General features: G+C 38.9%; 10 protein-coding genes and 4 long non-coding RNA genes across 42 annotated transcripts; 7 read left to right on the top strand and 7 right to left on the bottom strand.

Annotated features, from left to right (window-relative positions):
* Positions 1-60,253: 60,253 nt before the first annotated feature.
* PARN (poly(A)-specific ribonuclease) lies at positions 60,254-120,624 on the bottom strand. Of its 4 annotated transcripts, none has more exons than XM_055707310.1 (24): positions 120,511-120,624; positions 120,076-120,153; positions 119,137-119,216; positions 117,225-117,292; positions 117,049-117,130; positions 116,245-116,305; positions 115,387-115,552; positions 115,123-115,188; positions 114,329-114,367; positions 112,436-112,478; positions 111,706-111,786; positions 109,507-109,563; positions 108,357-108,434; positions 107,182-107,225; positions 106,652-106,694; positions 104,852-104,927; positions 102,528-102,638; positions 102,375-102,444; positions 95,714-95,769; positions 91,420-91,506; positions 83,832-83,906; positions 69,338-69,527; positions 62,371-62,564; positions 60,254-61,199 (listed from the first exon to the last, which is right to left on the bottom strand). In XM_055707310.1, exons 1-24 carry the CDS (start codon positions 120,527-120,529, stop codon positions 61,147-61,149), a joined length of 1,917 nt encoding a protein of 638 aa, XP_055563285.1. In that variant the 5' UTR covers positions 120,530-120,624; the 3' UTR covers positions 60,254-61,146. The 4 variants fall into 4 exon arrangements, with proteins under 4 accessions (XP_055563285.1, XP_055563289.1, XP_055563286.1 ...); XM_055707314.1 differs by having other exon boundaries at positions 119,156-119,216; positions 120,524-120,610; XM_055707311.1 differs by having other exon boundaries at positions 120,524-120,609.
* A 300-nt stretch (positions 120,625-120,924) lies between these two features.
* BFAR (bifunctional apoptosis regulator) lies at positions 120,925-130,487 on the top strand. Of its 4 annotated transcripts, XM_014284317.3 has the most exons (9): positions 123,016-123,236; positions 123,331-123,380; positions 124,426-124,754; positions 125,596-125,797; positions 126,163-126,332; positions 127,023-127,167; positions 127,415-127,585; positions 128,117-128,319; positions 129,198-130,487. In XM_014284317.3, the coding sequence occupies exons 3-9, from the start codon at positions 124,489-124,491 to the stop codon at positions 129,388-129,390; spliced, it is 1,350 nt and encodes a 449-aa protein (XP_014139792.1). In that variant the 5' UTR covers positions 123,016-123,236; positions 123,331-123,380; positions 124,426-124,488; the 3' UTR covers positions 129,391-130,487. The 4 variants fall into 4 exon arrangements, with proteins under 4 accessions (XP_027668525.1, XP_027668526.1, XP_014139792.1 ...); XM_027812724.2 differs by lacking the exons at positions 123,016-123,236; positions 123,331-123,380 and adding an exon at positions 120,925-121,189; XM_027812725.2 differs by lacking the exon at positions 123,331-123,380 and having other exon boundaries at positions 123,015-123,236.
* A 540-nt stretch (positions 130,488-131,027) lies between these two features.
* On the bottom strand, positions 131,028-142,072 carry PLA2G10 (phospholipase A2 group X). Its single transcript, XM_055707315.1, has 4 exons — positions 141,752-142,072; positions 137,205-137,370; positions 134,330-134,436; positions 131,028-131,749 (listed from the first exon to the last, which is right to left on the bottom strand). The coding sequence occupies exons 1-4, from the start codon at positions 141,822-141,824 to the stop codon at positions 131,604-131,606; spliced, it is 492 nt and encodes a 163-aa protein (XP_055563290.1). The 5' UTR covers positions 141,825-142,072; the 3' UTR covers positions 131,028-131,603.
* LOC114017289 (uncharacterized) lies at positions 137,377-139,478 on the top strand. The gene is made up of 2 exons (XR_008731757.1): positions 137,377-138,155; positions 138,933-139,478. It is a non-coding gene; the product is annotated as an uncharacterized LOC114017289 (long non-coding RNA).
* A 1,521-nt stretch (positions 142,073-143,593) lies between the features above and the next one.
* On the bottom strand, positions 143,594-164,515 carry LOC114017296 (uncharacterized). 7 transcript variants are annotated; one of them, XR_008731754.1, is made up of 4 exons: positions 164,226-164,515; positions 163,300-163,499; positions 148,112-148,715; positions 143,594-145,654 (listed from the first exon to the last, which is right to left on the bottom strand). It is a non-coding gene; the product is annotated as an uncharacterized LOC114017296 (long non-coding RNA). The 7 variants fall into 7 exon arrangements; XR_003562261.1 differs by lacking the exons at positions 163,300-163,499; positions 164,226-164,515 and adding exons at positions 162,778-162,913; positions 163,061-163,293; XR_008731755.1 differs by lacking the exon at positions 163,300-163,499.
* Positions 164,516-164,641: 126 nt separating this feature from the next.
* ZC3H7A (zinc finger CCCH-type containing 7A) lies at positions 164,642-194,742 on the top strand. Of its 3 annotated transcripts, none has more exons than XM_055707307.1 (23): positions 164,642-164,761; positions 171,624-171,727; positions 172,883-172,922; positions 173,760-173,957; positions 174,487-174,645; positions 176,273-176,353; positions 176,442-176,483; positions 177,302-177,332; positions 177,844-178,124; positions 179,884-180,091; positions 181,068-181,132; positions 181,867-182,059; positions 183,721-183,882; positions 184,488-184,684; positions 184,903-185,000; positions 186,003-186,184; positions 188,274-188,350; positions 188,871-189,004; positions 189,361-189,466; positions 190,179-190,287; positions 190,750-190,883; positions 191,215-191,378; positions 192,686-194,742. In XM_055707307.1, the coding sequence occupies exons 2-23, from the start codon at positions 171,660-171,662 to the stop codon at positions 192,873-192,875; spliced, it is 2,919 nt and encodes a 972-aa protein (XP_055563282.1). In that variant the 5' UTR covers positions 164,642-164,761; positions 171,624-171,659; the 3' UTR covers positions 192,876-194,742. The 3 variants fall into 3 exon arrangements, 2 of the variants coding, with proteins under 2 accessions (XP_055563282.1, XP_055563281.1); XM_055707306.1 differs by having other exon boundaries at positions 164,653-164,765; XR_008731751.1 differs by lacking the exon at positions 192,686-194,742 and having other exon boundaries at positions 164,651-164,765; positions 190,734-190,883; positions 191,215-191,354.
* A 303-nt stretch (positions 194,743-195,045) lies between these two features.
* TXNDC11 (thioredoxin domain containing 11) lies at positions 195,046-236,989 on the top strand. Of its 4 annotated transcripts, XM_055707309.1 has the most exons (13): positions 195,046-195,275; positions 199,990-200,206; positions 200,933-201,030; positions 202,972-203,101; positions 210,593-210,686; positions 212,553-212,665; positions 213,895-214,095; positions 216,690-217,473; positions 219,884-220,029; positions 221,267-221,376; positions 222,857-222,937; positions 228,882-229,542; positions 236,327-236,989. In XM_055707309.1, exons 1-12 carry the CDS (start codon positions 195,130-195,132, stop codon positions 229,507-229,509), a joined length of 2,748 nt encoding a protein of 915 aa, XP_055563284.1. In that variant the 5' UTR covers positions 195,046-195,129; the 3' UTR covers positions 229,510-229,542; positions 236,327-236,989. The 4 variants fall into 4 exon arrangements, with proteins under 4 accessions (XP_055563284.1, XP_055563283.1, XP_027668501.2 ...); XM_055707308.1 differs by lacking the exon at positions 236,327-236,989 and having other exon boundaries at positions 228,882-230,099; XM_027812700.2 differs by lacking the exons at positions 195,046-195,275; positions 236,327-236,989 and adding an exon at positions 199,586-199,701 and having other exon boundaries at positions 228,882-230,099.
* Positions 230,670-239,472, bottom strand: SNN (stannin). 4 transcript variants are annotated; one of them, XM_055707319.1, is made up of 4 exons: positions 239,318-239,372; positions 238,551-238,807; positions 237,446-237,490; positions 230,670-232,202 (listed from the first exon to the last, which is right to left on the bottom strand). In XM_055707319.1, the coding sequence occupies exon 4, from the start codon at positions 232,124-232,126 to the stop codon at positions 231,866-231,868; it is 261 nt and encodes an 86-aa protein (XP_055563294.1). In that variant the 5' UTR covers positions 232,127-232,202; positions 237,446-237,490; positions 238,551-238,807; positions 239,318-239,372; the 3' UTR covers positions 230,670-231,865. The 4 variants fall into 4 exon arrangements, with proteins under 4 accessions (XP_055563294.1, XP_055563292.1, XP_055563291.1 ...); XM_055707317.1 differs by lacking the exon at positions 237,446-237,490 and having other exon boundaries at positions 238,551-238,804; positions 239,346-239,472; XM_055707316.1 differs by lacking the exon at positions 237,446-237,490 and having other exon boundaries at positions 239,318-239,362.
* Positions 239,473-239,695: 223 nt separating this feature from the next.
* LOC114017297 (uncharacterized) lies at positions 239,696-309,761 on the bottom strand. The gene is made up of 3 exons (XR_003562266.2): positions 309,500-309,761; positions 245,067-245,208; positions 239,696-243,567 (listed from the first exon to the last, which is right to left on the bottom strand). It is a non-coding gene; the product is annotated as an uncharacterized LOC114017297 (long non-coding RNA).
* A 134-nt stretch (positions 309,762-309,895) lies between these two features.
* On the top strand, positions 309,896-324,547 carry LITAF (lipopolysaccharide induced TNF factor). 2 transcript variants are annotated; one of them, XM_055708334.1, is made up of 7 exons: positions 309,896-310,032; positions 314,368-314,436; positions 314,671-314,780; positions 319,437-319,573; positions 322,032-322,214; positions 322,617-322,773; positions 323,117-324,547. In XM_055708334.1, exons 5-7 carry the CDS (start codon positions 322,037-322,039, stop codon positions 323,223-323,225), a joined length of 444 nt encoding a protein of 147 aa, XP_055564309.1. In that variant the 5' UTR covers positions 309,896-310,032; positions 314,368-314,436; positions 314,671-314,780; positions 319,437-319,573; positions 322,032-322,036; the 3' UTR covers positions 323,226-324,547. The 2 variants fall into 2 exon arrangements, with proteins under 2 accessions (XP_055564309.1, XP_055564310.1); XM_055708335.1 differs by lacking the exon at positions 319,437-319,573.
* Positions 324,548-335,615: 11,068 nt separating this feature from the next.
* On the top strand, positions 335,616-433,991 carry LOC106631497 (uncharacterized). Of its 6 annotated transcripts, XM_027812863.2 has the most exons (72): positions 335,616-335,751; positions 337,331-337,491; positions 339,012-339,082; positions 341,091-341,256; positions 342,201-342,338; positions 343,170-343,359; positions 344,381-344,505; positions 351,397-351,500; positions 352,993-353,158; positions 355,122-355,304; positions 358,293-358,445; positions 359,745-359,889; positions 363,021-363,179; positions 363,898-364,016; positions 365,084-365,365; positions 366,374-366,529; positions 366,987-367,171; positions 367,964-368,146; positions 369,507-369,598; positions 369,771-369,940; positions 371,173-371,332; positions 372,414-372,493; positions 373,716-373,896; positions 375,104-375,259; positions 377,210-377,343; positions 378,322-378,480; positions 379,588-379,768; positions 381,612-381,823; positions 383,354-383,542; positions 384,414-384,553; positions 385,977-386,139; positions 386,251-386,337; positions 386,845-386,979; positions 387,358-387,477; positions 388,279-388,496; positions 390,279-390,472; positions 391,693-391,995; positions 392,807-393,036; positions 393,719-393,880; positions 394,660-394,737; positions 396,056-396,412; positions 396,983-397,339; positions 398,406-398,756; positions 400,594-400,725; positions 401,653-401,802; positions 402,284-402,400; positions 403,945-404,118; positions 404,816-405,023; positions 406,225-406,391; positions 407,834-407,946; positions 409,015-409,096; positions 409,709-409,846; positions 410,583-410,745; positions 412,487-412,608; positions 413,744-413,884; positions 414,825-414,938; positions 415,336-415,464; positions 415,995-416,156; positions 417,287-417,448; positions 418,530-418,695; positions 419,992-420,176; positions 420,792-420,884; positions 421,731-421,935; positions 422,834-423,021; positions 423,711-423,808; positions 424,215-424,399; positions 425,439-425,641; positions 426,114-426,303; positions 427,468-427,577; positions 430,151-430,270; positions 430,674-430,813; positions 433,794-433,991. In XM_027812863.2, exons 2-72 carry the CDS (start codon positions 337,480-337,482, stop codon positions 433,807-433,809), a joined length of 11,319 nt encoding a protein of 3,772 aa, XP_027668664.2. In that variant the 5' UTR covers positions 335,616-335,751; positions 337,331-337,479; the 3' UTR covers positions 433,810-433,991. The 6 variants fall into 6 exon arrangements, 5 of the variants coding, with proteins under 5 accessions (XP_027668664.2, XP_055562584.1, XP_027668666.2 ...); XM_055706609.1 differs by lacking the exon at positions 396,983-397,339; XM_027812865.2 differs by lacking the exons at positions 425,439-425,641; positions 427,468-427,577; positions 430,151-430,270; positions 430,674-430,813; positions 433,794-433,991 and having other exon boundaries at positions 426,114-426,277.
* On the bottom strand, positions 432,069-438,708 carry RMI2 (RecQ mediated genome instability 2). Of its 2 annotated transcripts, none has more exons than XM_055706612.1 (3): positions 438,392-438,708; positions 437,461-437,630; positions 432,069-433,884 (listed from the first exon to the last, which is right to left on the bottom strand). In XM_055706612.1, the coding sequence occupies exons 1-2, from the start codon at positions 438,660-438,662 to the stop codon at positions 437,482-437,484; spliced, it is 420 nt and encodes a 139-aa protein (XP_055562587.1). In that variant the 5' UTR covers positions 438,663-438,708; the 3' UTR covers positions 432,069-433,884; positions 437,461-437,481. The 2 variants fall into 2 exon arrangements, with proteins under 2 accessions (XP_055562587.1, XP_055562588.1); XM_055706613.1 differs by having other exon boundaries at positions 432,069-433,825.
* Positions 438,709-439,048: 340 nt separating this feature from the next.
* Positions 439,049-452,304, bottom strand: LOC129735803 (uncharacterized). 2 transcript variants are annotated; one of them, XR_008731654.1, is made up of 3 exons: positions 452,209-452,304; positions 439,498-452,133; positions 439,049-439,281 (listed from the first exon to the last, which is right to left on the bottom strand). It is a non-coding gene; the product is annotated as an uncharacterized LOC129735803 (long non-coding RNA). The 2 variants fall into 2 exon arrangements; XR_008731653.1 differs by having other exon boundaries at positions 439,051-439,281; positions 439,498-445,886.
* A 14,624-nt stretch (positions 452,305-466,928) lies between these two features.
* Positions 466,929-469,923, top strand: SOCS1 (suppressor of cytokine signaling 1). Its single transcript, XM_055706611.1, has 2 exons — positions 466,929-467,208; positions 468,967-469,923. The coding sequence occupies exon 2, from the start codon at positions 469,042-469,044 to the stop codon at positions 469,648-469,650; it is 609 nt and encodes a 202-aa protein (XP_055562586.1). The 5' UTR covers positions 466,929-467,208; positions 468,967-469,041; the 3' UTR covers positions 469,651-469,923.
* Positions 469,924-489,315: the final 19,392 nt, after the last annotated feature.

The raw sequence follows: 489,315 nt of genomic DNA, 5'->3' as shown, positions 1-489,315 counted from the left end.
AATTTATCTTCCAAAGAAACGTATCAACAAATCAATTCTGAAATATCTGATCTAGATAAATCTAATCTGTTAGGACCTTTTCCAGAAATAGTAAAAGGGAATGGACACACAGAATTGTATCTGCACGTTAGATTTACATTGAAATATATGGCAATGGAAATGCAGCTAGAAAATATTTTATTAACTAAGAGATATTGGAATTTACCCAGATATGTAATGTTTGAATGTGGGATTTATTTAAGCTGACTTTTTCTGAAAATAATATAGTTAGTGAATTTTTGTTAAAATCTTTTCCTTACTTAAGAATTTATATACGTTGTTCCCAATGCTAACATGGTTTGTAGTTATTATTGTTTATTTTTAAAAAAATGTCAGTCTTTTAAAATATTTGAGGCATATTATAGGCATGTTCACTGGTCATAAAATCTAAATTGTGCACTTACATCCAAGTCTTTTTACACGGGAATGTAAATTCCCTACTAATACAGAACAAATAGCAAAATATTCAGAAATAGGACTTTAAAAAACAAAAGGTAAAGTGGTCTTGTGTTTTCCTTCCTTTAATATTCAACCATTTAATATTGGTACCAGCTCTTGTCCCTGCTCATTGCAGGGGGTGTTGAACTAGATGACCTTTAAAGGTCCCTTCCAACCCAAACTATTCTATGATATGATTAGATATATAATGAAAGGTTATGGAATTATTTTAATGCATTTAGGACAACATGCCGTTGTCTTATGTTTATTTTGTTACTGGATCTAGTATTTTTATAATACCTACCAGTTGAAGTAGTAATAATGAGGTTGTGATTTCCATTGGTGAAGGTGACCACAGAAACTTGGGAAGGGGGAGAAGAATGACGAATTGGCTGAAATTACTATATGTTTTTCAGGAAAACACTCTTGCATAAGAAATGGAAATTATGTAACTGTTACTATTCCATCTTTTTAAATTATTAAACACATGAATGAAGAAAAATCAAAACTATTGTATCTGTAAATGTATAAATCCATGTAAAAATTTGTTTTCCATGTTATTTATTTCTATGTGCAGTCAAATGCATAACTCTTCCTCTATAGTCTGGTCTTCCTTTTTTTTGTTTTGGATTCTTTTACAATAACAGAAAATACATACAACAATAGCAAAATACCAGTGGGGCTTTGCATAATGCCAAGTTATATCGCATCTCAATGTACAATAGAATTTTTAACATTTCATATTACAGGGCATTGTATTGAATCTTGCAAGATGCATTTAGCGTCCAAAAGATTCCTAATTACCCATATATGTGCATGCAAAAATAACCATTAAAATTATTTTTTCTACAATGGACAAACATTTCAAATTCTGATTTCCCATTCTTGCCACTTTTCACACACCTGCCATCCCAGTACTTTACATGTCTCTTTGAAAACTTTATTTTTGAGAAACAAAGCTCTGGCAACTTGTCAGGGAGGAAGGCAAAAGAAAGCATATGCATATAGAAGCAAACAATGGTGTACATTCATAAATCACCACAGATCCATGGAGAATTAAAGTGCATGGAGAATAACAACAATTAAGAAGTGCATTTCTTCTTTTATAAGTTCTCTGAGAATATCCAACATTCTTCAGGCACGAAGAATGTTCATGTTCTAACAGTTCATTTAATTCGCAATGTGTGTGTATCTCCCAAAGCAATCAGCCATACTTGTATTTTGTAAATACAATTATAACTTGAAACATATTAGAAACTGCAACATCATAGGCCTGACTGCACAATTAAGTTAGTAAGAGCTTTGCTTCAGAATTAAGAATAGCTCAAAATTAAGATCTGAGTGTGTGTAACATATCGCTGTAGATATCACCTTCAAGAAACCATATCTCTGCTTCTACTCGCACATTACTGCAGAAGTAATCTACAAAGGCACTTCACAGGCCCCTTCATTTAAAACAACAGGCCAACACTATTTCGCTGGGAGAAGCCATCTCGGGAACATGCTCTAATTCTGAAACACCTCATTTCAGAACATTTTGTAGGGAATTCTGTTTATTTGTATTTCTGTTGCCAAGTGTTAGAGGTGGAGAAACTGAAGTAATTGCTCAGAGGTAGTGCACCAGGAATTCATCTTAATGAGCTTTAGTGTTTATCTCTGCTTAAACAGATAATGCACCTAATCTTGAATGTGTTTCACTACTGATAGTAATTAAAGAGAATACCCTTACGAATTTACACAAACAAAACCCAGTATGAATTAAGAATCCTCCCGAATTTTCATGAAATTGAGACACATAAATCTTGCAAGACAATAAACCTTTGTTGGAAAGATGCTATTTAGTTGTGCTTGTAGCCTTATTCATTTTGTACAAACCCCAATTTGATTTGATCATCTAGATTTAAAACTGAACTTTTCCATATTGGGGTTGTTTTAATAGTAGGACAGATCTGTGTTAGTTACATCACGCATTGAGAGCCACATAGTATATCCTGGAATTAGAATGCTGTATTTATTACTGTAGTAATAAAGCTCCAAGACACAACAATGTGGTAGCAAAGAAAGGGATCTTCCCAAATCAATGCAACAAAAGTACTATCAGAATCATTCTCTAAATATGTGCTGAATATGTGCTGCTTCAGTATGCAGTTTTTAGTCATTAAAAAGTGCAGTCTTATGTAACTTGAAGATAAAGACTTTAATGAGAATTTTTGTGAATGCATTACTTTCCTCTTAAAATACTTGGAATGCTTTGTTAATCCTAGTAAAGCAGCAAATGGAATGTAAAGATGAATGGAATTGAAATAATATAGTCCTCCATGCAAAAAAAAGTACTAGAGTGATGAATGGTATGTTCTTTACGGAAAAGTATAAACTGAGTAGAGTATTAGAAACAACTCCTACAGAGCATGACTAATTTAGTCCTTATTGAAATAACAAATTTTATAAATTTAACAAAGCCTTATTAAACAATTTTTGATTATACGGGAAGTACCTCATCTCTACTCCTATAGATACAATATCTATTTCTATTTAACTTTCAGATTTACAGCCATATTGATTGTTCTTAGCCAAGGTCTGAATTAAAAAAATGAACAAACAGTTCATGATACAGGTGATACCTGGTTCTGCTGTACTGCATTAAACAATCTTTTCAGGAGCAAGACCTAACTATTATCTATGTAGAGATACACAACTATGTGTGTGTATATATACACACATGTGCACATACAGTTTGTAGACACAAAGGAAATATTTTCTATAAAATCCACCTTTTCATGTCTGTTGTGTGACTTAACAGCGTAACTCCCCTAAAGGTGGCAGTCCGGTTTTGTGGAATAAACTCAGATTCAGGGTAGAGCCTTTCAAAACTCAGCAAATTCTTTGAGTCCTACCTATTTTAAAGGCTTATCATATGAGAGGCTGCATAACTCTGGCAGTAGCCGTTTCTCTTGCCTGATAATGGGGTATTCCTCAGTGATTTTGTTCTTGATGGTGCCTAAGTTTTTGACACCCAACATAAGGAGGTATTAATTCTCCTTAAAGTTACTTAGAGAATCAAGAAATTAAAAGCCAGCACATTATTTTTCTTACAAGATCAGAAGAAATAATGAAAAAGGGACTATTTAATAGTCTCATTGTGGCTGTTCTATTTATGACACCATTTCATAAACCACCTAAATCTGTTTATCCAACCTGTAGATAGTGCTAAATGACAAAATAAAATAAAATTAAGCATGAATATTATAGAAAAACCCCATGCATTTATCATGCATAAATCATTTCAGCCTGTAAACACATTCTAAATTGTACTACACAAGGCTAATATAACATGAAAAATAAAGCAACTAGATGTTTGTCTCACAAAGAACAAACATAATTAAAGATAAAACACAGTTCTTCGTAATTGTCTACTTCAAGAAAATTACCATCAGTGATATTTTATGCCATATTGATAAAACTTTCTAGAGTAAAAGAGTGTATTAAACATGTTGTAAGAACCCTTGTAGTATAAGGTTATGATGAAACTATTGAATGTCCTTATTTAGAGAAGCCCTATTAAAAATCAAAGAATGCAGAAATAGGTATCACTATCACTTGACATCTCTACTAGGCATAGATCTGCTTTGAAAGGTGCAACTGATGTGCACAACCATAAGTTTAGCATATCTTCAAACAACTACATTTGTAAGAGACCATTTTGTTTATAGTGGAACACAGCAAAATGTTCTTTTGACAGAACATTTTGTTCTGAGTCCCTATTTCTGTATTTTACCCTAAAAATTACTTATGTAAATTATGAGTGTCACATAGATCGGTGTGAAATACTGAAAAAGAAATCTCTCTCTATGGAAAAGAGTCTTGCTTTCAATAGGTTTTGCTTTTAAATCAGCTGGAAACCCAGACCAAATTCCCTTTAGCACATTTAGCATGTCTGAGCTGATTTATGGTTTCATTTCAACACAGCAAAAATAATGACAGGAAATAACATGAAATTCAAGAGATTTTTGGCCAAGATTCATATGGAATCTGGAATATTAGTAACTCTAAAGTGTAAGAAAATATTATGGAAACGATGGGAATATCCATGCTAACCTTTTCATGCCAAATTGTTTACCAAAATGAAAAGGTTTTTCTGTATTCATAAAACAAAATTCCCAAATTATACAACTGTGCTGAACAAGCAGAATTCCCTCTCTTACTAAATGCACAGTGATTAAACACTGGAGATTGTAAATGCTATTTGAGAAAAATGGCTGATGCCTGTCCCAGAGGAGGTTCTCTCTGGAACATAGTTACACTCTGATAGCTGAATTAACACATTGAATAAATAAGGATGGTGACTTCCTAGATATTACTACTGGCAATTTCTTTATACTCATTCTTCTGGAATGCTCCTGTTGGTTTAGAGGGAGAGGGCACAACAAATTAACCGTAAGTCATGTGTTTAATTCAGCGTCTTAAATAAGTTCCTTTGCTGCATCAGGAGTTGCCACTCCAATCAGAATGTGTTTTACATGAGGGCGAAGTGTAGTATAGCTGTATATCCTTCCATACCGATTATTGTCTGGGGCGGGGGTTGGAACATTATGCAAAAACGAGACTGTTAATGGATTATTAGGAACTTTCTTCATTATAAAATAGCACGTTGCCTGACAATTAGAAAATTATTTTTACATTATTCCAGTAGCTGGATCAAATAAAGAGAGTGTGACATGTTATCCTCGAGACATTTCAGGCACTTGCTTTGAGCTGCAGCACGTTATGAAATGACTAGCATAATCCAGAAGTCATCTAGCACAACTGTACTTTCTCCTTAAAACTTACATTCAGGAGTATTATTCGTTAGGATTATTTCACACTGTGTACAAAAAATACTGGATTCCATATTTCAATTATAAAAATATATATTTTCACTGAATATTTACACTTCATATATGCCCATTAAAAATATAACCCTTAACCACAACACACACATGGACTTTTCTCTATAGCATAAGGTTTATCCTTCAAAGTGACTGCTTGACTGTAGTGAATAATGTAAAAAGCACATTTTCAGTCCAACCACCTTAAACAATGACCTAAATGAGTCACTGATGGCTAATGACTCAAAACTACTTGGTTATAGTTTGCTACTGTTTGCCATTAAAAAGGTCTTTTAACACCTGGACTGAAGTTATCTGGCAAAACCTTCACTGGCTTGATTAAATTGTGATAACTGCTTATTCACCAAAACAAATACCACATACACAAGTCTATCAGAATTCCTCAAGTCATTACCAACATGGACAAACTACAATATGAAATATTTGAAGGATTTACTGAAGAAGTCTTTTATTTTTTGTGTCAGAGGTCTGAGTGGCATGTAGCATGCTTAGTGAAGTACTGTTTTTTCTATCCCCACCACCATCATCAACAATGGACAAAATATGGCCAGGTAGGTACCACCTACATTTACAGAGGCTATTGCTGAAGAAAATGCAGATGAGTGCCAAATAAGATTTTTACTCCAATTGATGCTAGACTTCAAACCTGCTTAGCCACTTTGTATGTGTTAATCTGAGCCAACACTGTTGATAGACTAAGAATTTGTCCTAAAATGCAATGCTCTGGTTAAAATACATAGGAGAAGCCTGCATATTGCCTCTCTAAACTAGATTTGACAGCATCCAGTACAATTAATCCTCTAATGTCATAAATACCATAGGAAAGACATGTTAATAAAAGACAGCACTGACACTATTAATCATGTATAGGAGTATATAAACACTGCAGAAATCTCTCTCACTTTTTAAAGAAAATCAACATTATAACGATTTCCTGGAAGGACTTTAAATTTATTTCACTGCAACACATATTTTTACCTAAAAATAGTAGTCTTTTAAATAACCATATGATTTGAAGTATCACTGTTATATCTATGTCAGCTTTTAGTGAAATAATTATGGCTATGTTATTAGCATTGCTGCTATCTGTTCTGTTTGTGGGAAGTTTTGGTTTAGTCAGCAATGAAGTTTGCTCCAAGCTGAAAAATTCATTTCAGCCTTATCTCAGAGCTATGTAAACCTGGATTAGATCAACATCTAAATAAATGACTTATAGTTGGGGGAAAAAAAGGTGTCTGCTATTTAGATATATTACTATGTGATTTTTCAGATAAACTACTTTTATGGTGAGAGAAATGCCCAAGTTACATTTACAAGAGATTTAGCAAATTATTCTCTGACGCAAGCTAGCTGCTAGATATCTGCAGATCACTCTGGAACCTGACTCTGTTTGTAGAATTTAAAGGCACTGGTGGAATTTACAGAGTCCATATGCCACATTCTTAATTGTTGATTAAGACTGAGTTCTGGTTACTTACATGAAAATTCTAAAGGTTGTCAAACTGTAAGTTAAAAAAACAGAAAAATGTAGCATTGTTTTCAAAATAATCTCTGTATTCCAGGTATTTATAAAACTGAATGTTCAGCACATTTCCTGTTATGAAGAATTCCTTTGTAATTTTGAGTTATGGATAGTGGCATTATTCATAAAGAAGCAGGAATCAAGTGACTTAAAAGAACTATTCCAATATGTAACTTTCAGGTTATTACACCAATGGATTTCATATTCCAATTTCAAACTATTTTGAAATAGATTATGTTCTTAAAGGAACATTGGGCCGAAATCCAGCTGCAGCTTACATCAGTAGGGAATTGACAATATTTGAAAATACATGAGACATGAAAAATCAGAAGTAAAAAAGATATTATTTCAAAATATGATTTGTGCTGACAGTATGCAGAACATTGAAAACACATATGGCTATATTACAATAATGCATGTTGAACCTCACAACTTCGGATATTGAAACTTGAGTATTGGATCTGAATGCTAAAAAAATGAATGAGGTGTTACATTTATGTATTTGTGGGTACATAAATATTATATTATGCCTTCATTTTACTTTCTTTTTTGAAAGAAAACCAATTTTCCTTAGTTGAGGAACTTCACCATTGATAAACTGAATTTCTATTTGAAGTTATATGAAAGAGTTATAAACTTGGCTATTATAGCATTTTTATAGAGCTCTTTTTTGTCAATCTTTCAGAGTTTGTCTTTCAGTCAGTCTTTTACTGTGAGAAATGTTGCATGCAGACAATCCGCACCACAGAAAAAATGTAAATTATATTTACTTTAAATAATTAAAGTTTTTAAATTAAATTAATTAAATAAAAATAATTAATTAAATAAAACCAACTAAATTGTTTTCCTGTTTCACGTGATAGAATTTTGTGAATAGTTTTATAACTCTGTTCTTAACAACTAATATTTAAAATAGTTTAATCTTATCTGGTGTTATTCCTAATTTGTAAATTTATGTTCATTGATTCCCATATCCATGGGTGGTATTCACTACACAGAGTCAAAATTTTGCCATAAGTATAGAGTATGGCTCGCTCTCCAAAATCTAAATCCTAAAGTTGTGTAACATTGTAGAATTACATTTATGGTATATAAATGTATTATACCCTGTGCAAACTGTGCTTCTGTAGGTAGATCTGTAATCTGCAGTGAATGTAATTAAATTAATGGGACTCCATACAGGAATCAGACTGCCTGGATACAATGCTGTGTAAACTGAGGATTTTTTAATTCTTTCTATTCAACAAAAATTAAATATGAATATATTTTGCTAATGTTTTATAATATTTGGGGAATTAAAATATTTAAATTTTGTCATAGTTCTTGCTTTGCTTATTGCTTTTCTTATGGGTAAAATATTCTAGTCTGTTATTCAAACCTATGTTGAAAACTGAGATAATTTATGTCTATGCAAATGTCAGGATTATGCTTATAAAGTTTAGATACTCACACTGGGTGTAACTTTGATATGAGAATCATATTTTTTTCCAATACAAACTTTGTAGATTTTTGAAAGACTATATAATCTTCACAGATGTTATAGGACACACTTTTGTCTGGGACAGATGTCCATTTTTACATTGATTACAGGAATAAAGCATCTTTAGCTAATAATAGCAAAGATATAATTCATAATACTAAGAAAACAGCATTTTTCCTAAAAGAAACCCTCTATTTTGCTCACATTTAGCGCAATGGCAGTCTTTCTAGAATGAAGAAATCAGAGATGGACCAAACTATAAATACATTACAAATATAAGAATATTTGCATCAATTATATGTATACATTTGAAACAAAAAATGCTTGTTGTTTCGTTACAATTGCTGCTTTAATATATATATTTATACATTCTCTTTGTTCACCAAGTGAAATTCCCTTCAACAGTATTCCTAATTGGTAGCTAAAATACTAATTTCCTCCAGAAAACAGTAAGAGAGCGTTAGGGACTGGCAGAGATGCATTTGCTTTATGTCTTTCCCACCCCAATTTAACTGTGTTAGCATGTCATAGGCTTTTCAAAAAATAAAAGTAAGAATAGAATTTTTCAAGGGGTAGGGGACTAGATAGATGCTATATAGCATAGAAGAAAAAAAAAAGTACTAATTGGAACACACACACTGGTCCCCACTTGCAAATATTGCATGGTTTGTACCACTTCAGCAGTCCTTTTTCTTCCCTACTTAAATGAATCCCATGACTGGTTCTGCAAGTCAGAGCCAACAAACCCTGGTAGGGCTGGGCAAGGGAGTAACCCATCACCTGCTTGCACTTCGTTAAGCTCTTCCTGTTCTCAAATATATTTGAGTGTCATCTCCCATTTCCATATGTTAGAAAACTACATCTATGCCACGCTCAACAGCAAGTTACATCAAGAACAAAGGAAAAGTAATCAGAAGTGAAATTTCAAATACAGGAGTCTTTTTAGTATAACACTTGAAATGCATTTTCCTATATAGTATCACTACAACAAATAAAACATGGACTGAAAGCTAACAACTTAAGTACTATTCTAGATTGGAAGCTGTAAATGTTAATTCAGAATGAGAATCACGGAAGTCAGAATTACAAGTCCAGTTGGAGAATACTTTTAAAACATGTGCATTAAAAAACAAGATCTAAAACCCTACCAATTTTCATTTTATACATGAAATAATCACTGCATAGAAAGAAGGACAAGTTTAAAATCAGGAACTATCACTTTAAACTTATTATGTAAATTGTTGATAGTTTCTTAATAGCATTTACCCAAAAATATGTTACAGCTTTGGGTCCTCATTTTTACCGGAATAGAAGGCTGTCATGCCCTGGCAGCTGAAAGAGGTTGTAGAATACTAAGTCCTTCATGTTTATAATAAAAAAATATTTTTTTGCCTTTTGTCAAATGTAGTAAATAACATTTAGCAAAATTGTTAACAAAAATTTGGTTATGTCCCAGATAAAAATGGAGCTAGGCAGACTAGTCATTATGATTTCTGTGTAGTTTGGGATCTAATAGTCTGGTTTGCTTTTAAAAGTCTTCCCTTTGAAAGTACAATAACAATGCAGTGTATATATAAAAGTGTTCATTATAAACATAAAAGAGAAAGAAATCTGTTGCTACCCTAAATCTCACTTTTTAGTTTTTGGGATTATAATGAGAAGAAACGAGGACAGACTTAGATTAGATATTAGGTAGAAAGGAGTGTCCAGGACATGTCTCTAAAGGTCTACTTCTACTTCTTGCCAAGGGCTAGTGCACTACTGAAATTTAAGAAGAAAATCGATTATTTTAAATTGACTGCAGTTTATGAAACTTAAGTATTATTGTATAGAAATTATATTGTCTAAAGTATTATTATATAGAAATTTACTTAATGCAATTTTTCTACTTTTTCTCCAAACATCACAAAAGCAAATTAAAATTTAAATGCACCAAAATGTGTTACTAAAGATATTGTACTCGGTTATCTGAGCAAAGATCCTGACAGCACTGATGGAATCAGCTTTACATACTGCTATGGTTTATACATTTTCATTGTATAATTTGTTTTATTTCAACTGCAAGTCAACAGGATCGTAAAGGAAGGTATGAATAAACGTAAATTTGAGATGTTGCTAGTGAGCACAGGAATGGTAAATTTTTCAGAGGTGGTAAACTTTCCCCTACAAATCAGCTCCTTGCAAGAAGTTTTAAATGTATGATTTCCTCCACAGACCTCAAACCAAACCACTGCTGTTACTAAAATGCATAGCATGCCTGCAAATGTCCCGTACAGCATCGTTCCCTTATAATGGATTTGTACAATACAAAAGCCAGTACAAAAGATTGCACAGAAAGGAGTTTGCTGTTACCCTACCTATGCAGTTCCCACAAAACCTGCCACTGAAACTTCTCTCAAAGTATGCCAGAGATTTCTAAGGAATTTGACTGCATGGTTTTTAAAGAAACCAACAGGATCATCAGTTTTATACAGTGATTACATTTTTGCCTACTGATACTCATCCATTCTTGAAAGGAAAAGAATGCAATATAAAGAGGCAGGATTTACACCAAACCAGTAGCATTTTATTTTTCTCATACTTGTGAATGCAGATTCCGATTAAAAAGTGATGATGCTTAGAGCTTTTGTATCTTATTTTCATTTTCACTTCCAATTTGTGAAATAGAGTAAGATAGAGGACTAAAATAAGGTTAAAGAGAGAAGGATAGAGGTGGCAAGGCTTCTAAATGTATATCTAAATATAACCAGGATTGTTTATGTCAATGATCCCTGCAAAAGGATAAGCACGGATTTATGTGACTTTCTCAGTCAGGGAGTTGGTTCGCAAAGCTCCTTTACACACTGAATCCTTTATTGTTCATATTTCAAAAGCCTTTTTTTCAAGATTCTAAACAAATAAATCAAAAGTTATTATCCCAGTTGTAGAAATAGACAAATTGAAGTATTGAAGCTGACTGACTCTGTCAAGTCAATGTTTAGTATTAGAAATACGATTAGATTTCATGTCATCACTCCAAATCTTGCATCCAGTCTTCTAGCACTGAATACTAAAAATAATGTAACACACGTTCATGTATCTGGTTTTAAGTGATTAATACCCAAAGAGCAATTGCCTGAATATCAGGCAAATGACTAAAAATTTCTTATGGATAACTCAGACATTGAAAATAAAAGACTTAAAATTTCATGTTACAATTTTCCTCTTCACTGTTTTTCAGGCAGCTCTGATTCATCACTATGGAATACTTCATATATTGTAGTTTAACTGTATATTTCTATCATGATACCAACAATTTGCCAAAACAGCAGTTTCCCTGAATATTGCTGGCCCCTAAATCAAATGTATACTGTTTGCTTACATCCCTGCTTTCTATCTCAATTATTATTTTTCTGAAGATAAGAAAATCCCACTTTTACCACTGGAGAGCCAGGCTGCTTAGGTCACAAGATTCTCTTGGCTTAATCCTTGAGTATGAATCACGAACTTTCCCTAATAAGTACTGGCATTCTTCAGATGATCAAGCTAGCTTACTAAGGCTTCCAGAGCTTTCCACATTAATTATCACCAAGTTTGAAGTATCAAAAGCAGTAGCTGATTAAGAATTATTAAAACTATAAGTTTTTTACTCTTACTTTTCCTTTCTGTCCTCTATTTCTCACTCCTACATGGGCTGATATTGTAAATGGCAATAACACAACTCAATTAAAAGAAAACAAACCATGAAAAAGATTATGAAAAAGATAAATCAGACTGAAAAACACCTATGTGAAAAACTGGGAAGAAATTCAGTTGCTTTCTGCACTACATGGCGCATAGACTACAAGTAGTCTATAAATACCCACGACTTCAGAAAAATCTTTTTTTCTCACTTCTAATATCAGAGAAGTGTGAGATAATCAGACTAATAGTAAGCCTCTACTCTGCAAATGACTTCTCTGCAAAAAATCATACACTCTACTGAGTAGTAAATACCATAGTAAATACCATGTGATTAAATAAGTCTTCTGCTAAGAACTAAATAAAAAGATGACCCTAAAAAGAAAAAAAAAAGAAAATAAATTAATTCTTAAAATTTGAAATTGGAAACAGAATATTCACTCTAGATTCAGAGTACAAAAAATTGCTGAGATAAGACTGGACTCTGCCAGGTACTTTAAATCTAGAAACATGAAGATCCTGGGCACTTCAAGAAAGATCTTATATTCGTGCACCAAGTTTTAGTATCTAAAGCTATTAAAAGTAGAACAAACGCAGACCTATTCAGTTTAGCTACCAAAAATAGTTTTAATATCTTTTACTAGGATTAGCACATCTTCATAAAGACCATGTAAATTCCTTAAACAGTATTTTAAGTGTGGCACAGTATGACAGGATAGAAGTATATTTAATATTTGAAAAAATAAGGTTTGTACTTACTTGGCAGTTAAAAAATGTGTATATATGGGTCCATTATATATGTATGAATAACAAGACACACCCAAGTCATAGCCAAAATCACTTGGGAACTTTTACGAAGACAGCAAATATTTTTACAATAGCAGTGATTAAGCCTGAAAATAAAAGCAGAAAGCCCTAAAAGGAAATCAGAAGTGAGTTAAAATCAATAGTGGTTGCTCTCATATTTATCATCAGAAGTCAGTCAAAATCACCAGGCATTACTCTCATATTCATCATTATATGAATTGTAGTACAAGAATGCAGTCAAGAGGAAAAGAAATAAGATGAAAAGAGCAAATCCAAAACACATCTTTAATATCATTTCCAAAGGTGACAAATTCAAGAAGAATACTACTAGAAGTAGTATTAAATAGAAAATGCTTCTTTGAGAGCTTCTTTGAGAGTGAAGTAACATTCTAGTTTATATTTCTCAGAAATATAAAACCCCTTTGAAATCAAATTTAGATGCTGTATTTAGATATTTACAAATTTAGAAAACATACAAAAATATCTTAAAGTTTGGTACAACCCTTTTTTGAGGTATGATTTAGTGACGAACTTGAGCAAGTGAGTAGCTGAATCTGAGTGTTGCTTCCAAGGACTTGCATAATTTAGCACCCAAGTTCAGTAAATGACTTTAAGTAAAACCAGCCTGATTCAGCAAACTATTTGAAGACATAGGGTACTGAGCATCTAATATTTGCTATGTACTTTATCAGAATCTTTCTCCAGAATGAATTTGTGTCTGCAGAAGGAGTAAAACTTTATCTGGTTCTATTAACTGTTTTTCTGAGTACAGAATAAGGAAGTTGTGCAGAGGATCTAGCACAGAGAGGTAGAGATCTATGTTATCCCTGTCTTAAAAAAAAGGTTTCATACAGAAGTAAGCTTACGTGAACACTATTTATTAGAGATAAGCTCAAGCCGCTTAAGTGAGCGCTAGACATACATAAGCCACACTTCTGGAAAACAACTTTAATGTATTATTTGCAGACTTGGTGAAAAACACTGCAAAGTCTTATAAACACTTCATAACATTATGCAAAATTGAAACAAAAATTTTAGGCTACTGCTGTGATGAGTATTTAGAGGAGAAGTTTGAAGTCTTCCAGAAGCTGCACTATTCAATTGCTAACTCTTTTTGTCCTGTTCCTCATTACCTTTGAAAATATTTTAATTTGTTTTGGTTTTATGGAAGTGTACAGATGTGCAAAAAGCCTGTTTAGCAATTCATATTAAAAAAAACCCCAAAACTGAACTCTATAAAGCTCTGCATTCACAAAACCCAGCATAACATCTTAACCTAATAAAGCACTGCCCTACTTTCTGATTTGCAGACCTCAAAATAGGAATTTAAATATTTTACTTCAGCACTGGGACAAAATTACATCCTGAGATAAAAAACTTTGAAAAAGTTGTCTTATCTGGGTATGCCTTCCAATCCTACAATAGAAACTGTAGAATAATAAACTGTTACCACATGTGATAATGTATGTGATGCAAATTAGTAATGGGAGCCATATTCAATTACTGTTGTACAATGGCATAAATAAGTGGAAAAGACAACAGAAAATAAACCATTTACAATGTTTTTTTTTTCTTTTGGATGAAATGAGCTTGCATAGAACACAGTTATAAAAATGAACTAAAACTATAAGGCCAGAGTGCTGGCATGGCATGTTCTTAAGAATCTGTCTGTTTATGGTTTCCATATGCTGTGCAAACATAAAAATAACAATGTATCTGAGCAAAAAAGACAACTTTTTATTTATGAAAAGTGAATTGTTGATAAAACTATTTTCAGATAGCATTAAAAGCAAAGAATCAAAAATAATGGTAAAAATATAGCAGAAGTGAGACAATTTTGAATGCTAGACAGGTATACAAATTATTTCCTAAAAGTTATATCAATTACTATTAAGCATGTCATTCTTTATGACTCATCTTTGCTCAGATAGCTCCGTCATGAATCCAGTGCAGATTGTCAATTAATTCTTCATATTTTCTATGTACGACTACATTATAGTATAGAAAATTAGCACTGTGAATTGTAAAATTTGGAAAATTATGGGGGTTTTTTGAAAATTGTAAAAATATGGACATTTGTGAAAAAAATGGAAAATTGTAAAAATATGGAAAATACACTTTGTCAAGTGTAGTTATATATGCAGGGCTCACAACATCTTTCTCTTCAGTCAGAAGTTACTTCTGTTGTTTGTTTTGTTTAATCTCTCAAAAGGACAAGGGAAGGATAACAGTACCTTTTCTCTGAAAAATACTGCTCTTAATATGTCACATCTACTTCCAAGTATTAAATCCAACTTAGTATATGCTGTGATCAATAGAAATTAACTTGATGGGACAGGCAGTAAGTCAGTAAGGCAACAGCGATTAAACAGTAACATGTCACAATTACTGTTGCCGGGTGTTCTCTTTCTACCCTAAGGGTTTTGTCTTGCCTGATGTACATTTTTACATTGTATATTTAACTGAAGGGTGTTTTTTTTTCTCATGCACGTAATACATTTTAATATGTAAGTTCACCAATAGCAATTACGTAAGTTTAACATTCAACACTATCCCTTTAAACTGTTTCCTTCTCAGCTGTTCATGATCATCATTTAGCTATCTTATCATTGGATAATGCATATGTATATGCACAATTCTTACCACATCCCACCACTGTTTACAAATTCAAAAAGCAACTGAGTTAATTCTTTCTTTGTAACAAAGAATGCATCATGTTATTTTTATGTACCACTAGGAAAAAAACTGATAAAGAGGAAATGAAGCAGGGGAACAGAAAAACAAAATAAGAAATGAAATCCAGGTTTCTAATGCAGCAGTGTAATGCCAAGAAACTACTCCAGAGAAACTGATTAACTGCCAGCTTTTCTACCTGTTGCCAAGAAAACATTGCTGTGTTCACTGATCCTGTAATTAAATTGAGTATGTTCTGAAACAACTTCTGAATTGTGCCATCTTCTGTAAAGGGGAGGGAGCTTCATTCGTACAATACACCAATAGAAAGATGGTTCTTCTCTAAAAAGTAGGTAGAAGGGCAAGCTTGGTTTAATCATGTACATGCATTCTTTAAAGAAAAAAAATAACATTTGGGAAGAAAAATCTTGTTGGCTACAGACCTTTAGTGGGAAGCACAGGACTATAATTTGCATCATTCAAAATACTAATGTGCAGGGCAAAAAGACTTAATTGCTATTCTTTAATGTCCTGTAGTACCAGGAGTCTTTCCTCTTTATCAAAATCTAAAAAGTGAGTTCTTAATTCTAGTGTTTTGTAGTATTTGCTTGCTAGGACCTTTAGTATATAAGTTATTACAATTACCCATGCAAGTCAAGACATTTGTATACAATGAAACAGATCACACCAGTATACTTCTCCCATATTTTATCTTGTTCAACCCCATCTCGTTTAACCAACATTTTGTAAAGGCTGACTATATTCTTTTCACCTCCACTACAGTCTTCTGGTATCTTCCTGTAAAGGTTTATTACTTTGGACTTCTTTTCTCCATTCCTCATGCTTTTACATTTGATGGGTCAATGAAATGTTTGCTTTACTTGGTTGAATCATTCTATGCTATGTGGCTGGCTGTACTATACAGGACAGTGGCCTTCTTGGACATTAGTCTTTACAGTCTTTATTTTATCAAGAAAGTCTGGTTCACTTAATAAAAGGCATGAGAAAGCCCTTGCTTCCAAGACAGTTCCCAGTATTCAGCAAAGGAAATTTGGAATCCAAATGGAGGACACCTGAGTTTCCCCTTAACTCTACAGCTCCCTTACTCTTGCTGAATGTATCCTGAGTACATTCCTACTAAACCATTCAAACTAAAAACATCACTGTAAAGTCTTACTGCTTCTATGAACTCCACTCTGCCCATCCCTAGATTTAGAGTTCACCAGATACATACAGACCAACCTCCTTTACAAGGTGATTCACATCACTGGATATTTTGCCATGCTTGACTTGAACTATGATGTTTAAACCATCTTGCCACAGACTTTAAGCCACTTCAGTGAGCTTTCTTTTTAAAGACATAATGTTTATGGAACTAAGAACTACTGTAAGTAACAGCAGGTTTAGTGCAATTTTTGCAGTATGGGGAGGAATTTAATTTGTTTCTGTGTCTAAATCATAAAATATGAAACATTTTTTGGTTTAGTTACTAGTTTCTTCAATCTTTATCTTATTACCTATAATTAAGAAACCAAACATTTTATTTCGTATAAAGTCCAGAAAATAGCAGTAAAAGTGCCTGCTTGCAGATTAAACTCATTCTCTAATTGTTTTACTGTAATATAATAAAATTATCTCCTGTACACCACCACTTAGACTATTTCTAAGAGAAGACAGGAAAAAATAAAGATTCCAAAGTATAATATTGATGACTATCAAGCTCCGCTATTTCCAATTTTACTCCTCAGAAAAATGGAAATTATTTAACTATTAAAAAATATAATTTGGTTCAGAGTGTAGTACAAAACTAATTATAAGACAGGGATACACAATGTAAGAAAGAGAGGTCTAGAAAATAAACATAACATCACAGGCAAGAACAGTATTAATTGTTGTTGATTATCTCAACAATGACTGAAGACTGACCATTAGCAAGGAAGTCCTAAGAAAATCGGTTGAGAAGAGCGTGTGCATGCTCGATGGCCAAACTGGAACAAAAAAAAAAAAAAAAAGAAAGAAAGAAAAAAGGAAAAAAATTACAGCTAGTCCCCAAAGATGTCAAGTCAGTGTCTCTCAAATGTGCTAGCTGGTATAAATATTGAGCTAGTCTATTTGTTGCTTATGAACAATGCTCCCTTCAGCTTGATGAAGAAAAACTTACTCTGTTAAGCACCACGCTTCCAATCATACCTGTAACTGATCGTACAGACTAAGGGTCTGTCTCTCTGCTGGAGACCTAACCAGAGTTTTTCATTCTTCTGCTGGCCAGAGGTTTATCTGATGGCACAGCCAGAGCTGAGGATATTCAGCTCATGATGCATTTTAGTTATGATGCTTTCACTCTTCTTCAGTGCTATACTTCTGGGACAGAGAGGGACTTCAGGGGAAATAGAGTTGTTCCATTTGTCTGGAGCTAAGCTGAGAAAACTTTTGTGCCACAGGTGTTCTACACCTGCCAAAAGCATCTATAACTGAGATAGCATCAGCTCCAGCCACTGAGTGGCTCCAAGCCAGAAAGTCCAGAGGCAACTCAGACTTTAGAAAGGCTGCACTCTGAAAAGTTACTTTGAAAGTAACTTTTGATGACACAAGACCTTAAGATGACTACACTCAAAATTTACATAGCAGTACCTAAAGTTATGTAGGATGATATATGGTCTGTGAATCACTGAATTAAGCTGTGTTAACAGCATACTTCCTCAGTAGCATTACAGAAGTATTTTTCAACTTTTCATAAAGATTTTTTATTCTTCTCACATAGAAGAAGTATTTGGAGATGAGGACTCCAGAAGACTTAATCAGTGTTGTTCTTAATATCTTTTCCTTTGATCCTCTTCCCCGTGTATAGCATTAGCAGCTGTGAGAATGTGCAGGTTTAGGGTTGACAAATTGACTCTGGAGTGAACAGCTGAGCATACCTGGCACCCACACTCCACTTCATTTGGAGTTGCTTTGTTTTTCTTCTGTTTTGGCTTGTTTAGTTGACAAGTAATGCAGAGTCATTCACCAGAGAGAGAACTCTGCTTACTACTCTACCTCCCAAGCAAACTCAGAAGCTGAGCCAGGTCACACACACTTTCCTGGCTTCAATTTGTCCTACTCTCTATTGCTGATGGTATCAGCAATATCCACTGATATCAGTGGATGTGAATATGCCCAGGTGTCACATTAACGATCATTGCTTCTATTCCTGACACGAATTAATTCTTGTACTTATAAGCCAAGTTTTGCTTTTCTGACAGTTTGCTTAGAAAAGAATGAACAGTTAGCTCTTGGTTCTGGTTCATTCTTCATCACCTGCCTTTTCTGAAGCTGTCTGCAGTGACTCCAAATGCAACTCTTTAGATTTTCACTGCAGCGACTCCAAATGCAACTCTTTAGATTTTCACTGCTGAGCGGATCCACTTGCTATGGACCAAGTAGAAAAAAAAATTATCCATAGTGTTATGTCTCATTACCTAATCAAGCACTGTTTTGTAACCCATTCTGACCTTTGTTAGTACAAAATATTAATGGGACAGCTTCCAGGATGAATGCCTCGGTAAGTAAATGCTGTGAAGCTGCCCTTTGTGGACATCCCTGAGATTGTGATTCTATATATCTCTTTGGTGGTAGCGTGCCTTAGGTGTTCACTCAGATCTCCACAGTCTTCTCTGCCTTCTGTTTATGGGCTTTATCATTTTTTTGGCTGTTGGTTTTTACAGTATTAATTTTGGGGTGGATGAGTTCTCTGATTCAGCTCCATACTAGCCTGCGGATAGTTATGCCAGCACAACACCGCAAAAAGGGTGGTCTGAGAGTCAGGATGAACAGGAGGAGTGGAAAACAGGGACTTTCTAAGCGTGTTTGATCAGCACACAGTTGCTGTGTTTGTCATTATGACCTGAATTCAGTGAAGTACTCAAATACTCCATAGGAAGAGATGGAAACCACATTCTATAAAATCATTTAAGTTTTAAAAAACGTGCTTCACAGGAGACTTCATTTGCAGATATAAAGAAACCAAGCCAGAGAACTTTTTAAAAGTTGAGTGGTGTGGAGGTGCCTAATTCAAAAGATATTAGCAGTTCTGAAAGGCTAACAGGAACAGGCAAACAAACAGTTGTAAAGCTACTTTAAAGGCTATGGCAAACCTTCCACTTTTCCTTTTTCATAACAGTGTGATATGGTCTGTTTCCAGTGCCTTGTAACATTCAGATCATTTTCTGTCTAACCCTTGTGGTTGTATTATTTATACTTAAATGTTTGTGGTTTTCCTTACTAAACTACAGCTTATATTTTCTGACTATTTATTGAATTTGTGAAGAATAATCTAATTTCTAATCCTGCCTTTCAGCATACTCCTCTCAATCTTGTGAAACTTTAGCAATTATATTCTAACATCCAATTCTAGCATCCAAGACACCAAAAAAGAAAAAAATAGTACAATCTTTTAGACCCCTCTATGTAAAGCCACACCAAGTTGACAATAATTTTTGGAGTACTTTTCAACCACCATTAAATCTACAGCAAGAGTAACATAAAAATCTATGCATAAATTCTGAGTTGCTGCAAGAAAGATCAGAAGATAGGTGCAGGTTCAAAGGAAACCATATTCTGTAAATATTACGTTTTCAGTAGCCCTTGCAGTTGTCAGCAGGAGAGCTAATAAAACTAGCTAGCAGGCAGAACTCAGGCTTTTTGAGTTATTATTTGTTACATCCTTCTCATCCTATATTTCTGCCTCTCTTCTTGTACCTGCCCTGACAACAGGAAACACACAGATTGGTGGGGATCTTTCAACAGAGACAACATGTTGCCAATAAGAAGCATCTTGTCTGAGATCTTGCACCAGGTTCTTATTTACATAATTTGGAGGGGGAAATTCAATCTGGCATACAGCCCTCAATGTTGCCAATGTATGACCTAGATTGTATTTCCTTGGAGAGTTTATGAGAACGCCATTTGAAACATTTTCAAAAACCTTATTAAAATATACAACTCCTACTGCCTCTCCCTCATTCACAAGAGCTGCTACTCTGTCATAGATGGAAATCAGATTGGCTTAACATTGCTTGTTCACAAATCCATCCCGTTACTCACATTGTACTTATCTTCTGGATGACTGCAAATTATTTTTATTAGTTTATTCTACAATCTTTTGTTTTTATACTTGGTGAAAAAGCAATGAGTTGGATTCCTGAATAAAAGTAATGTTTGTAATTAGAACACATTTAATTTCACCAAGTGCTTTTAAAATGGACTTGTCTCTTAATTTTTCTTCTTGATCTTATATTATCTTTAACATGTAAGTGTACCTTTTACATATCCCACTATATTATATATTCTATAGCAGCTTTGTTTCACATGTTTCCTTCCTTTTGACCATCAACAGCATTAAATTTCCTATTATCCTATTACTAACCAATTTTAAATCTTCCTTTTTATTGAGTATGTTATTATTTGCATTATTATTAAAAATGTGCTGTTTTGTATTGCTAATCTTCAAAATTGTTAAGGAAAAATACACAATCAGTGCATCATGTCTAAAATCCATTGTGATAATACTGTCATGTGGTTTATGAAAACTATTCTTTCTATTCCAATGAATAGAAGCAAAGCCTTTACAGCTACACGTTTGGTTTTTTTTAAAAAAACAAAACAACAAAACAAGTAAAACCTTAAGCTTTTGATGCTAAGGCATGCTTCGATAATGCAAAAATATGCTGACTTCAGACAAGCTTTGCAACAGGTGGAATTGTCTTTGAGACTGAAGGCCACACCAAGCGTTCTTAGAGTGCTAGAGACATTAAATCATCTCTCTGTGAGCCAGGTTGCATACTAGCCATTGTTTTATTAGTCTTACAGGTTAAAATTCATTGCTTCTCACAGAGAGGTTTTTATTTCTTTTTAACTTCAATCTACAAGCTACTGAGATTAAAAGTGGGGTTTTTTTTCCTATAAATATTTATTTAATATATTACCACATACGCTGTTTGGAAGATAACAGTAAGAAATGCTTTTATATACTCAACTTGAAAGTGTTAGTTTATAAGAAAAGATTTGACATGTAGTGTATAGGTCAGTTCAGTTGCTAACTTAACTGCATTGATTGTGAAATGCTGAACTCAAACCAGCTCACACAAGATTTGTTTTAATTTATCTCTGTTGGAAAAAATAAAACATAATTTAATCCAAATTCCAATGCTTTGCTCTAAGTTTTACTAGTGCATGCCATCTAAAATGTACTAATAACGCCAAAAAAAACCCAAACTGAATATTCTTCTATTTATCCTCTGTGTATCATTTTCTCATTTTGGCAATCAGGCACTAAAGTGATGGTAATTGAAGTAATCCAAAATGTAATTACGTGTTTGAATGCTATCCCTTAGTACCGACCTTGACTACCTTTGTAGTGGGTGGTTTCTTTGTGTCTACTTGAAAAAAAAAAAGCTTTGCTGTAACTTTTTTTTTGGTTTTGTTATGCCCCACCTACAACTCCCTTATTCTTACTAAAGATTCAGATAGAAAACGGTGTTCTCCCTAGACCTCCCATTAAATATGACAAAAGCATTTCAACTGTTTAGAAATATGAATGTGCTTCAATTATGAGAAAGTTATATTGGCACACATTTTTTGGGCCTGAAATATAAGGCATTAACTGTTATATTTATAAAGACCTCTGGACCATTTGAATAAACACTTTGTTCAATGGATTTAGATGACAATTTACTAAGTAAATCTGCAGGCTCATTCAATTACATTTTTAGAGTGAATTACACAAACAAGTATGTGGAATTCTTTCTGGACAGTGTAAAAGAAAAGGTCTTTTGTTTTTTAGTTGCTACCATATATGCATATTTCATGTGGGCTTTCTGAAGAGGGCTTCATAAAACATTAATTGACAGATTTTCTCACGCTTTCTATCAGTGTATGAAAATAAGGCAAAAGAAGCAGGACCATTTCTGTCATGATTCAGGTGGGATTTATTTTCTGTAGATATGCAAAAAAAGTTGTTTGTCTAAATCAGGGGTCCTCAAACTATGGCCCGCGGGCCAGATACGGCCCTCCAGGGTCCTCAGTCCAGCCCCCGGTATTTACAGACCCCCCCGCCCCGTCAGGGTTTGGGGGTGGAAACCGAGCAGCCGCAGATGACCTCCTGCCACTTCATCTGTGCGCCGGCCCCCTGTTTAAAAAGTTTGAGGACCCCTGGTCTAAATCTATACTCTCTCTGCAACTTGAGAAAAGAGACAGAAGGCAGAAAAACTGCCTTCTGGAAGTGTCTACTTCTTGAGGTGAAAAAGTGTGCCTATTTCCTGGGCACTCACTCTTGATGAACTCTAGAGTTACTGACTGATACTAAACAGCCAGGTTTTAAAAAGGTAGAGTGAGAACATTGTCACAGAAGAGATTAAAACTTTCTCTGAGTTGAGCAAGGATCAGAAGAACATGCTCTGGTCACACAGATTACCAGGGAAATGGTCCATCAGGAATGGATGTTTGAATACACAGTTCATAGCTCCAAAATTAATGTGTTGGTTTTTTTTTAAATTGGCATTTCCCTAAAACCAGTCCTGAAGAACTAAAGACAGCTGCATACAATAGGCCAATTTGTATTATGTAGCATAACATGCAGCGTTGAAGATTATCATGGCAACAACGTTGTTACTACAGAAACTTTTTGTAAGCATAATGGTAGCAAAAAAATTATTTTAGACTAACCCTTACTCTTCAAGTTTGCAGCTAAATACAGCTTTCACCTGCACGTGTGTGGTAAATCTCACTACGCCTCCCCCCCAACAAACACATGAAGGATGCATCTTGTTTTACCAAAAATTTGCTGAAAAGGTTGGAGTCACATTTTTCACAAGTAAGAAACGTTCCTTAGCTTTAATATTAAAACTTTTTCATTAGGAGTATACATATGAAGTACCCAAGACACATACATACCATTGTATAATTGTGATTCTAAATGCACATGTATATAAATAAATGGAACCAAATTTATTGGCAACAGTAATACCATATTTCCACAGTACTAGACTTGTGCACCCAAGTTTAGAGATCTTACATTACTTCTCATATTAGTACTGTAAAATATTGAAATGGCACTGCGCATTACTGCGGCTGCATTTTTAATCTGGTTTGGTCTGCTGCCTTAAAACTCCATGGTCTCAGAGAGCAATTTTCATAGTCTAAATAAGTTGCTTTAAGAATGGCACTTCCTTTCTAGTATTTTAGAACTTACAGGACTACTCTTGTTTTTAAATCACAGTTACAAGTGTTTCAAATACTCTACATCATTATTTTACCAATAAAGCTAATAAAATTCTATATGCCAGAAATCCAGCAAATCCGCTTTTAAGCGCCAATATACCTCTGAAGCCTTACAAGTTATTCCTGGAAATTACGTTTGTGTGTGAGAATAATACTGTTTCAAGATGTACCACCTTCTGAAGGTAGCCCCGGACTGATTCAAGACAGTAATTGTGATTACTTGTATGTGTGTGCTAAAAGGTACCCAACTATCCTAATCTTGTCCAACTGTACCCATTTAAACTAATTTCTTCTTATCTTTCATATAACACAGCTAGTTCCCTATTGACATCACCTTGTTGCTTTTGTAAACTTTTGACACTTTCTTTGCGTTCTATTTTCTTCTTGACAAGAGTAGCTCCTTCATTCTGTTTGATAAAAGGAGAATGTTATAGCATAATACATGAGTTTAACTACATTCCCAGAAATATCCATTTCAAGGATTTTTATATGTTAATTTGATAATATACTAATTTCTATGCATATTGCACATGTTCAAGGACAAGATTTCTAATAAAGGAAGTGGATTGAACTACATGATGTGAAAATTGCTAACAGCTGGAGGGAAGGTGCAGTAAAGGCAACTGGCCATTGTAAGACAATGTAGAAACAATGAAGATAGAGTTAGCAGGTGTCTGTCCAGAGACAGATGCCCTTCAAATCAGGAAGCCATAAAAATAACAGGACAGGTAAAGAAACATAAATGGATTTTTAAGACAAAGTTCCAAGCGTTATTGTTACAGGATAAGCACAAGGTGGAATAACCATCAATAAATCACCTAGACAAAAATAATTAGAAAAATATTAATAAAGCTATGTATATTGCATTATGACATCTATCTGTTGTAGTAGCGTTCCATAACGAGGGAAAACACATCCCAAAAAATCAACCAAAAATATTATCGTGTTGAACATCAAGTAGACTTTTTTTTCAGTATAGTCAAATTTAAGGTGCTGATTCTGGTTCATGGAGCAATCAAGGTGTGGTGGCTGTTGCAGATTATAATTTCCCTACCAATGCCAGCCAAATAGGAAACATGCCTATAGCTCAGCAGATACAGTTTTGATAAAGTAAATGGATATTAGTCAAAAGTAACCAGATTTCTTTGAGGAATATCATCCACCTCTGTACTCCATAAGAATACTCCATCCTGTGCAGGAGTACTGCATTCTTTTTTTATAAACACAGTAAGAGACAGTAGATGCAATTGTGAAGAATGTCTATCCTGGTACCCAGCTTTGCACACAGAGTATAACTGTCCTATGAAGGCTGGGGCTGAAAAGTGATCTTCGAAGAGCCTATGCAACCAACATTTTAGGTTTTGTGCGTACAATGCAGATTCTGGTGGCTGAGAAGAAAATATAGAGAACCAGAACACCGAAAAGCTTGTCCTTCCAGACAACATGAAGGGTAACAGAAATGGGGAACAGCCATGCTGAATGTTAACTGCCTGCAAGTTGAACATAAGGCAGGAGATAAGCATGCCTGCTATAGATGTAATAGTCTTCAGCCTGTGTAACACAGCACACGTACCTGTTACCAAAGCTTGAAGACAGAAGCCCATTTTACTGGTTTATGCTACCAAGTCAGACAACTAAAATGGGTGAGGCAGGTGCTTGTTCTGTTCTGCTACATGCTAACAGCCCAGGGCAGGTAAATAGGCTTGAAGCAGAAAGTAGGGATGGTAATCTCAAACAGCATAGCATGATTTACCCCATTGTATTTAGCATAACATTTATTTCAAAGTAGCCTGAATATGGCAAGGGACATAAAATCTGACATTACATAGTACTTCAGTCCTGGAAGTCTTCTGAACCCAAATGCTTCATTTCCTCCTGAACTATGTGGGTTAGTTTAGACAACACAATTATGTGCCTAAAAACAGGATAAGCTACAGGGCACAGATCAGCTTGTGCAGCAGCTCACATTCCTGAAATCTGCTAGTGCCAAGCAAGTGCCTGGGAATCAAACATTCATAAAGGTGTAAAACTCTTCCTGCTGCTGCATTGAAAGATCAAGATAGAAGAAAGTGACAAAAATCATCCTTTTACATGCAAACACTAGTTTGCTGAAAATGTAAGATAACAAGAGTACACAGAGAATCACAATGGCACCACGACTTCTTTGGATTACTGGGAGTAACTTTCAGCTCTGATTTTTTGAGCAGTAAGTCAGTATTTCTCAGTATTCATTCCTGATTAGAACCATGGGTTTATTTTATTTTTTTACTTTTTCAACCTTTTCTATCTGGGACAACATATTTATATTTTGTGAGCTTCCAAGGATGAAAGTTTTATTTCTTTCTCTCTCCCAATTCTTGTGTGAGTAGGACTAATTCTTTGGGAATGAATAGAAGCTATCTGGCCTTTAAAACTTGCCTTTTTTTGGTTCCATCTTTCTCACATGATGTCATGCAGCTATTTTTCTGAATGACTTCAATGTGTTTGCCTCAACGAGTCTGCTAGTTTTATTATTATACTTTTCATCTTTTTAAGAAGAAACTTCCACCCTTTCATTTACCAAAAAAACCCCACCCCACCCAACCCCCTCAAAAACCAAACCAAACCAAAAACCACACACCAAAACCCCAACACTTTTCTCTTTTTCCCTTTTGGTTTTTCATATCTGGGACTTACAAGGATTAAATAAGATAAGCACTAAATGTGCTCTGTAAATATCAATATTATGTCTCCTGCTACAATTTCTGTATTGAGAATCTCTGATACAAAGCTGATTGCAAATAATTAGTTTTTCAGTCTGTTATTGTCACTATTTCTCTAATCCATTATATTATTTCTTTGTTATCATTAAAGTATGATTATATTTAATACAATTTTATTAGTAGGCATTAAAGTAAGATTCCCTAAAAAAAAAACTTTTTAAAGAAATATTAAATTTCCAAGAAGACGGGTTCAAAAGAAAGTGAGTTCTAAAAGAATTCTAAAGATTTCTCTGAAACAAAGACTTCTGTGGTAACTGGAAATATACAAACACAACAGACAATTCCCTCTCATCTGGCTTCACAAATGAAGGGGACAAATTCCAGATCGCTAAAATGGAATTTTGGATTGCTAAAATGGAGTTTAGCAATCTGGAGTTTGGAACAGTAATGTGGGACAGCAAGCCTGAATCTGATAAAGAAATAATTCATGACACGGACTACCTTTAAAATGAATTTGTATCATCTGATTGTTGGCTTCTTGGTGCTAAAATAACTGCAAAGTATTTCCTGAGAATTCTGAGGAAAAGCACTATGCACCTATCATAGCACTTTTTTCTACAAGTGAGAATTTATAATGGTATTTTGTCCCTTGAGAATATAGTGAATTTAAAGGGCTATTGCATACACATTTTGCTACTTTATGGTAGATACGGTCAGAAAAAAAACCCAGCAAGGTGTCACAGAATCTATGCTAGTAAGAGTTCTGAACTACTGAAGAGATGTGTCCTTTCCAAAGCAAGCACTCCATTTATATGGGATGGCTATTTTTCAAGAGGAAAAACCATATATATATAGATGACTTAGGACAACTCACATGGCTATAGACTCCAATACTGTGGAAAAGAGCTCAATTAGAAAGAATACCCAAGACAACTCTACAAATCTGTCAATAGATCTGACGTGCTTTGTAACATTACTTTAAAGATGGCATGTGTTATTTATATAATACTTAAAATCCTTACGGATAATCAGTTGCTATGGCTTATTTTTCCTTTATACACTCAAGCCATTGACGTACCACAACTGTTCAAAGATTCATTTTTAATCTTGAAATTATTTTAATATTTTAAAAATAAATTCAAACCCACACAAATTCACCCAATTTTTTTTTTGTTTCTCACTTTCTGAAAACCCACACAACTAAAATATATCCAGTATGAATTCTAATCCATTTTGACACTGAAGATATATCCTTCTATACATTTGATACTGATGGAATTACATACATTTGCAAGGTCTCTTAACTAGCTTTTAAATTTGAATAATTTAAAATAAAAGCATCTGAATTAAATGAATTAAATACTTCATGAAATCCTGACTAAGCTTCAGAAGTTTTAAACAAGACTTTTAATTCTTTTTCCCAAGTCACATGTCCAAAATAATACCCCTCTGTTGGGACCTCTGATTTCTGAAACTTTGTTTACCTCTGTTATTTGCCATTGCTTTATTTGTAATATCTAATAGTGTGTGCATTTATAATAAAGCAGGTAAAGACAATGAGGAGCACTGGCAACTAAACATGGGAAACAAAATCTTTGCATTTCTTTCATGATCTTCAGTACCTGTCTACAAAAAGCCCAGAAGAAATCCACATTATAAAAGCATAGAGGAAAGGTATCAAAGATTCTGACTAGGTAAAGAAAGGACACAGAAAATCTAGTTGCACAAATATTTGCACTATGGGAATGTGGTAAGTGATTCCATCTCTCTGGTTATCAAGATAAATGATGTTGTAACTGTCATTTCTCTCATTCTCTTAAGTTCTTAATGGAATTCAGCCAGCTGGTTAATATCTAACTTTTTCCATCAGAGCTTCTCAGATTGTGGTCAGCAAGAATCAGAAGCTGCTGTATGAAATAACTGCAATTTTTTGTTTGTGGGGGGTTTTTTTGGTGTTTTGTGGTTTGGTTTGGTTGTTTTTTTTTTTTAATTAAGGCACTTTCATTCCCACTCATGCAAAAAAGAAAACACCCCATTCTGCAAGGGAAAACATAAGTAATTGAATTCAACATTTACACTCTTTTTATTCATTTGTAAGTAAATGCTTTACAGCAGCAATGCATGGGATTTGTCTATGTATTTCTTTTTCCACTAAACTGAGAAATTCTGCTTTATAGTTTATGCATATTTAAAATACAGCTCTCTTCCCTGTTACCATGAACTACCATTAACGTACAAAAACTGCTTTATTTCCTGATGGATTGTATGTCAAGCTTATTGGAACATGTATGATATATCTCTCTGTGATGCGGAGTAAGGGGGCCATGGAATAATTACTCACTAAATGGAATGTTTTTTAAAAAATTAAAAAGCACAGAAACCCCTACTCCCTTTCATTTCCCTATCTTTAGTTATATTTTTCTAATATATTGACCATACAAATCAACTGATAAGTGACAAGCTGTAAATTTCTTTTAAAATAATATGTTATGTATTAGAAACTTCATATTTTTACCTTATAAATAATTTTTCTATTTTCAAGAAATATACTGTTATTGAGGAGACATTTTAACCAAAATATTCATGCAAGACAATTAAAATAAACATGGCAAATTGGAGCTGATACCTTTCCTTAGTCTTCTGTAATTTCCAGAATCATTGGCTTAGATAACTATCCATCTTTCTTAAGTCTAACATTCAAAATGTTAAGCATTATCAACTACAATCTTTCATGGGAATTAAAATTGCTTTATATACCTCAGTGGAACAGTAGCCATTTTGCAGAATCTCACATTTTTATGTATGGTAAAATGGAAAAAAAAATTGAAACAATAATAAGAATCTTACCTCACATAACTAAAACTCTTATAGCAGAGAAGAAAATGAAACATTGCTATCCTTATTATACTTCATGATACAAGTAGGCATCAAGAGAATTTGAAGCATGAAAGCCTGTAATAATTTCTGTGATTTTGAATAATACTGTGAGGACTGTGAAATACAAAGACCTATTGATTTAATAGGTTTCAAGCACAGGCAACAAATACAAAAAAGACAATGCTTTCATAAATACATGCAGTGAAATATAGCTATTTGAGAATCACAAGGTACAGCAGGACAACGGAATACAGCTCAATGGCTCCCGTGGAAGACCTTCCAGAAGAGCAGGATGTACGATCCTAAGGTAATGGGTAGCTCTGTAACACTTTCAACTTTTCCGCATCTACAAGGAAATGGGGAAGACAGTGTTTCCAAAGCTGCCCCATGTTGCATTGAATCAATCTCTCCACCACAGTTTTCATCTACCTCTTTCTGGGGTTAGTATTCCTTCTGAGTCCTATTCCTCCCAAGTAAAGAGGGTGCACCAGCCTAAGGTGAGCTTTGGTATAGCATGTTAACTGTAATGGTTTTTACTTGCTGCATATGAACATGATTCAGCAATGGAATCTGTATTCTTTAGAGGGTTCACAAGTACATACCTCAAATACTTGTTACAATTCTGTCCACAGACGTTGTTTGCAGTAAAGACAGCATCTTCTCTCAAGATGTTAGCTTCTGATTGCAATACCACTGCCACAAAATTCAAGTGGTTAACAGTAATGTTTGTCCCAGTTATTTCATTTTGTCACTCATACTTAATAATGGACTCATAAAGAAAATAAAGAAGAGGGTGGACATGCCCAGCAGTCTAAAGTGAAATACAAGAAAACAGGAAATAGAGAAGAAACAAAAAGGAAAGACAGACTGAATATTTCATAAATTTTAAAAATTGGGTGGTGGTGGGAATATCAATAAATCCTCAATCTGTTCAAAAAGAACGGCATACAAAAGACCTTTGCAATCTAAAGTGCAAGACCACCTGTTAATTGTTAGCACTTAAATACTACTAATATATTCCCAAAAGTGCAAAGATCTGGAAAAATCAAAGGTATCATCCTAAGGATTGTGGATGAAACTGTTAAACATGAGAATAGAAGTCAGATTATGCATCTTTAAACTGAATGTTCTGGTTATTCCACAGCTTATTTGTAAGAACAACCTTAAAAACTACTGCTCACATTTTCAGATATATATTATAAATTGAAAAGATACGCAGCAAGATCTCCACAATTTAAAGTTTAAAATGAAAAGTTTAATGAAATTTGCTTTCATTTCCCTATTGACAAAGACGACTTATCTCCAGGGTTCTGGACCATGTGGATTTCATATCAGATAACAAACTGGATTCAAGCTAAATCCAACAAGAGCTAAGTAGGCTTATTTTAAAATAATGTATTTTAGGAGCAAAGTGAAACAGTTTATCTCATTCAGGTAAGAAATACAGAAAGCTAGACAGTAATTAGCACATGCCAGGAAACAAATAAAGAGCAACTAGCTTTGACTAAGCATAACCAACTTCCTGCTTTTCAGAAGAGCCAGCCTGGAATCCCATTCACTGAAATAAACAGTAAAGTTGTACTAACTTTGGTTAGAGCAGAATATCAAAGCCAGATCCTGTTCAAAGCCAGAAATGTACTAACACAAAGTTGTGTTTTTATTGATGCGAACAGAACGTAAGAGAAAAAGGTTGTATTTAGATTCAGACTTAAGGCAAGGAAAAATTTTAGACAAAAATTTGGCTGGAGCTACTATGAGTACGAGAAAGAAGTAAACTCACATAACTCTCCCAAGACAGAAAGAAGATACAAGAAAAAAGCAAAAGTGTAATCAAGCACTTCACATACATTAATTTTAGATATGTAGAAATTCAATTAAACTCATGCAAAAAACTCATGACATCCTGGATAATGCTAAATATACAAGTTTAAGCAGTAAAGTAAGTAGAAGTAAATGTGCTTGTATTCTTTTCTTTAGAGTTATATTGCTACAAGTAAATTAATTACTTCAACAAGTTCAGTGGCTGTTGTACTGTTTGCTGTTTTGTACATAACAGTTTGGCAAGACACCTGCTGCAGAGACAGGTGGTGAAGTTATGGTTTTGCTTTCAAGTATTTCCACTACCACCCATCAATATTCTACCTTTTATGTACTGGAACCCAGGGCTCTTTCAGAGACCTGATGGCAGAAAACTAAGTAGAGCAACACACACATTTCAGCAGTGCACAAATGTATGCAAATACGATATATCCAACAAGTTTAAAATATATTGCTGTAAAGTTTGCAGAAAAAGGAGATCTTGAGCAGAATTTAAACCCATACTCAGATCCATCATCCTATAACCAATGGCACTTCTACTGTTTTTTTTATAAAAAGATGGATCCAATAGGGATTGGAAGCTGCAAGATGCAAAGGATGCAGCAAACTCACTGGAGTTTAATTGTGTCACTGGAGTAATTTATCAGAAAGTCAGCTATCCAAAACATTTTGAGTTACTAGAAAACTAGTATTTTCCAGAGACTGATGAAAACACGAAAAACGCTTTAGCACAACTGGAGAGAGTTTTTAGTAGACAAGCAAAGTATTGAGGAGCATGCTAGAATCCCAGAGGTACCTCTGCCAGTTTGTCATACTCAGTATAAATTAGCAGTAAGAAAAATAATAGTTGCCTTATAGAGAATATTTTTCTATGGCATAAGCTTTGCAAAGATTCAATATGCTCAGGAGATAAATAAAATCAATATAAAATAATTGTTTAAATGTAAATTATTTAATTCTAACTATTATATTTATATGTCAATAAAAATGAAAGCATAAAATAAAAAGGTTTTGGAGTTAAAAGGTAGTGATTTTCTGGGGCCTTTCTCTCCTTTACAGCACTTCATATACATACTCATTTCTGAGCAAGCCATAAGTAAAAGCAAGATTGCCTACTCAGTATTTCTAACAGCCTTTTACACTAATTTTATCTAACAGACACCGGAGATTTCACAAGGTGAGAGGTGACTTTCACTTGTTGATTCCCCTTTGCAAGTTACTCAAGTAACTTTATAGGTGTTAACCTATAAACATTTACATTTTATAAACACACATTTAGTGTGTTTATGAGATGACTAGAATTTTGCTGCTTGCGATTTAATCCACTGCACAGTTCTGTCTGAATGATGAACTCCTCCTGCTCTCAGTTTAAGCACCCAGACTTCTTACCCATAGTGCAGTGATGAACCCAATACTTAAACAGAGTAATTGTAATAATTAGTCACCAAAAATGTTAACTATTAAATATTATTAAGGCCTGAGGAAGGTCAACATTAAACTGATATTCCCAGTGAATTACTTTTTTTAAAAAAATTTTGTTCAAACAACTGGATTCTTACAGAAATCCTAAATTACAAAATCATTACACTAAGTACTTATTAAATAACATACTACTACGAGGAGTGACAGGAATTACAGAGAGCAGAATTAATGTTAAAGCCTTGAAAATAATTCATTTATACAGCTACCTTATTGTAATATATATAAGGCTGTTCACATGTAAAGTTGATACTGTAAAGTAAAATCTCTAACTTACGAAGAAAGTTCAGAAGTTTTGCAATTTAGTACTTTTGCAGAATCCCTCAGACAGATTATGTTCCTTAAACCATCATAATCAGATATAACTGTCATGTCTCATAACTCTCTTATTAGCAGGTGAAAAGGCTGAGTAACTGCAAACGCTTTATAACCACTAAATGTTGGTAACATCAAATAAACTCAACCTTTCACACACTGTACTTTTTTCATGCTAGCCACATTTACAGCTTAGGTTCATAACTTTTTATGCCAATTCCACAGAACAAGATCTGAGGGGAAAACTACTGCAGTTCACTGCTAAGCACGTGAAATTAAGCTGCTATTTGTTAAATTTTAACATACAGAGCTGTGAACTGCAGTGACCACAAAGCCAACATTCCTTTGGTTCTGCAGCCGTTACAGGACAGGCACTGCCAGCAGAGTTGCAGAGCAGACAGACAGATGCAGTAAACTCCTTAACCAGCTTGCCAAGACATTAATCTACGGGGGCTCCCCAGCTGTGGTCAAACACTTCAGAAACAGCTGTGATATAATCTTAATATCTTAAAACTATTTTTTTTAATAATTTTTTACCATCCTCAAGTCCTAGTAAGTGAAATGGACTTCCTGAGCCAATTAGGTTCAGCTGAATCACCTTCAACAGCAGTTAAACATGACTGCATTCATTATGCCACTAGATCTACACTGAAAAGTATCTGCAGTCTAGTCACATTAACAGCTCTGAGGGGACAGACTGTACCCCACAGCTCTGTGGGGCTGGTACGCATATAATCCATGCAGAAGTAGGTTATAGGAATAATCAAGGAATAGAATTATCAAAGATTTTGCTGTTAAAATCTAGCAAGCAGAGATCATACTAGGAGTTATGCCCAAAAGGGTTAAAACTTGGTTAAATACGCAGATTTGTCACAGAAATAAAAAGCACATGCTCAACAGGCAGGCCACTTTCTGCCAACATTTAAATCTCAATTCCAAGCCTTTGGGTGATTCCAGCGTTTCAAAGAAAAAAGTTGCCAGACCTTTGTTTTTTAATGAGGATAATACAGAACATTGGCCCCTAGATCCTTTTAATTTTTTTTTTTTTAAAAAATGTTTACCATGTTTATACTGGAAATACAAAAGATTTCTGTTCTAGGATTTCTCCTTTTTAATAGTTAATGTATTATTAATGTAAATCATTCTACAAACAAAGAATAGGACAAAGCTTATTTTCTAAAGTTGGTTTTTAATTTTTTTTTGGGGTGGTGGTGTGTGCGTGGTTTGTTTTGTTTTTTAAAGTATTGCTGTGATATTCAGAATTAGGCAAACTAAACCCCAGGCTGTCACATCTGGATATTGGGTACAGCAACGTAACTTCTAGAAATATTTAGATGCTTGGATGTAGTGCCAAAACATTAATACTGCATAATCTGAAGTTTAAAATTTCTTTCATTCTCAATTATATTCTTCATATGCAAGAAATATATTTAATGTTATGAGATTAAAAGCAGATATAATAAAATTTACACTGATGGAAAATTAGAACACAAAATTGCCTCAGTAATTTTTTCATCTCAATATTCTATTGTACACTAATTAGCATTCTTCACTTTTTGAAAATCAGTCATTTGATATCCAAAAAGTTTTTAAAATTATGAGTTCTAGCTGATAAGTTCATATGTACATGAGTCTGGAAAAATCTAAGTAAAGTCATTTAATTTGAAAATGGTCAGTGTGACAGTGAAAGTGTGGATGATGGAGCTAAGTCAATACAATACCTTTGGACATAAAGGGTTTCTCTTGACTCTGGCCACAAATTCTCATTCCCTACCCTTGAACCAGCATCTTCTGACAAGATCCTTGTCAGAAGGACCTGTCTGATCTTTTTCAGTAAGTTCAGGAAGTGAGACAAGCAAAAAAATTATCCTTACAGAAAAGGAATTAATTTTCTGCCACATTAGCTCCCTGAACAACAACAGAAAAGCAGGAATTTGAAGCCAGGATCAAGATGACTGTTCTCTTCAGAAGTACCTCTTAGACTGGCTCAGCCAGATATGCAAACTGTACACTAAGGGTAGCACAAAACCAAGCACAAGTGATGTTGCTCCAATGCCTTTACAGAAAGTTTACTGTGTGCAAGTCAAAAATAACAGATGATGCTATTACTCTCTTTAAAATTAGAGCAGAAAAAAAAAAAAAAGGTTCTGGCTTAAGGGGTAACAAAAGCCAAAATACATGCTTCCAAGCCTCCAGACTTCTATGTGGTTAGAAGGTATCATCTTTTTCTCTATAAAGTATTATCAAGTAAGACTTGGTTGTTATTTTGAATGATGATAAGTAGAAAAAAAGCATATAAAAATGGATTATTCTTAATATATCAAGAAATAAGCTGTGATATATATGGCTTGATGCCGCTCAACATCTTTATGATGTGCTTGATGTGATCTTTAAAAAAAAAGGAAACAAAGCAAAAAAACCCCACCAATCTAACCCCCCCAAACAACAGAAAGACAAAACAACAAAAAAGCCCCAAAACAAACTACCAAAAGAATACTTCAGAATTATAGAAAACAAGTTTGAAAATGGCTGCTGGAAATCTCTAATCCAATCTCCTTCTCAAAGCATGACTAACATTGAAGTTGGAACAGGTTCCAACCAGGTTGTTCAGGCAAAATTTCCCCGAGTGCCTTGCCTTCTTTGCCCTATGCATATTCTCATAAAACTAAGCTATGAAAATGCTGATTATATTAAATGTTTGCAGCCCAAAAACCAGCATCTATATTAATTTGAGATACACGTGATAGCTTTGTTATGGAAAGTTTTAAGAGACTTTCACAAACTTCACAAACACTGAATTGTTTAAAACAAGCCTGGAAAGATATGGAACAGGCTTTTGTTGCATCAGTTTTTCTCACATTTCTGATTCACAATCAACATGAGATTCTTCTGCTCAAAGATGTACTGGCTGTATCTTTGTAAGATTTATATAATGCAGCTGCTGGCTTTGTAACTAACCTTTCTACTTAGAAGTTATACGGTGTGTCAATTCTCACTTTTCATATTTTATTCTACTCTTAACATTTGCTTACATACCCTGCATATAAGCAGCAGCCAGATGAATAAGTATTGTGTGAAATGGAGAATGCTACCAGTACGTCTTGTAGGTAAAATACTCAAAAGTGTTAAGAAACTGCATTTGAAACAGCATGTGTCCTACAGCATGTGGGAAACCTATCCCTGTACAAAGTATGAATCCTGGCTGCGATTAAGAAATTGCTGTATCATTAAATACCTCAGAGGATGTGAAGCCAACCATATGCTGTCAGGGCTGAGTCATATGTGTCTCAGACATGGGACTGTGGAAAATGTCACACCCTAGCAGCTCCCAGTCAAGAGGGAAAATACAAGGACAGTGGGCACCTGAGCCAGACAGCAATCCATTCACCCAAACTCTTCTGGCAAGCCAGGGTTTGGAGCTATGGAATTTCACAAGAAAACTGAAAGGAAGATCAAATGTTACAAATGAACCTCAAAAGCTAAAGCATTTGGGAAATGAGTCACAGAGAGAAAACTTGTGCGTGGAGAAGGAACAATGAGGCATGCTTTGCTAACTATGAGCCAGCCAAGTGAGAGGGAAACTGGCTTCAGAATTCTGACACAGATATGCGTGCAACATAATTTAGAAAAGTTATATATAAAAATGGATGACACTGAGTGCACAAACTATGCCCAAAACAACATTCAAAACTGAGGAAGGGAAGTACACACAGTAAATATATTTAGTGTTTTTTCAACTGTACGATATTTTGTGCCAGCTAATATAAAGAATCATTGATTTTATGGAATTTTCATATCTGTGCTTGTCTACTTCAACTATTGCATGTTTCTAAGAGGTGAACTGTAAATACTGAGTGAGTAAAATGGGGGCTAAAGGAAAAGATGTACTTAATCTTTCAGAGAACCTAGGGACACAGCTGTTAGAACTCATCCTCGGGGCAGGAGAAGCGTGTGCAAGTAGCCAGTAAAGTCTCACAATTCACCAAGGAATAGAAGGCAATCCTGACTGGAAACTGAACCAGAGAGAAACCTGCTTTCAACTCCAATCAAACAAAGCTTAAAGGTACATGGTCTTAGAGAGCTAGAATGGAAAGAAAGCAATCCAGCCTCCAGTTTCCAGCTGATGGGACATTATGAATCCTGTGACAAGCCTATGTTTCTTCTTAATATTGCATGAGTTGAAAATTCCAGGTCAGTTGTCCAATTTTCACTTTCAATAAAAGTTAACATAGTTATGATTTTAGGAAACACTCCATGCAGTCATACTTACAAATGGCTCTTCATTACCTCAGTGCTCTTTGTTAAATAACTCTAACAAAAATTGAGCTGCTATTTATTTTGCTATTCTTCCCATGTTCTTAGCCAAATCCCAGAGGAAGATTTCCTGCCTAAGTACTTGTTCCTAATGAAAATGCATATTCTTCAATATATTGTAAAATTTCACCCAAGCTACTAAACTGGAATTTCAAACCATTTGTAGATATACCAAAAATATGATAAGGTCAACATTCAGAGCTCTTTTCTTAACATTACAGGTAACTAAACTAATTCTGTCCTTGACTTCTTTACTCTTAAGAATAATTTGACTGCAACTTTTCAGGATAACCATTTGCATTTTTAGTATTTTCAGCTCCTCTTCATTATTATGTATTCCTAATGTGTTCTTAGGACAAAAGTATGAGAGTGCGCTGTCAATATCTTATTTTCTGGGTGGAGAACCACAAGCAGAAACTTTGGAAATCACACATTAGCACAATGTTCAAGTTAAATTGAGTCCAAATAGCTTTCACTGCCATGCACTTCAAAGCACTAGCAAACCACGCAGTATTCTTCCAAGCTTTGCTTGATTGCCATAGCGGTGAATCATGACCACAAAAGAAGCTGTGTGAATGTTGGATTTGGTTTCCCCTCACCACGCCCCACCCCCCCGCCTTCCACACAGGAAACAATAAAACATTAATAAAGAATAAGGTCAAGAGAGAACTATAGAACTATTCTTTAGTGAGATCTAAGTGGCCAATTTTTTCCTCCTGGGACACTCAGTCAATATATTTGTTATTAGAGACCTCACTGTGATTCACATGCTAAAATTCCAGTTAGAGATTTAGCTCACTGCAAACTCTTGGACAAATCCGATCAAAGAAGAGAAACCTTTTATGTCACCAAATCTGACAAAGTTTGGTGTAAGTCATTCCAGAGCAGTCTGTCCTCTCTTGCACTTATTACTTAGAATTTAAAGTATTGCAAAATCCTTGTCACTGAGCTCATAGAAAAGTCAACATTTTGTAAAATTAGACATCAAAGCTAATGAAGGAAGTATTAACATACATAATGAATTTACATTACTGAAAATTCTGACATAGAGATTATGAAATCTTTGTCTTTTCTTTTGAAAGGCATTTTAAGGACTATCATCAGATTCATACTAAATGAGAAGATCTGCACGTCCTCAAACCAAATAACTCATCAGTCCAAACTTTTAAAAGCAAACCATTCTTTAAACTAGCAATTGCTTGCTAAATCTTTTGTATGGAACTTCTCCATAACTATTTCCTCTACAGCATTTCAATTTGCTTACAGATATAAAACTGATTTTTATTCAAACTATATAAAGGAATGTATTTATTTCATGTAGGACAGGATATGCTCTATCAAATCCCGACATCATACTCCTTTCTTAAGAGAAAAAAAGAATCATGTAAAGCACATATCCATTTAATGATAGTCAAATAGCCTAGTCCTGCTACTAGTGCTCAGAAAAGTACAGGATGCGTTTCAATCTTTTTTTTTTCTTTATGAGTATACATTTGAAGTGGAAGCTTGAATTTCAAGGGGAAAGAATGAGGAAAACCAAAGCTGAGTGAAACATGAAATTCAGATATGTTTTGGAACTCCATACTTATTAAGAAAAAAGCCCTTCACTTCAGGATGGCAAAGTCAACATCTGAGATCTTTCACTGAATTACCAATTTTGTATACCAAAAGCATACAGCAGCAGTACTTGTGTGTATTAACTTTCAAAAAATCTGTCTTAAAGGACAGATAGCCAGTCAGGTATGAAAATATTAGGAAATCTAAGAATTTTGTGGAACAACAGGTAACACCTTCTTTGTCCAGTCTATTCAGTAATCCATCAAAAAGATTCATCATCTCTAGGCTGAATTGAAGTTTGTAACAAAAACCTGAAACTTTTCCTTTGGAATATTTCTATCTTTTGCTTAATATTTTAATTAGTAAGACTTTGTGAAGAACATTAAAGCTTCCATATTCCAGTCACAAATTCTATAATATTAAGTCTCACAATGCAATGGTAAAAACAACACCAGCAATTTAATGATACGCATGAAATCTTCTGGTACTTTGTCAGACAGTGTAACAGAATGCCTGTAATTCCATACTGTGAAAGGCCTGAAACCAACTGAAAAACCCTGTAAGGTGGGTTTTTCAATTAGTTATGAAAATTATTAAATGCAAATCATAACTAAAAATTGTGAACAATTACTCTATAGGATCAAACAGCAATGAATTGCATGAAGTTTCATTTCACAAAGATGGCATACTAAAATGTTTACTTCACACAAATCTAAGTAGAGGTAAGCCTTGATTTTAACTATTACAGACACAAACAATGTTACCATATTTTGCTGATATTAAAAAAAAATAATTGGCCCAATAATGACGTGGAATGTTGTGAACATCTAATTACAAACTGATTAGAACAAAAACGCATTAAAACAAACAACAACTAAACAGCCCCAAAAATGAAAACAATTGTAGTTTTTACTCCAGTTATACTAATGATGAAAAAGAATGCTAGGAGTCAACCTGCCATAGACTAGTCTCTTACATATTTACATTAAGCACCTTAACATAAGGATGTAACTTGCAGAATTTCTATCACCTATAATATTCTTGTGAACATAACAAAACATGTTTGTGACAGATGAAAAACTTCTGTCTCAATTGCTTAAAAAAACAGTTCTATATTACAAAACAAATCATGATTAATGTAAATGAATTGAATGAATTGGATATAACAGATTATTTCATAAGATTGCACACTGCCGTATATCCTGCACATCAGCTTTTAGCAGTAAAAGCATGGCCTTATTAAATTTTAGACAATACATTACAAAAAGAGGGTAAGATTCAGTGTTGGTCCTTCTTAGCAATAGAATCAAGATATAATTACATTAAGCAGCCTAGTAACTAAAGAAAATGCTGTATAACACACATTTGGTCTGGGTAAATGTTTCTGAAAAAGAAAGAAATTAATCTCTGTTCCAAAACAATTTACACAAATTACAGAAACAAATGAGCTGGTTTAAAAAAGGTGCATAAGGTTTATTTGCAGGAATTAAATTTCTTAGATCAGTACACTTCTAATCTGTTGATGTAATTGTAAATGATCACTTATTTAAACTTAATGGTGAGACCTAAGAATTATAATTCTTTCAAAATACTATCTAATGATCAGAAATAAGAATGCTAGGTAGATGAAAGCTGAACGGGGCTTACACATTAAGTTTTCCCACCTGGGGAAATGTCTTTTATGAAGCGGCCTGGCAAAAGTAACAGTAGTTATACAAACGTGGGTAAATTTAGCTTTCTTTAGTGTCACTGCCCACACATCAATAATTCCCCCTGACAAACCTGTCTGCTTTCAGACAGCCTGTGCTGTGATCTGCAGTTGTGAGCCCACTACTGGGCAGAACACCACATTTTCTATTCTTTCTGCACACTGAGACAAGGCTTAACTGAGCCATCCTTCCTGGACAGGCTCATGCCATACCTGCAGCTAACCCGGGGTTTCAGAACCTCACATTTATTATGAAATAACTGGGCAGCAATCTAGACTGTGCAATTATTTCTTCCAGCCACTCATGACCCACTGATTTTGCATCTTGACTCGGGCGAGATTGCATTGACTTTTGTCAGAACTGAACTGAACAGAAGAGTTTTGTTTATTTTTTAAGGATCAGTATCATTGCTGTCAAGCTCTGAAACCATTAGGGAAATTTAGCTAATGGAGACATAAATGAATGAGACATAAGTTGTGAAAACCAAGTGAAAGAATAAACAAGAAGCTTTTCTGTTTGGGAAAAAAAAAATCCATTAGGAAGATAATTAAACAACAAAAAATGTAATGAGAGAGCATGTGTGTTGATGTGTTTCATAACTGCCTCATTCTCCTGTGCCACAAATTAAGTGTTGTTGACTCACTATCATTTCAGAGGTTGGTTTTGTTTGTTTTGTTTTAAAGTGAAGGCAATAATTATGGCATTGCTTTTGTTTCTGAAGCACGCCTATGCTGTTTCTTTAACCAACAGTGCTTTTCTATTCCAAAAGGCCCAGAATCAGTTATTTCATTTAAATTAGTCCATCCATTTTAATATACATTAGGACTCAGACATCCTGTGGATATCAGATTACACACCCTCCTTACCTGAAATTAAATAATTTTAGTACCTGTATTACCTTACTTTCTTGTTATTCTTAATAGTGAACAATAAGCCACTAGCATCACTCATTAGCTGTTAAGAAGTTTCGGCATGGAAAACTAGTTATAGGCTTAAGTAAGACCTGAGTTCTAGCAAAAATACAATATTATTCCCTCTCTGCTTGGGAAGGAATCTGAGGAGGTGACACAGTTCAAGAGACACTAGATTGTCGCCAAACATGTACCATGTCTAAAGATTAAAAAAATTAAAGACATCCATAGTAGGGTATCAGTTCCTGTTCTACCCAGCCAGTGCATACGATTTGACATGCAAGTGCTGCTGTACACCATCTACCTGTAACTACAACTCAGCTTGGTTCCCTGGAGATAATAATTACCTGATTACTTTATTATTCTTCAAAAATAGCAGGGTATAAGTTTTCTGAAATACCATTTACATACATGAAAATACTGCAATTTGGTTTTAAGTACGGTCTTACAGCTTGTGCAAAGAATAAGGCCTGGATGGACAAAAAGATTTAGCGTAGTTGGATACTGAAGTCTAAAACTCTGCTAAATCCTTTAAATCAACTTTAGGTTACACAGATGTCAGATATCACCAGGACAAAGTTCCCTATGTATCTAAACATTTTGCAAAAGAACTCAATCTGAACATCTACAGATCAAAGGCAAACAAATTAATAAAAAAAAATCTCAAGCTTTATTAAGCATACTCTTCCCAGGAGGGTCAGAACGGTGTCTCCAAAACATAAGGTCAGCAACGTGGATGAATTCTGGATTGATCTTTCCCTGCTTCCTGCCAACACATGATGTTTAGGTAGAGTCTGAGGCATAGAGAGGAGAACAACCATGCTGATCAGCTCTAACCAGTGCAGACAGGCAGCTGTCAGGGGTCTCATTTGGGAAATGCTAAGCTTTTATTCTGAATTAGCTATAGCTAACAACAGCTTTCAAGATAGTTTTCATAGCGACTAACATAGTGACAATGTCTCTGTTGATCTGGTAGAACCAAATGGTAATTTTTGTGGAGAAAGACAGGTAGTAAGGAAAAAAAAACCACAACAGGAAAATGAAAACAGACAAACAAATAGACCATATATATAATCTACCCCTTCAACTGTCAGTCATATTCAGAAATCTGTTTTTATTTAATAATATTCAAAGTAAGCATTAACCTAATAAACAGCCTTCAGTAGACTGGAGATTTACAGCTTCATCTCTTGTCTAGATTAAGAATACTGAAATTTAAGGATCATAAAAATGTAAAAGTAAAGCTGTAACATTTCAAATAAAATCTTTCCTATTTCCAGTGGACATAGATCTGTATGAAAAGCATTTGCTGTTGACAGGAGCTGATAAGAACCAAATGGATTCAGTATTCATTTACAATTGTTTCAAACATACATAATATAGAGTATTATGCCAAAGTCAGACAAGAACAGAAAAGCTCCTTAGAAAATACAAGCTATGCTCAACTACTTCCACTAAGTTGGTTTTTGGCACCCGAAAGATTCCTATGACCCAGTTTCCACCTATTTGTTCCACATACCATCCAAAGTGAAGTACCAAATGGGAAACCGCTAAGTGAAAGGTAACAAAACATGAGTTTTTTTAACAGTTTGCCATGTGTCTGACGTTATTTCTCCACTTAAATTATAAAAAAAAATAATAAATTACAGGTTAGGAAAGTGATGGAGACTGCACACATTACAGTTCTTTAGTGAACTGTGAGTTAGGAGATCGACCAATTTGTGTTTTGATGATTTATAGCAGCAAACAAATAATCACAAAAATGTATTATAGTCAGTATATAAATCCCAAGATTTATATATCCCTGCTTGTGGGTTTCATATAATAAGGAAGACAAGAGTCAGCAATTCAATAACAGGTAATGTAGACATAAATATTAAATTCAAGGTCCTTGATAATTTTCAAATGGATGGCTTCCCTAATGGTTTGGTTTATTGAAATAAAATTTTGCTTAAGCTTGTCAGGGAATGTTGTTTATCTGAAACCCTATTTAATAATTTCTAATTGTACATGTGCAAAATAGTTTGAGCTAACACACAAGTACGTTAGTAAATTTCTTGCTGCAAGTGTGAATATTGGCAAGTGTAACAATGGCAAAGTTACAACATTTCAAACAGAAGATTCCCCCAGGAGGTAAAACCCATGTCTTAAAATTCTGGGGAGAAACACACTGGTGACTCTCCCTTGTCTACAGCCTTTCAAAAAGCTTTCTCTCAGTCTCTTTCAGCCTCCTAAGAAACGTCAATAATAAAATCAATTCAAGCCACTTAAATTCCACCTGTTTGCACAAGGCTTGAACTCTAACTTGTTATCTGAAGTTGGCTTAGTTTCCAAATATCTTATTAAGTGCTGTTATTTAGTAACTCAATCATTTTGCAGTTCTATTAGTTTACATAGGCCTGTGCAGAAGTAAAATTAAGCTCAACCCTCAATACATTTGGTTTGGGTGTTTTGTACGTTAATTTTGTCTTTTTATTAAAAAGCATTTAATAAAAAGCACTTACTTAGTATATACAAAGTCTATAAAAATGCATTTTGGAATTTTTCAACTGAAGTCAAAGAAATTAAAGTATGCTTTTAGGAAAGAAATATTAAAACCAGAATGTGCTTGAAGTAAAAATTTGCATGAAGGTCAAAACAATCAATCTTTGGAAACCCTGGGCTTAATGTCCTAGTTAGGTCATCCTGAAATAAAAAGTAACACTTTACATCATTTTGATTCTTTAATAATTGTTAAGAATCAGACTATCAAGGAAAATCTACTTTGTACTTAAAAATTATTTAAAATAGGGGGTTTAGATACAATTTTCCTGCCTGCTACCTTAATTCAGAAGAATTTAAAATCACTCAGATGTTTTAACTGCATTCGTATTTTGATTTATTATAAGGGACTTCTTGTATAACATTCTGAATTCACAGTAATGAATCATCAATCACAAGCTCCAACTCTGTTGCATATGTCCACCCGTAAGATGAACATAACTCAGTGGTTGCATGGGTCAAAGGTTAGTCTGTTTTTATTTTAATGGGAATAGCTCACCAAAGATTTACCTATTCCATTATAAAAAAACTGAACAATTCCTACAATACAGTTTGTAGCATCTTATTCCCTGATCTTGGTAAGAGTCTTGATCCCATTTATGTGATCTACACAAAAGAAACTAAAAAAAGATTACTTTAAAAAAACCCCAGTATTTCTAAGTGCTTTCACTTGATATTAACAAATCTCCTCTTTGTATATTTAAGGAGAAGTAACCTTGAACTTAAGCAAGCATGTTAGGCAGTGTTTCAATACTGCAATTCCATTTCTCTTGCTCACACACACTTGTCTTTCTATCCCTCCTTTCCTTTACCTCCAAGGCTTCACAAGCTGTTCAAGTTGCTTCCCATCCACACTCCATTTCAACCAATGTCTTGTCCCATTACCATGCAATGGTCCAACAGCCCAGCACTAGGACAAGAAATATTTCTGTAGAAATTCATGCAATACATGCATGTCCACATACTACTTACTACTTCTGTTAGGCTTTAGTGGGTACAAAGAACAAAACCTGAAACTTGAAGAAACCGAGTCCCTCTGTTTGCAGCAACAGCACACATCGTATTTCTATAGATTCAAGAATAGTCTATGCCAATGCACAGCTTTCTTACATGAGTGTAAGCAGACACTGGAGTGGTTGAAGTCCCGCATGAGGACCAGGGCCTGGGAACTTGAGGCTGCTCTTACCTGTTTACAGAGGGCCTGATCTGCTGGTTCTTCTGGGTCAGGTGGCTTATAGCAGACAACCACTATAATGTCACCTTTACCTGTCCTCTCCTTAATCCTAAACTATAAGCTCTCAATTGGCTCCTCATCCATCCTCAGTCAGAGCTCCACACACTCCAGCTGCTCTCTCACATAAAGGGCAACTGCCCTGCCTCATCCTCCCACCGCGTTCTTCCTGAAGACCCCATATCCCTCCACTGCAACACTCCAGTCATGGAAGCCAACCCACCATGTCTTCACGTCCCAGACCTCTAACTCATCCTGTTTACTCCCCATAGTATGTGCACTAGTATAAAGGCACTCCAGGAACTCAACTCCAGCATGTTGAGCCCCTGGAGAGGGTTTGAGGGATTTCTCCATAATGGTGCCTTGTAGGCTCTTCCTTGCTTACATGCAAGTGTAAGCATGCACGAGAAGCTGCTCTTCCTCTTTTCTGGTATTTTGTTATTCCTTCTTTAGAACGAAACTACGATATCTAGAGGAGGCAAAGATGCTTTGTGCTAAATGTAATATTAACGATACATGGAAAAAGCAATGGCTAGTTGAGTTTCGTATTTTTCTACCTTGTTTTTCTGTAGTTTCATTTATGTTTATGGCATTCCTGACTTTCCAAAAGTCTTTTTCTTAGCAGACAGATGATTAAGGTGCCTCTCTGATTTTATAACCTGTCATAAATTAAATTTCTTTGCATTTATTTACAACTGGCCACAAAGTATAAAGAACCAGCACTATTTACTTTGTCTCCTTATGTTATACTTTTCCCCTGCTACCCGTGTAGAAGAGCATATACCATCTGGCTTCTCCTGTACTTTACCAAGAATCAATTGTTATTCAGGTTTTTTGCAGTGTCTCAGAAGGCAAAAAAACTTTCCAGACACCCATATTTCTCATTGATGTACTACAGATGCAGAAGCACTACTTCCAAGGCAAAAATTAATTAATTCAGAGACAGAATTAAAATCTTCGAATGTGACATGCCACAGACTTGAGCTTTTTACCACAAGTACCATTTCTAATTAATTCCCAATTGGGTAAAATTCCTCTCAAATAATTTGTCACTTTAAGGTACAATCAGTTTGCTCTGACCATTGTTTTTGCTCTATAGCTGACAGGAAAAGAGCTAAGCAGCTCCAGAAGACTATTCATTCATAAGACGAGCTGTCCTCCAGAGGGTTTGCTGCTATTGAAACTCATGTGTAGGTTCAACTAGATGAGCTTTCATTAGAAGTTTCAGCAAAATTTATCCTTCTCTTATACTTGGAATATGAGTACTTCAGTCTTTTACATAGGAGTGTTTCTCATCCTCAGAAACAGATGAATTAATGCAGAAAGAAAATGTTTGGCAACTCAGTTTACCGATTTAAAATTTTGAGATAAATATAAATTTTTCCCATCACAAAGCTTATCCATGCCCAACACTTACTAACGGCTCGTGGGAAACTGCGGGCAGGATCACAGATTTTGTAATGTCTCTCTCCTTGACATAAATAATAGCTGTAACTTCTGCCTTCAGGACAACAGAAATAATGCGAAAACTAACAATTGTTCATCTTTTAAATTGACATCATTGTGTACACAAAGCTTGTTCTACAAGCTTTTAAACAGAAGATTTAATTATGTCATTTCTGTTTACAGAGGAGATTTTCTGTCGCAGCAATATAAGACTGCAATTTGGAAAATAAAGTCAGTTGAAAGTCAGGAAACTAAGTGCTAAAGTTAGTCTGCACAAAAATCCCGCTTCTTACCATACACATTCAACATTTATATCACAGCAAAATATTTTTAAAGTTTATCCTGTAAATTAAAACCCCAAAGTGTAAGTGACAATTCGGCTAAGTTAATTATTTTGGACCAAATTAAGTTCAAGTAATGATTTGCTTGAGGTGCTTCTATTACAGAGTCAAATACTGCACTTTGCAGGCAGTGCATATAACACACAAGGAATTATATCCCAAGCAAATAAAAAGATTTTTTAGAGTTTGCTACCTTCTTTTTATGAGCTCCAGAGACCTTTTTTCTAGGCTCAGAGAACCCTCTCTCTCTCCACCCCCCACACCCACACCCAATCACGTATTTTATGAGTTTCTGTTCTATGTGGTTTCTAAATCCCAGGCACTTTTCAAGCCACCTTTATAAGCCTTCTCCTGGAGATATCTGGCTCACCAACAATATTCTTAGTTGGCAGAATGTACGTGACCTTTAAAAAAAAAAAATCATTACTTTTTACTTAGAAGTCCTAGTATGTCCAAACAAAGTACAAGAGAAAAGATTGTACTGGAATAAAATAGAATAAAATAAAACAAAGACTTTCTTGAAACTTTAAAAAATAATTACTCTTGAAAATTAAATTAATGTTGAAATTTTCATTCAAAAAATAAAACTAGGAATACAAAGAGCCTAAATGGAAGCTGAAATTAAAAACAAATAAATTAAAGCATTGTTTCTTCTTTGGTATGCTCTGTTCCACACAAACTCAAAAGCAAAAAATAAAGGGCAAGTTAGATTGTTGCAAGGAAATACACCTACTCAGGAGAATTCAAGGTAAAAACCCCAACAAACCAACACCCCACTCCCCCAAATAAACTAACTCAAATTCCACTTACCCTATTTTTAATGTTAGCAGAGCATTACAAGTAAGTAGACTGGACCATAGAGTCTTGTCTATCCGTTATGGAAGAGTGAACACACTAGAAACAAACTGAAACAAATTAATATGTCTAACAACACTGACCATATGAAACAGGATAAAGCTTCATCTCCTCGCATTTACATGATGCTTTAAACTATATTGGGAAAATATTTGAAGAGAATTGTCACAGATGCTAAATGTCACTGGAAAGTATTTTTGCACAGGTATTCAAGGAATAAAAAAAAAGTAATGCCTTTTCCTACAAATACCAAGATGAAAAGGGTGTATTGTCCCACACACCTCCACATTCCTACACAAATACTTAGTGTTAACCAAGAAAAGCTGGACTACGATTCCGAAAAAAAGCTATTATAATTGTTCATTTACTTCATTTCCCGTCTCCTCCCAGCTGTAAGTATTCCTATGTAGTATTCAAGTTTCATAGAGAAACAGCTTCTGTGAAGCAGTGTAATTACATAGGTTAAGTTTAGAGTGAATATTTATCTGCTTGAACTTAGACATGTTTCCATTGCTTACTATAGTGGAGACATTCCAAAATGTAAGAATTTGTCTTTTTTGCCTAAGGCAACTTCCCAACATAAACTTCTACATGAAGTCTCTTACACAGTAATTAACTGTCACATGCACAAGGACTTGGTACACATTGCTCAAACTAACATTCCCACCAAATGAATATACATTTCTAAATTCATGTTCTCTGTTGGGAGTTCGCAATACCAGGAAAAGCTGCATTATAGGTCTTTTCAGAAAAAGAAAAAAGAGGGGTGGGCAATAATTACATAAACTAAGACTCCGTAACATAGCACCATCCCTAAACATTTAATTAGAACACAGAATAATACCGTTTAGTTATAACACTGAGGACAGTAGGGAGGGAAAGGACCAAGATGGTAAACCATAGTATTTCACAGTGAAGACATCCTGGAATGACTTCAGAAAGACAAACCAGACAGAATATCTTTAAGCGTGTATGCTTATATCTGTCAAATGAAAACTGAAGAAAACTATCATACCTGATTTTGTCAAACACTTATTAATAGATGGAAAAAACCAGTTAATTCACTGTGTGTTGGTGTTAGGGACAAAGTTCACAACATCCTCAGTAAATACTCATTAAATTCATATAAGTAATGATCCTTTTCATATGTAATAATGCCTCACATAAAAATACAATATACTCCTGGATCTTAACTGAATTCAGTCTCAGAGTACTAATATCAGATACATAAGCATTGCCTCCACATTACAGATGGAGAAACAGAGACACATATGGGTTAAAGTGAGTTGCCCCATGTCATAATCAAAACTGGTGGCTAAACTGACAGTGAAAAAATCAGATTATCTGGTGCTGTCCTACCAGAAAAAAAAATAAAATTATCCGTCTCATAAATAACACAGCAGCTCAGACGTGTTTCTCCACTTTGCCAACGTTGTGGATAAATCTTGGCAGTGTAAATGTGTGGAATTTGGCATAGAGCCTCTTTCTTTACAATGTGTCATTCACCCTCATTTTTAGCATTTTAGTGGCCGTTCCTTTTAGGTGGCTATTAAAGGGAAGAAAACCAGAACAAAACAAAAACGATAGAATATACTTATATTAGACTAATGAAACAAAAGTTAAGCAGAGCATCCTCTTCTAGCTTTCTAGCAGTAAAACATCTCTACAGTATCAATCAGATTAAGTACTGAGTCAATCCACCCCTGGGATCTATCAAAATCCTAAAATTTTGGGGTTTATTTTTGGGGAAAACGTGAAGCTCTCCATGCTATGGTTTTATGGTAAACTGAAAGAAGCACCAGTAAAACTGCCAGGGCAATTACTTCAGAGCTAGTAAAATAGGAAATATTGTACTGTTTCCCCTCATAGCGATGTAGATCTTCACAGGTTCACTGAAGAACCATCCTCAACTAGAAACTTTAGCTAAATATATTCAATTCACCTTTAAAAAACACTTCAAACTATGCAGGTTTGAGTGGCTGAGCTTCACTATGCACTGTGCAACCCTATATAAACCAAAGTCCTGAGATATTCCCCAGAAGTTGTAGAATTACTAAGTTAAGATCAGAAGAATTCTGTGTGTCAGGAAGAGTATCAGAACTCTGTCTGAAATTAAGAAAAATTAAGTTTAAACTAATGAAAATATTAGCTTAATTTAAACGAGCTTTGCTACAGCAGCATGAGCATTAAAATGCAAACTTTTCAGGTGGGAGGTGCTATCCAGCTCATGGCTAAATATAGGTACCCCAGAAAAAAATCTTGACACTCAGATTTTTTTTAGAATACAAGATAACAACTCACAACATTTTATCACCACTATGGAAAAAAATCTGTGTTTAAAGCCGCCATTATCTGTACTGATTACACAATTTAGGTCTCAATAAATATTACCTACAAGCTATATGCATTTTCAGAAGATACTTTATTAAAGTCTCCCAGCCATAGCTATTTACATATAGTTCCAGTAATCAAAGAAGATTTCTATCTTTCGAGAATGAGATTGTGTTGCAAGAATTATAAGGACTGTGAAAGCAAGTAGGGAATCCCTTAAAGTGTATCTTGATCCACACTAAGTTTGAAAATACATTTGTGAACTGTTCAGGGTGAGTTGTATGCTGCTATGTAATCCTCAACAGAGCAGTGGAGATACAAATGAACTAAAGGAGAAGAAAAAGTCATTATTCATATGTGTTGCAAAACCTGATGTAAGTTCATATAAAAATACAGATCAAAATGTTTGCAGATGATCCTCACCAACCATGCATTTTAGTGTTAAAATTCAGATAAATATCCCAGGGTGGAACACAGACAAATCACTCTGTGAAGAATTACTATAGTTTCAGACAAATGATTTCTAGCAGCTTTCCAGCTTCCAAGTTTAGGATTCCATAGAATATAATATTCAGTAGCACGTATTGCATGAGAATTGGGCATCGTAAAAGGGAAATTAGGCAGCTGCTTAAATTCTGAGGCTCTCATTTTAATCTCCCAGTCAACTCAGTGCTAAAAGAAAAAAAAAAAAAAAAGTCTTTCAGAGCATGAAAGGTGCAAGACAGTTGCAGACACGCGAGAGTGAGCTGGATCCCAGGGAAGTGCAGGAACTGGCATGTCAGAATATGATTAAGTGCCAAGTAGTTTTACAGTGATTTAAACAGGGCTCAAACTTCAGGAAACGAATGGGGAGTGGGAGACTGTGCTTTTGAATGTGGCATAATATCATTTAATCACTAAGCCATTACCTTGTCCTAATGAAATATAAGTAAAGCACTCAAGATTTTCAACTCAACTACGTAAATTCTCCAGTTATTCTTCTGTTTGAATATTTGGAATTTTATAAGGGTTGTTAAATTCCTGCTTTGGTTTTATTATTAAGCAGATACTCTTTATCTATGATTATGGACACTAACTTATTTATATTACCCATTTTTTCCATTCCAGTCTCCAGTACTAATTTCAGTTACCTAAAAGCCAGCCAGAGCATGCTAAAATAGATCCACCCATCCAGAGGGATCAGTGGCATAGTTCAGATTTTCTCTAAGGATCATTCACTCTGATTTCTATTCCACTGAAGAGTCTGGAATATGGCAGCACTCCGTCAGTTCGTTATCTACAATGATAACTCTGCTGTTTACACTACAAGCTTTGAAAATTCAGTGAGATTTTTTCTTTATTTATCTTGAAAGTGGATAGATCTTAGTAAGGCTCTTCTAATCTACGGAGTAAACATCTATGTCTGTTAGGTTCAGAATATAGAAAGCAAGAGCAGCAATGGAAAAAAATGTAAAAGCTAATGCAAGAGTCCTGATTTTTTTTCTCATCTACTAGAAGCCCCTGTATTTAAATCTCACTACAGTAAACATTTTTACTAACCTACTTAGGTTAGATATTCAATTTGGAAAGCAATTCACATTTTAAATGAAACTTGAAAATCATCTGATCATTTTGCCAGACACAACTCTAAATCTATCTGAAATGCAAATACATATTAGCATGAAAAAGAAAGCCAAACCCCAAGTTTCCTGAACATGATTTAGCTAGCACTGAAATTACTCAGCATACTAGATGACTGTCAGCATCCTGCTGTTTTTTCCCAGAAGTTTCTATAGTTGGACTGCTAGCAAATATAACTTCAGTGAGATTTATAGGCCAAAAAGAAATCATTTACTCTGTTCTGTTTCCCAGAGAATTGAAATGCCAATGTTTGGCCTTATTCTTCCTGTCCATATCACACACCTATTTGATTGCAATCATCAAATACAAAACTGTTACCTAGCTCTGAATGTAAGTATTTTATTTTTAGAATGGACCTTGCGATACAATCAAGGCCCCCCCCCAGAAAACCCAAACCTAGAATGGAATAGAAGTTGAATATTCTGTTCAAAGATGATCACCAAGACAAACATGTCTTGTTATAGTGATGTCTCTCTCTCCAAACTCTAATTACCTTTTAACTGAATAATTGAGCAGAAAACTGGAAAACGTAAGAGTATATAGAATCTTCCAGCTGTCTCAAAGAAACATACATATAATAAACCTAGCAGGAATGCTTGATAAGGAAATATTGCTCACTTTTACAAACTAAAATTAAATTATTAAATTAGGTGCCCAGGTTCTTATTAAGAATGTACAAAGAAAAGGAATTTGCACAGCACAAAGCATTTGGTTCTTTCATCTTCCATTATCTTTTGGACTAAATGTTTGCATATTGTTAGCATAAAAAATATGTAGATACTTTCTAAAGATTTGTGATAGAAATACCACACTATTGGCATTTAACAGAAAAGCTATGGGAAATAAGCAGTAACCACAGAGCTTCTTAGCTTTTTTTTTACATGCATGTAAAGTTACAGAACATGCAAATGACTATGTATTAATTGCTCCTAACAAAGACAAGACACCTAAACAGAAGGTATGATTCTGCTTCAGTGTTGAACATCTATATCCTGCAGTCCAGCTGAGTATTCAACACTTACAAGCAGTATTAATATAGTTGCATGTTACACAACAAAACATGAAAACACTTTTATTCTTTATTTTCTCAATCTAGTGTCACATTTAAATCTCCGCTAGTTATTTCCTTGTCAAAGGGCATCACTGAACACTGCCTACGTGAGGTCTTATTTGCACAGACTTTTCAGTTCCATTTAAGAAATATTAAAAGTGCAGACTTACTCGAAATTCTAACAACTAATTAACTTCTCATTGTTACTGATACTCTTTGCCCATTTTTTTTTACTATGCTTTACGAATTTTTTAGGCTTTGGATTAGCTCTTCAGCCTTCAAGGAAAAATTTTTCTCTGGCTTTTATAATGTTTGTCAACATACTGTTCTTTATACTGTTATATGAGCAGTTTGCCAGTGCCTCCAGCCTTTGCTTGCAGGGATTCCTTTGCATTGGTGGTAGCATGGCTGAACAGCCACACACTGGTTCCATAATCCTTTCCAGTATGTTAAATAGTCACCATACCAAATTATTAATCCTATGTTCCATTTCATGTAAATAGTCTGCATGTGGAAATGGAGTGCTATATCCATTAATACACTGCGATTGCACAGATTGCCCGAGTCATAAAACAGCCTGTGAGAGGTAGAGACTGCAATTTCAAAACACAGTGATAATTCCAGTTCTTGCAGATGGAAACAAGCTGAAATCTATTTGTCGAAATGAGTAATGGAGATCTAAATACTGATTACAGTCTACAAATCTACCTTAGACTGCATGCCTTTATTTGAAATTGTACTCTATGTTCAAATCACGTATTTTTATCCCAATGATTTATTCTAAAAATAAAAGAAATACACACAAGTAAAACTGTATGTAGTGTAAACATTAAACATTTTTCAAAGAGTTTTGAATGCAATAGTACAGCTGTGTTTATGTGTATTTGTTTTTCAGGAAAGTATTTAAGGAACAAGTGTTTGATTTATTTAACATGAGTGAGCATATCAGTACATTGAAATAGATGAGAATGCAGTAGTCATAGTTGAATTTGGTGTACATTATCTTAAAGTGAGGAAGTATGCAAGGGAAGGAAAACAGGGAACTACCTTTATTTAAGAACCCAGAACTCAGAACATATCACAACTGTCTCGTCTGAACTCCCATAGAAGCAAAACACAGAACTTTCCAAATTCCTTATTTAAACTGAGAGAACATCTACACTAGATTGAAAAGCATCTACTGATAGGAAATACTCTGTTCCACAAAAATACACTGGCCTAAGTGCATGTTTTCACAAGTCAAAGTAAGAAAGTCTGCTTTTTAGAATACTGGAATACACATATAAAAGCTTCTAGCTGTTGCTCATAACGCACATACCCTAAGAGTACGTATAACATACACAAAAAGCAGCCAGACAAGTTCTCTTCAAAAAACACAGACCTGAGCTTGTGCATTCATCAAGTATTTGAAAATTGTCAGACTATAATTGAGAATCCTCTCATAACGCTGCACCCTTTTTTGCCATTAAAAATAGTGCACTTTCCTCAGAAAAGTGCTACTTTCTGCTGTTACTTATTAGACTTACACGCTGGAGTAGTAATTTTAGAAGCGCCTCTTTTACAGATTCAAAGGTGAACAAACAGCTCCACCTTGCTCACCACAGAGTGGTAATACTAAGTGGAGCATCATGCTATTCATTAGTCTTTTTATAAACTCAAACACCTTCTTAAAAGTTTTTATAGCTGCTATTATAAGGTTTTTAAGATAAGCTACATTAAATTTAGATTTTAATATAAGCTAGTGCTCATACACAATCAGCATATTCCTACTGTCATCATGAGCATTTAAAAAAACTTTTTCAGAGTAACTGTAAGGAAAATAAGTATTTGTTAAAACTGTAATTTAAAATACTGTTTCATATTTAGTTTATATTTAGTGTAATTCTTCCAGCTCTTTCCTCCCCCCCCCAAAAAAAGCTAAGCATAAAAAGACTAAAGGTTACTAACAAGTGATTCTGCTGCTGAATCTTCATTTTACTTTAGGCACACCCTTTAATAAGACTATTATACAACTAACAATCTGTAAATGCAGCGTTCCTTTCTGTACACTTGGCTTTCTTTTTGAACAACTGCACCATGTTTACCATATATAGTTTATATACTGATAGAATTCTAAGCTGAAGGTCTTTAAACAGGAGCATGGTAATGACATTTGGCGTTTTTTATCTAAATGTACCACACATACACCATATTAGTATACACTGGTTGGTTGGTTGGTTGGTTGGGGAGGGGGCAGGGGGGTGGTTTGTGCTACTGCCTGCAGACAAGGTTCAAAAAGCTTCTGGACAGGACTGCTTTACTGACGTGTGAGAGTAGGTTATTCTGTTCAAACCTACTGAGAACTTAGCCCAAATTTCATGTCAGATGTGTATTAGATGATCAATTAGATGTTAAATTCCTGTTCTTGAACATAATGAGAACCAAAGGTGTGAGTCTCACACATTCATCCGTGTATAACTGCAAATACAAATTAGAAATTAAGATGTTATAAACACTTTAGAACACCTTAGAGTTGCACCCTCTGAGACTGAAAAATTTACCTCAATTAAACCTGATTAAAATACTGAAAATACAACAAACTTTTTTGAAAATGGAATATTAAACATTTCAAGCAACACCTCATTTAGCTCCTAAAAATTACCAAGTACAAACACTTCCCATTAACTTCACAGGCTAACCATTTGCCCACCATAACCATTCCTCAATCTGTTTTAGTAATAACACTTACTTAAAAAACCCAGGCTAGTACACTACAATCTAGCAGAAAGGGTTATAAATCTACAGGCAAAGGACTCTGGTAATATTAAGGTGAAAATCTCTAGTAAATCATCTCTTTATAACACTGCATTGTTAGTTGAAAACAATATGGTCATCATAGGACCAGACAACTGAACTATTGTTTCCACTTTCAGCAGTTCTATGCTATTGTAGTAAAAAGTTTCTATTGATAACTACTTCTCAACAGCAATATGGCAAGTGAAATTAAATCCAGCATGAGAGAACTGAAAGGAAAGGCTGAAGTGTAGACTTTTCGCAAACAAAAGAGAGGGCCAATTTTAAATTATTGTGCAATTTTTAGCAAATACGTATTGGTTATTTATTGCAAATGCAGCATGCAACTTCCCCCATTGCAAAAATTTTAAATGGCAGACTTACAGACATGCACACTGTACATGCTCAGAGCAGACTTATTTTTGAAGCAAAAGATGCAGCCCACAACGAAGTCATCTAACTTGTAATTCAAAAAGAAAAAAAAAACCAACTAAGTCTATACATGAATTAAACATGTTCAGTCTTCCTTGAACATTCTAAGTTTAAAATCACATTTGAAAGAGACAAAGATATTAAAGATAAAAGTTAGAACATGCATACATATGTACACATGAACACTTACACTCATTACTGAGAGAAACTGCTCACAAAATTTTTAGAATCGAACAAAATAGCTGTCCTTACTATAGTAACAGTGCAAAGGTTGGTTTTTTTTGAGGTTTATACAAAGAATTGGTAACTTCAAAGACTGACTTTGAAGTAATCTGCTTTAACACAAGTGCATTTTTTGTCATTTGATGGGTTGTAATCAGATCATAGATTAGGATGCAAATGGCTTAGTACAGTCACAACTTCCAGATTTTCATGCTCAACTGAATACTAGTAGCAACTACATTGTATAGCGTCACTCTAGTAATAAACTAGAAAAATATTTGCAAGAACTTACAGATACTCATGCATAAATACAACTATCAGTCATTTTTAGGAAATTAATATAAGGGCAGGGAAATCTAAATTTTCAGTTTTGCTGAATGTTTTCTATATTGCATTTATTAATAGGTGTGTTCCATAAGAGCTCCTCTTGGGCTGGGACTGACCTATAATCTGCTATAGTGCTCATGGAAGTACATGGCAGCCAATAATTATTCTGCTGGAAAAAAATGTTTTTAAAGATACTTCATGCATAGCTATTAAAGCATAAAGAATATCTTAATTATATTAACCCTATAAATCCCAGCCTAACCCACCAAAGTGTGGCAGTACTTCTGTAAAGCACACAGTGAATGTTAGTTTAAGTTTAAAGCTACAACAGTACAATACAGACAAGTTTTTATTCATTTACTGAATGTACTGTGGACTAACTTGAGCAATCTTTTCCAGTGTACACATCTGCTCGGCTGGCAATAGTCTAAACTCTTCAGAAGCCAAGAACTTTTGATTATCAGGAGTAGTCTTATGTAAGCTCTGAAACTCAATTACAGAGGACATTGTCTGCATTATGTTTACCATGATTTAAAGACAGAGAACACATCCACAGTACCAGACATTTTCTGGGCACCACGACAGAACTCAAATATTAAAGAAAGAGCGAGTGAGCTATAAAATTTATTTTTTCCCCAGATTCGCTGGAAGTTTTAGCTTTATCTTGGTTTCTCTGCTGGATGGAGAGTTAAATTTAGTCCTCCATCTAAATTGTATTGAACCTTCAGCTTTTTGCTTCAAACCGTAAGCTCAAAACTGAGATCAAGAACAGGCCATTGCAGTCCCAGCAATCTCAGTTTTACATGGGATCATTCTCTCTTACCTGTCCCCATTCAAATCCATGCAGTATGGACACTTGTGCTTTTCCCTTTTACTCTACACTACATCATTACCTTTTTCTCCCTATTTCTTGTCTACCAGCAACTTCCTATACCTTGTGCTGTCAGTCCTGTGGATTCTGACACAAGTTAATACCCCTCACCTGTAAATGCTTGAGACAGATTAAAAAATTACTTCAAGTCCAATTTTAACATGCTTTCTGATTCAAACAATGAAGCACTCAATTACTACTGATAAATGATCACTGTCAAGTTTCAGTTTCAGTCAAATAAAGACATTTTTACTCCTCTGAAGAGGAAGGATTTCAGCCCACCTACCTCCTCTGCCTGCTGAGACTGACTTCCCCACATTTCACCACACCATTCCTTCAGAATGCCTCACGTTCAGGTCTACACTCCCAAGTTCTCATCTTCTCTCCTCAACGTTACTTATAAAACTCCTCATTTTCTTCAACCTCTACTTGCAGCACTCCCGTACACTGTTGCATGCTGGTGCTAACATCTCCTCAGCGCGCCCCCACAGCTCCCAGCTCCCCGCCCTCACCGCCAGCCTGAGGGACAGGCCACTTCCCACTCTCCACAAGCAAGAACAACCTTCCCCCAGGACACCAACAGCTACAGAAGAAAAATTTTTCACCTCAGCAGTATTTTTTCACTAACAGCAAGGTAAGGCTGGCTGTTCTGTACAATTGGAAGGCAAAACCAAGAACCCTCAAGGCAGCTGCAGCCCCCAGCTCCCGGTGGGCTCCACCTCAGCCCTGAGGGGAGCGGGGAGGCTGCGCCGCCCCGACGGCCAACACCTGCCAGAGAGGCAGAGGAGCCTCCTGCCCATGGCTGCTTCGGCCCTAGCCAGCCTCGACTACACAGAACTCTGAGCTAGGTGTACCCATCGCTACTCCTCCACAGAGAAAGCAAAACAGTAGTTCTAACATTGAACAGAGCTGTGGGTTCCAGCCCCAGGGAGAAAAAGGGAAAGGGGCTGGGGGGAGGGGGGTAAATCAAAAGTGTTACTCGATCAAAATATTACACAGATGCATCTGCCTTTTTATCAGGCCAGAACGTTGCCTCTTAGCAACTTACCAGCCTCCCTCCATAAGGACAAAGCCAGCGGGACGCCCTGCCATACCTCTGGAGTCAGGTAACTGGCACGTAAAGCCCCCAGGGACCGGGACACAGGAAACTCGCAGCCCTGAAGACCAGTGATGACAGCTTTGCTTTTCAGAAACAAATGCTGTAAAGATCTCAATTCCATGCGCATATTTTAAACATACTAGAGGAAGCAAATGTGGATCTAATTTACGGAGTGACATTCTTCCCCTTCTAGCATCAATGATGTCATTTAGATGGAAGGGAAGTGTACCAACCCCCCCAGAACTGCGCACTGCGATGGGTCTCAGTGGGGCCGGCTCCTCCTTAGGCACCACCTGCCACTGACCCCGGCAGTTCTCCACCCAAACTCAGCACCAGAAATACAGACACGCTTTTGTAGCTTACCCAGGTGTTAACCAGTAAAATCGAACAGATATAAGGGCTAGAAAGAAGGAAGAGCACTATTTTCATAAGAGATATCATTTACAGGTAGAGATAAATAACATCCTACTCCACACAATGACAATTCAGGAGGGGAGGAGGGTAGAAATAGAGGGAATATCTATTAACGTTCATATTTCAGAGAAGGATATACATGGCCTACTCTGAAGAAACATGTTTTGAAAGGATCGTATTGTAATGCAATTAAGACTTATATTTTCCCTGCAGGTGTGTAAGTGTTGCTGTTCAAGAGTGAAGTCAGTACCATGCCTCAGGGTAAAGACTCCAGGTAGATTCTCAGAGACAGCACAGGCCTCTATCGCTTGAGCAGAGACCTCCTTGCCTCTCTTTTAAATGCATTTGTATCCTTTCGACATCAATGATTAAGCTCCCTCCCAAATCATCTTATGCCAGTTCTTTAGGACAGATAGTTAATAACAGCCCCCCAACATTTGGACGGAACACTGTATAAATTATCTGAATCATCTCTGTGAGAGATTTTATACAACTTCTAAGTGTTGCATATATTCTGAGAACTAAATTTGCAGCTTCCTTGTAGGTTTGGATACTCAAAAGTGATTTAAGTATTTACTCCTAAGGTCATGAGTGTCAGAGAAGAAAAGTCTCTGGATCCTTAAGGGCAGAAGAGTTCAGTTACTAATTTCCCCTTGTACCACAAATAACTGTCATCTTTCCCACATTTTAGTGGGAGAATGTGAGGATATGGCTGTTATTAAAAAAAAAAACAACTTAATTATACTACTTCTGGTAGTAATCCAAGGATAGAAATAAAACATTTCACATTTAACAACTTTAAATTATGTTTTTCCTTTGCAATGCAAGTTCAAGATAGCTCTCACAATCATTTAAAAAACAACAAATATTGTCATACCTTCAGACAGGTTATTGTATTGTTTAAATAACAGTGGTTCCCACTCTAATATAAAAACAATATGATGAAGCTTTCTTCAAAATATTCCACTCTTCCACAGCACTGGTTTTGAACTTGCTAATTTGTAGAACTTTTTTTTTTTTGCCTCCCTCCAATGGCAACACAGAGCAATTTAAATTTAATAACAACAGGCTTGATTTTCTTGGTTATGTTTCACAAATATCTTGAAAATAGTTCATGGACCAAAAGGGTCTGCTAATCACAGGCTGACAAATACATTGTTCTATTGTGAGGAAAGAAAAGAAAAAACAAAACAAAAAAACAAAAGAGAAGAGCTCCCTAAAAACATTTCAGAAGCTAATAAATAAAACCCAAACCAGTTCCTAAGAAAATTTTTTTAATTTTCATTTTTATGGAAATACATTTTTTTTTATTTCCATGATACAAAAATGTTAAATATCAAACATTTTCTGAAATCTACCAATGCAGATAATTTTTTAAACAAATAAAGGGCTGGTGCAGTTAGCAGGTTTGTCACAGGTACCAAAAACATTTTTACAAAAACCCCACAAGCTGGGGAAGGAGGAGGGAAGAAACAGATCAAGACATAAGAGTGAAAACAGCAATAAGATGTGAAAACAAAGAAAAGCTACCTCCAACCAGGAAATTAATGTTTGAGAAACTTGTAAGTTACAGGTTCTTGAAAGGGTAAGCTACATGTGAAGTTGGTATTTAGATAAATACTGGCTGCACAGGGTGTGGGGGATACAGAATGGAAAACTAAAGAAGATTTCCAGATAAAGTAATTGGTAAAAAGCAACAGGCGAAGATGCAGTTCTACCTGTTTTAAGAATGCTGACAGCATATTGATATTGCCTGAAAAAATAGCTAAAAATTAGGAGATTTGTAGTAACTCCCCTCTAGCACAGCAAACAGCCTAGCACAAAGTCTTAAGAGTGCCAGTTCTTTTTGTACATTTCATAGCCAGCATGCCAAAGTAGGTGACCAAAATGCATTTAGTCTTGCTTCTTAAATCTAACATCATTTACGACAGCAAGTATTTCACATGATCAACAACGAATCATATACTAGTTAATATACACACAAGTAAAATTGACAGTGACTGTTCAATAAACAGTTTAAAATAATTAAACTGATTTTCAGGACACATACTGCTTTGTTAACACCACTTTATTTAAATAAAGTATGGCTTCCAAGAGGTGTATTCTTGCAACTGCTTTCAATCAGTTCCACTTGTTAAGGCAGTTGTTTCCTACCATGTTTCAGGGACTTCAAAAATTCCAGTGGAACTAGTTGTGAGGCTTCCTAAAAGACAGAGTCATGGAACAGTATATTGAAGACTTCAATATACAAACACTGAAAGGAATAAAAATCAAATCAAGAATCTTTTTATTCTTTCAGAGCATACAAAGACATAGTTTCTCCTCTAGAGCAAGGCTCTAGATACATTACTGGCAAGCCAATAGTTACAAAGGGAAACGAAAAGACTGTTTAAGTAGGCACTTAAAAAAAGCAACATCAATTTTCTTACCCTAATAGTAACTAATATATTTTGCAGTTAATGAGTAATTTTTATCCATGCAATTTTGTTTTTACAGTAATTGTGATGATAAAGTTAAATAACAGTTTTCCCAAGTGCACTTGCAGTTATTCTTGTTTAAGGCAGTTGAGACACTGAAGAATATTTCCAGCCCAAATTAATTGGAGAAGAAAGATGAATTACACTAATACCAATAATGTACATTTCCATAATGCCAAATACAGAGGATTAATTTTATACTCGAAATTACAGTAGACAGTCTTGTCATTTTGCATATGCTTGCATGGTCCAATTGCCCTACTGAACTACAAAAAGAAAGCAATTTCCAAGCACAGCTTTTGAAAACAGCTAAGAAATATTTTACTTCACCAAATCAGGAGAAAGAATGCTTGGTATACAATACCACTTTCTGGATAAAAGTGGTTAAAGCAGATACTGAAATGAAGTTTTACCTGTTAATATACAGGCAGTGCTCCAGATGACCAATAATTAAGATATGAATACTTTTAATATAGTCTAATAAATTTCTAAAATAAATTACTAACAACTTGAAATGGAATAAAAAATAGATCAATAAAAATACTTTGAGATTTAAATTCATGTGACCAAAGGTGCAATAACTCACACAATGCAGCAAAAATACCAGGTGAAACATAGTCATCTGACTGCCACTTGCCTATCTTCTGTTTTGTGGTTTGGGTTTTTTTTATGTTTGTTTGGGGTTTTTTGTTTGGTTTTTTTTGGTTTTTTTACAATTTTTGTATGATGCAATCATCAGTTTAAATAACTTTCCTGAACTTCTATGAATGTAATAGGGTAAGTCACTGTTATAAGTTACTTTGCAGTAAGTTAAGACATTCAAGAAAACTTCAATTCTGTTCAGGCTTAGGGTAGTTCCAAACAGAAAAGAAAACCATGCACACACACTGTGCTTACCTGCTGGAACTTGTTCTGTCTTGATCTTTTTGAACTTTTTGGCTCTCTTTTTACCATCTGGCAAGGACTCTGCACAGGACTGAGTCTGATCATATTCTGGACTTTGGCTTTCTCCCTCTTCCATATCATCAGAACCAGTTTCCTCCTGAATAGGACTCATGCTTCTCTTTCCCACTGTACTGGTACCTGTAAAACTGAAATGTACATGAAATAATAATTATGAACAAGTCAAGAAAAATTATTACATAGGTACTAGTTGTTGTGCATCTAATAAATGCTTATGAATGTAGTAGAATAAACTGTAGGAAGTGGTGTACCATGAATTTACATTATTTGGAAGAGGACTTAACTATAAAATTCCATAAATCATCTATTAACACAACCTTACATACATGAAGGCATTCATTCTTTGTCCTACAGATGGCTCAGGCTTAGCTGCTATTCTGATGAGATCACTCAACTCTAAAGCTGTTCTATATCCCTGCTTAGTTTTAATTTTTATTCTCTTAGTTACGAAAGCTCTTGTAAAGCATTCTTGATAGACACCAAGTTATACACAACTGTTAAGCCTCAAAACCACATCCTGATATTGAAAGGTTCTACATGCTAACTTGATCTTCTCTCCTGGAACTATAAGCAATTCTAAAAGCATTTCTGTTACATAAAGGTAGAGAAAACCATCAAGCTCCATATGACAAACTTTAAATCACGCCTTAAAGTGAAGAGTACTACCATCCAACAGACTGGTAAAATAAAAACCACAAAATATTGCACACTCATTTCATAGGTAGTATTTGAATGAAGCCTGACTAATACAGTATGAAGATGAACTTAGGAGTTCCATTTCATCTAGCATACATTGAAGTAACGCTGCATAGATTTTCATTCAACTGGAATGCTATTGTTAAGTTTCCTTGAAATACAAATGACAATATTTAAATTAGCATGAATATAAGAAAGAATGGAGTAGCAAAGGGGCTAATTAAAAAAATAGTTCCCATTACAAACTTCTAGATATGTGAAAGTCAGCTACTTAAATTTCCATTTTAGTTCTCCATTAGAACAACCAAGTTAAAAAAAAAGGAAGTTTTAGATTTACAAACTAGTTTTTCATCAAGAACTACACAAAATGGCTGTATGCATCTAAGCCATGTTCTATTTCTTATTTACATAAAAATTAATACAGGTTTATAGAACAAAGCTTTATAAGCTTTTCTTTTTTTCCTTTCTAATCAACAATAGCTGGGATTTATGGTGTTTCAATAAGGTTTCAGCTAAAGGACTGTTAAATTTGGCTGTATAGTTTGGGTTTTGAAATGGAATTTTTTCAGCTGAACATTTTGCAATTTAAAACAGACCTCTCTGGGATGTCCAAAGGCAATAAACAAACATAAAACATATGATTACACCTCATGCTCTTACTGCCACTTCAGGAGCACAAACACCATTTACTTTGATGAATAGCTGGCTTTTCCTCCAAACATTCACACACAGAAGGCCTTCTTGCATGATTTCTTACAAAGCATCATTTTGAGTCACACTGCAACTACCATCAACACGTCAATATTGTCAAACAGGCAAAAACTAGGTTGAGAAAGAAAAAAGCTCTAGTGAAGAAAAAAGGATTTAGAAAATGAGAAACTACTCTTTTTTAAAAAAAAAACCCATTGTTTAGAAAAGATTGTAAGAAATATACTTTTGGGAAAATTATTCTGAAAAATACATAAGGAATAAAAACTCAGGAGCCATAAATTATGATCCCAGGATTTCTTAGACATATCATGAGCACTTGGCTCTTAGAAGGGAACTTGCACTCACTGTAGGTCTTATGGATGAATTTCATTTTTTTCAACTTAAAACTCTTGAGAAGTTATTGCAAATAAAGAGAAACAAGTTCTTGACCTTCACTGCACATTTAGCTGTGTACCAAAGAACAAAGTAGAAATTAATTTTAGGCCTTATGTTCTTTCTGCAGATAACCTCAAGGGGAAAAAAACCCACCAAAAGACTGGCAGCACGAAGTCCAAAATATATTTTATAATCAAGAACTTTTGACTTCTTGCTTTCTCCCAAGAATACTAATTTTATTCTACATTCATTCATTGATTGCATGGATTATAGACAGATATGGGTTGATTTTGTCTTATTCTTCTTGGACCTAAAATAAGAAATGTCATTTATTCACTTAGTAATTCTAGCAAATCACTATGGTTGCATATACAAGTTAGAGCACTACTCAGAGCAAAGTTCAGTTTTCTAATTGCACCAACTATTTTGGAGTATGTCCATATTTCTGTCTCAATTTCCTTACTCTGTTGAGAGACAACTAAACAAAGTGGAAGAACAGTACAGACTAACAGCTATTAATAACTGGCCATTCAGACATACTTGTGTAGGGTCCTCAACTGTGTGGATACCTGAGCCATTTAGAGACACAGACTTATATCTTCCATTAACAAATATTGCACTTAGGTTTCAAAACACACATGTACAACAGTCACCCAGGCAATAATAATTATTTTTTAAATTAATATAGTTAAAGAGGTTCTGAAATTTCTTTTGTATATTGAAATGCAGATTGCTCTAACTTTTAAAATAAAATTACTAGCCAAGGTTGGGGTGGGCAGGGGGTGGGCAGCAGCAGAGACCCAAAACACCCCACCACAAGAAAAACCTATCATACATTGCCAGTTGGCAAATCTACTTAGTGAACACAATATAGCTTTCACAACAGTCAGTGACGATGGTAGGCGGGGTTCTAAGCCTCTTCAATGACAGCAGTTTCCACTAGTCCTTTTCCCCTGACCTCTCCCTTCTGTTGACCTATTTTAACGCCAGCCCACAGGCAAACCTGACAAGGATGAATGCCACTGGAGAAAGGTGGTATAAACACAAAACCCTAGATTTTATTTATGATTTCTATTCCTATTCAGTACAATCCTGATCACAGAAGAATACAGGTTTTTTGTTAAATTCCAGCAGTATGACTAGGAACATCAGTACTAAACACAGTTTAACGCATCAACAGGATGTAGAGGACTTCTATATCGCTCTACTGCCAGAAAGAGCACAGATTCCATCTGATTAAACTGCCCATGAAGTTTGTGACATCATTTCAGCTAATAAATAGCAGCAATCCAATTAGTACTATGGCAATTATTTTGAAAAATCAGCAACTGGGGGGGGGGGGGGGGGGGGGGGGCAAGAGGTAGGAAAAAAATTATGACAAAGTAGCATTAAACATTTTGTTTTGGAAATGTTCTGGAAAAGCATGTCCAACTTACAAAAGGATCACTTACTTCCATCACAATAGAGCATATTGAATTGGCCTGGATATATACAGACCTCCAACTTCAATTAAGTTTCATTTAAACAAAAACAATCCTGTGTTCTCTCTCCACTTAGAAAAACACTGGAGGGAGGGGAGTAGTTTATGACCCAACACAACAATCAGTCATTTCAGCTTAACAGCAGGTGAAATCACCTGAAATAACACTATAATACTGGAATACCATAATAATTTTCTTGCAATATTTATTCTCCATATCTTTAATGACTCAGCTTTTCCCAATTCTTATCCTTTATTTAGTAATGAACCACTATAAACGACCATTTCTGTAAAAAACACAAAAGAATCATCAGAGGAAATCCATGAACATTTCAAAAATAAGATAATCTTCCGCAAAATAAAGAAATTCAAGGAAGCAGTGCTACAAACAGCACCCTGACTTGACAGAAGATGCAGCAGACCTGGTTTTAGCTAGAAAATGTGTAAGGCAAAATGGCATATCGCTTTCCTGTACTTCATACTAATGCAAGTCTTCTGCTATTGACCTTATTCTATTTTACTAATTCCTAGATGATGACCAGGAAAATTAGAATACATAAGTACAAGTAGAGCAGGATACCCAATTGTACATAGAACATACTCTATTACTCTATTTGATTTTTCATCCTGTGGTTTAACACTATTTTGCTAAAGAAAAGATCTTAAATCCATGCATTTAACAGTCACAGCAGAGCTGGCTGGCAGGCAGTTATTTGCTAGCACAACACAGCCAGTACTGTGTAATACACAAGAGGCCATGATTCATCTGTTTCAAAAGTGCGTTCTGAATAGCGAACGGCTTTAAAGAAGCAGATCTTACTAACTGCTTGAAGTTTTGTCATATGCATCAGTTTCTCCTCTACTTCTCTACCTGACATTAATGATCAGGCATATTTCCATTAAAATCAGTTTTGATATCTAACAGTAGAAGTTATATGCAAGGGATATATATTAATTACAAGTGATTTTACCTTGTGACTGCTACTATACTATATTTTCTGTAGAGTAGTTCCTCTATAATATGAGACTGTAGGTTTTTTAGTAGGACAGGAATTAAAGAACCTTTGGTACATACTTCTCAATCTGTCAGTTTAAGACAAAAGTTCCTTACAAGAAACACCCAACAACTTCATTACTGAATGAAAAATTCAGGATATATTGCCATCACGGAGAGCAACAGCTATTCTGCAACTGTGCTGCCTGACAGAAACTGATGCAGCAAGCTTGTTAAAAAATAAATAAATAATGGATGTAGTAACACAAAACTATTCTAAGTGATCAGCTGCTAGATACATCACAGTATTGACGGCTCCATTATATATGATTCAAATTAATCTGGACAAATATACACACATATACCTGCACACATATATATTTGTCCTGAATGCTTTATATAAATATTTATATTTTATATTAAAATTGTTATATATGATATACAAGAATATAAATAAATATTTCGGAGATATCTTTGGAAACAAAAGGAAAGTGTTCACCTGGAGTGAACTGAAAGACCACAAGGTTTGCAGTTCCACGTTATACCTAACCAAATTACACTTAAAAGGAAACATTTACAAAAGATTAGCTGACAAGAGAACACACTAACTAGTAACAAATAAAAATATTATTAACAAAAACATGTCAAAAGACCTGCATGAATGAGAATTTGGGACAGAACCAAATCACTTTATTAATGGAATGAGAGAACAAAAATTCATGTAACATCAGTTACAAAAAAGTTCTATCAACAAAATAAAGGCTGCTATCCAAGACTATCAAAGTGTTGACCATCTGAAAACAAGGGTGCTTTTTGTGGAATTTTACAACACTAGAAAAAATAGATTAAAAATTTTCAAGATTAAGTGCTTAGGCATATAACTCATTGTGGTGTATCATAATTTTAAGGAAAGAATTCATGGAAAATTTTATTCAGCAATTTTCCAAATTATACATTTGTGGTAGTCCTTAAACTTCTTCAGGAGATGACAAATCAGTGTTCCATATTTACTGTTTTCTGAAGTATGTGTTAAAAGAAGAAGTTGTCTATGGTTCAAACCATAAGCTGCCACTCTAACCACCTGTCTAGAATCTGTCAGATACCCCAAAGCCAACATCCATCCAGAAGAGATACTTCCCTTAGTAGAAATAAAACTAGGACTCAGTATTTCTTTGCAGTAGACTCAAGATGTGGTATGTATTTTCAGACTAAGTAATAGACTTAATTATAGACCTAAACCTTAGCCACGTGTAAACTAGCATCAGGACAATCTTTAGAGCTCCTCATCTCTTCACAGCATACAATTCCAAGTCTTCCTAAGTAAACTAATTCAATTAAACTAGTTTCATTTGATAAGGATTTTATCACCAGGTTCCTCCATAGGTTTTTTTGGAATCAAACTTGTGTCTAGCACATTTAGAATTCCCACCATGACGAAAGCCATGAACATCTGACTGCCAGCCAAAATACACACCTGCATTTAATTTTGCGAAGTAGGCAAATCACAAGCTCATGTTAAGTCAGAAGAACAGAACAAGTTTAGTATATTTATTACATGACTGATAGCATTTATCAGAAGATGTAATGAGAGAGAGGACTTATAATAGCATTCCCAAGAAAGAAAAAGCAGGAAGACCTCAGTGTTCGTTTTATGACCACCTCATTTGTTCTGACTAACCAGGAAAAAAACCCAAAACAACCAAAACCAACAAATCAAAAAAACTCCTCCAAATAAACAAACAACAAACCCCCAAAACATCACCTTTTTATGCCGAATTTATAGACTCTGGGGGAGGGGGGTAGTGGAAGAAAAAAAATGGCAGTAACGTGATAGGATAATTACGTGTTATTTTAAAATATTTTATATTTTCATTAAAATATACAAAAATACATTAACACTAAAAGACCCTTCCTATTCACAGCTACACAGATGACTACGAAGCCTCCTGTTACCATCGTATCTAAAAGCCATCATTAATATGAGAGGGTAAAAATGGAACAACAAATACACACAGCAAATACACCTACTACAGGATACAACATACCAGAATCAAAACTGGCATCTCCTGACTTATTGTTGTCCTTAAATAATGAACTAAAACCCATTTCAGGTTTTATTTCAAAAGTTTAAAGCCACGCAAGTATCATCATTTGCCTTCTTGTTTCTGAAACATAAGAACGATTTCATCAGGACTGTTCAAGATTGTAATTTATACCCTCCTCTGTGGCATGGAAAGTATTACCACGGAAAGTCATCCAAAACCCAATACAGCCTTTACAGGGGTATAAAATGACAGCTAAGTTTCCAGATAACACAAGCTATTCAGAGGTGTCAAACTAAGAAAACAATTATTTTATTTTGGTTATAAGAAATGGTACTGCTACATCAAGCTCCGAAACTGTGATCTGACCTGCCCTCAGGATCCCAGTATCTTAGAAATTTGTCTAATCACATTTGTGATGGAACGCCCTCTGCTCCTTTAGCTATGATCTTGTGACAGCTGATATACCACTACTGATTTATATCCAAAGAAATATGTACAGGAAAAAAGTAATCCATTGGTGAAGAACTACCTGAAAATTGCTAGACTTCTAATAAAAATTCAATAAAAATACAAGAGTTGGCAATGCAAGAAAAGTCTCACCTGTTAACACAGTAGTATCGACTCTGGGAAACATAAGGTGTGCATTGAGTTTTTAACTGCTTTCTCTCCATCTCCTTCCAACTATCTTCTGTACATTTTCTCTTTGCCTGTTTTTCTTCATGTTTTTTCTCAACATATTCTGCATATGTCTGGATCCTATAACTTTCAGCATATCTGCTGGTGTTTACAGCTATGGAGAAGAAGAGTGATGTTATATACAAAACACCGTTAAATGACAGCATGCCCTCTCCTGAAATAACTGATTTTGAAAAGCAGAAGGCAGTGAACTACTTGCTCTGTTCATATAAACAACTTCTAGTTCTATTGATAATGATTTGGGGGGGGGGGGGGGGGGGGAAGACAGAAAATAAAGAAAATTAAAAAAAAAATTGTACTCTCCTAAATTCACATTTGAATTAGATATTCAAAACTCTTCTCAGAGTCAGGCTTCATACAAAAAGGGTTAAATCTACTTAAGACTTTTCTTTTAAATTAGAAACCATCAATTCTTCAGTTGCAGCCCTCTTCCAGATCGCTTGTTGGCAAGAAAAGATTTCCTGGATTTTTTCCCCTTTTAGTCTCATAACTTAACCCAGCAGGTTTATTTTGCAAGTCTGCCAGGAAAAGACGACATTTGCAAAGCCTCTGCCAAAACTCTATTTGATTGCTGTGAAACATAAGCTTATTTGAGCTGCATTTTTGGTTGCACAAGATATCCATGGAAGCAGCACTCAGCTAATATCCAGCTGTTCTGTGCTTGGATCTTTCTAATGTCTGGTCTCCATTTAACTAAAAAAGACTGCGAGTTCAAGGTAGAAGGATTTCTGTCCATGCAAAATTAGAATCACCTCGAAAATAAAGAAAAACCTTCCACTGCCTTCACTCAGCAAAAATTTACCAACGTTCCTTCAAGTCCCAGCATCTTCACAGCTCTCAGCCTCTAGTCTGCAAGCCAAGCTCTGGCCTGAAGCCATCACTATAACAGATGATTCAGCAAATTAAACTGACTGTCAGTGGTGTCCTCTGCTGTTTTCAGTGTAACTCACTGAAAAAAAGTATTGTAAACCAACCAGTAAATCAGTTTAAATATATATTTAAAAACCCCAAACAAACATACATGTTTTTCATATATTTGGGCTACACATTTCGAAATACCGTAATTGTAATGAAGACAAAATTCTGATTTTACTACTTGTAATCTTTTTGTAGATATTTCAGATGCATATCCAAACTTCTGATTTAGCTGAAGTGTTGTCACCTTGAATACAGATATTCGGTATTACATCTAGTCCAAGCAAGTTCCAACATCACAATTCAAAAAAGGTGAGGAAGATAAGTGAATATTATTTTCCCCCCCTTTTTCAGAACAGAGCATCCATTCTGCATATTGGCTATGCTACTGTGAAATGAATTACCTACAATACCCGTCACAGCACATAGATGCTGCTGCTGCAAAGTTTTTCAAATTTAGTAAAACTAGGCAACAGCATCAGGTATTTAATTTTAATCCCAAGAATAGATACCAGCAATTATGATCAACAGCCTCATGAGATTGTTGCACTAACCAAAGAGATGTTATGCATACTTCCTTTCGCACCCCTTATATTTGGGCTGAGCTGTGAAGTTACAGGATCTGTTTATAAGAACTAGGAGCATATTTATTGCCCATGAAGCTATGGTGCAGGCATCATGAATGAATTAATAACACTTACTGCATGCAAGCCGGCATTCCTCAGGGTAAAATTTGTTTAGTTCACTCAAGCATGTTTTTACTAGCTAAAATCATGCACATAGTTACCATGGATCATCTGATAAATAGTGATTTGTTAAAACACAATAACCATTTCACATTATTCCTTTTGCCAGAAACTAAGAGCCAAAGTTATGGCTCTCGCTGAAAAACCTGGCCTGTATTTAATGGGGGTGGGAGGAATCATCCTTATGCAGCCTGAAGGTAATTTTAAAATAACTTCTGTGTAAGAGTTAATATTTTTGAACAAAGACAACTGTGCTTCCTTGAAATAAGGCCTGTATTTTATACCAACCCATTCATATTACACATAAATACACAAATACCTGCATATACAACTATCTCTATACATAGTTAATATAAAATTTATATGCTGAATATATCATTTCATGCATTGAACAACTGAAATGAAGGCATACGGAAAAATCTAAGGAGCCATACAGATGAATCAATCTTGCATGGTCTTGAACTGAAAAGCAGCTCCCTGTAAAAGTTTAAAATACATTTTCTCTGATGCTTTTTTGATGAATGCAGTCCATATTGCCAAACAAAGCAAACACATTTACATCACTCTGCATTGCCAACAGAAGAAATGCATTGCTAGAATACTTTGTAAACTCTAACAATCCTAACAAATTCTAACAAAAAGGGAATTTAGGGAGTTTGTTTACTTATTTATTTAAATCATGAGAAGACAAATCTTTCTGTGAGAAACCTGACCTAGTAACCAACACCAAATAGCTACATTTCATTACACTAGTTGCAGTCATAAAGTTAAGTTTCTGTCTTACAGTAGAGTAACATTAATTGCACCCTATTTTAGGAAAAGCATTTTAGAGGATGGCATCTTCCCTAGTTATGAGGCAAGCTATTAAACAGACTGGCTGTCAAGTGATGCAAGAGGAATGTGTAAAAAGATACTCTTTCATCAAGTCCTTGCATTTACGCAGAACAAAATCCTGACAGATGGCCACTGACAATATTAAGCCTCTTAATAAACAGACAAATAAATGATCTGTGTAGGTAAAACCCCCACAATATATAAACACAATAAATACACAGAACTACAGAGATTAAGGCTGCAATACTAAACACTCAAGTTTATGAAATGGTAAAGTAAAAATTCACCTTTAAGTGAAGACTTAAAGTGACCTCTATACAGATGCTGCATTAATCTTATCTGATCATCTACGTAGAACACAGGACTGCTGCCTCAGGTGGATTGACAGCATTCAATTAGTGAGTAGCTAATTCAGTAATTTCAACATTTTATTCTCATTACTCATCATATAGTTCCACAGCCTTATTTATTGACTCCTAGGGCTATTCATGCTGCATTTAAAAAAGCAAAAGTTTGCATGTGCTCTTTTTTGCATCATGGCATTATTCAGTATTTCAAAGTAAAGCTCATGAGCTGAAGCAGCAGTGCTATGTGCCTATTTTATAAACAGAAAGCAGGAGAAAAGACTCCAACCCCAAACCAGAGGGTGTCTCAAACTAACCTAAACGGAATTAAACTGTCCACTACAGAAAGCATTCTATCACGGTTGGTTTCCTACACAGCAAATGTATTAACATATCCCCAGAGAAGCCACAAATCCAAAATAAATAGTATGTGATCACATAGCCATAGACTTTTCAATGCATAACTCACCTACATTATGTTACATATTAGTGAAATTGGCATTCCAATATTAATATTCTTTTTTTAGCCTATATGCATTTTTCAGGCCTTTAAGCATACCCCGGCAATTTCTGCTGCGAGGTACATCACACTGTTATACATATGACTAAATAGTTGAACCAGAAACTTTAAATGCATTTCTCCAGCCTCTCCCACTAGAATTATGGAAGTTACTGATAGTTGCTAGTGTTGATTCAATATAAAAAGCATTGGGCACACTCTCTGTTAGCTTCTCTGAGGAAAAGATGCATGAACTTGACAGAATTCTCAATAATTAGTCAACATTTCTGCTGATTTCTGGTCACATATTCGCCCCTCCAATTTGTATTTTTCCCAGTTCAGTCTTTTCTGGGTGTGTCTAACTTGTATCAGTCTTGCCATCTATCGCAACACTAAACATTCTTCAATATTTAACTCACTGTTTCCTGTTTTCTCTGGGTTTTCCCCAATTTAACCAAGCCACATCCTATTATCCATTTTGGTTCTTTATCCCAGGTTTGATTTGGGTTTTTTTGGCTTTTTTTTTTTTCATGTAGAATAGTCCTTGCCAAATGTATTTTTCTTTAGTGTCAAAGCAGTTTATTCTCAAACCTGTTCCAATCACAACCTTTTTGCTCCATCTATACATGCAAACTAATTAGTTCTCAATCTCACACCCGTTCACTAGATCTTTGGCCATCCCTTGCCTAAAACAAGGGAGCAGAGCTGGCAGTGGGGCTGGAACCATGTGCTGGTCTATGTAGTACTACAAGATGACTTGGGGAAATGAAACCTTGGTCCATCTCCAAGACAACCAGCACATCCCAAACAAGCAAACAAAAACATATGATAAAAAAATACTCCATTACCATTATTTTTTTTCTTAAAATGGTCTGGTTTGAAAGCCAAACTAAAGAATGTCCTTGTAAAGAACAAGGACAGCATTGGGACAGCTTTTCCTCCGTGCCCACCACACCAAATGAACAGTTTTTAAAACCATGAGCAATCTTTAGGATTAGGAAGGAGGCAGGCTATACCAACTCCTTCTCCTTCTGTAGTAAGTCCATGTAGTAACCGAGTTAATTATGAATGGCACTCATTCATATACAGAAACACAGCGCAGATTCAATCTCACAGTGTTTGTACTCTCTTCTCTTCCAGTACACAGAGTGAATGAAGTTCTAAACTAGCTGGCTACTTTATTGTATTATTCAGTGATTTTCAAAATTTCACTGGCACGTAGCAGAATCTAGAAGACTACAAAACATGTATGTTTCTTTAGCAGGGAAGAAGTGATCCTGGGAATAACTGCCCTAACATAGTATGTTACTCTTAGTCCTGACAAAAGAACAATTTTAAAAAAACAACTGAAGGTAGTGGATTAGACCATTTTCTCAAGTGTGGTTACAAAAAAAGTTATCTAAACTGTGTTACTTTTGATGGTCACCAGGTCAGAGGATTCAAATTAATTTGTATTTCAACAGAAAAATCTGAACTTTTCCTTAAATCCTGCTTTTAAAGTGTTGGGGATTTTTTTGGTGGTTTGGTTTTTCTTAGGCTTTTGGAGGTTTTTAATTCTTTTAATCTGGAATGCTCACACCAACTCATCACCAATCAGCTGAACAGCACAGTGGAGTTTTAGGAGAGTAAATCTATCAACACTGCTACTGTCAAAACTGATCTAAGGCCTCATTAATTTAGCAGAGTAAGACACCTACACGACAGACAGGACTCTTTAGAGCCTTGGTCATGAACCCACACTAACAAGGCAGCTATTCTGTTGAGTTGGATGTACTCTGCATACCCTTTGCTTAAAGCTTTTATTGAGATGAAACCTTATGTTGAAAGTAGATAAAACTTTTCAGGATAAGTATTCTGCACAGTTTTACATCTAATAGAGTCAAACATATTTCAGTTGTGACTGAAAGGAGTAAAAAAATAACTGCTAATTCAGCTACAGAAATCCTGATTGCTTGCTTTCCATTTTCCGTAATAGCTGCGCTGCTGCACCAAAACCCTTTTGCACATGTCAAGGCAACTACAGCAGACTGGCCCAGCATTGCTGAATGAAGTGACACTACATCAACGTGCTTCTTGATATCCTTGTCCTCAAGAAAAGTTAAAGAGAAGAAAAAAACTCACTGCAGTTTATTTTTTTTAAATATATTCCAAAATCTGAGACTTACATAAAACAAAGTATCAAGATTCCATGAAAGATTCTCTGAGATCATCCTGCACTGAAGCATCATGAGGGGAAAGTCTAGGTGTGCTCTGAGGTCAGGAGATAAATAATTAGGCTCAGACTTCCACATGGTTAAACGTTTTTACCAGTAAAAAAAAAATTGTAAGTGAATTTTAATTAAAACCTGTAATACAGTGTAATTTTGGATCCCAGCATCACTTAGAAAAATTCAAAATACTGTTTACATACCTCAGTAATTGAAACAAAAGCTGTGAAATGTATCAACTCATTTTAAAAAAATCCAAATCAAATTAAAAGGTAGTCAGAAGACTTCCAATGGTATATTAAGAAAAAAAATTACTGTATTCAAACTTACAGGGTACAGGTGTTTTTTTGAATTTTTTTTGTTTGTTTATTTGTTTTGGTGTTGGGATTTTTTTTAACTGATAAGAAAAAAGGCTGCAGGTGCCTGAAGGCAAGTCTGTAATTGGCCCTCCTAATTCTGCATCAGTAATGCCAAAAGTTGTAAAATACCTACATTATGATTTATACCACTGGTTCCACTGTAAAAATGACTAAAACATATCAACCAGCAATTCATTTTCTTGTTATGGTCAAGACTCCTGAACAACGCAAGTAGAAACTCACCATATCTCAATTGCCTGCATTTACTAGTACAGAAATGCTTTCAAATCAACACTGGAGAATTGTAATTTCCAGCAGTACTAGTAAAGTGTTCAGATTGTTAATCTACAAATGAAAAATGTAAAGTGTATGGAACATTTCCTTTCTAGTCAGATAGGAGGTCTCAATGTCTATTATTACTCAAAGCAGAGAAAGCTCAGATCTGAAAGACTTTTCAGAAGGAATCTGAACCCATGGTCTGGCTAGACAGCCGATTTAATCTAACACTTGTTACCAAATGGGAGAATCTTGTTCTTTAGCCCCAGCTCCAAGCCACCTGGTCCTGTGCCCTCCTTTACAGTGTTTGTGGGTTTTATTGACCTGCTGATAAGCCGGTTCACCTCACTGAACAAGCAGGAATGTTTCTTTATTATTTTTCTGGACACAGAACCAGCAAAAGAAAAGCAGTGAGAGCTCCCTGTTGGAGTGGGGAGTCAACCCCCTTTATGTAACCATGAAGGATTAAGAGTGGCACAAACCACGAGCTATATTTTAATACCAGCAAACTAAACATTTCAGCTAAGGCTGAGCAGTTGCAGGAAGCACAATCCTGTAAAATCTGATGACATTTCTGACACTTGTTAAAAACTTCAGAACATGAACTAGTGAACTGAATTTGGAGACATCCCCATGGCAGCACTGTCCAGAAGACTGCTCAAGACTAATACAGACATTTTTAACCAAAGTGCCTATTAATGCTCCACATGTTGGGTGCTTCAGAAAGAGCTATCCAGGTAAAGAGTTCATCCATCAGATAAATTTTCTAGAGAAATGATTGCACCCCATTGTCAGGATTAACATACTCACTACTGTATCAAATAAGTGTGTTGATACTGTCCCCCTCATCTAAAAAGGCATCCCAAATAAAACTAAATCTTTAACTTTTCCATTTTGATAACCATTAGCACCCACAAGGAGTGCAAAACCTACAGATAACTGCTGAAGTCTTCCTACTGAAACCATTTCACTCAAGTCCTTACATAGCATACAGGCACGTATGACATCTTTACAATCTTTTGAAAAACTATGTGCAGTTTTAAGGTAACGTATGTTTTTTAAAAATCCAAAATGTATGAAAATAATGCAAAAGCACACACATACAAGGTGATTATACCTTTACTACAATTATTACAACTATTAGGTTGTCATCTAAAATGCCATTTTGATGCAGCACAAGAATGCAAGCCACTCAAAAATTAAGAGGAGAAATAGCAATATTTTTGTAGCCTACTCTCTCTCTCTATATATATATATTAGTGTATGTATACACATATGCATCACATAAGATTCAACACTGCAAATTTAGCATCGTAGGCAGACACTAATGCAAAATTTAAGCCAAGCTTCCCTAAAACATCAAAACCTTATGGATCTCAAAAAACCAAAGTTTGATGGGAGGAGGAGAGGGAAAATCACAAAAAGTTAGAGAAAATGTTTGAGACTGCACATAATTTGAATAAAAAGTAAAACAACAATAATGGCTGAGATCGGACATACTGCAGCATGACTCCAGCTTCCTTGGCCTACATTAAGGAAGTTTGCTGCCCAGAGCGTGTATCTGACATGAATTTCACATTATCTTATTGGTGAGAACACAGTTTTATGAAATACATCTTTTTTCAAAGAATCTGAGTTAATACAGTGGATACTACCTGCTATTTCCCCAAATTCAGTGAGAAAAGACTAATAAGCACACAATCTCAAAATATATGTGTATATTTTTTAATTGTGGTGGCAAGCATTCATGCTAAGTAGAAGGTTCTATAGTAAACCTTATAAAACACTAATAAACCATAAAATCCAGCCCTGTGAGAAATGCGCAAGTTCAGAAGATTAATGATTTAAAGAAGAATCATTGAAAGGCCATCACAATTTCAGCTGCTGCACTTTAGTCCATTGCTCCCCTGCTGTCTAAATACATTGGTCTTCTCAATGCCTAGAGGAAGAAGATATCTTGCATGCTGTAAATCTGTATGAGCTCATGTATCAGGGTACTAACACGTGGAACAACTTAACATTATTTCAAAACTTGCTATTTATGACAAGCAGTTGCTTTTCACATGTATTCAAAATTTCAGGTTAGGTGTACTTATTGTATTTTAAAACGGCAAGAAAAACATTCTCAGGAAGATTCTCAGGTTAAAATTACTCTTAATTTGAACCACTGGTCTTAAAATATTGTAGAAATTGCTCACAATTGGAACATAGATGTTATTAAACTGCACCTAAGCCTTAGGCGAAGAGAATCAAGAGCAAGCATTAGTTGTTAACGGAAAACAAATCAGGTATATTTTTGAAGTATCACTGATAAGCTTGCCCACTATTTTCACTAACCTATAACTATGTAAAATGTCTCAGAACAGAAACCAAATTTTACTTTCAAGCATTGGAAAAATTTAACATATTTATAAGACTTTCCCATGTTTTAGAAATCAACCCACCCTCAAATAACAGCATTTTTTATAAGTACATTTTAGATGGCCTATGAAGACTTCACAAGAACAAGGATAGCTAAAGAAACCTCCCTTTAAGAGTGTATCTAGATTCTTTTTAAACCGGTGACCTAAAGAGTCACTGAAAGTTGGCTGGAAACAAAATTCAAGGAAACCACGAATAACAAGAACTTATCATTGACACTAAGCATTAGCTCAGGACTCACAAGACTAGCTGAGATACCAAAATGGTTTAAATTCTGAAATATTTCAGGTTGCATCAATTTCTTAAATAAAATACTGGATTTAAAGTTAAGACAAGCTGAAGGCTCTCCCATCTTCCCCAGCATTTCCAGACTATTTGTGTGAAGTCTAGACCCATGTAAGTCAACAAGCATTGAAATAGTATTTATTTCAAACCTTTCCAGATGAAAAGCCAACTTTATAAATATACAAAGCTGAACAACATCCAAAAGCAAGCTTATCTAGGAAGCTGAAAGTCATGAGTCAGAAGCTGTACAACAAAAGTTGGTTCTGAAAATTCTTGTACTTAACAACTGTCAGAGCACACACTGCTTCACCTTTGCTACAGACTTAAAAGCATGTGCTCCATGTTTGACAGCAATGCTGAGACCACGTGAAATACAATTTGGCTACAGTAAGCTCTGTCTCCCAGATGTCCAGCTGAAGGAATATCAACCATTTAACAAATTCTTATTAATTACCTACCTTGAACAGCAAACCTCAACAGAAAACGTCCATTATTGTTTTCAGGTGCTTGTAACTTGGAAATAAGTTTACAGTAGAGTATATTGCAAAGAAGTGACAACTTAGAGCCATCTAAACCACCATTTTTACAAACTCATTACCTTTAACATGACAACATAGCAGTTCAACAGTGATAACTGACATACAGAACAGCCTACTAGAACTCAGGAGCAATCTTCCCCCACTAACGCAGGTAAAACTTGCACTTATAGACATGGCAGGCACCTAACTCCATGGTGGTTAAGAAATGGATAACTAACATTTGCCTTAGTGCAGCTTCCACTTCAAGCCACAGTTTACGTTCTAACTGTAAAGAGCAATATGACTTTATCAAAAATAAGCCTTTTTTACTCATACTAAATTAGAGTCTGCCAATATGCAAGTCACATGAATAACCAAATAAAGTGAAGAATCTTGGACATTGTTATAAGCAACAAAATAAGAAGGTTAAGGGATTTGCTTCTTTTTTCCCCAAGGTTTTTGTTTTATGTGGTTTAAGCATGCTATGTTCAGTTTGAAACCTAGGAGCAGCTCCAAAATTGCCTATAAAAATACCGCCCTTTCCCCTACTTATTTTTTCAGAGGGAAATAAATAGCAAAGGGAACAAGTCTTTTTATCCTATGCAAAGATTCATAGGCCCTTCACGGTAACACTTTAACAATTATGAAGTTGTAACATGCATTCTTCCTCGTCACATACACACTACTGACTACCATGGGAAATTTGAAGAGCTAATTGTTAGTTCAATTCAGTTAATCAGATTTATACTTTTTAAACAGAAAAACATATGGACCAATGTTTTATCAATCACTTTTTGACTAGGTCTTAATGGTTATCATCCATGATATTACATAACTCAGGAACATTATTTTAAAGAGCACTTGGGGATGAATAGATACATTTTATTATTACCTACATATTCAAAATGGATTTCTATACATATTAACATGAGAAATCCAACATATTCCCAGGGTGTAGATGAACAAATTTTTATTCCATTTAGAATACCTGAAGCCACCAGAGTTAAAAGCCACAGAAACAGTATAGAAAGCTTATACAAAGTGTCACATTTTAAGATATCTGTCACTTGCTTGATGTAGAGGTTAAGCATGAGCATGAAAATGAATTACAATTAATTAGCTGAAATGTGAAAGACATTTTAAAGAAAAAAAATCCCCATTGTGTTTTGTTATTTTGGTTGTTTTTTTTTTTTAATCTGGTATAAATTAATCTTTAAGTAAAGCAAAGCTTTTCAGAGATTTCAAATAGCACAGAAAAACTCCGTATTTAGGACACAAGTTTATCACAATTTCAATACAATGGTTAGATACAGTTACACAAAACTAGTAATATGGACAAATCACATGTTTCAAATTCCTTTTTAACACCTACAAAGCTGAAGAAAATGAAAAAGCTTTGGAGAAAAGTTTTTAAGAAACAAGCAAGATTCAGAAGCTGGTTATCCTATGTACATCAGGGCATGACTACAAATCAGTCTTTAAATGATTTGCTGTTCAATTCTGTAACTTTACATTACTTTAGTCAAATACTCAGTAGCTGAATCACTGCTACAACTGAAAAATAAAGACACCTCCCCGATCTGAACTGACTTTAGAAAAGAAATTGGTAGACCTAGAATCAGTTACAACTCCATGCAGATTATTACAAAACTGATCCAATTTTTCATAGCTTTTCCTACACAGTTCCCTTATTAAAAGGGATGCAAAATAAGTCTGGATGTTTTTACAGTGCTTAGACTCATATATAATGCAAATCTGACCACCTTATCAGTACAGGGAAACTTCCACACACCCTTGATGTCCTCAGTCCATTTATTTTCCATAAATGTTTTTGTTGCATGTGTGCTTTGTTAACTACACATATTAATACCAGCTGAAAGCCAGAAACATCTTTAAGAGGTAAGCGTAAACATGTCTGCAGCAACATCTTGCATTGTATCATACTGTTTGACAGTTCTCCAAGGTTTTTTATATAGTCCAGAAGATGCAGACATATTTATATAAACAGGTTAAAAACCAGTCCACATCATTAGTTTTTCCTAGGTTCTTCACTTAAACACGGATCACTAAATCACAAGTTCAAATAGTAACTTTTATGGCCAAAGCAGTTCATTAAAGAATTTAAGATCAGGAAACAGAATAAAAGAATTGATTTTATGATACATTTATTACAGGGGAAAAAACACCTAAGAGGTTTAAGCAATTTTACAATAAAAATTGCACAGCTTTTTGCTAACTGAGTTTGCTATAGTTTATCAGCTTGGTTGGCTGACTGCTTTCAAGTATATGAGATTTTACTAATCTAATTTCATAAAAATCTATGAAAGACTATAATCACCTGGGCTTTCAAACAAATAACTTGTTTTCTAGCACGTAGGCCACAGAACAAGCCTCCTTGTTTGTTAAAGCATAAAAAGCCATATACACACAGAGCACTGCCAGAAAGATTCAGTTTAAATATTCTGCAGCCATTCAGTTCTTTTAACAATATGTAGTTGCTGTACCAAACAATAAAAATAATAGTAAAAGAATAGTGGTGGTGAATGTGTATGCCAAGCATTCAGACAACCGGTAAGTAACTGAGGTGATAGCAGTGGGGAAGTTACTGTAGCAGCACATAGGAAGATTTTCAGCTTATGAAATGGCTTAAAATACACATTTTTTAGTGAAAACAAATAGTCTTGTAAGTCCCACTCAGAGAAACAAGTAATCAGCTTGAAAAGAGGACGGAAAAAAGGCAGAGATATATACGCTTACAATGACCCTACATGTTCTGTACATTACGGCATCTGAACTAGAAAGCAGGAAACACAACTTTGTTGTATTTCACCACAAAGAAAGTCCTCTTGGAAACACAAAAAGGTGGAACAATTCCAACCCTTTGTTCAATTTTTCTCTCACACATGGAAAACAAACTCTGAATAAGACTAATGCAGTCACAAATAAAGAGCTTCAGACACTCCCGGCAAGTTGCTACTTCACAAATGGATTATTTGTGATTGCACAGCTCAGAGTTAAGATATCTATCTAAAACTTAAGATAGTTTAAGGCTTATTCCCTCCAGTCTTGTAATGTACTCGCTGCTGCAGGAACAGGATTTTCCTCAAACCTTTGATGGTGTGCTGGTATCACCACTAACTATAATACATACAGTTTACAAATCACGAATGCTTCAGAGGCAAGAAACTAAGACAACACATGCAAGAAGTGCTAGCAATGCTTTCCTGAGTTACAGAGCCAGCTAAAATAGAGCCACATCTATTTTGACATAACTCTTCATCTGGAACTTCTAGTGAGAAGTAATATGGTCCTTATATCTGTACATAGATGAAGAAACAAATGCTGGTAAGCACTCAAAACCCTCTGCAGATATATGTATGTATGAGGAAGTATGATAAACACACACAGGATGTTAGTAAGAGAGATGCACAGATTATGTATCCAGAACCTGAAAGCTTCTTTATTTGAGCTTTGTAAGATAGACGATGGTGAACTCAATGGGGTTTTCCGATTTGTTTTTTTCCTTTTAGAATTTAATTGTGGGAATTCTGGCAGGATTGCTCTTAAGTGCAACAAAATTTCAGCCATTTAATCAAAAATGCTATCAATACTGCCATTTATACCAGCTCCACAGCATATCAAATACAAGCATTTCAGTAAATAGGGATGACTCTACATAACGTATCCCAGATAATCGTGGATAATGCTCCACTTCCAGTCATTGTTGCCTGAAGTAAGTTTAAGGGTAAGTCCTCAAATACAAGCCCAAAAGAACTACAGAAACCCGTAAGAGCTTGTCAATCCAACTACAATCAACTGAAAATCATAAAAACAACCAACACCCAAACAATAAAGCGAAGAAACTCAACCCCCCCAAACTCAAAACAACATTAACAACAAAAACTACCACCAAAAAACAAACCCAAACAAAAAAAACCCTAAAACCCCACACCCCAAAAAGATTGTTTTTCCTCATTACTAGAAGGAATATTTTCAGTACATTCAGAAATATGTTGGACTCTTCCTTTGTCTTTCACTTAATTCTTGATGATTTCTCAAGAGCGTTACTTATTCTATATTTTTCTTATGATATCTAGGTAATGTTTTGCTCTACACTTTCAGTCAGCTTCTTACATTGGAAATGGCTTTTTCTAGAATACCTTGCACAATTGTAAATAGTAAAACATTGCTATCTGTCCTAATTATCTGAATTAGGAATGTGGTTCACTAAGACTATGTAATCAAGCACAATTTTTTTTCTTAAATTAACATCTCTCCTAAAATACAAACCCAGAAGCAATATATTAAAAAAATCCAACACCAATGAACTTTCAAGAAAGAAGTTAAGCAAGTATACATCCTGTAGAACTTACGCCTATGAACATTTTTCAAAGCTAAACTCAAAAGTTCGAATAAAAATTAAAATAAAAATTAAGGCCTAGAGAGATCACACATTATTAATACACAAACTGTAGACATAGTAGGAGTCCAGACTGTTAGGAGACTATTATTTTGCATGTGTTCTACAACCCACCAAAAGCCTTACCACTGTATTTGTTACTCACAAATGTAAACCAAAGGAAACTTATAGTAGTTCAAAGGATATTTGAAGGCAAAGATCATAAAAGTCTTTGATAGCTCTGCTTTGTGCAAAGTAACAGTAAATAACCTCAATAAATAAATACTGCATCAACTGAGAAACTAGCAAGTTCAGGTAGTTAAAGGATCATGGAATGAAACACAAAACCCTCAGCCAAGTGCAGCTCAGGCTTACTGTCTTTGCTGCAGCCCACATGCTGATACCATAAAAGTTTAGCTACTCCTACAGCATCTCAACCAAGTCAGTAGTTTTGCCGTTAGAATCACGGATCCTGTTGGCTCAGAGCGTTTTGCAGGAGCCAGATGACATCAAGTCACAATACCTGAACTTACATGAAGTAAATTCAATTTAATTTACTTGTAAATTTACTTGAAGTAAATTCAGAAAGACTTACCTATTTGTACTTGTTCTGGCTGGCTCAATGATACAAATGCAGACGTATCATCAATCCATGAAACCTGAATGTTACCTAGAAAAAGCAAAAGAAATTATTATGACTATTTTTATCTTAGGCTCAGTCACAGATTTTATCTGATGTGCCATGACATAAAAGAAAGTAGTCAACTAAGAGGAATTTCACCTGAGAAGGCTTTTGTCCACTGTAAAGGCACGCAGTTGTACATGAGCCTGGAACTGTGCAGAAAGCAGTGACTGTTAGGGCTGCATATGCATCCTGTATATTCTTAGAGCGAATAAAGTAAGGACCAAAAAGAAAGAGACGCATCTAATACCTTTTTCACTCCGAGGGTATTCTTCTGCTTCTTCATAGCTTTTTTTTAAAATTAAATATAAATCTTGTAACAATTCAAGTAATCTTAGGGCTTTTTTAGTCCTCCCTTCAGCCGTTCTATATAATTCTACAACAAAAATTCAAGCAATTTTTTCTGGGAAATTTCAGCTCTGTACTAAAAAGTTGTGTTCTAAAATCTATCCATCCTTCAGAACTGCAGTATTTCCTAAAGACACAGCATGGACAAGCTCCAGTTACTACTCACTGTTCCTTTACTACTACAAACACCCAAGATAAGAAATTCCAATAGCAGGTGAGCTGGGGACAACCACTGATCACACAAGTGACGAACTCCAGTTACTGCAACACTCTAAATCTTCAGACTGGTTTGTTTGCAACCCACTATAAAATATTTCCTGGATGTGCAATGAAAACTTGAGTAAATATAAGAACAAATGCACAAAATCATGGACCTCATTTGGAAGCTGTTACAATGGAACAGTGACTAGAACCAAGTTCCTCCATGCATTAAGCAGTTAGTACATTTTCTATGTGAATGGCTTAAAACGTCACACAGCGCTAAAAGAGCTCATAATCAAGCAAAAGTGGAGGAAAGGATTCCATTCCAGACACAAGGTCTTATTGTAGTCTGAAATCCATTTACAACTCCTGTTATCACCTAAGTGCTCTACTGTTAGTACAATTCAGATATTGAAAACTGGTGCAATTTTTTTCAGGTAGACTAGGAAATCAACTTATATACATCATTACACCACCATTTAACCTTCAGACATTACAAGGTTAAAAACAATGATGCAAAATGCTTAAAATACATTATTTTGAGATCTTTAATCTATTTAAATGCAATTTAGCCTACAGGTTGCAGGATTATAGCAGTCTCTTCTGCAATCCAGTCACATAATAAACAGATTTTCTAATTATAAATAATAAAAGCCTAGTTAGATTTAGTTTGCATGCTATACATTTGAGTAGCTATTTAGGATGTTAAGTTATAATTATTTTGATCATCAAAACCATAATTAATTCAGTATGGTTATTGACATTTCCCTATACTAAGGGCCTAAGGTTGCTATTAAGAAAAGCCTACACTGGGAAGTCAAAAGTTAGAATTTCTTTAAACACCCTGTAGCAAAAATAAATTAATTTCTAATAATTCAATCTTCGAAGAACATAGATTTTTGCTGACTACAGGTAAGGGCCATTACTGTAGGGAGAACATGCTTTTGGCAGGACACAACATTTCACAACACGGGAAAAGCCCAAGATGATTTATGATTGCAACTCAAAATTGTAGTAGTGCATTATGTAGGGCCCCAACACTGAGCCTCCTTTAAATATTAGAAGTAACTGCACAATTTAATATTGTTCTGAGTGCATTGACAAGTTATTGTTCTGAATTTCTTTGTGTATCAAGTGCTCCTTTTCGGCATTACTAATTACAAATTTTTCTAAGTAATTATTGAGACACCCAAGACCACACTCTTCTGTAATTGTTCAACATGGAAGGGATGCCCAGATTTTGTCCCTTCTGTCCCTTTCCTACATACATAGTTAATTATTTTCCTATCTACCCTGAATAGACCAAAAGAAAGATCAGAAAGAAAATTTCTCCTGAAAATCTTGCAATTGTGCCCTTAAGAGTAAAATATTAGAGGATCAGAGATGGGATAAAATCTCCTGAAGGAGTTCACCTACTACTCAGGCGGCCTTTAGTGCCCAGATTGTCACTAAGTACCAATTACAAATAAATAAATAAAAATCCAACCCACTGATGGCACATCGTTTCAGTATCAGCTACTTATTCATTGCTGCAGAAAGGCTGCTGCACTCTAAATGACTTTGGTATTTTAGATAATCAAGGGTTTCAATACCTGCCAACATATGCTGCTTTTCTACTCAGATTTATATATTTTAAATACACAATTTCAAGAACTAGTCAAATATTAAGTAGTGCACTCTGAGCTGCAATCTGAAGAGAAGTACAACAAATGCTTTTGCGCAATTCTCCGCACTTAAAATACACTTTTTTCAGACTGTCACATTTCATTATTATTAAGAAATGAGAGACAAGGTAAATCAATTAGATCATTCAGCAGTATTGTTAAGCACTCAGTAAATATTGTGCATTTCAGAAGTAAGGTGAAAGTGCAACAAAGATGTGAAAATCATATGCATCTGCACTTGAAGTACAATATTTAGCAATCAACACAGCTGCACGCCAGCTTACTTGAAGGCTTACCCAAATAAGCCATATACAGCAATGTAAGAGTACCAGCACTAGAGAAATAAAATAGAACACTTCTCTCTCTACACTTCCAAAATAGATCAAATGTCTTCAATACTTTGAAGAACACCATTGTTAGCCTGTATGAGCCTGTCTATTTGCTACCACGTGCAATGTCAAAAAACGTCCCTTGCAAATAAAGGGTAATGTGAAAAATCATCAAGTGAAATAAAACATCTTCACCCAAATAAGAATAGATGAAAATCTGATCTGTTGCTTCTGAGATGAAGGTGCAAAGTAACATGCTCTTTTCTACAATTAAATTTGGAAATTCTCTCTATATAAACACAAATATGCCAACAACACTGAATTCCACAGGACAAAATAATACTGATGGATTAGGTCATTCAAACAGATTTTCCTTCAGTTTTTATACCACAATGACCAAAACTATAGAAAAGCTTCCGTGTAAGAGACTAAGTATACTAGGACTCAGCCTTCAATAGAAAATTCTAAGGAAGACACCTATACAAGTCTACAGGGAACATATGAGAACAGAAATTATATGAAAGAAGTGCAGAGGGGATTCACTATTTTACTATAAAACAACTAAGGGACATGTAATAAAATATACAGATGTTTTAAAACCAAAATAATTTTTCACATAATGCTTAACTGCAATTAGGGAACTGCCACCAAGTGCTGTGGATGACAAGACTATACATATGGGATAAAGAATGATTTTAGATTGACTTACAGAAAGCTGTCAAAGTCTCCAACTAAAAGACGCAAGTGTGACCTCTAGCTCACGAGTCCCTATGTTATAGATTGCTAGAAGGCAGGAAAGTTGCTTTACTTCCATTCTGTTCTTACACATTTCCTACACTACTGTTAGGGGCAATTAGACAGCATAGATATTAGGACTCCATGGACCTTCATTTAACAAAAAATTTTATTAATATATTCCATTTTTTTACAATTAAAAAAAATTACCCCATTGACACCATGATAGGATTGCTAACAGCTTCTGGACACCAGCTGCATCAGACAATAGAAACAGTTGAAGCAGCTATTAAACACAAACAATATTCTCCCGGTGAGTAATTGAGAAGGGTTAACAGAGCTTCCACCTTTCTGGCAGGAAGACAGAGTACAAAGAAAGCAAGAACAGCTGAAGGAAACATTGGCATGAGAAGAAGGAGGAAAGGCCAGAAACGCACAGAGAAAAAATAGGATTAAAAGTTTAAAACTCCCACAGAAACAAAAGAAACAACCAAAAAACACCACAAACCAAAAAAAAACAACACTCAAAGTTACGTGTCTATATGAACATGAGCTTAGAAAAATATTTAATATATATAGTGTGCTAGAAGTTTTCCTTAAACTAGACTGTCACCTTTGAAAGGGACATTTATCTAGCTCCACTTTTTTTTTTTTTTAATTCTTGAAGGAAAATTTAAGCAGTGAGTTTGTAGCACAGGGGTTAACAGGAACAGTCATAGTATATGGAACTTGTGAGTGAGTCTCAAAAATGTGTTTAAGAGTCACTGAAAACTCATCTATATAGTAGCTTGGACTACTAGAACAAGATTTAAATACCAAAGGACCGATTGCATTTTTAAAGTAATTTATGCATCTTCAAGATCACCTCTGATTCCGTGAACTACACCAGCATTCACCTCCCTCTTAAAGACAACTCACATTCTCACAAAATACAACACACAGTTTTGACTCCACTCACTTGGAAAATTTTTAACTAGTATTTTTTATAATAGTTTGATATTACTTTTTTTTTAATGCCCAGAGACATTCATTTCAGTAGAAATGAAGATTATACACAAAAACTGTATTCTAGCAAATACTATTTTAATACCTTCATATTTCACATCAGCATGACCAGAACAAAAGCCACAAATGTAAGAATTTAAAGAAAGTAAGTGTTCTAAAAGACTGCAGAGTACTGCAAGTTCTTGTACAGTGAAACTACATTCACCCATGAGACTATAAAAACATCTTGCACGAACAGGTGTCTGCTTGGTATGCATGCAGCACTGAAAGACTTCAGAATTATGAACACCCCTTCTAGAGTAGCAAATGTAAAACAGTTCCAAGTCTGACACTGCAGCCCCTTCAGCTGTTTCACTGCTTTCATTAGAAGCTTCATGGAAGATTACAACTCTGCTTCAATTCATACTAAGCTAAACCAGAATCAAAATAAGTTTTCTATAAAGTCCAATTAATGTTGCTATTCAATTTAACAAGTGATCTATTGATTTTTAATCCAGGTAAAAGCTTTATTTTAAAACATTTTTGTTTAACTTGTATAATAAACTGGGATAATTCATGTCTGTTAGTGCCTTGGTTTTTCTGGCTTTTGGCAAATCACTTAACCTCAACATTGCACCACACTCTCTGTCCAGCTACAACTGAAAAAGCATGGGTACTCCTGGAAGCTGGAAGGAATAACCTGCAGCTTGTTTTGAGATACCATGGCACTAAGACCTAAAACAAAATATAGATTAAGTACTACCCAAATATGAGGGGTTTGTAAATCCACATATGAAAACATTCAGCTCTGAAATCTGGAGAAGTGAGAGAAATGGGAATTTCAAAATTTTATACTATTTTTGAGCTGTGTAAGCGTGACCCCTGGTGGTAGTGATCTCTGCTTGCGTTTCATAAAATGAGAAAAATGACATGGCTGAGTCTTTAAAAGCCTATAGAAACAATGTCCAAACCGTGTTGTTTCTTACCCCTGTGACAGCAACTCTGGAATGATCTCATTAACTTTCTACATGCTCACATTCTATATTTCCCAATGGGGAATATTAAATCCCATCCAGCATTACACCAGCATCATGCTGCAGTACAGATCAAAGTGTCAGAAGGAACTGAGAGAATTTTACATAGGTCCAGAGACCCTGCACAGACTACCAAGTCATAATTCTACGTGAAGAGGAGAACAGTACCATTCTATAAACTAGCGTGGTGATCCACAGCAAGCACAGGAGCGACAATACCGAGCATGCTTCCATCCTTTTACTAGTTATTAAACGTCCTTATGGATACCACAGCAATCATTTCAATGGAGGTTATGTTCAAGTTTGCCCTGAATCCATTTGCCACCCTACAACTCTAACTTAAGTTGTTAAGTGTGGTACATTACTTTGAAACAACTCCAGTACACTGATCAAGTCCTAGCTAAACAGACACCTCTTCATTTACTTGTCTCCAAAAGGGAAAGGGTTATTTCATAAGAGAGCCACCTAGTCACTTATCTGCTTAAAAACACACATAAAAATACCCACAGTTTTTACAGTGGTTATACTCTAATGGATAAAATTGGTACTGGGACTTTTAAGTAAAATGGGAGGGCAGGAAAAAGAGGAAACTACAGTGCCAAGCAGAAAATTTTTAGGAACAGGGAACTTACCAATCTAGTCATACATGCTCTGCTTAGAGCTGCCAAGACTAATGTACTATAAAGCATTATAATCCATTCAATAAAAAAAAAAAATAAATACAATTTTCTAAAATTGCTTAATACCAGAAATAAAAGGCAGACCCTCATCTTCCTCCCCCTTTCAGCTGCTCCCCTACCTGCATCGCTTTCAAAACCTGCTGGATCCTCCCAACTGGGTCCGCACCCTCCTCTCCACACCAGCCCACCAGGCAGGACCAGCATAAAGGCCACTTCTATGGCACCCCCAAGTGCCAGTTTTTTCCCACTACTCGTGAATGGCTGGTGCTGGAGATCTGGTAGAGCCCAAAGGCACAGGTCCTAAGTGCCAAAAAGGACCTCAAAAAGGACCTCAAAGCTGCTGTCCCTGCCCCCTTTGGCAATACAGGAAATCCATATAGCTTAGATGGGTGGCAATTTTTTTCAAATGACAAAGTGATCCCCCCCCAAATAAACACTTTGGTAAATAGCTTTAAAAAAAAAAAAAAAACAAAAGGAAAAAGAGGGAGCTATTTCCTGATAAAATCCTTATTACAGAATTTGAGGAAGACAAGATGCATAGATATTTATTAATACCTAATATTTAATAAGAAATAAATATTTCAGTAACATAAGTATTCCAAGAAAATATTTCTGGAAATCATGCAAAAAGTTATTAATATAAGAGTAATTATTATTTTACATTAGATGTTTTAAGAAATGAAAAGAAGTTACCTCTTCGGAGAAAAAAAAAAGCGGGGGGGGTGGGAGGTAAAAAGCCTTACTGCAAAATTCTTTACAAGCCCGAAAGATCTCTTTCAAAGCACTACCTTACATAGCAGTAATAAACTAGAAACCAATCTGCAATAAAAATCTTGGAAACAGCATTCAACACAGGGCTGTACGAAAGACTATTCTTGTTCTGATTTTGGGACGCAAAGCATAACCACTGTTTTCTGCTGCAAGAGATAGGTATTAGGAGATCACTGTCAATTAATTAGTATCTCCATGTCCTTACGTTACATACAAATAGTAGAGGAACAACAGGTCTACTAGTTCCCAATTTATAAGATAGCTTTTTTGTTGTTTCTTCTGACTTGGATGGTGTTCACAATCTTGAAAACAGATTGGCTATTTTCAAGCTTGCTTGCTTGCCTAGACTTACATAAGTTAGCATCTGGCTTTAAGCGGGATGAACCTTACCCCTAAAACCTTGGTCTGCCTTTCACACCAATGTCTATTCTCTTTACCCACCTATACAATAAACTCTTACCTCCTCCCAGAAAAGGCTGTAAATAAAAGCATCAAAGGTCCACAATATTGAACAAGCAGCACATAAAAACATTTCTAAAGAGCAGTTAATCACAGCAAACCCTTTCAACCACCATTAAAAAGAAATTCCACAGGATACTATTCAAGAATTACAAAAGGCAAATTAATAGTCACCTATACTTGAGTAAGTCTGCATCCACAGATTAAAAATAACAAACAAAACCAGAGGTACTTGCTAATGACAAAGGTGAGGCAGGGGGAGGAATGTAGAAGAAAGGATAGACTAAATTACTCACCAAAGGCACTGAAAAGCTGGTAAAGGTCACTAGTCTTCCACTCTTTGGGAAAAGTAACATGAAGAACATGATCTCGTTTTGGCTGCACTGTGAAACAAAAAAGGTTTTGCTAATATAAGAGTCACTACTAGTATCTTTAGAACATCCTAAAAAAGTTATCTAATATGGTCATGTAGCTTTTTTTAGTTTTTCTTTCTTTATTTAAATAAGAAAACTGGCCAAGATCTATGTAACTATGTCAGGCACCAATGAAAACGTGCCTGCAATTATGCATTAAATAAATATACTAAATCCTACCACTTCATCCGTGTAAAAAATTGAAACAGCATTACATGCAGTGGGAAATGCCCACAAATCCAGTCCTTCCCATCCTTTGCACCAGGTTCAAGGACAGAAGAACAAAACAACAGCCTCTTCATGCTCCAGCTCTAGCTTTAAAAAGTTCTCAGCAATAATTCAATGTTGCCACTTTTCTATCAAGGTTCAATTCAGTTTTCGTATAACATTAGGTACAAGCTAGAACACACACACTGACAGACTTTTTCTTAAATATTAAAAACTACATCAAGAAAAAAAAAGCATAAAAAGGCCAACATCTAAAGAAGTAGTGCAGAAGTATCTTCTTTAGGTAGAGATATATATAGTGTATATATATTGGGTATAGATAGATGGGGGGGTCAGGGGGTGGTGAGGGAGAGACTGACTTTCATCTTCATGAATTACCCTCCTGAATTCTTTAGTGATACAAACTTCTCTAGTTTCTGATCTCCTTCGCTTTCAGCATTAAACTAGGAGGTTTTTTCCAAGGTTGATCTCATTCACAGAGCAAATGTGTCCAAAACTGGACCATTAACCAATTATTATTGCTATATTCAACTTTCATGTGTACTTGACCCCACTCCACAAGGGCAAACCTACTAGATGTTTTTGCTACATGTAGTTAAGGATGCAAGTTCGCTCTATTTTATGATGAAAGCCTTATGCATTGTTACTTTCATAAATATAGCTAAGCATCAGCAATTACTATAATTTAGTCATTAGATTGATTAAGTAGTAGTGTCCTCAGCCTGGTACGTGCTTTATAGTAGAAGCATCTATGTTTCTAGGTGTAATTCTACTCCACAAGTAAGGCTTCATTTTTGCATGAACTTGAGAATCATAGAATCACAGAATCATTAAGGCTGGAAAAGATCTTTGAAATCATTAAATCCAACCGTTAACCCAGGACTGCCGAGTCTACCACTAAACCATGCCTTTAAGCACCACATCTACATGTGTTTCCCTGAACAGATAGAACAGATTATGTTCTTTGGTTTTAAGCCTTGCCACCCCTGCCCAAAGGTTTAACAGAATTTTTATTCCCAAATAATTTAACAACTTGCATAAACTCAACAGAACACAATAGTTACTCAAAATCAAACTGCTAACCAAAACATGTAATGAAATTAGAACAGATTTCCAAATGCATATGTCTTCTAAGGAAGAGGTTGCAGCATGAATTCAATAATACTATTAAAATGCTAAAAAAAAAACCCACCACTTAATGAAAGCACCATTATGCAGGTACCAACAGCAAAAATAACACAGTTACAACACAGCATCTCATAACTGAAATACTGAATGCTTAATGAAGTCAGGGGAAAATAAGTTTCATAAGTTTTGTTTTGAGTAACTACTTGTCTTGCTCCACATAGTATAAAGAACCTAGTTCTCCAGCTGCAAAAAAGTGGGAGGCCAAAACATGAACCTGTTGTAAATGTTGTAACATGGTACATGTGTAACCACGTAAGTTGTAACATGGTATCCAACTGGTTGGTGAGCAGAAACCATGCAGCTTAGAAAAGGGTACTTATTTCATCTGATTGTACCAGCTGAAATAAAATTGATGTTGCAGAGAGGTACACAGGAAGGAGGTATGCCTCTTCCAGCTGAAACAGTATTTACTGAAGATGTTATAACTGCCCAGCCTCCGGCCACTTGCTGTTTTCTTCTAAGTGCTTTAATCTGTTTTGCTCAGAACAAGCATGGTTAGCATGAGTTTTATCACAAACTCTCTGGTTTGCATGAGCATCAGGTTGGATGGAGACACAAGTAGTTAAAAGAAAGCAATCCTTTCATAAGCACAAGTGAAGTCTTGTTCCTTAAATCTGCTACATCAAAAACCAAAAAGGACACAACATTTTTTAAGCACCAGAATTCAGTTTTTTGGCCACTATACAAGCCAAACACCAAACCCCCAGAAACTGTCTTAACAAGCCAATGAAGATCAACTCATTGCTGTAGAGCCTATTGAACAGCTACCAATTCAAAGGTTTATTAGCAGTTCAGTAGCAGAGAATTGTAACAACTCCAGTTTCAGATGTTATAACAGCCTTTTTCTATTGATTACAAAGAAGAAACTACACCTAACCCTCCAGCATCAGTTTATTCTTAAATTCACTTTGAATCCTCTGTTAAACCTCTATACCTTCCACCTACTCAGGTGAGAAATACTTTATTCATATTCTGCTTTGCAGTCAATTTGTGCAGCAACTTCATTCTTTTGAAAGGAGTTTTTAATACACAGTAACAGAAGAAGATGATGAAAGTCACTTTCACATATTCAATACTTTTTGACCTAGCATGTGTTACCAAACTCTGTTATTCCTGGAAACATTGCAAAACTAGCTGTAACACTACATGACAAAAACTGACAAACACAACAAAACTTAGGACAGTCACCTAGTTAGCTATGCCTCACCTTTGGTGTTTTTTTTTTATACAGTCTTTGAGTATATCTATCACAGAGGTGTGGCCTTATCCTTTGCATGGCTTTACTGCTCTGTGAAAACGCCCCTACAGACAACCAATCAAATAGCTTCCTCAACCTACAGTAGCATTTAAATCTCAAAACAGCAATAGAAGGTTCTAAAGCAGCCAGCCCAACACACCACCCTAGACGTACTTTCTGTTTTGAGGCTTAGAAAGTCTCCCTGGTTCAGATTCTGCAGTAACATCTGCACCTTCTGTTCTACAGGAGTGGCTTTCAGATAAGAGAGAGAGACTCTAACAGGCAGACTTTTTTGGCATCCCTTCTTGGCAAACAATCAAAACAATCCTGCAAGTTGGCTAGCAAGTGGAAGTAGCATCCTTACAGCTTAGTAGCTTTGGCATTCTCTCAATGACCTAGAGTATTTATCTATTTCTCCACTCAATATCAAACGGTTAGTGAAAGAAGCATGCAACATAATTAGATGACCATTCCAACAAATCCACAGAGAGACAGAGCACAGTGATCTGGTCATCTAACTGCATTTAAAAATTAAACATATGCCCTTACAGCATATATTTTCCACTCCAGTAGTTACTTTCATCATTATGGAACTGTATTCTGTTACTATTATCTAATACAGGGTCACTCCTCCAGTCTGAGCTTTCTGATGCATGGAGTGGAAAATGTCTTCACAGCAGTATTGCTTCCAGATGGGTATCACTTTTAAGATGGTTGTGTATCTAACTTCACAGTAAAACATCAAGCTTTCATCTAGTCAAGGACTAGACTGACCTCCAGGGCTTCACATTTTCCTAAGTCAAGACATCAATGGTAACACTTAGCTGAAGTTTTCTCCCTCGGAGTGTAACATCCCATAACACTAAGGACCTTTATATTAGTAAAATCTATTTTCATTTATATGTATTACTAACTTATTACAGCCCCAGGTTTGTAACCTGAAATAACCTGAAGTGTAAAAATATTCCAAGTATTATTTTTCCGTTTATGTAGTCATAACATCATGTGACAAAAGAATTCTGATGTTTTGATTGAAGTGAAGGTACTGCTGCCCACAAATTGTGAAGGAAAGTGGCCAGAAAAATTTCACAACCATTTGCTATTCACTAGTTTGCATCCTGTATTTGCTGCTGGGGTGATGGGAGAGGGGGAAAGTGTTAATACTCCACTTTATATGTTGCATGGCACATAAAAGTAGTGACCCAAAATAACCATAAAGCTGTTAACTTCAAAGTCTGTTACATTTAGTTACAAGAGTTTAATATCTGTTCTGGACAATCTCCTTTGCAATGCAGATTTTCTGGTCAAAGTTGAAGAACCTAGGGTTTTACTACTTCATTTAAAAAAAAAAAAAAGAAAAAAAAAAGAGGGGGGTATGTTTAAACCATTTGGTAAGTGGCTAATAACCTGAACACAGCTGATGTCCCATGTTTTTGATATGTGAGAATTAATCTTTACACTTCCTCCTCCAGGAAATTTGTCAGTAGTAAGTAAAAAATAAGTAGTAAGAAATAAGCTACTTACAGTCTGGTCCTTCCAAATTGAGATATGGTATGTCCATTACTCTCATAAGAAATAGCCTGAAGCAAAATGGAAAAGCACCATTAGCAAATTTCTGCCTAAAGACCTTTTATTAAGCTCTCCTTTTTACAGTTTTTTAATGTTGCTTCTGAAGAAGCAGAAGTCATCCCAACCATATCTTAAGCTGTATTAAAACAAATAGACCTCTAATTAAGTCCAATTCCTTCTCTAACAATCCAGATTCAGCAAGTTACTTGGCACCATGCTAATAATTTTACTTATTCAACAAAACAAGAAGAAAGAAGCCCCAAACTGTTACAATTAAAACAAATGGAGAAATGAACGTTCAGAAAGTAGCAGCTCTGTGCAGTAAGAGCCAGTTACACAGTGGATAGTGCAAAAGCTGTCATTCTAAATAAACATACATTTTCCCATCTTCTGAGCATTGCATCATGCTGTAGATAGAATGGATCTTAAAACCCTACAACTGCAAAAGCCATCATGACACTTTATGGAGATAACCAGGACAAGTCTTTTGCTCTGTCACGTGTAACTGAAGAGTTTCTCAAAATATTTATAAATTCTTCCAATAAAAGCGCATATTCAGCTCTGAAAACTATTTCCTTCCAAAATAAGAGAAGCAGCCTAAAATCCTGTCATAGATACAGATGCCATGTTGCTGTTACAAAACATTTGCTACGTATAGTGTTCACTGGAGGGCTAAAGTAAGTAGCTTTCCTATCATATCTTCAAAAAGCTTACAAAAGGCTTATCAGGTTATGGTTACAGTATTCAACTAAGTAATAACTAATCTAAAGAGTGAAGACTGATCTGTAATTCCCTAGAGATTCTTTGTATCACAGCACGCTCACTATTAGATTTTACGAGTTTGAATATTATGACCTGATGGTTACTTGTATCACTGAAAAGTCTCTTGGAATGCAGTTGGCAACTTGTTTTTACTATAAATACTCAGGAGAAAGAAAAAACATGACCAAACCCAAAACACTGTGGAGCAAATGAACTGTAAGGCTCATAAGTGAACCAGAGGGTCTTTGGAGAACTGCACCAGTTATGATGAACACTGTCCCACCTGATTTCTCTTCCTGAGTCTCAGGGAAGATATAGTAGAATGCGCACTGTGTCCCCCTGAGCACTACAGAACCTAAAAGGGATTTTATCAATAAAAATTAAGACGCTTCAGCATCAGTTAACTTTAGAAACTTTAACAATTTCAACATAACACTGAGTAATGAAGTTATTTTACAAAGGAGCCACAGCTTCTTCCTACATTTAGTCTTAGGTGCCATACTCCTATAGCCTTGGCTTCACTATAACTATCTGTCTAAACAGGACAGGAGTGACATCTTGAGAACAAAGCTAGCTTCAGAACACAGCTTCCACAAGGAAACAGAGAAAAACATCCTTACTCTGACCTCTAGAGATCTGGGGTAATACTGACAGGACATGCAGTGCTGCTGAGCAAAAAAACAAATAAACAAAAAAGCCATCCACCCAGAAAATGACAGGAGACACAGTAATCAGGCCACAAGTTTATCTTCCATGAGATTAAAGGGAGAGGGAATACAAAGGGGGAGTGTGTGATAGATCTTCTAAGGAGCAATAGAAAGGAAGTGACTATATTCCATCTCTGCTGGAAGACATCAGGCAGGATCCTATCACCATCACAGAGCACCTATCTGGGCAGAAAAGAACTTGCAGGTCTGGGATCTATGCTCTGAATGTAAGCTGGACTTCAGACTGTCGAAAGATGTTCAGTTCCATTTATTACCCATGATTTGCGCTCATATCTTCATCTGAAATAATGTCAATGTCACTGTTAGTAAGACCCACAGCTTTCTTCAGACTCCAGTGCACAACCTAAATATACAGTATTTCAGCTAGTCAGTAAAAGCAGTTTAGTCTTCACTGGATGAAGGTTGTCTATCATCCATACAGGATAGCAAAAGTTTTCAAGGAAAAAAAAAAAAAAAAAAAAAGAGGCAGATGTGGTTTAAGTTGAGCTACCTGAACAAAAAGCCTTCACAGAACTCTCGTAACCAGCTACTTTACTCATTTCCTAGGTAGCAAATTTCATAAAAATAAAGACAAGGTTTACTAAAAATACAACAAAGACTTCTGGGGAGAATACTAGTCTAGTTAAGCTGCCCTCCCCCAGGTTTTATCATGTTGAGGAAAGCAATACAGTGGCCAACAAGGACAGACTTACGCCAAAAAAATTATATACCTGAGATAATTAAGATCAGTTTTTTTATCCTCCCAGACAAATCCTGTATTTATTTGTTTGGTCAAAGAACTACGACTCTAAACAGCACACACACTCACACTCCCTGAAGACATAGTATAAATACTGACTTTCATATTAAGTGCACTTAAGGTACATTACAGCACTAACTGCCATCTTGTAGCACTAACTTATATCATATGGATTATGAACACTGAGTTGCAGCATAATCTCTAATTAAGTATCCATAATTATGGTTGTAAGATTCCTCATCTATCTGCAGAAAATTTAAACTAATAAGGTTGTTCTGTACGACAACATAAACCCTACTTTATATTAAATTAGCTAGATTCGCGAAGTTGTAGCTATGGCATTACTTTTTACTACATTAATTCACAGTAATGTAAAAGCTATACTGACCAAGCTAAAAATAAAATAAAATAAATATTTCCTACACTGCTTAAAGGCTACAGCCAGAACACATGGTCAGAGGATAGACATCTATTTCTCAATATACAACAATATCCTAGGAACTCTGAGGTATCTGGAGACAGCCACTTGGAAGACAATTGTTTCTGTAGCAAGTCAAGCAACATAAGGAGAGGGCAAGGCTACAATCATGCCACTTCACAGCAAAGCTTAAGTGGTCTCAAGCAGTCAACATTCAACCTCTGCTTTGAGCTAAGACAAAACTTTTCACAGTTGTGTGATAAACTGTATAGAGAAACTGATGCAGCTGAAAAAAAAAGAAAAGGCATCTTTTAAAACCCAGATCAGTTTACCAATCCAGCTCAGTAACCAGTACAGCCACATGTGGCTGAAAGCACAAGGACAGCAAGCGTTCACTCCTACACTATGACCGAAAAGTCAAACTGCAGAAAAGCATGCTGATGTTCTTTTGCAATAATTTTGCAAAGAAAATTAGATTAATATAGAAAAGCAGAGGGAGAAATTAAATGATTTGCAATACATGCCAGAGAACCTAGCTCCGTGGTGAGACATTTTCCACAATTACAGCACAAAGCCAAGCTATCTGCACAGATTTTGGTTTCTGATATCCCTTTGTACAAAAACCCCACCATTTCTAAGATAATTCATATTTCTACAGACCATCATGCTCTTCAGCTCAACAAAACATGGCGTTTTCATTTTTCTAGACCGCTCTCACCCCCTGCCTCCAGCTACATCAAGAGAAAAAACAACCCCAATATTCAAACAACCCAAAGAGTTCTGAAATAAAGTTGTCATTAAAACTTTAGGAGGGGCTTATGGGTGGGGGCAGGGAGGTATGGAAGAAGAGATGTTGCTCTAAACAAAATAGGTCAAAAAATTTCTAATCAACTCCGAAATATATAACAGAATATAGTATCCGAATTATACACATAAGAGTTTAGATATTACAATATAAAAAGTCCCATCACCTCAACTTGTAAGTGTTCATCAGGGATTACTCAGAGCAGATTGTTCACATGAACGTGATTTTTCAAAGACACTACATACAAATATACAAGAAAGCATAAAGATTACAGAAATGCATCTCTGGAAATCTTGGCTTGTTGAATTACCATATAACTTACTGCCTTATGCCTAAAGAGCTGAACGACCCTAAGGCAAAGTCTGGTTTTAATCGGTTCCACTCTTACAAGAAGTTGAAGCTAAAGATTCTACCTGTGCTCATCATTAACCTATATGAACATTAAGCTATATGTGGGCCACTGCTCTTTAATGGCAATCCAGGAAGTTCTGTAACTTTACTGACAAAGAGAGGTCAAAGTAACTACTGAAAAAAGCATTACTTTCCTTTGAAGGCTAAGTTCCTAAAAATCAAAGCTTGATTTTTCAGTTTTAAATTTACTTCCACTATTCACATTAGTGACAAGTCTATTCAAACAGAAAACATTTCAAAATCCCATCAGTCACACCAATCATGTAAAAGTTTAATCTCTAAACTGTATTTAAATATTAACACCTAGTATTCAGAAATCTGGAAATTAAGACTTTAGGAGCAACCCAAAGAATCATAAAGTGTTCTGCTTTAAAGAAATTTTCAAGACTATCTTGATAATAGCTCAAACTGAGAACACTGCTTCTAACTAACTCCCTTATAAAAAACTACTTCTGTTCAGCTTCTTTCAGGAAAAAGTTTTGTGACAGATAGTATAACTTTCATTTGTTTAGCTTACTGTTTGCATGTTGTAGTTTGTGTTTTGCTTGAAGAACATGACTACAGCACAAAGGAAAAGGTTTCCTTGTTCTGACTGCTGCCCACAGGATCAGGTAGAACTTCTGGAGGAAGGAGGAAGATAGGTTTTTTTCTCCCCAGGAGGAAGAGAGGATGCTCAGCTAGGGAAAGCTTCTAGACCACAAACTAGAGAAAACTAGGTGTAGCAGGAAGCTAGCTGGCAGCCCAGAGCATACCTGCAAAAAAGCCCCAGAAGCAACATACTTACTAGGGACCTTAAGATAACTAAGTAAATTGCACAAGCCCTGGATGCTACTTGAAGGTGCTACACAGACCAGGTGCTGGAGATGGAGGCCTGCTCTGCAAGGACATATTGAACTGAGCAAAAGACTTTTTCATTTAAAGATCCAACAGCTCTGACTTATGAGATATACTTAAATCTTTTTTCTTTTTTAAAAAGTAATTATTCTTACATCTGTCTTATTCTGGTTTGTTATTTTGCATTATAGTTTAAAAAAATTAGCTTTAAAAATACAAGCCTTGGCCTGCTCACTATCAGGAGTCTCATCTCCAAGCTCTGAGGCGAGGTGGCAGATGTTAGAATATGGCAAAGCTTCTAAGATTATGTGAAAGTAAGACATAGCACGTCTTCCAAGTTTCCATGACTTAAAAATAATAGATAGCTTTTCTGAAACAAGAAGCTACAAGGTCTGAATAATGACAGAATGGATAAGTTTTCTTTTTTCTTGTAAACAGTAATTTTCAGTTCTTGCTATATTGATCTCCCTGCAGTTTTTTTGTTAACTTTCCCTTTCATTACAGTTAGGCAGTGTTAACTCTGAATCCAGAACAGACACAGCAGGCTTCCTCTCAAAACTCTGAAATGTCACTGTTAGAGGAAAGCCACATTTGAAGTACACAACTTAATTAACTTGAAAAGCTTAAATTTAAAGTATTATTGTGACAGTTTAAGTTTCAGTTTGTACTTGTTGCAGACATGCATCTCTAGAAAGAACTGAAAGCATTTTGGTTAATGATTGAAAAAATAACCCCCTCAATTTGCATCTACTAGTTGGCGAGTGTGTGTGCTGGTATTACTGAAAATAATCCTGTGGCAAGTCCTATCTTAAAATGAAATGATGCTGATCTATCATCATCTTCACATGCAAATCAAGCTGTCACTGTGGGTCCATGTTCAACCTAAGGAATGTACATATAATTTATAATGTCTGCTAGAATATATGGAGGCACTGCCTCACACATCTCAGTGTCAGGAGAATCACCTAACTGCTCTCGATACGTTAATTTGGTTTCCAGACTGATGAAAGCTAAAAGCCATCAGTCACAATTATTCCCCCATTAGTGTGGGCCATCTGAAGCTAAAGTAATTATTTTTGCCGACCCCTATATGATAGGGTTTGAAAGGATGGGTTTCTCCTGAATTTAAACAAGCAAACAAACAGACAGACTAAGGCTCTAACAGCTTTTTAATTTCAACTCCTTTCCCTTTATGTGACAGGTTATACTATCTTTAGAAGCTTTCATAAGGTAAAATCTACAGACTAAAAACACAAGGAATCAAATCTGTGCATAAAGACTTCTAGATATCTCAAGTCTTACTTCAATTTGTTCCAGGATTTTGCATGAAGATCCAGTTCAAAAAGCAAAATACTGATCATAGCATCATCCCGTAAACTACTCATCATATGTGTTTATTATACCTTCTTAAAAATGGGTTACCTGATAATGTTAATACAATAGCTTTGCGTTATTTGGATCAGTATTACAGTAGGTATATTTTAGTTTTTCCAGACATTTTAGTGTGCTCGGTTTTAACTATCACCAGTTTCTGACAGCGTCCTACAACATAAAGAATACCTGACCAGTTTTTCTTCAGTTCCACTACTCCCAGAGATTACTCCAGAGACAATTTTCCAAATTGTAAACATATTCTCAACACTGGCATGGACAAGGCCATTTAAAGCAGTCCAGGTATTCTTTTAAGTGTCCTTTTACAGGTTGGCATAAAGTAAACCATTCTCTTCAAAACAGAAGGTATTCACTTTACAACCTCCGGCCTCTCTGCAGTGTTACTAGTGTGAACCAGAAAGCCAATCAAAACTGAAGTGTAAGGAAAAATGCAGTTAGCCATTGATTCTGAGGCTAGAGATACATATTCTAAGGCTCGTGTCTTATTTCCACGTTTTAGCAGGTCTTCTAATTTGACAGCTACTTACTTGTTAAAAAAAGGTTCAATGAGTTTTGATCTAGCAGACACATGGTTTTTCGGAGGACTGAGGAATGAACCTGATGAACGAAGAAGAAATTCAGTACATAGCAGCTACAGACAGCACACTAAAGAGAAGGTTTGAAAAAGACTACGTAGATACCTAGGAAATTAGCCATAGAGATGAAGCACAGTCCAGTAATGTAAGCATCATATCCTGCTTCATGAAGTTGTTCAGAAGCTGTATCATAACTTGGAAACCCTTCTGCACTTTCTGAGGAGAAAAAAAAAATATTTGTAAACACATTATCACGAAAGTTAAAGGCAGATGTCTATGCTCTACCCACATGCTTATTTTGTCACAGCCAAACATAATTTGGTTAATTTATATGATTTTCTGAAAATTCAGAAGTTCTGAAATCTCAGAAGTTTGAAAAAAGCCCAGTTTGGGATTTTATTTTTCAAAAAGAATAGGCTCCTAGGGTAGAAACTTCTTTCTACTAAAAAACTATCCATTCACAGACGTACTTAGCCAAAATGGAGTATTAATTCTAATACAATGACAGCAGGATTCCCCACACAGCTTGTTTTTTTCTTGACTGTCTTGCATTTAAAAAAATAAGACATTCAGGTCAATTGAAAACTTGAATATTAACCTGCTTGCTAACCATCAGATTGACGTGTGATCAGATTTTGAGTTATTTAAATGATGAAGATGGAACTAAGTGTTTAAAGAATTCTTTATTGATGACTTTATTGACAGTCACATTTGGTGTTTCTGTGAAAAGCTGGAGAAGTATCCCTTGAATCACTTCTGAAAGTGGAAACCTTAACAGGTACTTTTCTGAAGAGAAGTGTCTGGAAGTACCCTATCTCAGCAACAGAGAAATATGTGCATATCACACATTCTTCTTTGTCATTTAATTTTTTCCCACTCCCAGCACTGAAGTTGTTTCACCCCTTTGTCTAGCTTCTCAACTTCTAAAAAGCTGGCTTATTTCCCCCTATGAGTTATACTGAGAATAGAACTGGAAGAATAAAGTTAACTGTTTAAAAAGCCAGAATCATGAACCTCACATTAAACAGAATTACAGAATTCATGTTTCAGTATGTACCTTAATTTGTTGCATTCAGCCTATCAAAAGAAGCTAAAACAATAATTAAACATACCAGAATTTAAAATATTGATACAAACATACTAGCAGCGTAACTTACACAATATAAATATGTAAGCAGATATATTTGTATTTTGTAATAAGAAACCTGAATCCAAATTTTGTATATAGAACTAGAGTAGAAACATCAGGCCTTTTTCCAGATGAGTCCTTGTAATGTTTATTTAAAAAATTAAGTTGTCCGAGATTAGACAAACAATGTTAAGCTATACTGGCTGAGCCGAAAAGGACGTTCCTTAGTGCTTGATTTTTTTTTTTTTAATAGTTACATATCCAAAAGAAAACATAAATTAACAGTTAAAACATGCTTTGCTTTGGATGTTCTGAACCACATTAATTATCCCTGATTAAATATTAACACTTCTGAGTCAGTTAACAATAATGGTCATATTTTGCTCAAGAAAAAAATACAGTAAGATTCTTATTTTATATTACATCACCCAAAATAGTACTGGACAGCTGCAAAATTATGTTACATCCTGAGAAAAAGTGACAGAGGCTACGCCAGTACAAGGTCTGCATGCAATTATTGTACACTCCATATTCATGATACTACTTAGGGTCTAGGCACCAACAGCTCCTGCTTATGGTCCAGGAAGATTGTAGATTATCCATCTTATTATCTCTCGTTACTACAGCTTAAGTAAATCTGCTCTGCGCATTCAGCAATATAAAAAAGCATCACTTACCTTGGTTTTGATTATGCATTGAGTCTTCCCCTTCCAAAATACTCTACTGTTCAGTATTGCCCTCCCTTTTCTAAATCAGCAGCTTAAGAAAAATTCCAGAACCTTGAGATAAGCTTGCCCTTTGATTAAACATCCTTTCATTTACCTCAAAGCATAGAAAGCTCTAAAGGAATTTTAATAAATTTCTAAAACACACCTGACTAATCACTACTGTGTACGCTTCCTTGGTTCTGTCCAAGGGCCTATTAGAATGCTCCAGCTTTGATGTGAAGGACAGTAACACCAAATGAAACTGTTTTAAAACAATTTCAGGTTAGTCATCAAAATTCAACCTAAAAACCAAAATGCCATCATTAAAAGATGATGTAACTGCTGTTCACTGAATACATCCATTCTTCTATTACCTGAAATAAAGTGGAAGGATTCCTACTGACTTCCACCAACAGCTCTAAATATAACTGCACATATGTATATTGTCCACCTTTAAAGTCCCTTTCATCAAAACACTAACTATTAATAGATGAATTCACATTCCAGATCAAGAACAAAAATAATCAAAGCACTCTCTTTCCTCTGAAAGAGGAAAACATTTCAGAAATAAGACCATTTTGATTAATCCGTACCAACTTTAGGAGGGCTGAATGGAACCTCTTTCAAACGCTTTTCTAGTTCTGCAAGGGATGTATTATTAATGATCTCCTGCAAGAAAAGACATCATTAACTGCCAATGCCAAGCACATTTTCCCTGGAAACTGAAATCAAATAGGATAAAATGAGTATTTACTGCTGCCATCTTGTGCTGTCTAAAGATTTATATATAGCCTCATTTCAAACTAATACACCAGAGAAGTCTGTCAAGACATATTTTAAAAAGTTAACTTGTCTCACCTACAACATAACGAGTCACAAGCATTTATTAATACTTTTCAGAATTCTTGATGATGAATTATACCAAAGTAATATTTCTATTTGAATCAGGTTCCATGCACGGTTCCTACATGGCAGGGAAAAAGAAAGCACAAACAGCAAGGCAAAATATCCTAAATATCGATCATAGTGGTTGAAGGCTTTCAAAGCGAGTACTGAAGTGTGCTTGATGACTGGACATTCTTCAACAGTTTTGTAAGTGTAAATACTGCCGATTTCAAGTAATGTAATAAGACAGTAAAAGAAGCCTGACAATGAGAAAGCTGCTCCTACATTTCAGCTTTGCTGAGTTGCAATACTGTATCTATATATACACATAAAAAATGTCACCAAAAGATACACAGATTATTAATATCTTCAAACTTCTTGAAGTTCTTAATCAAATATACATTGTCAATCAGTATGACAAAGAAAATTCATGCAGAATCAGTAACAAGTGGGGAAAAAAATCTCACACAATATCTTAGTTGTATGAAATTTACAAGGACAAAACTTCCTTTGGTTCTAAATCAAGACAGCTGTTTACAGTTGATCAAAGTCTACTGTCTGAAAACTTATCAAGAGGTCAGTAGAATGAACAAGCTCAAATGATGCATTATATTGCCATCCCAAAGCACCATTTGACAACAACAGCCTAAACTCCAAGCATCTACTGTAAAAATTACAAATATCAACATAACTGTACCAAACATAAAGCTTGTGCAGGATCGAATTTTCAGAATACAGAAGCCTTTATTTTTACTACAATAGTATGCAAGACAAACCTGAAAATATCTAAGTATACTTTAATGAGATTTTCTGTTATGCAATGCTCTAAAGTCAGAGACATACGCAGAAAGATAGATGCTGCTTCACCAGCATGGTTTTTAATTCATTCATTCCAAAGGCACACAGGAAAGCAAGAAAGTATGATCACTTATCCCAATAATTCTCTGGAAGAATAAAATTCATGCTGCAAGAGGTTTTAAAAGAAACCTGCAATTTTTTTTTCCTGCTGACTACCCACTGAACAGCAGGCCACAACAGAACCTAATGATGATGTTCAAGAATCTTTTTCTAGACAAATCTAAGTCAGCATTCACAATATTCTAAAGCTTTGAGTATACAAGCAGCTTTCAGGTCCTATTTGTTCATGAATAACATTTTTTTCCTCCTGAGGAGACATGCAGTCTTGTGTTGATTTACAAGATAAAAAAATCTGATAATCACATTTTAAGTAGCAAAAATGTTACGTTTTTTGGAATTCAAAGCTGCCAAGTTACCTTAAAACTGCAATAAACACAAAAACCACTTGTACAAAAGTAAAAACTTGTATTCTAAATATATTGTAAGTTTGGATAAGGGGTTTTAAGAAAAAGCATTCTTTTACAAAAAAAGGAGCATCACAGAAAACATTGTTAGACATTTTTCTCTAAACAAAATAATAATTTGTTTCCATACACACTTAAAGCAAACTCATATCCTCAAATCATTCTATAACATTATCTTAAATTTACCTTAAAAGGTTGTGTACTTGCCATCAGTTTAGTATCCAATAGCCTAGGAACAAAGACAGACATAAGTGAGTTGAAACAGAACAATGTCCACATTGTCAAATCCTCAGAAATGTTTTGGTGTATTAGCTGGGTAACAGCAATTTCACCCTACTGAAAAATTACTCTCAGATCTCAGAGCAGCCAAAACACTCCTCGGCTTTGTTCAGCGTGAAAAAGGACAGCAACTAAGCAATAACAAGAGATACAAACAATAAGTAGCAAATAAGTCTTGTTCCAAATGTAGTGCAGATTCAGAACACCAAACGCCACGCCAAAAACAACAAGATAGCAAAACTGCTTGTTCTGCCAAGAATTAGAACAGCAGTGCTGATTTTCTGAAAACGAGGAGATACAGAATAGAATACTTGAAAAACTATCTAATTTGCTCCCAGATTTGTTTCCAGTAACAGCTAGGTTACAGGGCTAGGACAAACAGTATCAGCTTGCTAAAACAATATTAAAGCTGTTGACATTTTGAACTAAGGACTTACCGGGGAAAGACACATGATGTTACTTCCTTGAACTCGCTTAGGTCCTAATTTAATGTAAAACCAGAAGATAAAATCCAAATAAGTTAACTGTTCATCAGTCTCAGGACAACAGCAGTAGCTACAACTATATAATCAGCTTCTAAAACTGAGATACAGTGACTGAATTCTCACCTCCTAAGAGACACATTCATCAGCATTACCATAAATACCACCTGCAATTACACAGAACTACAGACTAATTATTTCTGATTTGTCGTGATTCATAAGTGTTCTATCACCTCCAATACTTTATCTTATTATATAACCTAGACTAAATCTAACTGCAGCTGTGTTAACAGTTACAGTTAAGTGTTCCCAGCATTTAGTACGTCAATGGAATACATACAGTCACTCCAGGTGGACAGCTGACTGCCTGCAGGTTTAGACCTTCCAAGTGTCAAAAGTACAGGAACAACTGACAACTGCTTATGTCCCAACACCATCTGAACAAATCCCAGACTCCCTTCTCCCACCTCATAACCAAGCCTTTCCCATAATACCCACAAGCCCTTGACAACTGCAAGTGATATAACTATCATGCGAGCCAGCCTTCTAATGAGACCTTTGGCTGCTTCAGACAACGTCCTCGGTTCTAATGCATAGCTCAGCTTTACTTAATTGTTAAGACTATTGCAGTCATGAGCCATTAGACTGGCCTACTGCAGTCATGAAAATACACTCCCTCTAATTACTCAAGACATTCCACCTCTTGACCCGAATTATATGAAAATGTGTATTCCCACTTTGTAAACTACAAGGGGGAAAATGCCACATGATAATGCTGAAGCCCCACACGAGTAACTTAACAAGTCAGTAAGGTAAATTTACCTGCAATGGCAGGTAATCAGTCAACCCAAGCAGTTTCTGAGGGACTAAGAGATATGAACAGAAACCACAATTCAATTCCAACATTTAATTTGAACATTTTAAAAACGTAAAGGAGAAGAAATAAATCCACCCAAGCTTTCTACGTGAAGATTTAGGAAAATACGTCAGTGGCACTGAAGAAGTGCTCTTTTTAAAATACTTTTCTGTTGTTCTTAATAGACTGTCATATGCTTCCACTCACAAGAAAGTTTGGAGGCGAGACTAAACACAAATTATTTCATCCTCTGAACACTCAGAAGATTACTTACATCAGGTAGGGGACAATAGAACTGGTGTATAGTATGCATAACATCCAGCAGCATATTGTGCCCAATAACAAGCTTGCCCTGTGAGAAGAACGTTAAATGTTAGTTACACTTCCAACCACGGCCGCAGCAAGAGCAATATGTGAAAAGCACCTATCCCAGGCACCAGCCAAGGGCAGCTGGGAACAAATACAAATCTAACCTCCCCATTTGCTCTCTGCCTGCCCCACAGACTCCTCTCCACTCTCTCAGAGCACCCACTTTTTCCTCCACTCCCAACCACTTATCAAAGCCTTCAGCAGCAGCTTGAAATGTTGAGAAGATGTGCTAGAATAGCTACTTATAACTTGGTTTCCAAATGTAATCTAAGATTTAAGTCAAATGATTCCTCAGTCCACTACCTTTTAATTTACAACTTGTACAACAACTCACAATATATTCTTTACTGTTGTAAATATATGATAGTTATTAGGGGCATGATCTGGCTTCTCACAGTGCATAATCTTTCATGCCAGATGCTGTAGAAGCAAGTCCCTTCTTGAAAAAGTACAAGAATTTTTTTGAATGTTAACTTTGATTCATTTGACATGACAACCTTTTCTGCTTCCCTGCATCCTCCACTTGCTAGAGGAAACAATATGTGTGTGTTTGGGTATTTTTCTACACAGCAGGCTGTAACAACTACATAAAAATAATTGGGCTGAAGGGGACAGATGTAAAACTATAGCCTATTTTAACTAAGTACGTAGAAGTGAACCAGATGACCTTCTCAGATTAAGCCTTTAACTGCCAGGGAAAAAATAAAAAAAACAAAACCAAAACCAAACAAAAAAATAATCTTTTGGGGACAGAGAAAAAAAAAGCCCTTCAAAGTTTAGTTACTTCTTAAGAGCCCTAAGAAATCGGTACTGTTGACTCTTACAGATAATGAGGTCGTTCATGTCATTAATTTAAGAGCTTACTTAACATACCATACTCAATCGTTGTAAAACAGGAAGCAACACTGACTTATGAGAAAAGGAGAAAAAAAAAGAGATAAACCACTTCAGCCTGTATTTTACCTTATCTTCCAACATGTAACAGCAAAGGAATTCTTTCTTTGAATTTTTTTTTTTCTTACAACCGAAGGTAATTAAAAATTATGTTAACTTACAGAATTAGCAATAGCATGAATGACTCTGGAAAATCCTACCGCATCGTTCAATTCTTCCTGTAAGCAAAGATTCTAACATTAATGAAACAAACACAAATATTGTCAAAACTGCAAACTGGCAGATATAACAGTTTGGCTCAAACTGTTTCTCAACATAACCAAGCACAGACCACAGAGGAAATGCCAGTATTTGGAAGATATATGACATCAAAGCAGGACACTGCTGACAGAATTGCAGTTTTATATGTAGCTCTACTTCACTGTAAAGTAGGGCAAGTTACAAGCTATTGTGGTAGGTTGACCCTAGCCAGAAGCCAAACACTCACTTTGCCTCTTGCTCACTCCCCTTTCCTGGGGCACAGGGAGGACAAAAGGAAAAAAACCCAAACAAACCAACCACAAAAACCCCTCATGGATCAATATGACAGTTTAGCAAGAAAAGGAAAAGCTACATGCACAAACAAAGCAGAAAGAGGAATCCATTCACCACTTCCCATCAGCAGGCAAATGTCAAGCCACTTGCCAGGAAGCAGGGCCCTAGCATGCTTAAAGGTTGCTTGGGAAGATAAACACCATAACCATGGACACCTCCGCCCGACCTCTTGCCCACACCCCCCCCAGCCTACTTGGTTTTGGGGGAGAGTGGAAGAGAGACAGAAAACCTGGACACTGTGCAAGTGCTGTTCAGCAGTAGCCAAAACACTTGTTATGGTATCAACACTTTTAGCCACAAATGCTAAGCACAGCGATGTAAGGGCTGCTGCAAAGGAAGTTAGCTTCACCCCAACCAGGTCAACACAGCTGTAGTTCATCATCACTACACTGTCTTCAACAGTGTCCAACAACTATTAGACTGCACAGTTCAAAAAAATAAAATCAACCTATGTATCTTCAACCATATTTTTTACATATATTCTTATAAAATGCAGCAGGTTGAATCCTGATTATTTCTATTAAATCATTGTATTTTTATGCTAACGTGGAGACTAGGGAAGAAACATTCTTCACTATTTATATAAAAAAACCAAGAAGATTATACAACTGTAATATTACACAAATACAGTATTATATAATACGAGTTACACATTTTAAACGAACTTAGATTGGTTTGTGGGGATCTGACTACAGCATCCATTCTAGTTTCACTTAAAGAATTTTTTCTGGAAGAGGTTTTTCTTTTTCCAGTCTAAGGAAGTAATTTCTCCCTTGCATTATCTGTCTTTGTTCAACCAGAAGTGAAATACGATAAAAACATTCACTGTTATTTTCGTTCAGCTCTGAACGCCACTAGTCAGAGTAATACACCTATAAAGGCCACTTCAGAAAAATCTGCTGTAGTAGCAAATTGTCCCTAACTTGCCTTTTGGAAAAAGTTGTCACATTAGTTGAGATCTGTTAGGTATCTCTTTCCCTCTTAAGAGGCATTCTGCATGCAAGTGTTATCTGCTCCACCCAAATTGACTTTATCTTGAAACTTTATCTTGTGATATGTGGGCACAAATCACAAGAGTGTGATCAAGAACTCCCACAACTCAAGTCTTACGACTTCTTGAAACTTGCATCAGACTCAGTAAGTTAAAATATCAAGTACCATAAACGAGAGTGCCTGAACACACCAGACATGACCTTCCAATCAACTTGTTACTACAGTAGTCATGTGCAGCATGTTTCTATCAAGAAAAATCAGATGACATTAATTGTACAGCACAATTGTACAGTTAAAATTAATTTTAACTCAGACAACTAAGAGCAAGCAAGTTTTGTAACAGAATGCTACTCCAAGGACAGGCTGTGAATCCAAATAACATGAAAACTTGCTTGAGAATTTCTGCAAGACTTTTTGCAATGACTGTTGTTATACAGCACTAATATATGCGAATTGACTTTCCTATTACTAGACCACTCTTCTCTGATAGAGCAGATTCACCTAAGGAGGAATTCACTGCTTGAGAACATTTGTTCAGTATTTCACAGCTACTCATTCTGTAAAATTTTGCAGACTGTCTTGCAACTCTTCATGCTCTATTGCAAAGCCCAAGTTATCTGGTAGAATTTGGAGGACCAATTTCAAACAACATACACAGCCAAACAAAAGGGAAATACTACCAAACCCTACCACACAATTTTGCATAGCTGACTGAAGTCATAGATTCTCCCCCTCCCTCTTTCACCTAAACTAATGAAATGGTACTTATTTACCTGTTCTTTTGCTTGTTTCTGCTGTTCTCTTCTTTTCCGTTCTTCTTCATTTACCTTACTAATAACAATATATCTCTCCTTCTAAAATAAAAAATGTACAGTTTGAGGAATAACTCTGAGAAGTTCATATTTAAGACCACTGCAAGTTTCTCTATATTTACATTGTAACAAAAACGAAGTCACACCTCAGCAGCAGTTACTTGCCACCATGACTGTTTCTATTTTAAGCACCATTTTATCACCTACTCCCAAAAGCCTACTTTAGAAAGCTGTATAAGATTCATCCACCAATCCTAACTTTTACTAAATCTACTTTCTACTGAAGAAAGGTTATCGGGGTTTCCTTGTAAACAGTGAATTTCAAGTGTCTTTTGAAGCAGAGATTTGTGCTAGAAAGTGAGGATATAACATGTGATGCTACTATTTTTCCTCTAAGATCAAGATCTACTTCCACCAATCTTGAACTTCAGATCCACTACATTTTAAAATATTTTTTTTAAAAAAAGGACACTAAAAAGTAAGACTATTAAGCCACACAAATACATGTTTACACTTCATATGCTGGTCAGATTTAACATTTAGAAACTAGTTCATTTTATTCCATTTAAAATGTTTTTCATTCTGCATAATAAAACAAGTTATATCTAAAAGTTAGGAGAGTTGGTAGAAGTGAGAAATACAATTTTATTTAAACACAGCAGATGTTATGGGCAGTAACATGCCTTGTTACCTTATCTGACTCCAGAGTTTCAACATGGATACCTTTTGGATACCTACGTCAAAACAAATGAAAAGTAAATACAGTGTATCACAACAGTGCTTTGATAATTTCAAGTTTCATTATTACTGTAAGTCTTAAGTGCAAAAGAACCATTAAAAGTTCCTTTGTAATTTAAAATAATAAAAAATTTGAAGCAATAAGCTAGCTAAATTGGCCTCCTTACATTATTTAACAGTAGCTAGCACGAAACTGTATTTTCTTACGAGATTTCACATTCTATTGCTGTGGAACCTGTAACAACTTCTTTTAGTAATATTAAGTAAGCACCATCTAGATATTTCTTCACAATCTAGAATCTCTGCTTTCAAGAAATACAAAGCCAAAATGAGTGAGAAAGCACCAATTTACTTGCAGCCACAACACAGCTTCTTTGTGACTGCATGCCTTTCATATGTCACTTATTCTTATAAACAAACCTTCCTGTTAACAGTAAGCTGTAACAGAAAATATTAATACGTGTTGTTACCTCTGCTACACAGCTGCATCATTCTGCCACAATCACATTCAATTACCAAAGTACTACCATACACAGAGCCACACAGATTCACACCAACAGCAAGGCCAAAGAATATTGTCTTTCACTGCTTAACAAGTAGGTATTACTCTGATCTTCCCATTACAATAAACTTACTACAATTATATAACCACCACAGAACCAGAATGTTTCCTTCATCCTCTGGCTACTACTAAAACTAGTACTAGAGAACACATACTAGAATACTATTGTGTCCTCTCGACCCTGATTTCTCACACAATTTTGAACCTAGACCTCACTTCCAAGCTGTTCCATGTCACAGACCTTGCATGCATCAAAACAGTCTTGCATAACAGAACTCTTCAATGGAGAAAATTACCTGTGAAGAGTTCAGGACACAAGGGCAATCAGTAACTCCAGAGTTTTCTGCTTTCATTATCTCCATGCTAACTTCACAACTTTGCTTCCTCTTGCCAATAAACACACGCAATGTACACAGCTGTATACACACAGCTGAATATTAAAATAAATACAGTTCATGAACACACTCTTCCATCCACTGAGAGAAGATGCCAGAAAAAGTATCTGACAAACAAAACACTATGTGCTACCGGAAGCTATAGATATTCTACCACTACATTAAAAATTTCATACAGAAAAATTCCTGAAAACACACCTCTTTTTTCAGATTAGCTCTCAAGCTCACTTCTTGAGATTCCATTTTATAGAAAGCTTTATTTTATCCACTTTCAGTGTAAGCAGCAAAGTGCCAGATACTGTTGCAACATTGAATTAACTAGATTTACAAAAAAAATTTTCCACATTTTACTAGTACAGTCAGAATAATGAAAATCTCTACAGCCTTACAGTTTCTCCTAAGGCCTTAGGGGATATATTTAGGCAAAGATGAGGAATAAAGCCAAGAAAGGAGAAGAGAATTACTACTAAAATTAGGATTTTTAAGTCATCAGAAATGCTTATCCTCGGCATCTAACAGAAAACTACAAACATACCAGTACCTACTACAGAACTAGTAGTTTTTCAAGTAAAGCCCACAATCTATATAAGCACATGTACCTTCTGTTCACTAAAAACCTGTCAAGTTGCATTTGACACGTAATTCTAGGTTGTGCTGTTCTATTCACAGATTTTAGATCAGAATGATAAAATACTAAGCTTTAAAATATTCAGATGAATCATCACAAACTTATTTAATGCAATTTATCTTCAGAACATCATAAAAGTCTTCTCTCAAAGGAAAAAAATCTAAATGAATCGCCTCTGAGTTAAGTAGTTCAGATCTTACCCAGATTTCTTATCAGAAATACTAACAAAAATACAGTAAGGCAATATTACCAGTAACTTACTTCCAGCTCAAGGTCTGATAAATTAATTTCCTCTGAAATCTAAAATCAAAAGAAAATTGTGTTACTAATACTCCTCTTATAAAAGTGTTTCAAAGCAATAATGCTCAGTTAAAGCTGGCTCCATGTTCATTTGTATAAATATTTTTAAAGCCTAAGTCACTGCTACCAGTACCTATAGGCTTGGAAGGGTTTTACTGAACCCTGATGTTCAGTTGCCAAGCTGTAAAGGCATTTGCATCATTTTGTACAGTTATCCACCTATCTTCTCAAAAGCAAATATTCTGTAGTCATGATTACTAAATACAGATACAGCGATGTTACCTTACCCCCAGCTTCACAATATTCTAGTATTTCCAAATGCAATTTTTAAATTATTTTTAAAATAACCGTACTCTCTAAAGACCTGGATTCCAAAGCTAAACTGACTTAGGGAAGGAGACCCGCCAAAACAAGTTTCAATACGCAGTGTCAACTATGAATAACCAACAGCTCAATAGATTTGAGAAACATGTTTATAAAATGCACATCCAAGGCTTATGGAGCACCTCAGCAATAGCAAGAGGCTCACATATGCAAGACACTCCTTTGCTATACTTAAGTATGTTGTCACTAGATGCAAGCAGAGTATGATATCCATATAAATTGCTACGTTTTCTCAACCTTAAGAGATCAGCCAAATGTAGAATTTGCTCAAGTTAACCCACGTAAAGATACTGTTCTTCCTTGTCACTCATGTAATTTTACACGGCCAAAATAATATTTATTTTAGAAGATACGTAATTTCAGAAACTGACCCCGTACACGGCTCCAGTTCCAAACTTTCATTTTCTTCATTCTTTAGTAAGTCTTCTATCTGTTCCCTGGAAGAAACAGATTATTTGCTTGTATGTCTACTGTTCCCTTTTTATGATGTTTACAGCTCTCCCCAAAAGACAAGAAAGCACAAAGAAAACTCTTGCACAGCTAGTGAAGTAATAAAAATAGCTTCATCATACATGTCGCTACTGTTTATGTTTTAGTTTCAACAACATCACAGCATATTAAACAAGTTTACTTACACTATTTTCTCAATGAATTTTTTCTGATCTTCAGGAATTGTTACAGGACACTTTGTGGCATTAGGAGAAATGTATGACAGAGATCCTGCACCATTGGCCTGAGAACGTTTTTCATCATACTGTTCCCTTAGCTGTCTTTCTTCTTCCTGATTTAAATATGGAATTCCTTAAAAAAACAAACAAAACAAACAAACAGAACAGCAGAACACATTTAAAAGCTCATCATAATTAGAGATAAATTAGGGATGTATGATTTAGCTAAGACTTATTACTAACTAAGCATTTGCCAGTATTACACCCCTGAAGGCTTAAAACATATCCTTCCCTTCCAGTCATTTGTTCAAGACCCCATTCTTTATCTGTGTCTATGCAGGCTTCCTTCTAGCATATGCCAATTAGCTGGTACCACTGGACTCTTTGAAGAGCTATATGCCTCATCTGCACAAGGCCCAAGTCTGAGGACTGCAGAGCTGTAGATTACAATCACAAAAATATTTAGTACTCCTCTTCCTTGATATCTGCATCACTTAAATAATAAACTGCAGCAGCACCTACTACAATGCACAGATATATTTTCTGAAATGTTGCTACTGGTCCATTACACAGCTACATAACTTGTTACTCTATCTACTTATGTTTAGCCACCAAAAAAACCCAAACAACAAAGCACTTATCTAAATATGAATTCTATTCTGTTGAATCTATACAATGAGTTTTTTGAAAAAGAGTAACTATCAGCACAACAGTAGATCGGCTAAGAAAAAATTTAAGAACTTCATTATGTGTTAAGGTAGTAACACAAATGACTGCCTTTTTCTTCTTGACATTGAAAGAACGAAAAAAACCACAAAAACTCACCATTGCGAAACACTTTATTAAAATCAAATCCTTGGTTTGCTAAAAAATCTATACTTGAACTCTGCAATAAAAGAAAATAGCTTTACAAGTGACAAGAGTATCTGTGGCATAAAAAGATCAACTCAGTTATTTTTACACTTTTTAAGACAGTATACAAAGTCCAAAGTCAAGAACAACCAAGTTTGTGACCCTAAAGAAGCCACACAGAGTTTAGGCTATACTATTCTTGTTATTTACTTTCAACTTTCCTAAAGTACAAGAACAATAAATACACTAAACAGCATAAAGATGAAAGAATGAGCTATGTGAAGAGAGGAAGCTAAAGAAAGCAAAACATGCTACAGGAGAACAAGTCCGAGATCAGAAAAATGCTAGCAATAGCCTGGGAAGCAGTGAAAGTGAGACAGGCAGATGGAAATAAAGCACCAAACAGAACAAGCAAGCGAGCAGGAAGTCAGACAAGAGGTGGGGCGTGGTGGGGAGGGCAGGTTATGTATAGAATCATCTTGCCAGGTTTGGAACATTATCTCCAGTTCCAGAAACCACACAATAATCTGTGACAAGACTAAAATACTGAAGTCAAAGATATTCCCATAAAGCTCATTTTTAGGGATTGCTACTAAATGGATGCTTATTTATTTAAAAAATCCACAAACCAGAAAGTTATGTTTTTCGCCTTTTAAAAGGTTAAAAGAACCAACCAGTTCTCCCTCTACAATGATGTAGAGTTTGCCTGGAAGTATTTTAGAAGTTTGCTGCAGGTATACCATAACCAAACAAAATCAGACTTGTTTTTCTACTAACCTGACAGACAAATTTGACATCTGGTGAACTTCTGTTAAAGGGTTTTGGGAAAATATAGAAATTAAATGACTTCATTATATACCTGTGAAAAAGATGAGTTGCATGTCAATACAGCTTATCAATATTACTTCATAAATTCCTCAATTAACAAAGCAAGGAATAAGAAAATAACATACTTTTCTTCTGTATGATCATATTTAAAAGTGCAAAGGCCAAACTGAAAGAGCAGAAAATCCATAGAATGCTGCAAAGGAAAGGAAAACTTTGCATGAGAATAAAAATTGTGCACATTTAAAGATAATCCAGGTGCATAAATATTATTTCTCTCCATTTCAAAATTAAGCAAATCTGAATCTTCTAACCAATGTTTGTTCTGTTGGTAATTTTGAAGCAAATACACCAGAGTCTTTCAACTAGTTCTCATCCCCATTTGATCATCTTACTATTGCCCAAAGATGATTTGTAGTATGCACTTCCATTTCATAAACTGACAAGAACTGAGGGAAGTCTCATCTCTCTCCACTTGTTGCTCACACACACACACAAGATGCTGCATCTAAAGCAGCTGTCAGCCTCCTTCTCAACGTTCATTTACAATCCCCATACTGTGGGAGCAGGCTGTGAGGGACACTGGCTGAATATAGTTTTCAAATGTATGTAACAACACATTTAGTATTCTTCTAATCAACGTGGCTAACAGTGGATAACATGATAGATGTACCAGCATAGTCACCAGGCACTTTATCATCATCCCCTCTAGTATTCCACAATTGTTGAATCAGTATTGGAAAGGTTTTTAACACCACTGCAAGTGTACAAGAAAATAAGTATTGCAGTCTCACTGAAAGACTCGTTCCTCCTGAGGGTCAAACACTCATTTTAAACACAAAGAACACTTAGAATTATTCAATTCTATCATAGGGAAAAAATAATGGGTGACAACAGGAAGTACAAAATTCATCCTCTTATCTTTAAGTATAAAGATCAAAAATATCAATAACCAAGTTAATTTATTAGCTGGTAAGAGTTAAGTCTTAAGAATGTGACAACAAGGAATTTCAGGCTGCTTCCAATACACCAGACCTCTTCTTACACTGAGCAACAGAGACTTGACCGTGCCTGCAGAGCTGAATTGTCAGCTACCCTGAAGCATTCAAAAGCTCATTTTCAGCCAGGTGAAGAGAATATGGCACCCTCCAGCCTCCTGGATGCTCTGCAGACTAGTCTCTACTTTTACTGTCTCCTTTAGTGTTTGGGGGTTGGGAGTTTTATGCTTTTTGGTTGTTGTTTTTTTTAAGTTAAAGCCACCTCAGGTTTTGCCATTTGTTGTCCTAATTTCCCCGCAGGAGCACTAACTAGGAATACCCTCATCCTGCAATATCTCTTCACAGTCTATTAGTAAAGAGTGTTTATTGACACCTTGGACACTTCAGGAAACAGCATGCGCTGAGATGCTTAGCATTTCTCTTTTCTGATTCCTTTCTCTTTTGGGAAAAAAAAAAAACCAACCACACAACAAAAACACCAAACTCACAATCCAAAACATCACAGTTTTGACCTTTTGACCTTCACACACCATATGTCGTCTCCTGTGGTCATTTGGCTGTTTTTCAAAACTCTTTCTGCACTGTCCAGCACTTTTTTTTGGTGTGTGTTCCAGAGGCAGAAGTGGTGGCAGCTGGCATTTAAGTTTTGTTACGAACAGTACATGCTGGCAGAGGGAGGTAGTTTGTGAAGGACTCTAGTCCTGATGCAGTTTGTCTGTTGCTGAATTTCTCCTACCAAGTCCTTCCTTGAACTGCTAAATTTTAACACTCTTAACATCCTTTAACAAGTTCGACACACCTATTAGGCCCTGCATGATGAATCAAGTTTGTCTGTCTGTTCTGACCATGACTTCTGCAAGTTTAATGCAACACTCCCCAGTTCTTGTGTTAGTAGAGACAACGAAACAAGCAATCCTCATCTGCTCTAGGTAACTTGACCATACAGACCTCTGTCACGTTTCCCAACATTGTATCCACTCTGAACTATGGAGCTCTAACTTTCTTCCTAGTATTTTCATTTTAGTCAAGGTAAACACTTTACCTTTTTAAGTTTCTGATACCTTTCTTCTGGAGTGTCAAAGCCATTGGTTAATGCACTAACTGAAGGCCCATCACTGATTCCTGAAAAAGCAGAACAGTTTGCTTTGAGTAAGCTTTTCAAAATTAGCCACAGCAAAGAAATGCAACAATTGTAATTTAAGAAAAATGTTTTCACTTAAACGTACATGTTTAGATTATTTCAGTTGAGAAAGATTTTCTGCTGCATAAAAGTACGCATGTTAGCATAAAAGCTAACCAGTTCCATGGTAGTGTTCTAGCAGTAACTCTCTGCTGCTCTGGTTCCTGTTCAACATGATAGTGACATGAAAAGACCTACCAGCAAGATAATGTTGATGGGCCTTTACAGCACAAAGCAGGATGAAAGCCAGATGAAAAATGGGAAGAGTGTTGTTCGTAAATGCATTGAATGACTTCGTCATCTTAAGCAATACTTAAGAACAACCATATTTCCAAAAGTACTGCAAACAAAACCCCATCTTGATCACATTTATGTTTCATGGTTGACTGAGCCGTGTATCCCAAATCATTAAGACACCTCTCTGATGCATAGACCCTCTGGGTTTTACAAACATAAAAGTTCTTACTGCTGCCTTTCCCTGTCCAAAAACTTGCAGGTCCCCCCTAATTTATCCCAATCTCTTGAATTTATGACACACACATAAAATCTTCATTATTTTTTTCCTGAGCTGCAGCCAGAAAGCAATTAACACATTAAAAGATTACTGTGGGGAGAGCCTAGAAGCAGCATGAGTATGACATATATCTTTATTTGACCAAAGCCTTTCTATCACACGTATAGTAAGTGGTTTCATGTTGTGGTAGCCTTAGCTTTATCTTTTTCAAAGTAATACCGAGATACGTTACATGCGCAAAGCACGGCCCCAGACAGGTATCCAGCACAACACAGGCGTGACTGTACCTGAAAACTCCCCATCAATGGCCAGGAAGTCCGACTCTTCAATAGCTTCGTAGACTTTGCTTAGGTTATCCTTAAAATCTGCGGGTAAAGGGGGAAAACACACCTGAGACTACTACCGACTGCCTAGGCAGCCCGTCGCCCCCCAGGCGGGCTGGGGGGCCGGTGAGGCCGGCGGGGCCTGCCGCCCCCTGGCCCGCCCGCCGCTGCCTCACCCCCGGGGCGCGGCCGGAGGCCCGCCCGCCGCCCTCAGGGGCGAGGGGAGCAACTGGGACCCTCTTCGCCCTGAAAGAGAGGCTGAGGCCGGACCCCACCGCCAGCCCAGGGAAGGGATGCCGGGGCCCAGGGACACCCTCTGCGCCGCCAGCTCGAATCCTCCCGCCGCCGGCCGTGAGATGTGAACCGAGCAAGGGCGTGCAAGGGTGGCTGCTCACTCACTGCTTCTGATCACCTCCATCCCGCGCCCGCACCAGCCCGGCCGCCGCTCGCCTTGGCTTGGCTCGGCCCGGCCTGGCCCAGCCCGGCCCGGCCCAGCCCCGCCCGCCACCACCGCCGCCGCCGCCGCCGCCGCCGCGCGCTTCCGGAAACCGCCCCGCTGCACGTAAGCGCCCACGTGAGCGCCGGGTGGGGCGGCCGCCATTTTCTTCCGGGGTGGTGTCTGGGGGTGCGGTGGCTGTCGGCGGCCTGAGGGCGGCCTTGGGCCCGCCGTGCGGGCGCGCCGGCGCCATTGTCGCTGCTGGAGGGGAGGTCGGGTTGCCTGTGTGTGCGCGGCAGGAGACCCGGTGCTGTAGGGGCCGCTAGCCCTGAAAAGTGCCCCTCACCTGCCCGCCCCGTCACGTCACGTCACGTAACGGCGGGGGAAGGCAGCCCTGCCAGCCGCGGCTAGGCGGAAAAGCTGCAACGAGCCCGCCAGCGGCACGCCTAAAACAGTTGCTTTCCTGTGGGATGTTTTTAAATGCCACAGATTTTGGAAAACACGGTATTTGCCTTTCAGATGGGAAAGGCTAAACTAGCACCAGCAAGGAAGAAGGGATGGGAATTTGCTGAGGAGACAACAGGAGGGTAGCAGGGCGCTACTGGAGATTATGCCTTAACGATGAAAAGCCCAGAGGAACTGGTAGGCTTGAAAGTATTACGGAAGAAGCATTTGTCTTCTTGTTAAAATGGTAAAAGTTTCACACGTCATTGCAGAATAACCATAAACAAAGCTCAAGGCCATGCATCATGTCGCCACACCTGTGCGGTGGAAGGAAACACCTGACACAGAAGGTGTCTGCACAATAGCAGAAAGCAGTAGCTGTGGGCAAGGGCAGTATGCAGGTTCAAGAACAAAGCCTGAATATTCCGAGCCACCTTTTCACCTCACTTGTGCTAAGGTTAGATCTAGATGAACTTCCTCTGATCTAGAAGAGGTTTAGTACTTTCATGCTAGGGTAGTTTAAGGATTTGCCTATTAGGACTTCAAATATTAATTAAAGCTACAAATAAATATGAGCTGGTTGGTAGATCTTTTCATAAAATCAGCCTTGGAAGCTAGGTTGTACAGATCTAACGGCTTGTCGGCACTTCTGTGCTACTGGTGGAGTTTTAATTTGACTAAAGCTGAAAACTGCTTTGGTATCCATTATCATTCCTATGATCCCTGAACCATTTATAGCTAGAATTTTGTGTTTTAAAAAACTATCTTGAAACGGCATGTACACTTGAGCATAAATGCCTGTTTATTCCATGTCAGTAGGAAATTTGCCTAGCACCGTTAATGTATTACTTTAAAGAAGGCCAGAACTGGATCTTGTCACAAAATGGATTTGAGTGATAATACTGCAGTCTTGCTGGCAGAGCTCCACATGTGAGCAAAGAAGCAATAACTGTTAAGTAAAACAACTAAATATGGAAGTTTGGTATACAGATATTGGATCATTGCTCAAACAGTTGACAGACTTTTCAGTTAGGTGTTTTTCTTTCCCATAAGGAATTTGATTAGGGTAGCTCTAAAGCAAAACCAGAGCTATATATGTGTCAGCCCAATAATAATTGTCCTCTGCAGAGATCTGGATATGGGAGAGCAAACTATGAGAGACTATTATTTTCTTTATTGAAATAGGCTAATTAAAAAGTTAATTATTTTGTTTTGGTATCTCAAATGTCATTTGAACTGGACTTGTAGATTTTATCAAAGTGGAACAAGAACAAAATATAAGAAAACATCACTGTGTTATACAGTGAAAAATTAATCTCAACAGTTCTTTAAGAAAAGCACTTGATTTTCTTTGGACTCTAGTCAGAAAGAGATGCAGTAAGGGAACAGAGGCTGGTACAAATAATTGTGATTGTGTGTTTACATAGCTGTGCTCTCATGTGGTAGAAATAGTCTTTGTGTGAGCCAGTCTGGGGCAGTATGCGTTAGCATTACAGTCAGACTAGCATCTAAAAGTCGGGTTTACTTCTCAGATTAGACCTCTAGATCTTCACTTGCAAAATAAACCTTGAACGCAGTTTCTGTGAAGGAGGATTACCTGGGTGTGTAGACTTACGTTCAGCAAACATAGCTCAGTTCTCACAAATATGGAAATGAGCGGATTAAGCAAAACGTGAGTGCAGTCGTGTTCCTGCCCGGTGGTTTTTAGAGCTTTGAATTACGACGCTTGAAGATAAAAGAGAAATGGGCTCCGCTCGAACAGACCGCGTCGATGAGCTTGCTCTGCTTCTCAGCAGAAGGGAGACCAGCGGTGACCCCTGCTAGAGCGCACCGCCCGTGCCGGAGCCCGCCGCAGCCCGGGCGGGGGGAGGCGCCGGCAGCCGCGGCCGTGTCCCCCCGCGCCCCCCGGCAGGCGGCGGGCAGAGCCGCGGCCGCAGCGCCACCCCCCGGCGGCCCTAGGGCCCGGCGCGTCCCGCGGGGGAGGCCGCGGCGGGCGGGGCGGTGCGCGGCCCCGAGTCCTGCCTCCGCCAGCTGGGCCGGGGCCGGGACCGGCCGGGCCGCTGCGGAGCCTCGGCCTGTGCGTGCTGCCGGGCGCGGGCACGCTGCTGACACCGCCGCGGTGGGCCCGGTCTGGCGGGGCGGGGGAAGGGCTGTCACGGCGCGGCGGGCCCGAGCCGCCGGTGCCGGCGTTGTGGCAGCGGCGGGGGAGCACCCTGGGGGGAAGGAGGCGGCAGGGGAGCGGCGAGTAAGCTTTCGGCTTTTGACCCTGCTCCCACCTGGGGCACAGAGTGGCGAAACATTTTTGCACCTGCGGAAATCCTGTTGCCTTTTTCTTCCAGGAAAACGAGAAGAATGTTGTTAGGGGCAAACCCTCGGGTTTAGTTGTGTTGTAAGTGATGTTTCAGGTTTGTCTTTTAAAGCGCCGACAGTCTTTGCTTTGAATGCTTGTGAGCAGTCCTAGGGTCCTAGTTGCACTATTGCTTTGTATTTCTACACTGCTTGTATTTTTTTGTTAATAATTTTTTAGTCTTTACCCACTGGCATGCTCACCCCTTTGTGCTTGATCTGGATGGAAAGGTGGTAACCGAGTAGTAAACAGGAGCCACATGGTGGAGAGTGGAAGTGTATTTTGGTGTGGAGTCCTTGAGGAGAAAATCGTCTATGTTTTGATAGCGTCTAACATATCATAAGTGTTAAGTGATCTGGATCAGTGTTTTTCTCAAGAAACTAGATACAGCCATCTGAGAGAATACATTAGGAACATTAAGCAAAAAAGTTTATAGTTTTGTAAGTTTGGAACAATCTGAAACTCTTCTCAGAATCTGTGCATTTTCTGAAATACTAGCAAAGAGTAATCACCAGTGAAGTTAATACGGAGTTCAGTCCTTCCCTGATGGCAAGCAGATCAGTCCAGATCAGTCCCTTATAATTCTGAAGCGGATGACTTTGTGGATCAAAATTAGTATTTTTTTTTTCCCAGCATGGCTCCGCAATGTCTAGCATTGAACTTTGTTTTATTCCATATTATTGGAAAGAATAGTGACAAAAATTCAGTCATTACATTATACTGGTGTTTTATTTTTGTATTCTCTGATGATGCTTCTTTTGATTGGTGTGTTTTACTAAAATCTTGGTTAAAGATACTGTCAAAAGTTACCTGAATCATAGTGGGGTTTTTGTTTCATGTGTTGCTTAACACAAGAAAAAATATAGGGAGACTGAACTCAGCTGTTTACATCTATAATCTGGCTCTGATTGTAGTTTGCAATGAATATGGTGTTGAAAAAATAGATCATGTTTCATGTTGGGGAGAGCTAAGTTAGTTTAAAACTATCCCAGTGACAAAAGAATTACAATAATAAACTATACTGCTTGCTATTCTGAACTTCTATAGTAACTTTTTTCTTAACGAGGTTTATCTTGTTGCTTTGCAGAAGTAATGCCTTACCACATTTGAGGATCTAAGAGCTTTCTGTTTGCCTAAGGCATAAAAGAAAATGGAAGAAGATGAGACATTACAAGGTGAAACAGAAAGGGCAAATGTTGAAACACGTGCTACTCCCAAGATGGGTCGGCAGATATCAGTTAGTGAGTTCCTTTGCCACTGCTGTTATGACATTCTGGTCGATCCCACCACCCTGAACTGTGGGCATAGTTTCTGTAGACATTGCCTAGCCTTGTGGTGGGTGTCATCCAAGAAGAATGAATGCCCCGAATGCAGAGAAAAATGGAAAGGATTCCCAAAAGTCAACATCCTCCTCAGGTGAGTGTACTATGCCATTGTTGGATTTCTAAAATAAACACAATTAGTTGTCTGGTTTCTTGAGTTTGCTGCATATCTTCGTAGTTTATTGGTAATCTGAACTGTGGAGAGGACATTTAAATCCTGAAGTCCTTCATGTTCTGCACTTGTACTGAACTGTTCAAACACATTTTTCGACATGGAACTAAGGGGTGCGTTAATTGGCTTTATTTTGGGGTTTGGGGGGGGTCCCTTTGAATGTTTGGGGGATGGAGAGGAGGGATCCTTTTTTAGTATTGAGACACTTGCATCTTTTAATACAGCTGGTTGTTTTCTAATAATTCCAGGTTAGAATGATCTTTGATAATTGTGTAATTAGTTCTGTAATAAGAATTATTTATAAGAAGAAATGTGATTTTATTGCAGAATGAAGCTGGAAATACCAATTTGCTGTCCTGAATTACCACAAGCTCTTGTAATACTTTTATCTTAGGTTAATAATATTTTAATAAATAGATGGTAGGATTGTTGGCAGGCTTTTATGTTGTCTTTTGCTTAGCATTTTTGAATAGTGAAAGCTTTCCAGTAGCACATACAATTCTAGTTTTATATAAGAAATAATAATTTAATTTTTCTTTATGTGATATTTTAACTTCCTCTATCTTTAGAAACTAAGGAGAATGTTGTTTGGAAGTAATTGATAGAAGTTTAACTTTACTAAGTATTAATAACTACTGTTTTCTTGCTTTCAAAGATGGCAGTCTTTAGTAGAGGCTGAAAAACAAAAATCCAAAAATTAGTCCCTTTTCTGAATGTTAAGCCTCAGTGATTACAGTACAGTGACAAATATTTTTCCCATTAGGGATGTTATTGAAAAGCTATTTTCTGATGCCATTGAACAAAGAAAAGAAGATATTCAACAAAACAGTGATGTAGCACGCAGCTTAGCAACCTTCCAAAAATACGGGAATGACCAGATCCCTACAGTTTCGAACACAGGAAGAATTAATCCTCGAGGAGGAGGGTTTTTCTCAGGCGTTCTAACAGCTTTAACTTGTGTAGCAGTAAGTTCCGTCTGGATGATTTTCCATATTTACTTCATTAAGAGTAAGCATGCAATCAAATATACTTAAAAATTACGTGCACATAAAAATGGTCATTTGCTCAGAAAAGACTTAAGCTGAGCAGACTAAATAAGGTAGCATTCAGAGTTGTCTGTCAGGAGCTACAATTGCAATATACAGCAAATGGAAGTTAGACAAATTGGGTAAAACTTCAAGATACTGTCTTAGAACCTGAATATTCTAGGATCTATAGAATGGAAGATTCTGTATGTCAAGCCCCTTAATGCCTGTTTATTTGCATCATTAATATATTTACTTTGCAGACAAAAGATTTTGTTTTCTTTTTTGTTTTAATCTACCTATAGGTAGTTCTACTTGGATATCACTGGAGTAGCAGAGAATTTGAAGAAGATCATCTTGTCAACAAGCCTGTTGCTAAATGGACTGCTGACGAAGTGATACTTTGGCTAGAGCAGTTGGGCCCATGGGCTTCCCATTATAAAGAAAGATTTTTACTGGAGAAAGTGAATGGAAGGTGAGAGGCCTCATTATCAGGAACAGCTGTCATGTAATTGGGCTACTTGATAGCTTTCATTAGGGACAATATATTGTGAAATGACTGTACTTTATTCCATAGATTGTGGGAATACTCTGTTGGTGTATCACAATGAAATTCAGGAGAAGTTTTAACACTTGTAGTTGTAAACTTTAGTAGTAGATGCTAAACAAGCTAACTGAAAATTTTCTAATAACTTTTTAATATGCTGACAATGCAGACTGAAATTATATTGAAAGTAAAATTCTACTGATGTATGATCCAGCCCTCCCACGTTTTATTTCTTGTGAAAATATGTATGTACTATATGCATTGTTGCATTCCACCCAAGAGCTTTAGGTCTGATTTCAGGAGACCAGCTAGATCTGTTAAGTACTGAAGAACTGTGTTCAATAATAGCCAACAGGCTGATAAATCTGCATGCTGAAAGCAGGCAAGAGAAAACTTGATGAGTATTTAAAACCCAGGCTCTAAGATGCAGTTGATTCAGAACATTCAAATGTAACTATGATCTTTTAAGGTCCCTTCTAACCCAAACCATTCTGATTTTATAATCCAAAAGATGGTAACTTCTATCAGTAATTGCTTCAGTGTGTATTGCTAATTTGTTAGTCATAGCGTTTGGGTGAAGAGGCACTGTTTACCTTCTGAATTCTTGTGCTTTTGTAGACTCCTCCTAACATTGACTGAGGATGATTTCATGAAAGAGCCTTACAGTATAGAGAACAGTAACCATAGAAAAGCTATTATGGCAGAACTGGAATGTGTGAAAACTTTAGGTGTTAAACCACCACAGAACCTTTGGGAATATAAGGTAAATTTTATATAAAGTCTATCACGTATATTAAGTATTTTTGAAATAATATCTTTAAAAGAAAACTCTCTTAAAGCCAGAATGAGTATTAAGGTAGTATCCCTTATAAACAATACTCAGTTTAATGAACTGTTGTATTTGAAAAAGAATCCTTTGAAGAATGATTGCCAGAAAAATCTAGGAACTGCCATGTCCCTTTCATTTTATTTTTTCTTTTTTTGAACCTTGATAATTTGATACCTTTCAGGCGGTAAATCCAGGAAAATCACTCTTTCTTCTGTATGCACTGAAGGGTTCTCCAAGACTCAGTATGTTATACCTATATTTGTTTGATTATGCAGAAGCTTTCCTACCTTTCATCCATGCAATCTGTCCTACGCAAGAAGACAAGTATGAAGATACTGTCACAAAACTACTAGTAAGTGCTCAAAACATGAAATATGTTACTTGCTTTAGTTACAAGCATTTTTAAGACTAGCAGCATAATAAAAACACATGATGTAATTATTCACCATTTCATCTCTTCACAATGCAACTCTCAAAAAAAAAAAAAAAGTACTACAAAGTAAGTAGTTCCTTGATTTTTTATTGTATGTGATCACTGGTGTTAGTGACCATTACCTTTAATAAGATTGATTTAAGTTTTTTAAGACTTTAAATCTGCAAAACTAATTTTTTTTCACATTTGCGTGACTATAGGAAGGCTGTTCACCCAAAATACCTGTATTTTAACAAATGGCATTATAAGGTCTGGCTGGCTGTGATGTTTTATTCTAATTTATGGAAATTACTGTGTTATAGTATTATCTACCAGAAAGTAGAATAAGGATACATTAGTATTTTCAGTGTTTGAAAAAAACAATTTTTCAATAAAAAAGTAGTGGAAATAAGCCAGTATTGTGTGTGTTAATAGGAAATTGGTTAACAGTCTTTTTATCCTAATCTACAGGACCTTAAAGATCCTTCTTGGAAACAGTGGAGAGAATTCATTGTAAAGTATTTATTTTTGCCATACCAGTTGGTAGCTGAATTTGCTTGGGATTGGCTGGATGTGCACTACTGGACATCAAGATTTATAATTGTAAATGCCATGTTGCTTTCTGTTCTGGAGTTATTCTCCTTTTGGAGGCTCTGGTCAAGAAGAGAATTGAAGTAAGTCTTACTGAGCTTGTTGAGTGTAGGAAGTACACAGCCTTATAAATAGAAAGTAACGGTCTTACAATTTCACAGTTGCTTACTGAAGTTTCGGTGTCTAACAACAACTCTGAGGTTAATAGTGTGAATCTGAATTCGCACATATAATGGTACTCACTCTTGAATATCTTTGTTTCTGTGAATACTTCAAAGGGTTTCTCACAGCTGGTTTTACTGACCAGATGTAGCAAACGCAGTAATGGTAATCATGTTCTTAACCATTGAGTAAATATTAACTCTTACCTTGAGAATTGCGTTTTATGGTAACTGGTATTATCTGTCAGCTGAGAACTAAATACATAATAATTTTGTCATGTGATGCTTATGATATAGCTATTAAAGAATGACTCTTCAGGATCATAAATAAGTTCGGTTACACTGGTATTATTTCTGATAGGTCATAAAAATTAGATTTCAGTTACTGCTTTAGCCTTTAGTCAAGCATATTGTTTCCTAATTGCTGTGATCTTTTATTTATGGGTTTTAGACCTTGCATAGATGTTCTTGTTTTGGTGTATACTGGGTCTTCCCTTTCTCTGCCAGCCGCTAGGGGGCAGAACGTGTTCAAAAGAGAACGGTGTGCATGACAAATGTGGAATTTGGCCACTTTAATTCGCTGTGCTTTGTGGTCTGAATAAATTGATTTAATGCTTCCTCGTATAAAATCTAGTATTACTGTATTTTAAGAAGGTTTTTCTGGAGTGTAAAATGATGTTTTACAGGTACCTGAGTGTAAGGGCTAAATAATTTGAGGCTGCAGCACATATTAGCTTTTCTTAGAACGGGTAAAAACAAAACAGAAATTTCCTCTAAGCCTCTCCCTTTCCTTTTCACAGGACTATTCCTCACAGAATGTGGAGACATTTCTGGAAAGTCTCAACACAGGGTCTTTTTATTGCCATCTTTTGGCCTTTTATTCCTCAGTTTGTCTGCAATTGTTTGTTTTACTGGGCCTTGTACTTTAACCCAATTATAAACATTGATCTTGTGGTTAAAGAAGTAAGGCGTCTGGAGACACAAGTGCAGTGACTGGCATTGGAACTTTGGAGCTGTTTAGCTTCTAAAGATGGACACTTGAAATAAATATTGCTTTTCTTCTTAATATATGTGGCAGTGAAAGTGGTGGATTATGTTAACTTAAGCATACAAAAAAGCCTTAAGGTAAGTTACTCTTAAACCAGCTGATTCTAGATTCGAGGGTGGGCTTTTATTATCTGAAAGGAATTTTCTATTGAAAAAAATCCAGAAAAATTACAGTTCAGATTTAGCTATGTAAAACTTACGCAGTCGTGTCACCCTATTTTTGATCAAACTTCTCTATTATGTCTTGACCATTCTGGTTATTTTCAAGCCTGCCTTAAAATCAGTGTCTTCTGAAGAGCTACAATGATTGTTTGGTTTTTGTTTGGCTTTTTTTTTTTAACTTAGCATTTCATACCGAGCCTGCCTTAAAATCAGTGTCTTCTGAAGAGCTACAATGATTTTTTTTAATTTCTTTTTTTTTTTAACTTAGCATTTCATACCAGGAATGTATTCCTCAGCTTAAGTTTGCCAAAGGAAAGCTCTTATTGGATAGGATGATACTGAAAGTACTTCAGTGTTTTCAGTCTGCTTTACATACAAAGTTGTGACTGTCAAATATGCAGTCTCACAGTAGAGTTTGTTCTAAAATTCCTGCTGTTGAAGGCAAAGACTGCTTGAGTTTTCTTGTTGTGTGGAAAATGTGGTGATTGCCATTGAAAAAAAATTTTTTTCAGATCAGTGAGACTTCATCAATAGTTTCTCTAATGCTCCCTCTTGAAGTCTGTTGCTAATTCTTAAATTCAGGATTATCTCTTAAAAAGGGTTATTTTGGAAACGCGACCTGACACTGTAATTACATCTTACTGCAATATAATACCTGTATCTAGACTTGTGCAAGAATATTGACTGTAAAGTTTTGTGTAAACAGGATTGCTGTTTGTTAGTGTATGTTTTTTGACAAAGCAAAAGTTAGATTTTTTCCAAGAGCTTTGTCCCCTTGCGTTCTACATTGTTTTGCTTTTTTTTTATTTGTATCATTATTATGAACTTTAAATTTGCCTATGAACCTTTCTAAAAATTAAAGATCTCTTTTGAAATCTTCATCCTTCCTAGAAGTGGGATTTGGTTTGTTGTTTGGGTTTTTTTTTTTATATTGAACTGCCTGTCATTAGCTTTGAGTTGTGCAGACTTGTTTTGTAGCGCTGCCATCTTTAAGTTGAGGTGGGTGAAAGTAGAGTAAAACACTTCTGGTTCTTAAAACTGTTAAAATTAGCAGTTATGAAAAAGTGTATTACTCAGCAATTTCTGTTACTGACTTCTCTTCCTACAAGGTTTCAAAAAACTATGAAGTGACCCTAGCTAAAATCATCCTTGCACCTTTATCAGGTATATACACTTCTGAACTCTGCAGACTGATACTGTCCAAGATCAAACACTTAGGGGAAAGGCATTTGGCCCCAGTGACTGCTACTTTTCTCATGTATTTGTCTTGGTGATGGTTTGCATTTGCACTTTTAAAACTGAAGTTTTAAGGGTAGAACTTCTCCCTGTGCCCACAGGAAACTCAGGGTGTACATAGAGTAAGGAGTTTGAGCCGTGTCAAACGAACAACTTCTTAGAAAACTGTATTTAAAAAGTAAATACTAGAAAAAAAAATATTACACATTTTTTAATACCTGGTAGGACTACTTAAGGTGAATGATATACAAAGCTAAATTAGGCTTCATAATAAGTGTTTAATATAGATGAGAGGGTTATTTGTTGCTGACACTGTCACTTTATGCATTTTTTCCAATCACTTCAAAGTTAACAAATGTTAAGGTAAATGTTAGTGGAAAGGTTTGATTTGTATGTTATAGCCAGTGGAGGGGGGATGAAAAGTTGACAGTGAATGATATTATGAATGTGAAAAATCTGTGACTGAATATAAACAAAATTAATTTTAAGTGAGTCGCTCGTTAAGCTGACAAACTCGAATTGCTATTTAGTCGATACAAGCTTACGTAGAAGTAACAAACTTGCTTTTAGTCCATGGTAGAAGGTAAGAAAGACAATAAATGTTTACTTTGGCCCTTCTGGGATGTGGAGAAACTAAGGTAGCAGGAAGGAAGACCGAGAAAGGGGAAAATCATTTGTTGTCTCTGTAGCCACAACAGCAAAAAAAAGTCATTCTAGATTTAAATACATACAGAGTTTTCATAAAGACAGATGTTGTGTATCTAATACCTACATAAAGGCTGAATCTCACCACACATAAAGTCTGGCCACAAAAGGTATTTTGTATGATAGGGAGCTTTAGAAAAACATTTGGCAGCTTCGCGGTCACATTCACATGCCATTTTTTGACATTTGTCTTCTAGTGATTCTGAAAGAAAACACAGTAAACTTTTTATGTTAGTTTGAAGTAATTAAAAATACCAAATGGAATACCAAGAATTGCTACCTTATTTCCATATTTGCCATATAAATGGCTCTTAGGGTTCAAATGCAATAGCAATTGCACTGAGCTTTAGTAAGACTTGCAGTTCTTTTGTGTTCTTTAGACAGAGCTCCATGCTAGGACATCTCAGTGACAGGGAATATACAAGCATGGTTTGGTTTAGTGACAGTTGATAATCGGTAGAACTATCTTGGCAGGTAAAAAGACAACAATTGGAAAAAGACTTAAATACTCTTCTTAGTGTTCTTTAATAAAGGAATTTTGATTCCTCTTTAGAAAGTGGTCTCTAATCACCCCTGCCCACCCTGTTGCTCTAGTGAAACTTGAGTTTGGGAAGACATTTTCCATTTCATCCATGTTTTAATCTACTAAAGGACATAGCATTAAAATTATATATGTGAAATAAGGGATGTAAAGATGTTCCATGTTCAGCTTAAATTGCCCACCATTTTTTATGTAGGCATTCAGTAAGAAGTTAGGTAAAGTGTGTTTTAAGTACGATAAAATCCTTGTCTGGCCATATTTGGTTTTTTAATTGTAGTTTTGTAACTTAACAGATTTCTTGGCATGAACATTTCTTCTTGGCACGAACATTTTGTTCTACAGCAGCGTATTTCGGTTTTATTGTGCCAACCCAGAAACGTGTGTTTTTTCTCTCCGCAACTGTCTGTAAACTAAAGAATCCTTGATTATATTTTGTCTGAGTACTTATCATTTTGAAAGCTTAGATGAATCTCTGCTTGAGAGTTGTCTAGGAGCAGAGTAAGTGTTCAGTTTTGTGAATGAACTAAACTTCTGCTATGAAATGGAAGTGTTCTTAATGTATATATGTTGACACTGCAACTAGCTACCCTGAGAACTACTTAATAGTGTCAGTAGCATAAACAACATGACAGGATTAAAAAAAAAAAAAACACCCCAAACCGAAACCAAGAACTATTCCTTCTTTTGTTATTGCCCAAAAATTAATTTTCCCCATGGAACATCAGGGACATTTTTTTCAGCTTTCTTGATGACATCCTACTATGTCGGCCAATACTTAAAAATATTCTCAGTTTCTGGACTAGAACAGGAGCAGAACCTTTACAGCCAAATATAGGTGGACTGTAACTTGGTAGTTCGACAGTTTGAGAGAAGATGCTTAGTACTTCTGGAGCAGAGAAAATTAGCAAGTAGAGAGTCTGCATGAGGTGGACACTTGGGCAAAGATAAGGTTGAATGAAAAGGAGGAAAGGAAATGGGTGTCAAAAACTTTAATTTCAGGTTAGGCAAATTCTAAATTGAGTTACAGAATGAGATGGTTTTGTGCTTTCTCTGAATGGCCTACTGTGTTGCCTTTAAACTATGGTAGTCAGAAACTCAGACTTGTTGTACACAAACTTGTTTAAGGGTCTGCATTTTAGTGGTGCAATTAACCACCAATTCTCAAGCTGATTCGCATTCTAGGTAGTAGCATAAAATTACATGCAAAGTAACTGACCTAGCACCTGATTTAAAAATAAAACAAAAAAAAGCAAACAGTGCACAAAACAAACAAACAAAAAAACCAAACCCCAGCCAAACAAAAAAACCCCAAAACTTAGCAAGAAGAAAAATAAGCCTGCAAATTTGGGGGGCTTGTTAGAAGTTACAGTTTCAGAAAGTTTTTGAAGTGAATTGGAAACTTTGGGAGTTGTGAACAAATAATGTAAAAGAAATGCTGCATTTTCCTGTTGAACATTTTTTGTTTGTTTCTTTGAGACCTCTTTGTCTTTCTCTTTTATACTACAGCATGGCAAGTATATTACATTAATATTTCAGAGCAATCGAACAAAATTTATCAGGATGTGGTCAGCCATTTATTGCAACTTGTACACCAATTATGTAAATATTTTCAAATTAACGTTTTATGGCTTGTGGACATGTTACTTCCATAAATAAACATACTCATCAAATACTTTATTACCTCAGTGCTTGACACTGTATTTGTGAATTCATTCATAAATTGCAGCCACTAGCAGTGGGCTGTGCAAACGATCAGTGATAAGTATGCCAAAAGCTTGTCCATCATAAACCTATAAATGGTGTGAAATATTTTCTGCTAAGTATAAAAAGGATCCTTTTTAAACAGTTGTAATTTTCTCGCCTCCTGTTTGTAGTTGCTCTCCAGCTTGAGACCTCTAGGGAGTAGCATAACATGGGTTCCTCAACACATGTAAATGCTGAGTAAAAAGTGTGTGTGTGTTCTGAAAGGGTAAGGAGCTTGTAGATCAGAATTTTGTTTGCTTATGTATGTCAGTAGGTCAGGAAACTGTATTCGGTTGGCACAGCTGTGCTTTCTGGAGGCACAGCGTACCCTAGCAAAGAAGTCACAAAAGGAAGGATGGTAAAATAAGAATTTTACAGTTAATTAAGAAAATGTCTATGAGGTCAATGAGACAATCAGTAGAAGTAAAAAAAAAAAACCCAAAACACCAAAAAACAAAACCCACCACCAAAACAGCCCAACTGGAACTGTTCACTCACCACACACAGCAGCATTGTCTTCACATCCCCAGTGGTAACTTTCTGTCTTTGGGTGACACCCTGCTTGTTCTGCCTTACCATAGCAGCAGTCATGGTTAAAGCAGCACCTAAGAGTAACAGAAATGGGCTTGCCTTAATTCATGCTGCGGTGATTTATGGTCACGTAATCTGGATGGTTTTTATCAGCATGTTTCTACAGGCTGTGAAATAGTAAGTCAGCATACATGAATGTACAAACAGTTGCCTGAACCAAAACAGGGTAATGGTTTAATAGATCACCCGGGAAAAAATTACTACTCTTTCATGTAATCAGTGCTGAGGAAAATGTCTGATACACTTTGATCTAGTTGAACTTCCTCACAAATAAATATAAAAGGAATCTTCAAAGCATTCTCAGTTTTAAACACAATAAACTTTCATGTGGGTATGCCTCTCCTAGCCCCTTCCAAGAGAAAGATCAAATGACACGATATTCTGTCAGATGATGAATTATGTCCTTTTCTGCCAGTTACTGATGCTATTGTAATGGTTACTGACAGGGAGGGGACAAGAAAATTTGTTAAGCCATAGCACGCCATCATAAATGTCATGTTACAGCAAAGTCCTAACATGGTGGCAAAAAAGCTGAAAGCAGGAGAAATGTTCAGTAATGAATAGGCACGGGTGCTGTTCAGTGCCATAATATAACTAAACATCTTTGCTCGGTATCATGAGAAAATTTGGAAAATTGCCCAAAATGATGATTTCAATATTGTTCTTGTCATAATGGGGACAACAAATTCATAGGCTATCACATTGTGGAACTGAACACTACAGGTAACCATTAATGGTGTATTTTAATGCTTAAGAGTTATTCTTCTGGTGTAGAGTCATGGCAAGCCTAGAATAGCAAGTAGGGGGGAGGTAACAAGGACCTGAAATTAGACAGCTTGTATGTTTTTGCTGCAAACTAACTTTCCTTATTGACTTGGTGGGAGAATAGGGTTGTATCCATGAGCTTTTTGCATTCAGTCATTGGGTTTCTTCCTGGTAGCCTAAAACCATCATATTACAATAGGCACATGATGTTTAGATGGTGTTTAGATTGCCTGAGGAATTTGTGTCTGCAATAGAAAAAGTTAATGCTGTGAGCTCTCACTTGCAATTACTGTTTTTTTTCTACACTTATTAAGTAATTACTCGGTAATTCCACTCAAATCGCCACTTAAAGATCGTGCAGTACCTAACAGTTGGACAACACATACCTGTGAAGTAGCTCAATACATCCATTTAATACACAGAAATTAAAACAAAACAAAAATATTAGTGAGTCTTTGTAGCAGTGCTGAAGTAAATAAACTAGGAAATGCAGCTTCTTTTGCCATAGTGCTGTCTATCTTCACGTGTTTACAAAAATTGTCACCATTACCTTAGTCCTCTTTTAAGTGTTTTAAATAAAAATAGATGCTTAAGAATTTTGTGTTGTATCTTATGAAAGCAATATGTGACTGTGTCTTCCAAAGTTTATAAGCGGCAGGCAAAAATGTAAATTGCAATAACTATTATTTGAATAACTCCATTACAGATGGTGTTAATTCAGATTAAGTATTTCTATATTTTCAATTAGTTAAGTTTTCAGGCATAATTCTGAATGTAAACAACCCACAATGTAGCTCAAAACTTAAATCAAACTTGGTAAGAATTTTTGTCTCTACATTCAGTTGGAGTAATTCTTCATTCTGTTCAAATGCAGTAGAGTAAGTATACTCGCTTCTGGCTTGTTCTTAACATTCTGTAGCTCTTAAAACCCAGACCACAAATAGCTAACCATGTTTTGTGAAGAAGCTTCTTGCTACTGTGGACTTTCAAAAGCGAAAAAAATGGCCTACAATGAAAGACTGTCAAACTGCAGGTTCTCCATCGTTATCTTTAGGTATACGGATGACCAGAAGTAATAATAGTCCCTTCTTTTTGTATGTGTATCTAGTCATTAAGTCGCAACTACATTATACCAAATTGTCTTCAGAATAACAGATTACTTGGCCAAAAACTTGAAATATGTAGGCAAAGTTTCTAGAAGTTTTAGGTCTAATCGTGACTAGTATCTTTAGGAAAGAAAAATTAAAAAATCAGATTTCAACTTTCTATATATTCTACCTTAAATGTGAGTATCAGACATTTGCTTTCCTTTTAATTTACAATATATCTGTCTGGTAAGTCAGAACTTGAGATGTCACATATGGTGGGGAAATGCATCATTATAATGATAAACTTGAAAATATAAAACTTTTATTTAACTACTGTAACCAGAAAATCATCTTCCTGGCAGCTAATGTTCAATTATAAATTAAATTTACAATAGTCTATATGCTGAAGTTTAGTACTAAATATAAAGGTCTTACAATTATTTTAGTAACAATTCATAATTCCCTTTATTCAAACATTTTTTTTAATAGGTTGAATTTTGCATAATTTTCTATGTATTATTTTGAATACTAATACGATGGGATGGATGGTAGTAGAATCAAAAGATTTTTTGAATTGTGATTTTATTTTTTAAATTTTTACTTTTATGGATTGCTTGACTGTTTGGGCTTTAAAGCTTCTCCAAGAAGACTTTAGATCTTCAGCTTTTGGCCAAACAGCAAGAGCAAAGAAGCTCAGCTGGACTGTGAATCCAGTATTAGTGCAATGAGAGTTTGAGTTAAAGGCAAGTAAGACTCATGTAGATCTACGGTAACGCAATTTTAATGCTTCAGAGTTTCTTAGCAGTCTGAGGTGTTTATACTCAGTTCCCTTACTGATGTTAAATAGGCCTAATTCATATTTTTGTCCTTTTACTCTGTCATCTGCATACATTCAGCACTTAATCACTCAGATAAACAGTTATGCTTACCAGTCTACTCTGTCCTTGGGCCATCCTCTTCCTCCCAGACCACAGTAGCATCCATAGCGTAGGTAGGCAAAAGGAGATCGTCCTGTAGTACACCTAATGGCTCCAGCTAATTCAAGAAGTCCTCTTCGATTTCTAAAATGGGCTTCCCCAAAAGCGCCTTTATAGACTGTGGAAGAAGACCTTTATTTTTTTATTGAATCAAACATGCAGATATAAAATAGTATGTTTAAAAAAAAACTTTGATAATGAATGTCAGTACTTGAAAATAACAGTTTTCTTTTTTTCCCTCTTTTTTTTCTTTGGGGCCACACTGCTTGACCTAGTCCCTTTTTACCCCCATGTGTAGTGAACAGCATGCTGAATAACTGCAGTGGTTTCCTCCCAGCAAGGCAGCATACAGTGGCAGACCTCAGTCATTTCCAGTCTTGAAACTGGCAAGAGCTAGCATGTGTTCTGCAGTCTGGGTCCACTAACCTGCTAAAATTAGATGCCCTAACCATTGCAGTATTTTTTCCTTATCATAACATGCAATTTTGCCCTTGTTATTTTGTAGAATGTAATGCTTTACATTTGAACAAGCATGTCCTCTATGATGGGGTTCTGGTTTTCCTCCTTTTTAGACGAGCCAAATAACTGGTGGGGGTGGCAGGGTGGGTGTATAGCAGGGAAATGGGCAGGTGCTTGGAGTAATTTCCGTTGCTTATGTTTTCCTGTTTCATTTTGTTTGAGTTTTGTTGTTGTTTAAGGGATTCTCACCATTTTTTCCCCAGAATTAGACTGTATTTAGGAGCTTTATTTTAACCATCCTGTGTCAGAACTAAAACAGTAGGTCCAGAGCAGCAGATAAATGTTGAGACACCAGATGACTTTTTTGGGGGGTTTCATGTCGTCCTGCAGGCTGAGCTAACGGATTGAAGACCCTTAATAGTAATGGACAGCGCAGGCTCCAAGGTAATTGCAGCAGTTTTGAAGAAGCTGGATGAGTACAAAACAAATTAGTGGAATGCTGCTGATTAGAGTTGTCTTACTAATTAGACTAATGATTTATTTTGGTATAAGGAGAACAGTTTATAAACCTTAACTCCCAGTACTAGATACAGATTGGGGAAGACATGAAGATTTAATAACTGATAATACCTGTGGGAGAGACAGACAGCAGAAAAAATATTTATAGACTTTCTCATTGTTTTGATATTTGTTTACTACAGAATAACTGTATGATTATACAGTTTGTATATAATCTGTGCAATCATGTAATCTATTATAATAGACTAATAGAATAATCTATTATAATAGATTATATGATTAACTGTAATGAGATAATGGAAGATCTGCCAGGAAAATATTGTTCCCAGCACAGCTGAGTAACTTGAACTATGTGGAATGCTGGTGACCTCCAGCACTCATAATTTTGTGAAACAAAGGGATTTAAACACCTCATGAAATCATCTCATTAAGAAATAAAATCGGTAGTATGTGAGAATGGTTAAAAAAAAAAAAAGCTTTAGATTGCATTTATTTTAATTTCATTGCTTTATAATAGGTATGAAAAAAATAAAACCCACATTCTTTTGTATCTAGAGGTCACAGGAAATAAGTACAAGTGTACAAAAATAATTTACAGTTACGCAGTTTGAGTCTAGTCTTGTTATTTTAATATAGTCTAGAGTCTAGTCTTGGCTTTTAATATTCTTGTAATATTTAATTCCAGTGTTTATTGCATAACAGGAATTGGAACTTTGTCAAAAGTTTAAGCTGTTGTCACTCTTGAAAGGAAACTTTGAAGACAGATACTTGGGAGAGGAAAAAACCAAGAGGATAGCTCATCAGGAAACTCGCAACTGGATGTGATGTAGCTGCTTTAAAAGTAAAGGTTGAAGGGAAACTAAAACCATACCAATCCTAAGGCTACTTCAGACACCAAGAAATAGCAGAGGGGAAAAGAAAAAAAACCCACACAAATCTATGCAGCAGTTGTCTTTGTGATGGTGATGACTAAGCCAGAGAGATCAAAAGCCGTGAGGTGGTTTTCTGAAGACTGAAACTGAGTGAACAGTAAAGACAGCCTGAGAGAAAGTAAGCAATCACATTGTGTTGGTGTTATGCTTGATTCTAAGACTGTAATTCCTGTTGCCCAAATTGGAGCCCTGCCATGTTTGCAGAGTTTGAACTTCATCATGCTGTCTTGTTTTGCTGCCTGTGTGAGCTCTTAAGAGTTCAGATTGTGTTAAATGCTGTACATTGTTATGTCTTTGAAAGATATTTTCCACTATACCTTCCTACTCTCCTTTTTTTCCCCTTAGTTTTCTGAATAGCTTACTATTAAAAAACCCAGTCCCTTACATTTCCATATGCGTAGAGGAAAAAATCATTTTAGAAACAAGATTTTTTTGTGAGAGGTCACAGGTCCCATAACACTTTACTCTTTGCAGTGGGCACAATGCAAACATAATAATTATTTCTAGAGATTTATTTTTGAGATGCATAGGTTTGCATGATTATAATACATAACTACATTAGTCATTAGCATCTAATACAGTCTATGATGTTTTGTTGGTTTTCAAAGAAATGTTAAGCCATTCTTTCAGAAACTGAGGCTTCAGAAACATTTTTTGATGTTAAATACATGTAAGATTTCCTATACTGCTATTTCCGTTGTACAGTTATAGTGCTCTTGTAGTTCAGAACTTGAAACTTGGGAATAAGCAGACTTTCTGATGTATCTCCAAGATCTGGCCAGAAGTGGAAACATTTGAACTGTATGCTTTATAGAAGTTTCTTTTTTTCCTGAGATTTTTCCCCCCCCCCTCTCATTTCATAAGCCATCAGGAACGGCCTTTTTTGCTAGATCTTGTTGCCCAGGCTACTGATGCGCTTACCTCTACAAACTGTGGTCACGTATGAATTTTTTGAAAGCATCAATTTGCCTGTTTTGATACTGTGGACCAAGCATTGAGAAACAGGTAAATTACATTGCCTTTCTACCTCACTGCCTACAGAATGGGTGACTGTGATGTCTGACTCAGAGCTATCGGACCAAAGCCAGGCTCTCTGTAACGATCACTCTAGGCTGGCAGCAGCAGTGAGTCTTCCACTACTTTCCTTAACGTTCTTGCTGAGGTTTGTGCCATGCAAATGGTGAAGTCTGGAGGATGATCAAAATGCAGAAGGAATAATAGGGGCATGCTGAGGTCAGGAAGTAGAACTGGGGCAGTAAGCTTGGTGGGGACCTTAAGTTGGCCCCATTATGCAAGCACCTTACCTTATGGTCTGTAATTATGGGATTGCCTCCCCGCTGCCCACCCCCCCGCCCACCCCCCCTGCGACCCTGCGTCATTCTATGCACAGATCTGTTACAAGAATGAATCAAGACTCATGTCCTTCCTTTTTGGAAGATTCGGTTTGGTGAATTTTCAGGCTGTGCAGGAATGTGTAAAAAAAAGTGCAAGATCACAAATGAGAATCTCCTAATTAAAAGGCAGCTGAATGCTGATCTGAAAAACTGGATTTTATCCTCACAGCAGTCACAAAGGTTCAGTATGAGGTTAGTTTAATCACTTTAAAACAATGCCTATCCATGTTTACTAGTAGTGTGCTCGTAGCCTGCTGGATATCCTGGGTTGGAGTACCGAGATACTGTAATACCCAGCGACAGCCAGGCTTTGTATAGTTGGAAGTTCCAGATAATTTAAGTAGTGGTAGGTAAAATCGAGTTCTAACATGTCACCACGGGAACCTAAAAGTAGTGGATGCTTTTTTTGTCAGCCCACTTACCTATCTGACAAAGAGGGATGATAATACAGTTTGACATAAGTGTGAAAGAAATGAGTATGTTCAGATCCTAAACTGATGAATAGCTAAAAAAAAACTGTGAGGAAATGCACTGCAGATCATGACAACTGGTCTTTAATACTGCTTAATAAATAGGACGTAGGAGACAAAGGAATACTTGCAAAGTGAGCAGTCAGCTATGCTCAGGTATGAGGCAGGGGTCCTTTAATTACGTTCTCGCCCCATAACTTATTCATAAAGCCTGACTCATTCTTTCAGCACAAGCCGGTTGTGATGTTGCAGGCCCCGTGGGGCTCCCGGCCGGGGGCTCCCCGCTGGGGGTCCCCGCAGCCGTCGCGCCGGGGAACTGTTGAGCACCCGGCAGCAGAGTGCGGGTGGGTGACTTGGCTTTGTCCGAAGCTGGTTATCACAGTGCGATCTGCAGCCTGATGCTACATACCGAGCTTTTTAACACATTTTGCACGTTACTGGTGAGCTTTAAAAAAGTAGCGGGAGAGCCTCCGGCGCACCGCCGTGCCGCACGTGTCGGCGGGCGGCCCCGGCTGCACCCCGCTGTGCCCGGCGCTCCGCGCGGGAAGGCGCTTGCTCGCCGCCACCGCTTCTCCGAACGCCCTTCTCCCCCCGCCGCCCGCCGCGGGCGCAGCCGAGCCCCGTCCCGCCCTGGGAAGGGCGAGCGGCCCCGGCAGCCGCAGCCCCGGGGCGCCCCGCGAGGCCCGGGCTGAGCCCGGCGCGCCGCCCGCCGCGGCTGTACTCACCGGCCGGCGGCAGCAGCAGCAGCAGCAGCAGCAGCGGCGGCGGCAGGGGCAGAGGCGGGCGGCGGGGTCCCATGGGCGGCGCGGCGCGGTTCGGGGTCCCACGGCGGCGGGTGCGGGCAGCCGCGCCTGGCTGCGGGAGCGCCGCGTGCCGGTGTGGGGCAAGGCCGCCGCGCGCCGGCTATAAGAGGCCGCGCGGGCCGGGCCGGGTCCCGCTGCGGGGCGCGCGGCGCTGGCGGCGGGGAGGAGCCGCGTGGGCACCCGCACCCGCCGCGCGCGGCACCCGCACTCCGAGCGGGCCGAGCTTCACCTCCCGATCGCTGCTCTTCTTGGAGGGCTAAAGAACAAGCCGCTCTTCAGCGGGCTACCGACAGCTGCACCTCGGTCAGAGTCACCGGGCAGCCCTCCCTCCGCCGGAACGCAGCCTTCGCGTGCCGAGTGGTTTTTCACAAGCTGTGGAATCCTTGCGGGTTTTTTCCATTCCCTTTCCAGCTCCCGTATTATTTTGCAAAACCCACGACTAGATGCCATACTGCAATCACGGTCCTGTCACCCCTCTCAACACGCAGACAACACTGCTTACCTTCACGGTTTTTTTTTTCCCTTGCCGCTATGTTCAGAGTATTTCATCAGACCTTTTAGTATGGCACTGAAACCAGTGGGTTTCCTGACAGTTTTTCAAGCAATCAGGACTCCTGAAATGTTGGGTACCGGGTTTTGTGTGTGTCTGTTTTCTTTTTTTTCTTTTGGGTTCTCTCTCTCTTTTTTTTTTTTTTTTTTTTTTTTTTTGCATTATTATATTCCAGAATATGACCCCCATTGGATTCCATTGAGGCCTATACTGTTAGGATAAGGAAGGAGAGATAAAAATAGTTTTTTTACAGAACTTACCAAGAACTTGTTCTTGGCCATGTCATCTGGCTATTGCAGAGCAGCTGGTAGTTTTTTTGGTAGTGAATGGTATTTCATCAAAGAAAGAAAATTTTTTTTGACATACATACTGAAGGATAATTCTCCTTTTGCACTAAAATGCTCTGATTTGTGTGTTGTATCGTTCCTTCATTCAGAAGAGAGGTAGAATATTGCATGTGGTCTGATTTCAAAAGACAAAAAGCATGCACAGACAGATCGGACTTGGTTTTGTTACCCTCTCCTTAACTCACGCTCTATGAAATGTTTGTGTTGGCACTGAAGTTAGGGTAGTGAGGGATAAATGTGGAAGCACATCAGTTTAAGGTAGGATACCAATATGGCTTTGTACACCTGATGTATGCTTTTGTGCAGCTACATGCAGAACACCAGAAATTCTATGTTAGCCCAGCCAAAACTAGTATGTGCAGAAGAGATCATGGTATAAAGAAAGGAGAAAGGGTTTCCAGCTTGAGAGCTTGTATTCTGCAAAGGGATGAAAGCTGTTGGAGGCTCCCTGTGCGACCGTGGCTCCCTGCTGAGTGATACCCAGCAGCTTCTGGTACAACATGCTATGACACGCTGCCCGCTGGTCCTTCTAGCCCTGTCTTTTGGGTCTTACGACCATAGTGGACCACAGACACTTCCCAACAGAGCTGGACTAGCATACTAGTGAAATAGGATCTCTGACAACCACAAATGTTGTCAATGACCCTGAGAAGTCTTGGTAATGTACAAGTCCTAAAAGAGAGACGATCTATTTGGGATAGATTTAAAAAAATAATAATTTTTTTTTTAATATTTTGTTGCTACTGTCATCAACTGGGTCAAAGCAATTTCCGTATTACTCATGGAGTCACATTGCTAATTACTGTTACTCTATTTTCATACTGTCACTTATATTGCATTTGTTTACCAACTCTTCCGGTCAATAAGTCACACCTATTAGAATGTTTTAATAGTGTTCAACAACTGTTTAGTGAAACTTCCAGTTGAACAGTATCCCATCCAGCATACCATTGGATATGACAATGAAAACAGTATCCAGGGGAGCAACAGGAATTACATTTCATGTTTGTTCTTCAGAAGACTGACTGATGCAATGCCTTGGTGCACTGGATGTTGGATTAGTGCAGTTGATAGCTTTTTCTCTGAAGGAAGGAAAGTAATCTTAAAACCATTGAAAAATCAAGCAAGACCGAAATGTTTAGGCTACAGCTGCTTCTATCAGAAAGCACAGCTGTGAAGTGACAAAAACTATATGAGGTGATGAAGTAAGGAATGCAAGTCAGGAGTTGCATTTCTTACTAGCTGTAGTAAAAGTTCAAAGCAGAACATCTAGTGAAATTGGGGCTGGGGGGGAGAAATCTATTGCAAGGGAATACTTTTACTGGGCGGGAATTTAGGTTGTCCAGTTAGTTGTCACGGCATATGGCTAAGAAAATATACCAGCAACAGACTGGAAGTTAATATGGATTACAATGATAGAGTGATTTTTTTAGAAATGCTATTTCAAAGTTCCTTTACATTTGTAAATGAAAGCTTATGCAGCAGTGTAGACCTGTCATATTTGCTTTCTGTATTGTTCCTTTTCTTTTCTCTGAAGCATTTGGTAAGTGTTATAAGTCACATGTGACAAATGGCATTTTCCTTCTTACTGATTAATTCTTTCTGTCAGCTGGAGCTGTGCAGGGGTGGGGAGAAGCATTTGGCGTTCAAATATACTTTCTCAAACAAGGTTACATGTGCTTAATGGTTGTTTTAATTAAGTTGCTTTTAAATCTGAGGAATAGATTAATATAATTGGGACATAATAGCTGTACTGAGGAACAGTCTCACAGCATAAGAACATTATGGGCAAAGTTGTTAAGTTAGTTGTAAAAGCCTCATTTTTCAGTGTCTATGATTCTTTACATGCAGGAAGATGGTGAGTATATTAATCCAAAATGTTAGAATGTTGATGGAAGGAGCTAGAATGGTTTGAAACATGGTTAATGTAAGTGCAAGTTATCCACTTCACTGTGAGCAAGTGAAGGATTTTGCAAGCAGTTTAACAGTTAATTTACTGCTGACTAAACAGCTGCAAAGCTGGGGGGTTTTTTTTGTATTAACAGAAGAATTTGTTCCACTAACAGTTTTTATTTAGTAAAGCAGTTATTTTTACTGAGAAATGAAAAAGCATTGACCACCTACCTTGGTCAAATTTATATATACACCACATTTAGCTGTTATGAAGATCTGTAGTAATAATGATGAGTATAGAAGTACTAGGGTCTGAAGGGATCTAAAAGAAGTCCTACAAATTTGGGACACAAATTAAACATGTGACAATTAAGCTATATGATGTGTTTTGCTGTGCTGCTGAAGTAATGACCTAATAAAGAATGGTGAAACAAATTATTTTCCCACTGTTAGGGGTGGGAATAAAGGCAGGGTGATTTGCTTAAGGTGTTGTTACAGGATGGCTGTAGCAGAGCTGGGAAACTGCACCTTGGCGTTCTGCATCCAGCTTAAGTCCCAGCTGGGTTCTTCTGTGTCACTGACTGCTGCTCAGACATAAAGAAAGCAAACACACTGTGAAGGTATCAGAATAATTAGAACTGAAGAGCCGCTTCCCAACAGTAAGTCAACTGACTGTATTTACTTGATTGCTATACTTGGCAAACGTCCCCAGGTTACCCCACATTTTCTTAAACATTGGATTGGGACACAGGTTTGGCCTGGAACACATCCCTTACACCGTGTATGCTCCTTCAGATATTGAATGTCCAAGTACACAAGCAACTTCTTTATCACTGTCTTCATTAAAAAAAACAATCAGCCTTACTTGAATTCAAGTACTTGTTTGGAAACGCTCAGTGCCTCTGTTCCCATTTTTAGAGATTTGGCTGGCTTTCTGCTCTTTCATGTCCTTCCACCTTCTCTTAGTTCCTTTTCACAACCAGTGCTTCTGTTTACTGATGTTTTCTTCAGCTCATGTTGTTGGGGATGTAAAAACTGTAGGAGTTATAAAGCATAGTTTGAAGAGACAAGCTCCAGGTGGAAGATTAGAAAACATTCTGCTAAGCCATTTAGTGGTATTTGCCAATGCACTTGGTATTATCTCAAATCTATTTCTAGCATATAGAACAAAATCCAACTTTAAGACTATACCAGCTTATATACTGTAATGTCTTTGGTAATAGTAAGCCTATGAGTAGCATATGTTCTGAGAGAATTTTGGGGACCATGTTTGTAGCGTTGTCCTTTATATACCCTTTGACAGCGATGTTATTCTGTCCATTCTGCAAAAACACTGTGCTAGCTCACAGCTGCCAGTAGAAGACAGCTGTGTGCTGGGAAGGTTGTTATTACATAAATGTTCTTGAAACTGGTTTACAGTTATAATGTATGTAGAAGAGCTAAATTTACCTCCTACAGTTTTCTTTTTTCATCTGTCTTTGTTTGGTTTTGTTCTGTGCCAGATTCTACCCTCTGTTCCTGTGAGTACAATGGCTACTAGCATCCTCTGCATGCAATCACCCAGGCACGTAACAAGATTGCAAGTACGTTCTTGGAGTACTATCTAGATACTGATGCAACTCTGTCCATTTTTATGATATGAAAATGTATCGTCTGTCTTTGAGCAAAGCCACAGACTGCAAGATCCCACGGAAGGACTCTATAAATAATTCCTGGCTTCCTTAGCTCTTAAGTTTCAACAGTCATCTCTGCCTTCCAGAGGATTTCTTACACCCTCTTAAGTTCTACATTTCAGTGTTTGCACCCATGAAAAGACCCAGGGCCTGCTTCTTGTGGAACTCAGGGCTACTTTTTAAATCTAGAGAAGAGACTTAGCAATGCAGCTCTTGCATTTTTGTAAAACAAATTCTGAAATCTCTGGCAGATCTCTGGAAGGATGTTTGAGTTGCTTTCTTTTATAGAGGTTACATCAACTTGGATTCTTGAAATGGCTGATGTAACGACCAGAATGATGGGACAGTGACCTCTCAGCAAGTCTGTGGGTGATACCAAATTGGGGGGAGTGGTTGATACACTGGAGGGCAGGGCTGCTACTCAGATGGACCTAGTCAGACTGGAAAAATGAGCTAGCTGTTGGGGAATCTCATGAAGTTCAGCGAACGCCAATGCAAAGCCCTGCATCTGGGCTGGCATAACCCCATGCAGCTGGACGTGTTGGGAACTGACTGAATGGAGAGCAGCTTTGGAGAAAAGGGGCTGAGGGTCATGGTGGACGAGTTGAATATGAGTCAACAGTGTGCTCTTGCAACATATGTGTCCAGCTGTATACTGGGCTGAATGTAACTGGTAGGTTTGGAGGGATGTGATTCTTCCCATCTATTTGACACTTGTGAGACTACATCTGGAGTTCTGTGTCTCATTTTAAGAAGGGCATTGATATGCTTTAGCAAGGCTCATGAAGGCCACCAAACTGTTCTGGGGAGCTGCAGCTCATGACATACAAGAAATAGCTGAGAGAGCTGCATTTACTCAGGTCTAAACATGATGGTGAGGGGAGGTCATACTGCTGTCTACCACTTGTAGAAAATACGGAGCCAGATTCTTCCCAGAGGGTGCACAAGAGGCAATGAGCACAAGTCACAACATGGGAAATTAAATACAGGAAACAAATTTATTTATTTATTTCCACAAAGGGATGGTCAAATACTGAAATAGCTTGCCCAGAGAGGCTGTGGAAACTCCATCCTTAGATATATTCATAACTCAACTGGACATGGCCCAAGCAGCCTGCTTTAATGGGACCTGCCTTGAGTGGCAAGTTGCACTGCAGACTTGCAGGAGTCCCTTACCACCTACGTGATTCCATGATTTTGTGATGTGATAGCAGATAGCTTCAAATTAGCAGTTCCACCCTGCCAGGCAGAGACTCCAATAGCACTTTTCCTTTTGCCTAAAGGTTTTCATGAAACTATGTCCTGAAGGGAGGGAAGGCAGTAGGCTTATTCTACTGCAATGAGAAATTTTTGCCATGTATCAGTGACTACTCTATGCAAATGCACAGGGGAATTCATCTGTACCGAATTCGAAGAGAGCCGAGACTTCACCTACTTTTATTATCTAGACAGCTTTGTCATAAAGCTAAGCAGTGCCCTTTTCATAAAGAACTACTTCCCTACCATTTTAACTCACTGTTCTGAAATTCCATTTCTATGCCTCTGTCTGTCCTTGTTGACCATTTCTGAATCTTCTTCCAGTTCTTACTGAGACAGGGGGAAGCTGCAGGATTGTATGCAGTATTCAAGGCAAAGACAGAACCTGGATTTATAGAGACTGAGCAGACTATGTTCCACCAAGATGGAAGACACAGAAATGCACGTTATGATTTTGTGTAACTTTTCCTTTTAGTATGCCTAGTGGCTCTTCATTGTCTCCAGATGTTTTAAATTGCTTAAAAATAAAATGCAGGTTTTTCATACCTGTTTATTTGCTCACCTCCTACTGTTTTGTTCTTCCATCCTGTCAACAGTGCAACACCGTATTGGCCTGGCCTGCTTGCGATATAGCTTGCCTTCATAATTTTTTCTGTTCCCGATGTCTGCCTCCTTGGCTGTGAAGAGTTTTATGGCAATTAGACACTTAGCAGAGGATAAACCCCCTAAGTTATGTGGCCATCAAAGGAAAGGCGGGTAGAATGTAGCCCTTATCTGTTCCAGGCTAATCAGCACAACAGCCATCTGTCTTTAAAACAGCTGAAATGGCATCCAGACTGTTTTGGGAACTGGGAAGTTACTGCATGTATTGTTGAGAGGCAAAAAAACCCTGGAAGCACTGAGGGATGGGGAGTGTTGGCATTAGCAAGAGCATTTATGAGTAGGAAAGAAGTGAATACCAGAAATCTGGTATCTTAAAGACATGTGGGATCAAAAAGAGGCTCAACAGTGCTGAAGAACTGAGTATGTGTCCCTTGTCAAGCAGGCTGTGGTTATCTTTGTTGGTAGATTGTCTCCCATCTTTGCTCGTAGCTTTTGCAGTGTGGTTGGGATGAGGAGTAAGTGAACCAGAGAATTGTCAGCACTAACATCATGATTTGCTATACCTGAAATAAAACAGATACTAGTGAGTCAAAAGATATAATAGCCATTTCCTGAGGAGCGTGCATACAGTGTAAGTGGTTTAAATATTTTAAATATGTTCAGTAAAATGTTTGCTTAGCTGCTATTGTTTAGCCACTAGCTGCTATTTCGATTTCCAGTGAGAAGCAAGGACTTCCATCTCAACAGAAGGTAAGAGTTTAAGTGCATTCTCAAATGTGGGCCGTCTGTCATGACGAACATGTTATTAAGTCTTCTATGCAGGCCTGTTTTCCACGGCATTTGGAAGGCAACAAACGCCATGGGTACTATATAATATAAACAGTTTAGAGTAATTTATGTATCCAGTAATTATAAAGACTTAAGCTTATGCTTCTTTGCAGTATCCATCATTGGCTTAAGAATACTTTTTCCTAAAACTGGAAAAGATTTTGTGATTCTACAGGCTTTTGTATTTCCTTAAAAGTGATCAGTTATCGACCAGAGAAGGCACGTTCAGGACGCTTCAGAGCAAAACAGTTGTAGACTTATTGTCAGGAAAAGCTAAGAAAACAGTTGAGTCTGAAGGTAGCTGCTGAAGTGAAGTCCCAGTAGCTTGTAAATATGACAGTGCTCAGGGAAGAGGATGATTCTTAATTCTGTTTACAGAGTTCAGTGAATCTTCAAAGACATACAGAAACGCTGCATAATTTCCACTGTACAAACTGAAAACTAGGACACCAGTGGGTTTGGCAGTCTCAAGCTTTGATTGTTCTTTTTGGTTTTGTTTTAATACAAGGAATATGACTGATCCAAACACATAAATTGCTTCCTTGGTTTTTTAAAAAAATACACAAATTCCTCATGGTGATAATGTGTTTACTGAATTTCATAGACAGCCACCTAGAAGAACTCTTGTCTGCAGGTCCTGTAACTAATAAAGCTCACACAATCCTAAATACATGGAGGGCCTCTATGCTTTAAAAAAAGAATGTATGAAGAATCTTGTTCCTATGTATAAAGTTTTTATAAGTTTCAACTGCATATGAGTTGCCATCATAAAATTAATACACCAAATGCTATAAACGACCCAATTTGTACTAGCAGTGATGGAACCATTATCCTCCTTGTATTTACCACACAGAGTAAGGCAGTTTGCTGTACTGTGTGTACCGGGCCTTGCCACCTGGCGTCACGATGTGCAAGACAGCAAGAAAACATGGGAGCAAGAACTCAGTCATAGTAAAGCTTTAAAAAGAATAGTTTCCTCTTCAACTGTTAGATACGTAAATCTTGCTAAATGGATTTAAATTCTTTAAAGCACTTATCCTAAAATATATGTAGCATCAAGTCACAGGTGATCTCAAGGATCAGCAGTCAAAAGATGACTAGTCACAAAGCAGTTCATTCCTCTGAGGCCACCTTTGGTAACTTCCCAGTTTCAAATTTACGTTACAGCTTTCACTCATTACCCTTTCAGAGCTCGCACAAATAAACAGACAGATTCTCAAATAGCCATTTTACAGTGATCATGAAGCTCTTTCAGATGGCAAGTACTAAACGTATTTGTACCTTTTTATAGAGTAAAACTTAGTGCATTCTAATTTTTTATATATTAGTTATAAATAAACTCAGTTATTTCACCATCAGTATTCTCATCTAAATTATGCTGCATGGTAGATATTTTGTCTAGCTTTGTTTTGTGACTATGGCACCCCAAAAAATAGGAATAATATGGTGCTGCATACAAAATTTTATGTTGACCATATTCAGATTATCTTTTAAAATAAAGAGTTTATGCATACTTGACACTTTTACTTCACAGAGCAGAACAGTACTCCATACATGGAGTACTCTGAATTTTATGTGTGGTCTGCACATAAGATCTACATACTTGAACGTAATGGTGATTTGCTATTGCTGTGAGAATACTAACCTTTTAGTTTCCTAATTGTTTGGAACTCTTTAATGCCATGTTAATGTTTCCATGTTGCTGTAGTTATTTCTGTTCTCAGAAAGAGGAAAAGATAAACCCTTATTAGTTTATGGACCATGTAATCCCTAGGAAGGATTTGCCAGGAACAGATAATCTTTGCTTGTGTCCAAACCTTATTTAGAACGGAGGGTCAAGGCAAGGTATACCCAAACTTAATTACATAAGCAATTCTAATTAATATTTATTCTGTAAAATATCATACTGAATTTTTAATTTGTGCTTTCTGACAACCACCAAAAAAAACACCTGTATAATATTTATTTTAAAAGGAAAAAGTCAGTACTGTCCATCACTTTTTCAAATGCATGGGTGTTCGAGGATAATTGTGTGCTGAGATGCTGCTGAAGGTTCACTTTCTTCACTTCAATCAAGTAGCATTTTCATTTATTAATTTTTGTTGAAGCAACAGATAGTTTGCCTATGGATGTGTGCAAACATGTTTTGCATATGCATGCAATGAAGTAGAATTAAAACGTAAAGCAGAGCAGTTGATTCTCTGTAATGACTTCAGCCTGGATCCTAAGGAAAGGAATGCATCTTCCTTTGGACAGAAAGTAAGCACTAAATAACATAACCACTAAATGATCACTTCGTCATATAAAGAAAGAAGTATTTTGTACCATAGCACATATACTGCATTCCCCCTTCAGTTTTCTGTAATGTGCATAATTAGCTGATTATCCTGCGACTGGAAGGATTGGGATTAGGTGGGTCCTTTTATGATCATTATGACTGCAAGTTGAAGGAAGAGGAGGAGCTGCAGCAGTCCTAATTTTACTTGAAATACTGGCCTTAGGAACTTCTGTGAGAACACTGAGCAGCACAATCCCTTAGAGAAGGGTTGCCATTGAAACAAGTGTAACTGTTTACTGGTAGGGATTTTTAGGGTCTTTGAGTTTTGTTTTTCATCACTTGGTTCTGGCCTCTGCCCATCACATTTTCTTCTTCAGCTTCTTAAATCACTTGTCGTTTATTCAAAGACCTGAAGGTCAGATCATCTCATCTGACTTGTATTCCATAGGCCCTGAAATTTCTTGTACCAGCCCAAGTAATTTCTCTTTGAGCAAGGCATATTTTCTATCCACTTAAAGCATATAATTAAATTTGGAGTCACACAATTTTAGAAGATAAGGAACTTCCTGTTCTGTTAACAGAACATCTTGTAAGGGGCCTGTGGCCAGAAAAAAGTTCCATCAAGAGTAGGCACTAGAAGCAGAGATGGGACAGCCTGATTAGGGTAGGGTTTAAAACTGACTGACTTAGAGTAGGATGGGACTATGCATGTTTGAAGTGGCTCATATTTTTATAGTAAAAATAAGGTTTAATAAAGACAAACTTTTTTGGTGGTTTATTCATTAAAATATTTGTTAGAGGTAATAATTTGGGAGAGCATTTGAGAAAAGGAAGGAATGGCAATAAGTTCAATATTAGATGTTTCAACTGACAACCAAAGTAACTTTAGTCTTGAGAAAATACAAATAAAGTGTAAACGATATTTACTACAGGTTAGGTTCTGTCCTCAGTTAAACCAGCACACTCCTCCTGTCTCTAAAAGGTAACAAAGAAAAATGTGTAAAACTCTCTGGTATCTCAGATTCAACAGTTTACAGAAGAACATACATTTTCATGTAAACAATCACTGCAACAGCTGCCCAGGTTTAAAAACTGAAAGCTTAATCTTACAAATTTAAATAACGAGACCCAGGATAACCTAAGCTGTATACAAAGTGGCAAGGTGGAGAATAAACTTGGAAAAGCCTAGCTCCTTCTCTTATTTTCTGTCCTTTAAAGTGCTAGAGCTGCTTATTTTATCAAGAGCAATGCTGTAGTTTTAAAGAAAGGCTGACATGCCCAAACTATATGTATGTAGAAAAACCTCAGAAGGCAGGCAACATTTCCTTTTAAAATAACTTCTAACAATGACTTAGCATAATTACACATGCTCCAGACTGAGGTCTGGAAGGTTAACTCGCCCGTCAATTTAAAACCGCCTTTTGTGTACAGCCAACGGGTGGGGTGCCGCGCTGTGGAGTACAGCATGGGAGTTAAAACCCACCCATCTAAGGCTTGGTCGGAGTCTTACAGCATACAAGCTCAAAACTACAAACACAAATGCAAAACTTTTCTTGAAGCACAAGTGGTTGGAAACACAAAAATGGATTTAAAAAACATTTAAAGAGCATGAAATAAATGAAAAGTTGTAAAGGTATGAGAAACAGGAGGACTCTGCCTGTTGTAGCAACTTCTGTCTTAATGGCAGTGCAATTCTGTTGCAATTGCAATTGTTTCCTAAAAACATTCCTTTCTTACTTCATGTATCCTGCCTTGTAATACCCATGTGCACTAAGATTGTTGTGAAAGGTTTTGCAGCTCCATTATTTGTAATGGCCACTGTAAAATGCCAGCTCCTCTGGATTCTCTTCCATGCTTCACAAAAAACTCTGTGAAATTAAGTATATTGTGCTAGTCTACTGTCATGGAACTCTTATCGCTTCTGAAATCATGTATATTTATAGGAGTAATTAGTACATACCTAGATGCTTACAGTACAACTCACAGCTGCAGTTGTGTCAGCACTACTACATTAGGCAGTGGTAACATAGTAGTTTATGGAGCAGTATGCATACTGGGTAATACTGACTCTTTCAGATGAGAAGAAAATGCGCTAACCTTATTTTTCCAGGTATTCTTCAGAATAATTCCCTGTGGAATCACTAACTTCCAATGACTGTGTTTATATAGCAAGTTTAGTGGTAAATAATCAATGAAACCCCTGAGATTTTATAATAGAGTCGTATCGGTTTGAGTACCAAGATGCTGGACTGAGGGATGCAATGTATGATTAATGAAAGAAAATACCTTCTTAGGGTGTTAATGGCAGCATTCGTAGCATCACAGGATGGTTTGGGTTGGAAGGGACCTCAAAGATCACAGAGTTCCAACCCCCCTGCCATCAGCAGGGACACCTCCCGCTACAGCAGGCTGCTCAAAGCCCCATCCAAAGCATTTTCATGCTTTTCTGCTCTACTTCTATGATTTCCTTAATATGTTAATCCTCCTAGTTTGACACACAACAATTAAAATACTGTTTTGAAATATTTTTCTTTTGATAGAATCTCAATTATGAAGTATTCTGGGTTTCTTTCTGATTTGAAACAAAGAATCTGCTCCTTCATAACAGAAGTGAAAGGAAAACGTACAAGTTTCTAATATCTAGTTTTGACACACTTTTTTAAAGTTTCAGTTGCTGAAAGAAGACTCCTCTCTCCCCTGCCCTCTGAAAAAGTTGTATTTTGCATCCTGTATTTCAGTAGTGATTGTAAAGAAAACACAAAAACCCTCTAATCAGTTTGATGCTCAGCCATATAAAACCAGAAATAAAGTAGAACAGAAATGCCTCAGCTAACTTTGCTCTCCTTTGATTTTCTGTCAAAAGTATTTTCTTTGAAAGAACCTAGTCAAGTCTGGCCATGCCTTATTTAAAACTTTATTTAAAGTCAGTCAGGTTTTCAGTTTATATGTAAAACTGTTAGCTTTGTAATGTGGCTTTTGTTTCACTAGGTTTTAGGAGACAGGTTATCAAAATTATTTTGGTTTTCAGTATGGTCTCCAACATGAAGTAGAATGATATAAAGCAAAAAAGTAAACTTTACTGTTAAGGACTTGAAACTCCAATTCCTTGGAATGTGCCACAGGTAAACCTGAAGAATTCCTTTAGTACATTTTTATAGTCAGTCAGCTTGAAAATACTTTGCTATTTTTAATAGTGGTTATAAACCTGAGTTTTGGATGACTGACTGACCTTTTGGAATAAGGATGACAGTTAAGACCCGCTGATGGGATAGCTGCTTTTACTGTTTGCAGGAATTAAGGTACTGGTCCACAACTGAGCATTGTCGTGGCTGGTTCTCTCTGAGAAGGGGCTGAGCTTCCTCCATAGTATATGGAGAGGGTTAAGTGTTCCTAAGAGCCAATATGATGATCGGGGACTTTCTATTTTAGACATGTGAATATAGCAAAGCAAGGCAGAGACGTGTAACATTTAGCCATTTTGACATAAGACTGCAGGGAAGCAGACACAGTGCCAACGTGTTAATAGCTTTCAGGATGAGAGAGACAGTTTAGAGGCTCTGAAGAGATTTAACCTACTTAGCTCACCTACGAAAAGATAATCTGATTGCCAGATTAGAGGTTTGTAAGGAACTACTGCCTCCACTCTTTCTGTTGAAATTGTGAAAAGAATTAGTGTCTCTTAGCAACAGAGAAAGAAACACACACCAGTGACACTCTAGCTTGTGATTAGGATACCGGACTGCAAAAAGAGAAAATCTGGCTTGATCCCCGCTTGTTTATGCAAAGGTCTCCTGCAAAACTTCCTTCAGAGAGATCGTTCCTGCAAAGAGCACTCTAACTGGCCAAGTGCATGTCTGTGTTAGCATTTTAGTTTGGCTCAGAAATGAGCCAAATTGATTGTCCCCAGGTACTGTGCTTTGGTTCATTTTAGAGTCATCTCAGAGCACGTGACCTGGATTCCCTTGGGAGAAAATTAGACAGGAAGGTGTGCTCCAACCCGTATGTTCAGACCAAAGCTATTGCAAAGTAAAACCCCTGAAATGTGCATTGGTGCTGAGCATTTGACATCCACGAAACTTTTGCTCTACAAATGGGCCTCTTTTGGACTAGTCTGCTTGGCTGAAGTAGGCACGAGTATGTGCAAAGACAGGAGAGTCAGCATACACCTTGCTCCCTGGCCTCTCTGGGACAACTCTTATTAAATGTACACTCGAAGAAGTCACACTAATTTAACTTTTACATTACTAAGAGATTGAAACCTTCTAGATCTTGGCAAAGCTAAAAAAAAAATAATAAAATAGGTTTCTTTGCTATTCTGGCAGAGAACTCTCCCTGCATAGAGAGGTATTTTTCCATTCTGCCTGTGTTATTTGCTAAAGCCCACTCTTTAACGGAGTTAATTATAAACCACTGTTTTCCCCTCCCACGTCTTCTTTATGGGTAGATTTAAACCTCATATATAACCTGTGCTAGAAAAGAGATCAATTCACTTTACCCATATTGCATCTTTTCAGTTACACTAAAATTCTCTAGCATTAAACATTTGTTGTGGTTAACCTCTAAATATAAAGCCAAGCAAATACGGACAGGACTACAGAGGTGAAAAATCAAGATACTGAATCTAACAAAAAACTCCAGCTCTAAAGTACAGCTACAACAAGCATTATATGTTGAATAAAACACTTCCTGAGATTCATGCTTACAGTAGATGCAGTCATAATCTCTGTCTTCCAAAGGAAGTAATCAGACACACCTTACACTGTTAAATTAATCAGCACAGCCAGTTACAGAAAATGATAAAATTAAGACCTGATGTAAACAGATGAAGTTCATGATAATGGGTTAGCTAGTTACAACAGTGGTGTAAATATTATATTAGCAAATAGGGCAGAAAATAGGTGCAATTTTCCTCAGCTTTATCTGCAATACCTGTTTAGAATGTACAAGTAAGATAACAGTATAGAGAAAATGGAATAGAATGAAATGATCCAATAAATTAAGTGGGCATAGATTGCTACATTTAAACCTTCTTAATCACAATAAATAATAAGATTATTTCTAAAGGGTAGGAGAAGTCCTGATATTATTTTCTTTAGGAAAACTGTAAACACTAACATAATATTAACAAATCAAAAATTAATAGCTTCTCGGAAAGAAAGGAGTTGACAAATTAATACCTTCATGATGTGCTTTCCTTGAATCCCTGAAGTAACTTGATACATATAAACCAGTATCTCATTTTTCAAGAGATGTTCTGCACTCTCAGCAAGTGTCCTTAGCTCACTGGACATGAAATAAGGTGCTGTGAGAACTGCCCGCAGAACTACCTGAACTTCTGGCTACTCATTACCCTAGCCAAAATTACCTATAATTAGCTGGACTGGATCAGGTATCATTAAACCAAGAACTGAAGCGATGTATATGATTCCTATTGAAATACAACCTTTACATCCAGACAGATACATTTGTCTGATAGTGAATTTTGCAAATGTGTGACTCCCTTAAGAAAATGGTAAAGCACCTTAAAAGATTTACAGATCTTAAGGGTATGCAATGTCAAGGCTCAGTAAGCTGGAAAACTGAAGTTAATCTAGCGAGAGCTTAGAAAGCAGCACTCTTATTTGTATCAGTGTCTCAAATGTATTTACTCTTTAGTATTTCTTGTCTGAATTAATACAAAATGCCCTACATCTTCCATTTCATTTTTAAATCACATTTTCAAAGCTCTCTGTATGGCTCTGCAAATTAACCTTGAATTTGCTAGTCCAGCAACAAGTTCTGTTTGCATATTTTCATACTTTGGACAACTAACACTTAGGAAGGATGTATTAGCTTGGCATCTTCATTGTGATGGTTAAAGATTTAACTACTGCATTTTTGGGACAGTGAACTTGAAGAGTGGGTTTGGGTAGCTGCTCTAGGGGCACTTTCAGGTATGGCTTCATGTGGTTCCAGTTTTGCCATTCTTTCTGTTTAAACTGTGTGACAACATCAGGAGACAGTCTAAACTGTAATATCACCGATAGTCTGAGAGGCACGTCTGGGGTTTTTTTCCCTTTTTTTTTTCCTTTTTCTTCTCCCTGCCGAAGTGAGGTGGTGCATTTTGATTTGTTTCCAAACACACTGAGGGGTCTGAGTAACTTAGGGAGTAAAGGTAGCTGGGGGCAGAGTGGGGGCAGAGATCCATCTCCCACATGCCCATCATAACCCTTGCTACTCTTAAGAGAAGGTTAAAAGCAGAGACTGGCACTCCCTCCCCTCCACTTTCTTTTTCCTGGCTAACAGAAGATCTCCAACAGGTCACCCATTTTGAAAAAAATGGTTCTCTTTTCCGTTCGCATCCTTATTAGACCAGTCATCCACAACCTCCTCACACTGCAAGATACTATACTCCTGATTATCCTCTGAGGCTACTCATAAGGCCCGAAGCTAATGTTCATGATGGTGACTGCCATTAACAAAGTTCAACTAGCTCCACTTAGTACATCCGTTTTCTGTGTGCTAAAATACTGTGCTGAAATGGCTTCTCTTTTCTTTTTGTAATTCAAGCCCTTTCTCGTTTGGAATCTTCCAGCCTAAAGGAACTGTTACTTTCCTACTTTGTGTGAGCCCGGTAGGGCACGCAGCAGGGCACCCGTGGGGCTGCGGCTCCCCAGCGGTGGGGCTCTGCCTCCCCAGGGTTGTTTTGCTGTGGATTACGATTGAGACATTGAAACAAACCCAAGGTCCTCTCTATTGTATACTAGTATTTATTTTTTACGTAACGGATATGACTGATGGGTTTCTACACTAACTCCTATGCAAAAACCCACAGGTGTTTCATTGGCTTCAACAATTTCCAACAATGTTTTAACAAGCAAGAAATCTTAAATTAATAAAAAAAGCTAAGTAGTTTCCTAAAGAAAATAAAAATATTCATAACTAACATCAGGCTCATATTGTAAAAGTTATAGTTTTAACTTGCCTTGTAGCTGTTCTCCAAATACCCTGCTGCTCGTCCACCACCATCAATTTCTTCATGATAGCAGAAATCACTTCTCTGCTAGGGCATTACCTTTGTATGCCAACAGTAAATGAGCTATATCTGAAGCGTGGTGGTTAGAATACCGAGTCACAAAACTTTGCAACATGCCATTTGTGTAGGAACATATTGTTATGCTCTTTAGCTCAATTCTAAAGATAACTAAATAATATATAGACCTCTAAGAAAGAATAAACAAAAAAGTCAAAAAACCTGCCAAAACTCTTTCTACAGAGGTAACTGTTGCCTAGTATAGGATATTCTGTTTTTGTATGGCTTTCAAAAATAAGAGTATAGATTGATGTGTTTGTTGTTTAAAAAGCAAACAAAAAAATTAATCTCATTTTCAAGGGTCAAGCCCATAATCTGACTTGCAACTGCTGGAAATGGCAATGTACAAAAGGAAAAGCTTTTGCTGCTTCAGTAATGCAGGGAGTTAGGGTTTTCAGCAGCATGGTATGCACACGATAGAGCAGATAAAATACCACAGATTTTGTAACTTGCATGCAATACTCAATGTTTTACCATGGAGATATTAAGAATCCACCACTATCAGCCAAAATAAAACCTAATACTGGCAATCCTCTTGGTGGGAGTCCTCCTTCATGCACTGGCCAGCCACAAAAATGTGCAATAGATCTACCTATTTTGGTCAGAGTGATGCTCACACATCTCTGGGTATCCTAAGCAAAAGAGGTGTCAAGTACTGGCAGAAAATAAAACAATATTGTGGGCACCCCAGAAAAACAAGCAAAAGCCCCATCAACTGCATACTGACTTTTAGAATGGATTACGTTAAACTATATTTAATCTACACATGATTATTTAAAATAAAGGGCATTATTTTGGTTAAGTCACTTGCCTTTGGAAGGGAACTGTTCATAATTTAATTCAGGTCCGTTTTCTGCAGGTTTCTCTTCTCGTAAAGATATAATATGGCTCCACTGTTTCAATCTGCTTAATTCAGGTCAATACTCCCGAGAATGCCTTCACCAAAACAGTTCTGCATTTCATATTCTTGTTTTGTACAAAGCTCTATCTTGGTGAACTATTTATAGAACTTATATAGATATTTTTTGTTATTGAATATTTCCTTTGGTAGTAGCTAAAACATATATATATTCATGTCTGACCAAAACTGACTGTTTTTACAGATGATAAAAAAAATTGTATTTTTTTAAATTTACCATTTTAACTATTCAGGGAGATTTTTTTTTTCCTTCCCAAAATACACATGGGAGTTGGAATAAGTATATATTCCATATCTAGTTATATTCCATAACCACTAGAAAAAAAGCAATGTCATTGCATATATATATATATGACATAGAATTCTGGGTCTGGGAAAGAAACGAGGCCTTGAATCAAATTAAAAAAGTAATTCAAATCAGTCAAAACATCAAAACCAAAACAGTTTTGAAGGGAATACATTCCTGGAATGATCTCTACACAGAAATAACTTATTTACATCAGAAATTCCAGTGAACTGTAATCCTAATGTCAGAAAGCGTTGCAAGATAAGAACTTCAGATGCTGCATATACAGGAATGCGCTGAAAAAAACTTGTCTTCCACTTAAGTAAAACTATCATTCACAGCTTTGTAATCCTCCTGATCAGGGAGCACATAATAAATATGGGTTCCAAAGCAATTTACTTTATAACATGTGAATTAGAAAATTCAGACTGGTTTTGTTGTGTTTTCTCTCCAAAATTTTTTTTAGAGTTCAAGAGAAGTCCCTTTCCTTGCTTTGTTTTGCAAGCTAGTTGTGGGGAAAAAAATGTTTAAAAAGCTGGCCATGTTTTTGAAAAAGGTATCTGCAAAAATGTCTTAATTTCCATTTTCTCTAAAGTGCCAACTCTTCCTTAGCTCAAAATATCACTTTACTTAAACAAGGGAATTCACAAAAATTAACTACTCAATCATAAAACTTAAAATATTATATAATTTAAGATAAACAAAAAGGAACACATCTTCTTGTGCAGTAATGCAGTGGAAAGGATAGAATATGTATTTTCTTCTTAGTAACTAGTATTTAAAAAAATCTATGATTGCATGTTTTTCAGGCTGTAGCTTGGCTGAATCTGAAAACAGACATGAACACAGCAAGCCTGGAAGACAGGACGAACCAGTGGCGGAGCAACAAAAACTCTGGGTCTCCAGCCTTCCAGCACCTCAAGGGGCCAACAGAAAAGCTGGAGAGGAACTTTTTACAAGGGCATGTAGCAACAGGCCAAGGAGGAATGGCCTTAAACTGAAAGAGGGTTGATCGAGATGAGATATTGGGAAGAAATTCTTCCCTGTGAGGGTGCTGAGGCGCCGGCACAGGCTGCCCAGAGCAGCTGTGGGTGCCCCATCCCCGGCATGTCCAAGGCCAGGCTGGACAGGGCTGGGAGCCACCTGGGTGGGTGGGAGGTGTCCCTGCCTGTGGCAGGGGGCTGGGACTGGGTGATCAGTGACTGAATCTTGCAGTACAGTTTGGGTATTCTTGGAATGCATGACACAGTTCTTCAGTTTAAACACTTCTTTGAATAACTAATGAGTTAAAAACACTGCTATCCTAAGGAATTTCAGTCAGGAAGAGAAAATCATTATAAAATCACAACTGTTGTCATTTACCTCAAGTTAATAAATATATAGACAGACATAACAGAATGGTAACGAGCATAAAGATGAAAAACATAGCTATTACTTAGTAACAGTGACAATCTTACAAGATTTTTATAATTTTGAAGAGAATAATCCATGTTAAATTTGCTTTATAGGGAAAAAGGCTGCTCATGCCAGCCTTTCATTTTCCCTTCGGTTAGCCTTAATCAACAAACCTATTGCTGTAACCAACTTGTTGAAATAGCAGCTGTCAAGCATGTCAATCTATTTTGCAAATGTTCTGACATGAATATGAATGAAGTTTAGGGCTGTCCACAGAACAATGTGAGTAATTACAACTGCAGTGCTTATAAATAGTATGTTTTAGTGCTTTGTAATGTGCCTAGTTAAATAAGATGATCTTGGTTTCTGCTGTTTTCATTGTGACTTAATACTGCAACTTCTGCCACTTAAGTGCTGCGTAATTCAGTTTATTTCTCTCATATATTATCTTCTGAGGTCTTTGTCTATTTCAGGACACTGTTCAAAGCCATTTTGCTGTTGCCAGCACAGCTGTTTGCATGGCTGCAAGGTGAACCAGATCAGGGAGCCTTTTAGTTGAAACGTGACCCCTACGGTTCTCTTGTGCCAACTCCCTACTGCACCCCCCTGCCCTGCCCCAAATTCTAGCACTTGAAAAAGAAAGAGGGCAAGAGAGGTGTAGGAACATAAGAAGTATTATGATGGAGAAGCTGTGTCACAGCTTCTGCTGCCAAGTAACCCATCCTGACCTGCACAATTCCAATTTCTGATTAAACAAACAAAACAAAACAAAAAAAAGGAGTTGCAATAGCTGGTTTGAATTTAAGGTAAAAGTAATGAAAAAAGGATAATGGGACACAGGTAACAACTGTTGTTCAGACTGTATCTTTCAAGATTTTATAGGAATGTACTTTTAAAGGAGAGTCTCCTAAATATATGGCATTCTAAATTTAAAATCTAGACTATGATAGCAAAAACACAAATAAAAGGTGACAAAATTTCCCTGGGATTTAAAAATAAACATATCAGAAATTAAAATACTTCAAATGTAGTGATACATATTACAATTTCACCATAGCCTGTCCTACAATACGTTAGTCTGTTTTTTCAGCTTGAAACTTGGGATATAGAATGCCCTTAATGCAACTTTGAGGAGGTTTTTGGTCAGTGTTATAAAAGCAAATAAAACATGCTTCTTACTAATAATTTCACCATAGTGGCTAAGTTTATCACAGAACACCTGTTGTTCTCCAAAGTGTGGAAAAGCTCTGTAACTTCTAGTTATACCTAGTACCTTAATTTTCTCCTTCATAATTAATGATGTCAAATAATTAACTCTGTTTGTTCAAGATCATCAGTACAAACAGTGATGAAACATCTGTCATCTTAAAACTCCTTTTAATATGGCAGAAGGGTAATTCTCCAAGACAGCAACTGCAAGATTGTCTAGCTGACTTTAGCCATGTTCTAGCAGTATACCAGGGTAATTCCTTTTTGATACATAAATACATTTCCAAATGCCTTTAAAAAAAATTTTAAGCTCTCTCACACACAACAGTAACGAAGTTCCATTCTTCATCACAGTATAACTACATCAGCAGTTGAAATTGTCAAAAAAATTATTGGGTAAGTTTATGTAGGCTTTCACAAGTAATATTTTAAAATGAAAGGTAATGAATTTCTGTAAAAGGATTAATTGTCATCAGTTAACTCATGAAAAGTTACCTCAAGATGGTTTAACTACTATTTTTTTCCTCCGAGCAGTTATTATATCATGTAATTAATATAAACAAGGAAGATAATTACTTGTTACTCTTCTGAATTTAAGTTATATAAAAGCTAAAAATATTACTTCCCCAAAAACTTACTTGGTTAGGTGTTTATGTTCTTTATCTTGTCACAATCTCAAGGTATTCTGCACATCTTGTACCCATCAGTGAAACCGTGACTTTACAGCTCCCACTTTAACACCGCGCCATGGCAGACACAGCTGTGCTTCTAAATCTGCTTTATAAGATAGAACTTGTTATACCACCCCAGTATGTGACAGCTTGGCCAATAACCTCTTAATTCTAACACAAAACTTACTTTGTTTACCAAGTATTTGATAGGTAGGGTATTTGTATAGAATTTTTAGTACCTTAACTTTACCTGATGCAATTTGCAGACTCACTTTTGCAGTCTGTATTACATCTGAAACATTCCTAAGATCAGTCAGCGCATCAGTGGAGTTTTCAACAAGCCATTCTCTAAAGGTGAACACTATGTAGCCAATCCTAAGAGCAGGCTTAGAAAAATCAGCAACGTGATTATATAACACCTATAAATCGAAAGGATTAACAGCTAGGATTAATATTTTCATCGTGTTACTACCAGTGGAAAGATTTTACCTCAGCAATGGTTGTTCTGGGCGAGAATGATCACGCTGCTTCCTTTAGGCTGCTCAGTGTTCAAATAATTGCCAGCTGGAACTGGATAAGCCTTTTAACCATTTTTATGGTCCATTTCATAGTTTATAACCCATGAGCATAGTTATTGTTCTGTGCATGATTTTTTTTTACTTTTTGTTCCTCTTGCCCCGCTGTAGCTCCTGCAGTAAGCAAAAGCCCTATTCTGCGTTAAGCCCTTCGGGACTTTTAAATTTCATCCTGTACACTTAAGCACTAACTAATTAACATGTGACTGCTGCCATTACATTGTTGCTTGGTTTCAGAACCCAGCTGACAGGCCAGCGCGGTCGGTAATTACACGCGGTGGCAGCGGGACGCCCCCTGCGCGGTTCTGCCGCACGGGCTACGCCGCCGTCTCACGCGGGCTTTTTATATTTTGTTTCTGGGGCCACCCGTACAAGACCGGTCAGCTGCACCACCGACAGTGTCATCATTAACGCTAATGCACGAGAGGCATTAATTAGCACGCCTCGCCCCGCGCGTGTGCGCGGCGGGGGAAGCGGCAGCCCCCTTCACGGTCCGGCCGACGGGCGTTACCACCCGGCAGCGGTGCCTGCACAAGCGCGCTGCGGGAGCTCCAACGGCCCGAGGGGCGCCGCCGGCCCCCGCCCTCGCGGGCACCCACCCGGGGGGGGGGCGGGCACAGCCGGGCCCCGTTGCCCGTCGCCCGTCTCGCACGGCCGCGGCGCACAGCCGGCCCCTGGCGCTCCGCCCGCTCGGTACCGCCTCCCCCGGGCCCGGACCCGCCGGGTCGGGGCCCGTCATAGAGCCCCGGGGCGCGATGCCCCGCCGGCCCCGCACGGGGCGCGCACACCGCCGGCGCCCGCCGCCGGCCCCACAGATGCGCAGTAGCACCTGCGCCGTACCGGAACAAACGGCTGACGTCACCGGCATCCCATAGGGCGCCGCGAGCAGGCCGCCTACGTCAGTCTGTTTCCGGGACAGCCAAGGGAAGGTTTAAACGGTCGCGGCGGCGCTTCCGAAGCGCGGCAGCTGCCGGGCTCAGTCATGGCGAGGACGCTACTTGTCCCATTGCCACACGGGGCGCTGGGGGGGGGGAGCCCCGCGTTGCCGCCCTCTGATGAAAAAGGGGGCGGGGACGCTAGGCAGCCAGCTAATCAGCAGCAAAGAATTCCTTGGGAGCCACCAATCAGAAGAGCCTGTTTCCAAAATAAGGGTGACGAGCCAATGGGGAAGCCCGCGCTTCTAGGGCTCCGGCCAATCAGGCTGGCCCCAGGCCGCGCCCGCGGCCTCCCAGCAGCAGGGGGCGCCTGCGGCGGCGCTGCCGGGGGCGGGGCGGGGGCGGCGCTGCCGTTGTCGTCGTTGTCGCCGCCGTCGCCGTTGCGCCCCCCGGCTCGGTGGCTCCGCCTTTCACGGCGCTGCGCTCCCGCGGGGCTGAGGAGTAGGTAGGGGCTGGGCTGCGCGGCGCGGGGGGGGGGGAGGGGCGCGCTCCGCTTTCCGCGCGTGCGGCGGGGCCCCTCCGCCCGAGGAAGGCGCGCCCGGTCGCAGCCCGGCCCGGCTCGGCTGCTGCCTTTCCGTCCCGCTCGGCGGGAGCCGCTCCCGCCCTTCCCCTCGCCGCGGGGGCCAGCCGCTCTCCGGCCGAGGGTGGGGCCGCGCCTCCGCCGGGGCCGCCGCCCGGCCCCTCCCAGCGGTGCAAGCAGCCCTCCCGCTGCCGGTTGCCTGCGGGGGGCGGCGGGCGCCGCCAGTTGTGCGGGAGAAGTTGGCGGGCCCGGGTGGCGGCCGCCCCCGGGGAGGGCTCCCCGCGGCAGCCGGGTGGCGCGAACAAAGGCGGCGGCAGGCGGGCCCGGTGCGGGGCGGGCTGAGGGCGCCGGGCGCACTAGGCTCTGGCCTGGCCCGGCCCGGCCCGGGCCGCGGGGATTGGCGGCCAGGGAGCTCTTCTCCTGTTGCTCCGGCTCGCCAGTGCAGCCCCGGCTCGCAGTGTGCCCGGGCCCGCCATGCCGTGCTTAGGGCGGGCGGGAGGAGCCCCGCGGCCGCCGCGCCTAGCCGGGCCCGCCGCAGCGGGGGCTCGGCCGTCGGGAGAACGCGGGGCCCGTTTCCATCCCGTTGGTTTGCGGAGGCGGTTCCCGCTCCGGCAGCGCTGCTACGGTTGGCTTGCAGAAAGTCCTGTCTGTGTTGCAAGATGTAAAAAAAAAAAAAACCAAACCAAAAAACAAACAAACAAAAAAACCCCAAAACAACCAAACAACAAAACCCGCAAGAAACCCAACCCAAACGCAAAGGCTGTCAAATACGCTCGTCAAAATCTGTTGACAGAGCTTGTCTTGGTGAAAATTCTGTCGATAAATCTGGACTTGGTGATAAGATACTCCTCCTTCAGCTCGGATTTTGGAGCTGTTCTTTACTAAGTGTCTAAGGGAGCCATAAACCAAAGGCTCCAGCCCCACTCCTGAATTTCCCAGGAAAATGAAGCGACTTAGAAAAGCACCTTTGTTCTCTCCTGTTTCTTTCATGGGTCTAGAAAAAGCCATGTAGGAAAGCTATCAAAACAGAAAACAAACCTTGAACTGTATCTTACTATTTCATGTGTGGGGAATGAGTGGGAGCGGATGTGGCTAAAAAATAAAGAACGTGGAATGAATCGATGTTAAACTGTTGGGGTGGGTGTCTTCTTGCATTTGTTTAATTTGGATATTTCATTTTGACAACAGCCAAGATTGTTTCTCTTTACAGAAATAAAAAGTGAAATAGTTATGTTTGTGGATTAAGTTGGTTTTTTGTTTGACGTAACGGAGTTGTGTGATTGTGGCCGGAAGTATTAGATGGAGCAGAGGAATTAACTCAAAACTATGGAAATGTGTGTCGTGTGCTGTTTTCCCTGTTCCCCCTGCAGCATGTTATGTGTTTGAAATGTCTTATGTAATGACCTAGTGATGCATGAGCATAATATTAAATCTTCTGTGCCTATGCTATCTGAGGAAGATATTTCTAAAAGATTTTGTGTTAAGATTTCTGTTTTGTGTTAAGATTTCTGTTTTTCTTTCTTCATCTTGATGCCGGTCCAAGTCTGGTGAGCAGTTTACAATCTTTGTAATGTATGTTTTAATTTGCGCTGTAGTTTTTAAATGAATAATTGCAACTAATACCGTCAGATGGTTAGGATAGGCAATGAAGTTGCCTTGAGAAGGCTGCTTTGGGTCAGGCTTGTTCTGTGTTGGGCAGGTGCTTGATGTCCGGTTTGGTTCTTGGTAGAGTTGGGAGTGGGGGGAATGGAGGTGATTCTGCCAGTGAGTTCCTTCTATAGGAGGCAGATAGGGTATAGCTGCACGTGTCCCACTTGCTTTTCTCACCTGTTTCTCTTGATAGAGGGACCTGCTCTCTTGTGCTTCTGGGGTGGGGATTATATGTATATAGCTTTTTGTAGCCAGATGCCTGAACAGATTATGCTAGTTGCTGCTGTTACTGGTGCAGGAGGTAGCAGCAGAGATCGGCTTTCACTTTTTATAGGTGAAAGGGATTTATGTGGCCTGCCTTTCAGTCATATATTCACTCCTACTGTTCTGTTGCAGTCTTCCCTGTTCTTTTTGCAGTCATCCCTTTATTCTAGGACCCAGAGTGTAACTTCTCTTTTCTGTACTGCAGTTTTCCTTTATGCAAACACTGGTGAGCTGTTCATGTTTTTATTTTACATGCAGACTTCTGTTTTCAGAACTTCTGATTGCTGATCAAAGTTTTGACATACAATGGTGTAGATGCTGGGTTAATTTTTGACTGAGTTGACTCTTTTTAGTTTGTTACCTCTTCTCCTGCCTGTGTCATAATGAGCGGGAAGAATGCTGGTGCTAGAGTACAAAAGGGGGTCTCTTTGCTCAGTGTGATTTTCACTAGACTTGCATCCCAGTCAAGGTTCCTAATTCAGCTGAACCACTGAGGCTGGTAGAGATCTATCGGCAGCGATCATGATAAAATTTTCAGTGTGCTTTGTACTGTATAAAGATCTAATTTGAGATTTCTGTAACCCGGTAATTGCATTAATAGTCAACTCAGTGATGCATGGCAAGGGGATGCTTCTGTAAACACATGTATATGCTGCACTTTGTAAGTTTTAGCTCTGTGGAAAAGGAGGTGCAGTGAGGACCACTGTCTTGCAGTTGTTCGCAGCATTTAGGATTGAAGGTACAGGGAATGCTTATATGAAGTATTTATGACAACTGGAACCATTAATGTCAGTAACGAACAATAGCAGAATTATTTGGTCAGATGAAGGTCATTATTCCCAGTGGTAGTAGTTCTGGTCCCCAAATGCATTTTTCCTCTGTTCTCTGTTCACCTCTAAGCAAGCTGTCTGCAGAAGCGTATGCGGCAGGAGAAAAGACTTGGTCCTGTCCAGTTCCTTATCCTTTGGGAGTGAACTTTCAACTGGGGGAACTTGTGTGCATGGCAAACTGTAGATGAATTTGCAGTTTTAAAATTAAAAGGCTAGATTGTTCAGAGTTTTAAGGAGTGTGACTTTCCATTTCAGGGTAACAAAGGGGCCTGTATTCCTTCTGCAGAAAAACCCAGCACTCTGTGTTCTGTATGAATTTATTGACTTGCCTTCCAAAGATCAATTTTGCCTTGCAAGATAGTCTAGCAACTGTTGTACTCCAAGCCCTTGTGCCTGAAGAATTATCCCAGGCCTATGCTAAATACTGTGAATATCCTTTAAAACTTATCTTGAATGCCTCAGAAGTGCCAAAATACAGAAACCAAGAAAATTCTCTTGCCCTGTGCTGTAAGGAAAACAAATAACCAGTCAGAGGTGTAAGTGGCTTTGTGTGAGAGAAAAGTGTACGTGTTGCTGTCTGCCAGAGCTGGTTCAAGCCTGTTTTCCTCCGTATCTCCCTTTTGTATAACTGGACCAGCATCTATCAGAAAAGGTGACATTGGCTACTGGCAGAGTACTTTCTGTCATTTGGCTCCTGCTTTTGTGAAACAGGGCAAGCTGAAGCCTGTGATAAAGATAAAACATTATAAATTGTTCTTTAACTTTTTTGGGTTTAGGCAGCTATTTTTTTTTTTCTTTACTAGATTTAATAAATTGAGCTTGTGTTGTTCATGTAATAGCAGTTCTCGAAATACTACATTTAATGCAACAATCAGTTCTGCCCATGACCTTAATTACTCATACATTTATCTGCCTTTTTTTTATTTTAGATCCCATGCTATTTTTTCTTTCTTTTAGCTTGTCTCTTTCAGTGAACTGCACAAAGAGTAAAGCAAGAGTATAGGCTTTGCTTTTCTAGTAATAGTTACAAGCAGCAAAGCCACATGTTAACTTTTTAAACGTATGTACATATGTCTATTTGTTTTAAATTCTGCTCCTGCAGGTGGAAAAGAAAAGCTGTTGCTAAATAGGTTGGGGTTTTTTAAACTTTCAAAGTGGATGGGTGACATTAAAAATCAAGACATGATTATTTGCCTTGTATATTACTGACTCTAATGTGTTTCTGGTTGCTCAAAAGGATCTAAGGATAATTTGGATGGGAGAGATGCTGTTAGAGTTGCTATCTGAAACAGTTTTAAATCCTCTGCAAAATCAAATACTGGGGCAATGTGACTGTCAAAGTGTGTTAAGGAAAGATAACTTTAGTGTGTTAAGGAAAGATAACTTTTGCCTGAACATGGTACAGATGCAAATGACTAAGTAGGAATACAACAGAAAACTGCTTTGAATAGTAAATTACACCACTCACATATGTTCATCACTTGCTAGCTATTCTTTTATCTGTGGTGCCAGTTTGTAACGTTTCCATTAACTTTATTTTCATGGAGACATTGGATCTGGGCATCCTGAAGTTTCAGTATTCCATTTAATCTTTAATATTTATGCTAGAGGTGACAAATAAATGCAATTGTTACTGTGTTGGACTTTTTTCATCTCTTTGCAAGTTGTTCGTATGGAGTATTGGGGTTGTTTAAAATCAGTAAAGCTGATCTTAATGCTTGCCCAGATCTTGGTAGAGGATCACAGAATATCTCAAGGTTGAAGGGACCCATGAGGGTCGTTGAGTCCATCTCCCTCATCCTCACAGAAGCCTTACTAAAAAAAAAATAATTATGGACTTTAAAGTCGTGGTAAAAAGTCTTAAGAAAAGAATGAAGTGCACCACAGAAGTTCAAAAACAAATGGCATATAACGGAAACAAAGAACACCTTTGGTTTTTAAACTAGTATGTTTTCAGTCAGCCTCATAATTCTGGGAGCCTGACGTGATTTGAGATTTGAGTTTGGCAGCAACAGGAGAAGTCAAGATGCCAACCATGGCACATAAGGGATCTCAATGGACTGGGGGAAGAAGAATGGGAAAACAGATATACACCAGGCTCTTGTGTTGTCAAGGTATTACTTTGTCAATTGATGATTCAGGGGACTAAAATATGTTTTACAGAGTTACTTGTTTTTGTGGGAAAGCATATACTGATATTGCTGCTGTCTTCGGTTAGTGTGAGAATTTCTTATTCTAAACCTAAACTGTGAATGAGTAAACAAAAAATATTTGGATGCCCCATATATCTCCTTTTGGCATTTATAATTACATTTCTTCATAGACATGCTATTGTAATTCATTAAAACATTTTTCTTATAATAAATAAATCTTCCATATATGTGCTGAAAGTACAGTGTGTGTTACTAACTTGTGGAAGAAAAGTTGATGCATAAAATAACCACAAACTCATTTTGTAACCATTTTTCATGTTATTTCCTCTGGAGAGTAGATTACTGAGTGCTATTTATATACCTAAACAAGCAATAGCTGAACAATTCATGTTGGCGAACTATTGTAGCTGTTCATGATCTACAGACCTTTCTGTATATTTTATTTTATTTTTTATTTAAAGAGTGTGCTGATATTAGGAGGTCACAGTGGGAAGTGAGGTGAAACGGGGGCCTTGGAGTGCTTCCATTAATTTGTTTAGTGACCTTAAGAAAATTACTGCTTCTTATGATCGTTTAGGAATGTGTTACGATAAGACTAACTCTTAATGACTTGAAATTATGTTGACTTCATGTATTTATTTTTTGATGCTTTGGAAATGTTTGTAAACATTATTAGAGCTCTTCAGATCATTTCATGATTCCAAATCATTCATGGAAAGTAGGGTATCTTCTCCATCTGGTTTCTATTGTCATTTGTGATTTTCTTGAGTTTGCTGGGAATTACTTTGGTTTTTTGCTTTACTTTGTTTTCATTCTTCCATCATTGATGTCTAATGGTAACCTGGCACAAAATACAGGCTTTTTTTAGCTTAGTAGCTTAGTTTCCAGACTAACAGAGACATACTGCATGCAGTTAGGTTTTTTATTTTTACAAAAAGTAATTTTCATCACCAAAAAAATGTATTTCCTCAAGCTAAAAGCCTTTTTCTGAATTTCAGTGTTTTGAGAACAAAACTTTGTCTTGGTGATCTTTCTTGTAAAAATAAGTTGTGTTCTTACATTGCAGTTAGTCACAACTGTACGCAGCTGTGCTGCCGTGCTGCAGGAAGCCTTATCTTGAAGGTTATACAGATTGTTTTAGCCTGTTCAACTCCAACATCTGTAAATCTAGTAAATGAAAGAGACGTGAAGGAAAAAAAAAATCAGTGATCAAGACTATTTAAATTGGATTGAAATGTCAAGCTGGTGATGTGAAATTATATTAATGTAATACAGTTTTTAAAATGAATTTGAAAACTGGTAGTTTCCAAGACGTTCACCTTGGTCAACTGGTAGATATTATTAAAGCAGTAGTATTTTGCTTCTGATTACACCGTGGCAGTTGGGTGATGATGAGAGACTCAAGAATTAGGCAATGGTAGTTTTCTGATCAGTTTGGGTTTTATTAATAAATATACCAGGGTCTTGAATTTATTTCTACTCCAACAAATAAATAAAAGAAGTGTAAAGTTATTAAAAGGGGACAGTGGAGCCTTAGCTTGGTTTAGCAGTAATGCATGCAAGCTGTGCTTGTAATTTGGTTTCGTTTTGCTAAAACGGCTCAGCATCAGAGTAAGTAAGTGGAAAACCAAAGATAAAGTAGAAATTGGAAGAAAGGTTTTCAGTAGAAGTGTTGTGTAACTGGGCTGTTGGTTTTGACTTGGGGCTTCTACCTGTATTGCTGTGGGCACTTCAGTGTTTGAGGTTTCCTCAGAGTGTGTGTGCTGAAGCTGTGCTGCAGTATCATCTGTGTGTTATGGACTTGGTGTTGATGTGAGATTGGATCCTTCTGGTCCGAATGCAAAATGCTATATATTAACAGCCATTTATCTTTATTCCTTTTTGAGGAGTGGCATATCTGAAAAGTGGATGTTCACGATAACATGTCCAATGTGTCAGAAGAGAGGAGCGCTAGACAACAGGACATTAAGAAAGGACTCCAATTTATAGAGTATGATTTTTGTGGTTTTATTCTTGTTCGCTTATACATGTGAGATGGATAGCTCTGGGAAAGTCCCTTTAATATAGCACCAGCGGAGGACAGAGGAGAACTTGTGTTTCTGCTCAGAGTATTTGCTAAAACTCCTCAGAGTATTTGCTTATCTTACACAGAAATGGGGAGCAGTCTTAAAGAAAAGACAGAAGCCCTCTTTGTTCCCAAACAGCAGATTCAAGGTGGGAGGGTATTCCTTTTCTGCATTTGAGAAAAAACAGCATTGATTTTTTTTTTTTTTGTGGGTAGAAAATGATAGCCTGAAAATCCACCTTATGCTTATGGACAACTACACCTGAGACTAGGTTGCTACTGAAAGGGATGGGTTTGCTCACCACCACCACCATGTTTCAACTCTCTAGAGTGAGAATGTAACCTGATGAAAAAATGATCTTAGTAGTCAATTTTCATTTGATTCAATGCCAAAATCTTCTCTAGAATAGAAGATCCTGGCTAGCTTAAAATCATTGTGAAATTTCACACTAGTTCGCTGCTCACATAAGGCATTCTTAAAAAATAAAAAAGGTGACTGCCCTCTTAAAAATTATTTAGAAACAGGTTCTCAGACAACCTATGGAAAGAATTTCTGGTTTTCTTCCTGAAAAGTTAAAAGTAAATACCTCTTTTCTGTGCTAGAGAAAATGTCTGTTGTCATACAGAAGACCTCTTATAATTCCTGTACTGTCATTGGTATGACTTAATTAAAATTGATAAGTTCTTTTGACAGATAGTAATTTTATAATAATTACAAGAAAATTGCAGTTCTCCTTATGTACAACCTGTTTCTGCAAAGTGGAGGGAAGTAAGTTGTTTTTAAACAAACAACATCGGGGTTTTAAACTTGGAGCATTCCAAACCTTAGTAAGTTTTAAACAGCACAGTTAAGACTGGCTATGTAACTTTAAATGAAAATGAGTCATTAGTAATAAGAAAACATGAATGTTTAATCAAAACTGATCTACAGCGCTCCTGCCTTGTTCAGTGCGGGCAATAGACAATATTTAGAGATTTGCCTGTTGCAGCAAGTGAGACTGCTTAAAAGATTATCACAGAGAATACTGGTTCTTACTAAAAGCAATATGTATAAGTAAATTTTGCAATTTCTTTTTCTAGATCTACTTTGCCCTACCCAGGGACACAAGAACAATATGAGGTAATGAAATTACTTCTGCATTTCCAGAAAGGTTTTTAACACAGACCTGGATTACTATATTTATTCTTGCCTTTAATCATCATTTAAGTAATGATACAGTATGAATGGTGATTTACAATGTGTCAGTATTGGAGGTGGAGGACTAACATTGTGATACAGATATTCAGGTATTTTGATGCCCAGAATTCACTTGTACAGCAGTTCAGATTAACTCTTTCTCTACTGGTGTTAGGGTTGAATTCGGGACATCCATTGTATAAAACAATGTGCTATTCTAAATTTAGAAGAGCCCAGCAAAAGTGACATAAAAAACCCTCAGTCATATAAATGTTAACATATTTTGTTTCTGTACATGTTGTTATTTTGAATAATTTTTGACTTATTTTCAGACTCGTCTTTTCAGCATTGTTATCTAATAGTAAATGATTTCACTGGATTTGAGAACATACTAGATAAAAATGCAATCATTCTGATAGTTTTAGATTAAAAACCCCCTTCTGTTCTGCCAAAGCAACCTTTTTGCACTACTGGTTTGCCAGTTGCTATGGCTGCTGCTTGCTGAAAAATGTATGGAACATATGTATGTCTTTTTAAAGTTACTTACACCAAGTAATTTTTTTATCAGTAGTTCAGCCTTTATTTTATTTACATGTATTGTGGTGTTGAATATTAGAGATTGTCATGGAAAAATATCAGAAGAAAAATACTAATCTAGACAAAAGGTTTGCATTTCAATTCTGTGAAGTTGCGAGTATAAATTTTCTGGTTTAAAATGTATTTGGAAATACAGAAGATCAGAAAACTGCTGTTGATGAGTGTTTCTTTCCTTTGTTCCAGTTATTTATACGAGAGCTTGTCAGAAATCTTTTTAATGAAGGGAATGATGTATATCGAGAAGGTGATTGGAGAGGATCACTGAGTCACTATACAGAAGCTATAAACATAGCTGATTATGCCAATTCTGAAGAAATCCATGTATCTGATGATATTTTAGAGAAGCTGCACGTGAACAGGATAGCATGTTTTTCAAATATGGTAAGCTTCTGTTTAAACTGTGTGATTTCTCCAGAACAATGTGCTAACAGTGTATGAAGATACGGACAGTTTCCTAGCGAGCGAAAAGCTCTTGGCTTGAGAATTGCCATGTTTCAAATCATCGCTTTGGCATGTTCTCTACAAGTACAATCATGGAGATCTTTTAAGTTATAGTACTAGAATATTAACGTAAGAGAGATGCTAGGTTTGAAAGCTGATGGAATGGTGTTTGTATCCATTGATACTGCTGATTGTACCTGCCTCTGCTGCTTTCTCTGTAGAATAAGATGGCTCTTGTGAAAGAGCTAAATTGTCTTCATAACTGTTACTAGATTTTACATGAATGATGGCACTGCTTGTTTTTAGTTGCATAAGTCGCTGACTTAGCAACACTCACACATGCAGTGTGCAGTGGCCTTGGTGAATGTTTCATATAGTGTTTCAATACCTTCATCTAATAGAGTTTACATTCGATATTTCAATGATAATAGTTCTGATTAGTGCCTTTGGGTTTTTTTCCTCCTCATAGGGTTTGCATGAAAAGGTTCTAGAAGACTGTGAGATAGCATTAAGATTGAATGAAAACAATTTCAGAGCGCTCTATCGGAAAGCAAAAGCTTTGAGTGAACTGGGCAGGTATAAGAAGGCTTATGATGCTGTAGCAAAATGTTCTCTTGCTGTGCCACAGGTAGGTATATGACATATTGATGATTATTTTTAAAGATTTAATACAGAAAACATATATGAAGACCATTAAAGGCTTTTTGTTTTGTTGTTTGTTTTTTTTTTTAATGCAGTAAAACATTTTTATTCCTTGAAGAATTGTTTTTTGCTGTGGAAGAGGAGACTAATAGCAGAGATGATAGTCCCCAAACTCAGTTTGTTGTGTTAACTTTCAGGAGTAGAAATAGTGGCTTTGCAGTGGGAGTCAAGAGCCATAAATGTTTGCAATAAACACTAGAACTGCTGAATTAATTGTTTAAAATTCTCTGCAGTCAGAAGTATACTCACGACATAAGGAGAAAAACAATCTATTGTTATAACATACGATATAGGGTTTTTTTTATAACTGTGTTTTAGCTTTCCAGGTGTTTAGTAACGTTCTTATTTGTGCATTTTCTCCATCTGAATCACTTGCTATGCAAGTGAATCACTAATCTTAGACTATCTGTATTAGAAAGCAGCGTGTGGCGTAATAGGAGAGGATCTGCAATGCTGGTCCTGAGGATCTGATTTCTGTGGTGGTTTGGGAGTGGGTTTCTTTGTTTTTTTTAAAGAGTTGGAGTGCATCAGGTGCTCTCCTGCAGCACTTCCAGTTTAGTTTCATCCAAAATGTATCTAATTTGGCTTTCTGAGATCCTTCATAATGTGAACTAACAAGCAGTGAGTGAGGATGATTGAGATTTCACTGCAGAAACGCATAGTTGATTTGAACCAAAATACTGATGGAAACTACATGCTTTGCTCAAAACAGACTGATCATGGGACAGAGTACTGTGTTGCTTTTTTTTTTTTCCTTTCTATATTAAAGTTACAGTGAAATGGCTAGACAAACTGTTGAGCATAGGTTTACCTCTTGATATAGAGGAGGTTTCAGTTGTGTTTCCAAAGACAGAATCAGCTTATTTGAACGTGTAACTCTGGTTCCTCACTTTGCACCTCCAGATTTGAATGTTTTTGCTTAAGGTTTATATACCTTTATGTAAGTTTTATAAATAGCTTTTTCTAGCTGTAGCACATGTTGTTAAAGCTAAATACAAAAAAAAAATATTAAAAGTATAGTTACAGGACAGAGTGAAATAAGACCAGGTTTTTAACTCAACTTTTCTAGTTGTATGATGGAATTACTGCCAAAATATGGAGTTCTCATTAAATATTCAGCAGTGTTATGTAGTAGCTGACATAATGGTGATCAGAAATGTGGCCCTCAGTTTGTGAAAAACCTCCTATCCTGTCAAAGAGCAAACACCCTCCTCAAATAAACAAAAAATACCCACTCACAAAAAAACCCACTTCTCTGAACTTCTCTGGTTTTGGGAAAATCTGTATGTTATTTTAAATTCAAATAAATGGAAGAGGAGGATAGTTCTATTTTTTAGCTTTAAAAAAAATTCCAAATATTGAAGTTAATTTTGCTTGAAGGTAGCTGTATTTTTCAGTGTTAGCTTGCAGTCCCATGTATTTGTGAAAGAGTAAAGATGCATTGAGACATCCTGCTTATGGGAATCTTTCAGAATATAGACTGAGATGTAAATGGACGTCTTGACCAGATGACAATACATGTAAATTATGAAATTCTGTTTATGTCTTTTTAGGATGAAAGTGTGATTAAGCTTACCCAAGAACTAGCTCAAAAACTAGGCTTAAAAATAAGGAAAGCATATGTAAGAGCAAAGGTAAGGTTTTCTTGTAGCATTGTACACGTTGAAGTTTCACTCAGTTGGTATCAGTTTTGTATTTAATGAAGGTATCTTTTCATTGCAGCCACCCTCCTCAAATTCAATTTCTAGTGATGTATCAACTCAGGTAAGATTTTACATGTTGCAGGTGCAAGCTGGCCTTAAATTACAGGGAATAATTGTTTCATAATTTTGTGATGATGAAGTGAAAGTGGTGGAATTGACATTTTATGTAAGATGCTGTTATTTTGGGCTTTAGGATTCTCTTGATCTTTGTGTTCGGTTTTGCTGTATATTTATGGCAGCATGGTAATTTATGATTATCATCCAGGTTATCTTTATAGAATAAACATTAGCTAAAACATTAAATCCAGTGTAATGAATATATTTACTTTTAATGTCTTGAGGTAAAGGCATAGTTAATGTGCTTATTTATTTCATTTTGTTGACAATCATCAAAGCTAAGCATGCTGGGATAAAAATCCCTTTTAATTTATGCATTTGTCCAAGTTGGACCTTGGTTAGCAGCCAAACTTGCCTTTATCTTGCTATTTGTAATGTGTCTGAACAGCAGGAACAGAGTCCATCTTTATCCTACAGACTTTTTTCATGGGAACATAGACAGTTCAGCTGTAAATGTGCGAGGAAACATAGGAAGAGCTCAGTTAACGTAATGTTTAGACTCTCATTCACTGAAGTATCACTCTCCCTTTTGTTGGTTGGTTGCAGATTTTTAGTGATACCGTGAGTGGATTTTAGTCTCTAAATGGATGCTTTATCTAAAAAATTATTTGACCAGTAAATTCCATTAGATTTCATAAATTTCAAATTTTATAAGACCTAAATTTCTGAGGACTTACATTTTTACTCTGTAAATATGTATTTGAAAATTTTTAGTGGCTCTTGTGCAAAGTGCTGAGAGGTGCTTTTTTTTTTCACTTACAGAATTCTTCTTCTGTAGAAGATATTGAGTTAGGTGAGTCTTGTTGTGTTACAATATTAATGCTAGCAAGCTAGATATGCCGTGCATATTTGTTAGGAAATTTCTTAAGAAAAGATATCTTGTCATTTGAAAGATCTGTTGCAAAAAGTTTGATCTTTTTATCTCTAAAACTACATATTTAAGTGGCTGAGCAGATTTCCTTTTGGTCTCTTCAACTTGATATCATTGTAACTGCTCCTATAGTGATCATCTCATAACTGTTACTTGGAAAAATAGGGAGTGGAGAATAGGCCAGAGATTTAGTCAAGTATCAGGTCTGTAACTTTTCTTGTCTTTTTTATTTTGAGTAATATATAAACACTGAGATATAGGTACACGTGAATTAGAAGTTAGTGGAAGCTGAAGGCATTTAATGCGGTTTTGCTTAAATATTCTTCATGTTTCTCTACTTGCTCACCTCCCACGTTGTCAGGGTAAAAGTTATGGAAGATATTTTTACATCTTTGAACAAAAGTTCCAGTCATTCCCATTTTATCTGTTTCAGATTTATCTGACCAGAAGAAAGAGATGGTTTCTGCTGCTTCTTCATCAAACTTTGTTTCTGAAGTGTCTAAAGTGGCATCAGTACCTGTACCATCTTTAGCTTCTGTTATGCCTCTTCAGGTGGAAAAGCTTTCTTTGCCTTCTGCAGTTTTGGCAAATGGAGGGAATGTTTCTTTCTCTATGCCAGAAGCATGTTTAGATTGTGGAGATGGAGATATAATTATTGGTGAAGAACTTGATGAATTACTTGACTCTGTGCCTGATCCAGATGAAAGCATAATGGTAAGACTTTTTTGTTTGTTTTCTTTTTCAGAAGTTTGTCCTTATGAGTGCAATCTTGTATTTTTTCAAGTGGGTTAGTAGTGATATGCGAGTTACATTGAGCTGTATTTGTGCATATTTGGGTTGATTTTCTCAGGTGCCGATGCTTGTAAATGTGGCTGTAAAGATGCTAACTAGGACCCAGCAGAACTCCAAGGACAATTACATTGGGTTTACATGTTAGAAGACCTGAGTGAAGTTGCTGGGAGAGAGAGATTACTTCAGAAATACTGCTACATGCTACTATTAATACTACCACAGTGGGAGGGATACTATTTCCAGGGAGTACTATGAAAGTGAAGTAGGCGTTTGAAGTCTGGGCTAGTTTGTAATGGTTTTTTTGGTGCAAATAAACCCTCTCAGGACCTGAGGGTGTGTTGGAGTGTTCACCCTGTAGCTATAGAAATTATAGTTAAGCACATGCTGTTAGCTTTGCAGGACAGTAGTGCCTGTGCTGTAGTCTCCTAGTGCGTTCACTAGTATCTCTGCAGTTGGAGCATTGTCCAGATCCATTTCCTGGACAACCAGAAATAGTTAGACCATCATGAGTTTTAACTTTTTATATTTTTTAGAGGAGATTATTAGAGAAGTTTAGGCATGTGAAGAGTTGATCTCCATTACGCCGTCCTTCCACAGCTAGAACAGGCTATGAAGCATACAGAGTTCTTCAACTATTAGTCAAAACAAGAGCTCTGATTGCTGAGCAGAGATGCCTGAACTTCTTACCAAGGGTACTGACTCTGCTGTGGCCCTGCCAGTCATGTGGAGCCCTTACTATTGCAGTGGTAAATGAGGCTGTGGTATATTTAATTCTTCAGTTAGTTGGGATTTTAATTCCTCATTCAGCTGTGGATGCAGTTGTAAATAATTAAAAAATGATTGGGCTTCTAATTCTCTGTTTTATGCACTTAGTTTTGTAGCAATTATTTTGGAAATGTAGAAAGTAATTATTTTGAAGAGACCCAAGGAAGCTTGTTGTAGTGAAAAATAAGAGAGGAAATAAAATCTTCCAAGAAGACTGCCGTCTTGTGTAGTGCAGAATCTTGAGTTGTAGGCTAACAACTTGGGGAACAGAGGGAGTTCCACATTGGCCAAACTGTGCAGAACGATTTGGTCAGCCTCCATACAAGGGGGAAGCTTCATGGGATGACAGAAGGGAGAGAAACTCCCCCACTTGCTAGGTCCCTAACAACGGTGTACAGAAGGACAGGTTATTTTCTATGGTGAAAAGAAGGTCATCAGGCCTATGCTGAACATGGTTTCATTTGATGGTATCTGAAGATTTATTTAAAAGCTAACTCTTTACTGTACTGCAATTTGAATTATGTTCTCTTTATTTAGAAAAAAAACATGTTGATTTCTGTCTCTTCCTACTATTCCCTGTTGTCTTACATTTTTAACATAATTTGGAAATTCAGCTCCAATCTGATAGATTAAAAAAATCCAAATCTGTTAAAATAATAAACTTCAGCTAACTGAACCTTGACAGTGGGTGACTCATTGGCAGTTCCTGGTTTTAGAGCACTGTTCAGGGTGATGACTGTAGTTCTCTTAAGTGTACTGTAGCTCTGTACAGTACTGTAGTGTACCTATCGTTATGTTTCAGTAGGTTTATAAAAACTTCGCAAAAACTTTAGTAAAAGAAATACTATTGCAGATTGTGTTCTGGAGAGTTGTTTTGCCATGTGTGAACATTCTTTTTAAATTTCTTTTTTTCCAGCAAACTACAGGAGCCAGAGGACCGATGCCTGCAGGAGGTGTAGCTCCTAGTGTACCTTTCTCTGCCTCTTTGTTGGGGACACTGCCAGTTAGTACAGGATTTGTTCCTTCACCTTCTCTTTCAGAAATCTTTTCACAGCCTTTGGCTTCTTCACTGGAAAACTTTTGTTCACCATTAAGCACCTTTTCAATCAGTGACCCAAAAAGAGGTAAGAAATTAGTCTTAATATTTAACCTCTTACAAAGAGAGGGAGTTGTGTGTGATCCAGCTGGCTTCTCTATTTAACAAATGAGGTTTTGCAACTATTCAGTAATATGTAACACCCATATAACAATTGAGCTGTGCTCACAATTTTTGATAATATTGATAATCACTGTTGATTGTACACAAGAATTCATAAATAAATCTTTTGTTTACTTGGGGTCTGCATAAGCGTGCTCCAGACTCCCTCTGTTCACTTTTTCTGCATTTATTATTTGTTCTGAGTAAGTATAAAGAAGGAACGATACTCCTTCAGTTCCCAGCTGTGTCTATGTGTGTGTGTCTGTGTCCCTAAACAAAGGTGTTCTTAAGGCTTAAACAATTTCTCATGATTTCGCAGTAAACAAGATTTCTAGAAGGCTAATATAAGAGTGTACTCTGAAAAGATTGCATGTTTGGATTCAAACTCCAGGGACTTTTTAATTATATAGTGAAATCAGGTGTGTGAAAGATATAGTCAGTGAACTAGAAAAGGTAATATAGTTTTGTCTCTAATTGTCAGTGTTAGAGGAGCATGCTGTCTGTAGAACAAAGCCAAATTTACAAAATAAAATTAAAACTAGAACGACAGAAGAATAACCCGCTTTCATCTCCTCATTTTTGATGGTCAGGTATTGCTTATTTAGCTACCCTTTTTGTACCGCACAAGTATCTTCATGTTGCTTAGCATATGCCTGTGAAGCTACTGCTGATGTTAATCAGATGGTTATATTGAAGATGATTACCTAGTAATTTTTCAGCCCAGATGCTTACAAGGGGCTTTTACATAACTGAAAAAAATAATCACAGCAAACCAAAAAACCTTTGTTGTTAGTCAAAACCCCAGACCTTTGATACTTCTACTTCTCAGGAATGATAAATGATTTTTTACATAGGATGTTTTGAGTAAATGGAATAGTTAAAACAACTTTTTATTCCTTTAGACCTCTCAAGTTCAGCTTCTAGAGATGGAACACCAACACTTAGCAGCAATAATTCCCCATTGTTTGTAAGTATTAACGCCTTGAAGGCTTAACATAGATCTTAATTTTTCCAGTAGAAGTTTCTGATTTTAAAATAAGCACTCTTACCATTAAAATATGGTTCTGGCTTGGAAAACAGTTGTACAGTAGTGGTCAGCAACAGTAATTGAACACAAGAAAAAATTTACAAAGGTTTATTTTATATATGCAAACTTTGACTACTCTCATAGCCACTTTTCCGGGGAACTTGCTGTGAAATACCGTGGAAGTGTAAAATAACCAATCTAAGAAAGAGAAATGCTCTTATGATCTGACTGCCAAATAGTAGGAATTGTGGAGAGCTGTCCTAGTTAGAAGAGCAGAGCAGAGATCACCTTGTGTCTGAGGATCTGCCCGGCCTTGGTGTTCTAGTCGTGCTGTATGTTTTCAATAGTGTTGCTGGCCATTGATTGTATGGGGAAGGATGGCATTAAGGATTGCATCCTCATGAGCCAGGATGGAGTAATAATTAGCCTGTCAAGTGCTGCTGTTCTCCCTATACCTGGTTGGGTCTTGTTATATGCTTAAGTTGTGCTGGGTGTGTGGCTTTTGTAAAATCTCTTGTGTCCCTTCTTAGACATGTGGTTAAGTTTGGATTATGATTTTTTGTGTGTGTGTGTGTAGTCTTCCTATGCTTTGAAGAATCATTTCAGTAGGTTAAATTGTAATTGTAGCTAAATTAAATTATATGGATGGAGTAAAATATGCTTTCTTCCAACAGATAAATGGCCCTAGTAGTTTGTTTGGGTCTGAAAATTACATGGGAATTGCAGGCCAAACTAGAAATGACTTTTCAAATGTTTGTAGCAGTGCAACTGCTAATATACCTGTATCTTCAGCACTTACTGGAAGAAACCCATTAGAAGGTACACATGAGCTAAGACAGGCCTGCCAGTTATGTTTTGTCAAAAAAGGTAAGGTGCTTTTCAACTCAGTTTGGTTGATTTTTTGAAAAATAAAAGCGTGCATTTAACATTTCAATGTTTGTAAATTGAAATACTGTTGTCTTCTAAACAGTGTTAACCCTGACTTGTTCTTTGCAGGTGTAGTGTGATCCTATGATTAAGGAACTGGTAAAATGTTCCAACAGCTATTTTATCTTCTTTCTTCTTGTCTTTATTTCTTATCCTAATAGTTTCTTGATTCCTAAACCCACCATGAATCACCACACATTTTCCCCAACCTGTATGTGAGGTTGTTCATATTCTGTATTCGCTTTCCTCCCCACCCCCAGGGTACGGTGAAGAATGACACCTTTACTCAAGACTAAAAAAAACTTGCAATACTCTCTCTGATTGGCCATGGGGAATTGAACTGCAGTTCAAAGTACCTGGTAACCTTCACATCCCATCTGTTTTATTCTTCTTTGAAACTAATTCTAAATCATAATCCAGAGGCTTCCAAACCTTAGTAATAATTAACTCCACTGTATTGACTCAAAGAATCCTAACTAGCATTGGGCTTTAATATAACTAATCTTGTAGGCCTGAGCTGTTGCTGTTAAACAGAGCCATATTCTAGAGGCAGTAGCTTTTATTACGACTAATCTTAAAAATAAGCATTGTGTTTCAAGTTACAGGTATCAATTGATACTGCTATGCTAATAAAAAATTGTATTGAGATATTTAGGGGATGACTATTGTAGTTTTAAAAACTTTGTATTAGTTTAGAATTACTTTTAGAAGCAAAGTAAATACATGAAGGCATGTTTGAAAAAACATAGAACATAATCTGTTAAAAACAGGAACTATAAAATACTGCTGGAAGTACTTAGCATGTTCCTAACTTCACTTCTTGTATCAAAAGATCAATTTCTTCTGTTTCTTTGCATCTCTGTCAAAGTCTTTAAGTGTGTCCTGCTTTTACTACCTCCTTTTGAAATTGTACCATTCCATCAGCTTCTTGTCAAGGGTCCCTTAAATAGCAAAATTCATTGAGAATTGCTTGTCTTCAGACTATCCTTGTTGTCTTCATTTTGGTGGTAATGTAATCTTCACTTCACAGTATTGTCCTAAAGACAGAGTGTAAAGCTAGGCGTATTTTTGTTTCCAAAATCTCAAAGTTCTGGTATTGGCATTCATGTTTTTGGCACGTGTATGCTTCCTCCGTAGCGAATTTTGTCTCTGAACATATTAACTGTTCTGATACAATAACAGTTGAAGGTTAAGAGAGCTGATGCTGATCCTTGGAATTCATCTGCATTGACTTGTTATAAATAAACAATTTAAGTTTAAAATTAGTGTTGTAGAAATACATGCTTTGGAATTTGAAAGATGGTAGCAATTTGTGGCTGTCCTAAAGTAATCTTAAGGTTGTAACACAGCGTCCCTCCCCAGATAACTTGTAGGTTTTTTCTTGCTGAGAATGGTCCTTTTGTAAGTACTGAGTTTTTTTTCTATTCTGCTCTACATAGCTGTTAATGACTTTTGGTTCTTCAGAGTTGCTGGTGCAAGTAGGAATTCTATACAGTGTGTTCATGTATTGCTTTTGGGCTTATGTGCCAGTCTGTGTATGGAAATGGTAAATGTATGCTGCAATTTATGCAAATATAAGAAATCATCTGTGATTGTTTCAGGTCCTAAATTATTGGATTATGCTTACCATCCCGGTTTAGAACATAAATGTAAGAAGGATATTCTAATTGGCAGAATAAAAAACTCTGAAGATAAATCATGGAAAAAAATACGCCCAAGACCAACAAAGACACAGTATGTAGGACCATATTATATATGTAAAGGTACGTGTTATAGAAGGTAAAATATTAATGCCTACTCTCAAAGTTATATAGTTTAGCTTTTTCTTGCTTATGGGAGGTGGAGAAGGGATGTTGCTGGGTTGTTTGTGTTTTCAAAGGCTGTAAGGAGAACCATATTTTGAGCATTCATGTGATTATCTAGAGAACATGCACTGTGTTTCTGTACTGTTACTCTCCATGAATAACTTTGCTTCCAAATGCTGGGCTGTCACTATTCAAACAATAAGAAAAATGCATTCTTGTCAGATTTTTGCAGTATGAACCTCTACTTATGATGTAGGCAAGGTGACTCATGGATTAATTGACAGCTGTATTTAAGCAAAGGGTATTCTGGGTTCTCAGCACTGTTGCCTTAGACTAGAAAAGGGTAGTTGATGGAGGTGTGCATCAGCCTTTCTGGGGAGTTTTACATTTTCAGCAAGTCCTTCAGCATTAAGGTTTTTCTTCTGTTAGATTTCAGTGACCCATTTACGATAGATGCACCTTTTTTATTAAAAACATTTGAAACTGAGTTAGTGGAAGTTTTAAGAATAGTTTCCAATAAAAGTTGTGTAATAGCGATGTCATATTCCATGTTACCATTTCAGATGTTGCTGCTGAAGAGGAATGTAGATACCCAGGTCATTGCACATTTGCATATTGTCAAGAGGAGATCGATGTGTGGACGCTGGAGCGCAAAGGAGCCTTTAGTCGAGAGGCTCTTTTTGGAGGAAACGGAAAGATCAACTTGACTGTGTCCCGACTTCTTCAAGAACATCATGGATTATTTATGTTTCTTTGTGAGGTGCTGCTTTATTTCTAATGACACAATAAAAGTTATAATAGATAATAAAATTACCTGGAAAGAAATGCTGTGGTTCATGCATGACTTATTTTGTAAATTTTGAGATGCGTGTTCAGTAATAGTCTGGCTAGCTTGAAGTCTCTTAAAATTTTTAAGGTAAGGTATATTTTTAAATGTATAAAGTACATAAGCTATAATTATCTGTTTTTGTATTCCAGAAATGTTTTGATCACAAACCCAGAATAATAAGCAAAAGGAACAAGGATAACTCATCTTCTTGTTCTCATCCTGCTATGCATGACTTTGAAGATAACAAGTATGTCTGAAATACCATCTCTTTGTTTCAAATTAAAAGCACAGGTTTCACGGCATTTTTAAAATATTGACTTCGATTTCTTACCTGTTGATGAACTTCTCGTCCTTGGTAACAGACTGTTATGCTTTGGCGGTATTGAGAAGTCAAACTTTGTGAACAAGGATTGTCTCATGTAACTAAATTAAAAGAGAAGTATGTTTTTTATTAGTGCATTAAAAATTAGTGCATCCACCCTCATGTTTGAATCTGACTGTTTTAGTGTCAGTTTGTTAATAGCTCATCTACCACTGAGCTGCATTGATGTAAATTGATGTGTGATGTTAAATTAATATAGGAATTCATGTTTGCTCTTTCTTCAGTCTGGTTTGCTTATTTTGCTGTAGTTTTAACTCTGTTAAGAACAGGTTTACCTTAATTACAGTGTCTCAAGTAGACCGTGTTCTTTATTAATACAGTTGATAAAAAAGCATGGGAAAGTGTCTTTATTAAATAAGTTTTGGAGAATTAATAGACTTACATTTTTATATGATGGTAACGTAAGTGGGAGCAGTTTAATTACTTTGTTTGTACTCCCCTATACTGAGGAAACGTTACAGCTGTAAGAGCTAGGCTGTTACAGTGATGCATCAACTCTTTCTTTAATGGTGCTCTACAAAAGAATAAATACTTGTAATTAGATCAGGATATATACTTGAAAGGGGACATGACATGCTTTCCCTCTTGGAACCCGGTGATCCAGCTGGATTGAATTCAGTAATGCTTTGCAGAAGAGGGGCCTCTGGATTTCACCAGAGTACTGTTTTGTGATACTGGTTTACTCAGCCTAGAAATGACAATTAGATGCTACTTCCTTCTGGAACCTTTTTTGGCTTTCTGATTTCAAGTTAAAAGTGTTAAAAAGACTTTTGAATAAGCTGTGATGGAGGATGGTTATTTTACATGGTTTTCCACACATGAGCAAATTAATTTTAACCAGTATCTAAAACACTGTTTTCAAAACAGGTGCCTTGTCCACATTTTGCGAGAAACTATGGTGAAATATTCGAAAATCCGCCCTTTTCAAGTTCGATGTCAGCTTGACCTTTGCAGGCACGAGGTGCATTATGGCTGTTTACGAGAGGATAAATGCTTTTATGCTCACAGTCTGGTAGAGCTTAAAGTCTGGATAATGCAAAAGGAAACAGGTATGTTTGGTAAAATGCTCACTTTTCATTGTAATGCCGCTTCTTCCTTGTGTCGCCTCCCTTATGAAATTAGCATGTTGGAATCACTGCATTCACTTAGAATTTGCTGGAATCTTCGATACAGCATATTCAATAAACAGTAATGTAAACATGATGAAAAGTACTGAGTAGGCTACTAGCTATTCAAAATTAGCAAGTTTTTGGTAATAAAAACTGTCAAAACTAGTCAATATGATTAGATTTTTTTTTTCCTTGGAACAAAACTAGAAGTCTTGAGTAGATATTAAATCTAAATCGAACTAGATTTGTTTTTATTTTTAAACCTTCAAAGTCTGGAAGATACTGATCAAATTTATTTTTCACAGAGCACTGAAACAAAAACCTGAAATATTAATTTTTTGCCATTGTTTCCCTGCATCCCCCAGTACAAGAGTCAAGTTTTTGCACAGTTAAACCTTTCTTTTAGCTTAGTGCCATTCTGATATTCTTACATAGTGAGCCAGAAAAGAAATCTTTCCGGTTTGTTACTGTGGCTCTCATTAGTGTATGTGTTGATAAAGCTTAACTATTTTTCTGTTCTTGCTTACGAAGGACATTTAGGCTGCTTTTTGTTGATCTTGCTTGTTTTTGTTGGCTTCTGTGAAGATAAATTTTACTGCTTCATTTCTAGTGGATAGCTTTTGAATGACATATCTGTACTTACAGTCCATTTCTTGGTCATGAGTTCCAAACTCTCCATGACCGACTTTATTTTTTTATTTATTTGTTTGTTTTTTTTTTTTAGAAAAAGCAATTGACCTGTTAGTGGTAAATAATTTGTAGCACGTAACAGTTGCTCATTCTTCCTACCTGGCTCTGTATGAGAGCAGTACTTCACTGATTAAGTAATCATGTTGGATCATTGTGATGCACAGAGGAAAAAAGGAAAATTTTGCAATCCCAATGTGTTACAGTGTTTCTGGTGGTTTTGCCCCTTTACGTCTGTGATTTATCCTTGTCTGCCTGTTCTTTGAAGAAGAGGCTCCTTGTTGCTGCACCCTTCTGTCTAGATTCTTGCTCAGGTAAACTGACATGAGATCTCATACTGACCTGAACATTTTGGAGGAAGGAAATCAAACAGAGGCAAGAGATGGCTTTCTTTGCCTATTCCCTGTTCTGTCTCTCCTGGATTAGCCTTTAGAAGTTTCTATGTGAAAGTAAAATAGTTACTTTCTTACCAGCCACCCCTACAAAGGCAAGGATAGAAAATGCTTACACTATAATTTCTATTTTGAAGTAGGGGTTGGGTTCTCCAAGAAACTTGATGTGCCACAGGAGGCATATTTTTTATTTTATGATGTGTTCACGCAGTCATGCTTTGCCAAAGTCAGTAAAAACTCAGTCTTTGCTCTTTGAATGAGGCTCCTCTTGTGAGTGTAAGGTGTGGTAAGTAAAAGGAATGCTACCTTAGGAAAGAAACATTTTACCGAACCTCAAATCCAAACACAGGTGACAGTCTGTATTTATGTGGAATGAGTGCAGTAAATGTTACAGTGTATGTGAACAGTGTATAGCTCAAATAGGAACCTTATACAAAGCATTAATAAGATTTTTTTTTTTTTTTTTTTTTGGAACAGAACCTAATCAACAAGGGCTTGTTTAAAATCTTTGTAAAGAAGGCAGAAGCAATCTGGGGTCTGTTAGCTTGCATTTTGGGTAGTTTTTCTGTGGTCTGTAATAAAATGTAGCTTTTCTAATTAGATTGTCATTAGGGTTTTAGTACATTATGTTTAAATAAATACTCAAACATGCATCTTTACTTATTTGAGCATTCTGCAGTTTAACAAACTTTGATGTTTGCTTTTTGATGTGATGATACATACAGTTTTTCTGGTTTGGAGGCTCTCATGATTCTTCAGTGTATGTGTGTGTGTGTGTATGGATGTGGACATATGTCTACACCCACAGGTGAGTGTCTGAGTGTATGTACACAATATATAAAAAGAAAAATGGATAAAAACTTAGGGGCTTCAGTAGCATTCCAGTTTGAGCATGTGTGTAATTCTACAACAGTTGTAAGTGCTGAAGAACTTTCCCCCTTTCTTTATAGGTATTTTGCATGATACTATTGTTCAAGAATCAAAGAAATACTGGCAGAACATGGAAGCTAGTGCACATGGATCACAGGTATTTTCATTTTTCCATTAAACTAATGCCACAGTGACTTTGGTGATAATTCTTTTTCTGTGTCTGTGTATAATGTAGCTTATTTTAGAAATTACTTTTTTAATGCTTTCTTCCAATAATCTCTTTCACTTTAGGCTTTCTTCAGCTTGCTCACTCACACTAAAATACCTGCTTTGCTTTTATGCAGCTCTTTTTTTACTTCACTTTTTCTGTCATAGGTGGATTTAAAACCTAAATATAATTTCAAAGTCAGCTGCCATAGAGCAATTAATTAGCTCTTCAATATGTAGGACTTTTATGTGTTTAGTTTGTATATATTATCACAAATTCTGGGTACCTACACCTAAATCAGAAATAAGTTAAATAAAAATGCATTTATAAAGAAATGTCTGGTTTGAAATTAGAAGCTAAACTATTACAAGGCATGCAGTGTAGCGTCTGCTTCTGGAATTCATGATTGTGTATGAATTTCTGTGCAGATACAAAATACCTTTTATTGTTGTTATTTTTTTGGCTTAAGATCCTTGGGAACCAAATGAGGTATGGATCACTTAATTTGAAGATGAAGTTTGTTTGTGGTCAGTGCTGGAGAAATGGTCAAGTTAATGAGCCAGACAGAAACAAAAAGTACTGTAGTGCAAAGGCCAGACACCCGTAAGTAAGACCAAACTGTGAAAATTTTACTCTGTCAGCCGTTTAAAACCTCTTTTGGCAAACTTTGTTACTGCTTGGGAAAGAGTCATACAAGGAAATAAAAAGTCATGCTGAAACAGAACACAGTAGTTTTTGTAGTATGTTAATAATTGGTAAGGAGAAACACTTTGGCTGTTTGCTTTGGGATTTTTTTAATTATCAGTTACGGTAAAGTTTCAGTAGAATTTAGTTAAATCTCAAATATGTGGTGAAAGCTTTATAAAGAACCTTTCTGGGGTTTCTTGGTTCTGCTTCTGTGTACACTGTGTGTCCTTTTTTTAATATATTTTTTTTCATTGAATGCATCTGGTTTGTAGATGGACCAAAGATCGCCGTGTGGTGCTAGTAATGTCTAATGAACGTAAGAAGTGGATGACCATTCGTCCTCTTCCCGCAAAGAAACAAGTGCCTCTGCAATTTGATGTATGTTAACCTAAGCCAAAATTTTTAGTGAAGAAAGTAAATAACTGGAAAATACTGGTAATTGGGCTGATTTAGTCAGTTCTGCAGAAATTCCCGTGGGAGTTGGTGGGAATATATTTATAGTGTTTCTACAGAATTCAGCCTTTGAAGAGCACTGATCTCACACGTTATTACTGAAGCCCTTTCTCATCTGGAAGTTAGTAACTTTTTAAAGTGATTTAACTAAGTTCTTACTATTTCCAGTAAATACTTCAGAAAGAGTTCAAACGTATCTGTGGTTTGGTAATCTGGTCAGAGGCAAAAAACAGCCATAGTACTTGCTTCCAGCAGTTTGTTCTTTCTAACTACAATACATGAGGTTTTTATAAAATGAAGATGACTTTTTTTTTAATGTGAAATAAATCATAGAATTGTTTAGGTTGGAAAGAACTTTTAAGATCATTGAGTCCAACTGTTAACCTAGTGCTGCGAAGTCCACCACTAAACCATGTCCCTAAGTGCCACATCTGCACATCTTTTGAACACCTCCAGGGATGGTGACTCGACCATTTCCCTGGGCAGCCTGTTCCAGAGCCTGACAACAAATACGTGTCTGATTGGGAGGGGGAACACTAGCCAAGACTGGAAAAAAAAAATCAAAACCCAAACCATTTTCTACTATCATCCATTTTACTTTATATTCATAAGGATATTTTTTTTATTCACATTCCAGTTGTGCAATCATATTGCTTCAGGCAAGAAGTGTCAGTATGATGGGAACTGCTCATTTGCTCACAGTCCTGAGGAAAGAGAGATGTGGACCTATATGAAGGAGAACAGCAGTAAGTAGAAGAGCAAATTACTGGGTAGAACTGAAAAATCAGAAATCAAGAGTAATAAATGACATAAATGATAATATCATGGTTTGCAAGAAAGCAGGCTAAATTTACAAAGAACTGTAGCATAGTTTATATTAGTACTTCGAAATTCAGGTGTTGATTCACGGCAGCACGGTTGTTACCTGGTGGCACAATTGTTACCTGTACTTTGGGTGCCTGTTCAGAAATGTGTAACATCTTACTTCCCCTAGGTAGGCAGAAATGGGTCTTGGTTAGTAGCCAGAGATTCATACTGCTCTTGGCTCTTGTCTCTAAACTGTGCAACTGTCTATATTGTGTCCTTCCTTTTTTCTTCTTACAATAGGTTGGGACTGAATTATGCTTGCAAACTCAAATCATTCATCTAGCATTCTCAAACTCTTGCCTTAATTGCTAATTACTTATTTTAGCTTCTGCTCTCATTAGTTCAAGACTTGGAGCAGTTGTATGACATATGGCTAAAAAGTCAAAAACCAGAAAAAGGAGATGATACAGCTGCACAGGCAAACAAAGAGAATGGGAAGCAAATTCACATGCCGACTGACTATGCTGAAGTTACAGTAAGTAATCATAGGTATAATTCCAAATTCAAACTTGTGGGTTTTTGTTTTGCCTTTTATTCCCCCTGCAACCAGTAGCATACATCATTGCCCTTAATTTCTTGGTGCTTCCTTAGGTGGTAGCTAGCTACACTAAATGCAGACTTTAACTGACACTCTAAAGCCAGTGGAGATCGTAAACCTCAGGTGATTGTTTAAATAACTATATCTCTTTAGGTAAACAGCAATTTACAGGCCAACATAAAGAAAATGTTCAAAATGTATTAGGAGCAGTTCTGTGGTTACAGTATTGAATTCTCAATGTTTTGTTTTCAAATTCCCTGTAAAACAGGTGGATTTTCACTGTTGGATGTGTGGAAAGAACTGTAATAGTGAGAAGCAATGGCAAGGTCACATTTCTTCTGAAAAGCATAAAGAGAAGGTTTTCCACACTGAGGACGATCAAAACTGCTGGCAGTATCGCTTTCCAACGGGATATTTTAGCATTTGTGATAGGTATGTGGTTTTTAAGATGTTAAAAATGCTGAAAAATGACAGTTCATAGTATAAATAATTAAGGCGGTTGACAGACAATGTTTGTAGTATTTCTTGTTTTGCATGCATCTTTCAAGAAGAAATTACGTAATTAATGGTATTTTAACACTAATATTACTCAGGGAGTGACAAGGTGCCTAATTGTGGAACCAAATTAATTGCTTATGTGATGTTATTCAATGGTTGCAAGTTTACTGCAGCTGCATAAAATCTTGCTGGTATTATTGCAAGTTTACTTAGGCATCTATATATTAATTATCCGTGGAACACAAGAACAGTACCTAGCTGGACAGTGATATGGGCACTTTAAGGCAAGTAGAAATGTTGTTAGCATCAAAACAGATCTGTTAAAGTTGAGTATTTGCTATTGGAAGTCGTTTATGAACATGTGGAAGAGAACTTCCAATACGTGTTGGTTTTCCCCAGCATTGGTTGTATGTGTTGCTGCTCCCTTTAATTCTGAACTGCAGCCTGTTTTCCTGACTGCAGTTGATTTTTTTGCAAATCTGTTGAAAGTTATTTTCACTGTTGTAATCGTTTTGGAAGGCTAAAAACTTTGGGATCTGCATTCTGGAGTTAAGATTCACTTGACTGGTATGAATACCTTTGTTACTCCATTTCAAGTTAAAGGTTTTGAATGACTTCGAGATCTTGAGAAATTACACAGCATATAAAGCGAGTTATTTTTTGTTTGCAGTCTGCATGGAACCTTACATGCATCCCCTTACTAAATTTTTAATAACATCCTAAATGTATTTTATGTTTTGAATGCTAATAAACGTTGATGTGCTGTATAAAGTGAATACAAACTGGTGTGCTTGTAACTTAGTAAAAAATACTAGGATAAAACAGATTAAGTCATACTGAGTACCTAAACCCAAAATTTAGTTAACAAAGGGTAGTTAATTTGTTTTTTTTTAGCAATGGTGGTTCTTTAGCTTAGTGACTTAAAAGATAAGGTATTCACTTACCTGATAATTTGACCTGATGAAATGAAAGGTTTCAAGCATGAAATGAGTCAATAAAGTAGGAGCATGAAGAACAAAGAAAGGAGCTATCTTTTGTCCTTTATAAATACTTAGCAGCTGGGAAAAAAATATAAGCAAATGCTGAACAGAATTAGTATCGTCTTACTTAAAGTACTCTTCCAGGGTTTTTTCCCTTAATATTTTTAGTGTATTTGAAAAACGTGACCAGAAGAAAATACTTAGATACAATATTGATCATGATAATTCTGTGAAAACACTATTTGAAATCTGTCTTAACAGATATATGGCTGGTACTTGCACTGAAGGAAACAACTGTAAATTTGCCCATGGAAATGCTGAACTCCATGAGTGGGAAGAACGAAGACAAGTTTTAAGAATGAAGCTCAGCAAAGCCAGAAAAGACCACTTGATTGCTCCCAGTGATAATGACTTTGGAAAATATAGTTTTTTGTTTAAAGATTTAAACTAATACTGAGATGACACATACATGTTATCAGCTGGAAGCATAAGCCAGAAAATTTGACAATAATCAAAAGCATGTGACAGAAAAGCTGCAGGTTTTCTGCTTTTATTGGCATATATTGTTCCTCCTGAACAGCAAAATATAGTAGATTTAGGGGGATTGAGCAGACCTGTCTATGCTCTCATGAAACAGAGTGGTGATTAAAAAAAATCTGAAGTATTATGTGCTTACTCACCTTCTGTTGGACAGAAAGTTAGGAAATAGAAGTGGGGGGGGGGAGGGGAAGAGAGGTTGTACTATCTAGGAAGCCCCCTAGTATCAGTCCTTCAGTTGAAAAACTTTAAGGTATCAAGGTATTGCAAAAGAGAGTGTTATGGGCTAAGAAGAAAATGATGGATGAAAATTCTTCAGATCTTTTAATGGAGAGGATCTGTTTAAAACAAAGTTTGTTACTTATCTATATGTAGGTTGCTAAAAAGGATTTTCTTATTAAAGATTTTAAACAAAATAACCATTTAACTACAATATATGTTGAATGGGTATTTTTTCTCTATTTGTATGTTTCAATATAATTTACTGAAAAAGGATCTTGGGAGGAAAAACATTAATTTTTGAAAATGAAGTAGTTAAAATTCTGTTTCTTGGTCTTTGCTGTTTAAATGATGATTTTGAGAGATTACACTTGTATGTCAGTATTGTGTATTATTGTATGGACTAATGTTGCCTGTAATAAAGAGAACTTTACACAAAGCTGTTTTCTGCATGTAGCCTCTCAGGCTTGAGATTTTGTAAAAACAAGCAAACAATGATTTGCCTATTAGCAAAAGCTTCAGCACCTGTAGCTAAAATTTTAGTAAGTTGGTATTTGTGCCTCCAGCTACTTGTTTGCAGTTTCCTGTATTGTCATTAGCTCATCGCATCACTGCAATAACAAAAACGGCCAACTAATAACTTGAGAAGTAGACAAGCGTTTTGGAGCTATGCAGTGTTGGGACGTTTTCAGGCTTTTAACTTGGGCACGAAGCACAGCCTCTGCGGCAGGGTGGATGGGATGTCGGATGGCGGTTCCTGCAGACTCGGGGAAGTGGAAAACCATTCATGGACCGAGGTGACATCTGGCTGACGAGCCTTTGGGCTTTACAGTCGCTGGAGCTTCTGTTGTGTTTTGGCTTCTCTGCAGATTGTACTTTCAGCTTGCTTGGTTTGGCTTAATTTTGTTTGTTGTGTGGTTTTTTTTGTTTTTTGTTTTTTTGTTTGTTTTTTTTTAAAAAAACTAAGCTGCTTTCAGCCATTCATTTGAAAGAGCTAAAGCTAGTTTCTGTTTTTTCCCCATGACTGATGTCTCCATCCTCTTGAGAGTATTTTTCTCTGTTGTTGGCTGACCTTACATAATTAGAAGAGCTTTAAGAATGACTTCAGTAGTTTGAATGTAGTCATTGGCCATATATTGTGTATGTAAACGGTATTGAGCCAAAGTTCAGTGATGCTCATACACATGATGAACCTGGATGCTGTGTCCCTTTTGCTTTCCTGAAGGAAAAGCACAACAAATACTAACCATGCTTTGGCCAGGGCCGGGGGAACCTGCGAGGTGGCTGTTCCCTTACAGGCTGGGCTGGAGTGCGTGGAACGGGATGTACAGTATGCATAGGGAGTATGCAATGCCACCTGCTGCAATGCCCGTTTTCTTACATTGTAATAAACTGAGGTTGACGTAGAGTGCTATGGACACCGTTATGTGACAACCAGACTGTATCGTGTGCCTTTCTGAATTGTTTTCTCAATTTCATGCTTTCACTGTTTAATGTAAGTGCTCTGTAAATTATTGGAAGTAATTCTAGACAAAACTAAACATGAAACCCTTGTTCTGTAAGGACAGTGTGAAATCTTTACTGTTTTGCTGCGGGGGGTATGGGTGGGGGGTGGTCGCTTCTGGAGGGGACCCCGCCGATCCCGGGGGGGTGGGGGTGGCTGCGGCCGTGCCACGGGGACCCCCGGCCCCCCCTTCCCGAGGCTGCGGGCGGGCAGCGCGCGGGGGCGCCCGGGCCTCTCCCGCCGGCGGGCCGCGCCCCCCCCGCTCCCCGCCCCGCGGTGCCGCCTGCCCCTGCCGCCTCTGCGCCTGCTCGGGCGGCGCGACGTGGCGGCGGCGGGTTCGCTCGCGGAGGGGCCGCCCCGGCGCGGATGACAGGCGGGCTGTAGGGAGACGTGTGCGAGCGGGAGCGGCCCGTTGCCCGCAGGCTCCCCGCCTCGGCCGGGGGCGATGTCGTTATGCGGCGGCTCCGGCCCCGCGGCTGCCCCTCGGCTGCGGCCCCGCGCCGCCCAGATGGCGCGGCGGCCCGAGCTGCTGTGCGGCGCAGCCATCGTGCTGGGCTGCGCCTTCCTCGTCGCCCTCAAAGTCACCTGCAGGTAACGAAGGGGGCGGGGGGCGGCCTCAGGGGAGCGGGCGCGGCTCGGCGGGGGTGCGTGCCCCGGCGGCCGGGCCGGAGCTGCCGGCGGCGGGGCCGGTGACCGCCCGGGGCGCGTCCCCTGGTGCCCGCTGTGGCGGCGCCCCGCGCTCTGTGGGCGGGCTCCGCGCGGGGCCGGCCCGGCTGAGGGGCAGGCAGACATCTTCCTGCTGGGCCCGACGACATGCGATCGCCATGGCAACGTTGGCCGGGCCCGTGTGGCGGGCGGGCACCGTCGCAGCTCAGCGGCGTGTGGCGGCGGGGGACGCGGGGCCCAGCGCCCCGCGTAGGGCAGGGGCTGCCGGGGCAGGGGGAGCGCCCTGCTCCCTGCGCAGGGGCCTGCTCGGGAAGAAGCGGCGGTGGCTTTGGGACACACACGCCTTGACCGAGGGCGTTGGGGTGTGGTGGTGGGCGCGTGGCTGCACATGCACCTGAGGGACAGGCGCTTTCTGGAAAACGCTGGTTTCCTCCAGCCCAGAGAGCTGCTCGTACCCCGCGTAGCCGCGAAAGGGCTGAGCCCCTCTCCTCAGCCGGCTGGGGGTGCAGCGTGGGGAGCAGCAGGTCTTTTCTGGCTCCCGTTCGTGGTGGCACCCCAGTCACCTGCACCTGCTTCAGATAGGGAGGCGCTGTGCGGCTTTACCCCCCACCCCCACCCCGATCTGGTGGTGCTCCCCGTGGGAGCCGGAGCTGGCTTCGCCACACGGTGCCTTTGGCTCCTGCGCGTGGGAGCCTGGGGCTGTGGGGGCTGGGGCCTGTGTGGCCTGGGGGGCTTTAGGCCAAGGCGGCAGCTCCATGCTTTAGCCGGTTCCATTCTTTAGGCCAAGGCAGCGGTGCCGTGCCTCAAGTCCTTAATTTACAAGGAGAGTAATTTAAGAACATTTACTGCATTTGGGGTTTAATTGAGTGAGTGGGAAAAGGCCATAAGGATCTGATTACTGTCCTATTCTGCAAAATCTGACAAATTTTTCTTCCAAGAAGTGCTTGATTCACAGGTAACGCCTCTGAAAAGTAGTGAGGCCTTCTTTTCTCACCTGCCTGCAGAGGATGTGTGGTTTGAGTCGGAGTGAATTTTAAGTCTGTATGTGAGTTGCTCTATGAGCAGCAGTGCCTCTGCCTGGCAGTCTTGTCTTGCAGTGACTGGATAATTTCGATTAAAGTGTAAAGCTCTTGTCATATTACCGAACGTATGGTGAAGGATTTCTGAAGTTAACTACTTCCCTGTTTTACTGTCTATTGAATGGATTTTTTTGTTGTTGTTGTTTTGCACTTACAATGGTGCTTCTGTTTTTTTTCCTGCTCCCCTTTTATTTAAAACCTGCATGCTCCTTTTATTTTACTGCTAGCTGTGTTTGAAAGCTCACAAATGGAATGTGCTTGGAATGCGCTTCTCACCACCCTGTACTCTACAGGAAGGTTGATTCAAGGGGTTTGGCTTTTCAGATTGTAGTTAAAAAGGTAAACTAGTATCAGGAAAGTATTCCCTGTTCTGTTGCTGTCAGAAACATAGACACGCTCAAGAGTGATAATTCCATGTGTAGCTATTGGTGACAATTACTTAAAGAGAAAGAAAAAAGAAATATGTAAATATCTATAGTGAAAAACAAGAATCTGAAAACCAGGGAAGTTAGTTAATCCTTACAAATGGTTAACAAAACCTGGCCTTGGGAGAAGGAGCACACACTGTAAGTGTGTCAAGCTGGGGCACCAGAAGGTAAGCTCCAGGAGAATCAAGTGGTTAATGAGACCAAACAGAAATTACTTCAAGTGCGTGGGAACTGTCCATATTAGCATGCTTAAAGATCCACCCTCGAGCAAAGGAAGCCCCCTACTAACAAAGCCCCCTCCCCACAGAACTTGTGGGGTGGAAAAAAAAGAACGCGGAACCTTTAAATGGGGAGGTGGTTTGTGAGAACCAGTGACAATTGTGACTAAACGTAATTGTGAACAGCTGTTCCAAGTGTCTAAGGTCGCTTTACCGTGTGTGAAGGGGTGCGCTGGCTCGGTGGGTCGCCCGCTGTGCGCAGACACGCGTGTCGGGGCTGGCGGGGGGGCGGGCGCCCACGCGTGGCGCGGCGGGGACGGCGCGGGGCTCTCCGGCGCCGCTCGCAGCCCCACAGTGCCGTCCCTACGGCTGCAACACGGGACTTCTGGAGACCGGTGGATAAAAAGTGTGGAAAGGGAAAATGCCTTTACAGCACAATCCTTTGGTGGGGTTTGAGGTGTTGCTGGTTTATAGTGGCTCGGGGAGTGGCCAAATGAAGCCTGGCTGAACGTACTGTTACGGGCAACTTGTGGTTTAGAACCTGAATGATTTCTGGCACTATGCAAATGACTTTCCAGACAACCCCGCTCTGAGGACCTTGCAGTCAAAGGGGCTGATCCTACAGGTGCTTGCAGGTGCTTTTCTTTATTACCAGGTTGTTCTGTTGAAATGAGTTTTAAGGTTTTATAGGCTCCGTGCAGCAGGTAAATAACGCAATCAGTATCTTAATAGACAGTATTTGACGATTGTGTTTGCACAATCGTTTATTCTGTAATCCTCAGTTTATACTTGCATAATTTTTAGGGGTTCAGAGCACTATTCTGTTTGTAAACCTGGGAACTGCATGGCAGTGCTGTGTTATGCATTTGGTTTTGCAGAGGGAGACGCTACAGAGCAAGTCAGCTTAAGAAGCTGGTAACTATTGATTTATTGTGTTATGTTCTTTAATAATTACTGGAGGCTTTTTCATATTTGAAGGTAGCCACATAGTTTCTGACTCATTCATGTCATGGGACTTCTGTTGGTATGTTTTACGGTTTCATGCAATGTGGAGCCAATTTTGTATCGCATTTTTAAGGCTTATGCTGTAACTCTTTTGTGCACTTTCAGTTTAATTCATTGTAGAAAACAGTAGTTTTAAACATATTTAGGTCGTTCATTTTCATTAAACTAGTTAAAGAGGAGGAGAAATTCTAGTTAGTATCTCTGAAGAAGTACGCGTTAGTGTGAGATCAACACTTAGCTGCCGTGTTTCACTTTTAGCCACTAATCCAGGTGCGCTGACCTGTGAATTAGAGCCATAGTGCATCGGTGGTGTGTCCTGTCCAGCTGGCAGTTAGGAATCACCAGGAGAAGCTAGCAGCTTGGGTAAGCGCAGGGTGCAGGAGTCGGGAACCGGAGGTGTTGGTTATGAAGTGACATAAGAACCTAAGGGTTGGAAAAGGAGGTGCTAGGTTATGACTGAGGGAGAAGGGAAGGGACAAAGGTAGAAGTCCATAGAAGAAACTAGAGTGTTGGCCATCTGTGTGTGAAAATGTAATTTTTTTTTCAGTAGTGCAATAAATGAATTGTAAACATGAGGAACCAGTTAGTATTTTCAAAATTCTGGATTCTGAAGCAAATACTGTCTCTTACGTATGAATTAAGTATTTCCATAATCTCTAAGAATCATTCCCAGTATATTTTCTAAATGTTGAGCTTTAAGTTTACGCTTAGTAACCTGGAAGTGAGAGAAGAGCTGTGGCTTCTGTGGGCTGTATTGTAAGCCCAAAGGTACTTCTGACAAACCAGAATGATTGTAAAGTTTGAAAATGTGGCAGTGTTGTTAGGAGGCTGCCTAACAGTTTGACAGTGTTTGGGTCTCAATAATTTTATTACAACTGCATCATTTGTAACCGAGAAGGATCAAATATCAGGTGAAATGGTTTTTGTATTAGCTTCTTGTTGTGTTACAAGGTAAAGGAATGCACAGTGTGCCCTAAAGCTTCCTGTCACATAAAGAACCATGGCAGAATTGAGTATTACACTGTTGCTGCCTAGTTTTTAATCTGACTTGCTCTAATGTAAATACAGCTAGTGGAAAACTTTGGAATTGAGATAATAATAAAAAGAAGAATATGATCATTCACTTGCATTTAGGGCAGTTTATACAATAACAACTTCTGAACACCTTGGAAATGCCAAGTTCTAAATTGATTGATTGCTGTTTTGATAGGAAGTGGTTTCCTGAGTATTTGTTTTACGTTCTTGGTATTACTAGTCAAACTAATTTATCTGAAGAAACTTAATCTGTCATAATTTCTTTAAATAGAGACTTTGTATTTGTTAATACTGCTCTTACTTTGAAGAGGAAATGGGCCCTGAACAGTTTACAGTCCCTGCTCTAACCAGTAAAATAAACTTAACAGGCATTTATGTATTTTTTCTAATACAATATAAAAGAATACAAGTATAGAATACTTTGAAGTAAAGTGTAAGCCAGGGTAATAGTATCTGTTTATAGAAACATCACATCACAAAACTTCATGACCAGTGTCTCTTCTCTTATCAGGGTGCTGTTACCTAAAGTACAAGTGTTAAAAGAGGATGAGGCCAGGGAAGAAATCCAAAGAAATCACTCTTCCTGGTAATTTTATGCTCTATAGCAACCAGCAATAAGAGTGTGAGCTAACACACCCATAAACGTAGTGCATGGTATCACAGTGTGACTTTCTAAAGCTTGTTAAGGGCAGTCTTTAGATTTTTATGGTATTTCATGAAACTAATCAGATAATGTAAGTTGTAGTCATTTGCATCAATTTCTAAAGTTTTGTCATTGCATGACCTTTGCTAAAGTTAAAAGTAGGTCTTTGGGCACACTTTTTAAACTACTGTTGTACAGTCTCAATGATCACTCTTAATTTCCTTTCTGCAGCCGAGCAAAAGATGTAACAATGCCAGCGAAGCTTCCAGTGAATTTCTTCTCCACAAGATCTCCAGTCATTGATCTTTTTCGGGGACAATTAGACTATGCAGATCACCTTCGACAGGACTCAGAAGTTGTGCTGTATTTCTTCTATGCGCCATGGTGTGGCCAGTCTATTGCAGCAAGAGAAGAAATAGAACATGTGGCCAGCAGATTGTCAGACCAGGTAACTCCAGAGAAGATACGAATAGTAAATGTGACCTGATAGCTTTTTAGTCCCAAGATGATGCTAGTTTCTGTCATCCCATGTGAGCAGCAGGACTTGAGTGCTCAAAATTTGGGGTAACTCAGCCAATCATCTGAATTTTAATTTAACATAGAGTGTGTTAGAGTAAATGGAAGCAACCTGTTTTCCCTGGTCAGTTGTCTGTTATTTCTGCTCCTGAGAATGGGGAGCTCTACAAGCTACTTCTTGTAAAGTGTTCTTGGATTTATTGACCTGCCTTCAGCAGAAATTACAGAGTTTGCTTCCAGTTCCAGGATCCTTGGAGACACTGGTAATCATATAAGATTGCAGCCATGGCACTGCTTTCTAGCAGTTGGTTACCTGTGAATGCTTCACAAGTACAGCTGTCCTAAACCTCTGCTCATTGAGCTCTACTCTGCAGAAAACATAATTGATATGGATTATGACTAAGTAAATTTGAAGGATTTAGATTAAGAAGCTTAAAAACTAGAAAGAAAAGTGACCAAAAGGATTGCTGTTGCAGAATGACCAAAAAAAAATATTTTTTTTTTTTAAAAGGTGACTCATATGGTAGAATTAAGCGGACCAGGTATGGAATACTGAGTAGAAAAGACATGGAATGGATTGGAAAAAAAAAAAAAATGTTAGATAAAGCAGGTCATGGTAATGCACTTTGTTAGCTGTGAATTTTTACCTGCTTTGTAGGTGCTGTTTGTGGCTGTAAATTGCTGGTGGAACCAGGGGAAATGCAGAAAGCAAAAGCATTTCTTTTATTTTCCTGTGATACACTTATACCATCGGAGGTAAGATTTCATGTGTACAGTCTGAGTTTTTTATTATTGGTTTGGGAAACAGATACTGCATAAAATGTTGCATTTTGAAAATGTTATATTTATGGCTCTAGTAAATAGCTGTAGAGAAGGAGATTCTGGGTGAAGCTCATCCTGTATGCTACTTAGGTGTCAAGAAGGGCTGTAAATGTCAGTTAAATGACATGGAGCACAATTCTTCGTCCCCCAGGAAGTTTTCTTTTGCCTCTGCATCCCCTGGAAGTTCTGTCTCCAATGAAAAGTAAAGAATTCAAATTTATATATTCATTTTAGTTGTCTGCTTGCTCTGTAGATGGATTATATCAACTGGTCCCAATTTGTGGCAGCAATAATGTGTGTACTTAAAGGCTATTGAAGTTTGTGAAATTTAAGTGCATATTTAAATGGCACTATGTATTGAAGGCTTTCTTCTAAATTTGAACTTTACACTGTTTAATGCTCCAGATACTGCTATATCATTGCATAAATTTTATATAGTCTCACTTTTATTTTTTAGTATTTGTACGTATTTTTTTTTTCTCCTCTTTGTGTGGAGCAGAAGGTAAGGAAACACTTTCTAATGCTAGGTACAATAGAGCTGGATGCTGTGTAGTTTATCACTTGCATTTTACTTGTGAACTCTAGTCTTGAACTGCAGCTCTTTTCTGTTACAGAGGCTGGTTTTGATTTTTTTTCCGGGGATTTATGTATTGAGGAGGAGCAATCCTGATCTTTGTCAGCTGAACTTGGAATAGACACAGATGGCACTGGCATAATTCAAACTGTAATAAAACCCCAACAGTCCCACTTGGATGTACATTGACTTAAACTTACTTGATCTTGAAATTACAGCACAATAGACAGATACACTTGGATATTATCAGTAACCTTAAACAGAGTTGCAACAAGATAAGATGTAAATTCGTATTGATACTTCATATCAATATGCATCCCTCATGCCTGAGATATTAAACTTTGAGTGCTGGGTACTGGGCATGTGACATGTTGAAGCAGTGCTGTTGCTGTTTAGTCAAATGTTTGTAATAAACCAGTGTAGGATATAGAGTAATCTGCTGTGCTGTAGAAGACCAATTCAGAGCATCTGAGTATGGGTATCTCAGTTCAAGTTTGATATTTTTCCTTGTCTGTACGTATGAACTAAATTTAAAAGCGCATCCCATTACATTCTTCAGCAGGAATGGACCATTTCCTCATGCTTTTTGTGTTTGATTTCATTTTGGACTGTGATGCTTTGTCCAAGCTCAAGATAATAAATCAGATGCAGGATTTCAAGGGGATGAAGGAGAAGCTCTGGAAATGGTAGCTGCAAAGCTCAGCCTGCCTTCTGTTTTAGCACTACCTAATGTGGTGTGAACTATTTTATCAGATGGCTGGGGGAGAAGCTGTAGACTCCCTGAGTCTATTCAGCAGCAGTGTGACTGGACTGGTCCCTCCTTTATTGAGTGTTCTTGTAAAAGTCTATGTAAAAATACTGGTTTAACTTTCTAAAGATTTTTTAAAATGGAGTGAAAATATTGACATTTTTCAGATCTGTATTTTTAAGTCACAGGTATTTACTTTGGACAAAGCAGAAAGATATGTATATGATCATATGATTTATATTTTTACCAACTGCCTTTTACCAACTTCTTTAGTGAGACTCAGAGATGATCTCCATCCCTTTGTCCCCACCAACACACTGTACCTACCCACAGACACTGTGTTAAGAGTCACTGCAATTTCTGCGCTGTACTTCAAGTCTGGTAACACAACTCCTCTGTCAGTAACAGAAGCCACTGTTAATTAACACAGAGAGCAACTCCCTAGAGGCTGAGCATGCTGTCTATGTAACTCCTATCTCTGCCACCCCCCTAGGAGGGACTCTCTCTATTGTTAATTTAAGTCTTAATGTTTTATTATTTTTTTTGGTACTAGTTTTGGACCAATTGAATACAAAGGCCCTATGAGTGCTGTTTATATTGAAAAGTTTGTTCGCCGGGTGATGACACCACTACTCTACATCTCGTCTCGATCAAAATTACTAGATTTCCTCTCAAATTATGAGGTACTTGTCTCTCTTCTCTGGCTTTACCACTGTGGTTCAGAAAGAGTTTGATTTGTTTCACAATTTAATTTGATCTGCTCCAAAGTACTAGTTTATTTCCAGGATCCTGAAATCAGTGCCCTGTACATTTGTTAAAATCATAAAAATATGAAATGACAAATTCACAGTGTTGGTTCCCTGTATAGTTACTCTTATGGTTTAGTGATGCTAAGAATTTACAGTACTTTAGTATCTAGAGACAAGAATTGAGGTTGTTACCTCACCAAAAAGTTACATATGAACAAAAAAGAAGGGAGAAATCTATTTGCAAAAATCTTGCAGTCTGAGTTGGGAAAACATTTGAGTGAGAAAGACTTAATCATTGCTTTAATTTTAAAGGAATATTAAACCTTTCTAGTAAGATAAGTCTGTTAAGGAAAAACAAATGTGAAATCAGTTGAAATAATGGCTCCTAACCACTTTGTATGCTGTAACTTCATGATTTTAATCCACTAGTACGTTGTGTTTTATTAATTTTCAGTCTGTTGTGTTCAGAGGTGCCAAGATTGGTAGCAATACTAGTGGATTAGTAACTTCCAATTAGACAGAATGCGTTTACAACAGAACCATTTATAATCTCTTTATAACTGTTCACTTCTGTAGTGCACAATGGAGAAATACCATAATCTTACTAAACCCCAAGCTATTAGAGCAGAATGGAAAACCTGATCAACAAATTGATGCTGTAGTAGTGGCCAAAACATGGGAAGGGCTTTCCGGTGTTTCAGAATGAAGTAGAATTCCTCTTTGAATTAGCGCATGTTCTAATGTCTGGTTCTGCTGCAGGATGGAGCATGGCCTATGCTGTTAAATGAGAGCTCCCAAGTATAAGGGGATGCACACTGCCAGTTACCATGGGTGGGTGCTGTGCTGCTCACGCTTCGGTTTATCCCTCAGGAGCTATTAATGGGTTTAGTTTTCCAGTGTTTTTAAGTGATGACTGTGAGTCAGGGGTAGAGAGTTGTGTATCTGTCTGATGCTGATACTTCTGTAATCACAAGCAATTCAGTTGTCCTTTTACTGCTTTAGTTTTGCCATTCTAAAACTCCTGTAGAGATCTGAAAACAATCATGCTTGGTTTTTAGTCTGTGATGTGAATTATTTCTTGGTAGTCTGCAAAAGGTAACTAATAAGCATAGTGTCATTAAGCTTAAATTTGCTTTATGGTAGAAGATGCACTTCCGTTTGAAAAAGACCAAGACAAAACACAAATTTATGGGGGAACCGGAAAATATTTTTTTAAACACTGCTTAGCAATGGAACAGATGTTTTTATTTCTATATTCAAACTCCCCTGCCCCACCCCTTCCTGTGGTTCAAATTCTGTGGCTCCAAATGCCCAGCCTCTGTTTATGTTCAGTGTTTGTTGGCTCTTTTTTCTGAAATGGACTAAGAATAGAGTGTGATCTGTCCTGCTGCCCCGCAGTCTTTTAAGGCTAAGGTTATTTCCCCAGCTGTGGCACTAGGAGTTCACTGTCTTGTCTCTGTAAAGTTAAGCAAGAGGGGGAGAAGGGGGTACAAAAATAACAGCCAAGTCATGCTGTAAGATCCATTCAGGGGACATGGCATTGGCTAGTGCAAGTCCAGTTGAGCACAGTAAGAAAAACAAATCCTGAGGATCAGAAGCTGAGATACAGAGAAGACCTAAGACAGAGAAAATTGTTTATGAAGATGGATGGAGAAGGAAACATAGGCACAAAGGAAAATTAGTTTTAGACCAGAAGTAAGCACATTTCATCATGTTGAACAGTTGGATTCTGAACATTTTCTAATGTTTTCCATGAAAATTGGGGAACTTTATACCTTTTGTAGAAGATACAATCCAGGAGGAATCTCCTGTGTTTAAGAAGTGAGAAAGTTTGCATAGAGTAGGTTACATGTATGGCACAAGCTGATGGCTATTTTGAGAGCTGTGGCTGGTGTCTTCCTTGGTTTTTGATCTTTTATATATTAAAAATACTAATCTTTAGCAGAAGGGGAAGGAGAGAAGTTGGTAAATGATAGATCGTTAGGCATTTTGACCACTGTCTGCTTCTTGATCAGGGTTCTGTGATTCCTTCATTGAACAGCTAATGGATTTGAAGCTCAGAGTATTTTCTGAAGGACTTGTCATCATCAGTATCTAATTTTCAGTCCAGTGTTCTTCTAGGGAGTGGGTTCTACAAACTTACGTTACAAGTATTTACTTCTGACTTGAAAATTTCAGTTGAAAAGAACCTCTTTGTAGCTGATAGGCACTTAGTGCCTGTTCTGTTCCATGGCTGTTTCATCCTCCTTTGGTGTTAAGGTCTGCCATATTAAGGAAGCAGTAGGTTGTGGAGTAGTTGCCTGTCACTTGCTTTTGGTCCTCACTGTTCTGTTTGTCTGTCCATGAATAGCTATAGGATAATACAATCTGGAGTAGGCTGGTGAGCTATTAGTAGATGGGTGATTAATTTGCAGGGCATCACATTGAGCTGAAGCTTTGTCCAGTGCATGTTTTCACACTTAAAAGAGCGACTGCACCCTTCTTTTCTTGTTTCAAGGGCATTTTGTTGTGACCTGTTAATTTACTGATAGTCACAACTTCAAGCCCCTAGTTGTCCTTTTCTGCCTAATATGTGAAGATTTTGGTGCTTTTATCTTGTGTTCAAATTCTAGTAGCCAGCTTTTGATAGAAGAAGCATCTAGGAAAGAAAACCAGGAGCTCTACCCACACTCAACTGAATATTGAAATCCATTAAGCTTGTTAGCATGCTTAACAAGAACTAACAAGTACTATAAAGTATCAAGATAAAACTTCAAAGCTTTTTTTTTGTAAGTTGAACCGCACCAAGAGATTCTGAAATCTAGCAGTATTTTATCTTGTATTCAAATGTTAATTAGCATCTGTTTATTTCTTAGAAATACTGATTAACGTAATCCAGCTAAACGTAAGAGCAAGTGGTGTTAGTTAGTTATGTGGTGGTGTGTCCATTCCTCCAGCAGATCATTATTGTGGGATGCTGTATTGCTCTCACAAGAGGGAGCTCAAACCCCGTGAAAAAAAATCTGGTTGAAGATTTGAAAGTTAAGCTTCTGCATTTTCTGTTACTGTTTTTTTTTTTTTTCTGGTTGTGGAATGATACTAGTGCAAAACTAGAACTGGATAAGAATTAGAATTTAATTTTGGAGAGCAAGGAAAAAAGTCCTATTTAGAAAACAGTTAAAATCTTTGAAAGTATAGGAGTATGTAAGTTACATCAGGACAAAGATACACAGTACCTGTAAGTACCTATAATCAGACTTCTTTTGTTTTCTTAGCTGCAGAGACTTAACAGTTTCATTTTAATCCAAACTGGCATGTCTCATCTGACTAACCCAGCTACTAGAAATGGCCTTATCCTTCTGAGGCACAGAGGAAGAAAACGTGCGGTTTCTGTACTTAGAGAAAAAGCTTCATTCACTTCTGAAAATTAAATGTGCCCAGGGATCTTATACTTTTCTGGCTTTGGGAGAGTTGAGCGAGGAGTTGGTGTCTCTGGGAGGTAGCTGACATGTGTCTTAACATGCTGTCAGCTTGCCGTGCTCTATTTGTGTAGGAGTGCTTCCTGAGCATTAACCGGCTGTGTAGGATCTGACCCATATGTGGATTTGACTTAATAGCTTGCTCTTGTGTGGGGTACTGTGGTGCCTGTGTTGAATGATCATGTGAGAATTTGCTTTCAGTTCTGGATATACAATGTTTTTAATGCAGTTAGAAAATCAACAGACTTGTAAATTTAATTAATATCAGTCAACCGTTTCTTCTACAGTATAAAATCAGTGGTATATAATATAGGTTCCTCTGTTCCCCAGAGGTAACACATTCCTTTCCTTTTGCTGTTTTCTGTGTTTACAGATATGTGGCAGGAATTGCCTACCTGCACAAGTCTGAGGATCTGGAAAAAAACCCAACCAAACAATCTCCCTTACCTCAATGCGTTATAACCAAAACAAAAACAAATAAATACAAATTGGGATAGAAATAGCTTAATTGAGTAGTAAAAGCATTTACCTAATTGTAAAAGCTAATCAGTAGCTGTGGGATTTTTTTCTGTTCTGTGTTCCCATTACTTTACATTTATTAGACTTTACATTTCAGGGCTCTTTCATCACATAGTCATCTAATACTGTCCTTCTGCTACTCTTCTGAGCCAGCTGTAGTTTTGATGATTCCCAATAGCCTTCGCATATTTTGTTCCTCACCCTTCTATCCCTTTTCTAAAGTATTCATGGAAATGCTGAACTATGTGAGCATCAGTACACATCCTGGCTGCCTGGCTTTCTGGAAAAACAGTTACTTCTACCTGTAGTTTCCTATCTTTTCTACCAATCTACAAGAGGACCTTCTGTGTTATTCCTTATCACCTTGGTTTCTTCCATTGTGTTCGGTAATTTCTTGTAGGCTTTTGGGGAGTTACAGTATGCTGCATTGAGTAGATCAGCTTGCTCGTTCCTTCAAAGAACTGTGATAGATGTGAGGAATGGTTCAATAATAAAACCATGCTGGCTGTTCTCCAATAAAAAATACTCACCTGAAGATCTCTGCTAGTTCTTAAATTTTCATGAACTTGCTGTTCTGTAATTGTTGAGATTCTTGTCAAGTCTATTAAGTGTTTGATTTAATTGGCATCACACATTGCTTTCCATTCCTCTGGTGTAGAGACCAAGCAAGAAATAGGCTACACTACAACTAATGATTTTGTATTTCCATATATGAGTTTCATTAGGAGATGGTGCTAGAGACTCTTCACTATTGACACAGTCAAGTTTGGTCCAAAACCTTTCCTACAGACACTTGGTTTGAGACAGGTGCTGAAAATTTTTTCATGGACAGAAAAGCTCCAGTAAGCTTCACTCTAGCAACACCAGTGCTCGTGCTGTGTCTTTTAACTATCCCTGTGTCACATTGCAATATTTTATCCTCCAACTTTATATAGCAGCAAGTCAAATCCTATTCAGCTGATTATTCCTGACTGCCTGCATGAAGATGGTTGCCTGGAAGCGGCTCATCATCAATAACAGCTTGTATGTAGATGTCCACATAAACTGTGTGCAGGTAGCTATTGCTACACCAGTGACTGATTGTTTGGAGGTTCTTGCATGAAAGTAAGTGGGAGTTGCTGCTGTCAAGCTCCTCTTAGCATATTTGTATTCAAAACCAGGAACCTCTTATTTCCATTGCGATACCTTTTCTGTAAGGCTTGACTCTTAGTTGTACGGAGCAAGATTCCCTGTTAGTTGCTTGCACCTAAAGCGTTCAGTTTTGTTAAAATGAACATAAGTGAAGCAAGTGAATCTCTTCATTCTGACAGAGGAACAGGAAAATATCCATAGTACTTGAGAAGAAAAAGAGCATTTTAGACACTTTCCTCTTATGTATAATTGCAGCCTGTAACAGGGAGGAGATTTTAACTATTCTGGGATGATCATTAAAAGGACATTAATGAACCAGATTACTCATTAGGTATATAGCACTAATATATACTGTCTCACTACAGTTTTTTCTTATTGAAAAAAACACTTTCCAAACATGTCTCTAAGGAACATCTTACTCTTCACAATCTGGAAGTCTTAAGCTGTTATTGGTGTACAACAGAACTGGCAGTCAGAATCAGAACATCACCTTTTTTAGTAACTTTATAAATATTTCTAGGTCTGACTTTTAGCTTCTTGTCTCATTTTACTGCCACTTTTTTGAGTTTTCCTTCATTCGCTATTCGATACTGTAAATTCACTTCGTACAGAAATGGTATTAAAAAATGGTCCTAGGAAATGGGAAACTAAAATTTAGATCATCTTACCTGTCTCATTGGTTTGGTTCATTTGAATGCTTTAAAAGTTTGTTATAAGGGATTGTTTCTTTTTACTGTCTTAAATTGGTACTAGAAGAAAAAGATGAACACTAATTACTAACCTGTTTATAGTTTAAAAAAGAAAAGTGAGTGCTGCTGTTTTCCTGTATTTTTTCATTTCTATTTTATTTATATTTTTATTTCTGGCTTGACAGTTGTTATTGCAGAAATTTCACTAATTGCTTGTAACTCATTTTTATTATTGATGATTTTCCTGGGGTCCCTCAGAGGGAATCTTTATGAACAAGGGTTTTGTGTTTAGCATTCATTTGTGAAAGAGAATTGCTGCCTAAAAAGAGCAGGTTGTTAGTTGGAATGGGCAAAGTTGTTATTGGTGAACATCCTGAGATTGCTAATTCATACTGAATTAGCTCAATTCATATGGCTGGTATGAATAACTACTTCATATCACTAATGACAGTAACATGTAAAAAATATGTTTGTGTTTTAAAAATAAAAATTGTATATGTAAAACTCAACAAAAATAAAGCAGCCTCTGAAATACCAAATTAAAATACTTATGTGGGAATATATTTGCTGCACAAATGGGTGATTGGTGAGTCTGGATTCTTTTGTTCTACATCAATCCCTAGAGTGCCCTTTCTTTGTATATCAGATGTTCTTTCTGTATACACTGGTGGAACTGTGAAACAAATAACACAAAATTACCAAATTCCATCACATACTCTGTCCTGAAAATGTATTGAGCCAATTTGAGTGATGCATTAAAAAAACATTAATAATTTTTAACGGATTATATTTTGTGAAATTTTAAACCAAAACATAATCAAAATTCTGGAACAGGAGAGGTCTAAAGACTGTGCATCTCTCTGTTCCAAGTCAGCTTCTCCCAGATTCTCTTTCTAAATTTATTATGAAGCCATTCAGGCTTCATACATGGCAAAGTTCATAGGCCTATTTAGAGATGAGTCTTTAAAATTCTGAATTGTCTGTTTGACAATTTGAAGAGCTTTATGGATGTGCAGGTGGGATATGAGGCTCTTTCCTTATTTTCGTGCAGCTGATCTTTCACTGACTCCTGCAGGATATACTGAAAGAATGTACAGTGACTGATAGCTTAATGATGGGATGATAAGTTCGCTTAGCAGTTCAGGTATTTACGCACAACGTGTGAATTCATATGTAGTCACTAATTATGTGCAACACAGTGAACAATTAAAATGTTGCTGTTTAACTTCTGTTCTGAAAAATCACATTTGATATTCCAATTCTAAAAGAAGTCATTATGATGCTGCTGGTTCTTACGCTGCTGCTGGAACTGACTCATAAAGTAGTTGTGAAAAAATACTAATTGCTTTTAGTGAACTGTAATAGCTAACATGGGAAATAGGCGGTTTGAAACATGCATCTACCTCCATAAAAACCCTCTGTCATACATAGCTTTTGAATGACAGCCTTAGAACTGATTATGTTCAGTCTTTTAATATTAAATTTTTTCTTGCAGCATGAAGTGACTGTTCTTCAGTAAATGTTGTCTTTTAAAAAACTGCTGTGCTTTACTGTAGGCAAATAATTGCTGTGTCCCATATACTTATACTTGAAAATAGCTTAACTAACTTTAGTTCTTATTATTTCAGCCTGGAGTTCTAGGATATTTTGAATTCAATGCTTCACCTCAACCGCCTGGTTATTTAACATTCTTCACGTCAGCATTGCATTCATTAAAGAAAGGTAAAAGCTTCATTTTCATTATTTAAGGCATCTGTGAATGAGTTATGTATATGGGCTTCAGTTGTTTTTTGTAATATCTTGTAACTTGGGAATTAATCCCTTTTGAGTGTTTCTTGATGTTGATTTAATTATGAGACTCTTCGATTACAGCGTGAGGTTTGCTTACATAAAAGGCTTATTATGTGATCGGCCATCACGGAATAAAGTATATGACAGGCTGCTATTCAAGGATGCCTTAAGATACAGTTTCCTCAAAAACCTACGTGTGTAGCTGCAACCCATATAGAGCCATAATCAGACTATCATTTAAGTTGAATCCAAGAGTATTTTGTGCAACGTTTGAGATACCACGTTCAGAGGCATCAGGATGAACTTGTCTCTGTCAGTACTTGGTAACTAAATTCAACAAAGAGCTTTCCTGGGTGGAGTTGCAGAGCTGGTACAAGGTAGCATGGTAGAGAAGGGCTTTCTCCCCGTGTTGTTTTGCATTACTCATCTAAAATACAAACCCACTTGTGTTTAAATATGCAAACATTGTATATAATTAATGTATAGGGTAGGGGCACATGTTGTAAGTTGTGGATAGAACTTCCATAACTTTTAAGATTAACACATTTTATGGACATTTCTGCCTGTCAGCAAGTGAAGGAAATTGATACCATTATCCTGATTTTTATTGTGCAGCTGACTTGGAATATGATATAGACCCTGTTCTCCTATATTTTGCTCTGTAATTTGCCCACTTATATGTTGGGATGGTTTTTTTGCAACGTAAAGATGAGAAGCATTCTATCTTTGTGTGTACATATTTATAAATATATAAATACTATAATATGTATTTTAAAATACATATTTACTGTAAATGTATTTCATCTGAACAGTCTATGTTTGTACCTCTTCCTTATACGAATATCTTATCTTGGCTTTTGAGATGCCATAATGTGTAGCAAGGTGCATCTCTGATACCATTTGTCCTGGTTTTGGCTGGGATGGAGTTAACTTTCTTCTTAGTAGCTAGTACAGTGCTGTGTTTTGGATCTGATGTGAGAACAATGTTGGTAAGGTACTGATGTTTTTGGTTTTTGCTGGGTAATGTTTATAGTAAGTCAAGGACTTTTTTGGTTTCTCTGGCCTTGCCAGCCAGAATGCTGGGGGGGCACAAGAGACTGGGAGGGGACACAGCCAGGTCAGCTGCCCTGAAGCAGCCAGAGGTATTCCATACTGTGGGGTGTCATGCTTTGTATAGAAACCTGGAGGGTTAGCTGGGGGGGGATCGTTGCTTGGGGACTGGCTGGGCATCAGTCATCTGGTAGCGAGCAGTTGTACAGTGATTCACTTGTTATACTTTCTCCCTTTTCCTTTGGATTTTATCCTTTTCACCACCTTTCCATTATAATAATTGTTGTTGTTATTATTGTTATTGTTGTTGTTCTTACCTTTTTATTCTGTTTAAATTATTAAATTGTTCTTATCTCAACCCTTGAGTTTTACATTCCTTTCCGATTCTCCTACCCACCGCTCTGGGTCAGGGGGAGCAAGCAAGTGGCTGCTGCGTGGTGCTTGTTGCTAGCTGTGTTAAACCACGACAATATTTAATATGCAAATCAAGAAACTGGACAATTCAGGTTAACATTCTCTGTACCTTGAGTGCATAAGAGGAATATGTTTGTTCTTGTTGCCTTCTCTTGTCAACTTTCTTCTACCTCACTTCACCATCAATATTGGCAGTTGCTATATTCAGTAAGATTTCTCTGCCTTTACACAGCAATGTTAGTTTTTTTGGTTTGGAGATGTTCTTCTGGGGCTTTCAGGAGAGAAGCTTGGTGTTTATAATTGTGTTTAAAAACTGGAAGTTTTCCCTTTCAGATTACCTTGGAACAATACGCTTTGGAGTGATCACAGATAAACATGTTGCAGAGGAGATCTCGCTGGTGCGTTCAGGCAGTGTGTATTTGCACAGACATGTCAACGCATCTCTTGTGAGTATTGTATGTATTATGTTGTAGTGACTGTGAGACAGTACATGGAGATTGAAGCTCTGTTGTAGTAGACCATGAATAAGTGTTTCACAGAGCTTTATGACACAGAATACTATTTTTGTACTGTAATACACATTTTCATTCTACCAGTCAGCAGCCGTTTTAAACAGAAGGTAAGATCCGATTTGTTTGTCTCTATCAAAAGAAAACCAACACCAAAAAGCAACAAATGCCAACCCCCCCCCACCAAGCACCTCAGAAATGACTACACAAAAGCTTTTTCCTAGATTTTTTTACCTTTTTCGGTGGCCCAGAATTAGAAGGCTACTTGAATGAGGATATGGGCAAAGAGATTTTGTGGAGAGAGTGAGCAGGAATAGTGAAAACTTGCATTTAAGTTTAAGGGTATGACATTACACTGATTAGAAAAATCATGCAATTTAATTGTAAATCTATAGTAACTCTTAAGCCATGTGCCTCATTTTTGGAAGACTAAGACTGCAAATACTAACTTTTAGATTTGCTATTTGGCCTAGAGACCTTACCTATCCACACTGCTACTATAAGTGGAAACTCTGTGAAGACAGGTATTGTAACATGTTTTAGTCTATTGAGATAGGGAAAACATGGATTTTTCACGTTAAACTAGTGGTAAATACATAAAGCTACTTCTGTTTGTGCAAATGATTTAAGATAAGCTTGCCTTAATTTATTAATACGACCCTAGAAGCTGTGTGCAGTTTTTATTATGCATTTCTGTTCCCCACATTCAGTAATAAGAAATACCAGTTTCAAATGCAGTCTTGATGTAGGGTCTTAAAAGGCTGATTTAAAATGAGTAAATACAGTGAGTCAATAGTGGGAAAGTTTTCCAATATGCTGTAAATCAAGATATGTGATGATACAAACTTAGAGACCGAGCTCTTTTACTTAGAAAGAAAATTTATACTAGGGAGAAAAGTAAAGATTATAAAGATGTAGTGAAAGAAGAGCTTCCCTGCTATAATACATTTTTCCTGAAAGATGATGTGTGTTGCTATGATCTAATGAGCATTTGGAAAGATTTCCAAGAGGGGAAGGGTATATGGAATGCTGAAGCTTGCTGAATAGTGTCATTAAATTTAGGAAGAGAGTTTTAGGCATTACAGTAACAAAAGCATGCCATATTTGAGAACTGCATTCATTACTAAATGAAGTGAGGACAAATAATTATTTTTTTCCCCTTCAAGATCTATCCAAGTGACATCATGAACTATACTGCTGAGAACATTTGCAAGTGGGCTGTAGAAAATAGAGAGATGCTTATACGCTGGCTGAGACCACATGGTGGAAAAAGCCTTCTTCTAAACAATGAGCTGAAGAAAGGACCAGCACTTCTCATATTTATACCTTACAACCCCCTAGCAGAAATTCATCCTCTTTTAGACGAAGTAAGTGAAATAATTTTTTTTTTTTTTTTTTTACTTCAAAAATGCTAGAACTTGAGAACTCTAGTCAGGGTTCTGAGTTTAATAGTGAAGATGCCTCATTTTATTTCACTGTTCCAACTATTCAAAAACACTTTTTCTCAAGCCACATTATCACAACTGCCTTACGCCGGTTTGCATCCCACAGAACATACTTTTGTCTCGCGTCAACAGTTGTTTGGAACAGGCACCTTTTCCTTTACCTCCTTCTTTCTGTGGTGAGTGCTGTGTGAGAGATGCAGGTCTTTGGTCTTCTGTTCCAGCTGACATTAATAGTTCAGGTGAAAGAGCAAGAATATCTGGAGTATGATCTGATGAGCATTTGAAAGATTTCTCAAAGGGAAAGGGTATATGAAACGCTGAAGTTTGGTGAATAGTGTCATTAAATTTAGACTTGGTGTTTTGTTCACCTCATTCTATTTCTCCTCTCCTTCCATCTTTCCAGAGGTGGTTAAGCAAGGAAGAATGGACCTTTTATTAAACCAGACAGTGTTATTTGAAATATAGAACAGTTGAAAAACTACTGTGAACTAATCTTATTTTTATATCCTCTGTGTTCCTTAGTTGTCTTCCAGTTTTGTCATTATCTGCCATTATTTTCATTTCTGAACTGCCCAGGACAGGAGTTTGTGTAGCTGTGCAGTAAAATGAGATAGGGAAACTTCACTTGGCTGGAAAATATTCTTCAGCTGGAACCCATTGTCTCATTTAGTATACCACACAGCTGCACAGGGGTCATCACATAGGACAGCGTGGAATAAGAAACGAGCATCTGTGGAAGATGAAAAGTGGGGCCACGTTTTGGTGGCAATGCTGACTTACATACGTGAATGACTGTCATATGTCCTGGAATATGTGGTTTCCACAAGGAGGCCTAATTGATACTGCAGTGTCTGAAGCAATGGGGAAAAAAATGAAAATAACTTAGGATACAATTATTTAGCCAAAGTAGAAATAGACACAATAAAACCTAGACTGCTGTAAGACAGGGTTGGGGAAATGTTTGTGGAAAGACTGGGAAAGTACTGTGATTATTCTATTACTAACCTGTCTTATTGTTGGCAGACTTAATTCAAGAATGCTTGTCACAGATTAAACATTCTAGTAACAGGTACTACTTAGACTAAATCAGTGCAACATAAGATGTTCCATTTCAGATTTCATTCTGCTAAATAACAGTATTTATCTATATCAAAATGTGAAATGAGATACAAAATATTCCAGTTAATCTTGTATAGCTGCACTTTGATAGAGAGATATTATGCAACTTGTTTACCATAGGAAGAGATGTTTACTGCAGCCATCCTGTGGGTTTCGTCAAGCAATGAAACCACATGACTGTAAGGCAGTTGCAAAGAACAAGTCTGTCAAGTTGTATGTTGAAAGCTCTCAGAGCAAATTTTTTTTTTTCTGATAGCTGACTGAAATGAGATTTCTTACTGCAAATCTGGTTTTCTGTTCATGATTTCTTCTCATGTTTCTCTTTGTAGGTAGTCAAAATCTTCAGGCTACATTGTAGTATCGAGGGGTCAAGTTTCTTCTAAGTATTTAACTGACTGTTTTCAGGGTGAAAACATCTAACAACAAATTCTTGGATTGTAACAAACTTGCTATAGACCACATCTTAATATTGATGGTCCTGTGGCACAGCAGCCCTTCTAGATGTGATGCTTCAACATCCGTTTGATAATTATAATGATTCTTATCAAAGTGTTCTTGTGTAGGCAGTGTGGTTATGTTCTATGTTTTGATTATGTTTAATGTGATAGATGAGGATGAAGGGAAACTTACTTTCATTTTCCTTTCTTGTATGTTCTGTTATTTATCCCCTAGAAAGGGAATTCCTTCTATGGTCCATACACGTGCCTTTTTCAGTGCTTGTTTCTCCTTGGTTATGAAAAACAAAATGGTGATGCAGCACAGGTATGCTTGCACTGAGAGGAAGGCTTTTTTCTTTTTTTTTTTCCATTTTTTCTTTCTTCTCCAGTGAGTTACGTGTTACTATATGTAAAGTACACCTGCAGGATTACAACTATATTCCTATGGCTGGGAGAATACTAAAATTTCTCCAACACTGTTGGTGATGGTTACAAAACTTGTGCACCAACCTATACCAGGAATAATCTCCATTCTCTTTTCATATGGGAATGCTTTTGTTTATTTTCTCCTCATATTGAAAAATAAGGGGAATTCAGGAACCCGTACTAATTAACGCTTCATGTAATGGGATTTAACATTAAAATGTAGCTTTATTGCACTGTGATAAATATGATGCAAAGAGGACCTTGAGGTCAGTGTAGTGGACTAAAAAAATTTTAAACTGTTCTTTTGTTCTTCTGTACATTTAATTCTTACATGCTGCAATATCTGAGAATCTAATGTTGTCAAGTCAGAGCCTCCTGTAATTTTTTCTAAGAAAAAAGGAGAGTAGCCGACTTCGTGTTTCTGATACTCCATCTCTAATTGCATATATAGTTAAACCTGCAACAGATACCCGCATTTGAGTGAACTGTACACAGTTAATCTTGCCTTTTGTATTTTTTTTCTTCCCTCTCTAGATTACCAAAGTGGCCTTGGAATACCACAACTGTAATAAAAGCCAGGCAGCTGAGCCAGACCCTCAACACGTAGAAGACACTGATTCACCAGCTTTTGATTCCTCTGTACCAGATGCACATTTGGAATTATCAGAAACATTTTCAATAACCAAGTACCCATGCTGTAACACAGTGGTGCTTCCACAGTGGCATTCAATATCTAGAACTCACAATGTTTGTGAGCTTTGCATTAACCAGACACTTGGTGTCAAACCAAATAAAGTCCATGTGCCACACTGTAATTTTTTAGAGATAGAAGCAGCTTTGGACTCTTTCTACCTCCAGGAACATACCTTTTTTCAAGTTATATCAAATACCATAGAATGCAGCAATTTCTTAAGTTTCTACAGTCCCTTTAGCTATTACACTGCATGTTGCAGGACGGTAAACAGGCATTTTTTAAGTTTCATTAGTTCTGAGAAGACCATCTTTCAGACCCCCAAAGTAGCGTTTTCTTCCCATGGGAAGAAAGATAACACCCAGCATTCTATTCCTCACATTGAGGATAGGAATTGTTTTATTCCTGACCTTCATATTAGTGGCACTAACATCACTGGTCTGAGCTGCAGGACCAACAAAACCTTGAATCTTTATCTGCTGGATTCAAATCTTTTTTGGATATATGCAGAGAGACTAGGAGCTTCAAGATCTACTCATCTTAAGGAATTTGCCGCCATTGTTGACCTAAAAGAAGAAGTGCACTATGTCCTGGATCAAAATCAGTCACTTGTTGGATCTACCCTAGGTATGGTATCCACTGTATAAATGCTTGAAATAAGAAAATTAAGTTTTCAAGTAAGATTATGAATAGAAAACTTAATGCCATTATGAAAAGTGAGACCATAGTCAACATTGCAAATTGTAATTTATTCTAATTTATTTAGTATTTAACCAAATAGTAGAATTGTGTTCTAGATGATGTAAGTACTAAGTTTTATATACCAAAAATAATTTGCTTCAAAAGAAGTGAACCTCAAAACATGTGATTCTTGACTGTCTGATGTATTGAAAGAATTTGTAAAATCTACACTACCTTGCTTGTGGAAAAAAAAATCACTATGCATCTAATACATTTGATATTACAGAAGACATTAGCGTATTAAAGGTGATGTTGGTGTTTGCTCAGCTGTTCTGTGTACTAAAATACCCCAGAATTTTGTGAGATACTACTCACTTAGCCAAGACTAGCCCTTTTTCTTGTCCTCTGAAACCAACTTATAAATTGTTTTCAGCTTATTTTGAAAAGGGTGTGTGTTTTCAAGGCAGACCTCTGAAGTGATTTCTGCTAAATCTGTCCATACTCTATCTCTTGACTGAATTGGAGGAGGAAAAAAACCACAAAACCAAACAAAAAAACCCCAACCACCCAGCAATCAGAGGTCTGGTTTATTTGCAAGTTACCGAGTAAGACGCAACATGCCCAACCACATGCATTTACCTATTATGATGAAGTTGGAGTCTACCTGCAGAAAATGCAGGGGTTTTTTTAATGTCTAGCAGTGTAAGTAAACATGGAAGTAAATTCAGGTAAACACACTATTAAAATAAATTGTTCAAGAAGGTGTATCAATATAGTTCTTATAGCATTAATTACATTTATATTTTGCCATAAATCTATAAGCACAAAAGCATGCACAACATAGTACAAATAGTCATGTTCTTGTTAAGGATCCTCTCCAGTCCTGTGTCCTGCCTGCATGCCAGCCCCACCCCCCCCAGAAGAACACTCTGGAAAAACAAAAACCCCAGTGACTATAAAAGGATGCTCAGGAAAATAAGATCAGAGTGACGAGATACACATTTCCTTCCCCTTTCTGCTAGCAGTACTTCCTGTCAAACTTTTTTGGGGTCACAGGATTTCCTGAGCATCATGAAGGTTTCTCTGCTGAGTAACAGTGTATTTCTATACCAAGTCATTTGAACTTTGGGAAAATTTTTTGCTTCTACGTATTTTGTAAGGAGTTGTTGTGATTTATGTTTGGGTGTGTGGGTTTTTAAAAAAAATTATTTTGCTTCCTTAAGCCTTTTAACTTTTGACATTTTAAAATAGTGAAATAGATTTGTGTTTAATACCTCTAACAGGTTTCAGTTTTTACAGATGGCTTCTAAAATTCAGAAGTATGTCTTTTAATTAGCCCCCTCCTTTCAGTTATTACTCAATCATACATAGATATTCCAAATCTGCAGATCTAGAAAGAAAAATTTGATCTGGTGTGAGAATTTATTGAAATGCTAAATAGTAAATATAAAATGAAATGTATGGCTGCTTGCATTTCAGAGATAAACGATGATACGGTATTTCATATGTATGTACTAAAGTGCCAGTTTTACTTGGGCCTAGTTTTTGGACTGGAAATACCAGCACAAGATGTTTCTGTTCGATCAAATAATTAATGTGTTTGATACTATGTCTTGGTTGTTGAACGCTCTTATTTTATAATGCATAGAATAGTATTTCTCTATCTAAATTGAAAAGGAGGACACAGTCAGTACCTGACAGTATTTTAGAGAATATGGCCCAGGCTCAGAGCAGTGTAGCTGAAAGTAGTTGAGAGCTTTGGAGCTTGTTTTCAATGTTTACCACTGGCCAGCTGCTTGTTAAATACCTTAATACTAAGGAGAAAGTTGAATGAAGGTGGTCACTGGTAAGTAAAAGCTGGCTGGTCATATTGGCATGGGAATAGCACAGTCTTTAAAAGATCTAAAGCAAAAGGATAATTACAGGGAAAATAATTACAAATGAAAGAATAAATGCAAATAGAAGTGGAGCCTTCAAGATAAGGGCCAAATACTTCAATGCCATGTAGAAAGTGAAAAATGAGATGAGAGGATACTTTTATTACTTACTAGGTGTATACTTAGATTAGGAGTGTAGAGAATTATTATTATAGTACATTGAATAAGAGTAGAAAGAAGATTAGTGTGGCAAGTGAAAAGACAACTGTAATGAACAAGACAAAAAAGTGAAATCTCATTGTGTTTTTGTATCAGTGGTGGTTACTCAAGAGTTGATAACCAAACTGTCAAAAATTAATGAAAGCAAGTTTGAATTTGTATTTTCTCTGTAAGTTCTTCTGAATTTCAAAGTAAAACCTGCCAAAATCATATATTTGTGAAACTGAAATAACTTTTGTTATATATCAATCTTGTTTCAGAGAACTTCATAAAAAATTTCAGTATTCTCTACAGTCCTTTGAAAAGGCATCTTGTTGATGACTCTTCAGTCCATTTTCCTGAACAGCGTGTAATCACTGAAGTGACTACTAATACCTTTCACGATACAGTGTTTTCGAGTGGAAAGGTACACCATTACTGAAAAAGTTTCTTGTAAATCATGGCTCAGACTCCTGGTGGGGTGGGGTGTGTGCCTCTCCTGCTTTTTTGACATCGATGTGCTTTGCTTATTTGTAACATAAAACATGTTACTTTGTAACAATTCAAAAGTGTTTTTTTTTAAAAGGAATTGGGAAGAGTGGGATCTTAAGTAAATCTGCAAAAGCTCTTCTAGTGTTAAAATAATCAAAAAGTCAGTGCAGCTGTTCAAGGTTTGTTTGGTTTTGGGGTGTTTGGTTTTTGGGTTTTTGTGGGAGGAGAAGGTGTGGGATTTTTTTCCTGTGTGATTGAAATACAGATTTTAATTTTTTTTAAAGAGAAGTGCCTGTGACTTGGTGGTTTTTTTTTTTCATTTTCCTTTCTGCCACTGTAGCAGGAGCGCATGCTCAATACGTAGGGTTTGAGGTGACACTGAAGAACATTCTGATTTCTGTGTTTCATACCTCAAAGGGAATAAATATGCCACAGCTTTTTTTTTCTCTATAATATTTTCATTTCTTTAAACACTTTAAAAAAGTTTAGAATTATTACAGAGTCGATATAACGGGGAAAAAAATTAGAAGCTTTTAAACCTAAGGCATTATTTGAAAGCACACAGAAGGAAAACCAAAACTCTGACAGGTAAAAGTTTTCCAACTGCATGCCATGAAATTGCTTTTTCTAAGATGTCGTCCAAAAGAGTAGTTAATTACTTTGATTCCTTAAATATGTGATAGTAAGAATTAATATCCATTGTTTTCCAGACCTTTTCAGTGAAGGTATGCATCTCCAATAACTGGTTTTCAGCAGCCCTAATGCCTGCTTTGCTAGTTAGACACAAAAAGCAGAAGTCTAGACACCATCTTCCCCTCCCATGTTAAGTACACGGTCATTGTTAGATGCATAGGGATTTAAGATTACAAAAGAATTTTGGGAAGTGTAGTGAAGTTTGGTGCATTTTCACCATTTTAGGGATGATTCCTAAATAATCTAAATAATCCTCTTCGTTTTGTCTTTATGGAAAGAGAATGCCCAGAGTTTTTGTGTGTTAATTCAGTAGACAGAGGGCGTCAGTAAGTAACACATAATAAGGTTTATTAACATTAGGATATAGCTTCCTTTCACAATTTAAGGGGTCCAAGTTGGTGATGTTGTGAAGACTAGTCCTCCCTTACTGCAGATTAACTACAACAGATAATCAAACTCTTCTCCATTTCATTTTTCAGAATGTCTTGCTGCTCTATTATGCACAGTGGTGTGGATTCTGTGCTTCTCTTAATCATATCTTTATTCAACTTGCTCGGCTTTTGCCTCCAGATAATTTCACTGTGGCAAGGTAAAAAAGATTCTAATTGCATCTCTAGAAAATATAAGTTCGCTGAGGTCATCAGCCTAGAAAATAATTACTACTTTTCTCTGTACAATATTGCAATATTAGATGTGAATGTCAGCTACTTAATTTCTTTTTTAATGCATTATTCAGTTTTCTATAAATTCAGTGGTTTTCAATCTCACTGTATTAGTTGTTCAGTTTAATTAAAATGAATTTTTAAATAGTGCAATTAACCTTGAAACTTCCTAATTTCAGGAACTGAGTCAATAAAACAGCAGTAGAAGATAATTTTTACCCCTCTGTCTGGTAATTTGTAGCAAATAATAGTATCCTGTAGTACTGTATTGGAGAAATTTTTTGAGATAACCTGCAACAATATGTATGTTGGCTGACTGATGGGCAGCAAAGCACCACACAGCTGCTCGCTCACTTCCCCCCCCTCCCGTCCCCTGTAGGATGGGGGAAGAGGAAAGGATGAATGAGAGCAAGAAAAATTGGAGATCAAGGTAAAACAAAACCAAAATTGTCATTTCCAGCGTTTTTAGTGTTTTAGTGCAACCCAAACATTCTTGTTCATGTATTTAATAATACATCAGTACTTAAAACATCTGTTCTGACTGTGTCCTTGTTTCATTCTGACTGAACTTGCTCCAGGAGGCAGCATGAGATGTATAGGAAAAAAACCTGAAGTAAAAATTTGAAGTTACCACCTGCTTGTAGTTGGTGCTTTATTCCCACAGATGCAATGCTACTCTCAAATCTACATCCATTCTGTTTCCAGACTTTGAAGTTTTCTCATTTGTTGCATTATTTTTATTGCATTATTACTGATGTGATGATCTGTGTTTTTTTTCTATAATGAAATTATATTTGTAATCAAGGAAAACCTAAAAATGCAGCAAAAAGCATAACAAGCAAATGAACAAGTATTTCATTACCAAAATCTTGTGTTCTTTTCTATGTAGAGTTTTAGAAAAAATTGTGCCTTTAAGAATGTTCTTGTCCTTGGAAGAAGCAAAGTAACTTACTCCCAAAACTATGTGATGGGAAAATACTCAGAGTTGTGCTTTGAGGGACAAATTAATGAATAGAAAAATCTTCAGTCTTGTGTTGAAACTGTTAGGCAGATCTGTTTGTTTCAGAGAAGGGAGGTGTGTACATAATGAAGATGTGTGTGTAATGAGTGACTGTGCAATTTAATTGCTGAGTTAGAGCAGTTGTAATACTGTACATACTTTTCTAGAATACACCCCCCCCCCCCAGATACTTGTTAAACAGAGATTCATCATCTTCAATATTGATAATTAATTCTGCTGACTCATATGGGCAACATACTTTTGGCATAACACATTTAAACTTACTTTCACAGGCACTTGCATTTCCTTCTTCCCAGTCACTAGTTTTACATGAAAATGGCGTTTTACAAGAAAATACAGATTGTTCATCTGCCTGTTCTCTTCATCAGTTTGTCTTTTCTTAACAGAATTGATATCACTCGGAATGACCTTCCATGGGAATTTATGACAGACCGTCTCCCAACCATTTTATTTTTTCCTCAGCAGAGGTAATGTAATTATTTTCCCTGTGGGGATTTAGTTTTCATTTTACTAAGTTACAGTAATTATCTTGTTACATGTCTTAGTAGAGGAAAAAAACAAACAGTAATTAATTTCCATACATGCATTTGTGCTTTATGCATATTCTAATTTTAGAAAAACAACAACAACAAAAAAAAAACCACACCCAGCAGACATGGATAGCTGACAGTATGCAGATAGTGAATGTTCTCTCCAAAGGTCATTATTTAATTGTTTGTAATTCTCTCTTTATGAACAACAGTATTACTAACCTTATTCTTCAGTTAATTTTATTATTTGGTTGTATTTAAAATTATTATTTTGGCATGGTCCAAATAAATTAATGAGTGACTGCAGGAGGGGGAAAAGGGGGACAAATGATGTAGGTGGTGGTGCAATGTAGATCTAGTGCAACTTGTACCTAATCGCTTCTAACTGGATAATCTAAGAGACATCTCAAAGAATATTATAATGGATTCTTGCAGTAAAATGCAAGGATTTGCTTGTTATGCAAATGCTTTCTAAATGAGGGCTTATGGATCCTTTGGAAATACTACAGGGGTCCTAATCTGTGAATTTTTATTTCTCCATCATTCCTCTGCAGTAGAATGAATGTAACAATCAGAGGGACTTCAGAGTGTTCATCACTCAAACTGAAGTTCTTTCAGGTTGCGTTTTTTTCATTGTTCTTATGTTTGGCTTTCGGGGGAATATATGTGTGTCTAGTTGTACCTGTATTTTGGAGATCAGATTCTTTGACAATCTGTATAAATCATGGAAGTGTTCTATCAGTGAAGAACTAGTCTAACAGCAGCAGAGAGGATGACTTGAAGTACTTCTGGCCTCTAAAGGAGAAGCAAAATCCTTAATTTTTACATAGTGTAGAAATGGTATTTTATATATATAGATAGTTCATATCTTGTCTGGATTTAACAAAAATAAGGGTTAAATTTTCCTGTTTTATATTTGTCAGCTAAGTTCCCTTTTGTATTGAAAGAAGTTTCATAATTTACATTAAATAAGAGATGTTTTCATTCCTGATAAAATCAGAATATAGTTTTCTTTTTGCTGCTTTTGTGATATCATTAGTCTTGTTTGGTGACATGATTGTGTTGCTGTAAGAGAATATGAAGCAAAAAAACCCAACAACCATTATGAATGTTATGATCAAGTAGAAAGAGAATACGGGATGGAGTGAAAAAAGGTAGTTGAAGAAGCAGAAGTATGACACAGTAAGAAAATATGCTAAAAATGAAAATGTTCTCAAAATTGTTTGGAAATTCCATAAAAGTTATTGGAAGATTGTCATGTTATATGGCTAGAAAAACTACTGCAAGTACTTCAGGGCTTTTATTGAGCTGTCCTTCTGCAGTGTTTGTTAAGCATAAGATTTTTCTTTAAATTCTTTTTTCTAAACTATGCATATTTCAAATAGTGAGATACAGTCTTGAGGTGAAAGCTATGCCTGAAAGTAATTCTCCGTAAGAACTTCCTGTGTAAACTAAAACTGTGGGTTTTGAAATATCTCTTTCTTTCTTAAAACAACACTTATTACTTCACTATTTCATTTGGGCATAAATATATTATTTTTTCTATTTTTTTTAGCAATTATTTAAAAAAAATAGAATAACACAGCATTACTTTTACATACTGTAGAATTACATCATGGGAATTTGTGTGTATTGCCAAAATATTTTGAGTTTCATTCTGACTCAGTAACAAGTGCTGGACTTTTCACAGGAGAAAAGTAGCAGCAGATTTGTTGGCATTCTAGAAGCCTTGTGTTGCTTTTTTAAAACAGAAAACAAATGAAGCTCCAATAGCAGTTTAACACCTGCAGAGGGAAATATCCAAAGGCGATCAGCAGTAAAACAAGGTGTAAATGCTGATGAAGTGAAACTATATATAGCAATTAAGACCTCAAAGAAAGAGCCAAGAAATAAAGACTGTAGGACAGGGAAGTGTAGTGTCAAGGAGACAACTAGAATTGAGAATAATTTCTAGGCTGATGTGGAGGAAGGGAATTGATTCATGAACGGGTTAAAAAAAAAGGCAAGACAAAAGGGGTGGTGTAGAGAAAGGCACAAAGGGGTGGGTCAGGAAAAAAAGAGCCCTAAAGTTAGGGATGTAAAAGGGCAGGAGAATACATCTAGGACTGGGATGGGACCTGATATGGCATACAAGGGTCCTGAATCCTACTCTTCCTATTCTTCCTTTGCAGCAGGGAGAAATTCTGAAATCCGGTGTCAAACTCATGTGTCATTTCTGCTTTGTGCTACTACACACAGTGAAAGTGCATCCAGCCTCTCACAGGCTGAGGAACAAGAAAGAAAGAAATACTAGGTGCAATAGAGCCACAAGCTTTCAAAAGTGCTCCATTTATTGTTTCAGCTATGTTTTTGGCATTTACACGTATGCTGTGTGCATTAGACCTTGGGTTTTGTTTTCCTTTTTTTAGAAGATCAATACTCAGCCTTACACAATTGCAGTTTTTATAGAAAGGAAATGAAAACAAGCACTATAATAAATACCTGCAATGTAAAATAAAAATGTTGATTTCTTTCTCCCTCAAGACCTCTATCATCAGCAAATGGTAACTTGGACTATTAGTGCTGTGCAGTGTTACTACCAAAAAAATCTTTAAACCTGTGTCTTAAGTTTTGCAACTCCAAATTGATGTTTTATTTCAGTACAGAAATAGTTTCATCTATATCAGTTCTGAGTCACCCCAACTTCCAACTCATCATCTCCCCCACATTGTACAGTAAGCCTTGCTAATCAGCCTCAGCTCAGGCTCCCTCTGCCACATTCCTCCAGCTCGCTTCCAGTCCTTCACTGTTCCTTAGGTTAATTGAGCAGGAACTCAGCTAGAGGCGTTCCAAGGTGTGTACCTGTCTACGTAATGGCAATGTTACCTGCATATGCTGCTTAGCAAAATCTGCAGTCTTCAGTGCCAATACCCTGGTCCAGTTACCTGTCAAGTTCAGCAGTTCTCACTGGGTCTCGGTTTTGCACATTTTCCAGTGTTCAGTCTTTCTCATTTGCACAGTCCATTAGTTCTGGCTGGCTGGAGTGGCAGACTGCTGGTTTAAAGATGAGTAGTCTTGATTTTGAGATGAGCCACGTGTGTTTCATGAGGTGCTGTTGACAGTTGAGACAAGTAGTTGTAGTATTCTGTTGTCTTCTACTCCATTAGGTTAAGTGGCATAAGCTGAAGATCGAATAGATCTAACCACGTTAACAACCATTCAAATTCTAACGTGATTAATTTTAGGGCTGGAAGAAGTTAGAAACTGATTTCCAGATATTGTTGCGGCTACAGTTCTAAGACTACTGTTAGAGTCAATGAGCCTTAACATGCTCTTTGGAAACTTAAGGTACTTCCTCTCCCCCTTTTGAAGAAGGATCTAGTTTGCAGAACCAGACAGAGTGAGTGTCATAGAGAACTTAAGGAAACTTTTTATTTATTTTATTTTAAAGCATAGCTCAAGCAGGTTTTAGAGCAGTGAAACAATTTACTATCTTCCCTCTGTTACTACAAAGTCTGGTGTACCCTATTTCTCTTCATAGGTACTTATCCTGCCTTATTCTGTTTTATAAAGCAGCTCTAGACAGACTGTCTCTGGAGTGACAGACTTTATAGTTTTATTAAGATTGGTTTTGTAATGTTCTAACTGGTTTCATAAAGGTACCTTACCTTTAGGCATTGTTTTGTCTCCTGCTTTTTCTTTCCAGTCTGTTTTATATTTTGCTGCATCTAGGTAATGAAGAAAATTAGGTTTTGATAGTATATGTAGTATCAGTAGCACTACTAGAGTAGTCCTGTATTAATTTTGGATATAAAGGTGCCGCATATTAAGGCTTTCTGTGCAGCTCCTTATCATTTGCCGTATAGGACAGTTTTTGCAGATTAACTCTGTTCTCAGATTCTTTTCACTACATGCTGTTAATACTTCCTGATTTTTGTTTTAAATAGCCTTTTAGCTTTTCTGATACATACTGTGTTTTCGATCAATAAGAATGTATGATGATGTAGTAAGATATTGCCAATGTATAATGAGTCAGTTTTGGCTTAGTGTAGACTTTTTTTTTTTTCCTAAATGATGTAATGATTCATTAAAATTGTATGTGAGCTGATTGTCAGCTGAGAAAGTGCTGATGGTAATTACAAAGGTAACTTGATAGATCACCAGAAGTCTGCAGGGGAGGAAAAACTGTGTTGCTTATGCTTCCAGAAATAGCTTAATTTTGATGAACAGGAGTCTCATCTGGCTGGAGTTCTTAAATTATTCATAAAATATGGCATCTGTCTTCTACCTGAAATACAGTAAGTAGTTCTCAGTAAATGAAATTAGCACAGGTTTATATCTCTCATGCTAATGAGTTAATTTCACAGAAAGCATTTTTTGAGGCAGCTGTAATTGGTCACTGAATAACTCCTCTGTTCCAGATGCACAGTATAAGCAATTTAGAAACATAGTCACGTATTGAGGGGACATAGGAGTTGCCCATAGTATGTGTTGGTACAGGAGCAGCAGTAGTCAACTAAGGCATTAAACTTGAATCTGGCTTTCTTTGGAATAACTTTTGTTTGGATTTGTCCTGTGTCCTTTTCCTGACTTGCGTAATTAACCAATGGCTGAATGCATGCTACATACCTGCATATAAACCTGGTTATGAATTTGGCAGCCAAGGGGAAATAAACTAAGCTTTTCTTATCAGTTTTGATAGCTCCTTAATGAAAGTGAGAATATGCTTCTGACTGGCAAAGGCTGAAGATGATACAGTGACAAACTATTAGCAAGCTTCCCAGTTAAACATACTGGAGTAAGTGGCTCTACTGCAGTAGGCAGCAAACTCATATTTTACTGAAACACGCTGAGTGAGAAGTCAAAGATGGTACTGGTTCAGAAAGAGAAGGTTAAGCGTTAGTTCCTGTCTGATCCTCAGAGGACAGTTTAGCCTCCTGGGTTTTGTGATAGAAGTATGCACATGGTCAAAAAGGGGCAATAATTTTAACATGTGACACAGCTGGAGGTTGCAGGTGTCTTTTGGTGGTTAGTAGTCTTGAGGAAGAAATTCCATTCTTGAGGCAGCTTGGCCTCTTGTCAGGTTAAGAGTAACAGTTTATGGTGCTGGAGAAAGCAGTGGGCCTACCTTTTCATATGCTGCGTTTAGCATTCACACCTGTATAATGAGCTTCAGAATTAAAAACACTTAACTTGTTTGATTTGCTTCCTTGATCACTTTGGCATAAGGACAAAGCAGAGGAACAAGTAAAAACATTTGGAGGTTTTGACAGCAAAAAGGGCCTTGCATCTGACTAAAGCGACTGCTTAGCCGTTTAAAAGCAAACTCTCCTCTGTTCCTTACAATACCCTTCTGATGTTGGAACACATTAAGCTACTTATTCCAGGATAACATACAGGCTCAAAATAGTAAATTCCTACCTGATAGCTCTATACATCTGGATTTAACATCTAACAATGTATGTAGAATTAGCAACACAACATTAGTTAATAAGCTGAAGGAGAATATTTAATATCAGTATGCTCTGATCACACCTGCCTGCCCAACAATGATGCTATGTGTACTTCAAGCTCATAACCCATAATAGGGATGGAGTAAAACTTGTTTCCTGGAATTTGATGGAAAACTTTGGTCTCAGACAAATACCAATCCAGTGCAGAGTTTCTTACAGCACCCAGACTGGAATACAGGTAAAATAGTTCTTCAAAAGAAAATACTCTGTGTTCTACCTTTATTATAGGTTTCCCTTAACTTCTATGTTAACCATTCTTGATTAAAAAAAACCCACAAAAGTAAAAAACAAAAAAAGCAAGGATACCAAGTTAGAGTTGAACAGCAGATGCTTAAATAAGATTATCATTGCTTACTTATCTGTTTTAATATGAACTTATGTCTTTCTAGGAAGGAACAAAGTGTGAAGTTCCCTGAAGACTTTTCAGTTAACCTTCCCAATCTCCTTAAATTTATTTTACATCACTCAAGTTTTTCTTTATCAGAGCCCTGTACCAAAGAATGCCTACATAAGGAGACAGTTCTACAGCAAGGACACATCTCCCACTTAGAGAGAGAAATTCAGAAGTTAAGATCAGAAATTAGTGCCCTTCATCAGGCCCATGAGCAGCTTGAAGCACAGCTTTCTGAAGCTAGGAGAGAGGAACACAGACTACAGCAGCAAAAACACACACTGGAAAAGCAGCACAAGACTCTGCAGCTCCACAGTAAGCAGTTACAGGCCACATACAACCAGAAGAATCAAGAGTTATTAGAAATGGCTGAAAAGCTTCAAGAATTGGCTGATGCATCAGAAAATCTCCTTAAAGAAAACACTTTACTGAGAATCCTGGTGGCAGCAAGGGAAGGAAAGCTACAAAACAAAGATGAAATTAAAGAACCACTTCAGACAGAGCAAACGCTTTCTGAAGCTAATGATATATCAATTTCAACAGCTACTGCCACATTAGAGGAAAAAAGGACTGACAATATTGATATCATAGAGACACAGCACAGTAATGGAAACAGGACAGAATGATTGCTTACACAAAGTCAAATGATGCAGTATTGGGTAGGTATTTATGCAAATTTTATTGAAATTCATTGTAAATAAAGACTTCTTCCCCCATGTGATCTAGAAAAACAAAAATCAAATGGAATATTTTTGTATACTTGAACTTACCCACATCTAAAGAGAAGAGGATAATGGAAAACACTTTCTGCACTTTACTATTGCACTAACTTGCAAACACCTATCCATTTAAATTAAAGATGCTGATTTTTAGGGGCAGCAGTGTGATGCAAGCATCTCTAAGGACCAGTTTATTTTTCACTGGCTTTCTCTTACAGCTACTAGGAGAGAAGTTAAGACCTTTGACTTGTACTTTTCCGTAGTTTCTGAAGTTTGCCCTTTACACTGCTTTCTCTTTGCTGAATTCAAATAGACATACTTCATCTGTGTAATCAGTGAACTTGAATGGACAAAGTCATCTTGCTACAACTATTCTGTTCTAGAACTTCAGCACATCATATCACTTTGTATACAAGGTATCTGACTGTCTTGAAACCTGCAAGAGCCATGTGTGAACTGTTCTCTACTGAAAACTAAAGAAAGTCTTACTATATTAATCCTTTTCTCCTTGATTTGTAAGAAGTCTGAATATAGCAGTTGAAGTGTGTGGATCTGGCTCTCCATGCAAGTCTCATGAGACTAGTATCTTAAAGTCATGTGCCAGGCTAAGGACAGCCCTCTATCAGCTGTACCCCATGTTGTACTCAATAGGCAGGAGCTTTTTGCTACTAACAGCATTAGTTTTGCTTCTGATTATAGCCTTCAATTAAAGAAAAAGCATAGCACTAAAAATGCAAGTCAACATCTTACTGTAGAAGAAGGGGACAGGACTTTTTGTCTAGGCCATTACTGTCTTGCATATAGGTATGAATTCTCAAGCAAGCTTACTAGGCCTATGTTACTTAGTTAATCCATATATACAGGGACAAGAAGCAAGTCTAATGCTTCCTATAGAGCTGAAGAACTTGGACTTCATTATTTGTAGCTTAACTCAGGAAACAGATTTACAGTAAGCTGCCACTGGTGGCTCAGTGTTGTTCCTGCTCTCCCCAAACCTTGTGAGGTACGGGACTCCCCATTTAACACATCTTTTTACAGTGCCTATAGCTAAACTATAACATAGATCAGGAAATGGAAGGTATGTCCTCAGTTGGAAGGCTTTCACCATTGCTAGCCAAGAACTACAAACTGACCAGCAATCTCCCTTGCCCCTATCAACATGTGTTTTTGTAGGAAAGACTGAAACTTATCTTGTAGTAGTAACAGTTAAATCAAGAGCATTATCTATAAGATACATTAACTGGATTCTATAGTTTACGGTTTGTCTGTAGACTAAAATGCCTTTTTACAACAGGCTGTTAACATATACCCTAACTCTTAAATACCCAAACAGGGGGTTCTAGGAAAAAAAATAATCATACTAGTTGCACTTAATCAGTTTTAATAAGTAACCACTTCTGCAGTTTCAGCATGCAGACCTACAGAAGAGAACAGCCTGCTCTACTGCCACTTCAAAGTCCTGGAAACCTTCTGGACCATCCTTGAGGGTTCAGTATCCATCATTAGTTCCCAGGTTGGAATCCATCAAAACGGCAGTTTCCTTGCAGTAGCTACATAGAGAACCGTTTTAGCAGCCAAAAGCTTAATCCACATAGCTGCAACTAAAGGAAATCACTTCCTTTCTTGTAGCTCCTTTGTTTCCTCCCTCAGCAATACTGAAGGCTTATACCTTCTTTTCAGAAGTATTCTGCATCAGTCCAATAAACTGTTAAGAGTAGGAGGTCTGACTTGATGGCTGTACACTCAAGTTAGTAGCCAAAGCAAGCTTTAACTGCAGATTTGGTTTTGAAGGTCTGGAACCTCATCTACAGTTGCGATTCAGAAGTCCTCTTATGGGTTATACACAGTTGCATCATATTATTCCCATATGCTGTGGAACACAAAGCAAAAAGCTTCTGGCAGCCTATTTACAGTTCACAGTTGTAAAGTAGTTCACATTACAGTAGTAGCTCCATCAAAATAGGCTCAGCTAAACATTCAAGTAACAAAAAATGTTAGTAGTCTCTTCACACCAGTATATCCCTGTGTCCACTGCCAGCAATGGACATTATGCCAGGTGAGTCAGCTCCTGTCATAGAGGAATTAGGATACACAATTGATCCAAAGTGCAACTTCTCAGTGCATGCAGTTGCAGCTTATTTAATCCTCATCAAGGTGTTTTCTGATGAGTAGCATGCCTGTGACCAGGTTCTTCACAGTATAGAGATTCTTCTGTTGGTTACACATATCATAAGCATAGTCCATATACATCTGTTGCTCCAGGTTAGCTATGTACTTCTGTGCCATTTGGAGTTAGCTTAGCTTTCCTCTCTACACAAGGTCCTTTAGCAGAGTACTGCACCAGAAGAAAGGGCTCTTTGGTTTCTCCTTCACCCACAATGCTTTCCTCATCTTCAGACTGGCTGATCCTCTGCAGACGCAGGTAACACCAGCAGCCCAGTATCAAGGCACCAAGAGCCGCTATAGCAATCAAAATAACAATAACAGTCACCACTCCAGTGGTGGGGCTATGATCCATAGACATGGTCAGTATTTCAGGTTGTCTGACTTCTTTAAGGAAATTCTGTCCTCACTACAAGGCTTGCTGCATCTTCAAACTCCTGCAGTGGAAAAACCAGACACTTAATGAAGTGGTGCAGTTTCACCATATTCAGCATCATTACATTCATCGTTGGTATCCTTCACCACAGCACATGACCCTCTTGCATTGTGCTTTGAGCTTCTCACACTCATACCATTTTTACACATTTTAAGCTATTTCTTCAAACTGCTTTCAAAGATGAAGGTTTCTAGATCAAATTAACACAAATGAAAGCTAAACTTATTTCAGCTCTTGACATGCTTGTCAAAATAGCTCATGGTCAGCCTGCTAAGAGGTAACAATTTTTACTAGGAGACAGGAGGTGAGATAAGATACATACACACTGTATGGAAGTTACAGTTTAGTGCAGATGTTTAAGACTATTTAATAGAAATGCTAAATCATGAATGAACTCTCACATCCACAAGAAGGTAGCAGTTCAGCTACCTTTAGTTTTCCTAAAGGAATCCTACAGAAACAGTATATCTGGGGTTTAGAAGTCTGGCCCTTTTTAAAGTTTAATTTACAAACATCCTTCTTACATACTCATAGTTCTAGGATTGGTAAGCTAACTGCAGAGGTAATTGCAATGCTAATGCATTCCTATAAGCCTGTCCGTAACACCGCTCTGTTTAGAAGGGGTGACTACTAGGTAATTAATGGGTTGTTCATTGAGCTGGTAAAAACAACAGATGTTGCTTTATATGGATTTTTCATAAGAAGCAGGTAGAGCTAGATTTATTGAAGAGTTAACAAAACACAAGGAGAAAATTGCTATTTTACACTTCTGCTCCTCTTGGCTTTCAAACCACAAAGGAAAGGTAGTGCATTACGACTGCAGCTGAAATTGGAACAGAGGCAGCAGGCAAGAAACTAGGAGACAAGAAGAGCTTCAAGACTTCCTTAGTCTGCTGCAGTTTTGGCAGGACAAAAAAGTAGAGGGAATGTCCTTTGCTACTGCCACTTCCAAATTCACAGCACTATTTAAAGGGGTCATGTCGGCCTTACCTTAAATTTCAAAGTTACTGTTTACAACTTTGTTAGTTTTACCTTCCTCCACTTCAGCTGGGACATAAGACACAGCAAGTCATTCATTACCCTTTCTTTCCAACTTACCCTTACTCTTCAACAAGTCAAACTCACTGAAGTCTTGACCAGAGCCAGCCCTACCCAGGAACTAATTCTGTACTGCTGTAGGGATCAGGTTAGCGCTCAGTGCTACGATTTCAGGTATAACAGATACAGTCCCTAGTGGTTTGAAGGTCAGCTGCATGTGCTGCAACATCTGCATTTCACCTGACACGTAGCCACTGACCAGCAACAGAATAACAGGAGTATCTTCTGGCTGCTGCAAGCACCCGTCTATGGAGGGCCACACACATTTCCAGGAAAGGCTCTTCCTCACCATCCTTGTTGCAGTCTCAGCTGCAATAGCAGCATCAGACAAACCCCTCAGAAGTCAGTCTGAGTCAGAACTGTTATGTTATTGTGAGTGTTCTCTACTGTACTTTCAATTCTCACCAGCATTTCAACATGAAAGAGTCAAGGCAATTACAGTGCGGTACCTCTGCCTGACAGAACTCAAGCTGGAGACCCAAGTTTATTTCCTGACATCTCATGAAATGGCAGACCCCCACACACTGTCACATAGCCATTTCAGCAAGGACACATCCACTAGAGAGAAGGTCAGCACAGGTGTCATTCAGGTCCAGTGTCACAGAGCTAACTTGCACGCACTTCTGGCTACATTTCCAGCCCTGTAAGCTACAGCCAACAGCTTATAGCATACCCAACACAACCAAGTCCTGCAGACCCAATTTTGCCCAAGTAAGAAAAACAAAACTAATCACACCCTCAGCACAGCTATGTTCCCACTGCAGCCAGAGAGGCATATGATGTTTGTCATTACCATCTTGGTTCTGCAATGCTTATTCAACACAGGGCAATCAGCTGAGGGTGATTAAGAGTGACTTTCATGTAGTTCATTTTCCTCAGGGCATGTCTGAACTGCAGCACTCTTTGATCAAGCCACAACAGTACAGCATCAGCATAAAAGATGGTTTACCTTGCTTCTCAGGCAGGCACTGCATGTTCACATTAAGCCCTGTTCTGCAGCTTGCACAACTGCTAGCAGCAATGACAACCTACTAGCACTGTTTCTCTACAGCAGTTTGGTGTAGCACATAACCTTACATTAGAACTAAACAGTTACCATCGCCTAGAAAATGGCTTTTAAAACTGGAAATTAGTATTGCAAATGCTGCCCCTCTGCCAGACTTCAAGTGAGCAGACTGCATCAGCTGTTCAAGGTATGAAACTGCATGTCACAGTCCTCTTATCACCAGGATCTTTACGCAAAAGGGCCTCAGCATAAGAGCTAGCAAGGCACCAACCTTCACCAGCAGTCTTGAGAAACAAGTTTGAAAGCAAGAGCTAGATGTTAGGTTCAGGTAACAAAGGAGCTACATGTCCTTGTATGAAGGCCTCCATAGTACTTCCTTAATTCTTGTCTGCTGTTCTTGGACACTTCTGTTTAACACTACCTTTACTGCTTATGCTTGAAGCTGTGAGGCAATTCAACCCGAACTGCCACTTTTTGGAAAAATCCTGACATTAAACTACACAAAGGCCAGGCCCATGAATCCATTAGCCTTGTTTCTCGGCAGGCACTGGGAAGAACCTTGCAGGCCCCATATGCACTCCGTGAGTGGGTGACCAGTCACTGGCAGCTCCCACACAGCTGATGCTTCTAGAATATATGAAGTTCTACAACAGATGCCAGTCAGGAGCATAAGTAGAGACTTTCAAGGTGCAGAGCTGGCCAGGAAGAACATGCTGATTACTTTGGGTATGACAGCTTTGCTTTTTTATCCTCTGCTCTAGCAAGTCAACTCAGCTTAGTCATGACAGCTCCTTCTAGAATAAATGCATATGAATCCTTTACAAGAGGACAGACTTACCTGGGAGATCATCTACTCTTGCAGAGGTATTCTCCTAACCTTACACACAATTAAGAACATTATCAGACTCATCCTTCCAGTCTAAGGTTTCATTTGTATTCATTATCACCAACTAACTGAACAGCTTTTTAAGACAACGGAGATGTTAACAGTAGTAGATATACACAGAACAGAAAGTTGCAGGACCTGTCCTTGAGGCAGGGTATTATACATGCATGCTCACTCTGTTTACACTAGAAAGTTACTTCTAGCTGAGTTAGTCTCTCTTGTGTCTCAAGTGATTTTGCTTTGATATGGCAAAGTAGAAAGTGTTAGAGACTGACAACTAGGACCTCCAGGATGCATGAGACCAATTTACCCTTATTAAACAATTTCCAGTCCAAATCTGAGTGCAAGACAGAAGCTTACAGATTCCTCTTAAAGATCATTCTTGACCAAAGCTATAGGTTTTCACCTTTACAATTCTGAACGCTTTTTTGATTCAATTAAAAATTCAAGGGATCTGCATCAGTTTGATCTCTGGGACAAAAAAAGAGCACAGTAATCTGTGTGTACTGCCCTGTAAATTCCCTTTCTCTAAGCACAGAAAGGGATTGAAGTTGCATCAAGAAGCACTTTCCGGCTTCTATTTTGAAAGCTCCTCACATCTTTGCACCACACCATACTTAATGCTAAGAACTGTAGGAGAAAACAAGCCTACATATCTTTGGAAGGATTATTCCATGGACATTCACCTTATAGGAAAAGGACAAGTAGATAAAAATTCAAGGTCACTTTCTCAAAGCACTTCAACTCTACTTCTCAACGAGATAAAGCTAGATGTAGAAATAATTTCTCCTGCAGACACATATCCTCTTCTTCCCTCTCAAGGAGTCTGGAGCCAGCACCCTATATAAAGTCAGGTATTTGGCATCTGTATGTATTTAAAGTGGCACGAGCAACTAGCTATCAGTGCATGATAGTAACCAGGACAACAGCACTATTATTTTATTAGCTTTGGATAGTTCCAGTGTTCTGCTACTGAAAGCTACAGTGTTGCTAGTTCATGCTGTTCTGGCTTCAGGTCACTGTACACCTAGAGCTAAAGCTCTCTTGCAGTCTTAATTCTATCCTTAGCACAGTACATTTACATGTTTTAACTATACTAGTAAGAACTACCTTTAGTTTCTGTGTTGTTTTCTAGATGCAGAACTCCAACCTCACTGCTCTTCCCACCAGCAACCAATTGAAATAAAGATTAAGCTGTCTTCAGAATCCGTTTCTCGATGGGAGAAATACAGCATTCTGTAGATCCTCTTTAAATTGATCTAATGGAAATTACAAGTAGTTTTCAGACTTTTTTTTCTGTTAAAGCATACCTGAGCTAAAAAAGCCCACGAGCGTACCAGGAACAGCACCAACTTCATGTCTTGTACTGTAGAATATTAAAAGCTGCAAATTCCTGATCTTCAAAAAGATTGCTGACACCATCCCACCATCCATGTATACTTGGTGGCGCTTCTAGTGCTATACCCCTTCCCATCACACTTGCTATCGAAGCGTCTAAGGATATTTACTCATTAGAAAGATTAGTCAGATTCACTGGTGGGAACTGCAAATAGCCCCTCTCAGTTCTTAGAGCAATCAAACAGTGAAAACATCAGCTATAAAACATTTTTCCATAAATAACTCCTCTTCTTTTTTGCCTAATACCAACTTCTACTCGGAACATAATTTCATGACATTTTATTATCCAATTCAGAAGCTCTAAGTAAAGGACAAACAGAAAAGACAGTTTAAATTGCAGAAGCCTGCAAGGGGATAAATTCTATGCGAGGCTGGTGTTAGTTTCTAAACTGAGTTTTTCATGATGACAGGCATTATGCGAGGCTGGTGTTAGTTTCTAAACTGAGTTTTTCATGATGACAGGCATTATGCGAGGCTGGTGTTAGTTTCTAAACTGAGTTTTTCATGATGACAGGCATTCTGCGAGGCTGGTGTTAGTTTCTAAACTGAGTTTTTCATGATGACAGGCATTCTGCTGCTAAGTTTGCTATCATTAATGACTGCATGCTGTTTCTGAAAAGAAATACTGCTACCACAGAAGCCAAAGCTATAGGAACATGCTTCAAAAAACACGTAGTTACCCAAACACACCGAAGTCCTTGAGCAGTTACATTTAAGGTGCAAGTATTAAGCTTCCATGTTAAAACCTTTAAGAAACAAAGTAACAGCACTTTGCACGACATGCTACTAATTGTAAGAAATGCTTTTCCCCTCTATGTGCCAGTAAGGTCACTTTTAAGGATTGCTGCATACTCACCACACGAGCATCCTTATTGCCAAGGAAAGATGAGAGGAAAAATCTCTGCAAAAAACACAGCTGTAATTCTGCCATTGGCACACAAGCATGTACAGCACCCAGGCTACCCAGCCATCGGGAGTCAGGCCTTTATAATACAGGAGTGCTCAGGCTTCACCATTTCCAAAAAAAGTGGGGTCACTGTTACTCTTAATTAAACTCCAGTTAATGCCACCTCTTTCTGATAAAGCCAAGTTACTTTGCACAAACTGGGGCTTAGCCAGAGGCTATTTTAGAAGCAGGGAGCTGTTTAGTAGAAGCCTCCAATGCAAGTCATCTTCTCCTCCCAACCCTTATTGTACTTGTAATGAGGAATAAAAGAGCAGGGAAGGCAGCTAAAAAAAAGGCTTTTCTGTGGCTAATTAGTTATAGACAGCTTAGCATTCAAATAACTTAGAAACACTAGAATGAAAACTGATACCTGACAGCATTGACTGGAACAGCAGTTCGTTTCCACGAGGTGTAGCAGCACCTTACACTTAATCAAGAATCACTTTTAAAGCTTCACACCAAGCTAAAACCACACAGCAGTTAATGTTTTACAGAAAAGAGGGGAGAGCAGCAGTCCGGGAAGTTTCCCAGACACAGCAACACAATTTCAAGAGCAGGCAGACCTCTTCAGCAGCACAGCAAATGGAAGAGGTTTACGTTGTCACTGGCCATCAGGCATGTCAGCCACTTTATGCAGAACTAGAAACTAGTGTTAAGACCCTGTTCAGAGGCAACTGCATAGCTGGCAAAGCATGTGTCATACTCTAGATGTGTACTTGTCAGTATTTCATCTACATGGAGCCACCAGAGATCTGCCCTGGTAAGATAACATGGTCACGTCTGACATTCAGTTGCCAGAAGGAACATGCTGCATATATCCTGTGGCAAAGCTTAATTCTTGACATAGTAAAAAAATTGCTGAGCTAGCAACATCAATTCGCCAATAAAAAAGTTTTTTTCTATTTATACATTCAAGGTAGGGCTTTGTCGAACAGCAGCTCGATAGCAGCCGCACATTTCTGGTATTCAAGCTGCTGTTCCGCCCGGCTGCAGCCCTCAGACGCCTGGCACGTACCTGGGGCAGTGGGTCAGAGGCCCGGCCAGGGGTCCACACTCGACTTCACGATCACCTTACTAGAAAAGCGAAGGTCACACTGCTTTTGGATTTCATCTGGCAGGCCTCCCCTGTGGCGACGGATCACATCAGTCCCCCGACGCTCCGCATCCCGAGCGAGTCCCTCTTGCTCCTGGCTTCCCGGAGTTACACGAGGACGGGACCACCAGCTCCTGGCAGGGGTGGCCTGGGGCGATCCGCTGCCCCTCACCCACCTGCTAACCAAGGCAAGAAGCTCAAGTTGTGCCGAGCTCCTCAGGTCCGTTCAAAGGCAGCGCCCGCAGCGGCGCCCAGCCCGGGCGCAGGAGGAGCGGAGCCGCCCCTCGCCCCAGGCTCGGCCCCAGCTAAGGGCAGCGCGGCGGGCCCGGCCCACGCCCGCTCCGATGCCGCTGACAAGCCGTGAGGCATCGCCTTATGACTGCAGCGCGGCGGCCGCGCCGGGCGAGCGGGCCGAGCCCCAGGCCGGGCCCGCCGCCGGAGCCCCAGCGCCGCCCGGCAGCGAGGCGGGGCCGGAGCGCAGCCGCCGCCGCAGACACAAAGAGCGGCTCGGCCGCGGCGGCGCCGGCGAAGGGGCGGGGCGGGCCCGGGGTGGCACAGGCGGCCCCACCGCCGCTCCAGCGCGACCCACCCCAGCACGACCCTCCGCGCCCGCTCGCAGCCCCCCTCCCCCCCAGCTCTCAGGCTCCGCACGGCGCCCGCCCGCCCACCCACCCACTATTCGTCCTTACACCGAAACGCCCGCCGCCGCAGCACCACCGACACCACCGCAGGCACGACAGCTCTTTCCCCGCCCGCGCCGCCTTATATCGGGGCCGGGCGGTGCCGCGCGGCGGCCAATCGGCGCCCGGCGCGCAGGGCCCGGCCAGCAACAGCTGACGGCCGGGGCGGCGGCGCGGCCCTCCTGCCCCCCCTCCTCCCTCCTCCCTCCGTCCTTGCCTCCCGCCTCCCTCCCTCGCTCCCGCCTCCCGCGCTCCCGCCCCCCCCCGCGCTTCCCGCCCTCCCGCTTGTCGCCCTCCCTTCCCATGACAGCGGCGGTGGGCGGCCCCCCCGGCGGGGAGCGAGGCCGGGGGGGCCGAGGAAGGCGACGCTGAGGTAAAGGACTCCCCCAAGGGGGCGCGCCACCTTCCCGCCGCCGCCTCGGCGCTGCCCGGCGGTGAGGCGAGGGCGCGGGGGAGCCGCGGGCGGGCGGGAAGGCGCCGCGCCGGGCAGCCCCGCAGCCACCCCCGCGCCGGGCTGAGGGCGCCGCACATCTCTGCCGCGGCCCCAGCGCCCCCTCTGCCAGCCCCCGCGGGGGAAAACCCCGCAGCCACCGCTGCGGCCCGCAGGAGGTCCTTTCGCCGCCCTCCGTGCGGAGTGTGGCGGGGCTGCCGAGCCGCCCCGGAGCCCCCGTGGTGCCGGGTGAGGCGAGCGGGCGGCCGGCCCGGGCCATCCCCCCGCCGGGGGTCGGTGCAGGCGGCGTGACGGGTCTCCCTGGCCCTCAGTGATGTCTGCTTGAACTTTCCCGCGTGATCCCGCCCCAGCGTGTCCGTTACATTTAGTCATTCACCCGGTGGCGGTCAGTAACTGTAAATGCGTGAGGGAATTGCCTCTTCCCGCCGAAGCCGGTCCTGAGTGGGAAGGTGACGCAGTACTGCAACTCCTCGCACCTGCTTCAGTTGCTAGTAACACAGATCCCAGCTTGTCTGAGGTTCATCTAAAGTCTTAAGAGGTTTCTGGCAAAAGGTGCTGTAAGAGGATAGACTGTGACAAAAGATCAAGTTCCGAAGTCACCATGACTTTATCTAAACACCTGGTTTATGATACAGATGCTGGTTTATATCATCGCAGTGGTTTCACTCCGGCCAGCAATGCAGCCCCACACAGCCACTTCTTCACTCCCCCTACAGTGGGAAGGGGGAGAGAATTGGAAGAGTAAAGTGAGAAAACTCACAGGTTGAGGTAAGGGCAGTTTAATAGGCAAAGCAAAAGCTGCACATGCAATCAAAGCAAAACAAGGAATTCATTCACCACTTCCCATGGGTGTTCAGCCATCCCCAGGGCAGCAGGGCTCCACGACATGTAACAGTTACTTGGGAGACAAATGCCATCGCTCCAAATGTCCCCCCTTTCCCTCCTTCTTCCCCCAGCTTTACATGCCGATCATGACATCGTACTGTACAGGATATCCCTTTAGTCAGCTGGGGTCAGCTGTCCTGGCTGTGTCCTCTCCCAGTTTCCTGTGCCCCCCAATCTATTCACTGGTGGGGTGGGGTGAGGAGTGGGAAAGGACTTGGCTCTGTGTAAGCACTGGTGGCATAGAATACCTGATACCACAGCCAGTTTAGAACATTTTAGAAAAGTCGTTGTTTAATGTAAAATTAATGTTTTATTTAAGCTTTGGATCTAATGAGTGTAGCCACAGCATCAGTTTCTATTGTTTTATGCATCGACCATCATAGAAGAGGTGATAAAGTACTACTAAACGCATTCTTAAAAGTTCAGAATCTTCTTTGAAAGGAAGAGCAAGCGCTGATACTGTGGCACTTTTGTTGCTAGTAACTAATGGTCTGGGCTGTCTGGGAAAGCACCATTGGCCATAGCAGTAACTTATCTGTCAAGTGAGCAGATGCAGAGGTAGCCTTTTGGTTAGCACTTTAATAAGATATCTACATCCCATTTAGATATTTGAATCTTGAAGGCTATAGAGGAATGAAGCTGGGTTAATTAACAATATACAGCTGTGGGCTGGCTGCAGCAGCGGTGGGTTGGCTGATGTGGATAAGGTGCAGCTGTGGCTGGTTCCTGCTAAGTAGTTAAATAGCTGTAAGGGGTATGGAAGAGGAGCAGTCAGTGAAGAGAGATCTGGAAGATGGAGTGAGTGCCCACCTGCCTGCGCTCTGGATGTAGGAGAGACAAGAAGAAGGATGCAGCAGAGGGACTGGCCTGAAAAAATATCTTGGACAGTAGATGAACCTTAGAAACCTTGTGGGGGATTGGTGGCTGGGAGCTATTTATTGAAGTTAACTTGGTATGGGATGGTAAAAGCCTTGTTGTAGCCTACTAGTTTTTTTGTGCTGCAACAGAAGGCAATGCCTGTTTTACTTACATAACCATAGATATAGACTCCACTGTATACGGGTGCCCTAATCCACTTCAGTGAGAAGGGTCATGCCCTTTTGTACAGAAAGCATGAATGCAATTCCTTCAGGAATACCCACCTTACCTATTTAAAAGAAAACCCTCAAATGACAGTTCTTATGTGACAGCAGTAATAGCAATGATGAATTATCTTATTCTGATTAGTGCTGTAAGTGGTACTTCATGCTGACAGCCTGTGTATCCAGGCCAGGAGAAAAGGATTGTTTAAAACCTATCTGAGCATAAAGCTTAGCTTCAGGCTTCTGAAGGCTGAAGCCTTTTTTTTTTTTTTTTTTTTTGCATAGAACCTAACTTGGGACAAGAAATGTTTCTGCTTGCATGTCTTCCTTCTGTCTTGAAAGAGGAGCTTTTATATGTAAATACACATACAATCATTAGAAAGGTCAAACCAGTGCTATATGTCATATTAACACAGTGAAGTCTCATCTTTATTTTACTGCAACACAGCTGTCGCCTATTTGTTTCTACTGCTTCAAAATACACAAAAAGAGAAATGTATTGTGTCTTGCTGTGTTGAAACATCTTTGTCCCATGCTTTGGAAGCTGGTTTTGTATCTGAAGGCTGATGAGCAAGGTACAAGGCATTTCCTTTCTGCAGCAGTTGTGTATAAAGCTTTATGCCAGAGTTATGAAGCCTACTGAGAAAAGGCATCTGGTAATAGTGCCACCATCTCAGGCTCACTCAGTGTGTCTGGGTGTATACAGACAGCTTCCCATCCTTCCATGTTATTACTTTGGATCCAACAGTTATTTTAAAACATGTTATTTTACACACAACACCATAGATGTTGTCATGAAATCAAATGTTGTTTTGTAATTAGGCTGGAGGAACCGTCTGCAGTAGACATGAGAGGTGACAGTTTTCTAGCTGAAAGATCTGGTTAGTGTAATAAACTTTGCTTTGCAGGAACAGTGTTTGTTTGGCACTATAGGTAACTGTGTTACTCTGAAAAATAGATTCTTTGGTATACATTTGGAAACTACATTTGGTAGAGTTGTTGAGCATTTCCTTTAATTACACTTTACCATAAAGATTTATGCAACAAGACTGGAGGCAGAGCCAAAATTTTAGTTCTTTTTCTTATCCATGGAAAAAGACCACATACTTTATCTTCTTGCATGCAGTAGCCTTTTCCCCTTCTTGATGACTAGCACGCTCTTATTTTTCTGTCATCAGTACTGTAGCCCAGAATATGCTTTTACTTTGGCAAAGCAAACTTTGTTTTTTGTTGGACAAACAGTCTGCAGTCAGCTCCTGACTAGTTTCTTAGTATGAAACTGAAGAACTGCAAAAATGGATACTACTAGATCATCCAGAGCTTAGCCTCCCTCATAGCCTGCAGATACTCCAGAGGAGCAGGGACCAAAATTAAAAAATTGTCTTAAAAACCGACTGTTTGCTAACCATTAAGAGTGTGTTTGGTTGTTGGGTTTTTTTCTGTTTTTTATGAAGGAACATTTCCTGATAAATGGGGTGATTGAGCTACTTTTGGGAAGAGCTGACTGCATGAACTACTATAGCATAGTATGGAAATATGTAAAGAGAAAGGACATTACTTTTCTTTCCCTAGATAATATTAACATCATGGTGGATTTATTAGGATTATAAAATCAGTAAATGTGACACCCCTCCCCCCCTAAGAAATCAAAATACTTTTTTTCCCTGTTTTTTTCTTCTTGGTGATTTGGGCCAAATTTTAATCTATTAATTCCTTTCTCTTTAAAGCTTGCAGAGGCTTACAGTACTTCTGAACTTCAGGCATTTTGTTCTTCCTTTTCTGTATAGAGGTTTCCCAGGGAATCTTCTTGAAGAACTTCCTTGTGTTCCTCCTGTCCCCACCTTTTCCAGAAGAGAAGCAGGTATATAGGTTTAAAAAAGTACCCATCCGTCCAGATCAAATAATTACAGTATTAACACAACCAAAATGATTTGGCTACTAAATCTCTTTCATTTTCATTTTCTCTGCTTCATTTTTGTTTATTGATTTATTTTTAATATTACACTTCCAGTTCTCCAGACCACAACAGACTTCCCTAGGAAAATTTTATAAGTAATACCCAAATGTCTTAAAAAACCTAAAGAAAATTCCCTCTGTTTTTTCAAAAAAAGACAACAAACTGAAGCTGTGGTCACATTTTTCCGCATTTTCACTTACCCATTATAAAGAAGGTGCCAAGTTTTATTTTTATGAGTGAAAAGAGGAAGAAGAAAGGAAACAACAGATTCACTTTCATAAGTGAATCCAGAAGAGAAAGAGCAGCACAGGGAGAGCAGTGCTGAAAAGATAGCTGACCCTAAGAGTTCACAGCCTCTAGACTATGGACCCCTACATTTTACAAAGTATCTTCTTCTTTCTTCCAGGTATTCCAAAATCCAATTGTAAAGAAGTCCTAGTGTATATATGTGGGTCTTCTTAATAATAAGACCTTGGCCAGTTTTGGAGGTACAGCCAGGTAAATACCCCATCCTATACACTGGAACCGAAGTTTTTCTCTCTCAAGTTTACCAGTATAAGCACATTTGATCAAATAAACAAACAATGGTTTTGAACATCTACCAGGTTTTTAGCTCTCTCCTTGTTTACTGCTTCCCTTACTTGGGCCTTATTTCTTGTCTGGTCTTCAAGACATGTACTGAATATGTTAGCTGGGGAAACCCAATTAAAATCTGTCTAGATTGCTACTTTGCCTGTTTAGAACACATTTTTTACCTTTTCAGCATACAGAGTAGAAGCAGCTATTTGGTCCATATGCTTCATGGTGTACTCGAGCTACATTCATATGGAGCTAGAAATTCATATTGGAGTGATATTGTTTTGAGGCTGGGTAGTCAAATCTTTCATAACTTCTTGACAGTCTTACTAGATTTTATCACCATAGTTCTGCTTTTTACAGCAAGCACTTCCTGAAACAGTGTAAGTGCACCCATGCAAATCATAGTTTACACCTATGTATTACATTTAATGTGACTCCTTTGCGGTGGAACATCTCTCCAGATGAAGCTGAGTTTAAGCCTTCCCTACTACAGCCAAGAGAAAAAGAAATCCCTCGTTATCTCAACATTTGTGCCAACTTGCCTTATTTTGCTTTGATTTTCAGGGGCACTCCTGAAACTGATTCACAGTAAACAGTTCAAACTGGAAGTCTCAGCCTTTACTGAAAACCAGAAATCACTATATGACTGGTACCTATGAAGAATAGAAATCTAATTAAAACACTTGTTACTGCACTTAATGATTACAACTGCTTGATGTTGTTAGAGAAGTTAGAGGTGATTTAGAGACAAAATGTTTTTTGAGTGATGCAAACAAGGAAGGTGGAAATTGTCTAGGAACCTACACCCAAATTGACAAATCAATTCAGACAGCTCCATCTAGTCCCTTGATAACTCTGGTTACCACTTTTTTCTGCAAGTTTCCTGGTAAATTTTGCCTGGATGCCATTGTTTACTCCTCTGGGATCCTGGAAGGCAACCCACAACCTAGGAAACAGAGGACAGGAATATTGCATCAGAACAATCAGAACATTTAACATAGGCAATATTTAATACTTGAAGTAGCTATTTTATTTATTAGTAGGAAAGACTATTATATATAATAGTCTGATTATGAGTAATTGTTTTAGTTCCAATTAAGATCTTCAGATTAATTTCCTAAATACCAGCAATTACTCACTATACTAGAAGCTGAGCCATAAGCTGTTCTGATGCTATTTGTGCAAAGGTCTTAATTCTTCTTTGCATCCCTGCAGCTTAACCTATCTATGATCTCCCCTCTTCCTTTTACTTCCATTGTTTCATGTCTCAAGTAAAGATATTTTTATCTCCTTTTTAGGATTAGGTGTACTCTCCTACTGAAAATCTGCAGCTGGACATAATCTGAACTGATTCTGCTCTGCAGTAACTGCATTATACTGTGTTAAATCCTAAATGTCAGAGTGCATTACTTTTGCTACATTATAATTATTGGTAGTATTCTGTGGCCAGTTTAGGCACTTACAGGGTATTAAGTGGAAGTTAGCTGTGGTAGATGGTGCACTGGTCACCATGTCTCCTGAAGAAGGCCAGAAAGCTGCAAGGGTACCAGAGTTCAAGGTGTGAATCTGGGCAGAGTACTGTAGTTGCAAACATACGCAAATCCTTGGGGGACAGGGAGTTTGAAGACAAAGTAATTCAAGGTGTTAACCCTGCATAGCGAGCAGTGCACAAGAAGCATACATTTGTGCTTTTGGCTGTTTTGCAAGTAAAATTTTACATCCTTGTTTCATCAGCTAAGATGCTTATTTGAGCAGTGCCAACTCTCTCCAAAGTTCAAGAAGAGGGGTGCTGTGAGCGCCTGTGATCCAGGCCTATAATCTGTGGGCAAGGAGCAGAACAGCTTTTTCTCTAGTGACCTGGTTGTCTTGTTGACTCAGCTTTTAGGGAATTTTGTTTTTATAAATCTTTTGAGAAATGCAGGTTAAGTGGTATATGTCAAAAGTTCAGTGTAAATTTGATTTTTATGATGTTTTTGTTTGGAATAGCTCTAGTTTAGAAAATCCTTTATTGCAGCAGAATTAACGCACTGGTAAAGCTGTTCCCTACAAAACAGTTTACAGTAGCTGTCAGCATCAAATGTTTTCTAGGCACTACATTCGCCGCCTAGCAACCATGCTAGGGTAATCTTGCTGCGAGCCATCCATGTGTGCAGTCCTGTCAGATAAAAGGACTGTGCTGCAGGATTACCCACGAGTCATTAGTCATTAATGAAAGATATCTTTCTTATAATACAAAGTCCCTGCAGATTCCCTGGGGTGAATGCAGACTTCAAAACAGCATTACATTTTTCTGTAAAAGAAAACCTATACGCTATTCCTTATGGTGAGGCCTCCAGACAGCAGTTATTCCCTGGAAGGCAATTTTTTTAGGAAATGTTTGAACTTTTTTCTTCCACTGTACTTCAGAATTCCAAAACTGTACATGCATATTCTTTGAAGCTGATATTAATTGCTGTAAGAAATCAGATCACTTTACTACATTGAAAAGTCTGTTAGCCTTTAAAGACATTTATTTATTCGTGTCTGTTCCCTAGATGCTCTTATACCCTGACTGAACACCTGCTCTCTATTTTAGAGATCTCTGTCTCTTGAAGATCCTCATCTCTACTAGACCTTTTCATGAAGGTTATTGAAGCTATACTAATAATAGATAGTCTGGATAGCCTAGAGCTCTCTGGAGCTGGACACCGTAGTTGTTTCCATGCTAGCAGCTGGCCTACGGCACTGGCTGAGTGCTAGTAGAAGACATCATGCTGTACTGGGGCTTGTAGGATATTGCAAACTGAGTAACAGAACATATTGTGAATGGTGCTGCTGGAGAGGGCAGTTATTTATGAATACAGGGAAATTCCCTTAATTCCTTTAGGCTTGTGAAGAGTCAAGAACTCTATGGTGAGACTATTAGCAGCAAACCCAGAGAACAGTTAATCTGAAGAACAAGAAAAATGTTTAAAAAGCTAAAGGAGAATACAGAGCACTAGGAGACCATGACAGTGCTACCCCAGCAACTTATGCAGGTTATCTCAAAACCAATAGCCCCTTTCCATTTTGCTTGTTGGGGCACTGTAACCATGGAAAGACTCTGTAGCTTCAGGTGGGGTATAGGATATGAAGTGATTCTGGAAACAGTCGTCTTGCATTAGGTATGTATTATTTTAACAGAAAAATCCACAAAATTTCTAGGTATTCAAACATGAAAGGTGTTACTAAGGTCGAAAGCATACACAAAACAAAAAGTTTTGCTTTCTGTAGTGTATGGTTTCCCCTGGAGCTTATTTCTTGTCAGGTATCTGGGTAGGGCTGTGACCGGTGTGGTTATTTGTATCTCCTATTTCCATTTTAAGTCGTGGCAGGTTACTTCTGTTTGCTGGAGTGTCAATGTGTAGTCAGATAAGATGCGTGTCTATGTATATGGCTTAGATTGTATTAATAGCCTTAATTGCTTTTCAGTGTTTTATTCAGATGACTAGTTGTTACTCAAGCCTGCGGAGCAGTGCAGAGCATCTTCAGCGTTCATGTCTGTGTTTCAAAGATGCATTTAATCTGGCTATCAGTCTTGAATAATATAGAGGAAAAAATTAACAGCTTTGATGGAGTTGCTATTCCAACCTCTCAGGATGCAGACAGGCCTGAAATGCTCTTTCTGTGGTTCCTCTGGTATATGACTAAGTCATGCATTTTCTGATTGTTTAACGGGATGATATTTAACTAAATACAGATCAACAGCTGTAGCTGAAAGACCTACAATATGCTCAGATGGCTGACAGGAATGAAACTTAGATAGTGGGTCAAAACACCAGAGAATATGTGATCTCCAGACTAGCAGGCGGTACAGTTCAGAAGGTTGAAAAGCTTAAAAGAAACTGTTGGGGAAATCTATTATACAGCTCTTCAGCCATTCAAATGCTATTTAGGTTTATTTGAAACAAAGAAAAACAAGAACTATTTGGAATAGAAATCAGTGTATTACCTAGAGGCACAAGGGAATCCAGTGATTTTACCTTTAACTTGTGACAGTGCAGACCCTGACAGCCAGTTCTGAAAAAATTCAAATTGGAAGTGACTCGAAAGATTATCACAAACCCAGCACAGCACTTAGACTGGGTTTACGGCTAATTTCAAGACACTTGGAAAGCCTCCTCAACACAACTGATCTTCTTTCTACAACGCTGGGCAGAAATGTAAACTGATCATTCTAGAGACCTGTTCCATACTGCTGAATTAATACAAAAAAGCCTTGTAAATGCACACTCTGACATCCAGAGTGTCACCTATAGACATCTATAGCGTAGATGTGCCAAGAATAGGAAGTTGTTAATTCTGTGATAGTAAGATGCCAGACAAGGCAGTTGGTGAGATGACACTCATACCTAGGTCTACTGAATCTCCATTTTCTATTAGTCTCCTCAATGCTCAGGCTCCTCGTGGTTCCTTCTCAACTGCATCACCTCATCTGTTGTGCTTGTGGGGGCTTGAGAGTGCAGCAGTACCAGCCTCAGCCTTGTTATGTGTGGTCATGCCATATCAAGTGCTTCCAAGCACTCCCTCTTGCAGTTAGAATCAGCTTGCCTAGGAGAGAGCGCTCAGGAAAATTAAATGTGCAAATTTAACAGGCATTCATTTGCTTCAGCTCAGTGTTCAGTCAAAGATACACCCTTAGCTAAAGCTCGCACCTTCTCAAAATCAGAGCCTGTGCCACAGAGTCACGCAAATTAACTCCCTCAAAGTTTTAAGCAGTTTTATGTCTGTTCCTCTCTGTCCTGTGAAGCTGGGTAGCAGCTAGAGGAAAAGAGGGAACAGAATGGCAAGTGAGGGAGAACAAGGGCCAGCCTTCCATATTGCCTGACTTGCAGAGGAAGAATCATTCTCTTGCACTGACAGGGAAATAATGTTCTCTGAACTCGTCATATTTTCTCAGGGCTACAATGTTCACTTAACAGCATTTTCCTGCTTTAAGTTCATAACCCTGATGACTTCTCACCCTTGCAGAAAAATGACCCTCTTTGCTCTTGAGCGGACTACTGCTCAGTATGCATTGATATGTATGCATTGCAACCTCTTCTGCATCTCATGTCACATTCAGCCATATTCCATTTTATTGCTTAAAATCCAAGGAGATTACATTAGATGTCACACAGGCACGTGGTCTGAAGTAATGTTACAGTAAGAATTCCTAAGTCACTTTTCTCTGTGTCTTTCAACACATTTTCCATGACAAATTGATGAAAGTCTTCCCATATGTTACTGTAGACCTTAATAATATTAGCATGCAAGTCAGTCTTCTGGACATTTTGTTTGTTTTGCATGCTGAATGGAAATATCTGAGTAAGTTGTTCATTTGTTACAGCATTCTCCACTCGGCTGCATTATGTATTTACCTTAGCTGGTTTGGTTTTAGTTTGTGTTCCTTTATACTATGTGAACGTACAAAACCTTTCTGCGTTATTTTCCTGGTAGTTACAGTTTTCTGTACCTATATGCTTTAAACATCTATTTATGGAATTATGGTTAAATGTATTACCTAGACATATGTGCAGAGTGCATTTGGCAGTTACTTGGTTTTGAATTGCTTTACCACATTACATATAACTGCTATCTATGTTGGTATATCATCACTGTAGTTCTGTAGAACTATTCAAAGTTACTAATGCTTGTAATCATCAACAGTTAGTCTCCTGCTACCAGTGTTAAACAGATTAGTATTGTTCTTTTTGTGAGGTAAAGTTGCTACAGATGATAAAACCCCGATGGGTACGAGTTTACAGTTTTGAAGTTCCACCTGTCGTGGGCCCAACTTCGTGTTTAGGGTTGCATGCCAGAGATGCTGAATGCAACAGCAGAAACATAGAGAAGTTGTGGGTATTCAGTACTTCTGAAGAAAGTCTATTGTACTAAGGGCTTTGGTTCCAGAAGCCAGGCCTGCTGTAGGTTTCCAAATTTCCTGGCAACACTTGAGTTATAGAAGCAAATTGTCCTAGGTCACATAGGAAATCTGTGCCACAGAACCCAAATCTCCTGATTCCCATTTTCCCATAAGTATGCTAAATATTATTTCTCCTTCGTTATTTTAACTGTATTTGTACAAGATGTTTCCTTTCTTTTGAGTGAATATTAGAACTGATGCATTGACAGAAATTGTATCAGCAGTCCAGTAGCTATTTTTGGAAAATACTTATATTCAAAAACTATACTTGGCATTTGAAGAGTTTTGCCAGCATTGCTTTGGAAAGTTGTGGTTGTAACCATTGGTATGGTTCATGTGATTCCTTTAGCTCCCATACTTCATAAGGAACACATCAACTGTTTCAGTGTAGTTCATATTGAATATGATCTTCAGAAGAAGAGAAATTTGCCAGCTGAGACTGCATCCATTTATTGTGTTCCACCTGCTTTTTCTGACGAACTAGACAGAAAATTTCTGTAGCAGTCCAAATTACTCAATAAAACACACACACAAAAGTGTAAGCTTCCCAAAGCATATCCTTTTAGTGGTACTGTTCAGGCAGACCACAGAACACTGGTTTGGAAATGGGGCATATTTAGGAGGCTTTCTGAAAGTTAAATTACTAGTGATGTTACCAAGGCATCTAAATGGGTTCTACTCCTTGCAGTAAGAAATAGATGTGAGGAAGGTTAATATAACCAGAGAGACATTTTGGACTGAACAGACCCTGTAATAAACAGCAAGAAAACTTTCCTGGCAAAATAGTGGAATTTTTTACAGTATTGTTTTTTGAATTTGTCACTTTTTTGCAAGCTAATGAGGCAAATGCACCTATATAGCTATAAAATTGTCTTCTGCTTCCTGTACTTAGTGTTCAGGGTTTGCAAGCTGTCTGATCTGTACTGAAAAGACACAGGTGTTGCTGCATGCGGAATTATAGGGGGTTTTGTCTGCCCTATTCCTTCACTTCTCTCCTTAGCACAACCTTCGCAGGCTAAATCAGTTTGCCGTTATGGTTAACGTGTCTTCATCTTGTGTGGATATTGTGTACATGAAGATAAATGAAAGGTTTTTTTCTATGAAAACTTTTGATTTATGAAATTTTAACTGTAAGAATAGTTATCTGTTCCTTTATTTTCTTCAGATTTTGTTCAGGGATGGAGTTTGTGCCTTTGTTAGGGAAATTCACACTTATATTAATTAACCTTTTTTCTATGAAATGTTCATAATGTTTAACAGATTAGATGAAGTGCTGTCTCTAATACACTGAAAAAAACCTTCTTGTAGATACCTCTAGCCAAGCAATGCTTGAGCAGTGTCTCACAACTGTGGATATTTTTCCAGCCTTTGAGTTAGAATGAGATGTCTTTCTCTGCTGCTGCATTTCTTTTCATGTATAAAGTCTTAATAAAATACACAGTTCTTCTGGGAAAGCTCGTATTTTAGTGCTAGATGAATTATTTATGCACCAGCACTTACAGAAATGGAATTTCCATACGTTGCTATACTGAAGAAGAATAAATACTGGCTTTTAAACTTACACACAGAGAGAAGCAGAAAAACAACAAATAGTGCATGAGAAGCCTGTAAAAGTTACTCTGTCTGAGATTAGGCATTTAATATAGTATTGTAGTTTCTGTTAAACAGTTCAGCTACTGTGTGATTCACTTAAGTTCCTGAAGCAGAAACACAGAATTTACTACAAAATATAAGTTCATTAAATGTTTTAATTTGCCCAGCTGAAATACTAATACAATTAATCAACTATATATCTGTAAAGATGTTTTTCCTTTAAGTGTGACTAGAGAAAGATTTTAGAAGAAAATGTTCCATTATGTGTGTAGAGACAAAATTAAATGCATACACAAGCCTTTGAAGTAGGCAGAGAACTGGTCATGGGATAATAGAATTATATAATGTCACTGAAATGGGAGTAAGAGTCCTGCAAAATATGGGCATGATGTAGGCAAGTATTAAGACAGATGGTGTTTAGCTACAGATACAGACAGAGCCTGCAGTTTCCTTATTACAGTAAGGTCACAGTCCTTATTTGGATTCACTGAATTACAGGTTATAATTTATGAGAGTCCCATTTTATAAGTGGTTCCATTTGTAATTCAGAAAGGTCAAGGGGGGGACAAATTATGGATATTTCTGTATGTTATATGACAAAAGACATGTCCTGAAGTACCATTTCAAATGGTTGTAATAATCTTTACTCTCAATGAGTCTTTTATAAAAAGGACTTCACCAGAACACGAACCTGTAGAAACACAGATTTCGGAAACTAGGGTGGGGTCCTGGACACTTATTCCTCCATTATGCCTCGGAGTGATCTCGCACACAGTCACTGAAGTATTTCATTACCCCAAAGAGACTGCCTAACTGCCACAGAGTCCCATGGGGACTTAGTTTCTGTGCCTTAGTCTAAAAAATGAAACTGATAGTTTCCTCTCACAGCATGAAATACTGTGTACAATGTGACCCATGCAAATATAGACGATAACTGTTTTTTTTACGTAATACAGCTTAAGACCAGATTCCCAGCAGCCACCTCCCATAACAGCGAGCTTGCATCTACTTTGTGCTGAGTGTTAGAGGTGTCCAAGCTCCTCTGTGGGAAGCTTTACCTCGGTGCTGCTACAGGAACTTGAAATAACTCAGCTATTTCCAGCTACCTCTGCATTTCACCAGTGTTCGGAGTGGTGAGACATCCAGGAATGAAGAGGTTCTAGAGGAGAACCTATCATCCATAGGACTAAGTATAGTGGAGTTTCCTTTGGAATCCGCTAGTACCATGGTCTGGGAACTGTAAGAGTTACACATCACTTATCAAATGTGTGATACATCTTCTGGTTTTGTAAATTTATTTTCAAAACAAACTAAGTCATGTCTGCAGCAGTGACAAGCTCTTGGTCATAATCATTAGGTGCAATTAAGCTACAGGATATGTGAGCACTCTTTATGACCCTTCATGTGCAGCGGGCAACCAGCCTGTTGTTGCTGTCTTTATGGCTTATTTTGGTTTCCTTTCCAGCCCTTCGCTCCAAGTATTGTCCATGCTTGCTTGGAGGTAGCTGTTTGTTTGGATCCCTTTTCAGAAAACAAATATGGGGAAAAGATGAGAACATGAATGGTTTGCTGGTAGCAGGAGATTCACACTCCAGTGAAAAGGACAATTAAGTAAACCCAGGTAAAGGATTTGCTCTGCAGGCAATCTCATTACTCGTTTGTCATGACTGGATCTAGAGGGGAATCTTGCCTCCACTTTTGCTATTTGAGTGCATTAACAGTTCATTTTTGTGCATGTCCCCAGAAAAATACTTGGGTTTGTATGAACTGCATGCATAGTTTAGGGGTGTATTTGGATCTATACCAAAATTAAACTCCATTTGGATGTAGAAAGAGGCAGCTATACCAATTCCATGCTGATTGTTCTCTCTCTTACAACATTTAGCATATCTTTAAAACTCGGATAATAAATGCAAAGCAAATTGTTGGATGTCATGCTTTACAAAGAAAGATTGAAAGGAAGACAGGAATCCTGTTGGTACGCATAGATTAATAAAGAAGTTAAATGGATTATAAATTTTAAAATGCTATCATTTTGCATGTAAAAACTCATTTCCTTTGAACTCTTGTGGTCAGTCAGCCGTCTTGAGTCTCCTTCTATAACCTGGTTATAGTGACTGTAACAGCATGCACTTTGTTTTGACTTTAATGGGAGAAGCCTGCTATTCCCATGTGAAAGGTTTCTTGGTTGATTCCTGCTGACCTCTCTGTAGACAGGCGAGTTTCATTATATATGGAAATTATTCACAGTCTTTCTGCTTTATTGAGTGTTCTAGGTCTTAAATTTCTACTTAAAAATAGGTTGCAGTAGCTCAGTCTATGGCGGTACTCTTTATCACTTGAAGATGCAGATTACCATAACACTTTCCCTTTTTTTATTTCTTTTTTCAGTGTGCTAATCTTAAAGTAGCTTTAGCTAATTGGCAACTTGGCTTTTTAACAAGAGTTTAAGAAAATTTTAATTAAACTACTTGTTCTAATGAATTGTTAATCTCTCTAGCCTACACAGAAGATATAATTCCTATGGAATCTCTAAACTGATTTTTCTGGGAAATGGGGCTGTAACTCCATGATATCCTTTGCTGTAGAAAGTGTTTAAATGCATAATGAATATCTCTTTATATTTATATGCCATGTGCTAGTTTGTCCAGACTTTCATTTTACTAAATTAAACAAACTAATGACGGCTATATGTGACTAAACATGGAGATGTTCAAAGGCAGTAGCTTAAACCATGAGAAATATGTGCAATTTTTGTGTTTGGAATAAGAATGAGACTGATGCCATGGCTGTCTGGGCTGTCTGATGTATGAAGAGTGAATTACAAGTCTGTGGGAAGGAAGTCAGACGTTTCCACAGTTAGAAATTAGACTTGCCAAACCCATAAATAATTCTTCGTATGCGTATTATTAATGAATAGATAAACACTGTTTTATAGTGCTTCTATAAGATATGTCACATGCCAGCTAGATAACTGTTTACTGACTCCATTAAAAAAAAAATCTAACAGAGACTTCAAACATAGATTTACTGACTCAGATTCAGGTGATGTTGTGCAACACTCAGTACAGTATGATTGCACACATTCACGTGAATGAAATGGCTTGCTCATATGATCCTACAAAACCCAACCCTCTTGATTTTTGGAGCTTCTGAGCTCTCTCAGCTCCCGAGGCAGCCACTGAAATCTCTGGGTGCTCAGATCTTCCAGAAATCCACCCCACTGCAATATGACTGTAAATCACAACACATCCCTGTTCTGCATGACATTGGACACAGATTCCAGCTACTTGACTTCAATTTGAAAAATAAAAATAAAATCATCCTAGCTGCTGCTACTTTTTACCTCTTGAAAACAAGTTATTTTTCTTCTCTAACACAGAGTAAAAATAACACTGAACCCTCTCATGTGCTACTAAAAAGACTGAAAGAGAATGGTTAAATTTGTGGAAACTTATTGGATTCATAGGAAATGTATCCTTTGATTTCTTCAACGTGACAGGCCTGAATGCTTGCAGAATTAGGAAAGCAAATGCTAACAGAAACAGGACAGAAATTAAAATTAAGATCAGTATTTTGTGGAGGGGAGAGAAGTACAAGTTACTATTTTATTTTCACCATGGTTTTTCAAACAAAATGGAAATACAAAGAAGCTGTGAGATTTGTATATTTCTAAAATGTGTGATAGGATTCAAAATGAATAGTGTCAGATTACTATCATGGGGAATGAATTTGTGTGCTGCTGTGCCTAACAGATATGGTAGACTGCTGACATCAAAAGAACAAACACAGTAAAAACATAGCACTTATGTGCTGGATGAAAAATGATTAATTTACAGCTCTGCAGCTTTGAACTGACAGTTTTCAAAATGCTTTCCAGAGCGCTGCTTTTATTTGGACTATCCTGTCAGCACTGAACACTGAATGTAAAAATGCTTTGACTTTTCTCTGAAACATGCCTCTGATGGGAGGTGTAGGGACAAAAGGGAAGTAGAACTGTTCTAAAGGGTCTGTACCAGCTAGGAAAGTGCCAAAAAGCCACTTCAGACAGTTCTGCAACCTTTTCATCCTGACAAGCCCAAGAAGAAAAGCTAATTCAGGAACCTTAAATTCAAACTTTTCTGTCTTTCTCTTCGTGTGAATAATTGTTTCCTTTCATTGCTACCCACTAGTCTGCAGTTGCCTACACAGCCAGTCCAAATTAAGTGTATATTTCTTAAGCACTTTCTTTTCTCAGGTTTAGCCACTTTGTAGTAAATAAATTATTTGGAGCAGGGATTGTATTTACAGCATAACACATACAACGCTGAAGTACTGATCTGGTCAATATCACTTCACATTAGCTTTTTACACACATCATGCCTAATACTTGAGATATCAAAATTAACTCCCTTATAATCCCAAGTCTTTTTTTTCCCCCCACACTTAATTAGCTAAAACTTGTTGAAATTTAAACTTCTTAAACTTTTCACTTAAAACCTGAATAAATATTTATAAAACCCAATGGATTTCTCTGTATTTTTCATTCTCATCTGGTGCTTTTAAAAAAATACATATTTGTAGCTTACAAACTATTCATTTGTGACTGCTTTTACCACTTTTAATTTATATTATTTCTAGGAGAAGCCTGAGCCTGTCTAAGTTTGGACTAATGCTCTCTTCGGCTCCAGAGACATACCCAATTAATATCACTAGCAGTAGCTCCCCTGAGTAGTTGTGCTGAATTTCATAGTTAATATGCACAATCAAGGACATTAATATTCTTTAAATGTTACTTATGTTTTATGTTAAAAATAATTGTTATTTGGTGCTTATATTTTTTCCATCTACAACTTGACTGCAAATTTCACAAAAAAGGTATACAGTTCTCAGAATTTATGCTTTCTACAAGAAAGGTATTGTGATTTCTTCTTTGGGTGCCTGCTATGAAATAAATGTTTAAAATTTAACATAAGTAACCAGGTCCCAAAATTTACATGTAGTTCCCCTGGGAAAGTTTTACTAAGACCATCACATGTTTTGCATATGCAGTGAATTTGTTTTTCCTCACTGCTGATGCACACTGAAAAGACTATTTACAGAAGGTCACATACTGATACCTCACACACATCCACCAGACAGTATCACAAACAAATGGGGATCCGCTTTCACTATGACACTCTTGAAGAGAGAGGCTTTAAAAGTGCTATTTCAGACCATGACATTTAGTTACACTTTGGTTTCCTTTTATGAAATCCCTCATTTTGATTTATAACCATGTTTATCTTCAGATTCCTGTAGCAAAATCTAGGAAGTTTCTGTCTGCTGCTTTCCTGAAGGAAGTAAAAGAAATAGAGCTACACTGGTACTGTAATAATCACTTCAAGAAGAGAAGCAGCTAGCTCGTGCCAGTGCTGCAGCTTTCTATTGAATTGTACCTATGGCCACACAGTTCTGCTACTTTTATTAAAATTGTAATGAGAAACAGTGCCGACCAGCTTTGCTCATTTGGAGTTTTCTGCCATTTTACTGCCTCCTCCTCAGAGAACAGGGAATTAAATGGTGAACAAAGGCTCTTGATGAATATGACACATGCATCTAATCTCTTGAAACATAAATATTAATTACTAATAAATTTCACGCTCACATGCAGGTGATATAAGTATACCTTTTTTGTTTCAGACAATAAGCCAACGTGTGGCTTTGCCTGATCACCATGACCCAAGTATAAACATTTTGAAAATAAAGTGACAAGCACTAAACTTACAAGAACTTTAGTCTGTATCCTGCACTGTATCGATAGCATGCCTTATAAAGCTCATAAGAGCTGAAGTATAGACGGACCATACATTCAGTTAAATAACATTTGAGTGTTTGTTGAACCATATCAACACTTAATAGATTGTTAATGATATTTTTGAATGTGTTTGGCTGTGGTTGTAAGATCTTTTTGAGTTTTGAACCAGAGAAAGAAGTTTGGAGTAGCAGTTTGTGGTTCACAGGGTTCCAAAGTGTGCTGGTTAGATTAGCCAGTTAGATGAACTGGAATTCCTTCTTCTCCATATCGTCATTGAGGACAGCCTTTCTAGAAGTGCCAGTGTAACTCTGAACAGTCTCCCGAGGCAGAGATATAACTTGTTTGCTTTCCCTTCAGTTTATATATGTATAAGTAGCATAGTTTCAACTGAAAAAAGAAAAAAATAAAGAAATGGGCAAAGGCTGACAATCCTGTTTGGTAGCTTGCTTTCTAGATTTACTGGTCCATAAAGGTTAGGAAGATGCAGAACCATCAAGGACATGTATTTAAAGAAGTTGTGTGTTTGATAGGTACTAATAATCTGTGTAGGGAACTTGCTGGAAAAGAAATTGCTGCTGAAATCATCTTGCTTAATGGATGCTCTGCAAAATGCTAACCTCTATGAAATAAGTCTCCCTAAGGGGCTACAGTTGATGTTGGCTGCAGCAAGTTAAAAACCAAAATAATCCAAATTATTTATTTATTTATTTATTTTTGTCAGAGTGCAGAGGGTTTCATTCCTTATCCCCTGCTACAAAATATACCTTAGCCTGACTCTCAGGGCACGGTGGCACTGGCTGAGGACAAAGGGAATCATATGGTGAGGGAACTGCTCATTCATGTCTGTCCTCGGGCTCAAGGAAAGGATACATATTGTCTTAAAGCAGATAGCAGAAGGTCATCCTTAAAGCAGTTTTTTGTAGATTAATGTTTGTTAGGTAGATGTTTGTAGATTATTTTTAATGCCAGTGGGACCACATCTAATTGGACATCTTGTATAGTACAGCCTTAGACAATACAATACCCCAAAACACCTCCAATAAACTTAGGATCCTTTCTTGTCTAGACCTAAGAAGTTTTACTGAAAATTGTTTTCCTTAACAACTCAGGTGTGAGATTTTTATCATCCTTATCAATAATATGTCTCTACCTTTATCATGCCTTTTACATAATGAGGACTTTGCCGATGTGACCTATTGACTAATTTGTCAAATTCCCATTGACTGAAAAACAATTTAAAAGGAGGGAAGGAAATTCTTCAAAGGCTTGCAAAGATTTCACTTTCATTCATTACACAAGAAAGGAACTGAGATCAGGGACAAAGTTTGCTTTTAACATCAGTAGCTGGTATTATGAATGGGTGGAGGGGCTGAAATAAAAGGCATTCCTTATTTAACATAGAGATATATTCTTTGTCAAGATGCACACTCATCTTTCCAAGCTTCTAGGAGAAACAAAAAGCAACCTGGTGGCAATTTTTTTCTCATTGATGCTCCTTCATTTTTTTTTCCCAAGACCCTTATGATTCTTGCTTAAACAGGTAGTCTGTGTCGTTAATGAGAATATATATGGTTCTGAAGTGTGGCTAAATCTATTCCATTAAATACATAGGACTCCGTATCCTGTTTCTGTGTGAGGCTTTTCTCGTTTTGCAGTCTGAGGCTTCCTTTTCAGGATGACGTTTTTGAATAACCTGGTCCAGACAGTCAAACAATGCAGAGAGACTATCTTCCTATGACAAGCGAAATGATTTCTTTCTCACCGTTTGATGTCTACAACATGACAAAAGGACAAATTTTGGAAAATTTGTCACATTTGGACTTGATTTAGATTGAATGGATTTTCAGATGAAAGCAGTAGAACAGTGAGGCAGCTTCTCATGTCAGTTAAAATACTCACTGTTTCCAGTTGCCCAGGCAATGAAGCAACGGGGACAGCACTGCTTAGTCTGTTGTAACCAAGGGGCTGTAGCTTGCAGATTGCTGAGTCAGCTGGCTTGCAAGGATGGGAGAGGGAGCCAGGAGACCAGGAGGCGGTCTGCATTGTAGGGATATCCCAGAGCCCCAGACCTCAAGGAGCACACATGTTCCTGGTGTCGTAGCAGACTAACTCAAAATCCAAAGAACAGTTAATGTTAATTTGGTCAGAGATATATTGTCATTATCGTGCTACTGTAAACTTACTTAATTTACAGTTTTGGTCCTTCAAGTACAGAAATTTCTGCCTATTTGGTTTCAGGGTAAAAAAATCACTGTAACAAATACTTTAAAGCTTGTACTGTAAGTGTAGAGAAAGGAACATCGCGTGAGAAGTTTGAAATGGGAAGTATGAAATGAGGCTTTCATTTTAAGAGCATCTCTTAATGATCTCTTAACATCCCATTTTAACGAAGTTTTCCTTTAGATAGACAAAAAGATTTACAGGTTTTCTAAATAAAACCTGTTCTTTGCTATGTTTTAAGATGCTGTTCAACAAGATAGTAACATTCCTTTTATAGGAGAAAATAATTTTTTTGAGATGGACTGCTTTTCTGGAGATGAAATGTAGGTGAAAAAGCAGATCAAAGACTGAAAATGTAGTTTTTCTGCTGCATTTATGAAGGTTAGGTTTTATATATTTTCAGCTTGCACTCTGCCTGCTGCACAGTTTTACCTGGTTAAGTTAGACCGTGAAAAGTAAAAGTAGAGCAAGCAGAAAATGGCATGTTGGAGTTGGACAGAATAGGGATACAAATTATGCATTCCAGGTGATGTCTGGAGTATAGCCAAAGCTGATAGAGGGGAAAATTTGATAGGCACCCTCCTGCAGAGATTAGTACCTAAAACCCAAAAAAGCCCCCTAGATTAAATTGGCAAAGATCTGTGTCATGAAGGACACTGATGTCCAGAAACAATGGGGAAGAATCTCTGTTGATACTTATTGCTCTTTTAATACACTGGTTCCTGGAAGATGTACAGTTCCCTCTAGCAGCATAAAATTATGCTTTTTCTTTTGAATAGTTCAGCAAAAAAACCCTCAGTGGTTGGAAATAGTACTTTCTTTTCTCATTTTATTCTCACTTCAGGTGTGGCTTCCAGATTTTTTGGAGCCTTGATGCTAGGCCTGGATTTCTCTTTCTTGCTTTATGACATCTCAACGAAGTTCTTCGGAGGCAGCAGTAGATTGTTATCATTGTCTTATTTACTTAAGACATCTTAACTCGCTCTGGTTCTGTAGGAAACTCCTCTTAAGAAGCCAGATTGACAGCTTAATGTACAAGCAGCTGCAGAACCAAATCTATAGGGTTTCTCAGTACTAGGCAAGTGCACATGGAAGCCTCAAGCACCCTCCTTTAGTCAAGTTTCCATAACGTGGATTTTGCAAGGTCTTTACTTCTTTTTTAGCCCACTAGTAAAGCAAGTTGATGGACAGAGTTTTCTCTACTTCATTTCAGGTTCCATAAAATGATTTGCTATTATTATGGCATTCTCAGTCACCTGTAAATCTTTGCCAGATAGAAAGCTGAAGTTTGAATACTAATTGTCCTTCAGGCAGCAGGATGCAATGCTGTCTCTTTCTGGAAAGCCTCCTTCACCTGCAGTTTGCCCTGAGCTCTGTGTACACTTCATTTAGCGCACCGCAAGGGTTAGGAGCTAACCACTTTGCCGGATACACTGCTGAATGTCTCACACTGTTCCTAACACACAGAATGTCCCCTCTCTCTTCTACCTCAGGGAATAATGAGGGAATAATGACCTGTTGTATGAAGGAGACTGGTTAATGGATAGAAAAAAAACACTTTTGAAGATGTAGAGAACATTTCATTTACTAGCTTTTTCCTTTCTACTTTTTTATGTCTGTTCCATCCTAATTTGATATTACTTTCCTTTTCATTCCTCTTTTCCATGGCTTGTTTGTCCCTCTTTATATAACTGATACTGTTTCAATGCCATCTTAAAGACATCTGCTTTTGTATCTCACCTGTGAACTAATGTGGAATTGGCTTCTAATAAAATTTGAAATTTGTGCTATATTCATAAGTAATATCAAGAAAAGGAGACTGTACTTTCTGAGACTGAAGTATATTTTTATAGGTAGGTGAGTTATAAAACCTCTAAAATAGGAGGCTATTAGAATAGAAATGCTGACATAAATGCTACTGGGATAACCTGACTGGAAGGAACTAATCTTAGAGTTCTCTGAAAATAATGAAGTGTTTAAGTATTGCTACAATAACACAATACTGGTATTTTCATTTTAAATGTTAGAAGTTGAGCAGCTGGATTTACTTGATTTTCCCTAGTCTGTTCTGTACTCAGCTGTGCTAAGGCTTTTAGCCCTAGACTGCCTGCAATGATCCATGGCTGCCCTGGATGACTGTGTACCCAAATGGGCACTAGGAAGACACTACATAGTGTTAAATTCCGCATACAAGCTGCTGCTTCTTAAATTAAACAGCTCTATTATCTAAGTGAAGAAATTTACACACACACCTCTGGTATCACTTTTTATCCTAAGGTTGTGCAGAAGCTGGTTGTATAGCTTCATAAATCCAAATGATAATTACATTTAAATAGGGTACTTATTTTATGGAAATACCAAGGCCTTCATCTTATACTCTTATTACCTGCATCGGTAACTACATAGCTTAGCAGATGTAAGTAATTTAAAAACAGTAGTTGTCTTATGATGTTTCCAGAAAACTTTAAGGTATCTATTATGTGTGGGATCAACACCATGCAGTGAGCCAGACGATCTCATGCCCCTGTGATTGCAGTCCAGCACCTGATTCTGCGTTCACAAAAAACTGCTCAAATAGGCATTCAGTGAATATCTAAGAAATTGGTAATAGCATGAGGATTGTCATACTCAGAGCACCCTTTTGAAGAAGGGCCTAAAATATTGCCACTGGCAGAAATGGAGATACACTGACAGTTCCTAAGGAAGGATTAGCATTCCCTTTCCTATATCCATGAGTCAGCTTTAGCTGGCTTGCCCTTTTATTCTTTAGCATTTGCTTTTGCATTTTCGTTGATGTTGAGCCCTCAGTGGGCAGAAACAGTGATTAAATTCTTCCCAAGGCTCTGAAGAGGGATATGGTAGTTGAAGGATAATAATTCAGTGAATGGCTGCACAACACGACCAGACAAGGGGCTATGTGGATGTACTGCAGAAGCGTTGTGTGATACTCAAAAATATCAGAGCCCTCCACAATGAACACAGTTGTTTTGTTCAGTCCTTTATTGGTGATGCAGATATCCTGGTGGTTTTGATGGCTGTTAGATCTTATTTTGTATTCATGGAAAAATGAACTATGCCAAAACAATTACGCTCACTAAGGTAATGTAAGCTGCAAGAGTTTCAAATTACTAGACTGACAATTAATGGAAGGGACTGTTCAAGGAGAGATATTTTAATCCTTTATTTGTTGTAATAAGTTGTCAAGGTTGAAACCTTTTCTCCTTTTTTTTTTTTTAAAAAAAGCTAGATGTTAAGAAAAATGAGTACTTGCTAGCACAGGATCTGAAAGCTAACCATTTTAAAAAGTGAAAACCAAACCTCTTCATTGTTAAATTCAACAGACAGACAGTGACTCTACTTATTAGTTAGGATGATGACATACATTTTCACTGCAGGCTGCTGACAAGCAATCCAGCTGACTCCCCTGGTTGGGTTATACTTGCTTTGCAGGATGCTAGCAGCAAGCACTGCTCATTGCGCTGCTGCCTTCCTTTTTGGCCAATATGAGCTTTGGAATCTCACCACTATTTCTAGCAACGGTTAAACATCCTGTCACACATGCAGCTGATTTCTAGTGCCCTCCACCCTGTGGGGGCTTTCTACAGGCAGCAGTGTGCCAGGGTACTGGCCTAAGGAGAGCTTTGTGAAGGGAAATCTTGCCTGTTTTGTGTTTTGTGATGGAATTCTGAATGATGTGACAGCACTTTGTACAGGTGGGCAAGAATGGGGCATTTCAGCTCCTGCTTCTTCAGTGCAAACAGTTGAAAAATATGTCTGAAAGGAAATGGTTGGGATAAAGCTGTGTAGCGTTCACTATTTTCAAGCGGTAACAATGTCATTTCTGTAGGTTGAGAAGACACTTTTCTCATTCTTTCTTCTCATCCTTTGGCCAAACACCTGATGGGCCAGCCTTACACATCTTCATGCTTTAATCTCTAATAGCCCTCTAGTAATTTAGTCATAACAAGAATTCTTTTAATTCTTGTTTCCCTGCCACATAAACATCTGCAATTGCCATCTTCTAATAATTTTGTGGTAGTAGGGCCATCTGTGTATGAAAGGCAAGAAAGATTTTTTTGAAAATCACTGGCTGTTCTGTATGATGGAGACATTCCTATGGTTACTGTGCTGTGGTCCTACTTTAGCTACTAACTTCCACTGCCCAGGTGTAAGTGGTCACCCAGACCCTTGCAATGTCAAGTGTTTAGTCTTGCAGAAGAATAAAATAAAAAATAATGTCATTAAAAAATTGAGAAGGGAGAGAAATTTATTAGCAACACCTGCCTCCTCTCTAAGCCAAGCAAGGGGAAAATGGTGTCATTCACTTGTGGCGCTGTGCACATAGTGACGTTCTCAGAATGCTTATTGAAAGCACAAGGTGTGAGGAGTTTTCATGCAGCTACATTCAAGAGTCATACAGACAATTTATTTTGCACTGGATATCAAGGGAAGTGCTGCAGGATTGGCTTCAAGCTGAAATCAAATGACCAATGCAAATTAGTGCCTTCTAGCCAGGGATCTCAGCAGCTACAGAACTGGCTGCCTGTACAGCATCCTGTTACTGTGAAGGTGCAATTCCTTCGCTTAGGAGGATATTGAAGGTAACTACATTATAATCTGCAAAGAAACACTGCATTACAGTGAGCATTAATTCCCATATTTGTCAACAATGTCAGCAAAGAATGCATAGACTAAATAGATAAAGACACTAAATTATACTCCTGAGGCTGGTCTCACTGGATGACAGTTGAGACAGTCCTTGTGCAAATGCAGGGTTTGTAATACTTGTATGGTTGTTCAGTGTGTGGATTGCCCCTAGGACTGTCAATATATAGTCACCTTTCTTGTGATAACCTTACCTCTGTTATTCCAGTAAAATGAATTCATCTGCTGTTCACTTGTGTGAATGGTAGAAATCAAGACATCTGTCACAGCAGTTTAAAAACTTTGGTTATAAACACATGCACATAGGAGGTGTCTAAGAGGCAACAGAACTGCAGAAAACGAAGATGAGTCTATAGTCTGTCACTGGCTGAGTGAATAGACAATAAGAAGTGATTATAAAGACAGATTTCATTCTAGAGCGTATAACAGAGTATCTATCATAAATCAAACAGAGGAGGTGGTTCCTTTACTCAGTAAAAGACATACAACCAGAATCATTCAGGCTGTAAGGCAGCTTGGAAGGTGTCTAGTTCGGCACACCTCTGAAAGCAGGGCTTATTTCAAGATCTGCATGAAGTGTTTTACCTCAGTAGCATGTCAGAGCTCCATACCTAGCTCTATGCAGGCAAACGACCCATCTCCAGTTAGTATATTCACTGCAAACCCTTAAATTTTGATTAATTATACTTAGTATGATCTGTTAAAAGAATGCAGAACAGCAAGGAGTAATGGACTCAATAGGTTTCTGAAGTCTGTTAATTCATTCCAAGGAGTGGGTATTGCAGTTATTATTTTGACAGATGTTTCCTTGTTTTGTCCTAGAGTAACCATTTGATTGCTGATTTTAAAAGATTCTCAAGTTAATAGTGTGCTGACAGCCCCAGGGGAGAAATCATGCTTTCTTTTCTTTTGTACAGGAAATAAGTCAAGGTTGAAATCGTGGCAGTTCAATATGGCACGTTCTGCCTGTAAATGCTGCTGCTAATTACCTCCTTTGCATTCTTGTGTAAAAGGCCCCATCAACCCACATGTATACAAACTCTAATGTTTTCAATAACTCTACAGTTATTACTAACATTTAACTGATTTGGCTCCTTCTTTTGAACTGAAATATACATCTATGTGCATAATTTGCAGGTTTGAACAAGAGTTCAAACACCATCGACTGTTTCTAGACTTAGTCGTAAAGGCAGAAGTAGAAACTGGTTTCAGATTCCATTCAAAGTCAGGTCTTGTCTAATCTAGTTTTGATTTCTTCTGTACCAAGAGGTAATAACAGTGTGTTACAATAGTGTATCAAATGTTGCATATGTGGCTTTTTTCATTGTACTCTTTCCCAATAGTCTGAGATTTACTAATTTTCTTAGCTTAGAGAAAGATTTTATGAATGGCAAAAAGAATGAGAAAACAGTCATAGTGTTATGAAGGCTGCAAAAGCTTTAAGTAGCATGAAATGGATTTTATGCTTTTGTTTGCCCTTGACAAGTACTTCAGCTGGTCTTATTACAGCACAATTTTTTGTTTCATAATTATCTCTATATTATATAATTAAGGCTTTAATTACATACAGGATTATTTGAACTGGTTGAATCGTTTCTGCAAAGTTTTCAAGCAAAACCATTGGGGTTTGATTTAAAGAGTCAGGTTTTGTTTAGATGCAAAAAAAGATGGTTTTAAAAAACAGATCATGTGTGTCAGGAAACTGTTTCTGAAAATGAACAGGTCTTTGTTTTGCAGAGAGAGGGAATATGATTGTCCCCAGCTGGTGTACAGTCACCAACCAATTGTACCAGTGCTTGTGATTTACTGGTTTTCTGGTGGCTTCAAAAGGTTCAGACGTGAATCCTGGCTGCTGCACAAACTCATGGCTGCCCCCAAGTTCTTGAAGGCAGGAGGCAGCAGAGGATGGCAAGGAATGGTCAACACAATAGGCAGTGATCTGAATGCAACAGCAGCAACTATATAGATTGGCTGTTTTTTAAAGATATACGGTAGAATTTTAAGTAAATGTTTGGTAATATTCCATTGCAGAATTTTGCATGAATGTTCCTGTTCATGATGAACAACAGAAAGGAAAACACTGCAGAGATGAACAGTGAGGCTTGCTGAACAACTGAATATGAGCAATTGGGAGATCAGAGGTGGGAGCATATAATTTGAGAATATGAGTTGAAAATAAGGTAGGGGTAGATGAGGAAAGGTTTTGGATAATAAAGATCCAGTGCAGGTAGGAGAACCAGAAAAGGATCTTCAAAGCAGTTTTTGACTGAATAGACTACTGGAGTAAAAACGTTGAAGGACAGCAGCAGCAGGATGAGGCTGAAATAGCAGTTTTAATTATACCCCTAATGTATTAAGGGAAAAACAGAGGTAAAGAAAAACTCAGAATGTAATAAGACCACTGTGTGTGGGAGGTTTTAATGGTGCTTGTGTGCAAGGGGCCAGGCAAAAAAGTAGGAGAAATGAAAACATTTGGTCTGAGGTGATTTCAATGTCAAGGGCTTAACAGGAGAAGCTGAATAAATAGATGAACTGCATATCAGTAGAGCTCAGAGAAACTGTGGAAGCTCCTATAGCAACAAAATAACTGCTAGAAGCAATTTAAAATGAAATTGATTGCACAGAAAAAAAAAATCAATGTGCAAAAGTCAGTCCAGAGAAGGGGTGAGTTAGAGGGAAAAATCTGCACATTCCTCTAGACCTCATTAATCAGTTTCATTCTTTTATCAATACACATAAAATACTATGCAGTTTCCTCTGGGGCTGTAATAGTGCTTGCTGAAGGGAATAAAGGCAGCATCTGGGCTTGAATGTCCAAGCAGTAGTGCTGGTGTATAGGGAGTATTGAGGAAAACTTGTTTACCAGTGTTTCACCTCCCTTTCCATTACTTTTTTTACATATAAGCTTGACCTTTCTTCTCAGTGGCTAGTGCCAGCCAGTCCACCACAGGGGTGGGAATGCCTTGATCATTTTCTGCTGAATAATAGCCAGCAATCTGATTGATTTACATGTATCCAAATTAGTTACTTTTAACAAAAATAAAGAATGACCAATACAAAAGCATTCACTGCCAACAACTATAATATTGTCTTTAAAGCCAGAAGAATTTCCTCTGGATTTGATATTCATTAATGCCTTATTTCTTTTTGCTGAGCCAACTGGATTGTTTGTCATGATCAAAGCTCTCTGGTGTAAAAGAGAATGAAAAATTAATATAGAAAAGCAAACAAACACTTTTTCTTTCCATGAAACTGCTGTATATATCTCTTCTGTTTAATGTATCCTTCAAAAATGTTGATATGCTTTTTTCATTCCCCTCTGTAGACTTTTTGCAGTGAAGTATTTTTCTGTCCTTAATAAAGTAACACCAAAAGTTATTAAGGGGGAGGAAGGAGGATCTTCAAGGGGGAGCTGATTTGCCCTAGGAAAAGCAGCTGCTTTGCAGTGGGTACACCACCTTCAGAAAGGCAAAAATTTATAGATGTATGAAATTATGAGCAGGAAAGTCTTGGCTAGAAAAATATAGTAGGTCTCAGAGTATCCGGGTGTTATTTCTGGTCTGAGTGTTCTAAGAACTTAGGATTTCTCTAGGCACTTTTTCTACACCAAAGTGTAGTAATGAGAGGTTTAATGCTGCATTATTGTCATCAATTTTGTTCACAAAATTCCACAAACGCAAAATATTATCAATAATGTGTGAAGCTGGATTAATTAGATTAGATAGTATTTAAATCTACTTTGAAAAACTGTTGCTAAGCAGAAGTACTCTGGTAGTTCAGAAGTTTTAGTTAACACTGGCTAACTTTACTCCTCTATTTTTACAGTGGCATCTGTGTAACAGTTAAGCAAAAATAAAAGCGGCAAGACAGATAATGTCCATGTTTATTTGACTATGACTCCTGTAAAGTCTCTGTTTTTACCAAAGCGAACAGGAGATACAGAATTTCCTTACAATGCAAACGTTCATACCATGTATGTATGAGCCGTATTAATTAGCTTTCTTCAGCACTTGTTAGTAATACACTTTTCAGTTCAGCTAAACGCTAACCCATATTGTGGCTTTAGCAAAGCCAGTGGAATAATGCCAATGATGAATCTGGCTTCGCTTAAGAAGTCCTCAAAGAAAAATGTGTCAGGATCTGCTAGGCTGACCAGTCTTGAATAAGCTATCAGTTGATGGCCGAGTCTTTATGAACATACTTTGACTCACGTAATCTATAGTAGGTAGGAGTAGATAGGAGGAGATTGGACATGGGACAAAAGAAGTAATGTTCTTTATTTATGTACAAGGAGCTGATGATTAGGCATTGCTCTGTTCCGAGCTACACAGGGTGTCTCAGTCTCAGCAGTACATTAATGACCAGTCAGTCCTTTGACATGCAGTTAGGGCAGATAGTTAAGTACAGTTGTGAGAGAGAAGGGAGATGATTTGGTGAGTAGCCTCAGGAATTAAAAAGTAAGAGGCAAGAAAGTTTGCTTTCAGATCTAAGCCATGACCTTTGAAAAGCGTTCAATTCAACTAAAAAATGCAGCACTGTATTAGCAGGGGGAAAGATAAGTTGCTCATAGCATATTGTTGCTAGAACATTGTAATCCTTGCTTAGGGCCTGAAATAAAAGTGAAAGTAGGTCATTTCTTTTCATTTGAGTGGGTACTAGTTTGCATGCTACCCAATCCAATTATTCCCTTACTCAGTTTTTCTAGCAAGTATGACCTAAATGGGATTTGTTCACAAATAACTGTCAAAAAAATGACTTTTGATGCATCCTTGATATGTTTAACTTGACTCTCTTATAGGTGTAGCAAATGGCAAGGAAACCCAGTCTTCTTCTGTTAGAGGCATAGCTCCTGGCTCGTGGCTAACACTTAGGCAGAACAGGTTTTCTGATTCTGTCTCTAACACAATCTGTATGTGACCATCCATAGGTTTAGTTTAGATCAGGTTGTCTGTCAGTGTTCCCCTTTCCCAGAGTTACCGTGAGGTGTTAATGAACCAGTGTGTCTATTTACATAGCAATTAGAAACGTGCAAAATGCTCTATTAAATATTCTAACATGTTTATTTTCAAACTTTCGGATGAACAGTACGAAGTATAAGTTTACTGGTTTTGTCTTGTCAGTCCCCCAACATTAACAGAAGCGTGAAATGTGAAAGGCGTATTCCTACTGCTTTATCAGTAATTTCAATAACCATTTGCCTGATGTTCCTTCTGTGTGTTAAGAATGTCTTGAAACTGAAATGCTGACTTGATAGGCATCATAAGGAAACATGCTTTTATGCCTATGTAATGTAAGATGTGAATAATCTAAATTATTCTGAGGTCCAAAACACTCTTACTCCTTAATATTGATTATCTCTTTGTTATTATAATCCTGCCTGTAGCAGTTAAAACTCAGGTTGATTAGAGGAAAAATATCATCCAAATAGTCGTGAAGATTGTAATTCGGTCCTCATTTAGAGTGGATTTATATTTGCAAAATATTCTTTAGAATGCATAGTTTTATTTGTATCTAAGCCTATTAAATTTCAGTTTTCTTGGACTACTTGGTGAAAGAAGAGAACTGGATTGGACTTGGAATCCAATATTTATTGAGCTGTGTTGTTCTAATGTGCTTTTTGGTTGTATTCCATCTACCCTGTGCAGAGATGGTAGGTCGAACTGTATTGGCTCTACCAATATAGATACTGTGTTACATAGAGCTTCATGCACTCAGTCAGTGGAGAGGTTTTTAATTAAAATACTGTATAATGATTCACTGGCCTCTGGAAGTTTTTATATAGTCACAGATAAACTGGTAAAATAAAATGCAAATCTCAAACATCATTCTATAGTTCTGCTAGGTTTTTTGTCAAGAATGTCTTTTAAAAATTCCATCTTTTAGATGATATAATAATGACTTTGCCTTTTTGAACACAATAACTCAAAAGATTATCTATTTTTCCCTTACCACTCTTTTTAATATAATGTTCCAAATGTAGATACTGTATTGAGAAGTCCAGACCAATAAGAACTTGTATGATTTCTATAGTTCTGTAATTTCTAGAAAAGGAGCTACTTGGTTCCTAATGCTTAAATTTACCTCTCCTGTCATATTATCCTTCAGCTGTAAAGATTTATTTTGCCTGGACTAGTTCTGAACTAAATCTTAAATCTGCAGTCTCAACAGATGCTGACATTTTCAAACAAAAATGACTCATTTGCATTTTTAGGGAGCATCTATACCTAGGTTTAATATCAAAGGTTATACATTTGGAAGGAAGACTCTTTCTTGATGGTATCTAAAATATACTGTAATAGAGCTGAAAAATTATTTGCTCTCAATCATTCAGGTCAGATCAGAACTGCAAATACAATCTGCATTAATATGGGGAAAGAGCAGATCTGAAATGTTATTAATCAGTCTGTGATTGAAGACAGTCATCATTATCTTTGTACCTGATGGAGGGGAGAGGGGTAGGAGAAAGGAGGGGGAAGGAACCACATGGAGTCTGCTGCAGACATGTTGTCCATGTGACACATGAAAAAAGTCTGCCTTTTCCATGGAATTCCTGGAAAAGCCCCCAGACTGATGTGAATTTGCACTCTGCCAGTGTAAAAGTATTAGGTTTCCTGTGAAATGCCTTGCTTGCCAGACTAACCTCAAAATATGCGGCAAAGCCAAAACAAACCACCTAACATATAGGTGTGGAAGAGCAAAAGATTTAATTTTCTTATTTATGTACAGAACATTTTTAAGCCAGCTGTATGCACTTTAGCCTTTCAAAGGCTGTGATAATAAAGCTATTTTTATTCTCTTCCCTCTCAACGACTGCTTAAAATATCCCAGCCAGCAGAATGGATTTGCATTTTCTGCTCCACAGAACTTGCTAAGAAAGTGCTCAGCCTGCAGAAGGTGCCCAGAACTTGCCTGGCCCTGCTTTGCACAGGAATCACAAGTTTAACACCAGAGGGGATTGGGCAATAGAGTCAATATATTTGTTCGATTTTTTGCCATGCTACAAAGAAGTCTAGAGCCTTTAAAACCAAGGAGAAAGATTGAAATATATTTTTGGTACTATCATTGTATAGTTTCTTTCTGTGAAAAATAACATTGGCCCTACACTTTGCTTTCCAGTCAGTGCCTAAAGGGACAATGTCTTCATCTGTTCCTTTCTATTTATGGCATGGCTGGGGATAATTAACGCTTTTAAACAACTTGCCAAATTGTTTTTAAAGGTGACAAAAGATCTGCTCGCCTTGTTGAAGCTTCATTTATAAGATCTAATTTTTCCAGATGTGAAAGGAAAATTAAAAATTAAGTCCAACATATCTACAGCAAAAACACATTTTGTAGATTTTCAACAGTTTTCCATTAATGAAAATTTAAAAGTATTTTCATTTAAATGAGCCCTTCATTTTTTAAATGGTTCACATAGGTCCATCATCATATGTATCGCTTTTTAAAAGGTAACTTCACAGAACATGACACCTGTGATGGTGCTTCTAGTGCAAATGCTCCCCAGCTGGACTTTGGGACTTGCCAAGGGAGATGCAGAATGGGCGTCTGCTTTGAATACCTGTGGAAAACTGCATGAAATGTTTGGAGGCTGGTTTGGGACATGGTGTAATCAGTGTGCTTGGAGTACAGATAAGTGCACGCTGAGTTTGAAGAGTCTTCGTTTCTGATCTACTGTCCAAGATCAGTGTGAAGCCATACTGAACTTCAGATTTCAGGCAAAACTTTTATAGATGACAGGTAGATATCAAACGTGCTGGTGCAGTATGGTATCAGCTTGTTTGACATTAGCAAGATTTTTGTATCGAAACTGTCATAGCCAGGTGATTGTTCATAAGGTATAAATATGGACCATCTTGATACAGGTGTATCGATATAAACTTACTCCTCAGCTAATATGAAGAACCACAGTTCATTTAATACAAGAGAAAAAAGTAATTGATAGCTCTTTATGGCTCCCAAGCAGCAGCTAATTTCAGCTGATTTAAAGCAGATAGTAGTAGCTCATAAAGGATGGGCAAAGGATATGAAAATATGCTTACTCTTTTGAACAGGATAACATTCACAGTCATAGCTTAAAATAACCAACTTATTAATATTGTTTTACTTCAGTGAATAAACATTTGTAGGAATGCAGCAGGTCAAATCATGCTGAAAGACTTTATATTAGACATTTTCCACTACTACATTGACTATGTAATTATTAGTAATAGCTCTGCTGCTGAGTGTTGTGCATGCATTCTTGTGGGATAATTACATATAACATTGTAAATGCTGAGTTTCTCAAAAGATATGCTTCACTTTTCTGGGTCTGTCCTCCATCTCCACCAAAAGTTAAGCTAAACCTCAGTACAGCTGTGCTATGCAGCATCTGTATACAACCAATGCCTCTTTGGCCATCTTGTTCTGTGTAGGAGAACGCATTTCACTTGTTTCTTTTTAATCCACTATTCCATGGAGAAAAATGTAAAGCCAGCAAAAAAAATTATTTAACATTTGCCTTTGCATAGAATTCTTATGCCTCCTTCGTTTTTTGAAACGTGCATTTCAGACTGGGTAAAACAGTTGTCTTAGTTTCTTCTTAAATATCTTGAACTGACTGTAGTAATTTTTAATTTAAACTAATTGCTTTTCATCATCCTCTTTTAATGTCCTTATTCTACTTGCAGAGAGATTTTCTGTACTGAATAAGTCTTAAAACATCTGCAAAAATCTAATTCTTGAAGATAAATAGTAAATGGTACAGGGACTAGCTCAAGCCTGCAGTACCCTGTAGACCCATGCTGACATGCGTGCACTGCAGTCATATTGACTGCCTCAGGCAGCAGGAGGATTGTGTATTCAACTGGAAAACTTATTGGTTTTTTATTCTCTCTCCTGCATATTTTTGCTGTCTGGCACTTGCACCAATGCCATGAGCAGCATATCATTAAAATGTCCAAAATCAAAACAGCAAAGTTCTGATGTTAATTCTCATAACTTTTTAGAATATTCTGCTCCCTGAATATTCTTCCTATGTTTGCATCAACATTCTGGAGTTACTGCAAAGATTATTTGGCCCACATATATCTGCTTCCTTTGTGCAGGACAAAAAAGAAAAATTAAGTCAAAATGACCTTCTACCAGAAAGCCAATGACAAAAGGGTTATTTTTCAGCCTTTGTATCAGTGCCTTAGGAAGAAATGTTTTCGAGTATGTATGAAATACAGAAAGATGTACTGTGAATATCAAATATTCTGAAAAGTCTTAACTAGGTAATTGTCAGATTGTGACAAAGGAGGAAATTGAGCCATGCCAAATCCTTCAGAAACAAAAATCCTGATTTTGAAAAAGTTAGAAGTTCCTTTGCAGAAGGATACACTTTCAGAGATATTACCTGAAACTTCAGCGGGATATATTATTGTAACCAGAGCTCAAGCTGTACTTTTCTCCAGTGTTGATGACACCTCTATCAGTCTCAATTACTCAGTCATCCTCAGGAAAGTAATGTGAATCACAGACTGGTTTGGGTTGGGAGGGACCTTAAAGATTACCCAGTCCCAGCCCCCTGCCATGAGCAGGGATACCTCCCACCCGCCCAGGCGGCTCCCAGCCCCGTCCAGCCTGGCCTTGGACATGCCGGGGATGGGGCACACACAGCTGCTCTGGGCAGCCTGTGCCGGCGCCTCAGCACCCTCACAGGGAAGAATTTCTTCCCAATATCTCATCTAAATCAACCCTCTTTCAGTTTGAGGCCATTCCTCCTTGGCCTGTTGCTACATGCCCTTGTAAAAAGTTCCTCTCCAGCTTTTCTGTTGGCCCCTTGAGGCACTGGAAGCTGCTGTAAGGTCTCCCCGGAGCCTTCTCCTCTCCAGGCTGAACCACCCCAACTCTCCCAGCCTGTCTTCAGAGGAGATTAGAGATGGCAGTTTGTGGTTTCATTGAATCAATAATGTAGACAGTAAATTGCACAATACAGAAGATTTTTTAAAGGAAAAAAACATGCTGCAAATGATCTAAGAATGGCCTCCATATACATCTAGCAATCTCATAAGTGGAATGCTATGATATATCCAGAATTTTCTTTTTTTTTTTTATTCCATTTCCTATCTCGTCCCTCATAAGTATATGTAAGCACCTAAAATTTTAAAGATTAAAATATAGTTAGCTTCCAGCTATGTAAGCAATGGTTAGATGGCAAAGATAAAAAGGAGTGTTACGAGGGCTTGTGTTTTGTAGACATTAAAATGAGTAATGAGTGGTTTCTGGGTTTTTGAGTTTCCTGTCACTTTTCAAGCCTATGGGCTCTGATTGCCTCACGTGCACACAAGGATGGTACTTGGAGTTTTTCCTCTGTGCTACACACAGCAGGTAAACCTCCACGGTTAGAGTAGAGATGGTCAAAGTTTTTAATGCTACAACTGTATTTTTTTACTGTAGCTATTTCTTATTCAGCAGAAAAATCTGGTTCAGAAAATACAAAATGGATTAAATAACTGCAAGGTTGTAACCAGTCTAGTAGCCTTCCATGCATGCTACAGGTGATTGTATATTGGCATTGCACAATGCATAAATTGCTCAGAATAATATTAGCAGTCTCTAATATAGAAGTGTGAAGTGAGTGTCTTGAGACCAGTGTTGCATGCCTCTTTTAAATGTCCACGGTAAATAGATCATCTACTTTCTCATCTTGCCTTCAAAAGCTGTTAGGAAAACTGCAACTGCCAGTGCTTTTCTGGTGAAGGATCAACAATAGTTTTAAAAGGAAAAATATCTTGTATCAAGATAAGCTTTGTGGCTGTGGCACCTTCTTAAAATAATGGGGGAGGGATAGAAATCAAAGTGTCTGTGTATGATTTGAATTGCTCAGTTATCCGCTTAAGTCTTTTCATCAGGAAGCACCTCCACAACAGCAGCAAGAACCATGCAACACAAAAAGTGCTCCCGGCCACTGCAGCAGCTGTGATAAAGCTGAAGTCTGAACAGAGGTGGCAGCAGGCATGAAGGAGGAAAAACCACAACATTATAGTGTGGAAATTAGATTCCTTTTTCTCTCTATTCAACTGAAGGAGACTAGCTTCCAGGGTTTTTTTGTCTGAAGCAAAACTGAGTTTTGGCAGATAGAGGGAAATCCTGCGAGGAATGCACTGTATGGTAAAGGCTTCTAAGGTGTTCAGCTAAACACTCTTAGTCTGTAAGGTCTTTTGCCTAAAAAACTATTAATATTACTGCTCAGTTCATCTTCTCTGGCTTGAAACTTAAATTGGGGTATTGCACATGGAGGTTGTAGTATTCACCTGTAGAAGACACAGTATTATAATAAGAAAATCTAGTAGTCTCATTCCTATTACATTGACTAATAATAGCTGATTTTTCCCTATTAATTTTAAACCAATCTGTAATCATGAATAGCTTAATAGAGTGCAGTGTTCACTGGTCTACTGTTCAAAGATTAATATTACATAATCGAAATAATTTAGCAAGATTGAAATTTTTACCCCATAAGAAAGAATTTTGATTGCAGAACTTTTTCTCACTGGAGATAAAAAACTGCTTGCGCACTTCCTTTTATTACTTTTAAGTTAACTTTGCTTGTATCAAACCAAGTTGGAAATAGTATAGCTGAGATTTTGGAATAAATAACCTTTCTCTACATACCATAAGGGGGCACAGGAGTAATTGAGAAGACACATTAAGCCCTTATGATATGAATTACTGACAGCTCTGTGATAAATGCTAAATCTTGCTTAGCTCTTGTATCTGTTCTGAGTTGTGGTTCCTTAATGGAGACCAGGCATAAACTGGCTGATGGAACTGAATTATAAAATAAAATTATGTTCTGAAGCTGGCACATTTCAAAGGAATAAAAGGTGATTTGATTTAAGTTAATGTATGCAAGAGCACTCAAAATTGTCCCTATCTTTGTTTCAAGTTAGGTTTTCTAAAAAGGGAGAACTTGTAGCACTTGCACACTTAATTTAGGCTTTAGGATTTTGAGTTATGCTCTGAGTTTCTTCAGATTGGCTTGCTACTTAGGAGTATCTCACAGCTGTGTTGGTTTAGTCTGTGTCACTTCTGATTGAAGGAGGACATAACTGATTAGCCTTAGCCCTGAGTGATGGCAACATTGCTCCTGGCTTCTGAACTGCTGCCTCCAAGGGACCCTGCCGTCGCTGCCTGTGTGTGACAGCAGCTGACAGGGCTCAGTGGCTACTCTGTCACCCCTCCATGGCTCTGGCCCTTCATGTTGGTATAGACGATTTGAACAGGCCTGGCCTAACACTAGTTCTAACAGAAGCAGACTTTTTCTTTTTTGAAAATGCATACAAGCAATGGTATTATTCACACTGTGCATGACTTCCAGATAACTGATATTTCATGTGGCCACATTGAATGTAATTAAATGAGAGCCTCCTTCTATCTTGCGCTCTTTCAAAAGAGTATCTGAGTTCCTTCCAGCTCTTGCTAGTAATTTATACATGGTCTTAGAAGCAGAATTGTAACTAGGAGGTTTTATAACCACAGACCTTGCCAGCATTGTTACTTAAGAGTTATTATATATAAATATTGAAAGCTCAAGGTGAATATCTGCATTTTGTAACAAAGCAGTCTGGGTATCTGCTGCTGATCTTTACGTAGGCTGTTGTACTTACATACACCTAAATCCCACCGTGTTTAGATCATCTAATAATGGAAACAGTAGCTAAAAACATTTATTTTTGTAAATCTCAGATGTCAACAGATTGTCAGGGACAAGAGGAAAACTGCTCACTTATGTTTGCCCATGAACGCTGACTGCCTTTTCTGACACGATACTATTTCACTGAAGCTTTTCTGGAGCAAGTGGCTTGTTTGTGTAATCTCTTAATACTTTCACAATTTGAAATTGAATGTTATAGTCTGTCCCACTCATGGAGAAATTTTCTTAAAGGAAGTAAACATGCTTCTTTTGCACTTCTTCAGTGGTGGGCAATTTTTTCCTTTTTTTTTTTTTAAATTAACAGTACAGATCTGTATTAACAAAGTTTGACTCTTCGCAAGGTACTTTGAGATTATGGGAGGGCAGCTGGGAGCAGAATTTAACGTGCTAAATCCAGGTAATGAAAAAAAGAATTGCAAAACAAATTAGTGTCTGATTTTTCCCCTTGATGTAACAAAACACTTCTCATGATAGGTTAGCAACTGGAAATGCCATTAACTTTGCAAAAGAATAAAACTGAACAATGAAACAAAGGAAACGCATCTTATAAATGCATGGTTTGGCTACAACCCTCTAAGCATTTTGTGAAGTTAGAGATGAGACTTCTATTAAAAAATGAATCTGTGATGTTCAGAAACTTGTTATTCAACAAAAATGATCCTTTGTTTTTTTTCAGGCATCATTTCTTGATACCTCATTTGCTGCCCCATTCAAATTAAGTTGCATAGCATTTAACAATGGGTGAAATCTCCTATTTTCACTTGATCCTTAGAAACTGCTTAGTTGCTTTTGTTTGTTTATAGAGGAATTCATCTTCAGGCAGCCTCAGGCTTTGATAATGTCAGTCTGAATGTTCTAAGTATTGAAAAAGGAACCTGGAAGGTGAGTGCATGTGAAAATGTTAAAATAATGATTATTTCTACCTCTGCTGGTTATGCTATTGTGTGTTTAAATACTTCTAATATTTTCACTGGTCTGTGGAAAACTATAATCATGTTAAAAAAAAGTATGACTTTTCATCAGAGTAGGATGGAGCCTTTTAGATGCAGTTTATGTATTATCTGACTATTTTGAAGTCTTTGAAATTGAAAGGAAGGTATATGTCCTCATAGCTGTCAAACAGGAAAGGGCTTTAATATAATGTAGTCCTATTGCTAGATTAAGAGAAACTAAATAAAGCAAGAGGTAGATCTGACAATGACTGCAACCTCTGAAATATGATATTTATTTGGCAAAGGAACAGTCAGCGATTAGCAAATATGATATAAAATAAACAGTTTGAATTCATTTAGCAAATGAACTAAAAGCTGTTATACCCACCTAGGTGTATTGACTTCAAAAGCATTACCTTAACTTTATTTTATTTTTATAAATGATTATAAATTATAAATTTAAAAATAAATAATTATAATTATAATTATCTTCAGCCCTGCAGAAAGTATCTTACTGATAGAAAGCTTAGAAATAACTAGATTAATAGGATATGGAAAACTTAGAATAATTAAGACTCTCATTGTATGTACAAAGAGGAGCTTCACAATGTGACTTTGCAAATTAGGCCCGGTCCTGGGGCCCTTTGTACTGATAAGATGGACCTGGGATACTCCTGTGCTGATAAGACACTAGTATGCGAACACCTGTACCTTGAGATAGGAAAACTGGATCTGTCCTGTTTTTTGGTTTCGAAGAAACTCGGGAGACTGCCAAGCCTTCATCCTCAATGACCACCACAACCACCACCAGGAGACAGTGCCCAAGCGCAAATGGGAGGAAACTTATGTTAATGACTTCTCGGTAGACTAATTATCCTAACCCAACCTATTCTCGGGCATCTATTGAATACGTATGAATGTATACTTGAAATCACACGTGCACAAAAGTCAAGGCAGCAGGTGCTTTTGGAATTATCCACCCTGATGCCCGCCGGTGAATTAAACATACCTGCTTTATAACCTATCCTGAGTTATAAAGTTTAATTCCGCACGTCATTACAGTTACAATTAGTCTTTTGCATCTTACAGGGAAGTTTAGCAACAACACAGCACATATGGGGAATAGCAAATATTCTCTGTCTTAACAAATACTGGTTGGAAATCAGATTGCAAGCTAAAATGGTTTCCACAGGTGTCAGTCCTCAGACAAACAGAAATCTAATGTTGTGCCAGTGTTAGATTACTGAGGGATTACTGTTACCACATGAACATCACCAGGATACTAACCACATTTTCCCTCTAGTTTGCATTTACCCCAGTGCTCACTTATACCTGAATAAACAGTGTCTAAATATGGTTGCTGATGATCTGCAATTCCTGTGCACTTTGTATGAAATTGGTCTCATATCCTCCAGCAGCAGCAAAAGTGGTTTGTTTCAATTGCTGGTTGTGCCGATTAACGCTAAATCCGTGTGCAGATGTGGATTTCATGAGAAGTGATTACCAGTCACTCTCACATTCACAGTACTGAACACAAGGTGCTGGGCGGATTGGTTGCACTTCCACAGTGGATGTGCTGGGGAAGTCATTCTTTCTGCCTAACCAGAACCATTTAAGAAAGTTTGGAGTTGAAAGTACTCACGTTCAAAAATTTCTAGTTGCTTTGGTACAAATTTCCAGAGTCCAGCATCTCTTTAAATTCTTCTTAAAGCCTTTTCTTTGAAACTTTGGTATTAACTTTGAGGAAATCTCTAAAAATATGACTCTCGCTTCTGCAGCACTGCTATGCCATTTGCAGTTACTGATCCTCATTAAATCTTGATGGACCCTCATCTTGCCAAAGAATTATTGCTAGTGTGTTGCCTAATGGCAGGGTATTAGCTGAGAATAGAGCATGCAAACACATCTGTTCCTACTGTTGCTTAATCCTTTGTGGTCTAAAGGCAGTAAGGATTCCTACAATTATCATTGTTCATTCTCTCACAGGAAAGCAAGCATCTCAGGCTGCCACCTGAGCAGAGGTAGTGCTTGCTGTGTTAGAATGATGTGTGACGTAGATCTTACTGCAAGTTCAACAATGACATGCCTTACTCTAAGCTATTAACATACCTTAAAAAAATTCCTTAACCATTATCCCCCAACTGGTGAGAAGCATCAAAAGGAAAAACAGTTTCTGACCCATAGCAGAGAATAAAAGATTCATAGACCTATTTCCTTTGTGTTATTTCAGGCAGCAATACTTTGCTATTACAACAATCACCAGCCCACACAAGTTATCAGAAAAAATGGTTGCACGGCGTGGTCATCTCACATGCAGAGATAAAAGATGTGATTTCCCTGAATAAAGCTATGACTTCAAGTCAATGGATTCCTGTGATCTGTTTTGGCTTGGATATCTTGACAGAATAAAAATGAATTAACAATAGTAATATTTAGTGTTGGACCGCCACATTATTTAAGGGACTTCTTGGCTTAATATTGTATTTGTCAACTAACACATTCTGTATTTATCTTTAAAATATAATACAAGCGTGTTACATATTTTGTTACATATTTTGCCACTTGTTGTTTTTTGGTGTTTTTTTTTTTTTTATATATAAGAATTAATGTGTTGCCAATGTATTTGGAGATAATGGGGCCAGGGAATCCAAACTAATATTTGCAGTATGAGCACTCTAAGTGTCAATCAAATGTCATTTCTCGATTGAGTGGATAGTGGAAACTAAGCAGCTGCAGTGGAAACTGTGAGTCCTTAATATTTACACATTAACAAAGAGCCTGTTTGCTGCTCTGACTACAGACCAAAGCCCATCTGTAGACACGTAATATCTGAACTTCCGGGGGGGGGTGTGTGTGTGTGTGTCTTCTTCTTTTTTTTTTTTTTTTTTTTTTTTTTGAACAAAGCAACTTCTTTTGCTTGTAGCTATGGAGTTGACAGAGATTTTGCATTGTAGAGTGAACTACAGAGTGTTTGGCCTGAGTTGTAGTCTATGCTGTGATACTGTGCTTGGAGATCTATGTCCCACATAATCCTTGACTGTCAGCCACTTGGTGTCCACACATCACAGCCAAGTAAAGAGAGAAATGTCTTATTTCACACTGGGTTTCTATTGAGGGACCTAGGACAGGAAACAGGAGGGAACTAACATATAACTGGGATGTCTGTGCTCCGACAGTGCAGCTGCCCCTTCTGTTTTGTTGTGTTAGCACACGTACATGCTATATTAGCATTACAGAACTGAGGGGCTGCTACACTGCCTATATGTATATACAGACAAACATATACATAGAAACACGATAGATTAGTGACAGGTGCTTCCTAGAATACTAATGTCAATTATGTTCTGTTCATTTCTCCCTGGAAGAGGGCCTAATGAATTTCTGGGGGGTGTCACATGTATAGAGAAAATCCTTCCATTTTTGCTTTCTTTCCACCCGAGTTTCAATGGCTTTATAGTTTGGCTTGAGGAGAGAGTTTGGACTGAGAGATGTTTATGTATTCCACAGTGCATTTAAGCTTCGTCCCCTGCACTTGATCTTAAGGGTCTTTTTCAACCTAAGTGATTCTATGATTCATTAATGTCTCTGGCATGTGTCCAGGTAGTGTCTTTGTGCATCTATGATGGCAAAGGGAGTGGTTAATAGTTGTCACGTGGAATATTAGTGTAGAGAAACATTTTGATATGGTGATTTTCAGTCCTTTTGAAAAGATTTTGTGCCAATATAGCAATGCTGTGTAAGCCACAGAGCCATACACAAGGAACACCCACAAGACACTACTCACCTCACGGGAAAGCAAGTACTGGCTACAAACAGAGCAAATATATGCCGGTTTTGTACTGTTATAGCTCATTTCTAAAGCACAGAACCCAAGTGGGAGACAGTGAGACAAACCTCCTTGGTCATGTTCTGGATTTTGTGTTCAGCCTTTTGACTGCAGCCTTGGTAGAAGAAATGCAAAGGAAATGCACACAGCTCTTCTTCAGACTATAGAGTGCATTAAACTTGCACGGCAAATGAGACTTTGTCATCCCACAGGAAAGATGCTTTTCTGAATGCTCAATGAATTTAATGCCATCTGTGTTGTGATCAGACAGCTGTAGGCAAAATAAATGCACAAGAGTAAATGAAAAATAAACACCATACAGTAGAAGTGCACTGTGCTGCTGAAATTGCTACAGATGCTTAGGGGAAATGGTTTAGTGATAGCTTGGATGGATAGACCAAAATTCTATGTTCATTCCAGGAGAGCATAAGAATGTGCTTATGCTAGTTACTGTGAAAGCAGATACTGTATGGTGTGGGAAGGGACAGAAGGCAGAAAGGTTGGCAAAGTGCTCATTAGTCTATCAAAAATTGTCTTTACAGGCAGAGAAGTGGGAACAACAGAACAGCATGGTCAGCATTTTCAAACTGAGAATGCTGTGTGGTACATGGATGGTGGTACTAAACTAGGACTCTTCTTTTTTTTCGTACCTTCAGACAGTGGTAAGGCAGGAAGAGATGGAAATCCAAACCAGAGAGGTTCCAGAGGGTTTCATGCTGTGTGGTTTTGGCAGGGTTTGAGTTGACTGAGCTTTTAATTATGATTTCCCCTATCTGCTTCCCTAACTGAATCTGAACTATTGTTAAGGTAAAGATCTGTGCAACCCAGAAGCCAAGAAGCGGCATTCCTCTTGAATTACTGCTACTCTGCCAAAAGCTTTGCAGGAGTTTGGCTCTACAAGCTCTTTGGCAGGTGCACATCTCCCACTTTCACATGGGAGTGGGTAAAGTAGCATGGCCAAATAAGCATGAGAGAAGTGCCCCCAGTTATGGAGAACATCCTCACACACACAATTTCTAGCAGAATGTCAGCTATACTGTTTCCTGTCTTCTCTTATCAGTATGCCACATTACTGCTTTGTACAAAAATGGCATAAGACCAAAGAGGAGTTAATTTGGACCCATCCTGATGCACTACGGAGGTCTTCACTACTTCAGGGGTGCTGGAGGAAGGAAGGCATGGTTAGCTGCATCTATCACTAAATCTGATACTGTCTGTAACTTGTTTCTCTTGAGAAGGATGTTTGTTTCTCAAGAGAAGGAATCCTGAGTAGTTCTGTAGCAATGAAGCAACTTCTAAAGCATGAGAAACTAGCAACTAGTGTAGTGTTATAACATCTGTGCTCAAAAGATTTTTTTTATCTCTTTAAGATTGCATTACCATTCCGTTCTACATATTTCAGTGGTTTTCAGTGTGTGAGGACTTTTCTCCTGACAGGCACCGAAAGTACTTTGTAAGAATAAAACAGAATTAACGAGGAGAGAGAGAAAGCTCTGTTAGCTTCACCTATACTTAGTAAAAGGATTCTAAAGCTTCTTGCATGGCAAGAAATTAAAAAAAAAAACAGCTCAAACAAACCTAAGGATAGGATAATATCCAAGTACATCAAACAGCAAAGTGCAAGGAATACGAGTTCTTCAGTAATATTTTCAGAGCATTTGGAAGAAATTCTGAAGCATGCTGTCTCTAATACTATCTCACTGCTAATACTCCTGCCATTATAGCATCAAGCTGAAGATCTGAGCAGTCATGCAGGAGCTCATACAGGGATAGTTAGCCAGGACCCGCAAGTCCCTGTTTCCTAGCCTCTCTCTTCAATAGATAGCAAAGATTTAGTGCACATTGTCATTGAACTAAATTGCTGGTTTAGGATCGATTTCAGTGGAGCAAAACAAGGCCCTTGCAGTTTTAACTGCAGCTATAATATGTGGAAATTGAATAGATACAGCTGAGGGCAAAACTAATTCCAGCATTTGGAGAGACAGAGGGAGTGCTACATTTGCAATTATATGGAACAAAAAATATTTTGAATTAGTTACAGGACATTCAACATCTTAACAGCAAAATTTAAGGCTCTCACATAAATAAAGTCTAATTTGTTCAGAAATCTGTATGCAAGACAGAAGTAAGCAGACTGAGCTATCAGTCCTGTAGAAATCTTAGCATTCTCACTGATTTTAGAGGACTAGTCATGTACAATTGTGTGTTTGTGATAAACCACTTTTGAAGGATGAGTTGGAGAAATTAAGACAGAAGATTATTTCATTGCTGACACAGGACTATTTTTATATCCAAAGCCTGAACACAGATTTTCTGTAAGTCCATCATGTCTCAACTGGTTTGTTGGGCAAACTCTTAGCAGCATTCCATGACTAATTTCTGCTTTTGTCATACATTTTCAAGCACAAGGTATAAGAAATACTTCCAAACTCAAATACGCCCTTGTCAGAAGAGATACGTGTTTGTTCTATTCATCATGCAATTCTTGTGTAAGGGGAAAACTCATGCCACAGTTTTGCAGAGTTACAAACACATTGATTTGAGAAAACTATTTCCAATTTAGTGACTTTTTGCACAGAATTAAAGTTTATTTATTTACTTTGATGAATTTTCAATCTTCAAATCACTCCAAGCTTTCTCCAATTTTTCAATCGCAATCTCTATATTTAGGCATTAGTGCTTAATTGAGAATCTTGTGGTGGTACTTCAGTGATTTAAATGATCACACACAGATTGTCAGCATGCTGCAATTGCTTTGAAATTCACTTTCCATAAATGTTTTTGCTAGTAAATAGAGTTCTTGGTCATGCATCAGTCTTAAAAGGGCATCATCCAATCTCCCTATAGTCTGTGATGTAGAACGGCAGCTGAATAGTCACAAAACTACTTTAGAATATTTATTTAAGCAGTCCATTGTATGATGGCGTACAAAGTAGGATCAGATGAAGAACTGAATGTGCAGTCCCCCAGTGTCCTGAAAGCCTTTACTAACAGCAATCAGAAACTCTGTTAGCAGCAAATTGCAAATGTGATTAACAGTAAATGGAAACAATTTTATTAAACTGAAGATCTGATTAGCAACTGAACTGCACAATGCAGATTCACCAGCAAAATTTACAATACAACTACAGCCTATAATTTAATGCTGATATGAGTTAATTCATTTCTCTGTGTAAATGATGTGGTATAGAAAGCTTTTTATAAACCAGAGATGTCCATCTTCAGAATAATTCCTGGAGGATGTATTGTTGCTGAAATCAACAACAAATTTTCGGCCTGAAATCTCTGCCAAAAATGACTTACAGAGCATTAGGAAAGAAGGAAGATGGCAGCTTATTCACCCTCTTGAGCATCTCTTGTTTTAGGAACTTCTAGTGTAGGTACAGCAACAGGTATTGCTACCTCCCTTCCACTCTCTGTGGCAATATTATGGAACATCCACAGTTTGTTTTCAATACCTTTCCTTCCAAATTGCCTAGCAGACTTAAAGGAGTAAGACAGTCCCTGTTTGAAAGCTGCAAGAAATTGTGAAAACGTGTGCAAACTGCTCCACAAATTCCTTGCTTGTTTGTTTCTAAGCTGTTTGTATAGCTAAGTTCAGACTATCCAGCTAAGGTGTGATAAACTGACAAAGACAAGAACATCTTAGTCGATGCCTAGTAGAGTCATTGCTTTCATCTGTTCAGTCTGTATATTGGGCTTCTCCAAAGAAAATTACGTGCATACAACTCACACCTAAAATTGAACACTTATGTAAGAATCTGCATGGATCTAAACCCACCACGCTCAGTTTTATGGAAGCACTGGATGCAGGCATTGCTCATGGACATAGGAAGATCATGGTCTACCTTATTGAAGAGTCCATGTATAAAACCCAGTAAGTCAAGAGACCTCCTTCATTTGTAATTTCTAGGGATGTTATTCTTCAGCTCTTCTTTCTAGGGCCATATTTTATGCAGTTGAAGGAGAGCTCTACAAAGAAGAGATTTTACCATAAAAGTGACAGATCCTAACTTCCTGTAGCATTTGGCCAGTTTCCTGCACAGTTTAGGTAAGAGAGCATACCAGCCTCCATGTATGCGTGTGTGTAAACGAAGTCCTGTTTACCATTTCATATAGGAAGAGAAATGTTTCTGCAATCCATCAACAAAACAAAAGGTATGTTCCTTTTGATACTTCAAGGCTGGTTATCAGTGATGCAGTGATGTAGGCTTTGACATCTACTAAACTTTTCTTGTAGGAAATCCAGGTTTTGTTTTGTGTTTGGGTGAAAATAGTTCATTTCTTGAAAAGGAATGAATGGAGTATTGTGCATTTGGTGTGGGGATGTCTAATACTCACTTGTGAGTCTTCTGTCATTATAACTGCCTCTTTTGTGAGGGAAACAATGTTCCTTTTCCACTGCCTTCTGAGTTCCCCAGCCAGTGCTGCAGGTCATACAGCCCTTCCGCCACTGCTGTCTCTGCTGCCTCTCTGCTCGCCAGCATTTTCTATGGGAAAGGGATCTCATTCCTGATTCAGCAAGCTGGGAATGCAGCTCATTAGGATCTTGGCAGCATGAACGAAGCTTGTCATTTAACTTCAAATTTCATTACAGCCCAACAGAAGATACAATTTGTCAGATAGGGAACGAAATCAGTACGCTATATATTTAGTCACCTTTTTTTCCAATGTTAGTATGTTTTTTGCATATAAAGTAGAAGAGTTGAAAGCGCTCACTGAAGTGTTTTTGAAAGAGACCCCATTTTCTTCTAGATCTCCAACTTTCCTGTGCTGCCCACTTTCTCCAACCCACCTTTCTGCCAGAGAATCCAAAGGTGCTTAAGGAAATTAAGTGCAATAGATATAATGCAAGAGTTGATTCATGACAACTTCCTTAACAAGGGAAATAACTTACATTTATGTATTTCCTTTCAATTCCCAAAGTGTCTCCAGGTACTTTGCAGACCACATAAAGGATTCCACCCTTCCTGCCAATTCTGGGATTAAATTCTTTGAGGCTTAAGGAATGTGCACCATCCTGTCTAATACTGGAGAAAGGCACAATTTGCTCACTTCCCAATTTATCATCCTGTCTAGTAAGTTACTGTTGAATTCCTTTGACCTTGAATTATTACATGTTACGCTTTTAGGCCTGTTTCACACCTCTGCGTGATGTCAGACCTAGTCTGTTAACGCCCGCTCCTTTAGTCAAATCTGCTACTGTTCTGCTTCTTTCTTGCCATCTTGCATAAAGCACAGATCCTCTGAATATATGCTGAAGTTGGGAAAAATGCTTTATTGGCTCCCAGGTAGTACTTTTTTATTCTTAATGCTGTCAAAGAAGACTGCAATTGAGTAAGTTATTTAACCCTTTGTTAGCAGCAGAAGATGTTTACGATACAAGCATGCATTTCCTCCCTTAATCAGTGCTGAGCTCCAGGATGCTCTGGCCCTCATTCTTTAACAATTCTTGCTGTGGTGGGGGACGGGCAGCTGCTGTCCTGGATGAGGCCTACAAGACCAACTTGAAAACGACACAAGAAAAGGAAACAGGGGCAGGTCTTTTTTGGTATTACTTAGGTCTTCAAAGCTTTGGGCACAACCTGGGTAGCCTCTAGACATGATTTTATACTCCAGAGAGAGACCTGTGTTTGTAAACAATTCAGTTGGACTTAAGCCCTACATAAGCATCAAAAGTAGGTTTGGGCTTCACTTCTATAAGGCAAACATGCAAACAGAAACAATTAAAAGACCAAGGCATTCTGACTTTCTTACAATAGGCAATAAACTATGTACCTAAAGCTTTTTAATCTTTTATTACAGTGTAGATAATGCCTTGCAATACTCTTGAGGGGAAAAAAAGAGGCATCTGGGAAGTGTATGAAAGAATCTGAAGCCAAGTTCTTTGATGCTGACGTAAATCTGCAGTAATACCATTCTCACTAGCAAAGTGTGATTTACACCGATGTGATCAGGTAGAATTTGTCTCTTGATCCCCAGAATGAAGGAATGAGGAGAGAAAAGAGTCCTGGCACAATATACTATCACCATAGCAAAAGCATTGAAAAAAAACCAGAACCAAATAAGAATGAAGAAACAGGGTGAAAACTAACAAGATAAAGTGATATTACTGAGGCAAGCAACTGTGGAGAAAATTGCAGAAAGAGGGGCATCTACAGGAATGAAAATGAGAGGTGGCTGGCTGTACAACACTGCTGCTGCAGTGATGAGCCGGGAGGCATTGGTAACATTTTCACACAGAAGCCCTTTGGGAACTTTGCTTCTTCAGAAGAAAGAACCTGTGTGGGTTGGAGGTCTAATGTTTTGCATTCCTACATGGCAGAAGCAGGATAGATAGGAAGCTTTTTCCCCACTTTTCAAGCTGTAGATACCTTGGTGATCTATATGTAGATTTTAATTTCATATTAACTGTGTCCATTTCTGTGATACAGTTTATCACATTCTCCTATTTTCATGGGGATTCTTCTGTCAATTATGTTGTACGTAGGTCTCTACTTGCATCATCCATACTTGCACGTGCAAAGTTCCATTTTCACAGTAAATGGAAATGCTGAATGTCTCTAAGTAAACTGACAGCCTCACTAGATGTGTGTAAGTCAGTGTTGTCAGAAAGACTGGAAGATCTTTTAATGAAAGAGCCCCAGCAACAATTTTGGTTATTACCAGGAACAAGCTGTTTACACTTGTTCAGCTTGTAATTTTTGAGCATTTAGAGTACAAGAAGGTATATGGACACCTATAGCTTAGAATAAATAGAACTTTCAAATGGCCCAAATCACACTGAGATTCACTCCTGAAAAGAGTCTGAAGCAGCTTTTAATGTTTAACTATGAGTATCTGTAATAGCTGAGCTGGAATGAGACAGTCTGTACTAATGAAATTGGAGTGATTTCCACTGATTTAACTAGATTGGATATGACTCATTTTATTTTTGTTTAAACTGCAATTTAAACTCTGTAACTTTTGTGTGTGAGCAAGGTCTCAGAATTGTGTACATCAGACTGCAGCCTAACTCAGTCCAGCACATTCAAGACCACTTGTTTTCAAATTGCATCTTTTTTTTTTTTTTTTTAATAGGATGAGGTGATACCTAAGTGCCAAGTCGTAACATGAGACCTGTGGTTAAGCCATTTTTACAGTCTGGCAGCCATGAAACTGGCAGCATGAGTCTAGGGAGTGAATCAATGCAAAAGACATCTGTCTTCTTTTTGTTTATTCGCAGACACTCTCAGATTTTTCCCAGAAGTTTCTTGGAAGTGAGGCAGATTGTGGTCTGAGCTCAAGGCATGGGTGTGCTCTCTTTAGTGCACTTTGCACCTGTATTTTGTTGGAAGTACAGACTTCAAGTACTTTCAAAACATGCCAGTTTCAGTGATGCAGTAAGTTCTAATTGTAAATGATAGAACTTCTGCAGAAAAGAATAGCTTCAATCCTTCATTAAACAAAACACTGAACTACACAGAGAGTGTGTTAAAATAAATCATAAATTACAAAGCTGAGCACTTGCTAAAGAATGCTTGGGTTAAGCTTGATTTTGGGGCATCTATTCTTTGCAATACAGGTGGCTGTATTAAGAATTGAGACGCCTTAGTTGCCTGAAATTGGGTAGGATGAATAGAGGTCTAAACCAGTTTAAGCTAATTGCCTGACTTGCTATGGCTTCTGCAGCTAGCAGTGCTTGAAAATAACTGTAGTAAAGATAAAGTCTGCAACCAACTAGACACACAAATGGACCAGTGTTTAAGATTTATGCCAAACAAAGAGACACTACTTTTTCAGTGCATGCTGGATCATTGCCCGAGGTATAAGTGCCAGTGCTGTGTGGGCACTGCAGCAAGTTCTACACTGTCAGTGCTAATTTCCATGGAAGGAGAATGGAATACATAGTTCCAAGTGAACAGGTACTTGAAATGACTGAGAAGGGGAAAAAGAGATGTGCTGTTACCATCAGATTTTTGTTATTAGATAAATAAGTACTAGTACTTTATACAAGTGCTTGTACTTATACCAGAACTTTATATAGTGCTGTGTGCTGTGTGCTTAACAATGGAGAATGACGCCAAAAAGGCTTCAGCCTGGTTTATGAAAAGCTGAAGTAATTTCTCTAAACTAAAAAAATGCACTCAGCCTATAATGCAACTTTGTGATTTTATCATATGCCATACTGCCTAGCTATTTTGGGCAGAATAAAAAATTATTTCAGGCCATAACTAAAAGTGTACTTATACAAATAACCTGATTTTTAAAAGTTTTGTTTTGGTTTGGAGTTTGGGTTTTTTGGTTTAAATTCCTGTGAGGCTTAAATTGGTTTCTCTCATCTATGGTCCAGGCTGTAGTGTTATCTTCTGGTTTTGTTAGGGGCATCACTTAAAAAGCCATGCTACTAATTTCCTACAGTCACCGGGCATTTAGAGTGGATAATAGTGAGCGGTTAATTTAGCTGTTTAGGCTTGGGTACTGGGTTTGGAAGTATAGCTCTTCCTTTTGTCTTCAGATGTATTGTTGGACTGTTTCAGGAAGTATTATTATTCACTAACTCATATTCATAACCTGCATATGAAAGCTTTCATTTTATGATTAAAACTCTGGAAAGGGTAAAGTATTTACCAGTATACAGTCAGTCTAGTTGTATGGAATGTAACAGAGAGGTGTATGAGATTTATCAGTGTTTTGGTTTTGTATTTGAAAGTGTCAGCTGAATGCTCTGGATATAAGAAAAGACAATTCTTCTGGGCTTTGAAGCTCTTTTAAATAATTTTTTCAAGTTTTCCCAATACCAAGCAAACCTATGTAGCAGATGTTACTTTTCTAGTCTGATTTTTAGCCAGTGTACGTTTTTACCACTACTGATGACAAAAGAGATTCCTCATGCTGTGCTGCTGTCCATGAGGTCGGTGAGCAGGACAGGGTGCAAGAGCTCTGCTGTGTGGCTGCCTCCGCTGCGCACCTTCAGATCCCCAGAGTGCTGCCCTAGGCCTTGCTAGCACAGGTCATTTGACCCAGCGTTCTCTCCTGGGTGAGGAAAACAATGGAGGGTCAGAAAATTAATGTACCTACCGTAAGGTTTTCGGGGGAAGGATCTTTGCAATTGTTTTGTTAAATTTAAAAGAGATTGTGGCTCACTGGGCGTTCTAATTCTAGGCAGGCTTTTAATACATAAAGCCTAGTTTTCACTTTATTGAAGGTTTTTGAATGTTATTTAAAACATTGCTAAGCAATTATGTCCTAGATACAAACTACCCTGTTCTCTGCTTACATGAACTACAAAGCTCAGTATGTGTCTCGGTGCTACTGGCTGCAAGGCATTATCTAGGCATGCTTGATGGTGAATTACATGCCCTAGAAAGAAAATTGCTAAAGACACCAGCTTTCAACTCTCCAATTTTCTCCCTAGTTATTCCTGTGATTGAACAGAAAATATTTTAGTATATGAAATCCTAACACCTGTAATTATGCAGTCCACTTTTTTTGTCATGTCCAGGACTTCAATAACTCAAGCAATTCATGGGAGAGTAGTGGGAACCTTTGTATTATCTCTGCTTTTCCAGATGAGCTGGGCTAGAGTAAATAGGCTGTATGCAGCTCTGAAAAAAACCAGCTTGTTTCAAAGGGATCTTCTCAACTGGAAACCATTATTTCATCCACTCTATAGAGCTGCCCAGCCCAGCAGATCTGTGAGAGCTCAGGGTGTTTGTACTGGGAGGTGCCTGAACAGACTCCAGTATTCTGCAGCAGCTTGGGATACAGGGTGAGTGTTACATGCATACAGGAACTCCAAAGGAGAACAAAGGGATGTGTATTATATTTACAAAAGAATTGTGATTTGGAAGACTTCTCAGTGACACTGGAAAAGTGACAGGGTGCTATAAAAAAAGTATTTCTATCCCATCCTTTATCCTTACATCTTTAAAATGTAAGATGTTTTTATGCTGCCATTCTTTGTGGAAGTATGACCAAATTCTCACAGAATTCTCTCAGAGCGTTCTCATTTCATGACTCAGAATACGTTTCCTGTCGTCATTTGTTCAGAGACTTACCGGCAGAGTGTAAAGCTTGCTGGTATTAAGATCTGTGGTGAAATGCTACTTCCATTACTTTTGATACATGAGATTCATTCACTTTGTTCACTCAGGCATGGCTTTAGTAACCATGCATCTGTGCATGATAAGCGAACTCTTTCCTAAATTGCAAGATAATCTGTGCTCTGATAGAGGCAAAGTTAAATATTTTTGACCATGAAGTTTCTTACTCCTTTCTTTTATCTCCTTGGATAAAACTTGCCTTCTTGATGAACATCTTTTACCATCCTCATATTAAGTGGTGAATTCTCGTTCATCTACTATTGTTGCCTGGTACATCCATAATAATTTTAAGGTTCAAAATACCAGCAAAACTTTTTTTTAAAAAATATAGCTTAGTTTATAAGAACATGCATTTGCAATATCCATTTACAATAAAGCTTCTCCAAACTGCTATATCTATGGATGCAGTGTCCAAATTAACCTGTGGATTTCTAAAGGGAAAGAAGGAGGAACGTGTTTGTACACAATTCAGGGTGAATCTAAGTAAAATCTTAGTAAACTGAAATTGAATGTCATTGGTAAAGGACTGCATGCTACCATGCTTAAACCCACTTGTGACTATGTTATAACCCCCTTCAAACTATTTACTTTATTTCTACTTGAGATTAATCACTGAATTAATCAATGTTCAGTTATACTCAAGAGGAAAGCAAGAGTACAAATTAACACTGATCTTGGTTGTGGTCAAACAACATTCTGAATTATTTAGAGGCAGCTGATGAGTTTCAGCCATTTCCATTGACTAAGAGGATAACATTCTGTATTACCAATGATCTAGAATGCCTTCATGTGTTTACTATTTTTCTTTTTTTGTTTGTTTTTGTTCTATATACTCTTTCAGTCTTAAAACAGGTATTGAACTCTGATGCATTTAGTGCCACTTTGAAAGAGATGATTGAGGAGCTGTCAGAGTAATTACTGTGCAGCAGCTGCACAGCAATTTTCTGCAAATAGGTTCTTTAATTTGCAACTTGTGAAAATCCTGTTGTCAGCAGGGATTCTTGGGAGTATAAATTCACCTCTGAACACATGTTTAATGGTTTGAAGAAACAACAATATCTTGTGGAGTTTCAAGCAGGCCCTGCATAATGGGAATATATGAGTGGTTCTGTAAGATGGAATAAGACAAGATTGTAGGCCCAGAGTCTGTCCCACCCTTGGTTCCCAAAGCTCTCCTGCTGCAGACCCTGCAGCTGCTGTGTGCTACGGGACTGGGGTCAGAGAAGAGCTGCTGTGCTTCCAGAGGTGGGATGGCATAGGGGCACAAGGTGAAGGATGAAAGATGACTGAAGGATCAGGAGTTGATGAAAGGTCTTGTCAGGACTTGGAATAATATCTCATGTATGGGTAGAAGCAAAGGATGAAGTGGAATGAAGTTCATTTTTTATTGTCATGCTCTAATTACTAGTAGGGGTCATACAATTGTGTCTAGTTAAGAAAGGAGCTAAAGCAAAAGCAGGTGATGGTAGTTCTGCCATCCTGATAAAAGCAGAAGGAAGGAAAAGGTAATTGAGCTCACATATAGGGAATAGCTTGTATCATCTTGAAAGAATCTATTTGTAAAAGTTTAAAAAGAAAAAATTTTAAAAAGGGGCACAGGTAATGTGGAAGAGGATACTGTTTTGTAGCAAGCTAGTAGATTTGGGTAGCTACAAAGAGTTCCTGCAGCTGGGGAAAAAATAGATGCCATACAACTTGGAAAGGGTGTAGAAATCCATTTAGAAAGTAATACATGCAGGAAGGAAATAGTTGTAAGAATCCATTGAAATAGTGTCTGTCTTAATAAATCTTTGCTGTCTATAGTTAGTATTTTGCATGTCTTGTCTTTCAGAAATTGAATTTCAAGTTCTAAGATAATTCCGCAAGTTGATGTTGTAAAATGTTTTACCTTTTCTTGGTGCTTTTTTTTGTGAGCCTGAAAAACCTGGGTGTCAGGTAAAGGAATCTCATTTTCCACCTAAACAGAATTCTAAGAAAATTCTTTGCTAGAAAGTGGAGCTGAGTTTAAAACAGGGCTATGAGCCAAGGAGCTATGTGCGTTGCATGCAGCATTGTCATTATTTGGCAATTCATACAAAATAAAATAGGCAAGAAAATCTACAGCTACGTATGTGCTGTTGGTCCTTAACCAGTAGTAGTGACTTCTCTTCGACAGAGTCAAGAAATCTGTCCAAGTTGTATCCCCTAATAAATACATTGAATGTAACAGACTGAAGGTGTTGAAGTTGGGTTTGGTTTTTTTTTTCTTTCGGGGAAGAAGGTAAAAATTCTTGTTTAGTTTTCCAACCCAGGCTGCAGGTGCGTCTGCCTTGTTTGCAGTCTTGCGCAGAGTTAAAAATATCTATTGCTGCGTGGGCAAGGACCAGGCACATTGGCTCCTCTACTCTGGCTGCAAGGTCGTGCAGCATAGCAAAACTTTACAGATGCTATATAGCTGGTAGTTAGGGACACAATATGTTTGCTTACTGGCACACAGGTTACAATCTAATGAGAGGACAGAGGAGCAGGCAATGCAGCCTCTGGTGCTGAGCAGAGTTTGCTTTTCATTGTGAAACAAGTGGCCAGACAACTTCACAACTGATGTGCTTTCTGGCAGTGGTGTGGTCATTTGGCTTTTTTACAGACACAGCTCCTTCTGTTACTTATCCCGTGGTCTGGCACCACAGTAACTAAACCTTCAACAGCACGTTGCAGCAGAAACATGCTCTGACATATGCCGTAGAAGGTAACAAGTGGCACACAGTCTTTATAACAGCATAGAAGAAATGACCATAAAGACAGCAAATGTCTACAAAGCTATTTCTAGATCTCAAGAGATGGAGACAGTCCTGTTTCATGAGAACTCAGAGGGAGTATGGAAGTAGAGGAGAGTTAACAGGGCACTGTTTTACTTAATATAACCCTCAACCAGTATGTCTTAACATGTATCTTAACATCCTTTGTACAGCCTCTCTTTCTGTGGGATAGAAGTGACTTACTACCACTCCATTTCCCTTATATAAAAGGTAGACACTAGACGTGTATTGTGAAAATGGAGAACACAGATGCCTTGCTGACTTGAGTAACTGGGATTTTCACAGGAGAAAAGTGTACCTTTACTATTTCCATTGCTATCAAAGGTTTGTCAAAGGCTACAACAGCATAGGGGTTTTAGTGCCTCTTATCTGCTTCTCCATCTGGGTGCTGCCACATTCTTGTTGTGAAGTCTGAAGCTATGTGGCATACTCCCAACAGGTATTCATGCAGAGCATCAGACTGAGTGAGGCACCAGGGAGATCTTGCCATGGGGAGCCTCATGCGCTTCCCAAATTTAGCAGCATGATAAGTGTCAGGAGGTACCTTAGCGCCCACAGAAATACACCTTTGAAGGATTAGAAAAGCAGAGAGATTATCCACTCCTACCCCAAGTAGTGTGCTTTCTCAAGAATCTTTCACCCACTCCTTTTAGTGCTGATCTCATACTTTTGTTGTGAAAATTAGTAATCTGGGGGTTTAGCTGCTAGCAGCACTCTGGCCTTTTGCTTAAAAGGAGAACATCTAGCACTGTGTTGAAAATATATACCTGAAAGAAGGCCTAAAAGATGATGTCTGAGTCCTTTTTGTAGGATTCTGATATGGAGTGTCCTGATGAAGTGCTGGAGCTGTATCTTTTTGCACTACCATATTTCTCAGATGCTAATTTTATCTAATTCAAGGAAAAAAAGAAAAAAAAAGAGTGCTGTGATAATTTCTATTACTGTGAAGTGGATTTGCATTATCCTGGAAACCCAAATAGGGCAGGTTTAACTAATACATCCTGCCATTTTCCATGACTCATTTGTATTTTCAAGTTTGTTTTCACATCACTGCTGAAAGAGCAGAATTGCGACTAAAGTATTGTCAGTTACAGTCCTGGCAGGGTTGTTGTCACCCATCCAGTTTTTGCTGTATAATTGAGAATTCAATGCAGCTCTTGCTGAAGAAAGAGATTTTTTTGAGTTGCACTGAGGTTTTGTAAGTGCTTCAGATAACCACAGGTAAAAACGTCTCGTGTGCTTGTACTGAAGCAAAGACAAGCAAGGCTTTTTTCTTTCTTTTCAGGTCAGTGGTCCTCAGAATAATACTGTATGGTTAAACACAGCTGCATTTCCAGAAGGATGGTATTGCAGGTTAAATGTTCAACACTAGGGCACTCTGAATTCCAGTCTCAACATAGGGCTGTTGCTACCAAATTAAAATAGTCCACCAGCAGCCTGTTAACACAGCAATGTGTTTATAAATAAGTAATTTCAGCCCTTACTACTCTAACACACAATGGTCAATGCTTCTTAAAAAAAAGGAGAAATCTTTGAATCTATGTAATATTTCATACCTGCATCCATTTTCTACCTATGCTGCGGGGGGAAGTACATGATACCATGTGAATAGATTCTTCCTGATCCATCCAGCTGTCTGCAACATTGCTGCCTTCTGACAGACTAACACTGTAAAACCCTGACTGTGGTGGAGCTTGGCCTGGTGGACGTTTCAAAATATGCCTTAATCTTGTTAGTCTGAATTTAGGAAATTAGTAAGAGTCTTTGGAGTAAATTCATGTCTGTTATTAAATCAGTGAAAGTGTTTTTCCCCTGTGATTTTTAAAGCAGTATTGAAAGTTGACTGCTTCCTTTGAAAGTTTCAGTGTGCTGTTAGGACTACTAAAATTAAATTCTGGTATGGAGTCCTCTATTCTTGACCCACATATAATAGCTGACCGTCAGAGGGATGTTGCACTGCCAGCTGCAGTTGCATGTTTTTTCCTGGTACGCTGTAATCAGCCTGTCTCTTTGAGCAGTTCTGGACAGTGGAGTCTGAAACCTCTGTAACTTCACCACTTTCAGAGATGTCTGTAACCGAGCTCTGTGTGTGCAAAGTGTTTGGAGACTTTTGATGATAATCCCCAAATAATACATTTTGTGCGATTTCTGAAATAATAATTCCAAATATACTGAGTTCTTGCACTCAGGCTGTCAAATTGGGAAAAAAAAAAAAAAAAGCCTAAATCTTTCCATGTTTTAGCAACAACAAGACCTAGCAGAAGCTGCTACAGGTAGAAACAATTATCTAATCCAAATTTGCTGTACAGAGCCCTTTTTTCAGGGAAGGTACAAGGCATAGTGGTAAGAAAACACAATTCCTACTAATTTAGTTTAAAAGGCACTTCAGAGTTTTTTTTATTTTTCTCCACCATAACTAATTAATTCCCGTTAAATGGGACCCATTCCGTTACACCCAAGAAACAACTAAAACTGAATCTGTAATAAAGTTCAGCCTAAACTAAACCTTTATTATATAGTACTACAAGAGACGTTCTGTGGGAATAGGCTTGAGAGAACTGGAAGAAATAGATTATTTTGCTCTATGTCTCGCATGCAGAATCTGTAAGTTGATTCATTAATATAGTAAGATATGGTATAGTTCCTTAGAATGCTCATGGTAGGACACTGAGAATAGAAATGAAATGTGTCTGTAGGAATTTCATTAATCTGTTCGTTTTAATTCAGTTTTCTTAGGAATTTTTCATACTCATGACTAATCTGAAAAATATCAACAATACTTTTTTTCATACTACATACAAAAGTATGTAGCATTGCCATTATTACTTTACATGGGGAAGTTAGATGCTGATCTCACACTGTTTTAACATTACTCTTCCACTCTGCTCCTGTAAATGACATTTCTGCCTTTCCTCTGGGTAGCCAAACCCAGTGTCTGAACTAATCAAGAATGGCTGAACACCGAATGCTTTGGGCATTTTGGAACAAAGTAGGCATATTCCAACTCAGAAATTAATGGAGAATGTGATAACAGTATGACAACAGTATCATGTACAGTTATAAGTCCACACATACTGATTTGTAGAAAAGAAAATAAAATGCCTGGTTTGCTAGAGCAACTTCTCATCTCATTTTTCAAGTTCTCAGGATAGGCAGTATGCTGATACTGTTGCCAGCAGTCACCAGAAGCAGTATAACTTCAAATAAGATGGAATACCAAAGAGAATTTTCTGTGTCTGAGTAAAAGATTTTTCTGATGGTGGTTTTCCATTGCACACTATCTGTGTTTGAAACATAGAGGGGACATTACACAAACATCTAGTTCCTGCTTTAAAGCTGGAATAATTTATGCAGGGATTTGTGTTTTGGGTATGTGTGTGGTATAAAGTTGTTGGGAGGCTTGGGGGCAGGGTGGGTTGGTTTGGGGTTTTTTTTATTATTTTTGAGGAACAATGGGTTTAACTTCTACCTCTGCACCTGGGAGATTTTTAAATTGATCTTTTCCCCCTCTTGTTTGTCATGAAACACATTTGTAAATAATGGACAGTCCATTATATTTGCTCAAGCACAGTCCTATAACAGTCATCCACAACAGAAGAACTTCTGCGTTCCTACTGTACTGATTCATCTTGCAACTGTGGACTTGGCTTTCCTGTATCATTTGCTGGAGGTCAGCTTTGTGGGCTTTCTCAGTAAAGGCTATTAATCTCCTTTTATCAGTGGTAGTACTGTTCAGTGAAATTGCTTGCTCTGTTACAGAGCAATTCAGTAAAGGAAATAGGAAGCTAAACTTGGATATTCTGACTACCAATGTTATATTCTACCTACCAGCTGTCCCCTCACATACCTTTCTTATTTTCAGGTACTTGCTGTTGAGAGTTCTCTGTCATTCCTGTTTTCCCCAAGCCTGTAAGAAGACCTGATATATGCTTTAGAGAACTTACTAGCTACAATAAAGCATAGGGGTGCAAAGTAGAAGCTGGGCAAGTGAGTGATATTAGTAAGCAATAATACGCTTCAGTATTCACAAAGAGCCCTAACCTTGTGTGAAAGTGAGTGATATTAGTAAGCAATAATATGCTTCAGTATTCACAAAGAGCCCTAACCTTGTGTGAGATGAAATCCAGCACCTAGTTTCTACAGTCTGTTTAGTTTAAATGTAAAAAAAAAAAAAAGTGCCATTAGTACATATCTATTTATCTTGTAGCATTTCTGGGCACTTGCACATGTTCTGATTATTATTTGATCACTCTAAGAAAAAAGTGGAAAATACGTTATAGTAAGAGCAAACCTGCAAGCCTGGCTACTTGGTAAGTGTATCTGTCATCTAATGCTTCAGCCACTCGGTGCCAGAGCTTAGCTGGGAAATACTGCTTCGTACTGGAGCCCAGCCAGCTCTGTGGCCTTTCGCCTCTTCAGTGTGGTGTCAAAAGGACATGGTCATATGCTTATGATTGCTTCAGCCTTAGCTGTGGCTTGGAAACTCTCCTGGACTGTAGTGGTTTCATCATATATAAAAAACCAAACCAAAACAAAACCAAAAACAAAAAATGTGCAGTGCTGTCTCTATAGTAATAGTAATGCTACAGTTATGATAGATGGAAACAAGGTCAACTTTGCAGAGTAGTTAGTCAAACTTTTACTAGGCTAACTGATGTAAACAAAGTGACTTTAAGGTACATAGGGCCTCATCTGAAGGTGAGCATGTAGACTTGAAAGTGAGCTTCGTAAGTGAGTCTAATAGAAGAATATTACCTCTCTGCGCAAACTTTATCTCAAAAAGTGTAGTCCAATGAAACTATGAGATCCAAAGGGGACAGATGGGTCAGTTGTGTTCGCTTAGTGTTTCTGTCTCTGGCAGCATCTGTGACAGGATACGGGGGTGGGGGGTGGGGGTGGGGAGCTGTGTTTTGTTTTATCTTTAATCTGAACAGACCTACTGAGAACTCTAGGAATTTGATGCACTTTTAGTTATCAGGTATGTACAGATAAATTCCTCTAGACTGTTCTTAGTTTCTTCTTCCTATGAAACGCTGTTGTCTTCATCTGGGTCTTTTTGGGTTTGGTCAGTACTTTCAGAACCCTAAGCTCTTTATCCTCCTGCGCTTGCCTGCTTCCCTAGGCAGTGAGATAGGCACGGGTAAAACCAGACGTTTGGTAAGGTTATAACCTTTCTCCCTGCTATGCCTCTGCCTCTTGTGTATGATTTACCTTGGTTACAGCCACCTGAAATGTCAAAGAGAAAACCCGTTTCCCCTGGATGACAGGTATTTTCTGTTTACCATGTGAACTGAAGTCTCTGCGTACTCTGAGGCAAGCAGATTTTTAGATTACATAAGCAAATCGTTAAAATAATTACAGACGGATTTTCTTCCGTGCTTGTAACAAAACGAAGAGGGATAATTACCCTGAAGCTTTTTTGTGCCGTACAAGTTGCAAAGCGTTTTGTGTGTCGGTTCCTTTCGGGCGCAGCGTGCGCCACCTTGTGGACAAGCCACATCATGTCTGAATCCTTGAGACAAATACTTAAAACCATTACACTTTGTGTGCGTGTGATAAAATTGCTTAGTTGCACAATAATAGTACATATTTGTCGCTAAAGGCAAACAATCCCTCTTCTTTGACACTGATTTTGTAATTGAAGTTACTTGAGTTCACTTGCTTCCATTACTTTTGAGAAAGCTGAATTTCTTTTGCTGGGGTGTGAATCACATGAATCACTTGTTACCACATGTAAAACTATCAAAAGTAAAATAATTTGCAGTTTTCTTCTTAATGAAGTTTGAATCAATAACTTGGAATTATGTGCATCTGGGAACAAATCAGAAATAATTCAGAGAAACATCTGTCAAAGGAGCATAATTGTTACACGCCAATAATAATAAAAAGAAAATAATTTTAGAAATTTCCTTCCTTCAAAAATAAAAGCAAAAATATTCTTCTTATTAGAGACTTAAGCAACTAGTATATTTTTTTTTTATTTGAAATTAAGACATCAGTATTCTTTATTGAACCATACTAACTTGATTCTTTCTTGGTAGAAAGCAAGTGACAACTCTTAAGACATTCTTTAGTGACTGAAAAGTCCTTTCCAAAAGCAATAAGGATTTTTTTTACAGGGAAGGCTCTAAAACCCCCAAAGTTTTTCAAAATATTATGCTTGCTGAATGAGATCACTGCCCTTTTCATGCAGAGATCACAGAGGTCAACAGATCTTCTCTTGTAGAAGTCCTTTAGAGATAGCCCGTTGCCTGTTTCTTCTAAAATTTAAAATAAGACTTGCTTATGGTAAATGTTACCAAAACCAAGTTTGTAAAAAGTAAAACATCAATGGTTACAAAGGTGCAGTTTTTGCTGTTAGCTTAAAAATATGATTCCAATAGGAAAAAGCCTCAAATAAGTTATTTAACTTAAAATCTAATTTGAACTCAGAAGCAATTTTATGTTTAAAAAGATACTGTAATTTAAATTTGATCTAATGAATAAAAATTGCTGGAAATATAAAATGGTGTCGATCACATGCTGATTAATGAAACTTTAATGTTCATTGTGCTGGTAGCTCTGTCTGTCCTGCAGGTAGGCAGAGCCATTTCTAGTTTTCGGGTAGATGTTCCTGTTAATTGGTCAGGCAGAGATACTAGAAAGGTGGGTAATTAATAAGCTTTCCCACCATTCACGTATAACAGCATTAATGCTACAGAGGTGTAAGCAGCTGCTGGTAATAATTTGTCACCCAATATTACCAGGTACCTCTGAAGTAGTGAAAGCTACCAAGCAAGTGGCAAAGCAGCTGGATCAGGTGGTTCTGCTGTTGAGATCTACAAATGTGGGTAACATAAGATGCTAAGAGAACTCATGACTTACTAAAGAAACATCTGGGACCAAACCCAACCAAGTATTGCAAGTATTGAAAGATACTAACATCACCCACCCGGATGACAATTAATGAGGTCATGCATGTTTTGATAATCGTAAGGATCTGTGTTTGCTGGCCAGTGCTGTAGAGTTATTTAAGAGCTGGACTAAACTGAGCCATGAATTTGCGGAGCAGCAGTTTATTTTTAGTTACTGTAGATTCCGTTCTGGTTGTAACATGGATCACATGATTTTTCTGCAGGGCAAATTCAGGAGGAGCTGCACGTACAATCAAGACTTGCAGCATCTATGCATACCGCAGAGCAGCCAGCTCTCCAAATCCCAAAGTGCTTTCAGCCATCATGAGAGTTTCTGGTTCGCTTATATTTATTACTTGTGTTTGTAAGGATATTCGATTGTTTACCGATTGCCTTGCTTGTCACGAAGGATTAGTCTGAAAAGACAGAGGTTTCGTTTCAGCTGAGGAGTGTCCTGAACATTTGGTATCCATGTGTAACAAGCCACTCAAGGCTGCCAGCAAATTTGCTGAAGTGCTTTCTTAATGTGTAGCTATAGATGATGAGCTAGCATTTCACCATAATTAGTCATTGTTTTGGTAAATGGGTATTAATCCTCACATCGCTATTGCTGGTTTAGGTTTAGTTCTGTAGCTATGACACTTGTACTGATTTTGTCTCCAGATGGTAAGCTTCCCAGTTTGCTGTGTCCTGCAGACAAGCAATATCAAGTGACAAGATATGGTACGTAATATCTGAGTTTCTTGAACAGGAACTGACACCTTCTCAGCTAAGACTGTTGGCCATTTAATTTATATGCAGACTTGAGAGATTCACTAAAGTGCCTTTAATGAAGGCAGTCCTACCAGAAGTGGGGAACTGAAATATTAAACATTATGTCAAAGCTATTCTTATATCATGTAACATAAGTTATGACAACTGGAGATTATAAACCAGGACACAATTCAATAGCAATTAACTTTGCAGTTGCTAGAACCGCATCAAGTATCACTAAGTTCAAATGTTTGTACCATGAAGTGAGAGTAGCATAAGAAAACACTTACCAGCATCCAGCTTTGCACATAGCGAGTGAGTGATGCTGGGAACAGAGTTTCAGAGAAGTGGATATCTGGACTTAAGGAAAGCCTCATTGGATAACTATGAATTTTTAGCAGCACAATCTTAATCTCTAGATATATTTCTGTATTTCTTGCCTGTACCCCAACTAGGTTGTAATAATTCTGGTGTCCAGACAACAGCTGTGTGAAAGATTATTATGTTAAAATTATGCACAAGAGACTACTGTATCATTCCTTACTCACTTTAGATCCACAGAGTTAGATCAAAGCAGTTCATTAAAGTAAGTTTGACTGCTGCCTAAAGTAAAACAACAGGAAGCTTAAAGGTAAGATTTAGATCAGTGGGTTTGTTGGTCAGATACAGTATGAGCCAGCACAGCTGATTTACAGCCAAGACCATATCACAGCTTGGCCAAACAGTAGGTCAGGCATTATTCTGGAGGAAGGGCGAGAAGATGGGATTTTTGCACCACTTAACTCGGCAATGGAATCACAGCAGCTGAAATCATGCTTCAGTTCTGTCTATAGGAAAAATAATTAGGCAGCTTTGCTTTTAAAATCACATCCTTCCTGTGCCCTGTCAAGGAAGTAGGGAGATGAGTTTGAAGGGTGAATTGTTGGAGAACCATAATTTTCCCCTCTGTTTTCTGATGGCCTCATTAGAGAATCCATCAAATAATGCATGACTTAATCAGCACAAATCTGCCATTTTTAAATGTGAAGCTTTTCTATCATAACTGTTTATTTTTTGTTGTTTATACTGGAAGACCCATTACTGGCAGTGAATGGTTGGTCTTCTTGTAACCCTTTGCATGAAGTGCCAACTGTTCTGAGAAAAATAAATCTATAATTACCTCTTCTGACAGCACACTGCTGTGTCGCTCTCTAGGGGAGACAATATGATTTACACACTTGAATGTTTTGCTGTAATATGAAATAGTGTTTTGCAATCTGGCAGCTGTTATTAACTGTTATGATGATCAACTAAGACTGTGGGAGTTGCTAATTAAGAAGGAACCAGTACTAAAAGAAAGACAATATAAGGTTTGGATTAATTTAGCAATTACCAACTGTAATCCTGGGGGATCATTTGCAGTTTCAGACTTGATATGCTACTTCTGTTTCACATAATAATTCCCTTAATATTTCAGTCTTCCACAAGCATATTACCCCACGTATTACCAACTTGCAGATGAAATAAATGTCTTTTTTTCCTTAATGGTCATGCTAGGCAAGGCACATACAGTGAGGAGAGTTCACGCTTGTGAAAGAGGATTGCAGGTGTTTAGTATCAAGAGAAGTTGTTGCGATACCTTGGCCTCCCCTGGGAGAAGCAGTCTGACCCTGCTCTGTGGAGGCAGGGAAGCCCACCTCAGTGCATCTGCCTGGCACATGGATAGCCTCTAGGGTAAGGAGTTCCCTACCTGCCAAGATGGTGGTAAAGGGGCAGCTGCAGCCTCAAAAGAGAGAACAGCACTACTAGGAAACGCTCAGCCGAGCACCGGGCAGAAGTGTCCAAGTGGCTTCTGTGAGGGGTGTGTGGGGGGGTGAAGAGACCTGAGAGCAGTTTAAAAGCTCAAAACTTTTGGAGATTTCACCCTTTTCATCCCACTGGTTTCCAGCACCAGGGGCTGGTAGGGAGTTGGTGGGTGTGGGGTCACCAGGGGAAGTGTAAAAGACACTGGAAGAAAATGGGAACTGAAAAGGAAGATGGTTTTGTGTAAGATAACATGTGTCTGGCAGCTGACCTGAAGTCATTATTTATCTATTGTGAGGCTTTCTTTGGTTTTTTTTTCCCTACCAGTTCCACACTGGTGTGGAGCAATAGTTTTGTTTCGGTACATGAACTGAAGCAATGATGCTGTCAGTCATGGGGTATTTATCCTCCATTATTATGGCGGTACTTGGTTTTAATTATTGCAGACATTTTTATGTGCGCTCACCGTTAAAAGTAGCTTAGAGAATAAAACTGAAGCTGTCTGCACAGTACAATCAGAAAGTGCTGAAGTTACTGCAGGGTGGGTTTGGAAGGTGATGAAACCCTAAACCACTGAGCTCAAAATCTTGAGGCTCAAGTGGTTCCTTTAGCTATTGCTTCACTGCCCAACAGGCTGGGAGAAGGCCATGCAGAAGTTGAAACTAACTTCTGCACTAAAGTTAACTGAGTTAACTCAGAGTACACAGAATTATTACATGGTAACATTATTCCTTCAAAATGTGGCTCTTGCCTCTCCTTCATTACCTTGACTCATGAAGCATTTGGCAGATTTTTAATTTTTGGGTTTTTTTAGTATTTACCAAATCAACTAATATGCTGTCCCAGTCTTTGTTTTATCAAAGTTCTAAGCCCTAAATCCAACCTAAATGAGAACATACTTCAAAGCGAAAGTCAATGACACTATCTTTTTCTTTCCTGGTCAACAAACACTCGGAGTGCCAACCGTTCAAAGCACTGTATAAAACCCCATAGAATTAGTTAAGGGGACTGTATTCTACCCTGAGTGGTTTGCATTCAGAACCTCAGCCAACATAGCGGTAATTTACTGGTTGCTAACAAGGGAGCTCTTGCTACTTTGGTAGGGATACGCAAACTGAGTTTTGTGGCTACTGAATACACGTGTGCGACCACCACCTTCACAAAGCCACAGTGCCTCACAAAGGTCCGTCAGTTTGCCTCTGTACCTAATGTTTTTTCCTGTCCCTCAGCAGGCAGTCTCAAAGAAAGCTCCAATCTTCCCCGCCCCCCCACCCCCGCCTTACACACCGGTGTCTAAGTGCAGCTAACACCCCCAACGGGAAGGCTTTTCTCAGCCAGCCAAAATTCCCGTTTTCATGTTCCTGTCTACTACAAAGGAGCTGCTTAGGTAACTGAATCTCATCTGGGCAAACTGGGTGCCCAGCTCATGACAGCTAAGTATTACCAGTGCTTGGAGGACACCTCAGCAACATTGAACATACACTTTACACTGAAATGTGGGATGTGTAGCTTGTTTTCGGCTTTGAGGCTTGAAGTGTGAACCTCAAAGCTCCTGTCACACGGTGGCTTGGCTAGTCAGTGAGAGAGAACCTCCCTTGAAGATTGGCTGCTGTCAGCCAGAGGCAGCAGAACATCTCCATTTGTACCTTAGACCTGTAGAACAGAATATTGATTTACACTTGTGGCACTGACAGTATATGTGTTTTATTATTTGTTAAAACACAGGTGAATTTTAAAGAAGCAAAGTTTGACCCGAGTCCCTAGAAATCAAATGACATAATAGCAAGTGGTACTAGTCTTTTGTGGTGTTGTGGGGGTTTTGGTTTCTCTTTGTTTTGTTTTTTAATTGATGCATTATTTCTTAAACCAGATGGGATTATTTGCTAATCAGTTGGACATGTGGTTATGTTACAACATGTGGGTGACATATATGCTTTGTAATGACCTAGGCTTGTCTTAAATGTCTTTTTCCAGAAAGTCAGCAAAGTTTGTCTGGAACTAATCAAAAGATGTAGAAACTCTTATTTCTTCAGCTAGCTTGTTCCAGCTAATTATCACCTAATTATTTAAATGGAAAAATAAGACATTAATCTTGATTTTCCTATCTTTGTGCTGTGAACATTGATTTTTACTATACTTTTCTCCCTTTGATTAAAAGATCATTCATTCACCATCTGATACTTTCTTCCTATAATCCAGTGAGTGATTTGGCACAATAGTTTTCTAAACTTGAAGAAACCCTATCATTCCGTAATTAAAGAGACTCAATAATCACACTAAATACTTATCTTTATATTAGTATTACCAAATTAAGGAGGAACATAAGAAAAAACTGTGCATTCTATATACCGATTGTTTTGACAAATACGTACAATTACATTTGTTGAACTTCCTTACTTCCCAGAAAACTCTTTATCCAAATTCTTTAGAAGTAACGCATAACAGTATCTGATAATGGAAAATAAGAGAACAAGAGGGGAAAAAAGACTATTTTGACTCCAATAATTACACATAAATCCTCTCCAGTTAACTTTTTGTCAGTGTTATACACAAAGTTACATGAAAAAGAATTTAGCTTATAGGTGAACTAAATTCGCTGTGAGGCGCAGAGAAAAGATTTAGCATTAGTAAAATCAGTACTAAGCTATACCACTTTAATAAAAAGCTCGGCTTTCTCAGGCAATCAATATTCCCAGGGGCAGAAGCTGAATTTGATTGAATACCACCTGACCACCTGACACTGTAAGTGTAAATAATTTGTTCTTCATCAGTATTGATCCCTTCTGGAAGTTCATGCCCTTGGGACTTTGAATTAGGTTTTTTTCAACCAATTGGTGCTTGCAGCAGTGAATTACATAGAAATGATAATTCTGGATTTTTGGTCTGGTTTGGTTTTGTTCATTACTTTAACATAAATCTTCCAAAATATTTGGAAGTGTTGCTTATCTAGATGGTGCTGCTGTTTGTGTGTCTTTTTTTTCCTTTTTTTTTAACCCCATCAGATTTGCCTGTTTCTCTTTTTAAATGTTTATATTGTTAAACAAAACCTACGAGTGGCTTAAATTTTAGCTTTAAAAATGTAGTTTTAATTAAAAAATTAAAAATAAAAATTTAGCTTTAAAAAAGTCAGGATGTTGACCAGCAGTTGCAGTACCAAAATGACTGGCTGTATTTTGCTTGTACTAACTGTTTAAATTGAGTTATTGTTCTGTTTGCTTTGCAACTTGAATCAGCCATTGCAACAGGGGGAAAAAAGCAAACATTCTTTCATATCATTCGTCTTAATGTATGTACCTTGCTTTCTTTGTAAATCTATGTGTGTACATTGATTGCTGGTCTGAAACTGCATTCTGGCACAACTCTAAGTATCCAGTATCACTGAAATGATCAAAACTGATAGAAATTCTTTTCTAGCCTCAACAAATCAATATATGCAAAAGAACAACAACAAAAAGTCGACTTGTATGTGTGCCAGTCCTATGATTTCCAGGCAGAAGAAAAATAAGGTGACATTAAGATTTGCTTATTTTACACAGAGGGCATATTACAGTATGTGAAATATGGCTAACAGGCTTTTAAATGTACATCAACTTCTAAACGTTGTTTAATTTCTTTGGTGGAAACTTACTGTTGTAAAAGCAAAAGCTAATACAGCTAGCATGCACTCATTTTGTGGGCTGAACTGACATCTACCGGTGTTCTGTAATATGGTGATGACAAAATAGACACAATATTCTGTGTACGTTTCCATGATGCTTTTAACAGCCCTGCTAATGACTTTACCGGTAGAGTTGAGAAAAGCCTGACAGCCAAAATGCAGCAGGTGGAGCTGCCTAGCACATCATGCCACCAGGCAGGGAATGGAGTGGGGCTCTTGCAGTTACAGCATACTGCATCCAGGCTTCAGGCTTCTGAAATTGCCATGGGGCATTTTTTCATATGATTATTTAAAACAAATTATAATCTTCAGGTAAACAGCTCATGGGGAGTGGGGGAGACATAGTAAAGATTTCTCTTAATTTCTAACCACATTTCCCCAAGCATGCCTTGAGCTGGCGCTGCCCATGTCCCCACGCAGTCACTCGGTTTATTGCAGAAAGAGAACTTCTGTGGGTCCCACCACACAGATGGCCACCTAGGAGAAGCTGTGCTGGGTTTCCCTGCAGGGTGGGCAGAAACCCTGGCTAACCCAGGCAGGCCAGTGGCCTGCAGCTCATAGATGCTGCAATGGCCTGGCCCACCATAGACTTGCTAAAGCTGATGCTTCTGTCACCCAGTGTTAGCCGGCAAAGGACTGGAAAGGAAGAAACTGGTGAATGGCGAGATAGGTGCGAAGGAGGAGGGACAGTAAGAAGAAATATGCTCATGCACAGGTAATTGGATGCTGACTGCCTGCTGTATTTGGACACTTGGTGGAAACAGCAGCAGGGCAAAAGGGAGCAATGTTATTGAGGTCCCCGAAGAGGTGTAAAAGCTGTAGCATGAGCCAGCCTCTAACTAGATGAAAGGAAAAAACACAGGAGAGCATGGCAGTCAGGGTAAGAAGGCTCAGAGTTGAAGGCTGTGTCTTATTTCACCCTGGGAGATGTGTTCAGTCATGGCTTCTCTCCTGCAGCTTCTAAGCTGCTCATAGCCACCTGGGGAAGGGGATATAGTTACAAAGAGAACAATTATTCCAATTTTAGTTAAGCCAGGGCACCGAAGCCAAAATTACTCATATTCTGCTCCTGAGAAAAGTATCGTAATATCTCATGTGATTTCTTGATAATGATGAAAATTTATTAGCCTCCAAGTCTAGTTCTGCTCTCAGATTCAGATGCTAACTGGCAGGAAGGACTGAACGCTGCTGTATCACCCCCTTCCCCCAGATCAGGGGACTGGGAGTACTCATGCTGCCAGAGCCCTCCTGCCCCACCATCTGATGAGGCCCCCCAAACACCATACCGTACCCACAGGGGATTGAGCTGAGCTCACTGCTGGGCTCGCTGCCACCTGGGGCGAGAGCCCCTCCTGTCCTGTGAAACCTGAATCCTGGCTCTGGGGTTCGTTTGCCTTGAGCCTTTATACCTGTTACTTAGGGTGAGGTCCAAGAAAAGATTTAAGCAGAAAAATAGGACTTTAATGGATTTTAGATGCTTTTGCCCAAAAGGCCTAACGCACAATCCCTGCTGAGCCCCCAGGAGTTACTGACTCCCTTCAGTCTAAAGTAGATTAAAGCACTTAAATCCCAGCTCTCGCCAGCGGGCCCACCAGCCGCAGCGGGAGGTCCTTGCCGCGTCCCTCCCAGGCTACCTGGCCAGGAAGGCATCTTGTGTTACCTTGGTGCTGCTGGGATGGGTAGAGGATGGAGTGACATACTCTGTGTTTTCCAAAGAGTGAATCCCATGTAATCGTCTGTAAAGGCACTAGTTAAGATCACTGTATCTGTTAAAGATTTCTTTGATCGTTTTATGGTTTCTTGTATTAGGTGCTGTCTGAAGTCACCGATCTTGCTCACGCAGCAGGTATGGGAGAATTGGGGGAGGGCGTTTTGCTCCTGCGCTACCAAACGTGGCGTGTGGCTACGCCGACCAGGGGCCGGCTGAGGAGCAGCCGCTACTGCGGGCAGGGCTGCAAAGGGAGCGCCGGCCCGGGGCCCTCCTGCCGCCCCCCTGAGGCCCCGCCGGACGGTCCCTGCGGGGCAGCGGGGGCGTGCGGCTCCCGCCCCCCGGCGGCGCTCCGGCCAACGGGCCGCCCTCCCCGGTTTCGGGGGAAGGGGGCGGAGGACAGCTAGGGTGGGGACGGGCCGAGCGCTGCGGTTCGGAGGCCGCGCTCCGGCGGAGAGGAGGGCAGGAGGCGCCCGCTGCCAGCGGTAGGAGCGGCGGGGCAATGCGGGGCGCCCGGGCTGTGCCCCGGAGCCCGGCTGCTGCCGGCCGGGACGCGCTGCCGCGGCGGGCGGGGGGGGTGCTCCGCTGCCGGGGCCGCTGCCAGCCCTTCCGCGGCGGGGGGGTGCTCCGCTGCCAGCCCTCCCGCGGCGCCCCGGCGGGGCCGGACCCTGGTGCGGGGCCGGCCGTGTGCCGAGCGGCGCCCGTCCCGGCGGGGCGGCCCGGGAGGGGCTGCGGGAGAAGCGAGACGCGGCGGGCGGCGGGCTCGGGCGGAGTGGCCCCTGCCCCGAGCGGGCGGGGCGGCGGCTCGTTGGCGGAGGGCTCTGCCCGGGGGGCACCGGCCACGCACCGGGGTTGTTGGGGACTTGGTGCAAGTCCCGCATTAAACGTCGGTAACATCAGCTGCTGGGGAGAACACGCTGGGCAGCAGCATTTCTGTTTTCCTAGTGTAAAATCCGGTGCGACCCAAGTGGCATTGGTTGTTTTTACATAAAATAATAATAAGGATTATTTTTTTGGTAATTATTCTTGAGTTTCATTCCCTCGTGAACGCCTGAGAAATTTACACAACTTTAATGCTTCTTGACGGTAAACAGGGAAGTTAATGTCAGGCCCTCGGGTAACCGAGATGGTGGCTCAAGCAAGTGCTGTGTTGGGGCTTCCCCAGTGCTCTGATAAACCTGTATCTCCTGCCTGGTGGCTTAACAAAAAGATTAGCCTTTAGCCTGTGTTTCATTCCAGGTGCTGCCGGTCAGCAGCTGGCAAACTCTTCGGGCCAGGGAGCCCCTGCTGTGGGGTTGGAGAGCAACTGGGGATTTCTAGTGAAGAGGGCTGAGTAGAACTTGTTTAAGGGATTAAATCGCGTCAAATTTTATCAAGAGACAGAGTAGGGGAAGCACAACAACATATTTGCTTGGCCAGGCTGGCTTAGGAAAGCTGTATTTGTAAGCAGTTATTTTCTGTTTGTTTTGTTTCTGTTTTGTGGAGGGTTTTTTTTTTTGTGTGTTTTTTGTTTGTTTGGGGTTTGGTTTTTGTTGTTGTTTTGTCGTATACTAAGCAGAGATGGGTTATTACCTCTTTCTCTTGTCACTAGGCTAATCTTCAAGTAGTGCCCATGGTGGTGAGAGACACGTTTGTACTGCCTGTGTGAAGCAATAGTTCAAATATCTCTTGACATTTAAAGCAGAAGGGACGTTAGCAAAACTAAGTTGAAAAGCTGAAGTTGTGTTTACCTCCACAATACTCAGTATTTTGGAGAGGTTATTTGTAGTCCTGATGTCATCTTGTTCTTTATTAGGAATTTCTGTTTTGATAGATAACTTAAAGGGACTGATACTTGGTTATAGTTTTATAAGTCACTGGAGTACTTTGTAAATGTTATCTGTGCTTTGGATTTGAAACTTTAAGAAAAGGAAGGCACAGGAGAGGTGGTTGCCATGCCAGGGGTGCTGCCAAGCACTGTGAAGACCTGAGACCTGTTTGTATCTGGCTCCAGGAAGGGGGGAAAAAAAAGGTGAAAAAGCATAGCGTTTTAAAATTGAACTAGCTTTCCAAAACTAGTCAATGGTAAGAAATAAAAAATGCATCATCATTTAAAAATAAGTATTGAATATTACATATCAAGACTAGAAGTGTTCATGCTGGAAGTTATGATCGTGACAATTTTTAAATCTATGAAAGGGTGTTGATTTCTTGGAACTTGCTCTTCAGTAAAGCAGAGGTGAGGACATCTCAGTCACACAATGTCTGTGCAGCAGAAATAACTTGTGTCTCATGGTTTAACCCTAGCCAGCTGCTAAGCACCATACAGCCACTTGCTCACTGCCCACCCAGCAGGATGGGGGAGAAGAGAATTGAAAGGGTAAAAGGGAGAAAACTCGTGGAATGTGATAAGAACAGTTTAATAATTGAAATAAAGTAAAAATAATAACAATTGCAATGAAAAGGAAAATAATAGAAAAATAAACCCCGAGAAAGACAAGTGATGCTAATGAGAACAATTGCTCCCCACCAACCAGCCAATGCCCAGCCAGCCCCTGAGCAGTGAGCTCCCCACCAGCCTTCCCCCTAGGTCTGTTGCTGAGCATGGGATCCTACAGTATGGACTTTGATCTGTTCCCCTCAGCTGTCCCAGCTGGCTTCTCTCAACTTTTTATGCACCCCCAGCCAAAACCAGTGCACTGTGACTGGGGGCAGTTGGTCAGGATTCAGCTGTGTAGTTTAGTCACAAGGGGAAACTTTGCTTTTTCTAAAGAAAACAGGAGGTCAGTGGTTTTTAAAAATACAGCTGTGGAATATTTGATACCACAAATATCATCACTGAGTTTAGTCATCTGTGCTGTCTTGTTCCCTCTTCAGTCTGCCAAAGCTGCAGTGTATGAGAATGGTGTGAAACAGCAACAATGCCTGTCCTCAAGGAAATGATGGGTTACCACAAGTACTGTTGCTGTGTACACACTGTGCCTGTAGCCACCTCTGTCCTTCTGTACCAGCTCCTGTGTTTGCCCTAGCTACGTGGCTACTGTAATACCTGCAGTGGACTGAGTACACAATTGCTTTTCTAATAAACCTTTCCGCCTCTCTGCCTAGTCTACTGGGAAGACCATGGGACTACTGAAATGTACAAACATTAGTAGCATTTACTGATATATTGCCGTGCCTCCAGTGCAGCAGAGTAGTCCTGTGTAACCTGGAAGAGTGAACAAACTTGTGTTAAGTTCTTTATAGAAATGTTTATAGGCTTCACTGAAATCCTGGTGAAAGCTGTGTGGTGTAAGGGAGGCAGTCGGCAGTGTTGCAGAGACTTTTCTGCACTTTGTGAAAGCGAGGAGGCTTGTGTCATTGTCGGGAAGCGTCTGTGCTGGGTCTTAGTTATACTTTGCATGGATGGAGTGACTCCCACCCCAATCAGATCCTTAAGCCTGAAATTCTTTTTCTTTATGTGTTGTCTTTTGTACCTGCAAAGTTCTCTGTAGGCATCTTTCAGGTGTTGAAAGAACTTTTTGACTTGAGGGACATAGTCAGAAAAAGTGTAAAATTAGGAGATGCTACCTGAGGCTTATTTTAAAACTTTTAAGAATGACTGTGGAAACATGTACAGGAATTGGCTTGGTTGGATGAAAGCAGTCATGGATTACAAATGAACTTATGTTGTGTAGAAATAATACTGACTTTCTTTGAGGTTTGCAGTCTGGAGATGCGTCCACAGAGCCTTATCCTTGTAGTTGAAGGTTTAAGGGAGGTATTTTTGGATAGTGAGGGAAAGGAAGGCTGAATAAATAGCTTCTCAGAGCAGGAACCACAACAGCTTTAGATGACGACTTTTCTTCTTGGTATGTGGGCAAGTATGTAGGTGGTATATATGATAAGGAAGGTAAGTACTGGCTACTGACTCAGTGAAGGAATTGGCCCACATGGCTGCAGAGGCACTGAGGGTGACTGGCTGCATAACTGAGCTCTGTGCTTGCTCAGCTGGTGCGTGGTGGTAGTTGATTGTGCCTAGGTACAGCGTGGAAGGGAGAAGATGGGTGATCTTGGAGGGTAGCAGTGTGGACGTGGACAGATACAGACATGAGTGGTGAGGAGGCAACATGGACACTGTAAGACCAGCAGAGGTTTACCAGGCAGGAGGCAGTGGTTGAGAACTCTAGCTGAGAAATTGTGCTAGTAGAGGTATATGAGAAAAACTTTAGGATCTATAACTGCTTAAAGAATGATATAAAGGATGAACAAGAGAAGCTGGTTATGAGTTAAGCCTAAAACTTATTACAAAGTTTGGAACCATAATAGATGGGAGTTTCTGGAGCATCTCACAAAAAAGCAAAAAAATCAAGCTTGTCTTAAAATGGTGTGAAATTCCTGTGTTCTCAAATAGATATATTTACATTATGTCTTGTGAAGTAAGAAAGAAAAGTAATAGCATGTCAGGTCCATTAATATTTTGATATCAAGATACTGATCAAGAATCTGCATTCTGCTGGGCGTACAACAGTACTTGGGGCATGAGTATTTAACAGACATACAGTTCCTATTGTTGCTGCCAGTCTCTGTACTTGGGATGCGTTAGTGTGTCCGTGACCTGAACCAAGCTGGCAGCAATCAATACAGCCTGGCAATTAAGGCAGTTTTCTGGAGACTTGTCCTCCGTGAAGAAGTCATTAAAGCAAATTAATTTGTTTTGTTTACATCATGACTGCTATCTTTTGCATCAGTTTTGTCATAACTTAGTATTTAGTCTCTAGTGTATGGCTAAAACCAGAACTGGACCTTTGTAATCGTTTTCTAGTACAGTAATCTGACTTCTGTTTTCTGTGGTATTATAGAGTAATTTAGGTTGGACAAGGAATCTCTCGAGGTCATTTGGATCAGCCACCTGCTTAGGACCTACACAGGTGAGGTTGTTCAAGGCCCTTTGACTTCGTATTCTGTTACAGCTTTCTATTCCAAAGTGTGTTCGCTGCTTCTGTTCTTGTTGTGGAATTACTTACAGCCAGATGGGGAAATTCTGCATTATTAGCTGGCATGTTTACTGTACTTTTTGTTTGCTTCTAGCAAAACCTGTCCTATTATTGCTTCTGTTTCCTTCCAACTAATCTGTTCTTTGCCCTTGTGTGTGTTGCCTACAGATTCTGCTGGTAATCCCAGTGGGTGTTTTCCTGGATTTAAAAGAGCAGATACCACCATTGTCTATAGCCAGAAACTTTTTGCTGTGTGTTACAAACGTGCAACAATCCAAGTAAGTCAAACCTCTTTTTCTTTTTAATTTTTTTTTAATTTTCTTAGTGCTTGAGACTTCCCCCCCAGCCCCATTTCTCTCCCCGCCAAGTGCAGGCGGTGCTGTACTCTGTGCTTTGAGGCCTGCTTACGTAATGTCTTTCAAATTGAGATGCATAGCTTCTTGGAATAAGCTTGGGCAGTGGGGACATGGGAAGGATGTTACATCCAGGAGAAGGCAGTTGGGCTGGGAATAGAGCAGCAGAAGTTGAGAATCTGGCACGAGTTTCTGAGAGAAGCTTCAAGCTTTCAGGGTTGGATGGCAGTGGCAGGGAGACGGTGGCTTGGCACTCATGGTCATGGCAACCATGCGCATCTCCTGTTCTTTCAGTGGTGTCTGCTCCCTTGCTCAGCTCAAGCTCCTCATGCCATGCTGGTTTGCGTCCTTCCTCCAGCCCTGTTCCTCCTGCCACCTCCTTTGTTGTGCGCCCAACAAGTGATGTGCAGCACTGTGTCTTCATTCTGAGTGGAACCTCGTATGTCCCTGCTTGAGATCTACTGTCTTCTGCCCAAATGTTGATATTAAAAAATCAGAGACAAAGCTCTCCAATACCCGGTTTGGAGTGTTAGAAAGCAGGCATTCGTTATTTTCAGTGCTGGATGCACAGGGGATAGGTTCTGCCCAACGTACATACTGACTTTGTTCACAGTTTATCTTTATATAGGCAATCTATACATATTAATGACATTTCTGAGAAACTATTAGCATATTCATACAGTTCCAAGAACTACTTATCATATCTACACTCTTACTATGCATGTGTAGTCTAATGGGTCCTCTGGTGATCGTATGTGACATCTTCATCCTTTCTTCATCATCTTCCTCTTCTTCTTGTCCTTTTGATGACCTTTCCTTCTGGCCCTGTTTCAGCACTCTTGGCTCATGTCTTGTTTTGGGATTGGTTCTTATATACTTAGTAGCTAAACTATATAATACAGCCTTGTGCAGCTCAGCAATGTCATGGATACATTAGTTGCAGTAGTTACAGTTAAGCACACTGGTGAAATTCCTCTGTTATCAATGTGAATGACCAAATTTACACATCTTGGGTTTTTTCATCCAACATATATACCATTCAAAAAGTGTCCCCCCAGAAATGAAAACTGCTAAGAAATCTAAGAAAATAATCACTTCTTACACTCCTATAAAAAGTCAACTTGGATAGCCAGTTACAGGCTTACTTTATTTTCCTGTCCTTGCCTTGTCTTGCATACTATCTTTGCTAGTGTGTTGTACCTCTCAGTGAAATTCTCTAGAAAGCAATTTTACATAATGCGTTCAGATAAATTCACATTCAGCAACTTTCCTTATAGTGGAAGATAAAAATAAACTATTTACTACTTTTCTAAGTCATCCTAATAAATGTGTGTAATGGGAATGTCCCTCCTCTTGCTGAGAGCACATACGTATTGATTCTGAGTTTTGGAATGATGCTCTATGAAAATAAAAACAGATGGTCTGAGATGCTGGGTCTGGTTTCACAATCTGCTTACATTCCCTTGCACGAGCTGTTGCCATCTTCCCTTGTAACACTAGTGTTTATGCAGTTCTGTGGCTGATGAGAGTAAGGAACTGATGTTGCTGAAAACTCACTCCCTAGTACTAGCCAGCTGGAAGTGGCAAGTTGGATCTTTTGGTAGAAATAGTACTAGATTGATTTAGGACATTTGCTATTGCGCTATTCTAAGGATAGAAATTTCTTTTGATTAAAACCAGGAAAGCTGTAAATCTATACCAAACAATGAAAATGTTCTTAGTTCAAACTTTCATACAGACAGCTATGCTTATCTTTTATAAAAATTTCCTATGAGATATACACTCTGACTTAAACTAAAAATTGTGTTTTCTTATACTAAAGTTTGTTACAAAAGGACTTCAGACAAATACAGACATAATTATTTAGTTTCAGGGAAGCCTGTTTAAAAGCCAGTGGAGCGTTTCTGGTCTGTACCTGAGTGGCTAAGGAAGATGTCAGGTAAGAAAAATGGTTCTCTAAGGTAGCGAGTGTTATTTGCTCTTCTATTCTTAAAGAGTAGTACTTGCTGTTGTGGTAAAAGCAGATGCCAGGCTCAGGTTTGGCTGGACAGGGAGAGAGGGATGACTAAATTCCTCCATGTTCTCCAGCCTCCCAAGGGCAACACTTCTGCACGTAAGTTTCTTCCCAAGTGGAATGTTAAGTGTGAGGACTGCACAGACCTTCTTTTCCTCCCCTCCTGATGAGGAGCAAAGAGATTACCTACCCGCAGTTATCCTTGAGGTGCTGTTGCTGGTAACCTGCGTGCTGCTGTGGAATCCGTTTCTACTAGACTCTTGTGCAGGTCAGGGAAACCAGCTGAGGTTAAAAAAATTGTTGCCTAATGATTCATGTGTAATTGTTGGGTAAGGCATGAATGGCTCGACTTACCTTTCCGCTTTTGACTCATTTCCCCTCCTGTTTTTTTCCCCCATGTGTCCTTGGGCAAAAGGTATTTTTCTGCATTCTTAGAATACACATTTGCATCCTGTCCTCAGAAAAAGGCTGCTATTTCAAACTACATGGCATTAACATACCAATGTGGGCAATATCAAAAACTTTCATAAGATGGGGGATGCATCCAATGGTGAGAAAATGGTAATAAGTCTGTGTCCAGTTATGACTGTGGGGGGGACGATTTGTAGTTATGGTGATTATCATTAGGTGAAGACGCATGAAAAGCGTGTGAGCCAGACTGAGCCTGAGTCGCCTGCATCATGAATGGAGAATGAAGAGGTAGGGCAAGATGACTGCAGCCCTGCAGCTTTGTCAGTCTCTGTATTTGGGAGCATGACACAGATAATGGCGCCCTAATGTTCTTACAGTAAATCTGCCCCTTGGAGGAAGGGAATCTTGAATACATCTCCCTTCCTGGAACAGGCAATGGCACAAGTTAAGGTACAAATGTGTATTATCTGGCAGATGTAGCAGTCATAGGTTATCACAGGGCAACCTGTTGTTTTGGGCGTGTCCACTAAGACCTGCGTAGCTTCTGGACTGTGATAAACATAAGTTCTTTCTTACCTTTCCTGTAATATCTGTATGCATCTTGATGAAGAAGGTCAGAGTAAGAGTCTTCCTCACCTACACTTGGTTTTACAGTTTGGTATTTCAGTTAGCACTCTGGAGAAACCGTCCAACTTTTTACAAACCCATGTTGTAGGAGGGTGTACTTAGGAATGCTATGCAGCTATTAAAAAACCCCAACTATGTAGGTCATAGCCTATATTTTAATTAGTTACTTAAACATTATTGGACAGTTGTCTTGTCTGATGAGCTATAACCCCACTGAATCCTTCTGCAATGTGTAGCTGCCTGTGAGCATACTGCTAGTTTCAAGTCAGTTTCATCTTGGGTGATTTTGTCAGATACAAACCCTGAAGCCCATGGTAGATGGCTGTAAAAATCTTGGCATTATAATGAATGCTTGGGTAATAAGTTCTTCAGGTAAGTTACCTTAGAAGTTCTGATTCACTTAATTCACTTTTTCCAATAGCAAGATAAAAGGAAAGTTTAGCCTGGTGTGCTTTTTTTTTTTTCAGGTACAGCTTGCAAATTTTCTTGCGGTGTTGAAATGGCAGTTCAGGTTTTAAGTTGCTGCATGCAGTTAGGGTTTAAGGAATTAAAATGGGGGGAGTGTTTGAATTAGTTGAAATATAATTTTGCAAAATGCAAAAGCCTGCAAAAAATGCCACACACTGCTGAGTTTCACTAAGTATTCAAAAGTTTCAAAAAGCTTCCATTCCCAAAACTCACCTGGCTTTAGTGCAGTTGTAAAAGTGACAGCTGCGCTTGCAGAGAAGGGTATACATGCATCGTTCTGTCAGTGGAATTTGTTACTTGTCTTCCTGGTCTCTCCAGCTAACCTAAGTAATCAATCCAGTTTCATTTGAATAGCGTGGTTTGTGAATGCTGTGGCTTTTACCAGCCCTTTCCTTCCCTTCAGGACAGCTTTCTTCTGTACGTAGAGCAGTAGACCTCTGCAGAAAGGAAAGAACTGGAAAAGCGCTTTGTCCCATGCCGATGTGTTCCAACGTGTGCTTATGAAAGAAATTTGGGCTGAGAAAAGTGCTCACAGCTCTAAGTACTTGTGATTCTTTCTCTTGAGTGTATGAACAAAAAAGAAAAATCCACTCAGAGGAGGGAACTGGTGCTTTTGCTGCTTTATTAATTTTTCTCTGGAGTCTAGCAATTCATCTACGTAAAGGTAAAGACTGCAGCTGGGCACAGTGAGTCAATGCCCACTTTACTATTGTGCACCTGGAGTACAAGAATGAGGGGATGAGTAGCTGAAGCCATTGTCTTTGTCTTACCACATTTCAAAAGAATAGTGAGAGTCTGGGAAAAGAAGCCAGAAGTGCTTAGTTCTTTTCTGTGCTTAATGGTGTTTGGATCGGAAACTTCCAGATGTAAATGGAAACTTCTTGTTTATACATGTAAAAAGCCCAGTCTTGCATTTAGTGTGCTTGTTGTTTTTTCAATGTTTGCATATCCTGATTTGAGATAGCTTTAATGTTGCCTAATCATTTGCATATATGCTACCTGCAGATAACTTCTTGGTGTATTTGACTTCCCTGTTACCCGTCTTATCCTTTGTCTTGCAGTTGAGTACCTGTCACTGAACAGCCTTCCCTTTTGAATTATTTGGGAGCAGCATTTGAGAGTCTGCTTTAAGGATAAAACAGGTGGGTTCAGTTCCTGCTTCTGCCATCAGCTTGCTTTTGTGCCTGTTTATCTTTCAGTTAGTGAATTACTGTTGTTTCATAAGTAGCTGGGTACAGTTTGCTAAGGTGTTAGAAATTAAAGTCTTCCCTATTCTATATAGATGCTTAAGATTCTGTATCACTTTTTATATGATCTGTGGTTGGTTTGTAATATTATTCTTTTGTCCTCTTTGTAATTAGGCTGTTCCCAGACATGTCTGTGTCAATGGTATTTTATATAAGAATGTTATCTGTAAAACATTATGATTAAAGTTATAAGCTGCTCTGTACCTATTTGCAGAGAGCAAAGTGTGAGTGGAAATTATAGAAAGTCTGTTAGTGCTTTAAAAGATTGCATAGGGAAGTATAACACATAGTTTACTTACTAACCCAGGCTGTAAGTCTCGCCTAAGGTAAAATAAAATGCTGAAAATCCTTTCTAGAATGTCCCTCTTGCTGCTGTTTTCATTATTGTCTAATCCTTGAGTTAATGTTTTTTGCTGTATCAATTTACTGCAGTTACTATCTTATCTGAAGCTTGAGTAATTTTGGTACTCAGCAACTCTACGTAATCATGGTTGGTTTGGGGATTTTTTTGGTTGGTTGGTTTTGGGGGTGGGAGGATTTAGGCAGGGGAAGCTGGTTTTCATTTAGCTCTGGTCCCAGTCTTGCAATGAGCTCTATCTAGGAGCAGGGAGTTAATTTGCAAGCAGCTTGTTCAGGATTGGGCCTTACTTTCTTAAAAAGGTGTAGCATCTCACTTCTGAAACAGCGTACATAAAAATAGGTGTTTAAAATCAACGGTGTTGTATTTATTTTCAAAAGCAAGTGTTGAAATAATGGAAAATACAGTTGGAAGGAATGTGAAGAGGTTCTCAAATCCAGTTAACGCTGAATGATACATAATTTCTGACATAACATCATAACATCTGACAGACAATAACTGTTCCTAAAACTTTCAGGAGGGAAGGCTTCACAACTCTCTTGCCGATTTATCTACTGCTTAGATAGTATTATTAATAGGCATAGGGAAAAGCTTATTATTTAAAAGGCTTTTTTAGTTTTCCTTAAAATTTACTCTCAGAGAAGTTTAGTTCTTTTTCATTGCTACCTCTCTGTCTTCATTATTCTCTCTGGTCTTTTGAAACTAAGGAAACTCAATTTCTTTGGCTTTTTGTCAGAAGTCCTCTTTTCTAGCCTTTGTGATTGTTCCTGGTGCTTTGTTTTCTTTGGAATCTGTTCACCTATTTGTTTCTTAGATACTGTACTCCTGGGGGGCTTTCCCAGAGCAGCAACACATTTTCAGCTGCCATACAGGTACTGGTTTTGCTTACACATCCCTGCATGACGTTTGCTATTTTCATGGCACAGTCAGATTACATTCAGCTTCTGGCCTGGTAGGTCTGCTGGATCCTTCTCTGCAGTCTAGCTGCCAAAGTGATCGGTTCTTCTGAATGGGGAATGCGATATATTTATAGGCTGATAGGTGGGAAAAGGTACATATTAAAAAGTACAAAAAGCCAGATTTTTGGAGACCAAAGGAAGAAGGGAGTTTGTTAGGCAGTTCTTCCATAGCTCACTAATAGTAGGACTCTGTGTGTTAATTTAGAAGTCCAGGATGCTTTGGTCTCAGGGTGGCTGTTACACAAATGTCTTGAAATGGTCATGAGAAAAACCTTTTCCAGAATGTGCAGTGGAGAAGTTCCAGACTGTGCACAAAATAGCTACATTCTTTCCTGGGATTAATCTTGTTGATGCAAATGGTTGTTAAACTGGTGTTTGTAAATGTTACAATACACTGAAAACAGCAAACAAATTCTGGACTTCACCTGCACACTTCAATGGAACGGAATAAAATAATCTGGGAGAAGGTAGTTGTAGATGCATAGTTTTACAACAGTTGTCTCTTCTTTGGAATAATAAATTATCTGATAAAGTAATCATTCTAGCTTGAAAGGATTATTCAGGCCACTGTGTGGGAAACTCTTATGCATTAGGTTGTTCACTGTACAAGAGTTGTAGGTTGGTTCTCTGCTGACTGCTGTTCCCCCACTGTCTGCTGTGACCATGTGTTGATCTGAGTGTGAAAGAAGTGATGACTTCCATTTTCTCAGGAACTACATTCCCCAAGGGCAATTTAATAATTTAAGGATTAGACAGGTTTTATGCTGAGAATTTTTTATATATATACACTAATAAAGGTGCCTCATGTCCCTGTTTTAGTATTTTTAATTCATAAAAGAAGAATTGATGTGGGAAAAAGTGTAAAAACTGCCCTGCGAAAAGGAAGAGGGAAGAAAGCAACCACAACAATGATATCGAGACTAACATATAATACTATCAGAAACAAATAGCAGTCAATAAGTTTTATGCTGGGTAAAGGTGCATTTTAATGTAGTTATCTTTTTGTTTCTGTCTGAATAGAGCCCAATTAATTGTCACTTGCACTCAGTAAATAATGCCTTTCATTGTAATTTTCTCTTTATTATATTTTAGATACAATGTCTGCTCTGACTAGCAGCCCTGTCCCATCGGCACCACCTTCTTATGAGGAAACAACGGGAATCAATGTGAGCTATCCTCACCCCTATCCTGTCCCAGAACCTGGCCAGAAACCAGATGGAAAAGGAATGAACCCGCCCCCATACATGGGGCAGCCTGCACCAGTGAATAACCCCAGTAAGCCTCAAAAACTCTGCTGTACCTCATGTTAAGGTGTCAAGTGGCTGTGGCAATAGGTGCTGTGCAGAAGATGAAAGATCATGGTTCACAGGCATTCCCTGCCTTCCAAAAAATATTTTTGAGGGGAATAAGGTGACTCAATTCTTGTGAACCCTTCAGTGTGTATTAATATCAATAACATAATTTGGATTTCTGCAGTTTTTAATGCAGCCTTGTTCTTAAGACAGTGTGTTTCTGCATTAGGAAACGCCATGGTGATTTCTCATTGTCACTGTGTGTTTCATTGCTCTGAGCGTGAAATTTTTTGGAGTAATTGCTGGTTCTAGCTCAGAAGAAGTTGATCAGCTATCCTTTTTTCCTTATTTACCCATTGAATAAACAGCATTTTTCTCTGCTCAGTTACAGTTCAGACAGTGTATGTGCAGCAACCAGTAGTATTTTATGACCGCCCAGTTCAGATGTGCTGCCCCTCCTGTAATCAGATGATTGTGACACGTCTCTCATATGACTCAGGAGCTTTGACTTGGCTGTCATGTGGTGGCCTCTGCCTGCTGGGGTAGGTTGATTCCAATTTGCACTTTATTTTTCTCTTCTTACATGACCTTTTACAAGTCTAAGGAGTAATAAAGCTCTAGCTTTGTTGCCTTCTCATTCTGTCTGGGACCTGACCCTTCATGGTTTGAGTAGCCTACATCTGCATTCAAGTTCTATAGGACCTTGAAGCAGCTCTAGAACACTAAAGTGATGGACTCCATAGCCATATATGTTCTTTCTAAAGCTTCATGGTACCAGTTTTACTGAGGGCTTTTGCAGGAAATGTATTTTACCTTCTTGTGTATGTAATAAGTGGTATAACAGATTGTTTTGGTTTTGTTTTGTGGGGTTTTTTTCCCTTTCAGGTGTATAGGTGGCTGCTGCTTAATCCCCTTCTGCATTGATGCCCTAAAGGATGTGGATCACACCTGTCCGAACTGCAACGCTCTTGTTGGTTCTTACAAACGTCTATAGGCGATGTTTAAACGTTGATAATTGATTGATGAAGTTGGTCAGCACCTCTGCAAGCCCTTTCTGAAGCTTCATGGAGACTTCTGGTTGTTTCTGTGCATCCTGTCACTGGAAATCAATCAAAAGTAATGTTTATTGCTAGATTATTTGAACAAGAATTTGCTTGAGGGGGTTCTGACTTAGGTCTGTAAAAAGTATATGTAATCTTTATGGGCAGCTCAGTCCGGCACCAGTTGATAGCAACCAAATATTTTCCTTCTCTGCTTTATGCAAAACACATGCAAAACAGGTTGGTGATGTTCTTCAGTTAATCTTGTTTCAGGCATGTTGCAAGCTGGTGTACTTGCTTGTAGTCTCAGCACAGACCAAGAGGAGAGCATCTATGGAGACCTATATATGTCTCGTGCTTGGTGTTGATGCTTTGGCAACAGCACTGTTTACAAACTGGCGGGGAGTTGGTTGCCTCTGAGACAGGTTCCCCTCTTTGATAAAAGAAGTGATTTGTTGGCATCTTTTCATGAGCACTACAATTCACTTTAAAACTTTTTTAGTTGAAAGAGAACCAAACCTAAAAGCTTCTTTGTTCTTGGAGGCTGCTTTACAAAGTGGATGACTCAGGTTATTGTGCATCAATGGTGATTCAATCTAGTGCCTGAAATTTCCTTGCCAATTTTAAGTCTAGTCATATCTCTGCTTTGCAGTGAAGATGTTAATACAGGAATTTTTAACAGATACTTGTTCAGTGGTTTTTGTTTGGTTGGGTTTTTTACTGCTGATTGTAAGCCTGTGAAGTATTCTCTTCTCTCCACCTCAGTGAAGATGCCCATACAGCCTTGGTTATAGCATTGGAAAACCTTCTTGTAAATTTGCATAAGTCAGTTGATAGATCATAAACAAACCTCAGCCTGAACCTAAAGCTTGAATTTCTACGTTCAAAACACAGAAGCAGGACCTGAGCTTTTAATTGTTGATCTGTTTGTTAATTACAGTTTCTTCATTAAGAAGGTAACGCGTTAAGGAGTTTCTCTGATGATTATTTAGGCTTGTACTCTGTTTTTTCTAAATGAAAGAGAGGTTCTGTTTTCAGAAACTTAAGCTGGATATGCTTATTTAAGAAGATGATTGCAAAATATTAGGGAATGAAGTGCTGAAGGCTGAAATATTTTACCATGTCATAAGCAGCAGGCTTGGTCCAAATAACATCTTGATGCATTTGAATGATGCCTGTCTAGAAAAGGCAGACAGGTGTTTAAACAAGGCTATGATGCTAACACCGTATTAAACTCTGTAAAAGTAAAAAGCTGAAATAAATGCGAAGTACTGCATTTACTGTTCTTGCCAAATGTGCCTTCTGTAAATATTTGGTATGTTAACTTTTCAAAAGTCTTTCAACACTTCACATTTGAAATTCGGGAGTTTTGTGGATCACAAATGCAACGTCTAGGCCTTGTGTTAATTAGTTTTTGTAAACTGCTGCTGTCAGTGGGTCAGTCTGCAAGTGGTTTAAGAGCCTCCTGTGCACTGGGAAAATGCTTCTGATTGTGTGTCGCCCTGTACCATAAGAATTCACATCAGTAGCTCCTAACTGGCAAGAGAATGATGGAGATAAAAAACCTGGTAGTTTTATAGCTTTTGACTTTGATGATGCGGTACTAGCTTGTGTTTTTTGTCTGCTGCTGCCCCACCATAATGCTTTCCATGTTCTTTAAGGGTCTGGGTGAAGCTCCGTTGAATTTTCTGTTCTAATGACACAGGCCAAATGTGTTAGTGTAATAAAGCAGTATTTACACACACACACACACACCGGGTTTCACGGAAAACGTACCGCTTGTCAGTTTATCATCAGAGCAAGACAGGAAGAAACATTGAAGCACACAGTGTTTCCAAATTTGATGTTTGCTTGCATGGTGGGGGAGCATTTTTAGTTCTATTAGTACCCATGTTAGTCTGTTCTGGATTATCCTACCATATATTCATTTGGTGAGTAAGTCTTCAAATTGTTATTCCCTTAGCTCCCCTTTTCTCTACAAAGTGATGGTTGGAAAATCTGAGGTGATGACAGCAGAACACTGACCAAAAAACAATTATGTGGGGGTTTCTTGGTTGGTTAAATGGGCACAGTCCATTGTATCTCTTTAAATTCCTCATGTGGATTGAGAATAGGACAGTGTTGGCAACTATTCCCTCTAACTAAGCGTTCTGCAAAGCTTTCTGGTGCCCCTTCTGTACTTAAATTTCCTTTAAATACAATGCCTATGTTTGTTCTACCTACAGAATGCGCCAAAGTAACTTGCTTGGTTAAACTTATTTTAGATAGACAAATGCAGGATATAACTTTCTTTGTGTGAAAGTGCTTTGTGTTTGATTACATTGAAGTTGCTGTTTGTTTTAAAAACTGACTGTATTTAAAACAGAAACTTTCTTTTGTATGTAGTGCTTGTAATCTGAACATTGTAACATTTTGAATGTTTCCAAACTCATCAATGGCTGAAATGTTAAAATGTTAAGTCAAGAAATGCAATTACAGGGTGACATTTTTCAGAGTCTCACTTGGGGCAAGTCTCTCATAAATGGCATTCTCTGGCCTGCAAACTGTTTACACACAGAGACACATTGGAAAATGTGTTGTTTTCCTGCAGCTCAGGGCCTTTAAATATTTTTTCATTTAAAACTCTTTGGGTAAAACTTTCACTTGCAGTACAACTAAATGAACACATAGATATGGCTACATGTTTACAGACCAGTAACCAGTAGGGAGAAAACAGATATCATTATGTTCAGGTGGAAAGAGTCCTTATTAATCATGTGAGAATACCCTGCTATTTTTAATGTCCAAAGCATTTTTTTCTTTTCTTTCTTCTTTTTCTGAGATGCAGAAAATACGGGAATGCAAGCTTAATACAAGTTTGTTTTAATATATTGACATTTCTTATTTTTATTAAGCAACTTTCTGGTTAATTTGTTAATAACCAGGTTTATACGGTAAACATAGTTTTTCCTCTGTTGTTAGAACAGAAATAGTATGGTGACTTCATGTGCCCATGCTATTTCCACAGGTGAGGAAGGGGGCATAGGCCATCTGAAATCCTCCTTGCGTGACAAATTTGGGTGAAGCCCCCACCTTCATTAGCTTTCCAGGATGACATTGCTTTCTGTTACACTTTGACAGTGTTATTTCCATTAGACTTCTATTTTTAGTTGACAGAACTTGCACGGTGTTCAAACTGGGTTAATTCTGATAAGGCTTTGAGCCAGGAGGAAGTGAAATTTGTTTTGTCATGCAAAGAGGATCGAAAATAAAAACTGTTTAAACAAGTAAAAAGCAGCTGATAACCTTGCAAGAGGGAGCTGTTAAGCAAGAGCGGAGTGGTTTCAAAAAGCTACTATTTATTGCCGTGTTTGTGAAAGCACTTCTGGCAGTCTAACCACAAGTTCTTTTTTGAAGAAATGGGTTGTGATTTGTGTACTTAATCTCAGTTAATTATTCTTCATAACTGAGCAGCAAAAGGTGAGTAATGGAGTATAAAAACCTAAGAAATGCAATTTCTGTGATGAAGGTGCGAAGTGTTTGTAGTAAAGTCAATTGTGTTTTACAGCAAAATAACTTTTGTGTTCCTGTTTTCTTTGCAAGATCCTGCAATGTGATACAAATTCATCATCTTTAGGATGACTTTTAGTGAACATTTGTGAGGTAAAAACCCTCATGTATGATGTGCTGGCCACAAATCCAGTGTAGAAGTAAATTCTCCGGTGAGCACCTTACTGTTTTTTTTATACCAGGACACCAAAAGGTGTGTGGTGAAACCTGCTGATTTCAGAAGTGCTTCTTGTTACCAGCTATAATTGCGAGTACTTTTTGTGTTGTTTAAGAACCTGAAAGTGTCGTGTCTGTTGGAGCAGGTGGCAGTGTGGTTTGCAGATGCTGAAGCAGTCACAGTCAGGTCTGGAATAAGACAAGCGCACGCCAGGTCCCTTCGGCAGCCCGCCCGTGGCCGGCGGCTTCGCTTCGTGCAACGTCTTGGTCTTTGCACCCCGGGAACCCGAACCCCAGCAGCCGGGGGAGGCCGCGCCGGTGCAGGGGGGCGGCCCGGCTCCGCAGGGGCCACCGCCGGCTCCCCGAGCCGCTGGCGGCGCCCGCAGGCGGCGTGGCAGAGGCTACCCCGGGCTTGCGCCGCAGAGGGTGCTCCGGTTCCTGGCCAAGTAGCGCCGAGGGAGGTGTCACTCCGGGGTTCCGTACACACGGGGCTGTGCGCCCATCAGATGGGGACGCGCCCATCAGATGGGGACGCGCCCAGGCGCAGCACCCCCCGGCGGGCGGGCGGGCCCCTGGTTCCGCGAAGCCGCCGTCGCCCGTTTGGCGCTTGCAGGCGGCCGGCTCCGCTGCCGCGCGGGGGCGGTGGGGCCGCGTGCTGCTGCCGCCGCGGCCCGGTCCTCCCGCCGCTACCGTGCGGCCGGGGTCTGTGCGCCAGGGCGGCGGCAGGCGCCGGCTGGGGGGCGCGCTTGGGGCAGGGCCGCGGGGCAGCGGGTGGCCGCCGGCTGCGCGGGAGGGCCGCTGGCCCCCTCACCGCCTGGTCTCCTCTCCTCGCGGTAAACGGCCTGGGACGTGCACGTGTCTCACGGGGCTCCTCGGTCTGGGGGCTGCTTTTCCCAGGGCAGTAACGTGTGCGGGACCCCTCCGGCCCCGGGAAGGGCGCCGCGCCATCCCGTGAGGGCTCCCCCGCCGCCCCCGCCGCCTCAGGAGGACAACGGGCGCGCAGGTGTTGGTGCAGTTGGGTGCGGTGGGTTTCTTTCAGGCCTCTTACAGGGTCCAAAACTAATAAAATCTGTCAAGAAACCGAGTACTTGTGAGAACAGTTAGGCGGGAGCGGGGGGGGCCCTGGCCCCCTGGCCGGGCCGGTCTGTGTGGGAGCTGTGGTGGCCCCGGCCGCCATCACGGGGGGGAGGGGCGCGCAGGTGTTGGTGCTCAGAGGGGCAAGCTTGGAGCCAGGGCCGGGGGCGCTGCCCCCCTGCCTTTGGCTGTCAGGGTTAAACGGGAGTTTTATAATAATCTAAAAAAACTTTAGGGGCCTTTACAGAACAGGCTTTACCAGTTTGTTAAAGCTCTGGTTTTCTTGGCGGTACTAGCATGGAGTTTTCAGGTGTCATTTAACACACCTGTTGTGTGCTAGGCAGTAGTTTTGATTAAATGCATTTTGCGAACTTGAGTATAATACACATTAAAATGGATTCATGCTTTTTGCAGACTTACTGCTGGTGTCAATCCTATGTGTCATTGAAGTAGTGTGTTTGCAGCACACATGCCTGATTTTCTTCAATACATTAAGATTATCTAGGACAGCACCGTTTCTCGTGGAAATTTCATCATGGAAATTTCTCTTTGGAGGTTCTTCGCCTGCTTTGAGGGGTTTGGGGGAGGTAAGAAAAAGATGCTTGAAGGACGTTGATCTTGGTTTTTAGCCTTGGACTGCGTCCTGCACTTACCAACCCACTTAAATGAGCCAAGTACACAGGATGCTAATGTTGTTGCTATGTTTTATCTTAAAGATTTGACTTCAGCATGCCTTTAAGTGCCTGCAGCAAATCAGACATTTAATTCGTAACGTAGAAGTTTCAGTACAAAGGGCCCAAAATCTTAGATACTGAAATACTGAAAGAAAACTATTTGAAATATTTTTGACAAAAAAGACCTGGAGATTAGTTTGAGAATTTCTTTGTTCTTTGGTGTAAGCAGTTGTCAAGATTCAAGCAAGCTCAGGTTTATAAATTTTTTGAATGTGCTCATACGCTAACAGTAAGATGTTTTTCTTCCTTCTTGTAAGTATAGTTTATTCCCTAAAAAATGGGAAGCTGCAAAGATAGAACTTGGAATTAAAATGTAAATTTGATTATTTTAGAAAGTGTGATTTACAGATATAGCTGGAAAAGCAGAGCAAGATGATTTGAACAAAATGGAAAATTAGGTACTCTGTTCTCTTTCTCCAAGGCAAAGCCCAAATGCTTGAGCTTCTGTCTTCCAGGAGGTCTTTCCTGTACCTGAAGGTGAGCCTGACTAGTGAGGTTCTTAATATATTGACATGTAACCAATTCTGTAATTAATGTTTTTATGTAAAAATTCACCATATCTGTCATTTCCCATGAATCTTCTGTCATTATTCGGTCTGTGGCTCACAGTGTTACTGCTGGCTGATGATCCTCAGTTTGGTATCAGAAAGGGAGAGACTCAGCTACATTCTGGTCGTGCTGATGTCTGAATCTGGACCTGTCCAGTTCTCAGACGCTGGGATCACTGGTGACTTCAGATGGAAACTTCTGCATAGGTGCTGCGCTGTTCTTACAGTCATTTGAATTTCTCTTAACTCTGCTCGAGTGTGTGTCGTATGTCTGCATTTATTTGCTCCTTTACATTTAACAAGATTGCTTGTGCTTAAAATTAAGTGGATATATATAACTGCATTAATGTAATATATTTGCAAATAGTAACTGTTGCTCCCACTTGAATCTTTTGAGAAAGTCTGCTAATCCTTAAAGAGAACCCTTCGCTGACTGAAATTGTGATTGAAATGCTGATGTCTGTAGGTCTTAAAGCTGTAAAACTTGTTTTTTACTAAACACTGTGGCACCTTATAAAAAAGCTCACCTTATAAAAAAGCCCAGTTTTCGTAGTGTGATGCCTGTTGTGTAACCTCTTAGAAAGAAGCTGTCTTGCCTCCTCTAAGACATACATGCAGTGTTGTTGCAATAGTTCTGAGGCATCCCAGAATCTAGTGTTCTGCAGTCTTGTGAACAGGTTTGACATTTTTGGCCCATTCCGTCAGACCCTGCAATGTTTCAGGGACTTTGGGCACAGACTATCTCTCAGCATAGTTCATACAACCTTTCCTGGCCATCCTCTTCCTTAAAGTCCCATCCTTCTGGGAAAGGAGTTGCCTGTGACCTGCATGAGTTATTCTGGGTGAAAATTAAAAATTTAACTGAAAGAGAAAATTTGGTTGGTTGTTTTCTTTGTTGTTGGTTTTTGTTTTTTTTTTTTTAAATAAGAAACTGACCCACAGGTGCTCTAATGAAACTAGCTATTTGGAGATGAAAAGGTTTCTGAAAGAGCTTCTGGTGTTTGCATAGGGGATGAAATGACTAATGAAATGGGCTTGTTCCGAGAAAGCATTTAGATTTGAGCATATGCTTAATTTTTGGGGTGTGCTTATGCTTAAAATTAAGCACCTATTTATGTACTCTGCTGACTCTGGGCATTGGTGCCATACCTGAGGTTAACATAAACTAAGTGGAAAACTCACTATAAAGTGTCAAATTCATTATTTTGATTAATGAGCTGCAAATGCTCAGCACAGAAACACTACTTGTAACTTGTTGGTGTTGGGCCATGTGGTTCTTACAAGAATCAAGGCAGAAATTCCCTCTTAATTCCAATTTTGATATTCCCAGTGAATTCAGTATAAGTTTTGTGCTTTTAAGTTATTTTGCAACAGCTGTGTGAAATATGTTAAAATATCTTACTGTATAAACAGTTAAAAGTCAGACTATGGTGGAGAATGGGCAGTAGTAATGACTGAAGAAAGGAATTGTCACAATATAGCAATTTTCCAGTAAATTCACCATGTTTTTATATTCATGCCCAGCTATTAACTTACCTGCTTCTATCCATACTGCTGATAGTAGACCAAGAGCTGAATGACTGCACTATAGTATATGGAGCATGTACTATATGCCTGGATGAGCTGTAATCTTAAAATGAAAAATAAGAACAAATACAAGACTGAATAACTCAGTAGAATTAAAATGGTAAAGCCCGCAAGCTGCAAGATTTCCACAGTGAAACCTCTGAATCAGTTTCAAAATTAGAATACTCTGAAAAATATTCTAATATTTTTCTAATAATAATTTTCTAATAATGAAGAAGGCTTTCTCAGTTACCACTATAGGTTGATCGTAGGAAATCAAAGCCACTGTATGGAATCTGTAAGATTTGTTTTTCAAATTCAGTATCAGACCTGAGCTGTCCCCAAGTCTGGCATTTGGTAGATCTGGGATTTTGATAGAGGGGGCCCAGCTTTCATCATGGAATATTTTATTAACTCTTTAGACTTGACTTGCTCTCTCTCATCTTCTTTGCTCATTGATACATGCAAAGCACATGCGAGAAGTTGCTTTCCATTTAAGTGAAATTCATAAGCATTTTGAACTGAGCAAATGTTACCTGATGGAGAAAGTAAGTTCAGGCAAGAGGCTGTGAAATGCAAGCTTAGTGGGGGAGAGTAACTGGTGACTGGGGTTGTTACCCATGATTTCTATTTGTGAATCTGTTTTGAAGTAAATGGTAGCTCAGGATAAACCAGGGAGGCTTACAGCAGGAGAAAATAATTTTTTGCTTGTCTACAGCAGCTTTCTTCAGAAGGTCTTGGCGTGCAAGTGTAACAGAGTTTTGACAGTGCTTCCGTGGCGTAGGTGATCATCAGTCCTGTATGTGTGAAGAGTAAACATGGCCATAGGCTGCCAGAGAAGGCGTGTGATGAGAACCCCAGTTCTAGAGGAATGAGTCAGTAGAACAGGAGGTAGATGGTGTATCTCCCTCACGCAGGAGCGGAGGGTTCAGTGGACCCTGGAAGACCCATGTCTGATGTGCTGTAAAACTGATTGTTGTCAGAAGGACTGTAGTTTACTGGTTTTGTGTGTTACTAACGCACAATTTCACCCATCTTAGGTTTGGGACTTTGGCTGAAGGGATGGGCTACCTCCCATGAACTTGCTTGCTCTGAGTGGATACACCTTGGTTTTAGCCCCAAAGCTTTTGCTTTCATCTGGTGTAATTTTTGATTGATTAATCGTCAAGGAATGATTGGTAAGGTGATTTATTTAAGTTATAAGTTATTTATTTAAAACGTACTACACAGGATTGTTCTGAGTATTTGTGATGTTGTGATGCTCTATGCTTGATTTCTTTTCCTTGCAGTTTTGTAGAATTTCTAACAGGTTAACTTCTGTCTCTTTCTTGCAAAAAGGCTGACGTGGTTAGAGAGTGGATAAACGTTTGTGTGTGTCTCTCTCCCCCTTACTACACATGCACACCCTCCCCTCTGCAGGCTGCCCTGCCAGAGCCCCTCCTCTGGCTGGAAAAGGGGAGTTGAAATAGTGAGCTCCGGCTTTGTGAAGGGAATGTGCTTTCACTGCCTGGCTCAGAGGTGGCTTTGAGAGGAGAACTGATGTGGTTTTGTCAACTTCTGGGCTGAGGAGGTGACTTTGATGGCCATGGGGCTGTGTGCCATCGTATTATTCTGTGCTGTTGTGGCAGGAGCCTCAGGCAGTAAGTAGAAGAAATTTTTTCCTCTGCTAAGGTTGATCTCTCTCAATGCAAAATACTTTCCTAAGGGTGATCTCACTAGGAAAACTGCTGAGATCCTGTAAATTATGTTACAACTTATAAGTTTGCAGTAGTTCTTGTAGCAATTTTGTTTTGGCTTTCAGTGTAGTGTAGCAGTTCATTTTATGGAGCTCTCTGGGCAGTGCTGCAGGTGGGAGGGCACCCTACCTGTAAGCAGTGCAGTTAAATACTGCATCTTCCTTCAGCATTACCAGGGAAAGCAACAGAAACAGTGAGATTGTGCCAGGCAGTTCCTTATCTCACCTGAAAATAGCATGTTGGTATCATGTCCTAAAATTGTGCTCACTTTGCTATTTGGTGGATGAAGGATTCTGAAAAGTGTGAACAAGGTCATGATACATCAGTGATGTGGTCCTTTGTTACTCTTGTCAACTGAAAAGAGATAAGTGCATGCTGTTTCTAAAACCAAAATAAATTATGGAAGAAAATTTAGAACTAAAAAAAGAGCAAAGCAAAGAGCAGAAACTCTTAATTTAGGCATCTTAACAGGGTTAACAAAGAGCCTGGCTGTCCAGGGTGCTCAGCCTACGCCGCTGTTTGTCTGTCATAAGCATGTTTAAAAATTCTGAGCACAGCATTCAAGTATCCACACTGGAGCTGAGAAAACTCTTAAATCTGGTCCTGGAGAGATGTGCTCAACATCTTAAAAATCTGATGCTGCATAACAGAGATGAATTTTCCAAATTTGCCTTAACATATTTGTTTTAAGGTTCTTGAATAAGCTGCACTGGTTCTTTCATTAAAAGCCATTAATCTAACGCTACCTTGTCCCACTGTTTAAAAGAAAAGGGTGAGCTAGATACCCCTTTTCTTGCCTGATCCACTAGATACTTAGGGATAATTTTTTCACCCCAAGGAAACAGAAGCATATTTCTTTCTCTCCACATGCAGTGTGTTTGGAATGTTGAAGTTGGTGCGTATGTTTTATGTATACATAGGTATATTTATAAAAATTAATAGTTGAATGGTAATTCTTATATGTTACATGACCTGGCGTCTCTATGCTAGCAAGTTTTTAAGTTTTGCAGATACCTAGTTTTGCAGTAGATCAAGTTGGCTTGAAAATAACATGTTATTCATACTTTTTAAAGGTAATATCTGAAGTTCCATACAGAGAATTAGTTCTGCAGAATAAAAAGCAGTATTTCTTTGGAGGAAATTATAAATGTGGGGGTAACACCTTTTAAAGAAAAATGTAATTCTACTCTCCAGAATCTTAAAATTTAACTTGAGAATAAAAATGTATATAAGCTTGAGTGGGTGCTGAAGAAACAAATACTTTCTCGGTTGTTTTTTTTTTTCCAAAACTGGTGAATTCCCTTCTTTCCTCTTGCCAATAATTTTGACATTTCAAAAAAAGGGATTAAGAGAAGGGAAAATACAGTTCCAATAAGTGATATAGATGTAGAATTTTAACTGTTATAGTTTGACAAGAGCATTTCCTTCTGGCATATAGCATATGTAAAACATCCAAAAGCACACAACCGGAATAAAGAGCCTCTTTTAACTTCTGTCTCCAGTGGGAGACAAAGCTGAGGAACACAGGGATGTTAGTTACCCCTTAACAGGGAGGATCATTAACATATAGTGTAGCATTAGAGCTTGAGGGCCGTTATACTTACTATCGAACTGCCTGTGGGAGTTTTAAGACAGATTTATCACTAATGGCAAGTTAGGGCTGAATGCTTTTAATACTAATTGAATCATGTGATATGTGATTTATTAATAAAGTAGCATTTTCTTTCACTATGGTACATACAAGTGTCATGTATTGAAGCGCAGCAGATCTGCGTATTTGATTTTGGCTGTTCCTGGTGTATCACTGGAGTGCATATGGGCAGCTGGGATCTGGCTGATTTTGCCATGTACACATTCCTATCAGTCTCTAGGACTTGAGGTAACTTGCTGAGTTGAGTGCCATGGAGTGTTAGCAGTGCAGGATCGGGTCCTGGAACGTGCATCTCAGATGTGTCCATCATGGGGCTCTTCTCTCTCAAAACTCCTGTAATTCAGCTCAAGTTTATCACAGAGGTTCTCAAGAGATTGGGACCCATAGGCCAGTCTTCAACATAGTACCTGTGTATTTGCCAGAGATGAAAGCAATCTGCAACGATTTTGTTTTGTTTGCTGAAGCATATTTTGTATCGGTCTAGCCCTTGGAGTGCCCAGTCATCATGCTTGTGGAGACAGTCACAGTGGTGCAGAGGAATTAGATACCCTAAAATTTTCACTGTTGTTTAACTTCTCTGTGAAAACAGAATTTTTCTTCCAGTTTTGCCAGGCCAAATAAGCTAAATTCAAGCTAAATTCAGCATCAGAGCATTAGAATGAGAGTCTTACTAGCTTACTGTGCAGTGGTGTGTGCACAGAGCAAAAAGAAGGAATAGAGGCTGTACATAGCAGCCCCAGCTGCTTCCCCTGGTCATGTCAATGCAAACTGTAGCAATTCCATCTATGTGGTGTGTGTTCTGCATCCCCTTGAATTTGCTACCCTCCCAAAGTCTGAATGAAACTCATGTTGGAGAACAGGCTTTCCAGTGTTAAAAGATGTCTTAACCAACTCTTGAGCTGACATGTTTGAAGTGTTTCTTACTGTGCTGGTGCTGGAGGAGTTTTTCTTGGGCAGTAAAGCTCGTTCTTGTTCTGCTTTAAATGATACTTAAGGTTTCTTGAATGCCATGTGCAATAAAAATCTTAGCTAAGTAGAAAATTTCCCTAACTGCAATAAAGTTAAAAGCCTATGGATATGAAGAAGTATGATGTATAAAATGTGTATTTCTTTCCTGGATTAAGAACATGTTTTTTTAATTTGCTTGGTAATCTGTGATATTGTTGCCTTTCCATACCTACATCAGTAAATACACTAAGGCATGTAATCCCTTCATGTATGTGCTTTTGTGGTGTAGATGTGTGGAAAGGGGCAAGAGCAAGTATACCTGGTAGCAAAACTCTTATGGATTTATTTTTTTTTTTGAGGGCCATGCTTTGGTTTCAGTTATTTGATTGCAATTGAAAAGCAGCAAGTCTGACCTGAGCTGCACAGAAATTTTCAGTGCTTTTCTGTCATCTTACCTGTCATTGCAGGATCCCTGGAGAGTTTAAGTTATGAAGCTTCCTGTTTTGCAGAGTGCATAGGTAAGTAAAACAAGACTGTATTCAGACCTTGTATGTGATAAGGAAGGAGAGATTTGAAAACTTCATTGCCTGCAGCAGGGGTGTTGTGATCTTAGAAGTATGGTACTTATGTCTGAGTGATCAGCATTCATGGAAGTAGCAAAGTTCCACTAAGCCTTCCCTGGGCCCAGATCTGCCTTAAGTTCACATGCTGTGAACTCAGAAAGCCCATAGATTTTATAGTTAAGCGAACTACTAAACCAGTGCAGGACAAAACCCAGCCACGTATGAATGTCTTTTTTTCTAGTACCCAGTGTTAGCTCCTTTCAAACAGGCATGAAGAAAGACTTCTCCTGCAGTAAGCAGGCATAAAACTTATGTCCTGTAAAGGAGCAGACAGGAAGGCAGGATGTTGAACTGAGCTGGAAAGGTTTGGTTGAATGGTTTGAGGTAGAGTTTGTAACTTACCTTTCTGTTTACATTGCCAGCAGGTACTTGAATGTGCAGAAGTGCTTTTCAGCGTAACAGCAAAAGGAGCACTTCGATGTTCTGCTCCCCTTGCAAGGAGATCTTGCCCTAGTCTCTTAGCTGCCTACTCAGTGTGGATCAGAGACCCTTCATTTGTTCAACATTACTTCATCTCTGTGTGGCTTTGTCATTGAAAGTGCTGGAGTGTTGCAGTGCTGCTGTGAGGCAAAGAAAAAGGAGCTGTGTATTATGGGAGCCACAGTGGTCATTTTTTCTAGGTGGTGTCTTCTTCATCTGAGGGAAGGGAGGGTATTTTTTTGGATTTTCCCTCAGCTGCACTTCCGTGGTCCCAGTTAAGGTTGTACCATGATGTCTTATCTTTCAGGGACACTGTATTTGTAACAATCTCATACATGACAGCCACCCAAAGGTGTGGCATTGAAGGTATTATGACTCTGATCTCTCATCCTTTCAGGGTTAATTCTTATTACCTGGTCTAGAAGAGAATCTCCTCTGGTTAGAGGATCATGTAGCACACGTGAAGGTGTCTGACATTATATTACTAGCAGACAGTGCTACCTATGGACACTTGCCAGGTGATTACAATGTCATTATACAAATTCAGATAATCTGTGTCTCCCTATGCTTTCTTTTCCTCAGCCTGGATCTTTTTGGGCAGGCTTTCAGAACTGATTTTTTTTTTTTACTTAAAAACCACATCTTCATATGTGTAGCTCACAGCAGGGGCATGAAGAGCACTGAATGCATCAGCAGATCTTTTTCATCTTGCTGTTACAAAGGTCCTGCTTTGCTGCTCTCTGAAAGGTGTCAAAAGAGCATCAGGCTGTAAATACATTCCATTCCTTTTCAGCTCTTGGAAGTTAGATGCCTGCCTTGATGGAAATTGTGAGGTTATGTACATAGGAGAGGGGAATTATTTTCAGCTTCCATACAGGAGCTGTCGCTAGCATGCAAGGTGCTTTCAGAAACCCAGTTCTTTCAGTTGTAAGTCCAAATGGGAAGGGAACATTCTTGAATATACAACTCCTTGTTTAGCTGGTTTGTGGCAAAAAGAAAAAAAATGGGGGTATGTGTAATAAAGTAAAAAAAATGTATGTTTTTTATTTCCTAGGACATAGTGCATCATACTTCCCCAAACGAGCTAGATACAGCTATAGGTATTCAGCAGTCACCAGCACATTCCTGCAGGGAAGTATTTACAAAAGCAGTGGCATCTCTCTGGAGAGCACAGTGATCATTGAAGTACTGGGGAATTGCCAGATGGTTTTGAAAGTGAGTATTGTCATAATCATCTGAGCGATTGGGATGAGCTGACTTGGAACCGTATCTTTCTTTGGTATTACTGCTAGATTTAACACAAAAGCCAGTTCAGTTCTGGGTCTCATAATTAGAGTTGCAGAATTGCTTTGGTGTGACATGGTTTCAAATTAAGTACTTGCCAGTTTTAAAGGGCAGATTAAACAAATCATTGCTTTCTTTCCTAAGTGGCGTGACAGTTTTACTGTTTTGTCACATGAAGTGCAGAACTGGAGATGAAGCTAGTCCCTTTGAAAGGAACTTTTTTTTTTTTTTTAAGCACTTTCATATCTGTAGCAATAATCTAAAAATAGCAAGCATTTTAAAGAGAACTTTAGAAATTGCATGATGCACTGGATTGGTGCCATTCCTAGCGTAGTGTAAAATTCAGTCTTGTAACACTCCATTGATCTCAACAGACCTCTCTCAGCGACAGGAGCAAAAGACCTTTTCCTGAGCCCTGCGGTAGACCAGTTTGAGAACGACAGTGCTTTAGCAGGGAGACCATGGAAAATAAACCTCTCATCTGTCTTGATTTTCCTTCAGGTTAACAGAGGGGATAATTCACGGGGTCTGTGGAGGGTTGACATGTGTACTATATACACATATACATGAGGTCAAAGAAGAATAGGATAATTATCCCTGTCCTAATATGGCCATATGGATAAAATTAACTGGTCAGTCCTAATATGGCCATATGGATAAAATTAACTGGTCAGTGGTCCAGTGATTTTACATGAAAAATAAGAATTGGGTACTGTCTTCAGATTGAATCACTCTCTGCTGTCTTGCAATATCAGTGGCTGTATTCGCCAACTTCTAGCTCTTTATTTTAATTTGAGGACTCCTAAGATATGCAAAACAATATGTAGTTGAATGCTTGTCTTTTTAAAAAAGTAAGAAAGTAGAATACATTAAGAAAAAAAAAACCTAACGGTTACAGTCCATGCTGTACTTGAAAGGGGGCAGAGTGCCACCGCTTTTGATCTACCATTTGAGAACAGTTCTTCCTTACCACAACCAAGCAAATTACAAGTGCTTTAGGAAATTCCATGATGAATTTAAGTATGCATTTTACTCTCTGAATTCAGTAAAAGTAAGCTATGAAATTGCTGCAGAATACCGAGAACTTTACCAGGTATAGTCTCAAGAGTCAACTCAGGTAAGTAGTTATTTTGCTTCTCAACTGGAATAGAAAGGTCTTACACTTATCCAGGCTCCTGCTTTACCCCAGAGTAGGTGATTTCTTCTACCTTGAAAATGAAGGGGACATAATAGTGCCATATAAAATGTATTTAATAGTGAGTGAAATTTCTTGGTAGAAGAAATTTCTGGAAACCATCTCAGATATGCAACCTGAAGATGTGGCTATCCTTGTTGCTTGCAACACTGAGCCTTTTTTCATAGTCTGTGACATTCTGTGTAGATACACTTACGTGATAAAGTCCGCAAGTTCCTATTGACAATATTTGTTGTTCTATGATCTTTGCTTCTAGGTGCAAGATGTACAGATTAAGAAAAGGCTTAGATCCAGAGAGGAGCCTTTGAAGGAAATGGACAGTCTAAGGTAGAAAAACTTGTGATCTGGTCTGGTTTGTGTGTTTTTTGAAGCTATATGGCTTAGCAGTGACTTGACTAGATATTGTTCAGACTGTTTTCATACTCTTTAGTTTTAGCTGTGTTTGTTTTGTTGTTTTTTTGATTTTTTTTTAAAAAAGTAAAGAACAAGATTTGAGCACTGTCAGCAAAATGAGAAGCATTTGGTCCAAAAAGGTTTTTTGAACTTAATTTTCATCCCTTTTTATGTAAGAACATTGGGAGAGTAGACAATTAAAATTATTCCAGGTACAAATTATCAGACTTGTAGCTGGCTAGCAGTGTGTACAGATTGCTGACTAGTTCTCCAAGTTGCAGAAGTTACTTGTGCAAACTCTTGAGTTTTGAATTACATTTCTGAAGTTTTTGATTTGAATGATTCTCACAATGCAAAACATTGGGGTTTTTCTTCTGGGATATTTAAAGTGCATTTATTCATCTAATGTAATTTTCTTTGGTTTATGTTTTTGTTTTTAGTATCTCATTCATGACGTGTCAGTGTGTTTCCTTCTGACTTGCAAAGGTATAGAGGCTAGTGAAGATGCCCATACAAAAAGGTGTCTTCAAACTGTGGAAGTCTGGTATTTTCCCAGAGAGCTGGTGCTTCTTATGTCATCAAAAAAAAAAGCAGCTCTGTTGTCTGATTAAGCTTAGTCTTGTAATCTTCCTCTTTGTCCTGGCACTTGGATTCTCAGCTTTTAAACAACACTGAGAGCTGATGTAATTGACTCAATTCAAAGGGTCAAAAAGAGCAACTTTGGAGTAAATGCATTGCTTTTTATATTCATCAGGAAGAACTTTGTGTTCCACAGTGTGGGTAGTGGTATCAGAGTTCAAATCGGAGTACAGGCCCATTTTCTTCTATGAAGTTATTTGTAGGATTTTCATAGAGGTAAAAGCAGTTGTGTCTTGTTCTTTGCAGAGAAGCCAAACCATAGAGGTAGCAAAGAAAGCATTCAGTGAAGCTTGACTATTGAAAGTAATTATTCAGATGAGTGAACCTTATTAGCATGTGCCTCAGCCAATTGTGAATATGCAGTGGTCTAGCTTGTCCTCTGAACATGCATGTAATTTCCACAGATAGCAGCAAAAGCAACCACAGTTGTCTAGGAGTTCAGAAACTCTTATCCCACACGCACTGTCTCTTATTTGGAAAGACTTTATCCAGGTGTTGGTGCATTAAAAATTTTTCTCTTACATTGTCTTTGTGATCTAGTTGATTAGGTGAACAGTTAGTTCCACAGTTAATGTGCTGGTGAACTGTGTATCTCCATGTATGGCAGCTGTTGACTGGGCTACTGTAGAATTCTTTCTTTGGATTGTTTATTTTTCCCCATTTAGATGGTAAATATATTATTAATTTGGAGTGAAGATAAATGTTAAAAAGTGATCTCTTGCAAAAGTAGGAGACGCTGTGCTCTTAATCTGGGTTAGCAAAAGCAGTCAGGGAGTGGACTGACAACAGACTGGGAGATAACTTTGGGATAGAGCCCAGCTATGTACACCTAACAGAGCAGGAAGATGTTGGGAAAGCAGTTGTTCTGTATATCACAGCTGAAGAGGAATGATAAAGAGTACATGCAGTTGCTTTGCAATTGAGACACGCTTACCAATGCTAAATGCTAAACGCTAAACCTGAAATGGAATTTCTCTCTTACATTAAGGAGTCATTGCCAATTGTTAAGTATAATTGCTTGTAAAGAATTTACCAGAAGTCGACTTTATTGTTACAGTTGTGTCAAAGATGCTGTGATTATCTTGATAGGGGTTTTTTTTGGGTTTGTTTCGGGGTTTTTTTAAGGGCTCTTAGGGTCAGGGTGAATTCATAAAGAGTAGAGGCTTGCTATAAGGAAGAGAGATGCAGAATAAGACAGATCTGTTGTGAAGGAACAATTCTGCTAAGAAGATCTGAGTCTAATGTCATGAACTGACTTGTAGCCGCTGTTTGAAGGAAGAAACTATAAACTGTTTTATTGCAGGGAAATACTAGAACAGCACCCTCTTCATTTTTCTTTCCATGATGGGAAAGTTCTGGAGCTCTGTCCTGTGAGGAGTGAACAGACCTGGGCACTGAACATAAAGCGAGGCATTCTCAGTGTCCTACAGACATCACAATCATCCACTGCTAGTGCAGTTGTGGAAGAGGTGAGACCATTGGTAGAGTCATGCTCTAGGGTAGCTGTTAACCTTTGTACATGTTAAGTCTATTTCCTTTGTAAATAACTAAAGCTTTTTGCCACTTGGTGACTGGTCAACAGCCAGGGGTGGTCGTCTGATTGCTTTTTGTAGTGAATATTATGAAATTATAATTTGCATTCTTGTTGAGGGTTAGAATCCACTACTTGGTTACCTGAGGAAAAGCTGTGTATCGCAGGGTTCTATGAGGAGTTGTAACACAAGGTCTTGCACTTTACCTGTTCTCAGGGGAAAATACAGTATTCATTATTCATGATTATTTGTCATGACTTCTTTCATTAATTTCAGGAAGCTTTAAGGTCAGGCTTCTTGGAGCCCTTTACTATTTATTTTTTTTTTAAAAATTAATACTTAAGCTCAAGTTCTGCTGTATTACACTGAAACAATAGTCTAGAGTACCACAGTGTTGTCCATGTGTTTGCATGAGTGCAGCTGAGGTACCTCAACGGCTACACTTCTGTTACGAAGAGCAGACTCTAGGCTGATCTTCAGCATGATGTGCACTACCTCATTCTCATGCTATTGCTACATATGAGTGTTTAAATAGATGTTCTGCAATAAGGTTTGGGACCCATATGTAATTACATTTCTTCTGAGCAGAAATGCTCTTCTGAGATAATGCTTCCCTGCAGACCCGCAAAACCTGAAATGAAAAATGATACATCTGATTCAGAGTAACACAGAGAAGTTAAAACAACAAACCCTGGTTATTATAAAGTTTGACCAAGGTCTTAAAATGATTTACCTTTCCATGGCTTTTGTGTCCTGCATGGGAATATTTAGGTCTCTGATGCATTGTTATTGCAACAAAGCAATTATTAAAATTAATTGTAATAGCCCATAACAGCTGCTTGTGTTGTATGTGTGATTCAGCACTGTGTGTTTGTTACTAGGTGGATGTTCTGGGAATATGTCCAACCAGGTATCAGCGAAAAGGTCCTTTCCTTGTCAAGACAAGGGACTTAAATCTCTGCTCTCATCGATATTCTGGTTTTACTTCTGTGCAGTCTGTTGTTCTTCCTCATATGCCGGTAAGTGTTGGGGAATGACACTGATTTTTCCACAGAACCTTTTAATTTCTTTGAAGAGTCATAATGTCAATGAAAACATTTTTGAATAGTCATTTGTGCTCAATTATATTTGTTGCATTTGCCCAAACTTGAGTCCTTAGCAAAGAAACAATGAATATTATTGCCCTGTAATGTTTGTTATTCACAGAATTTGTTTTTAATGGAAATTTGCATTGTGGTTGATGAACATTTTGATACAAATGCAAGAGGTTGTTAGGCACCTGAATTCAACTCTGGGAATGTTACAGTTACAGTGGTAAATTGAAAGTAGATCATGAAAGAGAGGAATAGAGACATGTGGATATGGAAAATACATTACACAAAGAAGATTGTTACTTGCAGAAAACTCTGGAAAAAGAGAATCTTTTCTAAAAGACAGACTTAGAGCTTTCCACTGTTCATGGCAAAAAAAAAAAAAAAGGTCAATATTTCTATCTTGCACTGTTTTTATTAGGTGAGGTGTAGTACTTGTTTCTTGTATTGTACTACCAACCTTTTGCTTTTCTCAGCTCTGCTGACCAAATAGGTCAGCTTAACACTGATGCTTTGTGAACTGAAATGAATTGAGACCTTCTGATACTGAAAGGTAGTAGCAGTTGCATTTCAGTGATGGAAAAATTAGACTTAAATAAAGAGTGTATTAACCTCCACAGGCTGGGCACTGTCAAAGGTCTAGACAAGAGACTTTACACTTAGCACAGAACTGGAATCCGCTGTGAAGCTGGGAGAGAAAGGATTGGGCAGGCTGACATAGGTCATTGAGACTTTACGTGAAGTATCTGTTCTTCTCAGTCTGAGCAGCAGATCCTGTCATCCAAACTGGAATGTGTTCAGAGCATTCAGGATGGAATCCTGGTGGAGGCCAAATGTTCTGAGTCCAACCTTATTACACTGTTCTCTCAGAAGGGCAGCGGGGCAAAGACGCAGACAGAGTCTTCACTGAAACTCTTTCAAGTGGAAACAGAGACACTGTACAGAAAAGGTAACATGATGTTTCTGCTAAAAGAAATTAAATTTATTTCCTGGAACAAATCTTGGGACTGTCTCTTCCCTGTGAGAATTTGTTGCACCTGATATTTCCTTTAATATATTAAGCAATGTGAAAGTGGATGTTTTTACAGGCTGGGCTACTAAGAGCTCTTCCTTCTTTGGGAGTTGGGGCCTGCTGTAGTGAAGCTGGCTGGGTCTCCAAAAGTGATCGATTTCCATAATGTCCAATTCCTTTCTACCTACTTCACATAACTAGCCCCCTTATACACAGAGCACCAGCCTTCCTGTGCCTGTGAACAATTCCTATTTTGTGTACAAATGGAGCCTATGTAGTTGCAAGCCCTAATGGAACTAAGGACTGTCTGAGAACTGTATTAATTTTTGCTCTGTCTTTGCTCTGTGTGCTTCTCCTTAGGAGAGTGATTTTACTGAAGTCAATGGGAGTCTTGCTTGAGGAAAGATTTTAAAGTTGAGCTCTAATTGATGAGAAACACTTTGTATTCATTTTTTTGTCTTTTAAAGAAATTCCAAATTTCCAGGACACTTTTTATTTATAGTTACGCCAACATAAGATGAGAAGATTCTTCCTCAGGAAGAGGTTAAGAGCTGAGCCATTTGTTTTTCTTGGCACCTAGGTCTCCTTTTGAGTTTTTGGGAGGTTGAAGTGTGAGAGGTAGTGATTTAATAAAATGGGAAAGGGTGATGAATGTGAAGTAGCAGGGCCATTGTAAGAGGCATATTGATGGAAAGTGGGACCTTTTTACCTGTGTATCTTGTCTTCTTTCTCTAACTCTCTTTCAGGTGATGCTTGTCTTAGGCCTTTATTTTGTTATGTTCTTAAATTCAACCTGACAGCAAGCATTCATATTCACGCCTTGGTTTTACTGAGACTAGAGGGATTCTTGCATGTAGAAGTAAAGGCTCAGAGAGAAACCTTCCCCTGACATTTAGGGTTAAGCATAGCAAATGGCAAGCAACCACCAGATACCTGATTTTTCCTTACATCTTTCCAGTGGATTCTGATCTGTATGTGACCAGCATGCTCTATGAAAGGGAAGAAGCTGAGAGGGAAGTCACTGGAGAGGAAGTGTCTGAACTAGTGTGGAAGCTTTGCTTAGCGCACAGTGCGAGTTTTGAGGTAAGTTTTTACATAAAACCTCTGTTTCCTTCTAAGGCCCTTTGTGGTCTGAGAGATCCCCTGCACGGACAAGATGTGACTAGAAGAGCAGCAGTTTTTAAATACTGAAGCCTTCCATTATTTTGGCCATTTTTTAATGTGGAATTATAAAAAGATAAAATGCTTTGAAGTGTCATTTTCCTGTATAAACAATAAATCAAACTGAAGAGTCAAAATGTAATATGGCCCCTGAATAATGAGCAAAAGCAATTTTGAACTGTATTCAAAATTAACCTGAAAGAAAATGTTCTGCTGCGGAAAACGAAAAAAATGTTTTGCTGTGGAAAAACAAACAAAATGTCTGGTTTGGGTTACCACTGACAGTTTTGATGCTTAATTGTAAAAACCATTTTCTACAGCTTTAATGTGGGATACTACCCTTGGTAGTGCTGTTGTTTCCATGTTTGTTGGAGTTCTGTGGTCCTTCTCCTGTTGCTGCCTTACCCTCTCAAAACAGTTTGCACATGAAACCCTTGCCTCTGGATCTTGGCTGGTTGTTTCTGTTTGCTTCTGATGGATTCTAGTAATAACTATCCTGTTTTCTAGGGTGTTGCTTGGGTCCAGAGGGAATCTCTTCTCACCTAAATGATTTTCATTGGTCAATGCTGCTAAGATATGATGGAATATTCTGGTCATGTGGAACATGCAGTGGCTTAATTTTTTTCTACAATGACTATCATTCTAGAGGAAGGTCTGGTTGTCTCCTTAGTTCGCTTGGGCCTTTTGATTTTTGTTGATATTGGCAGCAGTTGGATCAATTAGTATTTGTCACTGTCTTTGAAATGAAGATCCCTTTCTTCTGTGACATTTGGAGATGATCAAGAACACCTGTTATACACAATACAGAAGGATCAACAGGTGATGGTGCTTAATTATTGCTGACCTGAGATGAGCTGAGAGCAGTGACTTAAAAGAGAGGGCACTTCATATCCCATTATTCTTCAGGTGGAGTGGTTCTTGCTAGTAGTGAAGTTCCATACAGAACAGTGTGGGAAAATTTGTAAATATGAAAATAGAAGAGCACACTTTTTTTTTAAGTCATTCATGGTCAGGATATTACTAAAAAACAAATGTGGTCTAATGGGGCGAGCACTGAACTGGGCCTTGGTACCTCCATGAATTTGCCACTGATGAGTTTAGCCAGCTTATTCCTGATATATTCCCTGTCCTCTGATGTTCATGTCTTGTTAGATTGGTTGTACTTCGGAGCTAGGCTATTTCTTGTGCAGTAGCACTGTGTTCTGTCCTGTAAATGCACATAGGTACAAGTGATGTTAACATAAAGCCTCAGACCTAGCCTAGGAGAAGGCACTTCACCTTCCTTTGTCTAGGTTAAATCCCATGTCAGAGAACAAAAGCTCTGCCTGTTTCTTCCCTGGAGGGGACACAGGTATGGGAGATGGAGTACAGGCTTTATGGGGGCTGGAGAAGAGCACACTGCTGGAATCCATCTCTGCTGGCAGTGGTGCTTGTTTAGAAATTGCTGTACTATGTATATTGATGTTTCTTTTAGTTTTAGCTGTGATTAATGAGCACAAGTAGGTGTTTGTGTCATGTGGTGTGAGACGTAAGGCAAAGGCACAGAGTGGAGAAGAATCACTGACACAACAACTGACGTGGGTAATTTCAGTCAGCTATGATAAATTATAACTCTAGCAGTTACTCCCAACCTATTAAATGGTGATGGTAGTCTGACCTGGTATCACAGCCTGACAAAGACTTCAGGAAAGGGCTGAAGAGAAAGCAGCAGGTGGCCTTTCTGGGTGGTGGTATACGGGATAGGTTTCTCTCTTTCAGTTGTAAGCAAGTCTGCCATCTTTTGTAGCTGCATGCTAGTGAGATTGGGGCTATAGAGAGCTAACAGAGCCATAAACATAATGGTTCTTGCTAATGTTGAATAAAAGCAGCCTTTTTGAGTACGATAATGCTTAATTCTGTGTGGCGGTCATTGCAGCAGTGCTATGTAATGGCATTTAGGAACAGACTAGAGGGCTACATACTGCTTGGAAAATGTTGAAAAAAGAAATTACTGCAGTGGACCTGAGAAACTTTAAATCCTACCTTCTTTTGAATACCCATAATTCAGTGTCTTTGAAAGAATGGTAAACGATTTTTTCCCAGTAACAGTGGGATGTCAGTTCTGTATCCAAAGCGGCCCACTGGCTTCCTGTGTGGGGAATTTGTTTTGTAAATTACTAAGATTAGCACAAGTGGCTGCTCTCTGTGCCACTGCCTAAGAAAAGAGGTGAATTATTCATCATATGCCTGTCCCAGCACAAGGTTTGATCGGTTGTCTGCCATTTTCGCCATTTCAGGGTGTTCCTTCTGTGTGACAAGACATTTCAAAGGGGATCTTTATTATCCCTCATTCCATGTCCTTTGGGCCAAGAAAGAAATTATGGGAATGCCCACAGCGTTGCTTGGGAGACAGCTCTGCTGTTATGCATGTATAGCTTGTTTGTCCCCTTATTGTTTGGCTCTGAATGAGGTGAGATTATGCATTTCTTTCAGGACACAAAAGCAAAAATAAATGCAAGACAAAATCCCCAACTCCAGGGGAAACAGTGAAGGGATGAGAAAATGGGGGTGGAGACGGTGTCATTTCCAAGGGAGCAAAGTTGTTGTTTAATTTTTTGATACTATTATGAGACAAGATTGAATTTCAATGTGGAGGTAGATTAACTAATGGACCGTTAAGTGCACAAGCTTCATGCTGACAAAGAATGGCCAAAGGGATGGGGAGAAGGGACCCTCACTTCAGAGAGGCTTGAAGTAAGCCTGTCATACAGCTTCTGCTAGGGGCTGCATTTATATTTGGCTGTCTGAATTTTGATGCTGGATTGGTATGTCTGGTGAATGTGGCTGTGTACTCTTAAGCAGTGTGGGTCAGATTCACACTGCCCAACTCCTGTACCCCAGTTTGACCCCAAAGTTTCCCTTTAGAGCACGGTCTCACCATTTGTTTTTCTCATAAAGCGTTCTAATTGCTGTTTGCTAGCTAGCTGGGGGTTAGGATTTGCATGTTTCTAACTGGGTGTAGGGAGTATAACAGAATATTTCCCAGGTGAGGCAGATGTTCTGATTATCAAGATGAATTAAGATACTGTACTTACATGGTTGATTTTGCTTTCTGAAATTAGACTGTGTTCTTTTTCTGTATGACTGTAACAACAGCTTTACCAGAAACAGAAGTCTTTGTCTGCTTTGAACTGGAAAGCCTTAGAAGATAGTATTGGGAAAGGCCAGTTAGGTCACTTAAACCTGGTCCATGAGTAGGCAAATTACAAAATTGAGGGTGAAATAAGGTTAACTGGCAAGGTAAGAAACCAAAGAAGAAAGAACTGATGAGGATCAGAAGGAAGGGAGGTTCTGCTGTGGCGGGGAGAGAATAACCGTAGCTGTTTAACCAGTAGACTTCAGGGAGAACAGTGTGACACCTCCATCTGACTTTACTCTTGGTCTTCAGTTCAAGGAAAACACTTGGTCTTTAATGTATATATAGTTGAAAAAAGAAATCAGACAGCTGAAAACCAGACGTTCCATACAGAAGCAGCAGCTATGTAATTCCAAAGGGATATACTAAATTTACTGAAGAGAAGGCCTCACACTTTCATTGAGATCATAAATTAGTAGGCAAGAACAAAGATGTTCATTGAACATATTTCAGAGCAACCTCCCTTGTGTTTACATGGACTTATACTTGGCAGCAAGTAAGGTGTCAAGCGTTCAAAGGGTGTTTGTATATACCATAAATAGAAATATTCCTATTGGAAAGCATTTTACTACTTTTAACTTCCAATCTAAACTATACTATGTTTGTGCTTCCAGAGGATTATTTTTTTTTTTTTAATAGAGCTATAGTAAGTCTGCAGATAGAAGGAAAAGCAAGCTTCTATGTAGATTAAAAGCCAGGCTTCCTTATGTTTCATTTAGGAGTTGGAATGGGAGCCAGATTTCCATGTGTGGATAACTGGCTAGCTGAAAAGGGTCACATAGACATAGTCCAGCTGGCTGGACAAAAATGCACATCGCTCTCAGCTTATCTGAAGTAAAGCAAAAATACACTGTCTTTGGCTGTTCTTGTTACACAATAACAGGAAGATTTCGGTGGGAAAAGAATGTTGCAGGTGGGAACAGAAAACTACAGAAGAGAAACTAGGGGCGGGCTTGGTATTTAGGCAACTAACCAATAATGAGTTTAACTTTTGTAATATGTATGAGCTAATTATAAGAAGGCGTAAAAGGTGACTGTAAGGCACAATAAACGAAGTCTGCTGATCACTCATATTGAGTGACTGTGTCTTCCCTCTGTCGCGACATCCATGTAGTTTATTATTACAATACTACAAATAGAAGAATTTACTATAAGGTTCTTGTTTATCTGACAGCTCGATTTCAGTGCAACCTACCTTAAAAACAGCCCCCCTGACCAGACAATTCCTTCTAAAGTTTTATTATAAGAAAGTAAAAATAGCTGTTTCTCTGCAAAATTTTGCACTGTTACTAGGTGGGAGCTTGTCTAGTCAGCAGGTGTGAAGCAGAATGAAGTCAGTCTACAGTCTAAAATTATATCACCTGGAAATACATCAGTCTGGAAATTTTATCTTGAGCTGCGCTGTGGCCTCCAGCTGATGAGCTCAGGTGGCTCATTGTGATGACATCTGTGAGGCTCCCCAGCTCCCTTAATCATGATTCCCGTAGTGTATTTGCATGTGTGTAAAAATGCACACAAGGCACAAAAAATGCTTTTGAAGAACAAATACAATTCTATGAATATTTCATAGACCATGAAATGTAATGTGTTTCACTGGGTTTGGTAATTTCTTTTTAAAATAGACCTTAAATGTAACGATGGGATGGGATGGAATGGAACAGAATGGAATGGAATACATGTGGATCTAACTGAATTTTAGCTATGGAATTATAAATGTTATTGGAATTCATACCTAGGTAAGCCTCATTATAAGAATAAATTCCAATTTGATTAAATTAATATACTATTGCTAAAAAGGAAAGAAGTCCCAAAAGAACAAAACCAAACAATGTTTGTATTAGCTTTGACAAATTATTCCCTCAGCCTATCAAACAGCATGGTAACAAATTACTCCATCTTCTTATGGAAAGATAGCTTTTTTCTTAAAATGTCTTTTCAGTCTTAACTTAATATAAAATGCTGGCACTGAGTTATTCCAATTTTTCATTGCTTCTGGAAGGAAGGTTAGGAGGTCCAAGCAGGTCTCTCCCCAGGCCTTTGGATGTGTGACTTGGTGGAATTAGACTTTGTTTGTATGATTTTTGCACAAAGAAAAATGTTTTCTTTGGAACCAGAGCAGTAGTTCGATGTCTAAGCCTTTCACATCTAAAGTGAATAAAGGATTGAAATGAGTCTGTATGACGTCAAACATAATTAAAATTTGTACGTTATAAAGTTAGGTTAAAATGAGCATACACGCTATTGTACTTCACATTCTGCTAATTTTTCAAGTAATGAGACCTATCTCCCTTCTTGAAATTTGGGTCAGGTCTCAGAGGAACACATCTACATGCTAGTTAGCCTTTAAAATACTGTTTTCCAAAAAGCTTCTACTGAGGCCAGAATAACAATGTGATGAAGGGTGTATGTGCAAATGAAAATAATCTGAAAAAAGGAGAAAAGAGCCTCTTTTCTCACCAGAGGATAGGTTGGGTAGGTAATACAGGGCCTGGATTGAGTCCGGATGACACTGAAAGGTTTGTATTCCATAAAAATAAAGGCTTCTGTCATCTTGATAATGTGTTCAGTTCAATATTTGATTAATTTGATTGCTAGCATCACATTTTAGAAAATAAAAATTATTGCTGGCAATGTAATACACATCCAAAAGTACCTCAAGACAGTAGTTTCGAAAAATACTTGTTTAAGCTGATAATGCCATATAAGTTAAGTAGGAGGTGGGAGTAGTGGCTTTTTTAAGATGTAAAGTCTGTTACAGGTAGCTTCTTCACTTAATAGAAAAGCATGGGTCAGCTCTGAATTGCTCATAATTTCTTTCAGCCACACACAAATAAATTGTTAAACAGAACTGTTCAGCTTCAACTGTACAGCTAGACTGAAATACTTAGGTTTTTCATTTTTTCGCACAAGAGCAAGGAGCGGCTTACGAATGAAGGGCTAGAATTTGTTTACACTGAAAAGTGTGTATGGTTATGTACTGTAGGTAAAATAGCTGCTGTGTGTTGTAGCTGTAGCGGTTCAGCTTAGCCAGGGAGGACAGCTCGTCTGCTGCCACACTTTTAACTGATCCTGTGCTGCCTGCAGAGGTAAAAGCAGTTATGCCTGGGCTTTTCCGCAGTAAGATGGAATGTTTTCACACAGCATCAGAGGTAATTGGGCAAAACTTTTAAGCAGTGTCCAAACCTCAGTTAAATGATCTTTCTCATAAACTTAATATTAACACAAAGTTAGCTTGACTGTTGTTTTATTTTGTGTTAAGGCTATGTCAGCAGTTCTGGCCATAAATCAGGATCTTGCTGTACAAACTCAGAGAAGATTATGACCTTCCTCTCTGGATTGTAACCGTAGTGCTGCATTTTGGTTCATTATTCATTTGTATGCTAGTGGTGTGTGTAGTGGTCATTGCGCACTGTTGCTTGAGGGACTGACTGACATCATAAATGAAACCCCTTCTCCTTATGTTTGCAGCCTGAAGAGAAAAGCAAGGGAGGGAAGGAAGATAGGGCCACAGGGTAGAGAGGAGGTTTTACTCTCAGGTTGCCTTGTAAATCAACAGCAGTATTGGTATAACCCACAGTCTGTTGTGCTCTGTTCTCTGAAGCTGGTTTCCACACTTCTGTTGTTGTGCTCTCTTACAGACTGCAGACCTTTTCATGACTCTTGTGTTTGAGCTTCGACATCTTTCTCTTGAGGCCTTAAAAGTGCTGTGGCAAAGATCTTCGTTTAAATGCAGAGACAACTGGTAAGGCCCTTTTAGTAATAGCATTTAACCCCCACCCCCCCATATAGAAAATAAATATTTTGTAAATATTTAAAGTAGATTAATGTTTTAAATCCATGCCCAAATGTTGGATTTAAATTTTGAGCGCTTTCAAGGAAGAATATGTAGTGCAGATCTTTTTTATGTGATAGGAGGATGTCCTTACTGAATGAATGTTGTGTACAAAACAGACTGGCCTGTTCCTGCAGACTTCCTGTTTCAGGAACAGTGTGAAGAGGAAACTAGAGTCGTTACTTAAGTGGAAATCAGTGCTGCTGGTTTTAATTGTCTACTGCCATTTGTTATGAAAAGGCTTGCCTGGATCTGTACCTTCAGTGTCCTTTAGTACTCATGGAGGAGAGACAACAGACATTAGGCTGGGAGTATGGACGTGGTGGAGCCACATCTTTCAGTAGCAGCCTCATCTCAGGATGTTTTATACTGATCATTGAACTGTAGCTTTGAAGTTCAAGGTCTCCACTCCTCTGCAGTCAGGAATAGTTCTGATCCAATGAGACTTTCTGAAATACTAATCCAGTGTTATTAAAATCAAATTTTTCTCCCTCCAAAATCAGTATTCTGAAAAGGGCAAACAAAGAAAATTGTTTTTTACTTGGTTTTAGTGCAAAATGTCATCAGCCTGTTTGAAATTAGTGCCAGTTTTATGTTTGTGACAATATGTTGAACTTTACATCATGCAAAAGGGGCAAACTTTGTTTTGGCTTAGGTTTATTCTCACCTTTTGACAAATAATCATGCTAATATTCTTCAATATCAGAAAGTAAACTACTCTGCCTCTTTCTATATTAACTTTAATTCTACTCAGGACAACGTTACTAACTTTAGGATCTAAAAAGAATCCCATGCAGACTACTCTCTTACTCTAACACGAGGGCTTTTTGGCCCAGTTTAGTGTAACTGCGACCAAGTTAATGCAAAAGTGTCCATCCATTAGTATAGGAGCTAGGTACAGAATATTTGCAGAGGGACTCGAGAGCTGAAATGTGTATTGGCCGTCATGCTGGTGTAACCTTTCCACTTAGGTAAGGTCTAAAAAAGCACAGGAAGTAAAAGCTAGTCAATTCAGTTTAAATATTTTTGGGTTTTATTGGTGAAATGAAACAAAAAGCCCACTTTAATAAAAAAGCAGTGCTTCAAGGTACCTCAGTCTTTAGAAGTCAAACTTGGGATATGTTTTTTGCATAATTTTCAGAGAAAGCAACTGCATATTTTCTTAAAAGCTGGGTTACATACAGTTCTTGAAACACAATACACTTCATCACATCTTGACTAAGGCATATTTCTGTAAGGTCACTAAACCAAAGGATAACATAGGTTTCTATGGAATCTGGCATTTGCTAAGTCAGTGGAGTTCTGTTTACTCTGAAAGAAGCCTAACCTCAATGTGTTTGTTCTTTGATTCTTAAGTATTTTGGTAATTTTAGATTTGCTGTACTTTTTTCTTGTGTTACAGGCAGCCGCTAGTAGATGCTCTCCCATCTTGTGCTACAGAGGCGTGTGTTGTCCTAATGAAAGAAGTTATAGCTTCTGGAGAAGTTGAGGAAGACAAAGTGGAATATTTCTTCTGGTCATTTTCATTCATTCCTAAACCCACCGCAGGCATGATCGAATCTCTTGCTGTGAGTGGATGTTGTCTTTTCTTTTTTAATTTATCATTAATCTAGCTGGCTCGTAATTTTTGTATTTTACAGTAAGTCTTTTTCACAGATTTATACAAAACTCTTATCTGTTCAGTTAATTTTGGTGGTGAAACTACTGGCTGTTTTAATCTTGATTCCCAAAGAAGATGCAGTCATGTTTGGTCACTGGAGCTTGATTTGTGTTTGTAGCCTTAAAAAAAATAAGAAGGGCAAACTACCCTGTAGACTCCAGAGACTGGTTTGAGCTAATTAGTTTTGAGGTTCAAGGTCAGGTCAGTGTGAGGAGAATGATGCAGCTACTCCCTGCTTTGGATAGAGAGATTTATTCTCCACTTTGGTCCATTGCAAGCATTGTATTTAGCACCTGGAGACATTTCAATCCTTTGTATATGCAGTGCTGTTGCAGTTTTTGACATTTTTGCTTAACTAAGTTAATTGTATGCAGAATAATACTGGCTCCATTTCATGGTATATCTTTCCTTTAAAGATCTGTTATTCTGCTGGGTTTATACAGTAATCTGTCATGCTTTTAGAGTCTGAAGTTGAACTTGCTATGTTGTTTTGTGAAGCTGCAAGTGGTAAAATCATAGATAGTCTTCTAGCTTAAATAAGCCATTAAGAATATTTTGTAATTAAATAAAATGTTATGCCCATTTGGCTTGTGTGCTAATGAACCCTTGATCAGCTGTGGAGAATCTTGCAGGGTATATCACAACCTGCTGTTCCCAATCATACAGGTTCTGACCAGGATTACAAAAAACAGCTCTGTGTGAACAGGTTTTCCACAGCATCTGCATGAAAGAATTAATCTTGAGTTCATTTGGGCTTCACAAATTCACTTTGGTTGAAGTGGTGGGATTTTCAATAGTAACAGGCTTGCTTCAGAGGATACAGAAATTTGGAATTTGCAGGTTTATGGGACAGAAAAACTAAATTCATTCTAAAAATCAGTAAACTGCCTGGGACTTACTGAGCTGTCAGTGCTTTTTGCTAAGTATTGAAGTGAAACATAGAGAAACTGTGTACTGGTGAGGGTTTTACTGTTTTGAGGGTCCTGGAAAATAGTTTAAGTTTGTGCTCACACTCCTTCCTAAGCATGCAGGGTGTGATTTCTCATGAGAACAGAAGTCTAGGTCACATTGACACTAATTTAGCCCGCATGTGAAGGTGGAAGAATTTTCTGCTATATCTTTGCAGGGTTGTCCTTTTTTATTTGCTTGTTTAAATCCTTTAAGGGCTGTTTGAAAACACATATTGTTGAGATTGAATTTGAGTATGTAAATATTTTGATACATTTATTTTCTATGATGTGAGTTCTGGTTTCAGCTGGGATAGAGTTAATTTTATTCCGTGTTTTGGATTTAGTATGAGAATAATGTTGATAACACCCCGATGTTTTAGTTGTTGCTAAGTAATGCTTACTCTAAATCACGAACTTTTCAAGTTTCTCATGCTGTGCCAGTGAGCAGGTGCACGAGAAGCCAGGAGGGAGCAGGGCCAGGACAACTGACCCGAACTAGCCAAAGGGACATTTCATACTGTGGAATGTCATGCTCAGTATATAAACTGAGGGGGGTTGGTCAGGAGCTGCTGATCACTGCTTAGGGACTGGCCAGGCATCAGTCACCGGGTGGTGAGCAATTTCATTGTGCATCATTTGTGGGTTTTTTTCCCCTTGGGTTTTACTCCTCTCTCTCCCTCTCCATTACAATTATTACTGTTATTTTTGTTGTTATTATTTCAATTATTAAACTATTCTTATCTCAACCCACAGATTTTACCTTTTTCCAATTATCCTCCCTATTCCACCAGGGAGGGAGGGAGTGAGCAAGTGGCTCTGTGGTGCTTAGTTGCCGGCTGGGGTTAAACCACAACAGCATGTTACTGTAATTGTGAGAATGACTTTTCTGAAACACCCTGTTCTTTTTGTGCTTGTTTACAGCCTTTGCTGAAGTCACCAGGAGCAAGTCGGAGCTGCTTCTTTGGAGTAACTACTCTCTTACACAGGTTTTGTTCATCTTACAACTCCTGTGATGGTGTACCTGCTGTGCAGAGTGTGATGAGGACTCTTGGAAAATTTTTGGGAGGAAACTGTACCGTGCAAGATTCAGAACAACTCAGTGAGGTATCATTTGTACAGAAGTATATGACACTATGCTTTACTTTGCTGTTCCCTTTATGATCTAGAACTTGTTTGATGACAGTGGTATTCAGTGGATTTCCAGAAAGCCATGAATACAAGCTTTGTAAATGAATATTCTTTGGTAGGATGGGCAGATAAAATTTTGTAGTCCAACAAGTAAAACCTATCAGCATGGGTGTTCCTGTGTATTTAAAAAAGGGAAAATCTCGGGCCTTCTGATGAAGCAGGCTTTTTAGTGTCGATGAGTATGAAGAACACCCATCACTCCCCAGTGAAATGACATGTTGATGAAAGTTTCTTATTTCTGTGTTGATTCAAATTCATTTGCAGATAGTGTTAGCTGTGTTATTGCTGGCTAATAAGATCTGCTGAGTTACAGTGTTTCAGGCTGTAAATCAGTCATGATATTGGGAGACTAACAGGAGTGGAAAATTGTTCTTAGCTGCTTTGTGTGATCTTGAGTTAGGAGTTATTCGTGTCACAGTTCTGGGGCTTTTTATCTTTAATTGACATTTGCTGCTGAAGAAATATCTTTATATCTTCTCTTTGGTGATGTATTTAAACAATTGATTCTTCCTTATCATGCGTAGAAAACAGACATACTGATGACAGCGTATTAGATAACAGTAAGAGCCCAAGAGCTAAGTCTTATCTCATATATTTGTGTCTCTTTAATTTTCCAGTGTGCAAGCTAAACACACAGGATTTGTATTTTTTTTCATGCAGTGTGAGCAGTCTGTTCACTTTTAATTCTTACCCCATTTATTGAAGGAATAACTTAAAAAAACAGATTTTATGTATTGGGAGCCTTGAACAAAATTTTGATTAAAAAAAACGGAAGACATTCCTTTGCTGAACTCTTTTGTCTTCATGTTAGCCATAGAATCGTAGTTTCTCTGTGTGTTTTCAGTTTCTTACTGTGTGTTGTATGAAATTACCTAGTTAATTTTGTTAGAATTGAGATTTTGCATGGTTTGGGGATGCATTACTCTCATTAGACAAAATTGCAGTAGATAATGTGTCTTTTAAAGTCTGTGCTGTCCATTGGAAAGAAGCATCACTGCACTGGTGTTGAGTGGTCTCGAGTCTCTCAGAGGTGCCTCACTGGTCTCTATTGAGCTCTTAGAAGTATTTCAGAAAATCAAAACAGCCATTTAAATTCCCAAAAATGGATGCGGAGTGGGATTTTCAAGAGAAGCTTTGATTTCAGTGTTGCTAACTGATTATCGGTGGGGTTGGTATGGTTGCTTGAGCATCTGCTCTCTCCCTGCTTCCACTTACATCCGTTGCTGCCAGCTGGGTGAGGAGAGTGCCACACAGGTGGTTTCAAGCTAGGATTGTGCTGCTGGACTGGATGCCTATACATGCCAGTTTGCTAGCAGTTGACCAAATGAAGCAAATGTCTGTTCAGTTTATATTGCAATCTTTCTCTGTGGGGAAGGGCTCTAATTTCTTGGCCCTACTGTGGTGGATTAACCCTGGTAGGCAGCTAATCGCCACGCAGCCACTCACTTACTCCCCCTACAGTGGAACAGGGGAGAGAATCGGAAGGGCAAAGCTGAGAAAAAATATAAAGACAGTTTAGTAAGTGAAGGACACCCCACCCCACCCCGGTCCCAACCCAAAGCCCACGCAGCAAAACCCCAAAGTGATGCAAAAGGAATTGCTCGCCACTAATACACTGGTACCCAGCCAATTCCTGAGCCCTGGATACCATACCTTGGAATCACCCCCACTCCCTCCACACACACAGTTTTATTGCTGAGAATGCCATATTGTTTGGAATATTTCTTTGGTAAATTCAGGTCAGCAGTCCTGGTAGTGTCCTCTCTCAGCCTCTTGCCCACACCCAGCCTACTCCCTGGGCAGGTGGGGTAAGGAAAAGAGAAAGCCTTGACTCTGTGCAAACACCGCTAAGCAACAGTTAAAACTCTGTTGAGTTATCAACAGTGTTTTGGTCACAGATCTAAAACACAGCACCATACAGGCTGCTATGAAGAAAATTAACTCTATCCCAGGCAAAATCGGTACACCTACCATATTGCCTGTTTTAATGAAAATTTTGCGCTTTTTTAACTCCTTTTTTCTTCCAACAAATCTGATTAAAGTTAGCCAAGAGATTAGTAAATCAAAACAGGGAACTGATGAAGAGGATCACGCTGAGAAAGGCTACCCAAGTCTGAATAGCTTCTTGAAAACTTCTGTAACTTACTGCTGAAACACGGTTGTCTGATGACTGAGGAGCTGCCGCTTGAAACTCAGCAGCATGTTGCAGTGAGTGAGTGTGCAGATGTGTGTGGGAGATATCTTTGACTATGACAACTTCACTGAGTATGCAGAGCAGAATAGGAGAGACCTCCCACCTGATATCTGGAACCAACAGTGAATGGAAGTCTTTGACCCAAACAGTTATGGAAGGTTTTTTAACATTTTAACTGTGCTGGCTTCAGTATAGTTGTTTCTAGAGGACTGTCCGTAAAAGGGGCGTCAGGCACCACAATGCATTGATGTCCCTGGGCTCTAAACTTTAATACAGAACTTGTTATTAAAATTTTATTTATTGCCAGCAGTAACATGCTCTAAAATGGCTAAACATCTGTGAACAAAAGGGTCAAAATACTAAAGTACTTGAAAAACTTCTACTGTACAATAAATCCATGACCTGCTATTACATTGCGACACAGTTTCTTTTGAATGTTTTGTATTCCACCAGGTATAAGCCAGATTTTACTTAGAAGTGCTATATAGCATTAAACCAGCCATCTGTATTCATGTGAGTCTGAAGCCATAGTATATTCTCATGCTGAAGCCATAGTACAGCTGGTACACTAGGGGCTGCAGTAACCCCCCCAAAATGATCAGGGATCATTGTAAACAGAGAATTTTGCACAGAAAATATTAATGCAATAAAATTTCATGTACAGCTGACATGTGGAGAATTTTTTATTCTGCCTTGCTTTGTATTTACAGATGCAACTGGTGTTAAAAGCCATTGGAAATGCAGGACTGGCAGCAGCTTCGTTAGTTCCTGTTTTGAGCTTGTGTGCTTCCCTGAAAAGTAATCCGATCGAAATTCGTCTAGCCGCTATCCAGGCTTTCAGGCGCATTCCCTGTTCTGTCAGGGTAAGTGATTTATTGCCAGCAGGTGATGACTGATGGCTTTCTGGCACCGTCCCAGAGTTTTGACTTTCTGGAATAGTTATAAAATGTGCAAGCAAATAAAGGAACAAGTGTAAACGTGTCTTCAGCAGAGCTCCTCTCCTGCTGGAGAGCTTAGCAGGACCACCCTCATGAATGGACCTATAATATGCTTTGCTATATTTGAAGTAAGACACCAGTGACTGAGGTAATGTTAATGTCTTCTTAAACAGTTACTTCAGTTGGGTGGCTTACGTCTGTGTGGATTATGGCTGAAACCCCACAGTACGTGATTTTCCCTGTCATCTGTTTCACTGTATCATTCTGTGAGATGCTGCGTATTAATGTGAGAAATTGTTGTGACGTCACAGTTAGAACATTTTGTTAATGGCTTAATAGAACAAAACACAAAACTTATTTATCTCACATAATTTGATACTAAAAAGAATAGCAAAGCCAGGATTGCTAGCCTCGGAAAAGCTGGCAGTGCTGCTGTGGAAGAACAAGAGGTTCCACATGGACTTGCACTTGAAGAAGCATCTTCTTTTGCTTTTTAATGTTTAATCGCAGCATGATTTGGTGTAATCTGTTCATTCTGTAGTTATGAAGCTTGGTGTTGCTCCTTGAACCTGTTGAAAGTATGAAGTCCAGTTGTTGTCATACACCCCATCATTGTCTAGCAAATGAACTGCTAAACTGACACCCTGTGGGTGGACTGGGGGTGTTAGATGCTAATAGAAATGTTATTAGTATGTCACCAACATCTTAATCCCTAGCAGTTCACCAAACAACTCATACGTGTTGATTCCCCAGGAAGTATTGAAGAGAATAAATTTGTTACAGTCCTACCCTTTGATTGAGACCAGAAGTAATGATTGTAATAGCCTGTTAACAAAAACATAGCCATTGTTGTCTGTGCATTAGCTGTGGCATGTGTGAAATACAATAGAACAACTCTCCCCTGTGGTCAAATAAAACCATCATTAACAGGAGCACTAGAAAGTGAGGCTCTGTGTTGCAGATGGTCCTGAATAAATTAATCAGTACAGAATTCAGGTCATAATGACAGTTTGTTCTGGAAATTTGTGGATAAGGTAGAATAGAGAATATGTGCATACATTTGTATGCATGTTGCATGAAGTGACTTTGTCAAGTGTAAAGCAATAGCTATCTCTTTCAGAAAGAAAAACTCATGCACTGAAAGCGCATACATAAGGTCTTTTAGGGGAGTAAATAATAATTGTCTTTTTCTTTTTTGGTTATATTTTTATCTTTTTCTCTTAGAATACTATATTAGTTCAGCTGTACCAAGCAACTGGCGAAGATGTGGAAATAAGGATTGCTGCTTATTACATCGCAATGAAATGTCCACATGACGAGTTATTTGAACAAGTAAAAAAGACTTTGCTGAAAGAAACATCCAGTCAAGGTAAGCCAAGCAGCTACTGAAGTCTTACACATTCCTAAATGATACTTCAATGTAACATTTATGTTACAGGCGTAAGGGTTCCAATCTGCCTTAATTTTTATTTAATCTTAATACTTTGGAGGTTGTTTTTAAAAGATTGTTTGTATGATTGCCACATTTTGTATTGGAATTGTGATACTGTCATTTTAGCAATGGTCAGTAAGGAGTGACTCTTCACAGAATTAGTTCTCCCTACTGGCAACATTTCATTAACTGAATGCTCTTGAGGAAGAGATGCATGTAACGTCTCTGCTGTTCAGTGCATTTGACCTACAAATGGGTAACTGCGAATTATATTTCATTAGGTTGAGAAAGAAGCAAATGGCATAAAAAATATTGCAAGCGGCAGGTATGAAGTAAATGATTTCTTAATTACCTTTCTAATGCTTCTAAATTCCACATTTATGATTTATGTGATGTAATACAAATATTTATCATAAGGACTCGCTACCATGGTTTTTCTTTGGTACTGTCCTCTTTTGCAGTTTTTTACATCAGTTTTGATATGGTTTGATATTGATCACAGTATTTTAAAGATAGCATTAGGCAGAAACTAAGCAGATCTGAAGACTGCAAAGAAAGGCTTATTGATTTTCATTTAGATGATTTAAGATACCTAGGAACTTTAAGGCTTCCTGCACTTTAGCGTCAAGGCTTAGTGGGAGGTACTTCATCACTGTGCCAGAAGTGATTCTTCAAGTCAACTTAAAGTCCTCTAAGGATCACAGTTTGAGAGCTGTGGATCTAGTGGCAAAAAAATGGCATCAAGAAACTGTTTATAACACAAGGGAGAACCAAAATATGGGAGCTGGGACATGTTGTGTTAGGAATGTTGTGAAAAGAACTTTGTGAGGGTTGTTAATTGTATATCCAAATGTATAAGAGCTGACTGTCAGTGTAGCAGTCATTTGGCGAAAAGGTTAGCATAAATATGCCTTAATTATTGATAATTTTTTTTGATTTATGCTTCCTGATTTTGTGGTTCCACAATCAATTATTGTCCGATCTGAGCCAGAGTACTGATAGGAGAGACTGAATTGAGAACTGACACAAAGCAGAAAATCTTCTAGACTCTGTTTAAAAATAGTCATTTAAGTAGCTTATCTGAATGAGAAGCTGTTTTGGGGTAGTATGAAATGGAACTGTAGGTTCTATAAAAGTATAGAATCCTATCAGCGCTTTATTACCGAAGCACACAGATGTTTAAGCTGATCCCATATTTTGGGTGAATGAGGGTTTTTTTCTAAATGGTTTCACCACATTCAACAAAGTATGCATCTAGACTAATCCTTTGCTTTTAAATCTGTCAAGAGGAAGCAAACATGAAAAGGGTATCAAGAAGATCGTTTGCAGGCAGATGAAAGCAGGCTCTGTCTGCAGTCTGATGTGTCTGGATCATAGCCAGTTCTGAACGTGAAGCCATGTATCCATTTTATCAGGATGTTATGTCCAAACCAGTATATCCTGCAGCGATTATGAGTTCAGGCTAAGCATTGTGTTCACCTGATGATGTGGCTTGTGGTTTGGAGGGGGCTTGTTCCCTTCTGCTTAGAGTTCATACAGAGAGAAATTGCATCAGCCTGCAAAATACTGTGAAGGTGTACCCCGGTGACTCTCCTCCATGTTGCTCCATGCAGAAAAAAGAAATGGATTTATGAGAGAACTCTAGTAGTCCATGCAAAATGTTGTATGTTTTAAACAGTTTATTGCAGTACTCATTAATTTTGTTAATTTTCTTCCTTTGTCTTCAGTTGATGTAACACCTTAACGATTCATATAATAGACTTTTGAGTAACAAGTGCTTTTGAAGGCATAGAGCTCATAGTAGTTTTTAGTTGCCACATTCAGAAAAAGAAATATGAAAAAAAGAAGTTGTATTGTGAAAAATGCAGTTGTATCAGTGTTCAGTGTCAGTGCATTGAACTGGTGCTGGAGCCTAATATCTTTTACCTTCAGGAGAAAAAAGCGCCTTTTGTAAGAACCAGGCTCCAGAACAACACATGGAAAATGTTTGCCCCCCACAACGCAGTGCGTACATGGCCAAACCATGAATCAGCACAGTGTAATGCAGAAATATTAATTCTGAATCACAACTGTTTAACTGTATGTGCTTTTTTTTTTTTTCTTTTGAAGTGCATTTGGAAATGTACATTGCACAGTATAGGAAGATTTTTTTTGTATTGGAATGATTTGTTTGTTGTATGTAAATGGAAACTTTATTGCCAGTTTTCTCTTACAAATTCTGCAGTGTTTTTGCCAGTGTTCATGCAGGGTATCTGATTTAATCATAGGCTTGTAGAATGGTTTGGATTGGAAGAGACCGTAAAGATCACCTAGTTCCAACCCCCTGCTATGGGCAGGGACACCTCCCGCTAAACCAGGTTGCTCAGAGCTCTGTGTGTGTGTATATGTATATATGCCTCTCTACATTCAAAGTTGCTTAATGCTTACCTTTAAAAGGCTTTGTTTATTCCTGTTTATAGTTGTTAACTGTTATTTTAAGATTTTCATGTGCTTTCTGGCTATCCCAGACTTAAATTATTTTTTTTAATGTTTCAGTACACTGGGTCAGTGATTTTTCAAGAACAAAATGAGTGATGCTGCCAAAGTTAAAGTTTAAAATCATCTTTTAAATGATTCTTTTGCATCTGTTCTCCTAAGAGGGAACAGAAACAGTCCAATAATATTTGAGCTGCACAGCCTGCTTCTAATGTCTCTATTAGTCATGTCTTTTTTTTAAAAAAAAAAATTTTCTTTGAATTTAGTATAGAAAATCCTTTTCAAACAGTAAATAACCAGGTTAACCTTGCCTGCCTAGGTTATCTGAGAGGTGCAAATGCAACTAGGGAGTGAATGACCCCTCATGTCATGTTGGAAAGAAGAAGACAGTATTTAAATAAGCTGACTACAGTAAAGATAGATGCATCAGACTGATTTTAATTGGTGCTGAAAAAGCATTAATTCTTTTGGGTCAGGGGAATGGTTTAGGGTTAATTCTGGTATAAATAAATAAATAAAAAGGTTGCCTGTATCAGTTTTTAAAACTTTTTTTTTTCTCTAATTTCCATATGCTTTTCTTCGTTTAATTTAAGTGGGCTCCTTTGTGTGGAGTCATCTCTCTCAGCTCCTGGAGACAGATGATCCACTGAAAGAGCACCTTAGAGATTCTATTCCTGATGAAATCCTTAGCAGAGATTTTGACCGAGAGACATGGAAATACTCCTCATACTCGGATGTCACGTTCCACTCAGGTATGTGGTCTTTTAGAACTTAATGCTTTGTAGCATATGGATTATTAAAATCCCATGTGGCTTTTCTGGTCTTTTACATCTTGCCCCAGAGAATTTTAATTTTATAACTTAGTAGTACCCAGATATGCATATGGAGGCTTGATTCTTCTCTGACCTTAATTGGAATCTATCAAATGTAATTCCAGCAAGCCAGATACCATGTAAATTTGCCTTTCGTGAGAGAGGAGAATAAGAACCAATGAACTTTTGACATGACTTTTGTGAACATCAACTTTTGACTCCTTCCTTCGTGAGTTTCCTTTGCAGCATCAGGGGATTGGGATGTAGGGTTTTTTTACTCCTGATTCATGTGCTTTCCTTGGTATAAGAAAAGATTCAGACTCATTCCTTCCTGTTTTACTACCTGTTCATAATTTGTTTTTAGCAAAAATGCTAGATAGTATTTTTCAGAGTAACATTCTGTCCATCTATTCTAGTGCAGTTGTGTACGATATGTATGGTAAATGCTCTTCTTTTAGTGTTAGTCAGATAAGAGGCTTTTGGTAATGTCCATTAAAGTCTTTGCAATACTAAAATGTTAAATAATTTCAACTGTTGACAATGTTTTATTCACTATCTCAATGAGCAGAGTTGCAGTTTCCCAAAGAACGATGAGATTTGCAAAGTATATGAGAATAGCTGTCTCCAAATGACAGACATCTGATATTTTCTATTGCAGCTGGTGCAGGTGCAAATATGGAAGCATCGGTGGTCTTTTCTCCTGCATCTTTTCTACCACGATCAGTCATGACAAATTTGACTGTTCACCTTATGGGGCAGGCTGTAAATCTACTGGAGGCAAGTTTATGTATTATTTTTTTTCCATCCTCCTTCTCAAGGGACACTTAGTGTTTTGAAGTAAAAAGAAATATTTTCTATTTTCCCATTACAGTTTCTTTAGCAAGGTATGCTTTTCACTGCTGCAGCAAAGTTGCCTCAGACTGTTTCTCCTTTGTGTGTTAGACCTAGTCATAATAAAACCACTTTCACTCTGATAGTACCATACACTAGCCAAGTGAGTTATATTTAGCTCTTGTTGATTCACATGAAAGATAAAAGTCAAAGCTTTCTGAGACTGTTGGTCTAGCTCCTGTTTAGGATAGTAAGATTCCTTTGGTTGACTTACAGTGGAAAATAGATGGGCTTGGGTACACCATTCCTTTAATACAGTAGATAGAGTTGTGTATTCCTAACTGAGGTCACTGTTTTAGTCCCGTTGAGCATCCAGTGCCTGGGATATTTAAATGGCCTGCCTGCAGTCTCATCATCTTTACTTGTGCCTCTACTGTGCCTCCAAGAGAAAGCAGTGTTTGGCATATGGACTCTATTGCAGATAAAAATGTGTATGTGGAGGAAAGAATTAATGTAGCCTTCAGATGTCAAGTTTAAGCTTGCAAGGGAACAAAATATGTTTTTCAGTGTTACATATCCTGGATTTACATGTGTTAGTAATACTATTTTAGTCAAACTGCCAAACGTAATCTTATTTCAGGAGCATTAAAAGGCTGTACTATTGTTTTCCAACCAAAATACTGATTGTAACATGCTAAAATATCAGTAGCTCTAACTGTCCCATCATGGTGTAAATGAACCAGTATCTGAATAAAAAAGGATTTTTATTTTGTACAGAGCTTCACATAATCAACAAACTGAAGAGTTTTTACTGGAAAGATTTAATACTGAAATATGATGCTGCATTAGGTAGGATACTAGACTTTGTAGACCACTGTGATCTTGTATGGCAAATCTGTACAAAAAACTAAAGGTTGCATCTGGATGTATTTTTTAAATTTCTGCCTATAGACCTGGATGTGGCTTATGCATCCTCATTGTCAGGCATTTCAATGCCGTATGCTTTCCCCTAGGTTGGTGTACGGTTAGAGAATGCTGAAACTTTTGTGCAGAAGATTTTTGGGCAGAAATCTGCTACTTTCAGTGACTATTTTTTTGCAAACACTAATGAAAGAAACCCCAAGTCCGAAAACCCAGTGGAAACAACAGGAAAAGTCAAGCAGAGGAAGCTGACTTCGAAGCGATACAGCCCTGCTGATCAGCTTGTGACCCAGTCTGGCAAGCCAAAGTTGAGAAAAGCTTACCAGAATTGTCCTGGTAGAAAGTACAGTAAGATGAGTGAGTTAGTCGAAAAGGTAACTGACTATGTGGATCTTGGAAAAATTAATGGCGTTCCCCAGGTAAACTTAGGGCCCCATCTAGTGCTGGGCAATGGCTCTGTGTTACTCTGACTCCTTTGCATAAAGCATGTGTGACTTGTTCCGCTCACTTGCAGAGAACTTAACAGCTGCATAAAATAAAAATCAGCAAGGAGTCACATCTTCAGTATGTCAGATTTTATTGTCTCATAACAATGACTCTCAGCCAGGAGAATATGTTGCCTGTGTTTTAGGATTCCTCTCATTATTTTGAGCTCTGATCCTTTTTATAGTGCTGTTCTTTTGTCTGTTGACTTCCGCGGCACTGTAAACAGCTGCTTGATGTTAAGTTCCTGCGTCATGCTGTTTGTGTTGTGACTTCCTAGTTTGATGTTGAATGTTACTTTGTGAATTTACCCATGTTTGGAGAGAGCTATGTTCTATGTATATAACAGGAAGGCTTTAGGAATTTACTTCAATTGGTGATGTCTTGTCTGGAAAACTTGGGGACCACAATTCATTTAGTCTTAGACCATCTCTCTTCTTGGGACTCATCTTAGAGTTTCTTCTTAGAGTGTAAGCTCACATGCATGTTGTGTTGCTTTTGTATTGATTCACAAGGAGGGAAAAAGCAAAATTTTTACTTATTAGCAGTTTATTTAGCAGTCACAGCACCCATAATGTATTAATTTAGATTGTATTTTTCAAAGCTTCATCTGTTTGTGGGTATGTGTTGCAATACTTCTTTTGCCCCGTTGTCCTAGGACTAGACATCAGCTGTGTTCATAGTGAAAGTCAGCTTGTGTGATGTGGAGCTGAAGTTTAGCTGGAAAGAACAGATACTAATCCAGGGTCTTCAGTGGTCTTGAAATATTTATAAAAGGGAGCCTAATGTCTGTTTACTAATAACATAGTCTGCACTGAGGAATTGTTCATTATGAGTTTGAAAGGAAATTAATATAAACATCGTTATTTTCCTGATTTATTTCTTTATCACATTATCAGTTCACTGAGAGAACAGTGAGAAAGGAGGCACTGAGATGTAAGCTAAGCATGAAAATCTTTGGAAATGAACTTAGCTTCTTGGATTGTGAAGATTTAAGGAAACAAATGAAACATTATTCTTTAAGTCTGGCTGCGTTGGCTGTTAAACTTCTGAAGGTAAAAGGAACCTTTTTTTCTATTTGAAACTAAATGCCTTGAGAAACTACTTTGACAGATATATAAAAGGTACAAAATACTACTTACTGTTTCTAAACTGAACTCTAAAAGACACCAGTATATATTTGGTTTAAACAGCATTCAGCACATGAGGCAAGGATTTGTTCTGTTGTCTGATGGTTCTTAGCTCTTGCTTTTCCCGTTCAAACTGATCCATGCTTAAATGAAAAATAATTCTTTCTTCAACTGGGGTAGGACTAGTGTCTAACTCATGCCCTGGGCAGATGCATGCTTTGGGCTGCTTTCTACCTTATTTCCCAAATCAGCTCAATTAAAAACACTTTCACAGCAGACAAACGCAGTGGATAGTTACATCTGGAAAAATTCTTGGAGGCTGACTTTATTATGCAAAATAAAATTCTTTTTTTGTTTGTTTGTTTGGGCTTTTACACCATAGGGGCAAGAGGTCCAGTTTAATAAAAGGATCAATTTGGCCACTGAAGAATTTCAGTTTCCAGCAATTTCAGGCTTTCCTGTTCAGCTGGCAGTCAATGCCTCAGCAGCAATTGACATAAAAATCAAAGGGAATGCAGATTTCAAACAGCAGTCCAATTTCTTTCTGAATGGATATATTAAGCCAAGGTAATAACAGCTGCAAATGTGTCACACATATTCCTGATGTCAAGTAACAGTTTCTGACATGAAAGTTTTGTGTGAATGTCTGTTGTAATCAGTTAGGAGATTCCTGAACAATTCAAGCAGTCATCAGCCTTACACTGCTGAATAGTTGCTTTGCTACAAGGACACCAGTGGTTTCTTATCCTGCCTGTCTGATTTTGACTTCTGTTGCTGTGCTTTTCCAGTACTGTTTTAAGCTGACTATTCCTCATTATCTCTAAATCAAATTCCTAAATGCTTGTATGCAGATGATTTTTTTAATGCTTTGCCTGTTATGAGGATGTCATTTTGGATTTTTCTCAGGGTCAGATATAGTTACAGGTTGTAGATCTACAAACCAATGGATGATTTAACCCGCTTTTTCATTACCAGGCTATTGTAGGTTTTTGTACGTACTGAATATATTTACTAAGCTACACTAAATGCTGTATAGACAGGGATACACTTACAGCATGATACTTAGTCCTAATCGCTTTTCCTTTCCTGATATTTCATGATGAAGTATGGATTCACCTCCCTTACTTAGATTTAGTTAAACTATACTATAATTCACATTAGAAAGTGTATGTCTGTGTACATACAATTTTTTTCCAATTATTTCCTGAAACAAAACTCATGGTTTTAATCCTAGAATATACTGTGTTATAGCATCAAACGCTATGTATTTATTGAAGAGGATGAGCAGCCTATGGTTTAAATTAAGTGCTTTAAAAAGAAAGTGCTTTTCATAGAATATGTATCTGAATCTTTCAACAGTGCATTTGTCCAGCTTTCTGTCCAGATGGGAACTGTGGGGGCTCTGGGACAAGCTGGCCTAAGCTGGTTAACAGGAATGAGAACATCTACTAGTCTTGATGGGGGTATCCAGGTGAAAAAAGGGCAAGAGCTCAAAGTTTTCTTGAACACTCCAGAAGAATCTATGGAGATAATTAATTTCAGGTAAGATTAAGAGAGAGAAGACATCTTCCTAAGATAGTAACCACGATAACTTTCTTGAATCAAAACTTAACTAGCAGACTTATTAATAGAGCAGAAATATATTTTGGCAGAAAACAAATTTTCAGTATGACTCATAGTCCAAATCTGTCATTCAGAAGAAAAGGGGAAATTACTCTGTGCAGTTTACATTGTTTACCATACATTCAAATCAAAGCTAATGATAAAAGTTTTAAATGAATTTTTTGATACTCCCCTCTTTTCCTACTGAATGTCATAGAAAACTTTTGTCGTCACTGGAACTTAAGTGTCCAAAGAATCTAGTTCAGGGTATTAAAGTGGTGGAGGAAAAGCTTAGCATTAATTCTACAGATGGTATTTAGCAAAACACTGGAGTAATTTGGAATACAGTACTGACAAGGTGTACTCATACCCTTTTAGTGAGTTCTTAGGTTCTTTAATGTTAGGTAAAAGTTACATTGTAAAATACTACCTCAACAACTGTTGGGTGTTATGCAGATTAGTTGTGTTAATGCAAACTAGGCTTTTTAGCTCATTGTTTTTTTCTGCTGGTTTTCTTTTTTCTTTGGATTTCTAAATTTGATAAAGTCCAAATAGAGGGCACATATTGTAAACGACATGTCAACTACATGTCTCTTAGACATGACAACAGATGAGTGAAATATTTACAGTATGTGGATTGTCGTTCTGTTGTATTTCTCTTGATTTGGGATGTTGCAGTACTATAGGATATGCAGTTCAGAAAAGAGCTAAAAGGCTCAGGACTTTGCATTTAAACCATCCATTCCCTTAGGACTCTTGGAAATTTACTGATTTAATTCTGTTTCTGTCAGCTAGAATGGATGACAGACCAGAGTGAAGGTTGGAGTAATTACAGACCTGTATGTTGTGCATTATTTGAACAAAAGACTGACTGTAAAGTCATTGCATTAACTCTCTTGCTCCCATCAAGTGCAGAGATCATGACTCTTGCACAAGCAGCTCAGTGAAGTTCTGGAACTTCAGACTGGAATGAAACTGATGCCCATACGTAGCCTAAGGGGCAGGGGACTCTAGAAGCCAGGAAGGGAGTGGAGTTGCAATAAGCTGACCATTGCCCAGAACAGAGAAATCTGATACTGACTGTGAAGAACTGTAGAAGAATCTCAAGATAGTGACAGATTAAACATGGAAACCATGAATGAAAATTGGTGCTAATTAGTAGAAATGTAGTCTGACCTTAGCAGAACTTAATCTTTCTTGGTTTTACCATTTGGGAGAAGATGGCATATAACTGAGAATTTTGTTTAAATATTGCTGTAACCTTAGCATAATTGTTTTTAAGTTAAATTCTTGGTTGTAGCTCTAAACTTTACTTCACAATGGTGGATGAGACAGAAGATTTAGATGTTTTCCAAGACCACACAGAAACCAGATCTTGCACTGGGGAGGAAGGTGAGTCTAGCTATAATGCTTGTCTTAGAAATCTGATCATTCAATATCTATAACAGATCATTCTAATCAGTAGACATTTTGTCTATTAGTTCTGAAAGATCTTCAGTGCAATGTTCATTTTCATGTTTTCTTTGTTGTTCTAACTGAATGTTTGACTGTTGTCTTCCACCAGTGTCTGAGATTATTGGCTGGCAGCTGTGTTCTGAAATGTCATATCCTGACTCAGCCAATGGTTTGGTTTTCCCCCTTAATGGACCTTTGAGAGTGGCTGTCACATTAACTAAGCAAGACAGAGGCCTGCAGCAGTATGTTGTGGAAGCTGCGTATACCTATATTCCTCAGGTACCATTATGGCATGCTTTAGTTTGGCTTCAGTTTTAGTTTATTATGCTGATGAAAGAATGGCAGTAAGTACCTCAGTACCATATATTCAACTTAACTGGTTTTCAAGGTCTACATTATTGTTATTTCCATGCCCATTATAGTGGGAAAATAATGATGAAACAAATGACTGATGCTGATAGCAGGTACATACTATTTCCATATACAAACCAGTGTACATGAGTATCAAGTCATTTAGTTAGATAAGACTGATAGAGCTGGAAGTAGAGACCAGGATTTTTGGCTTGGTGCCAGTACTATACAACCTGGCCTCATTTTGATGACTTGTTTTCTTTGTGACAAAAAACCTCAAAACCCAAATTGTTGATTTACATTAAACACCTTGTTTGAAAGTAGAAGTTAGGCCCCAGTGAACCCACTCCAGAAGGGTGTCAATTTTAATGTTTGTTTGGGCAAGCCCAGGGAAGGAATGGTTTTCAGCTTCTGTGGGACAGTAAGAATTTATGGCTTTGTCTAAAATGATAGTTTAGGTGCTTAACAGGGGCAGTGGCTAGAGTCTTAACTTCTGTCACAGCCCAAGTATGCTGCTGGACATGAGATAATTCTTTTTACTGGGAGACAATTCGGGCTTTGGCTGTATTCAAACATTGCTCAGTATCTCTACGATGGTGAGATAAAAGCAATAAGCAGAGTAACATCCCTTTTTCTGACTTTCTCAAACAAAAGCTGCAAAGGGAAAAGGCATTTTCTTCTGCCAGAGTATCTGACATCTGTAGGCAGGGCAAGGCTGAAACTGTCAACTAAGGCACACACTGCAGGGTCATGGCACTGTGTTGTACTGTATCCCGCCGCTGACACCAGAGTGTAAGGGCTTAAGGCAGCCCTGCCAAAATCTAGTCACTTAGGCCTGAACTATAGAGCTTGAATTTGTAACTGGAGGTGTGGTCTGATTTTCCATAAATGTTGGCAGGATTCAGTGTGATTTCAGGAGAAGGTCAGTGTGCTGTGAAATTCGAGGTGTTCAGACAGTGTTTCCCAAGACAAACACTGGACAGGGAATGGAAAGTGCAGCCTTGGAAAAACAGAAATTGCTTGCTGAAAATCTTGTAAAGCAGATAGGTGAAAAATTAATGTAGTAGTGAAATTAGCTGTGATGATGTGATGTAACTCAGTGTGGTAGACTGTTTTGTAAATGCTGTGCCAATTGCAAATGTGGTTATCCTTTCTTTCAGGAGAATTCCTGGATCCCAGATGAAGCTGTCCTTCACTTCTTCATTGGGACTCCAGAGTCAGATTTGAAAAGGGATCTTGGTGTTGACATAAATTTTAGTGTACCACAGAAGAAATTCAGAATCCAGTTTATGCAACCTAAGAAAAAAATTGAGATTGATGGTAGGTTTTTCAACTACAAACCAGGTCATCAGTTAATGTCAGTTAGGAAAACTTAATCAGAATTAACAGAGAAATATATTTCAGTCAATAATCTAATGCTAAAACTACATTATTGTGTGATAGCCATTCAGTTTACTGCTTTAGGTAACACTCATTCCTGGTGGTTTTTGCATCTTTGTTAAGACTGTTATGCACAGTCAGAGGTTCAGTACCTGGTTCACAAACTCACATTAAAGAGGAAAGCTGTTATCAGTATAGGTGATGTTAAGGCTAAGAAACACAGTGGAATGTTCTGTAATCTTTTAGGTATGCTAAACTGGCCTTACTGGTCCTAAATTTAAGTTTGCTATGATCTGTTAGTTATGATATGAAATTACTTGTTGCCAAGTCAGTTAAGTATTGACTATGATATTGCTGTGCATTATAATTTAAAAGTAACATTTCAATCACAGTGTACATAGAAAACAAAATCGGCTAACCCGCTGATGAAATAGAAACTGAGAGATACATGGTAATAATATAGACAAGATATTTCAGCCTCTTTGACATGCTCGTCAAGTGACACTTTGTTTTGTTGTGAGGTATTCTACCCTATCATGTTTAGAATTTGTCCCTCCAGGTGTGGTGGTTTTGGTTGGTTTTTTGTTGGTTTTTTTTTTCCAATCCTGGTTATTTTCAAATGAATTTCCTGGAAGATTTACCTACACTGCGCAAATCTTTGTGTGCGCTGTGTTCTGAGCTCATGAAATGTCTCCACAGCACAACAAAGCTTACAAGTTTTAACATAGGCCTGAAGGAAGCGTTTAAATCACTTCCAGAACTAAGCTGGTTTGATGGAGACAGCTTCATTGTCTCTTGTCAATTAGTATTCTCAGAATGTCCTTTCAAAATGAGATGGGTATTCTGAGGACACTTCAATGCCTTTGCAAACGCTATTTCCTTTGCTCTGGTATTTACTATGTTTTTTCTTTGTAAACAAACTGTTCACAACAATGGCAAACTATCGTTTGGGTACAGTTTTATGAAGCATCACTGAACAGCGTATATCAAGAAAAAGTAAACAATTTTGTTTTTCTCCAAGGGAGAATTGAGTTTTCTAAAAATTCACGAATTGGACACCTGGAGCTGATAGTAGATGACCAAGATGTGTATTATATTAAGGTATGTTTTCAGGTCATGACCTCTCATACTAGCATGAATACTTTAATAAAAGCACAGCAAAGAAAGGCAATAAAAAACTCACATACTGAAAAATAGTTTTGGGGGCAATTCATCAGAGAAATTACCAGTTCTCTTTATTAAATAGTTTTGAGACAGACTCAGTGTTAAATTGCTGTGTTTTAAGAGCTTTTGAGACATGGCTTCTGCAAGTAATCTAAAGCAATTTTTTCACATTCAGATGTACTCAAAACCTTTGGTTGCTTCCAGTGTTAGGTCAGTAGAGAAGATCACATTGACTCCTGTGGGCTTTGACTTATTATCTGCATATTCAGTCATGCAGTTTTTCAGACCTGTGTTCTGACTGTGCATAAAGACTCTTGAATAAGCCTAGGCTAATTTCTTCACTTTTGTGCACTCTATAGATGTAAGAATCAATGAGATACAGTTCTTTACATTGCAGAAATTGTTTTTGCATTTTTTTGAAGTCCTAGGGACTAAGCAAGAGAATGCCAATGTCTGAACTCTGAAATGAAAAAGCAAACAAAAATGCATGTAGGAGTTTATCACTGAAACCCTACTGACATTTTTGTTTATATTCCAGGACCTGAACAATTTTTTCATTATCCAGTTGATACCTATAGCAGGATGACATTTTATGTGGGCCTCCAAAGCCAGTTGGTTTTAAATACACAGCATTTTCCTACAGTGAGCACATTATTTAACAGATTATTTTTTTTCTAGAGTAATATTTAACAAAGACATTTTGGATGTTTCTCACAAACCCAAATGCTAATTAGTGTTGCAGATTGTTGCATTTGCATCTAGTCCAACCTAAATCTAGTTACCTCTGTGAGACTGCCAATATTTTGAGTAACACCATATTATTTTTTGGCCCAGGATTGTAATGTTCTTAGTGATTTCAGTCACTGCTGAAGCTAGCAAGATGTGAAGGAAATAGCATCTCACACCACTGTGATTTTTTTATAACTGGAAAAACAAATCTATCCTTCATCCCCATTATTTACTAACAGCAAGTTTTATGGTCAGCAGGGGTGAAAGGAAGCTTGTTGGGTGTATAGGAAAAAAATCTCATTTCTTCCTCCTTTCCTCTCATTTCTGAAATGCCCAAGTTTATAGTATTGTTTTCTCAAAACTTAATCAATTTGTACTGTTGAGTGGCTTGGGTTTTGGTTTTGGTTTTTCATTTGTTTGTTTATTCTAGGGTATGACAGATTTGCAGATGCTGAGTGGGGAGCAGAGATTCCTGACCCAACTGGAGGTAAAGCTGATAAAGCAAAGCAGTCCTATCATTCTGTCAGGAAACATCACTAAACAGCTTGGCAAGAAGATAGCTTTTTCAGTATCCCTGAATAATTTATTGAAGGATGCTGCATTTCTTTCAGGTTAGAGGACAATAACTATTTGCCATGTAAAAGTTCTGGAGCCCTTATATATTAGGGTTGCCTGACTTTGGATACCTATTTCTAAAGTTCCTTTGAAATTACTAAGACGGCTTTTTAAAATTATTATCCTTGTTAAATTAGTACTAACATGTATTTCAGAATAATAGGGGTTATAAAATAAATTGGTTTTTAAGTCTGGTTTTAATTACTGTTGAAGAGAGTGGGAAAAATAAGATGTAAAGAATCACTTAACAAAAAGATGCCAAAACAATAACAACTTTTAGAATATTTTCTGGCTTTCACTCTTGGTTGCACAAAACAGTGCAGAGACACACATATGTCACTAAGTGTCTCTTAAGACCCTTGTTCTAAAAATCCTGAAGTCTTTTTTTTTTTTTTTTCCCCACAAATATGCTTTAGAGAAAGATAGAAAGTGTCAGAAAGAGGGCTTTATTATTTGTATAACATCAGTTCATTAAAACTGATGTTTAATGAACATCAGTTCATTAAAAGGTGAATTAATACAGTGGAATAAACCAGTAAGGTTAGACCTTAAGTCTAAGGCTCTTATGTTTTCCTTAATACCTTCTTACTGTAGTCTCCATGTGGTAAAGGCATTAAAATGTCACAGCATTATGCAATATTTTCAAATAAAAGTAAAATGTAATGAATGCAGAATGTCAGTTTGTTTTTTGGGAGATCATCTTCTGGTGAAATTTTCATCCTTAGCTTTCATATGGATTGCCAGTGTTTGCATCTGAAAATGCTTCTGGTCGGATTTCAAACTCTTATCCCCTGAGAACTAGGCTGCACCAGTCCTGTTGCAAAGCCGCAGCCTTGCTTTGACTTAATGTAGAAGTAAATATCCACATGTTCATATTAGGTCTTAGGTAATTAAAAGATCAGTCTGTTAGAATTTATTTCCTTTTAGAATCAGCTTTGACTGGATTAATTTCACTAAACTGTAAGCAGTATCTGTGAAATGTGGTCTGCAGGCTGTATATGTAGTCATATACATATGAGAGAAAGAGACTGAATATTCAGTTTTTTTTTTTTTTTTTACTGCACAAGGAGTACATCATGGGATTCCTCAGTCAGATGGGATGAGACTGAATGCATTTGTGTGTTTCCCACTGTCGTATTCCATTTACTAGCTAAAGTAACTTCATGTTCTACCACTTTATAATCACTTCTACTCTTTTTGTAGCATTTCTGGAGAAAAAGGTTGATGATAAACTGAGACAATACTCATTGGAAGGGGAGACTTTCCTTCCAGGTGTTCTTGGAGTTCATGTCATTGGTCTTCTCCAGCAACGTGAGGGCTCGTGGTCTCATGGTTTGAGGATAAAGCATGGACTCCTAGGTACAGTAAAAAAGAGGGGAAGTAAAAACATTCTGTTGGTCTCATTTTTCAGCAAGCCAGTAACTTGTATGACTAGGACACTCTCTTAACAAGAAATATTTCAGTTGATTTTCAAACTGTGATCTGAGGCCTAGGACAAGTTTCTCTTTTCACTTGGATAAACTTTACGCTTTGAGTCTGCATATAAAAAACAATTCGTTTTTTTAATGTGCTTTTCACAAGCATGTCCAACATTTAATTAAAAATCACTACTTCAGTGGGAATTGCTCCTAATTGTTGTTCTCAGATGTCTATGCAAAATGAATAGTTGCATACATACGCTTAAAAATATGGGGGACTGTTTCTAGGAAACAGTTGGCTGTGTTCTTGTGGCTGCGGTGTATGAACTGCATTCATTTTATTGGACAAAGCAGGAGAACATCATTATATCAGAGTATTGGATAATTCTAATAGCTAGTCCTGATAGCATTTTAGGGTGATTGTATATGTAAAGTATGTTGCACATTCAGAGAGTATGTAGCAATATCACTAGTGTGAAGTTCTCTTAGACCTGCAGAGGTATGACCCCATAATTTTGCTGAAAATGGCATGCTGATCAGAGTATTTTATACACACAAACAGAACATACCTGAACAATTAAAACAGTATTAGGTGATGCTGAACTATAGCTATGTAATTATGAAATTATATCAAAATACAACTTAAGTTCTAAGTATATAAACCCAGTTTGACAACTGTTCTGCCTGAAGTGGTCAGCAGGTGAATGCTTGTAGAAGTGCTGAATTTAAAAAAGAAAAAGAAAAAAGTAATCTTACTCATTGGTTGAAACTTCACATTCTTTATTTTAAGGTTTTTTCTCCATGACCACAAGGGCTAGAAATTCGTTATTGCTTTTTGTTTAAGATGTAGCATCATGTAATATCGTGATGTTGGGTGCTGAGTGGTTACAGAAAACCATCAAATATTGTGAGAGCCCAAGAAAGCTGTGAAGGTTGATCATGATTAGTTTATAGTCCTTTTACTTAAAAGAAATTTTACCTAAGTAATAAACTTAGTGCCTGCTTTTATTTATTTATTGCTTCTGAAGAAAAAGTGAGTGAAAGAACACGGCAACATGGTAAACATCTACAGAGAGCCTTTGCTTTTCTTAAACAAAATTGGCCTAAATCATTTGATCATTTTCATTCCACTCTTAATACAAAGTAGCTGTTTCAAATTGTCTGAACTTAGAAACAAATTTTAATAATGTAAACAAAGCCCATGTAAAGCCTATAACACCATTGTTCCTAGGACTTTCATTTGTAGTACAGCTTGTGGGGTAAAAAAATTTGTAATGTCTAACTGATTTTTTCCAATGTTTTACAAGTTATTTTGTATATACAGAGTGTCTGTAGTTGGAAGTGCAAAGCTATTGATTGCTGTTAGGTTGGACTTACCTGAACTTACCTTCCTGCTACACGTGTCAGAAACAGTGTTTTGACAACAACATTGTAGTCTGTAAAATGTGTCTAGATCTAGAGCAGATAGAGAAGATAATTCTTGAGCTAAACGTCATGGTAATGCAGATATACCAGTATTGGTACCAATCTTCACAAACTTTGGTCAGTACTTTTAGGTTGCATAACATACTGCTAGACCTTTTACATGAATTAAATATCTACTTGTCTTTTACTTTTTACTGGGGTAGTGCTTTTATTTAAATAGGTGTAAATCACTTACCTAGCAAATATGAACTCGCTGTTCTTAAATGCACGTTCATTAAATGTGTACTTTCCTTTGGATTCGTAGGATAAATCAACAGGTATATATCTGTAAAAATAGACAAATCTCACTTTTAATGTTTTTGAAAAATAGAAATCTTGAAGCCAATACTGGATTTATACTAATAACATTTTGAAAGTTCAGTTCTGATTTATTTGAATGGGTAACTTTGTGATTTAACTTGAACAGGAGAGGCAAAAAACCTTCATCATGAATGCAGTACGCGGCAAAAGATTAAAGTGGAGACAGGTGCACATGGCATGTACAAACTTGATATTGCACATGAATTTCACTGTATGCAGACTCCGACCTATAATCACAAGGTAGAAATACTGACGAAAGCACTTGTGTGCTTGTGAGCTGAGTACGTTTGTGTCACTCGCATACTGAGGGGCTTAGAGCAATGTCCAAGATACCATTTTTGGATCAGTCTTCTCATCTTGTTTCTCTTTGCTTTCTGTGTAGACAAAGATATCTTGTCAAGTTACTAATTTGTGCAGTCCATTACATCTGTAAGTGATGGAACTCTCCAGTGATGTCATTTTTAATGTCTTAATTCACAAAACTTCTGCAGAATGTTTGTTACAAAAATTTTTGTTATATATAAAAAATAGTATTAATAAGTATGTGATTTATCTTGTTCTGTCCTTTTAACTAAAAGTCAGGAACTCTCTTTGCTTATTCATCAGAAGTTTTATGTCTGGAAGATAAGGCATTTTATAATGCTTTGTATTAATTTTCTGGTTCGGATTTGTATGCGTAGAAATTTCAGTGTGTGACCCTTTCACGCAGAAAAGCAGATCTGTTTAAAATTTCTTGCTTCAGAGGCAGCATGAAGGCAAAGGCTAATGTAAAGGCAAATCACCGTTAAAACTGGGTATTTGCTGCAGAACAGAGTTCTGGCTGAAAAATAAGCTTCTGAATTAAAGGAAAATTTCAGATTTGCTTTTGGTCTAAGTTGGACTGAAGCCAAGAAGTGTTAGGATTTCCCATGAAGCAAGATCTTGCCAAGCTTTGCAGCTGCATGGTGAATCCATGTGAGGCAGTCCATCAGGAGTACTTGATTCCAGTAACCTTAGATTTTGAGAAAAGTTGTTTGACTGGCACCACATAGACAAAAAGTTTTGGGCTTTTACACTGAATTTATATCTTTTGATGGAACATGATTTTTCTGTGGAAAATTGCTACCCTTTCTGCTTTAGTCTTGCTTGCTACTTGGGAATATTTCTACGGGCAGTTAACAGCAGTGAATAAAAGTGAAAGCGTGGTTTACAGGAAAAAAGTGGTTTTCTGTTCTTTAGGTTCATATGAAACATGAAGTGAGTGCGTCTTGGGTTTCCTCTCAGATGGAAGTGAACTATGGGAAACACTGGGATGAAATAAACAACAAGAAGAAACTGCTGATCAGCCAAACATTTAAGAACAGTTCCAGTTCGTCTCTGGTCAACTATTTCATGGAGGTAATCATGATTGTTGAAGAGGAAGACCTTCACTTCCAATATTTAACAGACAAACTAAGAAAAAATTTAGGATAAATTTATTTGTTAAGACTTTTCTTTCCTGTGTTATGTATTAATAGTGTAAGTCAGATATTCAGACCTAATAAGTTTGAGTGAGGTAAGGTTTTAACCCAGGCACGTGTTGGTCACTGACATTTAAAATGAGCAAGAGAAAGCCAGTAGATGAATTTTTCAAATACTAAAAAAATTTGGGTGTATTGCGGTCTGAGTTTTTCACAGAGTTTGCACATATAAAATGATGGCAGAGATTTGTGAAGGTTGCTTTGCTCTCACATTGTGGAAGGAGGGTGCAGGTTATAACAACTCAGAATATTACTGCATTTGGGTGAAAGTTGGCATGGAATGCAGTAGCTGAACTAACATCAGACCCGTTATTTTTTTTTATTATTATTATTTTTTTTAATAAATTGATTTCTACCCTGGATCAGTAAAAAGCTTTCCCTTGTAGTAAAGTATAACTAAAAGCCTTAAAGGCAGTTTATGCCTTCTTTTGAAGTACATTCTATGGGCTACAAAAAGAAAGAAAATAATTATTTGTATGGGCATACCCTGTTGTCCTTTGTTTTATTTGTAGAAAGTTCTTACAGAAGCTAAAGAAACAATTCCTATAGATTTTTGTGTTATTTCTTAGAAGTTTCAGATCTTCTGTTATTGTCTGAGAATAGGTAATAGTTTTCTGAGGTGGGTTGTTACTACTATATTTCCGTAGGGGAGTACCTGTAGGCATAGAATTTGCCTGTGGTCCCAGCACAGACTGACCTAGAGTTACAATCTTTTTTTTTTTATCTTTTTCCCCCAGCAAACTAAATGATTAAAAATTGGTGGAAATCTTCTGGTTTGAATCTCCAGTAGGTGTAACAAATGTATATTAGAGAAATTGAAGTCTGTAATTGGTCAGCATGCATGAAAAGCTCTAAAGTGAATGGCAGAAGTGCAGAGCAGAGGCACTACCTGTGACCTTCCTGCTACTGTGTGTGTGGAATTAGCCTAGATGAGCCTGAAGATAGGATCATGTTTTTATTTAAATTTGCTTCACTTGTTTTCCAGTTTACCATGCAAGTCCTGGAAAAACAGGTGAATTATAGAACCCAGCTGCAGCACTCGCACAGCTCTCAGGTTTATTTGCAGAGCAGCACCAACTTTGAGGTGCAGTATAACAACCACGTGCCATTTGTGGCGGGACTGCAGTGGAAAGACGCATCCAGAAATGGCCTGAAGAAGTGGGAAGGTGAAGTACCACAAACCAATTCCAGCCTGTGCTTAGAAAAGCATGCCTTGAAAGTTGTTGCTGGTATTTTGTGAGGTGGTTTTGTGTGAGTGTAACAGGATCATAGAAATACTGGTTGGAAGAGACAGACCCTGAAGGTTATCTAGACCAGCCTCCTGCTCGAATCAGGACTGTTCCTAAAAATAGATTACATCTACTGGGGCTTTGTCTAGCTGTTTTTGAAATCTCCAACTTCCCACAGCCTAGCTGGCTAGCCTCTCCCCCCAGTTTGTTAAGCTCTCAAAGTGCAATTTGTGGCCGTTGTCCCTTGTATTGTCTGCTTCTTTTGAAGGGTTTGTGTGTTCCTCATCTTTGCCATTTACTTTCAAGTTAGCTATAGGCAGCTATTAAATTCCCCTGGTCCTTTGCCAGACTTAACAAGCCTGGCTTCCTTTCTTCTTGTCACAGGTCTAGGCCCTTTATCATCATAGCAGCCCCTGCTGTAGCCTTTCTGGTTTCTCACCACCCACCTTGATCTGGGTGCTTCAGCACCAGATCCAGTGTTGCAGGCATAACCTCTCCTGTGCTGTGCAGGGTGGGATAGCTGTCTGATGCCATGCTTCTAATGCAGACCAGTAACGTCCTGTTAGCTTTTGACTGAGATAACTGGCCAAGTAGTGAACCATGTTTTAAAAAAAATCCTTTGCTCTAGAAAGCGATGAAGTTAGTTTTAAGAGCCTTAGAAAATGGGACACTGAGCAGAATGCTGATAGTGTATTTTAAGCTATAAATTAAACACCTGTGTATATGTATGGATATTTTTTTAAAAATCACATTTATCTTAGACGTTTTGCTTCATGAAGTACAGCAGGGAGCAGGCCTTTATAATAAGAAGAAGCTGTATTTTACATTTTTAGAATTCTTTCCCAAATAGGGGTTAAGTTACAAGTTGTGTGCCAAAAATCAGTTTTCTGCCGTTTGGTTCTGAAGATGGATTGAATGCCACTACTATTTATGCTTCAGTGGATAAAGCTGTATAAATCAGGGCAATGACTGGCTGAATGCGTACTGAATTTGCTTTTGAGACTTATTTTTTTCAAATCTAGTACACACCATATGTGTGAAAACTTGGATCCTTATTAATGCAAAACAACTAGCTTAATACAGTGGTCTGAATTACTGGATGGTTTTTCTGCTTGTTAAGGTGAAACAAACTAAAGTTAGATTAATTCTGAAGTTTTAAAAATTTGGAGATTACTTTGTGAGTGTCTGTCATAAAATAGTCATGAGTTACTGAACTGTATCACAAGTGAATGATATGATTTGATAAATAACCAGCAAAATTTCAAGTCTGCTAGTGAAATTTCTGCAGCTTGTCAGATATAAACATTCTGGGCTGTCTATAAACTAGTTCCCAGAACAACCTACAAATCTTGTTCAAAATGTTTGTGTTGCAGAGTTAAATTTCTGTGTTGGCATCTGTCAGAACAGCTTTGATTTAGGCCATTATTATAATTATGTGAATAATGGTTACAGACTTACAGTTCAGGTAAAGATCTCACGTTTTGTTGCAGATCATGCAATAGAACCCTTTCCTGGTGCCATCTGGGTACTGGACTTCATAAATTTCCATTTATTAGCAAACCTCCCTATGTGTTAAACTGTGTGGTATGTTATGCTAGTGAAGGACATTAATTTCATTATATACCATCCAGGGATTTTGGCAATTGGAAGAGAATAGGTTGATAGTAGCATTTTAGCCTCATTCCAAAACTCCAGCATCTTATGAGCTTTGTTGCAGAGTTAAAATCTACGTAGCTTGAAATTTCATATTTCTGCCAGCTTTAATATATGTGCTTTTCAGGTCAATTAAATATAGACACCCCATGGCTATATCTGTATGCAGCTCACAAATTACATCAGTCTCAGCGTTCTGCTTATTTATTGACTGTGGAGCTGACAACTGGAAAAGCTTTCTCCATTAAGAATCTTATAGTGGAACTAGTCTATAAAGATCAAGTCAATGAAAAGGAAGGGAAAGTCCACATTTACACACCAGCTACCACATACCTGCAGGTTAGTAACATGGTGCTTCCTATAGCATTCAGCTTTGGTCATCTTACTGAAATAACGCTTGTACAGCAGGCTGTGTGAAGTAGCTTGTTTAAGAAACTCATGCACTGTGTGCCATCTTAGAGTATCTTGAAATGCTTATGTTCATTTGTTTTCTGTGCTTGAATGATGAGCTTGCTATTTTTTCTCTGGGGCAGCCAAATCAGCACAGCCAGGGTGTCTTCATTAGCTTTGAAAAAATGTTAGGGCCACCACCTTTCTTCCCCTTTGGAACAGGAGTCCATTGCTCCCTGCACAAAGCCCAAATACTTGGTGGCAGATTCTGCCTAGGAGCATACAAATAATAATTACTATTTGAAAGAACAATAGTCAAACTTCTAAATAGGAGCCCAGTGATTACAGCATTCACCTAAATTTGAGGCATTAGATTTAAAGGCATTCTCTGCCTGAGAAGAATGTAACCTGCCTCTTCCTGGAGAGTGTCCTGTTCAATAGGCTGTCCTGTAGTTCATGGCACTTGCTGCCTTTTGATATGTCGTACTGTTGCTAAAAATCCTCCATGAGCGTTTGGAGCTCAATTAATATTAGAGTTCTGATCATGCAGAACACCTTTGCCACTGAGGTGTTTTTGCTGCTTATCCCACTGTACCTCTACAAAATGAATAAGTATCTCTACAGGTAGTTCTGCAATGTGATCAGATTCAGTAGGAAAAATGGTAAGCCTGTTGCAGGCTAGAGTACTGGATAGTTCAGTGGTTAGGAATAATCCTGAGAAGTAAAACTTTCTTTTTTTTATTGTGACTTAGAGGATGACTCCAGTCTCCCACAAACCTGTGAGAGAACCTTCAATAACAGGTTCTCCATGTGTAGTCTGTCTTTTCTGTTGGAATTCTTTCACTTTCTACGAAATGATTAAATATCCATCGGGTGGAATCAGTATGCCCCGAATTTATGGATTCTAAGCTTCCTCCTGATTTATTTTTAGACTGTACTATGCAAGAGGGGTTTAGAACTGATGTTATCACAGCTGCTGTGCATTAAGCAATATGATAAACCTCTGCCACTGTGCAAAGTTTAGATTCCTCTTGGAGAAGCCTGATTTCTTATCTGCCTCTGTATGAAGGAGATGAGTGCCTGGAATTTTTGCCTTTCTTTTAGAATCCACTGCAGTTGTCTAAATCTTTAACCAAGCTTTATGTTTAAGGTGTCCCTATTCTGAACTGCAGCTTTCCCTTGTTAGATTACTGCTGGCTGAGGCACAGTGTGGAGGATTGTCAGAAACATTCTTGAATGAGAAAAAATGTTCATTGACTACATTCTTTTCAACTGTTTAGCTTTTTCTCTCTCCCTTGCTCATTATGGCAATTCAGAATATTTTGATAGTAGTAAAGCTGGCACACTAATTCTAATAGTTCTTGTAATGATCATCTCCAAGAAAATGTTTTCTTTTCACCTCTGTGCTGTGCTGCTGGCACAGTAGGATTCTGTCTGTCCTAACTCAGCCAGACTAATGTGTTCGCCTTTGTTTTTCAGGCATCCACATTTAATCATCTTGGCAGGAATGTTCTGCATAGCTATAGTGAAATGATATCTCTGTGGAATCAGCTTGTGAAGAATGAGGTTCATTTGGAGAATAATGAACGAGACAAATTTCTCTGCTTTAAGATAAAGAGTACAAAACAGGAATTTAACTTCACAGCCAGCTATCAGAATCTGCCAATGGTAAGAAAGAATTTCTGTGACTCAGCACTGTGTTTTTCAGGTCTGCCACCTTCCTGAGAGATGTTACTGCTAGTGTTGAAACTTAAACACCTCTACTGCTACTTCTATTTCTGTCTGTTTTGACAATCTGCGATATAAAACTAGGTTCAAAAATAAAATAAAAACTTGTGTGGTGTAGTTCTCACGTATTTGGGAGGCCGACTACAGACAGGAAGTCAGAGAGGAGAGGACAAAGAGAGACTACATGGCTAGAAAGAGAGCTGTAGATGGGATTACTTACATTCAGATGCAAATGTCTGGCAGATGTGGAAGATTCTACTGTCTTGGAGAACCAAAATATCTTGCCTGCTACTGAGTGTAGTAATACGCTGGGTTTATATGCTATTTTAGCCTCTGCGTCCCTTCCAATCGTAAAGTCATTTTTGCTTGCTTTGATGTCTCCAGCACAGGAAAGGTAATCAGCAGTTTGTCCTCCGAAGAGACACTTGAATCAGTAATTTTGGTCAGTTCCTTGCAGGATGTCTTAAACCAAAAAGTGTTTTTCTCGTAATAGCATTCCATGGTTTGAAATCCAATCAGGTTTTTTATGTAAATGTACTGGTACCAAAGCTAAACCTACTGCAAATAGATTACACTCAAGTGATACATTGTAGGGCATTTGTCTTCTGCTGAAGTTGGCTTTCTACTAATGTCACTTCTAATCTATGGAAATCAGGATTAAAAGTGAAGTAAAAAGGGGCTGATCTGTGAAATGACAGCCTCACTGCAATCTGTTGAAGCATGTGGTTTCTATATTGACATTCCTGAATATGAATGCAGTAAATCTGATGAAATTGTTCTTTCCTCTTCTGGTCTCATGATTTGAGTACAGCCTAAGAAGACAAACTTTTCTGTGAAGACTGTATGGAGAGATTATAAAAGTCTGCCTGTCATGCTGCATTTTGAAGGTCAGATAGAAGAGCTGAAGAAGGAGAAGATGATCTATCAAAAACGTGGAACCCTCCATTTCAGGTTCAGTGGTCATATTATTTCTGTCTCTGAAGAATGTTTTGGCCTAAATGTAATGGGCGTCTTGATGCTCTTGGGAAACGTTCTAGGCTTTACAATGTGGAAGAGCTGCATGCGCAAAGCCTGTACTTCCTCCCATCTGGCTCTCTGGACTTGCTGAAGCACACCAACTTCATTGGCTGGTTATTTGCATCCATGAGCTTTTCTTTTCTTTATTGAAATGACAGTGAACAAAGTTGTCAAAGGCAACAGGCCATGTGTGCTGTGGCAACATTTTTGTTGGCAATTCTATTGGCCGTACAGCCTCCTTTCATGAAAACAGCAGGATTTATGGTATGTCCAAATTTGGAAGTGGTGAGAAGTTCCAAAATGCAGATATAATCCTCTGTGCCAGCCAGATGCCTTTTTTCTAGTCCTTAGGAATAATACAGCTACTCTAAAGCCAAAGGTATCCCTCTTAAAACACATAACAAATAGTCTTGTTTAGATTTTTGAACGTGTTTCCATTTCCTGATGAGAATGAGTGTGCTCCTTCCAGAGACTGGCTGTCTCTGAAATGTCCCTCTTCATTACCCGTTAGCAAAACACAGCTTGAAGGCCTTGGTAAAAATGTATACTCAGACTTGAGCCATCTGGATCATCTCTGGGGACATCTCAGCTTTCTTAAGGCGTAGTAGGGTCAATAGGAGTGCACAGTCTCCCTTGGGAGCCACTGTACATCTTGGAGATCGCTGAAAAACCGGGAGATGCCTTATCAGTAATGGAAAAAAATGCATAAATGAATAACAAAGAGCTGTACCAGATACTCTTAACATGTATAAAGGCAGTCCAGTGTCTGCTTATAGAAGTTAATGCATTTTTCCAAGACATCCAACTATGTAAATGTACAGAAATATTTAATAAAATCCATAACACATTACACTGAAGTAGTAAACTACTATGAGGAATATGTAGTGCCTGAACATCTGTTGCACAGGATTCTTGGCAAGCAGATATTCTTACATTGTTTCTACAGAAAGCATAAAATATGGGTGAGATTTTGAAAGCTGCCGTCATAAGTTTTTGGACTGTGTCCCTATTTGAAATGAAGTCTTGGCCGTGCAGGTATATAAAGTGTACATACTGGTTATGCATGTCAGAATTTTAGAGCATCACCCTCTCCCATGCTTTTCCAAGCCTTTCCTGAATCCTTGATGGAAACTCTTTATCAGAAATTCTGGTAAATCTGTGTAGTTTGTATGAAGTTGTAATTACACTCTAGTGTAATTTCTTAGAGCTCCTGGTCGTATGTGTTTTGCTTCTGTACCTGACACTGATGGTATCTGCAACTGAAAATTTTGGAATTCAGACTGAACTTAGCATGATTTCATTTTGTAGTTGTCTATTAAGATCTTTTACACTTTTCTTATTCCTTGTTTTGTTCCAGGCATCCTTTTAAAGTGCCCATTCTGCAGAGCTTCCTTCTGTGGGAGACATTTACTGTTGACAAAAAGCAAAAGCACTATTGCATGGAAACAAAAGTTTTGATAAATGGGGTGGAGGAAACAGTTCAAACTCTTACACTTGGTTACCAACCTGAAAACCCCTATGTGAGTTATGTAAGAATTACCTGTAATCTGACATACCCAAAAAGCCAACAAATGAGTGATTTACTGTATATCTCTTACGTTCCTTGCATTTTCTCTCAAACTTTTTTTTAGATTTGTGCTGGCTTAACTCATCCTTATAACTACAGCTTGTTCCCCAAAGATGTTGAAATATGCATTTTAACTCACAGTCACCAAAATGTGAGTGTATTTTCCATTAAGTTCATTTAGAATGAGAGGTTAATTACCTGCTTATTTACAGTTTATTGTCTTTTCAGACCTAACTTGCTATAGGTATGTAGTTACCATGTAAATGCTGCAACCAGAAATTCAGAGGACAGTGATGTGGTTGGTGCTTCCCTAATACATCGTTTTATATAGTAATATATTACAATAATGTGTCTAGTAATATAATAATATTAATATAACATTTAAAAATATTGTTACCTTTTAATATTATTAATAACAACAAGTACTGGGAAGGAATGGATTCAGGGTTCTCATCTTTATCTAGGTGTATCTATTCATCTTTCTTACCAAATGCAGTTAGTGTTTTCCTTTTGAGCTTTGTGCATTTTTCATTCTGAGCCACAATGTAATAGCTCACAAGTAATTCATTTTTCATAATGTGTAGGGATGATTTATCTCATCTTTCATAATATACAGGGTTAATAATGCTATCCACTTATTCACATTCTTAACACATAGGTGAAGCATGAACTTGAGACTACCTTGAAGGTCAATAAGGAAGATGTTCTCAGCTTTCTAGGGAGATACCAGGACAAATCCAGTCAGGCAGATTTTAGACATCTTTTACACATTGATGTGGCACATTCATTCCAGGTATTGGTGGTTTTTATTTATGGTGTTTTATTTGTTTATGTCTTGGTGGCTGTTTTGCTGCACTGTCTTTAGAATTATAATTGGTTTGTGCTTGTAAACTTTCTAGTTGAATAAAGTCCTGGCCGTGACAAAGACCACAAGTATCTCAGCAGATCAAATCATAATTTGTATCAATATTGTCTTGTAAGAAACACACTGACCTTTTGTTTTCATACTGGGTTTACTGCATTTGATTTTTTTTTTTTCAGTGTCTTTGGGTAAAACTGGTAAAATTTTATATACACATTTGCTTATATGCATCCTTCACTTCACGCTAGAAGTTCAGACATCTAATCACGTGAGGCAGTGATTATGTTTACATTTTACTCTGTCAAATAGCTTGAGTTTCCACAAGCAATGGGCCTAAGTGGAGAGCTGTTTTCCAGGCAGACTAAACTGGAAGACTTTGACTATGGTGTGAGTGTAAAAGCCATCATCAACAAGAACGTGTCTTCACAGGTCAGTTCCCTGATTATTACAGTCTTGTTGTTTGAACTTGTGGCTTTTGCAGTTCAGACACTCAGACCTGTGTTGAGTCTCTTGCTTGTTGCATGCATTAGGAATACATGTCACCCTGGGAGCTGTTTATCTTTGTACTAAAAATTGCTTTGCAACTACTTTCAAGTATGGGAGCACAAATGTATTTATGTGTTTATAGTACAAAGTTCATCAACTCATATGGAATTCGATGAGTGGAGTGGAGAGGTGTAAATTTTTAGGAAAACAGGTAACTTTTCATGATTAGAGTTTGTTCTGGCTATATGGCTACATGGTTGGAATAGGTGGCTTGTGTTTTTGGCTGAAATTCAGAAAACTGACAGTCGAATTGTACTTCAAATTCAACATAGTTCGTAACTTTTTGTTGAAAGCTCTAGCATGGTAAAAGGCTTATATGCAAAATCAGGTGTCATCTAGCTTTTATTACCAATTCAAAATGTTCTTTCTCTAGGATTAATTTTATCTTGTGGGGTGAGTTCAGATAAAGATAGGGAGCTCACTTACCCATTACTTTCATGGACAAAATAGATCTCAACTTGGGAAAAATTAATTTAATTTCTTGTCAAATAAAAATAGTTAGATGGTGAGAAACAAAGACAAAACCTAAAAACACCTCTTGCCCTCTGCACATGCCCCCCCTACCCCCCGTTTCCCAGATCCAACTTGTTTTCTCTGCAGCCTTATTCCTCAAGCTTGTATTTCAGTATTCTGTATTATGATTTGAGATCCTTAATGTCCTGTTCCTCTTTTTTCTATACATAGATCCAGGCAGTGTTGAAGAGTTACAGTGAGAGCAATTTCAATGGCTCACTCTACCTTCATTCCAATGGAAGGGACATGCTCTTGCTGGAGGTTGATATGAACAATGAAAACAGAAAGAATGCCAGAGTTGTTGAATTGAGGGCTTTCCTCCATCAGACAATCCTGACAAAGCCAGAGTCAATACAGTTCCAGCTCATGGGCAAAATATTTCTGACAAGGTAGAGAAATCAGAATCTCGGTTAACAGAGGAGCTGAAGAGTGTTCTGTGATATGTATTTAAATGTAACTTACTTTCATATAGCTGCAGCGGAAGCCACTGAGCCAATGCCATTTCATGCATTATCCCTCTTACTGAAATACTTTTGGTCTTTATGTTTCATAAATTGGTATAATTATGTTAATGAGTTCTAGGTGCTTCCCTAGGACTTTGTATAGAGATAACTTGAATGAACAGGTGGTACTGTTATTTTGGTTTTAGATAAGCAGCCGTTTTTTCCACCCATCGTTTGTCCTCTCAGAAGTAAGGAACTAATATTTACAAGCTATGCCAGTGGGAAAAGGACACTTCCTAGTGTTTAGCATAAAGTTTTAAGTCTTGTGGAAAGCTCTGAGATAGCATAGAAACTTGGCCCTCCCAGGTTTCAGCTGTCTTCCAGCTGATTTTTCAAATTTCACAAATACAAGTGTGTGCAGCGAAGGTGTTGATGTTTTTGTAGAGGTCCAGTGTTTAGTGGTTTTAAGAGTTGGATAGGATAAGGAGAATGAGGAGACAGTTAAAGAAATCAGAAGTTACTACAATTTAATTGAAGCCATTATATTTACTAGTAAAAGAAAAAATAAGATAAAAGATCCAAGAAAGATATTTAATGTGCTTCTGCAGCTTACTGCAGTCTGGGCTTCCAGTAATACATACATTTGTTTCAATACCAGGATAGGCTGTAGCAGAGCAATTTATGGCAGCTCACTTCACAGGAAGTAACAGAACACTTAAAATTTCTGGAATGACAATTTATTTGGGATTTATTTTACAGAGAGGATAGAGAGAAAAATAAAAGGTTGACTATTTCTGGGAAACTGCTAAAAAGACGCAGTCTGCACAGGCTTCAGTCGCTGACTTTAATGAAATGAATCTTACTTCCCTGAATTGCGTAGTTTGGCTCTTCCCATCAAGTGAATTTTCACTAAGTTTTTGCTCTTCATCAGTCTTTCAAGAGAGTTCCAGTTTCTAGAAGAGATGTCTAACAATATGAAAATATGATTGCCCCACTTTTAGGCATTTTGTGTGGTATACTTGAGTCTAGAAAGTCAGACATTTCAGTGGACAGTTTGTTGAAGGCAATGTGAAAATTGTGTCTCAGTCTTCTACTTGAAACACTGCAAACTGGGTTTCTTGTTGCTCCAGCAGTTTTCCCTAAAAAGCTGTGCTGTGTTTCTCCGACACTGTTCAGATCAGGGCCAAGATACAAGGAACTAACTGTTAGTTTATGTACCAGACTCAAATGGTGGTGGCATTTAAAATTATTGTTTAATTTAATTGTATTTAATTTATTAAATTTAATTTATTCTCAGTGCTGCTTTGAAGTCAGCACTGAAGAGAGATTTTGTATTGTGACAGAGAGGAGTTCATTTCCAATTCTGCCTAACTCATCCAACTCTATAATTTTCATTTATTAGGGATCATAACAAAAACATCCAAGAAATTTAAAGAACAGTCTGCCAGTATGTGAGGCTTTACTGAATAGTGTTACTGAGTAGTTTTATAAACATCTGGTGGATAGCATGTAGTTACTGCAAGGCATCCGATTCCCTGATTCACAGCACTGGCACAAGTGCCCAGGAAGTCTGTGGAGTCTCCATACTTGGAGGTACTCCAAACCTGACCACATGTGCTCCAGAGCACCCTGCTTTCATTGATTCTGCTTTGAGTGAGAGGAGGGCTGTCTTGACAACCATGAATAATAATAAGATCTTACTAGCAATTTTTATCTCTGTCTTTTTAGACTTTTAATATCTTCTGAGATGAAACTTAATGAAAATAGGCTTCACGTGGATTTCATGGGAGCCAGGGAGCAGAAAGTTGGTTTTGTTTTGTCCCTAAATGGAAGAGTTCAACACACATTTGCTGAATTAAAGGCCATACCTCATCTTCTTTCTCTGAATGGGTTACTGAAGTGCAAAAACAACGTTCATGATGGTACTTTTTTACTTTGTGTTTTTCGGCTAAGTCTGCAGCTATCTAAGGAAGCTTCTTAATTTTAATGTATTCCTTGCTGAATTGCATACCACATTCAGCTCTGGGCCCCCAGCATAACAAGGACATGGACCTGTTGGAGCGAGTCCAGAGGAGGACCACGAAGATGGCTGGAGCACCTCACCTGTGAAGACAGGCTGGGAGAGTTGGGGTGGTTCAGCCTGGAGAGGAGAAGGCTCCAGGAACACCTCATAGCCGCCTTCCAGTACCTCAAGGGGCCAACAAGAAAGCTGGAGAGGGGCTTTTTACAAGGGCGTGTAGAGAAAGGTCAAAAGGGGGAATGGCCTCAAACTGAAAGAGGGTTGATTTAGATGAGATATTGGGAAGAAATTCTTCCCTGTGAGGGTGCTGAGGCGCCGGCACAGGCTGCCCAGAGCAGCTGTGGGTGCCCCATCCCCGGCATGTCCAAGGCCAGGCTGGACGGGGCTCGGAGCCGCCTGGGCTGGTGGGAGGTGTCCCTGCCCGTGGCAGGGGGCTGGGACTGGGCAATCTTTAAGGTCCCTTCTAACCCAAACTGTTGTATGGTTCTGTGATTCTATATAATGCATAAGAGCGTATTTAGCATGCAAACAGAACCGTTGGTCAGTGGGTTGAAACTACTTTTTAGTGAATAGTTTGATAATTTTCTTATTTTAATTGATTGAAGGAAATAGTGGGTAGTGTCTTTCCTATGCAGGTCTTCTGAAATCTGTGTGGCGGGCTGACTTGAGGCCCTTACTCTTCTGAATGGCTCCATGGGTAAAGCAGGTCACTGCAGAGCTCCAGAGGGATCGTTTGGTCTGGATTTACACAAGTAATAGGTCATAGTCCCTCTGTAAATTTTCCTTCAGAAGGCAGTGCAGTGTACTCCATGGCCTAAAGGCACTCGCAGCTTGGGGAATAAAAACAAACAGCTGCCATAAATACTGTTATGTAATTTGTTTTAAACACAGATGCTTCTACTAGTAGAGAAACTCTCTAAACATAGACACTTCTACTAGTAGAGAAACACCCTCTTAACAGTAAACTGATCTGCTCTCTTGATTAGGCTAAATTACCTATTATAATGGAAATTCTTTTACTTCCTCCTGTTACTAATGGTCAGATTATATGTTGCTTATGAAATTCTGGTTATTTCTGTCCCAAAGGACTCTCTCCACCATAATAATTTCTGCCTGTTACAGGTAACGTCAATGTGATGGTCAACAAAGCACTGTATGGACTCCATCTCAGGAACAGACATGTGTTTGGGAATACCACCGTACACAGTATCACTTTTGCTATGTTTCAGAATGGCAGTCAGGCAATACCAATGGAGGCAAAACTGAAAGGACACCTGGAGCTGAGTAAAGAGATGAAAAGGGGGCTAGCTAGCTTCCAGGTGGATGAGAAAACCCTTTCTGTAGATTTTTCCAGTATCATGAGTCATGGGCACAGCAGAGTCAGTGGAACTTTCACACATAATATCAGCTTTTTTAAAAATGCAGGTATGAAGAAAACGAACTTGATGGTGTGGGGTAACAGAGTGTCAGGGTGAATTTATCTAATTGAGTGCAGTCCAGTGGAAACATGTGAGTTGCATTTGCTCACACCAAAACAAAATGTGATCCAGTCTTAGCAACGTTCTTTTTAATATCATTAAGAAAATACAATTAAATATATACAGAACTATTTAAAAACTCTTTGAACTACGTCAGAGTAAATAATTTCTTTCTTGTACATCTGTGTTCCTGCATGCTGATCGGTTCCTCTAGGGCTGTTTTTATGCCTGTTTTGATTTAGGCCAGAACTGAAACATTGAAAGCTTTGAATAAATCACACTGAAGGCTGAAATATGCCAGGTGTTCTTTCCCAAGCAAACCCAAGGGTTTTCATGAACTGAAGTTGTCAATAATTTTGAATGGGTAAATTGCCTTTGTCCTTTTGGACTGTAGAAATCTGTTTTGAAACTTTCTAACAACAGACTACTGGAGTTGGGCACAATACCCATTGATAGATATCCTCTATTAAGAAAAGAAAAATTCTTGACTTCCAAAGTGCATGCCACGTTTTAATTTAACAATCCTTTTTAAACACGATTTTCATATGGTAGTTAATGTCCTTTCTTACTATAAATACCAGTAAGTGCAGCGGACTGGATAATTGCACTTTTTTAAAAAAAAAGTCTGTCTTTTCTTAATAAAAAATATTTTTTTATATAAAAAGAAGGCTTTTCTTAATCTGTAGTACATCTTCTCTATGTTTTACAATGACAACCCAGAAGAATTGTGTTCATCTTGCTTCCTTCTCTATCAATAGGATTGCCCTTGGATGGCGTTTTTACTGCCGTGTGTGACCATGGCACAAGAAATGACACCATTACTATAGCCCTACAGAGTGGCAGTGAAAGGATTACCGCTGTGTTTGGAGGTCACAGACTGTCCACAGAGCCTCCTAAATCCCAGCTATCTGGGAGTTTAAAGCACAACATCTCAAAGATAAAGAAACATGGGATCCCTTTTATTGTGGAGGTTACTGGCTATTACGAGGTAAGAAAAGTTCTCCCTGTGATAATTTAATTTCTGGCAGAACCATTTTTAATAACTGTACGTTGTTCCTGTGCACTTTATTCCAAAAAGCCATCTTTAGCCACAGGAGTGTCACAACCCATGTTGCCTGGTACAGTGTTGCTTGGCCACTCTATCTGCATTTCTGCTATAGATCTGTGAGCAACATATAGCTCTTCTGCATTTCAAAGTATCCTTCCAGAAGAAAAGGGTTCAAATACTTCACTTGTTCTAACATATGCTGGAAGGCTGAAGTCGTTAACATACTAACATTTGTGGTGGGTTCAGCCACTGTGGTACAGTGAGACACACAGGTGTGCAGAGGAAGAATTCTATACCATTCCCCTTGCCTTGCGTACTAATAGTTTCACTACTTTAACTGTGTATGCCTTAGGACTCAAATCCTGCAGGGTACTCAATGCTTTCAACATGTTCTTGGAGCTAGAAGGAACTATTGATACACAGCATTCAGAAGGTCTAGCATAACAGGAAAATCTCTGTTAGAAATGAAGCCACTGCTAGGAGTATGCACTTCTGTTTTACCGGTGCTGCTGCCCTGACACAGGCTCTGACATTTAAGCATGGTGAAACGGACTCTGCCTTTGCCATTTGTTGCTGCGATGTTGTTTGTTTCTTTCCATTATTTGGTTTCTTTTGTGCATAGAGTTTCACCAAAAAGATTGCTGCTGGGATAACAACCACAGTGGAGATGGAACAACTCAAAATTCAAATAGAGAAGAAAACCTCTGGCAGTGCTACGGAGATTTCTCTTTCACTTCACCATGATATGGAAGGACTGATTGACATTGTTCCATGTGTACTAGAGGTTAGCAGGAATCCTGCTATATGGTGTATTTGGTGTAGCTTTCTGCTGTTCATCCTCAGCTGTTCAGGTTTACCACTTGAGAGCAAGCTAGCAGGTCAGAAGGGAGAGAGCTTTTTTTTGTCAAACAGGGCCAGTACAGAAAGCCTGAAAATTATTTGCTTAGCAATAAAGAGCAGGTTTTCAAGATGCGGTGGGTAACAAAATATTTATGTCATGAAACTGGAGTGGGTGCTTGCCTAGGCACAATTACATGCAGTCCCAGTTTTTCCATCTTGCTAAAGCAGGCTTTGCAGGTGGATCACATGGCTGTGGGTGCAGTGGTATTGATAGCAGAGTGAATAATAATGGCAGTAGATGTTGTATGGCCAACCGCAGTCCCCAAGGACCTAACTTTCTGCAACAGGGGACACAGCTGACTGCATTTGAAACACTGCATGTCTACATATGACAGTGGTATTTGCTATGCCAGGTGTAAGAAATACCATTATTTCCTGTCAAAATTACAAGCCAGAGCATCAGAAATAGTTTTTTCTAGCCAGTAACGGTTTTCTACTGTTCGAAGATATTTTTCTGTCTTTATCTATGCTGATTAGAGCATGATTTAGCCTCAGATCCACTAAACTGTTTATCCTTTTGAAACTGATATCTAATGTTAAAGCTATTTTTTATTATCTTCATGCTTTTTATCCTGAAAGCAGCCTTTTAGCCCGCCTCTTTGTATTTTAGTCCTCTCTGCTTTTCTACATGGTCTGAATGTGCTTTGTTGATAATGCCAACAGGTTGCTTGCAGTGGAGAATCGGCTAACAAACAACTTTCTGGCCTTTGCAATGGAGCAATTACATTTCATCATTTTGAGGTACTGGCTTCATTTATAACTGGCTTCAACAACATAACTGTTTTAACTACCACTAAGGGAATCTGAAGTACTGAAAGGTGTCAGAGATGTAGAAATGGATTTGAGTTAGCTGGAAGTTTTGCACATACTTTCAGATATTTTCACTCCCTTAATATTCACAGATTCAAACAGATCAGACTACTTTTCCATCAAAGACTGTAGAAGTCCATGAGGAAGGTTGCACTCACTTTCACCATCATGCAATGGATTGTTTAGTCTGAATCAGAATTGTGAACAAACTTGTATTCAAATGATACAGATTTGCATCTTCAGTGCACAGCTGTGCACCAAGTGCAGAATACAAAGTAGAGGTAAAGGATGGTAGAATACAAAGTAGGGCTAAGGCCCAAGAGGTGCGACTTTGAAGGTGATACTCCTGTGTCCTACAGCAAACGATCAATTTGTGCTGCTTCAGAGCTCAGTGCAAGAGCTTGCACCTTGCAGAAGACTAATACCAGAAGGTAAGAGGTGTGCACCAGGCAAAAGGCAAGAGTCACATTCATGTTTCTGGCTGAAGTCTCCAAACTGCATCTTCTGCCAGATAGAACTGAACTTGGTACAAATGATCCTGTTCTGTTGTTGAGCAGCCAACTGCATATGAATGGGGCAAGGGAGTACAGGAGGCGCAAGCTGAGAATGTCATGGTTTACTACTACTTACTCTATTTTCTGCTCTTTCTAGCTAACCATTTGTTTGTGAAAGTCCCTGTGGCTCTTGAACTGTGTGAGGAAAGATTCACCTTATAATCTGATGTATTCTTAAGAATGTGTTAGAAACGTCTCCTATGAGTGACATTACAGAAGTTCATGTTTGTCTCTGGAAAGACGATAGGGATGGATTCCTATGGATGTGCTAGCGACAAAGATGACAAATACATTTCAGTTCTTTCCTCATGTAACATGGATACAATGTGCATAACACTTGTCACTCCTGCTGAGGTCTGGGGGGAATTGGAACACATTCTCACAGTGCTAGGACTCAATTTACTTAAACCAAATCCAGAAGTGATGATAGTAAAAGCAGTAGCAGTTGATTTTTCTGATATTAGTAACTGTTCTAACCGAGTTGTGGAGTTCAGTTTTTTTCGGTTATTTTTATTATGCAACTCTAAAAGAAAGATTTTAGACCATCTTTCCATTTGTTTAGGCATTTATAAATATGTAGGATGAATACAAAATGATGTCAGGGTAGTTCTGTTTTAGTAACATGAGCATTTAAAACCAGTATATGGCCTGACAGGAAAACAAACTTGACAACACTATTTCCTGTAATTTTTCAGGCTCCAGCAAGAGTGTCACTGAATGGGTCAGTGTTTATCAGCAACTTTACCGTCATCTTCTTTGGCCATGTTTCTTTTCATGACATGTTTGCCTGCCTGCAACTCCATTTCACCACTAGCATTCAGCCTCATTTAGAAGTTGACTTCCAGCATTCTTTGCCTTTACTTCAGTCTCTGGGAATTGCCAGAGAGAACCAAGTGAAGGTATCAGCCAAGAGAAGTGACAAGTATAAGGGCGTGCTTGATATTGTCCTTGGGCCTTGCAGTTTAAAAGCTGATGGAGAAGTGAGCCTGGCAAGCAGTGAAACAGATGTGGAATGGGTACTTACTTTTAGAAACAAGTGCATCAGTCTAGAGGTAAGTCTAGATTGTTTTCTGTATGGCATGATAGTCTGTGTATTTCAGATCTTTATGAGTCTATTGACAGAACTATTTGCTGACACAGTTATTTATAGAAAGGACAATTTTGGTCATTAAAGTTGTTCTGGCAGAAAAATACTCAGAGCATTTGCAGAGGGAGTGTATTTGAAGATGAGAATTTGGAGTAATGCAATAGTAGATGTTACTGCTGTTACCATAAAGTAGTTGCTTAATAATAGCTTTTTAATTAAAATAAATTTTTGTCCTAGAATCTAATGAAAAGCATATCCTTTCTATTTGAAATTTTGGAGGTTTTCTTTGAGGTTCTGAACTTTTTCTTCTACAGTACTTACAAAAATGTTGGGTTTGTTTGTTTTTTTCTTTGTTTCTTTTTCTCATTTCACAGAAAAATTTCTGATTTCTCTGTGAAAAAGCTGTTTCGTATGGTCCTTTCCAAAAGCATATTGGTTCAGAAAGAAGAAATGCTTTCTCATGAATTAGAAACAAATTAGGAAGACAGTTGCTTTACCTTGTGTGCTTTACACAGTATAATCTTCTCTGTTGCAGAGGATGGGATTGCCTCATGCTGCAGCCTTTGGGGGCTCATTTCAACAGAACATCTGCAATGTTGGCTTGTTAATGAACCTCCAGTGTGATGGCAGAACAGTTGCTGTGCAGATAGACACTTCCTGCGAACACACTTATACATTCCAAGGGACCCTCAGGCATTCAGTTCCCTGGCTGAGTCAGCTTGGGCTGCCTTTTCAAAACTCTGTCCTGTTATCTGCGGCCACAGACTCCACCACAGAGGGCATTTTGTTGCTGCAGGCTGGCAAATGCAAACTTAAGGCTAGAGGAGATCTCTGTATTCAGAATAAAGCCAAATGGACACTGGAAACAGAAACAGAATGTCAGCTTCTGCAGGTAGCTCTTGGAGGCTTTTAAAGAGAGATTTGGGATCAAATCCAGGCCATATAGGGTTTTAGCTAAAATAACAATGTTTGGGTGTTGGAAAACCACTCTAAAGACACACCTGTCTAACAGCACTAGGCAAAGAAAGTGTCAAGTGTATCTTGTTCATAGGTGTTCTCTGTAGACTGAGATTAGTTCAGTCTTTGCTGCTGGTTGCCTTTGCAGACCAAGACTGCCCTCTGAGGCTGAAGAGTAGTTTTAGTTTGAACTATTTGTCAGAAAATATATCCTCTGCCTGTCTTTTTTATCAAAGCAAAAGTTGTGAAATTTCCTTGTTTTTTCCACCTGGCCTCACTGACTGCATTAGAAAGAGTGAGACCTGTGAATTTGGGGGTTATTTCTGGATATTCGTAGGCATTTATGGTTTACTTTTAACTCCTCAGTTCTAACTTCTTCAACTACGAAGTAGCAATATAAAACCAAAAATGACAGGAAAATGTGTGTCACCCATAACAAAGAGGGAATAAAAACCACTTAAAATGTTAAGAATAGTAGAATTTTCAGTGTTTTTACAAATAATTTGAAAGAATGAGAGGAAATGTTTAATTTGGGATGTTGCACAAGACAAGCTTGAAGTTTAGTATTACAAAACCCAACCCTTGTAACACCAGATGCAAGAATATGTGTTAGGCCTGTTGTTTTTTGTAGAGTTTGAAACTTGTTTGAAAATTGAGATTGGTCTGGTCTGAGTGAAGCAGAGGATGTTCAATAAAATTTGCCACTGAAGAAATAGGTGGTTTGTATTTTTGTAAATGTAAATTTCCATATGGATACAGAAGTTGTAAAATCTGCAGGGCAGTCCTAGAATCTTCCCTCAGACCTTATTCAGGCAAAATTGCCACCTTACTGTTGGGAGGGAGAAAATGGCAGTGCAGAGACTTCAGGGTTCGTCTCTGATATTGTAACAAAATTTCCTTTCTTTTATGCTAAAGGGAGAATAAAAAAGCCTCAATACTGACTTGTCTTAAAGTGTATGCATAATCTTAAGAACTTTTTTTTTTTTTTTGACTCTTGATAGGATCTCAGTATTCCAGTTCAGTCACAGCTCACAGGATCTATTCAGAAAGACAAGTGCCAAACAGAACTTCTCTGTGTCCTTGAAACAGAAGGCAAGACTGCCCGTTTTGAAGTGAAAGCAGAGTGCAAACCGAAGATTACACTGGAAATTCAATTCAAGCATGACCTGCCTCAGTTGAAGATAATCCCAAGGGAAAATAAGCTGTCCATCACTACACAAAAACAGTTAAAATATCATACTGGAATAGGAATGAAATTGGGTGATTGTGAGATACAAATGAATGGGGACTTCGATCCTGAAAAGAAGCTTCAGTGGAAAATACTTATAGAAAACAAATGCCAAACATTTCAGGTATTGGAAGGATTGTTGGGGTTTTTTTGCTTTACTCTTGAATTTATACATCTAAACCAGGATCTTTGCACCTACTAAAGTCAAAAGAAAATAGTCTAATGATTTCAGTGGTAGCAGAGAAACAAGAAAAACAATCTTTTCTTTTAATGTGACATCTTACTTTTGGAGCCAGTCATTCACTCTGTTTTTGTGTAGTATAAGCCATATTTCTTTGATTCAGTACCTACAGTTAATGGACTTGTTTGTACTAGCTCTGATGTATTTTTTTAGAAGCACGGTTGAGAAATCTGTAGGTTTTTAATCTTCAGAAATAAGGAGTATTCAAAGTTGTCTTTTGCTTTATCAGCTATTACAGTTTCTCAGCAGTTTGACAACCAAACTCTGAAATAGTTTAAAAATATATACAGTAACTAGGTAATCTTCAGTTCAGAAAATTTTCACTCAGCTTTACAGAAAATTGAAATTGCTAACACAGTGATCCATAATGTATGAAGACCATTGCAAAGAAAGCCCAAAGTGAAAAAGCCAGCACTAAACAGCAGTATCATTTCCTGTAAGACCTCAGTTGAGAAATATTTTGGGGAATTTAGTTGACAAACAAACAGGGACGTTTTTAACAGACTGGTTTGGACTGCCCTGGTGAGCTATTTCTTTGTGGTAATTCTTGCAAATGCTGGCTGTATAATTGTCTCTTTCGTTAATGAGATTGAACTTCTGGTGGGAGCCTCACCATAGACCCTGTGTCTGAACAGCTACTAGCAGGGTAAGAAAAAAGTAGTTTCTTTGTTGAAAAGGTATAGACAGTAGAAAAAAGCAATGAAAAACTGGAGCTCTGTGGAAGGAGATCACTCCGTATCACATGAATGTACCGTCATTTGCAGTACAGTCTCGTTTCTATACAAAGCAAAAGCAGTTAGATGTCCTGCAGTCCCTGTCTCGGAAGGAGGGAACTGTTGTTGCCTGGGAGGAGCTGGGGAGCAAGGTGGCTTTCAGAGCTTCCCAAATACAGGCAGGCAGTGTGCCATGGCCTCTCTCAGCTAGCTAGCATGGCACATTGAGCTCCTTTTCCCTTTTGTTGGAGGAGTGAAAAATAGCACTTTTCCCCTCAGTTTTTGCCCAGTGGTTTGTTTTCCCAGGCCAGACTGTTGTATGTAGGGGGAGGGGGAGAAATTCTGCAGCAGGATTTCCTGAAGCAGCAGTTCTAAATTTAGCTGGATTGCACACTGGCTTTTTCTTACTGAAAACTTGTATTGCTATTGGAAATTCTGATATCGCAGTGTGTGGCCTGTCACAGATCCCACCAGTCAGTGCTATATAGGCAGGAAGGGAAAGGACAGGAGAAGCGTATGGAAAGTTTGAGAGACATGTTACCACAGAACAATCTGTGGTTTCAATATGCAAGTCAGGGTAAATCTGAATATACAAAACGAGATTTACCTGCCCTCTTCCAAAAACTGAGCTGCTATAATAAACCTGTGTATACTGTCTGGTTTCACTGGATGCTTTGGGGCACTGGAACAATGCCAAGCATAGAAAATTAATTGGCTTTTCACTTGGGCAGGAAGAGCTGCCATGTTGTCTTGTGTTCTATTTTGGCTCACATATCAAAAATGTGTCAGACATTCAAACTAAAAAAGACAAAATTCATAAAATGTGATAAAAAGCTGTCAAGACTTGTGAAACATTCTCAAAAATGGATATGCTGCCTGATATACTAGATTTACAGCTAAGTGCTATTAGAGCTGCTTACTAGGAATAAAAAGTTTCAAGTGTATAGTGTATTTGTGGGTAAGTGGAAAAGAGGAGAATTTTTAGTTTAGTTTTTTTTCTTGTACAGAATCTTGGAGCGCCAGTAAAAATTGATGGCTCAGGCTATGTTTTGATGGATAAAATGAACCTAGATTTGCAGACGTTGATCACTGTCGATGAAAGTAAATTACAAGGACTCCTTATACTAAAAGTCACTGATGTAAGTATCCTGCAGACTGTTAGGCTGCATGTACAAAATACTAAGTGATATACTCCAAACTATTTTATTGGGAGGAAATATTCAAACTTTAATAATAAATGCCAGAATAAAAATAAAATCTTTGAAAATCTGGCACCTGTAATGTGCAGTAAAACAGATGCATAGGATAATAGGATACAGGCTGTGGCAATTCCTGAATCATTGCCTTGTTATGGTCTTCTATGTATATATTTATTTTCTTCTGTATTGTACTATTTGATATTCCATATATTATGTGGCAAATACAAGAAATTCAAACCCACAAATGCTGTTATCACTCCAGATACGCAATTGGCATTCCAATGTAATGCTCTTAATTCATCATTAAAGTATACAACAATGCACAAGAAGAAAGACGACTGTGATTTTTAGAGTGATCACTGTGATTTACATTGCAAAATAATAGGCAGAGATTAGCTGAGGCGCTGCTGATTGTTTCTTCAGTAAGACAACAGCACAAGAAAGGCTGTGGATCTCTTGCTTTTCTGTTGACAATTACAAGTTTGGCTTCTCTTGTCATCAGTGCAGGAGAGTAGAGTACACACAGAGAGAAGCACATTCCTCCTTGTCATCATTCACTTTCTTGCCATAACTGGTAATGTCTGCGTAGTTCTGTGCTGTAGAGAAACACAAAGCTACTGGGAGTTCTTTGCCACCAGAGAGAAACTTTACATCTTTTGCCCTCTTAGCTGAAATATATATATATTTATACTACCTGTTAAGCTTGACTTTATTGTCTCTTTCCCAGTGTAACTTCCCTGAGCTCAATGAAATTGGTTTTAATTAGTATTAAATATAGGACAGGCAGATTTTTGGTTTGAGCTGAGTATTGCAGCAAGCTTTGGGTTCTACACATGCTTTGCTATATATGCTATGAAATATTAACAGGAAAGACAAGAGTTGGATGTGGTGCTAGCCCATAACATTCAAGGAGCTGCTGACATTGGCATTCCTATGAAGATATTAGTTGATGTGATACTAGAAAAAACCAGCGACTTCTACAAAAGGCTTATTCACTTCTGTGTGAACAGCAAGCAAGTAAGTGTCTCCTCCATATTAGTAAGATGTGAAATAGAGGTTAAAGTGAGACAAATGGTTTGGTAAATATTGTTTCAACATTTGAAATAGCTGTGCATGAGGCCCTTATAAGAATACTTTGCAGGGGCTGGTTTGGTTTTAAAGGCCTTAATTAAATGAAGGCAGTATCTTTCAGTCAATTCTTCTGTGCAGTCACTTCTGGCAACAAATTTAACACCAGTAATGATCCATGACTCCCATTTGCAAACTATCAAAACTTTCTTATCAAGTGTCTTCACTTGGTGCAGTATAGTCCCTATTACAGTACAAAATGGTGACTTATAAAAAAATTAGACATTTCTTCACCGTAAAGTTTTCATAGTTTTCATAATTTTACTCTTAATGTGTAATTAGTACAATACTTACAATTAATATCACAGCAGTCTCAGTATCAGAGATGTGCCACAGTTAACTTCTGTCGTACTTTATTTGGACCAAACAGATCACAGAAGAGCTAAGCTTTGTCCAGAAGCTGGATGTTGTGTCTCTTAACTACAACCTTACTCATAACATAGAGGCACTGGAGACTTTGCAAATAAAAGACAGGATTGAGTTGCAGGTAAGTTGTCAGACAATGACAAAGGGTATGTAAATCCAGCCTGGAATCATGTTGTGAAGAAGCAGTAGCTGTAGAAGTCAGATGGTAAAGATCAAAGGGTGCAACACTGCTTCACTTAGAAGTCAAGACTTACACAGGAGACAAAGCTTATTGCTACAAAATATAGCCCAAGCGGAGCAAACATAAACGAAAAGCCATAAATAAGCTACCTAATGTAGCAGGTACAAGTGGGAAAGATTGTTCTCAACATTTTAAAATACAATGTAACCTTCAATAGGGTATCCTGAATTAAGGTGTCTGTGTTGTCACACCGCCTCAGTTTTTGTTCTCATTTATACTTACTTCTAGATGCAGTGCTCTTCTTTGCCTGTACTGTACTTGTTGGGCCTTCCTTACCTTTAATTCAGTTGCCAGAGAGAGCAGCAGTGTCTTCTGTCCTTCAACATGAAGTACAGTGGAGAATTCATTGTGAAAGTGCATTGCGAGGTGTGCGAACTGTAATTCTGTGTGCAAAATGAATGGTCTGAGACATTTGAAGTCTGTACCTGTGTGTGCGAGGACTATCTTGGAAGGAGCTGGGGTAAGATGAGGCAGAGGAAGCGTGGTGGTGATAAAATGAATGATCACTCTGTAATGGACAGGTAACATCAGTCGCTTTCTTGGCATGCTGATTGTACTGCTGAGTTCTGTAACCCATCAGCAGTGAAAGGAAGTTGGGGAAGGTACTGTTTAAGTGGGGTGTAGAGATGGAAAAGCACATTGCTGCCTATGTTCCTGATGGAATAAGATTTTCTGGAATTTGGGTGTTGTCCCAATACACATGAGTCATACTGCCTGCATCTGTTTTAAAAACATTTATATTTTCTTTTCTCCCTTCTGCCTCTCCTTCCTGCTTGCTCTCTCTCTCTGTTTCCCCCCCCAAGTTTAGAGTGGAGGGCAGTCCAGATGCTCACTTTGTTCTTGAGGGGAGTCCAGAAGCTCAGCTTGCACTTGAGGGGTTGGGAGAATAGCTTGCTGGACCAGAACTTTTCATAGGAATAAGAGGCTGGAGGTTGGCTTCCAGTGTACGAACAGCCCAAGCCACAGCTGAGCTTGCAGCTTGCACTGCACGAGGAGCGTAGTGTGTTTTAGCTCATATGCTTATTCTGATAGATCTGCAGTGTACCTTGTATAGACTAGACAGAGGTGAGTACTGATACGATTTCGAAGTTTACATTCCAAATGGTATTTTCCTCCCAGGCTCTGTTTATCTGGCATTGCTTTTTATCTGAGATACACAAGCCTACAGCCACCTCCTTGTTATTAATAATGTAACTGCTTCAGTATGGCTAAGGCATGGCCATACTGGAGAATACGTGTTAAAATGTTGAATTTAGAAATAAAAGGGATGTCTGTAACTCTGTTGTGTTATAAAATTATATGAGAATAATTTTTTTGACACATCTTTATGATGCTACTGCCTGAACCAAAGGAAGAACACTGACTGACAGAAGCTTTACCTTCTACAAAGCCACCTTCTCACAGTTTATCTTTGTTGCACACAGGCTGTCTTGAACCTGAAAGTGATCAATAGCTGTAGTATGAAAGTGCATTATGGTGCTCACCTAACAGTTCTCGAAGGGCAAATCCAAGAGTTTGAAACAAGTACCAACATAACTGGGAATTTCCATCATAATTGGCCATGGCTGCTACAAGCCAGAGTCCCATCGTCTTTACAGGTAAGTTGTTTTTGTTCCCCCCATTAAAATTATTGTCCTCTATTATAATATAATAGCCCATCACTAGAATGAAAACTGGTGTTTTGTAGGGTATAGGATGGAAGCTGAGATTTTCTGATACTTAAAAATTATGGATGGCTAAAACCTGAACTACTGAAATAGATTTCTTTTTGACTTCTTTCTGAATCAGGTTATTCCATTCTGATCAGTGTTAGTACAGTGTGTATTGTTGCTACTGTAACTCTGCAGAATAGTTTCAGCACATTGCATCAGGAATTGGACTGTTACTCCTATGTTATTTAATGGGAATTTTATACTTAGACAGGTATTTCTTGAAGTGCTGTTTTCAGGGAAGTATTGGAGTACCTACTATCTGGTAAATATCAGCAGGACACATGGATCAAGGATTCTTTATACAAAGGGAGTCATGCTTTTGTGGGATAAAAGAGAACCTAATGAGAATATGACATAAATCAGTGAGGCTGGCATGGTTTGAAATTCATTCTACTGAATGGACTTCCTACTAGAAAGTCATAGATGATTAATGAAAGGCTAAGATTTTTTTGTTAATGGATAGATTTTTGACATAAGTATAGACAAGAGAGGATTTTCTTTCACTTCCATTTGTCGTCTGTTTCAAAATGAAATAGTATTTCAATGTTGTTTCAAAAACTCATATTTACATGTCATTTTTTAGATAGATGTGTTTTTTCAAGGGAGAAACACTACTCAAGAAAGATACGTGCACATTGCAGCTGGAGAAACATCAATCACATACATAATAAACTCCTATTATGTTGGTCACCAAGTGGATATCTTCTGCCAAAGTGTACATAGTAGCGAGACACTACAGGCATCTGGCTACCCTAAGGCAATCAACTTGATTCTCAGTTTACAGAAATCAGGTAGGTACCTGCCATTCCTTGCAGGTTTCTTGTTGTATACTAGCTCTTTGAGGATGTTTCAACTATTCCTTCAACAGCTACAAACTGACTGAGAATTGCTGGTAGTACCTAAAAAGGGGCTTTTTCTTGTATGTAAGTAAAATTGTTGTACTTAAACTGCATCTGTTATTAGTTGCATTACGTCTGTGTTTTTAATTCCAGGAAGGATCTCATGTGGTACAATACCTGGTAAAACAGGTGATCCCCAAAATACTTAGCTGTGTAAAATAAAATTCCAATATCATGCGAAAAACCTTGTTACAGAGCACAAAAAATGTGAATTCCAGTGTAGTTTAAAGTGGGCTTTGAAAATAATTCTAAATAGTTTTTGTTGTTTGAACAGTGGAGGGGAGACAGACCCATCTTGGAATAAGCCAGGCTAGCACCAAAACTTGCCCAGACATAAATCCTGTCTGCATAGCCCTCAATTGCTGATTTACATTGTGGTCAAGTACCTTCAGTGCCCACGTGGGAGTGTATTTGTGTTGAAAAAAACACCCTAACAACTGTGAGAACACCAAAGAGTAGGAATTACTGAGGTTAGCAGGTGACAGGGCAACAGGTGGCTTTCAGGACAGCTGCTGGAGTGGCCACTGTATGATTGCATGCGTGTCTGTGATTTTGTCTTTGTAAAAAGTTCTGGGGTTTCACATCTCTCATCTCATTTTTCTCTCTTAGCAGTCTGTATTTTCTTTTTCAAATAAGAAAGTTGGTAGGAAAGCAGGGGAAAGGTCCTCAAATTGTGCTGTTGGAGGTTGGAGCCATGTTGTCTGCTGTAGCTGGAACTGAAAGAGTCACTACAGGTCAAATCAGCTCAGAGCTCTTCTCTAGAGGTGTCTAATACCTGCCAAGGGCTACGGCTGGCTGGATCAGCTAGTCAGCTCTAGCTGCAAAAACACATTACTATTGGGAACTGACTTGTCACTTTAATGCTTGTACATGGGTGCACAAGCTCTGTTAACTCAAGACTTTGTCTGCTCAAGGACATCCAAGAAACTCTGCACTCCAACCACAGGCCGAAGCTCTTGTCATCCTGAATGGATGACTTTGTCATGACGAATGTCTTAACCCAGTAGCTGGCTGGATTGATTTTATGCAGGCAGTACTGAAATTCCTTGAAAACGAGTCCCTGAAAATGGCACTGTTTGTCCTTGCTATTTAGGAAACAAAGCCAAAACTATCTGTGAAATCCAGTATGATGGCAAAGATGCAACTGTAACTATAGATGTTGATACAGACTTTCAACTCAATGGTATATTTGAATTCGTGGCAGAGGTGAAGCATTCAATATCATTTCTCCATCGTCTGGGACTTCCGTTCTTTCTAAAGGTAATAAACCATAGATCTTTTGTTGTGCTTTGCTTAGAGCTGTCATCTGAGTTACACTAACATGAATCCAGAGCATTTCCAGTGGCCTGAGTGACATTACTCCAGGTTTATACCAGTGCAGATGAGAGGTGACTTGGCCCAGTTTATCTGAATCCCTGTTTAACTTCAGTACATAGCTAACGGCCTGTTTCCAAGGAAACTCAGCAGGTATCTGAAATCCCGGATTTCAGGATTAATTATTTCAAGACGGCACTCATTAACTGTCGCTTCCTAAGCTGATATGGCTTACTGAAGTGGAAAGGACTTCTGGTATAAAACAGCTGTCCTTCATACCCAGAGAATTCTTTGGCTTGGTTAAACCATTTCTAGCATAGATACCTGTAATGTTTCAGAGTTGAATAAACAGAAACAGATTTGTATTCCAAACTACTTGACAGCAACACGAAGGCTGTTCATCCCAGGAGAAAGAAATATTAAGTGAAATGTCTTCTTCCATTTTGGAGGGAAGTATATGGAACACCGTATCATCTGTCACTTTTTCTTCAAATAAGAGGGTATGTAGCTAGGATACAAGATTAAAGGTAGACTTCTCTGAAAAGAAACACTGTATCAATATTAAACCTGCATATTAAGTGTCAGTGTTTCAAGGGAATATTTTATGCCAACGTTTTATTAAAAGGTATTAGATAGATCCTCTGCTTCTTCCCTCTTAATATTTAGTGGAATGTCTTTTATCCTCTAAACGTTTGAGTGAAAAAATGAAAACCAGAGATGGTAATTCTTTATTCATGTATGAGCTATGAGTGTCATCATATGACTTCAGAAATTATCGTTCCCACAGACTTTGGCAAACACAAATATGTGTTGATCTTTAAGTGTGGGAGATGGTGCTGATCTTCCCCAGAGGGATTCTTTAGCTGTTTCAGGATAAAGCTGTAGACAAGCTAGCAGCTGTGGGAGGAAGAAAATACCCTAGAGTAAAAGATCTGTAGAGCTCCATCTGTTTCATAAATAAATAAAAAAAAAAAAAAAAAAAGGAAAGGCAGTTTCTTTACAGTATATGAAAAAGAAGAGTGGGGGAGACATAAACAAGAGCCAGTGGCTCTAGACTTAAACCAGATAAGGGTACATTGAAAGTAAGACTAATACTTGTCAATAATGCAAATGAGTAGCTATGGAAACATATTCACAGAAAAAAAGGAAAACATCTCTTGATGCGTTTGGTTTAGGTCTAGAAAGCCTGTCTGGAAGATAAACTTTGATCAAGGTAACAGTTTTAAGTCATTCAAGACTTAAAATGTCAAGTCAAGACTTAAAAAAGTTTTTAGTCAGTCAAGACGTTAAAAGAACCCTTAATGTCTTGACTGACACAGTGCTCAGTTTAGGTGAAGTGCTGGGTAGAAGCTATGGCATGTGATTTGCTTATTTTTTCCCCCTCACAGATGACAATTCAAGAAGTCCTGACTGAAAATAAAATTGAAGGAGCTCTGAGGCTGACCTGTGAACAAAACACAAACTTCTCCATTACCATCAGAAGGAAGAAAGACCAGCAAGGGTAAATTTTGAGCAGTGTAAGAATGTCATTAGGCCACTGTGATTCCATGGAAAAAAAGCCATTGTTTGAGCCACCCAGGCGCTGGTGGAATGTAACAAATCTGTGATAAAGTGAAGTCACACCAAATAGTCTGTATACCTGAAGAAGTTTATGGAGGGCTGCAGAGAGATTCCCCACCTCACAGCCTGGTCCATGCTTGTCTTTCTGCCTGCCTCCACAGCACTGAAGCAGCAGACAGTGAAATAGTGCAGAAAATTCTAGGTCTGAGCCAGACAAGTACTTAAAAATACAGCTTAACTTGACCTAACTGTTTAAATCGTATTAAATTGTTTTGGCACAGTTGAACCTTGCGAAATTACAGTTTCACTCAGTTTTCTAAGCTGGTATTGGTGTGGCTGTATCTGCTGTGCTAATTTTCTCTATTTTTGTCTGGCTTCTGAAAATTTTCAAAGTTCTTTAAAAAAATGAAGAATGAATAGAATAATTCTTTACTTCAAAAGTGTCTGATAATCAGTGCCTAAACAGAAATATTTGGTATAGCATATAAACAAAACTGTAGGCTTTTGAGGGTGTTTACAAGGTGTAATATTTTTGCCTTGGGGTATATCAGAGATTTCTTAATTTCTAGCAAAAGACCTTTACACTGAAAAGCCTTGTAAGTTCTGTTAAACTCTCTAATCATGGTGAATTCTAAGTCTGGAAACCACGACAGCACTTGCAAAGTCAGATTCCAAAATACCTATCTGATTTTTTAAATGCTAATGCATTTACTATGGCTAGTAAATTGCTAGCTAAAGTAATTTCTGATCCAGCGGGCTAAATTCTGTCCCTGGGGTTAGTACACAGATTTTTCACCAAGGTCAGAGATAGCGCCACTCTTTGGTTTCCTTTACCTTTGTATGATTGCATCAAAAAATGTCAGTGGGTTAAGCATTCAGTGGAAGGTACTGCGATTTGTAACTACAAAGCTGTTGGCAGACTCGAAGATCACTCAGATGAGCTTGTGCTGTCAGCAAGAGTGGACTTTGTGAAATACTGTTGAACAAAAAGTACATTTCTTCTCTTTAGTGAAGACTTGACTATAAAAGCACTCCAGACTCATCCCTTCTTTCTACAGTACTTCCCCAGTGCAGCAGAACTGTCTTCTAAGGTAACTATCTGCAAGTTATCAGTCACATACATCACTACAAATTAGACTTGTCTAATATTTTAGGAGTCAAGCTGTGTTATTTCTAGTACTAGTATCTCTGACCTTGTTCTTGTTGTTGTTGAGGATGTTCCTGTTTTCAAAGATGCTAACAATCTCTAACAAAACCTACCAGAGAGCATTCATTCCATTTGACTCTGCTTCCATCTGTCTGCATTTGTTATGACTTGTGGTAGACTGCCCTCGGGAACTGTTTTGGTTCTTCTGGTTACTAAGAAAAAGAGACTGGGCAGAAAGCAGTTCTGGTTATTGGCTCTTAGCAGTGCAGAAATACACAACAGCAGGATAAGAAAGGAAGATGAATGGGGTTAATTTTCAGTCAAATGCAGCAGTCACTCCTGCTCACATAAAAAGTAATTCATTATGCATGTTAGGCAGTTTATGCTATTTTGTAGCTGTGCCTTCTCCAACGTGAACATACAGAAAAACCAGATCTCTTTTAGGTCCTGAGGACCATAATGTAACATACTGTGCAAAGAATGCCAGTGCAATATTTATTTTCTCTTTCTCTGTTCTCTTTCTCTGTTCTCTCTCTTTCAATGGGAACTTGAAAAGGTAAATTATGATATGAGTGAAGCAAAAGGCAAACTCTACCTCAGGATGGAAAAAAAGGATTTCAATGTTACAGCTAAACTAACTTTCACTGGAACCAGCTACACGAATGTCATTGAAATAACACAGACAATGTCCCAGGTTGGTATCATCAACAGATGGCAGAAGGCAAGCTGTGACTGCCCTCTTCCTAGGGTATGGCATCCAGGATGCTGGCTGCCCAACAGTGAAGGTCAAATACAGCTCCAGGGGCTGTGAGGTGGTTTGCCCTTGATTCCTCCAGCAGCATGAGCAAACGTTCAACTGTAGATTATTTGGTATGTGGTCCAATGGTAGAACTGTTGTTTGATTTTTATATTTGTTTGCTCCTATAGATGGAGCAAATATTTAGCAAGTAAGAAAAATAATATATTACAAACTGACCAATTGCTAATTTTTATTATGCAGGTACCACACATTTCTTTTTCTAAATAAGGAAAAAAAGATGTCACAGACAGATATTATTGTTTGTGCTACCTGTTGGACTTACAGTGTAATAGTGGGGTTCTTGACGTTGCAAGAATCACACAGTGAGATAGAAGAGATAGAAAAGAAAAATATATACTAAGCAAAGACTATTGTAAAGGGGATACTCAGTCGTTGGTGTATGTTCCATTATGTGAGAAGATGCCTTACTGTAGAAATGAAATAAAGTAGATACGAGTAGCTGCTTATGCAGAAGCAGTGGGCTTTAGGGTATCATTGTGCTAGAGCTTTTATAAACACGTTCCTAAAGCTGTATTCCACGGGACTTTACAGTATCAAAATTACACACTACACTTAAGTTCTCTGAAAAGTTAAAAACCTGGGATTTACTATTTTTCTCTTTTATTTTTAGTTTAAAATTCTTCCAAGGCAGCTTGTGTTCATGACGGTTTACCAAAAAGGCAACAGAACACGTATGCTGAGGCACATTGCTCTGTGGGATGGCAAGGAGATCAAGGTAACAGGCATTTACACCGGACTTTTCCCAAAGTTGCCTGGAGGTCATGATGTTCAGGGTAGGTTTCTCGAGTCTCTTGCCAGTGTTGATAGCAAACTATAAACCAAACTAAACTACGATAATCTGATTTCAAAATGCATATTCAAATGGTTTCAATCCAGGCCTTTTAAGATCTTATTTGCTTTGAAATCATTATAAGTCTGGCTGTTAGAAATGTCCACTTCAGAACGCGATTTCTGCTTTGTTATGGTTATGGAAAGTGCCGGGGAAAAGTTTGGCCAGAATGAAAAGTCATCAACAAATTAAGATTTCTATTGTTATTTTACAACAGAATTCAGAATTGTTCTGGATTAAATTAAGCATTTGGTTTTATTTTTATATTTGCTTTTGAATATTTGAAAAATACTTGAAAAGCAAAGGAAACCTAGGAACTAGTTTTGGACTAGATGGTATTTGTAAACAGAAGAGAGTTAAAAGAATTGCAGCTACTTTCATTCTAGCCAAGGCACCACATACTTAGCTGGGCGGTGGCAGGCTGGGGTTCACGTCTGCATTTGGTTTCATTCAGAGCAGATTCAAGTGAGAAATGCCAATGTTTAGGGCTCTCCCTCTCTTCTTCCTGATGGTTCTGTTTTGAATAAAACAGTTCCATAGTTCTCTGCCAGAAATGTTTCCTTTTTTCACAAACGCTAACAACTTTTGTGGGAGGGGGGGGGAGAATAGATGTGGTATGAGCAGTAGTATACTCTGCAGTGTAGGTTGGGGTCTTGGTTCTGTAATTTTATGACTTAAGGATCCAGTTGGAAAGTACTGGAAAGGAAACACATATATTTCCTTCCAGGAGAAGTCAGGCTGCTGAGGAGGGGCTTTATAGGATCTGTAGTCTTACTACACTGTGAGTTGTCACATGTGTCAGGTGTACACCTGGACTTGCTAGCCAGAAATGGTCCCAGCTCGGCAACTGCACGTGTAGCTTGAGGAGGATATGGCCTCAAATACGCAGTAACGAGTGGTCACTTGCTGTGGAGGGGGTGCCTAAATGCAAATCTCTGGCGGCTGAGAGAAGGGTTTTCAGGTGGCCACGTCTCAGGTTTGTCCTTCAGTCACTGCACAGGAGGTAACATTTGTTGTGAATGTTGCCCAAGTATCCCTTTGATTTTGTAGAGTAAACACATTTCACTTTAAGTTTGGTTTTGTTTATTTTTAAGTTTTCTTCTTCTTTTGTACATTTTCGTCCCTCCTGGGTATAATTTTATTTTTTGTTATTTTATTGTCACCCATTTCTGAGGCTTGTTTCAGAAGCTGTAAATGCTGCTACTCTCCTGCACTGGGTGCTGTAGGGAGCACTGGTCACACTGGCCGCTACCTTGAGGTGCGGAACGGTTACGTTGGGGCTATGTTACCTGAAAAGAGAGAAAATAACTTGTTTGAGAGTTGTACGCTGTGCCTCTTACAGTGTAAGGTTATCAGTAATAAAGATTACTTTCCTGGCTGCTCTTGCTGGAAGTTGCTTTGGGTGTAGGTATCAATCTTTTGATTATTGCAGGTAATTACTGTTTTGCTGGTAACTAGAGGAATCCTGTTTTCCCTTACATCATTCGGCAGAGATGGGCACGCTGCAGTCATTGTGGCTGTTGGGCAGGTGCACGTGTGTGTATGAGCAAAGGCCTTGTCTTCCCTGGGAAACAACTGTTGCTCTTCTGCCTGTGGGAGAGTGTGTCCTGTGCCTTTTCCTTTATCAGAAAATGAACAGTCATGATTTGTGGTGTGGAAGATTTACTTGCTTTTTTCCCTTGTAGTGGAACTTTTCCATCCTCTGTCCATCCCTTTCCCATGGCATGCCAGGGTCAACTTATATGTGAAACATTCAGCACGCAGTCACCGGGATGATCTTAGTGTCATTTGGAACGAGAAGGACCAGGTACAGCAGCCCAGAGCAAACAAATTTCAGGAGAATTACAAGCATATCAAGTGGGAGTTTTCTGGGGCTGTGTTTTGTTTTGTTTTGTTTATTTGTTTGCTTAAAAAAAAAAACAAAACGCATTTAGCAAGCCAGGGAATTCAAGTAGGAGGCAAACTATCCTCCTTCTTGGATGTACAAAGGGCTATGACTATGAAAGATGAGCAGCAGATATTCTTGTTGGAAGCATTTTCAGGCCATGCCATTTTTTTTGTTTGCAGTAACCCAACAGCTTGCTGCATAACCAAAGGCAATGCAATGCCTGTGGTTCAAGGCCCTGGACAAAGGCCATTCCCAGCACTCTCCAAGTCTCTAGGACAGCTTTTGAGCATAGATGGAAAGAACGGCACAAATGTCATGTTTAAAGCAGCTTAGGGAGAAATGTAAAATCTAAGCCAAATGAGTAAATCTGAGCATTAGTGTGAGGTTGCAAAGAACGAAGAACCTACCAGTTGCATGGAGATATGCTGTGTTTACCCTCAGAGAAGTGTGACACACACCTGTGCTTAGCATTTTCAGCATTACTGATTTAATTGAAGCTCTTTGCATTTCATTCTTTGGTTCTCCTCTTTATTAGTGAGAATGACAACTTTGGCACAGTTTTTTATTTTCTTAAAGTAAGTCAGCATTATTTTTAAAAAATATAAATAGTAAAAAAACCCCAGAACTAGGAGAACTTTGGTTAAGTTGATTTACAAATGTGGTTAAAATGACTTGCAACTATGCTGTCTTTATATGTGTCTGAAATGCAGCACCTTGGCTGAGTATTACGTTATTTTCTGAATAAAGGAAAGATAAAAGACAATATTTAGAAGATGTTACCATACAGAAACATAAATGTGCCTCCCAAAAGAATTAGAATTTCTTTTAAAAGTGCTAAAATTCCAAAATATACTTTAGAAGTTATATAGAATGTATTTTTGTACTATTGTTTAAATTACCACAGCTATTTAAATGCCACCATGTAAATTCCCACACACACAATTAATCTGGGGAGAAGGTACAGGGAAATCTTATTTGGTGTATGTTTGAGGTCAGTATGTTGAGAGCTGTTTTATTTCACAAGTTCCTTTTACATCTTGTTGATACGGATCAGATATCAGTGTCATCTTCTCTGAAGTTTGGAAGAAACCGTACGAACTACAGAGCCAGTGTTGCCCACCCATTTAATTACACTCTGAAACAACTGGAGGTCCATTCCCTGTCAGAAAGAAGAGGCAGAAAGTACAACCAGCAGGTGAGATCATGAGAAAAGGCTGCAAAATACAAAGCTGTAATACTATATTTCATCTCAAAGCATTGCAGAACCAGGTATAGTCCGGAAAACTGTAAAGAGCACCAAGTGCTGTTCTCTCCTTGTGCTCAAACCACCAGCATAGTTTCCTTTGCTAAAGCATAACTGTTGCTAGCTGACAGTATCTGTCTTGCAATTTTAGCGCTGATGCATTTTGGATGCTAAGAAGCCAGAAGCGTGCAAGAGCCAGCCTAGCAAGGAAAATGAGGCAAATTTTGTCCACGAACTAATAAATAAACTCTCTGTATATGCAATTGCAACACAAGTGTGAAAATGTGTGAAACTAGAAAGTATATGAGGGGGGGAAAAAAGAGGGAGAACTCCACAAATTGTCCTTCAAGATCAAAGACTACAGAGTATTTTCTGTCTGAAAATGTACTGCATGGCAAGGACACTCTGGTGGCTGAGGCTGAAGACCTTCTGCTCAATAATAAGCTGTGCAAACTGTGTGGTATTCCGTTTGTTCGCCTGGAGTTCTTGGTACTCATAGTGGTGCCACAGAGCGCTCTCTGGGTGTTTTCGCAAAATAGTCAATATGTCTCAAGTGTCATATTCAGAGGAATAAATTCTCTGGCAGTGTCATTGGTCCACTGGTGTCATTAATTGCTCTGCATGATAGACCCAGTGGAGATTCCAGAGAAGCTAACAGAAAGCCGTCTGCTGCCTCTGTTGTAGAAGTGCATTTTCCCCTGTATGTTAGTGTAAGGCCCTGAGCTTCCAGGCCACGTGGAGCTCAATGAAGTTCTAATTGTTCTGTCGCAGTTTTAATTGTGTGTGCTTCTTTTTTTCTCTGCTGGGTGGAGATCATTCTTCTAGATCACCCTGCAGACTCTTCTGCTCGTTCTAACCTTACTTCACTGGACAAATCCTTCTCTGGTTTCAGCTGCAGCTCACAGGGAATGGTGGGCAGCCTGCTGATATCCAACTGACCCTGGAGGATAAATCAAAGGTGAACATCACTGCCTGGGGTGGCTGTATGACACTCTCTTCAGGTCAGGTATGAGTCTTTGAGTCTAAGGAGGGATGGGTGTAGCTAGATTTCTGGTTTCAGGTCTCACAGAACCAATTTTTTCTGCACTCACCATAGGAAAAGCTTTTACTTGTAGTCAACCTTTTCAGGTCTCAGAGGAAGAAGAATAAAGCCTCTGAAGGGTTCTGTTTCATGTAGCCAGATACGTTTGCATTTGGGATGCAGCTTTCCCTCCGGACAGAATTGTCAACTCCTTAGGTTTCTTGGTAGAGACTGAAGCGGTCTTTTATGGACATAGACCATTCAGGGCTTCTCACAGGGGTGTATTTTTGCCCAGAAAGCTGACTCCTCAAGTATATATTGAACACATTGTTTAGAAAATTACTAATATGTATGTCTTAATTATTTTTTTCCCTTCTTCCAGCTTCGGAGAGTATTAAGTATGGGAAACCTGCATGCATGTGGGTCTCTAGAGCAAAGATCAGCATTGTTTAATGAATATCTAGATCTGAACTGGGATGACAAAAAATTCAAACACAATTTAACTTATGAGGTAAGAGAAGGCAGTTGTATCCATTAACCCACCATTTTAATGGAAACTGTTCTTAACAGGGATATTTAATGGAGATATTTACTTTTTGTACCTAATTTTGAGTGGATTTTCAGAAATCTACTTCTGTAGAGTACCTTCTTCTGTTAAATACCATTATTTTATTTTACCTTTTACATATTACTCTGCGTAGGAAGAAATCTAAATGTAGCATAATTAAGAAAAAACAAGTTCTTATGAACTAGAGGCCTCACTTGTGCCCTAAATATGCAATACTCTTTAATTAATTCTGTAGGATGGGGACCGGTAACTGTGCTGATAAGCCAAAACATTGTCAAGTTTGTTACTTTTTTTTTTTTTTTTTGTCGTTGTTACATTTTAGTGGAAATGTTATGTTAAACCCCTGAAGCTACTACTATAAAAAAAAGCCAGCATGGGGACAGGATGCAGTTGAGAGCTGGGATGAGTGGGCACAGAGAAGTGTCTAAGAATCTGTTGTCATGTTTTAACTTTGTTTTCTTGGTTCATTGCAGAGAAATCAGTTCTTGTATCCTGATAAATTTCAGTTAGAAGCTATTCTGGAAAATATTTTCCTGACCTCATGCACCAAACAGAAGATTCTAGGTAAAATAGAAACAAACTACTCATCTTGCCTGGACTATGATATGAGCTTTGAGTTCTGTGACCTTCCAAATGTAAGTCTCACATAAACCTATTGACCCTACTTCACTCTAAATGTAATTACTGGTTTGGAGACACAGTTTTCCTCAGCCGCAGCTTTTCACCAGAATTGACTTCTATAACTAAATGAACCGTGAATAAACAGTGTCTTTTGATGGGCTGAGGCAGAAAGGTTGTGTTTGCCTATGGACTATAATCTATAGGTTGTGTTGCGGTTCTAAACATTGTCACTTTCTCCATGTTCTTTCTTTCCTGTTCCTCTCTCAAAGATCTTTTAATTGCATGTTTCTGGATATGAAAACAGGCTCATGAGTAATCAAAAAGGAAACTAGAGAGGAATAAAAGTGCTTTTCTTGCCCTGTAAGTTAAAGCTTACTGTTTTTTACAGCTGCTCTGCTGGTAGTGATAGATTTTTGAACCTCAGTGTAACCTTATAGTTGTCACTTGTTTTTATATTACACATACAAACCGAAGACCAATCTATGATCTTCATTAGATGCACATTGGGCCCAGAGTTGCCTATAGATACTCACAACAAACACAAACCTTTGAACTTGCAATAAATGTGGTCTCTTTCCAGTTCCCAGTGGCTAAGATGCATCTCAGTTGGTTTCCTTGTTTACTGTCAGAGCAGGTCACGCACTGTAAGCAATGGGAAACCGCAACCAAATTTTGATGCCCGTAAAAACCTTTTGAAAACTAAGGTGTGTTAGAGCCTGTTAATAATGCAAAAAAATGCATATACATGTCACTTCAAAACCAGGTGCCTCCTGAATTCTTTTGGATTGTTTTCTTCAAAGGCATGCATTGAAATGCCAAGCTAGAGTAGCTGAGAAGCAGCTAATAAGACCAAAAAAAAGGACTTGTAATTAAATATAGTTACATTCCAGCTGTTTGTCTTGTCTTAGGCTGTAAACACTAAACATGCTTTTGTTACACCACAGAAACTGAAGACGTAATAAAGCAAGACGGTGCTGTGAGAAGGAGGATGTGCAGGATGTGCTGGTTTCTGGAATTATAGTTTTGTTCATCACTTCATTGTGTAACTTGGGAATGCTAACATTGTACAGCCTCTTTGCTACCCTGTGCAGAGCCCATTTCTTTGGAACAGTTAACCTTTAAAAACTTTTTTGTTCATACTTAGGTAGTTTTCTCTGGAAAACACCAGCTCAACAAAGATGACATCATTTTGCAGTCAGAGGGCAGATTCCACTTTGCTGATCATGGGAGAGATGAGGCGTTGATTGGAGTATCCTTAAAAAATCGGAGTACAGCCGATGGGAAGAACTATTCTTTCGAAGTTGCAGTGAGTTTTTACTTATAGTGGCACTGGGGTCTGGGTTTTGGTTTTCAAAGGGCTAATGCCATCTACCGTCCAAACTGATCAGGTGCAGCCAGTGACTTTTAAAACAGCAGGCAACATAAAAAATACTCCCGTTTTTTTAAAATGTATTTTTAAAGGAGCAGTTACGCAATGTACATGCAGTATGATCAGGAGAGAAAGGAATGCACCAACATTAGTTATCTGCAGGGCTCAGTGAAAAATATAGTGTTTATCAGCTAGAGTGTATAAAAGCTTTAAGAGGCCGTGTGTGTTATAGCTCGCCTTCTTCAGCATGACTGGTCTGTTTGGTGAAACATGGGGTTTTGCACCATAACAAAAAAGAAAAAAAAGAAGAGAGACACAAAAAAAAGTAATTTGCCAGGAAATAGAACTGGCCTTAAGAAAGACACAGAACAGCTAATATGATGCTCATTCTGATGCAAATTTCTTCCTTTTTCTCTCCCCCTCGATTTTGTATTTACTCTTAATTTTCTGTGGAATTAATAAGGTGGAAAAGCTGATGGTGGCAATAGTGGAGGCAGTAAATTAGTGTGGTTGGCACCATCCAAACCCTTCATGAGAAGGAATATGGGTTATCAGTCATAATTAACTGAGACAATAGGCCACCCCTTAACAAAATTATCATGATTTAATGAGTAACAGGCTAAAAGAAAATACTAAATTATTTTTCCCTCTTTCTTTAGAAAGAAGGGAGATGAATTATCAGCTGCTCTATTTGGCCTTTCTCTCTTCTTTTTTTTTGGAATAAGTGGCACAGATGAGAGCCTCACAGGGAACTGAGTGTGAGAGTATGCCTCTTTCTTCCTACCATTAACATTCTGTCCAGGAGCCTTGTGCTATCCAGCCCTTCAGCTCTTGAGCCAATCATCCTGATGCTTGTGCCTCTCAAAAGTGTAACTCCTGTGTAGTGCACAGGCATTGGAAAACATTTCCCTCACCACTCACCCTTCTGTGGGAAATGCTGGTATTTGAGTATCATCTCTGAACATTCTTTAATTCTATGTGGTGGCTCTGAATAAATCTTCTTCCTTTATGGCTGCAGTTAAGAGCCTTTGAAGATATTCAGCTAGACCTGACAGGAACTGCTTCTTCCTCATCCGTTCAGAGCCAGATCCTGGTGGAGGGGATTATTGATCAGAAAGAGAAAGTTAAAGTAGCTGCTTCCAAAGGAAAGGAGTGTTTTCAGTACTACATGGGGTATTTGAAAGGTACGTACCTTCACGGATGATGTTCTTAGTCATGTAATTTAGTTTTAGGGTAGTCCTGCAAGGAGCAGGGAGTTTTGGACTTGATGATCCTTACGGGTCCCTTCCAACCTGAGATACTCTAATTCTATGATTCACAGCTGTCACTGGCACGAAGAGGCAGGAAGAAAGGCTGTGTCTCTCTAGTGCCAAGCTAGCTCAGTTTCATGGCGATCCAAGCTATGATCTTTCAGATAACGAAAAGCTGATGCTTAAAACTTGCTATACAAAGGTCAGCGTTAGAGACATTTGTGTGATTACTGGCCAGGGAAGGATTATAATAGATGGTGATCAAAGATAGGATTAATTTCATCTTGGTTTAGCCATCTTAAAGTTGTGTGCCTCATTTAAGATAAACATTACATTCCAATTTAAATGAAGGGAAAGAGAAAGGCTACTCCAGAGGATGACTCTACCCCACACAGAAACAGGTGTGAAATCATCCTCTGCAGGTGGTTCTCAGCAGCAGTCAATTCTGACTGACAACAGAGAGGGAACAGGGCTGTTGGCTTAGACTGTACCTAGATTTAGGGAACTAAACTCAGATGGAATGAGACCTGCTGCAAGTGCTTACTATTGTTACTCACCCACCTTTCAACCTCATTAGATTTGTGTGCGAACCAGGTAGATTTGGTGGTATGACAGTTGTCTCAAACTCATGTTGCTGACAATCCCAGTCCTAGTTTCAGTTATGGATTTGCCATTCCACAGTTCTGCAGTGGAACTTCTCTCAGGTTCATGGCCTCACGTTTAAGTGCTGTGATGTATTTGAGATTAAGACCATTAGTTTGTGAATTACTGAAGTCAGAAGTTTGTAGAAATGATTCAGCTCAGCTCTCAACCCAGATTCTACGTGCACTTAACAACCACTTCAGCCTCTGCTCATCAGTACTTGGGCAGAAAAATTGTGTGTGTGCAGTAGGCGGATAAGTGACTGACTCACTTATGGCCTAAGCAGTTTTGAAGCATCAGCAACAAAGGACAGTGCAAGACTCAAGTAGAAAACAGATTTATAGTAATCCAGCGCTTGCTTTGCAGTAGCAAGTCTGTATCGATAAATCATTCACAAGCCGCTCAGAAGAGAAGCAGCAAACACTAACACTGATCTGATTTTCTGCTGGTTATCTCTTCTTGTTTTTTTCCCCCCAAACACCTAACACACTCAGACACTGATTGATCACCTAAGTAATTAAAAAGCTGGCTTTGAAACAATGTCTGTCAGTGTTCCTGTAAATGAGTTCTCTCGGTTTGTTCTCTAAGGGGATTTGGAAGAAGGAATGGAAGTCAGTGCTTGTACTTACGGGCAACAGATGGCTACTATTAATACCTATCTCAACATCAACGGTGAAAGGCAGGAAAACATGGGACAAATTACTCTAGCAGCTGTTAATGGAAGCTTGAGTTTTCTGGCTCATGGATGCGGGGATCCAGTTCTTAAGGCTGAGGTGAGTCCCTTCAGCGGCAGTTAATTGCTGTGTGATTTTTCCAGAATGTTGTTTAAACAACTTGCCAGTTTGATGGAGCATCTTCCAGGTAGGCTTCAGGTGTGAGCTCTGGTGAAACCACAGGTGAATCAGGTGAAAAGGGGAATTGTGCAATTTTTAAAACTCATAATAACATTATTTTTCACTTTGGTGTGAAAAGATAGCATGGTGAGAATTACAAAGTTCAGCCATACCTAGAAAGCATAGAAAATATGGGACCCTCTTCTAAAAGGGTGTATCCTCTGAAGAAGGTAAGTAAATAGAGAGCAGCAGTAATGTGCCAGGGCTGCTCAGCATATCGGTTATAAAACTAAGACTGGTATTCCTGAATGTGCTTTTACTTCAAATAGGGTTTTGCATACTTTCTGCTTGGAGGAGGGTTTTTGGTTTTTCATCCTTAGATTCTTCTGTTCCCATTTCTAACCATTGAATGATGCAGACGTCATTTCACCTGAGAAATGGGAGGCCACTGTGGATCTTTGCTGGCATTTAGACTAGTACAAACTTGGAGTGGTTTGGACCCAGCACAAGCAATTCTAAATCATCAACTCAAGGTTTTTATTCAACTTCTCACAGTACAAACTTAATGAAATTGGGAGCCTTCTGAAATCCAAACTGATGGAGAAGATGAAGAAGTTTGATGGATATATGTGGAGATTCAGGAGATCAGTAAGTATCTGTACATGATCTATGAAAGCACCATGGAATATCCATGCAGTGTTAATTCAAAATCATTATACTGCATGCAGTTGTTTTGTTTTGCTCAAATATTTAAATGCTTAAGCCTGTGCTAACCTGCCCTTCATACATAGACAAAAAAGCACGTTTCATGGTGCGCTGGTTTTGGCTGGGGTAGTTAATTTTCTTCATAGTAGCTGGTATGGGGCTGTGTTTTGGTCTTGTGCTGGAAACAGTGTTGATAATGCAGAGATGGTTTTGTACCTGCTGAGCACAGGGACTTTTCTGCTCCTCACCTCACCCCACCAGCGAGGAGGCTGTGGGGGGGCACAAGAAGCCGGGAGGGGACACAGCCGGGACAGCTGACCCCAGCTGACCAAAGGGATATCCCATACCATACGATGTCGTGCCCAGCATATAAAGCTGGGGGAAGGAGAAGGGAAAGGGGGGACATTTGGAGTGATGGCATTTGTCTCCAAGTAACTGTCACATGCGATGGAGCCCCGATTTCCTGGAGCTGGCTGAACACCTGCCAGCGGATGGGAAGTGGTGAATGAATTCCTTGCTTTGCTTTGCTTGCATGCACAGCTTTTGCTCTGCCTATTAAACTGCCTTTACCTCAGCCCACGAGTCCTCTCCCCCCTCCCACTAGGGGGACCGGGCGAGCGCTGCGTAGGGCTTAGCCACCAGCTGGGGTTAAACTGCAACACGTAGTAAAGGAAGGGCCTGTATCTGCACCAACACGGAGGAGTTCAGAATTTCCTTGGAATGGAGTCAGAGCTTTGCTTGTGATCACTCTGTATGTTAATTTTATTTTTTTTTTTTGAATGACTGTAGGTGCAGCAAGTTGATTTTCTGTCTGAAGCAGCCAGCTGGCCTTCGATAGCCTTGCAGAAGTTAGCGGGATTCCTCCACAGCATGGGTAGAGCTGCTGCCCAGACGTGGAAGCAAAGTGGAATCAGGCAGATACTGAGAAGCAAGATCCCGCTTTACCTGGATAAAATCCAAGACATTGTCCAGCAAATGCAGAATGAATTGCAAAGTAAGCAAAACCATGCAAAGCAAGGAGAATAAAGACAATGTCAGTGCAGGGCAAAACAAACTTCAATAAAAAGATGCTGAACCACACAAAATTTCTATTTTGATCTAGCAATTAAGTGATGACCTTGGCTCTTAGTTTACACAGTGGGAGCCTTGATACAGTGTCTGAGTAGCCTCAGTGTAACCACCTTTCTAATGAAATCATTGAAGAGGTGCTCTCTGGGACACAGGAGTTGGTTCAATCGGATGAGAACACAGCCCTATTCCCTAAGCAGAAGCATTTCTGCTAACAGTTCCCTGGCAAGCATTTCCCCGCAAAGGGCAGTTCATATCCATCCTTGAGTTTTGAATGCCTATACTAACTGGATTTCACTTGATCTGTTTTTTCCAGTAGCCACTAATTCACTGTTCAGCTGGACTGTGGCCCATATTGAAACCATTGAGAAATGCGGTCAGCTGTAATTAGCTGAGAGAACCTTCAATTCTGGCAAGATTAAAACCTCACTTTGGGCCACTTACCTCTCAACTCTTCCCACTCAAAAGTGGGATTTAGTTGATATACTGTGTTTGAGATTAGTTGTGACCAAACTCTCCTGTTACTCATGGAGCTGTACAGCTTTGATGGTGGCATACTGTGAAGCATTCCTTACATTCTTTTGGAAAGCAGCAGTGTATTTATAAGGGTTATGAGTGGATCAGGGTTATAGCCAAACGCCTCTTTCCATTTGTCAACGCTGCCCCCACACAGCTGTGAAATGTGCCCAACTGCCATGAAAACAAAGCTGCCTTTCCCTGTTTGCTGTGTCCTTCCTTCAGGTGCAGGCTGGAAGCTGTGGGGAGAGAAAGAGAGCCACTTCGTAACATACTAAGGTTTGTTTCATGTGATGTGTTTGCTTCAGAGCCATTATCAACTTTGAAGGATGCCTACTATGATGTCACCTTGAAGCCACTGGATGAAGTTTGGCAAGAGAAGACAGAAGAGTACATGAAGAAAATCCAGGCTTTTATACCCAAGATTGTAAAAGATGCGTGGCTACTGGAACCAATCCAGGTGGCATTAAAGGTTGTGAAAGCAGGCTTGGATATGGTTGGTATAACTCAATTCACCATTTTTAACGGTCTGAAAGACCTACAAATTTAAGTCTCAGCTTGAACTACATATACACAAAAATAGTTTCTATCGTTGTTCGTGGAAATAGCGTGGTTATATTTCCACATAACAAGCTTCTACACAGCTAATTCATGGTTCTCAAAATATTTGTCCTGCTTGGAAAGCAGTAGTTCTCCAGCTAGAGGCTCGGTGGTTTTACTAGGAAATCACAGCAACATAATCTATTGTTCATGTAGCTTTTGCTTTTCTTCCATAGACAGAAGGGTTTGTAATTCCAACAAATAATGTATAAATACATTTGGACTCTTCTAGTTGAAATGAAGAGCATAAAGCATATATCATGACACCAATTTATATTAACAGAGATAACAAAGCTTTGCAAGCTACTGAAGCGCATTAGCTCAGTGAAGTATTGGTATAATATAAGTAATGTTATTTTAGGAAGGATGTATTCCTGTCCATTATTTGTTGCTGCAGTGACTAGTGTCTCTCCTCTGGATACTAACCTCTAAATGACCAGATGCTGTCAGGCAAGTGACAAATGCAAGAGAAACCAAAGTGCGATTTCACCGACTATTGATTTAAAACTCATTATCAAGCACTGTGCGTGCCCTGAAGCCATACTGAAGTCAGTTTTGTAATCTCCTTTTCTGGCTCTCCAACAGACTACACAGCAGATGCTCAGGTGGGCAGAGGCCATGTTTGCTAGAGCTGTGAGCAAGATCCGGAAGCCCTTACTCAACCTTTACAGTTTTTCAGCCAGGTAACTGGTGGGTTTTGCAGGATCCCTGCTGCCGGGGAGCGTTCTGAGCGGTTGTGTGCATAGTTAGTCTTCACATCACTTGCATGCTGAGGGCTGTGGACAACCACCCGACCATTCACATTGGGCACATAGCATCACAGCGTAATGCTCATTTTTGTTGGCTACCAGGACAGGCTGCATTTCAAAAGAAGCCACTCAGCAGCAAACAGAATAGCAATGGCTATGGTAGCTGGCCTTAGATGGCATGGTGTATTGCAGGGCTTAGCCATTGTGTATCTTTGTTTTGCCATTCTAACCAGACTGCAGTTCTTATGAATATTTCACTTCCATGTTTCTAATAATAAAGCAACTGCATTTCTTCAGCTTAGCAGATAAGAGCACACGCTGTTTTGTTTGTATTCTACAGGAACTGTTCGGTGACTGTAAAACTGCCAGTACTTCCTAAAGCAGACCGCTCCCTGGATCTGACAAATATTACTAATTATCTCATTGAAGAAAAGGTAATGAGGCCTCTCCAGGACCTCTACACTATCAACATAGTTGCAGAGTATTATAAATTCAAGCGATGGATGATGGAGAGTCCCTTTGAACGTAAGCCCTTTCAAAGTGCTGCTTTATTTTGTAACTGGGTCTATTTCCACTTAGTTCTAAATTTTACAAATTGTATTTGGGACAGTAGTTTACATAGAGATGGTTCTAATTAATAATTGTCCTATAAACTTCATATATAGTCTTGCAAAACAGTAATTGTATGTATAGTATCTACACTTTGGGTAAAGCTGTAATGCAGTAAACACTCTTTTTAACGTTCGTGCAAATTTTGCAAATCTTTACACTTTCTGCTCTGAGACTAAACATCAGCAAGTGCTATTTATGTGCTTATCTGCATGCTCTTGTGAATTGATACTACGGTTCAGTGCCAGTCATACCTGTTGGCCCCGGGTCTTGCCCTGGAGGCTTTGTCCATACATGGAAACTGGTGATGTTGCTTCTGTTGACTCGAGGAAGAAAAAGCTCAGCCCTACCAAAACGTCAAAGGCAGTATTACCTGAAAAAGCATGGCTAGATGCTAGAAGACTGCATTTACATCCCAGCTGTCCCTTATAGATAATGGCTTTTCCAGAAAGAGCCATTTTTAATGGCTTCCTCCCAGTAAGCAGACACCAAGAGTAGATCCTAGTGACCAAAAAGTGTAAGTGATCTATCGGCAGGGTTTCCTGGACTGCAACTCTGTTTTGATGCTCTGATTGGGCAGGGTAGTTTTTTTGAGCCAGTTAATATTTATGCTGTTCTCTGCATGGGAATGTGGAGGGGTGGGGGTGGGGGCCGGGGGCAGCTTACAGGTATGACTGTCAAGTAGGATGACTAGAAATCAAGATGAGCTTTGAATCCTAATTCATGTTTCTCTAAGTTTTAGGACACTCAGGTGGATCTATAATGAAAAATGGATTATTGGATTGTTTCTGGGGAACTTTTTGTTGCAGAGCAACATTAATTAAAATGTAGTAACAGCTTGAGAAATTATTTTAAGAGTATGCAGCCAGGAGCTGTTTGTGTTGCAGTATGCAAGTAGTAGCACAGCACTTGCTACTCTGTGGAAAACTTACTGATCTGAAATACTGTTCTCCAGATCACGCTATGTTAATGGGAACCAAGCATCTTATGAGTTTTGATGGAAAAATTTACGATTTGGCATCAAAGTGCAGCGTACTTCTTGCCAAGGATTTTGTTCACAATACTTTCACTGTAATACTAAACGAGGAAACTAGTAGCTCAAGATCACTGTATGTGGAGATGAACCAGACTGTGATCAGTATCTACCCAAGACTGAAGGTAGGAGGGAAAAGTCAAACATTCTCCCTTTCTAGACCAGAAATTATATTCAACCAATGACCACCACCACCGCTGCCAACAACAACAAAGTCTTAAAAACATTAATGCACTCAGGTGTAAGTGCTAGAAAGAAACTTTTTAAATCAGGAAATATCTCCCCCAAACAAACCGTTTTAACTCAAGGGCTGCCCCTTTGCTGTCTGGGTACTTAAAACAAGAGAGGCTTGATGAACTTTTCAGTTTTCCTCTTACATGGTGTAAGAGAATGGCAGTGAGAGGTCTGGAAAACAAACAGGGCCCATAGCCTCAGTGTACCTGGGAGGCTTTTTGCTTTCCTGCTCTTTCAGCCCCATTCTTATTCCCTAACTCTGAGCAAAGTTGACCCCATCCCACCTGCAAACCCAGGCTGAGCTCACCCATCGTTGAACTTTCATTGTGACATATTTGAAATTTCATTTTCATTTTAAAACAGCTATCCAAGATATATAACTTCTCCTTTATGGAAGAAAACTGCCAAGTACTGGATCAGTCCCCTGAAAAGAATGCCACTAATCCAATGAGAGAAACCAACATAATAGAAGTGTCTAATCACAAAGGAGTTTCCGTCTCTTGTGACTTTCAGTATGACCTCTGTACTGTCACTCTGGCTGGCTGGCACCATGGTGAGTACCAGCTGTACAGCTTTTGTCAGCTGTTAGCATTTTTATCTCTGAATAATCATCACCTGTAGTACCAGCACACGGGCTGTCTTTCACTTGCTTTTCCCCTCTTCATTTATACACTCCCTGGAAATGGCCCCGGGCGTTCCCAGTTATTGCCAGTACAGCACAGGAGGTGTTGCTCCAGGAAGAAGAGCAAGTGCTTATCTAGGTTACTGTTGTTTCAGTGCAGTAAAGCAAATGGAAATGGAGGGTAGATGTAACGCAGGCAGCCCAACCCCAAACCCTGTGTGAGCACTGCTCTGTAGCAGGTTTTTTTTGTCATACCTGCAGGAGCACAAGAGGGAGGCCTAAAAGCTTCCAGGTTTTTTTGGTATATACTTGGAATACACTCCTGTCCATATGGCCCCACACTATTCTAAAGCTCAGACTCCTGAGACTAGCAGGTCTCAGGTCAGAAGCAAAAACTGCAAGCAAACAAGATGGCAGTGCAGTCTGAAAAAAATCCATAATGGGCACCTGGGCATACTTTCCCTCTTCCACAAGATAGCCGCGCGCCGCTGTATAGAAGAACCAGAGCCCAGAGACAGCTTCTAGAACTCCCCCGTGTCTACTCGTGACAACCGTTCTACTCCAGCGTCCTGGTTTTGGCTGGGATAGAGTTAATATTCTTCTTAGCAGCTGATATTGTGCAGTGTGTTGGATTTAGTATGAGAATGATGTTGGTAACACCTGATGTTTTAGTTGTTGCTCAGTGCTTACTCCAAGTTAAAGATTTTTCACGTTTCCCATGCTCTGCCAGTGAGCAGGTGTTGGGATGGAGCAGGGCCAGGACAGCCCACTCAAACTAGCCAAAGGGCTATTCCATCCCATAGAACGTCATGCTCAGTATATAAACTGAGGGCAGTTGGCTGGGAGGCGTTGATCACTGCTCAGAGACCGGCTGGGCATCAGTCAGTCGGCTTGCATTGTGCATCATTTCTTTCTCCTTTTCATTACAGTTGTAGTTATTATTATAATCTCAACCTGTGGGTTTTACCTTTTTCCAGTTCTCCTCTGCATCCCACGGGGGGTGGGGTGGGGTGGGGGGTGAGTGAGTGAGTGGCTGCATGGTACTTAGCTGCTGGCTGGGGTTAAACCACAACCCGCATTTTGATTTCATTCCAGGTATTTCAGCTGGGCTTTTTGGTACCAATGATAATGAAGCTGGAAATGAATGGACACTTCCTAACCGCTCCTTCGCTGGCAGCGTGCACGAGTTCTCACAGAGCTGGCAGGTAACAAGCTGAAGGGCTTTTCCCTACAGATCACCAGGTGCTGCAGCCAAAGCACAACTTCTAACGTACTGTTTGGGCTCAGATGAACTAAAGCTAGATACTGAGAACAGCAGCATACTCTGTGTAATTCATTTTCCCATCTTTAACCAGGGAAAAAATTGCACATATTTGCTAAAAACCATGCAGGAGTTCCCTGCAGAGAGGTGCTGTGTGTTTTTGGCCTAAGTGGTAAGATAAAATACAGAGGCTGCTTCTATTAGAAGAAACTGATGTTGGAACTAAGTATCTTTGATGTTTTCCTGCTTAGAACACCTCTTTCTGCAACGCAGAGCCACATGGTACTTGGTCTGTGACAAATCCACATGATCATCAGTCAGGCCACAGTTTGTACCAGGAGGTTTTCCCTCTAGGTTTTCTTTAGGGCTGGGTATGCTGAGCCTCTTCAGTTTTGTTCTTCCTGCTTTTCATCTCACCAAGTTATAAGTTATTAACTTGCATGAAATGACTCCCTATAACTATCGTAAATAAATGTTGTGACTCTTTTACACCAGTAATATTATACCTCTTTGCTTCAAAGACTTAATCTTAATGCATGTAATTTATCATCAGCTGAAAATAATCTAAATATGAAACATGCAGGTGTACATAGCCATTTGTGAATGCAACTGACCAAAACCCCCAGCCTTAATGTGCTCTCCAGCCATCTTGACAGAACACTCTAAATCCCTTCATGCCCAATTGTTAGAAGCCATTACCAAAAAAAAGAAAACCAGCATCTTACTACTACTAAGACTTTGAGTCTTCCCTTTATCTTCTCTCACCAGAAGATATCAGAGTTCTGGGCACAGAAATTCCGCTATTTTCAGCTTTATGTCAGTACTTTAAAAAAGGATTGCTTCAAGTATCTTGTACTTTTCCTTGCTGGGAAGATGTATCTAATTTAAGAGTTTGCAGCCTCTGTTTATGTTAATAATAGGGTGGGATCATGACATGACTGACTAGGTATAGTTTTCTTAATTGCTACAAATATTAACTTCTATAATATATCCATAAACATACAACCATTTAATACAAAACTACCCAGAGACACTGACCTAAAAATAATAATGAAAAGCCATACATAACAAACTTACTGTCATAAACGAGCTGGGAAGCCACGTATGTCCTTCTTCAAGTGGCATAATGGCTGTGCTTACACTGTTGATTGGTACACCTTATTTGTAGGCCATGGCATCTTTGCAGAGCTGTATACTGCCAAGAAAAATTTATAGATGAGACTAGCTGAACTCTGTGCTCTTTGCAGTCATATCCCCTTCGAAAAATAGTAGCAAAAAGACCGACTTGCCAATAATGTACTGCTGTCATACATCATTAAAGCGGTGGCCAGAAATACAGATGTGCCAAGTCAGGAGCTCACTCTAAAGTCTTAGGAACCTTTCTAAAGCAGTAGGAGATGATCCAGTGGCAGGAGCTGGTTTAGGCAGTATATTTGGCTGTGCAGATAAAACAGAGCTTGCAAAAATCCTTCCTGGCCAGAAGTTTTAGCACAACTATATGAGATACAGAAAATAGAAAACACGGTTTAAATCTGGCCAGGTATCAAAGCCTGAAATAAAAGGAGTGAGTCACCCTGCATTGCTGGGGTCCCCTCACACTGCACTAACTGGGGACTGGCAGCTCGCTACCAAGGGCTCTGTTACAAGCCCTTGTCATACACTGACCTCACAAATGCCGCCGGTGGGGTTCTAGGGCTAACGAGAGGCTGCTGTACGAAACATGGAAGTTAGTGAGGACACTGCAAATGTCTGCTTCCTGCAGGATGAGCATCACCTGAGAGATTAAACAGGTAGTTAATTTTTCTTAGTAATTAAAATAACTTGAGCTTATACTTGCTTAAAGAACTTCTAAATTCAAAGATTTGCCAGGAAATTACTGATTAAAACCCCACTAAGTTGCTGATCCAATACAGAGTACTAAAACCAGTGTTCAGTCAAAACAAATCCCAAGACACTTTAGCTGATGCTGCTCTTCGCTAGTTCGGCTTTCAAGTGGTGCACTAAGGAACCTTACCTGAACCACGTACAGCAAAAATCCATTCCTATTTTATCGTCCAAAGCCTTGTAATTGTAGGCACCTCCGGTTTGGATTTTTTGGGTTTTTTTAAAGCCTTCTTGTTGTTTGTTACCTATGAATAACCCAGCAAGGATATGAAGATGTTTTTCTCCCAGCAAAAACATCTAGTAAAAGCACAGCTCTGATCCGTCATACATAAAGACAACTAGCCAACAATGTACTGTCAGCAGCCACACGCTAAAATCCTTCAGTGAATAACAAAATCAATAGAAAAAGGAAACAACGTGCATACTTCGTAATATGTATGAGATACACGTTTTTGTTGAGGAACAGTGCAAGGTACTTCTCAACATTAATGAACAATAAATGTTAATCAGAGCAGTGTACTGAGCTGCCTGCGTCTTCCTTCAAACCATCTCACTCTTGGAAACCTGAAGAATTCATGCTACACTAATGTCTAAAAACACAAATGAAAAACTTGCGTGATTGTGTTTTCCCAGGTGAACAAGTGCAGACTGGTGCAGAAGAAAGTGAAGCAGTGTCCAATGACAGCTAAGCAAAAAGTCTGTAAAGTGTTTTTTGAAGAGTCACGTTCACTTCTCAGGAACTGCTTCAAAGTTGTAAGTATAACTTCAGCCACCAAAGGAATATCCACATACCCAAATGTCACACTTCAAAGGACTAAATATAATTCTTGCAAGGCTATAGAACTTCAGTTGTGGATAACTTCAGAAGTAATCTGAACAACAATCCAGACAGAAAAAAAGGTGTTGTATTTCCATAAATATGAATTAAGGTCCTTGACATCCACAAAATAGTGCCATGACTCCTCAGCATACCAGTCTAGAATTTGGAAAAAGAAACCCCTCAGCCTTAGGAAAAGAATAAAAAAGGCAGTGGGGGGAGACACAAATGGAACTTCCTTCTCAGGTTGCCCGCAGGTGTGCTGCCAGGTGGCTGTCGCAGAGGAGGTGTACGCCTGCGCCCTGCGCACCCCTCTAAAAAGTCCTTTCTGTGTTACAGGTGGACCCTGAACCATTCTACAGCATGTGTACACGCGACACCTGTGACTCACACGAGCTGAAGGCTGCCTGCAGTTTAGCAGCAGCTTTTGTTCATTTGTGCAACCGAAACTTTGTCCCTGTGGAAATGCCTCCTCAGTGGTAAGTCTCATGTCTTTTCATCCTCAATATTCTGACTGTATTGCTCCAGTACTTACATGTCTGCTACTCAAGAGCACATGAGGAAATAAAACTAATGAATCTGACCATGGGCATGAGCAAAAAAAGGTCCTATTCCTGGAATTACTCTTCTTGCTCCTTCTCCATCTCACCCTTCCTGCAGAAGGAACACCTGCAGTAGCACACCGTAACCCATCTAATTCATACTTACCCCCGGCCTCCTTATTTCCTCCTCCTTTGCTGTGTAAGAGGCGGCAGAAGGATACTTGCAGAATATGGTGTGATTACTCCTAGGAGTTCCACTTCTCAGATACTATTTTTGTTGCTTTATTTTTTCTCTGAATAATGTGTTTGGTTCATGTTAACAGTAATACATAGTACAGTGACCTATTTTTGTCTCTTCTAATGAAATTTATTTATCTTTAAACTTAACCTAGAATTTCAAGATTATCAATACTTGTATTTTAACGCAGCTGTCATCTGGATGGCTGACTTCTGGGAATCTGTTTAAAAATGCAAAGAAAGCTGAAAAGCCTGAAAAGAGCAGTAGTGCTGGCTTGGAATTTTTGAATTGCAATCCTTGCCCATTTCTGTTGTTACTGTGTGAATTAGTTCTGGATCCTCACATTTTCAGTGAAGGTGCGCACAGTGCATTGCACATTGCTGCAAAGACTAGAGTAGGACACTTACTGCTCTAAAGAGAGACCGGAGTCACTTGTTCTGCTGTGTGGCAAGTGCAGAATTTGGGGAAATAATTGTTCTTGTGTAAAGGAAAAAACACATGGAAGTTCACAACCCCAAAATACTTGCTAGTAATAAAATTTAGTCCCCTTATTTCTTTTCTTGAGAGTTACTGCACAGTTCAGCTGCACAGCTGCCATTTCCAGTATGCGTTACCTTACTCCAGTCAAACTTGGCTATATTAGTCCAAGTACCTAAGGAACAAATGGCCATCCACGCCGGAGAACAGCAGTGATATGAAACAACTTACCCTTTAAGGACGGTAGCATCTATATATTTCAGCATTTTCTGTATTAGTATATTCACTGATTTGCACTATACAGCTCGTCTGCAGGTTTTTTGTTAAACTCTGCCTCCATTGGATACGCTGCGTACAGTACAGTACCTTTGTTGAACTACAGATTGCTAAATAACGACACACAAACAATGCTAATTTGTACCACTTGAGTAATACTGACGACTCACACACTGCTGTCTTAACAGAGGTGACCAAGAGTATCTCCAAAACACTTTATTCATCTGCATTCTGTTACTACTAGCTTAGACAAAAAAAAGCAGAAAGCCTTCTCTGACATTTGCTATATGCTTATAACTTTTTATTGAATGAGAACATTAAAGGAAACACACATACAAACTATCAGTCATACCAATGACTGATACACTTGATCAAGTGATAACTAAAGATGTAATTACACCTTTACAAGACTGCAATGGAAACATTTACTCTAAGTAAATGACAGATTCATGCAAATGAGCCAGTTATGCTTTTACTTGAAATGAAGCCCTTGGGTTTACATTCCTAACTTTACGCACCATGCTTTGCTAAGCGTAATTAGAAAACAGGGTGGGTTTTGTAATATATGTGATGACTATTGCATATATTCATTTACATTTGTAAACTCACTCAAGGGAATCATTTGGTGACTACAAATATATTTGTGGTAGGCTTAAAAAAATATTTGCAAGTATTTGCTGAATTCTCACCCATTATGGAAGGGAATAACTATCAAGTATCTGTAGATGACTGTATTAGCCATAAAATAAAATCCTAGAAAAAGAATGCTCAGTTTCTAAGTGCACCACATGCATACACTCCCACATGCAGCAATATTGGCACATGTCATTATCTGCCTTACTCATTCACTTCTCACCCATTATGGAAGGGAATAACTATCAAGTATCTGTAGATGACTGTATTAGCCATAAAATCACCCAGAGCGTAAGCAGTAGGTGGCCATGAAATTTCTGGGGAGTATCTTGTATGCAGTACACTGTTTTAGCTCCAGTAGAACTCTTCAACATACATGTATGAAATACAGAGACAAATTTTGTTACATCTGAGCCTGAATATTCAGCTGAAAACAGTTTTAGAATGGCTTGGTAGCCAAAAGACTGAAGTCAGTGAGTGCTGCTAGTTTACGTTATCTCATTTCTGGGGAAAGGGATTGGCGTTCCAGTGGCTCACAAGCTCAGTTCACAGCAGGAACATGCTATGAACAAGCACAGCATACCGGGGATGTACACGTGACTAAACACATTTAAGACAAGAAAGACTTCTTCCCTAGTCAGCTTACTTTACGCATCCCAAGTTTGGACATCATGTTTTAATTAAGTTGTGAACCAGCTGAGGAAGTCCTGAGGTGTCTCTGTGGGGAATAACTGAAGGGCTGAGTAAGTCTTTAAATATGTAAACACACTAAAGAGGGAAGTATAACAGACCAAACTGCACTAAGAGAATTTGGTTTGATATTGTGAAAGAGTTTGCAACAGCCAGGCTAGTCACGCATAACCAACAGTCATCTATGGTCATGAGAAACAAAGAGAACGCTTCAGCCGTAACAGCTACCTCTGCACTACTTTCTAGAAATTCGTTCTTGTCCAGGATCTTCCATTGGATAGCTGAACTAGCCAGAGCCTATAAACTTTAGTAATAATGCTACTCTTTCCCTCCTACACGTGATTTTATCATCAAACCTGAAGAAAGACCCTTACCTCTGTATTTCAATATAGCATATCCAAGATAAAACTCTATCTAAAATGCTAGAGTACTTTTTCCCACAGCTTTTTGACAATGTCATAAACATAGCTGATGCTATTTTTCCCTTCATAGATTTCTTGTAATTCAGAATAATAGCAGCTTGTCATACATGTCACTTGTTACTTTCTAGCCTTTAAATACTTACCAGCCCCTTGACTGGATTTCATCTCTTCTTCATTTCAGCTTGAGCCAGTTCTGAATGGCAGACACCAGCCCTGAAGATGGAAGAACCCTTTCAGCACCCAAAGTAAAACAGCTGGTTTAGGTAGACAAGCTAGAAGCAACAGTAGGTAGAACAGTAGAAGTGTGAATGAATTAGTGTTAGGACTATCGTTATATTGGCGCATATACAGTATAAAAGGAAACCTTTTCACCCAGAAACACCTGAGGGTAAGAGGAATGATTTCACTGCAGTGACAAGAAACTATAATCAACTGGAAGAAACTGGACATAATCAGTTACTTCAAGAAAGTTCCCCCATTCAGTGGCAAAATGGCCCCTTCATAAGCCACGAACCACAGCATGGATACATTTAAAAGATGACAAAAGGTCTTTTCCAGCTCAGATTAGAACAAGTGTGCTGCACTGTGAAAGCAGCATATCAGCTTTGAGCCTGTGCATAGATGCTGACTCCTTTTTTCTCCAGAACTGACACTCAGCCGTTCAGTAAATTCTGGAGAAAGTGACCTTTTTCCAGGGAAGTACCCCAGCACGCAAGAGGGCTAAGATAGAAATAATGTGTTTAAATAATTGAAAGCATTTAATCATTTTTGTGCTGGTTGATTTTTCCCTTTTTAATGTGTAAAATGGCTCTGATCTTGCCTCACGGCTTGCTGGAGAGTGGGAACTGCTCATTCTGATCACCCACCCACACCCAGCTGACCTTGAAGGACCATAGCGTGGTTAAGTCAGTCATTCTTCCAAGTGTGAATATTTTTAGTGCCTACAGCTCACCTTCAACATGGCCTTTATATAGGTGACACGCAGAAACTCCAGAGCTACAAACTTCACAGACATTTATGCACATCACGCAAACTCTTACGCCCTAAAACTCGGTAGCAAAGTTGTGGTTTTGAGGATCTAACACAGGCCAAGGAAGTTTGAAATACACAGAACTTCACATTCCTGCCAGCTGTGTTCCCCAGATACTGGTATTTGCGCCAGGACAAGTGTAACTACGTTCCAGTTACGACACAGCTACTGCTGAGCACACAGAAGCCTTCCTGCAATCTACAGCCATTCCCCTGCCCTCTCCAAGGTCCCAGTACCAAGCACTCTTAGAACAAGATCCCAGTTTTGACCTCTCCCTCCGCAAGACAGCACTAGAGAAGCCCCTCACCCTCTAACATCTCAGCTACGTCCTCTGCTATCAACAGCAACAAAAATCACAGACCAGCCCACACTCTTCTGTAGAACTTGAAATGAGTTAAGACGTGGCAAAGGGAGAGCTCCTGCTACCCAGTAGAGCCCTACAGTGCCAAACTGTTGAGAACCCAGAGACAAGGCACTGCAGCCTTGGGGTACCACTTAAACCTAGGTGGTACAGAAGCCACCAACAGCCACAAGCTGCATCAGCCACTCAGGAGGCAAAGCACAGCTAAACTCCAAGTCACTACAAGTCTTTTGTTTAGGAGCTTGACGTTCAGCTTTGCTACGGGCATCTTTTGCTTGGAATTCCTAGGAAAACACTTCTCAATGTGAACTGTCATAAAAGCATCCAGTCTTGGCTTTAAAGCCCTTAAAAGTTACTGGGTTTACTGTTTTACTAATGTCATTGCAGGCCTTTCTGATGCATTACTTCGGCAGCACACCTTCCAGTCAACCGCCAAGCAACATTTATAGCTTTGTACTGATCAAATATGTGACACTTGCTGAGGGGATGGAACCAGAGTTTAGGGCTTTCAGTGAGCTCAAATGCACAGTACAGAGCCAGACAGATACTGAAACACACTAAATCAAGCAATGAAGAGATCCAGATCTCATTATGCTTAGAACTGACTGTTAGCAAGGGAGCAAAGAAACCCCATGCTTTCACTCATAAGCCTCTGGATAGGAGAGGGTGGAAAAAGATGCAAAGAAGGAAGTGCTCTACAAATCCAGTCAATCCCTACGTAAATACAATCCAATCCCATATAGATTCAACTTTTCAGATGCATTCAGCAAATATGCCTGACTACCAGATGGATTGACAGTAGGTTCACTCCTGACAGCCACTACATGGTGCACACACTACGTACGGCAGGTGCTACAAGCCGTATTTAACTTTGCTGTGGATTTACCGACACTAGCAAGGATCCAGCAGGGTTTTACTGCCCAGTCAAAAAGCATGGCAAGGTGAGTTAACATTTGTAAGTTGAGTTACAAATGAGCTTCAGGTTCCTAGTGCAAGAAGCATTCAGATGGAAAAGTAGCTATCAATGGATAAAAAGTTGCCAGCCAATGTGCTGACCACATGGATCATTTCTGAAAGGCTACAACATTGCACAAGTGGATTTTTCCCCCCAGCACTAATAACAATAAATAAACCCAGACTGCCAAGATTCTGTACATACGTGTGTTCTGGCATTTCATCAGCAGGGTCTCAGAGCACAAGACTTCCATTATACAACTGCCTCTGATGTGGTCTGGTCTGGAACATTAAACAAGACCGGAATGCACCCTGAAATCCACTCCTTAATTTGTAAAGGTCTCGCTTAAGGATCTACTTAAAAGACAGCATTTAATTTCCATATGCTTTGAAAACAGAATCCCACAATTTTAAAATTTAGTTACCACTTGATTCGTGTCTTAAGTTGTACAATCAAAGAGCATCTTCCCTTCCTATATGCATTCCTAATTAATATAACTCTATTGCTGGACAATATAGTCCTGAACTATAAAGCCATACCACACAGACAATACAATGCTTCCTTTAGGACTCAGATTCTTTTTAGACAAGTGGGGAAATAAAGAATAGTAACAGTTCTGCTTTTTGAAGGCTTTTTGATTTCATTTCATTGGGTTTTTCTTCCACAAGAGTACAAAAGAAAGATAAAAATAAAATATATTTAAGAATTATTTAAACAACTAAAACCAGTATACGCTGGAACAAGAAAGGAAACCTTCAAAGAGAAAAATGCACTCAGGCACAGCAAGCCTGTTTCACGAGGCGGCAAAAGTATTTGCATCTTGAACCTGGAGAACCTATTCCAAGGAATCCTGCATAGCATCTTTTCAGTTAATTTCACTTCTCTGGAACACAGGGGCTATTTATTGTATCACTTTCAGTATTTCAGAAACACAGAAACCAGAGAGGTATTTAAGTATGAGACTCCGCTTATGGTTAGAAAGAGACATCTGTCTTACAAGTAGAGTTTACTTATATGGTTATTACTGAAAGAAAAAACACAGGCAAAGATGTCATTTCCAGCCAGTCTAAATGGACCAAAACACATTCTGCCTTCATTCCACATACCGAGTTCACCCTGGTAACAGGAGTTCTGCGCAGCCCTTGCTGCCAATACAGTGCTATAGGAATGACTATCTAAACACCTATTCCTAGAAACAGCAACTAACATATGTTGAAACACGTAGATTCTTAACAGCATAGTTACTCAGAAAGCATCAAAGTAAGTGTTTCTCAGATATTTTAGTATAAAAAGAGGCTGTCAGAGTTGAACATTGTTATTATCATCAGATATGTACTGATCCCTCCACTTAACTCCAAGCCCAACTTCTCAATTTACTTTAGTTTACTCCAACAGTAACTGGTGGTTGTTTGAAACCACAAATACACAGAATAGCCCAATGTCCTGCACAAAAAAGAAAAAAAAAAAGAAAAAAAAAAAGAAGAAAGTACATTTCCAGTTACTTTAGACAGAAGAAAAACGATCTAGGGGATGACTCTGTGCAAATCCTCCACTTCAAAGTTCCACATATTCTTATGCACAGGGTTTTCAGAAAGATCTGTCATCTTTATTGCTCGAAGAATAGGCTCAGGACTGCAGGACTGCACCACACCCATCACCATTACGTATTTCCCTAAAAAACAGAAGAACAAGTGTGAAATTGAATTAAGCTTTGCCTTTTCACTTTAATTCAGAAAGCAAAATATTGAAAACCAAGTCCTCCTGTTTGAATTAAAGCTGCCAGTATGTGCAAGAAAACTCGAACTACGATAGCTTAGAACTAAATTTCCGAAAAAGGTTTCATTATCCACACAGCCATTTTTTGCAGTAGATTTCACTAGATTTTCACATACAGTAAAAGTCATAACCAGCACTCAATTCCTTGTTCTGCCATGCAAGAGGTCAGAGGACAACTCAGAAGTCTGAAAATTAAAGAACGTGACTATTTTGTTCCACAGTTCCCGCAACGCTGTAGTCCAGCACTTCTCCGGTTCCAGTTCACCCTACTGGTGAAGGGAAGCAAAAAGGAGGAGAAAAAAAAAGGGGGGGGAAATTCCCTACCCTTGTGCCTAGGCTCACAGCTCTCTGCACCGCCCCTGTCTGGCCGAACGCTTCCCGCAGCTGGAGCAGCGGGAGCGGGCTCTGTCCGCACGGCGCTGGCGGGACAGGGCAGCGCAGGGCCCCGCGCCCCCCCAGGCCCACGCGGCGGCCCCACCTGACGGCCCCCGCGGGTGGGCGCCGCCGCAAGGCCGTGCCCCCACCCCGCCCGCCCGGGCGGCCCGAGGCAGCCGGCGGGACCGAGCCCAACTACCTCAAAATGGGCGCGGGGAGGGGAGGGAACGCGCCCCGGGCCGCCCCCAACCGCGCAGCGCCCGCCCCGCCGCCGGCCCCTACCTGCGCTGAGGCAGGGCCGCCCTTTGGGCACCTCCTCCACCCCCAGCACGGTGAAGGGCCCGCTGCCGTCCTGCAGCCGGGCCGAGCCGCCGCGCCCGCCGCCGCGCTTCACCTCCAGCACGGTGCCCTGCATCCACACGGCCCGCAGGTGCAGCGGCGCCCGGCCCGCCGGCGCCCGGCCCAACTGCCACGTCCCGCCGGCGCCCCGCACCGCCTCCCGCAGCTGGGCCGCCAGCACCTTCACCGGCGGCCCCGGCGCGGAGCCCGCCATGCCGCTGCGGCGGGGGGCGGCGCCAGGGGCGCGCAGCCGCTGAGGGCGGGGCGGGGCGGGAAGCGGCGCGCGGCGGCGGCTGAGGCGCCGGCAGCTGCAGCTGAGGGGGGCGGCCCCGGCGGCGGCGCTTTACAGCGAAGCCGGGGGTGGCAGCCGGCCCGCTTGTGCGTGGCCGCCCAGCCGCGCCCCTTCGCTTCAGCTTCACACGAGGGGCGGCAATTCACGGTAACTGCGGTGCGGCGGGCCCGCCGCCCGCAAACCGCCCGCCCGGTTCGCCAGAACCCACCCGCCGCCCACCCAGCCGGCACACCTGCGGCCGAGCTTTCTGCGTAAAAAACAAAGGGCTTACGTGGAAAATGAAGCACTTGGCAGGGGTGCGCTTTGACGCAAATGGCGAACCAGAGAAGCCACTCCCAGGTGGCTTACCTGCCCCGGCGAGCGCCCGCCTCAGCGCCTCCCGGGCTGCAGCGCCGGACTCGGTGGAAAGCGACCCCGCAGGTCAGCGGCCGGCTGGGGCCGGCGCCCCCTCTCCCACCGGTGGCAATCAAGAGCCCCGCCGGAGTTCTAGACCAGCTGGTTCTCATTTCACCTGAATTCTGTTCAGGATTGACTCCTTTACCTGCAAAAAAACTAGTCAAGATCTGTTCGGGTGGTTTATTTTGAGCAAAAAATACTTTCTGCCGTGCCAGCTCCACCTGAGCAAAGCCGCCCCGCCGCCTGGTTTCTGCTCTGCGCCCCCAGCCCAGGGTCACCTCGTGTCACACTTGCCCACGCTCCCTCCCAGGCTGCTGGAGCCATCCCAGATATTTTCCCATGGTATTTCTTCACTACTTACCAATAACTGATCCCTTAATGTTTACTGTTTAGTTGACGAAGATCCTCCAGTTTCATGGGAAGAAATGAAAATGCACATGCCGATTTTCTCAGGGATGCCTTCAGGATATCTTTTTTTCTTTTTTAATATATACTTACATGGAAATCTGGAGCATAATGCACTGAAAGCATAAGCAGCTTTAAGCTGGGAGACTTTAACTCCAAGGCCTTTAAGAATTTATTTGCTCTCTGTTTATGTTACAGACTAGCTAATTCACTTTGCTGCAATCAGAAATCCTTGAAATGTTATGGTTTTCTTTGGGTGGCTGAGTTGACATTTCATTCAGGAAATAAGCCAAGAAATAAGATAATGGAAAAACAGGAGGATGGAACAAAGAAAAAGAAAATAATCGGGAAAAGCAAGGGGATGGATTCCTCAGTTTCACGAATTTTATTACCTACAGAAGTGCAAAATGGGTAAAAACGCACGTAGGACTGACTCCCCTGTCATCACTCTTCTTTAAAGCAGATTCTGTTCTCCATTAAAATAGTCAGTTACTTTAAAAAATCCAGTTTTGTTTTGAGTAGCAGAATACATCAAAAGACCTTTTTTTCTACTCACCCATCATGTTATGAATTATTTATTCAGTATATCTTTTTTCCAGAGGTATTTTCTGTTGAGAGACATTCTGCAAATGGGACTTTATTCCTTTTATAGTGTAAGGAAGCAGTTACCTTTTTGTTACCATTTACAGTAAGAATAAAATATAATATTGGTAATAACAATAAAAACACTAAGCACAGTACAGAATCATGTAATCTGGCAATCAAATCATATGGCTTACAGGAATAGAAAGACATTAGATAGTTACTGTATATGAAAGCAAAATTTGAGCGAGGCTCACAGGAGAAGAATATTTGTAATTTATGCCCCTAAGCTGCAGTCACTTGACAGCATCAATATTTAGTTTCACATAAAAAAATCATTTGTGCCAAATATCGATAAAAGTATTGTATTCCTATTTGTTACTGTATAATAGGAGGGTCTAATGCTTATTAAGCCATTAAATCTACAGAAGAAGGCAAGACCCCTACAAGAGTGTAATTTCCAGGAGAAACTAAAAGGCCCCTTTTAAAAGATTTTCCGTGAAGAAACTGTGTTATAAGAAGGGCAGAAGCACTGGCAATCTGCATTGAGAAATGGATTTGTTTTCCTAAACCAGAAAATCCTTATCTTTCAGTAAAGTGCAAACTTATACTAAATTATCTGCAATGGTCTTATCAAAGAACTGGCTCAGCTCAACATGGAGACATGTTCTGCAGCTGCAGGAAAAATGTCTTGGGGCCTCCACAGACTGTTTTCTGGAGCTGATCCCACACTGATCATCCCCTGATTTAAGGGTAACAGAGGAAGTTCAGCACACAGTTGGGAAAGGCAATGAATTGATGGCTGACAGGCTGTAAATTACACTGGATTAAATTTCAACACATTTTCTGAGAGCATGCTGGTTGGGACAGAGTTTTTGTTGTTTTTTTTTTTTAAATTTAAAAAGAGATTAAAAAGAAGGAATCAATCTTCTGCCTGCTACTACAACGTGCACCTTTCTTCAAAGCAGTCTTCAAGGACATTATTCCTCATGCTGGCACAGTACGGGTAAAAAAAAGGTCAGACTACTGGCAGATAAGATAGCTGGGAGCACAGCAGGAGCCTGGTCTCCAGCAATGACTCTGGCATTGTTTTGTTGGTACGGTGTCAAGAGAACTTAGGAAAGAATTTGACCCTAGATTTCCCTGAAAAGAGATTTCCAAAGAAGCAGCAACTTGAAATTTTCTGCCCAGCTCAGACCTTTTCACACTCTCAGCGACAGCACTCCTTAAAATGGAAGCAGTTCTGTGCTCCCCTCTCTAATTTTGGTAAAAGGATGATATTGCACAATCAGAAAATCTACGAAGCCAGAGGCGGCTTCGTAAAATAAAGTGGGGAAAAAAGGGTTTTGTACTAAGGGGTAAATAAAGCAGGATTGTGTAAAGGCAAATTTAGTACTATATATAGGGCTACAGCTTGATATATCCTCACTGCATAAAGTCTGTCCCTTGGCCAGAAATTCTGATATTTTAGTGTCTTTCATCCTACTTAAAAGCGTTTTAAAAAAAGATCTCTGTCCCAGTCCATTGGTTAATGTGTACAGAAAAGGTTCTTCAATTTTATTTCTCAGTTTCTTTTTCCTCATACTGAGAAGTCACTAACTACACTTCAAAAAAAGTTTTAATTCTTTTTTTTAGATTTGGAATCCAAGCAATTACAATTATTTTTTTTAAATTATTTTTGCTATTGTCTGAATACTTGCTTTGGAAACAGGCCCCCCCTGGAAGCTCCACAGATGAATGGAAGAAAAGTCATGAAGCATGGAGCTGATGGTAACATCTGAATGGCCCACCAATGTCCATAAAACAAATAGTACAGAAAAACTTGTTCGCGACAGCCCAGCAGCTCAGGGGATTCAAGTGTGATGCAGACAGGACAACAGCAGCTCCCCACCCGCTCTGTTCTGCAACGTGCTGGCGGGTGTTGCCCTGTGTTAGCGTCTCTTGCAAACACCGTCTGCCCACAATCACAGAGTAAACTGCAAGGTGATAGGATCGTGTCTCTCATATCCTCCTTCAGTAAAAGGAAGGAGCATACAGAAGGTAGCATGACAGAATCAAGATAAGAAAACAAGGCTTTGTAAAAATGCATTACTCCGTAAATGAGAAGAAGGATCTGAGACAAACTCTTCCTCTTCCTGGTATTGATATGAAACACCACTGAAGGACAGCTTTTAACACAGACAAGAACTACCAAGTTTCACCTTTAAGAGGTCGACCCTAATTTATGCTTGTTTTCTTATACTGCACACACAGAACTATATGAAACAATCACAAGAATATAAAATTCAATTGTTTCCTGGTGTTTGTTTTGTACCATATAAAAGATGCAATTTGGACATGCTGTCATGCTGGATGGAGTCTGGAAAACCATCCTCATCCTTCAGGGATTTTTTTTTTTAGGCTTTTCACCATCACTGAATTTAATTAATGATTTGAAATTAATGGGTCAGTGGGTTGGAATTAATGGGTCAGAAGTCAGTCATATTTGCATCCCTAACCTGAACTTCAGCTGCTTGTAATTTATGCTTTGGGACTTACCAGTCTGGCATATGGATGCTAAATTATGTTTGACCAGCGATTTCAAAAGACCTGGAGCCAGGCAAGTCATCTGCTGAAACAGGAAAACTCTAGAAGCAACCTGTCAAAGCTTTAGTCAGCAGGTAGCTCTCAATAAGTGACCTTTTAGAAGTGACTTGGACAAGGCAGGTTAATGTAAGTGACAAACATCATAACACAGCTAACAACAAGAAGAAAAGCCTGGCCTCTCCCGTAGTGTTGTCCTGCCAAAACTGTATGGGAGTCACTCTTAAGACAAACTAACTTTTGTGGCAAATGCTATCAAGTCAAGCGTTGGCAAGGCACCCGCTCATGCTCTTTTTTTTTTTTTTTTTTTTCCTTGAGAACCTAATACAGATGCTATACATGGTGTGTTAGCGTTTGCTTAGTGGAATCAATAAGAGGATTATGGCAAGAGTCTTCCTGCAGCTGCCAGCAGCTGCCAACTGCACGCAGTGTGTGGCAGAGGAAAACCAGCATCTGGCTCAGGCATCTCCTCAGAGAGGGTGGAAGCCTTAGCTCATACAGCCAGCCTTAACATGAGAAATTATTCCATTGCTGGCACCATCCCGCAAACTTAACCAGTTCCAGTCACTCACCACACATCCCTACTGATGGTAGCTTACAGGCTGCGAAAACGGTGTGATGCCCTCCAGCTTAGCTGACTCATTTCATTTACAAAGAATACTTAAGAGGAAATGCTTAGAGAGCTCCAGTCCCATTCTGCAGAAGTGAGTGTCACCTGTTTATTTCTGTCTGTGCTATAAATACGCTATATGTATGTAACTGAAAGAAATCAGCATTCTATGGAATAGGACTATGACATGATGAAAGTGGAAAAAATAAAGGAATTAATCATAGTCTTTACTTTACCAGTAGTGCTTGCTGTGCTGGAAACAGTCTCTAAAGCTGGCTTCCAGATGAGCTTATTCAAACTCCTGAACCGAGAAAAAAACCCAACTCTTTTTAATATGAATGGCATCCAAAGTGTTAGATCTTTGTCCTGTCTGAAGTTAAGCCTGTAGCTAGGAGACCTCAGTCATTCAGCCCTTCTGACTTCATTTCACTACATAAAAGAACTGGATGTTTAGGAGAAGCTTAACAGGACTGGGGAGCCCCTGTAACCGGTGTAGGGGAATACAGACCGTAGTGTGCTCCCTTGACAGTCGCTGGCTTTGCATGAATAAACTCTGATTAGCATTGTCAGCATCCAGTTCATCCAATGGAGTGAAAGCAGAATAATTTTCCTAACGAAAAGTAACAAGAAGTGTGGCACGTTATTTTTGAAAACTCAAAAATCTGAGATGTCAATTATTAGAGATATACATAGAGGTCAGTAAGGCTGAGAAGTTACAGCCATTCCAGAGCATACATTGGCAGGGTCCTGCACCACTCAAGGCCTGTTCAAAGATTCATGAAATAAATTTCTGGTGCTTAGCAGAGAGAGGCTTTTACTAATTTTCAAATTTTCCAGCAAGCAAGATCTTTCTCAGGTCTAATCAAAGAGCTCATCTCTCCCTACAAGCCTTATCTTGTTTAAACCAAAAACATTACAGCTATACCACCAACAATCAAGGTAATTTGAAATTAATAAAACATTAGAACTGGATAAAAAGGACCCAGAGTTTGAATATAATGACTCAGGAATTTTATACCGATCTCACACTTGGCACATACCTACATTCATTCAGGAAAAAACTTTTGGAAGTTTAAAATTAACATCAAGCTACTTGAAGAGGCAGGTTTGAGGCGAGCCTCCAGGAGCTCCCAGGGAGCCAGAGAGGAGGAAGCCCGCATTTCTGTTGCTGTGAGAGGGAGTATTTTGTGGAGTCTTCGACAGACACTTGATAGCAGGTTTGGTGGCAGCTGCAGGTCACACAGCCACGCAGACCAGTCGGCTGTTTCTTAGTGACTAAAAACCTGTGTGAAAAGTGAATACTTCTCACTGTTCCATATCCTTTAGCCGAATATCACCTAAGGCACAGATGTGGTGACTGTCCATAACTAAACAAATATTGCTCTTGAGATCAGCGAATCTCCATGGAAAATGGCTGCATTTATTTTCCATGAAGCTGTGACTAAAGCTTTGCCCATGTGACTGCCTGGGGACGCTAGATGAAAGGGATCCTGCACTGGGCACTAGTAGCACTGACAACCTCTTTGGAAACTGCTTGTGAGCAACTGGTCTCCTGACTCACCTGGTGCTGGCTGCAATACTGGGATGAAGAGCAGAAATGGCCTTAAATTGGAAGAATGCTGCTAAGTGCTGAGTGGTACTGGTACTTCAGAAAGCAAAAGCTAAAATCATAGTTGAAGGAACAGGTGGCCTTGTGCTTCTCTGCACCAGGGAAGCAAAGCATGAAATCAGAACTGCTGAACGACTGAAAAAGCAAAAATAATATAAAGAGGAAATCAACAGCAGTGAAACTTGTTTAAAGCCGCTCAATAATAGATAGCACTTTTCTGTTTTTATGTACTTAGATGGACTAAAAAAGCTTGATTTATCAATTACCGACATTATGGGGTGCATTTTGTAAAGCAAGGTTCAAAAATGGAAGTAGTCACAAGCCTGGACTTAAAACGCATGTATTGCCACACCACCTACAAGGAGCAGCTTGCTCCCCCACCTACTAGCATGGATGAATGAATGTTGCCATGTACAACAGCGTTAATTTTGGATGAAAGTCACATTACTGTATGGGCTATACAAGGCCTATTTATCTCTTAATAGGTCTAAGAGAAGATCTAAAATGATAAGTACAATCACAGAATTCTTCCTAAATCAGGACATTCAATGTATAATTGCTTAATTATGTTTTCACATTCTTAGGCTTCTTTAATTGATTAAAAAATCAAGACACAAGATTGCATGAGGCAACCGGGGAGACATCTCGTCAGTTCAGCTTACAAAGAACTCTACAACTCATAAAGAAATGTCACATTTTAAAATTAAAGTGTCACAAACTGCCCCCACCTCTTGATTTAAGTGCTTTTAATCACAGGTTCTAGTTTGTAGTCTGTACAGCGCCTTATATTAAACACTATTGAAAATCTCTAATTAAGACCCAACTCTTGCCCCTAAGCCCAAATATGCAGGGTCAGGTACAGATTTGCTGGAGTGAAGGTCAGAATTCCATTGCTGGCATTCCAAGTCTTGAACAACCGCCACTGACAAGTGATCCACGAGTACCTCATGGTATTCAGTTTCTGTCAAGGTAAATACATCGATTGGTACTAGAAGATTTTCATCAGCTCTTTCCAGTGAGACTCTAGACCTCAAGCTATGAACTAAGCAGGAAAAAAAATGAGCCAGAGGAACATTCAAAGAAGTTGTGGAAAGGACCCACTTTAAGGGAAAATATTAAAATCACTTCTTACGTACAGTTACCTGACCTTTCTACTGAACTAATAGTTGTGACAAAGACCGCGGTGAGACAACTGTACAAACATTTATTTATCTGAATAAATTTAAATAATTATTAATGAATTATATTGAAAACATGTTTGTCTTTTTGTAGCTGGCTAAAATGTAGATAGTTGTGCAACACCATGGTTGTTTCTAAATATAGCTCTATATAGGGCAGCCCTTCAAACTGAACAACAAAATGTGGACTTGAAATTCAAATACAGACAAAAAGTGGCTCTTCAGAGATACAAAAATATTGATGCCAAAAACTTGCAAGCTTTTAGCTTGTCATGAAAAGCAGCAATAAATGATAAATGCAAACCCAGTACTCCTTATTTTCAAAACCTGACGAGCCTACAAAACCAGACTTGCAGTAGTGCACTCTACTGCAAAAGCCAACAGTGCTTGTTTATTCAAAATAGAAACAGTCAATACTTTAAGAGCCAACTACGAGACACCAGTTCAGTGTAGATGGTGTCTAAGGTTCATGCAAATGTCACATCGCATGAAGTGGCTGTGCAGAGTAGGCATGGTAATGTGTGCACATTTTTGCTTGCACCTTTGGAGTTATGACATTCTAAACATCAAGCACTTACATTCAAATAATTTCAAATTTTGTACAGGAGCAGTTGAAGATTTGTAGGTCTGCTACAATTTGAACAGATATAAATGTCAGGCAATAGACACTTTAGAATGGAAAAGGATGGCACATGACCTCAGATTTGCAAGGCAAAGCTCGTTAAGAGTATTCCGGCTCAGTTGCCGGTTACAGCTTCATTTATGAGAAACTGTGCAGGGTGAAAGTGAAAGGAACAAAGCAGTTTCTTTTTCTTGTCTACCTATCTCTGTAGTCTGACTAGACTAGATGTTATCTAGGCTTTTTTAAGATAATACGGTGATTACTACAGTCCTAACAGATGTGGGTTTGGTATTTTCCTTTTCATTCTTTTCGTAGATTTTAAGGCAGGGGGAGAATTTTGAATAGATGAACCTACTGTTCGACAGTGACCACTGACTTATTTGTATTCTGGTACCTCTGGCTCTTTATTTGCTGGGAACTCAGTGGTGTTTCAGTCCACTCCAGACCACAAGAGCCTCCAGCACTCCCCAGTAGAACTAAGGAGGCTGAAGCACAGTCAGTACTGCATGCACACTGTCATTTGACGCAATTCCTTTTGCATTCATTTCTGCCAAATCAAATACTTGGGTGAACATCTGGGTGATGGCAAAAATATTCTCCAGGACCTTTTTTTTTCCTCCACCCAGGCTGGTTAACAATGATTAATTGTATTGATGAAGGAATCAATAGCTTACGGCAGACATTTTTCAAATGCAGCTGTGCTGGCCCAAATCACTCCCCAGTTCCACTAGTCTGCCCTGCCTGGAAAAATTAAGCATTCAGGTAGATCAGTTAGATTCAGCATATGTAATGTGGATAGAGTTCATAAAATACTCTTGCTGGCCCAGTTAAATTAAGTATATGCTATGTACAAAACCAGCACTGCTCAGCATCAGTCTACTGATTCTTCTGACTTGGGCCCTATTCTGAAAGGTACACAGTGCTTTCTGAGACATGCTACATACTTCAAGCCTTCTTCGGTATCAGCCCAAGTAATGGTCATAAGCAACCTGAAAAATCAAGGCTGGGAGGAACAGTCCTTATTAAGACAGTCTCTAAAGTTCACAGTCACAGGAGTGTTCGTTTAAATAGTGCCACATTTTACTCAAAGCTGGCCGTATTCAGTGAACGTCCCTTTTGCTTGTGGCTTCTTTCTCTTCTGTTTCTTATAAATGGCATTGCACTACCCTGGATTCTGACTGGACACATGATTGGCTTGGGAAAACATAAATACCAGCCAAAGGAAACAGAACTGAAAGTAAATAAGAGTCTCCTTTTCATGCGTCCTCTGATCTGTAAAATAGATAGATGTGTTTCCTTCTAAAGGCTGCATTTCCCAGCTGTAAAACAATAGAGCTCCCTCCACCAGCACTTCTGCAATCTTTGTCACACAGCTGTGGAGTGTTGCAAACTGGTAACATTTGTCAAGAGTACTCGTAAACGCATGAGGGAAGCAGTGCCATGAAATTCTTGCTCCTAAACTGTGGGGAAAGTTTAAGTTTCTGTTCTTGAGTTCAAAGTAGTTTGCATGTTTTGCAATGATCTCAAACTATAGTTTCTGGTCTGTAATCTTGCATTAAGCCCTGTTAATTTTCTGGTACACGAGTAGGAAAGGGTGTACTGTTGCTTTGTTGTTTCCTTAGTAAAGCTACAGACAGATGTTTCAGGAGCAATGCATTTATCTTTCCTGGTAGCTTTTTCTTGTGCAGGCATATACTGAAGAACAAGTTTCCATCACGGCTTTCATTTCACTGGTTTTCATTCACACTTCTATGTTACCCATAAATGCCTGAATATACAGCACCCCAACTGAATAGCCCTGAGGTTGTATCTTCGTGTTGCAGCTCTGCACAAATGGGCAGACTGTGCATTTCAGAAGGTAAGAAACTAACAGGCTCTGCGTGAAAAAAACGCGGCAAGTCGTATCCTGGGTCAGCCCTGGTCCTATATCCCAGTCAGGTAGGAAGGAGCTTCTGCCTCCTTTTCCCAGCTTTTACCAAGGGCTACAGCTTGGCTGGCCACAGTTTGGCCTCCGTGGAAGCAGGTTAGCTCTGACCACAGAAGCACAAACTTCCCGTGAGCGTGGAATGAAACATCTAGATACTGAGGTTTATCTGAGCTTGGCCAAATGTCTCAGGAGGAAGGAGCGCTCCCCTGGCTTCGGAGCTGTCTGATCACCCAGTGCTTGGGACTGAAGTACTTCCTGCTTAAACCACACACCCCGCACCCCCCACCCCCCCCAATAAAACCTCATGCACAAGGAAAGGGAACTCCTTAACTGTGCTGCAATTATAAAGCAACAGATGACTTAAACCTGGGAGGCAACGCAGCTGCATTTCAGCAGACAGGAAATGTTGCATAGTCACAAAATGTTGCATACACAATACTAGAGACTGACTGTATTTAACCCTCTGCCTTGTGAGTGGAGAGGTCGGGTGTGGATTCCACACATGGGCTGTCTTCTAACTTCCCTAGAACTCAGGGCTATTTAGACTTCTTTCTGGTTCACACCTGTTGTTAATTTTAGCATTTATGGACTGCTACAGCTAAGACTGAGTTCTCATTTAACTTCAACAGGATACATGCAGTGCTTACAGTATATTCTAAGAAACTTTAATTAGTTCACATTTTCATGTGAAATAAAATTACATCAAAAAGTATTCTTTTAACATAAAACACCAATTCAGTATGTTTTTCCTTCCCTCAGTTTTGCTACAGTGATTTTTACAGTGCGATTATAACTAGTTTTTCAAACTAAATGAATAATAGAGCTTTGAAATAGTTCTTGTCCCTTCAGACACTTCATTGGAGATAGTTTCTTTATAGGGGTACCATCATCTTTTCAGCCTCAACAGTTCTACCCACTAGTTTACCAGTGAGATCATTTGTGGGACTGCGGGCGTTCATAAATGTGGGGGATTCAGGCTCAAATCCCTTCCTGGCACTGAGGGACTCAAGGACATGCTTGTCAAGCTCATTTTGAAATCAAGACCTCCCCACAGGCCTGTAGAAGGAAACATTCTCTGGTCTTCCCACAAACTTGTTTTAGTTCACAGAAAGGCACCCAGGAGCCGCTGACCTACAGGCAGAATGGGACTTGCTGCAGGTTGGGGCGCTGAACTGGGAGGTGAGCCACTGCACGGGCTCAGCTTCACACACCGCTTATGCAGCTTATCTGATAACCGCTTAACGTACAATATGTAACAGCGCTCCGAGCAGGTGCCAGAATCCAGCTTCCCACTCCTAGGTGAGTGCTCTAGCTGTTAAGCACCAAGTGTCTTAGCTAACAAACATTCCTCCCGCCCCTCCAATGAGAAGAGTACTTAGGACACCTTCCAGAAAAGGGAGGAACCAAAGTCTGACTGCCCCGCTGCTCAGCAGGGACACAAACCTTACTTTGCCACATACTGAAGAGGTCTTCTAAGTACTAATCAGCAGCACCAAGCAACTCTCTCTTGGCTTGCTTCGTTTTTAAAAGACTGCCATTCTTCAAAGATGAATTTTTGAAGAAGCCCAAAAGGGGGAAAAGCTTCAGACGGACAATGGGTCCTTACTGCTGCTTGCATGGCACACCGACTGCTCTGGGTCTCCTTGCAAAGAAACTCAGCTCTCAACGTGCACTACAGAGGACCGTAAACGGGTCCAACACTTTATCTTAGAAACTTCAAAAATTTTTTGGGCAGTGCTCACTGTTGTGGCACACTTATTTTTTGGCTTTTAGCCTAATTAATTAGTGCAAGGTCACCAGGCCGTCTGTTTCAGAGCAGGGCTTAAATCCATGTCCTAATTTATTGCTCAAGCTAATGGACCGTCTTTCCTTGCTGGGCCTGTTTCCCAATCTGTAAGTATGAAGCTGGTCACTGCAAAAGGCTCTGTCGAACACAAATGACAGGCATGGCTGAAACAGCACGTAGTATTAGCTTTTACCTAGCGAACCTCGTCACACTTTCAAGGCAAGCAAAGCAGCTCTTTGCAGTTTGGACTGCCCTGGAAATGTGTGTGTGCACATCTTTGATTCAGATTTTTATTATTTCCTGCACAGACGTATTATGCAAGCACACTAACTGCGTACAATGAGATCACTGACAAAGGATGTAAATAATACATACGAGATATAGCGGGGGGTGAAGAGGGTGGACACTGCTGAAAATAACTTGGATGATAAAATAATCAGATGATGGTATGAATTTTCAACAGACTGACTGAATACTCATTTAGATGGAGGAATGTGAACACATTTGCAGTGATCATCCTGACTCTGCCCTAAAGCGCAACTCATGACAGAGAACAATAGATAATAATAGAAAGGTATCAATGATCTTGTGAACTCTGAGCCTATATTTACTGGAACAGTAATAAGCTGGAATGCTTTGACTGGATGTCTGCAGCATGCAGGGATGAAAACGTGGGTTTTCCGTCCAGCAGAGGGGGCTTGGCAGTAAGTTTGCTAAACGCAAAACCAAATGATTTCTTTCAAAATTGAATTAAACTGACTTTTATAGGAACTTGCAGAGTATTAAAGATAAAACCAGAACTTCCTATGAACGAGATACAAATATAAACAGACACAATTCAAACTGAGTTTTGTTCAGGCTATCTTTGTTTTCCTTACTTCTCAGTGTGGCTTTTCTATTTCAGCAGAAATACCTGACAGGCACAGTGTGCAAGTAAGGAAGTTCTTGCTAATCCCCTTGAAAAGCTGAGTCCAAGTTCCTGTTAAACCTGTCACTGTAAACTACTTCAATACATGTACAAGAAAAAAACAAGGAAGACACTGAGGTAAACTTCTGGTGGAAAGTTCTCCAAGCCACCAGAAAACTGTGTATTTGAAGGCAGGACATGTCATCTGAGTGGTCCAGGAGTTTACAGAATAGTTATCTGATCATTTGAGGCCAGTTTGTAGTTTTAAACAGTAGACATAAATCTGGATAGCCACAAGAGCCACTGGCAGCCTCACAGTATGGGTGAGACCAAACCCACGGATGTAATCCAAGGTGGTGGTGTACAGAGTATATTCTGTAGAACATTTAAAGCTAGTGCTTAGTGTTAAGTTGCATACAGTGTTACGTCAAGACAAAAGAATGACACAGATTTATTATGAATTTAAAACAGGCTGGCCAGTCTTCTGGCAAATTCTCTTTTTCACCGTTAATTGGATTTGTTCCCCACATACTGTTTCCTTGCTCAATTTCCACTTGCACAGAAGAAAAATGCAGGCAGGTGCAGTTGAATACCTGAGAATTATATTCACTTTATTACTTCTGAATAGAGTTTAACTCCATATGCGAGTCCTTGAATGGCACCGTTCAGTGCTGTTCCAAATCTGATTTTTTTCTTTCTAGTGAGAACTAGCTGCCAATTTTAATGACAGATTCTGGTAAGTGTAGTTATGTTCACCTCTGTGGCTCCAGCTTCTGGTGAAGGAAATACTGAAAATAATGATGAACTAGAGTAACTTAAAATTAAATTCATGCCAGATGTAGCAGAAGGTGCAAATGACTCACCATGACCAAGAAGGGTGCAACACTTTCCCTCGCCGCTGTGAGGATGTGTGCAGCAGCAGTCCCCCCGCAGTGATGCTGGTGGGTGCAGCCCCTGCAGCAGCCTGGGCTCTGCCCACTCACCGGCCTCCCCGGTCATTCCGGTGAGCTCTTCTCAGAAGGCAGGACCTCAGCAGCCACTCTGTGTCTGTGGGGTACAAGAACAGACACGCATGTAGCCCAGTAATTTTCCTTAAGTACTAATATACTTCAAAAAAAAGAGTACGTGGGGGAGGAGGAGAATTCTGGTCATCTGGTGAAATAAAATTATCATTTAGTGTAGGTATCAGATTGTCTGTTAAGCCTTGTAAGGTATGGAAGTGCATGTACTATGTACTGACGTACTATATACCACTGTATTTCTGACAGAAGGAAAAGGTGGGCTGTGAGGGTTACAGCAATCCATTGGGAGGAAGGGGAGGAAGGCAGGTCATCGTGTCCTCCGTCCCTAAACCAGGATCCCAGTTAATGGCACCAGTTCTGCTAGATGGTGATCCCCAGGCCCTTCTGCCTTTAAGAACCCTCATCCATACCACATCTGCAACACTTCCACCCATTGCTCTCAGTTCCCCCAGTCTTTGGGCCCAGTGTCCTCCACATCCTTTACCCCACTTCTCCAAACCCATTTCAAAACCTCTCCCTTCTCTACAGACCTGCCTTTCTTCTCATAAAATAAGAACACCCAGCCTTCCACACCTGACCCAGTAACCCTGGGCTACACATCCTTCCTGGACCTTCCCTTTCTGCCTGCCTGGCATCGCCCCAGCGCTGCTTTCTCATAACCCTCAGGCACTGCCAGCACTGCCCCTGCCTTCTGGCCCACTCCCCGGTGCCAGGTCCCCCAGTGCCAGGACCCCTCAGTTCCCTTTGGCCACTGCAATAATCTGAGCTCCTTCCTGGCACCAGCTCCTAGGGTATCCCCTCCTCGGGCGCACTTTGTGAGAACGGTGACTCTGCTTTTCAGATGGGAGGATTTCAAAACATACTGAATTCACAGCTGTAAGAGCAGCCAGAGAGGACTTGGCTGAGGGACAGCAACTGGGTGCCAGTTTTGTAAAGCAATGCACTGCACAGCACTGCTGTGCGTGGTACTGGAGAGGACTGAGGAAGAGAAAAGAGAAGAAAGGTGGCCAGTTATGGGAATTTGCAGGAAAAAAAATAATCTGCTTTGATGTTAATGACCTGAGTCAAAATACAAGGAGGCTGAACTTCCCAGAAAGGAAGTTCAGTAACAAGGAACCACAGATAACCTTCAGATGCTCAACTGAAAACTCTGGAGGAGAAGGTAGACTTAATTCTCAGAAAAAAACCCCATGTACAAAGTATACTTAATATCAAACAGAGAAAGAAAGCAAAAGACAGACAGCGTCTTGAAACTAAAAGATGTATTAAAAAGAAATTACTGGAAGCAATTAGAACACATCGGGCTGGAAAGCTGAAGAAGCAAAGAATGGAGTAAATTTTAAACTCAGGACATTGGAATCTGTTCACACAGAGGAAGGTCAGATGGGGACAAACTTCCAGCAGTATTATGGAAGAAGCCAATAAGAAGTTAGCTGGGATTAGCACATAGGGAGTACAATGTTTTAAACATTAATAAAAGAAAAATTTAAAAAAAAAAAAAAAGGAAAAGGACTGTGAACTGGAGGAGAGGAGACAGGCTAGAAATGAAAAAAAGAAAGAAAGAAACAACAGAATAAATATTGGATGGGATAGAGAGGGGAAAAGCACAGAACAGCCCATTCTAGCTCAGCTCATGGGAACCTGCAAATGACCTAAATCTGCTTTATTAATAGCCAATGTCAAGTTTAAAGTCGTGTGGGTACAGAACTTTTCACACGGAGAGGCAACTATCTGTGCAGGTTCAAAATGGACAGGGAAAGCATTGTCTTAACAACAAAGGATGTACCAAAACTAGGAGCCCAGAAAAGTAAGATGACATCTGACAGCTCCAAGCATGAAATATTCTAGGGCAAGTGAGACTCTAGATGCTGCTGACCTAAAAGTTAATAGACACTGCTGCTGCTGCTGCTATTATTTTAACAAGGGCACAGCTTCTTCCAGCTCAGTTCATCTTTCCAAAGGCACTAATTATTTGAAGGAACAGTAGGTACATCAGAAAATGTATTATAAGCAAATACCTACTTGCCTTCCTTCTGTTCAGCGTATTTACACACATACTTTTTAAAATAAAAAAAAATACAGCCACTCCTGCGCCTTCTTGCACATGAAATGAAAGCAACAAAACCCTGGTTTTTAGGGCATCAAAAGATGCAAATAAGAGCCCAGTTCAAGTATGTTAATATAAGTCCCAAGAACTTTCACGTGAAGGTATTACAGAGATCCAAGCAGACAGACCGCTTTGCAGGCACGCGTCTGAGTGATAATCAGACAGCTTAACAAGAAGTCCAAACAGTCTCACTGGTGTACCGTATGATCATTCTCTTAAGACCACAAAAAATACTGGGTCATATTGTCAATCCGGTTCCTCCAGGGATGAATGGAGCCCCCCTTGATATGGTGCAAAAGAGAAGTAAAAATACCCAACTAGAGAAGGGTGTCTGTGCTGAGTTCCCAGTGACTGCAATGGCTGAGTCACAGCGGGTTCTTGGACATGCAGGGGAGTTTTTGCAGGAAGCCGCCTACCACTTTATTTACGGCTCCACTTGAACTATGCCATTCGACTCAGCTCAGTAGATGATTTTTATCACTCTAGATGTTGTGGATGCATTTGCAGAGAGACACTTTCCAAAAGGCCACGTATGTTTAGTGTCAGTTTTTCATGAGCTTTCTATATATTCACTTCAGATGGAAGAAATACTGCCCTTTCTCCCTCCAGTACAAAAGTACCGTTTCTCCATCTACTCCCATTTGTTTGAGTCATACCTGACCTGCATGCACGCTTCGTGTTGCTGAACTTTATCGGTTTAGAGACTAGCATGCTGTCATTTTAATCCTTATGAGCACAGGCAGCTACAGCAGCACAAAAGCACTTACCTTCAGCATCTGGACAATTCTGGTGTCTCATCATTACACTTAAGTAAGGCAGGAGCTCAAAGATCCAGAAAAGGTGGGGGGAAACAGTTCTGCCAGCCTGTCCTGTCTCAACTCAATGATCTTACGTTCAGCACCTGGAGACAAGAGTCCTGCTCTCCCCCATGCAGCACGTTATCCTTCTAGCAAATAACATAATTAACAGGTTTGCATCAAAAAACCATTCTGGAATGCTAGCAAAGTTTATTTTTATACCTTTCTTCTTTGTAAAGTACAGAATTATCTTTAGAAAACTACGTTAACAAAATTTAATTGTTTGCAAATTCCAGCCCTTAAAATTTAGACAGGGCCTTCCTTGTCTCTTCCTGCAAATTCTGCTCTAGTTTTGTGACAGAGTTAAGATCACACAATTCACCAGCACCCCTATGTCACTCAGTGCACAAATGTGTGAGTGGGCAGATTTCAGCTTGCATGTGCAAATGTAAATCTGATCTTGCCCAATTTTCAGTTCTTGGCTTTGTAAACCACATAACAGTGCAGTGTGCATGTCAGCGTGCAAGACGGGAGGAAGGCTGTGGTATGTGCTGTACTGAAGTGCAAACTGCTAATTAAGAGAAGAGAAGAGGAAATGGGGTAATGATTCTCTGGAACAGCTATGGGGTTTCTGCACAGTCTCATGACTGCAACAAAATCCTATTTTCAGGGAGAAATGGCTGCTGGATCCCCAGCGATGGGGACTTTTCTCCATTCATGGAATGCTCCTTGATGTAGTAAATGCAGCAGAGTACAACGCCATGACACAGACCCTCCCAAACCTGCCTCTTCCTGTGCAAGCAAGCCGTCATACTGCCCCAGCCCTGAAAAGGGAGCTGGGAGGAGATAAAGGAAGAGACATAAAGAGAAGAAAATACCTCAGTGTCTCTCTGCATATACTAGTATATAGAAAAGTTTATGCAAATTAGACTCAGCCCCAGGACTTCTGGGAAGTTGCCAGTGACGCTCTCAGTGTCTCAAAGTTAAGGTACGAGTGAAGTTAAAAGAGAGAAGTCTCTTAAAGCTGCTTCTAAATAGCCAGCAAAACCATCCAGTTCCGTCCAGCAGCAATTACTTTGGCAATCTACGTTGGCAGCTTTGGACACTCAAGGATCACTTTTTCTTCTTTATGCTGCACAGAACTTTGCTTGCAGCTCATTTTTTAAAACCAGATTCAGCTTTAGCCCTGCCTTTCAAGTACACATTTGAGAGATCATCATAAGCAGAGCAGAGAAAGGATGCTGAATGAATCACAAGACATGATGTATTTGCTAAGATTTGCAGGCTGTACCATTCTTGGTATTTTATGCAGTGGGTCTGTCACATGAAGGGGATTCATATGTGATCTGAAACAACTCAATGAATGCAACACCATGAAAACCAGCTCACCTCCCCAGCCTCAAGTCTAGTGTTTCCCTCTCCCCCCCAAATCACACCCTTCCTACCCTTCTACCACCACCACAACCACATGTTGGCACAAAATGCACAGAAAATAACCACATTCAGATCTGCCTGCTACCTGCTAGTGGAAACTGGGAATTCACTGGAATTCAGGGAACTGGAGGCAGGTCACATGTATTACACCCTTTATACCGCAGTTTATCTTCACAGTTGACATTTTAGTTTCATGTATGTTGTTCCGTTTCCATGAAATTAACCTTTTTTAAAAAAAAAAACCAACACCCCCAAAAAAACCAACCCACAGTCTTTCAGGGGGATCAGAAACCAATTTCAGGAAACACTACCAACTTTGATGGTAAATGCAGCCACTGAGAGTAAATGTATTCTTGTGTGTTTGTGTGTATCAGACTAAGTTTTTTATTCAGTTTCATATAGAAACAGAGGAGGAAAAGTGTAGTCTGCTACGCATCTTACTGCTGGAATACCATACTGCTATATATTGCAGACTTACCAGTGGTGAGCTATTTTTAGTATGGCCTGTGACCAAGCAAGAAGTGAGGATGTTTTTTTTTCCCAGTGCTTGAACCAGGTAAGCTGCTTTTTCCAGCCCTGATACCTGGAACACTCCAGTGCAGGTATCTCAGCATCGCTGCCTGGCACACCTTTGCCCTGGACTTCCCCGGTCTGTAGCCAAATGGCCAGTGACTGTGCAGGGGAAAACTGGATACTAAGAAAGTAAGGGTAAAATATGCAAGCAATATAGAGCAAGAATGCACTAGCAGCATTTTGGATGCTGAATTCAAGTTTAATGTGAAGTCATGTTTGTGTCCTTCCATAGCCAAAAGCATATCCATCACATTCCTATTACAGAACCAGCACATACTACAGAACAAAACGTTCACCTTGCTCAAAAAAGAAAAAAAATCCTGAGGAACATCTGAAGGTCACAGGACATTGTACTATTGTTACTGTGTTTATGTACTACTGTAATGGGAAATCTTCTGAAGGGCTCTGATGAAGCTCCTGCCAAGCCTTTGGCAAAGAAATCTGAACTCACAAAAGACCTCCTCCTGACCAAAACATATACTGTAAGTACAGACTTGGGAAGATACTGGAGCATTTTTAATGTGCCCAGAAATTCTGGTTCTCTAGCGGGCCTCTGGAGCTAGGCAAACCTCTCGGGATGTGCAGCACATTGTCTGTAAGTGCGTGCTCCACCTTCGCCACGGGAAGGCATGGCACTGTATAAGCATTAGAAAGGGCCTGACAACTGGAAAATCCATACTGCCTGTCAGTATTTTAACCTTCCCTGACAGACCCTGAGAGGAAGTAAACCTATTTATATGGGAGATCATGAGAGAGGACACAGCATTTAAATTCATAGGTTACTGTATTTCTTGGTAGTATTGTAGTAGGTGCTTGATTGCATCTGTTTGCCTACAAAAGCTGAGGGGGAAAAGCCCCAACACTTGACATTTGAAGTATTCTATCTGCTTTTTCTTGACAAGTTATCACCCAGCTAATCTGAGCTTTTAAATTGGTGATTTGAGAAATCTAATTACAGAAATTCAGCTTAGATATATACTAAACCAGCAATCACCTGAAGGCTGCATTAACCTATGTTGGATGGGGCTGTACTGTTAGGAATATACAGATCATTCTGTTTAGAAGAAAACCCAGGAAGTCATGGACATAGATTTGGTACTGCTGCAGAAACTGAGAGGTTACTCAGGCCATACTCCAAGTCATGGTATAAGACAGAGCCACAACCGGACAGCTGGAGCAAAGAGCTAGAGAGAAGTACAAATTTAAACTGTTTGCATGTAAGAATAGCTCCAGCCACTTTACCAAATGGCTTTCCTGTGAGCAAAGTTGTTAGAATGACCTGTGGTTTGAGTTCATCACACGTCACTACTCATACATTCAATAAGTTTTTGAAGGTCACCTTGGCAAGCTCAATTCAATTTGTGTGACTAAGTCTAATGCTTCCTTCTAGACTCATTATCAGATGTTTTGCCAGTATTTTGACGTTATTATGAACTGAAATAGATCTGCAATTGAAATACAGCCTAGCACTTCTTTCCAGTTTAAGATAACAGAATAGGACTTCTCACAGTGCCAGAAGATGAAACTGCGTTTAAAAAGTGAGTCACCAGACGTCAAACCTCCCAGCAAGAGCAATTCAGTGAGACATCTCCAGAACTCCAGGAGGAAATCCTCCAGGCTGGGCACTCTTCCCACTTTCATAGCCTCAATTACCTAATTCACTGATAGGGGACAGACACCAAGGTCTGCATGCTAAGCTACGCTGATTTTACATAATGTAGTATTTCTTCTTAATTAATCCAAAAGTACATGCAGGGAGGTCTGTATTTAACTAATATAGATCTTTCTAAAATTAGAGAATGCTTCATTAATGTCATGGGATGATGTTTCTAATTTACCACTTTAATGACAGATGCCAAATATTCTGCATTTAAAGGACTTTTATCTTGTGTCAGAAATTGCCAGCTTATCCTTCTGATTCCTAGAAATTCTGCTGGAGTTGGAATATGGTATAATCTATTCTGAACACAGCTTGTTGAGTTCACATGTAAAATTGGCTGAAGTTTGCAATAAATCTGAAGAGGAAGGATGTCAAAAGAAAAAAAATCCAATTCTTTTTCCACAAGAGCAATTATGGTGGGGATTTTTCCTTTCCTTTTCTTGGCAAATGAGGAATTAATATTTGTATTCTGGAGTAGACTGTTGAGCCCCCTATCAGGACCTATCTTTTCTCCAAGTGGATAGGGGAGGAACAGAAAACTGGCTAATTTCTCAATAATTTGGAAACTGAGCAATTAAAATTCCTATTAGCTATTTCTTGCCTCAATTTTGCAGACATATGTTACATAACTAGCCAAGACCATAAGCCAATAATAAAATCTATACAGAATCTAGCCATACAGTAGAATAAAAGATGCAGATTCACTAGTTTCTATTTGATGGGTGTAAGAGTTATTAGATATTGCAGGACCCTAATATATTCCATCATCATAGGAGTTTGGATGGTTTATGATTTTGAGATTAGACTGCAAAAAAGATCTGTTAATTAAGATAGATTACAATCACAGTAGAAATGTAGAGGTCAGCATATCATGCAGTAGGAAAGCCCATAAAAGATGTTTTCTCAAGACTGAGTAGTGATAGTGTTTTATTCAGATCCAGGCTTGATAACTTCAAGTATTAAATATCCAACCAAGTAATCTGAAAGTGTCTCAGTGAATTGTGAAAGAAATACAATTGTCCACCTGGATCTGGACTAGAAGTTGCAAGATACTGCTATGCCATCACCTGATTTCTCAGCTTCCTATGTGCTGCTTGTGTCTCCTATAACAGCACTGTACTGGTCTTTGTTCACTTTAAGAACAAGACCACTTTTTTCCTTTTAATTTGGACTACTGAGTCTCTCTGCATTCAAGGAAATCAAACTAAGATTTGGGTCCATTTGACCGTATTAAGAATTAATTTTAATCAGTTTTGGTTAACTGAAAACCAAAGGTGAGGGAACATTGAGTCATTTGCTCCACCTCACCTCAACCGTAAAAATCCTCACACGTTGATTATGCCCGTGAATGAAATGCATCAGAAACTGATTCCACAACCTTCGAATTATTTCAGCTCAGCATTTGTATGTGGTTTGAATAGATGGAATCACGGCAGCACTAGAAAGGGCATCTACACTGTTCACCTGCAGCAGCAAGCACAAATTTGTAGTCACATAAACCATGCAGGACACAATCTAAACAGGCACCGAAAACAAAGAGAAGTGGTAGAAAATGCCTGTAAGAATATGAAACTGTAGGAGCAGAAGGTACACTGGAGGCCTTTTTAGATTATTAATTGATGTTTTCCTTGGTTTCCTCAAGGTTCCCACTCAAAAATAAATTTTCCCCAAAGCTTATGACCTCTCCTTGCTCTCTTTACAGTGCGCATCCCCTTCCCATACTACATGGAGATAGGTCCAGCTGCCTGAGGACTCTTACTGCAGGTACAAACAGTAACCTCTGCCCCAGAACCCACAGTTCAGTGCCATGGCTGATTTTCCTGTGCCATGTTACCACTCTCATGGGCTTGGGATCTGAAAAATCATGAGAACAGGGAAGTGGAGAAACAGAGAATGTGGCTTCAACAGCAAGGCAGAAAGCTGCTGGGGCAGCAAGGGAGGCAATGGAAAGGGAGCAGAAATCTGACTGGCTTAGCCTGGAAAAGATCTTTTATTATTATTATTATTATTATTTTTTATTTGTATTGTGGTTGCCAGACTGAAGCAGAACTAGAACTGGCTCTGAAATTCAAGGTCTATGCTCCTCCAGCAAGCACTGAAACTTCTGTAGTCCTGTAAGTGTATCTGGAAGCCAAACTACCTTCATAGGGTTCTGCTTTAAAATATCCAATTCAGTATCTATAGCAGCAGTTCTCCTGTGTGAGCAGCAGCCTGCTACCTCTGCAATTAGCACCAACATTATTTTTAGGGATCCAAAGTTCCTCCGTTAGTTGTGGAGTACACATGTGCATGCACACACACACAAAGCCAAGCAACACCAATCTCTCATTTGTACAAAAAGACCACCAGAAAGCAGGCAGCTCTTCCACAACACTTCTACCAACAATTTGAGGCTTTCCTTTCTTTTTTTGTTTTTTTTTTTTTTTTAATCTCACTCAACTAATTACCAAGAAGGATGTCTGGAGTATTGAAATGTAGAACACCCAAACCACATTTTTGTATGGTTAACTGTTCAGCATTTGAATCCATGAGGCTAATGTGAAACTTGATTTGACTTAGTAATATCAACAAAAGAACTTCCACTGAACCTCAGGCAGGGTCCATTTAGTCTGGGCTCAAGGAAACCAGCATTAACTGTCCCAGAAGAAGGAAGTAATACAATTTAAAGTAAACAATTACGGAATAGCCAGCTTTGAAAGAAACTTCCCTCATCGCCTCAGAAAATGTATTACTTATTTGAAGCATAACAGTTTATATCTCTCACAGAGATATACTTCAGACAATTTGGCCTATTCAGAGGAACTTATGGGAGGGAGAGGCTCAACTCAGTAGCAGTTTTAGTACATCGTTAAGCTTGCTTAACTTCCAAAGAATAAACTTTTCATCCTAGCCAGTAGGCATGTGCACAGCCTTCCTTTTCAGAAGACAAACTCACTAATTTCTGTCATTCATCCTAGCGGGACGGGATCTGACTTGTATGTTATCTGCAGATAATGAACGCAGCACAAACTCCAGTTCAGACAGAAACTATTAATCCTCTACGAACTGGCTAGCCCTTGTCTATAGGTGTGAAGCATATCAAGGCTTGGGAGCAGATCGGTTACATCTCAAAGTCTATTTTGTTCTTGACATAATGACTTGCGTTTGCTGCAAAAATGGTGCCATACAGTCATTGGTCTTCAGTGACATCATGGAATCATAGAATTATTTAGGTTGGAAAAGACTTTTAAGGTCATCAAGTCTTACTGTTAACATTTTTATAGCCATTTTGCCTGGAATTAAATGACTTAAAGGATAAGAGGATGACTTGTATTCATCAGGCCCACTCTATTATCTCTTAACTTAGAAAACAATAGTATGGATAGTATGGAAACGGAGGTGTATAAGGAAATATCTAGTCATAACAGTTACAACTTTTGGGCATGTCCCATTTGAATACGTCAAGCTCTGACCTTAATACCTAGTTAAAATGGGTGACGGAGGTTCACACTTCTCTCAGTGCTGGTAGTTTCAGTGCATCTGAAAGCAGACTCAGAAACAGTGTGGTGTCTAATTTACTTGCAAAATCAAAGAATTCCGATTTCAGGGGTTTCGTTTAAATGAAAATTCAGATTCTGGAGAAGAAAACAAAACCCACTAAAACAGGAAGGATGGTATTGTGGTTAAGTTTCTAGTATGGGGCTCTGAAGACCTGAATTATGTTCCATTCCTAGCCCTTCTGCAGATTATCTCACTCTGTGACTTTAAGCAAATCACTGAATCTCTTGGTGCTTCAGTTCCCCTTTTCTAAAGATGATGTTGTGGATTTGGTCAGTTTAGATAATGAGTGCTTGCATGTAAGAGCTACCATTTACAGTATCAGCACAAGAAAGGCTCTAACCTCAAAACACTAACAGTAAAAGACGTGACCCTATTTGCTTGACCTGTTCTTACAAGAAAAGAGCAATTTATTAGACTTGAAAAAAATATTTTGGTTACTCATTGACAAGTGGCTTCGTAACAGTAACACAATTGAGCTGATATAACATTCCCATGTTAATTCCCACACTAATCACTCACTATACCAAATTCTAAACAGCATGGTATTCCACGGACATATTGGCCTGCTGATTAATACAGCTTCTTAAGAGAATCAGTGTCTGCTTCTATTCTCAAAAATTAGGAACAAAGCTGAAATGGGGAGTGCCTGCTGATTTTCTAAGCCTCTAAAGTTTTCTGATTTTTTTTTTTTTCCCCAGAGGACTGTCCCTGCAGAGAGGATGAATTCAGTGAGGTGTGGAGTGCCCCATAAGGGAATTTATACTGGGGAATACCATACATGGTATCACAACGTCCTCCTTCTTGGTAGTTTCACAGGGCGAGGAAAGGCTTGAAGCATAAATAAAGGAAGATCTGCCTGCATTACACTGCCCCTAGTATGGATAAGAGTGTGGTTTTTGAAAAAGCAAAGAGGCAAATATCTCATGTAACCCCAACAGATACATTACCCTCCTACCTTCAAACCCATCCTCAGAACCACGCTTTCCCTCTTGCAGCCTCCTGGCAGACCTTCCCTGGTGTCTGTGTTCCCAGCACTCTCCAAACAGATTCCCTCTAGCCTTTGCCCTGTTTCTAGCCAGTAAGCTGTGCTCCTGCTGCACAAACGCCTAGCAAATCCTCTGAATTTCCTGTCATTTTCCAAGCCAGTGTTTACAAAATAGGGGTAAGGACTTTTATTTTTAACAAAAGCTGACTCTGTTCTTTATCCTAGCCTTGGGAGATTTACTGATATGACCCTTCAGATCGAAAGTGTTTACTTTCCTGCCCCAAGAAGCAAGAGAAAGGAGGAGATGGCATAACATCTCCGTCATTTTCTTTCTCCCCAGACTTTGCCTTTCTCTTCTGAGACCATCAGCAGGGAAGAAAGGAAACACAATTTCTTTCTCCACATGGAATGGTACTTTGTGAAGAGGAGAAAAAAAGGCATTTCACAGGGAAGGCTTTACTTACCAAACAGACTCTAAATCTAATTCACGTTGCAGTAAGTGCCTGTTAAGCTGAGTGACAGCGCAGATCAGAACCACCTGAAGTGGCAGCAGAGCTTTCCTGAGACCTCCTCCCTGTGTGGGCTCTGCCCAGCAGCTCTGCACCGGCCTCGGATTTGTGCGCTGCCCTCTGCCGGGTGCAGGAACCTCGCTTTACCCAGCCCTGCTGGCATGGAGCTCTTTCCAAGGCCCAGATTATGGGGATTTTAAGTAGAGGGAGAGGAGGTAAGAAAGGGAACAGAAGGATGGGGATGTGGGGGTTGCAAAAGGAAACACGGGTGTGTAAAACTGAATCTATCCCAAGAAAGCTCAGCTTGTAGGACCCGCAAGTCTAAAACCCCAGCTCTTCCTATCAAAAAATCTTCACTTGCTGTACAAGTCTCCTTGACACGTTGTGATTGATCCCCACTTCTCCTGGGAAAGCCGTTTTAGAGACACCTTATGGAGCATCTCAGACCACTCTCGTTATGATTCACGTAGAGATGGTATCAAACTCCATAAGCAGCAGTCTGACACACTTGGCTTTTGGTGTCCGAGCTGGCAGGCATGCTCCATCGCTCTCCTCAGCGACTGTGAGCTCACCTACCCATTCGAGCCCTGCCAAGCTCTGAAGCTCTGCAGCTAAGTATTATTACCACATTCCTGCTCAATGAAGAAGATTTTTTGGACAGACAGTTTGTCAGCTGCGCTACTCAGTACATGGCAGACAGACTGCACGTGCACCTGGAGGATCTTTCTTTCCCTTGTGATCTTACAAAATGAAAAATTACATGGGAGTGGAGCTTTCCTGGCATGCCTGCAACAACCTGCAGCCAACCTCCATCTCATCAGGAAACACTCAAAACACTGCGCCGCATTACAGCCATGCCGTGCTCCACTCCTTAAAGGCACAGTGATGGCAGGAGCCAAGGGTGCTGTAGCAGGGAGGTAGCTGGGCTGGGCGCCTCGGGGTCTAGGTGAGGAGTTAGAGGGTCTGCGCTGTGCTTTTGGCTCTGATTTACCTCTGTGACGCAGTTAAGCACTTCAAATATCTTTTCTTTGGAGCGGTGGCAGGGAGGAAGGGGACTCTGTTTTGCCTAAGTAGGCTTTAAGTTGTTAAGGGCAAGGCCTGGTTGCGCTGCCTGTCTGAACATGAACAGTGCCTTATACAAAAGAGCCGCTGACTCTGCTTGCTGCATGGAGCAGACTACATCAAAGCAAACAGTGACAAAACATTTCTCACTACTGCATGTTCAAATTCTACAGTAAGTTTCAGTTCCACCATTCCTTCATGCTTTCGTTTTACACAGAAAAGCAGCTGAGCTTCCCTCCCCCAGCTGCTTATGCCAAACCTTAGCTTAAGCTTGGTTGCTCAAAACTTGTTTGAAAGAGGATTCTGAGCGCAAAGCGCATCTCTATGCCAGGCTTCAAAATTAAGATCGAGCTCTGTTTCTCCAAATTTATTACAACTGTACATGTACAACAACATGACAGAACATAAGTAGTAAATTTTGGTGGCTAAAGTATCATCAGAAATTTCCAGGTTCATGGGCTGCACGTCACTGTAAGGTGCTGTACTGCCACCAGGTTAATTCAGTCTGTGACCACACTGGAGTTTGAAATGAATTCCGTCTCAAAGCAGAAAATACATTCTCTCAACTTCATCCCAAAGGACAACTCACAAATCCTTGCCAGCCCTTGTCCCCTTAATCTTTTGACAGAAGCATTTCCTTTTCATTGTCACAAAACATTGTGTTGACTACAAGGGCAAAACCATCCTCTGCCTGCTCCTAACATAAAGAAGCATTCTGGCTGCCAAGCCTGCATGTCGCACTGCATGGAAGCAATACATTCAAGTATTGATTTCAGATTCAAGAGTCAGTGGAACTCTTCACAAAGTTTCTGTATTTTTGCACATGCCTACACCAATGAATTACTGCGCAAGGTATGTATTATGCTTCTAAAAAGACAAGGAATAATCAGAAGAAAGACTTCTTGGCCCATGAAGCAGGTGTTGGTTACTACTTTAAGAAAGATCCTCTTTGGAAGAAAGCAGACTTTTCTGGAGCTGCCTGAGGGACCCCATAAGACACTAGTTTGGAACCTGTGGTTTCCTATCTCCCTTCAGGTGAGCAGAAGAGCATCCCAAGCCTACTGCGCTGGCTGCTGGGAAGGTTACAAATAGCACTGGGGATTTGAACAGTTACTTCTAAATCTGATTACTCTGTAGAAAACCCCAGGGAAATTCTGTTCTGAGAACTCAAAACCCAGTGTAGCATCTGCACAGCCTCTCAGTAGAAGGATCATAGATTTCTCTGAATGTTTCTCTCACATTAAAATTATCGGTCTAAATTTGCTTGCCTTCTTGGACATTTAAGTTCTACAATAAGCCCTCTCACCTCTTCTGCCCATGCTGACCTATCAGGTTTGAGGAGAGCAGCTATCTTTGTGTTAAAGCTTCCTACATCGGTTGCTGGCTTGCTTTTCTTGCCTTTATTCCTCGCCACGTTCTGAGCAGGCTGCCGGGTTATCACCTACCTCTAGTGCCCCCCTTCGCCTCCCTCTGCCCTCGGGGCGCTCCTCTGCTCGGCCTCCCCAGGCAGCACCTCCTGCCGGGCCCGCCCCACCTGCTGCCCCGGACACCCGCTTCGCTGGGGCTATCACAGAAACCCCAAACCAAAAACGAAAAGCAAAACAAAAGCAAACAAAATAAACAAATAAATAAAAATAAACAAAATAAAGGGGGGGGTGGGGGGGAGAAGGGAAACTAGATTTGACGGGGTCAGCCGAGGCCGGAGCGCCAGCCCGGGCGGCCGGGCGCGGGAGGGGGAGCGGCGCGCTGGGGGCTGGCCACGGCGCCCCGGCAGCTCCGGCTCCGGGCGCTGCTCCGCGGGCTCGGCGCGGCTCCGGCCGCTTCGCGGCCGCATTCGGAAAGTGAAAGTGAAGCGGCGGCCACGTGTTTTCGGAGAAGGCAGGGGAGGAGCCGCCGGCTGAAAAGCGCCGCCGCCGCGTTAAATAGAAAGCAGCGGCGATGCGCGGGCCCAGAGCGCTGGAGGTGCCGCCCGCCCGCCCCGCGGGAGCCCCGGCTCGCTGCGGCGCCAGGCAGGGCCCCCGCGGAGGATGCCCAGCCGCCCGCCGCGGCCAGCACTAGCCACCGCCAGCCAGCACCAGCCGCCGCGCCGCCGGCCCCGGCGCGCCCCTGTGCGCAGCTCGCGCGTATGCTGCGCGCCCCGGGGACGGCCCCCGCCCGCGGCGCGCCGGGCGAAGGTAAGGGGTCTGCGCGGCGGGAGGGCAGGCTGCGCGGGGGGCTGCCTCGCGTGGGCTTGTTCGTTATGTTTTGGCTCTGGCGCGGCGGCCGTGCCCGGGACGGGGCGGCGGGACAGCCCAGCACGCCACCCGCCGCGGCCGTTACGCGGCGCCGCTCCCCCCGCTGCGCGGCAGCCGCCGGAGCCGCCGGGACCCCCCGGGCTCTGCAGGAGCCGCGCACCGCGTGGCGGCCGCCGGCGGCTCTGGGGCTCGGGGGCTGCCGTGCCCCCTGCGTGCTCGCCGCCCTCCGGCGCGGCGCCGCAGGCTCCCCCCGGCTGTGTTCGGCTTCTGCCCCGTGCCTGTCGGTTCTTGGGCTCGGTGGTTACTTCTCACCGGCGTGCCCTGAAACTTAATTTTTATGAACTTTAAATACCGAGCGATAATCCTGGCCCAGTAATTGGAAAAACTGACATCAGTTTCCTTCTGCTGTGTAAAGAAAGCCCATCGCTACTTTCAGCCTCTTATTTGCCAGCATACGGATTTTACAACCCCCTGTGCTGTTTCAGGCGGCGATGTGACCTAAATGAAACCAAACATCAAGTTGTTAAATTAGCACAGACAGGAATCCAGCTGCGTACTTTCTTTGAAGTCCTCATTAGCATGTTACCCTGAACCGTAAGATGGCCGAGGGATTCATTTCTGAGAATACTTCAAGGTTTCTCAACAAGCTGCTTCTGCAGATCTATATCTGACTATAGGGATAAATCCTAAAATCTATGCTTGCCAGTAAGGTCAAGGCAGCCAGCGGAGATGTATTGAACCACACTGTCAGAGGCAGACATTTCAGGCCAAACTCATTCCTGGTGCAGCACTGCTAATTCCTTTGAAGTAACACGAGGGATGAATTTAGTCCCTCATGCTGAAAGATATATCAATAGGAAGCAATTTAGATTGGGCCACTTAAAGTGCATGTAATACAAAAAAGAGAGAGAGAGAGAGACTGAGGAGTAATGCTTCGAGGGTTCATAGAGGTTGATTTGTGTAAGCTAGTGAGGTTGTAGCATTGCTGTCCCGAGGGAAAGTTGGGGGAATGGGAAATTTGCTTTTATGGCTGAGCCTCAGGTTAACGGGAGAGAGGAAAGTAGTTTTAGGATCGCTGTGTAAATTGGCAGCGATACAGGCTACCCTTCCACCTTAGCTTCGGTCACGCTACGGCACCTATTCACCTCGCCCCCTTCCCGAGTTATCCCAGGACATACCCAGCTGCAGAGTTTACATCTACTTCACCTACTTTCTCACGCGATGCACCAAATGATGATGATGCCTTGAGATCTGGTGTTGCAGCTGGGATTGGGGAAGGGAAGGAGGGAGGTACAGAGAAATCTGTAACTTGGTTGTAAAACCACCTCGCTTTGTTCCCTAAAAACTTGAGAATCTGACGGAGCATACACAAGATAACTTCTCGTTGAGACAGCCCTGTCATTTGACTTGGCTCTAGGCTCTGATATGCTGCTGTGGGCTCACAGCAGGGAAACAGTGTTGTCCTCTGTAGCTGTTAGTGATCGCTGCTAAATATTTTTGGGGCTTTGGACTTTGCTGTAGTGATAGGCTGCTAATCTTGTCAGAAGGCAGCAGTTGTTTGCCCAGTGTAAATTGGCAAATGAATATTTTATTATTTTATAATGGGTGGGAGGCATATGAATGGAAGACTTGGTCATTCAGAGATTGCAGCAGCTTTTCTCTGAGGATTTCACATTGTGTCTCTCTTTGGCATTTCAGAATAGCTGCTGGAAAGCTGCCCTGCCGTAGCCACTGACGCTATGGAAGACCGCATCCGCTGGTCTAGGCTGTAGGATGGTAGCGCACAGCAAGGTGTCAGCAGATAATGCAGTTGCAGCAGACCCGAGACGTCTACTTGACCCTCCAGCACGGGAGCGTTCGCAGGCTCGAGGCCGGCCCAGCGCTGTGCAGGCACAGAGCAACACGCACTTCAGAACCTTTCGCTCGCAAGCGGATTTTAGTAGCATCACTCGAGCAAGCAGCCTGCTGGATGCCTGTGGATTCTACTGGGGACCTCTGACTGTCAGTGCTGCCCACGAGAAGCTGAAGCCTGAGCCCGAGGGCACCTTCCTCATCAGGGACAGCACCCAAAAGAATTGCTTCTTTGCCATCAGTGTTAAGACTGCGTCTGGGCCCACCAGCATCCGGATAAACTTTCAGACTGGGCGTTTCAGCCTGGATGGCAGCAAAGAGACTTTTGACTGTCTCTTTAAGCTGCTGGAACATTACCTAAGCTCACCGAGGAAGGTACTGGTTACCCCCCTGCGCAAAGTCCGCGTGCAGCCCTTGCAGGAGCTCTGCCGGAAAAGCATTGTGAAGACTTTTGGAAGAGAGAACTTAAATCATATCCCTCTCAATCCTGTTCTAAAGGACTATCTGAAATCCTTCCCATTTCAGATATAAGTACAGCATTAACTGTATAGGGACATGTGAGAGATGTGTAAAGAAATCCAGCTTCCTGGGTTTTTCAACATGTTTGACAGTGAGCAAACTTATTTTTGTAGCAATTTACTGTATTTTGGAATGGAACTTGAACACTTGACTTCTTATGTTTACAAAAACTGTTTGCACAAACCTGGGGTTTTAAAACCCTGGCATAATTTTTCTGCCAAGCAGAATATTTTATTATTTTATAATATTTTTAATGACATTAACATAATAAACTTTATTGTGGAAGTTTTTAAAAGAAGTATCTTTTTTTTTTTTTTTTTTTTAGTTTTAAAGGTTTAGGTACCTCTGCTGCTGACAAACTGTTAACTGCTAATTGGGTGCATAAGTGCAGACAGGTCTCCATGTGGTCCTGCTCTTTGCCTTACAAGAACTAGCTTGTTTTAGTGATAGTCCAGCAGACAGTGGATTCCCGCCCCAAAAAGTCTTAACACAGATGCAAATGAATAGAAAATGTACTCAGGATGAATCTGCCCAGGAATGTAGCTCTCCCCTAAATTCACGAGAGCAGGAACGGTGTGTTAAGACTACAGTGGTGCAGTTGTCAATTTGAAGAGTGAATTGAACCCTTGGCTGAGCTCATTGCACCAACTCTGGCTTGCCTTATTTCTGTTAAAAGCTACAAGGCTCTGAGCAAGAAGAGGTTGCTGTCTGACATAACCAAACCAGGTGAACATAGGTGGGCGAAAAACAAAACTGTCCAGAAACACACGCTTCAAAAGTTCACACTGTAGCATTATGATGCATTGGGGGAAGGATAGCTTAGTTCTCCCTTCAAATGGGCATACACAAAATGGCAAAGGTTGCAGACACCTTCAGACTTCAAAAAAGTGTTTGTCTTCAATTCCTGGTGATCTACAGAGCACAGACCTGATGTTTTAAAAGAATCTATGACAGGATCCAGAGAGGATAAGCCTATAGATTTGCAGCTGTAATTTCTAGTGGCTAACCCACATTCAGAGAAAGTTGAAATACATTAGACTGTTTTGTAATACTATTGGTAGGTTATTGGTGAAGGCAGCACTGGGTTTCTATCTGCTCATAAAATGTGAAATCAGTGCCCCATAAAGATGTAACTGTGAATGACCGGAGATGCCCAATTTGGCAAAATATCACCTGCATTATGTTAAAGTGATTCTCCCCTCCCCCAAGCATTTCCTGAAATCCATGAAAAGCTGACTTAGAAAACCAGCTGAACTGAATCACTTCAAAGAAGGCAGAGAGTCTTTCACAGAAATGTACTCTATCAGCACAGATCTATGGTGCTTACAGTAACTGCAAGCAGTAAATGAAGTCATCTGTAGAGTTTGGAAGATAAAAGGTCTCTCCCTCTATTGTAATTCACATTCCTTTTAAAGCTAAAGCCACTTCTAGGAAACACTGAGTACTTGCTTTATAGTGTTCCTTACTGAATAATTTTTTTAATACCATTTGCTTTACAAAATCAGCTCTCACATCATTGATGTTTCTTTGGAATAAATAGGTTTTCTCCTCAAACATGACTAAGGATCACTCACAGCGCATTGGACATTGTGAAAAGGGAAAGAGAATATACAGGCAGTATCATGTAACTGTGCTGCTTCCCTAAAAGTATTTTTGGATTGGTTCTGCCTATCAGTCTCCCATTCCCTTGTCAGCCATCCCTGGCTAAGATTAGCAGACAGCATTTCTGCTTAATTCTAAAGCTGGAGTTAGTTGCTGAATTATGTATTTTCCCACAGCAGCTGCAAGGATATAAATTGAGTAAGTGAATGCTGAGGTGCTATGCAGCAGTAGGAGAGCAGAGCAAAACGACTGCCTGAATGTGAATAGCTTTAAGAAGTTAACTTGGAAGTGGAGCAGGGGGGCAGTCTTTGTAGGGTGAAGGCTGCCAGACTGGTTTGCTGTCAGCAGAGATTGTTATCCCTTTCTTTGCCTTTTTTCCCAGTCCCACACTGTAGTATTTTTTAACCCTTCAGGCCCCAAGCTAATGACTCTTGCCTTGCTATATAAATGAGTGTCCCCATGACAGCATGAGTGTTAGGACAAGCACAATGTAGCTTAGAAGGTTCTATGCTGCCCCTGATAAAACCAAACAGAACTACACCTAGATACACAGTAAGGGGCTTCCCACTGAGAGGCATGGAATGAAAAGCATAAGGATTGAGCCCATTTCATTTTCTTCCTAGCAGACACAAACCTGCTTTCTTTGTCTCTCCCTTTTACTGCTTTAGAGTAAGTTTAGCAGAAATGATCCATATCCTCCAACGCAAAGTGCCCAAGTCCCTTCATTTCGTCTTTAATATGAAATGCAAATGTGGGATAGCTCAGAAAAAAAATCAAAACTATAAATAAGGACAAGAAGGTCAGATTTGTCTCTTGAGGAAAGAGGAGACAAAGCTGGCTTGTATTTTTAAACTACGTATCTTTTCACTTGCCTTGTTCTTCTTCCCCTCTCTCTTTCTCTCCCTTTCCCCAGCATACAATACAGTGGCCAGGCAGATGCTTTTCCTGGCAGGTATGTGCAGGTTGCTCCAAAGCAACTAAGAAATCCTAACAGTGTGTGTGTTCATGTCACTCTGACTTGTGCTCTGTACAAGCTAATGAAGGGCTCTCTGAAATGCCTGCTGAGCTGCGTGGACTGCTTTAAGGACTGTCACATCTAAAGGGCATAGCAAGAGTCTCCTGAAGATTTCTGTAGTAATTCCAGCTGTCAAATCTCTCATCCTCTGTGTAATAAAGTACCAGCAAGGTCAAATAAGGAATTTGCTGTATTCTGCACCTAAAGCAATGGAAACACATAACAGTGCAGTGATTTTAATTCTTCCTACTAAATACATGAAGGGTGGTGTTTCCAGTCCCTCCCCCTCTTGCCCAGATCTTTCCTCTGACCTTTTCACTCCTGGCTGTGGCTGGAAAGTGAAGTAAACAGTCAATCTGGTAAAGGACTGTGGAGAATTTGAGCCATGCTCAAGAGCAGAGCAAAACCACATTTTCTGAAGAGACTGCAGTATTTAGCTGGGGTAGTGGTGGTGGTGCAGCTGGGGCCAACAGCACACAGCATGGCTGTGTCACCCACAGGCCTCGGGTGTCTCTGTCTCACAGAGAGCAGCAGGGTGGGAACTGTGCAGTAAGGTTTTGCTGGGACACGGGCCACCCAGCCCAGCTCCAGTGCAATGATCCTGTGACGGTACAGGCAGCAAAACAGAGGCTTCTTTACTTTGCTTTCAGAGTAGGTTAATTTACATACCATGCTGCAGCTGTAAAACACTTGCTAACAAACAGAGCTAATCAATAGAACCGCAGGTGTTCAGAGAACCTGGTTAATTTAGCCATGAAGAGTTATTGAATGTTCAGTAGGAGCCTCATGAATGACAAGTATAACCTTACCCACTGTGAAGCTGTGGTCACACTAATTCTGTTATGATTGAAATCATTTACAAGAAGTGAGGCTTCAGCTACAGTCAGCACTGATGCTATTTTCAACAGTCAAGAAAAAAGTGTCCCCTAGCGGAACACATTGACCATATCTAGCCATCAATACTCTTCACCCAGCTTGTACTTAATCCTGTATTGACCATTGTATCCACCTCCTGAACCTTCTCCTTCAGATCCAGTGTCAGCCCTCTCTGTTGTGCTGGGATGTCATTAAGTCCCTGGCTCTCCTTGCATCCCTCCATTCATGGTGCTGACAGCTGTGAGCAATACATTTATTCATTAAATCCAGCTTTGAGACAAAGACCATGTAGCAGTGACTTAATTCAGACTCTAGATTGCTTTCTGTGCAAAGTGTAAGCTAACTGCATGTGCAGTAGGTTTCCGGGATGTTTCTCCCTATTGCCAAGAAGTGCCATTCAAGACTTCATTGCTACTGACTTGTCTTGTGCATAGTACTCGGATCCTGTCACTGTATCTGACGTTTTCCTCCTCAGCTGTTTCCCAACATAGCAGCCACATTTGCTACACCTGGGTCAAATCTGCTTGTTGGGTTACCATGGAATAACAGAAACACAGGCCAGCAGAGAGTGTAAAGAAAAGCCCAACTTCTCCCACCCATCCTAACTTGTACCCACTTCTCAGGTACAGCAGAGCAGCAAAGATCAAAGAGTCAGAATATAAACTGACTGACAGGTGAGTTAGCCACGTGCAAAAAGTATTTTTCCCCTGTCTAGACCTCAGTGACATGCTTTGGATGTGGTTACTGGGGGCAAGAATGACAGAAATTATGCTCGTGCATAGCAAAGGAATTACCCTGTAGTCTTAAGCTATTGAGCAGCACAGATATTGTGAGGATAAATAGCATCCAAACAGAATAAAGCAAGTAACTAACTGTGCCATAAGCCACATTTGGTCAGCTTCCCTCATTGCGCTCCTCTTCATAATATTAGCAAGGCAAAGTAGGATCACCTTTCTGTTGTCATTTTACTCTCAGTTATAGGTATATTTTTTTTGTAACTCCCAGCCATGTAGAAGAATGATAAATCCAGCCATCAGTCTTGAAGAGTTCTGTTTCCTCTCTCAATCACTACCGCCTGGCCTGCTTCTGCCCGTGAGCACAAAGGTTCATCTCTGGTAAAAGAGTTTGGGTTTTTTCTTCTGTTATCTGAAATGCTAACTTAAATAAAGCAACTGTGAAGATCTGCTCGTTTTTTTGCTGAATAAGATCCACTGGCCACTGTGCTGTGCTTGTAAGTGTGCATAATCCCTCCAGACACGGCTGTGGAAGTAAAGTTCTGATTGAGTGGTGAAAAAGGGGATCTTCCTTTACATGATTAGTATGTTATTAATCAAAGGCTTCTTACACACTTATCTATTGCCAAACACTTATCACTTCTTCTGTAAAAATATTCATTATATGCTTCTTTCTTCCCAACATAATTAGTTCCTTTTTAGTTCTATTTGTGTTACAGGAAAGGCTTATTTGGTTTAATCTTAACAGTATCCTCGTTTACACATGGTTCTGAATTCTACAGCCTGTAGTTGTCTATACTGAATGTGATGGGCCAAAACATGCTCAGGTTTACATTGAGATATTCCACGGGCAGATCCCAAACGGCACCAGGATGCCTGAGAGGGCACTCTGACCCAGACAGCTGTGCACTTACAGTCCTGCATGGGCTCGGTGTTAGCTTAATGCAACTTGTAGATCAGATCTAGTGATCATCGGTGGGACATTAGTTCCACAAAGCCCCTTATATTTTACAGCATCTTTGCGTGCTGTAAAAAAAAAAAATTTTTTTTTAAAAATTATATATATATAAAGAAGGTGAGAGGATACCAGTACATTCATCTGGTTTGACTTTCTGTATATAAAAAAAGGCCTCAGAAGTTTCACCAGGCATTTTCAGCAGTGCAGAAGTTATTCCTGCAAAGCGCATAGTTATGCCTGCTGCATAAGTGAACATTATCAAAGCCAGTTATGTGCAATTAAACTTAGTGGAGTTTTTAGGCAGACGTCCAAACTGAAGGATGTCAAGCACTAAAGAATTTACTGTGTTCCTCCATGTGCTCTCCCACCATTCAAGACACTGGCTGCATCGCAATGCAACTTACCTTTTTCCATCATCAATGTGTCCTCCGGGTCACAGTTCTCTTTCCTTTTGGGATTACAATAGCAGCATGGCATGACTGCAGGTGGAGAGGAAATAAAGTCCTAAAGTAGATGATGGGACATTTTTTCTCCTTACCTGACAGAACAGGACCGGTACAAGGTTAGCTTCTTTTATGTAAGGTAAGCTAGTCTGGACTAGCTGGAGTTAGGACCTACTGAGCTTGGTAACAAGATTGGAAAGAGGAAAGCCTCGATCATCAGTCTTAGTCGAGCACATTGGGAAAGGAGAGGAATTTGAAGCTGTTAACAAATCAAGTTTCTTCCTATCTCAGGCAGCTGGAATGCAGGTAGTGAAGAAACTGTAACTACCATACTAAAATAAGATGTGCAGGCCACACAGACAAAATACCTGGGAAGATGCACCCAGCTGGACAGGTAAGTAGGATAAGGCTTTTATTTAGATGCCATCAAATTGCTTGGAGTTTCTGTGCTGTTTTAGTTGCTTTTCATAGTATAAATGGACATCTTGGCTCTGTTAAAAAAACAATCAATTTGGCCCTTCCTTATTCCACTGCTAAGTGGCCTTCTGATACTCTTGCAGACTTTAAGTAGCAGAAAAGAGATCAATGACTTCGATAGTCAAGACACCTAATGTACGTAGGTGAACAGGTTAATAATGAGAAAGGAGAAGAATGAACTTAGCAGCAACCAAGAAAAAGTCAGAAAAATAATCGGCAAATTTTCAGAGGAGATAGTAGTAAAGAGTGGCTTTACTGTGGTGAACGCTGGGACATTTAGTGGTGGTGTCAGCAAAAACAGAGAACGGGGGATAGGGAGATAGCTTGAGAAGGAAGGCACAAGTGGGATCAAATCTCAAACTCTGTACATTCTACGTAGCTATAAAGTCATCCTCTAATTTTGTTCCAGTGCTCCCAGGTTAAGTCAAGATAAGAGTGAAAAGTTACCAGGGTACTGGCAGATGAATACATTGTCACTGTAAAGGAAGCCTCTGAATACAGTTACCTTTGTCTTAGATAATTTCACCACTCCCATCTTTCACAAAGTTTAAACTGAAAATAAGGTGCTTTCACTGTAGTGGTCTAACAGGCACTAACAGGAGGTAGCACTAGCACGGGACTGCCATGAAGTCACGGGCGTGCGGAGGAGTTCCCAGCACTGGTACCATTCTATGGATCCTGAACTGTAGGACACTTTGCAAGACACAGTGTGAATGCAAACAGATATGGAAGATGCTGTGGACCCATTATTTATCTTGGTATATCTACTCTAGTCGCAACATTTACAAATGTTGTGGGAAAAATAAAAATATTAATCATATTCAATCACAGGTTTATCATATCAGAACATACAAACATCTGGAGTGGAATCTTAGCTCCAGTGAAATCAATTTCCAAGAAAGATCAACTTTTCTATCGATAATATTATTAAATAACAGTAAGTATCTTTTTAAAATTAAATCTAAGAGCTATGGTTGCTTCACAAAGATTTCTTACTTGATAGAGCCCCAGCTAACTCACATGTTGAGGGTGACGTGAGACTATATCTATGCTGTTCAGTTTTGATACTGAAAGTGTGTATAAGACTGCGTGCAATTTCCTGCGCCCATTCCTTCCAGCTCTGCACACTCTTGCAAGTCTCCCCTGTACCCTTCAAACTGAAACTGATAACCATGTTACATTTTCACCCTAACCAAACTTTCCCCAAATCAACTTCCCTACAGCAGAAGCTACTTATTACTGGAATTTGAGTCAAATTGAACTTTCAGGCTGAGATTTTAGGTATTCTCTCTGGGATCTGAACAACTTCTGGCTTCCAGACAGAGCACTGAAAACAGAAATGAACATAAAATACTCTTCCAAAAACGCTACAACACGGACTTGACTAAGGCTTACAGATTTCGTAACACTTGCTGAAATAGTCTCATTTGGTTATTTCTCGACCTGCCCATATACCATCACTGTTCAAGCAATCTAGAGAAATGTGGAGATGGAATCGGTATCTCCTATAGACTCATGGGATTGAAGTAGGGTAGGTATGACCTGTAACAATATCACTAGGATGAATTTAGGAAATATACATGCTACACAAGGAGTAAGGCTACTAGCTACTTTCTTAGCTCTCCACAGATAAAACCTAGTACATATTCTACATACACAACCTGTTCAGAAATAGTTTTGACAAATGCTTCAGAGATTACTTTAGGGTTTCTGCCCCCCTTACACTCCCCTTTGCTCTCACCAGGTAAGTTGTTCACACCGGCTACTTTAAACAGCTGACTTAGGTGCAAATCAAAAGCTTTCAGAGACAGATGCCTAACTGCCAGGTGGCAATTAGATCTGTAAATTAGGTGCCTAGAAGACACTGTGTGAACCCTTTGCCAGGTTTCTCCCTGGTTCCCATCAAGGCCAGCTACACAAAGTAAAATGAAGTGAGCCATAAAAGCTTTACAAGTATTACATAGCAGCTGCTTTCTGTTGAAGACAAACTGAAACTTCAGTTCAGTACTTCAAGCCTTTTCCAGCCATGAGATAGCAATTTCCCTTTCAAGTAAAGGGGTCATCTTTACCTAATCTAGCAGTTAGTCAATAATTTTGTAATTAATGATAAATCTACCACTGTCCTGTGACTAAATGTACCACGTGTGAGTTTTTGTTTTGGAAAACCAGCAAAAATGGAAAAGCAGGAAGAATTATGGTTTTGTAGGAAGAGGAGAAAACACTTGTCAGGTGTCTTCGTAAAACTGGCAGCCAACAGAAGCTTTTCTCAGACAAGACAGTATAACAGCACAGCAGCTGAGAACACAAGCTACACTCTTGTAGTCCACACCTCTGCAACATATCATGTACCTATCATCTATAGGCATTTGGCATGTACTGTATTTGTGTAATTGTATGCAAAGCAGATGATGCCTTTCTTAAAGGTAATAATTCCAGTTCCAGTGTTCTCAGCCCTGCATATTTGGTAATGTAATTTCCATACAAGAGTTTCTGGCTGCTGTAGGTTTTCTCATTACTGTTGCTGCACAGAAAAAGCTAGTGACTAGCTGAACTGTGTTCAAAAAGCATATGACCAGCCTGCAGTTCAGTGTGAGTTTGCTGTAGTTTTATGCTCTGTGGACATTAATGACAAAGGTCTAGGTGCACAATGGCATTTACAACCAATATTGTTCTTATAATTTTTCAGTTATGCCAAATGATTCCTTTACATTTCCATTCAGTAAATGAAAAAGAAGGCTGCAATGAGAAAAATCTTAGACCTTACAGGGGATTCATTACTGGCCCAGAGGGCAGTGCTGTCTAAAGCATCTCAAGCCTTATGCACAAACTGTTTTACGGCTTTCAGTGTGCTGTTGTACACTGGGTTTGTATACAATTCCAACAACCCATATGTGTACATCTGCTCCTATCATTCATCAACTCACCGTCAAAAGCATGGAGCGAATAGCTGAAGCAGCAGGAGTCTAGAGGGTGGCTCACAGATGATACGAGTATTTACACACAGGGACTGTGATTCTTGGGTTTCTACGTCTTACTCTAAAGCCTGAGAAGCCAGACTCTCTCATGGGGTGGTGCGGATGACCTTCTCAGCTAGCCTGTTTGTCTTTAGGGCCAGACTGACATGATGGGAGTCCAGGTCTGATTGGCAATTAAGGGATGTTATTAAGGGATGTCTTTTTCAACAGGCTGCAGTGTCATTTGTCCTTAGGAATTAAATAAGACTATTTCACCTAATTGGTGTGTTGCAGTTGGAAAGGTCTCAAGCACTGGGGAGACTTCAAATGTCTTCAGCTTTCTGCCAGGGACACACAGTTCTGAGGACTTTAAGCTTAGCACAGAATACACTGGGAGCACTTGATATCTTCTAATACACAAAGTCAAATGAGTGGCCCACTTGCCACTCTGGCCTTAAATTTTATGAATAGAAGCCATGTACATACTGGTCAGAGGGATTTTCTCTGGAGTCTAAATGAAAATAAAGGAGAACAGAGAGTTTTGTTTTAAAAGCAGAGAGTGAGGAGTGTGAAATACCAGGGCCTACTGAAGCTTTAAGGCACAAAGGATGCTCCAGTCAGCCACAGAAGTACTTGGGACAGGAAAAGAAAATAGGAAAGAACAGAAATTCAGCCTTTGGGTGAACTGCTGCTGAAATGAGGCTTAGGACTCTGAACTCCAAACAAGGAAGCCATCTCCTGCCCTATGATTCTGGAACTTTGTGTTATATAGTTTGTACAAAATATCTATTCATAAATAGTTTGAGTGAAGCATTACACCTCAGACTCAGGGACAGAGCCCTTTCCAAGGCATCAGGAACCCTTAGTTTCATTCTGGATTCTGCCAACAAATTATTCTATACATCACACTACTTTACCTTGTAATCTCCCCCTAGCTTTTAATTGCATGGATAATTTAGACTGATTTTTTACAGCACACAACGGGAAGTGTATCATCTTGTTTTGGACCATTAGGCAACACTGCAAGTGTTTCAGTAATGGTACTTAGTAAAGAGATTTTTTAATTTTTTTTTTTTTTTAAATCAATAAATTTAGTTCATTATGGCCTATTCTCTTTCTAGTCCTTTTACAGCTGTCCTGCTGAAACCACAACAAATTCTGCATCTTTCTGATAGTAGGATAAAAGTCTGTTGATACAAACTCTGAGTCCATAAGCCTCCCGATGCCTTCATTCCCTTACCTGTACAACAGGTATCATGCTCTAGTCCTGGAAGATTTATTGGAATACACACGTATTTAGGAAGACCCTTTAACTCTGGGGAGTAAAAGTACAAGACCTAGGTATCAAGAAGTATTTGCTGATTATTTTCTCAAATATCTGAGTATTTTATATGTACTTCTAAAACAAATATGCCTAATGAGGAAGAAGCCGTCCATCTGAACTGCACAACCTGTACCGTGTATCTTTTTATTATGCTTTGGAACTAATAAAACCTATGTAATCTTTCCTCCTGCTATGTGTAATTTATGCACTGCATGTAAAACCATACACAAGCTCATTGCCAAGGTCAATGCAATAACAGCTTCAATCACAGATACTGAAATAGTTAAAAGACACCAGTGAAGAGTACAGGTAAGGCTGTGTCTGTGTACTAAATGTAAAGTGAGGACTACACTGTCCAGGGCTGCCTTTCTCAGCCATCCATATTATTTTTTCCTTGCTCTACTACGTATCTTACTGCCTTTGTAATTTCAATACAGTTGTAAGAAGACGATGATTTTAAAATGCAGCACATTTCACATCAGTACAAAATATTTTTTGGGAGTGGAAGCCCAGATAGATAGGTTTTAGCAGTGACATTTCTACTGGGGAAGAATAATCTCTTCCAACTGTTTGAAATTTAAAATACCATTGTTCATCTGCCAGACCTGAGCTTTTGATCCAGGTGAAAGGCAAAGCTGACTGCTGTATACAGTCTGCTGTAGGTACTCTGTATACAAACTGTTTTCTGTTAATATTGTATACAAGCCCAGCTGAAGCCTAAAGGCAATTGCATATAAATGCCAAACACAACCCATAGGCACACTCCAAGCTGGTATAAAAAGGCTTTGAGTGAATTTATGAGTGCATGTGTAACTCTATTAGCTAGAATGCTGGCCATCGGTGGAACAAAAAAAATCACTGCAGGGCCAGCTTGAAGCAAATGCCAGTTTTAAGTAATGGCCAGTGGTCTTCAGGGTTTCTTACAGGGCCTAAATCAATCTCTGGTGAAGTTAGCAGAACTGAGCTCAAAACTAACCTGGAGAGAAAATGTTTTCTCTCTAATGGAAAATTCTGTGTGACATCTGGGAAGACCATGGCATGTCAGAGGAAAGCATCCTGGAAGACTGTGGAATTTTGGAAGGAGGTAATGCATTCAAAAGAGCCAGAGAAAATACAAGCTGAGTTTTGAAAGAATTGCACAGAGATAATAACAGCTGAAAGGGCATACGGGTGGTTCTCACAAGTTCTCTTGCCAGCTGTAATCTCTGTTACAAAAAAAAGGAGTCCCAAGTGCAGAACAATTATACAAATAGTTTACAGGTTTTTACTCCAAGATTCAGATATTACATAATCCAGCATAGTCCTAAAACTGTTGATTTCACTGACAGTGGTGAAAGCCTGAGCCCTTATTGAGAACTTGGAGAAGCCACTTAATTAATCGCTTTTACAAATTACACTACTGTTGGTCCAAAACTTTAAGGTTTGAACTTATTGCAGGTCAGTTTTAACAGCCCCTAGTACTTGAGCCAAAATGAATGCATTCTCTTTCATTCAAGCTTAATCCACATTAACTGCACAATTAAGATAATGTGCTGATCGTAGAGAAAAAAAGGAGGGGGGGAGTCACACCTATTAAACACCTTCATAAGACTGTCTTTTTAAATAACCATGAGCAAAGTATTTATGAAACTCCTCCAGTCTGAGTCATAAAGTCTTTATGTAGCAGGCAGATTATGAAAGTAGCTTGGCCTCACTAGTTATAAAACATACAGAAGTGGCTGAAATTAAATACTGTCCATTGGGTTAGGTGGCCACTTATACATTTAGATTAGGACAGCTTTGGCCAACTGCAGCTCACAAAGTTTTGTAAAACAGCACCTTGCAAGACTGTTTCAGAATCTAGAGGTTTGACCTGTGGAGACCACCTGTCACCATGCCAAAACAAATTAAGGGAAAAGAAACTAAACTCAAAATAAGAGTAACTACAGTCTGCTTGCTTTTACTTTAATCTCTTGCAGGTCTTCCTTGTGCTTAGTTGCACAATAAGAAGCACAGATTGTACAGTATGTCACTCTAGCTCAACAGGCACTGGCATCCAAACACAAGAAAAACAAACCCCTTCCTTTTAATTCAAGTCCATCCTGCTTCCCATGACATCCTGTCTTCCAGCGCAGTGCAGTTCCTAGGAAAAGTTGCACAATACAAATATACTGTTGCCTGTGCTAACAAAATAATTGACCTGCCATGAAAAAGCTGGCATAAACATTATCTCCTCTTGGTGACTACTAAAGCAGCTAAATTACAACTGGTAATGCTGTTTGCTGTTGATATAATTTTAAAGAGAAATTATGCTGACAAATGTAAACAGAACAGCCAGTGGCCTGTTTTGTTCACGGTGTACAACAAACGACACATTTTACTATAAAACAACGACACCAGAACCACTGCAGTTACAGAATATACCTCACAGTCACAGTCCTCTACATCTGCTGGTCAGATGTGATCCTCCAGGAAATTAAAGGCTGAGAAGGTGAGAAGAGCATCATCAAACAACAATTACTGTTATTGATGATGGAGGAGGGGAACACCATCTATCCACTTAATGGTGGAGGAGGGGAACAATCATCACTGAACTCAGTTTCTGCTTTACAAAACAATTCAGGGTTTCTGCTCTGTATAGTCCAGTATTCAGAAGTTTGAGGAGGATGAGTCAGTCAATATTCCAGATCTGGTCCAGTTTTATTAATTTTACTGTAAGCTTAAATAAAGAAATATCCTCGCATGATCAAGTTGGAGCCTAGACTTGCAAGCAGTAGTCCTGCTTTGGAAATACTCCAGGCTGTGACCTCTGCTTCAGCCACTTTAGGAAATGAAGCTGATCAAGCAGGAGCAAGTCTAGGAAAAGGAATTAAGCACCTGGAGATCTAAGTGTGCATAGGAGAAGGAATAAGGATTTAACAGTGAATAACTAAAATCCAGAAATAATTCTGGAGCAATGACTAAATCAGAGGATTTCTCAGGTGCAGGGAACAATTGAAGCAGCAGGTTGCGGACCTCGCCTACTCTTCTGCTCAGCCCAGAGAGATGTTTGTATAGCCGTCCCACAGACCAAGGTGCCTTTCCCTCCTCCACAAAAGCCTGCGTAGTGCAGGACCTTCGCCTCTGAGGGAGGCAACAAGGACTTAAACCAAATCCTCTCCCAGCACTGAATCTGTTTGAAAGCAAGTGCTCTGGCTACTAGACTATTGGGGTGGGTGGGTGTGGTTTGTTTTTTTTTTTTTCTCTTGGTAAATATAACCACCACCTCAGGACTCTCATGTTTGTTTGTGAAATGCAGTGAAAGGGCAAGACCATCCATATACCTAAGGCAACCATCTTCCATGAGTATGAAAAGTATGAAAAGGAAAACTTTTCAAGAACTGAATACTTCCACGAATCTCTACTGAAGCTGGGAGTTTTGCTATTGATTGTAGCGGCAACAAAAGCAGGACTAGAATGTGCATGTATCAGGCTGGCACAACGGGTATTCTCCCTCCTAGGACTAGTCAAGAGCCTTGATTTCTGTAGAAAGGCTTACTCACTGTATACTGGCTCATCAAATAATGCCATCTGGCCTGTGCTAATCAGATCTGACTGTAACAGAAACAGGATGCTGGTAGCTGACGGGAAGTTCAGGTGTTGAGAGCACAAGGATGTCAGAAGTGCTTCCCTGCCAGCTCTGGGGTTCGCACACAGACAGAAAGTGTATGACCTTATTTAGGAGAATCAGACTGCAGATCAGGATGTTAGCCTTCTATTTGTCACCCCATCCACAACAAACTTGAATTTGGTTGCTCTTGCACTTCAGCAGCTTCCCAGTGCTCAGATGTTTAGAGACTGCTCTGCTTTTGGGCACGTGATATGAGTAACACTGAGGTTTCATTTCAGGATTTTGCTCTTTGTTTTATTTTGAAAATCCCAAAGGACATGGCTACAAGCCATAGTCGTATCTCATTCAGGATTTTCACATCTGATTATTCATTCTCTTGGAAAGCTGATTTGTCTGGGAATAGTGGTGTTTGAATGTGCTTTTGTTAGTGTTACTGAGGGTTTTTTCTTCCCTTCTTCTGTTCCTGTATTTCACAGAAGGTGCTTACTCACATAACTGTAATCCTTTAATTCTTCAGTTCATGTACACCTTCCCTAATGCATAAGGAACTTTGAGCTTAGATACGGTCATTTGGATGGCTGCTTTGCTGTATGACTTAAGACAGACGTATTAAGCCTCCCATTCTGAGGATAAGGCCCCTTCTTTTCAGTTCTCCGTAGTTGGTGTCCCCCCCCCCCCCCGAAATACATCATGCATTTACGCTGTTCCATGTAGACTTATTTCTGCTCTGTGGCCTCATACATTGCTCCTGATACTGCACAGCCAAATGACCTGATCTGCTGTGGATCACACAGACATGCTCCCAACACGTCTCTTCAGCTAGCACAGAGCAGCCCTCTGGCAAGGCCCTTCCTCAATGTCAATTTGATGTACGGGGAGGACACCTTATCCCATTAAGGCTATTGTTCTGTCTTGTCAATGGAGGAAGAGGAAATCTGAGAAATTTGTGTGTTATATTCCACTAATGGCCTATAATTCTAATAGGATTTTTGACCAATACCTAGCTACCAGCTCCTATGGAAAGGGCTCAGTTGCTCTACACTAACAAGCAGGGCTTTGCAGAGAACTTTTTACAGAGACAACACAGGGAAATCGTGTCACAAACCATTCCCTCTCCTTCTCCATCCTTCATCTTCTCCCTACCCCAATGACACTTAAGGAGTTCACCTGTACTCACACTCTGTGGCATGGGAAACCCCTTTAAAAAAACCCTCTGCTGGCTTCAGAAGTCTTGTAAAACAGTTGCATTGCAAACAGGCTGCAAGTAAGCAAGACAGAGGAAGGACAGAGTGACAAGTGTGGCCATCCTGGTTCCCTCACCCTCAAAAAGCTGGAAAATGTGGAGGTGAAGGGGGCTATGCTCTCACCTGTAAGTAAGGAGTGGGGGATTTCCTGAGGAGAAATCTACAAGGAAACTATTGTGGCATTTTCCTATCTGTGCATTTCCTCCTGTGGAATTTCCAAAATTGTAGTTACAAAATTGTTTCAGAAGAGGAGAGGGCAAGTACAGACCTGCTAGAGGTACACGACAGAGGTAGGTAGACTTCCTCCCCCTGTCTCTTATACTGGCACCTGTAAGAAGTTATGTGGTACAGGAGCAGCTGTCTCTGAGCCAACCTACTCTGGCTCTCAGCAAGCAAGTACTTTTGGCTTGGTAATGGTCTAAATACAGCCACGCAGCTACTGGTTGGCAAGCTTCGATCTACCTGCCACGGACATAACTTCTGCTAGCAGGAGTCCCAGGCACCCGTATCAGCTGAAACACATGCTGCCAGTGACTGGGAGAAAGCCAAAGAGAGGAGGTGGGTGTGGTGTAGGTAGGCACACACAGACGTGTGATGGGCTGATGACTCTTCCCATATCTGGTGAGGCAATGGGAATATACTCAGGTAAATGAGAACCAAAGCAGAGATTGCTGGAGCTGTCTGAAAGTAATGATGGAAACATTTAGCACTGGGAAAGTGGTACCCATTCACCCATTACGATGTTGCTATGTGAAATTTCCATGATTTTCCTTAAAACAGTGATTTGTTATACTGTGAAGTCCTTACGTGGTAGGGCAAATGCATTTTACTCATGGACGGTGAAAAGGGTCTCATTTCATCCAAGGAGCTATAAGATAATTCCTTTAACCATTAATACACTGCAGATTTTGCTCCTCTTTCTACCTGTAGCAGATAATTCTTTCCACTTCCCTCCTAGAGTTATGTAAACACTACAGCACCTTCAGTACATTCCTGTAATGCATATATTGTGCTGAGTGGTTGATCCTCCAAACTGAAACTGATAAGCAGGTAAAAGACACTCTGAAAAGACAAGTTCATCCATACTGTTTACATAGCCCCCACAGGGAAGTGTTAAAGGACTAAGTCCTTCAGGTACCATCTAGCTTGACCCTCAGCAGTGTGGCCAGGATAACCTTTCTTTGAGTTGCTCTAGATCAAAATGTGTCCTCTCATAGCGCATTGGGAAAAAAAATATCCTGTCATGTAATTAAGGAGCTAAAATGGCTAAAAAAAATCCAAGAAATGTCAGAACCAGTGTAAAACAGCAGCAGGACTACGTGGCTGGGACAGATTAGAATTTTTCAGATTTTAGGATTACCAGTTGTTCTGTTATTTGTGTTAACCTTCACACTGTTGTAACTAAGAAACACCCTTATGTATTAGAGAAAAAGGACAGCTTCTAGGATGTACCAGTTCCTGTTTGCTTACCAGGTCTGGCGTATCAGTCATGCAGAACATCAATAAAAGATAAACTTCTCAATCTAGACCAGAGGCACCGAACAGCTATTGCAGGAGTCTGCTGTTGAGTTTGGCAGAATCATAGTGGAAATAAAATGCTGAACTGAAAGCATGTACCCAATAGCTGAGAGAAATCAGACTCTGTTAACAATGTGGCAGGGAGGATTGAAACAAACATGTACCATGACTGACTTTGCTGCTTCTGTCACAAAAAGAGAATAGCCTTACCGATTTGAAAAGCCTGCTGAAGAAAGAGTTGAGTGCAAAACTTTCTCTCCATTAATTCTCTAGGAAGGATAAGTTAAACATTTAAATGCTAAATTTAGATTTCACTGGAAAAAAACCAACCCAAAACCAAACCAAGAGAGTTGTAATTAAGGCTGAATATTTAAGGAGTAAAATAGAAGACTGACCAAGAGAAAAAACATGCCACTAACTAATCCAAAAGCATTTCAGAATTTCAGATTTGCAGTGAACTGCATCAGCAAGCAAGATAGAATCAAGGTCTCTGTTTTCCTCAGATGTTTTTAGCCAAAATTCCTAATTAAGCTGCTGCAGAAAGTCATGACAAAACTGATTTCAAAAGAGATCTCAAAAGGATTTGATTTCTTGATAAAACATAAGAAACCTCTTTTGAACAGAAAAAAAATTGAGTGGTTAGAGAAAATCAGCCTATTTTATTTGCCTCGTTAGATTTGCATCAGGTCAGATTTAATTTGTGAGTTCATGGGTAGGGCCATCAGATGTTAGCTTTCCAGAAAAGTTCTCTTCAGGGGAAAGGCTTCAGCTGAGTAAAAGCTTGAGCACCTGATCCAAAGGCCACTGGCAATGGACAGAAAGTTTCCAATGATCTGTGGCGATTTAGACCTCAGAATAGAAGAAACAGTAGAGTCTTCTGAGTGCATGAAGAACTGAAGCCTTTTGGCCAACAGCAAGTGCATGCAGGGAGTACCACAAGGCTTCACTGGGATGACTTGTACACGGTCACTGGTTCAAAGCAAGCATACAAGACAATAGTGAGTTCTTAGAAAAATGGGAAGGAAGAAGAAAAAAGGAGGGAGGGAAAAAACACTAACTTTTTTTATTTATTGGAATCCAAGACCATCTTCACAGAAAATGCAGTTGGTTACTATAATTTGGAAAACGATTGTTGTAATCTGCCTGTTGGTAACTCCCTGAGAAGAGCAGGCTTTAGGCCAGTATGGTCTTACTTTCTTGCACAGGAGCTGTCAAGTCCTTTTGTCTTGCTGCAGGATACTTTAAAAAAAAAACAAAACCAAAAAACTTCAGCTTTCTCAGCGTTTGGAATGAACCCGAGGTAAGAGAGTAGCACCTGTGAGAGGAACCTCTCGGGGCAGTGGTTAGCATCTGACCCAGGACATTCTTCCCCAGGGAGGGCAGCAGTGGGGAGCTGTGGGCTGAGGCTGGGTGCCCAAATCTGCTGTGCTTCTGTTACTCCAGGTTGGAGAATACAGCATAAATTTGATGAGGGCCAGAGGGGGAACAAAAGGGACTGTAACTGGTTCCTCGTTAGCTCTAATTTAGCAAAGCAACTGCTCTGTCACAGTACGGTCTTGCCTCACCTCAGTGCAACATAACAGCCCTTGTAGGGCTGGGGCAGGGCAAGTGAACTTTTTCACCGTTCTGCTGAGCAGCAATGTATTTCTGTGACACAAAGGTCCCTGCTAGGTTCATAGATGGTCTCTGTGTTTCTGCTTATAGCAGAACTTGGTATATCTGGACTTTCCAAAGGTGCTCCAGATGCAGTGCACACAGCACTAAACAACTCGGCCCTCCCAGGAAACACCGAAGGGGTGTAAGATAAGGATTTATTTGTGCCCATACATTTGCAAAAAATGACAGCTCAGTTTGTACTAGAAGCAAGAAGTCATCTACAAATCTGAAATGAAATAGGATACTATGGTATGGCAGCAAAATGTTCTCAGGCACAGTTCTGGAGAAGTGACTAAACTACTAATAAAAATATTTTCACTGGATTTGCACACCTATTGCCAAATACTCTCAAAAATGTTTGAAGAGAAACATGCGGCGTGGCACATGCACATCGATGTCAGTTCGAGCACTGCACAGTTTAATTGTCTTGACAAAACTGTAACAGCAAAGGCTGCTAAACCAGTTGTTTTTAAAAGAGATACAGGAGGTCAGCTCAACATGAGAGGTGTCTGCAACTTTCAGTAAAGCACCAGTTTAGTGAACTGGGCCTGGGATGCATTGTGCTTTTGTAGTTCAAAGGGAGCGTCTCTCTGTGTGCATTTGGCTTTTAACACCATCCTTCCATGTGATTAAAGAAAGCCACAAGAAAGAGGTTTCTACATTATTATCTCTTCCTGGAAAACAAACCTGACTGTTTCCCCGAAGTTTGCTGGTACAGAATTATGCAGCTTTAAAGGCAGCCAGACATTTTGGCTGCTCATCCACTTGCCTTCTTTGCAGTTGTCATTATCTCTGTTTTACTTTACCTGGAACTTAACAATCCCTCAACTCCCTTTCCTCCTAGGTTTCAGTAACTCTTTAAAATGAAAATCAATAGCTTTCCTTTTACTCCAAGGTACAGCCTTTCAGATAATCACGTCATACTGTGCAGCAGCTGCTTGGAGCCTATGCAGCAGAAATAGCCCTTGGATAAAGAGTTTCCAGTAAAGTACCTGCATTTTTCTGGCATTTCTCTTTACTTGTAACATTGGTTTAGATCAACATGGGGGTTAGATCAACATATCATGTATGGCTAAGAAAACTCAGTAGGTTTTGTTTTTTCTTAAAATTACCTCACCTTAGAAATCTAAATAAACCAAGATCTGACAAGTCAGTGGATTTCATTCCTGTCAAATGGCCACTGAATTAAAACAATAACCTCAAACCCCTCTTTAGCAGAACAGCATGTGTAATTTCAGTTTCTGTTTTGCTATTAACAAGCTTGTAAATGGGTTATAGTAATTCTAC

The sequence above is a fragment of the Falco cherrug genome, chromosome 4 (genome assembly GCF_023634085.1).
Source record: "Falco cherrug isolate bFalChe1 chromosome 4, bFalChe1.pri, whole genome shotgun sequence".
NCBI lineage: Eukaryota > Metazoa > Chordata > Aves > Falconiformes > Falconidae > Falco > Falco cherrug.
This window is presented reverse-complemented; position numbering and strand designations above follow the sequence as displayed.

Bases quoted from the DNA above. Each gene is read 5' to 3' on its own strand.
- BFAR (XM_027812724.2), top strand. From the start codon at position 124,489: ATGGAAGAAGATGAGACATTACAAGGTGAAACAGAAAGGGCAAATGTT. The intron at 125,798-126,162 runs GTAAGTTCCGTC...ATCTACCTATAG, and splicing joins CAGCTTTAACTTGTGTAGCA to GTAGTTCTACTTGGATATCA. The intron at 127,168-127,414 runs GTAAATTTTATA...GATACCTTTCAG, and splicing joins AGAACCTTTGGGAATATAAG to GCGGTAAATCCAGGAAAATC.
- PARN (XM_055707310.1), bottom strand. The intron at 119,217-120,075 runs GTACAGTCACGC...CTGCTTTTTCAG, and splicing joins CATTGATGGGGAGTTTTCAG to GAATCAGTGATGGGCCTTCA. The intron at 91,507-95,713 runs GTAAGTAGCTTA...TTTGTTTCACAG, and splicing joins CAATTTGGAAGGACCAGACT to TGCAGCCAAAACGAGATCAT.
- LOC106631497 (XM_027812863.2), top strand. The intron at 386,338-386,844 runs GTGAGTGTATTT...CTTAACACATAG, and splicing joins TAACTCACAGTCACCAAAAT to GTGAAGCATGAACTTGAGAC. The intron at 420,885-421,730 runs GTAAGTATCTGT...GAATGACTGTAG, and splicing joins TGTGGAGATTCAGGAGATCA to GTGCAGCAAGTTGATTTTCT.
- RMI2 (XM_055706612.1), bottom strand. From the start codon at position 438,662: ATGGCGGGCTCCGCGCCGGGGCCGCCGGTGAAGGTGCTGGCGGCCCAG. The intron at 437,631-438,391 runs GTAGGGGCCGGC...TCTGTTTTTTAG, and splicing joins GCGGCCCTGCCTCAGCGCAG to GGAAATACGTAATGGTGATG.
- TXNDC11 (XM_055707309.1), top strand. From the start codon at position 195,130: ATGTCGTTATGCGGCGGCTCCGGCCCCGCGGCTGCCCCTCGGCTGCGG. The intron at 203,102-210,592 runs GTACTTGTCTCT...TTATTATTTCAG, and splicing joins ATTTCCTCTCAAATTATGAG to CCTGGAGTTCTAGGATATTT. The intron at 212,666-213,894 runs GTGAGTATTGTA...TTCCCCTTCAAG, and splicing joins GACATGTCAACGCATCTCTT to ATCTATCCAAGTGACATCAT.
- SOCS1 (XM_055706611.1), top strand. From the start codon at position 469,042: ATGGTAGCGCACAGCAAGGTGTCAGCAGATAATGCAGTTGCAGCAGAC.
- LITAF (XM_055708335.1), top strand. From the start codon at position 322,037: ATGTCTGCTCTGACTAGCAGCCCTGTCCCATCGGCACCACCTTCTTAT. The intron at 322,215-322,616 runs GTAAGCCTCAAA...TTCTCTGCTCAG, and splicing joins TGCACCAGTGAATAACCCCA to TTACAGTTCAGACAGTGTAT. The intron at 322,774-323,116 runs GTAGGTTGATTC...TTTCCCTTTCAG, and splicing joins GGTGGCCTCTGCCTGCTGGG to GTGTATAGGTGGCTGCTGCT.
- ZC3H7A (XM_055707307.1), top strand. From the start codon at position 171,660: ATGTCCAATGTGTCAGAAGAGAGGAGCGCTAGACAACAGGACATTAAG. The intron at 173,958-174,486 runs GTAAGCTTCTGT...TCCTCCTCATAG, and splicing joins TAGCATGTTTTTCAAATATG to GGTTTGCATGAAAAGGTTCT. The intron at 176,484-177,301 runs GTAAGATTTTAC...TTTCACTTACAG, and splicing joins CTAGTGATGTATCAACTCAG to AATTCTTCTTCTGTAGAAGA.
- SNN (XM_055707317.1), bottom strand. From the start codon at position 232,126: ATGTCTATGGATCATAGCCCCACCACTGGAGTGGTGACTGTTATTGTT.
- PLA2G10 (XM_055707315.1), bottom strand. From the start codon at position 141,824: ATGGGACCCCGCCGCCCGCCTCTGCCCCTGCCGCCGCCGCTGCTGCTG. The intron at 137,371-141,751 runs GTGAGTACAGCC...CTTCTTCCACAG, and splicing joins GCTGCTGCTGCCGCCGGCCG to TCTATAAAGGCGCTTTTGGG. The intron at 134,437-137,204 runs GTAAGCATAACT...TGTTACTCTTAG, and splicing joins CCCAAGGACAGAGTAGACTG to GTGCTGCTTTAACCATGACT.